The sequence below is a fragment of the Thamnophis elegans genome, chromosome Z, assembly GCF_009769535.1.
Source record: "Thamnophis elegans isolate rThaEle1 chromosome Z, rThaEle1.pri, whole genome shotgun sequence".
NCBI classification, from domain to species: Eukaryota; Metazoa; Chordata; class Lepidosauria; order Squamata; family Colubridae; genus Thamnophis; species Thamnophis elegans.
This window is the reverse complement of record NC_045558.1, coordinates 66,555,349-67,132,064: the sequence shown is the minus strand read 5'-3', so window position 1 is coordinate 67,132,064 and position 576,716 is coordinate 66,555,349. Positions and strand designations below refer to the sequence as shown.

The window sequence follows — 576,716 nt, the reverse complement described above, 5'->3', positions numbered from 1 at the left end:
AGGGTTATTTTAGAAGACATTGCATATGTGAGGCTTTGCTATTAAACTGGGAGAAGATTAAAAGACAACATTATTTTAAAATTCCAGTCTGGTTATCAACTATTGTGGAATTTTCATATCCAATAACATACAAAAAGGAACAAACAGTTAGATATGGTGAAATATTGAATGCAAAGGGTGAACTTAAATCTACGCAAGAATTGGAACAGCAAGGTATAAAGATGAATTGGTTTTCATATGTGCAAATATATTCTAGATATGATAAAGATCTTAAAATGGGAGGTTTCCATGATAAAATGACCAAGTTAGATAAAAGTTTGACAGGTACTGATGAAAAAGTGATTTAAAAACTATGCGGATATTTATTAGAGGTTAAATTAGAAGAACAAGTTAAAGAATCCATGATTGCTTGGGGGGAAAATTTTGGACATGGGATTGAATTAGAGAATTGGCAGAAATTGTGGTCTCAAAATTATAAAATGACAATGTCAACTGTATATAAAGAAAATTTGTATAAGATGTTTTACAGGTGGCATCTATCCCTGACGAGTATAGCAAAAATGTTCAAGAATAAATAGGAAAAGTGTTGGAAATGTCATCAGATACCAGGTTCATGTTACCATATGTGGTGGACTTGCATAGAAGCTAAAAGATATTGGACTAAAATCCATACTTGGTTGAAAAAAATGATACAAAAACATATTGACTTTAAACCAGAGATCTTTTTGTTGGGAATCATACCGGAAACATACATTACAGAACTGAAATACTTGATTGTACATGTGTTAACAGCAGCTAGAATTTTATTTGCTAAAAACAGGAAGAATGAGAAAACACCAACGCAGGAGGAAATTATTCATAAAATAATGCTGAAGCCTGCAGAGTGCTCTGGGGGATAGGAGAAGGCAAAAACACCTGAAGCCCTGCCCCCGCATCCCAATTTTGTGAAACAGGCCATTTTTCACCAAAATGGGGGGGGGGTTGCCTTCCCCTCCCCCCAGAAGCACTCGGCAAGCTTCAGCAGGGCTGGGGGAAGGAAAAAATGCCCCCATTTTGGTGACAAACAAGCAGAAAACAGGCAGTTTTTCCCCCAAATGGGGGCATTTTTCCTCCCACCAGCCCTGCTGAAGCCTGCAGAGTGCTTCTGGGGGGGGGGGAGGCAAAAACACCCCTGTTTTGGTGTAAAATGGCGTGTTTATCACCCATTTTTCACAAAAACGGGATGCAGGGGTGGGGCTTTGGGACGCAAAAATGGCTGTATTTGGTGTATAACATGCACCAACATTTCCATGCTCTTTTAGGGGGGTAAGGTGTGTCTTATACTCTGCAAGCGCTGTATTGTGGAGTTTTTTTCGGAGAAAAGATGTTAATCATGTATGAGTTGTTTTTTCTAAACTAAAATCTCATTATTCAGATTAAATTGCCATATTAGGACTCTGAGATAAATATATAGGTTGCAGTTTGAGCACTCAGTCTCAAAAATGTTTGCCATCACTGCCCTAGAAGAACACATGAAGCTGGTACAACAAGTCCTGGAAAAACTTAGCTGCCAAACTATACGCAAAGTTGTTGAAGTGTGAATTCCACAAAACCTCACTAGGTTACCTAGGCTACTGCATCTCCAATGAGGGGATAGAGATGGATCCAGGAAAAGTGAAAGCTGTGTTAGACTTGAAACCTCCAAGTACTCGCAGACAGATAGAAAGCTTTCTTGGATTTGACAATTTCTACAGGCAGTTCATTCCAGCTTTCACAGAGATTGCCCTCCCATTGACTGAACTATTAAAAATGGTGCCTTCCCAGACAAAGCCAAAAGCAAACCAACCCTTAAAGTGGACAATAGACTGTCAAAAAGCATTTGAGAAATTAAGATGGCTCTTTGCCCAAGAGCCCATACTGCAACATCCCAACCCAGAACAGCAATTCATAATCCAGATGGATGCCAGTGATGTACTGGTAGCAGCAGTGCTACTGCAAAAGAATAAAGAAGGACACCTCTTACCATGCACTTACGTCTCTATAAAACTCACCACTACTGAAAGGAGGTGGGCCATTTGGGAGAAAGAAGTGTATGTGCTCAGGTGGTCCCTACTCACTTGGAAACATTTCCTGGAAGGGGGGAATGTGCCGTTTGAGATCTGGACCGACCATAAAAACCTCAAAGCTTTCAAAAGCCCTCGAAGACTGTCCCCAAAGCAAGTTCACTGGGCACAATACTTCCAAAGGTTCAAATTCAAACTGAAGCACATCCCTGCAGGAAATAACTTGCTGGCGGATGCCTTGTCAAGAAAACCACAGTACAACAGTAAGAAGGAAGAAGTGGCTCACACCATCCTTTCTTCTTCCCACCAAGTCACCACCCAAAACCAGGTCACCACCCAAAACCAGGATAAGCTGATGGCCGTAATGAAATCAGTGCTGCCAGCGTGATTCAACAATAACAAGGATATCCTGCAGATGAAATATGGCTTAGCCTCGAAGGGATCCAAGCTGTATGTTCCCTCAAGTTTGAGGCTGGAAGTTCTACAATGAAGCCATGATGCAAAACTAGAAGGCCATTTTGGATTCCTAAAAACATTCCCCCTCACCAGGGGCCAATTTTAGTGGCCAAAAATGAAATCGGAAGTGAAAGATTATGTAAAGAGCTGTGCCACTTGCACGACCATGAAAATAAGGTCAGGGAAGCCCCCTAGACTATTACAACAGGTGACCAGACCTACCCAAACATGGGAAGAGATTGCAATGGACTTCATCGTCAAGCTCCCAGACAGCAGCAGGAATAAAGTAATCTGGACAGTTATTGATTGTTTTCCAAGCAGGCCCATTTCATTGTTTGCTCAGGATTACCACCTACAAAGACGTTAGCAAAAATGTTTGTCAACACATTTACTGCCTGCATGGAGTGCCCAGGAGGATCATTTCAGGCCATGGAGTTCAATTCATCGCCAAGTTCTGGAGAGAGTTCCTGAAGTCCATTGAGTCCACACAAGGACTGAGCTCAGCATTTCATCCAAGCATGAAAAGAGCAGCAGAAAGGGCCAATGCGATGGTGGAACAATACATCCGGTGTTATGTGGACTATCAACAAGACAACTGGTTGGACTTGCTACCGTTCGTCAAAGTGGTGTACAACAATACGGTCCACAGCAGCACTGGATTAATACCTTTCCAAATTACTAGTGGCATGGAATTTGTTCCCATTACTGAGCTGCCTAGGGAACCTCCTTCATGTCTCTGGCTGAATGGATGGACACTCTAAAAAAGGATGGGAAAATATGAAAAAAAGCTCTAGCAGAAGCAGCAGAAGCAGCAGAAGCATACAAGTAGCAAACTGATAAACACTGCTTGCTCCAAACCCTCTTTCATGTGAGGGACAAAGTTTTCTTATCTACCAAATACATAAGATTAAGAATGCCTAGGAAGAAAATTGGGCCATAATTTCTAGATCCATTCCCAATAGTGAAGATAATTAACCCAGTTACAGTTCAACTCAATCTACCCAGAATTCTAGGGAAAATTTACACAGTATTTTATTGTGGCTTATTGAAGCCAGTAATTGGGTCCTGCATAAGACTGTCCACCCAGCCTCTCCCTCCTCCTGTAGTGATAGAAGGAGAAACACATTATGAAGTGAAAAAAATCTTAGACTCCAGGCTGTATAGGGGCCGCTTACAATATTGAGTGCATTGGAGGGGGTACCCTTTGTCTGAAGTTTCTTGGCTGAAAAGCTGAAACCTAAAAGCTGATAAGTTAGTAAAACAATTCCATGGTAAGTTTCCCAATAAGCCAAAGGGTCCCCCTGAGTGGGGAGGAGAGGTGGTTGATTCTGCTTTGGTAACCTCTACATTATTCTTTTTTCAGGAAACATTTTTCTTCTGAGGAGAGACCGCCTGCCACACTTCTATGCTATTATGCTGTTTCTATAGTGGGGAAATAGAAGGGGGCATAGTATGGAGCAGAATGTTATGTAGCCACAATAAAATTCCTTTCTAGATTACCAAGGTCATCCTTTGTCTTGGTATCTCTGCACCTGACCGGAACTGGGTGGATGGGTGGAACTACCAGCATGGCAATGGAAGATTGGATCATGTGATGTACTTGTGGGTCTGGGGACAAGATCATGAACTTTAACTTGGGGGGGAAATGGAAGAAGCTTCAGATTCAGGTTTTCCCACAGATGTGCCAGCATGGTTCCCTTAATAAATTGGAACTTTGAGAAGCAGGTTTCCTTGGACTCTAATTTAATTTTGGATGCTATCTGGAATGCTGACAGTCAGTGAATTATATCATTAACAGGGTATGGAATGAGGCAGTACAGGAAATGCCATATTTCCTGATGCATGAAAGGAAACCATCTGTCAGATCCCTAAAAGTGATACTGCCAGTCAATTGGGAGGGGGGGGCTCAGAGTTAAATCACTGGCTGTTTCTGTAACAACTGCATTTTACAACTTTACAACTCATTTCCTGTCACCGGAAGACTGAATGTCCCAGCATCTCTGGAGGGATGTTTATGATAGCCATGTGGGATAACTTACTTTAATGTCTAACTAGAGATAGCCATGGGAACGTGTGTTTTATTGACTCTTAGGGCAGAAGAGTTAAGAAAACATTTTCACACTTGTGTATTGGTCAGAATCTGCATTCGGACAAAGGGGAGGAGTCATTATCAGCTTAATCCCACTTGCATTGCCTAAAGGGTTTCAGATGCTGCTTTGCCTTTAATGGTTTCTATCCTGACTGATTAAAGGAGCCATTACACCATCTTTAAGTCATTTAAGAACATTTGGTAGTTATGCCTGGGTGCATATCTCAAAAGCTACTAGGAGAAAAGACCATACAAAGGCCAGAAAGCTTTGGTTTGTTGGGTATGAGCCAGGAACAATGGCATATAGGTTTACACATGTTACTAAGCGAGTAGTGATCTCGAGATCTTCTAGTTTTGCAGAGTAGAACAACTGGAACAAGATATGTGCTAATCATGAGGTGTTCATACCAATACAGAGATTTGATCTGTTGGAAGATGAGACTGAGTCAGATAGAGATGTAGAAAATGGTAGAATTTTGATAAAATGTGAAAGCACAGATGACATAGATGTAGAAAAGGAGAGTCTGGAAACAGTGACACAGGAACACATAATTCCAAGAAGGTCTGAGAGGAGTAATGAAGGTGTACCTCCTGAACAGTTTATTTACCAGTGAAGACAGAGCATAAAGTGTTAGGTATGAACCTCAGAATTACCAGGGAATGTTGGTAATACACAAAGTTTGTTAATGTAAATAAAAGATGTAAATGTTAATGTAATATAATGTAAACATGTCGATATTAAATACTGTTATGTGAAAGAAGCTGTAAAGGAGAAATTGATCAGATTACCATTATTCTAGTGATTGTAATATAGCTGTATCTGTAGAAAAGTATAACTACTTTGTTAAAGTGTTTGGATTATTAGCTGTACAGCTTTAAATGGGAGGAGTTTCAGGTACTGAGAATTTAATAGCTGCCAGCTGATGTAAGGTTGTAATGCAATGAGGATGATGCTATATGATGTGTGTGTGTGTGTGTGTGTGTGTGTGTGTGTGTGTATAAACACCTGTCCTGTTTCTCATTTCTCTCCTTGAGTGGTAAGGGATTTATTTCTATGTACATGTCTGTATATATTTGTATATAAACTACTATTAACTGTATAAAGGCTCTGTGTGCTATATGCTGTGTGCTTTTTTTTGTTCCTGGGTTTATCTCATAATAATAGTCACACTGCCAAAACTCTTGACAAATTAATTTCACATTCATCAAAAGTTCTCAGAAGAATTGGGGAGAGGCGGGGCCTGATGTTGCTAAAACACGACATGCAATCTTGGGGCTCCAGTATTGCTGTCAGATCTCTGTTGCTGGATGGTTCTTTTTGGACCTAAACCATCCCGAAGAGATGGTGATAGAGAAGGGCATGTCCTGCTGATCTCAGGGACAGCAGAGCCATTTTAAGCTGCATAAGGTTGGGACAGATCCCTGAATGGAAGCTGTGCAGGAGAGAGAGTGTGTCAGAATTGGTGAGATAAACTTTACTATTTACTGTGAGAGAAGGGAATACCAAAAAGACTTAAAGTAATATTAAAATTGAAGGCAGAAGAGAGCAAGCAGCGGATTAAGCTTGTATTAAAATTAGAGTGTTATCTTTCTTTCTTTAACTCCGTTTTTTTGGATGGAATTCTTACAAATGCCTCTTACTTTTTAAATTGGACTGGTTTCTTTTTTCCTTCTTCCTCTATTTTTCCTCACTTTTTCTATCTGTGGAGGAAGAATCTCTTTCTTTTTGTAATGTTCGGGTGGATTATACATTTTAAGCATTTTTTTCTTAAACCTCGTAACAAAGAAAAGGGTAAAAGCAGAAGAAAATGAAGTAACACTGCCATCTAGAGGCTAGAGGCTTGGAAACACTAATTCCTTTGATCTTTTGACTTATATGTTACATGTTAAAATCCTTGATTTTGTTTATTGAAAGGAACAGTGGAAAGAGCATGAGTTGTTTATACAGGTGTTCTTCTGGGGTATTATCAGTAGCTGGACTGGAAAAGAGAAAACTTGGAGTTGAAAGACTATAGTGAATTCGTTTGACATTTAGCAACAAGCTTTACAACAGAATTTACAACTTGGAAAAATGGTGCAACAGGAAGAAGAAAAAGAATTAATTTTGCAGATACTTATGCCAGGAATCCAAAAAATGCTAATAAGTACAGAGAACATTGAAAAGAATCTTGGTATTATAGGGCAAAGAGTAGAAAGAATGGGAGGAAGAATCAAGAATATCCATAAAACGTTGATGAAATTTGAGGTTAGAATTGAAAAAAAATGTAGAAAAACATGAACAAAGTGATAAGAAAACTGTTGACATTGGAGAGGTTGATGAACTGGAACTCTATCTTAGACCTGAAACATAAGGTGACCAGATTTTCAGATTGGTAAAGAGGGACACCATTGACCGGGGGGGGGGGTTGATTAAAATTTTTATGTTTTGTCAAAAGGTCACCCCAGGACACTGAAACCAGCATAAATACGAATCTGTTGCCAAACAAAATTTTGATCACGTGACCATGAGGATGCTGCAACGGTCACTAAGTGTGAAAAATGGTCGCAACGGTCGCTAAGTGTGAAAAATGGTCATCAGTCACTTTTTTCAATGCCATTGTAACTTTGGTCACTAAATGTTTTCCCCCTCCCTGAGACACCTCACTTCTTCCTTCATTCCTCTTGCTTATCTACCTTCACCTTATCTGTCTTCTGCTCTTTCCCTCTCTTCCTTCCTTTCTCCTTCCATCCTCTCTTCTTTCCTCACTCACTCCCTTCCTCCTTTTCTCTTCCTTCCTCCTTCCATTCTTTCAGCTTCATTTCTTTTGCCTATCTACCTTCTCTGTCTTTCTGCTCTTTCCATTTCTCTCTTCCTCTTCGCTTCTGTTCCTTCCTCCTTCCCTCCTTTCCTATTTCTTCCTTCCTTCCTTCTGCCTATCTACCTTCTCTGTCTTTCTGCTCTTTCCATTTCTCTCTTCCTCTTTGCTTCTGTTCCTTCCTCCTTCCCTCCTTTCCTATTTCTTCCTTCTTCCTTCCTTCTGCCTATCTACCTTCACCTAATCTGTCTTTCTGCTCTTTCCCTGTCTTCCCCTTTCCTCCCTCCCTCCCTTCTTTCCTTTCTAGTTCCATCTTTTCTTCTTTCCTCTCTCCCTCCCTTTTTCTTTTTTCCTTCCTTCCTCTTTCCTCTTGCCTATCAACTTCATCCTCTTTGTCTTTCTGCTCTTTCCCTCTCTTCCCCTTTTCTTCCTACCTCCTTCCCTCTTTTCTCCCTCCCTTCTTCTTTTTCTTCTTTTCTTCTTCCATCTTCCTCCTTCTCCTCCCATTCTTTCTCCTTCCATCATCTTTTCTCCTTCCATCTTCTCCCCCCCTCCCTTCTTCTTTTCCTCCCCCCTCCCTCCTTCCTTCCTCTCCTTCCCTTTCTCGCACACAGGAAGGGGAGGGGAGGCTTTCTAGTCGCTTTCACAGCATAATTTCTTTATTTAACTTTTAAAAAACAGTGTGCAAATCAAACTTGAGATTTTCGTAACCTGCGAAGCACCAAGTTATTATCTTCTGTTGTTGTTACAAATTCGCAGCTACTCCATTCTTTCCGATAGGGAACTGCATTTCCCAAGATGCCTCAGGTCCTCAAAGCACTGAACGCGGTTTTGCAATTGACTCCAGCGAGGCCCGGTAGCCGCCGGCTGGGGTGGCTGTCAAGGCGCTGACAGTGGAGCAGACGCGTCGTTTGTTACTGCTTCCAGAAATCGAGACGGACGAGGGAAGCGGCGGTGGCGGACGTCAGCAGCGACTGTAATGACCGCTCGGGCGAGGTGCGGAGGAAGAACAGAAGGTCCCTCCCGCCTGCGACGACGGCTCCAGCCATGGACGAGCAGGCTGGCCCCGGTGTCTTCTTCAACAACAACAACAACGCGCTGCTCTTGCCGCCACCTCCGGGTGGGAAGCAACCACGCCTTGAAGACTCGCTTCCCACCACAGCACAGGGGCCGCACAGGCGTGGTTGCTTCCCATCCGGAGGTGGCGGCAAGAACAGTGCGTTGTTGTTGTTGTAGCCAGCCTGCTCATCCATGGCTGGAGCCGTCATCGCAGGCGGGAGGGACCTTCCGTTCTTCCTCTGCACCTCGCCCGAGCAGTCGTTACAGTCCCTGCCGACGTCCGCCACCGCCGCTTCTAATTAATATAATTATTTCTCCCTCTCTTTTTTCACTCTCTCTCCAGTGCACAAACGCAAATGCATAGGGCAGCCCACCTCACACACAGGTAACTCTGGGCAGCTTACAACATTATGATGCATGTCTCCCCATAGGAGAGGAGATGGGGAAGCCGGGGGCCCGGAGATCACCCGGGGGATGCCGAGGATGCCTTAACCAATCTAAAGTCGGCGTACCTCATCATAATGGGGGATGGATTTCTTGCCAGGAAATGTGAGGGTTGGACAACGGCAGAGGCTCGGGTTTGTTTTTTTCCCCGGGAATAAAAGTGAGCATAACACTTCTAAATCCCCAGCAAGAAAAGAAATGCAACTGTAGTGGTCTCTCCCCCGCTTCCTCTAAAGAACAACCGTTATCCTGCCGCAGAACCGAAGAAATCTCAGATTTTGCCCTTCTGCAACAGCCTCCCTCGGGATCCCGCTCCTCCGCTACAGATGCATCGCGTCCCAACAGCGGAACTTCACAGCCCCAAACCCAGTTTCGGGGTGACCCGTCAAGAGACTAACTGCTTCTTCTCCCCACCCCAAAGACTGTATTTCCCCGCCGCTCCCTCCCCCCGCCCTGCAAAGCTCTCTACAGCCCTTCCAAGCCTACCCAGCACCAAGTCCTCCTCTCCAGCAAATCCTACACACGCCCGACGCTCCTCAGTCCACACATCCCTTGCCGGCTCCGGGAAAGCTGCTGCTTCTCTTTCAAACTACACGGCTCCCAAGACGGGGCATCTCTCCCTCCCCTCGCAGCTCAGGGGCTCCCTTGAAGGGTTCCTGCTGCTGCTGCAGCGGCGGCTCCCCCAGCTAGCGCTCCGTTTTCAGAGATTTTCCAAAGCGTTCGCCCTCTTCCCACCCGGCCGTCTCCTTTCAAGCCCCCCCCAAGTAACCCCTTCCTCAGGCTCTCCGCCAGCGCTCTTCAACTTCATCCCCACCACTGCCTGCTCCTCCAGCCCCTAAAAGCGGTGGGGCTGGGGACCGATCCTGAGCTAACCTACGCCACGAAGGCCGCCCCTCCCCGGTACCTTTGGTGCATCCTCCCGTCGCTCCCTCCCCCCGCCCCGCAAAGCTCTCTACAGCCCTTCCGAGCCTACCCAGCACCAAGTCCTCCTCTCCAGCAAATCCTACACGCGCCCGACGCTCCTCAGTCCACACGTCCCTTGCCGGCTCCGGGAGAGCTTTTTGGAAACACGCAGCTGCTGCTTCTCTTTCAAACTACACGGCTCCCAAGATGGGGCATCTCTCCCTCCCCTCGCAGCTCAGGGGCTCCCTTGAAGGGCTCCTGCTGCTGCTGCAGCGGTGGCTCCCCCAGCTAGCGCTCCGTTTTCAGAGATTTTCCAAAGCGCTCGCCCTCTTCCCACCTGGCCGTCTCCTTTTAAGCCCCCCCAAGTAACCCCTTCCTCAGGCTCTCCGCCAGCGCTCTTCAATTTCGTCCCCACCACTGCCTGCTCCTCCAGCCCCTAAAAGTGGTGGGGCTGGAGACCGATCCTGAGCTAACCTACGCCACGAAGGCCGCCCCTTCCCGGTACCTTTGGTGCATCCTCCCGCGACGCAGCCCAACTCGGGGCCTGCTATTGTTGGGTGGTGTGGAGGTGGAGGCTGCAGAAGGAAACTCACGGCTCAGAGCTCTGCCTTAACCATCTCCCCACCACAGCGCGGCCCGTCTCGGTCCAGACCCTCCGCGGCTCCGCCCCCCACTCATCCTTTTCGCAGCCGAGGGAAGGAAAGGGGGGAGAAGGCTTCTGGTGGCTCCCAGGCAGCGATCCCACTGCCATCCGCCCGCCCCAGACTCCCTCCCTCCCTCTTGCAGCCCGCCCCATGCGAATTCCCCCCCGCATCTTCTGCCAGGTTTCTCTCTTAGGGTAGGGAGGCCGCGGGCTGGCTTCCCCCCCCCCCCCCACCCTGCCTCACCTTGCCTCCTCCACTAGCCTTTGTCCCTCCACAGTAGGGTGGCTGGGGGGAGGAGACGGCCCGCCCGCCCAACTCCGCAAAGGGGGAGAAGAAGGAGGGCCGTCTCCTCCCCCCAGCCGCCCTGTGGAGGGACAAAGGCTAGTGGAGAAGGCGGGGCGGGGGGGGAAATCCAGACTCCCTAGGGAAGGCCTTTCCCTTGCTAAAGGCTGCCGCCACCCACTCTAAGCGGCAAAGCCTCCCGATTCCCACCGGTTACTCACCAGTGAAGCAGCAAAAGCAAACAGCGAAGGCGAAATGAAATGGAGACTCGCGCGGCATGCTTAAGCGGACTCCAGCCAATCAGTGAGCTGGCTAGGATGCCGCATGCTTAAAGTTTTCCATCCCAGCCAGCTCACTGATTGGCTGGAGTCCAGGCCAATCAGTGAGCGGCTGGCTGGGCTGGCTTAGATTTTTAGTGTAGAATAGAATAGATGGGGGAAAGGAATGAGCGAGCTAGCAGCAGCTGCTGATGGGCGGTAGAGCCAGTGAGCGCCGAAATAAAGCGGGGGGTTTTGAGAAGCGGGCGGGACGCCGGAAAAACGATGAAAAATCGTGCCTGTCCCGCCAAAAGCGGGACATCTGGTCACCCTACTGAAACATGGAAGAAGAAAGGGGAGAAAAATTGGCAGAGATAAGAAGAATACTTTTGGCAGAAGCACCATTAATAACCAAAGTCATGCTGATGGAAAGAACAGATGAAGGGTTTCGAGTCTTTAAAAAATATGCAATGAACAACAACAAGTTGCTAAGAGAAGTCCACATAAGATTTACTAGGAAAACAACTAGAATACAGATTTTACAAATGGCAAGAGATATTGGATGGCACTATTTCTGTAACCTTGTAACCAACCGACACACTGTATGTAATGGAAGATGTTTTTATGTTATATGTTTTTGTCTATCTATGTTTGTTTAAAAATAAAAAACTTTAAAAGGGGATTTCCATGTGGGGTTTCTCTGAATCATTTCAAAAGTAGTCAGAATGTGTGAGTGAGCCATTTCCTCATATGCAGGGACTCACTTTAACCTGCCTTCCAGTTTCTGAACTGAAGCCTTCAGTTTTCACCAAAGTTCCGTTGAGTGCATTATTTCAACACAGGAACATTTTGGGAGATTTATTAATGCGTGAGTGAGAGATACTCTTTAGTAACTTGGTTTCTTTTCTCTAAACAATTTTTTGGAGAAGGGGATATGGAATCAGTAAACTAATAAATATAGCAGAAACTAAAACATGGAAAAGGGTAGGACACTAACTAATAATGTTTTTTGCACTTTTCTGGACAATTATAGGGAAAATGGCTACTCTCAGTTTTGTGTGAAGTAGCAATAAGGACAATTATGAGTCAGCTTCAAGGTGATAAAATAGAAACAATGACACTGAGGAAACTCTGAAAAAGAAAAGAATACTTCTTATGTTAAGCAAATATTAAAGTAGGTATAATAAAAAACAAGTTATAACATTCTTCAAAACAATCAAAAATGGAAAATGATGTGGAATATGAACAAAACTTGGGAAAAATAATATCTTCAAATAAGAGACACCCAGGCTGATTTATACTAGTAGATAACTGATTAAACCCTTGGCACCACAGCATAAATGAAAAGGAGAGATGGAATAGATGCTGTCATCAAAGATGTAGATGAAAAGCACAATGCTTCCACTGTCAATTTTATCTTTTTTGAAGTTCTTCAGATAAAAGTAGTAAGTAAATGGTTTTGCTTTCAAATATTATTAGGTTTTTTTGTGAATAAATAAATTTCTCCTTCTTTGAATAAGAATCTTTTGGGCTTGCAATTAATACTTTGCACAATGTAATAGGAGTTGAGTAATTGTTTTCCAAAATTAAGAGAGAAGAGCAATTAGGGTTTTCAATAAGAAAAAAAAATCAAAAAGTTTAAAACCATTTACTGATGTCAATTTACAACAAATTGTATTTGTATGCTTTTTCACCTGTCAGATTTGTTATGAGTCTGACCTGTAGGAATATATTCCTTCCTTATTTAGACATAAGATGTATTATTTCAGCAGGTTGAAAAAAAAGAGACACAAAACTTGACAGCCATCAAAACCTGCAAGCAAAAATATAAAACAGGATCTTGTCAGAAAAACATTCAGCAAGGGAGATTAGTTCAAATTAATAGTATGCTAAGTCTATTGATTCCTTCAAGGTATCTTTATTTGGGTCACATGTCCTAGAAAATCATGAAAAACATTACAATTATTCATAATGTAGACATTTCTGGACTAGTTAACTTTTGCAAGAACTGCCTTATAGTTATGATTTCTTTTTTTTAATAAAGATTTTTTATTTTTGTTACATAGACAACATATACACACAACAATAGAGAAACAAAAACAAAAAAGAAAGAAAAAAAAACACACACACACAAAAACCCATCATCACATACAGCATGTCGTTTGGTTACAGTGTTTTAACATTTATCATTCTTATACATTTATTATTTCATTTAATAGGTTATAATTTAGTATCATTTCTTATTTCCCCTACCTGTGGCAATCCATCCCAACTACATTTCCCCCCCCACACCCCGTATCTCTCTGTTGTATATATATATTTAATACAAACAACAATAATAATTAAAACACACACACACAAAAAGAAAAAAAACACAAAAAGAAAAAAAAACCATCATTACATATAGCATGTTGTTTGGTTACAGGTGTTTTAACATCCACATCCTCGAATAATATTTACCATCTCAGACTTTTCATCTAGTATAACTAAATACCTCACTTTCATTCTACAATATATATTCAGTTACCATTAGTATTATTTTTTCCCAGAAAATACACTTATGTTCATTATTATCCTTGTACTTCATACTTTCAAACATACTTCATTTTTCAACAAAACGTCACTACATATATATACCAGTTTTCAATTATTCCCTTATTAAAATTATTATCAGCAGCAGAATATCATTATAATACATTCTTAACATTATACATTATATCACCAGACCTCTATTAAATATACATAAAATCATTATTATCCTTATCCTTTTTAAAGCAAAACATTCTAAAATATTCAATTCATTGATATATTAATTTTTCATAGTTATGATTTCTGTTGTACCGGTACAGAGGATGGCACTGTGACAGGGGTGGGTTTTTCCCGGTTTGCACCAGTATGCCAGAACTGGTTCATGAAATTTAGTGTACTTTTTGGAACCCATTCGTCCAGTGGGACAGAATGCTCCCTCCTGCCTACCCCTCTTGCTCGCTCCCCCTGCCCACCCAGTTTCTGCTCTATCTCTCTCTCCCTGCCTCACCATGCTTGCAAAGCGTGGCACAAGGGGCAGAAGGCCCCAAACCCAGCGGGGAGCTAAGCAAAGGAGGAGGCAAAGAGCTGGGTGGAGGAAGGGGGAAACCCTAGCGAGGACTGCCAGCCTCCAACTTGACTCCACACAGAGCAAGCTGCAGAGGGTGCCATAAGGCAGGTTGATCATGGCAGCATGTTGCTGCAAGAAGCCGCACTGCTATTGCTGGAGCTGTGGTGCCTCGCTGGGTTCGGGGACTTCTGCCCCTCATGCTGCACTTTGCAGCCACCAGAGCCATGCACAGATCTCTTTGGGGTGCCGGGCAACTTGGTTCTGGGAATCCCTCCCCCCCAAGAATCAGGTTGCCCAGAAGCATCCCAAAGAGGTCAGTGCAGGGCTCAGCAGCTGCAAAGCACAGCACTAGGGGCAGAAGTCCCTGAACTAGGGTTTCCCCCTTCCTTCACCCAGCTCTCTGCCTCCTCCTTTGCTTAGGGGAATGGACCATGCTGCTGAGGACAGGCACTGGACAGGATGCCAGCAGCACTGGGAGCTGGGCACCCTAAAGCAGCACCAGTCAGCATGTCCCGCAATAAGAGCCCCAAGGGCAAGTGTGGCAGTGCTATGCCCTCCTCCTGTTTGAATACACCATGCAGGGTGCACTCCCTTGCTTTGACAGCTGCCTCATTTCCAATTCTGGGGGGGGGGGAGAAGAAATCCATCTTTTCTGTCCCACCCCAATTGGAAATGAGGGGACTGTGAAAGAAAAGGCAGCACACCCCATATGATTGTTCAAACAGCAAAAGAAGGAATAGGAGAGATTTTGAGATTTGAGATTTTATTAACATTTGTAGGCCGCCCTTTTCCCTGAGGGGACTCAGGGCGGCTCACATAAAATCAGGGAGGGGAAGTACAAACAGTAACATAGACACATATAATAAAAGTAATAAGCAACATACATTCATCATTTGGGAGGGGCGGCTATCCTTGTCCCCAGGCCTGACGGGCTAGCCAGTTCTTGAGGGCTGTGCGGAAGGCCTGGACGGTGGTGAGGGTACGAATCTCCACGGGGAGTTCGTTCCAAAGGGTCGGGGCAACTACTGAGAAGGCCCTCCTCCTTGTAGTTGCCAGCCGGCACTGGCTGGCTGATGGAATACGGAGGAGGCCCAATCTGTGTGATCTAATTGGTCGCAGGGAGGTGATTGGCAGGAGGCGGTCTCTCAAGTATCCAGATCCACTACCATGCAGGGCTTTATGAGTGACTAATAGCACCTTGAAGCGCATCCGGAGATCGACAGGTAGCCAGCGCAGCTCACGGAGGATAGGTGTTATGTGGGTGAACCGCGGTGCACCCACAATCACTCGCGCGGCCGCGTTCTGTACCAACTGAAGTCGCCGGATGCTCTTCAAGGGCAGCCCCATGTAGAGCACATTGCAGTATTCCAGCCTAGAGGTCACAAGGGCCCGAGTGACTGTTGTGAGTGCCTCCCGATTCAGGTAGGGTCGCAACTGGCGCACCAGGCGAACCTGGGCGAATGCCCCCCTAGTCACAGCCGTCAGGTGATGGTCAAACGATAGCTGTGGATCTAGGAGGACTCCCAAGTTGCGAACCCTCTCTGAGGGGTATAAAATTTGACCCCCCAGCCTGAGTGATGGAATATTGGTCGAATCTTTGGGAGGGAAACACAACAGCCACTCGGTCTTTTCTGGGTTGAGCACAAGCTTGTTAACCCTCATCCAGTCCCTAACGGCCTCAAGGCCTCGGTTCATCACGTCTGCTGCTTCATTGAGTTGGCACGGGGCGGACAGATACAACTGGGTATCGTCCGCATATTGATGGTATCTGATCCCGTGCCTGCGGATGATCTCTCCCAGCGGTTTCATGTAGATGTTGAATAGTAGGGGGGATAAGACCGAGCCCTGAGGCACCCCATATGTTAGGGGCCTAGGGGACGATCTCTGCCCCCCCACTAACACCGACTGCGACCTGTCCGAGAGGTAGGAAGAGAACCACCGCAACACGGTGCCTCCCACTCCCACCTCCCGCAGTCGTCGCAGGATACCATGGTCGATGGTATCGAAAGCCGCTGAGAGGTCAAGGAGGACCAGGATGGAGGAATGTCCTCCATCTCTGGCTCTCCAGAGATCATCGGTCAATGCGACCAAAGCGGTTTCTGTGCTGTAACCGGGTCTGAAGCCTGACTGGAAGGGGTCGAGATAGTTTGCTTCCTCCAAGGACCGTTGAAGCTGAAAGGCCACCACCTTCTCAACAACCTTCCCAAGGAAGGGAAGGTTGGAGACTGGGCGATAGTTATTAAGAACAGCTGGATCCAAAGATGGCTTCTTTAGGAGGGGTCTCACCACCGCCGCTTTCAGTGCGGCGGGGAAGTTCCCCTCCCGAAGAGAGGCGGTCACAACCGCCTGGATCCAGCCTCGTGTCACCTCACTGCTGTTAGTAACTAGCCATGAGGGAGTTCCACGTGGGGCTTTTTAAATAGCAAAACTCCACTCCTGTTAATTCTTCTGTTTGAACAAGCCACACGGGGCACATTCCCTTGCTTTGATAGCTGCCTCATTTCCAATTGGAGGGGGGAGAAAAAATCCATCTTTTCTGTCCCTCTGCATGGATTCCCCCCTAAATTGGAAGTGAGGGGGCTGTGAAAGACAAGGCAGCATCCCATGAGTGGCTGTTCAAACAGCAAAAGAAGGAACAGGAGAGGAGTTCCACACGGAGCTTCTTAAACAGCCAAACTCCCCTCCTGTTCTTCAGGCAGGCTGGATCGGGAGCACATACCAGGCTGTTGCTCCTCCTGCCACTGCCGCTGTCAGCATGACTCTTGTGAGGGGAAGAGAAAAAAATAATAAAAGGCTCCCGCCATGGAGTGACCCACAACGCTCCCCCACCTGGTAGAGCTTTTTTCTCCCCCTCAGCTCAGGTGTTCTTCACCCACCAAAGCACTGCCCCCACTCGGCTGCTTTCGCTGTCATCATGCCCCTTCTGTGTGCCCGGCCAATGGCCTAAGGCAGAGCGAGTGATGGCGGCGTGAGGCAGATAGCACTGGTGGCGGTTACTGCTCCTGGGCTCACTGTGGATAGCGGGCAGTGCCCCAACTCCCCCGCCACCACCACCACTGCTGCACCGCCTCAGCAACAGCACCTCCCACCTGCAGAACTGAGGTGGGGAAGAAGATTGAAAGACATGGAGCCACAGACTCCTTCCTTTCCCCAGCCCCACAGCTTGCCTCCTTGGGTGGGACCAGGGCACGTGCAGGGTGAGTGAAGTTTGTGACCAACTTTAAAGTGAATGGGGCTATTTGTGACTAAATGGAACAGAGAACATAGAGGAATGCAAGGGAACATGGAGGTAATTGAGTCCAACCCCTTTCCAGGGCAGGAGTTCTTCCTTCTCTTTGAGAGCTGTCAGTGGCAGACATGAGGGAAATGGTGTGTATGTGAATGAGAGAGTGAGAAAGAAAGAATGAGAAAGAGAAAGAAAGGAAGTTAGAGAGAGAGAGAGAGAAGAAAGAAGGAAGGAAGGAAGGAAGGAAAAGAAAGAAAGAAAGAAAGAAAGAAAGAAAGAAAGAAAGAAAGAGAAAATAAGTGGGGGATAGAGACACAAGAAGGAAGGAAGGAGGGAAGGGAGGGAGGGCGAGAGAGAGGGATAAAGGGAGAGAACTTATGATCACAATTGAGCCCAGAATTTTGTTTGCTAAGAGAGTTTCACCACATTTTCCAACTTGGCCATGCCCACCTGATCACATGACTGCCAAGCCACTCCCACCCAGTCATATGACCGCCACGCCACTCCCACAAAACAGGCCACACCTACAAAATAGGTTTAAAAAATTTTTGAAACCCATCACTGCACTGTAATAATACAAAAAAAAGGTGAACCAAGTATATAAAGTGAGGATCACTTTTGAGAAACTCAGGGAAATGAAGTACAGGAGATCTTGAGGGAAAATTGGAAGAAGATGAAGAGTGAATCTCACCAAATACAAATAAGAACCCATGCTGGAGATTATATCATGGTGATAAAGATAGCGAAACATGTCTTAATTGTTGTCATGTTTACCTAAAACTCCCTAATAATCCTGTTTAAAGTTACTCGCAAGGAACTGAACAAGATTCTTTGTTTGGTCACCTATTGTTAGATTCAGGTTAAAACTGTCCAGGGGATAAACTTTAAATGAGTCCATGCAGTGCTGTTGGTTTCCCTGAATGAAGGGTATTACCTTCAGCTTTGAATTATTGCCCATCCCTTTAATTCTCCCTCCTTAGGGAAGATTTTAGAGAAAGTAGTCAGATTTCAGTAAGATTTCAGTCTAGGGTTCTGTTTGGAAACATTAGTCCACTTGATGATGACCAATGGGGTTTGTGAATCTACTTTGGTGCTTCTTGATCCCTCAATGAGTTTTAATACTATAAATCATGATATCCTTTTGGACTGGCTTCAGGAGTTAGGGGTGGAAGGTTCCACTTTCCATTCTCTATAGCCAGTTTCATTTGTTGGTGACATGTGGTGACAAATCATGCCTGTGGAGTATACAGGATTCAAAGTTCTTTTTTTAAAAAAAACTTTATTTATTTTCCATTTTAAAAAATATAAACATTTCATCTCTCCTTAAGCAGTGTGACATCTGGGTACAAATATACAACATCCTCCCACAAATTATATATATTGAACAATTATACCATGTGTAACTCTTCATTTCCTTCATAACATATCTTCTAATAAAAATACAATAACAACATTATATATGATTATTCTGATCATATTCATGTTATCAGTTGCCATTTTATTCTTATCTCTATCTTAATGTGTTTGCTATTCTTCTTGTTGTCTTCTTCCTTTATCAGTTGCCATTTTATTCATCTCTATTTTAATTTTATTCTCTAACCATTGGTAAAATGCTTCCCATATCATATAATATTCTGTTTGTTCCTTCTCCTTAATTGCTAGTGTTAGTCTATTCATTTCTGCACATTCTAATATTTTCCTAATCACCTTCTCTTCAGTAGGAATCTCTTCACTTTTCCAGTATAGTGCAAATATAATTCTAGCTGCTGTTAATACATGAATATATATATTCTTTGTTATAAGTTTCAGGCAAATATAATTCTAGCTGCTGTTAATACATGAATGTATATATTCTTTGTTATAAGTTTCAGGTAAGATCTCCAACCAAAATATTTCTGGTTTAAACTCAATAGGTTGTTTTATCATCTTTTCCAACCATATCTTTATTTTTATCCAATACTTCTTTGCTTCTCCACATGTCTACCACATATGATAATAAAATCCAGGTATCTGGTGGTAACATTTAGCTGATTTGTCTTTAAACATCTTTGCCAACCTCGCCGGTGGAAAATGCCATCTATAAAACATCTTATATAAATTCTCTTTTTATGCAATTAACGTTGTTAATTTATAATTCCTCTCCCATGGTTTCTGCCATTTATTTAGTTCTATCGTATAACCAAAATTTTTCACTCATGCCATTATTGTCTCCTCTCCTAGCTTTTCACCCAGTAAATAATTATACAGTTTCTTTATTGATCTTTCTTCTTTCCTGTTAGGATTTTATCTAATTATGTTTTTTTTATAAAAACCCTGTGATTTTGCATCTTTTTCATATATAGAATGTATCTGCCCTTGTGCCTATCATGTTTTATTTATTTATTTTATTAATTTATTTTGTCAACATGTACAAGGTAACAGGTATCATTATAGACATGGACATTATCTCATGAGATTGGTACAAATAGATGGATATAAATAAGTATAATATGGCCATGAACACATAAAATGAGTACATATCAATGGGGAAATAAGATAGGGATGGTAGGCACACTGGTGCGCTTAAGCATGCCCCCTTAGGGATTTCTTAGGAAACGTGTGAGGTCCACAGTGGACAGTTAAGGTTAAAAATATGGGGGTTTGAGGAACTAACAACAGAATCAGGTAGAATGTTCCAGGCATTGACCACTCTATTGCTGAAGTTGTATTTTCTGCAACTGAGTTTGGAGAAGTTTATTTTGAGTTTGTATCTATTGTTTGCCCATGTATTATTGTGGTTGAAGTTGAAGTAGTTGTTTACAGGTAGGACTTTATAGCAGATAATTTTGTGTACTATGCTTAGGTCGGAAATTTCAAGCCTGGTGGCATAAGGTATTTTATCTTGAGCAGAGTTAAGTACTCTTCTTATGAAATACCTCTGGACCCTCTCTATTGTATTAATGTCCAATGGATGGATTCCAAGCAGGTGAGCAGTATTCAAGGATTAGTCTAGCAAAAGGTTTTGTATGCCCTAGTTAGCAATATAGTGTTACCAGAGAAAAAACTTTGTTAAATAAGATTGACAACTCTTAATGCCTTTTTGGCAATGTTGTTACAGTGCGCTCTAGGGCTTAGATTTTTTGAGATGAGTACTCCTAGGTCCTTGACAGTGTGTGAATTATTTATTAGGTCATATCCGTCCAGCTTGTATTTGGTGTTCTGGTTGCCAATGTATAGGACAGTGCATTTGTTAGCAGAGATTTGGAGTTGCAAATTATTTGACCATTCAAATACATAGTCAAGGTCATTTTGTAGGGTGGTAGTATTGTCTGTGGTGTTAAATAGTTTTACATCATTGGCAAAGAGGACAGGTGCTTATAATATGATTGCAGAGGTTATTTATGTAAAGCAAAAAGTGTGGGTCCTAATACGCTGCCTCGGGGGACACCACTGTTAACTGGGGCAGGGTTTGCTATAGCGCTTCCAATTTTGAATACTTGTTGCCTCTTTGATAGGAACGCAACTATCCACTTATGCAAAGATCCAGAAATGCTGTAAGAGCTTAGTTTTAACAGAAGTTTGTCATGTACCACTGAATCAAAGGCTTTGCAGAAGTCTATGTAGATTGCATCTATTGCTTTACCCAGGTCGAGATGTGTGGTCCAAATGTTTTTGCAGTGTAGAAGCTGCAGATTACAGGACAATTTTTTTCTGAAACCAAATTGCTTGTTAGAGAGTAGGTTGTTTGTCTCTAAGTGGAGGGTGATGAATTGGTTTATGATGGATTCCATGACTTTACAGGAGACACAGCAAAGGGAGATTGGTCAGTAATTCTCAACAAGGCTGTGGTCTCCTTTTTTGAAGATAGGAAAGACCCTTTCTCACTCATTTCCTCTTTTGTTTTCAGTTCCTCCTTTTCATTCAAAATGTCTTTGTACCTAACAATATTTCCTATATTAATAACATTTGGGTGAATCAGTGCTTCCATTGTTGAAAACAGACCAGTAGCCTCAAATAATATCATCCTTTAGTTTTCTCCCATTCCAACATTAGTGCATTTCTTATATAATGTCTCTGAAAATATCCATGTATCCTTGTCTTGTACATTTCTTAAGGCTAACATATTTCCATTTACCATTATTTTTGCTGTTTGCTTATGGCATATCGCCTTGACCATATTAACAAATCTTTTTTAGCTGAATTAACATAATTGCCAGTTCACCTTATCAAACACTTTCTGTGCATCTAAGAATGTCATTTCCTTCTCTGAATGTGATTCATAATATTCCAAAGTGTTCAAGATTCTTCTCATGTTATCTTTAATTTGTCTCTTAGATAAAAAACTATTTTGGTCTGGATGTATAAATTGATTTAAAAATCACTTTAGCCTTTCTGCCATTATTGAAGCAAGTATTTATAATCCATATTCAACAAAAATGTAGGTCTGTAGTTGTTTTATTTGTTGTAAATCTGCCTCTTCTTTCAGTATAAGGGTCAGCATTTCAAATATCATCCTGAATTAAATCAGAGTCCAAGGCAGAACTTTCCTCAAACTTCCAATTTATTAAGAGAGACATGTTGGCACGTCTGTGAGAAACCCGAATCTGAAAACCTCCTGGGGTTCCCACCCAGTTGAAAGTTCATGATCTTGTCCCCACACCCACATCCATCACATGGTCCAATCTTCCTCTACCACACTGACATTTCCACCAATCCAATTCCGGTCAGGTGCAGAGGTGCGGAGACAAAAGATGATCTTTGAGCGTGAAGACAAGCAGGAAAACTTGAAACAGATTTTTTCAGAAGCGTTTGATAGTTTGTTGGGAAGATCAGGGGGTAATTTTGACTGGAAAATTGACAAAGTTTATCACGTTAATTCTTGGCTGGCAAAGCAGAAGCAGCTCCCTCGGGACATTGTTATATATTTTACCACAAGAGAGATCAGAAATATGATACTACAAGAGTCCTATAAAACTAAGCTTCAAATTGGGGGTCAGGAATTGACTGTATTGAAAGAGATATCACCTCAAATGTTAAGATCCAGAAAAGATTATGCTTTTTTAGTTGAAGAGCTTAGAAATCGTCAGATACAGTACAGATGGGATGCTCCATTTGGCCTAGCATTCACATTTGACAAGCAAAGATACCGTCTCAACTCAGTATGGAAAGCTCGAGATTTTTACCACAATATTTTGATGGCTGGACATCCCGCACCATCTGGACCTAGAGAAAGACCACAAGAAGGACAAGATAGACAGCAAACCACACAACTACCAGATAAGATGGATCATCTCTCTCTCCTAGAAGCACAAGGAGCTATGGAACAAAGACCAAACCGTATGATTACCAGACGAATGGAGCAACAATCCAAAATGCAACAACTCCAACAATCACCTGCTATCGATCAAGAAGCTACAGTAACCAGTCCAGAAGCAGTGGGAGGAGCCAGGCCAAAGGTTAAACAGGCTATGCAGGAGGCTCTAAAAAAGCTTCAGGAAACCAAAGATGACAATTAAGCTTCTAACATGGAATGTCAACGGATTGGACTCTCCACAGAAGAGAAAGAAAATATTTCACTATCTTAAACAGTTCAAGAATGATATAATTTGTTTGCAAGAAACTCATATTAAATCAACCGATCAAAAATATTTGATTAACCCAAGACTTGGCCAATATTTTATAGCTTCTGCTATGGAAAAGAAAAACAGTATAGTTATATACTTAAGAAAAGACATGAAAGCTGAACTAATTGAAGCAGACCCCCATGGAAGATAAATTGCATTAGATCTGGTATTAGAAGGGAAAAAGACATTGATTTTGGGAATTTATGCTCCTAATCAACAACAAGATGGATTCTATAGAAATCTTCATGCTAAATTAGTAGGAATAAGTTTAGGAATAAGTTTATTTAAGTAGGAATAAGTTTATTTATAGGCCGCCCTTTTCCCTGAGGGGACTCAGGGCGGCTAACAACTTATAGGGAGGGGATACAAACAGTAACATATAACATAACACATAATTAAAAAATAAACAACATTCATTCAACATTCGGGTGGGGGCGGATCAAATCTTTACCCCCAGGCCTGGCGGGATAGCCAGCTCTTGAGGGCTGCGCGGAAGGTCTGAAGGGTGGTGAGGGTACGAATCTCCATGGGGAGATCGTTCCAGAGGGTCGGAGCTGCTACTGAAAAGGCTCTCCTCCGCGTAGTGGCCAGCCGGCACTGGCTGGCAGATGGCACTCGGAGGAGGCCTAATCTATGAGATCTAATCGGTCTCGAGGAGGTAATCGGCAGGAAGCGGTCTCTCAAGTACCCAGATCCACTACCATGAGGGGCTTTATAGGTGGTAAGAAGCACCTTGAAGCGCACACGGAGATCAACAGGTAGCTAGCGCAGCTCGCGGAGGATAGGTGTTATGTGGGTGAACCGAGGTGCACCCACAATCACTCGCGCGGCCGCATTCTGGACTAGCTGAAGTCGCCGGATGCTCTTCAAGGGCAGCCCCATGTAGAGCACGTTGCAGTATTCCAGCCTAGAGGTCACAAGGGCGTGAGTGACTGTTGTGAGGCCCTCCCGATTCAGGTAGGGTCGCAACTGGCGCACCAGGCGAACCTGGGCAAATGCCCCCCTGGTCACAGCCGACAGGTGGTGATCAAGGGTCAGCTGTGGGTCCAGGAGGACTCCCAAGTTGCGAACCCTGTCTGAGGGGTGTAAAATTTGGCCCCCCAGCCTGAGCGGTGGAACGCTAACCAAATTATTGGGAGGGAAACACAACAGCCACTCGGTCTTTTCCGGGTTGAGTACAAGCTTGTTAGCCCGCATCCAGTCCCTGACGGCCTCAAGACCCTGGCTCATCACATCCACCGCTTCATTGAGTTGGCACGGGGCGGACAGATACAGCTGCGTATCGTCCGCATATTGATGGTATCTTATCCCGTGCCTCCGAATGATCTCGCCCAGCGGTTTCATGTAGATGTTAAATAGTACGGGGGACAGGACCGACCCCTGCGGCACCCCATATGTTAGGGGCCTCGTGGTCGATCTCTGTCCCCCTACCAACACCGACTGCGACCTGTCCGAGAGGTAGGAGGAGAACCACTGCAAAACAGTGCCTCCCACCCCCACCTCCCGCAGTCGTCGCAGAAGGATGGTCGATGGTATCAAAAGCCACCGAGAGGTCAAGAAGAACCAAGATGGAGGCGTGGCCTCCATCCCTGGCTCTCCAGAGATCATCGGTCAATGCGACCAAAGCGGTTTCTGTGCTGTAACCAGGTCTGAAGCCGGACTGGAAGGGGTCCAGGTAATCGGCTTCCTCCAAGGACCGCTGAAGCTGGTAGGCCACCACCTTCTCAACAACCTTCCCAATAAAGGGGAGGTTGGAGACTGGACGGTAGTTGTTAAGTACGGCTGGATCCAAAGATGGTTTCTTCAGGAGGGGTCTCACCACCGCCGTTTTAAGTGCGGCGGGGAAGTGCCCCTCCCGAAGCGAGGCGGTAATAACCGCTTGGATCCAGCCCCGTGTCACCTCCCTGCTGTTAGCAACCAGCCAGGAGGAACACGGGTCCAGTACACAGGTGGAGGCACTCACAGCCCTCATGGCCTTGTCCACGTCCCCGGGGGTAACATCCTGAAACTCAACCCAGCGATGGTCTACCAGGTCGTCCACTCGTGCCTCGGCTGGATCTGCAAAGGTGGAGTCCAAATCCGACCGAAACCGAGCAACTTTGTCCGCCAAGAACTGGGCATAGTCTTCAGCCCTACCCTGCAAGGGGTCCCTCGTATCCCTCTTATTTAAGAGGGAACGGGTTATCCTAAACAGGGCGGCTGGACGGGACTCGGCAGACGCAACCAAGGAGGCAATATATGCTCTTTTTGTTGCCCTAAGTGCTCTGATGTATTCCTTGGTGCAAGTTGTTAAAAGTGCTCGGTTCGATTCGGATTTATCGGACCTCCACAGGTGCTCTAGGCGTCTCCTTCGGCATTTCCTCTCCCGGAGCTCCTCGGTAAACCAAGGAGGCCTTCGGGATCCACCACCTCGGAGTGGCCGTAGTGGCGCAATCTGGTCCAGGGACTCCGATGCTGCCGAGTGCCAGGCAGCAACCAGAGTCTCTACCGGATTGTGGGCGAGAGTATCAGGAATAACCCCAAGCTCTGTCTGGAACCTCAAGGGGTCCATAAGTCACCTGGGGCGGAACCACTTGGTCAGTTCCTCCTCCCTACAGTGGGGGTTTGGTCTCCGGAAGTCAAGCCTCAGTAGGCAGTGGTCTGACCACGACAGGGGTATGATCTCATTACCCCTCAGACCAAGATCACAAGTCCACTGCTCCGAGAGGAATACGAGGTTGAGCGTGTGACCCGCTGAGTGGGTTGGGCCCCGAATTACCTGGGTCAAGCCCATGGCTGTCATGGAAGCCATGAACTCCCGTGCCCCATCAGAGTGTTCACCGAGCGTAGGCAAATTGAAGTCCCCCAGGACCATAAGCCTGGGGAACTCAACTACCAGCTTGGCTACCAACTCGAGGAGCGAGGGGAGGGCTGCTGCAACGCAGTTTGGAGGCAGGTACGTTAACAGCAGGCCCACTTGACCCTTGAGGTCCAACTTCACCAGCAGGGACTCACACCTGACAAGCTCCGGAGCAGGGATCCTACGAGGAACTAAAGACTCCCGAATAACAATAGCCACACCCCCACCCCTTCTCTGAGCTCTCGGCTCAGAGGGATTATAGGTCTTGTATACTAATGGGTGACTGGAACGGTGTTATAGACACTAAGAGAGACAAGAAAGTTTCTCGCCCAAACACTCAGATGAGAGCAAAGCTACCTAAATCCTTTTTCAATATGATGGATGACTTTGAATTGAGAGATATTTGGCGAGAAAGAAATGCAGAAGAACATGATTTTACCTTCTTTTCTGATAGGCATCAATCTTTCTCTAGGATTGACTTTATATTAATTACTAATGATTTGCTTTCCAGAGTGAAGAAGACAAAGATTTCGGCTAGAGTTTTTTCAGATCATAACCCAGTTTGGATGGAGTTGGGAGGGGTGGCACAGGCAAGAAGGACTTGGAGATTGAATGAAAATTTATTTAGATGTGAAAAGTATATTGAGGATTGTAAAAAATTGTTAACAGAATACTTTGTTTTTAATATGAATAAGGGTACACCTATGGAAATTGTATGGGATGCAAGCAAAGCGTATATGAGAGGAGTCTTGATAAATATAAATAAATCACATAGAGATAAACAAGGGGTAAAACGAACAGAATTGGAAGATGAAATTAGGAGGAAAGAGCTGGAGTTAACATTAAACCCGGAGACACAAAGATTAAGGAAGTAATTACTATATTAAAGGCTCAATTTAACATGTTGATTTCTGATCAGGTAGCTACTAGTTTGTCATATGCAAAACACAATACCTTCTGCAATGCAAATAAACCTGGCAGATGGTTAGTTTATCAGATTAGGAAAAAACAGAATTCTCGAAACATATCTAAACTGACCTATAGAGGGAAGGAGGTGTTCCAACAGGACGAAATTCAAAAGGCATTCCGCGAATTTTTTACAGAGTTGTATAAGAGGGATAAAATTAACGGTCTGGATATAGAGAGATACTTAGATAAAGAGAAAATACTCTTAGTTAAAGAAGAGCACAGGCAAAAATTGAATCAACCAATAACCTCGGGGGAAATTCTACAGGTAATTAAGCAGTTAAAGGCAGGGAAGGCACCAGGCACAGATGGTTTGACAGCGGCTTACTATAAAAACCTACAGTTAGAAATGGTAGAACCTCTTAAAGAATTATTTAATAAGATTCAAATGGAAGGTAAGGTGCCCCCATCTTGGAAGACAGCTTTTATATCCCTGATACCCAAAGAAGATCAAGATATTACTCAACCAAAAAACTATAGACCTATCTCATTACTTAATGTAGATTATAAAATCTTTACCAAAATCCTAGCAAACAGGCTAATGTTGGTTATTCAACAATTGATACACAGTGATCAAACAGGTTTTATTCAAGGGAGACAAATGAAAAGTAATGTAAGACTAATTATTAATGCATTAGAATATTTGGGAAAGAACAATCAAATTCCTGCTGCGTTCATATTTTTGGATGCTGAGAAAGCCTTTGATCGAGTTAACTGGCAATTTCTGTTGAAAACATTGCAAAAAATGCAAATAGGAGAAAGTTTTTTACAATCAATCAAAGCAATATATCAACAGAAAACGGCTCAAATTATAGTCAATGGAAGTTTAACAGACTCTTTTCAAATTGGGAAAGGTACAAGACAGGGTTGTCCCCACTATTGTTTATTATAACTTTGGAAGTACTGCTGAACAAAATACGGGGCTTGGATGGTCTAAAAAGAATTAAGATTAGATAGCAAGAATACAGAGTGCGTGCTTTCGCGGATGATTTGGTTATAATATTGGATCAACCGCAGGAATCTAGTATGATTTTAATGAATACGATTAATCAATATGGTCAAGTGTCTGGCTTTAAAATAAATTTAGGGAAAACAAAAATATTAGCTATAAATATGAATACTAAACAAAAAGAAGAACTAGGAGGAATGTTAGGATGTGAAATAGTCAAAAAGGTCAAATATCTAGGAGTTAATATCTTAATCTCAAATGGGAAATTATATAAGTATAATTACGAGCCACTTTGGCATAGTATACAGACAGAGATGAAAAAATGGGATAAGTTGCAGTTATCTTTGTTGGGAAGAATAGCGGCAGTGAAAATGAATATCTTACCCAAATTTCTATTTCTTTTCCAAATGTTACCTATACTTAAAAAAGATGTGAATCTCTCAAAATGGCAGAAGGGTATTAATAAATTTGTATGGGCAGGAAAGAAGCCGAGAGTAAAGTTAAAAATAATGCAAGATGTACGTAAGAGGGGAGGTTTGAAATTACCCAATCTAAAACTATATTATGACGCAGTAGCATTATCTGTAATCAGTGATTGGATCGATTTAACTAATGATAGTTTACTTAATATTGAGGGACATGACTTGGTATATGACTGGCATGCTTACCTGTTATATAACAAAAAAGTGGACAAAAATTTTTAGGGTCATATTTTAAGGAATGCTTTATTGCAGGTTTGGAAAAAAATATCAGCACAAATTAAATGACAAGATACCCATGTGGGCAATTCCTAGACATGCAATAGAAAATATGAACATAGCACAACAGCAGGATAGAATTACTTACAGACAGCTTCTTACTCTGGAAAGGGGGGTACTACAACTAAAATCCTTAGAGGTACTAAAAGAGGAAAAAGTAATTCAAATATGGTTCCAGTATGGGCAATTACAGGCCAGGTGGAAAATAGATCAAAAAATTGGTTTTATCCAAGTTGAGGATAATCTATTTAAACAAATAAGAGATCAAAGCTTAATGCATATAAAGAGGATATACAATGTATTAGTACAGATGGATTCGGAAACAGAATTAATTAAAGATTGCATGATAAAGTGGGCTCAAAATATTGAAGAACCAATAATGTTGGATATGTGGGAAAGAATTTGGGTAAGAAATGTGAAATTCACACAAGCCCAAAACCTGAGAGAAAATTTTTACAAGATGTTCTATAGATGGAATTTAGATCCTAAAAAATAGGCTTCTATGTACTCAAATTTACAACCCAAATGTTGGAGATGTGGTTCTCTTGATGCTACATACTTCCATATATGGTGGACTTGCCAAAAGGTCAAGGCATTTTGGATAAAAATATTTTTGGATTATACAAAATATTCTTTAAAAAAGGATAAAATTTACTCCTCAGTTATTCTTGTTAGGTATAATTACTGACTGTACAGCGGTAGAGGTTAACCTGATTTTGCATTTAATAATGGCAGCAAGACTGTTGGTGCCGCAATACTGGAAGAAGGAAGATTTGCCTACAAGAATGGACACTGAAAGTCACAAATTTAGCTGAGATGGCTAAAATATCTGCATATCTTTTTTTTTTAAATATATTTTTTATTCATTTTCACATTCAATTTTACAATCACTTATATACTGGATATTTGCTATAAGAAAAGAAATAAAATAAAATAAAAAATAAAAAAGAAAACACGATTCATCATCATTCAGCATAAGACAAAACCCCACCTGACACTTCCAACCTCCATACACCCCATCTTCCCCCTCCAACTTTCCTTTCCTCCCTCTAACACTCCCCTTTCCTACTTCCCTTTCCCCTCAAACCTTCCTTCTTACACCCTCCTTACATTCCCCTCTCACTCCCTCCTTGCTCCTCCCTCTTCTTTCCTTCTATCTCTCCCCTTGGTGTATTCCTTTATTCAACTCTTATTTATTAATATTGAACTATAAAGATAGAAAATAGGAAACAAAATATGATAAAAAGAGAAAGAGAAAAAAAAAACCAAGGAAAAAAATATAAAGAAAGAAAAAAAAGAAAAGACAACCGTATACAAGTGCATTCTTCTTCTTATTGAAACTATATTACCCCCCACCCACCCACCCCCCATAGGTCCCCCTCCCTAGTCCCCCCCGACTTCCCAGGGCCCACACCTGGCATTGTCCTCTGTCAAACCCCTTCTAAAGTATCTTGTGATCCTATGAATTAAAAATAAAAGTAATATAAGAAAAAAATTGATACAAAAAAAATTACAAATTATAAAAAAGAAAAGAAAAGAAAAAAAAGAAAAAAGAAAAAAAAACTCTTTGTATTAAGCTCAGCCCCCCATCTTTATTAATGTTTAAGCAGTATAAATCATTCTATATATATTTTATTCTCGTCTCTTGCTTCTTTGTTATTTACCCGAACTTCCTGTAGACTCCCCAGTTCATCTTCCTTAACCTTATATTCAAACAAAAATTTATGCAAATTTATGCAGACATCAGTTTTCGATCTAGCTCAAAATAATCTCACCAAACTTTCCTTTCTAGTAGGATTTAAACAGCGTGGATCATTCCACCTATTCAAATAATAATTTACCCAAGAATCAGTTTACATTCTGTCTCGAGATAATCTCACCAAGCTTTCCCTTCTAATAGAGTTTAAACAATGTAGATCATTCCGCATGAATTTTACCCTCATCCCTTGCTTCTCTGATATTTACCACTACTTCCTGTAGTCACTCCAACTAATCTTTCTTAACCTTATTTTCGAATAATAATTTACACAAAAGTCAGTTTGCCTTTTAACTCAAAGTAATCTGATCAGGCTTTCGCTACCCCTCCACCTACCCCGCGTTACCCGGCTCCCTTCCTCCCAAACCAAAGTTCAGTGAAGTTACTATCTCCACTCTCTTCACTTTAAAGTCCTGAACAATTTAAGTTAAAGTTCAAACATATAAGTCCCATGAAATGTGTTCAACATCCGCTCCACGTAATTCAGTCCCAATATCACACCACCAGTATCCAATTCCGCTTTTTCAACCGGAGAGAGATATCGCAAACCCCCATTCAATCCACAACTTTGAGAAATATTTTGAAATGTCTAATAGGAAAACATCGTAGTCTAGAGACTGAATATCTTGCAAATTGTTAGGTCTAAACAGGATTACCGTATCTTAAACCAAACAAATATTTTGAAGACATAGCTAAATCCTCGATCTCCGCTCTTCTGCTTCTCCAGGAGGGGGGGAGCTACACCCTCCGTCTTGCCGCCATGTGGTCTGCTGCTTGCCTTCCCCTCCGCCTTGTCTTTCCTCTTTTCCGAGTGAGTCAGGAAGTCCCGCCTTCAAAGTCTTATAGTAGAAATCTTGAGCTTCCGAAACAGAATTGAGACGAAATCTTTGATTCTCAAATGTGACCGTGATGCCAGCTGGTGCTTCCCATTTATACTGAATCTGGTGTTTTCTAAGCTCTTCAGTTAGAAAAGTATAGTCTCTTCTTGCTTTTAACATCTGGGATGGTATTTCTTTGAAGACAATCAAATCCTGCCCATCAACTCGCAACCTATTATTGTAAAACTTTTGTATGATCGCATTTCTGGATTCTTTTGTGGAGAAATATATGATTATGTCCCTCGGGAGCTGTCGCTGTTCTGCTACCAACGAATTCTGGCGATAGATTTTCCGAATCTGCCAATCAAAATTAAATCCCGGACTTCCCACCGCATGGCTGAAGGCCTCAACAAAAGTCTGTTTCAAATTCTCTCGCTCCTTTTCACGCAATCCTCTGACTCTTATTGCAAATGCCTTCCTGTTAAAATTTATCATAACGAGCTGTTCTTGAGTATCTCTAATTTTTTGTTGCAATGTTTGCATGTTAGTAGTCAAATTAGAATTAGCCTCCTCCAAACTTTCCAATTTATTCTCCATTTCAGCGGTGTAATCTGTCAGAGCAGACACGGCTACAAACGTATTCGCCTTCATTTGAGCAATCTTAGTCTTTAAATTATCATATAACTCCAATACAAATTCTTTAATTTCCTGTTTAAAGTCATTAAGCATTTGAAAAAAAAATTCCTGTGTTAAGAAATCTCCAGTAGAGGGCGTAGGAGACAAGGGCAGTGATTTTGTAACAGATTCTTTAAGCACATTCGTAGAAAAACGCTTTGGCTTTGACCTGGGAGCCATCATGAGTAAAGAGATAAACAAATAAACAGCGCTCTCGCTCCCCTCAATTTCCAAAAAAAATTTTGTTTGTAGATTTTGGGTAGTTAATGAGGAATAGTCTCCAGGAAGGTAAAGCCGGCTAAGTACATCCCCTATCAGTCACCAACGGAGAAAAATCGCCATTTTGTAATGCGTTTAAACAAAGAAGCCTCTAGGACAAACGAGGCTGGTGTTTAAGATAGTAATAAAAGTAAAACCTCTCAGGGGTGGGACCCGCTCATATTAATCATAACTTCAAACAACTTTGCTTTGTCCTGAGGGGGGAGTCTCCTGTCTAGGGCTGCAAAAAAGGCAGCTGAGAAGAACTGGCTGGAGATAAGGGCTCAGCTAACGCTGGATCTAATCTCTGTCCACAGCCAAAAAAAGGAAGAAGGCTGTGAACTACAAATAGACCCTAGCCACTGGGCTTCTCCCTGCCCCTTTCTTGCCAAAAAGGGGTGATATCTTTGATCTTATTTAGATATACAGACCAGATCTCTGAGAGGAGCTCCGTTGAGCCCCCTTCGGCGACAGGCTCCGCCCCCGGAAATCAATATCTGCATATCTTAAAGACCATTCAAATGAGAGATATAAACGAGACTGGAGAAAATGGATCGATTATATACAAAATAAATATGGGACTAAGAAATTCCAGATAGCCTATGCTTAAGATTAGGAATGATTTAAATTGTTTAAAGTCAATTTAGCAAGGAGGAGCTAAGTTCAACGCAAAGATGTTATTAACTTCTTATTTTTATTCTTTTTTTATCAATATATCTTAGACTGTGGTTGTTAAATCTCTATACCGTGTACGGGTTCTGGGAAGTCGGGGGGGGGTAGGTTGTGGGGGCTCAGGGGGGAGGGTGGGGGAGAAAGTATGCTAGGCTTGATTTTAAAGCAATATGATTGCACATGTATATTGTCTTCTCTCACAATATGATGTTGTCTATGTAATAATATACATGTGATTATATGTTATGGAAATGGAAAATAAAATATTCATTAAAAAAAAGATGATCTTCGGCTTCTAGAAAGGAATGTTATATTTTGACAACACATTTTACAATTCTACTCCTTACTATTCCCCCTCCCAATTACCCCACTAATGAAACAGCATAGTGAAGAAAGAGAGAGAGTGTGGCAGGCCAATGATCCTAAAAGGAATATGACTGCAGGCCTGACATATGCTTCTATCCATAAATTCAGTACTTTTGCCTCTAACAAAAGTTCATTTAATACTTCCAACATTGGATTACACAAAGTTTCTTGCAGTTATTTATACAATTCTGCTGGTAAGCCATCTGGTCCAGGTGTCTTCCCATTCTTTTGCCTCTTTATTGCTTCTGTTAATTCCATAATTGATATACGTTCATTTAACATTGCTTTGATTGATTCAGGTATTTTAGGTAGCTCTGCATTTTCTAAATATTGTTTTATTTTCTATTCTGATATTGACTCCTGATCATCTAAATTCTTGTAGTAACTTTGGATCACTTTCTTCTTATCCTCGTTTTCGTAGTAAGTTTTCCCATCATTGTCCATTAACTTGTCTATCAATTTCTTTCTCTTTTTTGAGTTTCTTCCTAATTTATTCACATTTTCAAAAAAGTTTTGTTTAGCACTTTAAATTTTCCTTGCTTTATCCATCAAGTTCAGTTTACATTTAATTAAGTCCATTTGATTCTTTATATCCTTTTTTTGTGGATCTTTTTGTAGTTCTATCTCTAGTCTCATATTCTTCTTCTAACATCCTCTGATTTTGTTTCCTTTTTTGTTTAGTTTTCCTCTGTATGTTATAGCTAACCCTCTAATATGTGGGTTAGCTGTGTCCTATACATTTTGTAGTGATGTTTCTTCTTTTCTATTCTCTTTTTAAAAAAGTCTAGTTCTCTCTTCATGAATTGAATACATCCTTTTCCTTTTAATATTTCTTAATTCAATGTCCATCTCAGTAGTCTCTTTTCCCTTCCCATGTAACTTTTATTGGGTTGTGATCTACCCAGTTACTTATTTCTATACTTATTTCTTGAACATTAGCTTTCAGTTCTGCCATCATCCATATCATATCTATTCTTGACCAGGACATGTGTCTATTTGAATAAAATGAATATTGATTTTCTTTGGGATACATTTCTTGACAAATATCTTGGGTGACTAGTTCTTCTGCCATTCTGAAGAAGGTCTTAGGGAGTATTTTCCTTACTTCTTTGCTTACCTTTCTGGTTTTATAGTCCATTTCTTATCTACAATTGCATTTAAATCTCCCAAGATACCTATGTTATCATACTCCAATTCTGTTGTTTTTTTGGGGAAGTTTTCCCTAAAAATCCTCTTGATTAACATTTGATGCATATATTGCTACCAGAAGTATCCATTTGTTATACATCATTATTTCCATCATCAAAATTCTCCTTTCCTCATCCATAAAATCTGTTTAGTGTTTATTGTGTCTTTTATATATAGGGCTGTCCCCCTTGTTTGTTTGTTTATTGGATTCATATGCCGCCCTTCTCCCAAAGGACTCAGGGCGGCATGCAACATTAAAAAAAACCAGATATTACAAAAGTTAAAAAGGAAATTAGATAGAGTATCCAAAAACAAACCCAATTAATATTAACAATAACATTTAAAAATTTAGATTAAAATTAACAATTAAATCAATGATTTATTTTATTTTGTTCAGGCCAGGCTGGCTTGCTGGAAAAGCCAACTTTTTAGGCATGTCGGAGATTATGCGAAGCTCGTTCCAGAGGGAAGGCACTCCCACAGAGAAGGCTCTCCCCCTGGGGGTCGCTAACTGACACTGTCTGGCCAACGGCACCCTGAGGAGGCCAACTCTGTGTGATCACACTGGATGGTGGGAGGCTACTGGTGGCAGTATGTGGTCTAACAGGTATCCTGGGCCTAAGCCATGGAGCGCTTTAAAGGTCATAATTAGTACCTTGAATCACACCCAGAAGACAACCGGCAACCAGTGCAGGCCACCTAAAAATGGCATAACATAGGAGTACCTAGTACCCCCATGATAACCCACGCAGCTGCATTCTGGACCAGCTGAAGCCTCTGGGTGATCTTCAAGGGCAGCCCCATGTAGGGAGCGTTATAGTAGTCCAGGCGAGAAAGGACGTGGGCATGAGTGACTGTGCATAGAGCATCCAGATCCAGGAAGGGGCGCAACTGATGTACCAGGCGAACCTGGTAAAAGGCCCCCATGATCATGGCCATCAGGTGTTCTTCTAAACTAAACCTCATATCCAGGACTCCCATATTGTGAGCCCTCTCTGAGGGGGCTAAAATTTCTCCCCTATCATCAAAGATGGAACAAGATGCACAAATCAGGATGATGGAAACCACAGCCACTCAGTCTTGGAGGGATTGAGCTTGAGCCTGTTCCTCCCCATCCAGATCCGCACAGCCTCCAGGCATCAGGACATCATGTGAAGAGCATTGTTTGGGTGGTTTGGGGTAGAGGATGTTGTAATATAGTTCCTTGTGCAGGTGTGTGTCCTCCATGGCCTAGTTCATATTAGGGCCTGCAGAGTCACGCTGAATCACACAGGAGAAAACAAACTCCTAGAAAGCCATAACATCCTGATAGTGCATAACATAACATTCTGAGATGTGCCCTACCAATGACGTCCAGGATTTGACCATATATAGAAAGAACTTTCCTGAAGCAGTAGATTAGAAATTGTACTTTTACAGGCTGTTTTTAAGCACATGCTATTGCTCCTCCTGCCTTTGTCCTATCTCAATAAAAGGGGCTCTCAGACTCTCATCTGGGTCGCTCCATCTCGAGAAAGTTCGTGTCCTGTCTTTTCTCAAACATTGGCCTCATGGTCGACCCACGGGAACATCACATTTGGTAGCAGAGAATGGTTACTTCACATTTGGTGACCCCGACGTGATAGACGTGACGTGATAACCTGTGTCGCCAGCCTTTCACTCACCCCTGACTGGACAAAGTCTCGCAACCAGGGCCGGCCGTCAGCGAACGGAGAACCCTCCCAAATCGTGAGTATGGGCTCAGGCTTCTCAAAGGCTCAGACTGCACACCTGCAGGAGCTTCGGGATATAGTCAAATTCTCCATTGCAATCTCTCAAGCAGCAGTTCGCTTGCTTCCCTTTCCCCCGAAAGAACATTTCCTCTCTCTATTGGCTTACATCTAAGAATTGTCCCATTTACCCTGAGAAGGGCTCTCTTAAAGTCTCCTTATGGCTCCAATTGGGTATTTATTTCCATAAGGAACCTCGAGCCCCGCCAGAAGTTCTCACTACTTGGAGACTTCTTGTCAGATGCCTTCAAATTCATGAGGAAGATATGCAGGGGGCTGCTTTTAAGCCCTCGGCAACATCTCCCCCGCGCTACGAGGAGATCGCCCCTCCTGCTAGCCAGGCGATGGACCTCTCGGAGACCCCTTCACCTCCCCCGGCCCCTCCGGAAGAGAAGGTTTCTCCTCTCCCTTCCGCCCCTTCCCCCACCCCGCAAGTGTGCCGTAGCGCTCTCCAAGATGCTCTGCGCGATGCTTTCAATCAAGGGGACATGGAATTGGTACAGGATTGTTTCCCCGTAACCTTTCAAACCAACGCGGCTGGGGTGGTTGTGCCTAATTATATCTCAATCCCCTATAGGGCTCTTAAGGATCTTAAGCAAGCCGTTTCCACCTATGGGGTGCAATCCCCGTACTGCAAAGGTCTGTTCCGAAACCTTTTGTCAGGGGACCCCTACGTGCTGGAGGATTGGAAACTTCTCCTCGGCATGCTTCTTACCCCCTCTCAGTATGACATTTGGGCCTCAGAATACCTTAAAGAGATTAACAAGGCGATTGCCAAGGGTCTGTCCAACAATGTTACCGCCCCTCAGCTAAGGGGAGGGGATGGGTTTGATACGGGGCCTCTGCAGGCCACGGCCCCCCGGGAAGCCCTTGGAATTCTTTTCACAGATGTTTCACAGAGCAATTGATTTATAGGATCTGAATTGGAGTGGAGAAAAATGGTTTTGTGCATGTGTAAGTTTGTGTGTGTGTATGTGTTTGAGTGAGTGAGGGATCCAGTAAGGGAACTGCGCCTATTTAGGAAAATAGGTAAATTATGGGGACAGGTTGGGTAGTAGAGAGTACAGAGAAAGTGATGAAAGAGTGGGAGAGAGGAAGAAAGAAAAAGAGTGAAAGAGAACGTGAAGAGAGGGAAAGAGAAAGGGAAAAGAGAGAAAGAGATATCCCACAGCCCTTATAACACCCCTGTGTTTGTTATAGAAAAGAAATCTGGTAAATGGCGTTTTTTGCATGATTTGTGGGCTGTTAATAAAATTCTCCAACCCATGGGAGCGCTGCAGTGCGGCCTCCCCAATCCAAATTTGATTCCCCAAGAATGTGATCTCATGACACTTGTCCACTATTTCTCAGAAACCCGCCCTTTTTGCAGCCCTAATTACAAAAGCCCTTCCGCTCCAGTGGAAGCCTCCTTCAACAGCTTTTTCCTATCAAAGACGCTATAACTGTCTTTGCCGATGGGAGCAAACATCGGGGAGCATGTGCCTGGCAGGAGGATGGTACATGGCACACCCAGCTCACAGAGCCACAAAAATCTGCTCAAAGAGATGAATTGGCCGCTTCCATCTTGGCCTTTCAGTTATTTGACAAACAACCATTTAACTTAATTCTTGCTAGTCTTTATGTGACTCAGATTATAACCTCTTTGTATGAGTCTTATCTCTCTTCTTCTATTGATTTACAACTTTTGTCTCTGTTTCTCACTTTACAAGGTCTTGTCTCCTCTCGCTGTTATTTTTTCCATGTCTCCCATATCAGCCTTTCCCTGGGCCTCTCCAGGAAGGCAATGATGTTGCTGACGCTGCGGCATCAGCCCCCCCCCCCCATGTCAATGTTTGTTCTGCTATCACACCTTGGGATACTCTTACTTTCACCAGAATAAAAAAGCGCTCATAAAACCATTTGGCATTACTGCAAATAAGGCATCTGCCATTGTTCAGCAGTGCCCTACCTGTAGCCTGCAAGTGCATTGCCTCCCAATGGGGGTAAATCCCTGAGGGACAGAGTGCTGCCAAATTTGGCAAATGGATGTTACCCAATATCCTCCATTTGCCCCTTGGAAATATTTACATGTTTCCATTGATACGTATTCAGGCTACATTATGGCATCCCCACAAAGGGGTGAAGCCACCAAACATGTTATTAATCATTGTATTCGGACCTTTGCATCGCTGGGACGCCCAAAAGAATTAAAAACAGACAATGGGCCCGCTTACACAGGTGCAGCCTTTGCTGCCTTTTGTAACCAATGGGGCATTGTGCATAAATTCAGCATTCCTTATAACAGCCAGGGTCAGGCGTTGGCTGAGCGCGCCAACCAGACATTAAAACATGCCCTGGACAGATATATTGGCAATAGGGGAAAAATGCCCCCTGGCCTCCCAGCAGTGCAACACACCGGCAGCCCACCATCCTCGGCAGCGACTCGTCATTTTGCAGCTCCACCTACTGCAGACACCTCCCGTCCACCTGTCTACTATCGCTGCTTGCCTGACTTGACGTGGCGAGGACCTGCTGACCTGATTACCTGGGGAAGGAACTATGCTGCAATCCAACTAAAAGACAAAGTTCTTTGGATCCCAGGACGGCACGTAAGACCATATTTGCCAAAACCACCTATACAACCACCTACACAAACACAGAAGCAGCCTGACCATGACCAACCAACAGGAACCACAGCTTGAGGCTGTCTCTGTCTCTGACCTGGAAAACAGAGCAGAGCACCCTTCACCCTCCACTCCCCCGACCGGCTGCCCCGTCTTTCGCCGCAGATCCCCCTACTATGTGTTTGGTTGAATGCTACCTGTTGTCATTATTTGAACCAGTCTGGAGAAATTGAAACCAGTGTGGACATATTACATGATACCGTTCAAACAGTTGGACAAACATACAAGGCCTTGGACTCCTGGTGGGATTGGATGACCTCTTGGTTACCAAATTTTAGCTGGTTGGGAAATACTGCCAAGACCATTATAACCCTTGTTGCTTTGCTGATACTGTTGTGTTGCTGTATTCAATGTGTACCCTCTTTATTAACTATGTGTAAGAATGTACTCTCTAGCTTGGTTCCACAGAAGAACATTCACATTGTCAACTACATGGAGTTACATGAACAGTCAACCCCTTGCATGGGGAAGGATCCCTTCCGCATGCCCAGCGATGAAGGAGACGCTGCCTTTTAAAAAACAAAAACATTCCGTGTGTGTGTGTGCAGGGCAGTTTCTGCTGTCTGAAACACACATACACAGGGATGCAAAAACATCGCACCAGAAACATCTTTCCGGCCTAAACGGGCCAGGACTCACTATGCAGCCTCATGTAACATGAACTATGTGAGCCAGCTACTCCCACACATGCCCTTTCCCCTCCCAATGCCATGCAGCTTATAACTTTTTATTCCCCCTTTGCCCACCCTTTGCCATGATGTGATTTTCTATTGGTTTATGTGTAGAATGCTGTGATTAGCCCTGTCAGATGAAGAGGGAAAGTCTTTTTGACAAAAAGAAAATAAAAAAGTAGGAGATGTTGTAATATAGTTCCTTGTGCAGGTGTGTGTCCTCCATGGCCTAGTTCATATTAGGGCCTGCAGAGTCACGCTGAATCACACAGGAGAAAACAAACTCCTAGAAAGCCATAACATCCTGATAGTGCATAACATAACATTCTGAGATGTGCCCTACCAATGACGTCCAGTATTTGACCATATATAGAAAGAACTTTCCTGAAGCAGTAGATTAGAAATTGTACTTTTACAGGCTGTTTTTAAGCACATGCTATTGCTCCTCCTGCCTTTGTCCTATCTCAATAAAAGGGGCTCTCAGACTCTCATCTGGGTCACTCCATCTCGAGAAAGTTCGTGTCCTGTCTTTTCTCAAACATTGGCCTCATGGTCGACCCACGGGAACATCACAAGAGATGAAAAGTTGGGTATCATCAGCATATTGATGATACCATAACCCAAAACCACGGATGATCTCACCCAGCAGCTTCATATATATGTTGAACAGGAGGAGTGAGAGAACTGGCCCCTGGGGCACCCCACAAGTGATGTGCCTCGGGGTCGATCCCTGCCCTCCAGTCAACACAAACTGTGATCGATCCAACAGGAAGGAGGAGAACCACCATAAAACAGTGCCCTCCACTCCCAACCCCCCCAAGTTGTCGCAGTAAAATACCATGGTCGATGGTCTCAAGAGCCGCCGATAGGACTAATAGGACCAGGACAGAGGAGCAGCCCCTGTCCCGGGCCCACCAGAGATCATCTATCAATGCGACCAATGCCATCTCCGTGCTGTACCGGGCCTGAAACCTGACTGAAATGGATTCAGATAGACAGCTTCATCCAGGTACTGGGGAATACTCTCGACAACCTTCGCTACAAAGCGAAGGTTGGAGACCGGATGATAGTTGGCTAAAGAAGCTGGGTCCAGGGAAGGCTTCTTAAGAAGGGGCCTCACCAGTGCCTCCTTCAAGGTGGTGGGAAAGAACCCCTCTCTCAACGTAGCGTTGATAATCGCCTGGAGCCAACCTCGTATCACCTCCCGGGAAGCTGAAACTAACCAAGAGAGACATGGGTCCAGCACACAAGTGGCAGCACTGAGTCTCCCCATAATCCTGCCATGCCCTCGGGTGTCACAGGGTCAAACTCATTCCAGATAGTCTCCACAAGATTCATCCCCGTCGACTTGCCTAAATCTACCCAGTCAGAGTCCAGGCCTGTCCGGATTTGAGCGATTTTATCCTGCAGATACTGAACAAATTCTTCAGCCCTACCCTGCAAGAGGTCTTTCCCAGTTCCTTGGTTAAGTAAGGAGCAGGTCACCCTAAACAGGACAGCTGGGCAGTTATCTGTGGACATGATAAGAATGTTACTGTTTTGCCACTTTTATCGCCACTAAGTAGGATTTAATATGAATTCTTACTAGTGTTCTATCAGATTTGGACTGGCTGGCCTCCAACCACTCTCTAGGCATCTTTTCCAGCATTTCATCTCCCAGAGCTCCTCGGTAAACCAGGGAGCTACCCGGGATTGCCACTGGGTCAGAGGCTGCAAAGGCACAACACAATCCAAGGCCCCAGTGGCCGCCCTATCCCAGGTTCCACTAGGGCTTCGGTTGAGTTGTGAGCAAGGGATTCAGGAAAAGTCCCAAGCTCCATCAGAAACCTTTTAGGGTCCATCAGGAGGAGCCTGGGACAGAACCATCTAGTCGGTTCCACCTCCCTGCGGCAAGGGGTAGCAGTATGGAAGTCAAGCCTGATGAGGAAATGATCTGACCATGACAAGGGTTGGATAGAAATATCCCCTAAATCTAGATCATTCATCCACTGCCCAGAGAAAAAAATCAGGTTGAGCATGTGTCCCCTATTATGGGTGGGGTCTTGAATTAACTGAGTTAGGTCCATAGCCGTCATGGAAGCCATGATCTCCCAAGCTGACTCGGATGTCTTGCCAATGGAAGGCAGATTAAAATCCCCCAGAATCATAAGCCTGGGGAAATCAACCGCCAATCCAGCTAACACATTCAGCAGCTTCAGCAGGGCCAATGAAACATAGCAGGGAGACAGATACGTAACAAAAAGGCCCATCTGAACTCCAAGGCCCCATTTCACAAAAAGGGACTCACACCCACCTATCTGAGGCACAGTGACCTGCTGAGGTCTGAGACTTTCCCTAATAACGCCACCACCCCCTACCCCTGCCCTGGGCTCTCGGCTGGTGAAACGCCCAGAAGCCTGGTGGGCATAATTCACTAAGGCGAACACCCCCCTCATCACCCAACCAGGTCTCCGTAATACACACCAGGTCCGGTCTACCCTCTTGTATGGGGTTGTAAATGAGGGGAGCCTGGTGTTAAGCGACACCAGCCGGAGACCAGGGTCCTGTAATCCTGAGCACCTGGGGGTGTGAGAAGGGCAATGAGGGTTGGAACACGCGATCACTCTTAAACAGCGAACCCTCATCCCCCGAACATAATTTGGCCCTCAGCCCATACCATATCTGCCTCTCTCACAAACAGTAGAGATGGTGGACCCCCCCAATGGAATGGCTTAATGTCTACCCTAAAATCCCAACCCTTCCCAGCACTCCAGACCCATGCCCATTAGTTAGCTCTGGCCTGTGCCCTCTACAGACTCCCCCCCCAAGTCTGTGTGAACCATCAAAATCAACCCCCCCACCCTCCTTAAAATTTGATCTAAAAAGCCCTGTAAGAAACCCTAAGAAGTCTCTTCTTCGCATGCCACCTCTTGGGATCCCAAGATCCATCATTAAGGAAGCGTCTTGATAGGAAAGAAGGCATCCCTGGGAAAAGGGGAGTTCCCGAAAGGAACATGTTAAATGCAAAATGTTACCACCAACAGCAAATGTCACCTCTGTAATGAGAAAGATGAGAAAGTTGACCACTTGATCAGTGGATGCAGCAAAATTTCATAAACTGACTACCTACAATGCCATGACTGCGTTGCTAAGATCATTCACTGGAAATTGTACCAAAAGTTTGGATTTGAGTACAGCAAAAACCACTGGGAACATCAGGTTCAGAAGGTTTTAGATAATGAGACAGTCAAGATCTTATGGGACTTCAGAATTCAGACTGACAGGCACTTGGCCACAACACACCTGACATAACAATAGTTGAAAAGAAAAAAGTATGGTTCATTGACTGCAATACCTGGAGATGCACGAATTGAAGATAAACAGCAAGAAAAAAAATCACAAAGTACTGGGACTTGCAAATTGAAGTTGAGCTACTGTGGAAAAAGAAATTGTTTGTTGTCCCAATTGTAATTGGAGCCCTTGGAGCAATACCTAAAAGGCTACCTCGCTATTTGGAAATTTTAAATTTATCAGATTTGAACATTCTGATTCTACAAAAAAAAACCACCCTACTTGGAACAGCTTATATCCTCCCACGTTACCTTAACAATTTCTAGGTCCTTGGTTAGGACTCAAGCTGTTGAGCTACTAACCAGCCCCAAAGGATGTGAATCTCACCAAAGATTAACATAATAATAATAATAATAATAATAATAATAATAACAACAACAACAACAACAACAACAACAACTCCGTCGTTGCCGGTCCCAAGCCCGGATGAGAAAGGAGGAGGGTTGGGGTCAGGTTGGCAACCTGGCCCTATTAAAAAAAACCGCCAACCCATACAATATGGTGAAAGAAACGAATAAAAAATTTATACTGCATCGGTCGTCGTGCGGGTGAACAAGGGCCACGGTGGATGTTGGGGTCCCTGGACATCCATCGACAAGTGGGCTACCAACAAAACGACAAAAATATAGTGCAGATGAAAACCGTGCCATAATGGCCTGTTACTACAACTCAGAGCCAGAAAAAAGAGGTTATTTAAAGCGAATGTATGAATTATGGAAACAACAATATCCAGATTCAAATGTTAGTGAACAACGACTAGCAGATCAAAGGCGATTTATTATACGGAATAAAGTGTTTAGTGAAGTTGAACTTGAGGAAATTCAGGCAAATTGCAAAACCAAAAAAACAATATCACAAGCGGAAATAACTGATATTCAAGACACAACTAAAGATATTATAGTAGAACTCCCAGAAGAAGCGCTCGGGAGGAAATAACACCACCACCACTAGAACCAGTTATCACTGAACCACCTGATGAACTAACTCAAAAACAAAAGGAATTGAAGGATAAGATCATGGAGCATTTTCTGCTTAATGAGGAAAGGCAACATTTACCATCACTAAAACTGTGCCTAAGAAAATTTTGGCCCCTATCATGAAAATGGTTAATGCAGTGTTTTCAACAATTGAATTGGGATCCATCTTGGAAACGAACCAGTTAATGTACAGCGCAGCTGTAATAGTCACTAATGAACTAGGCATTAAAATCAAAGTACAACAGAAAAAGCATCAAAGCCAAAGTGGAAAATCCGATTAGAACAAAAAGTCAAAAAATTAAGGGCAGATGCTAGTAACTTAAAGAACATGCATGAGCAATGGCTTAAAAACAACAAAATCATAGATCGGCTAATCAGAAGATATATATTGGATACAAGAAACATCAATGAAGCTGTAGAGATTGTAAAACAGCAGATAACAGCAACAGCTAGAAAAATTGAAAGATATGAGGCACGAATCATCCAATATAAACAAAATCAGCAATTTCGATCAGACCAACGGCGTTTTTATCAAAGTCTTAATGTGAATGGTGACACCAAAAGTGAAAAACCAGAAAAGCAGGCCACAGTTGAATTCTGGAAAGAATGTGGGAAAATGCAAAGGACTACAACAAGGAAGCAAAGTGGATACATGACTTTGAGAAAAGCATTGGCAACAAACAAATGCAAGTATTAGAAATAACAACTGAGATGGTCAAAAATCGAGTAAAAAAGGTAAAGAATTGGACATCACCTGGAAAGGACCAATTACATGGTTTCTGGCTCAAATATCTGACCAGTTTACATGCAGTATTGGCCAGGCAACTGAATGAAATTTTATAAAAGGGCCAAATTGATGAATGGTTGACAACTGGAAAAACATACTTGATCCAGAAAAATGCAACTAAAGGAACAACACCTGAAAACTACAGACCAATAACATGCTTGCCAACAACCTTCAAATTACTCACAGGCATTATTGCAGATAACATGATGGATTATTTGGAAACAAACAACATCTTGCCAGTCAAGCAAAAAGGCAACAAAAGAAGGAGCAGAGGCACAAAAGATCAGTTCCTAATTGATAAAATGATATTAGAAAATTGTAAGAACAGAAAAACGAACTTGAATATGGTCTGGATTGATTACAAAAAGGCATTTGACTCACTGCCACATAGTTGGATCATAAAATGCTTAGAAACAACTGGCATTAGCAAAAATATTACATCCTTTACTGAAAAGGCGATGAAACAATGGAGAACTGAGTTGGCAGTAGGGAATGAGATCTACGGAATGGTTAATATCAAGCGAGGAACTTTCCAGGGTGATTCACTTTCACCTCTTCTCTTCATCATCACAATGATCCCACTATCAGTAATCTTAAAAAAAATGAAATTTGGCTACCAAACAGCCAAAGAAGCTGAAAAATTTTTGCATTTACTATATATGGATGATTTGAAACTCTATGGAAAGTCAGAAATAGAAATCCAATCATTGACAAATACAGTCCGAGTATTCAGCACCAATATTTCAATGCAGTTTGGCATGGAAAAATGTGCCACTGTAGCCATAAAAAGGGGCAAAATCACTGCATGTGAGGGAATTGAAATGACCAATGGCCAACTAATTAAATGCAAAGAAAATGAAGCCTACAAATACTTCGGCATTCTGCAGTTGGATAACATCAAGCATGGAGAAGTAAAAACTATTGTCAGGCGAGAGTACACCAACAGGAAAATTTTGAAATCTAAATTGAATGGTGGAAATACAATCAAGGCCATAAATACCTGGGCAATACCAGTTATAAGATACACAGCTGGTATAGTTAACTGGACACAAGCTGATTTGGACATTTTGGACCGAAAAACCAGGAAACTAATGACAATGCATTACAGTTTACATCCACGTGGTGATACTGATAGACTATATCTGCCCCGAAAATCAGGTGGCAGAGGATTATAACAAGTGAAGCAAACAGTTGAAGAAGAAAAACATGCACTGGCTGATTATTTAGAAGAAAGTCAAGAACATCTATTAATTGAAGTAAAGAACAAAAATCTATTGAAGTCCCAACAGACAAAACAAGAATACAGAAAAGATGTGATAAAATCAAGAATGGAGAATTGGCAGAACAAAGTGCTGCATGGCCAATTTCTGGAAAAAATAAAAGATAAAGTGGACAGTGAACAAACTTGGTTATGGTTAACAACAGGTACATTAAAGAAAGAAACAGAGTCACTAATCCTGGCTGCGCAAGAACAAGCTATCCGCACAAATGCCATTAAGGCCAAAATTGAAAAATCCTCTGATGATGCCAAATGCAGACTTTGTATTGTATTTATTTGTATTGTATTTATTTGTCTTGTATGCCGCCCACTCTCGAAGGACTCTGGGCGGCTCACAATAGGCAAGGGAAGGGGGAAGACTAGACAAAGACAACACTTTAAAAACAAAACCACAACATTCACAATTTCCGCGGGGCTGGATGTTTCACAGGCCTCCCGGCCTGCTGGAGCAGCCAGGACTTGGTGGCTTTGCGGAAAGCCGGGAGGGTCGTAAGGGTCTGGATCTCGACAGGGAGATCATTCCAGAGGGCTGAAGCTGCAACAGAGAAGGCTCTCCCCTGGGGGGTCGCCAGCCGACATTGGCTGGCAGATGGAATCTGGAGGAGACCTAACCTGTGAGATCTTATCGGTCTGAGGGAGGTAATCGGCAGGAGGCAGTCTCTCAGGTACCCAGGTCCGATGCCATGTAGGGCTTTATAGGTTACGACCAGCACCTTGAAGCGGGTTCAGAGACTAATGGGTAGCCAGTGCAGCTCGCGGAGGATAGGTGTGACGTGGGTGTACCTAGGTGTACCCACAATCGCTCACGCGGCTGCATTCTGGACTAACTGAAGTCTTCAAACACTCTTTAAGGGCAGCCCCATGTAGAGCGCATTACAGTAATCTAGTCTTGAGGTCACAATGGTGTGAGTGACTGTCTGAAGGGCCTCCCGATCCAGGTAGGGTCGCAATTGGTGCACCAAGCGAACCTGAGCAAAGGTCCCCCTGGTCACAGCTGACAGATGGTGTTCTAAAGTCAGCTGAAGATCCAGGAGAACTCCCAAATTGCGGACCCTCTCTGAGGGGCATATAATTTCACCCCCCAGCCTGAGAGATGGAATAGTTGGCCAATCTTTGGGAGGGAACATCAGAAGCCACTCGGTCTTGTCTGGATTGAGTGCCAACTTGTTTGCTCCCATCCAGACCCTAACAGCCTCCAGGCACTGGCACATCACTTCTACTGCTTCGCTGAGTTCGCATTGGGCGGACAGATACAGCTGCTTATCGTCCGCGTATTGGTGGTACTTAATCTCGTGCCGGCGCATGATCTCACCCAGCGGCTTCATGTAGATGTTAAATAGGATGGGGGACAGGACCGAACCCTGCAGCACCCCGTAGATGAGGGGCCTTGGGGTTGATCTCTGCCCTCCGACCAACACCGACTGCAACCTGTCCAAGAGGTAGGAGGAGAACCACCGAAGGATGGTGCCTCCCACTCCCACCTCTCGCAACCGTCGCAGAAGGATACCATGGTCGATGGTATGGAAGGCTGCTGAGAGGTCAAGGAGCACAAGGATAGAGGGGTGACCCCTATCCCTGGCCCGCCAGAGATCATCGATCAGCACGACCAAAGCAGTTTCCATGCTGTAGCCAGGCCTGAAGCCCGACTAAAAGGAGTCTAGATAATCGGTTTCATCCAAGGACCATCGTAGTTGAAAGGCCACCACTTTCTCAACAACCTTCCCAACAAATGGAAGGTTGGAGACTGGGCGATAGTTGCTCAAAATGGCTGGGTCCAGAGATGGTTTCTTCAGGAGGGGTCTCACCACTGCCTCCTTTAGGAGGGGCGGGAAGGTTCCCTCCCGAAGAGAGGTGTTAACAATCGTCTGGATCCAGCCGCGTGTCACCTCCCTGCTGGTCGAGACCAGCCAGGAGGGACACGGGTCCAGTATACAGGTGGAGGCACTCACCACTCCCATGGCCTTGTCCACTTCCTCAGGAGAAGCACGTTGAAACTCAATCCATAAAGCATGCTCAAGATCTTCCCCCGGTGCTTCGGCTGGTATCATGCAATTGGAGTCCAGTTTTGTCCGAATCCGAGCGACTTTATCCATTAAATACTGAGCAAATTCCTCAGCTCTTCCTTGTAAAGGGTCATCTGCATCCCTCCCTTTCAAGAGGGAGCGGGTTATTCTAAACAAGGCGGCTGGGCGCGATTCAGCAGATGCAATAAGGGCGGCAAAATGCAAACATTTCGCTGCCCGTATTGCTATGAGATAGGCTCTGATAAAGGCTCTCATCAGTGCTCGGTCTGACTCAGATTTACTGGTCCTCCAGCGGCACTCTAGGCGTCTCTTTTGGTGCTTCATCTCCCGGAGTTCCTCGGTAAACCAGGGAGCCCTCCTGGATCTGCTGCCTCGGAGAGGTCGCAAAGGCACAATCCGGTTTAGAGCCCCTGCCGCCGGTATATTCCAAGCAGCGACCAAGGACTCCACCGGATTGTGGACGATAGTGTCAGGTATTTCTCCAAGCGCCGTCTGAAATCCCATAGGGTCCATCAGGCGCCTGGGGCGGAACTACCTAATCGGTTCCCCCTCCCTACAGTGGGGGATTTTGCAAAGAAGCTGATGAAACTGTTGATCACATACTCAGCTGCTGTAAAAAAATCGCACAGACTGATTATAAATTGCGGCACAATTCAGTAGCACAAATGATCCACTGGAATTTGTGCAAAAATTATAATATTAAAACAGCAACAAACTGGTGGGAACATCAGCCTGAAAAAGTCACCGAAAATCAGATGGTCAAGATCTTGTGGGATTTCCGTATACAAACGGACAAAATACTGGCGCATAATACACCAGACATCACACTGGTTGAGAAAAATAAGGTCACAATCATAGACATCGCAATACCAGGTGATAGCAGGGTCGCCGAGAAGGAACATGAAAAATTCGCAAAATACCAGGACTTAAAAATCTAAATTCAACGACTATGGCACAAACCAGCAGTGGTAATTCCAGTGGTAATTGGCACACTGGGTGCTATTCCAAAAGCACTGGAATTACATTTGAAACAGTTAAAAATTGACAAAATCACCATCAGTCAAATGCAAAAAGCCGCACTGCTTGGATCTGCACGCATATTATGAAAATACATTATGACGTCCTAGGCCCCTGGGTGGGGCCCAACTAGTAACCAATGCCAAATCCGGCAAAACAACTGGCCGCTGTGATACAATTGTACAATAATAATAATACAAAAATACAAAAAAGGCAGCTCTATTTATCCAAATATTGTGGTAGTTAAAGCTTCTCTACATTCCAATAATATATTTGAGACTCCCAATCCAGCTTTTAAGTCCAGAATATTTTCACTCTTTTTCTAAAAGTTTTAACCTCCTGTTCCAAGATGGCAAAAGGTGGAGAAAAAGAAAAACCAAATCCTCCTCCTTTTGGAGCCCCACTTGCACCAGCTGTTTTCCCAGGGGATTTTCACCCCAATTCTAGAAAAAAAAATTGGAAATTTCTCACACAAATCAATTACACTGACAGTCTCTCTCTTCAAAGGTCCCTTCCTGTGGCTGTCCCAGCTTTGGTCCAGCCTATAATGGCTGTCTTTTCCAGTCCATTGGCTTTGAGAGCCTTCTCTGGGTCAATTAGGGCATTTGTGGACTCCCCATGATCACTAGAGTGGTCTTCCTCAACCACCTCTCCAAGGAGATTCCAGTCTTAATGGACTGTTCCAACAATGTGGATGTCGCGCTGTCCCTCAGAGCTCCCCAAGAGATGTGTCATTTTGCCACAATGCTAGCCATGCCCCCCTGGGGGAGGGTCAAAGTTCTATCTCCCCTTCTGTTATTTACATGACATTTCTGGGATGATCTATGGGTATGGTTCAATTATCATTAGTACACTAAGAAACTGTAATGGAATGTATGGATCTCCTTGAGGGATTAGAGAAAGAGATGCTACCTAGGAAACAATTGGACAACAGTGCATTGGATCTGGGTAAGGATTGTCTAATTTTTACCCAGAATTAAATTAATCTCCCCAAAATACTTCTAAAAAGAAAGTGGGACACCAGAAAGGAGGAGGGAGTCTTTCCCCCTCCAAAGGAAAGCAGCAAGTGAAAGTTTTGATCTGATTACAAAACTGCTGGAATAGAGAGAGAAGGAAATGGAAAATTAATTTTAAAATGGGAGAGAAAGACTGGACGGGTTATTTTAACAAGATAAGCACTACGTAAAATATAGAGAGATAGATAATATGCATTTTTTAAAAGTTATTTTTCTTTGCTTTTGGCTACAATGACTGAAAGTTTTTCCTCTCTTTTTTGACTTTTAAAGCTCTCAGTGGAAACTGAGAAAGAGAGTAAGGGTGACAACTACTGCCCAAAGACAATATATAAAGGAAATATTTTGGACAATGGAAGTATTGATACAGCCTAACATTGTTAACTTGGAAAAAATTGTATCCTACAAAGACATTTTAAATAAGAAAGGAGAACTTAAAACCAGATAGGAACTACAAATTTAAAGAGTGAATTTAGCATGGTGGTGACATCTGCAAGTACAATTGAGATGAGAAAGATGCGAAAACATGGGGTTTCTATAAAGAACCAACAACATTTGATAAGATATTATTAGGGACAGATGAAAAACTGATAAGAAAATTATATAATTACCTACTATGCTTTAAAATGGAAGATGAACAAGTAAAAGAGACAATAATAGTATGGGCAAAATTTTTTGGGTATACTATAGAACTATATAAATGGCAAAAACTCTGGGATAGAAATTACAAACTGACAATGGCTACTGTATATAAGGAAAATCTTCATAAAATGTTTTATAGGTAGCATTTGCCACTGGAAGACTAGCAAATATGTTTAAAAATATATCTACCAAATGTTGGAAATGTAATCAGACTCCAGGTATTTATTAGAACCGAGGTGGCACTGTGGTTAGGGTGCAGTACTGCAGGCCACTTCAGCTGACTGTTATCTAAAGTTTAGCGGTTCTAATCTCACCAGCTCAAGATTGACTCAGCCTTCCATCCTTCCGAGGTGGGTGAAATGAGGACCCAGACTGTGGGGGCCATATGCTGACTCTGTAAACCGCTTAGAGAGGGCTGAAAGCCCTATGAAGCGGTATATAAGTCTTACTGCTATTGCTATTGCTATTATTATCATATGTGGTGGACATGCATGAAAGCAAGAAAATATTGGACAAAAATACATACATGGCTGGAAAAGATGATTAAGCAGCATATAGATTTAAAGCCAGAATTATTCTTCTTAGGTATAATACCAGAAAGTTATGATAAATGGACTATATACTTAATGTTACATGTATTGACAGCAACGAGAATTGTATTTGCACAATAGTGGAAAAATGGGAACACCCCACCAGATGAAAATATAATCCGGAAAATATTGGACTGTGCAGAGATGGATAGATTGACATTGAAAATAAAAGATAAAGGAGATCCACCAGGTCGGATTGTGCGTGTCCACAATTGTTTTAACCAAGTCGGCGATCTCCTTTGGCTTTTCACTAAAGTGTAATTTCCAGTTAAGGAGATCAGAGGTATTAAAAGGGACATGTTGGAACAACTGAGATGTCTCTGTGGCTCCATCTTTGGCCACCAGCTGATCCACCCTTCTCAGGGGGGTGATTAAGGTTGGATCCTCAGTTTTTGACCTTGTACGGTTGGCAATGGATGCTTCTTTCTCCGCTACCCCTCCAATATCCCCAAGTAAGTCTTCTTCCTTCGGGGCTTCCGCCTCTTCCTTCTTAGCCTCTGGGCTAACCAATAAGTGGCTAGTCTGAATGGCCTGGTCTGCCATGGCTGATGGGGGGCCCCCAATCCCAAGGGTATCTAAATCTTGCAAAATTGACTCGACCCTAGTGTCAGCCTCCACTTTGCTACTGCTTCAGCTGCCATTGAAACGGGGAGGGGGGCATGGTATTTGGGAGGGGAATCATTGTTGTGCTGGAGGAAGTTTCTAGACAGTGAACTGACCACCTTACTGCGCATGTGGTGGAGGAGTGTTTCCCGCCAAGGCCAACGGTCCAGCATTCCATCCTGGTGATGCCTTTCGAAGTTATCTCAACCTGACATTTGGGAGAATTATGATTGGACTGTGCACGGGATGCCAAGGGGAGGGGAATGAATTATACAATATATTATTCGCTTTCATGCCTAATTAACCAGACTTAGCTTAGCTTTGCAACTGTTCATTTATAATTAGTAAAAGTACACTTGATTTCAACAAATGGAGTCCAGTGTTTTCTTTCCTGATTACTGAATGAAGAAATGCTGATACCTAGCCTGTCACCATGACCCCCCTCCGAATGACCCCTGCACACCTCCCCCCGGAGAGGAGGTTTGATGAGTTGAAGGACGGCTAGGCAACAGAGGGATATAAGGAGATGGCTGAGACAACTCTTCTGGGTAACTAGGAAGGACCGGGGCATGTTTCTTGCCTTTCCTAGGCGGTAAGGTGCGCGAGACCAAAAGTCGGCACTGGGCTAATTTACACTTCTGAATCCATACAGGGGTTTTTTGGATGAGGTTAAGCCATATATCAATATAGAGAGCCTGATCTGGTTGGCCTTCTATGGGATGGAATATCATCTGATGTACCCTGACAGCTATAGAGGGGTCAAATGTGCCTGCAGCCGCCCAGCTGACTTTAAAGTCTGGCCGGTCCATATCACAAAAACCCTCAATTTATGCCTGCTCCACTTAATACCATAGTCCTGACTGACATAAGCAACCTTAAAGTATTGTAGCATACATTCTAGAGGAGTGAGGGGCACACTTCCTCCCCCTCTCATATTCCTCCCAGGGCACCAGACAAAACAAATGAGGAAAGGGGTTGAGAAGAAGGTAAGGGGTCCTTCGTTCTCGGGGTAACACAAGGGAATCTGTTTTCACACACACTCAAGTCCGACTCATGGAGCCGGACACTCACAGTCTCCAATGGGAACTGCGGACACCAAACACTGGCCCAAGGCGCTGGACACTCAACAGTCACTGTTGGGAACTGCAGTGGATGTGCACGCCAATCACACTCAACAACCTTCCCACCTTTACCTTTAGAGAGAGGGTGATCAGGACTCTCCCCCTGTCCCTGTTTACAGGGAGGGATTATTCCTTTTTCCCAAATACTTGCCTGCAGCCTTGTTCTCCCATCTTCCAGCTAGCTGGAACTGGGCCTGGTCTCCGTCCCTCTCACAAGTGGTTCTTGAAGGTGTCAGTCGGAGCTGCAGGGGTCCTGCATCGCTAGGTGGTCACCAGAAATGATGCGGGAAAACCCGCTTCTCAAAGTCAGGACACAGGACCACGAGAGTGGAGAACACAGGTTTATTGCTAGCAATGGTTCACAGCAATAATTTGACAAAGTCTGAATTCCGGGCAACATCCAGAGTTTATCTTTTATAAGTTTTGCAATTATAGCTTCCCTGTGACATACATTTCCTTTACACGCATCGAGATACAGTACATCAAAAGAGGATACAAAAAGGAGAAATTATATTATAATGTATATTCCGTATAAGGTTAGGGCTAACATATCTTCCACCATCTGCTAGTTTCGGGAATTCCTCACGTGTCTTACCCTTGCATTACAACGTATCATGGCACATAGGTCAGTAAATGTACAAGTACATTTGGCAAGAAGTCCAATACTTTCCTAATATTGCAACAGAGATAGAAGCAAATAAGGTCAATCTACTTAAGGTTTGATACCATACTCCTGGGCCCCTTATATAATTGCCCATTAAGCTTTAAAATAGAAGATGAACAAGTTAGAGACAATAATGGTATGGGCAAATTTTTTTGGGTATACTATAGAACTAGATAAATGGCAAAAACTTTGGGAAAGAAATTACAAACTGACAATGGCTACTGTATATAAGGAAAATCTTTATAAAATGCTTTATAGGTGGCATTTGCCACTGGAAGGCTAGCAAACATGTTTAAAAATATGTCTATCAAATGTTGGAAATATAATCAGACTCCAGGTACTTATTATCATATGTGGTGGACATGTATGAAAGCAAGAAAATATTGGACAAAAATATATACATGGCTGGAAAAGATGATTAAGCAGCATATAGATTTAAAGCCAGAAATATTTTTCTTAGGTATAATACAGAAAGTTATGATAAATGGACTATATACTTAATGTTACATGTATTGAGAGCAACGAGAATTGTATTTGTACAATATTGGAAAAATAGGAACACCCCACCAGATGAAAATATAATCCGGAAAATATTGGACTGTGCAGAGAAGGATAGATTGACATTGAAAATAAAAGCTAAAAGAGATACAAAGTACTATACAGCATGGAATAGGTTTTTATCAATGGTTAGAGATAAGAGACAGAAGTTAGACGGAGAAAGATTATTGTTATGTGTAAGTAAAATATGAATGTTGTCTATAATTGTAATTGTTCTAGTACAATTAATATGATCATAAATAAGCTAATACAATTATAAATACTGCTATAATCATCATGTGCGTTATCATTATCACTATCAGTATATCTGGATTGTATTTTTTTCTAAAATGAAGTGCCTGGACAACACACTGTCTTCAAAATATTTACATATAAATGAAAACTTCTTTAAAAAAGGTGTAAGTAATAAGAGAATTCAAAAATAAAATATAATGAAGGGAATAGTAATAAATGAATGAAAACTTATTATGCTATAAACATTTGTTTCCTTGTAAAATATATTATGCTGTTATAAAAGTTTTTTTCCTTTTAAGCATTTAATTGTTAAACATTTTAACACATAAATCTCTGTAAAATATATGTATGAAATCAATTGTAACCTTTATACATTATAAATCCTTCTATATAATCCTTTTGTAAAAAAGTACACTATCTCTCATGTAGAACTTTCACTCTTTTCGTGTACATTCCTTAATGCATGGAAACTTGGAGAGGCTATGTAGACAAAATACTTAAAGAGTTAATGTGTAACAGGTACAGATAGATACAAGATGTGTTGGTAGAAAATAATTTGAGCAAACAAAGGAAAGAGATAATTTAGTATCCTTAGGTGTTTCTGATTAGTTAAAAATCCAGAGGGTGTAACCAATAGACCCAAAGGAAGAGGGAAATAGGGAGTTGGGATGAAACAGGATATAATGTAAGCTTTTGAGATCCAAGGTGTGTCTCTTGGCTCAAAACTTCATGTTGAAGGTGTAGCCTGAGATTCTCCACACTTTGCAAACTGCTATAATGATTTTCTTTTAAATAAAATTTCTTTCTTTTCACTGATCTAAGTTCTTGTTGGCTGAAGTCATTTCCAATAAAGGGAAACAATTGGGCAAAAGAAGGTAGGCCTCCAAGGACTTAACTGTCAAAAGAAGAAATTTAGGAAGAACCACCCTAATTGATTAGATGGTTAAATTGGTGATGAGTAAGTTCATACCTTCAGAGTTCAAGCTACTTTAATAATAACTACTTTATTATGTTCTGCATAATAATATAGAAAGTTCTGCAGTCTGGCAGCGGACTCTTGGAAACAATTACATAAGGGTCCAAAGAATTTAGAGTATGAGTGTCAAATTCAAAGCCAGCGGGCTGGATCTGGCACACGGGGTGCTTAAATCTGGTCCACGTGGCTGGCCTCGAAATACCAAAGGACTGGCCCACAATGCCTCTGCTAGCCAAAATGGGGCCACGGGAAGGTGCATGTGGTCTTCACATGACCCATTTTTGGATCCCAGGCCTCCATAAGCACTCTACCAACTGAAAACGGGCTGTGTAGATGCCTAGTGAGACCCCTGAGTAGCTTGTTTTTGGCGTCCCTGGCTTCCAGCAGCAATCTGCTGGCCAAAAATGGTCTGTGCTGGGCTGCACAGGGCCTCTGCTTGGTCCATTTTCAGCTGGCAGAGTGCTGCAGGAGGACTGGATTGGCACCGAATTACAATTACGTATCCTCAAGTAAGTGCCTGATCTAGGTAGAAAATAAGCAATATCCTATGTTAATACTACAGTTTAATGCCAGATTTTACATACTGTAGGTCCATTTAATCTACAATCAACAATCTATCATTGACAACCATTTGTATGTACTATCCTGGAAATTTATTAATGCTGTTAGATCTTGTATCATCATGTTATTTATGCTATTGGATTTTTATTAGTAGTTGAATAATAAAGATACTTTTCTGCCTGGAAAAACAATTTACTATTAAACAATAGGATATAAATTTACAAACAAAAAGATTAGTGGATTATGAAGAGTAAGTAATTCATATTTGTCAATAATATCTGGTAGAAGAGATAGAAAAATGGTTATAGTAAAGAATTGTGAAAGAAAGAAAGGGGGGGATGCATCAAATGCCCACCATGGCCAAATCTATCCCCCAACTACAGCACCCCCAGCCCTCTGAGATAAAACATAACCCTGATGCTTCCCTCAATGAAATTGATTTAAACGGTATCAGGTAACCCCTGATTTAGAGGTATCAGCTCTAATCTTTTTGAGGTTGTACTGTGACTCCAGGTTATGCTTAATCCTGCCTTCCTGCCAAGCTGGATACTTTCCAACATGATCAGACAATTGATTTGTATCCAGGGACATGCAGTCACTAGAGGCAAGGGAGGCGGGGCCTCACCAGTCTCCTCAGGGAAAGGAAAGAGTTTTAAATATTTTTTAAAAAAATAATTAAAGCCAGGGTAGTTGCTACCAGATTTCAAGTCACAGTGGCTTGGTGTCTGCTCTCAGTATTAACTAGGAGGAGGCCAGAGAACTCGGGGTCTCCTTTGCATAAGGAATTTTTCGCCTTTTAAAAGTTAAGAAAGAGTTAAAAAGCAAAAAATTCCATATGCAAAAGAAGCACTGATTCTCCTGCCTCCTGATCGGTGAGCAGCGAATCATGTCTTATGAGCATGCTTACGTTGAGCACGCTTACATTGGGTGGACAAGAGGAGAGTTGAGAGAGTTTCCACAGCTGGAAAAGGTGTGTGGATCGGATGGAGGGAGGCGGGATTCAAATTTACTGTAATTAAATATATAAATTTTTTATTGTGGAGTTTATGTGTGTGTGTTTGTGTTTCTTTCTTCACAGCGGTCCGGTGGGGTCGGAGGAGGTGGGGGGGCCAAGACGGCGGAGCGCAGAGGCGGCAGGGACGTTCTCACCGCTGTGTCCCAACAGGCTAGGCATCTCGCGTTTATGTCCGCCATAAACGCGAGACGCCTGGCCTGTTGGACACAGTGGTGGCGGGGGGAGGAATGGGCTGGGTGGGCAGGGAGGATGAGCAGGGAGGACGAGGAGGAGGAGGAGAAGGAGGAGAAGAGTGGTGAGTCCAGGCAGGGAGCAGGTCGGGCTGGCTGGCTGCAGGCCGGGGCAGCAGGATTGTTCGTTGGAGGAGGCGGGCCAGGAACTGGAGAAGCCGGCGGATCACTCGGAAGCAGGGGTGGGTTTCGACCGGTTCGCACCGGTCCCTGCGATCCGGTTGGTCGCCGAACCCAGAAGTAAGTAACTTCTGGGAATGGCGAAGCCCCCCCCCCCCGTGCCCGTGCACGCCCGCACACCCGCGCCCGCTCCTTACCCGGTTTTTCCTAATTCTGCGCTTTCCACGCATGCGCAGAACGCATACAGCGCCTGCGCGATCCTCCAGGAGCAGCTGGAGCATCGCGCAGACGCTAGTACGCGTGCATGCGCGAGGACGCCGCCGGCCTCGTTCCAACCGATCCGGTTGGAACGGGGCGAGAAACCCACCCCTGCTCGGAAGCCACGCCGTGCCCTTTCCATGGAGGCTCCAGTCCAAGCTATCCACCGGCTTCTCCAGTTCCTGGCCCAGCGCCTCCTTGCAGAAGCAGCTGCCATGCGGCAAAGCGGCCCAAGGCAGCAGGAACACCCCACCGGGCGAAGGAGTGGCGGTGGTGGTGGCAGTGGCTGCTTTAAGCGCTGCCTTGTCTCACAGCCAGGGCTGCTCCGGGCCGCCGGCCACTGGCACATGCTCATTTGAGCACCTCTGCGCAGCGCTGGGAGGCCGCGGAGAAGCTTCGCTCCACTTCTCGCTCAGCCTTCCCCCAGAGGCAATCCAGGACTTCCAGCAGCGGATCCTGGAGAAGCAGCGGCTGCAGGCTGGGGCAGCGGGCTGGTGGCGGCGGTGGGGCACTTTGCATCATGGGAGCCGCCAAGCGGCTTTGCTGCAGACCCAGGCGCTTGGCGGCTCCCGTGATGCAAATTCCCCCCCACCGCCACCCGCCCACTGCCCCGCTGAGCTGCTTCGCCAAAGTCTGGGGAGGAACTCCGCTGGAGCTGGCGAGTCTTTGAAGAGATACCCAGCTGAGCCTCACCAGGCATAAACCTCATCTCACATCACTGTTTGTATCTTCATGCTTGTGTGGTAGTAGTTGACCCTCGTAGATGACCCTCACTCAATCAAAGATCTAGGAGTACTCATCTCAAACAATCTAAGTCCCAGAGTTCACTGTAATAGCATTGCCAAAAAAGTATTAAGAATTGTTAACCTAATGTTGTGGAGCTTCTCCGATAACATTATACTGCAAACTAGAGCACACAAAACTTTTGCCAGACCTGTTATCGAATATAGCTCATCTGCCTGGAATCCACGTTGTATATTGGACGTTAATACAATCGAGTGAGTCCAGAAGAATTTCACGAGAAGAGTACTCCATTCCTCTGCTCACAATAGAATACCTTAGGCAGATATGCAATTGTACATCTTTACCCTTGACTTAGTAAGCAATGTTGTTAAAGTCATCAACTATATTGGGAGGCTGGATGGGGAGAAATTGTCTCAGTTATGAATTTGGACAAGGCAAGTCCTTAGATTATGAAATAATCTGTCACTCTCATTAGAAGTATATTTTCCCATTCAAAGTTTATGTACAATCTGAGGATCTTCAGAGACTCATGCATGAAAAGCAAATGGTAGCTAGGACTAAGAGGGCCTTTGCACAATGATTCATAACATGTACAGTTTATATTACTATAATGTAAGCTACACAAGGCTGCTCTTTAAAACTGCCTGGAAGCCATACCTGGCCCAGAATACATCAGCATAGACAATAATGGGAGGGCATTATGCTTACATGATTATGTTGACATGACCCAATGCTTTATGAACTGCATTAGTTATAACTCATTTCCAGGCTATTCAAGGCTTTGGTTATCATCTTGAAAACACTATAGCAGTGATGGCTAACCTTTTTGTAATTGCGTGCCGAAAGTGTGCACACAATAGCATGTGTGTGTGTCTACACCTAAAATGCAAAGCATGTGTGACACCACCACTCCCACATGCATACATGACACACATGCATGTGCGTAAGACATGTCATCACCTATGCTTCCCCATCCCCCCACACACATGTGCCTTGGCCCCTCACCCATTTTTGGCTTCCAGGTTGGTGCAGGAGGCTTTCAATGTGGGGTGTTTGGGGCCTGGAAGGCCTCCTGCACCAACCTGGAAGCCAAAATGGGGCACAGGACACCGCACAAGGCTCCAAAATCAGAGTAAAGTGTGTAGAATTTCTAGGCTACCTCATAGATGGATCTGGCATCCACCCCACAGACAGCAAGATGAAAGCCATTAAAAAAGCCCCCACCCTACAAGAGATGATAGTAATATTTAATGCTGTCTTGATGGATTCTATCGCACCGAAATCATGGCCCGAGGCTTATATAACCCTTTTGCCTAAAGCTGGAGCTGACCGCACCCAAATTAAAAACTATAGGCCCATTTCACTTTTGAATGTGGATTATAAAATCTTTGCAGCTATATTGGCAGATAGACTTAAATTTTTCCTTAACAAATTTATACACCCTGATCAGAATGGCTTCCTGCCGTCAAGGCATTTGAAAGATAATGTTAGAATTATTTTGGATGCCTTAGAATATTATGAAGCTCGGCCGGATAAACAAGTGGCCTTTATGTTTCTTGACGCACAAAAGGCTTTTGATCGGGTAAATTGGAACTTTATGTTGTCACAATTAGAAAATATGAAGTTTGGAGAAAGCTTCTTAAATGCAATTCGGGCAATTTATGTACGACAAACCGCGACAATATTGGTAAACGGAGAAGAGGCGGGTGATATTGAGATTGGTAAAGGCACAAGACAAGGATGCCCGCTATCCCCCCTACTGTTCATCCTCACATTAGAACCCCTTCTTAGAATAGTGAGAAGTGACACACAAATTAAAGGGTTACGAGCTAAAGCTCAGGAATTTCGCCGATGACCTTGTTTTTATCCTGGAGGATCCTATGGCTTCTGGGATACAACTTTTACGTAAAATAGAGGAGTACGGTAGGATAGCGGGGCTACGTATAAACAAAGAGAAGACAAAACTGTTAATTAAGAATATGACTCTGAACCAGAAAAGGGAAGTACAAAGCCTGTTAGGGATCAACATGGCCCACAAAGTACAATATTTGGGAATTTGGCTCACGGAGAGATGTTCCTCTATCAAGGTAGATAACTATATGAAATTGCTACAACAGGTATCTAAAGATATGACTAATTGGAGTAGCAAACAACTGTCTCTGATGGGCAGGATTGCGACAGTCAAGACATATGCATTACCAAATTTTTTGTTTCTGTTTCAAATGGCACCAACTAAATTGGACAAAATTTTTTTTAAATCTTTAGAGACAATAGTGACACAGTTTATATGGCAAGGCAAGAAAGCACGAATCAAAGCCCAAACATTGCAAAAACGTAGAGAACTGGGAGGCTTCGGAGTACCCAACTGGGAAGCATACTATAACGCAGCAATCATGACATGGGTGAAAGATTGGGTGATGTTGAATAGAAGGCGCCTATTGGCTATAGAGGGACATGACCTCCCCCAGGGATGGCATGCCTCCCTCTGGCAAGAAAGAGACACCCCCCATAGGTACTTCATGGGACATTATATTCGGAAGATTTTGATGGGGGTCTGGGAAAAGATGAAGAAAAAATACTATCTTAGGGTTCCGTGCTGGTTGGCACCATTAGAGGCCTTAATGCATCCGAGTGTATTTAATTGGACAAGAAACATAACATATAAAGACATCATGACAGAAGATGGCAACATGAAAACAAAGATGGAATTAGAGCAACAGGGCAGGAATTTGGAATGGTGGGAATATTTACAGGTTAGAAACAGGTTTAAAAGTGATAAGGCACGTTTTGGGATCTACCCAAACCCTCAGGGGCTAGATAAGATCCTGTTTGGTGGAGACAAGAAAATGTTATCGAAGATTTACCAATTTTTGACCTGCCAAGATGCTAATGAAGAGATGGACAAAAGCCTTCTAATAGCATGGGAGAGAAACCTTGGCTATGAAATTGAAATGGGCAAATGGTGGGATCTATGGAGTAAGACCATTAAACTTACAACATCTACAGCATTCAAAGAAAACATATACAAGATGGTTTATAGGTGGCACTTCCCCCCAATGAGGTTAGCCAAGATGTTCCCTGGGTTATCTCCATTGTGTTGGAAATGTGGAAGAAAGGATGGCACATTCTACCATATTTGGTGGTCCTGTACTGAGGCCACGAAATATTGGAAAAGGATTAAAAATGGTTAAAAGAGGTTACCGGGGCAAACATGGAATGGAGACCCGAGAACCTTCTACTAAGCATTAAACCAGAAAACATAAGCAGTTCAATATGGCATTTGAGCCTACATATAATTGTGGCCGCAAGAATAACTTATGCACAATTTTGGAAATCCACTACCATACCATCGGAAGATGCTATAATTAAAAAGATCTATGAATGTGCAGAAATGGACAGAATGATGGGTTGGCTGAGGGACAAAGGAGAAACGGAACATTATCTTAGCTGGAACCTATGGTATATGTGGGCGACAAGGAGAACAGCAGGGACTTAAAATGGGGAAAGTTAATATGGGTATTGTAATAGATCCCTGAACTTTGCAATGAGAAGATGTGGCTTAGAGACCTAACAATGAGGAAGGAAAGAAAAAGTTGGGCTGTGAATGACTGTCACCGTGGGGGGGGAGGGGAGGGGGGTTGTATGTTTAAAACAGTATTTGTATCTGTATGTTTTACGCTTAAAAAAAATGTATAACTAATGAATGCCGATACAAAAGGCTGTATATTTACTTTATATTGTTATGTATGATTTGTCTTTCTTATGTTGTTGTATTTTTCTTTCTGTTTTTTAAAGGTAATAATGTTTAATAAAAATTATATTTAAAAAAAAAAAAGCCCCCACCCTAACCAACAAAACAGAGTTGCAGGCATTCCTGGGATTGCTGAACCTCTACAGTATTTTTTTGAAACAGAAGGCAACCATTGCTGAACCACTCCACAAGCTCCTGGAGAAGACCACACCATGGGACTGGGGATGAAAAGAGGACCGAGCCTTTACCACAGTGAAAAAACCACTTTCATCTGACAGCATCCTCATTCAATACAACCAGTCCCTGCCCTTGCTGATAACCTATGATGCCTCCCCCTTTGGAGTTGGTCATTCACCATCTACCGGATGGCTCAGAAGCCCCAATTGCATACTATTCCAAGACACTCTCACCGGCGGAGAGGAATTATAGCCAGTTTGATAAGGAAGCTCTAGCCGTAGTGGCAGGCATCAAATGCTTCCATGAATAAGCCTATGGGAGAAGTTTTGAACTCATCACTGATCACAAACTCCTGCTGGGGCTCATCACTGGAGACCAATATACCCTGACCTACATGTCACCCAGGATGACCAGATGGGGCACTTTCCTGCAGGGGTACTACAAGCTGATCCACCGCCCAGGAAAGAACATCAGCTATGCAGACACATTCAGCCATTGCCCACTACTGGAACTAGTAGAAGACCCAGCTTCTACCTCCCAGCTTCTGCTGATAGACATTGACCCAACTAGCCCAATCACATCCATCGATGTTGCAGAACACACCCAGACCTTGCACAAAGTTTTGAACTGGGTGTTGAGGGAGTGGCCACAAGGAAGGTTTGGGGAAGAATTTAAAAACTTCCAGAACAAACAACCCGAACTGTTAATCATCAAAGGGTGTCTGTTATGGGGGGAGAGAGTGATAGTACCCCAAGGATTAAGGAAGCGAGCTATATTTGGTAGCCCAACAAGGAAAAAGACATTACAGGATGGGTGACCACCTGCAGGCCTTACCAGGAGACATGGCTGCCACCACCCTTTCCAGGAGTGGGAAGTGCCCAAGGGTCCTTGGTCGAGGGTACATATAGATTTTGTGGGACCATTGGGGGGGGGGCAGACTTTCCTGATTGTCATGGACACTTACTCCAAGTGGCTGGGAGTCATGACCATGCCAACCACCACAACAGACACCACCATCCAAGCACTACAATGACTATTTGCACCCATGGGTTACCTGACATCCTGGTGTCCAACAAAGGGCCCCAATTAACCACCAAGGCCATGGAATTGTTCCTTGCAGAGCAAGGTGTTTGACATACTTTAATTGCCCCATTAAAGTCAGCAAGTAACGGACAGGCTGGATGGATGGTGAGGCTGACCAAGGAGACCGTCACCAGGATGGGGCCCAGCAATTGGCAAGAGAAGATTGACAAGTTCCTATTGGCACAACACATCACACCCAGTGTGACCACTAACAAGAGCCTGACAAAACGTCTGATGGACCGGAAGCTGAGGTCTCAATTGGACCAACTACCATCCTGAAATGCCTCTGGACTCAACCCGGCCAACATTAACAACCAGGTGTTCAGCAATAACTATAACTGGCTGGGTGCCTGGGTAGTGGCTATCAAGTCATATCAAGTGGAGCTAGAGGACAGCCAGGCATGGAGAAGACACACCGACCAACTCCAGAACTGGTTGGGGGACTCTGACTTAAGGAACCAAGGTGACTGGGCCACACAAGCAGACCTAAGATGGAATCCTGAACAACCAGGGTCTCCACCCTGCAGAGCATACACAACCGCTGACAGGGAGGCCAGGGGTCAGGAACTGGCCCTACCTAATAGACACATGGCAACCAGTGCTCAAACCCAAGAGAGGGATGTAGGCACTAATCTGAAAGCGCCGGCATCCAGTGAAGGGAGCAGGAGGCGGAGGTTGAGGGAACCAGGCCAGAACGTGATTCACGGCATAAGTAGTTCCAGGAGGTTCCATTCCAGGAATCTAGAGAGACAGCAGGCCTGATCGCACTGGCTGAGGCCACAGGAACAACTGAACTGCGCAGATCCAGTAGGAACTCTAAACGCCTCACCTACTTGCGGGACTACATCATGTATGTCAGCCATGGATTGGACATTGTTCAGTCTAGGAGGGGAGGGGTGTTACATATGGACATACATAACACAGATTTGCTTGTCCCCGTGGATTGGTTTGCCAAAGCCCAGGAATTGTAAATCGCTGTCATTGGCCGGCTAGTCTGCCAGTGCTCAATAAATGGAAAGCTCTGGCAGCCTGCTGGCAGTTTGTATTGCAGCAGCTAGGGAAATAAAAGGTGCTGAAATTGTCTTGAGCCTACTGTCTCTTCTTCCTGCATCGATCTAACACCAGTACATAATCTTTTAATAGAACAAATTCTATAGATGCATTAACTTGTTTCAGAAAAAAATGTTTCGACCCACGTTATATAATGCTTTCTTTTAGCATTTGACAAAAAAGCTTTTCAAATTTAAAATAGAAAAAATATTGACATGTCACACAAATATAAATATTATAAATTAAATAAATCTATATTTATTTTTATAAGAATATGTTAAAATACAGACTGAGGGTATTTTTCTTTATTAAAACAATTACTCTTTCTAAATGAAAAAGATGTTTTTATCAGAAATCCCTTTTTTTAAATATACCATAGGTTCAATGCACAATGTGTAAACCAAGCCAATTCTGATTATTTAGAATTATTCAGTCAGCATGATTAAACAAAATATGGTTTTGTATAAGATGAATCTAGTTTATTTTTTCTATTCCACTACGATAAGGGATCTAGGAAGACTTCCATTGGTGTAAGGGTCTTCCTGAATGCCCTTAATGAATCTGAACAGGTGCAAAGATTAAGATGAACTAACTCAAGTGAACTTGCTGGGCACAGTGTTTTTCAAAGGAATCAGTTTGCACAAGACAACATAAGTAATTAAAATTTAAAAATGTAAGCAAGGAGCCTGAATGTGCAAAGTCAGACTGAAAATGCCTTCAATTTGTAGGTTTCTGTTTTTCTTACAATGCCCGCAGAAATAGAAATGTGCTATGTTTGGCGATTAAGATATAGAAGTGTTAGATCTCCCCCCCCCCCAACCATGAAAGAATAATGTTTTTACTGACTATGTTCCCACAGGAAGCAGAAACATTTTTACCAGTTTGCCTTTTCATCTGCAGTTCTAACACTGTATCTTATGGATAGTTTCATAATTCCTCTAGGCAGATTAGCAAAGAGAAGACTGCCAAATGATGGCAAAAGCCATGCAAGTTCCCTTTTCCCCAGTCCTCTATTATTGCAGGTTGAGGACTTTATTTCTAAGAAGTAGCCTCAGGATCCTAACAAATGGTTATAGACACTCAAAACAGCACACCATTCTTTGGAACTGGGAGGAGGAGCTAGTGGAACACTGATTCAGTATGTATGTTCCAAGGTATGTACTTACTCATAATAGGTTGCCAAGGGCACAAGGCAAAGGAAACATGCTACAGGATCCTGGGCAAAGCAGGCCAGCAGCAACTAGGAAGTGCTGACCATGGCCAGTGGATACCAGCTGTGGGCACCCTGGTCCCCATTGGATGAATCTCTGCAATGGCTGCGGGGGGCTGTGCCCAGACCCAGCAGCACTAAACACCCTTTCAGGGGAGGGCAAAGCCCAGCCACTGCCACTGATTTGGAAGTGCAACTTTGCTTCCAGGGCCTGAGTCTGGTGCTGGAGTCTAGTGCTAAGACTGGGATGAAGCAACCATTAGCCTCCCAATTGGCAGGAGAACCTAGGGCATGCAATAGATCTGTGCACAAACCACAGGCAGTGAGGCTTATAGGGCTTGACTCAGTCTTTGGGCATCTAGTGACTGCACAGCCTCCCCACTGGACTGGCTCATTGAGGGTTTCTGAGCGCTCAGCCTTCTGTCAAGTGATAAGTCCCCAGCAACGCAGACCCCATAGCCTCCATGGACCACAAGTGCACATGGCTATGGCCATGTGTCGACAAATGCTGCGGGCCATTCTCTTGCTTTATGCTGCCTACAAAAAATGTGCCTTTGCCTTACAACATTCTCGCTAAAATTTTCCTAAGCAAAATCAGGACAAGCTGGGATCCTTGATTGCAAGATAATTTATCTCAGGCCCATATCTGATTCCCTTCTACTTCAGAAAAATCAACTCATTGGATTACGCCTTCAACTTATTTCCTGGAATTGTCAACTTTTCTTCAACATTTATGTTTCTTAGAAATCAATCTATTTCCTGGAATAACTACTTATTATTTTAATTCCTCAACCCAGTTTCACTGAACAAAATGAAGCATTTAACTTAACAATATCAATCTGGCAATAATCCAGAAGAACATCAACATTCAAGATTGTTTGTAGACAGAAGAAACCAATCTTACTGTTTGTCGTCTTTTTGTGAAGAAAGGATTACAAAAGAACATTTACAAATATTGTGAACAGCCTCACTTACAGTATCTGACTCACAAATGAAAGAAATGGATGGCAATTATATATTTAAAAAGCCTTAAATGGTCCAGACAAACACTGAAATTCAAATGAAACAAGTGTCATCCATTCTTCCTGTGAGATGGTCTTCAGAGTCTGAGGTTTATCTACCACAAGGTGAAAACAATTTTCCCCCACAGGCTGCCCAGTGCCCCTATATCATTTCAATCTGTACAATAAAATACCAGGTAGTTGCCTTTATAAAATGTTTCATCATATTTTAAACATTGTAAAAGATACAGAATTTGGCAAGATATTGCATGTTTTAAACTGTAAGATAGCGTTGTTACATGAACAAAATGGAAAATAAATGTGAATTATGTCAATCATTCTGGTTTAAGCCAGCAATGAATCAAGGGTAAAAACAAATTTCAAAATAACAAATATAAGGAATATAATGAAGAAAGTCTGGGGAAAGTCTAAATGAAATATTAATTATATCTTGTGATATTTAAATCTTTCCTACTCAAACGCAGATATTTGATATAAAAAATTCCTTCCTGTGTTAGAATTGTTAAAAACAGAAACAATATCAGATAATCATGAATCATTTTCTCCATGGAAAAAGCCTATATCAACTAAAACCTATATGAAGTTCACGATCTAAAACAAAATGAAACTCCCACTCCCAAGCCAATATGCTCTATTTTCTTCTCTTGGTGATGAAAATTAAAGCAGTCTAAACTATTGTATTTTTTTTTTAAAAAAACTTTTTCTGATGTAGGAAGCTATCACCCAGCCCTCTCCCAGGAAAATATGAAATATCCTAGGAAATATTGAAAAGGCAGAATATTTCTCTGGATGTGAAAAGGAAGAAACATGTTTTAAAAGACAGAATAGCTGCCTGCAGCTTCCTGCCCATCCCCCTTTGTCAATGAGCCATTAAAGCCTGAGCTAGTCCACTTTACATAATAAAGAGTTCTTCCCTTCAGCTCCAGAATGATGGGATTAAGGCATGATAATATTGGCCCTTTATCCAACTTGCCACATGGTATCTGAGAACTCAACCAAACCTGGATTCAAAACACAGCCTAGAGAGTTGCCCCTGCGTGGGCCCATAGGAGTCTGACAACCAATCGAATACAAGCTCAAGATCAAAGGCCAGAGAGGGCATAAAACCAGGGACTCAGCTTCTCTTCCTCCATTTTTCCCTTCTCTTTTTCTCCACCAACATTGAAACATGTGATCACCTTTTCTGTTCAGGACTGAAGCCATGTGGTCTGGTCCACCATTAAAACCATCTTTCCAAGCAGCCTCCAAGTCTCCAGTGTCTTTTTCCCTATGGAGCCGAACCCAGAAGGACATTTCTTCCAACAATTGGTGACCCAGATGGGACTCCAAGCTAGCCTAACCAATGGATATGGCCCAGGTAAGCCTCCCATGCCGGCACAGACCCCATTGAGTCTGTGGGTGGACTTTATCTTGGCCTTAACCATTTGGATGTAGGTTTTAAAGGGGTTTTGAGTTTGAGCTCAAAGGCTGCCTGGAAAGAAGGTGAGTACCTCTAAATTTTAATTCTCTAAAATTTAATTTTAAAGCATGGGAAATGTGTGTATGCCTGCATGTATGTGACCAGTGTGTATGAAAATGGATGGAAAAGTGAATGAAATTTTTTAATTGTTGCTGCTTTTTTTGTCCTGTTAAAGCCAAAAAGCAAATGCCCATTGTGCGTAAAGAGAGAGGAATAGAGAAAGTGCGCAAACCAGCTGATGACAGGACCCCTCCTGTGTAGCTGTGCGGCTGGTCCTCCTGAGTCTCTCCCCAAGACTTGAAAACTGTTGAGAAGTCCCTGCGAGCAAGGGCGCGAAAGAAGGTTCCCGCTGTGAGGAACATGAAAAGTCCCTCCGAAGGGCGCGAAAAGTCCCTCCGAAGGGTGCGAAAAGAGTCCCTTCGAAGGGCGAGAAAAAGTCCCTTTAAAAAGGCATGAAAAGGTCCTATAAGGACATGAATTTGAAGCGGGGAATACAAAGCGGCAAGCCCAGCTAGGATGAAGTGAGCCCCATATCTGAGCGGGATCATGGGAAGCAGTAGCTCACCGTCGGGCATGGAAACCCCCCTAGGGGAGCTGTTGTGGGCCTGGGATGAAAAGCAGATGCCTGTCCTGGCCAGAATGAAAAAAAAGAAAAATGGGCTTTGCTGAAAGATGATACAGGAAAACTAATTTGGCTACATAAAGGTACTTAAAAGAAAAGGGGAAATGTTGGGGTTTCTTTCTTTCTCTTGTATGTTTGTCTCTTTCTCTGATGTCTATGCAACCATGTGGTTTGTTTGTTAAGATTTGTGCCTTCCCTAATTTAATGGATTTGTGCTAGGAATGACTAGGGTGTGCAAACCAGAGAGATCTCTCCCCCCATCTTATTTTCTCCTTGTCCTCGTGTAAATATGTGTCTATGTTTTTGTGCATCCTCGAGGTAACTGTAACTATAATATGTCTCCAATCCAAAAAGAATTTTAAAGTGTTCAAAGAAAGAAAGGAGTAAACTGGCAGAAATTCCCTTCGCTCAGTTTGTTGTGTCCAGAAAACTGAGTGAAGGGGGAGGGGACTCTTTACTTTGTGTTTATTTGGCCAACAGGCGTATTCTTCCTTCCTTCCTTCCCTGTACCTTAAAGTAACAACCCAGCAAATGTTTTAAGTTCATTTACAAGAAAAGTTTCATCCTTGCAGTTATTGTGTGTTTAAATGATTTTACCTGTTCATTTCTTTCCTGAAGCATGTGAATCCAGACCCCATTTCTCATCTGTGATATTCCCATAATGTTACCAGTTTATCTATTTAGCTATGGTTTTATTTTTCAAACTCTGCCTGCAAGCTATCTACCCCTCCCCCTACCTCTAATCCTCCAACAATGCCTTTTCTGTGGGGGAGGGCACCTTGTTCTCATCTCTTTCAGCCCTGTAAGATTGTACTCTTCGGGTGAGTATAGATATTTTTTTTCCTTTTGGGGGGGGGGAGGAGGAGAGTGTTGCCTTGTGTGTGCATGTATGAGATGAAGGAAATTCCTACTAAAGGTTTGCCTTCAACCTGAGTAAAAACCCTCTGCACATTTATCTGGCCAACCTACTCTATTGGTCCTAAAGTAGAAACCTGGCCTCCAGAAGGCAGTTTTGATTTAGATTTTGTCAACAAAATTTCTGATTTCTGGCCACCATCAGATGAATCAAGAGCCCCACCCAGATTCAAATGATGTATTAATGAAAGTTTCCATACATCTGGATTTTTAAAAATATGCCTGCGCATGCTGGGAGATCCAACCTAGAATCCTGGCCAATGCAAACAATGGGTGGACAAACATCTCTATACGTTGTCTCTATACAACTTGATCTTTTAAAATATGCCAGCGCGTGCTGGGAGATCAAGGTAGAAGAGTTTGGATCTTTAAAAAATTAGCTCTACTGCGGGTCTGGAAAAAATATCAATATAAACTAAATGATAAGATACCTATGTGGGCAATTCCTAGACATGCAATAGAGAACATAAATATAGTACAAAAACAGGATGTAACTACATACAGCTTCTCACTTTAGAAAGAGGTGTATTACAATTAAAACCCTTGAATGTACTAAAAGAGGAAAAGGTAATTCAAACATGGTTTCAGTATGGGCAATTACAGGCCAGATGGAAAAAAGATCAAAAAATTGGTTTTACGCAAAATGAGGATAATTTACTAAAACAAATTAGGGATCAAAGTCAAATGCATATAAAAAGATTATATAATGTATTAATAGAAATGGATTCGGAAACAGAATTAGTCAAAGACTGTATGATAAAGTAGGCACAAAATTTTGAAGAACCAATAATGTTGGATACATGGGAAAAGATATGGGTAAGAAATGTAAAATTCACACAAGCCCAGAATTTGAGAGAAAACTTTTATAAGATGTTTTATAGATGGCATTTAGATCCTAAAAAACTGGCCTGTATGTATCCGAATTTACAACCTAAATGCTGGAGATGTGATTGTCTCGATGCTACATATTACCATATATAGTGGACTTGCAAAAAGGTAAAAGCATTTTGGTGGATTATGCAAAATGTTCTTAAAAAAAGGATAAAGTTTACCCCTCAGTTATTCTTGTTAGATATAACTACTGATTGTACTGTAATAGAGACTAACTTGATTTTGTATTTAATAATGGCAGCAAGACTGTTGGTGGCGCAATATTGAAAGAAGGAAGATTTGCCTACTATTCAAGAATGGACATTAAAGTAACAAACCTATCAGAGATGGCTAAAATATCAACATATCTCAAGGATCACTCAAATGAGAGATATAAACTGGAGTGGAGAAGATGGATTGACTATATTTAAAATAAATACGGGACTAAGAAATTCCAGATAGTTTATGACTGAAGAAACAAGGAATGATATAATCTGTTTAGAGTTAGCCCAGCAAAGAGGAGTTAAAGCTCAAATGAAAGATGATACTAACTTTCTTTAAGTTTATTTTAGAACATCTTTGTTCTAGATTTATACCCTGCATTTGTTCTGAGAAGTCGGGGGGGGAGGTTGGGGGGGTTCCGGTGGGGAGGCCAGGGGGGGAGATAAACATTTGCAAAAGTTTTTTTTCTAAAAGTTTTCAATAAAAAAAAAATTAGCCAACATCTGCTGGCAGATCCAAATCAGAAACGAACACCCCAGGGCAGAGACAGGTATTAACAACCTAGTGCTTAAGGAGATAGAACAATGGGCATTCGAGCAAAGGTAAGAAATTTAGCAGGTAATAAAAAGGTAAAGCCTGTCTGAATGGGAAGACCTAGGTAATTGGACTTGATTAATTTGATGTAATGTCTGTTAAATTTCTTAGATGTGTATCTATACTAATAACATGTAGAATTGAATGGCATTGAATTGATTGTGATATATTTGACCAGCTGGCAAAATAAGTAAGCTCCTCATCTTGGGCTTGAAGCTGTGGGGAACGGGAGTGTAGTTAGGATTTAAACTGCTCTCTGAGTTTTCCCATGCTTGGAGAATGAGGCACATGTTCCCCAAGGAAGGAAAATTAAAGATTTAAAGGGACAGAACTTCCCCCAGGCCTGAAAGTGTTGTTCCATGGTATTTGTGCATGTATGTGTGTGTGTGTAATCATTTCCAGGCCTGGAGGGAAGTTGAAATCCTTTAATTTAAAAAAAATGGAGCTCATTGGCTTATGTACAGCTCCCTGAAATAATTGTAATAACTGCTTTGCAAGAAGAAAGAATTAAATGGGATTTTTGTATGTGAAATTAATTTACATAAGCAGTCTGATTGCAGTGCAAATGTGAGTATGTTGATGGTAAAAGTTGGTGTGAATGTACTTTGATTCCCTTTCATATAAAGAAACAGTAAATTGCAAGGTTGTTTAATGGTATGTGTGTGTATGCAAGTGTGTTATCATTTCCAAACCTGAAGGGGAGGTAGAGGGTGAGATCCTCTAATAAAAGAAAATGAAGCTTGATGGCTTGTGGAAAGAAAAAAGCTTCCTGAGATACTTATTATGATTGGTTGGCATGAGCAAGCATGAAGGTCTGATTGCAGTATGAATGTGAGTATGTGTCCCTGATGCCCCAGGGAGTAATAAGTGAAGGGATCCAGAGACCTGTGATTGCCTGCATGAATTCCCCCCTCCCCTTCTTCCTTCTAGGTAATTCTTTGGAGGAAGCAGGAAAGGCGGGAAGTGTGAATATCTGCTCATTTTTACCATGAGTGTGTGCATGAGATGCACACAATGATACCTTTGAATACCTCTGTGCATCCCCCCCTTCGTTCCCTCCTTCCTTTTGAGTCATTAAAGGCGGCTGCAGATTTTTCTGATCACTTTAACTACTTTTTTCTCTCTCTCTTCTTGTTGCAGCAGATTGTGGTTTGTAATCTACTTACGAAAAAGCAGGACTTGAGATCACGAAAGTGAGAGAAACAGGTTTATTGGATGCATCGAGTTCAGTGTGTTCACACACCAACATCTGAACTATCCGGGCTACGCCCAGGGCAATGATTTTATACCTTTAATCAAACTTCGTCAATCAGAGGGCGTTTAAAGAGGCGTATTCATACAAAACGTAAAAGCCCCTTTTCAGAACAGGGAAGTACATCTTGGAAAAATACAAAAGCAGATATTCATACAAAAGTATCAAAAACAGGAAAGCTGATTTCGTACCAACAGTTTTCTGCAACTTCTCTGTTCTATCTCTCCCCCACGTCTGGCTTCCTGTGCCCCTCCTTTACAGAGTCTTGCCACACTGTTCAGCCCTATTTGTAATACTTATGAGGAAGTTGGGGAGAAAAGTTCACTCCAGCTAAAAGTCAACTTTGGGACTCCAGGGCACTAGAATAAAAGCCAAACTAAAATGAATTTATAAGGTCCATTCTATTAAGACCACCTAACCTGGCCACTGGTGGTTGCATGCTGCATCATTCTGAGAAATTTGGAGTAAATGGGTGACCTGCTCCTGCACCTTTACCATTGTTGTGATCTTTTCATCTGCATATAAAAGTTATGCGGTTACATTTCTTTTTCTGCTCTGAATACAATTTTGATTTTTTCTTCTGGAAATTTTTGAGGTTTAAAATGTTTAATTAAACCTATAAAAAGAAATGATTTTGAGATACTTTGCTTACATTTGTAAATATTTTAACATACTTAATGAGAATTTGCTTCCATCAGAATGGAATCTGATATTTTGGAGTGTTGACTCAAAGTACCTCTTTTTTTTAATTGCAATTTTTTTGAAGCTGTTCTTCTTCCCTCCCTCTTTTACACCTAAGTGCATTTTTAAAAGCTTATGAGTCAAGGCTCTCTACCCTATAATATTTTGTTTGTTTGTTTGCAACACAAGTTGTTGCCCCTTTTGGAAATTTACTCATCTTACTGCAAAAAGTGTTTCAATCATAGAGGCAGTGGGAATGTCATGTTCCATGAAATTTACATCATCTGCCTTCTGAAATAATGTTTGGATTTCCACACTTAGACAGAATGGGGAAAATTCCACAGCATGAGACTAAAGATACGTCTGTAAAGAACTGTATACTTGGCCTCTCCTCTTTTTCTTCACCTCAGAAACAAAGGACTGCTAGCTCAAACCATAACTCTTGAATTGGCTGCTGGTGATTGTATCCTGATAAAACCTGACATGAGGAAAAAACTTAGCCAAGCCTGGGACAGACTCTACCAAGCCTGACTGACCACTCTTACCAGCAAGCCAAGCCTAATGTCACCCAGCAGATATGAAAGAAAGGACATTGAAATGGACAAGTAAAGACCAAAAGACTCTCTTCTATCCACAGAAGACAGCTGTAAAGACTAGCGGGGAGGGTGGAAATTGATTGTAAAGTTTTCTTTCTTTGCTTCCTTCACAGAAATTCATTGTAAGGTGTTCTTTCTTGTCTCATTTATATGGTAATCAGTTTAATGTATTCATTAAGAATTGTATTTGAGAATGGCTAGCACAGCAAGTTCTGAACACCTTAGATTTCTGTCTAGTGGGAGGGAAAGTTTGTCCAAAATGTCTGCATTTTCTGTATTGTAGAAGCAGCTACACACAGACACACAGAGAGAGTGGGGGGAGGGAGGGAGGGAGAGAGAGAGAGAGAGAAATGAAGATAGGGAGAGAAAAAGAGAGAGAGAGAGAGAGAGAGAGGGAAGGAGGCCCCATTCATAATTAGATTGAAACTATCTCCTTGGTTTAACTCCACGCAAGGCTTTTCCTAGGTTGATTTTTGCCCTGGCACAAAAGCCTAAGCAGTGATATCTTCTTTTAATCCCATGGGGGAGGGTCAATTCCCCTCAGACAATTCCCCCACTTGAGGAGTAGCAGAAAGGATCTTCAAAACCTGAGCCCTGACTGACTCAAAAATGATGCTGCTCCATTGCCCAGTAAAGCAGGATATGTTGCACTGATGGTCTCATGAGTAGGAGTCCCTGGGCTCATTGTGTGTAATTTAAAAAAAATACTAAATAGCCTGGATTGCACACTAGCTAAACTCAATTTGGCCTCACTAAAATAAGAGCTAGGGCAGTTTCAAGAACCATCCTTCAAAATGGGCAGCCTGTAATTTAAAGGAAAAGCATGGCTGTGAAGAATTTTAGGACTTCTGCTTGCTTGAAACCTGTCTGGAAGCTCACAGAAGTGATATCTGATATTAATTGGTATTGAAAATTGGATACTGTAAATTTCTTTCCAGAAATTGTGCCCTGGTTGCTAGACCTTTATGGTTGAAAGCTCTCTGGGAGCCATTGAAGGGATCCCTCTGCTATCTCAATGACTTTCTCTCAGAAGAATTAAGTCTCCCTGATCTGACCAATTTTAATCTTTTGTCAAGGACATGTGCATTACACTCACATGTTTTGAAAAAAAAGGAGGGATTGTAGGAAGTTATCACCCAGCCCTCTCCCAGAAAAAATTAAATATCCTAGGAAATATTGAAAAGGCAGAATATTTCTCTGGATGTGAAAAGGAAGAAACATGTTTTAAAAGACAGAATAGCTTCCTGCAGCTTCCTGCCCATCCCCCTTTGTCAATGAGCCATTAAAGCCTGAGCTAGTCCACTTTACATAATAAAGAGTTCTCCCCTTCAGCTCCAGAGTGATGGGATTAAGGCATGATAATATTGATCCTTTATCCAACTTGCCACATGGTATCTGAGAACTCAACCAAACCTGGATTCAAAACGCAGCCTAGAGAGTTGCCCCTGCGTGGGCCCATAGGAATCTGACAACCAATCAAATACAAGCTCAAGATCAAAGGCCAGAGAGGGCATAAAACCAGGGACTCAGCTTCTCTTCCTCCCTTTTTTCCCTTCTCTTTTTCTCCACCAACATTGAAACATGTGGTCACCTTTTCTGTTCAGGACTGAAGCCATGTGGTCTGGTCCACCATTAAAACCATCTTTCCAAGCAGCCTCCATGTCTTCAATGTCTTTTCCCCCACTTGGAGCCGAACCCAGAAGGACATTTCTTCCAACACATATAACTATTGAAAAATTTGGAAATGCAATACTGAAATAATTCCCAAAATCATTTACTGAAAAGTTATTGTGATCACATTAAAGCAAATTGAATACTAAACACTGAAATATCTATCATAGTATTTTGCTGTAGCAACAAAGTTTATACAGATCTATAGAAATATGATTTGCATTGCAGAATTGAGTTATAATCATTGCTTTGATTCATTTATGCAGCAAATGAACTATTTTATGTAAGGAATGAATATGTCAGTTCATTTTTAAAAATTGCACATGCTGTATTTATAATTTATAGATGAAGTCTATGGGTTTCCTGATAACAATAGCCACTCCCCCACCCCTTTTTCTGGGGTCGCGGTTGATGAAGCACATGAAAACCCTCTGGGCACATTTCAGTGAGGGGGACTCCTCCCTCCGGGCCCAGCCAGGTTTCAGTAATACATGCCAGGTCTGCCCCCTCATCTAAAATTAGGTCCTGGATGAGGGGAGCCTTGTGAACCACAGACCTGGCATTTAGCAACAACAACCTGAGACCAGGGTCCTGACTACTCACGCCATCTGGCCTTGGAGTGGAACTAAAAGGGCCGGAAGGAGGGATCCCTATGACATAGGGAACCCTCCTTCCCCAATAATGGCTCGCCCTAAAGTTCCCGCCATATCTGCCCCTCCACATTATGACCCTAATGTTCTGGCCCACTCCCGCATCTATGGTCCCTCCCCCCTCCCCCCTGGCCACCGGATTCACCGGCAGGCCCTTCGACACAAACATCTGAGGACGGGATTGAGCCCGGCCCCCCCTGACACTTCTGCAGAGCACTCAGTGCAGGAGGTACCCAGTTATACTCCCGGCCCACACACACATACACACACATACGATCAGTCAATCCCCACGAACAAGTTAAAAACAAGGGAACAACAATATCATAATAAAAGTGGGTACATTCAATCAACCACAATCATACCAAGCACTCTCCATACAATTTAAAAATTATAAAACTGCACAAAGGAGCAAAGTTTGCTCAAAATTAGTCCAAAATAGCTGAGGAAGGTTAGTGTCCAAGTCCTCCCACACGAGGGCCCGAAGTTCCATAAAAAGTTGGGAGAGAAGTATGGTGGTAACAATTGAAGAGAGAGCCACACATCCCAAACACGACCTTCTCAACCAACACCCTCTCTCTCTCTACTGGAATGAGCTTGCAAAAAGTTGGTGGGGATATAAACGGGAGGCCCCGAATGGCAATAAAGTCATAGGCCTTAATTTGCTCCCCAACGATGGTCCGGAGGGCAAGGCAAGGAAATGTCTGGGAGACAAGTAGGCCGTAGGTGGTGAATATAACAGCGAAAGTCGTGGGGCCAGCCATAGGCGATGACAGGACAAGCAAACGCCCCTTCCCTCGGAAACAAAAAGAACAAATGGGAGCCAGGGATACCCCACGGTAAAAGGGGGGAACCCCACTCCCAGCTATGCTGTAATGCTCCCAGTGGTGGCAGCCAACTGGTAGGCCACCAGGCTAGCAACCCCACCCCCGCACTCACCCTAGCACTAACCTTAATCCTAACCTTAACTAACTCCAACCTAATAATTCTACTCTAACCCTACCCTGTCCCTAGCCTGACCCTGCAGCAGCACAGACAGCGGTTGGAGGCATCAGACACTCAGGGGGTCGGGGCCCCCAAAAACAATCTCAGATAGCTGTCTCCACAGTAGCCAAAGACGGTCTCAGCCAGTTCTTCCAGGCTCCAATAAGCCCCTCCAGGCTCCGGTGGTCAGGTAGTCTCAAGCCTGCCTCTCGCCACAGATGGCCACAGCGAAACTCGTAAAAAAAGATGGTTCTTCTTGTGGAGGGGGGAGGCACTTCCCCCCCGGGGCTCAGCGTCGCCCGACTACTTGAATGGTGTTCAAACAGTACATACAGTGCTCAATAAAATACTTCAGTGTTCTCTCAGTGTTCTCAGTGTTCTCTCCCAATCAGCTCCTGGGAGCTCCTGGTGTCCTCCGCATCCTCAGAACCTGGTTAGATCTCTCAGCAGCCCCACAGCTGATCGGTGGCTCAGTGGCTTTGATGTTGGCTCCGGCATTTCCCGGTGTTTCCCGGCGAGTAAGCAAACCACCCAGCTCCTGGAAGTCACCCCACTCCAGGCAGCCGCGGCATCCTCAGTCCCAGGGGCACGATGGTCTCTAGCAACCAGCGAAAAAGCAGCTCCAACAAGGAATCTCCCAAACGCCTGGCAGCAGCGTCCCCAAGCCGCGTTAGCATCGGCAGCTTCTCCCGAGCAGCGTCGGAAGCATCAGCAGCAGCAGCCTCAGTCACAGCGTTTTCCGCATCTTCCGTGCCTAGCAGCTCCAGGGAGACAAGTCTCCCCAATACGCTGTTGGCACGGGTATTCCAGGGGGTTCTTTCTTCTTCTACCAGCGAAAACCAGGCTCCTGGACCGGAGTTCACCTTCTTCCAGGCTATTTTCAAGTGGACCAAGCCAGAGCGAAAAGCTCGGCAGCCATCTTCCTAGCACATGAGCTGCAGTTGTTATGTGAATGATGTACATCATTTATAAGATCTTTCTTCCCCAAAAAAATATTGCTTCATGGAAGAATCTCCACAATTCTATGCTATGATTTTTTTGTTCAGTCACATTTCTGTTCAATAGCAAGTAACCTTTGATGAAATTTAAAAGAACCACTTAATTTCAGCACAGTACAACTGAAAAGGAACTACCCATATTGGAATAATTGGTTACCACTCATTTATTATGATTAATGATTTACATATACATGCTTTAGAATGCATAATTTTTCAGTATGATGCATGAATGTGTGTGCGTTTGTGTGTACACAAACAAAGATGCACCTTTACACTACTCTTAAAGTTTGGGGATTATTTTGTTTTGCTGACTGACCACAAAATATATAAAGATAAACTAGCCTGACTTATTAGAGAAAAACAATGTAAATAAAGGAAAGGAAAATGTATGTGCAGTTGTGTATTGAATCAGAATTTCACTTTTTTTAAAACATGATTTTTATTCTGAAAAATAAGCTAGAAGGGTAAGATTCCAAATGCTCTTTCAAAGGTAGATATTGCTATCATACTTGCTTTGCAGCATCAAATGCATAAAAACCATCTTACAACCAATCCATATAAACATGAACATACTCTGGTATAAGACTGGCAAGAAAATCTTATTAGCTGTCATAAAGAATACATTAATAGCATAATTAAGTAAATAAATTAAAGGAATCAGTAAGTCTCATTAGTTTGTCTCAGTATATATTCACATAATCAGGGGTGGGTTGCAATTTTTTTTACTACCAGTTCTGTGGGTGTAGCTTGTTTGGTGGCTGTGGCTTGATAGTCATGTGATGGTAGGCATGGTTTCATGGTCATGTAACTGGTGGGTAATGCAACTGGTGGGTCATATGATTGGGTGGGTATAGCTAGTTGGTCATGTGACTGGGTGGGTGTGGCCAACTTGGTGTCACTCATGTCAAAGAGTGCCTTGCCTGGCCTCTCTTCACCTCAAAGGCTTCAATGATATACAATTTCTCTGTCTATTTATTTACTACTAAACATCCAAAATGTACTATTTAATCCTATGTATAAATGCCATATGTGTTCATTACATAGTATAGAGTGTATATAGGCATAATTAGGTAACTATGTTAAATAAGTAATACCTCAAAATAAATGGAAATAGACGTATAAAATTAAAGTTTTATTACAATATTTTGATGAAAATCCTTTTTTGAACTGAAATGAGCTCACCTACACAAAGCTTGATTCTTCTTCCTTATGAGGCTCCTCTTGTGAGTAGCATCTGGAATGTCTCTCTGAAGCATCCAACAGTTATCTACCATCATTGTAATGTTCCATTTTAATGTTCCATTGCAACATTCCAGAAGATAGGCTTAAGATACAGAAGGATCTTGACAAATTTGAACATTGGGCGCTATCTACTAAAATGAAATTCAATGGTGAAAAGAGTAGAAAAACGAAATGCACAGGTACAGTATAGGTAGTACCTTGCTCAACAGTAGTAACTGTGAGAGGGATCTTGGAATCCTAGTGGATAACCATTTAAATATGAGCCAGCAGTGTGCAGCAGCTGCCAAAAAATTTAACACAGTTCTATGCTACATAAACAGAGGGATAGAATCAAGATCACAGGAAGTGTTAATACCACTTTATAATGCCTTGGTAAGGCCACACTTGGAATGTTGCATTCAGTTTTGATCGCCACGATGTAAAAAAGATGTGGAGACTCTGGAAAGAGTGCAGAGAAGAGCAACAAAGATGATTAGAGGACTGGAGACTAATAGCATATGAAGCATATGACTAATAACATATGAAGAATGGTTGCAGGAACTGGGTATGTCTAGTTTAATGAAAAGAAAGACTAGGGGAGACATGATAGCAGTGTTCCAATACCTCAGAGGTTGCCACAAAGAAGAGGGAGTCAAACTATTCTCCAAGGCACCTGAGGGTAGAAAAAGAAACAATGGGTGGAAACTAATCAAGGAGAGAAGCAACTTAAAACTGAAGAGAAATTTCCTGAACAGAACAATTAATCAGTGGAACAGCTTGCCTCCAGAAGTTCTGTGTAAAGCATCCTAATGATGCCTGCTTCATAATAAGTAAATTGATATTGTAATACAAAAAGCAGTGATTTATTAACAGCTTCATTAGGCAGTCTTCATTAGGCATTTCTTATTGGCAGCCATCTTTTTTGCTTTCTTTATCTGCTTTTGAAGTTTGCCCATGTTTCTGTCCTCCCTTCAGTCTTGTCATAAATCATGTTATCCAATAGCTTCATTCATCTCAACCCAGCTACTGTAATCTGAGATCTGGCTCCGCCGACACTCTGCATGGAATGTCAACACAGAGAGTTGACCTCCGGCTCCCCTCACTTTTCAAAGGCAATATGTGCAAGCAAAAACAATTAGAGTACCAGTATGGGATTCAAGGCTATGTCCTCCCCCGGGCTTGTTTGGATTTTTTCATGGAATCTCTCTATAAGGCGATCAGCCTAGATATTTCTACTCTTTACCCAAGATGCCTCTGACAAGGGATAGCTCTTTCACTTAATTAAGTACTGGAGTTGCCTCCCGTGCCACCTCGAATCAAGGATGCATTGCACCTCATAATGGGTTTGGCCCCCTAAGCTAACAGGGCCTGGGGGCTCCTGGGGCAGTGGTTCTCAGAGTGGATCTGACCACGGGTTTTAAGAGACTACTATGGAATACAGCATGGAATTCCCTAGCAGTCGGGGCAGTTTTAATTGCACTGAGACTGGGTTGATGATCTTTACTATGGGGAATGGTCCCACAAACTTTGGTCCCAATTTCTTGCTAGGGAGTCTTAACTTCAAATATTGTGTGGAGAGGTAAACCTTCTCTCCCACCATGAATGGTCATTGCGGAGCTCGGTGTTTATCCGCCTGTTTCTTATAGGTTTGTGCTGTTTTAGCTAACACTTTTTTTGACATTCTCCCAGGCTGCTTTTAGCATTGACATCCAGTCAGTCAAGCTGACTGAGGAAGGAGGATCCCTTGGATACTCAGGCATTGGGATAAAGTCCATGCCGCTCACTACTTTGAATGGTGTTAGTCCTGTGCTGCTACGAACAGCATTATTGTACGCAACCTCAGAGAAGGTCAGAAGGTTTGCCCAATTGAACTGCTGATAGTTCACGTAGCACCTCAGGTACTGCTCTACTATAGCATTCAGTCTCTCTGCCCCCCCCCATTGGTGCTCAAGTGAAAATCAGAGCTAAGGCCCTGGGATGACCCAATGGACCACAGGAAGTCCTTCCAGAACTTAGCAATGAACTGGACCCCTCTGTCTGAGATAATTCTTCGAGGTACTCCATGCAGGTGGTAGATATGCTTCAGGAACAGTTAGCCAGCTTGTGAGCTGAGGGTAGTCCACTGCAGGGTAAGAAGTGTGTCTGTTTGGAGAACAGATCTATTACAGTCCAAATCATCCTCCACTTTTCGGCAACTCTACTATAAAGTCCATTGTGATCTCCTCCCAGGGCCTTGTTGGCTCTGCTACTGGCTGCAGCAATCCAGGTTTTTTTCCTGGTTGCCTCTTCATTGTGGTGCAGATGGTGCAACTTTTCACATAAATGTCCACATCTTTCTTTATTTTGGGCCACCAGAACTGCCTCCGGGCTAAATGTAATGTCTTTAGGAATCCAAAGTGGCTTGCTGGTTTGGCGTCATAGCTTTTCTGGAGAATTAGTGTGCGTAGGGATTCCGGGACATAGAGTTTCATCCCCTTCTATGCAAGGTCATCTCTTTTTGTCAAGATATGTTGGTTGTTTTGGAACCAAGAGTCTGCTAGCAGTTCAGTTTTGAGTCTCGTAGTTAGGTCACCTGCTGGTTGGTCATGCCAGTCATGGCGTTGTCATCTGGTGGTCACTTTGGCAGCTATTTGGATAGAGGGAATGATGGCGTCCACCACTTGCTCCCGTTCGCATTTGTACTGCGGCATGCAGGAGAGGGCATCAGCTAAAAAGTTCCTCTGCCCTGGAATGTGCTTTAGTACGAAGTCAAAGTAGTTGAAATATTAAGCCCATCAGACTTGTTTCGGTGATAGTTTCCATGAGGTCCTAAGAGCCTCCAGATTCTTATGGTCAGTCCAGACTTCAAATGGTTTCTGGCCCCCTTCCAACAGGTGTCTCCAGGTTAGCAGGGCCCATCTCACTGCGAAAGCCTCCTTTTCCCATGCAGCTCATTGTCTCTCTGTGACTGTGAGCTTACGGGAGGTGTAGGCACAGGTTTGTAGGTTTCCTTGGTTGTTTCTTTCGAGTAGCACGTTTCCACTGCCATGTTGCTGGCATCTGCTTGGATCACAAAGGGTTGCTTGGGGTCAGGATGTTCAGCACAAGTTCCTTTGCAAACATTTGTTTTAGTGTCTTGAATGCCTTTTGGTAGGTTAGGTCCCACTGTAAACATTGTCCCAGGCAAGGTTTTGTTCCTGGGCTCCCTGTCTTCAGGAGGTCTGTCAGGGGTTTGCCAATCTTCGCAAAGGAGGGGATGAATTGCCTATAGAAGTTCGTGAACCCTAGGAAGCTCTGTAGCTGTCTGCAGGTGTGAGGGGGTTGCCAGCTTAGGACAGCTTACACTTTGGCTGGGTCCATCTCTATTCCCTCATTTGACAGTCGATAGACTAAGAAGTCTAGTCGCTCATGGTGGAATTCACATTTTGATAGCTTGACATACAGGTTGGCTGCCAGAAGTTTTTCCAGTACTTGGCGGACCAGGGGTATGTGGCTGTCCATGGTCTTAGTGTAGATGAGGATGTCACTCAGGTAGATGAGGACCCTCTTGTAGAGGTGCTCATGCAACACCTCATTTATTAACTGCATTAACACTGATGGGGCTCCCTGTAGTCCAAAAGGCATCACTTTGAATTGGAAGCTCCCTAGAGGGCAATTGAATGTTGCTTTCCACTCATCTCCTTCCCTGATCCGTATTTGGTAGTATGTCTCTCTGAGGTCTAATTTGGTGAAGACTCTTCCCTTGGCCAAGTGAGATAGCATATCTTTCATGAGGGGGAGTGCGTATAGGTTGTATACGCACACGGCATTTAACCCTCAAATTCCACACACAGTCTCATAGTTCCATTTCTTCTCTTTGAAGAGGACTGGTGCTGCAACCCGTGGCTTAGCTGGCTCGACAAACCCTCATGCTAGTTTTTTGTCTATGTATTTGGGCATTTCTAGCATTTTCCAGGGTGTCATGACATGCAGCTTGAGTGTCAGCCTCTGTTTTGCTGCTTGCTTTCAGCTGCCATTGAAATTGGGGGAGGGGGCATTGTATGTGGGTGGGGAAGTGTCAGCACAGGAGTGACTGTATAAAGGGAGGTGTTCTCACCATCTACTGTGCATGTTGCAGATAAAGGATTTGCTGCCGAGGCAACTGTCCGGCATGCCAGCCTCATGATGCTTTTTTAAGATGTCTCCCACATGACACCTGTGGGGTGGGCTGATTGGACTATGGGCTGAGGTTACCAGGGGGAGGGGGTTGGGTCACATATTGATATCTATGCTTGTGCATGCTTTTGCCTCAGACCTTGCTTTGCCTAGCTACTATCTACTCATGACCAATAAAAGTACTCTTAATTCTGCAAAATGGAGATGAGTGGTTTCTTTCTTGGTTACTGAGTGAAGCAGCCCTGACATTAAGCAAGGTCACAGACACGCACTCATCCCGGAGCTGATAATTTCCGAGGGGAGTGCACCCAATTCCTACACCCCACCTTGAACATGTCCCAGCAAGGCAGTGACCAGGGGGAGAATGAGGAGAGCCTCATGAAACAATTTGCTGAGGCTTGGAAAAAGAAACATTCCAGTTGTGACCCTGGAAAAGAAGCAGACCTCCATGGAACAGAGGAGGTGGCTGTAAAGAGATTGCTCTGCTTGAGAGAAGCTGGGGACAATCAAAAGATTTATGGTTCTTCCTCAGGCAGCTGTGGAATTACATGCAACAGTTCGGAGATGTATTTTTTATTGAAGAAGCCAAGGTAAGAAAAATTGCTATGCCTTTGGGAAGTAAGGCAGCCATTGGGATAGAGGCCCCGCATGATGCTGCCCCCCCCTACCGAGGGACTATAAAAGATTTATGGCTGCTTTGAATAAATACCTTGATGATTCGCTCACGGAGCTACAAACAAAAGCTAAAATTAAATCCCTTACCCAGGGAAACAAGAACTGTGTAAACAAGGGACCCCCCCCCCCCAAATTGCAGCTCTGTTATGAACTGGCTATGGAGATGGGAAGTGATTTAGTCCATGACAATTATAGCAAAGATAGTGGGAGAAAGAAGGCTACCCCCAACCCCTCCCCCTCAAGGAGCTCCAAATGAAAGGAAAAGTGGCTCTGCAAGCAAACCCAGATTTCTCATCCCCAAACTGAACCCAAGGCCCTCTATTAGGGGGGAGAGGAGGCCAGAGAAACCCCCCAGGAGGAGGAGGGAGACCACCATGAAGGCATTGGAAGTTCATCCACAAATCCACCCTGCCCCAGGGGAAGAGGAATCACCCTCCTCATCGGAGGAAAGTGAAACCGGAGCTGATGATGATCGTCTAATGAGCTCCCGATCGGGGTCCATGACTATCCCAGTGAAACTTAAAGTGCCTTCTATTGGAGCGCAAGAAAATATGTTGGCTCTTTTAGATTTGGGTTGCACATGTTGCATTGTTAGCCCCGAAGTAGTGGAAAAATTGGACCTAAGACTAAAAACTTTGAAGGTCCCAATTGCTTTTTGCCAGTTGGACAGCTCGATAGCTGGAGGGAGTCCGGCCCATTTTGTGACTGAGCCAATAGACATGTGGATGGGAACTCACCAAGAATCAATAAGTTTTATTGTGGCCCCAAGAATGGATCGGCCTCTTATATTAGGCTTACCCTGGTTGCGTAAATGGAATCCACACATCAATTGGAGGAACGGGTGGATACGCATCCAATCTGCTGCATCCCCTGAAGGAAAGGGGGAGGCTCCCAAGCGGAGTAAAGGAGAGGGGGAGGCTCCCAAGTGGAGTAACAGTGACCCCAACCTAGCAGCCAGGAGGCAAGAAAAAATTGAGGGGGAGGAGAAAATCCCAAAGGAATATTGGGACCTGAAAGATGTTTTCAGTGAGAAGTCATCTGATAAATTATCCTCACATCATGCCACTGATTGCAGCACTGATATTCTTCCCAGAGTAAAACTTCCGAAACCTCAGATTTATTCAATGACCCCCTGTGAAATGGATGAATTAAGGAAGTTTATTGACAAAAATTTGCAGAGGGGTTTCATTGAGACTGTCAGCACTCCTCCATTGAAATAATTAGGAAAGAAAACCACGAGACTCCATTGATAGAAATCAAGTGTACTTTTACTAACTATAAATGATTAGAACCGTAGCAAAGCGAAAGACTGATTATTTAGGCCCGAAAGCGATTGATATATAGAATAACTCATTCCCCACCCCTTGGCATCCCAGTTACAGTCCAACCATAATTCTCCGAAGTGTCAGGTGTGAGATAACTTCGAAAGGCATCACCCAGATGGAATGTCGGTGCCGTTGGCCTTGGCGGGAAACCTCCTTCGCATGCGCAGCAAGAGAGGCAGCAAACTCCAGGATCCTCCTCCAGCACAATTAGTATTCCCCTCCCAAATACCATGCTCCCCTCCCCCATTTCAATGGCAGCCGAAGCAGCAGCAAAGCAGAGGCTGACATCCGGCCCTCCTCCGGAAAAAGGTGGTCAGGCCTGGAAAATGACAAAACAGAAACAAACAGACAAACAACAAAAAACAGAAAAAGAAAAATAGGGGGGGGGGAGAGAAAGACAGGAACAAGAGTCTGCTAGGGCTTGTCCGGATAAGCAGAATAGAACTGGCGAAGCAGTTGGGGGGCCCGGAGATGGGAATTGTCCACCCACTCGGCATGAGACTGAGGAAAATGCTTCCAAGCCAACAGGTACTGAAGGCGGTTCTGCTGTCTACGAGAGTCCAAGATTTCCCGAACCTCAAAATGCTGCTCACCATCAATCAATAGGGGGGCAGGTGGCGGGTCCACTGGCGGACGCAAAGATGAAAAATGAACAGGTTTAATGAGATTAATGTGAAAAACAGGATATATGCGGTTGAGGTGCTTGGGTAGCTGTAAGCGAACCGAAACAGGATTGATGATCTTGATTATGGGAAACAGGCCAACATACTTAGGCCCCAACTTTTTTGATTTCTGCGTAGTTTGAAGGAACTTCGTGGAAAGATAAACTTGGTCACCTACTTTGTACTGATAAGGTTGAGAACGTTTCTTAACAGCCTGTTTCTTATGCGCCCGGTGCGCAGCATCCAAAGTGTGAAGTGCCAAAGGCCAAATGTGCCGCAACCGCTCACTCCAGTTGGAGATAGACGAAACCTGTGGTTGCTCTAGAGCAGTGTTTTTCCAGCACTGTGCCGCGGCACACTAGTGTTTTTCAAGCACTGTGCCGCGGCACACTAGTGTGCCGTGACATAGTGTAAGGTGTGCCGTGGGAAAAACACTTTATATATAGTCAATATAGGCACAGAGTTAAAAAATTTTAACATTTTCTAATAGTGGTGTGCCTCGTGATTTTTTTCATGAAAAAAGTGTGCCTTTGCACAAAAAAGGTTGAAAAACACTGCTCTAGAGGAACTTCGGGAATAGGAACAAAGTCCTGGCCAAATACAACCCGAAAAGGGGTGAATCCAGTGCTGCTATGTACAGAATTATTATAAGCCACTTCTGCATGTGGCAACAAGTCCACCCAATCATCTTGCTGGTAATTGATGAAACAACGTAAATATTGTTCTAGAACAGAATTAGTCCTCTCGCAAGCCCCATTAGTCTGAGGGTGGTGGGTGGAGCTTAGACCCTGAGCGGAGCCAATGCCTTTAAGAAATTCTTTCCAGAAGATGGAGGTGAATTGGATGCCCCTATCAGAGATTATGCGGTCAGGCATGCCATGCAAGCGGTAAATGTGAGAAATGAAAAGTTTAGCGAGCGCCTTCGCAGAAGGGATCTTAGGGCAAGGTATGAAATGAACTTTCTTGGAAAACAAGTCAGTAACCACCCATATGACAGTGTGCCCCTGGCTCTCAGGAAGTTCGACAATGAAATCCATAGAAATCTCCTTCCATGGGGCAACAGGGCGAGTCACAGTCTGGAGTAAACCTTGCGGTTTCCCCGGCGGGCGCTTAGCAGCTGCACAAACAGGACAGCTGGCAACATAAAGTTCAATGTCCTTCTTCAAAGATGGCCACCAAAACTGTCATTTCACAAGATGCAGCATCTTCACAAAGCCAAAGTGCCCTGCCAACTTGGAATCATGTGCCCGTTGGAGAACCACGCAACGAAGAGAGGCAGGGACGTAAAGTTTCGCTCCAATCCATGGCAAATCGTCTCTCAATGTGCATTCACCTTGATGCTGCTTGAACCAATCATCCTGAGGAAGGGCCTTTTTGAGGTCGGAAAGGAAATCTTGAGACACGTCCACCTTAGTGCATGTCTGTTGCCTAGTAACAACAGGAGCAGCAAGGCTGGATGCGGGAAGTACGGGTTGAACAATACTCAGCTTAGAGCAGTTGTACTGAGGGAGTCTGGACAAAGCATCAGCCATGAAATTCTTCTCCCCCCCCCCCCCCGGGATGTACTTAAGTGTGAAATTAAAACGATTGAAATGTTGAGCCCATCGCATCTGCTTAGGGGAGAGTCGCCTGGGAGTCCTCAAAGCTTCCAAGTTCTTATGGTCAGTCCACACCTCAAACGGGTGTTTAGCGCCTTCCAGGAAATGGCACCATGTGGTCAAAGCCCAACGTACAGCAAATGCCTCTTTCTACCAAATCACCCAACGTCTCTCTGTCTCTGTGAGTTTACGAGAGGTGTAAGCACAAGGTTGTAGATTACCTTGGTCATTTGTCTGAAGCAAAACGGCTCCCACTGCCACGTCGCTTGGAAGCCTTGGAAGCCTTGGAAGGCTTGTCCATATCTGGATGCTTCAGAACCGGTTCTTCGGCAAAAAGTCTCTTCAACTTTTCAAACGCAGCTTGACACTCCATGGTCCAATTCAACAGCTTGCTAGGTTTAGGTTTCGGCCCACCTTTGGACTTCAACAAATTAGTGATGGGAAGTGCAATTTTGGCAAAAGAAGGGATGAACTGACGGTAGAAATTAGCAAAACCCAAAAACTTCTGCAATTGTCTCCGTGTGCGGGGCGCCTCCCACTCAGTGACCGCCTTGACCTTAGCGGGGTCCATTTCCACCCCTGCGGGTGAGATGCGATACCCAAGGTAGTCTATCTTCTCCTGGTGAAATTCACATTTGGATAACTTGGCATAAAGTTCCGCAGCTTGGAGTTTCTTCAGGACGGTGCGGACCAACTTGACGTGGTCGTCATATGTTTGCGTGTAAATAAGGATATCATTTAAATATACGATAACGCCTTTGTAAAGGTGGTCATGCAAAATCTCATTAATTAGCTGCATGAAAACTCAGGTGCCCCCTGCAGGCCAAAAGGCATTACTCGGAACTGGAAGCACCCCAGGGGGCAGTTGAAAGCAGTCTTCCACTCATCTCCCACCTTAATTCGGACTCTATAGTATGCCTCCCTTAAGTCCAGTTTAGTAAAAATGCGGCCTTTTCCCAGTTGGGCCAGCATGTCCTTCATCAGAGGCAAAGGGTAGAGATTATGAGAAGAGATTGAATTAAGGTTCTTAAAGTTCACACATAAGCGCAGAGAGCCATCTTTCTTCTCCCTGAATAGTACAGGGGCCACTACTTTGGGTCTGGCCGGTTCAATGAAACCCCTCTGTAAGTTTTTGTCAATAAACTTCCTCATTTCCTCCATCTCCCTGGGCGACATAGAGTAAATTTGGGGTTTTGGAAGCGGCACTCCAGGTAAAATTGCGATGGAGCAGTCAGTGCTCCTGTGGGGTGGAAGCTTATCCGAAGATTTTTCACTAAAAACCCCTTTTAAGTCCCAATATTCTTTCAGAATCTTTTCCTCCCCCTCAATTTTCTCCTGGCCCCTGGCGGCCAATGCGGGGCTGGAGCCACCAGGCTCAGGGGCGTTGGCATCCCCATCTGGGGCTGTACTGGTCTGGATGCGCAGCCACCCCTCCCTCCAATTAATGCGAGGGTTCCATTTACGAAGCCAGGGGAGTCCCAAAATAAGGGGTCTGTCCATCCCAGGTGCCACAATAAAAGAGATCAATTCCACATGGGTGCCCATTTTCATCTCTAGGGGTTCAGTGTAGAAATGGGCCGGGCCTCCCCCTGCAATGGATCCATCGATTTGGCAAAAAACAATAGGGGTTTTCAAAGTCCTTAATTTCAAGCCCATTTTTTCAACCATTGCAGGGTTAATCATACATCTCGAACAGCCCAAATCAAGGAGGGCAGAAAGCCGCTCTGTCTCCCCAGCAGGTGGCACCCTTAACTCAATTGGGATCAACATGGGGCCTTTATGTGAACTCACGCATTGAGGCGAGCCGTCGTCATCGGAGTCATCCTAGGAGCTGGTGGTCACTTCCGCTCCCTCCTCCATCTCCGGCTGGAAACACTGGGGGGTATTTTCAGCAGCAAGCGCAGCTCCCTTCTCCTTCCTCAGGGCCTTGCTTGCCTTCCCTTTCCTCTTGGTAGGGGTTTGGGCGGACGGAGGAAGTTTAATGTGGCAATTCATGGCGCTATGGCCTCCTTTTCCACAACGGAGGCACATGGAAGGCTTGTCTTTGCCGGTGGAGCTTCCCTTCCCTTCACCCCTGATGCGGAATGGGGCCCTTTGAGCTGGGGGGGGGGGGTGATCTCTCTGCTTTTTCCCCTTTCACATGTTGAATTCTAATCAAGTCTAGTTCAACATCCGCTGTATTTTCATAGCCAGCAACAATTCGCTTAGGAAGGTGTCTGTTCACGCATTGTTGGTAAATGTCCTCATTTAATCCCAATGCAAACTGGTCCTGAACCTCTTCAGCCACTGGCTTATTTCCCTGTTTTAGGGCCATAAAATTCACCTTCCCTCGTCTCTCAATCAGTGGGTCATCAACCTCCTTTGTAGTGCAGTCATAAAGCTATTAAAATTCCTCAGGACAGGGGAATTACATTGGTGTAAGCTCACCATCCAAACGGCCGCTTTTTCTTCCAAAGAAAGTGAAACTATTCGCACTTTCATCTCATCTGACTCTAAAACTTGGCCATATTTTTCCATATAGTTGCAAATCTGCATGACGAAAGGACCCAACCTCCTTGTATCACCGTTATATTTTGCTGGTAAGGGAGGGACTTTTGCACTTCTGCGTCTTCTGGGGGACCCCCCCCCCCACTCTGGCAACAGCCCTGGCTGGGGGGGGGAGACTGTTTCTGGGTTTGCTTGCTCCCATCCCCCCTCGGCCACTTCACCCTCCCTAAATTTATGCAAGGAGAATCCTTTGTGCAGATTCTTCCGTTTGCTCTCTTTCCATTTCTCTCTCCCGGGACCTCCTCTCGGTCATAGTTTCTTTCTAGTCTGCTGGAGTTTTCCTTTGTTTCCGTCTGGTGACTCCTGCATCCAAATTCTCATAATCCTCATAATCCTCTTTTTGCCCCACTCCCAAAGTCCATCGGGGCTGAACCACAGGCTTCTCTATCCTCAGGCCAGCTAGCCTTTCAGGTAAAGTTGGTTCTGCAGTTTCTCTTTCAATCTCCTCATCATCGCCTGCTTGCAATGACATTTCTCCATCCTTCTTGTGAGTACAACCCCCACGGTAGGTTGAAAACTCCTGGTGGGGTGTGAATGAGTCTTTCGCTTACTGTCAGCACTCCTCCATTGAAATAATTAGGAAAGAAAACCACGAGACTCCATTGATAGAAATCAAATGTACTTTTACTAACTATAAATGATTAGAAGTGTAGCAAAGCGAAAGACTGATTATTTAGGCCCGAAAGCAATTGATATATAGAATAACCCATTCCCCACCCCTTGGCATCCCAGTTACAGTCCAATCATAATTCTCCGAAGTGTCAGGTGTGAGATAACTTCGAAAGGCATCACCCAGATGGAATGTCGGTGCCGTTGGCCTTGGCGGGAAACCTCCTTCGCATGCGCAACAAGAGAGGCAGCAAACTCCAGGATCCTCCTCCAGCACAATTAGTATTCCCCTCCCAAATACCATTCCCCCTCCCCCGTTTCAATGGCAGCCAAAGCAGCTGCAAAGCAGAGGCTGACAGAGCTTGCTAGGCCCAGGTTGGCTGCCCCAGTTATGTTCAGAGAAAAGAAAGATGGCTCCTTCCACTTAGTGGTGAATTATAAAAATCTGAACACTATCTCTATTCAGAATCTCTACCCGTTGCCGTTAATGAAGGACATGCTGGCTCAGTTGGGTAAAGGAATTTTTTTCACGAAATTAGACCTGCGGGAGGCCTATTACAGAGTTAGAATTAAGAAGGGTGACGAGTGGAAAACTACGTTCAACTGCCCTCTTGGTTGTTTTCAATTCCGGGTACTGCCATTTGGCCTACAGGGGGCGCTAGCTGTTTCCATGCAATTAATTAATGACGTTTTGCCTGACCACCTCTATAAAGGCGTGATGGTCTATCTTGATGACATCATTATTTACATGGAAACACGTGAAGAACACGTGAAACTGATCCACTCAGTGCTAAAAAAACTCCAGGCAGCGGAACTGTATGCGAAATTGTCTAGGTGTGAATTTTATCAGGAGAAAATTGACTACCTTGGGTATTGCATGTCCCATGATGGCATCGAGATGGACTAGCAAAGGTCCAAGTTGTCACTAATTGGGCACCCCCCTGCACCTGCAAACAGTTGCAAAGTTTTTGGGGATTTGCGAATTTTTATCGTCAATTTATTCCCTTGTTCGCCAGCATCGCCCTCCCTATTACGAACCTCCTGAAATCAAAGGGGGAGGCCAAACCTAGACCAAGAAAGCCCTTAAATTGGACTATGGTGTGTCAGGCCACATTTGAAAAACTAAAACGACTGTTTGCAGCTGAACCAGTTTTGAAACACCCACACATGGATTTGCCATTTGTGGTCCAGGCGGATGCAAGTGATGTTGCAATGGGTGTGGTATTGCTACAAGCAAATGCTGATGGAATACTACAACCTTGCACTTAAACCTCTCAAAAGCTGACTGAGACAGAGAGATGATGGGCAATATGGGAAAAGTAGGCTTTTGCAGTCAAGTGGGCTTTAATGACCTGGCAACATTTCTTGGAGGGGGCTAAACACCCTTTTGAGGTGTGGACTGACTGAACTTCGAGGCGTTAAAAACTCCATGAAAATTATCCCACAAATAGATGAGATGGGCACAACACTTTAACAGGTTCGATTTCACTTTAAAGTATATCCCAGGGGGGAAGAACTTTATGGCAGATGCTCTATCTAGACTCCCTCAATACAACAGCTCAAAGCTTAGCATGGTTCACCAAGTCATCCCACCGAAGAATCTCGCTGCTCCAGTGGTCACCAGAAGCCAGAGTAGCTCTAATTTTGAGGTCACAAAGGACCTTGTCTCCAAACTCAATGAGGGCCTTGAGTCTGATGAGTGGTTTAAACAGCATTCCAATGAGTGTACCATGAAAGACGATCTACCTTGGATAGGGGCTAAATTATATGTTCCTGCTGCCATTAGAACTTTAGTTCTACAACGGGCCCATGATTCACGCATGGCAGGCCATTTTGGATTTCTGAAAACTCTGCATCTCATTAAAAGGCAATTTTGATGGCCATCATTGAAGAAGGACATTGAGTCCTATGTGGCCAGTTGGCCCACATGTGCTGCTGTGAAGCGCCCTCCAGGGAAACCCCAGGGCCTGCTCCAAAGTGTGGCCCATCCAGAGGCACAGTGGAAAGAAATATCTATGGATTTCATTGGGTCATTACAGACTTATTTTCCAAGCAGGTTCATTTTGTTCCGTGTTCCAAAATCCCATCGGCTAAATCCTTGGCAAAATTGTTTACTACACATGTATATCGCCTGCAGGGGGAACAAGACTGCATTATCTCCGATAGGGGGGTCCAATTCACCTCCTTATTTTGGAAGGAGTTTTTGAAGTTGATTGGCTCTGCCCAGGGACTAAGCTCCGCCCACCATCCACAGACTAACGGAGCTTGTGAAAGGACTAATTCTGTTTTGGAATAGTACCTCCAGTGTTTTATTAATTATCAGCAAGATAATTGGGTTGAGTTGTTACCTCATGCTGAAGTGGCCTACAACAACCCGCAGCAGTACAGGTTTTACACCATTTAAGGTAGTGTTTGGCCATGAATTTGTACCTATTCCGGAGGTATCACGGGAAAAACCGCAAGTCCTGTTCTTTCAGAATGGAGTGACCAACTCTGCAAAATCTGGCCTTTGGCATACAAGGCATTGGATGCTGCTCATCGAGCCCACAAGAAACAGGCTGACAAGAAGAGGACTAAGCAAAGAGAATACAAGGTTGGAGATCATGTGTTTTTGTCTACCAAATTTGTCCAAACCACCCAGAAGTCTAAAAAAACTCGGTCCTAAGTACGTTGGTCCGTTTCCTATTGTAAAGATTATTAACCCTGTATTGGTGCGACTGGAAGTGCCAAAATACCTTAACCGTGTTACCCAGTGTTTCATGTCAACCTTTGAAGCTGGAACACACTTCCTCTCTGCAAGTTCCTCTGCCTGCACCACCTGCCCCTCTTCTCATTGAGGGAGAGCAACATTTTGAGGTTAATGAGATTTTGGACTCTCGGAAACATAGAAATTGGGTTCAGTATCTCATATCCTGGAAACATTTCCCCCCCCTCTCATGCTGAATGGGTTGATAAGTCCTATATGAAGGCTCCTTGACTTTTGTGGAAGTTCTACTCTACCTACCCAGACAAGCCATAACCTGAATTGATGTGGACATTTTCACCTTCCCTTGTTCCTGTATTCTGTTGTTTGTGTGTTTGTTTGTTCTTTTTCTTCAGGGATGATTTCCTTTCCTGACAGAGGGCCAGATGTCAGCCTCTGTTTTGCTGCTTCCTTTTGGCTCCCATTGAAACTGGGAGGGGGGATTGTATGTGGGTGGAGAAGTGTCAGCACAGGAGTGACTGAATAAAGGGAGGTGTTCTCACCATCTACTGCGCATGTTGCAGATAAAGGATTTGCCGGACTGTGGTCAGGTTGATCAAGCATCTAGTGCAGCCTGAGTCTATTAGGCTTGAAAATCCCCCTGGCTTCCTGTCTTTGGGGCTGTGAGGTGTATTGGAAAAAGGAAAGGGTGAATTGTTCCTCTCACCATTGGGTCGTTTTCACCCTCGTCACCACTGTCATAGGATTCTGGTGACTGGTCATTGTTGCCTTGGGTTCCCCCCTTCATCTGGCTGGAGAGGGACCTCTGGAGCCTGGAAAGCCTTCAGGGATGCATGGGTAGCCCATTTGTGGCCGTGTTCCTGTCGTGCCCTGGGTAGTAGCTCTGATCTTGGCATTGGGGTTGTGGTCATGCACATGGATGCCATATGGCCTATCCCCTCACATCTGTAGCATTTCAGCAGACTTTGAGGGAGGGCTGGTCTCAGGGCCCACTGTGGTGTTGTGGTTCGCCGATGGTTGGGTGGTTTCAGGTCAGGTTGACTTCTCTCTTTTGTCTCCTGTTGCTTTCTCATGTCGTTGGCATGAAGCCCGCTGTTGACTTTTATTGCTACTCGGAACCACTCAGAGAGTTGGTTTGGAATGTCATGGTAGGCAGTTACTTGGGCAATCTGCTGGTCCAGACTTGTTCTGAAAAAATACACTAACAGATGCTCTGGTAAAGGGGGTAGACTTCCAATGACTCTCCTAAATTCGTGGATGTGCTCTTTGATGGGGCGGCCCTTTGCTTTAGTTCTCTGAGTTCATCTTCTGCATACAGGTCCTCGTCCACCTCCTCAAATCTGGTCTCTAGCAGTCATAGGAAGTCATATACGTCTTGCAGTTGGGGGGGGCTCTCCTCTTGTGGAGGGCTGCTAGCCATTCCCTTGCTTCTCCCTTTAGTCCCTCTGCGATAGTATTCACTATGGCTCTGGTGGATGAGTAAAGGTGTCCATAGCATTCCAGGTGGACCTCAGCTAAGGAATAGGGCTAACTGTAGCATTTAGGGTCCCGAGGCTGAAGATGAAAGAAAGTAATCCACCCATGGATAGCTAAATCAACCAAAGTTTATTGAACAAAGCATTCCATAGATAGCAGAATCAACAGCATGAAGCAGAATCAAGCCATGGATGGCAGAATCAAAAGCAGAATCAACAGCAAAATTATTAATCATAAAACATCATTCTTATAGTGTTTGCAGCTTCTTTAGCTCTACCTACTTTACGTGTAATATCATTATTGGCTAACAAGTCTCCAAGGCACAATAATTGATTAGTCCTTACATCATTGGTGTTCGTGAGAATATGCATGTTGTTATAGCTGAATAAATCAAGTGTCATCAAATGAGTGAATAAAATGTTGCAGGTTATACTTTGTTTCATCATCCCATGCTCTTGATGCCTGGGAACACACTGCAAGCAAAGAATAGCTGACAAGCAAATATTTTCTGCAGATTGCTGCAGTTTTTACTTACATGTGTAACCTCAGTTCTAAGGACCATTCAGATGATTCACTGTAAAAACCCTACATTTCCTCGCTTTTTGTTTTTAATGATGAAAAATAGATTTTTCAAGAGCATGCATTTGAATCACATTCAAAGTAAGTGCAGGAGACTTACGAAACATGGCAAAAAATGAAGGAACACATTGCATACAGCAACAGCAAAGTATAAGTAATGCAATTATGTTCACACCATAGAAAAACAATTGTTTTAACCAAGAAATATCAGGTAACCAATTAGTTAACCAAGCATAAGGAGAAAATTCATCATGTACATTATTTTTTATAGAAGCTTGTAAATTAGCTAATTCATCTTCAATAGTTTTACTAAGTGAATGAAAATGCACAGCACAAGCACGTTGACAAACTAAGCTGCAAAATCCACCTTGACGAGCTAGCAAATAGTCTATAGCAAAGCGTTGTTGAAGCAAATCTTAAGTTCTTCAATTTCATTTTGCAAATCTCTAATAATTGCAGCAGTAGCATTAATAGATTTCTCCAATCGACATGTGAGACTTAGAATAGAATGTCTATTTTCTTGAGCTATTATTCCTGGGTATGATCCCAAAGTAATAGTTCCAGTTATGGCTCCAACTAATGCACGTCCAAAAGTAGGCAATGAAGAAAATTGAGCATCAATAATAACTTCATCAGAACATTTTGATCCCAAGGCTGCACGTCTTTTTTGATTTGATAAACTTCCGGAAACACCCACTTGGACAGGTAAAGACAAATATCCAATGGCAGCACATTGATAGTTCTGAGGGTGAACGTTAGTTGCATATTTGTCAAAGAAAAAATCACATTGCAGGATCTTTCAATTGCCATCCAGCACAGATTGTTTCACCTGTTCCAATATTAGAAGAGTCAGTTTGAAAAATAGGAAAATTTTCAGGATACATATCAGGTATGGTGTTATAACCTTGTGATGTTTTAATAGTACCCCATAATCAATATTTCTGAGTACAATAACTATAATTCCCTACTTTATCTAAAATATGTTTAACTTTTGGTAATAAGACTATTGATTAAGCCAATTATGCCAAGCATAACAACAAAAACATAAGCCTCTAGTAAATTGGTTAATCCGAATATAATTCCATCTAACTAAATTTAATTCATGTGGAGGAGTAGAAAATAACCAAGAAGAAGAAATATGTTGAAGTTGCGAAACAATGAAAGCAGAAGAATTAATTAGATTAGGAGTAAAAGCAACTTGAACAAGAGCCATAGGAGGTTCATAATATAAAGTATGACCATGAATCAAAAACATATATTGAACATGACGAATCCAAAGATTAGGACTAAGAGAAAAAGCAGGTTGTCTCCGAGTTAGTAGAAACCGGAAAGCAAAAGCAAAAGAGAAAACAATATATAAGAAAAAAAGATTTTTTAAATTGAGGTTGATCTTCAATGTGATTCCAAGGCAAGATTGGAGGACATTGCATCCTTGGATCTTTCATTTGTTTTTCCATGATAAGGACGAACACACTGGCCTGGAATCCACACAGCTTGCTTTGTTTGCAAATCTTCAATTGCAGTGTAATCACATCCCAATTGCAGCATAACCACGACCAACTTATAACCTGGGGACATGGAACAGGATCCTGAAAATGAAATTTGACTGGAATATCTGAAAAGGAATCTAAAAAAGTTAAGTAATTCCATGCATAAAGAGCAATAGAGATCAAATTTTGAATCTTTCTCAAATTGAATGGACCAGATTCAGTTTTTACTAATTTAGTTAATGTAACTTTGAATGTACGATGAGCTCACTCAATTATAGCTTGCCCTTGAGAATTGTAAGGAATTCCATGTATCAATTGAATGTTCCATTGTTGACAAAAAGAATTAAAGTCCTTACTAGTATACGCAGGACCATTGTCAGTTTTTAATTGAATTGGTCGGCCCATTACGGAAAAAGCAGAAAGACAATGAGACATTGCATCAAAAGTGCGCTCATGTCTAGCAGCAGTGACCCATAAAAAGTGAGAATATGTATCAATGAATGCATGTAAATAAGTGTATGGTTTAAAGATAGCAATTTGTGTGACATCCATTTGCCAAATTTGATTAGCTTTTGTTCCTCTAGGATTTACTCTCAAAGGAAAAGCAAATTGTTGACAAGAAGTACATCCTTGAACAATGTCACGAGCCTGAGACATAGGAACAGAAAATTGTTTAGCCAAAGATTTAACATTTTGATGAAAATATGAATGACTAGCAATAGGATCTGAAAAAAGAGTTGTGACTTCTTTGAGAGTCTCATCAGCTTGTCCATTTCCTTCTGTCAAAGGATTTTGAAAAGGAGAATGGCTCCTAATGTGCTCAACATATAAAGGAAAGACACGTTCTTCCAAAACATGTTTTAAAGATAAAAATAAAGACAAAAGATTAACATCAAGAGAAACAGGACAATAAGCATAAGGAAGAGATTGCATTGCAAGAAAAACATATTTGGTATCAACAATCAAGTTAATAGGCTGATCAGAAAATAATCTCAAAGCCAAGATAACAACTGCCAACTCAGAACGTTGGACGGATGTCTGAACAGAAGTGAATTTAGAAAACCATTGTTGACCATCTGTCCAAACCACAACTCCACGAGTAGGTGATCAATTCATAATCAATTCTTCTAAAGCCTGTTGATAAGGAAAAATATTTCTAGGAGGAGAAGCAGACAAATTCAACCATTCATGAATATGAGTCACTTTTTCATCCAAAATAGAATAAAGACAACCACTGGTAAAGGTGAAGTAGGAAGAATTGCTAACCATACTTTCTTAGCTATAGAAACAATTCTATCAACATATCTCAATTTAAGTTTATTTAGAATGTCCTGGAGATATTTCTTTTGCAAAACAGTAAGCGAAACTAAATCTCCAGGATACTTGAAACCTTTTAATAGAGAGAAAAGACAGTAAGTAAAACCATGTTACCTCTTTTTTCTTTATCCTGTAACTGTAAAGGAAAATTAAAACAAACACATCCTGTTTAATAAGAAAGAACAGGCTAAAAGTTACTTTTGCACTTAGGAAATTCTGTACAATGGTAGTCAACCATCACTAGATGGCGGTGAATGACAATCTTTCTGAAAATGACCTGATTTTCCACACTTGAAACAATTCCCTAAAAACAATTCCCTAAAGGCTTTCTTTTCCTTTCTGAATTGCTTCCAATCTTGAGGTATCACAGAATAACCATTCTTAATTCCTTCCAAAGGACTTCTAGTAAAATTTCCAGTAATTCCATAATCAGAAATAGCCTTTTTTAACTCCCTTAAAATCTGAAATGGCAAACCTTCCCATTCAGCAATCTGTTGTCCAGGCTGTGGTCCTGGTTGATACTGTATTGGACACACACACAGCAATTCAGCTAACTCTTCTCCAGAAATAGTAACATCCGATTTACAACTTTCTACCATTTTCTGAAAAGCAGACTTTGGAAGAATATTAACAGAAGGAGGGGGAAAAGGAGAAAGAGAAAGAGGAGGGGGGAAGAGGAGGAGGAGGAGGAGGCTTTAACACAATGTCAGAAGAAGAAGGTGTTATTTCAGCCTTAGATTTAAGATCAAAAGACAAAATTTCTTGTTCAGATAATGGAGGAAAGATCACAGTAGAAGAATGTTGAGAGGGGGGGAATGATAAGAAAGAAACAGAATCCTCTTTTTGACCAAACATTTCTATAGACTAATGACACAGGCATGTAAAATCTCTATCTCTTTCCTTGGCTCAGAATGCAAAACCTTGCCTATTTTTTCCCAATCTGACAATTTCAAGGAACCTTTTTCAGGATAAAAAGGACAAGTTAAAGCAATTTCCCGGACCAGCTGAAAAAGAGCCTTTTGTGAAACAGATAACTCAGACTTCTTAAGAAGATAACCCAACTCATTAACATGCTTCCTTTGTTCCTGAGAAAGCGAAGATCCCATACTTACAGAAACCTTGATAAGTTGAGAAGTCCTTAGGCTGACAACGCGTCTATCCTTCCCTGGAGGAAATATGGGTCCCTGTTCGGGAAGCCAAAATGTAGCATTTAGGGTCCCGAGGCTGAAGATGAAAGAAAGTAATCCACCCATGGATAGCTAAATCAACCAAAGTTTATTGAACAAAGCATTCCATAGATAGCAGAATCAACAGCATGAAGCAGAATCATGCCATGGATGGCAAAATCAACAGCAGAATCAACAGCAAAATTATTAATCACGAAACATCATTCTTATAGTGTTTGCAGCTTCTTTATCTCTACCTACTTTACGTGTAATATCATTATTAGCTAACAAGTCTCCAAGGCACAATAATTGGTTAGTCCTTACATCATTGGTGTTCGTGAGAATATGCATGTTGTTGTAGCTGAATGAATCAAGTGTTATCAAATGAGTGAATAAAATGTTGCAGGTTATACTTTGTTTCATCATCCCGTGCCCCTGATGCCTGGGAACACACTGCAAGCAAAGAATAGCTGACAAGCAAATATTTTCTGCAGATTGCTGCAGTTTGTACTTACACGTGTAACCTCAGTTCTAAGGACCATCCAGATGATTCACTGTAAAAACCCTACAGCTAACTTTCCTCTGAACTGGGGTGGTTCAATCAGCACCCTCCTCCTGTCGGCCTCTGTATGCTTGTGTTTGATATGTCTGAAGATACTCCTCAGTTCTAGTTCGGAGGGAGGGGGAGATTGTCTGCCCTGGGCAGCCTGCCTGCTACGTGGAAGAGGCACTAACTTCATCTTCCTTCTAATGGGTGGAGAAGTGGGGCTGCATTCCCATAAGCTTCTCATCATCTCAAGAGGATCCACTGCTCTTCCCCTCTCTTTTGGCATGTATAATGGCCTTTCTTCATGGAGGGTGACCCAGTCAAATTCCTCCCTCCGTTGCTCTATGGAACTTCCCAGGGGCTCCATTTGGGGCTTTAGGGGCCTGGCTTGATTGCAGTCCAGCATCCCTTCCACTCTTCCCAGCTCGCTTAGGGCCTTTTCATTTTTCTCGGCATAGGGGTGGGGTGGGGGGCTCAGCTTTAGCTGTTTTTATGGGTTGATTACTTATCTCCTCTTGCTTCGTTCATCTCAGCTTTGATGTCTGATGGCTGCTCTCCAGTTCTGTTCAGATAGCTGGCCTTTTGCCATGGTCTTCTGAGTTCCATCTCAGCACCCTCAATATTTAAAAGCAAAAGATGGCTGTCTGTAAAGTACCCTAACAATGCCTGCTTCATAATAAGCAACCTGATATTGTAATACAAGAACCACTGATTTATTAACAGCTTCATTAGGCATTCTTCATTAGACATTTCTTATTTGCAGCCATCTTTTTTGCTTTCTTTATCTGCTTTTGAACTTTACCTGTGTTACTGTCCTCCCTTCAGTCTTGTCATAAATCACATTATCCATGAATATAATTATCATTATCCATGAATAGTTTCATTCATCTCAATCCAGCTACTGTACACAGGTCTGCAAAAAAAATATATTTCAAGAGCTGTTTTGGTTATTCCACATAACCTTTATGTTTTTGGTCATTTTTTGAACTGAAATGAGCTCACCTACACACACTAAACTTGATTTTTCTTCCTTATGAGGCTCCTCTTGGTGCATTTACGCTTGTGAGTAGCATCTGGAATGTCTCTCTGAAGCATCCAACAGTAGTCTGCCATCATTGTAATGTTCCATTTTCCCTGGTATCTCCTTTCCATCTCTTTAATGTCTTGGTGGAATCATTCACCTTGTTCCTCACTCACAGCTCCCAAATTTTTAGGAAAGTAGTCAAGGTGGGACTGGAGGAAATGCACTTTCAAACTCATCAGGCAACCTAAAGCTTGAAATGCTTTCAGCATTCTTCTGACAATCTTTTTGTAGTGAAGATCTTAGTTATTGCCTAAAAATTTCTGTACAACTTCTTTAAATGCAATCCACCCTTCTTTTTGAAGATCCGTCATGGTATTGACAAACTCTTGATCAACTATAAGCCTTCCAATGTCTAGTCCAACGAACACATCTTCCTTCAATTTTGCCGCCGACAGGCATGGAAACTTAGTGACCAAGTATTTGAAGCATTCTCCATCTCTTGGAAGTGATTTTACAAATTGCTTCATCAATCCCAATTTTATGTGGAGAGGTGGTAGAAGAACTTTATGGGAAGGTACCAAAGTTTCTCAGAGGACATTTTTTTCACCAACTGTTAGCACCCTCGGCTGCCAACTCTTCTTGGTCCAGTGATTTTATCGGTCTCGACTGTCCCATTGACACAGAAAACAAGGGTATTTGGTATACCCAGCTTGTTGCTCGAGCAGCATGCACAAGACCTTCAAGTCCCCACAAACTTGCCAACCATGGTCTTCATATTTAAGTTTACGAAGAACCAATTCCAAGTTCTCATAGGTTTCCTTCAAGTGTATGGAATGACCTACAGGTATGGAAGCATAAAAACCGTTGTGGAGTAAAACTGCTTTGAGACTTCTTTTTGAAGAATCTATAAAAAGATGCCATTGCTCTGAGTCATATTGGATTTTAAATTGACCCATCAGATCTTCGACATCAATGCAATAAACCAACTTGTCTTCCTGGGCAAAGTAAGGAACGAACTCTTTTTCACGATGTCGGAACCATGAAGATGGCACTCCTGGCAACAATAAATTTCTGCTTTTCAGCCTTGATCCGAGTAACTCAGCGGCATCTTTGGGAAGATTCAAATCTCTTACCAAATCATTCTCTCCTCCTGAGAAAACAATTTTGGTCTTGTATCATCTTCAAAATCAGAACTTGATTCGTCAATTGATTCAGGTATGACTTCACCTTCATTGGAGCTAGGTATTTCTTCCAAGGTAGCAGGGGGCTTGTGTACCCCTGTGCCATGCGGGATGGGATGAATTGCTGAGTGAAGATAGGGGTATGAAATTGAATGCTTCTGTTTGGAATTAAACCCTTTCACATCGCATGAACAAAAGTAACAGTCATCACTATGGTTCTTTTGCTCTCGCCATACCATAGGAATCCCATAACAGAAATATTTTTTCTTACCCTTAAACCAGTTTTGGAGGTCCTCAAAACACCATTTGCACACTTTATGAGGCGCCCAAACTTTATCTTGATCTCAAATTTTTAGACCAAAGTATGCAAAGTATACTTTTTCATAAAGTCTGCAATATTCTGCTGTTGCTTCAACACTGTATATTCACCACAGATGAAACAGAAACTGTCTGGTGAATTAATATACTTTTATGGAGCCATAACATAACGGTTGAAGAATGACGAGCTAACATGAATTGTGATGAAAAAGTGTGAACAGTGTAGAACCAAGAACCTGATGATGATTCGTGCACAAGTGTGGCATGCAGGAGAGAGCAGCTCTGTTTCTGTACATGAGATATCACAGTGCTGGCCATGCCCCTGCACTGACTGGAGATGCTGCTATCTGCCCTGTGTCTCCCTCCCAGTGGATTCTTCAGGAAAGATTAACCCCTTCTACCATTAGAAGTACAGACTTAAAACTTGCTTATCTTATGTATATATTGCTGACAGTGCTATATTTTTTTTACATAACTCAGACAAACCCTTTAAGGGTTTTTTTTGGCATTTTATATCTTAAATGCACTTGTGTGAATTAACTAATAGTAATTTGGACTTTAAATTTGGTTAAAAACCCATAATATAAAAAAGATACCAAAAATTTTAAAAAAAATGATAAATTTGAAGACAATTTTGCATGTTGTGGCAAATCATGACATCTAGGAGTTTTTTCAATATTTTATTTGTTTTCAGCACATCAAAATACATGGAGATTAGGTTAAAATAATCAAACAGCTTTTTAGTCGTAGACCTGTGTAATCTGAGATCTGGCTCCACCGACATTCTGCATGGAATGTCAACACAGGGAGTTGACATTGTGAATGTCCCAACACTGGAAGTCTTTAAGATGATGTTGGATAGCCATTTGCCTGAAATGGTGTAGGGTTTCCTGCATAGACAGGAGGTTAGACTAGAAGACTTCCAAGGTCCCTTCCAACTCTGATATTGCATTGCATCCTTCCCCTGGAGTGGAATGGAATGGAGATTTTACAGTATCCTTCCCCATGCCCACCAAGTCATGCCCACAGAACCGGTAATAAATTTTTTTGGATCCCACCATTGATCTTGAGCCTATCATCTAGGGCCTTGATGGCGAACTTATGGCACAGGTGGCACACGGAGCCATGTCGCCTGGCATCCAATTGTCTTCCTGGTTTTTGGTGTTAATGCATGCACAACAATCAGCTTCCAAAAAGCGGCCAGCTGATTGTTGCTCATGCATTAACATGTGGCCATGTGCATGCGGACAGAAACCAAAAGTTAATTGAGCTCCTTTTACATTGTGCGCAAAGCTGAACTCTCTGGATCCTCTTCTCCTGCTTGCTGCTCCATATCATCTCTCTTGACTGTAAGTTGCCCAGATTAGATAGGCTAGTGCAGGAGGGAGGGCTGGCTGCAGCCGAGCTGGAGGAGGCGATGGATGTGAAGCCTTGGGGCTCCCGGAGCTCATGGTTGCGTCTCGCCCAAAGGCCAAGGGAGTGTGTTTTTTCCCCTTGCAACTGCGAAGGCTGGGCCAGGCTGAACAAACAGCCCAAGAGACCACAAGAGGAGTGCCGTGCCTGTCTGCCAGCAGCTCCTCCAGGGCAAAGGAAAGAGGAGGGAGTAGCCAGGACAGGGAGATGACCAGAAAAGAGAGCAGGAGAGAGAAAGGCTGGGAGGAGGGAAGGCTAAAGGGCGCCTATGGGGTTTGTTTGTGAATATTAACATGGGTGCTCTAAGCTGAGAGACAGCCCAGAGGAGTGACTGTCTCTGGGCCTCTCCCATTCCTCCCCCAGCCCTGCACATCTAGGTTTACAGCCAACTCTTCTCAGCTGAGCAAGGCTCAAGTCCACCGACAGCAACTCCCTCACATCTGCAGCCACTGCAGTGGGAAAGGGAGGAGCCCAGCCATTCATACTTAATTGTTTGGCTCACCGGGTGCCCCTGCATGAAGCCGAGTAAAGGTGGGCAAGCACCTCTCACCTTTGCAACCCTGCATTTTGCCTCTGTGGGGCAAATCAGGCCTCAAGCCATGGCATGTCTGTCTCCCCTTTGAGCCTCTTGCAGCTGCCGGATGCTCAGGGAAGACAGGAGGTGTGTAAGACGAGGCAGGCAGGGAGGTGGGTGGGCATGTGACTCTGCCCGGGAAAATGTGGAAGCATGGAATCAGTTCTGCCTGAAGATGAGAAGGCTCGGAGCTCCCCTCCACCTGCTCAACTGCCAGCAGAAGTCTCCCAGGAGGTTTTGGCTGGCACGTGTACGTGGGGAGCTCCAAGCCTTTTCACCTTCAGGCAGAGCTGATTCCCCTCATGCCTCTTGCAGCCCCCGGCTGCTCAGGGAATAAAAGACTTCAGTTGGCAATCTTGTGTAAGACAAGATGGGCGGGCGCGTTACTCTGGCCAGGAAAATGTAGCAGCCATGCGTGGGGAGCTCCAAGCCTTTTCGCCCTCAGGCAGAGCTGATTCCGAGCCTTCTACATTTTCACAGGCAGAGTCATATGCCCACCAGCCTGCCTGTCTTGTCTTACACAAGTTGGTCTGGAGTGGGTGAGGCCAGCTTTGGGGAAGGGCCATTCCTTCTATTCAGCTTATACACTTGAAATGATCTCACAATTCCATGTCCGCAGCCAATACCCTCTTGGCCAAAATGTCACCTTTTTGGTCCCAGCAGGGCTTCTGGAAGAGAGTGGCCAAAGTGGCTTCTCTCTCCTCCCCCTGCCATCTAAAGGAAAAGCCCCAGGAAGACAGGCTCCGCACGCTGCTCTGGTGGCACCAGATGAAGCCTTGAGCAGCCAGCAGCTGCAAGAGGCATGAGGGAAATCAGCTTTGCCTGAAGGCAAGAAGGCTGGGAGCTCCCCTCCTCACCGGCTGGTGGAAACCTCCCAGGAGGCTTCTCCTTTGTTCCTCTAGGGGGTCATTGACTGGTGGGGGGAAGGCCCAGCTGAGGTGCTCCAAGCGGAGGGGGGGCACCACTGCCACAGGGGTGGGTGCCAGCGGGAGCTTTGGCGATTTCACCTCAGCCGCAGTGTCGGGTGGCAAATCCGGCAGTGCTGTTGGAGGAGGTGGAGGTGACAGCAGATATTCCGGTGGCAGCAGGGGCTTTGGTTCACTTCAGCCACAGTGCCGGGCACAAGCGGGTAGGACTGGCCACCTATAGAGGACCTCCCCGGGCTTGCTTTGCTGAACACGGGGCGGCTGATGCTAGTTTGAGTGGACGCGGCTGGCGCAAACTACCATCAGTCACCCAGTGCTCAACAAAACAAGTCTGGGGAGGTCCTTTGCAAGTGGTCAGTTCTAGCTGCCTGCAAAGGACTTCCCTGTGCTTGCTTTGCTGAAAACGGAGCGACTGACAGTAATGAGCAGCACAGCCGGTGCCTAGGAGGTCCTAGGAGACCGGCTGTACAATGTAAGCTCCTGCCGCTGTCCCTGCGCCCCAGCTAACCCTAGATTTTCTGAGGCCCCTCAGCTTCTGGAGCCTGTGACAGAAATCACTGTGCAGCAGTTAGAAACTGCTGCGCTGTGTTTTCTTTCCACGTGCGCAGCCGCACACCTTAGAGGGAACATTGCCGACATTTCTGGAAGTTAATTACTTCTGGGTTCACTGACCAACCGCAAATGAAGGACCAGTAGGAACCCACCCCTGCCTTTGGCCCTCCCTCCCTCCTCCCAGCCTTTCTGTCTCCTGTGGTCTCCCTTTCCTGGTCATCTCATCCCTGTCTTGGCTTCTCTTTCCTCTTTCCCTTCCCCCAAAGGAGCTGCAGACAGGCACAGCAGACAGCTATTATCATGTCTAAAAGCAAGATACTCTTCTCCATCCTTTGTATGGAGTATCATTTAATCCAGAGCCTGACTTCTGGAATTAAAAGGCTGGTAAAAATGCAAAGACAAGGAGTACAAAGAATAAAAAACCTTCATGTTGGACCAAATCTTACTTGTGGGACAGAAGTCAGCTCTCAGCCCCCTTGTGGCTCTTTGAAAAGCATCCCCTCCCCCACGCTCCAATACCTGAGGAGGCAGGGGAGGGCTGCAGGTGTCCTGGTTGATCCCAAAAGGGTCTGGGAGTGGGTGTGAATTTCCCCAGACAAACCATCCATAGCCCTCTCCATCCCCTTCTGTGAAATTGCTTTCTCCCACTCACTGGTGGTCACCAAATTCAAAAGAACCCCCAGCTGAGAATCACTGCTGTAGTTTGGTTAATTCAGGCAATTTCTCTAGTGTTAACTAATAGTGTTAGCTATTTTTAGTACAAGGATAGATTTCTATTGGATGCCTTTAAAAAAAAGTGTTCTTGTAGACTCCAAGTCTTGAATATCTGAAAGTGAGTGCAGAAAAAAAAAGCAAAATCAGATAGTGGAAGATCATTCCAAGAGGCCTGGACAGAGTCATTTGGAGTGATTGAATGAAGTGGAAAAGCATTATGTACTTTTTGCAATGAAAGTGTTGTGTGTTGTACATCAAGTGTCAGATGGCACTTTGACACCAACCACAAAAATGTTGCTGAACTTGGTGCAGCTGAAAGAAAAGAGTTTATTGAAGGAAAAGTGAGGAACTCTCATTCCCAGAATCTTAGTTATTCCAACTACCTGTCCAGAACAAATCATCTGACAGCTGCCAGTTTTCAAATTTCACTGTGCATAGCAAAACCTTTCTGATGGGATATTATCAAAATGACCATGTTATCTGGAAGTGATTTCCTTTTTCACGATTTCCCAAACATGGATAAAATTATGTAGCATATCTCTGACGTTCCACTTAGCAGAAATATTGTTAAAGATCGAATCCAGCACATAGCAACTGATGTTACTCAACAGCTCATCACTGACCTACAAAAGGCAGCCTGTTACTCCATGAGCCTGGATGAAAGCAGTGATGTAAATAATCTTGCAAGGCTAGCAGTAATGTTAATTATGCTGTTGGTGACATCATGAGAGAAGAGCTGGTGAAACTGGTGTTTTTGCCTGAAAGAACATAAGGGATAGGTACCTACAATGCTGTGATAGAGGCTTTTTTGTCACAAGACATAAGACCAGAAAAAGTGGTTTCAATTACTAGTGATAGGGTACCTTCTATGGTGGGGGGAACATCTGGTTTCATACAGTTGTTTGTTAAAGAAAAAAAGCATAAAGTCATTCCGTTCCATTGTATTATACACCAAGAAGCACTTTGTGCCAGGGAAAGGAGCAAAAAATTTGAAGATGTCCTCAAAGATGTCACAAAAAATGGTGAATTTCATCATGGTTCATGCTCTGAATTATCGACAGTTTAAAGCACTTCTTGAGGAAGTTCAGGCACAGTATAATTGTTTACTTATATGTCTGTTGGCTGAGCAGAGGATGAGTCCTGGAGAGATTTTTAGCCTGTTTGGATGAAATTAGGCTGTTTATGGATAAAAAAGGGCAGGAATATCCACAGCTCACTGATATGGCCTGGGTTACCGACCTCATATTTTTTATAGATTTTACAGTACACTTCAATGTACTGAACAAACAATTACAAGGTTTTGGGAAAACAGCAGAAAGGATGTTTTGTGAGAGAAAATTGGAAGTTTTTGTAAGAGACCTTGAAAGTGGGAGCTGAAATATTTTCCAAATCTAAAAATGCATTTTGAAAATTCTACATCATTTGCAGACAATCCAACAAACCATCAGGAAATCTATAAGGAATTTTCTAGCATTGTAGCAGCTGCAATGGTAAATTTTGGTAACATATTTCCATAAGATGGAGACAGCCCTGTGTTTTCTTACTTCTTCAGATGAAGCCAAATTTAAAGAACTTGATATTTCCTGCTTAGACTGGTTAGATTTAGGAAATCTGGAAATGGAGCTATTGGAATTTCAAGAAAGCTCCATGTGGAAAAATAAATTCTTTGACCTGTGTGAAACATTTGAGAAGATAGAAAGGGACAGCAGAGTTAGTTCTGACACAGTTACTTGTACTTCTGAAATCAAAATTCTTAAAGTGTGGAATTCTCTGCCAAATAATTTTAAATCAATTGGGATTGCTTTCCTTGCTTTGTTTGGGTCATCTTATGCTTGTGAGCAGCTGTTTTCAGTTTTGAATTATATTAAATCTGACACCAGAAAAGACTTTCAGATGACCTGAGTGCTGTAGGTGTTGCTCTCAAACGTACGAAGTATGAGTCAAGGTTAGAAAAATTATCAGTGTCCATTCAACAGCAAAAGTCACATTAATAAAAAGTATGCCAAAGGCAAAGTTTTACATTTCAATAAAAAGTTGTTGTTTCATTGAAAGCACTGTTATTGTGGAGGTTTTTTCCAGAGAAAAGACGTTAATCATGTATGAGTTGTTTTTTCTAAACTAAAATCTCATTATTCAGGTTAAATTGCCATATTGGCACTCTGAGATAAAAACGTGGGTTTTGGGTTGCGGTTTGGGCACAGCCACAAAAAGGTTTGCCATCACCGATCTAGAGTGTTGGCTATTCTTGCCAGCTTTGTATTATCCACAAATTTGTAAGTTCCCCTTCTATTCCCTCATCTAAGTCATTTATGAAGATATTGAAGAGTACTGGGCATAAGACGGAACCTTGTGGTATCCCACTGTTTACTTCTCTCCATGTAAATGTAGTACCATTAAGGATGTGGTACTCATGGAGTACAGTTTGTCAGCCAGTTACAAATCCATCTGGTGGTGATGCTATCTATCCCACTTTTTTGTAGTTGTTTTACCAACAAGTAGGTTTTAGCCTACTTTGTTGAATGCATTGCTGAAGTCTAAGTATATTATGTCCGCAGTATTTTGCTGGTCTATTCATTTAGTCACTATGTTGAAGAATGAAATAAGATTAGTTTGACATGATCTGTTTTTAACAAACCCATACTGACTTCTAGTTATTACTTTACTAATTTCTAAATGTTAGCAGATCTGTTTTTTTATTATTATTATCTTTTCCAGTATCTTCCCAGGTATTGATGTTAGGCTGATTGGTCTGTAGTTTCCTGAGTCTGTTTTTTTCCCATTTTTGAAGATGGAAACCACATTATCTCTTTTCCAGTCCTCTGGTAGTTCCCTGGTGCTCCAGGATTTTTGACAGATGTAGTACAGTGGTTCTGAGATGACATCTGCCAGCTCCTTTAGAACTCTGGAGTATAATTTGTCTGGTCCCAGTGATTCATATTTATTAAGATCAGCCAGGCATTCTCTTACCAATTTTTTGCTTATTTTAACCTTTATTTCTAGTCTGTCTTTTACTGTTTTTGGTAGGTTGGACTATAGTTTCTTTTTGCGTGAAGACTGATGCAAAGAATGCATTAAGCAGTTCTGCTTTCTCTTTGCTGCCTGTTAATTGCTTGCCGTCTTTTCTCTTTAGTGGACTGACTGTTTCCTTGATTTTTTTTGTTAAAGTTTTTTGAAAGAGAATTCAAAACAGTTATATTGGCACAGGAAAACTTTAGGAGAAAGCATATTTGAATTAAAGCCATTTTGAAAAGTTGATGAAACAAAAGAAGTAGCTCTAATCAATCTTCAGATGATACTTCCTACTAAATAATTTTTAAAACATTTTTTAAAAATTACCATATTTTTCAGAGTATAAGACTCACCAGAGTATAAGACACACCAGAGTATAAGATGCACCAAGATTTTGAAGAGGCAAATTAAAAAATGTTTTTGTACTCTGCAGACCTCCCCAAAACAGTCCATTTTTTGTGAAAATGGGCCTGGTGGTTTTTTTTTTTTTTTAAAAAAAAGGATGAATAGCCTCTAGGAGTCTTGTAGAGTGCTCCTGGGGGGTACCCCCCCCAAAAACAGGCCCATTGTTTGTCAGAAAAAGTGCACGCATAGCCTTTAGAAGGCATATAGAGCGCTCCTGGGGAAGGGGGGCAAAATTGATCAAAAAATGGCCCATTTTTTGCTCATTTCTGCCCTCCCAAGCCACCAGAAGCACTCTGAAAGCCTCCTAAAGGCTATGCCCAGCCATTTTGGTGAAGGGAGTGGAGTTTTGGGAGGCACAAAATGCTGTATTCAGCATATAAGATGCACCCAGATTTTCAGCCTCTTTTTTGAGGGGAAAAAAGTCCATCTTATACTCTACCTTTACCATAGGACCCTTTACAACTAGTGAATACAGTGTGGAAGTAATTCACTTTTACTTGAATGACATTTTGAAAGAAAAGTCATTACAATGGGTTTGCTTTCACTAAGAGAATCAGTGTTTGAATAATAATGTATCTATCAGTTTCAGTTTCAATTCAAAAAAATTGTATGCATTAGCATTCTGTTAATAAGGGACAGCTTAAAAAATGAAATTTCATATGTGAAAAAATTAAATATCTTTACGATCCATTGTTGTTACAATTGAGAAGTGAATTCCCCAGAATTCAAAATAAAACATTAGTACAATACACTACCCCCCCTCTAAATAGACTCTACAAGCCCAATTTATAAAGGCTACATATACACATTGAAATGAGGTGATAAAGCATATTATGCATCGTTCAGTTTACTTTATTAAGATACTTCAACTATTATCCAAAACATCTGCAGAGGAACATATTAGTAAGTCCTGGATCAATCTAATCTTTAGCCAAAACTTAGATTGGGACATGAATAAACTTGAAAAAAAATTGGGTTCTCCAGCAGGTTCTTTCTTGTCACTGAATGTCCGATTGAGTTACACAAAAGATACACATGGGCTACAGCCTAGAAGTAGATAAATACTAATACACACACACACACACACACACACACACACACACACACACACTCCTATGATTGATATAAATGATGCAAAAACCCAGAGAAAAGAGGGATAACCTCTTGCTGAAGTGGCATAGAATGACCACATAGTAAGGTTATGCTATGCCAACTAGATTTAACAATGGCTTTTGGACTTCAGTGCATGGTGCTTCACACAATGTGGATGGATACGATTTCATTTAGTTCATTGATGCTAATGGATATGGCAATTTTATATCTACTCTTTTTGCATGTGTGCACACATACATACACACACATATATTCTCAGTCTCACATATACACAGTATATATAGAACTGCACATATGCTTGTATTGATGTAAATTTCCATATAGATATACATTCATAGGCACAGACATTTCCTTTTCTCTTTGGAAGAGAGTTTTGTAAGATCTGCCAACAAACTCTGTAATCCTTATTGGCTATGAGCTTCAAAATGGACTCAAGATATCAAGTTCAGTGTCCTTGGAGTGACAGCGAATGTCACCGCTGTGGACAGAGAGTGGGTTTGATGCATCTTCCTTGGTGGTGGACTAAGTTGGCAGGACAATGGCATCCTGCAACACAGGGTTTATTGCAGGGACCAATCTCATTCCAATTGGCACAAGTCTTCACACAACCAGGACCGCACATGTTATAAACTGCACCATATTTACATTGGGTTCCTGGAAGACATTTCAAAGATATGAATTTCACAGCATTTACTTGATTGGATCTACAATTAGTCATCCTTAAAACAGATCCATGGGAATCACAGTCATAGATGCTATAGCTAATCATTACAATTATTAGTAGAATAATAAAATAAAAGATGACATCTTTAAAATATCCCAAAGGATTTTTTTTCATAGAATATGGCAACCTCACAACCTTGATGATAACTTACAGTGTTAAGATTTGAATATGTCTCAGTATCAACTGCCTTCTTTATTTTCCTGGTGCTGATTATGTTATACACATGCTAAATATTATTACAGCATCTTCTATTAATCTCCAACTTTCTTTTTGGAAACATTACAGAGTATTCTTCACAAAAGAATTAAAAAGTATCACTGGAACAAGGAAAGAAAGTATTGCATTCTTAAAATGCTGGGTTGAATTCTGTCTCAGAAGAGAGAAATCTCAGAAGTCTCATACAGCCTACAAAATCCATAACATTCAAGCTGTCTTTAAGGCTCTCCTATTCCTCTGCATTTCAGAGTGGGAGAAGGGATTGCACAGGGAGAAAAAATAATTAAAAATGCCTCTTTTACAGCTCTGCCAATAGGAACGGTCTGCTAAATATTAAGTCCAGATGGCAGCTTTTGGAAGCTTGAGTCTAGAATTCCAAGAACAGATGATAAACAAGAGTGGCAACGGTGAAATATATAAGCAATAGTGGGATTTTTAAATTTTTATTTTACAGTAACCTATGTTGGAATAAGGTTGAGGTGTGTAAAACAAGTATTGCTTTCTGTCTCTCAAACATGATCTCTGAAAGGAAATAATGTTTTCCTTGTTACAGATAAATTCTCAACCCAACTCACCTGCATAATAAGCTCCGCACTTGCCAAAAAGCCCACCATTCAAAAGGCATAGGATATGTTGTTGATTATATTTTTATGCAGATGTTTATTATACTTTTATGCAGTGAAAATTGGATATAAAAGATACATTGAACCAATGAACATTATTTAAAAAGCAGTTTTTGAAACTAAGGAATAAACAGCAACCAGAGGCCAAATCCTGACTCACCCAAACTGCTTTATAATCATAACATTGCCATACCACTTAATGTAGATTTCAACATTGAACAAGCTGCTGTTTCTAAATTATGCTCCCCTGAAATCATCCCCTTATCAATCCTGCCTTTCTCTAGAAAGATTTACATGTAGCTTAATGGACCAAGTGGTGAGTATGTGTGGGTGTGGGGGGTAATAATGCTTTTCCATGGCATTGAAAAAGGTTTTCCTCAATTGTTGAAAAGGTCTCTTCACACCAAATGCAACTCTTTCTCTTGACATAGAAATTGATTTGTTGAAATATTTGTGCATTTATTTTCCTATTCTTCTCTTTTATTTCCTCCAACCCACACAACCAAACAAATCTATTTCTTTTAATAGCTATGTCATTGAAATTATTGTTCTTGGATATCACTTTAGTGAAAACTGATAAGAGTTGTTAAAAGAAACTTAAGGAAGGAGGAGCTTAACAGGTGGATGCCAAAAATCTGGGACTCTAACAAGAACTTTGAATTCTGAGTGATAGCAATTTCTAAAGAAGACAAATGAGCCAGAGGAATAGCTGAGCCTGAAAAAGTCTTTTTGGGGAGTTTTTCTCACTGTCCATTTCTTCCTGCTTACTAGATTCTTCTTCCAATAACAGAGTTGGAAGGGACCTTGTAAGTAATCTGGTTCAACCCACCGCCCAAGCAGGAGACCATACACCATTTGTGATAAATGGCAGTCCAATTTCTTTTTGAAAGCCTCCAGTGATGAAGCTCCCACAATTTCTGAAGGCAAGCTGTTCCATTGGTTGATTGTTCTCACTGTCAGAACATTTCTCCTTATTTCTAGGTTGTATCTCTCCTTGTTCAGTTTCCATCCATTATTCCTTGTCTAGCCTTCAGTGCCTTGGAAAATAGCTTGTCCCTTTCTCTCTGTGGCAGCCCCTCACTTATTTATCACAAATGTTATATTTATACTTAATCTGATCTATATTTATTTATGTTCCCCTTGGGGGCTACTCAAACATTCCTATTAGTTGAATGCATGAAGTATTCACCTATATCTGAGCCACAAATGTTTCTAGTACTGTAAGTCTTAAGACTGATTTCTTTTTGCTGTAGAAGATTAATAACATAGCTATCCTTCTATTCCTTTACAAAATCAAGTTTACTTCCCATATGGTAGGCTCACAGAACTTTCTTTTCATTCATCTTTATTTCTTTTGCTCAATTCTAAGATCTTCCAAAAGAAAATATTTTAATTTTTATAAATGCATATGTTTTATTGTCCTTTGCATCTGTCTTTCCTTCTAGGCTTAGGTAATTATTCTGAACTTTGCTGTTCCAGTATTCCTGTTTAGTTCACCTTTTGATTCTTTGTTTTTTAAGACTATGGTCAATAACAAAGAGATAAATTTAGCAATTTATCCAAGACTAAAACCAGACTTTTTCTTCTCATATGCATCTGTCTTCTGTTTCCCACTTCAAATATTATAGAGTCATTTGTTTTATTGCTTCCACTCCTTTGCTTTAAATATTAGCATGAGATCAGAAGTTTAAAAGGTGAGTTTTTTCAATACCATTTTTAAATGTCTCTGTGTGTGTGTGTGTGTGCGCGCGCGCGTGTGTGAATTATTTTAGTAAGCTCAAGGGCAGAAGCAGAGCTATGAACATATAGCTGTGTTAGTTTAGCTTCTCTATGGATGCTTGGATTTGTTACAATTAACCTTGTCAAGCATAACATAACATTTGGGCAAGCATAAAATAAGTGCTTTTTGCACCCTATCCAGGGTTTTAAAAGCAATGTTGTACCTCTCAGCATAACTACAAACACTTGAACTTAAATTGTTAGCAGGATCAGTATTCTAGGCAATTATTGATTTGTTTATTTATTCCCCTTTCCTTTTTCCCATCCAATGAAGGCAGATTTTATTAGTTACATTTCTATATGAGCTAGAGGCAGAGCAGAAGATGTTATTAATTAGCCAGAATAATTCCGGTCTGCAACTTTGTGGTCTTTCCACTAACCGCTGCTCCCTTCAACAGACTTAAACAGACATGGTGTGCATACAATATGAAGTAAAGAAAGGGGAAGCAGAGCAAAAGCAGGGTTTTGCAAACTTCCTTTACCCTTCATGCTGCAATGCATGAAATGGTGAATTACTTACCAGCACAATTTTCTTCAGGTTTCCAATGGACCTTCAGACCTTCTCTCTGACAAGCTCTAGCATAAGCTAGAAATGACTCACAATAGCAGTGTTTATGAACTGGGCACTCACACATATCTGTCACACAGGATCTGCAAGAAAGAAGGGAGTGAGCGGGATCTCTCAGAGTCTAATTTTTAGAAATGTATACAAATGGTCACAGCAGGAATATGAATTCCTGCATTCATAGACATTAATGTTGCCTCTATAAATGTTTTATAAATAGAATGGTAATAGAACCCTCATAGTGGTGGTACTGATTTATTTTATGTATCGAAACTACCCAGTGAATCCATAATCTAACAGAACATGTGATCTCAGAAATAATTAAGGCTATAAATCTCTACATTCAAATTTTCTCAGTAAAAATAATACTATTTTTATTTTATTAAATTGGCCACCCCACTCAACATGATGACTCTGGGCAGCTAACAGCAGTTAAAAACCACAAACAATAGTAAAATAAAATGAAATACATAACCCACAGCCAAGGTAAAAAACCATACAATGACAATTAAAATCATCCTTTCATAGGCTCTGACCATCCAACTTCCATACCCAGGAACACAAAGAGACAGAGGTGTTGTAGAAGGACAGCAGGGCTGGGGTCATTCTAATTTCCAGGGAATAATGTTCCCAAAGGGCAAGTGCCATGACAGAAAAAGCTGGTTTCCTGGGTCCTGCCAAATCATACTCTTTGAATGACAGGATCCATACTTGTCTCCTCTGCTGGAATGAATCAAATAATCAAGGGAATAAGGGTTCTGCAAATTACAAAGTCCCATGCCTTGAAGGGCTTTACAGATGACTGCCAGCATCATGCATGACACCCAGAAGAATACTGATAACCAATGCAGAGCTGGAATTGTTGCAGAAAATGACAGTACTTAGATGCCTCGGGATTCATGGCGAAGTTTATTGGCAGCCAGGTTCAGAAAACTAGTCAAAGGTTAGTATTGCAAGTTCTGAACAACCTTCATCATTGAAGCACACATTCTTATACATTCTCAAAGGCAGCGTAACATGGAGACACTTAACTCATTTCTTATTGAGGAAAGAAGCCTTATAAGTAGATATTGTCTTACTTCTCCTTTTGTCTTGGGCCATAGGTACTGACTACATGTCTCTTTAGTTGAACTTTAGCTGAACTCTGCGGTTTTGGACATTTGACATAATAACTTTTACTGGAACATTTACTGGACTTCTGTGGTTTAGGGCTTATGACATTTTCCTATTTTTGTACATACCTTACAAGCAGGCTTTTATCTCTCCCTTCTGCCATGTCTGACTTTTATATTTTAATTCATTTTATCCTAATTTATCCCCCCTTCTAGACTCTATTAATAGTCACAATTGAGTCTAGCCTATTACAGAGTTTTTGATTAACAATACAAGCATACAGAATACACATCAGCGGGAGAGAAAAGAAACAAGTAATACACATCTTAGGGATTATCTTCCAGAGGCACTTTCTCCATTTCCAAGAGTGCAAGTTGAACATACATGCCAGTATCTGAAATTTCATCTTCATCATAGGAATGTGGGGCAATCCTATGGTCAATAAGGCTTTCCATCAGAATTAATTCCTTTTCAATGCATATTTCCCTTATGGACCTCATAACGAGTTGCTTGTGTAGGGGTATTATGCAAGGAAGAAGGGCTAAGCTTGCAATCCCACATAGCAGAAGAAACAGCATTTGTTTAATCCAACCTGATCCCGGTAACCAAGAAAACCATGCATCTGTCCCTTGCAGTCTTTGCCCAATTGAGGATGCTCTGTCCCGCAGTTCTTTGACTACCCCTCGGACCACACCTGATCTATTCATAAAGAAACAGCAGTCTTCTCCCAGGAATATACATAGCCCACCCTTTTCAGCAGTTAAGAGATCTATGGCACGTTGGTTTTGTAAAACCACTGCTGCCAAGGAGTCTATTTGATCTTGGACCTCAACCAGGATGCCAGCAATTTGGTTTAGGCTTTCTTGGAATTCCTCTGACAGCTGCCTAAACTGTGTGATGGAATGGGTTATTCCACCCACACCTGTTCCAACTGCTGTCCCTATTCCCAGGATCGCTAACAGTGGGATTAGGAGCGGCACCCTTTTCTGGACATGTCCCATTAGAGGTACAGGGAGAGTCTGTTCCCCATTTACCACTCCCATTTTAGGGAGGAGGTGTATTAGGGTGCATGTGCCAGTCTAGTTGGAAAGTAAACATAGATATGCATTTTTCCCACATAGAAAGAAAACTCCATTTTCTCCTACACATATACCTATGTTCATGGAGAAGGCATAGACTCAGAGGTTCCTTTCATTAGTCCAGACCTGTAAGATTCTTGCTAGGAACATACCAGTCAGGGGCTGTAATGGAACTTCTTGGTTAGGGTCCATTAGCTTATCCCTGAGGACTGGACCTTCAAAGAGATATTGGGAACTGGTGTTTTCAGGGGGAAAGTAAACACAAAATCCTATAGTGGATTGAATCAAAAGCTAAACAGGGAATCGGGGTGGCTGAAATGGCCTTGGGCATCTTCCAGTAGTCAAATTCCCCTCCCAACAGTTAAAGTGAGTGGGGGCGGAAGCGAGAAAGTGACCTTCTGTTGGAGGAGATTGTGAGCAGAGGGAGACATGCTGCGAGTTAATTTCACATTCATGAGTGTCTTCCTAGGGGCAAAGTGCATTTCAGATGGGCACTGTTCGTCTGTCAGTGACCCCACAGGAATTACACAGGTTCCTGGTAATGTTTGATGCACAAGGAGGGTGACCCTATAATTTCTACACCAACAACTATGGGGCCAATGGTGGGGAGACGGCTCACCCCCAGCCTTTTGAGTGCATTATACAAATCACTTTGCAGCTGGGCTTCTGCCATTTTGGTTCCCATCTACCTCCCTTATCAATAACTATCGTAGCTTTGTTTTTTCCCAAAGATCTGGCTCAACTGGTACAGCATGATAAGATGAAGGCCCAGCAGATAAACACAACCAGCATTTTTGACCCAGGGCAGGGTCAGACTGATTGATTAAGCTTTGAAGCTCCAGCACTCTTAACATATAGTTCCCTTTTCTCAATTGTTGCAGGGGCCCGTTTTCCCTATGCTCAGCTCTTTTTCTTATAAGGATTGTCAGGTAATTGACTGGGATTGGCTTACGGTTCCGTCCCCAAGCATAAATGATGCGCTGTTGGCGGGAGCAGACCTGTTCCACATCCTGTAACTTGATTCTACCCTGTTCTCTGGGATTTTTAAATCCTCGGATCTTTCTTATTTTTTTATTTTTTATTTTTATTTTCCATTTTCATAACATATAATCACATGTATACTATTACATAGCCAATATCATGTTGTGTTAATTAATAATTACATCAGTTCATCTTGCCATCAACTCCCGGAAAAAATAAATAAATAAAAAGAAAAACCAATTATTGGCTCTTCCGCTCTCCATACACCATATTTATGCCTTATCCAACACTTTCTTCTGCCTCTCTCCTCCCCCTCCCTACCTCCTTTCTTCCCTCCATCATCCTTTTCTACTCTACTTCCCCTTCCTTTCTCCTTCTCCTCTCTCCCCTTTCCACTCTTCCTTTTTCTCCTCATCTTCCCCCCCTTGCCCTCTCTCCTATCCCTCTCTTCCTATCTTTCTTCTCTCCTCTGCTTCCCACTCTTCCTCTCATTCACTTGGTGTATTTCAGCTTCTGAGCAAACTCCATTCTATGTTGATGGTATTTATACTTCCATTTCAATATACATAACATATCTTTGTTTTAAAAAAATAAGAGAAGACAGTATACATGTACAATCATATTACTTTAAAACCTAACACCCCTCCTCAAGGCTAATATACTTCCCTCCCTCCCCCCAACCCCCCCAACCTTCCCTCCCCTGACTTCCTAGAACTAATACACGGTATAAGTCTTTAACAAAAACAGTCTAAAATATATTTGAAAAGAGAGTAGAAAATTAATAACGTCTTTAAATTGAACTTAGCTCCTCCTTACTAGGCTAACTGTAAACAATTTATATCATTCCTGATCTTAATCATAAGCTATCTGGAATTTCTTAGTCCCATATTTATTTTGAGTATAATCAATCCATTTTTTCCAGTCTTGTTTATATCTCTTGTTTGAATAGTCCTTAAGATATGCAGATATTTTAGCTATCTCGGCTAGGTTTGTGACTTTCAATGTCCATTCTTGGATAGTAGGCAAATCTTCCTTCTTCCAGTATTGCGCCACTAACTATCTAGCTGCAGTTATTAAGTGCAAAATCAAATTAATCTCTACAGCTGTACAATCAGTAATTATACCTAACAAAAATAACTGGGGGGTAAACTTTATCCATTTTTTAAGAACATTTTGCATAATCCACCATATTTTTATCCAAAATGCCTTAACCTTTTTGCAAGTCCACCATATATGAAAATATGTAGCATCCACAGAGTCACATCTCCAGCATTTAGGTTGTAAATTTGGATACACAGAAGCCAACTTTTTAGGATCTAAATGCCACCTATAAAACATCTTATAAAAGTTTTCTCTCAAGTTTTGGGCCTGTATATATTTTACATTTCTTACCCAAATCCTTTCCCATGTATCCAACATTATTAGTTCTTCAATATTTTGGGCCCACTTTATCATACAGTTTTAATTAATTCTGTTTCTGAGTCCATCTCTATTAATACATTATATAATCTCTTTATATGCATTGGACTTTGATCTCTTATTTGTTTAAGTAAATTATCCTCGACTTGCATAAAACCAATTTTTTGATCTATTTTCCATCTGGCCTGTAGCTGCCCGTACTGAAACCAGTAACATAATTCTTGGTTTAGAAGACAGTCAGCTGCTACACGTAAGAATTTGCAAAAGATTGCTGGGAGGCGTTGTGTAGTATGTATGTGAGACTGCTGGCAGTAAAGTGTTGCTAACTAAGAAACTGTATAAGGCACAGCTGAAACAACGAGAATGTATGTCCACACATTTGCAGAATATGAGATAGACATTCCTCAAGTTGGAAGAAAGGGGAATGACTTTACTGAAGCACACAAGGTGTATGTGGTGCTTAGTTCTTTGGACAGTTCATGGGATATTCTTGTGACTAGTCTAGAGTCCATGCAAGAACAGGATTTAATCATAGGATATTTAACTGGTCAGTTGTTGAAGAAATAACAGAAATGGCTGGAGAGGAGACCAGGAAAAGGAGGAGAGAGCATTCAGCACAGACCAGCATCTGCAACAGTCCAGGATGCTGTCAGAGTAACTGAGAGAGTTAACTTTGTGAAGAGATGCTACACATGTCGTTCTACTGAGCATCTCCAGAGACGTCATCCTGAGAGGAGGAACAAAGGAGCAGAAAGTCAAGGGTGCAGATCTAATCAGCAAATGTGGAGACAATCTCCAGCGTCGTTTTCCCTGGCAGCGTCAACAACTGAACACACCAGGAATATGTGGTTGTTGGAGAGTGGGGCAAGCCAGCATATTGTTAATGATCCACATGTGTTTTCTGGTTTGAAATCAGCAAGGCAAGCATGGGTTAGTCTATTTGATAGGCAGAGAGCTGCTGTAAAAGGGGAAGGTAATGTGTATGTACCAGAAATAGGATGCTACATTGTACAATGTGTTATATGTACCTGCTTCAGAGCACAATTTGTTGAGTATATCCATGTTAGATAGGCAGGGTTATGAAATAGTATTTACTGGGGGACTATATATCATTAAGAAACATGGACAGGTATGTGCACAAAGGGTTAAAAAGGATGGTCTGTACATTCTGGGAATGCAATAACATAATTGTGCACTTCTACTTAAGAATACTCTTACACGTGACAATTGTATATACTTGTTACATAGAAGATTGGTGCATGCAAGTTTTAATGTAAAAGATGCCAGACCCAGCCAGGTGGCATAAGCCAAAGCCAAAGCAATGCAAAAGGTATTTAGAGTGTGCTGTTTGTAATGAGGAACAATGTAAGGTATATCCTGTGAAAAGGAAAAACGCAAGGCAAGCAAACAGTGTTATACCTAGGAGACCTGAATGGTGTGTTATACCTAGGAGACCTGAATGGTGTAATAAAGGTATAATTCCTGAGCAGTTCACTGCAAGTAGAGTTAGAGTAGATGGTATTCATAATGGACCCTGTAATCATCAAGAGTTATGGTCATGGTCATTGCCTAAGGAACAACGAGATAAATGGAGGACACTGAAGTTAAAGAGAAAGGCAAACAGGCAAAGGCAGATAAACCAAACCAAAGAAAATGGGCTAGTGAAAAGAGAAAGTAAAGGTACCCAGCCAAGAGATGGTAAACAGGATGTAATGGAGATTAATGAGACAGAATGTACAGAAGCAGTAGATTAGGAATGTAGGATTAGTACCTGCAGCAATAGTAGTAATGGTACTAGTAGCATTTGTAGCAGGGAGAATAGTAACTGAAGAAGGAGGTGAGGACATAATGAACGGTTTACTGTGAGTGAAGTCAGATAATACAGTGTTAGATATGAACCTCAAAATTACCAGGAAATGTTGGTAATACACAATGTATGAACAATTACTAAAAGGATGTTGCAGCATAGAACTCAGGATATCACTACACTAGAGCTAAGGATGTCATCACACAGCCCAATACCCAGGTTGTTACAACACAAAAGACTAATGGGCACACAGCTAATACCTCAGCCACACAGGATGTTACAAAACAGCCGACTAATCTGCATACATCAACTCCATCAACTAATTAAGATGTAACAACACAGCCAACCAACTCGCTTACAACAACAAAGCCAGCACTCCACACACACACACCAATATTTATAGAAAGATGGCAGCTCCAATCACGCTTTGCTCACACAAGCACGAAGCCAAAGGCACCAGCCTGAAGATGGCAAGTGGGACCTCGTCGAAACGTTGCCAAGATACCCTCAATCTTACATGGGAAAAGACCCGAATATGCCAAGACCTGCATACCTGTACCCATGAAAATCTACAAAAACAATTACTAAAAGATGTAAATGTTTATATAATATAATTTAAACATGTAGCCATTAAATACAGTAACATGAGAGAAGCTGTAAAGGACAAACTAATCAGATTACAGCATTGTTCTAGCAATTGTATTATAGCTGATATGTTAACAAAACCTGTATCTGTGAAAAAGCATAAAGACTATGTCAAAGTGTTTGGATTATCAGCTGTACAGCTTTAAATAGCAGGAGTGGTTGGTTAACATGACCAGCTTGGGATGCCAGTCCATTGAGGTCCTTTCTTCTCTGCCCAAGCGAAAGAGAACTCTGGCCAAAGGAGGCCAGTCATCTGCCTCAAATGACAGCAAGGATGAAGGATAAAGAGACCTGATGGTGAATAGAGCCATCCACCCTTTCGTGATGTCAGGTAATGAGGATTTAATAGTTCCCAGGTGATATAAGGTTTGTGAGCTGATGCAATGAGGTGTGTATGTATGTATGTATGTATGTATGTATGTATGTATGTATGTATACATATATACATACAAACATACATACATACATACATACATACATACATATATAGCCATTAGAAGGTGTTTCTCTCATCGTGTATCTCATTTTTTCTCTGTGTGTCCATAGCTGAGTAGTAAGGAATTTGTCTCCATGTAAATGTCTGTATATATTTGTAAATAAACCACTATTAATTGTATAAAGACTTTGTGTACTGTGTGCTCTGTTTTGCTCCTGGGTTTATTTCATAATACTAGTCACACTGCCAAAACTCTGACACACAATCCCCGTGAGAATTGTGGCACTCAAATCAGGCATTCAGGGAGATTTTGAAGCCCTCATAGACTCAGGCTGTACGTGATGTTCAATAAGCCTGCCCACAGTACTGAGTCTGGGAATCCAGGTGAAGAGCTATCCATGGACAAGTTGATGGTTCACTAATAGGAGGGGCCCCAGTAATTCACTTGACCAAACTCATGAAGCTGCAGGTGGGTCAGCACTGGGAGATGATCTGGTTCATAATCAACCCAAAAATGACAGAAGCTGTGATCCTAAGACTGTTTGGATAAGTGGGGTTAGACAACATAGTGGGAAAGGGGGAAACAGGAAATTGAGGTTGGAAACAGGCCCCTTCCCTCCCCTACGTGACCGCGTCATGCAATCCTCCCCTCAGAGGATGGGAGGTGAGGGACCAGAACACTCAAAGATTGGGTCAAATCAGCCACCAGGGAACCAGACCATCCGCAGAGATTACCAGGACCTGGCAGAGGTGTTTGGGGAAGAGGAGTGCAACCCCTCACAAGCCCACAGACTGCATGATTGAGATATTTCCAGGGGCAAAACTACCCAAGCCCAAGATGTATTCTATGATCCTCAAGGAGATGAAGGAGCTGAGGGAGTACATTGACAAGAACCTAGTCAGGGGCTTCATCCAGCTGGCTAAATCTCAAATAGTGGCCCCAGGCATGTTTAAGGAAAAGAAGGATGGGATGATGAGATGATGCATAGACTTTAGGGGAATCAATGGGGTGTGCATGGAGAACATGTACCCTCTCTCCCTCATGAAGGACATGCTGGCCCACCTAGCCAAGGAGAAGATATTTTCTAAGTTAGATTTGAGGGAAGTATGTTATCACATTAGAATCAGAGAGGGAGATGAATGGAAACTGGCATTTAACTGCCCTCTGGGAGGTTTCCAGTTCAAAATGATGCCATTTGGACTATAAGGGACCCTGGCAGTGTTCATGCAGCTGATCAATGAGGTACTGCATGAGCATTTGTATAAGGGGTCCAGGTTTACCTGGATGACATTCTCATCTTCACCAAGACGATGAAAGAGCATATCAAACTAGTCCCCTCCCCCGACAGCTGGATAAAGCTAGGCAAAAATGCAGCTTCACTGACTACAGGTTTGAAAAGGCAACATGGCTCCGCCTGCAATCAAACTACACTTGGGGAGAGAGAGCACGAGCGAGCACTTAGAAGACCACAGGAGGAATCAGGAATCCAGATAAAGGGCCATGTTGTAGCACACACTCTTTCCCTCAGCCCCTTTCTTTCAGAAAGCTATGATCGGCTCCCCTTCGGCTTCTCTGCCTTTCCTCTCACCCCAGCCTGCCAGCAGGAGGTAAATGGGTGGGCTTTATTGCATTCCAGGCATTTCCCACCTGGACAGCATGCTGCATTTGCAATGGGGGATGTGTTTGGGGAAGGGGGGGGATGACAGAGGAGCTTCTTTCAAGCCATTGGGAGAGATATCCAAACCAACTTCTGTGTGTGTGTCTGTTTGAGAGGGTGAGAGAGGGAGGAGGGAGGGAGAGAGGGAAGAAGGAAGGAAAGGGAGAAAGAAAGAAAAAGAGAAAGAAGGAAACTTCTTTCACAAAGGAGAAAAACAAATGCTGTCACTTTAAATTGGAACTGAGCATGCCCGGCTGTGGAATTCTGGGAATTGAAGTCCACAAGTCCTAATACTTATATCTTTAAATTGAAGCTTTAAATTGAAAGGTGCAGGAAATAACTAATTGGTTATATGTTATGTTTTATGTTTTTGAAGTTTGGGGGTTTGTGCAATATGGGCTTTGTGTTTCTAAAAGAATTTGGATGATTCCCTGCTTGTGAGCCAAACTTTCTCTAGTGTCATTATCTCATTATCTCTATCTGGCAGGAATATGGAAAGAGCCTCAGGCAGGTTTCTTTGTTAGCAGAAAGAAAGAAAAGCAGCACTGCAATTTAGGGCTAGAAGTCTACTCAAAGGTCATCTAGTCCAACCCCTGCTGCAGCAGGAAACCTTACATTGTATGGATTATTTTGGTCTCTTTAACAGAGAGGAAAATTGCCAGAGAGAAGGAGTTTACTAGGACAAGGTTGCCATGCAGAGGAAAGCAGAGATAGTCTTTGATTTATGACTACAATTGAGCCCAAAATTTTGATTGCTAACAAGAGCGTTGTTAAGTGAGCTTATCCAATTCATGACATCTCCTGTGAGTGACATCAAGTTGGCCACTCCCACCTGGTCACATGATTGCCAAGCCACTCCCACCATGTCACATGCTTACTGAGCCATTCCCACCCTGGTCACATGACCACTGAGCCATTTCCACAAAACAGGCCATCCCTACAGAATAGGTTCTAAAAAATTTTTGAAACCCACTACTGGTGCAGTCAGAATCTGAAAATAACATTTAACACAGCACAGTACGTAAGCAAAATCATTCAGTTGAGATTGGTATATGTAGGACTGATTGAGGTAGATTATAGGGGTGATACCAAAATATAATTTTATCATATTTTATTTATCAATATATTATTATATTATTGTATTTTATTCCAATTTCATTTTAAACTATTTTTTATTCCAATTCCATTTTAAATAGTTTTTATCAGATTTTAGTAATAATTTGTGTCTGGAACTTAGCACTTTGATATGGCTCAAGGGCTCATCAATAAAGTAAACTAACTAATTTTAGATCAGAAGATTCTTAAAATATAAAATTGATCTTAAAAGTTTTACTTTTAGATTTGATGGACAAAGAGCTTGATAGAAATTTTGGAACTTTGTTGTTATATATATATTGACAGTTGTGGTTATATATATTGACATCTTAAATGTCCAAAGATGAAAAGGCACAATAATTTCCACAATGGAAAAATGAATGATAAAGAAATGAGTCATCAGAGATGGTGAAATTGATTGTTTTAATATAAAAAAGTAGTGTATCTAGTTTTATTTCTACTTGGAAACCACTTCTGAACTTTTAGTCAAAATCTGAAAAAATGAAATTTTGATATGTTTTGATAATTAGATAAATAAAATGATCTTGTTATTATTGAAAATACTTAAAATGCTAGGAAATGTAAAGCAAAATATTGAGGTTGTATATTTTTTTAGTATTTTATTGCACTGAAAAAGTTGGAAGACACTACTTTTTTTTCTTTCTTTACACTTTTTCTTTCACTTTTGTAACTTTTATTTCTTTTTTTAATCTTACAATAAAAGTTAATAAAATGAAAAAAAAAACCTATGACCTAGGAAAAACAAGAAAATTTAATTTTACCTAAACTACTCTGAAATATTTAAGGTGGGAAATCAAGTCAACATGTTTAAAATTAACACAATAAAGAAAATAACATCACAGTCATGAAGAGTAACAAAGCAAATGGAGTGCTTTGTTATAATTAACCACATTGAAGCCCACAGTTTATAATTAAATGCTTTCTTCATTCATTCTAAAGGCATGTGAACCTTGCTTTTTCCAGACTAGTTCTCATGAGAATAATTATTTCAGTCTTCTACAAAAGCCAAATAGTTTTTATATACACAGAAAAAGATGCACAAACTCACTCAACTATAATATAAAATAATGTTGATATATTATATTAAAGAATGTGCAAAATGTGTACTTCAAGTAACAACTACAAACAAAGAAAAGATGGAAGAAGCAATAGGAAATATCTTAGGAACATCTGTGCTTAATTAATCTATTAAGTAGACTGTTCAACAAATCAAAATTCTTCTAAAATAGTTTTTCCAGAGGGATATTACTAAGGTAGCTATCAGAAATGCCAAAAAACCCCAATGAAATTTATTATCTGTATTTTTACTCCTACATTTTTATTTAAGAGTAACTGTAGCTTGTCACTATAGCCGTGTGTATTTATTTAAAAAGCAATATTGTTCTTTCATGCTATTTTCATTCATCTTCTCCACTGTAACTTGAAACTATTTCACAGTACAAAATATAATATAAAATAATTCACTTAATTTAATTAGTTTTTCCTCCTGAGACTAATTTTTAGAAGTCTATTTAAGCTTTAGAAAAATCTGTAATGTAAATTCTGAAAGTATGGCCTGTTCTAAGTTTCTCTTTGTGCTCTGTGTGGTAGTTTTTTACATTATTTGTTACATTACTTCATTGTGTAATTAATACTCCAAGACCTTCCTCAAAAGTACTGTTGCGAACCCAAAAATTATTATATAATTATCAGTATATTTTACTTCTGTAAAAACTTTGTATTTATTTTTGTTAAATTTTATTCTATTGTTTGGAAGAGCCCTGGTGTCACAGTGATTAGAATGCAGTATTGCAGGAAAATTCATCCCACAGCCTGTATTCCAATCCTGATGGGCTCAAAGTTGACTCAGTCTTCTGTGGTTGGTAAAATGAGGACCCAGATTCGGGAAAATATGCTGAGAGTGGACTGTAAAGCACTAGGAAACACTATATAAATCTAAGTGCTATTGCTATTGCTATTCAGCCAATTCTCTGACCTGTTAAGAGCCTTCTGAATTCTGATTTGGTCTTCTCGAGTAATAGCTAATCTGAATTATGTGATGTCATTAAATCTGATTATTTCAATTGTTCTCCAAGATTTGTCAACATATTATATAAAAATTTGGCCAGATGATTTACAATTTTTTGTCAGTGCTTTGGAAATTAAAACTTAAGCAACTTATTTCTGCTTTCCTTCTCCTTTCTTTATTATAATTGTTTTCAAATGCACTCTTAGTACCTCTTTTAAAAAAAATGTCTACCCAGTTGAGCTCATTTTCTTATTAACTACTTCTTCGGGATATGCTACTTATTGTTTCACTGAATATATAATAAAAAACATTTTTCTAAAGCTAAATCAGAATTAAACAATCAATACAATAGTCAACTCTCCTGAAACAATGATATGTAATACTATCTATAGAGATTCTCAGACATCCAGGTCATGGTTGTCCCAGAGATGTTTTTTCAAGAGGCAATTGGACTTTCTGTTTTTTCTTTGAAGACGTTTCACTTCTCATTCAAGAAGGTTCTTCAGCTCTGACTGAATGATCAGTGAATGAAATGGAAGGATTTATACTCCTTACAGACAGCTGGTCATTTGCATTCTTTTAGCACATCATTAAGGTCATCTGGAGGTTTATCTGTATCATCAGGGTCACCTGAGTGGTTAAAATGGGTTTGGAGCCTTTTTGAACTGTTGAAATTATTGTGTTGTAGATTCGAGATAGATATTGTATCCCTCCCCCACTTTTGAGAGAAGGCTGTTCAATGTTAACATAGATGGCTTCTTTGACCGCTCTTTCAAACCAGTGGTCTTCTGTGTCCAAAATGTGGACTTTGCTGTCTTCAAAAGTGGTCTGTGTCTTGTAAATGCAGATGAACTGCTGAATCTAGTCCTAATCTGTTTGTTCTCCTATGTTGTACCATGTGCTTATGAAGTGGCTGTTTTGTTTCCCCAATGTACAAATGTGCATATGGCTTGTTGCATTGTACTGTATATACCACGTTACTCAGTTTATGTCTAGGTGTTTTATCTTTGAGGTGGACAAACTTCTGCCTTAGTGTATTCTTGGGTTTGAAGTGTACACTTATGTTGATGATGTTCGCCCATTGTGTTAGAAGAGGACCTTGACATCTATCAGGTTGTGGGCTGTCAGCAGGTGACTGTTAAGGCCTATACAGGCATGCAATGTTCTACCACATTTTGGGCAGACATGTGTGGGCACCACTGTTGCAGCATTTGCAACTCTGGTTTTGCAGAGTGCACGCTTCTCTTGTGCTATGGTTGTTCTTCTGTCATCAGATGTTTGGCAGCCTTGGTGTATCAATGTGTGCCATGTTGATTGATATTATGCCAGGGTTTTCCAGGAGGTGGTGCAAATTTCCAGGGATTTGAAAGAAGCTTTCAACATGTCTTTGTATTGCTTCCTTTGTCCCCTGTGCTTTCTTTAGACAGCTCACTATAAAGCAGCGGTTTAGGGATGCGATGGTCTGGCATCCTTGCAACAAGGCTGCCCAGCGTGTCTGGGCTTTCATCAGCAGGGTATGAACTAATGGCAGGCCTGCTCTGTAGAGGACTTCTGTGTCTGGCACCTTGTCCTGCCACTACTGCTCAGTAGACTTTAAGCTTTGTAGCAAGGCTTCTTCTATGCTGGTCCCACACGTTGGTCAGTCATCTGCCAAATGCAGAGCTTGCCTTGGTGATTCTACAGTTAACTTCAATGTCAACTGTCACTGTATGGGAGAGGGTGCTTCCAAGGTATATAAATTAGTCTACTGCTTGCAGCTTTTGTCCCTTCACTGTGATGGTGGGCACTTGGTTTTGGGCTTTTGCAGCTGGCTGATGCTTCAAGACAATCACTTAGCAAATCAACCAGAAAGAACAACAGCCCTCGTCTCCAGAGATCTTGCAAGATTTGATATTGCAGCCCTGAGCAAACCCACCTAGCCAACAAAGGTCAGCGCACAGAAACAGGACGTGGTTATACATTTTTCTGGAATGGATGCAACAGTAATGAACACTGTGAATCTGAAGTTGGCTTTGTGGTTAAAAATCAACTTGTCCACAAACTTGCCACTCTTCCCAAGGACATAAATGACTATCTCATGATACTGCATCTCCCACTACTGAGAGGTAAACAGCCCACACTGTTCAGTGCCTACACACCCACAATGATGAATCTGGATGAAGTAAAGGGCAAGTTTTATGAAGATCTCAATGCCCTACTTTAATCCATGAAGCACACTGACAGGCTGACTCTATTTGACAATTTCAATGCAAGAGTAGGATCCAATCACTCTGCCTGAGATGCTGTCATTGAAAAAAATGGTATTGGCAAATGTAATAATGGCCTATTACTACTGAAGACATGTGCGGCTCATGATCTGATCATCACCAATACCACCACCACCACCACCTCTTCCTCCTCCTCCTTCTTGCTTTCCAAATATTTGCAGTGTGCCATGATCCTTTCCAAGGCTATACAGTGGTTGCACTGGGAGAGGCACAAATCAGATATTCCTTGACATTAGAGTCTAAACCTCATAATTTATTGAAGTGAGAACAAATTGGACCAGGAGAAAACAAAGCAGATAGGGCCCACAATAGAACAGAAATCATATTTCCTACAATTACACATATATTCATCTTATAACTCCAGTTTAGAACAGACCAAAGTATCAGTAGATAACTTAGAAATGCTTAGAGAAAAGACATCCCATCCAACAAACTGGAAAATATAACCATAGTAAACTCAAATGAAGTTTCTAAAGTTGAATGTTTCTGTTTGATGTTTCACTGTATATATTTCCTGGGATGTCCTGCAATATAAAAATAAACACCCTCCCTTGCAGAGAAAGTGTTACATTCCTAAATGGTATGCAACACACTCCCTGGAAAGACAATTGAACGAATAAAGGGGCTCAAGGACATTTTAAAAAGCTGTTCAGCTCTTAATAGAGAAAGGGGAAATGCTAATTCACTAATGCTTTTCAAATTTAGTGAGCTAGTGATGACAGTAACCAACACCTACAATATCCAAACAGCAGGTCTAATATGCTGAAAGCCTCCAAGATGAACAAGGCTAGACTATTTTTTTTTTTGAAGTAACAAAAAGTTAGTAGAAGGCTAGATTTCATATATTTCATACCTCCGGTCTCCATTCTTATCAGTAGTAGTAATGTCTATAAGTTGGTTTTTTTCCAGTTGGGAGAAAGAAACCAAGTCATTCAGGCTGATCATTAATATCACAGAAGTAGGAGCATTCTGTCAAAAGCAGAGCTGTGCAAAATTTTGATTAAAAACCAAAAGGGGTTTTTGGAACTCTTAAGCACATTTTTGCTTAAGAGCTCTCATGAAGAGCTTGTTACTGCATAATTTTCCCAAATTAAGTTTCAGACAGATGCCATTTCATATCATATCTACAAGTAGCAACTTCTAACCTTTTGGGCACCAGGGATCAGTTCGGGGGGGGGGGGGAATTCCATGACTGGTGGGGGCATAGTTTTGTGCACTACCCAGATCCCACACATATGCAGAAGAAGTTCCACTTGTTTGTGCTGCCTGGTTCCTAATGGGTCATGGACTAGTAGTCTAGATGATCTTTTGCCTTTGAAGTCAAATAATTGTGTAGCCACATCAAACAGTACACATTTTATTTCATTTTACAGTTATATGTTGGTCTCCACTAAATGGTTCTGGGCACAATAAAACATATAATCCCAACAACTCTGGACAGTTTTCAAATTATTACAAATATTTTAAAGAAGAAAAACAAAGAAAAAAGAACAATAATGGCAGAGATTAAAAAAACTCCAGAAGGGCAACTTTTGAAAGGCCGTTTGAAGGTACAAACTGTTCAAATGTCAGGTGGAACTTCATATATGTTTTTAGATTTACTTTATTGTCATTGTATATACAGAGTGTACCCATACAATGAAATTCACATAACACCCAGAGACGAGGCCCAACACACATGACAATCCCCAAACACCCCCACCTTCCAAAAATTCCCCACCCCTAAACCACCCAAGCATCCACACAACAGACCAAGTAATTCTGTCCAAGAGCTCATTGATGTTGACCCTTTAGTTCATTGTTGAGTGCAATTATAGTTCTGGGATAAAAACTATTCAGAAGATGTATGGTCTGAGTTTTAATTGTTCTGTATCTTCTGTCAGAAGGGAATAGTCCCAAAAGATTGTAAGCAGGATGGGAAGAGTCTCTGAGAATGTTGTGCAACTTCCTCAAACAGCAAGATGCGAAGATGTCATCCAGGGCTGGTAGTTGGAGCCCGATGATATTCTTTGCAGTTTTAATGATTCTCTGTGGAGGTTTTTTGTTTGCTGCAGAGCTGCTCCCATACCATGCAAAAATGTCGTATGTCAGGACACTCTCAATGGTGTGGCGATAGTAGGACAGAAGTAGATAGATTTATCTTCCTGAGCATTCTCAAGAAGTACAGCCTCTTCTATGCCTTCCTCACAAGCATGTTAGCATTCAGAGTCCATGAGAGGTCCTCCAAGATATAAATGTCCAGAAACTTAAAACTACCAACCCTCTCTACCTTCTTGCCATTTATGTACAATGGTAAATGTACATCTCTCTTCCTCCTGAAGTCAATTATAAGTTCTTTAGTTTTTTTGGTATTAAGTGTAAGATTATTTTCTTTACACCACAATGTCAGCCATTGTACTTCCTTTCTATAAGCAGACTCATTGTTCTTATTTATGACCCTCACCATTATCGTGTCATCCGGAAATTTAATAATTGCATTGGTGTTATGCAATGGGGTACAGTCATGTGTGTACAGAGAATAAAGGAAGGATCTTAGCACACAATCATGGGGGGCTCCTGTGCTTAATATCAGAGTAGAAGAATGGTGAAATCCCATCCTTACTGACTGTGGCCTATCTGTCAGAAAATCCTTTATCCACAAACAAATCCTCTGATTTATACCCAAATTGGACATTTTAAGAAACAGCCTATTGGGTAGAATGGTATTGAAGGCAGAGCTATAATCCACAAATAATAGCCTTACATATGTTCCCCATTGTTCCAAATGATTCAATACAGTATGGACAACAATAGACATAGCATCATCAGTTGATCTATTACTTCTATATGCAAATTGATACGGGTCGAAAGTAGATGGAAGACTAGCCTTAATATGGTTCAACACCAGCCTCTCAAAACATTTCATGACAACAGATGGTAAAGCTACTGGTCTATAATCATTAAGAGATACCACTATTATCTGCTTAGGGACTAGCACTATAATGGATGTCTTCAGGCAGGTAGGGATAGAGCACTGCAACAGGGATAGATTGAAAATATCCGTGAACACGCCAGATAACTCTGCAGCACTGTCCCTAACAACTCATCCCATGATTCCATCAGGCTGGATGTTAACATTCTGAAAAGCACATCTCACATCAGAGATCTGCAGTAGAAATGGTTGTCTATCAATGGTAGATGTTAGAGGTGTACTATCAGTGGTAGATGCTGGAATGATCGTTGTTCCTGTTTCCACCTCGAAACGGTTTTAAAATTGATTTAGCTGCTCAGCCAAAGAATCACTACTGCTAAACAAACTATTTTTATTGCTCTGGCCCGTGATTTGTCGCAGACTTTGCTATACCCAACAAGAGTCCGAGTTCTCAAAAAGATGTTCAATCCTCCATCTGTACATAGCTTTAGCATCCCTGATATCCTTTTTCAATTTAGCTCTTGCCTCACTACACTGTAGCGCATCACCACAATGGAAAGCAGCATTTCTAACTCTTAATAAAAGACATAGTTCTTTATTTATCCAGGACTTGTTAGGGAACATTTGTACTTGTCTAATGGTAGTGATAACATCAATGCAGCTTTTGATATAAAACAGTACTGTTGAAGTTCCCTCATTCCAGAGGGAAGATGCTGCTACAGAGAAAGTGCTCTTATAGGGTCCAGATAGATGGCCAGGAAGATACTGTGGGAGACAGGAAGTTCCTCAGGTATTCCGGTTCTATGTTATATAAGACTTTATAGGTAATAACTAGCACCTTGAATCTCACCTAGAAATAAATTGGCAACGAGTGCAGCTCACTAAGCAAAGGTATTATTGGTATGAGCATACTGAATCTTGCCATCAAAAACTGAGCCACTGCATTCTGGACCACTTAGCACTTCTTAGTGCTCTTAAAAGGAGCCCCATGTAGTTGCAGTAATTAAGTAGCGAGATGACCAGAGCATGAGTGACTATCTGAAAGACCCAGTGATCTAGGAAGGAGCAACACCCTTGAATAGGGACGTGGCACCCTATCTAAAGTCAAAGGTAGAATACTTCCAGATCTGGACAGCCTTAACAACAAACATAAGCCAAGGTCAAGGCATCCGGGACAATATCATGTCTAGAGATGAAAGGTATGCAAAGTACCTCAGCTGAAAACAACCTCTACTTGGGATCATTAAAAACTACTACTTGTAGTGTCAGATTGTTCAGGACTAAGTTAGATGGGTGGATGATGTGATTCAGTAAAATAAAGTAACTTATGTACTACAGGGGAACCTTCACAGTAAAATGCAGAGAATATGAAATGTTTCAGAAGTCAGCAAAAATAGTCTTTTTATTGTACATAAAAAAACCCTAAAGGTTTTTTTTCTCAAATAAATATAGATTAGATTTCTGGAATCAAAACAACACTGATGTAAATGGAAATATCAATTAAATAGTAAATCTATAAGAATTCTATATTGAAATAATTATACTGTTTTGTGCATCTTTTGGACTTCAGGCCTGCCATATACTCTAGAACTGCGATGGCGAACCTTTGGCACCTGTACCACAGGTGGCATGCAGAACCCTCTCTATGGGCACGCCAGCTGCCCCACAGCATGCTCCACTAACATGCACATGCAGGTGCACCTCCCGCTGGCCAGCTGGTTTTCGGGCCTATGCTGAGGGCCAGGGTGGGGGATGCATGAGCATGTGCAGGAGGGTGCTCACATTGTGCAGGTTGGATGTGGATGTGAATGTGAATGGCCTGGTCCTGCAGTGCTTCCTCGCTCAGTTGGAGGATTCCTTCAGCTTTCAAACAGTTGCAGGTTTTTTTTTGCCTCCAGTTGGTGCAGGAGGCTTTCCAGGGCCAAAATGGAAAAAAAAAACCCGCTCTTTCCATGCCCCATTTTGGGCCTGGAAAGCCCCCTGCACCAACCTCGAAGCAAAAAAAATCCCTGCAACTGTTTGAAGGCTGAAAGAAGCCTCCAACTGCGTGAGGAAGCTCTGCGGGGCCAGGCCATTTACACTCATGTCCAGCCCGCCAGAGTTAGGTGCACCAGGACAGGAATGAGACCATGTCCTGTGGAGCCTGCTGCAGCTTGGGCGAAGAGGACAATGATGAAGATAAGAAGAATGGCAAAGCTTTGCAGAAGCCAGCAGGGAGCAGGTCAAGTGGGGCTGGCTGGCTGAGGAGGGGGCAATCATGGTGCTTAAGTGGCTGCTGTCACCAGCAGCTTGCATGCCCCAACTGTGCTAGGGGAGAAATGAGAGGCCCTGCTTGAATGGGGAGGATGAGGATAAAAGTATTCAAACCCTCCCCCCTGCCTTGCTGCTCAGGTGTCACCCATACCATTGCCAGCAGTCTGGGTACCCTGGCTGAAGTATGGATTGCTCTCGCTGTCTCTGTCTCTCCCCATTTGCATGCAAGCATGCTCCATGAGACAAAGAAGCATCATTAAGTAGTTAAGTGGAAAGTAGTTGGAGGGAAGGGAGGAGCAGGAGACCAGCAGGCAACCACTTTTCACACGGAGAATGAAAGTTTCTGGGTCCCTGACTGTAAAAGAGTTTAGTTTAGTTTAGGTTAGGTTAGTTTAGGTTTATTTGTATGCTGCCCTTCTCCAGGAGGGACTCAGGGCGGCGAACAACTCAAAGGGGAAAGGGAACATAAACAACAGTACACATAATTAAAATACACGAAAATCTCACAGCCATACCAGTCGAGAGGGGAGGGGAACTCATCAACCCCAGGCCTGCTGGCACAGCCAGGTTTTGACGGCTTTCCGGAAGGCCTGGAGAGAGGTGAGGGTCCGGATCTCCGCGGGGAGTTCATTCCAAAGGGCCGGAGCTGCTACAGAGAAGGCCCTCCCCCGGGTAGTAGCCAGATGGCATTGGCTGGTGGACGGAACCCGGAAGAGGCCGACCCTGTGTGATCAGATGGGTCTTTGGGAGGTAATTGGCAGCAGGCGATCTCTCAAGTACCCAGGTCCAATACCATGAAGGGCTTTATAAGTTACGAATAGCACTTTGAAGCGTATCCGGAGACCGATTGGTAGCCAGTGCAGCTTGCGGAGGATAGGTGTAACGTGGGTGTACCGAGGTGCACCCACAATCGCTCGTGCGGCTGCATTCTGGATGAGTTGAAGTCTCCAAATACTCTTCAAAGGCTGCCCCATGTTGAGCGCGGGATGGGTGCCTGAATCTGCACAATATTATAGCACCCTTTCTCGGCATGAAAAGCATTTCCCAGCCAACTCTCCTCTACCTTCTTCAAAGGCAAAGAAACAAGAGAGGAGACAGATGTTTGCAAAGTAAGTGAGTCCTTGTTGCAGGAAGGGAGGGAGAAGCAGGAGGTATCTTAGTGGGTTGGGGAGTCTTGAGGGTCTTTTCTATCACTAGGACCCCCATGGCCTTCCCCACCTTGAGATACCATGTTGGTATGTTTGAATTGTGAGCTCTTATGAAAATATCCCCTCCTCATGTGTTGCAAACAGCTATTTCCAGTGGGGAAAACAGGACAAAGCAAGTAGGAAAAAATAGTTTCCTTTGCTATATTTCAGGCCTGAATTAGACCATGGCAGAAGAGCTCTTTTAAGGATCATTATGTAAATAGAAAAGCAACTAACTTAGCTCTGCTTTTAAATGATAAAGCTGTTGCACATAAAAAACAGAGGAGCTCTGATCAATTATCAGAGCCATCATTTTGACAGTTTTGCCGTACTGTAGTCTGTCCCCATGAAATGCAAGCATAGAATAAACTGAGCCTGGTTTGTTCTGTCTTTTAAGTGGCCACAAACTACTAGCAAAAGTGGCATTTGATCACAAGGCAAAGAATGTTTCCCCTTTTGCATTTGAGCATCCAAGAAAGGACAGGAAAGACAAAGAAAAAGAAGGAAAGAGGGGAAGAGAGCAAGAAAGTAAAAAGAAGGATCTGACTGGAAGTTCTTCAGCTGGACAGATGAGGGAGGTGTGAGCTCTGAAGAGCCTCACATGAACTCTGTCTGACAAACCAATGCCGAAATCCTTTTGGATCAGAACCTCCCTGTGGAGGAGGGTGAAGAAGGGGCAGCATCTCATCAGACCCAGAGGGAGTGCAACAGGTCCCTTGTGGGTTGGAGATTTGCTCTCTGAATCAGCGTCAGGGCAGGCAGCATGGCAACATGGGTGCAGAAGAAGCTGGCTATTGGCCAAAACCCCAAGCAGGAGCGTGTAGGAGATGGGATGAAAAGCCTGGTAAGAAGATCTAATTAACCATAAATCAGAATTTGGAAAAGGCAAAGAACCTTGAGAGTATAAATAATATTGATGGACAGATCGGGATTTTGGCAGAAAGAAAGAAGGGGAAAAATTGAGGGTTAAATCACTAGCCCACAAAGAGCCATTTGCTTTAAACAACTTGGAGACAGAAAGGAGAAAGCAGAGACATAACAAACTCATTCAAACACAAACTTTGAATTTGGATTTGAAAAGATTGTGTCTTTAAAAGAGATTAGAAGGGTGAAACGGAGATCAAAAACATACATAGGAGATTTGCTTTGTTTTAATTTCGTCTAACTAAAATATCTTAAGCAACTTCAATTAATGAGAGGTGGAATGTAACAAGGGAAAAAAATCAAGAAAAAAGCACTATTTTCTCACTTATAACCTAATCTTGTCTGTGCAGTGAATGGAATGTGAAACTCTGAGAAAGAGTTTTAACTAACCAATTATCATAAATCAGAATTTGGAAAAAGCAGGAGGCGAAGAGATAACATATAAAGACATTATGACAGAAGATGGCAACATGAAAACAAAGATGGAATTAGAGCAGCAGGGCAGGAATCTGGAATGGTGGGAATATTTACAGATTAGAAATAGGTTTAAAAGTGATAAGGTACAGTTTGGGATCTACCCAAACCCCCAGGGGCTAGATAAGATTTTGTTTGGTGGAGATAAGAAAATTTTATCGAAGATTTATCAGTTTTTGACCTGTCAAGATGCTAAAGAAGAGATGGATAAAAGCCTTCTAATAACATGGGAGAGAAACTTTGGTTATGAGATTGAAATGGGCAAATGGTGGGATCTATGGAGTAAGACTATTAAACTTACAATATCTACAGCATTTAAAGAAAACATATACAAGATGGCTTATAGATGGCACCTCCCCCCAACGTGGTTAGCCAAAATGTTTCCTGGGTTATCTCCACTGTGTTGGAAATGTGGAAGAAGGGATGGCACATTCTACCATATTTGGTGGTCTTGTACTGAGGCCACGAAATACTGGAGAAGGATTCAAAAATGGCTAAAAGAGGTTACTGGGGCAAGCATGGAATGGAAACCCGAGAATTTTTTACTAAGCACACAACCAGAAAACATGAGTAAATCTATATGGTATTTGAGCCTACATATAATTGTGGCTGCAAGAATAACCTATGCACAATTTTGGAAATCTACTACCATACCGCCAGAAGATGCCATAATTAAAAAGATCTATGAATGTGCAGAAATGGACAGAATGACGGGTTGGCTGAGGGACAAAGGAGAAACAGAACATTATCTTAGCTGGAACCTATGGTATATGTGGGCGACAAGGAGAACAGCAGGGACTTAAAACGGGGAAAGTTAAATAGCAGTTGTTAACAATGGGAACTAAAAGTGAACATGGGTATTGTAAGAGATCCCTGAACTTTGTAACGAGAAGATGTTGCTTAGAGACTAAACAATGAGGAAGGGGAAAAAAAGTTGGGCTGTGAATGACTGTCACCGCAGGGGGAGGGGGTGTTGTATGTTTAAAACTGTATTTGTATTTGTATGTTTTATCCATAAAAAATGTATAACTAATAAAGACTATTAAAAAAAAGAGAGATTAGACCAGTGAAACGGAGACCAAAAACATACATAGGAGATTTGCCTTGTTTTAATTTCGTCTAACTAACATATCTTAAGCAACTTCAATTAATGAGAGGTGGAATGTAACAAGGGAAAAAATCAAGAAAAAAGCACTATTTTCTCACATAACCTAATCTTGTCTGTGCAGTGAATGGAATGTGAAACTCTGAGAAAGAGTTTTAACTAACCAATTATCATAAATCAGAATTTGGAAAAAGCAGGAGGCGAAGAGAAACATACCAAGGAGGCTTGCCATGTTCGAGTTTGCTCCAATTAATATATTTTAAGCAACTCTAATCAATGAGAGGTGGAAGGTAACAAGGGAAAAATAATAATAAAATCAAGAACTGGTAAAATACGAAGTTTATTTTTTTGCCAGAGTGAGAACAAAGGACCAAGATGGCTCCTGCTTCTTTTCCTCTTCACATTAGCTGAATTAGCTAAATTTAAGGTGGACCAGAACTCTGAAATAAGAACTGTCTAACTAACTAATTTTGGAACCGGACATTAAGGTAACAAGGGGAAAACATATATAAAATCAAGAGCAGGGAAAATACGAAGGAGGTTTTTTTTGCCAGAGGGAGAACAAAGGATCAAGATGGCTCCTGCCTCTCTTCCTCTTCACATTAGCTGAATTAACTAAATAGCTTGAGAGCCACTTGTCTCAGTTCCACAAACTATTCTGAACAAAACATATCTCCCTCTTTCAGTAGATCAGCCAGCCAGCTAATGCTATAAAAATTATTACTAATTTAAAACACATTTTCTGGAGTATTTCCAGCAGTGGGCAAGATTAAGATTGTTTATTAATCCAGATGATTTTAAAAAGAATCCTATTAACAATATTAATACTATAGGAAAAAACGTGCATCTATGAAGAAGCTGCAAAATCGCATCCTGCCCCAGCATGAAAGGATTACAATCCACAACCTCTTTTGCATGCTGTTCAACCCTTATTTACATAAGAAAGTAACTCAAGCGGAGTAGACGCTCTTCCTCTTAGAATCACATTCCAAAATTTCAGTTTGCCCTGCAATTTTTTATGGAGGCAGCAGCTGAATTTCTACACAGCATGACAGACTGGCCGAGGATCTCCGTGCGCTCATGTCAGGTGGGACAGGAACTTCGGCTCTTGTGAAGCTGTTCAGCCACACACCTATTCGTTAAATAACAGCGGGCCATGGAGAAGGAAGGTGGCAAAAGCAGTGAGCAGGAGGGTAGACAACTCCATTGCTACGTTTAGGGATTCATGCCCCCGCAGCTGGAGGAGCAGTTTTAACCACCAGTCTCGCACGACAAAGAAGAACCCAGCCCTTCCAGCCATTGAAGGCACATGCGAGACCCAAGGTGCACCATCGCCGGTTCCTGTTGAGGCGAGATTGAGCCGCCACCTCCACACAAGTCGTGCAGGGAAGGACTCTCGCTTTCAGTCCCATTGCATTCCCTTCTGCGCCTGCGCGCTAAGCTAGGCGAGTTGGCAGTACAGTACAGCAGAACACCTCCAGCACTCCTCTGCCACCTCCCTTGTCTCTTAGTGCCCCCTGCCACCCCCCTTGCCTCTTAGTGCCCCCCTAAGTTGTCCCACCATCCCCCAGGCAGCGGTACCATCCACTTTGGGAACCACTGAGCTAAATTTAAGGTGGACCAGAACTCTGAAATAAGAACTGTATAACTAACTGTAATTTTGGAACTGGACATTATGGAAAGGTGGGAATTTAAGGAACTACGTGAAATTATAAAAAAAACATACATAAATCATTAAAATCAAGTCTAAATAAAATATTGAAGTTAGATATTGAGGAGAAGCAGGAAGTGAAGGAAGAAGTAAAGGAAGAAGAGGGGGGATAATGAAGGGGTAGAAATGGTGGAAAATAAAAAGCAGACAAAAAACTCCATTGGGTTTGACAGTGGTATAGAGAAAATTGAAAAGGGGGGATGTGTCTCTACAAAAGGAAATAAAAAGCAGACAAAAGATCTCACTCAGTTTGACAGTGGCATAGGGAAAACTGAAGAGGTAGGGGTTATGTCCCAACAAAGGGAAATACAAAAGATTTCACTGGGTTTGACTGTGCCTTGGGAAAAATTGAAGGGGTTGACATGTCAAAACAAAGAAAAGGGAGAAGACTGGAATAAAGAAGTTGGACAAAAGACTTACTAGGAAAAAAATCAAACAATTAAAAATTGTTATATGGGAAATATAAAGATGAGATATATGGTTTATTCCTATATATGATAATGGAAAGATAATTAAATAAAGATTAAAATATATGGAATATGGACAAATATGAAACTGTTATGTGGAGAATGCAAAATAAAGGTATGTGGTTCACTTTTATACTGTACATGATAATTAAACTGAGTTGCTAATTGATTGAATATGACAATGGAAGTACATTTAAGTATAGGTTAAAATATATGAAATATGGACACAGATAGAACTCTTAAGATGATGAACAAAGTGAGGTGTGTACCGCTTGTTATTCTATATAGTAGATTAATGGCATTGTAATGAGCATTGAACAGTAAGGATTGTTATTTAAGCTAAGTCAAGATATGGAAAAATGGAGGGGGAACATGAAATATATTCATAATGGAAAATTATTGAGATTATAAAGACAGTACTACAAATTTGGGGCATGTAAGGATGCATAGTTATATAAATATAATGATGAGAATAGCTGGGAATCATTTACATCTCGGCCAAAAGTAGGCTGGTGTGTGTGTGTGTCTGTTTCTGTGTCTCTCTGTGTGTATCTATATATCTATATCTATCTATATCTATCTATCTATACACTTTTTTTTCTTTCAAATGATATATGTTAAAATTAAAAATGTATATTGAAATGGAAATATAAATACCATCAACATAAAATGGAGCTTGTTCAGAGGCTGAAATATACCAAGTAAATGAGATAAAGAGTGAGAAGTAGAGGTGAGAGGTAAGGGAAGAAGAGAGGGATAGGAGAGAAGACAGGGGAGATGAGGAGGAGAGAAAGGGGAGAGCGGAGAAGGAGAGGGGAAAGGAGGAAGGGGAAGTAAAGAAGGACGATAGAGGGAAGAAAGGAGGTAGGGAGGAGGAGAGAGGGAGAAGAAAGTGATGGATAGGGTGCAAACACAGTGTATGAAGAGTAGAAGAGCCAATAATCATTTTTGAGTTGATAGTAAGATGAACTGATGTAAACATTTAACAATATAATATAATGTTGGTTACGTAATAGTATACATGTGGTTATTTGTTATGAAAATGAAAAAATAAAAAAACTTTATTAAAAAATGAAAGCAAAAAGAAAGAAAGAGGGGAATGAAGAAGAAAGAATAATGAGGGAAGGGAAAAGAAGGGAAGAAAGGAGATTATAATAGGAGAGTGAGGGTGTGAGGTAAATCCTGCTTTAGCGCTTGATCACCAGCAGCTGTGCTGCCTTTTACCATCCCCTTGTCCCCTACTCCTGACCTCTCCTGATGGTCTCCCATCCTATCACTGAAGATGCTTTGGTTATAAAGTTAGGTCTCGTAAGAAGAGGGAGTGGGCCTCCCTCTGAGCCACATACTTTGCCCTCCTGCACACACTATGGATAACCAAGGAGAGGGAGCACTGCAGCAATGGGCGATGGGCATGCCCACAATGCCCCCCAAAGTCAACCACAATGGGGCCCTCATTGAAATTGAGTTTGACACCCCTGGACTAAAAGATGACATGAGTGCTGCATGTGTTGCTCTCAAACTTACAAGTATGAGCCAAGGTTAGAAAAATTATTAGCATGCATACAACAGCAAAAGTCACATTAATCAAAAGCATGTGAAATGCAAATGTTCACCTTTCAATAAAAAGGTATTTATATCATTGAAAGCGCTGTTATTGTGGGTTTTTTAAAGAGAAAAGATGTTAATAACATATGAGTTGTTTTTCTAAACTAAAACCTCATTATTCAGGTTATATTGCCGTGTTGGCACTTCAAGATAAATAAGTGGGTTTTGGATTGCAGTTTGGGCACTCGGTCTCTAAAAGGTTTGCTATCATTGCCCTAGAATGTGCTCTACATGGGGCTGCCCTTGAAGAGTATCCGGCGACTTCAGCTAGTTCAGAATGTGGCAGCGCGAGCGATCGTGGGTGCACCTCGTTTCACCCACATAACACCTATCCTCCGCGAGCTGCACTGGCTACCTGTCAATCTCCAGGTACGCTTCAAGGTGCTACTTGTCACCTACAAAGCCCTTCATGGTAGTGGATCTGGGTACTTGAGAGACCGCCTACTGCCAATTACCTCCTCTCGACCAATCAGATCCCATAGATTAGGCCTCCTCCGAGTTCCATCAGCCGGTCAGTGTCGACTGGCAACCACGCGGAGGAGAGCCTTCTCGGTGGCAGCTCCGACCCTATGGAACGATCTCCCCATGGAGATTCGTACCCTCTCCACCCTCTAGACCTTCCGCGCCGCCCTCAAAACCTGGCTGTCCCGACAGGCCTGGGACTAAAGACTTCAACCCACCCGAATTGTATGAATGTTGTGTTTTTAACGATGTACTGTCCTATGTGTTTAATTTGTATGTCCTCCCTTCCTTTTGAACTGTAAGCCGCCCTGAGTCCCCCCAGGGAAAAGGGCGGCATATAAATAAAACTACCTACCTATCTACCTAGAACATTCTGTTTTTATTCTGGCATGTAATACAGGCATGTTAGAAATGATTTGTCTATTTCCAAAAACAGCTAATATGATCAAGACACAGTACAAATTGCTCCAGAACACATATTTAGGCACATACCAGGAAAGAAATAGGACTTTTAGTTAGCAAACCAAAACATCCCAGAACAGATTTCTCCAGCATGGACATTTTATATAACTTTCCTTTAAAAAGTAAATAAATATTAAACATAGGCTTTCAAAATATATTTTCCAAGATTTGTTATAGCTTGCATGCTAAAGATGATGTATGTTCCATTGTTATTACCAAAATATAAACAATTGTGTGTCTGTGTGTGTGTGTATACTTTTTTAAAAAATTAAATGTTTAGAGGATAAAAAATAGAATGGCAAGGAGTTCTAATTACTTCCTAAGAATAGACAATTAATTCCAGGAGGTACTAAATCAATTTCACCAACTATATATTTGAACCCAGTCAATATATTTGCAAATCATTTTGTCTTGTACAATCAATATCAAATTCAAATTCGAAATATCTTACCTATATTTGGAACCTAATATTGTTGACAGTGTTAAGATAGGGTGAATGGATGAGGCAACAAACAGTTCTTTATTAAGTGACAACTATGTACAATCCAGCAAAATCTCTGTCTGGCAGCATGAATAGCCTTGGGGAGCTTGCAGAGTGCTCCTGGGGGATGCCCCACCCCCAAAACGAGCAAAAACGGCCAATTTTTCACAAAAATGGGCCCATTTTTGTCAAAAAAATGCATGCATAGCCTTATGGAAGCTTTTGGAGTGCTGCTGGGGGGACAAAAATGGTTCATGTTTCTCATTTCTGCTCTCCCCAGCCCCCAGAAGCACTCTTAAAGCCCCCATAAGGGTATGTACAGCCATTTTGGTGAAGGTGCGGGGCTTCGGGAGGCAAAAATATGTTGTATTCAATGTATAAGATGCATCCAGATTTTCAGCCTCTTTTCTGAGGAAAAAGGGTCCATCTTATACTCTGAAAAATACTCATGCAGGAATTACCTCTGGTTGTTTAAGGTTGGATTGGGAGAGGTGGCCACAGAGTTGGTCAATGTGCCACCTCCAAGTTCTACTGTCCTCGAGCTCCAATTGATACGAGCGAGGTCTAGTAATTCCTGTAACCGTTGCAGGAATCCAGAGCGCCCCCCCCCAGCGTAGTTGTGGGCCTAAACTCGATCCCCTATGCCAAAGTGTCTAATTTTTCCAGTCAAATCTGGATGCATCACAGCAGAGTAGTTTGGATGTAGCCGGTCTAAGGGCGATTTTAGCTGATGACCCATTAGAAGCTCAGAGGGGCTTCTCCTGGTGGTAGCACTTGGTGTGATGTGCTGAATGAGGAATTGATCAACCCATGTTTGCCAATCTCCCGGCCCCATCTTAAATAGGGCTTCTTTAGTGGATCACACCATTCTCTCCGCCTGTCCATTACTGGCTGGATGGAATGGAATGACCAGGGCATGCCTGATTCCGAATTGCAGTCTCGAAGTCTCAAATTGCATGGCTGTAAATTGGGGCCCGTTGTCAGAGACTAGGATGTCAGGCAGGCCATGAGTGGAGAAAAGTCTCTGTAGTGCCTTGATGACCACTTCTGCCGTTGTAGTGGCCATGAGGATTATCTCTAACCATTTCGAGTAAGCGTCCACAACTACCATGAATACTTGGCCGTGAACTGGGCCGGCAAAGTCAATGTGCACCCTAGACCAGGCTGACTCAGGTAGCTCCCATTCTTTAGCGGGTGCCTCTAGGGGAGCTGGTGTGGATTCCTGGCATGGTGTGCAGGTAGCCACTCATTCATCTCCCTATCCATGTTAGGCCACCACACGTAACTCCTAGCCAAAGATTTCATCTGGATAATTCCCGGATGCCTATGTGCCAGGCTTCTAATACTGCAACTCACAGTTTGTTTGAAACAATGACGCAGTCCCCCCACAGTAAACAACCATTGACAACAGACAGTTCATCCCTTTTAGCAAAAATCATTTTAAGCTCTGGCCCAAAGAGCCCCTTGGGCCACCCCCTTTACACCCAGTTCAAAACCTGTTTCAGAGTTTGGTCTTTAGCGGGCGACCTGACTGGAGGAGACAGGACCAGCCTCAAGGCAGTCTACTGGTGTCTCGGGGTTGGATTGGCAAGCAGTTCTGGTAGAAGGCACTGGCTGAGGGCATCAGCATGCCCCAATGTGGTGCCAGGTCAATGAATGAGGCGGTAGCTGTAGGCCGCAAGGAAAATAGTCCAACAAGTTATTTGCAGTGACAGCAATGCCTGGGTAGGCCGGTCCCCAGCCAGCAGGCCCAGAAGTGGTTTATGGTCCATGATGATTTCAAAATCATGGCTATACAAGTACTCATGGAACTGTTTGACAACAGCTACTGCAGCCAGAGCCTCACGGTCTAGTTGCCTGTAGTTCCACTTGGCAGCTGACAGGGTTCTTGAGTAGTAGGCAATGGGCACCTCGGTTCCATTGGCCATGTGGTGGCTGAGGACATCCCCGATGCCGAACGGGGAAGCACCACAAGTCAACATAAGTGGCAGAGTCTGGTTCTACTGGACCAGGAATGGGACTTCTGACAGCAGTCTTTTCACCATGACAAATGCGGCAGCTTCAGCTCTGCCCCAGGTCCATTTCGCCTTCTTGCTGAGGAGCCGATGCAAAGGCTCAGCAACCATGGCATTCTGTTTAAGAAAGACACTTAGAAGTTAAGGAGTCTGAGGAGTGCCTGGAGCTTGGTCTGATTGAGAGATGTAGGGTGTCCTGGATTGCTTCAATTTGTTTTGTTTGTGGGGTGAATCTCAGAGCTGTCAATGAGGTATCCTAGGAATTCAAAGCTTGGCACATTAATTTGGCATTTTTCTTTTTTAAGACAGAGACCTTTTTAGGTAATTCTGGTCAAAACAGCCCTAAGTCATTTGAAAAGTTGCTCCTTATTTGCAGCCGATACCAATATGTCATCAAAATAGGGAGCAACTCATGGTATCCCCTGAAAAAGTTGTTCCATGATGCTTTGGAACAGTCCAGGGGCAATACTAATGCCAAATTGCAGCTGGGTGAATTTAAAGGCACCCTTATGAATCACAATGGTTTGGGCCTCTGCCATGGCGCCATCTCCAGGCAACTGTTGGTATGCCTGCATGACCATGTCCAATTTAGCGAACACTTTTCTGGGGCCTAGTGAATGTCGTAAATGCTGTATAATGGGTACAGGATAAGAGCTTTGTTGTAAAGCTTTATTTATTGTGCACTTGTAATCTATGCAGATGCAGACTGACCTGTCAGGCTTGACCGGAGTCACTATAGGGGTCTCCCAGTGTGCATGATCTACCGGCTCTAGGATTCCCTGGCCAATTAATTTGTCCAATTCGAGATCAATTTTGGGGCGGAGAGCAAAAGGGACTCTTCTGGATTTAAGCCTAATAAGGGCTATGTTGGGGTCCAAATTAAACAAGATTGGAGTCCCCACATACTTACCTAGATCAGTGCTGAAGACGTCCTTGAACTCCTTAAGGAGTTCTTCGGTGCTCTCATCACCAACAGCGTTGATTCTGATCACCCCCAGGCCCAGGGATTCGAACCAATCTAAGCCTAGGAGGCTCTGCAGGGCTCCGCCAACCACTGTCACAGGAAACAGTTCATCAAAGGACTTGAATTGCATTCGGAAAGTGCCTTGGCTCAGAACCAGGATTCGATTCCCCTATGCTCAGGTGTAGGTCTGGAACCCTCAGTTTGTGCTCCTCAAGTTGGGAACAGCCTTCTTAAGCATAGCCCAGGACATAATGGTCAGTGATGACCCTGTGGTTGTGGAGCATGGAGATTCCTCAAGGAAGATGGTGACCCTTAGCTTTTTAGCCCGTGGCATGCATGCTTGACCAATGGTGGTCTGAAAAGTTGCGCCAGATTCTGCCACATGCTATTTTGGCTGTGGTTGCCATGAGTCTCTTCTTGGTGGTTTCGGGCATGCAAGTTGGCCCTTCAGTTGCTTTGGTGCTGCAGGGAACTCTCTTCTGCAGACTCTGGCGATGTGCCCCTTTCATTTACAATGCTAGCAGATGGCATCCTGGAAGCAACAAGCTGATCTCTGATGGTTGCCTCCATAGCTGGCGCATGGCGGGAAACATGTTTCAAATTTCTTTGCTGATTCTTTGCAGTCAGTGTGCATACGGTAGATGTCATCCTCACTGTCTGAAGCTTCTGGCTCCATAGTTTTGTGATGCACCTCCACAGTTTTGTGTGTACTCTTTGGGCTGCTGTGCCACTGCAGCATCTCTGTCAACTTGGTCAAAGACTCGCTAGCTCTGGCTTCGTCCAGGGCAATTTGTAGAGTGAGATTCATTTTGGCAAGCAACTTCCTCTGTAAACTAATGTCCCGAACACCACAAATAATTCTGTCCAGCAAGAGTTCATCTAAATCCCTGAACTCACAGTAGGCCATAGCCTTCCGAAGTGCAGCAACATATTGATTGATTGTTTCGCATTCCTTCTGGTTGCAGAGGTTGAAATTGTGCCTCCGCACATATTTAGATGGTCTGGGAGCGTAGTGTGTCTGCGGCATCTGTTGTAGGACTGACTAAGCGACCGACTGGATCGGCATTGGTTTGGACAAGTCTTTAGCTGTCTCGAACACGTCTGGTGTGCAGTAACTCAGGAACATTGCTTTCTTCCAGCCTTTGGACAGACCCAGGAGGTTGTTGGCTTCAAGGAAGCATTCGAACCTCATCATATTTGAGTCCTAGTGTTCAGTGGTTGGGTCGTATGGAGCTGGTGGGATGTGCGTAGTCATCTTGTTTCAGCAAGCATGTTTGAATTAGCTGCTTAAAATGGCTGCTCGATGCCACACTTTGCTCCGGGCTGGATTGCTGGATTGTATTTGCTCTTTTTGGTGCCTAGTTGCCTTCCAATCCCATCCTCATCGCCAGTGTTAGATAGGATGAATGGATGAGGCAGACTCAGGCTTCAGCAACAAACAGCTCTTTATTTATTTTTTTAATAAATGTTTTTTAATTTTAGTTTAAAACAGGTACACATCTTTCTTTACATCTGTAGAAAATGTATCAATCAATTACAGATAAGTTTTGGTACATCTCCTCCACAGTCAACCAACATAACTCATATTAACTAAAGCATTATTATATATCCATTTTCATTTAACTGTAATTATTATTTAGAGATATTGATAAAAGTAATAACCTTGAACAATCCCTGCCCACACCGGTGGGAGAGGAAAAAAAAAAAGGACAAATAAAAAGTAAAAAATAAAATAAAAAATAAAAGATAAAAATAATACAAAAAAAGACAAAAACGACAAGAGACAAGGCAGGAAAACAAAACAAAACACAGGTGTCTATCATGAAAAAAAAAGAAGTATATCAACTGGTTACAACATGCTTTGGTGCTTCTCTTCCATTAACTCATATTAATTCAAATATCTTAACTCTAATATTTACCATATCAACATCATTATACCTCCAGTTTTAATTACCTATGGTTATTTAAACATCCTTCATCCTTAGCTATGCATTACATAATTAATCCATAACACATGCTGACAATTCATTTACTTATTTGTAAAATCTTCTATTATCATCAAATCCTCATATCCTATTTTAGCTGGACATCCATAATATTTAATTATATCATATATCATAACATTTTCCCAGTATTGATTAACATTTGATTGTATGTATTTTATTTAGTTTTTTAATAGTGATAATTATTGTAGTTAATACTCTTTATGTATAATCTTCCAATTGTTAGTTATCATATCAACTCCACATTATATACATTACTATCAATATCAATTATTATTCAACTATATCTGTTACAAGAAAAAGCAATTAGGTTTAACTAGTTTTCAATTGTATTCTTCAATCTATCAGCCAGTTCCAAATTATATATATTACTATCCATATCAGTCATTATTCAGCTATATCTATTACACATTAAGGTAATCAGATTTAGCTAGATTTTAAATTACGTTCTTCCATCTATCAGCCAGTGTCTCTCCAATAGCAAGATCTTCTCCAGCCAATTGCCACGCGTTGGATAAATTTACCAAATGTTTCCATAAGCAAATCCAGACAAAGATATTTTGGCACCTTTGGACTCTGAATGTCAGTGATGAAATAATAATGTTGTCCTGGGCTTGTAAAATTTTCCAAATTAACTTTAATTCTCAAGGGTGGATTTTCCATTCCTCCTGCACCTGTCTTTTTAAATGAGTCTTCTTTATAGCTCCCCCCCTCCTTTCTTCCTCTGAGATAGACCAGACACCATTTCTCACATTTTCCGTTTGTATTTCAGGAGCATTTAAACATTCAACGATCTCAGTTTTTACTTCATATTTTAAAATCAGATGATCCAATTTTCTTTCCAGCCTTTGATAAGAGTCAAAGAGTCCTCTGCATGCGGAAAAAAGAATCTGAAATGAAATCTTAGAGGTATTTTGGGACGCCATGATGTGTCGCAGTTTAAAAATTGCAAGCTCTTTTTTTTTTCCACAGACTTCTTAGTCTCTTACAGGCTGTGCAATCTTATCTGATCGTAAACAAAGCCAAGTAATAAAGTAATAAAAGTGTCGAATCGTGACGGGCTAATTAGTAGAAAATAAATTTTACGATCCACTTAGGGAGATTCAGAGGGGGGAGGATGTCGAGGAGTTTCTTGAAGCATTTAAGAAGTAAAGTAACCACCAGCCATAAATCCATTAAAAAAAGCCAATTCGCCGCTAAATTTCCCTGTTCTTTGGTTTCAGTTATCTTAAGTTTTTAACGCGAACAGTCTCTCTTGGATGATAAAATCAGCTTACCAGATGACATCACTTCTACCAGAAGGCGGGGCTTAGCAGTGAGAAGATGGAGTTTCAGGCTACTCCTGAAATTCCTCTATACCGAAGGATTTTTGGATGGGTTCTTTGAACTCTAGCTGTCCCGTAGACGACAGTGAAGGTGAGGAGAGACCCAGGACCTCAGAGACACCCGCAAGTCTCGGGGGGGGGGGTATTAACTCCTCGTGCCAATTCCTTTTTGGATTAGCTGCGTGCTAACTGAAACTGCAGGAAACAGCTCTTTATTAAGTGACAACTATGTACAATCCAGCAAAATCTCTGTCTGGCAGCAGCCCTTTTATAGGGAGCTGTCAGACCTTTCAACTAATCAGATTTGAATACTGTTCCCGCCGGAACAGAGGACCTTGGTGGAAACTACCATACTGTTTGTCAGTATGTAACAGATAGCACTTCACAAGGTTAGTTAACTATCTGTATCTTTTCATCACCAACCAACCTTACTTTCTTGCTTAATAGTACACAGAGAGAGCGCAATTAAACAGTTGATTAGCGTCAACAACTCCCAATGCACATAAATTGCATAAAAACAAGAAAAGCAAGGCAAGTATCATCTATTGCAATACAGGGCAGGACAAGTTGTAAGGGTCAGTGTAAAAATTAAACAAGGCCATTTTGTGGAAATTGTTGGATTAAACAAATATGTGGCTAAAATTTGTCTTTCCAGCTACTGCAATATGATCAGGGCATTTTGCAATTGTCTTGTTGCTACTTTAATTCTTCTTTCAAGTGCCACATTTGGTTTTATATGGCTTTATGGTTTACAAAGTTGTTACATTTTGTAAGCTAACTTACAATAAGTAAGATATAAATATAAATAAAATAAACAAATGTGCATTTTGCCAACATTGTAGGTTAACCAATGAGCATTGCCATGATGTGATTTTAGAAATTTGCTTACTGTAATCTTAACTTTCCAATTCACATTACTATATTCATATTCATGGAGCAAAAGATATGAGCCAGGAACACTCTTTAGCAATCTTTTTCAGACCCGAAATATCAGCCCAGACACAGAGACAGCAGAATTCCAGAAACTCTTGAGCCCAGCTGGATAGACCATCCCCACATTTATAGCAGAACTGTGAAAATGCCATGTGCCATATCTTCTTCTTAGGAGAGGAAGAGTCCTATATATCAGTTACTGTGGGAATGAAAACTACAAAAGGAAATGGAACACAGAAGCAGAAACCATCTGCAGACGTTTCGTGGTAGGGGTTTGCCATTGATGAGGGAAGTCAAGGCCTATGTGGCATCTGCAATCTAAATAAATAGGTGAAGAATCCAATAATACTAGCAGAGGGAATGTTTTTATTGCTTCTGCTGTTTGAGCTTCAACTTCCTGAACCAATAAAAATAATTTTAAAAATAGCTCTGGAATGTCATAAATGGAAAGAAGACACAAATGCATGCTCAAGGGAGCATCTGTAGAATAACTATTAAGTAGCTCTGAAAAGACAAAAAAAATTGTCCAGACGACCCAATTATCCAGCAATTATAATGCTGGATATCCACAATGACTTTTATGTCAAGGTAACAGAAGGGGAAAAGAGAAAGGGGGAAGAGAAAAAAAGAGGGGAGGGAAAGATGGAGAAAGAGGGGAGGGAGGGAAAGAGAAAGAGGGAGGGAGGGAAAGAGAGAGAAGAATGTGGAAAGAGCGAAAGAGAGGGGAAGAGGAGAAGGGGAGGGTGGGAAAGTGAGAGGAGAGGGGGAAGAGAAACAGAGAGGAGAAAGGGAGGAAAAGAGAGAAATGATATTACAAAAGTTTTTCTTTTTTGTTGTTGCTAAATGTAATATTTCAAAAGTAAAAAAGGGGGACATAAAAGTGCATTTATCACGTTTTTCTTAGAACAATTAGCTGGACTCTGCCTTATTTATCATTATTTTAGGTAGAAAAACTTCATTATTCAGGTTAAATTGTGTGTTGGCACTTTGCAATAAATAAGTGGGTTTTGGGTTGCAGTTTGGGCACTCGGTGCAAAAAGGTTTGCCACCACTGATCTAAGTCTTCATTTTACTGATCTTGGAAGGATGGAAGGCTGAATCAACCTTGAACTGATAAGAATCAAACTGCTGGCAGTTGACAGAATTAGCCTACAATACTGCATTCTATCTACTGTGCCAGCATGGCTCTTGTGATACCACAATATCACCAAACATACTGGGTAAGAGTACTAGTAAGAGAAGTGGGGGAAAGCCCAAGTGATATACTTACATTAGCATGCCAGGAAGAGTGGGGGAAATGGCAGTGGTGACATGTAATCCAAGTCCCAACTCTTTTCTACATGCACCAACACTCTATACATACAAAGAGGCAGAGCTTGTGACGCCTCTAAAATCTAAGAATTTCAAAAAATATTCAAGTGAAAATTTATTAGGAATGCACATTCTGAAGAGCCACAGATGCACCAGAAACTCATCACCTTCCAATATAATAAAAATATGTGTTTGGAGACCATTTTTATTTTGTAGATTCAGTGATCTGATACCACTTTTAAAAGATCAATTCTGAGTGAAAATCTTCTGGAGAAGCGACCAAGACCTGATATGGAGTCATCAATGAGAATGTATTTTATATCACTGGAAGTGAAGTGCACATTGCATCAATTATAGTCTTTCTAATTCTTTATGAAACTAATGAAACTTAGCTACTGAATTAAAATGTAATATTTTGCCTTATCACATCTCTTTTCTGTTCTTCATTTGGTCTTTCTTGTAAGTCAGTTGGTCTCTCCAGTACTCAGTAAACCTTCGTGATATATTACCTTCACTGTCCTTCAGATATTTTTACAAAGCCAAAAAGTTAAGTCTGAATTATAATATGGCAATAATATTATAATAACCATAATATTGTTGTTGTTCATCACCCAGCCAGCCAGATGTTCAGACTGGGTTTGACATTTTTGCCTACATATTGAGTCCTTTCCAAGGTCTTGGGATAGGCAGATCTGGATATTATAGATATAAATATAGATATAGAGTGTAAGCTAAGTAAAGTTGCCTTTTCCAATTGATTGATGGTGAATTTGTCAATGCCTAAGGTGTTCAAGAAGTGCTTCAGTTGTTTTGGGATTGCACCCGAGGCACCTATTATTATTGGAACCAGGTGTGGGCTTCAAAAATTTCAGCAACAGGTTCTCTGCTTGGTTCTGGATGGGCATGGCCATGGTGAGTGTGGCCTAGTCAGCCTCCTTCACCATGGCAGGGGCCCCTGGCTCCAGAGGCTTTTCTTGAGCCATTGGGAGGGTGAAAACTGCGTCCCCCAGGCTCTGGAGGCCTCTGGGAGGCCCGTTTTTCCCCTTCCCTGAGCCTCCACACGGGCCCTGCACTTACCTTGCATCCAAAATGGACCACCTGGAGATTCCTGGGAGGGGAGGGGGTGTAGTGGGCAGGCCCAGCCGGGGGTTGGATTTGGAGCTCTGAACTGGCCATAATGTTGGCTATGGGTTCTCCCGAACCCGGGAAAACCCGTGGCAGCCCACCCCTGAATAGAACTACCTTTCCTTGCTTCTACCACAGTTGTTATATTTCTATTTGCAGGTCTTTGTATTTTGTGATCTCCTCCAGTTATTTCTCTTCTCTTCTGCTGTCTCCAGGTACTGCCAAGTCCACTATTCAGACTTTTTTTTCTCTTTCTTATTGAAAAAATTTAAGTCTGGGGTGTTATGTGACAGATGCCTGTCTATTTGAATTCTAAACTCCCAGACCAATTTAGGTTCTTTATTTTCTACCACTTTCTCTATTTTATGGTTCCATGAGTTCTTGCTTGCAGGCAAATTATATTTTTTGCAGATCTTCCAATGTGGCATTGTTGCTACTTTGTCAATTATTATTATTGTTGGTTGACTCTTCCCCAAGGTGGCTGCTGTAGGGTGAGATTTTTTCTTTCACGATCTGCTGTTTGTTTCCAGAGCTGGTTCTCTGGCAGTTCTGTCCCCTGGATTTGGATGGGGGTACTTGGGAATGACCAAAGATGGTTTTGGACAGCTGTAGACCTACCCAGGAAGAGGAATCTTAAAGACTGTGACTCCTTGCAGGAGCACCTAGAAGGCAAGGGACTTTTACAATCTCTTCCTACCAGCAAAGCATTTTTGTAGGCAAGCCCGGGACTTTTAACTTCACTTCTTGAATGTTTGTTTTGTTTTTATCTCTAAATGTTAATAGGCTGGCTGAATGCTGATTTATTTCAACCCCGGTTGAAATTTATCTGCTGTTTCTGCTTTCTCTTTGATTTATTTGGTTCCTCTTATCAATTTCTGTATTTTTGTATAAAAACATGGCACATGTTTCTGAATGGTGAAAATGTTTATATTTGGACTCTATTTTACTGAAACTTCACTGCTGGGAATATGCATCTTATTAACTTGGATCAAAATAGTGAGAAAATATTTTTTGTTTCTTTATTATTCCTTGTCCTGTTTATCTACTTCACTGAGTAACAACATATTGGATTACAAAGAGAAAGGCGAGGCTGACACTTGAGGGGGGGGTTAGAAAAAAGACTGCTTAGCAACAAGTCATCTCTAGTTGAATTTGTTTCTCAAAGGTTTGATGAACTCATAAAGTCTGTGGAAAACATTTTGAAGAAACTGACTCTAAATACTTTAAACTCATGTAGCAGGATGGGCCCGATCTGGTACACAATGCTACAGGGTAGGTGAGGAGGGCTGGCCGACTGTGTGGTGCTAGGGGGCAGCTTGGGTGGCCCTAATCTGGTGCATGGCACTGCAGGGGTCCCAATCCAGATCATGAAAATGCAGAGCAGCTCAAGAGGGCCCAATCTGGCATGTGGTGACTGTGCAGCACTTGGACAGCCCAGATCACTGCAGGATGGTTTAGGCCCGTGATGGTGATCCTATGGCACATGTGCTGGAAGTGGCATGCAGAAAACAGAAGACAAGGTGGCCATGTTCCAGCATGTCCATGTGTGCATTCTCCAATTTTCAGTGCCGAAAAGGTTCACCAACACTGGCTTAGGCAGTCCTGATCCAGCCATATGGTGCTTGGGAGGTCCCAGCCATGCAAATGATTGTACTTGCCTGATGGATGACTGTGGGATAGGAAACCTGTCAGAAATTGGGGGGGCAGGAAAAGGGGATATTAAGAGGAGAGGTGCATGGCATGAAGAGGAGAAGAAAAAGAGGGAAAGGAAGTAAGGAAGACAGAGAGAAAGAAAGAAAATGGAACAGTAGCATGAGGGAAAGGAAGACAGTGGAGATCAGCAGGAAAGGAGACAAATCAAGCAGAGCAGAAGGTGAGGAGATAGTTGGGGAAGGATTTATGACACCATCCCACTGGTGTCCCTGATTTGTGGGGGCTGAAAGGGAGATGGAGAGAGAGAGAGAGAGAGAGAGAGAGAGAGAAGGGGGGGAGAGAATGAATATGAAGCTGTGATGTCTCCCTTGCACGACTCCTCTGACTCTTCCTCAGAGCGAGTTCGAGGAAGAATGAGTTCATTGGTGGCACATCAGGCAGGGTGAAGAGAACTGCTGGAGAATACTAATTAAACTCTCCATAAACCACACTGATATGTATGTATGAGTGAGTAGGGCAGCAAGGAGCTAATCCAAAGAAGGGGGTGTTTATCAAAGTGAGTGAGCAAGCTAGCAACCAGAGGGGATGCCAGACACACCAGATGGCTACAGAGTAGAGCTGATCCAAGTGAACCAATGATTAGAGGGAGATGCCATACTAACCAGAAGGAAGCAGAGAGGCAAGCTGATCCACTAGAAGATAGCAGAGGTGAACTGAGCTGGATGAGTGGTGATACCTGGGCAAGTGGCCGGGTCAGGCTGACAACCAGAGTGAGGCACAGAATGAGAGATCCTGAGACATCAGATCAGTGACTGAGAAAAGAGAGATACCAAATTGCCTATGACAGAAGTGTCAAACACACGGCCCACAGGCTGGATTCAGCTCATGATAGGCCGAGAGTTGTCCTGTAGGGCTGTCCTGGAGATGGCAAGGACCAGCCTGATGCCCTCTACTCCCCTGGCCATGCCCACCCAGTCAGCCATGATGATCAGGCCACAGCCACCCCCACAAAGGGCCCAAGGGCAAACAAAATTCTGATATGGCTCACAATGGGATCGAGTTTAACACCCCTAGTCTAGGAGAAAGAAACAGAGGAATCCAGACTCTTGCAGTTTTTTCAGGGGTAGTACTACATTCACAAAAGGCATCTGTTTTCAAAGTAGCAGATGAGTTGAAAAACAATATGGTCCCAGAAACAATATAGACTGTGGAAAATCAAAACCAAAAGGAGTGTGACTTTCCAAAAGTAAAGCGGTCAGGAAGAAACATGGATATAGAAATAATGACATAATACACATTTCTGAATCTCAGTCCTGGCAGATTTGATGGTGTTACAGATGTTGTCGCAGGATGGAATAAAGCCACTTTTTGCAATTGATTGATAGCAAATTTGTCCATGCCAATGGTGCTCCAGTTGTTTTGAGCTTGCCTATTGGTACTATCCTTGCTTGCCTTTGCCACAACCATTCTATTTCTATTTGTAGATCTTTGAATTTTGTTATCTTCTCCAATTCTTTCTTGACTATCTTGACTTTTTTTGTCTCTTATCGACAATTGTTAAGTCCAGGGTGTGGCAGGTGCCTGTCTGTTTGAATTATAAAGTCCCAAAGCAATTTAACTTCTTCATTTTCTATTACTTTCTCTAGGATACCTATGTATTTGTAGTAATCATCTTCATTCAGACTCATTCAGATTCAGAGCCGAGGTGGCACAGTGGTTAAATGCAGCACTGCAGGCTATTTCAGCTGACTGCAGTTCTGCAGTTCAGCTATTCAAATCTCACCGGCTCAGGGTTGACTCAGCCTTCCATCTGCTTAGAGAGGGCTGAAAGCCCTATGAAGTGGTATATAAGTCGAACTGCTATTGCTATTGCTATCTTAATGTTATTTTCGTGGAGCATCTTGATTCCTTCAGTTTTCACTATTTTTCCTTGTTTGATAGTGTGTGTGGCAAATTTGTCCAATCCAAACTTCACTGCATATCTTGGCTGTATATACAGACAGTGTTGGGCAGCAATTCTACTTCAGATGGAGTTTTTCCACACAGCTTCAGATCATCCATGTAAAGGAGGTGGGATAGTCTGGCAGATGTTTCTGATGTTTAATAGCCATGGCCTGAGTTATTTAGTACTGCTGATAGAGAAAACAGTACAATGACAAATAATAGTGTTGATAGTAAATCTCTCTGAAATATTCCTCTCCTCATATTAACTTCTCCCAGTCTCTCACCTTTGACCTGCAACTGTGTCTTCCATTGTGCCATTGATCTTTGCACAAAGCTTCTGATGTTTTTATTGACTCTTGTTATTTCTAGACACTTGATTATCCAGTAATGTGACATAATATATAATGCCTTTTTGTACTCAATCCATGCTACATTCAGGTTGATCTTCCTTCTCTTGTAGCTTTCCAAAATCATTTTGTCAATTAGGAGTTGATCTTTTGTTTCTCTGGTATTGAGGTAGTTTCCTTTTTGCTCAGGTGGAAAGAGATTGTTTTTAACTACATAGGTGCTGTTGGACTGCATCAGTTACCACACTAGTGAACAATTTGAAAGTTGTTGGAAAGCAGGTAATTGTCCTGTAGTTTCCTAGTGCTCCCCCTTTTGCTGTATCTTTCATTATCAAGGTAGGTTTTGCCAGATGTTAGCCACTGTTCAATTTCATCTCCTTGTAGTATGTTGTTAAACTGCTTGGCAATAGGTGGGTATAGAACAATTAGATGTTTACGGAAAGCTGTAAATGTATATTATTACAGCAATAACAACAAAAACAAAAACAATAACAATAATAATAACAATTAAACATATAATTCTATATATAAGGATGATATATATGTTTGTTTTAGAATAGTTACTCAATATTTCAATGTTCCATTTTAATGCCAATATTATTAAGTGTAAATAGTAATACCATCTTTTAAACTTTAATCTTTTCATCTAATTATTATTTATATTCTATTATATAAAAATTATATCTGCTAATATTCCCCCTATTTCTTATTTCTATCTCTAACTTCTAATCAGGCCACCATTACTAATCCTTCTGTCAATACACATTTATATTAAGACATAGTGTTATATTATTTGGTTGTTTAAAATCACAATACATCATTCAAGTACCAATCATCCTATTACTTAAACACATCTATTAATACCATCTTTCAAACTCCAATATGTCCATCTAACTATTGTTTTATATAAAGGTTTTACTGCTATTCTAGTTTTTAATCAGGCTATCCTTATATTAGAACAAAAGAAAAATAATAATAATTCCTTTCTATCCATCATCTCTTGCCCTTTTTAATACTTCAATTCTTATTCATTTTTTAGCTTGCATCTCATACTCCTCTCTTGGATCTTTGTCTCTATTATTATCTCTATTGGTACCATTGAGCCTGAATATTTCTCCCATCTCTATCCTCCTAAACTGTCAGGTCTCCAGAGTGTCCACCCTATCTCCTTTCAAAAGTATCTTCCAGGCTATCCGATTCCATTTTTAAATCGCTCAAAGTACGTTTCCTTTGGTTTATTTCATCAATCTTTATTACCTTTATCATCTTCTCCTTCTCATCTTCTTGCTTTGTTTGCTGGTTTGTCTGTTCCATTTTTTCTTCCATTCTTTCTGCTGTGTCCTCTCTTTCCTGGACGTATTGATCTTCATTCATTATCAGTTGTAGGATATTTTCTATTTCCCATTTATGCCTTGCAATAGGTTCTTTATCTCTCTGTGATTCTTTGTCATAGTATCCCTAATCCTTTGAAATATCAAAGCCATTTCTTTTGAAATCTCACTCATTTCCCCCTGGTGGAGCATCTTTTCTTACTCTTAATAGTCCAAAAACAATATATTCAAGTCCAATATTGCTCCTCAGAAAGTTCAATAATCATAATTATTTACATCTCAAGATTATTAATCAATTCCATTTAAATAGTCCAGGCAGCTTCCACAAATCAAGAGTCACTTTACTTTACTTAAGAGTCTTCCTTATTCTTACAATAGAGTTTCCAGTAATAATAAAGTAAATAATTATAGAACACTAAGTATCACCACAGTCCTCCAGATGAATGTTGTTTATTTTTCCTAGGCATGTAGGTATGTGGTATACTTTCCATCCAACAGTAGATGGTGCCCTCAGCTTAGGTTTCAGCATTGTTTCAAGTCTGATAAATTGATTAATCCAATTTTAGTTCAATTCATGGAAGCAAAGTCGGCTATTCAAGTAGATAGTTCCAGCATTTTATAATGCCTTTCCAAAACAACACCTACCTAGTTTAAAAATCCAATTTTCTATGTTTTAAAAGGTCTTTAGTTTTTCTCCCCTTACTTCCTTTCTTTCAGGTCTAGGATTTTTCTCTCTATGGTTGTTCGCCAATAGTTTTAAGAGTCTCTTTTCCTGGATTCTCTTCTTTTTTTCTTTGAAAGTTAAGATCTAAATCAGGAGTCTCAAACTTAATTTCATTGAGGGCCACATCAGGATTGTGTTTGTCCTTTGGGGGCTGGTGTGCATGTGGCCAGGATTGGCCATGGCCAACTCAATGTCACTCATGTCAGGCACCTGTGGTAGCCTGAGAGCTCTCCCAGTGATAACAGACTACCGAGCTCCATTTTTGGCCACCTGCTACAACCCTCTGCCAATAAAAACAGAGCTTGGGGGGACAGACATAAATCTGTTCTAGTAGAGGCACCACAGGTTGGTCCTTTGCTGTTTCCAGGGTGGCACTGTGGGCCAGATCTAAGCATCCTGTGGGCTGGATCCAGCCCCTGGGCCTTGAGTTTGACACCCCTGGTCTAAATAAAAAAAGAATCTTCTCACCCAGCTCATCCCTGTTCATCTACACAACTCCTGCACATTTCTTTGTTGCTTCGGCTGTCCCAGCTTCATGGCACCCATGATGTCTATCTCTTCTCCTTGTAGTGGATGAGAGGGAAGAAGCCCTGGATCAAGCAGGAGAGTTGCTGCAGGGTGGCTTTAGCTCCTTTTGAAACTCTTCAATTGGGATAACTCAGTGTGGGAATGTGGAGACCCATTCTTCATGTCTGATCTCACCACAACATCAGTGAAGTCTCAATATTTGCATCTTTGAATGTTTGTGTTAGCTTTCCTATGGAATAAGCGTCAATGGAGGTGGCCTTAGTCTGATATTGTGCTGTTCTAGATGCTCAGATATTATTTGTTTTGATTGTTTTACTCCTGTAGTTAGAGGGCTTTGTTCCTCCTGAAGTAGAGGACAGAGTGCCTGGTTTCCAAATGAACTGGGGGCAGGAAAGGGAGAAATAGAATGCTGAGAATATATGCAGAGATTGTGAAACCTTGGCAACCATCAAGATTACCACCGCAGGTACTAGACAAAGAGATGGATTCTTCCTATAACAAAATGACATATCATACTTGGACAATGTGATCACTTGGGTGGGGAGAAGAGGAAGCTATTTTTTTTAACAAGGTAAGTATTTGCATGGGAAAACCAGAGCTGGTTTTGTTTGGTCTGTACCAATATGTACTTTATTGTGTACCCAATAAAGTTTTACTTTGGGAAATTCAAAGTTCCTGAATGCGTTTCCTTCTTTTGGGTTCACTAGCCAGAAAATTGACATGTATATCTCTGCTGGATTCCTCTATTGCCAACTCCCCGTTTCCTCTACTGCAAAAAAGTAAAAAATTACTTTTGGCAAAACTTTGATTTCTTTGCTCTGTGTAAACCTTTGCAGTTCTTCCAATTCTGCTTCCCTTTTTGTGCCAATTCAAAGCCACAGTTTGTTTTGTTCAAAATGATGGTTAGTGGTGCCATCGAAAGTACAAATAATAGAGGTTTGGCATAAAATTTTGATGATCAAAGATGCAGAGGCATCCAATTCAAAAATCAACTCTGTACTTAATTACATTGAAATAGAGGGCTCTAATATCATTGATTTGTTGACAGTTCTCTATTTATACTTTCCTAAAATATGTTATTATTCAATTTAGAAACAAATAGCTACAGTATTTTATAGGATTATATTCATACATATACTGATTTATATTTTTCTTTAGCAAACTGAATTCATATATACTCTGCTAAAGATAATCATTTGTTAGTCTTCATCTCAATAAATGACTATATAAAATGAGTGGCTTCTTGGTGATGGGACTCTTTGTTTTACATTTAAAGCAGAAGCTTCTTCTTCTTTAATTTCTAGATCAAACTTTAAATTGCCAAAATGAAGCCACCTTCTTGGCTTTTTGGTAAAAAGCCAGATTCTAGACTTTATGAAAGCATTCTATACATACCTAGTTGTAGTGATTGATACCTATTCAATTCAGTGATATCCATCAAATATTTGATGTTTTTAGGATGGCAATAAAATACATAATCATAATTTCCTCCCTTTCCTTTCATTGACTCTGGGTAACAAAAGCTGTGTCTGAGTATTGACCCCATATGACACCACTCATGCACCCAATGTACTGAAGAAATTGAGGGGAGTGGACTAGATGACTATAAAGTCCCTTCCAACTCTGTTAATCTTTATTTTCTGTCCAATCCTTCAGTATAAAAAAGAATGGGGAACTCAATACAATTCCTTTTTTTCCATTTAATACTTGTCCTTTGTAATTTATCAGAGGAAGTTTTATAGCTATTTATATTATTGGAAGAATCATTATCTGTACCATAAACAGATTGCATAGAATATTTCTAACACGCAACCTTCTGCTTTCAGTTAGCATCTGAATATATAGTGCATGCCTTAAAGTCCCAGCAAACCTTTTTCATCTCTGTCAATATTTGCTCTCAAGTCAATAAATCTTCATATAAGCCAAAACCAGAAATTGTTTAATATCATATTGGCATCAATTATAAAGGATAAAGAAAAATTTCAATCTCCCAATTTCCTTTACATCTGGAAAAACTTTTCCATATTCAGTAGTAATCTGTTTGCCTTCAGACCCCATCTTGATTATGGATCTTATTCCTGTTCCATCTACAATAGCTATACAACATGGAAAGAGACTTTATCTGGGAATTAAATTGAAATAGGTTATCAGTAAGGATACATACAAAAACAACAAAAACTAAGGCATCTCCTTGTAATAATAAAGTCTGTTGGCTTCTGTAATATATAAAGCTGGAGGAAACCTTGGCAACAATCTAAGAGCAAAGGGAATGGGAAGGGAGGGAGCTACATGCCAGTGCCCAGGAAGCAATTCATGTGCAAATATTTTAGGGTGATAGTAAGAGAGAGAGAAGCATCTGTCCAATACTTATGGGAAGAATTTCACATGATGAATTAAAGATGTTCTTAGATGAGCACCTGATAGAAAAATCTTGATTGGAAAGCATGTAGGATAAAAACCTATAGTTACAAAATTTATGGCAAATCATCTTGAAATCCTTTTTGGAGCTTTGTCTATATGACACATTATAGTAAAGTATCTGTCTTAATGTATTGTAGCTGACTGACAAACCATACTTAATGAATAGTCCTTAATGGTATTACATTCATATGGAAAAAAGTAAACAGTGAGGCTCCATCTCAGTAGTCTTCAATATCTTTATAAATGACTTAGATGAGGGAATAGAAGGGGAACTCATCAAATTTGTAGATGATACTAAACTGGCAGGAATAGCCAACACCCCAGAAGACAAACTCAGGATCCAAAAAGATCTTGACAATGTTGAACTATGGCCCCTACCAACAAAATGAATTTTAATGTGGAGAAAATAAAGCTTTATATTTAGAAAGGAAAAAGGTATAAATACAGATTAGGTTAAATCTGGCTCTAAAACAGTAACTGTGAAAGGGACCTTGGAGTCTTAGTGGTTGATCACTTGAATATGAACCAGCAATATGCAGCAGCATCTAAAAAAGCTAATACAATTCTTGGTTGTAGAAACAGAGACATAGAATCAAGAACACGTGAAGTACTAGTACCACTTTATAAAACCCTGGTAAGACCACACCTGGAATACTGCAACCAATTTTGGTCACCATACTACAAACAAGAAGTTGAAATAGAGAAGAGCAACTAATATTATCAAAGGTATAAAGACTAAAACATATGAAGAACGGCTGCAGATCTTGGGTATGGTTAATCTAAAGAAAAGAATTAGGAGTGACATGAAAGCAGCATTTTAGCATTTGAGGGACTGCCACAAAGAAGAGGGGGTCAAATTATTTTCCAAAGCACCAGAGGGGAGGACAAGAAACAATGGTGGGAAACTGATCAAAGAGAGAAACAATCTGGAATTAAGGAGAAACTTCCTAACAGTAAAGAACAGCTTGCCTTCAGAAATCATGGTCGCTCCATCAATGGAGGTTTTTACTTGTCTGAGATTGTATAGGTTCTCCTGCTTGAGCAGGAGGCTGGACTAGAAGACCTCCAAGGTCCCTTCCAGCTCTATTCTATTCTATTCTGTGGTAGGATTCAAATTTTTTACTACTGGTTCTTTGGGCATAGCTTGATGGTCATGTGACTGTGAGGGTGTGGCCTGGTGGTCATGTGACTGTGAGGGCGTGGCTTGGTGGTCATGTGATTGGTTGGGCATGGCTAATTCAATATCACTCAAGTCAAGGGGTGCCTTGCTTGTCCCAGCCCTTCCTTGTCACACCTAGCCTCAACGTAAAATGTTGTTCATCTTTTTTTTAACTTTATTATCTACATACTATAGATGTACTTTCATGGACCACTGAAAGGAGGAAATGGCTCATATACTTTGCCCAAGAGTGTGATAGGCAACAGGCTTTTAAGGGGCTGCCAGAAAGAAGGCGGGGAGGCAAAGTATTTTCCAAAGCACCAGAAGGCAAAACAAGAAGCAATGAATGGAAACTGAACAAAGAGAGAAGCAACCTAAAACTAAAGAGAAACTTCCTGACAGTGAAAACAATTAACCAGTGGAACTGCTTGTTTCCATGAATTTCTGGGTGCTCAATCACTGGAAATTTTTAAGAAAAGACTGGACAGTCATTTCTCTGAAATGGTATAGTTCCCCTCTCCTCCCCAAGGTCCCTTCTAAGTGTTATTCTGTTATTCTGACACCTTTCTCAGAATCTTTACTCAGATTTTGGCATCCTCAGTTTTTCTGCCTGAACAGGGGACTAGAAGACCTCTAAAGTCCCTTTCAACTCTGTTATTCCTGAGCTAAATAGCTACGAGTTAAAGAGCTGCCTCAAGACATTCATTTTAATAAGATTTTTAGAAACCTGCAGTTGAACGTTCTTCGTGTCACCCTGAAGACCCAATTTCATTGGGAATTTAATCCCAAACTGATTGCCCTTTTAACATTTCTCTTGATACTTCTCCAAGATGCACTCCAAATAAGCCACAACTCCATATCTCACTCTCTCTCCTTCCCCTATCTCTCTCATACACACATACACACACACCTGTTCTGGCTCATAGCTCTTCATGATGGAGCCCTTCCCCAGGGAGCAAAGCATGGCTTGGATGAACTGATCCAGTGAGCTGCAGAACAGCAGCACCAGCAGAAGGAAGAAAGTAAGCAGTGGTGCTCTGGGAGGATGAGCGGGATGTCCCAGAGCTGCCCATGTGCACTGCAGCAGAGCAGCAGTCTCTACCCCAGCAGTGGCAGAAGGAAGAAAGTGAGCGACAGCGGTGCTCCAAGAGGGTGGGCAGATGTCCCAGGGCTGCCCATGCACATGGCAGTGGAGCAGCAGTCTTGGCCCCAGCGGCAATGGCAGAAGGAAGAAAGCGAGTGGCGGCGGTGCTCCAGGAAGGTCGGTGGATATTTCGGGGCTGCTGCACATGCACACTGCATGTGCAGCCCTGAAACATCCTCCCACCCTCCAGGAGCACTGCTGCCACCACTCTAGGCCCCAGCCCAGTGGCTGTATCTCCTCCCATGTCCGCCCACCTATCTGCTGGCCAGCCCAGCTCTGAAGAGCATGTCTCCCTTCATGGGGATGGATCCGTAACCCAACCTCGGAATGCAAACAGCAGCACATATACTAAAATTGGAATGATACAGAGAAGATTAGCATGGCCCCTGCTTAAGAATGGCATGCAAATTCATGAAACGTTACATATTTTTTGAGAGTAGGGGAACTTAGAAAACAATATCACTTTCTGACTATAGTGCTGACTAGACATAATGTTAATTTCAGGTGGCTGATACCTGAAGGGATTTTAGTTACCTTGCAGGAAAAAAAGATACCGATTGGACTCACTTGATAAAGCAACAAGCTTTTATGATAATTTTTTCAACACAGAAAAAGAGCAGGAAAGGTGAAATAATACATAAGGGACAAGAACTATTAATGGCAGGTGGAGGAAGGAGCCAACGTCGCGACGACACATCGCACGAACCCGACAGTCCGGGTCCGTCGATGAAACTTTTGTCTTTGGACGGTCCGGTAGGACCTAAACCGTCCCGAAGAGACAGTGACAGGGAAGCCAAAGCCTTGCTGGTCACAGGGACATCACAAAGTCCCTGTTTGACCCAAGGGTAGCGCTTCCAACTGAGGACAAAGAGCAGCCCCCAGGCTGGCATAGTCGGAGACGGCGCCTGAAGGAAGAGACGAAGCGAAAGCATTCCATCTGGTGAGTTTTTTTTCTTTTTTTACTTTTAGAAGATCCGTGTTAAGAAACTTTTTTTCTTAAAAAAAATAATAACAACTAGTCCCCAAAGTAAGAATAAAGCGGCAATTTTGACACTTATTGGACTGCTACTAGAAGATTTCCTGCTCTAGTTAGTAACGATGTTTTGTGGATTGAAGTAATTGCAACATTTCCTGTCTCCCTGCTTGTAGTCTATGGACTGATCTTTTTTTTCTATTTTTTCCTTTTTACTACCCTAATTTTTTTTTTGCTGGCTAAATTAAATTTCTTCTCCTACTTCAACAATTTTTTCTTTCTATTGGTTAAAACTATATGAAAGATATTTAAGGGAAAGCAAAAAAAAAAAAAACAATTGACTAATTACTGAATCTGCCACCTGGAAGCCAAAGTGTGAACTTTGTTTCTGTTTTGGATACAATGTATCCTTTGTTCTGCTTCACTTGGTTTCACTGACCTTGCAATGGAAGGGTTTGGAATTTGCTTATAATACTTGATAAGACTCAAAGCACGAAACCTGTTTTTTGTTAGTGCTTCTGGTAAATATTTTGGCAAGAGAAGGAAAAGACAAGCAAGAATAAAAACCCTCCTATTTTAAAAACTTTGAAAGAACTGATGTTTAAGATTCAAAATAAATACAGACACATTTCCTAAAATTTTGACAGGCTAGAGTGGCAGATTCTTTTTCCTATTTTTTTCCTTTATATTTCTTTGCATTTTGAAAAATGGATCAATATTCAGAGGAAGAAAATCTAAAAATCCAAAACATTCTGGCTGGATTTCAAAATATTGCAGAAGGCTTGAGAGATTTGACAAGAAATGGGACAGTTTATGGGGTGCTACAGTTAAAGAGGAAGTGGTTGGAGCCCCAGAGATCAAAGAAGAGAATGGAAACATAAAAAATAAAGATAAGATGTCAGATGAATCTATCATTTGGATTGAATACAAGCAAAAGTGAAAAGAAGGGATGCTAGAAAAGTGTTTTTGACAACTTGGAGCCTTTCCTTCAACTTCAAGATGCAGGAGGGCAAAAAAGAGTGAAAAAGATGGAATTAAGAAGACAAATATATCCAGAAACAAGTTCGATAATCAAAGCTAAGTCTACGTTAATAACAATTACAGAGCAATGAAACTACATGAGAGATCCTTTAAGCTACAGAGTGCAGCGAGAAATGTTAAACTCTGAAAAGATTCTAATAACTGAAATGACACAACTGCTGGCAAGAGAGAAAGGATTATTTTGCTACTGGAAAGACACTGGCTGATAATGCCAATTGATGATAAAAATTAGCTAATTTTTGATGATTAATAAGTAGGGATTTTAGTATTTTGTAGACTCTTATAGATTATCATTGAATGTTTAGTTGCTAACATATAATATATCATGATATTAACAATGAAAGGATAACCTTAATTAGGATAAATAACCAGGCCACAAATTGCAACTGAGTTTTGGTGGTATGATAAAGCCTATTAATTTGTGTTTCAGACCTTGTTATGAAGCTATAAATAATTTGGATTAGAATAAGAGGTGATGTGACGTAAATAGGAAACAATTGTTTTCTTTTCTTCTCTGCCTTTCTCTAATTACAATAATAAAAAGGGAATGTTAATGCATATCTTGGAGATTATCAACTAGACACTTTAATTTGGATTAGAAATGGCAAACAATTGTTCCTTTTTTTCTGTCTTTCAACTATAAAAACGAAAGGGAAGGTTAACATATACTTTGGTGATTATTAACTAGAAATGTCAACATTCCCTTTAGATTGTCTTAGACTTTACATGGTCATTTTGTTAACACATATTAATAGATTGTTATTTAGAGATTGTTGCTTTTTGCGTTTGTGGAGAGAAGAGGAGAGAAAAATGTAAATAACCCCTAGTTAACTATAATATTAATAAAGATATGTTAGAGAGAGGAAATGTTAGATGTCCTACTAATTGACTTTTTTTTCTTAGAATATATTATAAAGATATAAAGATATGGCAGATTGACTGGTGTTTTACTATGGTGATAATAAAATATATAAATTTTTAACATATACAATTTAAACTGAATGGAATATATGTGATTGTGGACAGAATACACAAAATGTACTTGTGACCAATGGATACGCTTTCTACAAGATGTAATGAAAGATGATGCTTTTCTTTTTGTGTTTTTTCCTGGATTAAAATTAATGAAAAAAAATTATTAAAAAAAAGAACTATTAATGGCAGAAGAAAAATATCCACAGCAAGATCAGATTGAAAAGGAGAAAAAAGAACCTTCAGAACAAGAAGGGGCAATAGTAAAAGAACCCAGAGAAGTAAGAGCAACCAGGACTATAAGACCTAGATATAAGTAAAACAATGCAAGAAAAAGTAAAGATGCTATCAGTTAATATTAATGGTCTGAACTCCCTCACAAAAAGAAAATAAAGAAAATATTTTCAAAACTACAAAAATTAAAATTGGACATAATAGCACTTTAAGAAGTACATATTACGAAAAAGACCTATAAACTGTTGGAATATTCTAAATTGAGAAATCTATTTTATTCATTAGCACAACAGAAAGAAGAGGGGTGGTATTTTCTGTTAAAGAGACAATAAATGCCAAACAGGTTTTTCAAGATGAAGAAGGGAGAATTCTGATGTTGGAGGTGACCTTAAATCAAAAACGGATTCTCCTAGTTGCTATCTATGCACCAAACTCAGGACAAGAGGAATTCTACAAAAAAAAATCATAAAAAGATATTACAAGCAGAATATGAAAGCATTTGTATTATGGGAGATTTTAATACAATAGTCAACACAAATCTGGATTATAAAAGTAGTAAAACAGATAAGAATACACGAAGGACTCTACCTAAAATCTTACTAAAATGATAGAAGAACTGTCGATACAAGATACTTGGAGATAAATGAACCAAGAGAAGAAACAGTGTACATTTTATTCTAATGTGAACCAATCTTGGTCTAGAAGAGACATGGTTTGGATGACCTCGGAATTGAGTGGAAATGTCCAAGAGATTAAAATAGAAACAAATGTATGGGCTGACCACAGTCCAATTAAAATCAGTTGGAAGGGACAAAAGAGGAAAATAAGATGGACTTTAAACCAATCTATAACAAAAGACAAATAATTCATATAGATGATGGAAAGAGAAATGTGTTCTTTTTCAAAAAGAATAGAAAAGAAGAGATCTCACTATGGAACATGTGGGATACTGCAAAAGCAGTGATCAGAGGACTAGCCACAACTTATATAGTAAAGAAAAATAAGAAAAAGAAACAGGATCAAAAGGATTGGAAGAAAAATATAAGGGACTTGAATTAGAGTTACAAAGGGAATCACACAAGATAGACTTAAGAAATCAAATGGAACTGATTAAACATACATTAAATGCTAAGTCCTCGTGCCTATGACCTTCCGATGCTTGTCAACAGGAAGCCTCCTCAATGGCTAAGGCGCGCTGCCGGCTTGGCGGGAGAATCTGAGGCACGTCATTGGTTAATAGGCTGACAGCTCGAGGTATAAAAGAGCTGTCAGCCAACAGTTTGTGTTCTTATCATTACTTGTTCTAATTATAATAAACAGTTGATTAGCAGCTCTGCCTCTGCATTTTTCCTCAGGGCTCAGGCTTGAGCACTGGCGATGAGGTAGAGGACATTTTTTTAAATAGTAAGAACCCTTTCTGACAGAGGCAGATAATCATTATGACAACAATGCCTGCATTCTCCCCATTCTCCCCTGAGAGGGAGTCCTGGGACACATTTATGGAGCGTTTTGACTGCTTTATGTTAACTCACGATTTTGCAGAGCTTTCTAATGACCGCAAATTGGGCTATTTTTTAAGTTCCTGTGAGCCGGATATGTTTTGCACTGCTTGTGCCCTGGCAGCCCCCACAGCTGTCCATTCCTTGCCATGGGAGATATTAGTTGCCAAGCTAAAGGGGCATTATGCCCCTGCTCCATCTCATTTTGCAAAGCATTACGCTTTTCGCCAATGCGCTCAAAAAGACAGAGAAATGCTCAGTCAGTACTAGGCTTGCCTCAGGAATGCAGCCATTCATTGTGAGTTCTAGAACCTGGATGAGGCTCTCCTAGAACAATTGATTTGGGGGATCAATGATTCCAGATTACAATGCAGGCTGCTATCCTGCTCCGAATTGACATTTCAGATAGCTGTAGATGAGGAGAGGGCGGCAGAACAGGCAGCTAGCTCTGCTGCTGAAATCCAAAGGTACCACACTGCTAAGAGTACCTGCTTGTGGCTACTATGGTCAACCAGCAAGCTTTTGACCTAGACGAACTGGCGGAGCTGACTGATGACATTGACCACTTGAGAGTGTCAACTGCCTCTAGGTCTCGAATGTCTGCCAAATCGCCTCAGATAAATGCCTCAGCTGTGGCAGCAATCACCTGCACTCCAGCTGCAAGTTCAAGTCTGCAACCTGCTGCCGCTGCGGGAAGATAGGCCACCTAGCCTATGTGCACCGAGCTGTGCTGCCTTCACCTGACTCGCCCAGGGGTCACCTAGTCGTTCCTGCCACTGCTGGATGCCTGAATAGGGCTCGAGATGATTGCCACTCCGTGGAGTAAGACACAGAGGAGGCTCCTTGGGTAGTCAACACCACCACTGCGGTGAGCCAAACCAAGCAGAAAATGTACCTAATGGTACTGCTGGAAGGGGCTCCATGCGCAATGGAGATTGACATGGACTCCACTCGGTCTATTATTTCCTGGAGTATCCTCAAAAGGCTGCTGCTGGCTGTCTCCAGACGCCAGCTTAGCCCATCCAAGTTGAGGGATTATCAGGGCCACTCCATCCCAATATTAGGCAAGGGGGAATTTCAGGTACAGCATGCCAATTTTAAGGCCCCCCTGCCACTTATTGTGGTAGCTGACCCATTGGCCACCTTGTTGGGGCTGGATTGGTTTGCCTCTCTGGGGCTATCTATCTCAAGAGTCCATTGTGTGCCTTCAACCTCTGACTGGGATAACCTGGCCTGGGAATTCCACTATGTTTTTAGTGACCAGTTAGCTAAATATACTGGGTCGCCCATATCTTTTAATTTAGATCCACAAGTAGCACCGGTTAGATTAAAAGCTCGCAGGGTGCATTCACTCTAAGACCCAAGGTCGATGCAGAAATTGATAAGCTGTTGGTCCAAGCTGTTGGCTGGAGCCAGTTGACTATGCCAAGTGGGAGACCCCTATTGTAATCCCTATTAAATCGGACGGATCCATTAGGATCTGCATGGATTACAAGACAACAATAAATAGGAGCCTGGCTGAAGGACTGGGTTGTGCAAAGCCAATGGCACCACCACCCTCTCATCCCACAGCAGACAGCCCCGCAGCTCAGAGAGTGATAATCGTTGCCGGAAGTAAGGTAATGCCTCAGCGGGCACTCCTTCCCTGGGCCAGCCTCTGTGGACCCAGCCAAGTACTTTAGAGATCAGGCTGCCTTTGGTGGAATGGGCCACAATGTCTGTAGCTAATAAGGGCAAGTCGAGGTCCTCTATTAGAAGGACCTCAGACTCCTGATCGGTGTTCGTATGGGCAAGGGGTAGCAGCTTAAAGCGTCCACATGTCCCATGTGTTTCCCTGGGTGGTATTCCAAGCAGTAAGAATATACTGCCAGGAAACCTGTCCAGCAGGACATTCTAGGAGATACTATAGCTGGGGTGGGGCGATCCCCCACCAAGTGCCCCAATAGGGGCTTATGGTCGGTCACTAGGCAGAATTGACGGCCATAGAGATAGTGGTGGAATCGCTTGATTCCTGCCACAGCAGCTAACGCCTCCTTGTCCAAGTGGCTGTAATTTTGTTCAGCCTTGGACAAGGAGCACAAGTAATATGTGATAGGAACTTCAAGGCCATTTGGGCAAATGTGGCTTAAAACAGCCCTCAGGCCGAATGGCGAAGCATCGCATGCCAAAACCAATGGAAGAGATTCACAGTATTGCATGAGTACAGCTGATGATGTCAGCAGAGATTTGACAGCCGTGAATGCATGCGCTTCATGGCTGCTCCATCTCCATGACGCCGAGCTGTCCAACAAGTGGTGCAAGGGCTCCGCAACGGAGGCCTTATGGGGTAAAAACATGGCATAAAAGTTCAGGAGGCCTAAAAAAGCTTGCACCTCGACCCCAGCCCAAGGAGTGCAACAGATGCTGCACTACTGGGACCAGCCAGAGCTGCTAATCAACTGTTAATTATAACTAGAACAAGTAACGATAAGAACACACACTGTTGGCTGACAGCTCTTTTATACCTCAAGCTGTCAGCCTATTAACCAATGACGTGCCTCAGATTCTCCCACCAAGCCCGCAGCGCACCTTAGCCATTGAGGAGGCTAAGCTTTAAGGTGCTGGAAAAGGGAGGAAGTTTTTTCTTTTTTTCTTACTCCGTCCTTGTGTTCTGCGATGTGGGCATTTATTCTCCAGTTCGTTTGTCCTATGTATGTTGCAGGGCAGATTTTGCATGGTATTTCATACACTCCTTGGTTTTCTAGCTGAATCTTGCCAAATTTCTGGCCAAACAACTTCAGCCCTACACAGAATCCATCATATCACATGTACAAAACTCACTCCACTTCATAGAAACAATAAAGAAACAAAACCTACAACCCAATGACCTACTCGTGAGCTTCGATGTCATATCCCTCTTCACCCAAGTGACTATTAAAGAAGCCTTGACAGCTATCCAAAACAAATACAATCCCCCTAAACACATCCTAGATCTGACCAACCACTGCCTAACCAACACATACTTCATCCACAATGGACAAAGATACAAACAGTTAGAAGGAGCACCTATGGGATCACCCCTCTCACCCGTCATCACAAACCTATACATGGAACATTTTGAAACCAATGCCTTAGATAAATTTGAACACAAACCCAAACTCTGGCTTAGATATGTAGATGACACTTTCATAATTTGGCCACATTGGAAGAAAAACTCAACAACTTCTTCACAGATCTCAACAGCCTACACCCTAAAATACAACTTACTAAGCAAATAGAAGCTAACAACCAACTTCCCTTTCTGGACGTCCTAATCCACAAAAAAACCCAATGGCTCCCTAGGACACACCATCTACTAGAAAAAAACACACACCAACCGCTACTTAAACGCACAATCCCATCACTACCCTGCACAAATCAACTCTGTAGCCAAGACCCTCATCTCCAGAACCAAACGCCTAGCCGACAAAGATCACCTGAAAACTGAATTACAAACTTTCACAAACATATTAATTTCCAACAGATTCCAAAGAAACACAATTACCAAACTAATCCAAAAGGACACCCCCCCAACAACAGATGGGTGCGTTGGATCATCTTCAGCAATTTCCTCCTCCAAGGCCTCCCCCTTGGTAGGACTCTTTGTCACCTTAAGTTGGGGATCCTCTTCCAGAGGTTGTTGACCATTTTCCTCCTCCGAGGCCTCCCCCTTGGTAGGACTCTTCATCACCTTAAGTTGGGGGTCCTCTTCTAGAGGTTGTTGGGCTAGATGACTTTTTTGTGGTGGCATCTGGGGCCTTCTCTTCTGCGCCGTGGCAGTTGTTGCGCACATTTGTGGCAATGGGGCTGGAACCAAGCACTCTGATGCTTTGTGGCCAAGTTGACAGCAAAGGTGGCATTTTGTTGGGCCCCACGAGAAAAGGGACCTAGTTACATCTTTAAACTTAGGAACCTCCTCATCACATTTTTCCACCATTCTGTAGCTAGCCCCTTGGTAATCCCTTCTTCCATTGTTGAGAATCTTTCTCTGTAGGAAGGTTGGACAAGAACCTTTTGGGGCATTGCAGGGGAGACTGGAACCGGTGGGGAGGTCAATCCCTCGGTTGGCCACTGCCATGGTGCCATCTGCTGAAGAAGGGCAGCTACCAATTGGAAACCCTTCCATCCATGACCTGGGATTAAGACCCATCCCCAGGGTGCTTGATTCACAGGTTGCAGTTCACCCATTGATGGCTGGTTAGTGGGGTTTATGTGCCAAGGCCTCCTCTACTGGCTTGGGAGACTTTCCCATGTTGATGGTCCAGGAGTTACCCACTGGAAACTTAACCATCCATACTCTGGGAAGAAAGCCTAATTTAGTGGTGGCTGGTAAGTGGAAGATGCTTGCCAAATCTCTTCTTGCTGACTGGGTTGAAAATCCCATCTTGCTAGGGATTCTGTCTTCAACTCAGTTACAGGGCATTGGCTCATTTCAAATATCCCCATTTGGAAGGAGTCAAAATCTCCACTCCAGGGTTTTTCCCAAGCCTTGGCTGGGGGGAAGGAGGGGTAGAATGGACTCACATTTAGTTGCCCGGAATGGTCCGGGATTTCCATCGGAGTTGACTGCGTGAGGGTGGCTGAAATCTCCATTCATCATATCTGCGTTGAGAATAAGGTCCTCCATTCCACTTTGCATCCCGCACAGGCTGGGCTTTTTGCCAATAGCAATAAATTTTTAAAAGCAAAACTGCTTTTACCTTTGCAGATTTGCAGAGGAACGTCTCTTTTCAGCTTCTTATCTCAAAAGGCTTTCTCCTAATTGTTCACTGATGTTTTATGCTGACCGATGTGGTTCAGCATTGGAGAAACAGCAAACCTCACCAGCGCCCCCCTGCAAGGGAGGGGTGCTGGTGATTTATTTTGAAGGGAGAGTTGGGATGATGTCAGCGTTCCAAATACCATGTAGAATCAAATCAGAATCGAAGGCAAAACTATGCTTAAAGTTCCAATTTAATAAAGCAGGCATGTTGGCACGTACCTGTGGGGATCCCAACTCTGGAAGTTACATCAGAATCCCACCCAATTAAAAGTTCATGATCTTGTCCCCACACCCACAGTTCATCACATGGTCCAATCTTCTCCTTCCATGCTGGCATCCATGCCCAGCTTCTTCCGGTCAGGTGTGAAAGTGCAGAGACAAAGGATGACCTTGACTTCTGGCAAAGAATGAAAAACAATACATTCCAAAATCCTACTCCTTCTAATCCCCCCTCCCATTGACTATACTAGAGAGCCGAGGTGGCGCAGTGGTTAAATGCAGCACTGCAGGCTACTTCAGCTGACTGCAGTTCTGCAGTTCGGCTGTTCAAATCTCACTGGCTCGGGGTTGACTCAGCCTTCCATCCTTCCGAGGTGGGTAAAATGAGGACCCGGATTGTTGTTGGGGGCAATATGCTGACTCTGTAAACTGCTTAGAGAGGGCTGAAAGCCCTATGAAGCGGTATATAAGTCTAACTGCTATTGCTATTGCTATACTTAAAGAATACAGCATAATGAAATAAGAGAAAGTGTGGCAGGCCAAAATTCTAAAAGGAATATAAATGCAGGCCTGACAGGAGGATTTTGCCCCCAGCCAGCCACCAATGTTTGGGTTGCACCCTACAAACCAAGTCCCAGTGGGGTGGGCTTTCTTCCCGGGCCACAGATGTGTACAATACCAATGGATGCCTGCCCCTCCTCAGCAGATGGCACCATTTCAGATAATTGGCCCAGGACAAACCCAGGGACTGACCCTCAACCAGCTCCAGCCCAACTGCCACTGCAGGGGCAGCCCCCAGCCGCAATGCCCCAATAGGCTCCTACCCAACCTTAGCCACAGAGAGAAGCCCCGCAAGGGGGGCTTCAGCCCCAAGTGTCCACCCAAGCACCCACTCAAATCTAGGCACCAGCCCTGCCAGCTCCACACACCCTCAATGTTTGATGGGACCACTGGTAAGCTAGTCTACTTCCTAAATCAAATCTGGGCTTATATTGATCAATTTGGGGATCAATACCCTTCTGATTGAGAGCTGATTTCAGCAATAATTGATGGGATGAATGAAGGGGAAGCAGCTGACTAGGTAGCAGAGCTCCACGACGAGGCGGCTCCTGAATTAGAAGATGCAGATTGGTTCGTTCAGCTGATGCGAATCTAATTTAGCAATAGGGCCCAACAAGTGGAAGCAGAAGAGCAGATCCAAGGATTGTGACAGGCTGGCCGTCCCGTGAAGGAATTAGTTTGGGAGTTTAGAAGGGTGGCCAGAAATTAAGGGACTGGCCAGAAAAACTCCTGGTGCACACATTCAAAGATGTCCTAGATCCCAAACTGAGAAAGGCATGCAGCATAAAGGATCCAGAACGGATCCAGAATTGGTACAATACCGCAGTCATTCTGGATCATGAACTTCACCCCCATTGAAAGCCTACTGCCGAAAAGCTGGCTAGAAGACCTTTGGGCCACCGAACACAAATGAAGCAAGCCGAAATGCCTCCCCACAAGTCTGCGGGAGCAATAAAATGTTACTGGTGCAGTCAACATGGGCACAGATCATCAGAATGGTTGGCCCCAGTCCCAATCCCACAATTGCACACCCAAGCCACTAGTGGGATAAAAAATGCCCCCTGAAAACCACCCAAAAGAAATCATCTTGCCCAACAAATGGAAGGATCTGATCCCCAGCCTGAGGAGACAGAGACTCAGCCAAATGGGGAAACACCTCCCAGTTCACAGGAGGAAAAAAGCAGTGAAGATGACCCAATAGCAAGTGCACCCATTCACTCCTTTGCCATCAAAGCCAAACTCATAGTTGCCTGGGATGGGGGTAGAAGGGGAAGTTGAGGCATACCATATTAGGGAACGGGATACCTCCACCAGTAAGATGATCCTGGACAGGGAGCAGCTCATGAGCCTTCACTGAAATGGTAAAAGAAACCATTGAAGGTCTCTGGTATGCAGGTGTGCCCAAGGGACAATGCCTATGTGGACACCATAGTACCTAGCAATTTGGATAACATAGCTAGGAACACCTGTCTCTCTCTGGTGACTTGGGAGGCCAACTCCCTGAGGGTTTGCTGTCTCTCAGGTGACAGAAAAACTGTACCTGACACAGTATCTATCAAGGCACCTAGGTGAATTAACCTTGTGGTAGGTTGCAGATGGCTCTTGGCCAGATTGATTAAAAAACCATGGGCCCTCAGGGTTGACATGGTAATGTCCAGATCTCTAAGTGCCTGGCTAGTAGATGATGATTGTGAACACAGGCTGCACCCAGTACTTAATCAGCATGTCCATCGTGGAGCAACTGGACAAACACACAAGCCCCTAGCCAATCCCATTCGGTTTGAGCAAGTGGATGGGAAGCTAATTGGAAGGGTCGCTGCCAAGCTAATTACTGATGGTGAAGTTGCAGATAGGGCATCACTATGAACTTCTCATAGCTCCAAAAGTGAATGAATCAATTATCTTGGGGCTTGCATGGTTGGACAAATGGGCACTTACTATAAACTGGGAGGATGGCATTTGAAAATTGACTCTAGGAATTGGGCCACTATCCCCTGCAAAGCCAGCAGGCCAGGGACCATTGAACCCCTTAAAGCAGATTGTCCAGAGCCTGCAGACCCTGCAGCATACACTAAACTCCCAGGCATCCAGCAAATACCAAAAGAATACTGGGATTTGGCAGGAGTTTTCAGTGAGGAAGACTACAATTATCTTCCCCTTCACCAACCCACCATTTGCGCAATAGAATTCATGCCTGGGGCAACCCTACCAAAACCAAAAATGTACTTCATGGCTCCTAAACAGATGGCAGAATTAAGGAAATATATTGATACCAATTTGAAGCGGGGTTTTATCCAACCAGCTAAGTCAGAAGTAGCAGTCCCCATGCTTTTTAAAGAGAGGAAATACAGGGGGTAAGGCTCTGTGTCGACTTCTGTGGGATCAATGCCGTATGCACACAAAAAAAATGCCTACCCTTTTCCCCCTGATCAAAGACATGTTGAACCACTTGGCTAAAGGCAGTGTTCACCAAGCTGGACTTGAGATAGGCATATTACTGCATATGTATTAGACAGGGAGATGAATGGAAGACTGTCTTTAACTGCCCCCTTGGTAGTTTCCAATTCAAAGTCATGCCATTTGGCTTACAAGAGGCCCCTGCAGTCTTCTTGAAGTTCATTAATGAAGTGTTTGCATGAGCATCTGTATAAAAAGGTGCTCGTTTACCTTGATGACATCTTTGTCTTTTCTGACACCCTAGAAGAGCATGTAAAGCTAATGTGGCAGGTCCTGCAAAAACTTCTAGCTGCCAAGCTCTACAATAAACTATCAAAGTAGAAATTCCACAAAACCTCATTGGATTACCTCGGCTATCATATATCCAGTGAGGGGATAGAGATGGACCCAGAAAAAGTGAAAGCACTGTTAGACTGGCAACCCTTACGCACCCACATACAGCTACAAAGCTTCTTGGGATTTGCTAACTTTTATAGGAAATTCATCCTGGCTGTTGCAGAAGTCGCCCTGCCCTTGACCAAACTGCTAAAAACAGGGCCATCCCAGACAAAGACAAATCAACCTATTGGGTGGACAACAGACTGTCAAAAAGTGTTGCAAAAATTAAAACGGCTCTTTGCCAAAGAGCCCATTTTGCAATTCCCTGACCCAGAACAGCAATTCATAATCCAGGCAGATGCCGGTGATGTGACTGTAGCAGCAGTGCTGTTGCAAAACAACAAAGAGGGACAACTCTTGCCATGCACTTATGTCTCCCAAAAACTCACCACCACGGAAAGAAGATGGGCCATTTGGGAGAAAGAAGCCTATGCAGTCTGGTGGGCCCTACTCACCTGGAGAGGTGAGTTTTCTAGAGGGGGGGATGTGCCATTAGAAGGCTGGATTGACCCATAAAAACCTCAAAACCCTCAAAAGCCCCCAGAGACTGTCTCCAAAGCAAGTCCATTGGGCACAATACTTCATAAGGTTTAAATTCGAAATGAAGCACATCCCTGCAGGAAAGAACTTGCTGGCAGATGCCTTATTGAGAAAACTGCAGTATGACAGTAAGAGGGAAGAAGTGATTCACCCCATCATCTCCCCGCCCCACCAAAAGGTGGCTCAAGTCACCACCAGAGGCCAGACCAACCGACAGCCTACCCTCAGCCATGGCAAGCTGACCACAGCAATGAAATTGGTGCTGCCAAACGACCCCTGGCTCAATGACAACAAAGAAATCCTGACTATGAGAGATGGCTTAGCCTGGAAAGGATCCAAATTGTATATTCCTGCGAATTTGAGGCTGGAAGTACTACAGCGAAGCCACCATGCTAAATTGGGAGGCCACTTTGGATTCCGAAAAACGCTCCATCTCGCCAGATGTCAATTTTGGTGGCCAAAAATGGAAGTGGAAGTGGAAGACTATGTGAAAACTGTGCCACTTGCACAACCATGAAAATACAGCCAGGCAAGCCCTCTGGCTTACTTCAACAGGTGGCCATCCCTAGCTGACCATGGGAAGAGATTGCAATGGATTTCATCATAGAGCTCCCAGACAGTGGCAGGAATAAAGTAATTTGACATTGACTTATTTTCCAAGCAAGCTCATTTCATCGCTTGCTCAGGATTACTGTCTGCAAAGAAGCAAACAAAGATGTTTGTTAAATACATTTAGTGCCTTTATGGAGTACCCAACAGAATCATCTAGGACCGCAGCGTTCCATTCACCACCAAGTTCTGGAGGGAGTTCCTGAGGTCCATTGGGTCCATGCAAGGACTTAGCTTGGCTTTTCATCCGAGCACGAATGGAGTAGCAGGAAAGACAATGGTGGAGCAATACATCCATTGTTATGTGGATTACCAACAGGACAACTGATTGGATTTGCTACCATTCGCCAAAGTTGCATATAATAAAGCTGTCCACAGCAGCACTGTATTAACTCCTTTTCAAGTTACCAGTGGCATGGAATTTGTTCCCATGCCTGAACTACCCAGAAAGCCATCCTTCTCCATGTCTCTAACTGAATGGATGGACTCTCTTAAAAAGGGATGGGAAAATATGAAAAAAGCTCTGGCGAAAGCAGCAGAAGAGTACAAGAAACAAGCTGATAAGCACTGTTCGCTCCAACCCCCCTTCTGTGTGGGGGATAAAGTTTTTTTGTCTACCAAATACATAAAGTTAAGACTGTCTAACAAGAAATTAAGGCTGAAATTTCTAGTTCCCTTCCCAATAGTGAAAATAATTAATTCAGTTGCGGTTCAGCTCAGTCTGTCCAAAATTCTAGGGAAAATTCACCCAATCTTTCATTGTAGCTTGCTGAAACTTGTGATTAGGTCCAACCTAAGACCATTGACCCATTGTCACAATTAATGATAAATTTCCAGATAAGCCAAAGGGGCCCCCTGGGGGTGGGGACAGGTGGTTAGTTATCCTTATGTTAACCCCCACATTCTTTTTTCAGGATATGCTTTTCTTCTGAGGAGAGGCCACCTGTCAGACCTATAGCCAGGATATGCTTTTCTTCTGAGGAGAGGCCACCTGTCAGACCTATAACCATATTTCTCTTGGATCTTTGGCCTTTCTGTTATTCTACTATGCCTTTTTCTATTGTAGGAAAATGGGTGGGGGGGTTGTGCTATGTAGCCAAAACAAAATTCCTTCTAGAAAACCAAGGTCATCCTTTGTCTCTACACCTCTGCACCTGACCGGAACTGGGTGGGTGGAATTGCCAGCATGGCAGTGGGAGATTGGACCATGTGATGGATTGGGGGTGTGGGGCAAGATCTTGAACTTTCAACTAGGTGGGGAAAACCTGGAAGCTTTCAGGTTCAAGTTTTCCCAGATGTGCCAACATGCTCTCTTAATAAATTGGAACTTTGAGCAATACTTTGCCTTAGATTTACTTTTGGATGCTATTTGGAACCCTGACATTTTCCCCATTTCTAGTTTTTACCTCTATACTAATTTTTAATAGAACAACTTCTATATTAGACTGTATTCTACATCTATCCCTCATCTCTTGTCTATTTTCATATCTCATCTCTTATTGACTTCTTGGCACATCTCCCATACACCTCCCTTGGGGTTTTATATTATGTGTGTGTGTGTCTGTGTGTGTGTGTCTGTGTGTTGCATTTGTGCTGATAAATAAATAAAGGGAGACTAGTATAGATCTATTTCAAGCTATTTAGCTGTCATCAGCTAGCCATACCCTTACTGGGAATCGAACTATGGCTAGCTGGATGACAGCTAAATAGCTTGAAATAGATCTGTACTAGTCTCCTTTTATTTATTTATCAGCACAAATGCAACACAAATGTAACAAGGCAAAATAAAACATGGCTTTCTGCCTGGATGGTTCCCAGAGTAAGCCGATAGACAGAAAAGGAAAGCAGTATGCTCCCCCCATATTTGGGCATACCAGGGGTTGTGACACAATACACACACACACACACACACACACACATAAAATTACACAACACAAAGAATCCTCCTTCTTTACATACTGTAGAAAGTGTATCAGTTGGTTACAAAAGACTTTCGTGCATCTCTTCCACAGTCATCAACCATAATTCATATTAACTCAAGTATTTTAACTCAGATATATTTATACATATTACCATCATCATACCTCCATTTTCATTTGACTATAATTGTTTAAACATTCTTCATCATAAAATATATCAAGATTTAAACATAACCACATACTGGCATTTCATTTCATGAATCCTTATGGCCTATTCTGGCTAAACATCCATAATATTTAGTAACAAAAATTTCTAATCCTCCTTTCCAAATCTGTTTACAGTTTACATCCACTTTCCTTATATTGTACCCATGCATATATATATATATATATGTTGTTATCATTATCCCTCCTTTATTTGACTGTGTCCTTTATCATTTCCCCCCTAATAAACAAAACTTAACTAAATTTAACAGTTCTTTTTATTAACCTTTATATATGACCCAAAAAAATTTCTAATCTTCCTTTCATAGGTACCATTCAATATTCATATCCAATTATTACTTATCATAGCAATACATATGTATACATTATTATCATTATCAATTATTTATTTAACTATATCTATTGTCACTAAATTTCACTAAGTTTAACTAGTTTTAGATTATACCCTTTCATCTATCAACAATCTCAGGTCTTCTGCTATTTGTGGTATCAGTCCTCTAATCATCTCCTTAATCAAATTTGTATGGACTCCTCTTTGCAACTCATTGCTTATTAAGTCCCTCATGTAATTTCTATCCCATTCTTCTGTTTTCTTAATCAGTTTATCTTTAATTGTCAGTGGTGTTTTCAATGATGTTGCTAACAAAATTTATCTTTTTAAATCCATAAATTCTTTTATTTTTTCTTCTTCGGTATCTTGCCATCTGGGGTAGAGTTCCCCTCCATTTAATTCCTCTTTCCATATTCCACTCTTTCCATTTCCAACACAAACCAATCACCATAGATATCAGCGGATTTATTTTTTTTGTAGTCATTTTTCTCTTTGGTTTTAAAGACTCTAACCTCCACTTTTTCCACTTGATAAACATCTCCAACTTCTTCATCATATTTTACTGTTAGATGCTCCTGATTTTCCAACTTCTTCTCCATCCTCTCAAATGTGTTTGATAATTTCTGAATTTCTAACAATATCTTTTGCAAACTTAAAGTTTCTTTCTTCTATTGAGATTGTGCCATTATTATTGACACCTGACAGCTGACAAACACTGCTGCTCTGGCTTGGAAGGTTTTTACAAAATTAAGCATAAATTCACAATATATTCACTTTTCTCTGGTTAAGGATATACTTCAAAGGAACATCTGTATGCTTTTCTTCTTATCACTCTCTGTTCTGACCCCCCTCCTTCTCTGTCCAGGAACGAAAGCCAAAACAGACATAAGAAAGAATGTTTTAATCAGTTCAGACTCTTGTTGGCTGCAAGCCCAAAATAAACAAATAGATAATCACTGTAGCAAAAAGTCCTATAAACAAACACAGCCCTGCAAACAGGCTTCTTCCAGCAAACCTACTTCTCCAAGTTGGTTTCTCTTAATTCGTGAATGTGAATGAGAACATTGACTCCTGCAACCAGGGCATGGCACAAACAGTCTCTTTTATACTCAGGAAAAGATCTTAATCAGCACCTCCTCCATAAGACCCCTCGCTGTCAGAGTCAGTAAAAAGTCCTCACCAGCTGGAAATACTTTCTCTTTCCGTATCCTTCCATTTTGGAGCTACCCCGACTTCATCAGCCTGGTGGCTGGACTTTTTGCCGCTGGCTTGAAGAACTTCTCTTGGATCGATCAGAGACTTTGCGACGTCCCTGAGATCAGCAAGAACAGTATTCTTCCTGTTCACATTTCCTGCATACCTTGGAGCAACAATACTATTTCTTTTAATAATATATTTATTTCCCCTGTTGTACCATTTTAATGAATTAAAAAGTTACTCAGTAATCTATTCAGAACCCGATGTCCCAATTATTCACCACACCAAGAATGCCAATATTAGAGCAGTTCACAAAATTACTCCCTTAAATAGTCCATTAGCAACCTTGAATTAGTTTCAAAACAAAACAAATCCAAGCTGTGTGATGACCCAGGGCATGGCACAGAGATAACACAAATAGCTGGCAGTTATTTAGTACTTTCCCCCAAACAAACCTCAAACAGCCTCTAGTCATAATTAGTCCAGTCCAGTGCTGTCTGCACCAAGGCGGCATGGCAATAAGTCCCAATTTTATTTAACAAAACAAGAATAAAGCAATGAGTTCAGGGAGCAAAAGATCCAAATAACACCACACAGGAATGCAAGGATTCTTGGCAAGTTCAAACATCGGCACACAACACTCCAGGAACTCAGCATTTGTTCCTGAAAAATGCCTCTTAAGCAACTCCTTAAGTCTCATTCCCCAGGTGTGCCTGGTGAAGCTGGGCAGGGCACTCTCCTCATGAGTGGCCTCCTCTGTCTGAGCTGATCCTGCTTCTTCTGCACTCTCCAAGCCCTTGCATCAGGAGGGGGTGGTTCTTGCTCCTTAGCTGAGCTCTGTTCCTCCCTGCCTGCAGATCTTCCTACTTCCAAAAAGACTTGCCTGGACTAACTCTTCCTTTCCCCATTTCTTCCAAGGCCAATGGAGCTGCCCTCTCACTCTGTCAGTTCTTGTTCCATCTCATCTTCCCTCACAGATTCAGACTCTGACAGGGGCATGACAAGCTATTTCCCACTCTTACACTGTCCAGCATATTTGTAATCCTCAAGGTTCTAAGATTTGAATGTTTTCACAGTTTGTCTCCAAACACCAAGTACAATCAATTTACAGGTGTTGTTTAGTGTATTAAAGCTAATTTATAGACCAAACAACTTTCACTCCTCCTTCCACTTTTATCAGCTCTATGATGTCTTCCCCAGCCAGTAGGCATCACTGTTACCCCTTTTCTCCACTTTTGCTGTGAAGAAAGTATCTCCAAGTCCTTCAAATCAAGGTTCCAATAAAAGTATAATCCAATATTTTGAAACAATTTAAATTGCTAAAAAAACTAGCCAATCCAGTCTATCCTTTATCTTTAAGGTTGATTATGTCTGAAATTTGTTTTCTTTTCCAAATCTGACAGTAGCTCCTGGTCTTAGTCACCTCTATTCACTTCATTTGAATCCCACTTTCCAAAGAGGGTGTTTTTTAGGGGAAATTCCACAGCAAAAGTTTAAAAGGTCTTACCCAGACTGAGCACACTGTTACAGGATCTTTCCTTTCTTCTCTTCCGTTTCAGCTGTCATGGCTTCAGTTCAACCACAATGCCCATCTTCTCTGGAATGGATTTACATTGCCCTATTGTCCTTGTCCATGTGACATGAGATTTGCTAGAGAGAAACATATGGACTGGACTGGGCTTTTTCTTAAAAGAATACTTTTCTAAGAGGCAATCTTAAGGAAAGTAGTAGATCTGATCCAAAGCTGTTGTGCTTATAAGGCCACAGTCTACTGTGGGTTTAAATCTGGGTTTCGGAGAGATTATTTGAGAAGTTTAAAGAAACATCTGCCATTTTCCCTAAATTCAAAACTTTTAAAACAATTACCAATCCCCAATGACTTTATGAATCTCAGACACATTCCTCAGACAGCGAGGAGCAATAGATCACAATTATCTGGCTCAGATAATACTGATTATCTGGCTCAGATAATACTGATGTCTGTACTGAGCTAAAACCCAAATTATTTCCACTGGATAAAAAAAAGAACAATTCAGAATGCAAAAAAGAGATGTAACTAATAAAACAAATTAATCATTCTCCCCTCCATTCCTGTCAGAAACTATGCCAAATCAAATGCTGAAGTGGTAAAATTAAGAGAAACCCAAATCTTCCTCCCAAAAGAGGGGGGGGGATCCTGCAAGGCCATTTTTTTTAAAACCAAGAGGAAATTGTTCTAATTACAAAAAGAAACAAATAATATTTCTTCATCTGGTTTCCTTATAGCAACAAAAATCATTAGCTTTGTACTCAGGGGAAGTATAAAGAAGGGTCAAAGGGAAAACATATCATTCCATATATTGGATTGAAGCAAATCAGAATCCCACAAGAGAGAAAGCAATATCTATCCAGTATTATAGTCTTGTCCACACTCACCCTCTCAAAGTCTATCTCCTAGTACTTTAGCAGGAAAAAAGACATCTGTGAATTTTCTGGCATCAATTCAATGGTTTACAGCTGCAATAACCACAAACATGAAAATTGAGGAAGGGTTTAGGAGAAGGATATTCCTCTAAGGCAAAAGATTCCTGAGGTCTGCTTTTTTCATGCGGGGGAAGGTGGGTGGATGGGGATAAACAGAACCTTAAAGTCTTTATAATCTTCACAATTATTGTATCCAATCAAACAGAAGATGCTGAAAAAATAATAAATAAGAAGCTGCAATATAATCAATTCTGTCACACTGGCACTTCTAAATTTTAAAATCATTGGTAGTAATATCAGTCAAGCAATTCACCCTAGAGGCCAACGTGTAGTGCGCCTACATCACCAAAGTCAAGTAACAAACCCTAGTAGCCAACAAGTGAACTGTGGCTACATCTTCAAAGTTTTGCAACGCACCCTAGTGGCTGACAAGTGAACTGCGGCTACATCTTTGAAGTCTTGCAACCCACCCTAGTGGCCGTTAAGTGAACTGTGGCTATGTCTTCAAAGTCTTGCAACGCACCCTAGTGGCCAAGAAGTGAACTGCGGCTACATCTTCAAAGTCTTGTAACGTACCCTAGTGGGCAAAAAGGGAATTGAACTTAAAGAGTTCATAACACATTAAAGAAATTTTCTCAGCTACTCCTAGTCATTTATAGTATTTATTTTTTTTATAGTATTTTATTAATATTTATAGGCCGCCCTTTTCCCCGCGGGGACTCAGGGCGGCTTACATAAAATAGGGAGGGGGGGTATAAACAATAAACATAAAACAATACATAAGAGTAAAATAGTACACAACATTCATTCTTCATTCGGGTGGGGACAGATTGTGATCTTATCCCCAGGCCTGACGGGATAGCCAGGTCTTGAGGGCTGTGTGGAAGGTCTGGACGGTGGTGAGGGTACTAATCTCCATGGGGAGATCGTTCCAAAGGGTCGGAGCTACTACTGAAAAGGCCCTCCTCCGTGTAGTTGCCAGTCGACACTGACTGGCGGATGGTATTCGGAGGAGGCCCAATCTATGTGATCTTATAGGTCGCAGGGAGGTAATTGGCAGGAGGCGGTCTCTCAAGTACGCAGATCCACTACCATGGAGGGCTTTATAGGTGGTGAGTAGCACCTTGAAGCGCACCCGGAGATCAACAGGTAGCCAGCGCAGCTCGCGGAGGATAGGTGTTATGTGGGCGAACCGAGGTGCGCCCACAATCACTCGCGCGGCCGCATTCTGGACTAGCTGAAGTTGCCGGATGCTCTTCAAGGGCAGCCCCATGTAGAGCACATTGCAGTATTCCAGCCTAGAGGTCACAAGGGCCCGAGTGACTGTTGTGAGAGCCTCCCGGTTCAGGTAGGGTCGCAACTGGCGTACCAGGCGAACCTGGGCAAATGCCCCCCTGGTCACAGCCGTCAGATGGTGGTCGAAAGTCAGCTGTGGATCCAGGAGGACTCCCAAGTTGCAAACCCTCTCTGAGGGGTATAAAATTTGACCCCCCAGCCTGAGCGATGGAACACTGGTCGAATTTTTGGGAGGGAAACACAACAGCCACTCGGTCTTCTCCGGGTTGAGTACAAGCTTGTTAGCCCTCATCCAGTCCCTAACGGCTTCAAGACCCCGGTTCACCACGTCCACCGCTTCATTGAGTTGGCACGGGGCGGACAGATACAACTGAGTATCGTCCGTGTATTGATGGTATCTTAACCCGTGCCTCCGAATGATCTCGCCCAGCGGTTTCATGTAGATGTTAAATAGTAGGGGGGATAAGACCGAACCCTGCGGCACCCCGTATGTTAGGGGCCTAGGGGTCGATCTCTGCCCCCCAACTAACACCGACTGCGACCTGTCCGAGAGGTAGGAGGAGAACCACTGCAAAACAGTGCCTCCCACCCCCACCTCCCGCAGTCGTCGCAGAAGGATACCATGGTCGATGGTATCGAAAGCCGCCGAGAGGTCAAGGAGAACTAGGATGGAGGCGTGGCCTCCATCTCTGGCTCTCCAGAGATCATCGGTCAATGCGACCAAAGCGGTTTCTGTGCTGTAACCAGGTCTGAAGCCCGACTGGAAGGGGTCAAGATAGCTGGCTTCCTCCAAGGACCGTTGAAGCTGGAAGGCCACCACCTTCTCAACAACCTTCCCCACAAAGGGGAGGTTGGAGACTGGACGGTAGTTGTTGAGAACAGCTGGATCCAAAGATGGCTTCTTCAGGAGGGGTCTCACCACCGCCGCTTTAAGTGCGGCGGGGAAGTGCCCCTCCCGAAGAGAGGCGGTAACAACCGCCTGGATCCAGCCTCGTGTCACCTCACTGCTGTTGGCAACCAGCCAGGAGGGACACGGGTCCAGTACACAGGTGGAGGCACTCACAGCTCTCATGGCCTTGTCCACGTCCCCAGGGGCAACATCCTGAAACTCAACCCAGGGGCGATCTACCAATTCATCCTCTTGTGCCTCGGCTGGAACTGCAGAGGTGGAGTCCAAATCCGACCAAAACCGAGCAACTTTGTCCGTTAAGAATTGGGCATAATCCTCAGCTCTACCCTGCAAGGGTTCCCCCGTATCCCTCCTATTCAGGAGGGAATGGGTTATCCTAAACAGGGCGGCTGGGCGAGACTCAGCGGACGCAACCAAGGTGGCAATATGAGATCTTTTTGCTGCCCTAAGTGCCCTGATGTACTCCTTGGTGCAAGTTGTTAAAAGTGCTCGGTTCGTTTCGGACTTATCGGACCTCCACAGGTGCTCTAGTCATAGAAGCTTTGAAGCCATGGCAGAAGGGTCAGACATGCCAAACCCACCATAGACTCAGAATTGGTCAACCAAAGCTCAGAATTGGATGTCCAACTATCAGAAAAGGCAGAAACACATCAAATAGCCAATAACCTAAGAAAGCCTATGCAGATTATACAGGCAAATCTCTTGGAGGAATATCGAAGGCATGAGAGTCTCTGGAAGGAGTTACAGAATCTCTGTGACCAACCTAAAGAACATCTAACCCCCATGTGCCTCCACTTATTGGATGAGGACATGGATTACTTCTACAGGCAATGGACAATTTATGAAGGCCACCTCAATGACATCCAGCAACAACTAAATGATGATGAAAATATTCAAAGGGAGATGCTGCACATTCAGAAGTTAAACAACGAATGTAACAAGAAGTTTCAATACAGCAAAGATGTTATCCAAACCTATCTGAAGAGGGAGACTGCACCGGACAAGAAGACCGACTTCAAAGTATCTAATTGTTCATATGCAATATTTCAGCAGTCATACGCTACCCCCTCCTACGTCTCCAAAGTAGCCTCATCTTTCTGACCATTCGATCACAAGCAGGAACCAGCGTCTTGTAGTGATCTTCCCACTACAGCCAAAGGTCATGGATATCCACAACTGCAGAAGCACAAGTCGAGATGGCCAAGGTGGATCTAGAGACTGCAAATGAAGAGCAGCTGCTGAAGGAAAATATGGTGACCATAGAAGCAGAGAAGGCAGCTACAGAAGCCAAAGCTCAGGCAGATGTAGCAGCTGCAGAAGCCAACGCTCAGGCAGAGGGAGCAGCTGCAGAAGCAGAGAGAGCAGCTGCAGAAGCCAAAGCTCAAGCTCAACTAGAATATCTTTAGCGCATGTGGGAAGCGAAAGAAAGACTAGTACGGGCCAAAGTTCTGCAGGCCGAGGCTGACAGCCTCCTTCAACTCTAGTCTTAGGAAGTTAGAAGTGGAAAACCCAGACACATGTGTCAAAGCCTACGTAAACAGCCAACATATGGTTCAACAGGAACAAGGAGGGGAATCTCAAGTGTCGGAACTCGACCCCTCCCTTAAAATTGGAGAGCTTACCCTGACAAACCAAGAAGCACGAGGTGACCAGGGTGGTCCATCAGCAAAAGTGAAGGATCTTCTGCAGGCAAGCACACAAGCAGCCATGGTTCACAGCCTCAATGTGGAGGTGAAGGAATTCTTGGCAGACCTTCAAAGCGACTCGAGCATAGACGGAAAGATGCCTGAAATAGTAGATATGCCAAGTAACAGCACATCAGCCAGTTCAGCACTCGACAGCTTCATCAACATCCAAAGTAAAGAAACACACTTCATGACATTGACGTGCACCGGGTCCCAGTGCACGGCGTGGAGGAAAGTGGATAGACTCTGCATAGAAGCATTAGATGAGAATGCACAGTTCCCACTGCTGCCATTACTAGAATTGGACAACCCACCAGATGATCTCAGTCAGATTGCAACACCAGAGGTAGCAAGCACCACACCTCACCTGAAGCACATGAGTAATCACTCTCCTGCTCTAGATCCCAAAGCCGAAACCTTGCTCTTGCCTGGAGCAGACACCTTCACCCCCTCAAGAAATGGTCAAAGGTCCAAAGGGCTCCCCATTCGTCCTCAAGGCAGAACTTGGGGCATCTTTGGAACAGTGTGTGTCGATAGGATTCAACCCAGGTGAATGTCTTCACAACTTCCACTCTCAGCAATGGGAGAACTCTCCACTCAAGACTGTATCAAGGACACTTCTCGACTTCGTCAGTCAAACCAGTTCTAGGAACAACAGTGTTCCAGACCAACAAAAAAGACAACGACTTGACCTTGTCGATAGAGAACAAAGAATTTCTGAGGCTCATGGTCAAGGACTTCCAACAAGAAGCCACCAAGAATTGGATGGCTCCAATACCCTTTCGCATACCAAGGCAACGGTTTCCAAATAACTATGAGCAACCTCTCTCTTGCATCTTCAATTTGAGACAAATCATAAACATGAAAGCTCATTTTGTGGAGTTCCTAGACCAGATGGTTCAGAACAGACACGCAGAACTTACTCCACCTCTGAAAATTAATGAGGAATGCTGGCACCTGCCATCCTTTAGAAAGTGCCAGCCACAAGAGCCAGACCAGATTCGAGCAGTTTTCAATACCAGCGTGCAATCCCAAGGCCCCTCTCTGAACAAAGTGCTTTTCAAAAGTTCTGACCTCACCATCAGTCTGCTCAACATGCTCCACCACTTCAAAAAGGAAGCCATAGCCATCCTAGAGAACATCCAGCAGATGTTCTACTTATTCCTTGTTGGAGAAGACCATCAAAGCTATCTATGTTTCATATGGTCCAGTGACGAACAGCACAACCAACAGAAGCAAGAACAGCCAATATGGTGAGAATCCCTGAGTTGTCTCCAAGGCATTCCTGTCCAGTGCAAGTACGTTCCCATCTTGCCTATCGCTACAACGAAGGTGTCAGATGCTGCTTCATTTAATAATCATTTGTTTGAAATTAAGTGTACTTTTACTAATTACAAACGAATAGTAGCGAAGCTAAGCTGAATCTGGTTAATTAGGCGGGAAAGCAAAGACTATCATGTATAGTTCAATCCCCTCCCCTTGGCATCCCAATCCATAGTCCAAATATAATTCAGCCAACTGTCAGGTGGGAAATATCTTCAAAAAAAATCACCAGGGTGGAATGCTGGACAGTTAACCTTGGCGGGAAACTCCCTTCCTCCACATGCGCAATGAGGTGGTCAGACCAGCATCTAGAACCTTCCTCCAGCACATAATGATTCCCCTCCCAAATACCATGCTCCCCCTCCCCGTTTCAATGGCAGCCAAAGTAGCAGCAAAGCAGAGGCTGACATCCGGCCCTTCTCCAGAAAAGGGTGGTCAGACCTGCAGAAACAAAAAGAACACAAACAGACAGACAACAAGACACAAAAGAGAGAAAGGGGAAGGGAGAAAAAAAACAACAAAAAAAGGAAAATTAGCAGACTGTGCAAGAATCAGGGCTTGTCAGGATAGGCAGAGTAGAACTTGCGGAGCAGACGAGGAGCTTGAACATGGGACTTGTCAACCCATTCAGCGTGAGATGGGGGGAAATGCTTCCAAGCCACCAGGTACTGGACACGGTTCCGCCGCTTACGAGAGTCCAAAATCTCACGGATTTCAAAATGCTGCTCTCCCTCTACAAAAAGTGGGGCAGATGGAGGAGGAAGAGGTATTCTCAAGGAAGAAGTAAGCTGAGGCTTCAGGAGATTAACATGAAAAACAGGGTAACCTCGGTTGAGATGCTTAGGTAACTGGAGACAGATGGAAACAGGGTTGATGATCTTGACAATTGGAAATGGGACAACATACTTGGGGCCAAACTTCTTCAACTTCTGTGTCGTTTGAAGAAATTTAGTGGATAAATAAACTTGATCACCAAATTTATATTCATGGGGTTTAGTCCGTTTTTTATCAGCCTGTTTCTTATGAGCGCGGTGCGCAGCATCTAGAGTCCGGAGTGCCAAAGGCCAGACGTCACAAAGGCGATCACTCACTTAGACAGCGAAGACACCTGCGGCTGCTCGTGAGGAATCTCAGGAATGGGCACAAAATCTTGGCCGTACACCACATGAAAAGGGGTAAAGCCAGTGCTGCTGTGCACAGAATTGTTGTAAGCCACCTCAGCATGAGGCAACAATTCCACCCAATCATCTTGTTGGTAGTTGATGAAACAATGTAAATATTGCTCCAGCACAGAATTAGTCCTCTCACAGGTCCCATTAGTTTGAGGGTGGTGGGAGGAGCTTAACCCCTGGGTGGAGCCAATCCACTTCAGGAATTCTTTCCAGAATAGGGAGGTGAACTGTCCGAAATGATGCGGTCGGGTACCCCATGTAAGCGGTATATGTGTGAGATGAACATCTTAGCGAGAGACTTAGCGGAAGGGATCTTGGAGCAAGGGATGAAATGAACTTGCTTGGAGAATAAGTCAGTAACGACCCAGATTACTGTGTTTCCTTGACTTTCCGGAAGTTCAACAATGAAATCCATTGAGATCTCCTTCCATGGGGCGACTGGGCGAGCCACCGCCTGGAGCAACCCCTGGGGCAGGAAACTCCCTTCCTCCACATGCGCAATGAGGTGGTCAGGCCAGCGTCTAGAATCTTCCTCCAGCACATAATGATTCCCCTCCCAAATACCATGCCCCCCCACCCCGTTTCAATGGCAGCCGAAGCAGCAGCAAAGCAGAGGCTGACAGAAGGCAATAACAGCCGTAGGATACATCAAGGTCTCTGGCAGGGAGAACAACATTCACATCATCTATGGCGGGGAGAACAACGTTCACATAGTCTACGGCAGGGAGAACAACATTCACATAATCTACGGCGGGGAGAACAGTGCTCACATCATCTACAACGGGGAGAACAACGTTCACATCAGTCTCATCATGGGAATGGTGAAACTGGCACCACAACTACCCGTCAACCAGTCCCAAGTACCAACACGCTTCAAACAACTCTCCAGACGGAAGCCTCTCATGTTGGGCTTAGCAGTGATCGTCTTCACCAACCTCGTGGTAGAGCGGGCAGCCATCATCAACTCTCAAGCCTTGGTTCCAGAGTTTTTGGATCCTGAAAAACCAACTGTCCTCACCCCAGCAACCTTGCTGACCCAGAAGACAAGTGACTGGCCAGCGCCAGCAGGGAAGTTTGTTCCCAAAGACATGTATTGGAACTTATGGCCTAAGGGACTTGTGTCCACTGGAACTCACGGCCTATGGGACTTGTGCACCACGCCCTACCTAGTAATGATGAACTAGTTCGCCAGATGGAAGCTCAGGTCGCAAAGCAGACTTACACCAAGAAGCTCTACACCAGACCAATCAGTGACCCAGAACTGCTGTTACAAAAGACTGAACTAGAAGATTGAACCTCAAGCTTTGCATGCTTTGTGTTTACATGATTGTTTGCACTGTTTGATGCTATGCCTTGTGTAACCCAGTTAATTAGGTAGATTTGCATGCTCAGTTAATTAGTCAGATAGTTACATGTTTGATGTTATGCCTTTGTTTATCTTAGTTAATTAGATAGTCATGCTATGCCTTTGTGTAATTCAGTTAATTAGATAGTCAAGTTTGCATTGTTTATAACATGGGTTTGTTTCTCTTTAGTTAAAAGTTAGTAAGTAGTGGAATTTATAATTCCAGGTGGGGAGTGTGCTGTCCCAACAGTATATAGCTAATGTAGGAATTAAGAGCTGTCTCCTTTAAGAATCTACCTTATTGGAAATGTAGGCAGAACTGCCTTGTGGGAAGTGTAGTTCCATAACATGTGACCACATCTGTGTTCCCTGATTGGGCAGTGGGGTACTCTGCCTGGGAAAAGTGATTTATTACTGGCCACTCGCTGGATCACCTTTTGTTCTACCAGAAGAGCAGCTTTGTGCCAGCAGCATGGGTTAGAGGAAATTAATGTCTTTTTACACCACGCGATGGGATAGAGCATGGAAAGTCAGAAGAATCTTAACAGTGAACTGTAAGTTTTGCTATTAAGGATGCCTGATAATAAACATGGTCTGAAAAAAGATTCCTACACATGGAGTTAACTGCATGCCCCGGGCCATCTGGATCGCTTGGGCAGAACAGGAATACTGCCTTCAATTTTGGGTTGCCACAATGTAAAAAGATGTGGAGACTCTAGGAACAGTGCAGAGAAGAGCAACAAAGATGATTAGGGGACTGAAGGCTAAAACATATGAAGAATGGTTGCAGGAACTGGGTATGTCTAGTTTAATGAAAAAAAAGAACTAGTGCAGACATGATAGCAGTGTTCCAATATCTCAGGGATTGCGACAAAGAAGAGGGAGTTAAACTATTCTCCAAAGCACTTGAAGGTAGAACAAGAAGCAATGGGTGGAAACTAATCAAGGAGAGAAGCAACTTAGAACTGAGGAGAAATATCCTGACAGTTAGAACAATTAATCAGTGGAATAACTTGCCTCCAGAAATTGTAAATGCTCCAACACTGGAAATTTTTAAAGAAGATGTTGGATAATCATTTGTCTGAAGTGGTGTAGGATTTCCTGCCTAGGCAGGGGATTGGACTAGAAGACCTCCAAGGTCGTTTCCAACTCTGTCATTCTATTCTATTCTATTCTATTCTACTTCAGGAAGCAATTAGCAAGAAAGCCAACAAATATACAGCTTAACAAATTTACTGTCAATGTGTGAGAAATTATGAGCTGGGATAGCCATAACAACAAGTCAGCCAATGAATACCTCTGTATTATATTGCTTCTGTAAATATTGCTTCTGTACTTCTGGATTTTGACTCTGGCTCTGGCTTCTGCTGCATAGTATTGTATATAAAGATGTTTCTTATATAAATGAATCCTGCTAAATTATTTACTTATGTGCTGGTTGGATTGTTGCAAACTCTAATAGGTTATGGGCCTAGAGCATACCAGACACAGTAAGACTGAACTGTAATTAAGCTGAAGGACTGCCTGTGTTAAAAGGCTTGCAGGATGGTTGTTGATATCCAGGAGAGCTCTCTGACTCAATTGGGACAGAAGAATTATATCATTTGGGCTGCAAAATTGGAATGCTTCCTGAAGACTAAGGAGCTCTGAGATATTGTTATTATCCACCCCAGACAGCATTAGCAGCAACAGATCAAAAGCAGCATGATAAAACTCTAGCCTACATTATCTTAAGTTTAGAAGATGAACATTCTTGAATGTAGATAATTTAAAAACTGTGAAAGAGGTTTGGCTGAAACAAGTGTACATGTGAGTGCATTAACATGCAATATTGTGCAATTATCAAGACAATTGTACAGAGCCACACTGTTACCACATGAGAATGTGGAGAAGCATTTGCTGCGAATGCAAACTTTATTTATTGAGTTGGAACAGCATCAAATGCATATTCCTGAATCTCAGAAGGTACTATTGGTGTTTAATAGTCTTGATGAAACATGGGAAATTGTTTCAGCTGTTTTTGAGTGCAAACCAGAACAGGTCTTACGAATGGATGCCCTTAAAGCAGAGGTGGGTTCCTACCAGTTCGTACCTATTCAGTAGAACCGGTTCGTCAAATCTACCGAACCGGTTAGAAGAGGTTCCACCAGTGGACCCGGAAAGCAGACCACACCTACAGAAGAGGTTCCAAAAATTTTTGAAACCCACCACTGGTCCTTGGATATGATTATTTTACACTATCATGCTCATATTTATAAAACTCAGTGCCTCTGTGAAAGGTAAGGATGACTACTGCGTTTGTGGTGCAATCAGAACATTGCGTGTGTTGAAGTTGTTTTAACGCAAACCAAAGATGCCTTTAAAAAACAATTTTCCATCATATTCTTATGCAGGCCAGTTTTCTTAGCCGAATTAGCTTGAATTTGGAACGCGACAGCCCTCCTTTTGCCGATGAGACACTGCTGAGCCGTACTGCCGCCCAGGGGGTTGGTGAGTGGTTAACACTGCTGCGCTAGAGATCTGGCGACTGGCTTCTTGCCGTCGCTGCTGCTGACCCTAGCGCGCTCCCCCCTTTCATTGCGGCCCTTTCTGACTTCAGCCATCATTGCTATGGTCTGGTTGCTGCAATCTCGGCTTGTGTTCACCGTGGCTGACTTCCGCCTCTGACTTTACTACCATTTCCGTTACCACCCGCGATTGCTTCTGGCTTGCCTTCCCCAGACGACACTGCCCCCACCGAACTGTTTCCACGTCTCAATCACGCCCACCCTCGCTTTCGTCCCTAGGACTATCACTTCCCAGCTTCTTGGTTGTCATGGCCGGCCTCCCGGCTCCCGTTGCTGTTGCCGCTGCCATCCGCAGTTACTTTAGGTGTGCCTCTTTCAGACACCTGATTGTTTTCGCCTTCTGACCGCCCCCACCCCTGCCGTCGCTCTCAGGACCACCATTTTGGAGGGAGTTGGGATACTTGAGTCTACCTCTGGCCTCACCGAGAGTCCCGCGTACTACTCTGCGCCTACAAACTTCGCAGAAAGAGAAAACAGGGGATGAAGAGGATGCGGGTAGGGAGCCTGCCCCCCACCTCCCTCCAACCGACATCAACCCTCTAGTCACTTCAAACTTTTGGACCTTGCCCTTTTTACTGGACTCCGCAGAGGAGAAGATTAAGAACATAAAGACTCCCTCTCTCACATTAGTACAATCTTCACTCTTTTCATACAAACTTTGTACGAACTTGGCACAGCTGCACACTTTTTAACTGGTATGGGGAGTGTATGTGATATATATGTGATTGAGTGAATGATCCCACATTTTATTAACCTTATTATCATTGTGTTTTGTGTTTTTTAACTGCTACGTGGGGATTGTTTGGGTGAGTGGATGTGTATGGATGATAGTACTGGGAGTACAGCCTGGTGCCTCCTCCACTGAGTGCTATTGCAGACATGATAGGGGGCCCAGGCCTACCTCCCGTCCTAGAATGATTCATTTAAATGGCCTGCTGGAGAGAGCGGAAGCTACGGGAAGGGGAATGGGGTCTACAGGTGCGGGGGTGGGCCGGAGCATTATGGTCATGACAGGGAGAGGGCACGTATGGTGGGAACTTCAGGGCTAGCCATTACCGGGGAAGGAGGGTTTGCTACGTCACAGCGATCCCTCCTTCCGGCCCTGTTGGTTCCACTCCAGGACCAGATGGCGAGAGTTGTCACGGCCCTGGTCTCAGGTTGTTGTTGCTAAATGCCAGGTCTGTGGTTCACAAAGCTCCCCTCGTCCAGGACCTAACATTAGATGAGGGGGCAGACCTGGCATGTATTACTTAAACCTGGCTGGGCCCGGAGGGAGGAGTCCCCCTCACTGAAATGTGCCCAGAAGGGTTTCAAGTGCTCCATCAGCCGTGACCTTAGGGAAGGGGTGGGGGAGTGGCTGTCATCATCCGAGGGTCATTCGTTCCTTGTAAGATCCCTGCTCCGGAGCTTGTCAGGTGTGAGTCCTTGTTGGTGAAATTGGACCTTGAGGGTCAAGTGGGCTTGTTGTCAATGTACCTTCCTCCCAACAGCGTTGCAACAGCCCTCCCCTTGCTCCTCGAGTCAGTAGCCAAGCTGGCGGTAGAATTCCCCAGGCTTATGGTGCTGGGGGATTTCAACCTGCCTTCGCTCGGTGATACTCTGATGGGGCGCAGGAGCTCATGGCTTCCATGACAGCCATGGGCTTGACCCAAGTAATCCGGGGTCCGACTCACTCAGCGGGTCACACGCTTGACCTCGTATTCCTCTTGGAGCAGTGGAGACGTGATCTAGATTTGAGGGGCATTAAGATCTTGCCCTTGTCATGGTCTGATCACTTCCTACTGAGGCTTGACTTTCGGAGACCAATCCCCCACTGTAGGGAGGAGGAACCGACTAGGTGGTTCCGCCCCAGGCGCCTGATGGACCCTATGGGATTTCAGACGGTGCTTGGAGAAATACCTGATGCTCTCGTCCACAATCCGGTGGAATCCCTAGTCACTGCTTGGAATACAGCGGCGGCGGGGCCCCTAAACCGGATTGCGCCTTTACGGCCTCTCCGAGGTAGTGGATCCAGGAGAGCTCCTTGGTTCACCAAGGAACTCTGGGAGATGAAGCACCAAAAGAGACGCCTAGAGTGCCGCTGGAGGGCCAGTAACTCTGAGTCAGACCGAGCACTGATGAGAGCCTTTATCAGGAGCTATCTCGTGGCAATATGGGCGGCGAAACGTTCGCATTTTGCCGCCCTTATTGCATCTGCTGAATCGCGCCCAGCCACCTTATTTAGAATAGCCCGCTCCCTCTTGAAAGGGAGGGATGCGGACGACCCTTTACAGGGTAGAGCTGAGGAATTTGTTCAGTTTCTAATGGATAAAGTTGCTCAGATTCGGACAGATCTGGACTCCAATTGCACGGTACAAGCCGAGGTACCAGGGGAAGGTCTTGAGCGGATTTTATGGAGCGAGTTACAACTTGTCGCTCCTGAGGAAGTGGACAAGGTCATGGGAGCGGTGAGTGCCTCCACCTGTATACTGGACCCGTGTCCCTCCTGGCTGGTCTCGACCAGCAGGGAGGTGACATGTGGCTGGATCCAGACGATAGTTAATACCTCTCTCCGGGAGGGGTCCTTCCCATACCTCCTAAAGGATGCGGTGGTGAGACCCCTCCTGAAGAAACCTTCTCTGGATTCAGCCATTTTGAGTAACTATCATCCAGTCTCCAACCTCCCCTTTGTAGGGAAGGTTGTTGAGAAAGTGGTGGCCTTTCAACTACGATGGTCCTTGGATGAAACCAATTATCTGGATTCCTTTCAGTCCGGTTTCAGGCCTGGTTACAGCACGGAAACTGCTTTGGTTGCGCTGATCGATGATCTCTGGTGAGCCAGGGATAGGGGTCACTCCTCTATCCTTGTGCTTCTTCACCTCTCAGCGGCCTTCGATACCATCAACCATGGTATCCTTCTGCGACAGTTGTGGGAGGTGGGAGTGGGAGGCACCGTTCTTCGGTGGTTCTCCTCCTACCTCTCGGACAGGTCACAGTCAGTGTTGGTCAGAGGGCAGAGATTGACCCCTAGGCCCCTCAAATACGGGGTGCAGCAGGGTTTGGTCCTGTCCCCCCTCCTATTTAACATCTACATGAAGCCGCTGGGTGAGATCATACGCCGGCATGGGATTAAATATCATCAATATGTGGACGATACACAACTGTATCTGTCCGCCCTGTGCCAACTCAGTGAAGCAGTAGAAGTGATGTGCCAGTGCCTGGAGTTTGTCAAGGTCCGGATGGGAAAGAAACAAGCTTGCGCTCAATCCCGACAAGACCGAGTGGCTATTGATGCTCCCTCCCAAAGATGGTGCAGCTATTCCATCTCTCAGCTGGGGGGTGAAATTATATGCCCCTCAGAGAGGGTTCGCAATTTGGGAGTCCTCCTGGATCCGCAGCTGACTCTAGAACATCATCTGTCGGCTGTGACCAGGGGGCCTTTGCCCAGGTTCGTCTGGTGCACCAATTGCGACCCTACCTGGACTGGGAGGCCCTTCGGATAGTCACTCATGCCCTCGTGACCTCAAAACTGGACTACTGTAACGCGCTCTACATGGGGCTACCCTTGAAGAGTGTTCGAAGACTTCAGGTAGTCCAGAATGCAGCCGCGCGCGCGATTGTGGGTGCACCTAGGTCACACCTATCCTCCGTGAGCTGCACTGGCTTCCCATTGGTCTCTGGACACGCTTCAAGGTGCTAGTCATTACTTTTAAAGCCCTACATGGTATCGGACCTGGTTACCTGAGAGACTGCCTCCTGCCAGTCACCTCCCAAAGACCTATTAGATCCCACAGACTAGGCCTCCTCTGGATTCCATCTGCCGGCCAATGTCGGCTGGTGACCCCCCGGGGGAGGGCCTTCTCTGTGGCTGCTCTGGCCCTATGGAACGATCTCCCCATTGAGATCCGGACCCTTACTACCCTTCCGGCCTTCCGCAAAGCAATTAAGACCTGGCTGTTCCGGCAGGCCTGGGGCTGTTGAATTATCCAGCCCCATCCGATGTTATGTCTGTTGCTGAATTTTTAATTTGTTGCTTTTATTTTTGTATCCCCCTTCCCTTCTTATTGTTAGCCGCCCTGAGTCTTCCGTGAGTAGGGCGGCATACAAGCTAAATAAACTGAACTGAACTGAAGAGTTGTAAGACTGATGGTTACATATATATACTGGAAAGATACAAGGTGGGGATTGTCAATTATTAGCATTTGTGGATGATCTCTGTTTCACTGCAAATGAGTAAAAGAATTTTCTAATCAATTAGAGAAAAAATTGAATTAAAAGCTTTGGATGAAATACAAAATTATCTTGGTGTAGAGATACAAAAAACTGGGAAGGGTGGTTATATTCTCAATCAAAAAAGGAAAATTGAACAGCTGTTGGAGAGATACAACATGAAGGATTGTAATTGTGCTCCACCACCTTCCTAGAAGAATGAAATATTCTAGGGAATATTAGAAAGACAGAATATTATATTTCCCTGGATAAGAAAATGACAAACATGTTTTTAAACACAAAGCAGCTTCCTGCAGCTCCCTTTCCCCCTTCAGCTCCAGGGTGATGGGATTAAGACATGGCCCTCAGGACATGATGGGATTAGCCCTCTACCCATCTCACCACATGGCACCTAAAAAGATTAAATCACCCAGCAAGGTTCAACCAAGCCTGGGACACAGACAGCCTACAAAGTTAGCTAAGATCCTTGCTCCTTGGGAGTCTGGCAGCCAATGGGATACATTTCTTGTACAAGAACAAGAAAGTTTAAGACAGGGCCCAAGAGAGTGTATAAATATATCCCTCTTTCCACTCAATGTGCTTTTTTTCTTTTGCCCATCTTTCCAAGCAGCTTCCATGTTTCCAGTATCTTTCTCCCCACTTGGAACTGAACCCAGATGGATATTTCTTTCAACACCTATGAATACACATTTTCACAACAATTTGGGTGAGGACAAAAGTGAAGTTTGTGATCAAGAGATATGTCTCAAGAGATATATACACCAGCGCAATTGAATTGGATGGGTATAAAAAGGATTCTCTGGCATTTGAAGGGAACTGTGAACTTGTGTCTTCAAATACAGGTCTTTGAAGAATTGAAATTAAAATGTTATGTTGACAGTGATTATGCCAATGATGTAAAAACTAGAAAGTCTAATTCTGGGATTGTAGTATTGTTTGGAGCAGAGGTGGATTGCTGCCAGTTTGCCGGGATCTAAACATAAAAGTAACTGAAGCTGTAATGGTGTTGAGGATAATGCTGCTTGCATTAAAATGGCAACAGGTGACAGAGTGAAGAATAGAAGGAGGCATGTGGATATTAAATATTTCAATGTAAGAGAAGCCATCAAATATTAATTAATTAGCTTGCTTCACTGTTCTTCAAAGGACAATCTGGCAGATATAATGACCAAGCCATTGGGTGGAGTGCATCATAAGAAGAATATTAAGTTATTCGGTTTTATGTCTATTCCAGTCATAAAGGAAGGAGTGTCAGTGTGGGAGCTGGGATAGCCATAACAACAGGTCAGGCAATGGGGGACTGTTTGGTGACCCAGATGGCTCAGAGCCTGGGTGTGGCTTAGCCAACTGATGTGTGTGTGTGTGTGTGAGAGAGAGGGGGGGTGCAGTCAGGGGAGGCACGGCCTCACCATTGTCATCATGAAAAGAAAAAAAATAAAAGGAAAAAGGCTGAGGTAGTTGCTGCCAGAGTCACAGTGGATGACTCTGCTTAGTGCTTAACTGTTTAAAAAAGCCTCTAAAAAAAGTGCCCTCTACAGGAGGAGGCGAGAGAACCACGTGCCTCATTTAGTCTATCTTTATGATCACTTGAGCAGAGTTAAGCAAGGGTTAAAAGCCAAAAAATTCCTTATGTAGATGAGGCACATGGTTCTCTCGCCTCCTCCTGTAGAGGGCACTTTTTTTAGAGGCTTTTTTTAACAGTTAGCAGAGTCATCCATTGGAGACTCTGGCAGCAGCTAACCCAGCAGATCTTGCCTTTTTCTTTTTACATTTTTACATTTTCATTATGGCAGACAAGAGCAGAGTTGAAATCCTTTGTGACACAGCTGGAAAAGGTATGTGGGTCAGAGGGAGGGGGGAGGAATTCAAAATTAATGTAATTTGTAAGTAATTGTATTATTGTAAGTAATTTGTGTGTGTGTGTGTGTGTGTATGTGTGTGTGTGTGTTTTACCCACCACTGCTGGCATGCAGGCTGGCACTTTACTTTTTACATGGGACATAGTGGCCGGCAGGGCTTTTGGACATAGCAGCAGGGCTTTTGGACATAGCAGCAGGCCAGGGCTTTTGGACATAGCAGCAGGGCGGCTTTTACCTCTAGCGCTGGGTGGTGGGGCGGCTTTGGTTCCATCCAGCATTGATTCTTTGAAGCAATGGCGGACACAGCGCCGGGGTAACAGGGCGGCTTTTGCCTCTTGAAAGCTCTTGAAAGCTCTGCTGCGGGCAAAAGAACGTGCTTTAATCAGTGAGGTGCGTGCTGGGAGAGAGGAGAGAATGCTCAGGCTCAGCTCTGCTCAGGCGGGTGAAAGAAAGCGCTTCAATCAGTGGGGTGCATGCTGGGAGAGAGGAGAGATTGCTCCTCTCTCCTGGCACGCACCCCACTGACTAAAGCGCTTCATTTCGCCCGCCTGAGCTGCGCTTTCTTTTGCCCACAGCAGAGCTCAGGCGGGCGAAAGGAAGCGCTTTAATCAGTGGGGTGCATGCCGGGAGAGAGGAGAGAATGCCCAGGCATTTTCTCCTCTCTCCCGGCACGCACCCCACTGATTAAAGTGCTTTCTTTCGCCCACCTGAGCAGAGCTCAGCCTGAGCATTCTCTCCTCTCTCCTGGCATGCACCCCACTGATTAAAGTGCTTCCTTTTGCCTGCCTGAGCTCTGCTGCAGGCGAAAGAAAGCACTTTAATCAGTGGGGTGCCAGGGGAGAGGACTGCCGCACCAGCCATAAACTTCACCATACGTCACTGGTGTGTGTGTTCCTGTTTCTGTATTATATTGTTTTTGTGATTCTGTACTTCTAGATTCTGAATTTTGGTTCTGGCTTCTGCTGTATGATATTGTATATAAAGAAGTGTCTTATATAAATAAATCCTGCTGAATTATTTACTTGTGTAAATATAATTTACACAAACAATTATAAAGCAATAATTGGATTGCTGCAAACTATAACACTTAAGCACTTAAGTGCTAAAGTATACACATCAGTCTCCAAGATTAATGACAAGGCCTAGCAGTTTTTCGCTATCAAGTCTAGACTCTTGCAGAGTCTTATTAAACAGATTTAGGATTAGGTTACAGAATCATGGAAACTATAAACTTTAACACCCTATTTATCAATAAATCCATTAGGATGATGATTTTTTGAGTTTTTGTTGCCTGCCTGTTGAAGGAGTGTGGAGGTGGCTATTTGCTCTGTTGATTCAGGAGGAATGTGCAGATGTTCCAGTTCTGTACTATTTGGCAAACCATCATGCTCTTTCCTAGACCCCGGGAACAGTTTTACAACAGTTCACTTTTATTTGCATTCTGCTCATCAAAAGGAAACACTTACCGATAAAACACAGTGTAGTCCACAGTTGAGTGGCAAATCTGAAAATCCCATGCTTTGAGCTTTTGGCATTCCCGATGAACACGTAGTTTTAGTCTCACAGTTCCTTGGCACAATTCAGGAAATTGCTTCCTTGGAGGACGAGTACAGAATTCATTTGATTCCACACGCCAGGACTCAGCAAAGTCATCCACATCAAACTTAAAATGACCATCACCACCAATCAGATCATCTCTCTTATGTCCATTATAGTTGCCACACAGACCACAAAGCCGACCTTTAAGATGCGGGGCAGCCATAACTTCAACAAAACTGTCTCCATCCCAAGAGATTTCTAGTCCTAATGAAAAAGGCAAAGAAAGAAGGATTTTAACAGCATATTTTGATCACGTTTCCTACTATTTGAGTCTGATTACTACTCCATTTGATCTCTCCATTTGGTGGTAGAAGTTTTTCAGATCTCTTAGCAAAGATACTTCCCCATCCTAATACTTCAACTCCTTGACTAGAAATGCCTAGTTTTATACTCCATTTCTGAGCTATGGCCCATGATACATAATGGAAATGAGATGACAGAGTGGAAAGCAGGTGCCCAAAGAAAACTGTTTCTAGCAAAGAGTTATCTAGCACTGTTCTTCTCCCCTTGGTATTCCGTTGCTTGATCTAATGAGTTACAAGTAGGACTTCACCTATAACTGAATCTTCTACCTCCTGTAAAAAAAATGATACAGTAGAATGGATTGAACTATTTTGAACTACAAATAGTAAGATATCAGCTTAGAATTTCTGAAATTAAAACATTAAAAGGGAGGTTTATTTAAAAGTATTATCAACAGGTTAAAACAAATGCAATGGAAGTTATACAATTTTTAATAGCGGAGTGATAATATTAGGGACTACTTCCAATAGATGTGCCAAAAGGATTCAGGAAATTATATGAAAATCTTGATTTATTTTAAAAAACCACCATGAACAAAAGCTTTACCAACTTAGTTAACAAATACAATACAAACACAGAGCTTGATAAAAACTGATAAAAGAAGTGGGCTGATCCCAATCCTTCTTAGCAAAAGATCAAAACATAAGCAGATACACCTTATTACTTAAGTTATCAATAACTTGACAATAGGAGATCCCAGATCAGTTATGTATAAGGTGACCAGATTTTCAGATTGGTAAAGAGGGACACCATTGACCGGGGGGGGGGGGGGGGGGGGGGGGGGGGCTTGATTAAAAATTTAATTTTTTGTCAAAAGGTCACCCCAGGACACTGAAACCAGCATAAATACGAATCTGTTGCCAAACAAAATTTTGATCACGTGACCATGAGGATGCTGTAATGGTCTCTAAGTGTGAAAAATGGTCGCAACGGTCACTAAGTGTGAAAAATGGTCGCAACGGTCGCTAAGTGTGAAAAATGGTCGCAACGGTCACTAAGTGTGAAAAATGGTCATCAGTCACTTTTTTCAATGCCATTGTAACTTTGGTCACTAAATGTTTTCCCCTCCCTGAGACACCTCACTTCTTCCTTCATTCCTCTTGCTTATCTACCTTCACCTTATCCGTCTTCTGCTCTTTCCCTCTCTTCCTTCCTTTCTCCTTCCATCGTCTCCTTTCCTCACTCACTCCCTTCCTCCTTTTCTCTTCCTTCCTCCTTCCATTCTTTCAGCTTCATTTCTTTTGCCTATCTACCTTCTCTGTCTTTCTGCTCTTTTCATTTCTCTCTTCCTCTTCGCTTCTGTTCCTTCCTCCTTCCCTCCTTCCCTCCTTTCCTATTTCTTCCTTCTTCCTTCCTTCTGCCTATCTACCTTCACCTTCTCTGACTTTCTGCTCTTTCCCTGTCTTCCCCTTTCCTCCCTTCTCTCCTTTCTAGTTCCATCTTTTCTTCTTTCCTCTCTCCCTCCCCTTTTCTTTTTTCCTTCCTTCCTTTCCTCTTGCCTATCAACTTCATCCTCTTTATCTTTCTGCTTTCCCTCTCTTCCCCTTTTCTTCCTACCTCCTTCCCTCTTTTCTCCCTCCCTTCTTTTTTCTTCTTTTCTTCTTCCATCTTCCTCCTTCTCCTCCCATTCTTTCTCCTTCCATCCATCTTTTCTCCTTCCATCTTCTCCCCCCTCCCTTCTTCTTTTCCTTCCCCCCTCCCTCCTTCCTTCCTCTCCTTCCCTTTCTCGCACACAGGAAGGGGAGGGGAGGCTTTCTAGTCACTTTCACAGCATAATTTATTTATCTAACTTTTAAAAAACAGTGTGCAAATCAAACTTGAGATTTTCGTAACCTGCGAAGCACCAAGTTATTATCTTCTGTTGTTGTTACAAATTCGCAGCTACTCCATTCTTTCCGATAGGGAACTGCATTTCCCAAGATGCCTCAGGTCCTCAAAGCGCTGAACACGGTTTTGCAGTTGACTCCAGCGAGGCCCGGTAGCCGCCGGCTGGGGTGGCTGTCAAGGCGCTGACAGTGGAGCGGACGCCTGCTTCCAGGGATCGAGACGGACGAGGGAAGCGGCGGTGGCGGACGTTGGCAGCGACTGTAACGACCACACGGGCGAGGTGCGGAGGAAGAACGGAAGGTCCCTCCCGCCCGCGACAACGGCTCCAGCCATGGACGAGCAGGCTGGCCCCGGCATCTTCTTCAACAACAACACCGCGCTGCTCTTGCCGCCACCTCCAGGTGGGAAGCAACCACGCCTTGCAGACTCGCTTCCCACCGCAGCACAGGGGCTGCACAGGCGTGGTTGCTTCCCATCCGGAGGTGGCGGCAAGAGCAGTGCGTTGTTGTTGTTGGGGCCAGCCTGCTCATCCATGGCTGGAGCCGTCGTCGCGGATGGGAGGGACCTTCTGTTCTTCCTCCGCACCTCGCCTGAGCAGTCGTTACAGTCGCTGCCGATGTCTGACGTCTGCCACCGCCGCTTCTAATTAATATAATTATTTCTCCCTCTCTTTTTCACTCTCTCTCCAGCGCACAAACGCGAATGCATAGGGCAGCCCACCTCACACACAGGTAACTCCGGGCGGCTTACAACATTATGATGCACGTCTCCCCATAGAAGAGGAGATGGGGAAGCAGGGGGCCTGGAGATCACCCGGGGGATGCCGAGGATGCCTTAACAATCGAAAGCCAGCGTACCTCGTCATAATGGGGGATGGATTTCTTGCCAGGAAACGCGAGGGTTGGACAACGGCGGAGGCTCGGGTTTGTTTTTTTTCCCGGGAATAAAAGTGAGCATAAGACTTCTAAATCCCCAGCAAGAAAAGAAATGCAACTGTAGTGGTCTCTCCCCCCCTTCCTCTAAAGAACAAACATTATGCTGCCGCAGAAGTGAAGAAATCTCAGATTTTGCCCTTCTACAACAGCCTCCCTCGGGATCCCGCTCCTCTGCTACAGATTCATCGCGTCCCAACAGCGGAACTTCACAGCCCCAAACCCAGTTTCGGGGTGACCCGTCGAGAGACTAACTGCTTCTTCTCCCCACCCCGAAGACTGTATTTCCCCGCCGCTCCCTCCCCCTGCCCCGCAAAGCTCTCTACAGTCCTTCCGAGCCTACCCAGCACCAAGTCCTCCTCTCCAGCAAATCCTACACGCGCCCGACGCTCCTCAGTCCAGACGTCCCTTGCCGGCTCCGGGAGAGCTTTTTGGAAATGTGCAGCTGCTGCTTCTCTTTCAAACTACACGGCTCCCAAGTCGGGGCATCTCTCCCTCCCCTCGCAGCTCAGGGGCTCCCTTGAAGGGCTCCTGCTGCTGCTGCAGTGGCGGCTCCCCCAGCTAGCGCTCCGTTTTCAGAGATTTTCCAAAGCGCTCGCCCTCTTCCCACCTGGCCATCTCCTTTTAAGCCCCCCCCAAGTAACCCCTTCCTCAGGCTCTCCGCCAGCACTCTTCAACTTCATCCCCACCACTGCCCGTTCCTCCAGCTCCTAAAAGCGGTGGGGCTGGGGACCGATCCTGAGCTAACCTACGCCATGAAGGCCGCCCCTCCCCGGTACCTTTGGTGCATCCTCCCACGACGCGGCTCGACTTGGGGCCTGCTATTGTTGGGTGGTGTGGAGGCGGAGGCCGCAGAAGGAAACATATGGCTTGGAGCTCTATGTCAGCTTCTGCTTTGTTGTTGCTTCAGCTGCCATGAAATGGGGAGGGAGGGCATGGTATTTGGGTGGGGTTACTCGATGTGCTGGAGGAATGTTCTGGAGTTCTCTGGATGGTCAGACTATGCATGCGTGGGTATTTCCCGCCTGGACTAACGGCACCGACATTCCATCTTCGTGATGCCTTTTGAAGTTATCTCACACCTGACACTTGAAGGACTTATGATTGGACTAAGTCTATGATGCCTGGGGGTGTGGAATGGGCTATTCTATATATCAACTGCTTTCGCGCCTAATTAATCAGACTTCGCTATGCAACCGCTCTTTAACCATTTTTAATTAGTAAAAGTACATTTGATTTTCCAAGTATGGAGTCTCATGGTCTTTCTTTCCTAATTATTAAATGGAGAGGTGCTGACATTCTGCCTTATCCATCTCCCCACCTCAGCACAGCCCATCTCGGCCCAGACCCTCTGCGGCTCCGCCCCCACTCATCCTTTTCGCAGCCGAGGGAAGGAAAGGGGGGGAAGGCTTCTGGCGGATCCCGGGCGGCGATCCCACTGCCATCCACCCGCCCCAGACTCACTCTCTCCCTCTTGCAGCCCGCTCCATGCGAATTTCCCCCCCGCATCTTCTCCCAGGTTTCTCTCTCAGGGTAGGGAGGCCGTGGGCTGGCAATAGCTGCCGCGGTCTGGCTTCCCCCGCCTCACCTCGCCTCCTCCACTAGCCTTTGTCCCTCCACAGTAGGGTGGCTGGGGGGAGGAGACGGCCCGCCCGCCCAACTCCGCAAAGGGGGAGAAGGAGAGGAGGACTGTCTCCTCCCCCCAGCCACCCTGTGGAGGGACAAAGGCTAGTGGAGGAGGTGGGGCAGGGGGAAATCCAAACTTCCTAGGGAAGGCCTTCCCTTGCTAAAGGCTGCCGCCGCCCACCCGAAGCGGCAAAGCCTCCCGATTCCCACCGGTTACTCACCAGTGAAGCAGCAAAAGCAAATGGCGAAGGCGAAATGAAATGGAAAAGCGCGGTGTGCTTAAGTGGACTCCAGCCAATCAGTGAGCTGGCTGGGATGCCGCGTGCTTAAAGTTTTCCATCCCAGCCAGCTCACTCATTGGCTGGAGTCCAGGCCAATCAGTGAGCGGCAGGCTGGGCTGGCTTAGATTTTTAGTGTAGAATAGAATAGATGGGGGAAAGGAATGAGCAAGCTAGCGGCAGCTGATGATGGGCGGGGGAGCCAGCGAGCGCCAAAATAAAGCGGGGTTTTTTGAGAAGCGGGCGGGACGTGGGAAAAATGATGAAAAATCGTGCCTGTCCCGCCAAATGCGGGACGTCTGGTCACCCTAGTTACGTATGACCAATCTATCACTCATCTTCCATATCACTACCTCCCCAATAAAAGGTTCAAAATTACTTCTATCCACATTGTTTTTAGGTGATTTTAATCTTCAGAGAAGAGCCACATTCATTAAAGGTTAGGCCATAATAGATAATCTAGGAAAAACATCAGCTAACATCACTCTTTACCTACCGGGGTTGTTGTTTTTTTAAATGTATTTATAACATCATTTATCTCAAATTGGAAAAATATTTTAATTTCCCATGCAATAAGAAGAAACTTGTTTAATAGAATTCAGTATTGCATTCTACCATTGCATATTAAATTTGATTTTTCAGAAAGAATAAACCAACATGAAGCAACTCATGTATGTTATTAATTTAACGTATTTTTGGAGTATAAGATGCATCTCCCCCACAATTGAGGGTGAAAATTTGGGTGTGTCTTATACACCAAATGTAGCCCTGCCCACTCACTGGCCCCCACCCTTTGGCCTCTACCTTCCAGCAATTTACCTCTTTGCAGCAAACGGAAAGATGGGGCTTGCAGAGGTGGAAATAGGCTAACAGCCTGAAACAGCTAATCATCAGGAGGCCCATGTTGAAACTTAAATTGAAAGTGAAACAGGCAGTTTGCTATTTGCTGAAAGGGGCAAATTGCTGGAAGGCAGAGCCAGATTATTGTTCTAGACAACTTACAAAATGAAGAAGCTTTTTAAATAAATGCTTGATCTGAAGAGGCCCATTGCTATTTTATCTTCTTTTAAATAGTAGAGAATAATGTATACTTCCAGAAAGCCATATCAATTTTAACAGCATCTGTACAAGTATAGTCTGAAATGTAACACCACAAACAGTGTATAGTGTCTATTCTGTTTGCTGTTTGCTGCAAGGAGGCAAATTGCTGGGAGGCAGAGGCAGATTTTTCTCCCTTGTTTTCCTTCCCAAAAGCTAGGTGCATCTTATACTTTGGAGCATCTTATACTCTGAAGTATATAAATGCGGTATTAAAGGACAATTCTTCTAAACCCAAAACTCAATTCAAAACCAATTAAATATAGGGTTGTGTTTTTAATTTTTTTTTTTTTGAAAAGCTAAGTGAGGATTATAACTACTTAGTATTATTCAGGGTTATAATTGCCTTGTTTACATTATTTCAATTGCATTATATGCCTTGTCTTTTTATCTATGCATATCTAGTAAATTAATTTATTCATGTGGCAGTCATTCAGAGCTGCAATAAATGTAGTGATTCAATGGAAGAGATTTTTTTTTAGAAAAGTCTTTAGCAGATAGGTATCAGTTAGTTCAGGGGTCACCAACATTTTGGCTCTCAGGGACACTAAATTCATAATTTAATAATTGATCAGCTGGTGGGCATGGCTATATGGTCATGTGACTGGGTGACCATGGCCAACTCAATGTCATTCACATTGAGGAGTGCCTTGCCAGCCTCTACTTGCCCCTCCCCTCAAAGTCACTCCTCGCCTCACCGCCTGGGCTCCTTAGGGTCCCAACAGAAAGCAGTTGTTGGAGCTAAGCATGCACCATGAGACAGAGTTGGCAAAACAACTCAGTTCAAATTGGATCTGACTGAGGAGGCTCGTAGAAGCACCTCACTGAGGACTACAAGCATAGGCTTTCCAAGCAAAGAAAAGACCTGCGGGAGTGCAAGGCCAGGTACCAGTGCCTGTAGGCTCACTGGGTTGAGATGGTCAGCCAGTTCCAGGCCATGATGCAGTCCCATTGGAACTAGGTCCTCCAGCTCTTCACCACCAGCAGCACTTCCATCCAGCCTTCGCCAAAAGCCCCGCACCAGGAGGCCGAAGCCAACCCCAAGTTGGAATTTCTGCCCCCCTTCAACCCACACAAAAATACCCCGAAGGGAGAGACTCTCTACAGCAACACAAGAAGAAGAGGAGGAGGAGGAGTCTTACATCCATTCTATCTGGTGATATGCATAATAAGAGCATTCCTTTATAACATTTTCCTGTATCCTTCTTTTTTTGGATAATAGTTAATCAATCCATTATCAGTTTCTAAAATGGCAAAATCCAATGTGATGAATTTGGAATACAGCCCAAATTTATATACCAGGAGTTTCCAATTCTTCTGCAGTTTTCTTCCAAATAAAAGGCATATACAAAAGTTTCAAGAAATATGGAGAATCCAAGTCCAAAGCTCTAACATCAACAACAATTCTAGTCAATATTTAACTAATAATTGTAGAATTGGCACAAAAAGACAATCTTCCAGGTTAGGGCAAAACTGAGGGACATCCTTGACAAGTGCAATATATTTACAAGTACAGTATATTACAAAACCATACCTTTCCAGAATTATTTGCCATTTCTGACTTCTGGTTTCAAAACTATTAACATTTACTGTTTCATATAGAAGCATATATTGGCTGCTATTCAGTAACTTGATGTGAGGTCAAAAGGAATGTTTAAAAGAGGTGAGAAGTCTGGCTCAGAATACCATGTTTCTTTGACTAATTTACTTTACAAACTTTGTCATAGCTTTGTTATATATCAAGGAGTATGCTAGTCTGCATAGGAACAAATCTATTGGAACATAAGTAGGTATCTTGTAATACGATCTTGTGAATCTATTTCCATCTCAGCTTGCAGCACTTCCCCAATAAATATTTTCCCCAAAGATACATTAACAAGAGAGGTTATATCAGAGGGATAGTCCTTAAAGCATAGAGTTTTTATTAGATTTTTCTCTTGAGGAAATGTAATATCAAGTATAAATCAGAAACATCAAATGACTGGTTGTGGCTTTTAAATGCATATTTCCTTCACATTTAAGTCCTAATTATGTTGGAAATCTGTTATGACTGTTCTAGAGATAGAGAAAGCTTTCATAAGTACATAGTTTACTAAATATGTAAAATATGTGTATGGTTTAGACCAGTGGTCAGCAACTGGTGGTCCGTGAGAAAATTTTGATGGTCTGCAGTGCACCCGGGTGGAGGGATGATCAATGGGCCAGTCCTGTGACTTACAGTTCTGGAATAAGGGACGGGCCAGGCAGCTCGTGGCAGGGCTGGAAATCCATAAAGTTGGTAGGTGCAATGTGCAACTTTGCAGGTAGTGCAATGTGTAAGAAGTAGAGCAGCCTTCTCTGGCTGAAACGAGGTAATGGTGCTGTTGTAGCAAGGGGAAGTGGCATGCAGGCAGGCTGAAGCAACAGGTGTCAGCAACTCACAACTCTTTCGTCCCCCTGCTGTGGCTCCCTGTTGGCTGAACCCACCATGGCTGGCTCTGCCCCTCTTCCTCCCCTCACAGTCACTCCTCACCTGGCCTGAGAAGTTAAGGGCAGGGGATGGAGACTCACTCCATATTCCAGAGTGGGAGCAAAGCACCCCTGTACTTGCTTCATCTCTTGCTGGGCCTTGCAGGTACTTCTTCCACCCCTTTTTGGTGCTGCGTGCACATCAGTCACTCAGGGAGACACACAACTTCCTCTCTACTCTTAGACACTGGCCTGGCCCGGCCCAGCTGGTTCTCTCCACTGCTGCTGTTGGTGCCTCCATGGCCTGCCCACTGCTCTCGTAGCTCCTTGCCTAGCACAGTTAAATTTAGCATGCAACACAATGGGGGGGGGGGACTGGATCCCCTCCTCCTCCTGGAGCCATTACAATGCAGCGCATCGGCTGCAGCAGGGTCAGGTGAGTGTCTCAGGTCAGAGAGCAGGTTGTGTGTTGTATGTATGTTTATTACACTTGTATGCCGCCCTATTCCTGAGGGACTCAGGGTGGCTAACAAACAAGGTGGGGAGGGGGAAATACAAAAACAAACAAAGACAAAAACAAAGACAAAAAATGGCTTAAAAACAACCCAACAGTCGCAACAATTCAAGTGGGGCTGGGAACTCATCAGCCCCAGGCCTGCTGGAACAGCCAGGTCTTGATAGCTTTGCGGAAAGCCTGAAGGGTGGTGAGTGTGTCTCACTGAGTGAAAGAGGTGTGTCTAGCACCAATAAAGACTCGAAGAAGAGCCCACAAGGAGAATCAGAATAAGAGAGAGAAAGATATGAGAGAGGGGGGGGAGACATACACAGATAGAAAGACAGAGAGAGAGAAAGACAGAGACAGAGACAGAAAGACAGACATATACATATACATATATACACACACACACACACATATATACATATATACATCCATCCATCCATCCATCCATCCATCCATCCATCCATCCATCCATCTATCTATCTATCTATCTATCTATCTATCTATCTATCTATCATCTACCTATGAGAGAGAGAGAGAGGGAGAGAGAGGGAGGGCGAGAGGGAGCGAGCACTGGGTTCATATTATTGGTCCACGGAATTTAAAATTTTGGACCCTGATGTCCAAAAGGTTGATGACCTCTGTTTCATATTATGAAAAGTATTATTCTATTCAGACTTTGAGAAGTCCATTATGAATTACAACTAAAAAAAGACATCTAACTGGAAATTATTGTTCTAGAATGATACCTTGGTAATATTATATTCTCAGAATTGTTTGGGTAGTCAAGGAGAACTGAAGGATTTAAAATTATGAATTTAGTGGTCCCTGAGGTCTGAAAGGTTGGTAACCCCTGGCTTAGATAGGACAACCCAGATTCACTCTATGTGATGACCTTTTTGTGGAAGAAACTGCAAGTGTACATGAAGTACTCCCTTCATGTTAGCTAAAAAGTAGCTTTTGCAGTTTTCTTATGGTGTGGATTCAATTATTTTTGTACTTTTGGAGGCTGCTTAGAACCAATTGGAAGTGGGAGACATATATATTTGAAAAATACATTTAGTTCTGTGAACAGCCCTAGACAGCAATTCTAAGCTAAAAAAAATCATGTGCTGGATATACTCTCAGAACTGAGAGACCTGGTGAATAGTCAGTATGCAGGCCTTTGACTATAATAAAGATTTGTTTGATTGGTTGACTTCTTGTGCTACTTTGAATTGACATATTTTAAATACATTTAATAAACAATAATATAGTAATGATCTCACCGTCTAAATCTTCTAAGTAATATGTAAGAAATCTACAGCTATTATATGGCTTTACTTTTACTTGAACAGTACAAATTTTCACTGGGAATTGTTTATGCGGGAAAAGATCCATTTCGTTTGCACAAAATACTAAAAGAATTCTAATATCAACAATTAAAATAAAGTCAGTAAAGTTGAAAAAGAGGTGAATTTCAATAGATAAAACAGCATGGTGCTCTGAGTTAGATATGGCTTTTTCTTCATATTTTAAATATTTTATAAATGGAGCTTTTATCTTATTAATTCTGCACATAAGATCTTTCTACAATGGTACTATAATAACATCATGAATTTGAAATGCCATAGCTGTTGCTTTTTATTATTTTATTTATTATAAGCATTAAGGCAATTCAAAGATATATGTCTGGGATGGGTTCTGGCTTCTTCTACTGCCAGGTGGCAGTAGTGCAGGGGTGGGTTTCAACCGGTTCGCGGCGGTCCCTGCGATCCGGTTGGTCGCCGAACCCGGAAGTAAGTAACTTCCGGGAACGGCGAAGCCCCCCCCGCGCCCGCGCGCGCCCGCGCCTTACCCGGTTTTGCCGAATTCTGCGCTTTCACGCATGCGCAGGACGCATACAGCGCCTGCGCGATCCTCCAGGAGCAGCTGGAGCATCGCACAGACGCTAGTACGCACGTGTGCACTGCGCGCGTGCACGAGGATGCCGCCGGCCTCGTTCCAACCGAACCGGTTGGAACGGGGCGAGAAACCCACCCCTGCAGTAGTGCCACCAATAGAACCGGTTCAGAGGTGTAGCCGGCCAAGTTACTATCTACTCAGCTGAACCAGGCCAAACTGGTAGGAACCCACCTACGATATAAGTAGTTCAGGTGACCAATTAATTCATCTTCTTATGCAACCTGCATAACCTGTATGTTAGGCTGCATTAATTTAGACAGTAATATTTCAAGTTCATGGGGAAATTATCTGAATGTAATATGCTGCAGCTACTCTTTAATAGAGAGCACTAATAGTGACCATGCTTGCCCCTTCTATTTTGTACAATTTTTTTCTAGTTTAATGAGCTGGGAGAAGTTGCAAACACAATAACAAAAAGGATTGCTTCTCTGGGTGGAAAAGGGTGCATTGTCAGTTCACTAAGCACAGGAGTCTCTTGTGTATGGGGATTCTCCAGTCATCCAGGTCATGGTTGTCCCAAAGGTGCTTTTTTCAAGAGGCAACTGGATTTTCTTGGTTTCCAGAAAGTCCACTTGCCTCTTGAAAAAGCACATTTGAGATAGGAGTCTCTTACATTGCTTCAGAGGTGCCAAGGCACATGATTGCTCACTGATAGTAAGATTTTTTTTAAAAAAAGGAGCTGGGGGGTGGATCCTTCCTCCAATGATAATAAGGCTTAGTAATTAGAAATTTATTTAAATACCTGGGGCATGTATTAATTTTATTGTGATCCTGACAAGCTTGGGAGGGCAGAGATTTGAACTTGGGTCTCCTGTATACTTTGTTAATTTGTCTTTTTAGTTCAGCAATTTGTAGGCCAAGTATGCACACTTTCTGAAGAGCTTAAATGACCGCTCTGCTAAAGGGCTTCACTTTATGAACAAGAGTTGGCTGCTGGTAGTTATCATTGCATTTTAACTATTTTAATTCCTCAAGGTGCTCTGGCACCCTGCCTGATTTGTAACACTGGGTTGCAGGTATTGCTGATGAAAAGGAAAGTATTCTGACAGAATGGTTTAGGTTTCCATGATGGCTGTGACTCATTGATCTTCAGTGTATATTCCCCCATTTCTAATCTAATGATTGGTATTTAGGGCAGGTTTTTGCAAGCAAAGAAATTATTTGTATTTTTGTACACGTAATCCTTGACTCACAACAGTTCATTTAGTGACCATTCAAAGTCACTGAATGGCAGTGAATGGCACTGAAAAAGTGACACGACCATTTTTCACATTTATGACCAATGCAGTACCCCCACAGTCACATGATAAAAATTCAGATGATTGACAACTGTCTCACATTTATGATGGTTGTAGTCTCTGAGGGTTATGTGATCTCCCTTTGCAATCTTCTGACAAGCAAAGTCAACAGGGAAGCCAGATTCACTTAACAGTCATGTTACTAACTTAACAACTATTAGTGATTCACTTAACAAATATGGTAAGAAAAGTTATGAAATGGGGGGAAAATCACTTAATAAATTTCACACTTAGCAACATACATTTTGGGCTCAATTGTGGTTGTAGGTCGAAGAGAGGTGTAACAAGGAGTGGCTGGGAGGGAAGGGGAGGGGAGGGGTGAGGCAGAGCCAGTTATGGCAAGGCACCCCTCAACGTGACTGATGTTGAGTTGATCACACCCACTCAGTCACATGACCACTCAGCCACACCTACCCAGCTAGTCATTAGAACAGAGAACCAGTGGTTAAATTATTGGAATCCTGCATTGTTTCCAGTCATTTCTCTACCAAGGTTTCCAAAAGACATTTTCTATCTAAATAAATAGCAATGGAAGAAAAAATCACAGAAGATGGATTTTTTTTATTTGTGATTATGAATTTTAAGCATGTATATCTACCAGTATATGTATCTGCATTTTTGATTTTGTCAAAAAATAGAAACATTTTTATGCTCTTCTGGGAGTTTAAAGCTAATAACTTTTTTTAAAGTCCAAAACATCCACAAAACAATAAGATTATTTATTAGGTCAGCATAAAAGGAAGATCTATTACAAACACAATAAGTGGGGAAAATGAATAACTAGTAGTTAATCTTCTTTATATGGAAAGATAGGACTGTGTGTTATTTCAATCTATATCCTGCTTTTTGGTCCATTAGGCACCTAGATAAATATTCTAACATATTTGTAAAAGGATGAATGATGATCCTTGATTCAGCACATGTAAGCAGAAGAAATTGTCAAGGAAGGATATTCCCTGAGTGGGACAAGGACCTAACAGTCAAATCAAGGTACTTCAACAGTTGGAGAACATAGAATTTCCGATACTGTTTCACTGCATGATGGAATGCATGGAAGAATCTTTAAGATATTCAATGTTTTTATGCTTTATCCAGCAAGGAAATCCTTATACTGTGTGTTTGCCTCTTCCCCCAAAGCTCATTTAACTACAGAAAGCTCATTATAACAATCTATCCTGCAAATCAAGAGAGATTTTGTTACGTATCATTTTCTTGTCTTCTATTCGTCATACTTTCATTTTTATGTTTTTAGATGTTTCAGTTCTGAGTATGAACAGAACTTTATTAACTTTGCTTCTCACATTTCTCCATTTAGTTGTAAAGGAGCCAGTTTTAATGGCAACTAGGCAACCCATGTGCCATTGGGTCATTGTTGCAGACATATTTCCTTACCAAAGAGAGAAACAAAATGATTATGGATGGGCAAAAAAGCAGTGGAAACATGATGAGCAACTTCTGACTTCCTGCCAGTTTCCCCATTGAATTTCCTTGTGACAAGATGATAGGAAGCATTAGAAATTCCTTCCTTCCTTCCTTCCTTCTTTCCTTCCTTCCTTCCTTCATTCATTCATTCATTCATCACTGTTCCTTCCTTCTTTCCACTTCCCTCTCTCCTTCCCTTCCTCCATCCCTCACTCGAATTTCTGACAGTTTCCCCATTACTTTGCTTGTGGGAAGCTTGTGAAGTCAATGAAGAAGTCAGCAGGAGGACAGAGATTGCTGCAAGTTCAAGATCATTTGCTGGGTGGGGCAACGTGGAGTACTGGGATATCCAAGAGATGCCACTTGGGTTGCACACAAGGATGGCAAGGGTTGAGAAGGGTGCATAAATGTTTGAGGGAAGTGCAAGAAGTGCTGTATGAATTAGGGAAAGTGTGGGAGAGAAGTGTGGGTTGGAAAAGGTGCCTGGGGCTGCTTGGGAGTAAGTCAGGGCAGCACACAGAGGTGCAATGTAGGCCAGGAATTATATTGGGTGAACAAAAAGGTGCCATGCAGGTCAGAGGTGTGCATTAGGGAATGTGGGTCAGAAAGGGTGCATGGGGGTTCCTTTCTCCCTGATCCTCCCAATTTGTTTCTTCATCTCTCCCTCCTCCCTCCCTTCCCACTCCCTCTCCCTTCTCAGAAGCACACTAGGGGCATGATTGATGTCACTGCGAAATGACCCATCCCATGGGAAGCTCTGTGGGTCCATTGATATCCCAGATCTCAGGGAATCCTAATTGGATCTAAACCACCCTGTAGAGGTGGTAATTGAGGGGAGCACACTCTGCTGATTTCAGGGTGTCCACAAACTCCGATTGATCCGGAGAAAGCTCCCCAAACTGACAGATGGGAAAGCAGTCATTGTGAGCTGCTACAAAGCTGGGGTAGCCCCTGGAAGAGTGAGAAGATGGAATGAAGATGGGATTCATCTGGGTGAGACACTTTTAAAGTTTTTTTTTAAAAAAAGAAATAGCCCCCTAGGGAACAACAGAAGAGACAAGGACTCAAAAAGAGGAGGTGGGAGACTTCCGGCATCCCACTGCAGCAAGGGAACAGACAAGACTCTGCTCCATTTCACTCGATTTTTCGTTCTTTTTGAGCCCCCCCACCTGGGACAAAGTTGATCTCAGAGGGATCGGCGATGGAGAGGGAATTTTCGCTTGTGCGAGTAAGGTGTGATCGGAGCTGTCGTCTTTCTATAAACCAGCAATAAATAAATAAATAAATAAATAAATAAATAAATGAATATGTATATGTATATGTATATGTATATGTATATGTATATGTATATGTATATGTATATGATGTATATGTATATGTATTGTATTGTATTGTATTATTTGTATGCCGCCCTTCTCCGGGAGGACTCAGGGCGGCGAACAATTCAAGGGGGGAAAAAAAGGGGAATATAAAAGACAAAATACAAATAATAAAAGTAGACAACAGTCGCACAACCATACATGTCGAGAGGGGAGAGAACTCATCACCCCCAGGCCTGCTGGCAAAGCCAGGTTTTGATGGCTTTTCGGAAGGCCTGGAGAGAGGTGAGGGTCCAAATCCCTGCGGGGAGTTCATTCCAAAGGGCCGGAGCTGCCACAGAGAAGGCCCTCCCCCAGGTAATAGCCAGGTGGCATTGGCTGGTTGATGGCACCCTGAGGAGGCCAACCCTGTGAGATCTAATGGGTCTGTGGGAGGTAATTGGCAGCAGGCGGTCTCTCAAGTACCCAGATCCAATACCATGAAGGGCTTTATAAGTTACGACTAGCACCTTGAAGCGTATCCGGAGACTGATCGGTAACCAGTGCAGCTCGCGGAGGATAGGTGTAATGTGGGTATACCGCGGTGCACCCACAATCGCTCGCGCGGCTGCGTTCTGGATGAGTTGAAGTCTCCGAATACTCTTCAAGGGCTGCCCCATGTAGAGCGCATTGCAATAGTCCAGTCTTGAGGTCACAAGGGCGTGAGTGACTGTTGCGAGTGCCTCCCGGTCCAGGTAGGGACGCAACTGGTGCACCAGGCGAACCTGGGCAAATGCCCCCCTGGTCACAGCCGACAAATGGTGTTCTAAAGTCAGCTGTGGATCCAGGAAGACCCCCAAGTTGCGAGCCCTGTCTGAGGGGCGTAGGTTTTCATCCCCCAGCCTGAGTGATGGAATATTGACCAAGTTTTTGGGAGGAAAACACAACAGCCACTCAGTCTTGTCTGGATTGAGTACAAGCTTGTTAACCCCCATCCAGACCCTAACAGCCTCCAGGCACTGGCACATCATGTCAACCGCTTCACTGAGTTGGCACGGGGTGGACAGATACAACTGTGTATCGTCCGCATATTGATGGTGTTTTATCCCGTGCCGTCGAATGATCTCACCCAGTGGCTTCATGTAGATATTAAATAGCAGGGGGGAAAGGACCGAACCCTGAGGAACCCCGTATTTCAGGGGCCTAGGGGTCGACCTCTCCTCCCCAACTAACACCGACTGCGACCTGTCCGAGAGGTAGGAGGAGAACCACCGAAAAACGGTGCCTCCCACCCCCACCTCTCACAACCGTCGCAGAAGGATACCATGGTCGATGGTATCGAAGACCGCTGAGAGGTCAAGGAGCACTAGGATGGAGGAATGACCTCCATCCCTGGCTCTCCAGAGATCATCGGTCAGTGCGACCAAAGCATTTTCCGTGCTGTAGCCAGGCCTGAAACCAGACTGAAAGGAGTCTAGATAATCGGCTTCATCCAAGGACCGCCGGAGTTGCGAGGCCACCACTTTCTCAACAACCTTCCCAATGAAGGGGAGGTTGGAGACTGGACAGTAGTTGTTCAAACTGGCTGGGTCCAGTGATGGCTTCTTCAGGAGGGGTCTCACCACCGCTACCTTCAATGCCGGTGGAAAGAAACCCTCCCGAAGAGAGGCATTCACCATCACCTGGATCCAGCCCCGCTTCACCTCCCTGCTGTTCGCGACCAGCCAGGAGGGGCACGGGTCCAGTACACATGTGGAGGCACTCACCGCTCCCATGGCCTTGTCCACTTCATCAGGAGCAACAGGTTGAAAATCAGTCCAGAGGTGTCGTTCAAGACCTTCCCCCGGTACCTCGGCTGGCTCTGCGCAATTGGAGTCCAGATCCATCCGAAGCCGAGCAACTTTGTCCGCGAGGAACTGGAAATATTCCTCTGCTCTACCATGTAAAGGGTTCCCCGCAACCCTCGTGTTTAAGAGGGAGCGGGTCACCCTAAACAAGGCGGAAGAGCGGGACTCAGCGGACGCAATCAGAGCGGCAATGTGGTTGTTCTTGGCTGTCCGTAATGCTGATAGATATGCTCCGATGCAGGCTTTTAAGAGTGCTCGGTCTGACTCGGATTTACTGGTCCTCCAGCGGTGCTCTAGGCGTCTCTTTTGGCGCTTCATCTCCCGGAGGTCCTCGGTAAACCAAGGAGCCCTCCTGGATCCACTGCCACGGATCGGCCGTAAAGGCGCAATTCGGTGGAGAGCCTCAGACGCTACCGAGTTCCAAGTAGTGACTAAGGTCTCCACCGAACTGCAAGCGAGAGTATCAAGCATAATGCCAAGCGCCGTCTGGAAACCCTGGGGATCCATAAGATGCCTGGGGTGGAACCACCTAATCGGTTCCTCCTCCCTACAGCGGGGGATTGGTCTCCGAAAGTCAAGCCTCAATAGGAAGTGGTCCGACCATGACAGGGGCAAGATCTCACTACCCCTCAGACCAAGATCACAACTCCACTGCTCCGAAAGAAATACGAGGTCGAGTGTGTGGCCCGCTGAGTGAGTTGGACCCTGGATTACTTGGGTCAAGCCCATGGCTGTCATGGAAGCCATGAACTCCTGTGCTCCATCAGAGCGTTCACCAAGCGAAGGCAAATTGAAGTCCCCCAGTACCATAAGTCTGGGGAACTCAACCACATATATATATATATACACACACACACACAAACACAAAAACACACACACACACTATATTGCCAAAAGTATTCGCTCACCTGCCTTTATTTGCATATGAACTTACTGTAAGTGACATCCCATTCCTAATCCATAGGGTTCAATATGACGTCCGTCCAAGCTTGGCAGCTATAACAGCTTCAACTCTTCTGGGAAGGCAGTCCACAAGGTTTAGGAGTGTGTTTATGGGAATTTTTTACCATTCTTCCAGAAGTGCATTTGTGAGGTCACAAACTGATGTTGGACGAGAAGGCCTGGCTCTCAGTCTCCAATCTAATTCATCCCAAAGGTGTTCTATCTAGGTCAGGACTCTGTGCAGGCCAGTCAAGTCCATCCACACAAGACTCTGTCATCCATGTCTTTACGTATCTTGCTTTGTGCACTGGTGCACAGTCATGTTGGAAGAGGAAGGAGCCAGCTCCAAACTGTTCCCACAAAGTTGGGAGCATGGAATTGTCCAAAATGTTTTGGTATGCTGAAGCATTCAGAGTTCCTTTCACTGGAACTAAGGTGCCAAGCCCAGCACATGAAAAACAACCCCACACCATAATCCCCCCTCCACCAAACTTTACACTTGGCACAATGCAGTCATACAGGTACCATTCCCCTGGCAACCACCAAACCCAGACTCATCCATCAGATTTCCAGATGGAGAAGCACGATTTGTCACTCCAGCGAATGTGTCTCCACTGCTCTAGAGTCCAGTGGCAGCGTGCTTTACACCACTGCATCCGATGCTTTGCATTGCACTTGGTGATGTATGGCTTGGATGCAGTTGCTAGGCCATGGGAACCCTGAGCACTGTTCTTGAGCTAATCTGAAGGCCACATGACGTTTGGAGGTCTGTAGCAATTGATTCTGCAGAAAGTTGGCGACCTCTTCACAGTAGGCACCTCAGCATCCACTGATCATGCTCCGACAGTTTACATGGCCAACCAATTTCTGGCCGACTTGCTGTCATTCCCAAATACGTCCACGTTCTTATAATACAGCTGACAGTTGACTGTGAAATATTTAGGAGTGAGGAATTTCATGACAGGATTTGTTGCACAGGTTGCATCCTATCACAGGTCCACGCTGGAATTCACTGAGCTCCTGAAAGTGACCCATTCTTTCACCAAAGTTTGTAAAAACAGTATGTATGCCTAGGTACTTGATTTTATACACCTGTGGCCATAGAAGTGATTGGAACACCTGATTCTGATTCTTTGGATGGGTGAGTAAATACTTTTGGCAATATAGTGTATATATACATACATATATACATACACACACACTATATATATATATATATATATATATATATATATATATATATATATATATATATATATATATGTTTTTTTTATTTGTGCTGATAAATAAATAAAGGGAGACTAGTATAGATCTATTTCAAGCTATTTAGCTCTCATCAGCTAGCCATACCCTTACTGGGATTTGAACCTGGGCTATATGGCATACTAGGCACTCTAGGCCAATAAGGGTATGGCTAGCTGATGAGAGCTAAACAGCTTGAAATAGATCTATACTAAACTCCCTTTATTTATTTATCAGCACAAATATAACACAAATATAACAAAGGCAACAGTAAAAATATTGGGTTTCTGTCGTGATGGACTCTTGTGACGAGCTGATTGACAGATAATGGAAGCTGTTAGCTTCCTCCCATAATTGGGGCATACCAGGGGTTGTGACACTAAATATATGCCTTCTTCCCTGGCTTCAGCTGATAAGGAGGAGGACCTTGTGGCTCAGTGGTTAACACATCTGCCTAAGATGTAACACAGCACAGGTTTGAATCCCAATAAGGGTATGGCTAGCTGATGAGAGCTAAATAGCTTGAAATAGATCAATACTAGTCTCCCTTTATTTATTTATCAGCACAAATATAACACAAATATAACAAAGGCAACAGTAAAAATATTGGGTTTCTGTCGTGATGGACTCTTGTGACGAACCGATTGACAGATAATGGAAGCTGTTAGCTTCTTCCCATAATTGGGCCATACGAGGGGTTGTGACCCTAAATATATACCTTCCTCCCTGGCTTCAGCTGATAAGAAGGAGGACCTTGCGGCTCAGTGTTTAACACATCTGCCTAAGATGTAACATAGCACAGGTTCGAATCCCAATAAGGGTATGGCTAGCTGATGAGAGCTAAATAGCTTGAAATAGATCAATAATAGTCTCCCTTTATTTATTTATCAGCACAAATATAACACAAATATAACAAAGGCAACAGTAAAAATATTGGGTTTCTGTCGTGATGGACTCTTGTGACGAGCCGATTGACAGATAATGGAAGCTGTTACCTTACTCCCATAATTGGGGCATAACAGGGGTTGTGACACTATATATATATCTTCCTCCCTTCCTTCAGCTGATAAGAAGGAGGACCTTGTGGCTCAGTGGTTAACACATCTGCCTAAGATGTAACACAGCACAGGTTTGAATCCCAATAAGGGTATGGCTAGCTGATGAGAGCTAAATAGCTTGAAATAGATCAATACTAGTCTCCCTTTATTTATTTATCAGCACAAATATAACACAAATATAACAAAGGCAACAGTAAAAATATTGGGTTTCTGTCGTGATGGACTCTTGTGACGAACCGATTGACAGATAATGGAAGCTGTTAGCTTCTTCCCATAATTGGGGCATACGAGGGGTTGTGACACTAAATATATATCTTCCTCCCTTGCTTCAGCTGATAGGTAGGAGGACCTTGTGGCTCAGTGGTTAACACATCTGCCTAAGATGTAACACAGCACAGGTTTGAATCCCAATAAGGGTATGGCTAGCTGATGAGAGCTAAATAGCTTGAAATAGATCAATACTAGTCTCCCTTTATTTATTTATCAGCACAAATATAACACAAATATAACAAAGGCAACAGTAAAAATATTGGGTTTCTGTCGTGATGGACTCTTGTGACGAACCGATTGACAGATAATGGAAGCTGTTAGCTTCTTCCCATAATTGGGGCATACGAGGGGTTGTGACCCTAAATATATACCTTCCTCCCTGGCTTCAGCTGATAAGAAGGAGGACCTTGCGGCTCAGTGTTTAACACATCTGCCTAAGATGTAACATAGCACAGGTTCGAATCCCAATAAGGGTATGGCTAGCTGATGAGAGCTAAATAGCTTGAAATAGATCAATAATAGTCTCCCTTTATTTATTTATCAGCACAAATATAACACAAATATAACAAAGGCAACAGTAAAAATATTGGGTTTCTGTCGTGATGGACTCTTGTGACGAGCCGATTGACAGATAATGGAAGCTGTTACCTTCCTCCCATAATTGGGGCATAACAGGGGTTGTGACACTATATATATATCTTCCTCCCTTCCTTCAGCTGATAAGAAGGAGGACCTTGTGGCTCAGTGGTTAACACATCTGCCTAAGATGTAACACAGCACAGGTTTGAATCCCAATAAGGGTATGGCTAGCTGATGAGAGCTAAATAGCTTGAAATAGATCAATACTAGTCTCCCTTTATTTATTTATCAGCACAAATATAACACAAATATAACAAAGGCAACAGTAAAAATATTGGGTTTCTGTCGTGATGGACTCTTGTGACGAACCGATTGACAGATAATGGAAGCTGTTAGCTTCTTCCCATAATTGGGGCATACGAGGGGTTGTGACACTAAATATATATCTTCCTCCCTTGCTTCAGCTGATAGGTAGGAGGACCTTGTAGCTCAGTGGTTAACACATCTGCCTAAGATGTAACACAGCGCAGGTTCGAATCCCAATAAGGGTATGGCTAGCTGATGCGAGCTAAATAGCTTGAAATAGATCTATACTAGTCTCCTTTATTTATTTATCAGCACATATATAACACAAATATAACAAAGGCAACAGTAAAAATATTGGGTTTCTTTCGTGATGGACTCTTGTGACGAGCTGATTGACAGATAATGGAAGCTGTTAGCTTCCTCTTATAATTGGGGCATACCAGGGGTTGTGACACTAAATATATACCTTCCTCCCTGGCTTCAGCTGATAAGGAGGAGGACCTTGTGGCTCAGTGGTTAACACATCTGCCTAAGATGTAACACAGCACAGGTTCGAATCCCAATAAGGGTATGGCTAGCTGATGAGAGCTAAATAGCTTGAAATAGATCTATACTAGTCTCCCTTTATTTATTTATCAGCACAAATATAACACAAATATAACAAAGGCAACAGTAAAAATATTGGGTTTCTGTCGTGATGGACTCTTGTGACGAGCCGATTGACAGATAATGGAAGCTGTTAGCTTCCTCCCATAATTGGGGCATAACAGGGGTTGTGACACTATATATATATCTTCCTCCCTTGCTTCAGCTGATAAGTAGGAGGACCTTGTGGCTCAGTGGTTAACACATCTGCCTAAGATGTAACATAGCACAGGTTCGAATCCCAATACGGGTATGGCTAGCTGATGAGAGCTAAATAGCTTGAAATAGATCTATACTAGTCTCCCTTTATTTATTTATCAGCACACATATAACACAAATATAACAAAGGCAACAGTAAAAATATTGGGTTTCTGTCGTGATGGACTCTTGTGACGAGCCGATTGACAGATAATGGAAGCTGTTACCTTCCTCCCATAATTGGGGCATAACAGGGGTTGTGACACTATATATATATATCTTCCTCCCTTCCTTCAGCTGATAAGAAGGAGGACCTTGTGGCTCAGTGGTTAACACATCTGCCTAAGATGTAACACAGCACAGGTTCGAATCCCAATAAGGGTATGGCTAGCTGATGAGAGCTAAATAGCTTGAAATAGATCTATACTAGTCTCCCTTTATTTATTTATCAGCAGAAATATAACACAAATATAACAAAGGCAACAGTAAAAATATTGGGTTTCTGTCGTGATGGACTCTTGTGACGAACCGATTGACAGATAATGGAAGCTGTTAGCTTCCTCCCATAATTGGGGCATACCAGGGGTTGTGACCCTAAATATATACCTTCCTCCCTGGCTTCAGCTGATAAGAAGGAGGACCTTGCGGCTCAGTGTTTAACACATCTGCCTAAGATGTAACATAGCACAGGTTCGAATCCCAATAAGGGTATGGCTAGCTGATGAGAGCTAAATAGCTTGAAATAGATCAATAATAGTCTCCCTTTATTTATTTATCAGCACAAATATAACACAAATATAACAAAGGCAACAGTAAAAATATTGGGTTTCTGTCGTGATGGACTCTTGTGACGAGCCGATTGACAGATAATGGAAGCTGTTACCTTACTCCCATAATTGGGGCATAACAGGGGTTGTGACACTATATATATATCTTCCTCCCTTCCTTCAGCTGATAAGAAGGAGGACCTTGTGGCTCAGTGGTTAACACATCTGCCTAAGATGTAACACAGCACAGGTTTGAATCCCAATAAGGGTATGGCTAGCTGATGAGAGCTAAATAGCTTGAAATAAATCAATACTAGTCTCCCTTTATTTATTTATCAGCACAAATATAACACAAATATAACAAAGGCAACAGTAAAAATATTGGGTTTCTGTCGTGATGGACTCTTGTGACGAACCGATTGACAGATAATGGAAGCTGTTAGCTTCTTCCCATAATTGGGGCATACGAGGGGTTGTGACACTAAATATATATCTTCCTCCCTTGCTTCAGCTGATAGGTAGGAGGACCTTGTAGCTCAGTGGTTAACACATCTGCCTAAGATGTAACACAGCGCAGGTTCGAATCCCAATAAGGGTATGGCTAGCTGATGCGAGCTAAATAGCTTGAAATAGATCTATACTAGTCTCCTTTATTTATTTATCAGCACATATATAACACAAATATAACAAAGGCAACAGTAAAAATATTGGGTTTCTTTCCTGATGGACTCTTGTGACGAGCTGATTGACAGATAATGGAAGCTGTTAGCTTCCTCTTATAATTGGGGCATACCAGGGGTTGTGACACTAAATATATACCTTCCTCCCTGGCTTCAGCTGATAAGGAGGAGGACCTTGTGGCTGAGTGGTTAACACATCTGCCTAAGATGTAACACAGCACAGGTTCGAATCCCAATAAGGGTATGGCTAGCTGATGAGAGCTAAATAGCTTGAAATAGATCTATACTAGTCTCCCTTTATTTATTTATCAGCACAAATATAACACAAATATAACAAAGGCAACAGTAAAAATATTGGGTTTCTGTCATGATGGATTCTTGTGACGAGCCGATTGACAGATAATGGAAGCTGTTACCTTACTCCCATAATTGGGGCATAACAGGGGTTGTGACACTATATATATATCTTCCTCCCTTGCTTCAGCTGATAAGAAGGAGGACCTTGTGGCTCAGTGGTTAACACATCTGCCTAAGATGTAACACAGCACAGGTTCGAATCCCAATAAGGGTATTGCTAGCTGATGAGAGCTAAATAGCTTGAAATAGATCTATACTAGTCTCCCTTTATTTATTTATCAGCAGAAATATAAAAAAAACAAAGGCAACAGTAAAAATATTGGGTTTCTGTCGTGATGGACTCTTGTGATGAGCCGATTGACAGATAATGGAAGCTGTTACCTTCCTCCCATAATTGGGGCATACCAGGGGTTGTGACCCTAAATATATACCTTCCTCCCTGGCTTCAGCTGATAAGGAGGAGGACCTTGCGGCTCAGTGTTTAACACATCTGCCTAAGATGTAACACAGCACAGGTTTGAATCCCAATAAGGGTATGGCTAGCTGATGAGAGCTAAATAGCTTGAAATAGATCTATACTAGTCTCCCTTTATTTATTTATCAGCACAAATATAAAAAAGGCAACAGTAAAAATATTGGGTTTCTGTCGTGATGGACTCTTGTGACGAGCCGATTGACAGATAATGGAAGCTGTTAGCTTCTTCTTATAATTGGGGCATACCAGGGGTTGTGACACTAAATATATACCTTCCTCCCTGGCTTCAGCTGATAAGGAGGAGGACCTTGTGGTTGAGTGGTTAACACATCTGCCTAAGATGTAACACAGCACAGGTTCGAATCCCAATAAGGGTATGGCTAGCTGATGAGAGCTAAATAGCTTGAAATAGATCTATACTAGTCTCCCTTTATTGATTTATTTATCAGCACAAATATAACACACACACACATACACACACACACACACACACACACATGTAATAGTTATTATATACATATCATATTATTTATAGTACTTAAGTATTTAATGATAAATATCAGGGACCTGCAGTCATGGGACATGGGGCCTCATCAGTGTCATGAGGAAAATAAAATAAAAATTAAAAGGAAAAAGGCTAAGGTAGTTGCTGCCAGAATGACTCTGCTTAGTGCTAACTGCAGGGGGAGGCGAGAGAACTACGGGCCTCCTTTGCATAAGGAATTTTTCGCGTTTTAACCCTTCCTCAGAGTTAAGCAAGGGTTAAAAGGCAAAAAATTCCTTATGCAAAGGAGGCATGTGGTCCTCTGCCTCCTGGTCTGGGAGCAGAAGGTCTTTCCTAAGTTGCCTTTTTCTTTTTACATTTTTATCATGGCGGACAAGAGGAGAGTTGAAATAATCCTCTGACACAGCTGGAAAAGGTGAGTCCGAGGGAGGGGGCAGGGGGGGAGGAATTCAAAATTCCAATCATCCATCCCCTATAACATGCAGCTATAAAGTGATATTTGATGTTTGACCGAGTGTATAAGTGTAGTAATATGGGACATCATTTTGAAATGGTCAGTTTCCTATAGAAAATTATAGTTATTCTTGAACACTTCCCAAAATTCACTGCAACATGTATGTATTATTTGGTTCACCATTTGAAACAGAAATAGTTCCCTGAAGAATATTTAAAGTGGTAAAAAGAAACTGACTTCTTCAAATGAGGAGCCCGGACGAGGCTGGAAAAAGAGCCGCAGAGGTGAAAGGCAAAGAGGGGTGGGGGTGGGGTTCCAAGAGGCCCCCTCCTCTTTTTGGACTCTGCAAGCCAGGCCCGCAGTGGCAAGAGGCTCTATTCAGCTTCTATCGCCCCCCCCCCCTCCGCTCCAGAGAAGCCGGCCGCAGGCGAGTCTCCACAGCCCCGGTTCTGTCTCCAAGCAGTCCCGGGAGGAAACGGGCCAGCCTCGCTTCCCTCACCAGGTTTTCCAAGAGCAGAGGACCCGCATTCCGTTCCCCCTTCCAAGCCCCGAGTGCCCAGCCTTTCGCCTACGCGGCTCTTGCTCTAGCCTCATCCGGGCTCCTCCTCGGCGGGCCTGCCAGAGCTCTGGGAGAAAGCAGCAGGAGCACAAAATAGGAGGGAAGAAAACAACTTCGATGATAGCCTCCCCATCAGGAAGACATTCACTGGAAAGCATGCTGGAAGGAGAGAAATCAGGCTCGACTATGAATTTACAGAATATGCAAACAACTCTAAGGTTAATTCAGGAGACGATGATGAAGACGCAGGAGGTGATGACAAAAAATCATGAATAAATCAAGAGTGATATAGGAGAAGTGAAAGGAGAGATACATAAATTAGATGATAGAATTGGCACAATGCTGAAAATGATAACATAAAATGAACAAAAAATAAAAACAGTGGAAGCTAGAACAGAACAAGTGGGAAAGAAACTGGATGTAACAGAAAGTAGAATTATGGTGGTAAATGAAGAACTGGAAGAGGCCATAATAAATTTAGAGAAGACATCAACATTTTACCTTCAATTCCAAAATATAGTGTAAAGTAGGGAGGGAGAACTTCCAAAATTAATGGCAAAATGTTTGGCTGAACCCCTACAAAAAAAATTAACAAGAGGTGGAAAATGAGATAGATGAAGTGTATAGGATCCACATGTAGACATAAAACTCCCAAGAAACATACATGTAAGGTTTACAAGGGAAAAAACAAGGATGAAGTCTACAGCAAAACAAGAGCCTCTGGTCTACAAAGGAAAAGAAATTATAACATTAAAACAGATACCAAAATGAATAAGAGAAAAAAGAAGTTACCATTTTTTATATACCCAACTGCTTAAATACAGAGTCATGTTCAGATGGCTCATTCCTGGCAGGAGAAAAAAATTGACTCCCTGGAGAAAGCTCAAGAGTTCTGTGACCACTATATAATTGGAGAGAAAGAGCAAGATAGTAGAGAAGAAGCAGAAAATAAGAGTCAGTAAGAACAGACATTGGAGGAAAAACTCTTGGAACAAGACATAAGGGAATGAAGGGAAACAGAAGGACAGGAGAGAGAGGGAGCCAGGACAAGAACACAAATGGAGACAAGAATGAGAAAAGGACCAAAGCCTACATACAAATAAGATGGAAGATGAAATAGATGCTATCTCTGAATATCAATGGCATCAATTAACTTGCAAAACAAAAACAAACATTAACAAGACTCAAAAAACAAAATATGGATATTGTTTGCCTACAGGATATTCATATTAAAGAAAAACATGGCAATATTTCAGAATGCTCTAAATGTAGGAAAACTGCACCTGGCATAAGCACAAAATAAGAAAAGGGGGATTGCTGTATACATAAAAGATTGGTTAAATCTGAGGAAAATACTCAGTGAAAAAGAAGATTTTTAATGATGGAAATTTAAAAAAGACAAAAAAGAGAAATAAAGGAAAAAACGGGAATATATGGTACTGTGGAAAAACTGTTTTAAAAACATTAAAATGATGAGTACAACCACCACAGTCACCAAAATAGGGAGGAAACAACTGTGACGATAGCATCCCCATCAAGACCACGTTCAGTGGAAAGCATGCAAGGAGGTGAGAAATCAGGCTCCATTATAAATCTACAGAATGTGCAATGAACCCTAACCTCAATTCAGGAGACAATAATAAAGATGCAGGAGGTAATGACAAAAATTCTTAAAGAACTTAAGAGTGATATGGGGAAGGTGAAAGGAGAGATATGCAAACTAGTACAATGCAGGAAAAGTTAATACAAAATGAGCAAAAAATAAAAATAGTAGAAACTAGAACGAAACAAATAGAAAAGAAACTAGATAAATCAGAAAGTAAAATGATAGTGGTAAACAAAGAAACAGAAAAGGCCATTATATATATATGAAAAATGAGAAAGTAAACAAAGTAAACAAAGAAGAATATGTATAAAATAATAGAATGGAAAATGAAAAACCCAAAATCAGAAAAAAGAAATACCGATAACAGAAAGCTGTGAAAGTGTAATTGTGATTTTAATGTTTGGAAAATGTCAAATAAAAAAATATTAAAAAAAAACAAAAACAAATGATAAGGAATTGGATTTTTTTTCAAAGAAAACAGGAAAGAACAAACAACATTACAAAACTTACGGGACACTACTAAAGCCTATGTATGGGGCTATGTATGAAGATATAAAAAAAGTTTCAGGAGACCTCTGCGGAAATTTTGTTAGAAATATAATGACGTACTAGTGCATGCTAGAATGCCAAATTGGTGGACTGAGGCATTTATAACACTAATCCTAAAAGAAGATGCAGATAACCAATTGATTAAGAATTATAGGCCAATCTCGCTGCTAAACGTTGACTAAAAAATATTTACTATGATTATCACAGAAAGACTTAAAAAATACTAAATAAAATTATTCATTCAGACCAAAACAGATTTTTACTCAAAAGACAATTAAGAAATAATACAAGAATTACAATGAACATACTAGAGTACTACGAAGCACATCCAGAGAAACAATTAGCATTAGTATTGGTAGAAGCAGAAAAAGCTTTTGATAATTTAAATTGGCAGTTTCTATTTCTAATTACACAATTAACTATTATGAAATTTGGAGAAAAATTTGATTAAAGCAATATATTCAAAACAAACAGACAAAATAATAGTAAATGGAGAACTAACAGAGAAAGTTACTATAAATAAAGGGGCTACGCAAAGATGCTCACTATCTCCTCTTTTATTTATTCTCTTGTTGGAGGTCTTATTAACATAGATTAGAGGAAAAAAAGAAAAAAAGAGTTAAATATAAAAAAGGAAGAATATAAAACACAGATGACATCATTTTTATAATAGAAGACCCCCTTGAAACAGGGAAAATATTAATTCAGGAAATAGGGGAATTTGGAAAGGTTGCAGGCCTAAAACTAAATAAAAACAAAACCAAGATAATTACCAAAAATCTTACACAAAGGCAAAATGAGGCGTTAGAGAGGTTATTGGAAATACAAATAGTACAAAAAGTAAAACATCTTGGTCTTTGGCTGATGGCTAAATGTTCTACTATAAAAGAAGATAACTAAAAATTATTATAACAAATACAAAAAGTTTTAGAAAATTTGGCTAAATTACAAATATAATTGATTGGAAGAATTGCAACCATAAAAATGAACATTTTACCAAAAATGTATTTTTATTTCAAACTGTACCAATAAAATTAAGGATTTTTTTTGTAGGATTAAATAAAATAATTTTAAAATTCCTTTTGTTTGGGGGGAAAGCTAGAATAAAACTAAAGCTCCTGCAGGACTCTAGAATCAAAGGAGGGTTTGGCCTCCGAGATTGGGAATTCTACTATCAGGCAGCAGCTATAACATGGCTAGAGAGGGGATAGTTGAATAGTGATGATAGAAGGACATGATTTACAGCTGAACTGGCACACCTTTATCTGGGAGGGAAAGAACAAAGCCCATAAATACTTTCAGAGACACCAGGGGAGAGATAATTTATTAGAGATTTGGATTAAAAGAAATTTCTATACTAAAATTCCTAGGTGGATATCAACCATGGAAGCAATGATTTACCCCAGCATAATAAATTTGAATAGGATTCTGACTTACAAAGAATTATTGGATGGGCAAGGAAAACTAAAATTGAACCAAGAGTTAAAATTGTAGGGAATTGGAGAGGCGGAGCTGACATCACGACAATACAATGTGCAATCTTGAAGTTCCAAGATTGCCATCGATATCTCGGAGATTGGACGGTCCTTTGGACCTAAACCATCCCATAGAGACGGTGATAGAGAAGGGCACATCCTGCTTATCCCAGGGACATTGCAAAGTCCCTGGTAGATCCAGGAGAAGCTCTTTTTTCTGGCGGCAAAGAAGTAGCCATTAAACTGCTGAAAGTTGCGACAGCTCCAGAATGGAAGGAAAGTAGAAGAGAAAGTGTGTCAAATTGGTGAGATTATTAAATGAGAGAACACCCTAAAAGATCAAAAGTAAAGTTAAAATTGAAGGGAGAAGAGGTTAAGCGGCGAGATTAAGCCTGAGTCAAATTTAGTGTGTTATTTTTCTTTAATCTTTTTATTGATGGAATTTTTACAAATGCTTCTTATTTTTTAAACTGAACTGGTTTTTTTCTTCTATTTCTCTCTTTTCAATACTTATTGATTAAGACTTTCTTTTTCTTTTTTCAATGCTTTATTGCATTTTCTTTTTAAGAATTTTTCTTTTTTCCTTAAGTTTGGAATATAAAGAGGGAAGTAAAAGTAGAGGAAAAGAAGTAACACTGCCACGTAGAGGCTTGGAATATTGTTTTTCTTTTTTTCCCTTTGAGCATTTGATCTACACTTCAAGGTCTCTGAGCTTGTTTATTGAAAATGATAGCGGGATGAGCACAGATTGTTTATACAGGTGCTCCTCCGGGGTACTATCAGTAGCTGGACTGGAGTGAAAAGAAAGCTTGACTTGAAAGAGATTGCAGTGAACTTGTTTGGAACTTAATAAAAAAGCCTTGGATTTTATATAGTGGCAGTGTTTACTATCTGGAGGAAAAGATTAATACATATGATGTTGCAACACGAAAAAGAAAAGGACGTGACTGTCAGCTTCTGCTTTGCTATCGCTTCAGCTGCCATGAAACGGGGAGGGAGGGCATGGTATGTGACATTGCAGATGATTATCCAAGGAATTCAATAATACAAGTAAGAAAGAGATCACTGAAAAGAGAATGGAGAATATTGAACATAGAACAGGAAAAATAGATGGAAAAATTGAGAATATTTACCAAACGTTGATGAAATATGAGGACAGATTTAAAAAAAAATGAAGAAAAAAATGAACAAAGAGATAAGAAAATTGGAGATTTTGAAGCAGATTGAGCATGGTTGGAAAAGATAAGAGTGGAATTTTGGAATGCGGGCCCGACAGATCAGAATTTTATGTAAGAATCCAGAATATAGAAGAAGAAAAGGGAGAAAATTTGGCAGAAGTAATGATAGAAATTCTGTCAGAAGCATCAGTAATAACCAAAGGGAAGTTGATGGAAGGAACAAACAAGGGGTTTCGAGTCTTTACAAGATATGCAGTGAAAAACAAGTTGCCAAGAGAAGTCCATATAAGATCTACCAAGAAAACAATTAGAACACAAATACTACAAATGGCAAGAGATATAAGATTGTACTACTATTGGATGGATACAGGATGATGTAATGAAATGCTATAATAAAAATTAATTTAAATTTAGTTAAACTTAGAATATTACGCATCAAATGAAGTAATAATAGTCATAGTCATATAAATGATTAACAATGATAATAATGTATATACTGTATATATACTAGATTGATAATATGAAATTTTATATAAATTGTAAGTGAGGACTATGGAGAGAATGCATAAAAGTTTTGTAACCAAAGATAAAACAATTTTATACAGAATACAATATAAAGATGTAATTATACTGGATGGTTTTGGGATGATGTGATTAAATGCCATAATGTAAATTTATTCTAAACTTAGAATACCTCACATAAAAGGAAGTAATAATGGTTGTAGTCAAATAAATATTTAATAATGATAATAATTGTATGCATATATATTAGTTTGATAATATGAGATTCTATATAAATTGTAAGTGAAGACTGTGGTGAAGGAACACAAAAGTTTTGTAACCAATTGACACACTGTATGTAACTGGAGGATGGTTTTTATGTTTTATGTTTGTTTGTTTGTTTAAAAAAATTCAAAACATTGTAAGGAATTGAAATAGACTGGTGGCCATACATACAAGGTGCAAAAAGGATTTAGCACAGTACAGGTTTCAAAATGAGCAATAAGAATTGGCCAAATAGTAACAGGGATGGAAGAAAAATGATCACAAAAACATATAAAATTCAAAATGGAAGAGGTAACTATGAAAGAAATAATGGTTATTTGGACTAAAAAATTGGATATAACATACAATTGGAGCAATGGGAAAAATGGGGGGGATTATAAATTGATGTTGCATAGAAGGAAAATATCTACAAAATGTTTTATAGGTGGCATTTACCCCAGCAAGATATATTTGGATTAGGGTTTGAAGAACCTGAAGATATTTTAAGAAACTGGATTTGGATTATAAATAATATTTTTATCTTTACCTGGGATTACAATTTAATTACATCACTAGTGGATTACAAATATTAAAATATTTAAATATGCAAACATGAAGAAAACAATGTCACCATCATCCTCTGCATCCTCTTCTGCGGCCTTTAGCCCAGCTGGCTCAAGAACATTGGAAGTTATGCATCAACAAGAAAATAATAATGCAGCAGAATTAAAAGCTATGTTACAAACCCTCCATGAGGATCTGAAGGAAAGAATAGGAAAAGTAGAAGAGAAAATTGAAAAAGTAGAAAATAAATTAGAGAACCTACAACAAATAATGGAGAAAAATGAACAACGCATACAAAAAGTAGAAGAGAAAGTGGAAATAACAGAAAAAAGAGTAGGAGAGCTTGATTACAGACTTACAGTGGCAGACCAAAATAAAGAAAAAAACAATAATATCTCTGGAAATGGATCAAGCAGATTATTACTTGAAATTTTACAACATGGAAGAAGAGAAGGAGGAAAACTTAGCAGAGATAATGGCAGGGGCACTGGAAGAGCCTAAGAAAAAAATTCTAGCCAATATTGATGAAATATTTAGAGTGCACACTAGATATGAGATGAGAAATAAAATTCCTAGAGAAGTTCATGTCAGATTGGTTTGGTTTAGTTTGGTTTATTGGATTTATATGCCACCCTTCTCCCAAGGACCCAGGGCGGCGTACAATATTAAAAAAACACATATTACAAAAGTTAAAAAAAATAGATAGAATATCCAAAAAACAAACCCAATTAAGATTCACAATAAGAAGTAGCTGGGAGAGAGGATGTGTTTACAGTACAATTTTGCTGAGAAGGAGCGGAGCAGAAACGCTGTGTTAGAATGGACAGGAAGGGACAGCCAGAAGAGCCTAAAGATCAGCCACAGTAAGGACAAAAACCCGACATGGACTCCAGAAGATAAAAGTTGCTGAAAAGAGTTGGAAGGTTCAAAGAAGTGACTGCTTAATAGGCGGTTTGGTAAATGGAGTTCCCTTTTCTTTCTGCTCACCAGTCCTTCTGCTGCTGTGTTGAACGTTTAAACATTTTAAGCATTTGATATTTATTTGACTAGGAGCTTGGAACAGAGATCTGCCTGGAAATAGACTTTTGCTTCATGGATATTAACAGTGATTCTAAGGACAGAGTGATACCTAATGGACTGTAAATTTGAATGATGAAGCTTGTCGTAAAAGAACATAGAGAGACTAATTATCAGAAGTGAATACTTGTATAACCAATAAAATTGAGAAACATTTATTGATAAAAGATAAGAGTGTGATATATAAATTTATAATATATATTAATCAAATTAATTAAATAGAATACTACATAGGAATGTTTAAGTATTGAAAGGTGATACCAAGGAAGGTTAATAGTTGAATTGTTGCTGAATAGTGGATTATACAATTATTTATATTATTGATATTACTGATAAAGTATAAACAAGGTTAAAGTTATAGCCAATTGTGGGCAAGGACAAATAGGGGGTTAAAAATGGCAACCTCAGTAAAATTAGGGAAAAAGACCATACCCAATGTGAGTTCAGCAACACCCCCTTCCTCAAACCAAAGGTCAATCGAGAGTGCGTGGGGGTTGGAGAAAGCTGAAAATATGGTAGAATCAGCGGGACCAGCACCAATGATGCAGAACATGCAATCGCTGCTCCAATTGATACAGGAGACTTTGGCAAAAAGCCAAGAAGAGTCAAGGAAGAATCATAAAGAATTAAAAAATGAAATGGGAGAATTGAAAGGAACTATCAAGAATGTAGATGATAAAGTCGAAAAGATACAGAATGCCTTAGCAATCAATGAACAGAAAATTCAATGTATGGAAGAAAAAATACAACACTCAGATCAGAAGATGGGAAAGATGGAAATAGGATATAAACAACTTAATAAGGAATTAGAAATATCAATAATCCGACTTGAAAACAAAAAAGCGGCATTCTACCTAAGATTTCAAAACATACTGGAAGAGAAGGAGGAAGACCTGAAAGAAAAAATGATTAATATCCTCACTGAATTTCTGCAAAAAGAAGAACAGGATGTGAGAGGGAATATGGATGAGGCTTACAGGGTGAATACTAACTATGCCAGAAGAAATAGACTCCCGAGAGAAGTGGATGTAAGGTTCGCTAAGAAAACTGCCAGAGATGAAGTGTACAAAAAAACTAGAGAAGAGACGATTATTCTACAGGGAAAAGAGCTGACCACGCTTAAACAGATCCCATGGAGAATTCGGGAACAACGTAGGCAATACCAATTCTTAACAAACGAGTTAAATAAAAACAGAATAATGTACAGATGGTTGGTACCAGAAAGGGTTCTGGTATCTTGGCAAGGAAAAAGATATAAGATAAAGAATTTAGAAGAAGCACACAAATTCTATGAAGAACACTGCAATAGGGAAAGAGAACAAGGAAGCAAAGAGGAACTAGAATGTAGAGGTCAAGAGGAAGAAACATTAGAAGACAGCAGAAGAAGCAGGAGAGAAGAACAGAGGCAAGAAAGAGAGAGAGCAGAGAAGGAAGGCGCGAGAGGGAAAAGTCAGATACAAACTAGAAGTAAAAGAAACAATCTCAACTAAAGATGGATCAAGAAATAACAATTATGTAGATAAACTTGAATGGACTGAACACACTAAAAAAAGAGCCCAGATGTTTAATATTCCTAAGAAATTGAAAGTAGACCAGATATGGGTTAATTGGTGTAGATAGATGGAGCAAAGAAATAAAAAGCAATGAAAGAATAGAACAACTCTCAAAAATAATAATTATGAGTAAAACAAGGGGGTCATGATTGGTGAAATCAAATCAGAATGATAACTGACATATAGACTGTACAATGATAGAGAAAAAAGGAAATGATATAAAAAATGGACCTGTGGAAATAACACCCTCAAGAAAACATAAACCGGATTTGAAAGAAACACCTATAACAATAGAAAAAGAAAGGAAGGGAGGAAGAATGCGGGGCTTAGCAGTGAGAAGACGGATTTTCAGGCTATTCCTGAAATTCCCCTATTCCGAAGCAATTGGACGGTTCATTTTGAACCCAAGCTGTCCCGGAGAGACAGTGAAAGGTAGGAGGAGATCCAGTGACCCCAGAGACGTTGGCAAAGTCTCTGGGGGCTTGGAATTTAACCTCCTTTGCCAGTGACTTCTGGATTAGCCGTAAGACTAACCGAAACTGCAGATAGCTCCAAAGAATGGCAAAAGTGTTTTCCAGCTGGTAAAGTGATTTTATTACTCAGAGAAAGACAGTCTGCATAAAAATTTAAGCTAATTGAAACCAAAGAACAGAAGAATCTAGCGGCGATTTCGATCTCTTTATTGGTTTATGGACGGTGGTTACCCTATTTTTTAAATGTTTTAAATGCTATTTACATGGACAAAGGAAAGATTACTCCAACATCTCCTCTGATCCTCTGTAAGTGGGCTGTAAACCAATTCACTATAATTTGGCTCCTTACAACTTGACACTTTTACTGCTTGGCTGGATTGGTCTAAAATCAGATAAGATTGTACAGTTCCCAGCTTGTTTTTACTTGCAAATACCTCAGAGTTTCCAAAAGAAAAATACTAACTGCGTACAAATATGGCGTCTATTCAAGTCTCTATTCAAATGATTTCTTCCGCACTACAAAAATTATCTGCCACATATGATAGATTTGAGAGGAAACTGGATTATCTGTTGTTTCTAGCAACAAAATATGAAGAAAAAAAAATGAGAATGTTGAACGTTTGAATGTTCTTGAAATACAAACGAAGGATGTCAGAGATGAAGATTTTCAACTTGCTGATATTCCGGGCAACCGGTTTACCTCTGAGGGAGAAAAAGATGGAATGTCTGAAGGGGGGGCAGCCACACAGAAGATTTACTTCGAAAGACAGAGCGTAGAAGGAGTGAGAAGCATTAAAGAATTTATACTTTATGAAATATCATCTGCAAAACTTTTGATACCACCACTGAGAATTAAAGACAAGCTGATAAAGAAAACAAACGGAGGACGGCAGCATTATATGAGAGGCACCATAAGCAAAAAGGTGCAAAGATTTTTTTGTATGGACTTGCTCATAAAGATGTTTGGAGAACTCGACCCACGAATGGCAACAGGATTAAGGAGATTTTGTTACTGGAGAGACAAAGGCTGATAGATGGAAGAATACAATTCAAAACTAGCTAAACCTAATTAAATTCATTTGTAATAGATATAGTTGAATAATAATTGATAATGATAGTAATGTATATAATGTTGAGTTGATATGATAAATAATAATTGGATATGAGAAGGGAAGGTTAGAAATTGGACCATATATAAAGGTTATTAATCACAATAATTATTATTATTAAAAAATAAAATAAAACTATATACAGTTAAATCTTAACTAATATGAGGAAAATGCTATGACATGCGATATAATTACATAAAGAAAGGAGAATGATAATAAACTATATACATGGAGGATGGAATTTTTGGTACTAAATACTATGGATGTTTAGCTAAAACAGGCTATGAGGATTTGATGTTAATGGAGGATTTTATAAACAAGTAAATGAAATGCTAGCATGTGGTTATGGATTAAATCTTTGGCATAGTTAAGGATGAAGGATGTTTAAACAACTATAGTCAACTAAAAGTGGAGGTATGATGATGTTAATATGGTAAACATTTGAGTTAAGATATTTGAATTAATATGAATTAATGGAAGAGATGCACAAAAACTTGTTGTAACCAGCTGATATACTTTTTTATAACATATACTTGTTGTGTTTTTTTTGTTTTTTTCTCTCTGCCTTGTTTTTTGTTTTTTTGTGTTTTGATTTTTTTTCCCCACTGTTGTGGGCATGTGTTGTTTATGTAACAAAAAAATAAAAAAAAATATTACAAAAAGAAAAAGAAAGGAAGGGAAGAAGGAAGGAAAGGAGGGGAGGAAGGAAGTAGGGAATAGAGGGACGAAGGAAAGGAAAGAAGTGGAGGGTGAAAGAGAGAGAGAAGTAGAGATAGTAGGAGAGGAAGAAGAAATGTGGAGGAGAGGTAGGGGAAGAAGAGAGAAGTAAGGAGAGGTGGGTGGAAGGGAGAGAAAGAGAAGGAGAGGAGGGAGGAAGAGAGAAAAAGAGAAAGAGGGAGGGTAGGAAGGAGAAGAAAGAGGGTAGAAGTAGGGGAGAAGTAAGGGAAGGAAGAAGGGGAAGGAGAGGAGGAAGGAAGGAAGCAGAGAAGGAAGGGAGGGAGAAAAGAAAAGAAAGAGAAAATAAGGTGAGATGTGGAGGAGAGGTAGGGGAAGAAGATAGAGGTAAGGAGAGGTGGGTGGGAGGGAGAGAAAGAGAAGGAGAGGAGGGAGGAAGAGAGAAAAAGAGAAGGAGAGAGGGTAGGAAGGAGAAGACAGAGGGTAAGAGTAGAGGAGAAGTAAGGGAGGGAAGAAGGGGAAGGAGAGGAGGAAGGAAGGAAGTAGAGAAGGAAGGGAGGGAGAAAAGAAAAGAAAGAGAAAATAAGGTGGTGTCATAGCAGGTGTGAAGGATGGTAAACAATACATTCCAAATTATATCTTATATCCTTTTAAATGGAATAATAATAATATAAGAATGGCAAAGAAAAAGAATAACTATGTGAATGTATACCTAGAATTGTATGTAAGAGAATAAATGACAGTAAAAATATAAAGCACAATATAGGTAAACAATACTTGATCATAAGTAGCTAAGTATAAATAAATAAAGAAATGTATATAAAAATGGATAATGAATAACGAGATTATGAACGCAAGATAGAAAGGTATAGAAGGGAAAACACTAATTGCAAAGAAACCGATTTGGAACTGCTGTATGATATACGATGGAACTTATTGTTCCTATGTTGTTTTTAAGTTATGTGGTTATTTTTGTTAATGTGTTGATGTGTTCTGTTGATGTGTTTATGTGTATAAAATAAAAATTAAAAAAAGATTCAAAATAACATTTAAAAAAAAATTGATTAAAATTAACAATAATCAACAATTTATTTTGTTTTGTTCAGGCCAGGCTGGCTTGCTGAAAAAGCCAACTTTTTAGGGCCCGTCGGAAGAACCGGAGGTTGGGGATTATACGAAGCTCCGGGGCAGCTCCTTCCAGAGGGAAGGCACTCCCACAGAGAAGGCTCTCCCCCTGGGGGTCACTAGCCGACACTGTCTGGCCAACGGCACCCTGAGGAGGCCAACTCTGTGGGATCGCACTGAACGGTGGGAGGCTACCGGTGGCAGTAGGTGGTCTCGCAGGTATCCTGGGCCTAAGCCATGGAGCGCTTTAAAGGTCATAATTAGTACCTTGACTCGCACCCGGAACACAACTGGCAACAAGTGCAGGCCACCTAAAAGGGGTGCAACATGGTAGCACCTAGGTGCCACCATGATAACCTGTGCAGCCGCATTCTGGACCAGTTGAAGCCTCTGGGTGCTCTTCAATGGCAGCCCCAGATTTACAAAGAAAGCAACAAAAACAGAAATCTTGCAGACAGTGAGAGATGATCCTTTGAAATATAAAGGGAAAGAAATAGAAGTGTTAAAACAAATCCTGAGAGGAGTTAGAGATTGAAGAAGATACCAATTTTTGACAAAGTGTCTAATCAAAACAGGAGTGAACTATAGGTGGCCGATACCAGAAGGAATTTTGGTGATTTGGCATGAGCAAAGGCACAGATTGGATTCAATAGAGAAAGTGGAACAATTTTATGACCGGTATTTCGGAGCATTAGAGAAAGAGAAACTAAGAGAGGAAAGAGAATTTAGACGTCAAGAAGAAATCACTGAGGAAAGAGAAATATAACAAAAGGAAGATGCAAAAGAATGGGAAGAAACAGCAATATGCAAGGGTAAAAGAAGAGAGATAAGAGCGACCCATCTATAAGTAAACATTATGGAAGAAGAAATAAAGTTAATGTCAATTAACATAAATGGACTGAATTTGGCAATAAAAAGGAAAAAATATTTAATAAATTAGAAAAATTAAAATTGGACATGCATACAATATGAATGTATACAGGAAGTAATATGTACTTCCTGTATACATCCATACAGGAAGTACATATTAAAAAGCAACACAAAAAATGCTGGAATACCCAAAAATTAGAAACTTATATGCTTCCCTTCTATAGCAAAGTAAGAGGGGCATAGCACTCTATATTAAAGATACAGTAAAGGCTGAACAAATAGTTGTGGATGAGGAAGAAAGGAATAGAGCCTAATGGTGGAGATAATAATGAACTAAAAAATATTACTCTTAGTAATATATGCAATATATGCACCAAATAACAACCAAGAAGATTTCTATGGTAAATTGCAAAAGAAAATAATAGAAATGGAGTAGGAAAACATATATATGGTAGGAGATTTAATGCAATTATAGATGCAGACTTGGATTATAAAACTAGGAAAAAAATGAGGAAAACACTCCCCAAAAGCTTTTTTTTAATGGTGGAAGAATTAGTTATGCAAGTTGCTTGGCAAGGAACTTACCCCAAGAAAAATCAATTCACATTCTACACAAATAGATACATGTCTTGATCCAGAATAGATGTGATATGGATGTCAACTGAGTTAATATCTAATATACAAGAAATAAATATTGAAATGAGTACCTGGGTGGATCACAATCCAATAAAAGTTGTATGGAAGGGACAAAAAAAGAAGATGGACAATGAACCAGACAATATTGAAAGAAAGGAATTTATGCAATTTATGGAGAGAGAGCTGGACTTTTTTTTGAGAACAGAAAAGAAGAAACTTCACTGCAAAATGTGTGGGATACACCAAAGGCATATATTAGAGGGGGATAACATATGTGCGGGGGGGGGGAGACAAGCACAAAAGAATTTAGAAGAGGAATATAAAAGATTAGAGATGGAATTACAAAAATATCCCCCCTCCAAAAGAATATAAAAAAATCAAATGGATTTAAAAAAACATAAATTGAACTTGATAAATGAAGAGTTGCAAAAAATTAAAAGCTCTAAACAATTTTTTTTGAAAATGTTAATAAACCAAGAAGATGGCTGACATATAGACTAGAAAAGAAGAAAGAAAAGAAACTGATTTATCAATTAACAGATGAGGAAGGAATCTCTTTCTATCAAAATGATGATTAAAAAGAAAATAATTCATGATTTGTATGAAAAATTATACAACAAGGAAACAATTCCAGAAGAAAAAAATAAAACAATATTTAGAAAATGTGGAGTTATCCAGTACCAGAAACAGTTAAAATAGTATTAGAAGAAAGAATAACAATGATGGAATTAACAGAAGCAATTAAAAGACAAAAGAATAACAAAACACTAGATCTGGAAGGACTACCAGCAGAACCATACAAACACTACAAGATACTATAGGTAATTAAATGTTGGAAGTATTCAATTAACTACTGTCAGAGGCAAAAATACCAAACTCCTGGATGGAAGCATATATTACACTCATACCGAAAGAAGAAGCAGACCTGCAATGGATAAAAAACTATAAGCCAACATCATTATTGAATACAGACTATAAGATTTTTGCTTCAATAATAGCAGAAATACTTGAAAGATTTTTCAGTCAATTTATACATACAGATCAGAATGGCTTTCTACCAAAGAGACAAATAAAAGACAATATGAGCAAAATTTTAAATATGCTGGCATACTATGAAGCACACTCAGAGAAGCAAATGGCATTGATCTTCCTTGATGCACAAAAGGCATTTGATAGGATTCGAACAGAAGTTCTCCAGCTGGACAGACAAGTGGTGTGTGAGCTCTGAAGAGTCTCAGGTGAACTCTGTCTGGCAAATCAATTCCGAGATCCTTTTTGGATCAGAACCCCTCAGGGGTGTGAAGAAGTGTAAGCATCAGTCCCAGAGAGAGTGCAACAGGTGAGAGATTTGTTCTCTGAATTGGAGTCAGGGCGGCAGCATGGAAACATGGCTGCACAGCCAAAGCAACTGAGCAGGAGTATGCAGGATGAGATGAAAACCTGATAAGAAGATCTAATTAACCCACAGTCATAAATCAGAACTTGGAAAAGGCAAAGAACCTTGAGAGTATAAATAATATTAATGGACAGATCTGGATTTTGTCAAAAAAATGAAAAGGGAGAAGACAGGAATAGAGACAAAAGACTTATTAGGAAAAATCAGACAATTAGAAATTGTTATATGGGGAAATATAAAACTGAGATATGTGGTTTACTCCTATGCATGGTAATAAAATTGAGTTGCTAACTGATTGAATATGATAATGGAAAGATAATTAAATAAAGGTTAAAATATATGAAACATGGACAAATATAGAACTCCTAAGATGATGAACAAAGTGAGATGTGTACCGCTTGTTATTCTATATAGGAGATTAAGGGAATTGTAATGAACATTGAATAGTAAGGCTTGTTATTTAAAGACGATTAAGGGTAATTAAGTCAAGATATGGAAAAATGGAGAGGGAACATGAAATATATTTACAATGGAAAGTTATTGAGATTATAAAGACAATCACAAATTTGAGGCCTGTAAGGATGCATAATTATATAAATATAATGATGAGAATAGCTGGGAATTGTAACCAGATCTACATCTTGACTAAAAATAGGCTGGGTTTTTTAAAAAAAAAATATAATTACTATATATGTGTACTTTTTTCTCTTATAAAAAAGGAAAAAGATATATGTTAAAATTAAATATGTATATTGAAAAGGAATTATAAATAGCATCAATATAAAATGGAGCTTGCTCAGAGGCTGAAATACACCAAGTAAATGAGATGAAGAGTGTGAAGTAGAGGACAGAGGTAAGGGAAGAAGAGAGGGATAGGAGAGAGGGCAGGGGAGGAAGAGGAAGAGAGAAAGAAGAAGCGGAAAGGGAAGAGAAGGGAAGGAGAGAGGAAGGGGAAGTAGAGAAGAGAAGGACAACAGAGGGAAGAAAGGAGGTAGGAAGGAGGAGTAGAGAGGGAGAAGAAAGTGATGGATAAGGTACAAATAGGGTGTATGGAGAGCAGAAGAACCAATAATTGTTTTGTGGAGTTGATGTAGATTATTTAATAGTACACATGTGGTTATATGTTATGAAAATGAACAAATAAAAAAACCATACATACATACATACATACATACATACATACATACATACATACATACATGCTGGTCTTGTTGTATTCGGGTCTTTTACCGTGAAAGATTGAGATTGTCTTGGCAACGTTTCAGCGAGGTCTCACTCGCCATCTTCAGGCTGGGTTTTGGGCTTAAAGTGTGATCAGAGCTGCCGTCTTTCTATAAATCTTGGTGGGTGTGAAGTGCTGGCTTTTTTTCAGTAAGTGGAGTGATTGGTTGTGTGGTTGTATCATGATTGGTAGATTGTTGCTGATTGGTGCTGGCTGTGTGTACATTGTTGTAATGGCCTGGGTGGTGGGTGGGGCTTGTTTGTTGACTAGGGCTGACAAAGGTAACACCACAGTGGTGATGAACATGTCTCACTACCAAGCCAAACTATCCAACCTACTCCAAGACCTCGCTTACAAACCTCTAAACACAGACCCCACTACCTACCCCACCAAATCCAAAATAAAAGCCTCTCCCATCAGTGAAAAGATCCAGCAAAGAATCATCCCCAGAGAGAAATCTTCCAGATGCCCCAAATTCTATGGCCTCCCCAAAATATACAAAGAAGGAACACCATTCAGACTCATAGTACCTCCATAGGTTCACCTCTACACAATATTGCCAAATTCCTCGCAGAATCCATCACCTCACACGTACAAAACTCACTCAACTTCATAGAAAGAATAAAGAAACAAAACCTACAACCCAGCAACCTACTCGTGAGTTTCGATGTCATATCCCTCTTCACCCAAGTGCCTATAAAAGAAGCCTTGACAGCTATCCAGAACAAACACAATCCCCCTAAACACATCCTGAACTTGACCAACCACTGCCTAACCAACACATACTCCATCCATAATGGACAAAGATACAAACAGATAGAAGGAGCACCCTTGGGATCACCCCTCCTACCCATCATCGCAAACTTATACATGGAACATTTTGAAACTAACGCCTTAGATAAATGTGAACACAAACCCTAACTCTGGCTTAGATATATTGATGACACTTTTGTGATTTGGCCACACGGGAAAGAAAAACTGGACAACTTCCTCACAAATCTCAACAGCCTACACCCCAAAATACAATTCACTAAGGAAATAGAAGCAAACAAACAACTTCCCTTTCTGGACATCCTAATCTACAAAAAACCCAATGGCTCCTTAGGATATACCATCTACCAGAAAAAAACACATACCAACCGTTACTTAAACGCACAATCCCATCACCATTCTGCACAGATCAAGTTTTCAGGTGATGTTTGTCGGCTAGGCATTTGGTTCTGGAGATGAGGGTCTTGGCTACAGAGTTGATCTGTGCAGGGTGGTGATGGGATTGTGCGTTTAAGTAGAGGTTGGTGTGTGTTTTTTCCAGTAGATGGTATGTCCTAGGGACGGACGGACGTACACACGCGGGCACACACAGACACACACACATATCTTTTTGTATTTGGGTTTTTTCCCATGTAAGATTGAGATTGTCCTGGCAACGTTTCGGCGAGGTCTCACTCGCCATTTTCAGGCTGGTGTCTTCGGCTTAAAGCGTGGTCGGAGCTGCCGTCTTTCTATAAATCTTGGTGGGGTATGTAGAGTGCTGGATTTATTTCAGTAAGTGGATTGATTGGATGTGTGGTTGTATCATTATTGGTAGATTGGTGCTGATTGGTGCTGGCTGTGTCTCTGTTGTTGTTTTGTGTTGTAGTTGCCTGGGTGGTGGGTATGTTGTAACCCAGGCCGTTTATGTTGATGAAACTAAAAGTTATGGGTTTTGGGGAGAGATTTACTAAAATGATTAAGGCAATATATTATAAAGTGAAGGTAAAGGTAAATGTTCCCCTCGCACATATGTGCTAGTCATTCCCAACTCAAGGGGGCAGTGCTCATCTCCGCTTCAAAGCCAAAGAGCCAATGGTGTCTGAAGACGTCTCCATGGTGATGTGGCCGGCATAACTGTTTCCTTCTCACCAAAGATGGTTCCTATTTTTTCTACTTACATTTTTACATGCTTTCAAACTACTAGGTTGGCAGAAGCTGGGACAAGTAACAGGAGCTCACTCCATTACATAGTCTAGGGATTCAAACTATCGAACTGCCAAGCTTTCTAATCGACAAGCTCAGTGTCTTAGCCGCTGAGCCACCATATCCCAATATATTATCAATAATATATTATAAACAAACTGCTAAAGTTATAGTAAATGGAGACATGATGGAAAAGGTTAGCATGATGAAGGGTACAAGGCAAGAATGTCCTCTGTCCCTGTTATTGTTTATATTGACACTGGACATACTAAACAGAAATATTAGAAAGGATAAGAAGATAAGAGGCATGGAAATAAAAAAGGAAGAATATAAATTGCAGCCATTTGCAGATGATTTGGTTTTTATCTTAGAAGATCCACAAGAAACAGGACCTAAACTGCTAAAAAGAATAGAAGAATATGGTGAAGTTGCAGGTCTGAAAATAAACAAAGAAAGAAAAGTAAAATTTTTGTGAAGAATATTACAGAAAAACAAAAAAGAGAGCTAATGAACTGATTAGATAAGCAGATAACAAAGAAAGTAAAATATCTAGGGATTCAATTAACAGCGAAATATGTAATGATTAAGGAAGATAATTATTATAAACTGATACAACAAATTAAGATAGACTTGGAAAAAATGGAAAAGCTTGCAACTATCATTAATAGGAAGAATAGCTACAATTAAAATGGCAGTTGGACTTACCTGAACTGCATGTTTCGATGAGAAGGGTGGGAGGAGTAACCATTGGGTATTAACCTAATCTGATTGCCTATTGGAGATTGAGGAAATCTTTGGAAGCCACACCTCCTGCTGGTCCGGTGGCCACCCACTTTAACCGAACGTCTGAACGACATCTGAAAGGAAGCAAAAAGAAACAGCCAATACCAATTCTTCCTAGCCGTTGCTTGAACCTGGACGTGCTCAGGCCCTGCTTCACGGCGCAGGGTGCCATAACGGGCGGGAAGTGACTCCTCCCACCCTTCTCATCGAAACAGGCAGTTCAGGTAAGTCCAACTGCCAGTTTCCGAAGAGAAGGTGTAGGAGGAGTAACCATTGGGACATACCAAAGTTAGTTGTCCTGGGAGGGAATGGACGGGCCTGAGCCCCCTTGCGAGACTAGGATGCCCTGAAGGACCCTCCTGCCGAAGGCGGCGTCCGCCGAAGCGTAGGCATCCAATCTATAGTGTCTAATGAAGGGAGACGGGGAGGCCCAGGCGGCCGCTCGACAAATCTCTTCTAGGGGAGCCTGGGAAGACCAGGTGGCTGAGGTGGCAGCACTTCTAGTGGAGTGTGCTGTGATACCCTGTGGGACCTGAAGACCCCGAGCCTGATAGGCCTGAGAGATGGCCGCTCTGATCCATCTGCTGATGGTGGCCGAGGAGACCTTAGCCCCACGGGTGGAAGGCTGGAAGGACACGAAGAGGGCCTCTGATCGTCGAAAGGGAGCCGTGCGCTTCAGGTAGATGCGTAGGGCTCTTCTAACATCTAACTTATGCCAGGATTTCTCTCTCTCCCCGGAGGGATGGGGACAGAAATCCGGAAGGATGATCTCTAACCCTCTGTGGAAGGGGGAGTTGATCTTGGGCATGAAAGAAGGGTCTAGTCTGAGGACGACCCTGTTATCTAGGAAGGTGCAGAGGTCTGCTCTGCTGGAAAGGGCGTTGATCTCTGAGACCCTTCTGGCTGAAGTGATGGCTACCAGAAAAACGACCTTAAGGGTCAGAAGCTGGAGGGAAACCTCTTTCAGAGGCTCAAACAGAGCCTCCGTTAGAGCCTGGAGGACTGTGGGAAGATCCCAGGAGGGGAATCGATGGACCGCTGAGGGTTTCAAATTCGCCGCCCCTTTGAGAAAACGCCTGAGAACCGGGTGTTGAGATAAGGGGGGAGCGTTCACCCCCCCTAGGACTGTGGAAAGAGCGGAAACCTGACGCCTAAGGGTGCTGGTGGCGAGGCCCTTCTGGTGACCCTCCTGGAGGAAGTCCAGAACCTGAGGAACTGAGGCAGTCATAGGACAGATGTCTTTACCCCGGCACCAGTCTGAGAAGGCCACCCACGAGGCATTGTAGATGCGGGTGGTGGATTGTCTCCGGGATGCCTCTACCACCCTGATGACCTCCTCGGAGAACTGAGCCTGTCTCAGTTGTTCCCGCTCAAGCACCAGACGGTCAGATGGAGCCACTCCGGGTCTGGGTGCTCTAGGGATCCCTGGTGGAGCGCCACCTCCCTGCTGGGATCCTCCAGGGAGGAGCTGTGGACAGGTCCATCAGATCTGCCAGCCAGGGGCGGCACGGCCAAAAAGGAGCTACCATTATCAGATCTGCCCTCTCTGCTACCACCCTCATCAGAACCCCAGGGATGAGGGGAAGAGGGGGAAAGGCGTAGAGAAGACCTGGTGGCCAGCTGCAGCGTAGGGCGTCCGTGTCCATGGCTCCCGGGGTCGGGAACCTCGAGACGAACTTCGGTAGCTGGGCATTGTGCGGCGTCGCAAACAGGTCCACCGTCGGATGTCCGAACCTCTCGTAGATCCTGTGGAAGATCGAGGGATGGAGCTGCCACTCTCCGTTGTCGATCGTTTCTCTGCTTAGCCAGTCTGCTTGATGGTTCTCTGTTCCGGAGATGTGCTCCGCTTTGATGGACGCCAGGTGTTTCTCCGCCCAGTGACCCAGACGCAGCGCCTCGTCACGGAGAGCCTTGGAGTGGGTGCCTCCTTGTCTATTCACGTGTGCCTTGGCCGCTACGTTGTCTGTCAGGACTAGGATGTGTTGACCTCTGACCATGTCCTTGAAGTGTCCGAGGGCCAGGTGGATGGCCCTGAGCTCCAACCAGTTGATGTTGTGCCTTAGATCTGTTGGAGTCCACCGACCTTGGGCGATCTGGTTCTCCAGGTGGGCCCCCCAGCCGAAGAGGCTTGCGTCGGTGGTGAGCGTCATCCTTGGTGGATCTCTGAAGAGGCAGCCTCTTTCAGAGCTGGGGACAGCCACCAGCGGAAGGATAGCAGCACCTGGGATGATACTCGGATCTTGAAGGTCACGTCACTTGTCCCGGCCTTCTGATGTGGTAGCAGGAACCACTGGAGCTCCCTGGCGTGCAGTCGGGCCCAAGGGATGATCCCTATGCACGAGATGAACTTTCCCAGGAGCCTGGAAAGAAGAACTACAGGGACAGAGCGTGACTTGCGAACCTTATGAATCATCTTAACGATGCTGTCCTTACGATCCTGAGAGAGGAACACCTCCCCCACTACAGAGTCGATAATGGACCCTAGGTGAAGCAGCCTGGTGGAGGGCACGAGGTGGCTTTTCTCCAGGTTAATGGAGAACCCCAGGGATCTGAGAGTGTCAATGGTAGTCTTCAGATCCCTTGCAGCTGAGGCAGAGGACCTGGCCAGGACGAGTATGTCGTCAAGGTAGCAAAATAAACGGACAGGGAGGGAACGCAGGTGACCAGCAGCTGCAGCTAGCACCTTGGTGAAAGTCCTGGGAGCTGAGGCCAACCCAAAGGGCAGGGCTCTGTATTGGAAATGGTTCCCCTCATGGGAGAACCTCAGAAAATTACGGTGTTCCGGGGCGATCCTGATATGCAGGTATGCCTCTGTAAGGTCGATCGAGGCAAGGAAGTCGCCCGGCCGGATGCCCTCCAGGATGGATCTTAGAGAAGCCATTTTAAATTTATGGTATACCACCCTGGAGTTGAGTAACTTAAGGTCCAGGATGGCTCTCCAACCCCCCGAGCTTTTGGGCACTAGGAAGAGGTTTGAATAAAATCCTGACCCTTTTTCCCCCTCTGGGACCCTCTCGATGGCCCTGATGTCGAGGAGATGTTTAATGGCCTTGGCCTTAAGGGCCCTCTTGTTTGGGTCTGAGGAGGAGGAGAAGGTGCGGAACCTACTGGGAGGAAGGGAGCGGAACTCCAGGCGAAGCCCGAGCCTTACCGTCTGGAGAACCCACTCATCTGATGTGATACGCTCCCAGGCATCCGCAAACATGGAGAGGCGACCGCTGATGGGGTGATCCGGGGGCAGATCACTTGAATCTGCGGAAGGGGCGACCGCCTCCTCCACGAAAGGGCCGCTTCCCCTGGTGTTGGCCCCTGAATCTGCTCTGAAATTGTCTATCCCCCTGCCTTTGAAATCTGGGGTTTTGGTACCTCTGGCCTTGGCTGTCTCCTTCAGGTGGTCTGTAGGAGGTCCTCCTAGGGTACGGTGCATGGCGGAAATCCAACCGCTTGTTCGTTGACGGGAGGATCTTCCGCTTGTTTTTATCCTCCACAAGGAGAGGATCTAGCGCCGTCCCGAATAACTTGTCCCCGGTGTAGTCCGCGCCGGTTAGGTGCCACTTCATTCGGGATTCCGCCTGCCAGTGACGTAGCCAGAGTAGTCGCCTAGAAGCAACTGAAGAAGACATAGCACGCGACGCATACTTTATCGCGTCCAAAGTGGCGGCCGCCGAGAACTGCGTTACCGCAAGCACCTTGGAGATGTCCTGCAGGAGTCACACTTCAGAGGCTGGGGTCCTATCCCTCAGTTGCTCCAGCCACAGGACCGTGGACCTATTAAAAAAGGAGGCAGAGGCGGCCGCTCTGATAGCCCAGGTGATGGCCTGGAACGTCTTGCGCAGAACAATGTCTGCTCTCTTATCCTCAGGTTTGAGGCAATTAGCGGCGTCTCCTGCTACGACTGTTGAGGAAGATGCCAAGGTTGCCACCGGGTTATCCACTTCAGGAACCTGCAAGGCTTGGGCAAAGGCTTGGTTAAGATTATAAAACTTTCTTTCATTCCCCCCTGGGGTTGGAAAGGACCCTTGCTTTACCCACTGAGATTTGAGCACCTCCATAAACATATCTGGGGTGGGGATTTCCTCCTTAGCTATGGGGGGCCTATGGAAGGGCCCCTTCTTCCTCTTGCTTTTGCCCGAGGACTCAGCTGCGGGTTGGGGATCCGGGGGTGGGTCCAGATCAGCTGTGGCTACTGCCTTGCGTAAAAGGGAGCTGAATAAGGAGGGGGGGAAGGCCCGCTACGGTGGAATCCTCCTCCGCTTGGGGGTCTTCATCCTCCAAAAACCCCACATCCTTTAGTTCTCCTTCCTCGAGGTCGGATGCCTCACTAGCCGTGGATGGGGAGGGAGACCTGGCTTCCCTTGCTGCCGAGGTGCTAGGGCGATCGCTCAGCCCCCTGGGGGGTTCCTGGGGGGCCCTGCTCCTGGGAGCCTGTGGCTGCTGAGTTAAGCTAGAAGCCATAACCTGGGCCAGAGCTCTGGCAAACATGTCCTGAAAGCTGCTGGTTAGATCAGGCAGCGCAGGTTGAAGCTCTGGTGGTTGGGAATATTCCCTGGGTTCAGGGGATAGAGGTGCTAGGCAAGGCCGGGCTGGGCTGGCTGCTCTGTGGCCAAAAGGATCCGCTCTTGAATCCAGTAAGGGAGCAGGGGAGAGAGGAGGAGAAAGGGAGCTGCGCCTTCTCAGAGATCCCCCTGGAGAGGCTGGGGATGGTGATCTGTGTGTAGCCCGGGCAGAGGCCCTGCGAGGGGAGCGTGATCTGGGGGGAGAAGGGCTGATGGTACTCCCTGGCCGAGGCCCTGGTTGCTCTGGCCTCCTTCCTGGGGGATGGATTCTTGGGGGCCCTGGCTTTGTCCCTCCTAGATGGTGATCTGCCTCTGGGAGCAGGGGGACTCGCCCTTCCTCTGGATCCGCACCCCCCAGGGCTCTGGGCCTAGAGTTTTTGCTCCTAGTCGCCTCTGCCATTACTCACTGTTCGTTGCTCACCCATGTGCTCCTTCTGCAGCCGGCTGTAAATAAATTCCCTTCCTAGGGATAGGATCCGCCGCTCTCTAATCGATTGCAGGCTCTGCTGCCGGCAGGCAAGGCCCTGAATTCTCCCCCCAGATCACCGGCGGGGCAGAGCAGAAAGGAAGCCTCTTCCGGCTTCCTACGGCCTCGTGAGTGCTTTCGGTGTCGGAACGCTGTTTACGCGCTCCCAAGATGGCAATGATTCAAAATGGCGACTGCTGGTGCCGTCTGGAGTCTCCTTCCTCCGCTGGAACCCTCTTCGCAATCCTGGAAGGGTTCTGGGTTCTCCAGCTTCCCTGGACTCCTCCGATCGTCGCCTGGAAGTTTTTCTGTGATCCTGGGCCTTCCACCCCCTTTGGAAAAATCGGGTGGCCCTGCAGGACTCTGAGCGCGCGCGCTGGCAAGCCGAGGCTTGAATGAGCGGCGTGGAGCACAGCAGAAGGCAGGTGAGGTCGCTTTAAGTTGAAATTCTTTGCTGAGGCTTTGTTGAGAGTAAAAAACTCCTGAATCTCGGATAGAAAGGAGAGCAGGAAAAAACACTCCGATCAGGCCGAAGATTGAGGTTAAAGTGGGTGGCCACCGGACCAGCAGGAGGTGTGGCTTCCAAAGATTTCCTCAATCTCCAATAGGCAATCAGATTAGGTTAATACCCAATGGTTACTCCTCCCACACCTTCTCTTCGGAAACTGAATGTATTACCGAGTCTACTATATTTATTTCAAACAATTTGATAAGATTGGAGAAAAAATACTTTGAAGATCTTAATGAATCAATAATAAAATATATCTGGCAGAGAAAAAGAGCAAGAATTAATTTTAAAATGTTACAGGATTCAAGAGTTAGAGTAGGCTTTGAACTAAATTGGGAATTATATTACCAGGCAGTGGCATTAACATGGATGAAAGAATGGATTGTACTGAGAAATACAAGACTATTGACATTGGAGGGACATGATTTACAACTGGGTTGGCATGCCTTCTTATTTTATGGGAAAAATAGGATACATGGTTACTTTCAAAGACACTATATAACAATGATGGCTAACCTTTTTCTAAAGGTGTGCCAAAATTGTGTGTGCCGCTATTGCGCACACACGCGTGCCCACCCATCACACTTGGTGAAAGGATTCATGAAGCATTAATTGTAGTTTCCAGCTTATAAACCAAAGTGTACACTCTATAAAAATAATGTAGGTACTCCATCTCTTTTTTACTTTGCAAACTCCTTTGTCCACACTAGGGAGGGAAGTGGAAAGAAGTTAGAAGAGATGATTCTCTGGACCTTTTTCCCATCAGATAAAGAGAACAGAAAACATATAGGTAAAGACAGGAAGCAACAGCTTCTCAGACGTATTTGTACTGGTTATGAATGACTTTAAAAGTGGCTGCAATAAATTAACTGGACCATCTGGACAGAACCTCTAGTTCAATCGTCCTCCTCATGAATAAATAAAGTCAGAATTGTTCTTTGTAGTGAGATTTCTCAGCATTTGATGGTTGACAAATGCACTTGCAAGGTTCAATTCATATAAAATTGATACCATAGACAACACTATTAAACAAACTAATGAAACCTCTATCATTATGTCTACTGATCACCAATATAATTTTCAGGATTCAGCAACTTTCAGATGCCTGTGCAGTTATTAATCTGTTCCTTAGCTATAGCTACAATTACCTATCAATTTCCTGTTAAATCATATTTTACAATGCAAAATAGAGTAAGCAGAAACACAGAAGTAAATTATTTCAGGAGAAAAAAATAATCCAGACATATTACATATTTACTATCACACATCAGGGAATACAGCAAACAGTTTTTTTACATTTAGGAGCTAGGATCCCACCCAATTTGGATTCACCAAAGAACATTCATGTGGATTTCTTTGCCTTATGAACCCATTAAAATCTGCAGCATTTCTCAACCTTTTCTTCACCACAGACCCCTTTATACACCTATTTTGGCCACAAACTGCCCCAAGACTTAATTCAATATTTAAATCTTAACATTTCTTCAAGTTTTTGCAGATCCTATGTGATGACATTGTGGTTCCCCAGTGGTCTGTGGACCAAAGGTTGGGAACAACTGTGCTAAGTCTTATGAATTTACTGATCTTATTTGGGTTGGACATGTTTTATTAAACATTTTCTATGTACTACAAGCACTTGTAGAATGATGCTTACTTATTCCAGAACTTTCCTTTCACTTTACTGATACCTTGGAAATCTAGCAATCAAAGCCTTTTTTGGAGAGCCATAAGGTTGTTATAACAATCTTGTCATAAGGACAAAACTCTTGCTTGCCAGATTAGAAAAGCAAGCAAGATTTGCCTTTAGCAACACTCTAAATTCTCTAAATTCTGTGTGTATTTTTCATGCTTGTTATCTGCATAATCGATTCAGATGCTTTCAGATTCCCAGTTTAAATGTAATACGTCCTGTTGCCAGGTGGAGAGACATCAAATAGAAATTCTATCTTTTCTTATATTGCAAAACATGTTTCATTTGACATGAAATGGAAATCTCAAGTTTGTAAAAGATTCCTTGATCTGTTTCACAAGCCCTGCCTCTAGCAATCTTTTAAAATATGGTCTGATAAACTTTTTCAGGTGGTTCAGGTGGAACTATTGATGAATAGTTTCCCCCCCAGTCCAAATAGATTTAGTTTTTTTAATATAAGAAAGAAATTAATTGAAGAAAGTATTTCTGCATTCATCCCAATTTTATTATACATTAGTATAATAAAATCTTGGAATAAAATACTTTTGAATCTTTCTTTTTTGTTTTGTTTTTTAGCTCTACTTGGCACTGGACTTTAACCAAGCAATGAGAAAAAGAATTTATCTGGTTTATCTAATACTCTGTTAATTGTAACGTTCTGTAATGTACAAAGATAGAGATATAGAGATAATAGAGACAGAGATAAAGATAATAGAAAGATATGATATAGAGATAGAGATGATTGAGATATAGAAATAGAGATGATTGAGATATAGAAATAGAGATGATAGACAGAGACGTGTTGCATATACAGAATAGTCCTTGTTTAGCAACCACATTAGAATTGGCAACTTGTTCATTAAATGAGGTGGTTGCTAAGTAAAACTGCAATTGTGCTTATGATCTTACTTCAGTTTTCAATTTCTTTGGAGACTTTTGAACATTGTAAATATGGGGATTGGTTGCAAACTTACTTTTTCATCACCACTGTAATTGTAAATGGTCACTAAACTTGCTAATTGCTAAACAAGGACTACATAAACTTAAATTTTGTAATTCTGTATCCTACTAATAATGAAAATAGAAGCAGTTGTAGATGTATATTTTAATGTGTTTTAAAATATTAAATATAAAACTACTTAAGGCTTTAGACAGTTAATTTAAAAATGATATTTGGCACCAGGTGCAGTTATTTTGGTAATAATCAGTCATCAGCTCATCCAGTCTACTTACTCAAGGATTGAGTAAGTAGATTATTCTGCTCATAGCTTATGAGAGGTTTTAATACAATACAATTAGGAAGCATTATATATGCTTTAGACCTAGGCAGTCTAGAAAAATGAATAATCCATATACTGATCTCTAGAGCTTGTGATTTACTAAGCTAAATTTAGTCAATCAGCCATGTATATAATCTGGCAAATGCTTCACAACTCTGATGTATTTATATTCCAACACAAGAATGAAAAACAAAGTGAATTCAATTATCCATGTTCAGCAGAAACAAATCTGCATTTTCAGAGCTGCTTTATCCCAAATAAATATATTTAAAAAACTATCAAATACCAGGATTCTTCTTCATCTGATTTGTTTCATCAATACCCTAAAAACAAAACATTTTTACTTTTTTTAGGTTTCACATATTGTTTTTATTGGATTACTTATTGATGTTAGTTAGCTATTCTGAATTCTGAGCTATTCTGAGCCCCTCCAAATATATTGGAATAGAATCTTAATCCATTATAGGATAATTCTAGGAGCTAGAATTCCATCTATAGGGTCCCATATTGGGAAAAATGCAGTAATTGAAAACTAGAATTCCCATCATTTTAATAAATCAAGGTGACCTTACTGCAAAAGGTAGAAACTTAATTTTTTTATACATCATCGTGGTCCTGTCATGGAGAATTTAGTACCACATATTATACTCCCACCTGCTTTGGTTGTCACTTTCAATAGATATCCTTCCAAGTCAATGTGAAAATGTGGTGTCTCATATGGTAGAGAAATGCGAGTTCTATTCCACTTCACTGTGAGATGCTGGTGGAGGCTGACAGTGCTGCTGCCCAGCATAAGGTCTACAGATTTTGTCCAGGAAAAAGAACGAGTCCTTCGGGCATCATTCTTTACCAGCACCTGGAAAGGTGAGGTGGTGGAAGAGCAGTCTTTTGTCAAAACATACTGACATGTTCCCTGAAAGTTAAATGTCCGCCCATCAAAAGTGTTGTAGTGGGGGTCTCCAAATACAGTGCAAACTCCAGGCTCTGCAGGTGAGTGAGAAACAAAAGCAGCATCAAAACCAATTTCAGAATTTGGAAATATAGGTATTAGAGTGATGTAAAGGAACTTCCAATATGAAGGCAAACTTCATAACTTATATTTTGAGGTACAGGAGACATCTAAAATAAATAATGTATGAAAGATATGTGTCTGGCAACATCAAAGCCATATTGGTACATTCACCTGAAAAGCCATATTAGCTGTTTCTCTTTTTCATACATTGATTTGATACCTTGATAAAAATAAATAAATAAATAAAAAACTTGAAAAAAAGTATACATTGGAGGCAGAGGTAGGATTCAACCGATAATAAAAAAAAAATTACTACCAGTTGTGTGGGCCTGGCTAGGTGGGCCTGGCTAGGTGGGCCAGGTTAGGTGGTCATGTGATTGGTGGGTGTGGCTAGGTGGTCGTGTGACTGGTTGATGTGGCTAGGTAGTCATGTGACTGGGAGGGCATGGCTAGGTAGTCACAATCCTAATTCCCCCTACAAGGATTTCTCCATCCGGACCTTTTGTAATTCCCCAAGTAGTCAAAGGAAATCAGATTCCATACAGCTCTGAGCCTTTACAGCGAACCAAATACAAGTGGTCCTCACTTAATGGCCAGTTATTTAGCAAGTGTTCTAATTCACGACTGACCTCCCCAGAGCTACTTGATCTGTTTTGGGAGTTTTGACAGTCATGAGCGTGCACACACACACGACGAGTTACAACATCCCACACAGTAATGTGACTGAGGTCTTTGCCAGTTTCCAACAATTCCTTCTGGTTTCTCATTAAAAATGCCCATGGGGAATATGGGCTTGTTTAACAACCGCAGTGTTTGCTTAATGACCACAAGGTTCACTTAATGACCATGGTGTTTGCTTTACCCAGGGATCTGCAACCTTAAACACTCAAAGAACCATTTTTCTATTTTCTTTTAAAAAGTATCTCTCTGTGTGTGTCTCTCTCTTTTCTCCGTCTCTCTCATCTCTTTCTCCCCCCTCTCTCTCAACTTCTCTCTCTCTTTCTCTCATCTGTTTTTCTTTCTCCCTATTTCTCTCTTTCTCATCTCCCCCTCTCTCTTTCTCTCTCTCATCTCCTCTCACTCATCTCTTTCTCTCTATGTATCTTTTGTCTCTCTTTCCCTCCCTCTGTGTCTCTTGTCTTTCTTTCTCTTCCCCCTCTCTCTTGTTTCTCTCTCTCTTTCCTTCCCCCCCTCTCTCCATACTAGGGGGGAAAGAACCTATGAACTGTTGCTGGGTGGTGGGAATCTGACATCCAGAGGCCGATGAGCCACATACTGAAGACAAGATGGGGGCAATCCTGCAGTCTCCCTCTCTTGTTGCTTGTGAGTGCTTCTGATGAGGAGGAAGACAAGCGCAGTGGGAGGAGGCTTGGTGGGTGTCAGATGGGTGGCCTGAGGGCATCTCTGGCAGCTGCTTCCTGTAGTTCAGGAGGTCCATGCTCTTCCCACTGCTGCTTGGCCTCTTCAATGTGTGGAGGCAGGAGGTGGCGGTTTCATTCACTGCCTGCAAGCTCCAGGCAGCAAGCAGCTGAGCAAGTAAGTCAGCCAGCTGCCTCTAATCTGCAGTTTACCTGTGAGCATCATTGGCCTTTCTCCCTGCCTCCCCCGACCAATGGTGCTCACGAGTAAACTGAGATTTCCACATGCTTCCCTTGTAGGGCAGGCCAGCTGAGGAAAACACATGGGAAGGGCTCTAGTGCCATGATCTCTTGCACACTTCCCTCACAGACCAGGCCAGCTAGAGGAAACACACAGGAAGGGCTCTGGTACTGCAATATCCCATATGCTTCCCTCGCAGACCAGGCCAGCTTGGGGAAACACACAGGAAGGGTTCTGGTGCTGCAATCTCCCATGGGCTTAAAATATAAAATATACAATTTAATTTAGTAGCAAATTTGTTGAGCATAGTGAGCTCAGTGTGCATAGTGAGATTTACTATCAAATATACAGAGGAATTACTGAAAAAATGTTTACTATTGTACCATTGTAAATATTTTTTTACTGAAAAATGTTTACTATTCGTCTTAAAGGCTGTAGATATGCCTTGATCTTATTAGGAATGTCTAAGGACAGTAACACCATCACTCCTAATAATAATGTATTCTTTATATTCTTTACCTTTATCCTTGTTGGAAGAAGCCAAGAGGAATATATACAATTTTTCTCACTAATTTGCACCCACAATCACCCTTCATGGTGAGTCAAGGAAGACTCACTCAATATTGGGTAATATTCAAATAACTAATTAAAGATTATTAATGATAATCTTCCCTGGCTAAATGGAAAATTAAGCTGAAGCTTCTCTATCTCAGGTCTGATGCTATTGTGTACAGCGACACAACATAGAAGCAGTTATAAGATGCTATGGATGACCCATTAAACTTCAAGTATAAGTCCTAGCTCCCTTGAGTGAGCAAATGCATTGCTTATTTTTAAGAGTAGTTACAGGACATGTTTGTAATTTGGGGGTTACTAGTTCTCTAATTATAATGAAGGCAGGGGGAGAAGGTGATGATTTTTGCTCCCCCCCCCCTCAGACTTGGAGATCACAACCACAGGGCCTGCTGGAGCCTTCTTTTTTCACTGCCTTGTTCTACAAGGTAGCCTTTATACAGAATGCCAGAGTCAACCTCATCAAGAAGTCAGGTGATAGATCAGACCTTCCTGAATCATAATATTCCCCTATTCTGCCAGGTCCATGGTGTAGATATTGATCTCTGGCCAGATCACAGTGGCCTGCTTCCTGAGACCCACACATCAAGCATTATTGACAAGTAAACTGTAGAGTAAAAGTACTACTTGTTCTATAGCTGGGCTGATAATATGGTTAATACACTGCCTCACTGTTGAGATTTTGGTCATAGATATTAGAAGTATAATATTGACTGTTGTTTAGTTTTATATTCTGGTACTTGTTCAACATTTTCAAAGTTATTCATCTGTGCTGCTTATGCCAATAATATTTTAATGCACTTAAAATAGGAGACTTAAAAAGAAAAACTAGGGAATTCACAATAGCCATAGACCAATAAAACTTTCAACAATTAAGGATCCTGCAGTGGAAACAGCATTTGATTGGAACCAGAGAAAACCCTGAGGTTTGTTTGGTCTGCTAAACAGAACCCTCATTTGTTTAGTCTTCCAAACACAATTGCCCCATAAATTAAAAAAAGGATAGATTAACTGCAAGTTAGATGCAGCCTGGATAAATATTTATTCTTATTAAATTATAAGGGGAATACAAGAGGAGACAATAAGAGGTCATTAAAGTAAATTTAAATTCATATACATATTTAATTGTGAACTGGATTTAGCCTAAAGAATTCTTCATTAATAATTGTAACATCTATTAAGAAACAAATAGCTTGTAACATCTCATCTACAGAACTGATCCAGATCACCAAAATCAAAATACAAAGGATGATCAAAAGTCATTAAAACAAAACCAATTCAATAGAACTTCTAGAAAATAATATCAGCTTAGTGTTTAAGACTTTTAAAATGTAAGTATTTTTACTATATATTTAGACTGGTTGCAGGCAATTGATCAACTATTTTGATGCTGTTGGTCAGGTGTTTCTCTTAGTGTCCTCATAACTACACAGTTCATGATAGAGCAGAAATTACAATGGTCTCATACCCACATTGTTAAACATCCAGCCAAGGGGATATGAAGGATGTGGTCAAAGAAGTTAAGATGGCAATTGCAATGGGATGGTTGAAGTTCCATCTGTTTTTGCATTACCATTTTCATTTTCTTTTCTTTTCTTTTTAGCCATATCTTGAAAATCACCTTGCATTCAGCAGACCTGCCATATCTATGCTGCTGCTTTTCATACACTTTAGACTGCAACTCCTAGAATTCCCAGTGACTTTGCCTACAGTTTAATTTAACACATTTGAAGAATAGCAATGGGATGTGGCTGCTACAGATATATTTGCCCTATAAAAATTTAGGAACAAGGAAAAATATTTATTTTATAGGATAAAATATGAAGGTCTAAAAGACTATATATCTCAAGTCCATCAAACATGCCATGGAAATCTTAGCAGCTGAATCTAGACTTATCTTGGAAAGCTATCAAGGTCACTGTTTAGCTGCAGAGGTACATAATTTGCTGCATTACTGCATTTTAAATTATTCCAGACTGGGAAGGACTTAGACAAGCAGAAAACTTGAGAGACAAAAACTCAATAGAACTCAATTGCAAATGCTAAACAGAACATTTCCACCAAAGTTAATCTCTTTCCATTCTTGTTGATTTAAATGGGAATTAATCACTTGCTGATACAGCTTAAAACATTTTCATCCTTGCTTTGCTGTCAGAATAGCTTCTAAGCATGGATTTCCTAAAGCTCTACTAAACAGACATCATTTTCCAGAATAAAACAGGTCCTCAGGCCTGAAGGCATTCTGTCTACTTGCTGAACGATAGTATTCTCTATCAGAAATGTAAGCAAATCATACAGTTGATTATCTCTGGTCTTGAAGACTAGGCTTGATGAATGGATACATTAACATACTGGAAGGAATTCTAAAAGTTTTTGGACTGCTTTTGTGGTATTTACTATCCCACATACTATAACAGAGAATAAAAAAAAATACTGCTTTCCGATGATGATCCTGTCTCAGGTGGAAAGCCCTGAAATTCAATGTTGTTTTCTGTATAAAAAACAACTGGGAAATGAAGGGTGAAACACCTGGGCAGTCCAAGTGAATATATGAATATTGCATTACTGAGTCAGTTTGTCTTTCAAAGGCAGACAATTCAGGGCAGGATTTTTCCAAGTGTCAAAAAACAGAAAGATGAGGATGAAAAGGTAGACTTATTTAAAACTAATATGTGAAGTGTTCTTTAGTTAGAACTTCAAATTCATGGCTCTTGCTTTAAAAATTAAAACTGAATGCTATAATAAAGATTTATTATATTTGCAATTATAAATCTGAGCTACCCTGTTTTTCATTAAGGATATTACTTATAAAAAACATTTATTATGTTATACAAACAGTAGCATGACTAGAAATTTCCAGCAAAATTCCTTGCAATTCCCAGTAGCAAAGTCCATGCTATTATTAATTTCATTGGAATTTGTATATATTTTTAATTTTTTTCATGGCACTGAATATTATTTCAATTATATTTTAATTGAATTTATTTCATCTTAAGATAAATATAGATTGTTTTGGGAGAACTCTCTAATGACACCAAGCTTTTAAGTTTCTCATTATAGGCTTCATGATTTTTATTAACAAGGAAATAGTTTGGACATAAGCAAAAAAGAGTATTATCGAGATTTATATTGATGTATTTATTTGCTCTTCAACATTTCTCATGAATTCAATCCTATTGCAATTATTTACTTTCTTGAACAAAATGAGGAATAACACAAAATGATTTATCCTTATTTTGCTCTCAAGAAAAGTATTGGGGGAAAGCAGTAAATAAATGAACTTACTTTCAGTGCAAATGGGGCAGCATCCTTTTCGGTTGAGGATCTTTCCCTAAGTGAAATAAGGAGAAAGAATATGGGGTGGGAAAAGAATTCAATGCAGTGCTTCTTTTTGTTGTCTTCATTATTGGTTTATTCATTTTGTTTATATAGCATGAAAAGATTCAATTTCAATCAAACAGTCTGAGTACAATTGTTTTTAGGCAATCATGATCAAGATATACTACTAATCAGTAGTATTCATCTCAATAATATTACTATAATAACAATAATATTTAACTTATTTATTTTAACAAATCTCCTATATAACATTTATCCTTTTTATATCCCCATATTTCTAACTTCTGTTTTTATGATCTAATCATTGGTAAAATAAGTCTCATATCAAGAAATATTCAGTTTCTTTTTTTCCCTTAATTGTAATCTATCCATCTTTGCATATTCTAATATTTTCTTAATTACACTCTCATTTGTCAGGATCTCGTCATTTTTCCATTGTTGTGTGGAAAGCCAATTCTGGCTGCAGTTAAAATCAAATATATATTTCTTTCATCAGATGTCCAATAAAAATATTTCTGGTTTCAAGTCTATATGCTGCTTTATCATTTTTTCCAATCAAGTACTTTTTGGAGTATAAGATGCACCAGAGTATAAGAAGTTTTAAAGAGGAAATTTTTTAAAAAAAAAGTTTTTGCACTCTGCAAACCTCCCCAAAACAGCGCATTTTGGGGGAAAATGGGCTTGGTTTTTTTTCAAAAAAGGGGCATGAATAGCCCTTAGGACGCTTGTAGAATGCTCCTGCAGGGGGGGGGATGAGCAAGAAATGGCCCATTTTTCACAAAAACAGGCCCATTTTTTGTCCAAAAAAGGGCATGAATAGCCTTTAGGAAGCTTATAGAGTGCTGCTAGGCAAAAATGGGCCGTTTTTCACTCATTTCTGCCCTCCCCAGCCCCCAGGAGCTCTCTGAAAGCCTTCTAAAAACTATCCCTGGCCATTTTGGTGAAGGGGCAGAGTTTTGGGAGGCAAAAATGCTGTATTCAGTGTATAAGATGCACCCAGATTCTCAGCCTCTTTTTTGAGGAAAAAGGGTGCGTCTTATACTCTGAAAAATACGATATGTATTTTCACCCAATATTTTTTAGCTTTTGGGCATGTCCACCACATATGGTAATAGGAATCAGGTAGCTGGTTGCACCCAACATTTAGCTGATCTATCTTTAAACATTTTTGCCAGTCTCGTTGGTGCAAAATGCCATCTCTAAAACATTTTGTATACATTTTCTTTATATGAAGTTGACATTTAACATTTCTATCCACAATTTCTACCATTTATCCAATTCTATTGTAAATTCAAAATTTTTAACTCAAACTATCATTGTCTCTTTTTACCTGCTCATTTCCCAGTTTGATATAATAAGTAGATATATATTTTCTTTATCAGTTTTGTTTTCCTTTCCAGTTAATTTCTGGTCCAATTCTGTCAATTCTTTATTAAAACCATACATTTTAGATCTTTCTCATACTGAGATTGTATCTGCCTTTGTGGCCACCATGCTATGTCCATTCCTTGACTACTAAGTTCTTTTTTAGTTTTTAGTTCCCCCTTTTCATTCAGAATATCTTTATATCTTACAATTTTTCCATGTTAATAACATTAGGATGTATCAATGCTTCCTTTGTGGAAAGCCAGACTGGTATTTTCAGATAAAGTTGTTCTTTCGTTTTAAACCATGCAGATAACAATGCATTTCTAATATAGTGTCTTTGAAAATAGCTATGTATCATTCTTTCTAGTGGATCTTCTAGTATAAAAACCAAATCATCTACAAACGCCTGTAGCTTATATTTCTCTTTTTTAAAATTTCCATTCCTTTTATTTCTTCATCTAGTCTAATATTTCTGGTCAACATTTCCAAAGTCAGTATAAATAGTAATGGGGAAAAATCAATGCCATTTGTTTTCCAGGATGTTTTTTATAACACTCCAATGTGTTTAAAATCATTCTCATGTTGTCTTTAATCTGCCTGACAAAAATCCATTCTGATCTACATGTGTAAGGCAAAACTTGCTTGTGGGTGCGAGGGGTTTGGTATTTGGTATTTGGTATTTATTACACATTTATAGGCCGCCCTTTTCCCTGAGGGGACTCAGGGCGGCTTACAATCAAAGGGGAAAGGGAGTGTAGGACAAATACAAAAAGAGATGTGAGCAAAGGTAAATTAAACAGTAAAACACAACATTCACTCAGCATTCGGGAGGGGCGAAAGTAGACTTATCCCCAGGCCTGACGGGCTAGCCAGTTCTTGAGGGCTGTGCGGAAGGCCTGGACGGTGGTGAGGGTACGAATCTCCACGGGGAGATTGTTCCATAGCGTCGGAGCCGCAACAGAGAAGGCTCTCCTCCGAGTAGTCGCCAGTCGGCACTGACTGGCGGATGGAATACGGAGGAGGCCAACTCTATGCGATCTGATGGGACGCAGGGAGGTAATTGGCAGAAGGCGGTCTCTCAAATAGCCAGATCCACGACCATGGAGCGCTTTATAGGTGGTGAGTAGGACCTTGAAGTGCACCCGGAGATCGACAGGTAGCCAGTGCAGCTCGCGGAGGATCGGTGTTATGTGGGCGAACCGTGGTGCGCCCACGATCACTCGCGTGGCCGCATTCTGGACTAGCTGAAGTCTCTGGATGCTCTTCAAGGGCAGCCCCATGTAGAGCACATTGCAGTATTCCAGCCTGGAGATCACAAGGGCTCGAGTGACTGTTGTGAGGGCCTCCTGATTCAGGTAGGGCCGCAACTGGCGCACCAGGCGAACCTGGGAAAATGCTCCCCTGGTCACAGCTGAAAGGTGGTGGTCAAAAGTCAGCTGTGGGTCCAGGAGGACTCCCAAGTTGCTGGCCCTTTCTGAGGGGTGTAAATTTTGTTCCCCCAGCCTGAGTGATGGTATGTTGGTCAAATTTTTGGGAGGAAAACACAACAGCCACTCGGTCTTGTCTGGGTTGAGTATCAGCTTGTTTGCTCTCATCCAGTCTTTAACGGCCTCAAGACCCCGGTTCATCACGTCCACCGCTTCATTGAGTTGGCACGGGGCGGACAGATACAGCTGTGTATCATCCGCATATTGGTGGTATTTTATCCCGTGCCTCTGAATGATCTCGCCCAGCGGTTTCATGTATATGTTAAATAGTAGGGGGGATAGGACCGACCCCTGCGGCACCCCATAAGTTAGGGGCCTCAGGGACGATCTCTGCCCCCCTACCAACACCAACTGCGACCTGTCCGAGAGATAGGAGGAGAACCACTGCAAAACAGTGCCGCCCACCCCTATCTCCCGCAGTCGTCGCAGAAGGATACCATGGTCGATGGTATCGAAAGCCGCTGAGAGGTCAAGGAGAACTAGGATGGAAGCATGGCCTCCATCCCTAGCTCTCCAGAGATCATCGGTCAATGCGACCAAAGCGGTTTCTGTGCTGTAACCGGGTCTGAAGCCAGACTGGAAGGGGTCAAGATAGTTAGCTTCCTCCAAGGTACGCTGAAGCTGGAGAGCCACCACCTTCTCAACAACCTTCCCCACAAAGGGGAGGTTGGAGACTGGACGATAGTTATTAAGGACAGCTGGATCCAAGGACGGTTTCTTCAGGAGGGGTCTCACCACCGCTGTCTTAAGCGCGGTGGGGAAGTACCCCTCCCAAAGAGAGGCGGTAACAACCGCCTGGATCCAGCCTCGTGTCACCTCACTGCTGTTGGCAACCAGCCAGGAGGGACACGGGTCCAGTACACAGGTGGAGGCACTCACAGCACCATCCTGATTTTTGCAGGATCCATTTCCACTCCTCGGTGGGAGATTTGGTAGCCCAAGTAATCTATTTTGTCCTGGTGAAATTCACACTTGAAAAGTTTAGCAAACAACGTAGCTGCCCTTAGCTTTTTCAAGATCACCTATACTAACTTAACATGTTCAGCCTTAGTTTCAGTGTGAATCAATATATGAACAAGATAAACCAAAACCGCCTTGTACAAGTGCTCATGCAACACTTCATTAATCAAGTGCATGAAAACAGCAGTTACACCTTGGAGTCCAAATGGCAAGATCTTGAACTGAAAACATCCCAATGGGCTTCCATTTATCCCCCTCCCAAATCTGGAGCCAGTAATAAGACTCCCTTATATCTAGCTTGGAAAAAATCCTCCCCTTTGCCAAATGGGCCAGTTCCTCATCAGAGGCAGCGGATACAGGTTTTCCTCACAAATAGCATTCAAATTTCCATAGTCCATGCATAGGCGTAATGAGCCATCTTTTTTTCCTGGAACAATGGGGGGGGGGGCAAGTTGTGCCTAGCAGATTGATAAAAAATTGAGGTTTTTGTCTATGAATTGGCGCAGTTCATCCAGCTTCCGGGGGGGGTGGGGACCATGGCATAATGTTTTGGCTTAAGTAGTTTGGCACCCAGTAGAATCTTGATGGCACAGTCTGTTGGTCTATGAGAAGGAAGTTCATCTGAAACTGTTTTGCTAAATACATCACTTAACTCTCAGTACTCCCTGGGGATGCCCAGTAGGGGTCTGCTCATCATGGCAGCAGCTACTTTCAAGGTCCCAAAAGTTACAGCAAGGTAAAGCAAGAAATAGAAACAGAAACCCCATACTGAGATTCCCCCAACCTCCTCCCTCCCACCAGAATGACAGCATCCATATAGGAATCTATGAGACCTGACAACATCTTTCAAAAATCCTGGAAAACTAGGGGAACTACCAGAGGACTGGAAAAGAGCTGATATGGTTCCTATCTTCAAAAAAGGGGAAAAAACAGACCCAGGGAACTACATACCAATCAGCCTAACATCAATACCCAGGAAGATACTGGAAAATACGATAAAAACAGATCTGCCAACATCTAGATATGAAGTAATAACTAGAAGTCAGCACAAGTCTGTTAAAAACAAATCATGCCAAACCAATCTTATTTCATTCTTCAACACAGTAACTAAATTACTAGACCAATGAAATACTGTCGACATAATATACTTAGACTTCAGCAAGGCATTTGACAAAATAAACCACAACCTACTTCTTAGTAAACTAGAAAAAAACAGGATAGATAGCATCACCATCAGATGGATTTGTAACTCACTGACAAACCATACTCAACAAGTAGTATTTAATGGTACTACATCTACATGGAGGGAAATAAGTAGTGGGGTACCACAAGATTCGTTTTAGGGCCAGTACTCTTCAATATCTTCATAAATGACTTAGATGAGGGAATAGAAGGGGAATTTATTAAATTTGCAGATAATACTAAGCTGGCAGGAATTGCCAATCCCTAGATGATAGGCTCAAGATTCAGATGGATCTTGACAAACTTGAACACTGGGCCCTATCTAGCAAAATGAAATTCAATGTAGAGAAAAGTAAAGTCTTACACTTAGGCAAGAAAAACCAAAAGTACACATATAGACTGGATGAAATCAGGCTTAACAGCAGTAACTGAGAAAGATCTTGGAGTCTTAGTGGACAATTGCATATGAGCCAACAGAGTGCAGCAATGGTCAAAACAGTTCATGAAATCCTAAGTTGCATTAACAGAGGAATGCAATCAAGATCAAGTGAGGTACTCACTCTATGAACCCTTAGTAACATCACACCTAGAATACTGCATCTAGTTTTGGTCATCACACTATAAAAAAGATGTTGAGATTGTAGAAAAAGTGCAGAGAACAGCAACAAAGATGATTAGGGGACTGGTGGCTAAAACATATGACAAACTGTTGCAAGAACTGGGCATGGCTCGTCCAATGAAGAGAAGAACCAGGGGAGACATGATAGCAGTGTTCCAATATTTGAGTGGCTGCCCCAGAGAAGAGGGGGTCAAGCTATTTTCCAAAGCACCTGTTAAGGGTTTCTTTTTTGAGCAGTGTGTTGGATTAGAAGACCTCCAAGGTCCCATCCAACTCTGTTATTCTGTTAAGCTGCCTTCATAGGCAGAAGAGCACGTCAGAACAGTACGCAAACACATTTTATCTTGGACTCCACCTTCACTCTAATCTCCTTCACAGGAGAAAATCAAATGTTGTACCTTAAGTAGGAGGAAGGAAAATAGAGGAGAAAATGTAGTATTGTATTATGCAATGCTAGCAGTGAAATATGATAGAAATACAAATGAGATAATGTCTATTTACATAGAATAAAGTCTAAATTTATCATTGTATTTTTTTATCTGAGTTTAGGACACAACAAAAATAAAAAGTTCACATGATTGTAGATTGTACATTGTAGAAGTTTATTTATATGCCGCCCTTTTCCCTGGGGGGACTCAGGGCGGTTCACAACCCAAAGGGGAGGGGGAGACAAACTTTTAACATATAAGACAATACATAATTAAAAACACAACATTCGTACCATTCGGGCGGGTTACAGTCTTAGCCCCAGGCCTGACGGGATAGCCAGATTCTGAGGGCTGTGCGGAAGGTCTGGAGGGTGGTGAGGGTACGAATCTCCACGGGGAGATGCCATAAAGCACCTTCTGATCCTTTAAACAGGATATAACTCCTTCTCCCTTAATTCAACAAACATCAACTCAGCAGGAAGTGAGTTAACTCCTTGCTCAAGCCTGTGGCATAGCTGTTGCTGCTCTCTAGTTCCTTCTGTCACCTCGACTACAGCCCCCACAGTCCAGCTGATCTCTGCCTGGTGAGTCTTCCCACCTTAGTTGCCTCCACACAGCCCAGGCTGCTTGCCTGCCTTTGCGGCAGCCTACCTGATCTCTGCATGGGCAACTCAGCGTGTTGCTGACACTTGACTTCCAGCGCCAGAGAGAATGGGGTAGGGAAGTGGCCAGGCTGCTGCTACCTTTCATTGGGATGACACAGAGCTCCTCTTGCTGCCTCTTCTCTCCCCCCCCTCACCAGGCACAGCAGGGTTCCCTGCCCCTCATTTTTGCTGTAATTTGGGAGTGTGCAGCTGAAAGAGAAGGTGCCATGTGAGAAGATCCTCACATTGGAATCTATGAACTGGCAGGTCAAGGCAGTGGGGTATGTGGTACAGGAGCTCATCATCCTGAGAGCAAATGTTGGCAGGCTGGATGTGGGTGTGAAGGGCCTGGCTCCGCAGTGCTTCCTCACTCAGTTGAAAACTTCATTCAGCTTTCTGGAGTTCGCTGGCCAGGGCAGGAATGATTCCCGTGGACCTGCCACTGCTTGAACAGGGAAGATGATGCTGAGGAGGAGAAAAACCATGAGGTTTTGCACCAGGCGGCTGACCCTGCAGTGGCAGCTTGAATGGCCTGACTAAAGTTGTGCTCACTGCGAATCACCAATGTTGGCCTTAATGAATTCTGTGAAAGGCTTTTTGATATCCTTCTGCAGCTCCTTTTCAATCTCACCTGCTTTCAGGATGATGGGCCCCCACACCACGTACTCCACCACCATGACCGGCCAATTCATTGCTTCCAATGTGAGGATCTGCTTGCAAGGCGCCTTCTGTTTCAGCTGCAGCATGGTGGCTTCAGCTGCAGTGCTGCTCCAACCAGCCAGCCCAAGCTGGGCTGGCAGCTCATCCCCACCGGCAGCTGGCCAATGCTGTGTGGGGCATTGTCAGCCACACAGCTCTTTACTGGGAAGCGAAGGGGAGTGGCATGACAGCAACTTCTCTGCTCAGCCCTGAGAAGCAATGCATGGTGCACCAGTGTCCCGAGAGAAGCAGAGATCACTGCTTGCAAGCAGACAAGCAAAGGTAGCAAGTGTATCCCACAAAGCCTGCCGCTGCTTGAATGTGTGTGTGTGTGGAGGGGGGGTGTTGAGGAGAATGGAAAGACTCAGGGAGTAGGTGAGGTGGGACTGGGGAGGGGGGATTATGCTGCTCAGAAGCCCCTGCCGCTGCCTCCCCACACACAGAGAGAGGTTGGAGAGCTGGGAGGGGAGAGGCCAGATGAGGTGCCCCTTGACATGAGTGATGGTGAGTTGGCCACACCCACCCAGTCACACACCCCAGCCATGCCCCTTCTAAGCCAGTCAGAACAGAAAACTGGTTGTTAATTATTTGAATCCTACCACTGCACAGGATTCTGCTTTTGTCTTGTAAAAGAAAGCCATATATTATTGATAACATATGTGGTAGGTGTTATTAATCAATTGAGGGATTACTTAGAAATGGGCCATTTTTCTCCATGAATATTTATAAGCAGTTCCTATCTGGCAATCTTTGAGTGCTGCTTTGCTTCTTTTTAATAATCTAGATTTCTATCCATAGTTTGTTTTTTCTATATATGAATTTAAAAAAGCAAAACTAATTAAGATTTTGGGGGAAAGTTATACAATAAAAGCAGCTACTCTTGGTTTTTCCTCATTTGGCAAGGATATATGACCAGCCACATTTATTTTTTGTTTATTTATTAAAATAGCAGATGTGTATAAAAACCTATGCTAGGCATTGAGCAGCATGCCCTGAATAAATCTGAAGCTCACTTCAAGTTCATAGGTTCAAAATGTATTTTTGCAATGTATATTGCAAAGGAGGGGGTAGCAAACAAAATATAGAATGTACAAAGCCTATTGTAGGCTCTTGGTGAATATTTTTATGCCTACTATTATTACAGGACATTTTGATAAACAGCATGGATATGAAAATTGGTCCAGAGAAAATTGAAATGATTTACTTTCTTTTGCGAATTCTAGATCCTCTTGGGAATCAAATAATTCACATGGCATGAATGCAATTCTGGGTCTCAATATCTCCTGCTGCTTTTCTAACACAAATCTGGCTTCAGTCAAGTAAGAATGAGAACACTAAGAGTGTTCTCCACTAAATCTAAGAACTGGGTGGTTCTGCACCTTACCTTTCCATTCACTATTTAAAAAGTTAACATAAGCTTATTCTCTATATTGAGTTGTTTTCTGTCTGAAGGGCTCTTTAGTCTGCATGTATCAAGGATGTTAAAAAATTCTACCAAAATTCCTACCATTTATAAACAGCTCAACTCCTTCTAAAGAATTTATTGTTACACTCACATGAGGGCAGCTGCTGACTGGAATACATTGCTTCTTGCGACATTCTGTCTTGCCTTTTACACAGGCACAGATGGTACAGTTAATAGAGGGCCATATCTCTCCATCCTGCAAAAAGAAAAGAAAAAACAATACATCTATCACCTGGGATAGCAGGAAGAAGCTATTCCAGTGATTTTTTTGTCCTGTTATACAAAGAAAAAGCAAAATTCTCCATGTTGGAATTATGTCATTGTTTAGTCTAAATCAATTATCAGGTGTCCATTCCAACTGTCTGGATTGGCAAGCTATCAGGATAATTTTTCAGTTGGGTTCTTCCACATAGAGAAGTGTAACTCCAGACTTAATGAAGACACAATAGAATTTTCTATAAATCACTGGATTAGCTATATTTCTTTCTTACAAAAGAAAACTGTTCAATTTGTGGTTATCCTGTATCTTGATTGTCTCATTTGGGATGAGATAAATAGAAAAGTCTGATTCAATGTAACCACTATGATTGGCATGTTAAGTTATTGCACATAAAAATATTTGATTGTTCCATTAAGACAGAAAATGTATTCCCAGAAGTAGCCTCATTCTGCTTTAAGCCAGAAATATTGCTAATATTGAATTACTTACGGTGCTAAAGGCAGATATCTGATCTACTAAACATCTGAAAACATTTAGAAAATACAAAGATGAAATTACCTATGTTCTAGCAGGTACAGATACATTTGACTTCTTCCCACCTCCCATTCCCCCTCTCTATGACACTATGATTCCAACGTGTTGCTAAAATAATGCACTGGCTCAGTTTCTTATGGTTTTACATATGTTAAATGAAGTCCCTAAGGCATTCCTTCATCAATTGATGGCATAGACCTAGTCCAGGGATCTGCAAAGAATCATTTGGACCCATTTCCCACAGAAAAGAAAACACCTGGAGCCAATAATTTAACAACCAGTGTGACTGGGTAGGCATGGCCAACTCAACATCAGTCATTCCTACCCAGTCACATGATACCCCGCAGCCATGCCTATCCAGCCAGTCATTAGGCAGAGAACTTGTTGTTAAATTATTTGCCACGCCGGGCCACATCTCACCCGTCCCAGCTACTTCTTGCCACACTTGGCCTCGGGTGTATTGTTCACCTACTTACCTACCTCTGTGTATGTGTGAGTGTCTCACTCTGTCTCACTTTGTGCCTCTATCATTCTCTCTGTGTCTCTCTGTCTCTCTGTCTCTGTCTCTGGGGGTGTCTCTATCTCTCTCTGTCTCCCTTTATCTCTCTGTGTGTGTCTGTCTCTTTCTCGCTCTCTATTGCTGTGTCTCTGTCTCTGTATGTGTCTCTTTCTTTCTCTTTCTCTATCTCTCTATTTCTCCCTCTCTCTGTTTCTATCTGTCTCCCTTTTTCTTTTTTCTTTTCTTCTTTCTCTGTCTCTCTCTTTCTGTCTCTCTCTTTCTCTCTAACTCTCATTCACCTCTCTCTCTCTGTTTCTCTGTGTCTGTGTGTGTTTCTCTCTGTGTGTCTGTCTCTCTCTCTCTCTCTCTCTCACTCTGTGTGTGTGTGTGTGTGTGTGTGTTGTCTCTCTCTGTCTCTCTGCTGCTGTTGTTGACAGAAGCAAGTGGGGCAGGATCGCATTGTGGCTCCGCATGGTAATGGGCTCCAGGAGAAGGAGGAGGGGACCCTGTCTCCCCCATTGTAAAGCACGCTAAATTTCACTTTGCTGCACAAGGGGCTGAGAATGCAGTGGGCAGTGGACCCCTGAACTAGCCCTTTAATGGCCATCATATAAAAGCTTTTGATTACTTATTTGATAAAAAATGTTTCCACAACTATTAGTTTTTTTATTATAAGTAATCCTCTAAATAAATTACAGTAGTTACTGTACATAAGTTAGAGTGATAAGGCCACTTCTTTAGCAACTGTTCAATCGTATGATAGCAGTTAATAAAGGGAACCTATGACTGGATTTCATGGTTGCAGCTGTTTGCAGTGCTCCTACAGTCACATGATCACACATCAAGCACTTGACAACCTGTTCTCAATTACAATGTCACAGTGTCTAGAGATCATATGAACATAATTTCTGATCTTCACTGCTGACTTCTGACAAGCAGATCAGTGAAGAAGCCAGCAGGAGGTCACAAATGGGAATCATGCAACTGCATGGGATTCACCTAATGATGGCAACAAGGACTGCTGCAAGTTGATGCAATCATGTAACATCACACTTTACAACTGATTCCATTTACATTGGTAATCCTAGGTTTGAAATGATTGTATAAACTAAGTATCATTTTAAAAGAAAACCTGGAAAGGCAACTGCAGAGTAACATGAGAATATAGATATCATGCTATCCATATTAATTACACAGAAATAACCTTGTTGGAGCTTTCAACAAGGTTGTTGTGAATTATTCATTCATGTCCTTATTATTATCTACTTCCTTAAGGCAGCTACTTTAAGAAATTGGGTTATACATGATTGGTGTAAAAATTCAATGTCTCCAAAATATTGATTTCGGAAAATATTGTTTTCTGTTCTATAGAGAAATTAACCTAAAGTTGTGTTACATTTGTTTTGAGTAGTTTAGATTTTTTTCTTTTGTTTCATGACTTCTATCTTAAGCTTTACTTCCCTTAAAACTAATAAGTGTGAGTTAGCTATTTAAAAAACAAAACTAAAAGTGTGCGGATACACATAAAATTATTTTATGTGAGATGTTTCTCTTTTTTTCCTGATGTATCTCCTCTTTTTTCTGATATTTTACACTTCAATCTATGTCTATATAACTTTAAATTTCTATCTACCCACCCCATATCCAAATTGGAAAAGAGAAAATAAAAAGACAATTGATGAATTATTTTGTCTAAGACTGTTAACTAAACAAAGAAAATCCCTTACTGCAAATGACATTTTTACACTGTGGATTTGTGCAAATGAAAAAACCAATTAATTAAAAGAGGGATTAGTTACAGTAGATAAGTTAGTAAGAGATTTCGCTTCTTATCTGATTTTAGACTCTCGCAACACAAAGATGGTCTTCACAATTATACAAGTTCAATAAATAATTAAGGATAGGGGTGGAAATAGAGAAAATATCTTGTACCTCTTAAAAGCACAGGAATCCAAAAACATTGGAAACATTTGGAGGAAATCTCCAAATTTAATCTCTTTGGAAGGACCTTGGATAGGAGAGCAGAAGCAAATTATTCCAATATGTCCCAATGATATATTGTAATAATCTGCTGTCCCAATAATATGCCAATGCATGAAGCACTGTAAGTCCTGAATACTGTCCAGAAACATCAGCTAAGCTCTTATTGGCTCACTTGAAGTTGGAGTGGGAAAAAGAGGTCTTTGGCTAGATTGATTCCTACAAAATGTACAGAAATTCTCCTTCCAACACCATTAGAAGTACAGAATGCTGAAGAAAACAATTGTGCATTTTATGTAAAACACAAAGCCTAGAATGCAGAGCATTCTATGCAGATTCATAGCATTCCATTTAAAGAGATAGTTGATTGGTCATCTGCCTGGAGAAAATGCATCAGCATACTCTACCAAAGGACTAGCTAATTTCATAATTTGTTCAGTTTTACTGCATTTTTACATTTTGTTCATTTGGCTAAAACAATAGCAAAAAATATAATAAGAGCATGATTTTGAATGTACTACAACTTGTTAAGAAATCAAATGGTCTAGTGAAGTGATCCTGACACATAATTTAAGAATGTCTACCTGGAAGATTTTATTTCCAAACTTGCACACTTTCGTTTCCTCAGGAGACACATATAAGAGGCACTCTTTGCAGCACTCTTCTCTGGCTTTGATACAACCTCTGGGAGGAGAGCATTTTTTCTTACATACCACAGTGGAATCCTGCATGGAAATAAAAAGAAATGAGACTCCAGACAAGTAACAAATTGATTCTCACCATTAGGATTCAGTTAGTTAAACCTGAATATATTTAGAGATTATAGTTTATGCTACTACAGAATGGCTTAGCCACTACATTACACAAGCACCTTCATTAGAACCACACTAGAATAGGCTCGTTTCTTTAATTTGTATCACGAATGAAGTCGTGCTGGGCTTCCTTTTCAGCATTAGCTTTTGTGTGTTCTTGGGGTCTTTTAGTGGCTTTCTGGTGTTGGTTTTAGGATTTTAGAGGCCCAGAGGCATTCTCAACCAGACTTTTCAGCCTGGAAGCTGGAGATTATCACTAATATTTGCAGTTGTTTTCTACAATGAGTCCTAGTGACATAGTCACTTGAAGAGTGCTATGCTTGAATTAGCAGGTATCTGAAATGCCACCTCTGGAATGGACTTCAGTGGCTCTCTTTCAACCAGCATGAATCTCTAGTGTGGATCTTGCTATTCATACGAAAAATCCAGAAGCACCTTTCTCATGGCAGGCTTACACATGAGGCCAAAGGTTAGTCAGGCAAAGTCAAAAGCAAAAAGTCTGAGTGGGATCCATCATGATAACAATGCACATCTTAACTTGGCCTGTTAAGACACATGTTTTAATCTGCTCCATATATAAATTTCGGTCTTCCAGTTGACAGTTTTGATTTTCTTTGTGGTAATGGTTTTTCTAGTAGCTGAAATAAAAACTACTTTATCAAAAGCTATGTTTTTGAATCTCTGCCCATGAGACTTTTAGTACCAGTATCAGCCTGGAAGGAACAAGGCAATGGATAATACATTGTATTTTTTAGGTAGATCTGCCTTATATTTGTCACTAATGATTTATATACTGTAGGTTAACTGAGTAACAAAATGGGTAATTAACTTTCAGGCCTAAGAAAAGGTAAGGGCAACCACTTTTGAAATGTTGCCACAAAACTTTAGGGACTAATCTAGGTAGTAACCAGGAGTCAACAATAACTCAAGGGAATTCACAAAATATTTCTTCTGATTGCTCAGGACTCTCAATCCACCAAATCGCCTTTGCTAACTTGAGATACTAATAGTTATTTGATTGGTTCTTTGGTTTGAACATTTTCTTCCAGAACATTTATGACAGCTGCCCAGAGTCAGACTTCAGAGTGAGATAGGTGGCATATAAATATGATAAATAAATAAATAAATTACTGGCACATAATCAGAGTGAGTTGGCAGAAGAAAGATGGAATAATTTGGCTATAACAGCAGTTTCTGTTGATAACCAAGCAAACAGCAACCCCATCTCTGCAAATGAAGAGAGTTGTCCACATTCTAACTCTTTCACAGCTGCCTTGAGTGATTGTTTGCCTGCATCCAAAGACAACAGCATGTACAGGCAAGGTATATATATATTGGTCCCAATATGTAAAGTATTTTAAAACAGGAATCAAATATTTATATAGAAATAATGCATGTTTCCAAGATTTCAGTTCTTTTTAAATATTTTTTAATTTTTTAATTTAAAACAAATACATCATCCTTCTTTACATGCTATAGAAAGGGTATCAGTTGGTTACAAAAAAAAACTTTCGTGCATCTCTTCCACAGTCAACAAACATAATTCATATTAACTTAAGTATTTTAACTCAAATATTCATACATGTTACCATCATCATATCTCCATTTTCATTTGACTATAATTGTTTAAGCGTCCATCATGAAATATAACAAGATTTAATACATAACCACATACTGGCCTTTCAATTACTATTTCTAAAATCCTCCACTAACACTAAATCCTTATGTCCTATTCTAGCTAAACATCCATAATATTTAATAACAAAGTTTTCTAATCCTCCTTTCCAAATCACTAAAGTTTAAATCCAGTTTCCTTATGTTATACCCATATCTATCTATCTATCTATCTATCTATCTATCTATCTATCTATCTATCTATCTATCTATCTATCTATCTATCTATCTATCATCTATCATCTATCTATCTATCTATATGTTGTTATTCTTATCCCTCTTTTATTTGACTATATCCTATATCATAACATTTCCTTCCAATAATCAAAACTTTAACTGTATCTAACTTACTTATTATTATTATACAATTGTATCACAGCGGCCAGTTGTTTCACCGGATTTGGCATTGGTTACTAGTCGGGCCCCACCCAGGGGCCTAGGACATCGTAACATATTTTCGTAATATGTGTGGAGATCCAAGCAGTGCGGCTTTTTGCATTTGACTGATGGTGATTTTGTCAATTTTTAACTGTTTTAAATGTAATTCCAGTGCTTTTGGAATAGCACCTAATGTGCCAATTTGTGCTACTGAATTGTGCCGCAATTTATAATCAGTCTGCGCGATTTTTTTACAGCAGCTGAGTATGTGATCAACAATTTCATCAGCTTCTTTGCAAAGTCTGCATTTGGCATCATCAGAGGATTTTTCGATTTTGGCCTTAATGGCATTTGTGTGGATAGCTTGTTCTTGCGCAGCCAGGATTAGTGACTCTGTTTCTTTCTTTAATGTACCTGTTGTTAACCATAACCAAGTTTGTTCACTGTCCACTTTATCTTTTTTTTTCTCCAGAAATTGGCCATGCAGTGCTTTGTTCTGCCAACTCTCCATTCTTGATTTTATCACATCTTTTCTGTAATGGAGAGTTGGCAGAACAAAGCACTGCATGGCCAATTTCTGGAAAAATATTATTATTATTATTATTATTATTATTATTATTATTATTATTATTATTATTATTATTATTATTATACAATTGTATCACAGCGGCCAGTTGTTTCGCCGGATTTGGCATTGGTTACTAGTCGGGCCCCACCCAGGGGCCTAGGACGTCGTAACGTATTTTCTTAATATGCGTGCAGATCCAAGCAGTGCGGCTTTTTGCATTTGACTGATGGTGATTTGTCAATTTTTAACTGTTTTAAATGTAATTCCAGTGCTTTTGGAATAGCACCCAGTGTGCCAATTACCACTGGAATTACCACTGCTGGTTTGTGCCATAGTCGTTGAATTCGATTTTTAAGTCCTGGTATCTTGCGATTTTTTCATGTTCCTTCTCGGCGACCCTGCTATCACCTGGTATTGCGATGTCTATGATTGTGACCTTATTTTTCTCAACCAGTGTGATGTCTGGTGTATTATGCGCCAGTATTTTGTCGGTTTGTATACGGAAATCCCACAAGATCTTGACCATCTGATTTTCGGTGACTTTTTCAGGCTGATGTTCCCACCAGTTTGTTGCTGTTTTAATATTATATTTTTTGCACAAATTCCAATGGATCATTTGTGCTACTGAATTGTGCCGCAATTTATAATCAGTCTGCGCGATTTTTTTACAGCAGCTGAGTATGTGATCAACAGTTTCATCAGCTTCTTTGCAAAGTCTGCATTTGGCATCATCAGAGGATTTTTCAATTTTGGCCTTAATGGCATTTGTGCGGATAGCTTGTTCTTGCGCAGCCAGGATTAGTGACTCTGTTTCTTTCTTTAATGTACCTGTTTTTAACCATAACCAAGTTTGTTCACTGTCCACTTTATCTTTTATTTTTTCCAGAAATTGACCATGCAGTGCTTTGTTCTGCCAACTCTCCATTCTTGATTTTATCACATCTTTTCTGTATTCTTGTTTTGTCTGTTGGGCCTTCAGTAGATTTTTGTTCTTTACTTCGATTAATAGATGTTCTTGACTTTCTTTTAAATAATCAGCCAGTGCATGTTTTTCTTCTTCAACTGTTTGCTTCACTTGTAATAATCCTCTGCCACCTGATTTTCGGGGCAGATATAGTCTATCAGTATCACCACGTGGATGTAAACTGTAGTGCATTGTCATTAGTTTCCTGGTTTTTCGGTCCAAAAGGTCCAAATCAGCTTGTGTCCAGTTAACTATGCCAGCTGTGTATCTTATAACTGGTATTGCCCAGGTATTTATGGCCTTGATTGTATTTCCACCATTCAATTTAGATTTCAAAATTTTCCTAACTCTGTTGGTGTACTCTCGCCTGACAATAGTTTTTACTTCTCCATGCTTGATGTTATCCAACTGCAGAATGCCTAAGTATTTGTAGGCTTCATTTTCTTTGCATTTAATTAGTTGGCCATTGGGCATTTCAATTCCCTCACATGCAGTGATTTTGCCCCTTTTTATGGATACAGTGGCGCATTTTTCCATGCCAAACTGCATTGAAATATCGGTGCTGAATACTCGGACTGTATTTGTCAATGATTGGATTTCTATTTCTGACTTTCCATAGAGTTTCAAATCATCCATATATAGTAAATGCGAAATTTTTTCAGCTTTTTTGGCTGTTTGGTAGCCTAATTTCATTTTTTTTAAGATTACTGATAGTGGGATCATTGCGATGATGAAGAGAAGAGGTGAAAGTGAATCACCCTGGAAAATTCCTCGCTTGATATTAACCATTCCGTAGTTCTCATTCCCTATTGCCAACTCAGTTCTCCATTGTTTCATTGCCTTTTCAGTAAAGGATGTAATATTTTTGCTAATGCCAGTTGTTTCTAAGCATTTTATGATCCAACTATGTGGCAGTGAGTCAAATGCCTTTTTGTAATCAATCCAGACCATATTCAAGTTCGTTTTTCTGTTCTTACAATTTTCTAATATCATTTTATCAATTAGAAGCTGATCTTTTGTGCCCCTGCTCCTTCTTTTGTTGCCTTTTTGCTCTACTGGCAAGATGTTGTTTGTTTCCAAATAATCCATCATGTTATCTGCAATAATGCCTGTGAGTAATTTGAAGGTTGTTGGTAAGCATGTTATTGGTCTATAGTTTTCAGGTGTTGTTCCTTTAGTTGCATCTTTCTGAATCAAGTATGTTTTTCCAGTTGTCAACCATTCATCAATTTGGCCCTTTTGTAAAATTTCATTCAGTTGCCTGGCCAATATTGCATGTAAACTGGTCAGATATTTGAGCCAGAAACCATGTAATTGGTCCTTTCCAGGTGATGTCCAATTCTTTACCTTTTTAACTAGATTTTTGATCATCTCAGTTGTTATTTCTAATACTTGCATTTGTTTGTTGCCAATGCTTTTCTCAAAGTCATGTATCCACTTTGCTTCCTTGTTGTAGTCCTTTGCATTTTCCCACAATTCTTTCCAGAATTCAACTGTGGCCTGCTTTTCTGGTTTTTCACTTTTGGTGTCACCATTCACATTAAGACTTTGATAAAAACGCCGTTGGTCTGATAGAAATTGCTGATTTTGTTTATATTGGATGATTCGTGCCTCATATCTTTCAATTTTTCTAGCTGTTGCTGTTATCTGCTGTTTTACAATCTCTACAGATTGTAAAACAGCTTCATTGATGTTTCTTGTATCCAATCTATATCTTCTGATTAGCCGATCTATGATTTTGTTGTTTTTAAGCCGTTGCTCATGCATGTTCTTTAAGTTACTAGCATCTGCCCTTAATTTTTTGATTTTTTGTTCTAGACGGATTTTCCACTTTGGCTTTGATGCTTTTTCTGTTGTGTGACTAGGTACTTTAATTTTAATGCCTAGTTCATTAGTGACTATTACAGCTGCGCTGTACATTAACTGGTTTGTTTCCAAGATGGATCCCGGTCAATTGTTGAAAACACTGCATTAACCATTTTCATGATAGGGGCCAAAATTTTCTTAGGCACAGTTTTATTGAAGATCTTATCCTTCAATTCTTTTTGTTTTTGAGTTAGTTCATCAGTTGGTTCAGTGATAACTGGTTCTAGTGGTGGTGATGTTATTTCCTCCCTGAGAGCTTCTTCTGGGAGTTCTACTATAGTGTCTTTAGTTGTGTCTTGAATATCAGTTATTTCCGCTTGTGATATTGTTTTTTGGGTTTTGCAATTTGCCTGAATTTCCTCATGTTCAACTTTACTAAACACTTTATTCCGTATAATAAATCGCCTTTGATCTGCTAGTCGTTGTTCACTAACATTTGAATCTGGATATTGTTGTTTCCATAATTCATACATTCGCTTTAAATATCCTCTTTTTTCTGGCTCTGAGTTGTAGTAACAGGCCATTATGGCACGGTTTTCATCTGCACTATATTTTTGTCGTTTTGTTGGCTGGTCCACTTGTAGCCCACTTGTCGACGGATGTCCAGGGACCCCAACATCCGCCGCGGCCCTTGTTAACCCGCGCGACGACCGATGCGGTATGGAATTCTTATTCGTTTTTTTCACCATATTGTATGGGTTGGCGGGGGTTTTTTTTACGGGACCAGATGCCAACCTGATCCCAACCTTCCTCCTTTCTCATCCGGGCTTGGGACCGGCAACGGCGGAGTTATTATTATTATTATTATTATTATTATTATTATTATTAACCTTTATGTATAATCCAAAGGGATTGCTAATATTCCTTACATGGGTACCATTCAATATTCATAACCTATTATACTCATCATAACACTACACATTGTATACATTAGTAACATTATCAGTTATTTATTTAAGCTATATCTATTGTCAATAAATTTTACTAAGTTTAACTAGTTTTAAATTATATTCTTCCATCTATCAACCTGTATCTTTCCAATAACAAAACAGTCTCTTATCTTCTGCCATTTGTGGTGCCAGTCCTCTAATCATCTTCTTGATCAGCTTTGAATAGACTCCTCTTAGCAATTCCTTGCTTATAGGATCTCTCATATAATCTTGATGCCCCCTTTCTGTTTTCTTATTCAGCTTATCTTTGATTGTCAGCAGTGTTATCAATGCTTTTGCTAATATAATTTCTCTCTTTAAATCCATAGATTTTTATTTTTCTTCTTCTTCTATATCTTGCCCTCTGGAATAAATTTCCTCTCCATTTAATTACTCTTTCAGTATTCCATTCTTTCCATTTTCAGAGACAAACCAATCATCATAAATATTAACAGGTTTAATCTCTTTATATTCATTTTCCACTTTGATTTTTTGAGTTTTAACCACCACATTTTGCATTTGATAGACATCCTCAATTTCTTCATTATATTTTGCTGTTATATGCTCTAAGTCTTCCAGTTTCTTCTCTATCCTTTCATATATATTTGATAATTCTGTACTTCTGAAAGTATCTTTTGCAAGCTTGAGATTTCTGTTTTCTTTTGAAATTGTGCCATTTTCCCAGCTAACAAACACAGCTGCTCTAGCTTGGAAGGTTAATAAAATTAAAATATAGATTAACAAAAATGTTTGTTTTCACTTTTCTCTGATTAAAGATATACTTCAAAGGGACATCTGTGCGCTTCCCTTCTTATCGCTCTCTGTAGCCAAGCAGTGAAACCTTGTAGAGTCAAGTCAAAACAATCAGTGGAGAAAAAAAAGTGTTCCATTTTCAATACACAAACTCCAATCCACAAACCCTCCCAGCCTCCGAGCAGCAGTGATACCATTGCAAATCTAATTTCTTTTGTATCTTTTTTGTATTTCAAGTTAGAAAAAAGAGTCCAATCTTTAAATGAGTTAGAAAAATACCCACAGTAATGAAAGAGGAAAACTTTAGTCCATAGGTTACAAAGAACAATAAAAGAAAAAATGGAAGAAGAAAACTTAATCCATCCATTTCAAAAGGCTTGCATAAATTCCATCCATGAAGATAGCATTTAAAAAGTTAGATAACCACTGTCCAAAACCATTCTAAATTTAATTCCGCCGCTTGATTCTTCTGTTCTCCAATTTAGATTAATTGTAATTTTTTTTATAGGCAATCTCTTTTTAAAACAGTAAAAGTTCCTAACCAGCTGGAAACACTTTCTCTTTCCGTATCCTTCTGTTTTGGAGCTGCCCTGACTTTGTCAGCCTTGGCTGGATTTTTTGTTGCCGGCTTGAAGAACTTCTCTTGCCTCTTTCAGGGACTTTGTGATGTCCCTGAGGTCAGCAAGATGTATTCTTCCTGTTCACCATCTCTTTGGGACAGTTTAGGTCCGATTGGACCACCCAGTGGCAAAAGTATTGGCTGCGGTCTCGGAGCATCTAGACCGCACGTCCATATCGTTGCGACATTGGCTTCTCCCTCCCTCCAAGATTTCAGTTCTTGAATTTACCTAATCCACTGTGACTTATGAGATATAACTCTCATATTACAAACGGCAGCAAGTTCCTTAGTCTCAAAGTATATCAAATTTATCATATAAAAATTCCATTACTATGGAAAAAAGAATTATTAATGTCTTACCCTGCATGTACATGTAGTACAGTTGTCATACCTAAAGGAGGCTCCATTGTCATAAACTTCACTATGAAAGAGACAGCTTCCAAACAGGAGATCAAATACTTTCCTCTGCCCTGCATATAAATAAGAGAAAGAGAATGCAGTTAAAAAGAAAGTGCATTGTAGCAAAATCTGAACCCCTTGAGGATAGCAATGGCTAAATTTTTTCTTTGCCTTCAGATGGTTGTCCATAATTTTGCATCCCAGAAACAGTAGTCTTAACTGAATGAAAAGTAAGATTTTATGTTGTTATTTTTTAAATTAGTTATTCAAGAAGTTGCACTCCCTTAAAAAACTGGACAGCACCAAATTGGGAAAGACTACTATAATTTTTATCCCCATATTAATTTAATTTTGTCACTATTTCTGACAATTGTTGACATTTCAAAATTGAAATAGCAGACATTGTATTGTTATAAGACATGGCACAGACAGCAAAAAGGGAAAAAAATGAATAGTTTCATTTTATTTGAGTTTGAGTTTCATTTTATTTATATGCCGCCCTATTCCCTATGGGACTCAGGGCGGCGCACAAATCCGAAGGAGGGGAAGGGAAAAAACACAAAAACTACAAAAGTACAGGGCATTTAAAAAACAACCAACAGCCACACGATTCGAGAGGGGAAGGGAACTCATCGACCCCAGGCCTGCCAACACAGCCAGGTTTTAAGGGCTTTTCGGAAGGCCTGGAGAGAGGTGAGGGTCCGAATCCCTGCGGGGAGTTTGTTCCAAAGGGCCGGAGCTGCCATAGAGAATGCCCTCCCCCGGGTAGTAGCCAGATGACATTGGCTGGTAGACGGAACCCTGAGGACGCCTACTCTGTGTGATCTAATGGGTCTTTGGGAGGTATTGGCAGCAGGCAGTCTCTCAAGTATCCAGGTCCAATACCATGAAGGGCTTTATAAGTGACGACTAGCACCTTGAAGCGTATCTGGAGACCAATCGGTAACCAGTGCAGCTCGCGGAGGATAGGTGTAACGTGGGTGTACCGAGGTGCACCCACAATCGCTCGCGCGGCTGCATTCTGGACGAGCTGAAGTCTCTGAATGCTCTTCAAGGGCTGCCCCATGTAGAGCGTGTTACAGTAGTCCAGTCTTGAGGTCACGAGGGCATGAGTGACTGTTGCGAGTGCCTCCTGGTTCAGGTAGGGACACAATTGGTGCACCAGGCGAACCTGGGCAAATGCCCCCCTGGTCACAGCCGACAAATGATGTTCTAAGGTCAGCTGTGGGTCTAAGAGGACTCCCAAATTGCGAACCCTGTCTGAGGGGCGTAAAATTTCACACACCCCAGCCTGAGTGATGGAGTACTAGCCAAATTTTTGGGAGGAAAACACAACAGCCACTCGGTCTTGTCTGGATTGAGCGCAAGCTTGTTAACTCTCATCCAGACCCTGACAGCCTCCAGGCACTGGCACATCACGTCAACCACTTCACTGAGTTGGTACGGGGCGGACAGATACAACTGGGTATCGTCCGCGTACTGATGGTATTTTATCCCATGCCGCTGAATGATCTCACCCAACGGCTTCATGTAGATGTTAAACAGGAGGGAGGACAGGACCGAACCCGTGGGGCCCCATATTTCAGGGGCCTAGGGGTCGACCTCTGCCCCCCGACCAACACCGACTGCGATCTGTCCGAGGGGTAGGAGGAGAACCACCGAAAAACAGTGCCTCCCACCCCCACCTCTTGTAACCGTCGCAGAAGAATACCATGGCCGATGGTATCAAAGGCCGCTGAGAGGTCAAGAAGCACTAGGATGGAGGAATGACCTCCATCCCTGGCTCTCCAGAGATCATCGGTCAATGCGACTAAAGCGGTTTCCGTGCTGAAGCCAGGCCTGAATCCAGACTGAAAGGGATCCAGATAATCGGCTTCATCCAAGGACTGTCGGAGCTGAAAGGCTACCACTTTCTCAACAACCTTTGCAACAAAGGGGAGGTTGGAGACTGGATGGTAGTTATTCAAAATGGCTGGATCCAGAGATGGCTTCTTCAGGAGGGGTCTCACCACCGCTGTCTTCAATGCCGGAGGAAAGAAGCCCTCCCAAAGGGAGGCATTCACCATTGCCTGGATCCAGCCCCGCGTCACCTGCTTGCTGTTCGCGACCAGCCAGGAGGGGCACGGGTCCAGTGCACACGTGGCGGCACTCACCGCTCCCATGGCCTTGTCCACTTCATCAGGAGTAACAGGTTGAAAGTCAGTCCAGAGATGTCGCTCAAGACCCTCCCCCGGTACTCCGGCTGGCTCTGCACAATTGGAGTCCAGGTCCATCCGAAGCCGAGCAACTTTGTCTGCAAGGAACTGGACATACTCCTCCGCTCTACCTCGTAAGGGATTATCCGCAACCCTCCCATTCAGGAGGGAGTGGGTTACCCTAAACAAGGCGACAGGGCGCGACTCAGTGGACACTATCAGAGCGGCAATATAGGTGTTTTTAGCTGTCCGTATTGCCGAAAGATATGCTCCGATGCAAGCTTTTAAGAGTGCTCGGTCTGACTTGTATTTACTGGACCTCCAGGGGCACTCTAGGTGTCTCTTTTGGTGCTTCATCTCCAGGAGGTCCTCGGTAAACCAAGGAGCCCTCCTGGATCCACTTCCGCAGATCGGCCGTAAAGGCACAATCCGGTGGAGAGCCTCAGACGCTGCTGAGTTCCAAGCAGCAATAAGGTCTCCACCAGACTGCGGGCGAGAGTATCAGGCATAACACTAAGCGCCGTCTGGAAACCCTGAGGATCCATAAGACGCCTGGGGTGGAACCACCTAATTGGTTCCTCCTCCCTACAGCGGGGGATTGGTCTCTGAAAGTCGAGCCTCAGTAGGAAGTGGTCCGACCATGACAGGGGCAAGATCTCACTGTCCCTCAAACCAAGATCACAACTCCACTGCTCTGAGAGAAATACGAGGTCAAGTGTGTGACCCGCTGAGTGAGTCAGGCCCTGGATTACTTGGGTCAAGCCCATGGCTGTCATGGAAGCCATGAACTCCTGCGCTCCATCAGAGTGTTCGCCGAGCGAAGGCAGATTGAAGTTCCCCAGTATCATAAGTCTGGGGAACTCAACTGCCAGCTCAGCTACTGACTCGAGGAGCGAGGGGAGGGCTGTCGTCACGCTGTTGGGAGGCAGGTACGTTAACAACAAGCCCACTTGACCCACAAGGTCCATCTTCATCAGCAAGGACTCACACCCAACAAGCTCCGGAGCAGGGATCCTACGAGGAACTAAGGACTTTCGGATAACAATGGCCACTCCCCCACCCCTTTCCTGAGGTCGTGGTTGATGAAGCACCTGAAAACCCTCTGGGCACATTTCAGTGAGGGGGACTCCTTCCTCCGGGCCCAGCCAGGTTTCAGTAATACATGCCAGGTCTGCCCCCTCATTTAAAATTAGGTCCTGGATGAGGGGAGCCTTGTGAACCACAGACCTGGCATTTAGCAACAACAACCTGAGACCAGGGTCCTGACTGCTCGCGCCATCTGGTCTTGGAGTGGAACTAACAGGGCCGGAAGGAGGGATCCCTCTATGTAGGGAACCCTCCTTCCCCGGTAATGGCTCGCCCTGAAGTTCCCGCCATATCTGCCCCTCCCCAATATGACCCCAATGTTCCGGCCCACTCCTGCATCTTTGGTTCCTCCACCCTCTCCCCAGGCCACCAGATTCACCAGCAGGCCCTTCGACACACACATCCAAGGGCCGGAATTAAGCCTGGGCCCCCTAACACTTCTGCCAAAGCACTCAGTGCAGGAGGTACCCAGCTATGCTCCCGGCCCACCATACACACACACACATACAATCAATCAATCCCCACAAACAAGTTAAAACAAGGGAAACAACAATATCATAGTAAAAGTGGGAACATTCAGTCAACCACAGTCATACCACACACTCTCCATACAATTAAAAATTACAAAAATTACAAATTTATAAAAATTATGAAAATCGCGCAATATAGCAATTGATTGAATATAGTCCAAAAAAGCCGAGGAGGGAGTAGTATCCAAGACCTCCCACACGAGCACCCGAGGTCCAGGGAGTAATAAAAGAGACATACAATGATAATAATAAAGAGAGAGTCCCACTTCCAGTCCTCGCTCTTATTACTGTAGAAAGTCAGTGGGGGGATGAATAGGCAGCCCAGCATGGCAGTAAAATCATAGGCCCCAATTTGCTCCCCAACGATGGTCCAGAGAGAAAGGCCAGGAAATGTCTGGGAGGCAAGTAGGCCACAGGCGGTGAATATAATAGCGAAAGTTGTGGAGCCAGCCATAGGCGACAGCAGGCCAGCAACACCCCTTCCCCTGGGAACAAAAGGACACACGGGAGCCAGGGAAACCCCACGATAAAGGGGGGAGGAAAAAGCCCCGCTCCCAGCTGTACCGTAACACTCCCAGTGGAGGCAGCCAGCCGGTAGGTCATCAGGCTAGCCCCCACTCCCACTCTCACCCTCATCTTAATCCTAATCTTAAACTAAACTAACCCCACCCTATAATTCTAATCTAACCCTACCCTGTCCCTAGCCTGACCCTGCAGCAGCACAGACAGCGGATGGAGGCGTCAAACAGCCAAGGGGGTTGGGTCCCCCCAAAACAGTCTCCGATAGCCGTCTCCACGGTAGCCAAGACAGTCTCAGCCAGCTCTTCCAGGCTCCAGCAGGTCCCCTCGGTCCCGGTGGTCAGGTAGTCCCAGCCCGCCTTTCGTCACAGATGGCACAGCAAAATTCGCAAGATGGTTCAGCGTCGCCCAGCTACTTGAGCAATGTCACTCCACAAAAACTCCACAGGCATTCAGTAATCTCTCTCTAATCTCAGTATTCAGTATAGATTTTCTTCTACAGAATAACCACTGCAATAGGGCAAGTGTGATAAATAAGGTAGCCACTAAGAGCAGTTGAGAACCTGCTTTCCAAAAATGATTTTCAGATTTCATTTTCTTCCCACCATCTTACAAAGTCATGGTAAATATCTGCTGCATAGTAAACATCTGTTGTTCCACCATAATGGGAAATAATATAGACTATTATCTGAATAAGCTTCCCAGGAAGCATAGGCTACCGTCATATTCTGAAATAGTCTGTGAGAGAGAGATATGTATCTACAAACTTTGTTTTACAGCTTGTTTTGGCAAAGCAGGTTTTCAGAATTTTACCTAATTCTCAAATGCACAGAAAAATGCAGCTATATAACTAAGAATATTTTTCAACTTCATTTACCCAATAAATACCCAGTATAATCATATGGTTTATTCAAAAAGTGTAGAAAGCAGGATAAAGTCAATTAGCAAAGAGGCCAGATCTCTGTGTTTCTTAACTTTTTTAAAAGCTAGAAATTCCTTAACCATCTTACATCTTTAATGAAAAGAAAATACTATCTTCCAGTCCCTCTGCTGATTAAAAAACAACAACAGAAGAATAAATATTAGCCAAACATTGCATGTTGCTAGTGTTTGCTCCACAATGAATTTCCTCTCAGGTAAACCCTCTAAATCTGCTCCCAGAGAAATTCAAGGCATAATTCTACATTTTTAGTCCAAGGAAGTTTATATTTTGGGCCAGCCACTCTCTCTAAGCCCAACCCATCTCCAAGGGTTGTTGTTCTGGGGACAATCAGAGGAAGGAGTATTAGATATGTTTGCTGCCTTGAATTCCTTATAAAAATAATAACAGAATATAAATAAATAAATCATAAATAAATAAAAATATCTCCTGCAACAAGACATATGAATATGGTAGCTTTCTTCCTGGTAAAGTGTCTTAATCCCATCTTTTAAAAAGGGCTAAACTGGCAGACTTTATTATATCTGTAATACTGAATTTGAACATTAATTGGACATTCTGTGGAGAAACACATTGTCACAGCCCCTTCACTTAATAACCAAGAAAGAAACCACTCAACTCCATGTTTCAGAATTAAGTGTACTTTTACTGATTATAACCGATGAGAAGCGAAGCAAAGCTGGATCTGCGTAAAAGAGCGTGAAAGCAATAGATATCAATACATGACTCATTCCCCTCCACTTGGTACCCCAGTCCACAGTCCAATCATATATAGCCACAACTGTCAGGTGGGAAACGTCTTCAAACATCATCATCAGGTTGGAATGCTGGACAGTTGGCCTTGGTGGGAAACTCCCCTCCTTCCACATGCACAAATGAATGGTGAGAACAACTCCCAAATAACAGTTCGGCGGAGACTCTTGTTGCTGCCTGGCACTCGGCAGCATCGGAGTCTCTTGACCGGATTGCGCCACTACGGCCCCTCCGGGTCGGCGGATCCCGGAGGCCTCCTTGGTTCACCGAGGAGCTCCGGGAGATGAAGCGCCGGAGGAGGCGCCTAGAGCACGTGTGGAGGTCCGATAGGTCCGAATTGAACCGAGCACTTCTGACAGCATGCACCAAGGAATACATCTGGGCACTAAGGACAACTAAAAGAACACACATTGCCACCTTGGTTGCATCCGCCGAGTCCCGCCCAGCCGCCCTGTTTAGGATAACCCGCTCCCTCCTAAATAGGAGGGAGGCAGGGGACCCCTTACAGGGTAAGGCTGAGGATTATGTCCAGTTCTTGGCGGACAAAGTTGCTCGGTTTCGGTCGGACTTGGACTCCACCCCCGCAGATCCAGCCGAGACACAGGGGAATAACTTGGCAGACCATCTCTGGGTTGAGTTTCAGGATGTTGCCTCCGGGGATGTGGACAAGGCTATGCGAGCTGTGAGCGCCTCCACCTGTATACTGGACCCGTGTCCCTCCTGGCTGGTTGCCAACAGCAGTGAGGTGACACGAGGCTGGATCCAGGCGGTCGTCACCGCCTCCCTTTGGGAGGGGCACTTCCCCGCCGCACTTAAAGCGGCAGTGGTGAGACCCCTCCTGAAGAAACCATCCTTGGATCCAGCCGTTCTTAATAACTATCGTCCAGTCTCCAACCTTCCCTTTGTTGGGAAGGTTGTTGAGAAGGTGGTGGCCTTCCAGCTTCAGCGTACCTTGGAGGAAGCTAGCTATCTTGACCCCTTCCAGTCCGGCTTCAGGCCCGGTTACAGCACAGAAACCGCTTTGGTCGCATTGACCGATGATCTCTGGAGAGCCAGAGATGGAGGCCATGCGTCCATCCTAGTTCTCCTTGACCTCTCAGCGGCTTTCGATACCATCGACCATGGTATCCTTCTGCGACGACTGCAGGAGGTGGGAGTGGGAGGCACTGTTTTGCAGTGGTTCTCCTCCTACCTCTCGGACAGGTCGCAGTCGGTGTTGGTGGGGGGACAGAGATTGTCCCCGAGGCCCCTAACTTATGGGGTGCCGCAGGGCTCGGTCTTATCCCCCCTACTATTCAACATATACATGAAACCGCTGGGTGAGATCATTTGGAGGCACGGGATAAAATACCATCAATACGCAGACGATACACAGTTGTATCTGTCCGCCCCGTGCCAACTCAATGAAGCGGTGGACGTGATGAACCGGGGTCTTGAGGCCGTTAAGGACTGGATGAGAGCTAACAAACTGGTACTCAACCCAGACAAGACCGAGTGGCTGTTGTGTTTCCCTCCCAACAATTTGGCCAACGTTCCATCACTCAGGCTGGGGGGTCAAAATTTATACCCCTCAGACAGGGTCCGCAACTTGGGAGTCCTCCTGGACCCACAGCTGACTTTCGACCACCATCTGACGGCTGTGACCAGGGGGGCATTTGCCCAGGTTCGCCTGGTACGCCAGTTGCGGCCCTACCTGAATCGGGAGGCCCTCACAACAGTCACTCGAGCCCTTGTGATCTCTAGGCTGGAATACTGCAATGTGCTCTACATGGGGCTGCCGTTGAAGAGCATCCTTCGACTTCAGCTAGTCCAGAATGCGGCCGCGCGAGTGATCGTGGGCGCACCACAGTTCGCCCACATAACACCGATCCTCCGTGAGCTGCGCTGGCTACCTGTTGATCTCCGGGTGCGCCTTAAGGTGCTACTCACCATTCATAAAGCCCTCCATGGTAGTGGATCTGACTATTTGAGGGACCACCTTCTGCCAATTACCTCCCTTCGTCCCATCAGATCGCATAGAGTAGGCCTCCTCCGAATTCCATCCGCCAGTCAGTGCCGACTGGCGACTACGCGGAGGAGAGCCTTCTCAGTTGCAGCTCCGACGCTTGGAATGATCTCCCCGTGGAGATTCGCACCGTCACCACCGTCCAGACCTTCCGCACAGCCCTCAAGATCTGACTATCCCGTCAGGCCTGGGGATAAGACCCTAACCTCGCCCCACCCGAATGTTGAATGAATGTTGTGTTTTATTGGTTTATTTTTTTTATTCACATTTTTTTCTTGTGTTTTGTCTTGCACTCCCTTCCCATTAATTGTAAGCCGCCCTGAGTCCCCTCAGGGAAAAGGGCGGCCTATAAATGTCAAATAAATGACTAAATGACTAAAAAAACAGTCCTCCTGCACAGATCATTTCCCCCACCCAAATACCATGCCCTCCCTCCCCATTTCAATGGCAGCCGAAAAGCAAGCAGCAAAACAGAGGCTGACATCCGGCCCTCCTCCAGAAAAGGGACGATCACGCCTGCAGAAATGAAAAAACACAGACAGACAAATGAACAACATAACACAGAAGAAAAAGGGAAAGGGAAAAAAAAGAAATCAATGGAGGTCAAGGCTTGTCTGGGTAGGCAGAGTAGAATTTACAAAGAAGTCGAGTGGCCCGTACATGGGACTTATCGACCCATTCAGCATGATAGGGAGGAAAATGCTTCCACACTACAAGATATTGAACACGATTTCTACGTTTTCGAGAGTCCAAAATTTCCTTAATTTCAAAATGTTGCTCAGCCTCAACCATGAGTGGGGCAGGTGGATCCGGTAAGGGAGTCCTCAACAGAGAGTGTTCCGGCTTTAGGAGGTTAACATGAAACACAGGATAGACGCGGTTAAGATATTTAGGCAGTTCAAGACGTACGGAGACAGGGTTGATGACTTTTATAATCGGGAATGGGCCAACATACTTAGGGCCCAATTTCTTAGACTTTTGAGAGGTCTATATTGTGGATAAATATGCACGATCACCAACTTTATATTCCTTTGGCTTTGCCCTCTTCTTATCTGCCTGTTTCTTGTGTGCCTGATGTGCAGCATCCAGTGCCCAGTAAGCCAAAGGCCACATCTCCCGGAGGTGATCACTCCACTCGGAAAGGGATACTAACTGCGGTTTTTCGCGAGGAATCTCGGGGATAGGCACAAAATCATGTCTGTACACCACCCTGAAGGGCGTAAATCCTGTGCTGCTGTGAACCGAGTTGTTATATGCTACCTCAGCATGAGGCAACAACTCCACCCAATTATCTTGCTGGTAATTGATGAAACAACGGAGATATTGTTCCAGTACAGAATTAGTCCTCTCACAAGCACCATTAGTTTGAGGGTGGTGGGTGGAGCTTAAGCCATGGGCGGAGCCAATTAACTTCAGAAACTCCTTCCAAAACAAGGAGGTGAATTGGACTCCTCTATCCGAGATGATGTGGTCTGGCACCCCATGTAGATGATAAATATGCATAATAAACAATTTAGCCAGGGATTTAGCAGATGGGATCTTGGAACAAGGAACAAAATGAACTTGTTTGGAGAACAAGTCAGTAACACCCAGATCACTGTATTTCCTTGACTTTCTGGCAATTCAACAATGAAGTCCATGGAGATCTCCTTCCACACTGCCTCAGGGCGGGCTACCGCCTGGAACAACCCTTGAGCCTTCCCTGGTGGACGCTTTGCAGCACAAGTGGGGCAACTAGCCACATAAGATTCAATGTCTTTTTTCAATGAGGACCACCAAAATGGCCTCTTGATGAGATGTAGGGTTTTCACAAAACCAAAGTGACCGGCCATGCGAGAGTCATGAGCATGCTGAAGGACCATGGCTCTAATGGTCGCGGGAACGTACAATTTAGCCCCAATCCAAGCTAGGCCATCCTTCATGGTGCATTCATCCGTATGTTGGCAGAACCAGTCATCATCTGCAAAACTTTGAGTTTTGTAACGAGGTCATGTGCAACTTCCAAATCGGTATTGGCCTGGCTTCTGGTGACAGGAATGGCCAGGCTTCTCATTGGCATGACAGGTTGGACAACACTCAGCTTTGAACTGTTATATTGAGGAAGTCTAGACAAAGTTCTTCCCTCCTGGGATATATTTCAAAGTGAAATTAAATCTATTGAAGTGTTGTGCCCATCGCATTTGTTTCCTGGGGGTTTTCAACACCTCCAAGTTTTTGTGATCAGTCCATACCTCAAAAGGGTGTTTAGTCCTTTCCAAAAAATGATGCCAGGTCATTAAAGCCCACCGGACAGCAAAAGCTTCTTTTTCCCAAATAGCCCATCACCTCTCTGTTTCTGTAAGCTTACGAGAGGTATAAGCACAGGGTTGTAACTTCCCTTGTGCATTCGCATGAAGCAATATCACTAGCATCCACTTGAACCACAAAAGGTGAATCCATGTCTGGGTGTTTGAGGACTGGTTCAGCTGCAAACAGACGTTTTAATTTCTCGAAGGCAGCCTGACATTCCATAGTCCAGTTCAAGGGTTTACTTGGTCTGGGAGTTGCCCCTCCCCCCTTTGATTTCAAGAGGTTTGTAATTGGTAGGGCAATCTTGACAAAAGAAGGAATGAATTGATGATAGAAATTTGCAAAACCTAAGAAGCTTTGTAACTGCTTACGTGTGCGGGGGGCTGCCCATTCGGTGACTGCTTTGACTTTTGCTGGGTCCATTTCTATCCCCTTGTGGGGGATGCGATACCCCAGGTAGTCCATCTTTTCCTGATGAAATTCGCATTTGGACAATTTAGCGTACAGTTCTGCTGCGCGAAGTTTCTTGAGCACAGTGCGAACCAGTTTCACGTGTTCTTCACATATTTCTGTGTAAATAAGGATGTCATTCAAATAGACCATCACGCCTTTGTAAATGTGGTCATATAAAACCTCATTTATCACTTGCATGAAAACAGCTGGCGCCCCCTGCAGTCCAAACGGCATAACTCGAAATTGGAAACAGCCAAGAGGGCAATTAAACGCAGTTTTCCACTCATCCCCTTCCTTAATTTTGACTCGATAGTATGTTTCTCGCAAATCTAACTTTGTGAAAAATTTTCCCCTTCCCCAATTGGGCTAGCAGGTCCTTCATCAGTGGTAAGGGTAGACATTTTGGGCACAAATTCCATTAAGGTTTTTAAAATTCACACAGAGATGGAAGGAGCCATCTTTCTTTTCTCTAAACAAGACTGGAGCAGCCACTCGGGGCGTAGCGGTTCAATGAATCCCGTTTGCAAATTTTTGTCAATGAATTTTCTTAATTCGTCCATTCCTCTAGGGGTCATTGAATAAATTTGGGGCTTAGGGAGTTTTGTGGTGGTCTCTCATGAGGAATAAGACATGCAGGCAAGATGTCTCGGGATGAAAGCGTTCAGAACAGACTCTAAAGCCCCCTTTTATTCTTATTACACTCATTAGCATACAATGTTATCACTTAGGGCCAGAATTGCCTATGGCCAGTTATTTTTAGGATTCATTCATCCTGTTTTCCACATTCCCATGCGCTTTCATTGTTTCATGTACACTATGGCACATCCTCTGGGAGCAGGTCTCTGAAATTATTCCCACATCTCCTCCTTTTTTATATTATCAACGGAGACCTCCTCTAAGTTCAGACGGACCTTGATTTCCATGGCCAGAGTGTCTGCCCTATTAGAGGGAAGGAGGATTTTGCACACTTGTAGTAGGGATGGGAGGCATTGGATACAACAACAGAGTAACACCAGCAATACAATGATGGTTATTACCACAGGGATCAATGATCTCAACCAGGAGCCATCAGGTAGCCAGGACCACAAAGCCCCCCATAAGTCAATGGTACCAGAGCCATCACTATGCAGGGGGCTGTTATGTACCAAGGAATCCATTTTTTCCACTGTGGCAGAAATATTAGGTTGATTATCATGAATGTACATGCAACAATGTGAATGAATCAAAGCACAAACACCACCTTTTGCAGCCAAAATAATATCCAAAGCAAAACGATTCTGCAATGTTACACTACGTATTTCCCCTAGTTCCTGATTAATTAATTTTAGAGCAGTAATAGTTTCATTAAACATAACAACAATCCAATTATTTAACAAATGCAAATCTCTATAATTCATTGCAACACCTAGTGGAGGGAGAACACCTCTAGAAAATTGAGTCCAGGATGATCCTCCCAACATCAGGGGGGATTCGGAGAAGGTGTCTCGTTTATTTCGAATTCTTCCACTAGGTAATTCTTTCATAGCATATATAGCCAGGGCCAACAATCCCAACGTACATATGCCTTGCCAATATCGTGGAGTCTGTCGGTAAGCACTTCTACCACATATGAGCCACATATTAGGTATGTCATAAGTTCCTTTTTTCGAGGAGTTGGCAAACTGTACCATGGCCTGCATTTGACTGCAAGCTCAGTATTTATTGACTCCATCTGGCGCTGTTGTATTGATGGCATTACAACAAGTAGCCAATCCATTCCACGGAAACAGAGTCTTACAAATAGTGTAGTTGCCAAGATATGTTGCATTCCTCCATCGGCCGTGAGCAGGTTCCTGCACACGGGTGGCTACAGCATATGTGATGTCGAGAAAATTTTGCGTTCTAGGCCAGGTAGCTTGTTTCCATCCTGTTTCATTAAAGGGAATAGCGTGTAACACCATGCCACCTTTGCTATCAGGCAGGATATGTAAGCAAATCCAACAATTAGTTAAATCAAAAAGGTGTGAAACTTTCTTCAAGTCCTGTAAATAAGAATTGGGACCCCAAGCCCCCAAGTCATGTGTACTACACTGAGGGAACATCAGCAGGCACCATGTAAGGCCGAACACAGTGAGCAGGTGTCCAGATAATTTCACCATGGTCTTCAACTGCAGCATAACCACGTCCCCAAGTAATGAGGGAGGCAGGACCTTTCCAGGACGGGTCCGGCAGACGTCGGTAGTACACTTGTGGACGTGGAGTGTCTGCGGGAGAAGCAGAAAAATGCCTGCTGGCGGCCGTAAGACCCGGGGTGCCGGTAACATTAAGAAAGTTGAGAGTGTAAAGAGTAAGATTTAAAACATTTTGTATTCCAGGTAAGCCGGGGTTATTTTCCCCTTTATTTTTGGAGTGTGCAGCAAGAGCAGTTTTCAAAGTTTGATTAGCTCATTCCACAATGGCTTGACCAGTGGAGTTATAAGGAATACCAAATTTATGGATAATGGACCAGCGATGGCAAAACGCCGCAAAGGCGGAACTAGTGTAAGCCGGACCATTATCAGTTTTCAACTCTGTTGAGTTACCCAAAATACAGAAAGTCCAAATGCAATGATTAATAACATGTTTGGTGGTCTCACCCCGTTGAGGGGTGGCCATAATAAAGCCTGAATGGGTGTCAATGGAAACATGTAAATATTTCCAAGGGGCAAATGGCAAATATTGAGTCACGTCCATTTGCCACAATTGACAACTTTGCGTCCCCCGAGGGTTGACACCTTGGGGAACTGCATGTGCTTGAAGGCTATAGGCAGGACATTGTTGAATAATACCCGATGCCTCCTGAGCTGAAAGAGAAAATTGTTTCATAAGAGCTTTTTTATTCTGATGAAAATAAGCATGACTATCCCATGGAGTAACCGGGGAAAGGACTAAAATGGAGGAGGCTGCAGAAGCAGCTCCATCCGCCCGGGGATTGCCCTCTTGAAGCATGCCCGGAAAAGGCAAGTGGCTACGAATATAGGCGGGGAAGAAGGGACAAACACGACGTTGCAAAAGGAGTTGGAGGGTAAGAAAAAGGCTCAGGAGAGAGTCATCCAAAGAGGGAGAAACATAGGAATTAGGCAAAGAAATAAGAACATGATACACATAAAGGCTATCCAAAATCAAATTAAAGGGTAAATGGGGAAAAGTCTGAAAAGCCAAAATCGTAGCGGCAAGTTCAGCATGTTGAGCAGAGGATTGAGGCGGGGTGATTTTTGTTTGCCAGGATCCATCCTGTTGCCACACACAGGAACCATATGTTTTTCCCCCATCCACAAAAAGCGTCAACGTATCTGAGAGAGGGGAGATTACCAAGGAAGTAGACAGGGAAAGGGGAACGTTGAGGAAAAGTTGAAAACGGGGATCAGAAGGTAAATGACAAGACACAAAACCTGACCAAGGAAAGTTGTAAGACATCAGATGTGGCCAAGAGGGGTTCCCACACAGTAAGAGAAATGGGGACATACAAACCAGCAAGATCAAAACCAATAAGGCATTTAGCTCGAAAGCGAGCCTTATTTATTAAAAGAGCCATTAAATGAGGCTGGGAACTGATGGACTTAATGGGGTATGAGGGAGGTGTAACCATTCTACAATGTAAACTTTTTTGTCATGGCATTGTATAAGCGCCCCAGTGGGTAACGGAGGAGTAGCAAAAATTGCCAATGAGAGTGGGTGGTCTGGTAGAGCTCAATCCACACAATGGGTGGTCATTGCCTCATTTATTAAACTAAACATTTGTTCCTGGGCCGGAGTAAGAATTACAATAGAAGAGGGGCTTAAAGGTCCCTTTAATGCCATAAATAACGGGGCTAATTGTGTGGTGGTAAGAGCCAAAAAGGGTCTTACAAAATTTATGGTGCCTAAAATTTGCTGCAAGGCAACCAAAGTCAAAGGCGAGGGTATTTTGATGGAGGGTACTACCGGAGATGAATACGAGGCCAAAACCTTATGGCCTAAGTAGGAAAAAGGTTCAGATTCAAAAGGTTCATTTGAATCTTGTCTGGGGCTACTTGAAGACCAAACGTGGCCAATAATGTAACAAGCTCCGATAGCACAAGTTGTACTGTACCCTTTGGGCCAGGGGCTGCAACCAAAATGTCATCCATATAATGGTAAACCAAAAAGGCGGCTTCCGGTTTGGCGTCACGCCGGTGCGAGCTGCTGACAGATCCTCTGCTCGGTTCGCCCAGCCTTTTGCACAATCGTGGCCGTAGGAGGCAAGGTCTTTTTGAGGTATGAGGACCAGTGGAGAGGGGAAGCATCGGAGCAGTGGAGGGAGAAAGGCGATCCCCCCCACGAAGCGAGAGGCTCCCTTAGATGGAGTGCAAAGGAGGTCGGTTGATTAATGGCCGACCAAAGGACGTGACTTCCAGCCCTTAACAAGGAAGGGAAAGACAACTGCAGGAAACATATCGGATTGTGGAAGACGGTAAACAAAAGACTTCGATTTAAGAGACTAAATTTGAATAAACTAAACAATCTGAGCTTGGATACGTAAGTGGGTGCATTGGGTTGAAGCAGCGAATAAAGACTGACAGGAAAAGATTTAAGAGAGCTGATCGGCAGATCGGACAGAGAAGGACTGCGTCTTTGAATAAGTTTGGAGGATTAACAGTGGGCGAGACAGTGAAGAGAAAGAAAGACGGTTGTATTTGCCCTCCTCGTGGAAAAAAAGGGGAAGAAGACTTTCGAGTCACGAGGGTTTGAATTATCTTTAAAACTCCGGTGAGGCGGATGTCGAGACATACTGATAGAGACAACAGAGGGGCGACATCTTGAAAGCGAAAACTGAGCGGTGGGGGAAAAAAAGTCATCTTTCTCCCTGCCTCTTTCTTTATTTCACTGACAACAAGAAGTGATTGATGGGTGAGCTTTGAAACTACTATCTTGAGCTCTGACCTCTCCTGTCTTTTGGCTCTCCACATTGAAATGTACTCTCCCTCCCTAGTGGACTCCTCTAAGATACTATAGAACTGTTCTACTGTATAGTACTGCTCTAAATTAACTATCTTTTTTTTCTTGGGTGTTCATCATAGTGGATCAATTTGATTAATGGATTAATAACTGATTATTCTCTGGTAGATCAAATTTCAACTGATTGCTTGATTAATTGTTGAACAATATATTGAGATTTGGGTAACTGATATATTATTAACACTATTGACTAGATATTTAACTCATTGATTAATTAAGTATAAGTTATTTAAAAAGATTATAGATTAATGTAATAGAATTGTATAAATATTTTAGCAGCAATTAGAAGGTACTGGAACTACAGATCAAAGGGGGATAGCTTAATTAAATTAATACTAATGGCAACAAGAATAGCAACCTTAACTAAAGGAAGCAAAAAACAAACTTTTCTATCCACTCCGGTGAGGGAAAGGTCGCCTGAGAGCAGGCTGATGGAAGATAAGACAGCCTCAACCTCACAAGGCCAGGAGGTAATTTTGAAGATGAATGAAAACATCACCAAAGGCCTGGAGGGAGTAAAAAACGAAATGAGTGAAGTCAAAAACAATATGGAGAGGATTGAAGAGCGAGTAGGGGCTATCCAAGCAGCTTTGTCAAGAAATGAACAGGAAATGAAAGAAGTTAAGAAGAGAATGGAAATAACAGAAAAAAGAATAGATAAGACAGAGGACAGACTGGAATCCATAAATAAAAATCTGGAGGAGGCTATCATCCACCTAGAATTGGAGAGATCAGTGTTTTATCTGAGACTACAAAATGTAGAAGAAGCGAGAGATGAAAATCTATGGGAACTGATTGCAGAAATCTTGGGACTAGTACTTGACAGACATAAAAACGAGATCATCGATGAATTGGACAAAGTTTACAGAATTAACACAAGCTTCGCGAGACGTTGACTCCCAAGGGAGATACATGTGAGGGTTCTAAGAAGACAATTGAGAGAGGATATCTTAAACACAATAAGAGGGGATTCATTAACATATAAAAGCAAAGAAATTCTTATTCTGAAGCAGATCCCCCGGAGAGTTAGAGAGAAAAGAAAAAAATATAACTTTCTCTCTTCACAATTAAATAGACATAGAATCCCATTTCGATGGCTCCTTCTGGAAGGAATGCTAGTAACATGGAGGGAAAAGAAATACCGGATAGATACTTTGGAGAAAGCTCAAGAATTTCAGGAACTCTTAACTGCAGACGAAGAGAGGTTTAATAAAGAAGAAACCTCAAGTAGAAGACAAGAAGACATTATAACTGAATCCCAACTGGAGGAGCGAGAGACGAGAGAGGTCAGAGAACGAGAGAGATATGGCAGAGAAGAATCAAGATCAAGGTCGCCAATTGAGACAAGATCTAAAGGTGCCCTTAAAGCAAACAACAAGTAAAGAATCTGAGGAATGGGAAATGAATATACTATCAGCAAATATAAATGGTCTTAACATAACATTAAAAAGAAAATGTGTACTGTTGGACTTATTAAAACAAAAGTTCGACGTAATCTGTCTTCAGGAAACCCACATAAAAGAGAAATACAATAATTTGTTGAAATGCCCAAAATTAGGAAAAGTATTCTGTTCGTCAGCACAAACAAGAAAAAGAGGAATTGTGATGTATATAAAAGAATGGTTAAACCCAAAATTAAAATATGTAGATAAAGAGGGTAGAATATTAATGGTGGAGATAACGAATGGTGGGGAAAAAATCTTACTAGTAGGAATTTATGCCCCAAACCAAAAACAAGAAAGATTTTATGTAAATTTACATAAGAGGATAAATGAAATAAATTGGCAAAATATATGTATTTTAGGGGACTTCAACGCAGTAGTAGACAGTAAAATTGATTATAAGGGTACACATAAGAAAAGCACCAGAAGGAAATTACCGACCGCCTATACAAATATGGTGAAGGAATTAGACCTCTATGATGTCTGGTGAACAATGAATGATAAGATACAACAGTACACGTTTTACTCTCAACCACATAATTCTTGGTCACGTATTGATATGGTTTGGTCAAACCCAGTACTACTTATGGATACAGTAAATATTGAAATATTAACAAACAAGTGGGCTGACCATCATCCAGTTCTATGGCAATGGAAAGGAAAGACAAAGATAAAATCTAGGTGGACGTTAAATCAGAATATATTACAAGAGAAACAATTTGTACAATCAATAGAAAAAGAATTGGGTTACTTTTTCCAAGAAAACTGTAAAGAGCAGACATCAAGACAAAATGTCTGGGATACGATGAAGGCAGTCGTGAGGGGAACATCAATAGCTTATATAGCAAGAAGAAACAAAATGCATAGGGAAAAACTCAGACTGAACAAAGAATTGAGAGAGATAGAACTGTTGATTCAGAAAGAACCAGACAATATCAAATACAGGGAAAAAGGAGATTTAATTCAACAGCAAATAAATCTGATATCTCAAGAAGTAGCCCGAAACATTAAGAGAATGAAGCAGAACTACTTTGAACATGCAAATAAAACTGGGAGATGGCTGGCTCACAAAATAAGAAAAGACAATGCAAAAAAACCTATTAAACAACTGAGGGACGAGGAGGGGAATTTGAAACAAGAAATAGGGGAAAAGAAAAAGATCGTACAGAATTACTACAAGAAACTATATGAACCGGATGAAATTAGTGAACAAGACATTAGAAAATACTTAATAGAACAGAAACTTCCAGCCTTGTCGGAGGAGATGAGAGAGATGCTTGATAAGGAAATTACACAAGAGGAATTGAAAAAGGCCATCCAAAAACAAAAAAACAATAAAACACCCGGTCCAGATGGGCTTCCGTCGGAAATCTATAAAAAATTCCAAAACACTTTAGAAGACAAACTATTAGAATTATTTAATGAGGTACTACAAAAAGGTAAGGTCCCAAAATCCTGGGGGGAAGCTTTCATTACCCTAATACCAAAAAAAAGAGGTGAATAACAGTAAAATTCAAAACTACAGACCTATATCCTTGCTAAACGCGGATTACAAAAATTTTATATCAATTTTGGAGGAAAGATTAAAAATAATATTAAATCAAAACATTCATTCGGATCAAAACGGTTTTCTCCCTAAAAGACACATTCGGAATAACACAAGAATAATAATTAATACTCTGGAATTTTATAAAACAAGATCTGAGAAACAATTAGCGTTAATTTTTGTCGATGCGCAGAAAGCATTCGATAATTTAGACTGGAATTTTTTAATCACACAACTAAAAATGATGAAATTCGGCGACAAATTTATTAAGATTATAGAAACCATATACTTACAGCAATTGGCAAATATTATAATTAATGGAGAATTAACAGAGAGGGTACAGATCGGAAAGGGTGTCAGACAAGGTTGTTCGCTTTCCCCATTATTATTTATTATGTCGTTAGAGATACTCCTAAACCAGATAAGATTAAATCAGGAAATTAGAGGTTTGACCATAAAAAAAGAACAATATAAAGCACAGGCCTTCGCGGACAACATGGCCTTTATTGTTGAATACCCTCTAACCTCAGGACCGAAATTAATGAAAGACATTGAGGACTTTGGGCGTGTGGCCGGACTAAAAATAAATAAGGAAAAAACAAAAATGATTATAAAAAACTTTCCCAAAAAACAGATAGAAGAACTAGAAAAAGCAATGGAAATTAAGGTAACCAAAAAGGTCAAATACTTAGGGATTTGGCTATCTGCGAAATGTTCTTCTATAAAAGAAGATAACTATAATAAATTATTACGAAACATTCAAAAAGATTTAAAAAATTGGTCGAAGTTACAAATATCGTTGATGGGAAGAATCTCAGTAATTAAGATGAATGTTTTGCCAAAAATACTTTATTTATTTCAAACGGCACCGGTTAAATTAGGAGAAAAATTTTATAATGACTTGGATAAAACGGTACGAAACTTTGTGTGGAATGGCAAAAAGCCCAGAATTAAATATAAATATCTCCAAGATAAAAGAACACAAGGTGGAATGGGTCTACCAGAATGGAAGACATACCACCAAGCAGCAACAACAATGTGGATAAAGGAGTGGATAATATTAACCAATAAAAGAATCCTAACTATAGAAGGTTACGACTTGCAATGGGGGTGGCACAATTATTTATGGTGTGAGGGAAACAAAGTCCACAACTACTTTAAAAGACATCATCTAAGAGGGGTACTGATAAATGATTGGCTTGAAATTAGAAGGAAATTCTATATCCAACTACCCAAATGGATATCCCCGACGAAAGCCGTGATATACCCAAATCTGATAAACTTCGACAAAAATGTTATTTATAAACAATTGTTAGACAACCAAAATAGTTTAAACTCCAGGGAAAACTTGGCTGAAATGGGAATAAATATTGATTGGTGGCCATACTTTCAAATACAAAATAAGTATAAATCAGATCTAGCACAATTTGACTTTCAGGACAGGGACCAGGAATTGGATAAAATTTTAATAGGACCAGACGAGAAATTAATCTCAAAAATATATAACTGTTTGCTAATTCGAAAAATGGAAGCAGAAAGAGTGAAAGAAGTTATGGTAACCTGGGCCCAGAATATTGGCCACACAATTAAGTTAGATGATTGGGAAAGGGTATGGGAGTGGAACCTGAAATTAACGATGTTGACGGCCTACAAAGAAAATGTATATAAAATGTTTTACCGCTGGCATCTCTCTCCGACAAGACTGGCAAAAATTTCCACAAAATCATCGGCCAAATGCTGGAAATGCAAAATAACACTGGGCACATACTACCATATGTGGTGGACGTGTCCGGTGGCTAAGACATATTGGAAGCGAATACTAAGGTGGCTAAATGAAATTATGTCAACTAAATTAAACCTCAATCCGGAAATGTTTCTATTAGGTTTGAGGTTTGAGGTTTATTGGGATTTATATGCCGCCCTTTTCCCTGAGGGGACTCAGGGCGGCTTACAACCACAGGGGAGGGGAAGTGCAAGGTCAAAACAAACAATTAGTGAACAAAAGAAAAATGATAAAACACAACTTTCATTCAGCAATCAAACACTCGGGCGGGTGATTGGAAACCTATTCCCAGGCCTGCTGGGAGAGCCAGATCTTGAGGGCTGCGCGGAAGGTCTGGATCGTGGTGAGGGTGCGGATCTCCATGGGGAGCTCGTTCCATAGGGTCGGGGCAGCAACAGAGAAGGCTCTCCTCCGTGTGGTCGCCAGTCGGCATTGACCAGCTGATGGAATTCGGAGGAGGCCTAGTCTGTGCGATCTAATTGGTCGGTTTAGGGAGGTAATCGGCAGAAGGCGGTCTCTCAAGTACCCAGATCCACTACCATGGAGTGCTTTAAAGGTGGTCATTAGTATCCTGAAGCGCACCCGGAGACCAACAGGCAGCCAGTGCAGCTCGCGGAGGACAGGTGTAACGTGGGCGAACCGAGGTGCGCCCACTATCACTCGCGCGGCTGCATTTTGGACTAGCTGTAGTCGCCGGATGCACTTCAGGGGCAGCCCCATGTAGAGCCCATTGCAGTATTCCAGTCTGGAGATCACAAGGGCTCGAGTGACTGTTGTGAGGGCCCCCCGATCTAGGTAGGGCCGCAACTGGCGGACCAGGCGAACCTGGGCAAATGCCCCCCTGGTCACAGCTGACAGCTGGTGGTCAAAAGTCAGCTGTGGATCCAGGAGGACTCCTAAGTTGCGGACCCTATCTGAGGGGTATAAAATTTGACCCCCCAGCCTAAGCGTTGGTGTATTAGCCAAATTATTGGGGGGGAAACACAACAGCCACTCGGTTTTATCCGGGTTGAGCACCAGTTTGTTAGCACTCATCCAGTCCTTAACGGCCTCCAGACCCTGGTTCATCACGTCCACCGCTTCATTGAGTTGGCACGGGGCGGACAGATACAATTGCGTATCGTCCGCATATTGATGGTATTTTATCCCGTGCCTCCGAATGATCTCGCCCAGCGGTTTCATGTATATGTTAAATAGTAGGGGGGATAAGACCGAACCCTGGGGTACCCCACATATTAGGGGCCTCAGGGACGATCTCTGCCCCCCGACTAACACCGACTGCGACCTGTCCGAGAGGTAGGAGGAGAACCACCGCAGAACAGTGCCTCCCACTCCCACCTCCCGCAGTCGTCGCAGAAGGATACCATGGTCGATGGTATCGAAAGCCGCTGAGAGGTCAAGGAGAACCAGGATGGACGCATAGCCTCCATCTCTGGCCCTCCAGAGATCATCGGTCAATGCGACCAAAGCGGTTTCTGTGCTGTAACCAGGTCTGAAGCCGGACTGGAAGGGGTCAAGATAGGGATAATAGATCCAAAAATAATTAAAACTAATCAATATTAACTCGTCCATATATTGACAGCGGCAAGAATCGCATATGCGCAGTGCTGGAAGAAAGAAAATGCCCCCACTAGTACAATGGTTATGAATAAAATTTTAGAAATAGCAGAAATGAATAGATTGACAATGCTGATTAACAAAAAAGAAGACACAGACTTCTACAAAGTCTGGGAGAAATTATACAAATGGTTTGATAAGAAAGACAATGAGAATTAAGATATACAAATGAGATATTTTATTAACTTAAAATAACTTAAGTAACAATCTAAATATACAATATACAAAGACTAAGTAACAAATGAGATAAGAAATGTATTAGAGGTGAGAATTCACCTACAAGTAATATTAATAGACTACAGTGTTGAAAAAACTTAGATGATCTGATAGGAAAAATCCGTTATGAATACCTGCATAGAATTAGTAACCTAGTTTTATACTAGGCAAGGTGAGATGAACTATGTATACATATGTATGAATTTTTGCCGTTTGCGCTGTAAATATATAATGAGTTTTATTTCTTTTCTTTTTTTTGTATTTTGTAAATCTTGCCTTTTTTTATAATCTTCAATAAAAATTAAAAAAAAAAGAAAGGTAGGATGAGATTTACGGAAAGATTGTAATGCAAAATCCACAAAAGCCTGACACATAGTAGGGCTATTAAGCATTCCCTGTGGAAGAACTGTCCACTGACAGCGAGGAGTGGGACGGGACATATTAAACTGGGGCAAAGAAAATGCAAAAAGTTGTTTATCCTTGCTGTGGAGGGGAATGGTAAAAAAACAACCCTTAAGATCAATTACAACAAAATCATAATTACAAGGAATTAAATTTGGATTTGGCATTCCACATTGGAGGGGGCCCATAGGTTTAATAACATTATTCACAGCTCGGAGGTCATGAATCAATCTCCACTTTCCTGATTTTTTCTTTACCACAAAAACAGGAGTATTATATGGGCTAGTGGTGAGTTCCACATGACCCAATGCCAATTGTTCTTTTACCAAATTATCTAAAGCCTGTAATTTTTCTTTTGTTAAAGGCCATTGATCAACCCAAACAGGGGTTGAAGACAAAAGAGTCAATTTCAGCAAGTGTGGCATTATTAATCCTCCAATATTAATTTAGCATCAAATTGAAAAAGTAGGTCCCTACCCCACAAGTTAGTATGAAGCGGCAAAACCACTGGTTTGAATTTCGCCGAGATGCCTTTCATAACACGTTGTGCCGTAAGCCAATCTCAACTAACTTTTGCAGGTCGGGTCCCTCCTATTCCCCTAAGTGCCGGTGAGGCCTCCAACGGCCATGAGGAAGGCCATTCGGTGGTCCTTATGACAGAAACGTCAGCACCGGAGTCTACAAGACCAGAAAATAGGGTGCCATTAATTAATAGTGGCATCATAGGCTTATTGGGTGTGATTTTTTTGTGTCAAAGCCAATAATTCAGGAGAGCCTTCAAAAAGGGACATGGAGGGATCGCCACAAGATAGTGACACTTCCGCACAGGGGATTAACACAAGTTGGGCAATGGAATCCTCCTTTTGAAACTCAATTGGGACATTTGTATAAAATTGAATTTGAACAGGGGCAGGTAGAGCCCGAATCGACCATAGTAGGGATGACCGATGTCCCCTTCTTTTGAGCTAAACAATAAGGGAGTATTATTCCCACCATGCCAGGGGGCAGGGGGCCATGAATATGGGTTTCAGCCATTGTGAGCAAATTAGGAAAATCTACTGAAACCGCATTTACAAATTGTAGATCAATTCGGGACTGGCCCCTAATGGGCATTCATTCTTCTGGCGGAGAGGAAGCAGCCTTGGGGAGGGAGTTAGCCGCACACCCCCTATTTAGTTTCCCTGGTTGGATTGGTTTGATCGGCATTGATTTGCCCAATGATAGCCCTTCTTACATTTTGGGCAAACTGTATTAGGTTTCGTCCCTATGTTTTTTGCGGGACGCGCAGCCCCCCCTCCGTGGGCTCGACACTGCTTTTTAAAATGTCCGGGCTTCCCACAATTAAAGCAGGTGCCCTGGGGTTGATTTCCCTTTTGCAGCGTGGCTGACAATGTATCCATTTGGAAGGCATTAGTTCCGACAATACAACAAGCCTTGAGATAATCAGCAAGGGTTGGTGCCAGGCAGGATGCCAAAGGTTTAAGGACAGACTGGCAGTCCGCGTTTGCATGTTCAAATGCCAATTTCATAAGAATTTCAGCAGCTGCTTCCTTGTTAGAAATTTGTCTCTCCACTGCCTTTTGTAGGCGGTTAATAAAATCGGAATAAGATTCTGTTGCAGTTTGTCTTATGGCAGAAAAGGATTGAATCGGGGTACCAGATTCATCTACACGGGACAAGGTAGCCATTACACATTCGTTGACAAACGAAAAAGCAAGGGGTGTTAAGGCCTGCGCCTGGGTGAGGAGTGTGGCAAAGGCACCCTCCCCAAATAATTGTTCCATGGTCCACTGGGCTCCCGGCCGTGTCGCCCTATTCATGGCTTCCCTTTTGTACTCGGACTCAAACACCACATATTAGGTTCCATTAAGCAACATCCGAGCAAGTCTTTCCAATCCTGCGATAGCAGTTGATAGGCACCCGCTAGAGAATTAAGAAGTCCTCTGGAGTAGTGGCTGGTAATTCCATAATCCTTTACTGCATTTTTTAATTCTTTAATCATTACCAGAGGCACGGGTTCCCATTCAAAAACAATGCCTGCTGGTGTAGTCCGGTATATGACTGGAAATAGCTCAATGTCCTGCAGATCGGAGGCATCTAGAGCTCCTTCTTTTATTGCTTTTTGATAAGCTCCTCTAATAATACCTGGCTGTTGGGCTTGGCCAGAGGGGCTGTCAGCAGTAGTCTGACAGCACGCGGGTTGGGAAAGACCCTCAGGAGCCGTGGGTTGGCAAACCCGTATGTCTGGAGCAGGAGTTGTTAACATAACAAATGTTGTTGAATAAGGAGGTGGATTCAACAACAGCTGAAGAGAGGATTCAGCATGTGTCTGAATCAATGTATAGGCAATTTTCCACAGACAAAGAACATCTGGGGGAGCCCTTGGAACTTGGTGGAGGACTGCGCCAATTTTCCTCCATGTGTCAGCTTTTAAGGAGCCATGTTCCGGATAAGATAGCCCAAACATAAGCAAGCAATTTGACAGCCTCTGATTTAGAGAGAGGCTTGGTAGTTTTTCTGTCTTGGGTGCTTAAATATTTCTTCCTGCCTAATTGCCTAAGCTCTTCAACATGAACTTTCTGAGCTGCATACATTCCACCCCCATACTTACGAATTAGAGTCAGTCGCCAGAGATGTCATCGGGTGCACCGAGCCTATTCCAGGCGGTAAGCAGAGGGTTAGCAGGAACGTATCCGTCGGCACAGGATCACGTCGGGTCACCACGTGTGGTGGTCTCTCATGAGGAATAAGACACGCAGGCAAGATGTCTCGGGATGAGAGTGTTCAGAACAGACTCTGAAGCCCCCTTTTATTCTTATTATACTCATTAGCATACAATGTTATCACTTAGGGCCAGAATTGCCTATGGCCAGTTATTTTTAGGATTCATTCATCCTGTTTTCCACATTTCCATGCGCTTTCATTGTTTCATGTACACTATGGCACATCCTCTGGGAGCAGGTCTCTGAAATTATTCCCACAGAGTTTTACTCCAGGTAGAATATCAATGCTGCAATCTGTGGGCCTGTGAGAGGGCAACTTATCAGAAGATTTCTCACTGAAAACATATTTCAGGTCCCAGTATTCTCTTGGGATTTTCTCCTCTCCTTCAATCTTCTCCTGCCCTCTGGCCGCTAGTTTGGGGCCTGTGAGAGGGCAACTTATCAGAAGATTTCTCACTGAAAACATCTTTCAGGTCCCAGTATTCTCTTGGAATTTTCTCCTCCCCTTCAATCTTCTCCTGCCCTCTGGCCACTAGTTTGGGGCCTTTCTCATTCAGTTCTGGACCCCCCTCCTCCCCTTCAGGGGGTGTAGCAGACCAAATGCGTAGCTAACCTTTCCTCCAATTTATGCATGGGTTCCACTTATGTAGCCAGGGTAATCCCAATATAAGGAGTCGGTCCATCCCTGGAGCTACAATAAAAGATCATTTCTTGGTGGGTTCCCATCCACATCTCAATAGGTTCAGTAACAAAATGAGCAGGGCTTCCTCCCACAATAGAGCCATCTAATTGGCAAAATGCAATTGGGATTTTCAAAGTTTTTAGTCTTAATCCCCATTTTTCTACTATTTCCGGGCTCATAATGCATCGTGAACAACTGGAATCCAAAAGAGCTAGAATTTTCTCTTGTGTGCCAGAAGAGGGCACTCTAAGCTCAACTGGGAAAGTCATGGGCCCTGAACGGAAACTTACCCAGCGTTCTGCTTCATCAGAGTCACTGACATCGGATGAGCTGGAGGTTTCGTTTTCTCCTTCCTCTGGGTCGAAACGCCAAGAAGGATCCTCCCCTGTTAAGTTCTTTCCTTCTGCTGGAAGGCTTCTCTAGCTTTTTCTCTTTCCGAGGGGATGGGGCGCTTTGGCTGATCTTGACTCTGCAGTTTATGGCACAATACCCCTCCTTTCCACAGAGGAAGCACACGGGAGGCTTGGGTTTGCCTGTAAATCCACCCTTCCCCCTTTCGGCATTCTTGGGAGGGGATGTTTGCAGGGGGAGGGGATTCCTCGCTCTCCCCTTCTCCTTTGTAATAAAGTCTGGCTAGGTCAATTTACACGTCAGCGGCTGCCTCATACCAGGGCTGCAATTTTTTTTTGGGGGGGGGGTGTCTCCTGTTCACACATTGCTGGTAAACCTCTTTGTTTAATCCATCAGCAAAATGGTCTAGCAAGGCTTCTTCAGACCAACCCCTCATATAAGCTGACAGCTCCTGAAATTCTTACACATACTCAGCCACTAATCTTTTTCTCTGTCTAAGGGTTGTAAATTTAATTCTTGCTCTGCGCTCAGTGAGGGGGGTCATCAAAATGCTTCCTCAAAGCTGCTATAAATCCGTTAAAGTCTCTTAAAAGAGGGGAGTCATTATTATGCAGCCCCACCATCCAGTCCGCTGCTTTCTTCTCCAAAGCCATTAATACAATTCTCACTTTAGCTTCATCAGACCCCAGATCTTGGCCATACATTTGCGTATAATTCCACACCTGAATTAGAAATAACCTGAGTTCTTTAAGGTCTCCCCTGTATTTCACACTTAAAGGAGGGACTTTAGCGATTCGGCGTCTGCGAGGGCCCCACCCCACTCTTGGAATGTCTCTAGCCACAGGGATTGGGGTCAGCGCTGGGTCATCTTGTGCAATTCCCCCTTCGCGCCCCCCCCCAGCCTCTCTCAAACTAGGCAAAGTATACCTTCTCTCTGTTTCCTCCTCAAGTCCTCTGTCCATACCACTCTTTCGAGTGGTGTTTTTCCCATGCTCCTTCGAGAAACTTCATGGCTTGGGACATCATGAGATTTTCCTCTTCAGGGCCTCGCCAGTCAGCTGCTGGGTTTCTGGGTCTCCTCACCGTAATCCCAGTTAACAGTTCTTCTGATTCCTCTTTCTGTCCCACTCCCCAAGTCCATCTGGGTCGAACAGATTGTTCCTCTACTTGTAGGTCGGCCAACATTTCAATCACCAAAGGAACTGCAGCCACTCCCATGTCTTCCTCTTGATCACTGCCATGGAGGGACATTTTTCAGCATTGGGTGCACCCTCCTCAGAAGGTGTTAGCTCCGGGATGGGTGCGAAGTGAGATCCAGCTTAATGTCACAGCCCCTTCACTTAATAACCAAGAAAGAAACCACTCAACTCCATGTTTCAGAATTAAGTGTACTTTTACTGATTATAACCGATGAGAAGCGAAGCAAAGCTGGATCTGAGTAAAAGAGTGCGAAAGCAATAGATATCAATACATGACTCATTCCCCTCCCCTTGGTACCCCAGTCCGCAGTCCAATCATATATCACCACAACTGTCAGGTGGGAAACATCTTCAAACATCATCATCAGGTTGAAATGCTGGACAGTTGGCCTTGGCGGGAAACTCCCCTCCTTCCACATGCACAAACGAATGGTGAGAACAACTCCCAAATAACAGTCCTCCTGCACAGATCATTTCCCCCACTCAAATACCATGCCCTCCCTCCCCGCTTCAATGGCAGCCAAAAAGCAAGCAGCAAAACAGAGGCTGACACATATCCATGTTTTTGTTATGGACCTAATTACCTAAGCCAAATCTAATAAAATCAATTTCTAAAGAAAGATCATGCATTTAGTTCTCTGGTTTCTCACAAGGAGAAAAAAAGGAGGCGAAAACAGAAGTGGAAAAATTTGACAGAGAAATGATACTGGAGATTCTTGGAAAGATAACTTTTAAATGCATGAAAGACTGGGGAAGAAGGTTTCAGAATTGATGGCTTCTATGAATGCAGACCAACTCGAAACAATTAGGAAGACAAACAGATCATGTGTCTTTCATAGTGTGTCAAATTTCTTCTGTTGGTGAGCAAACTGCAGTGATTCTATCCTGCAGTGATTACTGTATTTTTGGAGTAAAAGACGCACCTTCCCCCCCGCTAAAAGAGGATGAAAATTTAGGTGTGTCTTACATACAGAATGTAGCCCTGCCCACCCACCATCCCCCACCCTTTGGCATCTTCCTCCTAGCAATTTATCTTTTTGCAGCAAATGGAGAAAATGGGGCTTACGGAGCTGAAAACAGGTTATGGCAATCCCTGCAGCCTGAAACGTTGATGATCGAGAGGCCAAATTGAAAGTGAAACTTGCTATTTGCTCCACTAGGTAAATTGCTGGAAGGTAGAGGCAGATTTTTTTTCTTGTGCTAATCAGACTGTTTGCTGCAAGGAGGTAAGTCAATAACTATAAATGCCTATAGAATGTTCATATTATTAGACTTATTTTTAAAGACTGCTTTATTATTGTTCTAGACAACTTAACAAAATGAAGAAGCTTTTAAAATAAATGCTTGATCTGAAGAGGCCCAGTGCTATTGTATCTTCTTTTAAATAGCAGAGAATAATGTACACTTGCAGAAAGCCACATCAATTTTAATAGCATCTGTACAAGTATAGTCTGAAATGTAATACCACAAACAGTGTATATCTTCTGTACAGTTTGCTGTTTGTTGCAAGGAGGAAAATTTCTGAGAGGGAGAAGCAGATTCTCCCCCCCCCCTTGTTTTCCTCCCCAAAAGCTAGGTGCGTCTTATACTTCGGAGTGTCTTATACTCGGAAAAATATGGTAAGTTGAAAATAATACTGTAATACACAACCTTAAAATGATTCAGGACATCCTGCAAAATAATACATTTGATGTAAAGATTGGTGATAGAAACTAGTAATCACCTAGGGATGATACATTCTGGTCCAAAAGATAATTTAGTAGAACTTTTATGGGCTGCCAGTCAAGTCTAGCTAGAGATGAAAAATCACAATCAACATCAACACTGTCCTCTAAACTAAGGTGACCAGATTTTCAGATTGGAAAAGAGGGACACCCTTGACCGGGGGGGGGGGGGGGGGGGGGGCTTGATTAAAAAATTTTTTTTTGTCAAAAGGTCACCCCAGGACACTGAAACCAGCATAAATACGAATCTGTTGCCAAACAAAATTTTGATCACGTGACCATGAGGATGCTGCAACGGTCGCTAAGTGTGAAAAATGGTCGCAATGGTCGCTAAGTGTGAAAAATGGTCGCAACGGTTGCTAAGTGTGAAAAATGGTCGCAACGGTCGCTAAGTGTGAAAAATGGTCGCAACGGTTGCTAAGTGTGAAAAATGGTCATCAGTCACTTTTTTCAATGCCATTGTAACTTTGGTCACTAAATGTTTTCCCCCTCCTCGAGACTCCTCACTTCTTCCTTCATTCCTCTTGCTTATCTACCTTCACCTTATCTGTCTTCTGCTCTTTCCCTCTCTTCCTTCCTTCCTCCCTCCTTCCATCCTCTTCTTTCCTCACTCACTCCCTTCCTCCTTTTTTCTCTTCCTTCCTCCTTCCATTATTTATACGATATAAAATTCAATGAGGGTGAAACACACCAAATCTGGCAAAGCTGCCTTGCACCAACCTGGCCTGCCCATAGAATAGCAGCCACTTTGAGACACATAAACCTGGTCTGAACATATTGCATCACAAAGATTTGCAAAGATCACATTTGCAAAAAGGAACATTTCTTGTAGTAAATACATTTTATAAACAATTTAAAAGTAAAAATCCCCCCAAAATAATAAAAAAGGTATTCTATAAATAAAAGAAATCCTTAAAAACCATTGTTAAGTATTACACCAGCAATAATTTATACTGTCACCATTTCAAACTAACATCAGAAATACGAATCCGTTGCCAAACATCAACATTTTGATCGCGTAACCATGAGGATGCCACAACGGTCGCTAAGTGTGAAAATGGTCGCTAAGTGTGAAAAATGGTCATCAGTCACTTTTTTCAATGCCATTGTATCTTCCTGATTATTAAAAGTGCAAATTCACTCAGTGTCAATCATGACTCCTGAGTCCATTTCAAAGTATTGTGCATAGAAATTTTAAAAATGGCTTGTTTCAATTTATTTTGGATAGAATCTTTTTTTAAATAGTCTAAGACAATTTAAAAAAAGAATCAACACAGAATACCACTATTTTAAAAAATCATATGCACAATAAATAAAATATTATTTTAAAATACATTGAGCCTATACTCCTTACAGTAAATGACTCATCTGGAAACAAGCCAATAGCATTTTTTGTGCTTTCAAATTTACAGATGTTCCAAAATCAGCTTAAAGTCCAAATATTTAAAGACCACCCCCCTCAAAGCTATCTTACCAGAGCTTTAAATATCTTCTGGGGAGGCCCTGTAATCCCATTCATGACAAAGGTAGGGCTTTCTCAGGAGGAAGGTTTCAGCTGGTGCCCATCCTTTGGAAACCTCCCCCAAGAGCAGGGAGCCCTAACCTGCTGTCCATTCAGGAAGGCTGTACAAATTATTCTGTCTTCTAGAGCCATTGGGATTTAATATGGTTTTATCACTGGATTTTCTTTTTATTGTTTTTGTGGAATTGTTACAATGATTTTATAATAATATAATTTTATTTGGCATTTTTGTTGCTGTAAACTGCTGAAAGCCCCTGATAGAATACAAATTATTTAATAATAAATTTAAAAAGCTGGGTGCAAGATATGAAAACACTGCAAACTATTGTTCAAGATAATTTGAGAAAAGGGAATCATTCACCAAGAGTGCTAATAACTACTGCTAAGTTATATAGCAAATCAGATACTAAGGCCTAATGCCACAGAGGGGAGAGAAATTCATAAGTTTTCAAGATTTCCTGCACTGCTTCAAACATATACACTTAATACCAATGAATCCACAGCTATTATTTGATACAAGAAGATGGGTATGGAGAACGGAAAGAAATTTAAATTAATAAAAAAGATGCCACTGAAATCATCTGTTTTAAATTATAATCCCTCTTCCTGACAGTGGATCAATAAAAAAAGATTATGCCCAATTCAAACTGGAAAAATACATTTAGCTCAAAAAAATAAGATCGTCATGGTGATGAAAGAACATGGCAAGTATCCCTAGGAATTATTTGTCTCTCCAGGCAAATAAGGAAATACCTGTTGCTCTGGTCTTTAATGCAATTCTTGCTTAAGGAAGAGCCCTCCCCCCAAAAAATGCTTCTGCCGGGCTGCGAGAGCCACGTGGAAGTTGTCTGCACAGCTGAAAAAAGGACTGTTTGCTGGGCTGGGAAGAGGAGACAGCCCCCTGCCTTCTCCCCCTTTGGCTTTGCGGAGTTCCCAGCCAGCACGGGCGGCAAGTCTGGATGGAACCACGTGGAAGTTCTCTGCGCGACCAGCAGCCGCTTTTTACTCCCGAGTAAAATTTTTACTCGGGAGTAAATTTTACTCCCGAGTAAAATTTTTACTCGGGAGTAAGTAAAATTTATTCCCGAGTAAAATTTTTTACAAAACATGATTAATTTTACTCACCACCAGTAAGCGCAGCTGCAACCCCAACAAGGAAGACAAAATAAAATGGAGACTCCTCTGCGTCCTCAGCTAAGGAGTCCAGCCAATCAGTGAGCTGGTTGGCCAGCTCACTGATTGGCTGGAGTCCAGCCAATCAAATCAGTGAGCGGCAGGCTGGGCTGGCTTAAATTTGTAGGTAGCATAGAACAGAACGATGAGCCCGCCCAGCAGCTGATGGGCGGGAGCTGCCAGCGCCAAAAAAAGCGTGCCTTTTAAAAAAGCGGGCGGGACGCGGGAAAATGCATCAAAAAGTGGGGGTGTCCCGCCAAAAGCGTTATGTCTGGTCACCTTACTCTAAACATTAGTTCAGGATAATCAGAAGTTCATACACTGTAGATAACACAACCTTAGACATGATATACATTGCATAAAAGTTTGTATTATAATGCTAGGAACAAAACTATGTTGCCTAGTTCTGTGGTTCTCAATCTGTGGTCCGTGAATCCCTGGAGGCCACAATGCCTGCACTGGATGTCTGTAAAAGCTTGAAGAAATGTTATGATTTAAATCTTAAGTCTTGGGGGTCTCTTGTCATGCTCCAAGGCCACTGAAGGCACTTCAAGGTTGAATCAACATTCCATCCTTCCAAGGTTGGTAAAATAATGACTCAGATTGTTGGGGGCAATATGCTGACTCTTTAAATTGCTTAGAGAGGACTGTGAAGCAGTTTATAAGTCTAAATGCTATTACTATTAAGGGGGTCTGTGGTGAAGAAAAGTTTGAGACTCACTGGCCTTTATTTGCTATCCAAGACAACAAAGTGTTTGGAAGGTATTACCTAAATTCATAGCACTAAATTTTTTATGCCACAAACTGGTTTGAAACAAATATAGTCTGATAACATAGCCTGTTATATGGAGTAGAACTATTGAAAGTATTAATTTTCTACTGCAGTGAGAATATTAATATTGATTTTTGGGGAAATATTATCATGATTTTTAATATATTTTATATATGTCCATTTCAGAGTCATGCCATACCACAAAAAAGTGTAATGGCAAAAACACTTTTCCATTGGTACAAAGAATAGTACTGTAGAGTCCTTGGCACCACTGAGCTTGGTTGTTTTCTTGCAGATACTGTATTTTGTTACCTGACTAGGTAACATCTTCAGTACTAGAAGGGAATTGAGTTTTCTTTCTGTTTATATAAACAATTGGAACCAAAATTCTCCAAAATTATGGTATGTCCCTCTAACTATAAATACACAATCAAGATCTATGCTTATTTCTTAAGCTTAATAAATAACGAAAATAAATTAGGATCTATAGTGCTCTAAATTTAGTCTAAATGGTTCAGAGCAAATGGAAACATGAAAGTAAAATGTAAAGCAACAAGCACTTTAGAGATTTAGCTAAACACAGCATAGCCTTAATATAAATATAATATAACACAATATAAAAATTATGCAATATATTATTTTCAATAATTGCAGTCCATGTTTTACAGAATCAACCTGTTCACCACTCTGTTTTGACAATACAATGCAATTTATTGAATTAGCAACATATTTTCTAAAATGTTATGGATTGTGAGAGATGTTCATTGTAAATGCAATATTCCTATGAAAGTACTCACCTACACATTTTGGGCAACACTGGCCAGAAGGTGTGTGACTGAGATGTTGAGGACATGAAAGAATGGGACACACTTCCTGTATACAATGTGTCCTTCCATCCTAAAAAATACAAACCCCAAAGGATATTTAGAAAACAAATGCATGCTATGGTATAGACTGATTTAATATTTCATCAAATACACATTAACAGTTAAGAAAATAATAGAACTCAATTGCATGATGTACAGGTTTTCAGGATTACATAAAAACTGAATTCAGGTAAGACAAAATAACAAAACCTCAGATGAAATTACTAGAAATCTAACTTCATCATCACTATATCTGATGTGGGATTGCACTTTTAAAAGCATATTTTAGGATCTTTCCAAATGAATGAAATTTAATTGAATTCCACACCCACAATATAATATTCTGTGCTTTTGTAGAGTTGCATGTGTTCAATCTTTTTCCTAAAATTATAGAAGGTAGAGTGAATAGAGAAGACAGTTTTTCAGGTAACATTGAGCAATAATTATACATTATAATGTCTTCAGACTCACCATGGATGGAATTTCTTTCCATAGAAATACATCTATCCCACCCCTCATTGGATGTCTGGAGTTTTTAGATGAGCCCTTTTCTATAAATTTTCAAAATTTGGAGGTCACATTATTATTGTTTGTGCTTAATTCTACACTTTTGTTAATTAGCGCTTTCAGTTTTTTAGCGTTGTAGATAATTTAAAATTAGTTCATGGATTTAATATAGGATGCTTCATTATATCACTGTTATATAGTGAAGATTTTGGATCTGAACAGCAAAAAGGGTTATGTAAAAAAAACCCAAATGAATATGTTTAGTGTTATAAGATCAGCCATTCTCATTATTTTTTATAAAACTATATTGAGAGTAGGCTGAGAGGAAACTAAAGAGCTTAAGCCTGTAATGGTGAACCTATGGCACATGTGCCGGAAGTGGCACACAGAGCTATCTTTCTGGGCCATTGCTCTTCCAGGTTCCAGTGCATCAGCCAGCTGGTCTTCACATGTGCGGGAGCACCGGAAACTGGAATAGCAGTTGCCCAGTGCACATGTGTGCGCAGGGCAGCTGCTCTTCTGATTTCTGGTGCACACATGAGTGCCAGAAACCCGGTCTTTCAGTTTCTGGTGCACATGTGTGCATGAAGACCAGCTGGCAGATCATCTTCCTGGTGCATACACGTGTGCACCAGAAACTGAAAGACCAAGTGGCCAGCATGCATGCACGTGCCGGAAACCAGAAGAGGAGCTGCTGTTTGCACGCATGCTCCCGTTTCAGCACTTGGTGCCAAAAGAGTTCACCAATATTCACTTAAGTCATAAAAGGAAGTGGAGGGGGGAGGGGGGAGGGGGAAGAGGAGGAAGAAGAAGTGCCTAAGGTGCCTAAAGCTGACAAATGCTACTATGAATGTTCCTATGGTGGGGAAAAGAAAAAGCTAAAAACAAAATCATTCCATCTGCAATGTGCCAGGGCAGATTTGGAGAAAATTAATCATTCAAATCTACCTAGCTTTGAGGTTGTATTGAAGTTACACTGAGAAATAATAAAGATCTTGGGAATAAAAAAGAGAGATGGTTATTAATGAATTACCTTCTGGAGGAAAAAAAACAGCTTGAACTCAGACAGGGATCAAAGATGCTGATACTTGGATTTGTTACACAGTGCCAGCTAATAAAATTGATTATTTTTTGCTTAGAGCCCTAGCTACCAAGATCCTTTCTTGGAAATTAATTATACTTGTCTTCAGATTTTCCCTCTTGCTGACTCTTGGGATTGCAAATAGCTATTTCCAATGGGGAAAACAGGACAAAACAGAATGGGGGAAAATATTTTCCTTTGCTATATTTCCAGTCTGAATTAGACCATGGCAGGGTCCCTACAGGAGAGCCCTTTTAAGGATTATGTATTAATAGAAATTCTATTAATAAAAAAGCAATTAACTTACCTCTGTTCTTAAATGCTAAAGCTGTTGCACATAAAAAACAGGAGCTCTGATAACTATCACAGCCACCATTTTAACAGTTTTGCTATCCTGTAGTCCCCGACTAAATGCAAGCTGTTAAGGTATTGAGATTTAAGAGCTGACCAGCTGTAAAACTGATTCAACTGTAAAGATGATGAAATGTAAGGCTGATGCAATCAAAATGAATCAGCATTGGTATAGCCAGTTGAAGACTGTAAAGGGGTCCACAAAGTCTTTAGGAGGTGTTTATATGAAGCAGCCAGGAGAGGGCATATTTCTCTCTCTTTGTGTCCGGTATCCATTGTTACATTCTCCATGTAGAGATAAGAAGACTGATTACTTGTCAGGTATTTGCTATTATGTATATTTCTGTATATGTTGTATATAAACCACTGTTAAACATCTAAGTCTCTGTGCGCTGTCTTTTGCTCTTGTGTTGTCTCCTAACAGAAGTCATGCTGCAAAGGCTCTGACAAAAGCACAGGGTAAACTGAGCCTGGTTTGTTCTCAGTCTTTTAAGTGACCACAAACTACTAGCAAAAGTGGCATTTGATCACAAGGCAAGGAGGCATCAAGAAATGTTTATTTTTTTGCACTTAAGAATCCAAAAGGGTACAGGAAAGGCGAAAGGGAAAGAGGAAAGACAAAGAAAAACAAGAAAAGGGGAAGAGAGCAAGAAAGGAAAAAGAAGGGAAGAGGGGAAAGGAGAAGGAAGAAGGAAGAAGGAAGGAAAAAGAAGAAGAAGGAGAAGGAGGGAAGGAAGGGAAAGGAAGGAAGAAGGAAAAGGGGTAGAGATAAGAGGAATAAAGGAGTGAGGGAGAAGGAAGAGAGAAGGAAGAAGGAGAAGGGGGAAGAGGGGAAGAAGAAGGAAGAAAAGAAAGAAGGAGGGAGGGAGATTATGAGAGGGAGAGAAAGTCTAAGGGAAGTCCTGCCTTAGCACTTGGCCACCAGCAGCCCTGCTGCCCAGGGGAGGGTTCCTGCCAGCATTACTACTGGTTTCGTGCCTGAAAATTTTTGCCAAATCAGTGTCAAAGTGTGTTTGTTCAGGGTTCTCCTTTACTTAGGGAAGGCCATCTTTATTCAGCTGAAAAAACACGTAAAAAGCTTATCAAGGTAAAAACCAGGTTTTGTGTGTGTTCAAGATTCTATTATTATAACATTAGTAAATAGTAAAATTAGTAACTAGTAAAAATTATTTAACTATGTTTACTATTCATATATCTAGAAATCTCTAAATAATAATGAAAATGCCTTCTTAAACTAGCTTCAATATAATTGTTTGTTTAGCTTAATATAATGTGCCATTTGGGGGGAGGGAAATGAGCTTCATTGATTTATTCATTGTGTGCTACATTTTGGTGGTATATGATATGTTAAAAATATTAACACCTTATAAATGTTAAATAATCCTTTATAAATTTTTACATCTTAAATATTAAAGATAGTATTTAATAATGTGAATATTATTAAATAATCCTGGGAGGAAATCTATTAAAATTGTGGGGAAAGCCTGATCTACTTGGTTATCTGTTTAAAAAAAATCCTGATTTGCATACCATACAATTTAATATTTTTTTAATATTAAAATTCCATGTAATTACAACAGTAGTCCTCTTTTGGAAATAACATTTTTAATGTGGTGGCATCCAGATGCAACAACTTTTTTGTATGATATCTATCAGCTAGCAATTTAGATCAAAAGGAAGCCACTGAATTACAACCATTCTTCTCCACAAATGGCAAACATATTGAAACATGATGCAGGTTAAAATCATATTGCTATTTGTCATATATTCTAACGTCCAAGAGTTGTGCTTCCAGAGAACACAAGAGCAAACTTCAGTGTCTTACTGCAGAATGCAGTATAATGATTTCAGTGGAATTCTTCTTAGTAAAGAAACTATATTAAACCTATATCACAGAAATCTGATTTTATTCAATGAATACACTTTTATTTATTTTAACTTATTAAGCTGAATATTTTAATCCACTAATTATACTAACACATTTCCTGAGTTTTAGACTTAGAAACATACATACATACATACATACATACATACATACATACACACACACACACACACACACACACACACACACACACACACATATATACATTAGTCCCTGCTTATAATTTATGCTATAGAAGTGCCATATGCTTGTTGCATCAACCATAATTGTGGGTTCTTAACCCATGAACTAAACCAAGGTTAGCATAAACCATGAAATAAAAATCAGCTTCAGTCATATTTAGTTTCTGTTTGCTAGCTGATTAGAAACTATTTTGAGTTTGTGGTACTCCATTTTTTCTTGGTAGATTATGTTAATAAACTTTTTCCACATAAATAAAATCAGGAATTTTAGGTTTCATCCTATACTTAATGAGAAAGGGCTTAATATTGAAACTTGATAATAAAGATTCTAATTAGTTAAAGTGGAGTAACATGAGTATATGAACGTTGTTGACAGCTGAAGCTGCAAGATAGGCAATCTCTCCTTTTGAGGGAAACTCTCTTCCTATATACTGGCTCTTTGTCTCCTTTCCATCCCACCAATGAAGTCAACATGCTATGGCGCTTCACCACATCACTTGCACGCTTCTTAAAACCAAACAACTTTCCCTCTCCAACAGTATCTATAAGGGGAACATAATGGAATGTATGCCTCTCCACAAACGTAGTCATATTTACTTGCAGTTTATGTCAAAAAAACAACTACAAAAGCCTGGGAGTTATACTGTGATTTACATGTTATTCTTTCTCATCATCATAATTTGCATTGTTTTTGCCCAGCTTTTTTTCCTGAGATCCCCCCCCCCCCCCCACAACATATGAAACAATGAGAAAGATGGAAGTCTTCTGTTTTTTTTTTGGGTTTTTTTGGTTGTTTTTTTTTTTTTTTGCTGGTAAGAAGTCTCTCTCTGAATTGCCCTATAGTCAACCAGATTTTAGTCAACTCCAGACAATTATCTATTGAGAGAAATAAAATTTGGTTATTCATGTAAAAAGAGAAGGAACCTGACAGATTCCATTTTGAATAAACTTCATTTTACATTTTAGCTACAGCCAGATATTATTCAAGCATTTTGTTATTTAGCTTAGCATTTCTATTTAGCTGGAACCAGCATTTTTAAGAGGTCACTTTGAATTTTGTCACATTTAACAAACTGCTAGGGGATTTCCAGCATCCCAGCTGGGAAACTCAGTTAAGAGGAACTGGGTAGAACTTGGATGTACTAGGGGATGTTGGTGTAGATTCGTTCTCAAGAGCCTGACCCAAGAACCTGATATAGATTGATTAATTGTCTTGTTATTGTCCTATAATGGGAATTTGTATTATCTATGAACTGGAAACTTGCCACACATGGGAACAGGAACTGAAATCTTGGGAATGGGAACTGAAATGATGGGTTTTTTTGGCTTTTTGCATAACTATTGTAATGATAGCCAAACTATTGTAATGATAGCCAAGTACAATTATATAACTGTATTATGAAACACCTTTATGTAATCGAAGACACCCACAAATAATGTATTTAAACTCTGCATTTAGCCTGATTGATCATTCTCTTTGAGAATCCACTTGTGCAAGAGATATAATAAATGCCTTTTGTTGCTCATAATCTCCTTGTCAGTTTTTCTTAATATATAGAATATATATATGGTATACTTTATTTGTATGCCGCCCTTTTCCCTGAGGGGACTCAGGGCGGCTCACAGTTCAGGGGGAGGGGGAGACAAACAAGTTACAAACATGAAGACAGACATTATTAAAAAAAAGCACAACAGTCATACCATTCGGGTGGGGTTAAAGTCATTAGCCCCAGGCCTGCTGGGACAGCCAGATTTTGAGGGCAGCGTGGAAGGTCTGGAGGGTGGTGAGGGTCCGGATCTCCACGGGGAGTTCGTTCCAGAGGGTCGGAACAGCCACCGAGAAGGCTCTCCTCCGGGTAGTCGCCAGTCGACATTGGCTGGCTGATGGAATTCGGAGGAGGCCTAATCTATGCGATCTTATTGGTCTAGTGGAGGTAATTGGCAGTAGGCGGTCTCTCAAGTACCCAGATCCAATACCATGAAGGGCTTTGTAGGTGACAACCAGCACCTTGAAGCGCACCCGGAGATCAACAGGCAGCCAGTGCAGCTCGCGGAGGATAGGTGTTACGTGGGTGAAACGAGGTGCACCCACGATCGCTCGCGCGGCCGCATTCTGGACCAGCTGAAGTCGCCGAATGCTCTTCAAGGGCAGCCCCATGTAGAGCACGTTGCAGTACTCCAGCCTAGAGGTCACGAGTGACTGTTGTGAGAGCCTCCCGGTTCAGGTAGGGGCGCAACTGGTGCACCAGGCGGACCTGGGCAAATGCCCCCCTGGTCACAGCTGACAAATGGTGTTCAAAAGTCAGCTGTGGGTCCAGGAGGACTCCCAAGTTGCGTACAATTTGACCCCCCCAGCCTGAGAGATGGAACACTTGGCCAATTAGTGGGAGGGAAGCACAACAGCCATTCGGTCTTATCTGGATTGAGTACAAGCTTGTTAACCCCCATCCAGTCTCTAACAGCTTCAAGGCCCTGGCTCATCACATCCATCGCTTCATTGAGTTGGCACGGGGCGGACAGATACAGCTGTGTATCGTCCGCATATTGGTGGTATTTTATCCCGTGCCGTCGGATGATCTCTCCCAGCCGTTTCATGTAGATATTAAAAAGAAGGGGGGACAGGACCGAACCCTGCAGCACCCCATATGCTAGGGGCCTAGGGGTCGATCTCTGCCCTCCGACTAACACTGACTGCGACCTGTCCGAGAGGTAAGAGGAGAACCACCGTAAGACAGTGCCTCCCACCCCCACCTCCCGCAGTCGTCGCAGAAGGATACCATCGTTGATGGTATTGAAAGCCGCCGAGAGGTCAAGGAGTACCAGGATGGAGGCGTGGCCTCCATCCCTGGCTCTCCAGAGATCATCGGTCAATGCGACCAAAGCGGTTTCTGTGCTGTAGCCAGGCCTGAAGCCTGACTGGAATGGATCAAGATAGCTGGCTTCCTCCAAGGACCGCTGGAGCTGAAAGGCTACCACCTTCTCAACAACCTTCCCCACAAAGGGGAGGTTGGAGACTGGACGATAGTTGTTTAGTACGGCTGGATCCAAAGATGGTTTCTTCAGGAGGGGTCTCACCACCGCCGCCTTTAATGCGGGGGAAAGATCCCCTCCCGTAAGGAAGCGGCAACAACCGCCTGGATCCAGCCCCGTGTCACCTCCCTGCTGTTAACAACCAGCCAGGAGAGGCACGGGTCCAGCACGCATGTGGAGGCACCTACAGCTCTCATCGCCTTGTCCACGTCCTCAGGAGTAACAGCTTGAAAATCAATCCAGCGATGGCTTACCAGATTATCCCTTAGTGCCTCGGCTGGTTCTGCAGAATTGGAGTCCAGGTCCACCCGAAACCGAGCAACTTTGTCCGCGAGGAATTGGACGTAATCCTCAGCCCTACCCTGCAAAGGATCCCCCGTATCCCTCCTATTTAGGAGGGAATGGGTTATCCTGAACAGGGCGGCTGGACGCGACTCGGCGGACGCAATCAGTGAGGCAATCTGTGTTCTCTTTGACATCCTGATTGCCCTGATGTACTCTCTGATGCAAGCTGTTAAAAGTGCTCGGCTCGATTTGGATTTACTGGATCTCCATTTGTGCTCTAGGCGTCTCTTTCGGCGCTTCATCTCCCGGAGTTCCTCAGTAAACCAAGGAGCCCTCCTGGATCCACTGCCTCGGAGCGGCCGTAGAGGCGAAATCCGGTTTAGAGACTCCGTCGCTGCCAAATTCCAGGCAGCAACCAGAGTCTCCGCCGGACTGCGGGCGAGAGTATCAGGAATAACCCCAAGTTCCGTCTGGAACCCCAAAGGGTCCATAAGTCGCCTGGGGCGGAACCACCTGGTCGGTTCCTCCTCCCTACAGTGGGGGTTTGGTCTCCGAAAGTCAAGCCTCAGTAGGTAGTGGTCCGACCATGACAGGGGTAAGATCTCACTACCCCTCAGACCAAGATCACAATTCCACTGCTCCGAGAGAAATACGAGGTCAAGTGTGTGACCCGCTGAGTGGGTTGGTCCCCGGATTACTTGGGTCAAGCCCATGGCTGTCATGGAAGCCATGAACTCCTGCGCTCCATCAGAGTGTTCACCGAGCGAAGGCAAATTGAAATCCCCCAGAACCATAAGCCTGGGGAACTCAACTGCCAGCTTGGCTACTGACTCGAGGAGCGAGGGAAGGGCTGCTGCAATGCTGTTGGGAGGCAGGTACGTTAGCAGCAAACCCACTTGACCCTTGAGGTCCAACTTCACCAGCAGGGACTCACACCCGACAAGCTCCGGAGCAGGGATCCTACGAGGAACTAGAGACTCTCAGATAACAATGGCCACACCCCCACCCCTTCTCGGAGCTCTCGGCTCATGAAGCACCTGAAAACCCTCTGGGCACATTTCTACAAGGGGGACTCCTCCCTCCGGGCCCAGCCAGGTTTCAGTAATACATGCCAGGTCTGCCCTCTCGTCTAAAATTAAGTCCCGGACGAGAGGAGCCTTATGAACTACAGACCTGGCATTTAGCGACAGCAGCCTGAGACCAGGGTCCTGATTACTCACACCATCTGGCCTTGGAGTGGGACTCATAGGGCCGGAAGAAGGGATCTCTGTAACGTAGCGAGCCCTCCTTCCCCGGTAATGGCCAGCCCTAAAGTCCCCGCCGTATCTGCCCCTCCCTGTTAAGACCGTAATGCTCCGGCCCACTCCCGTGTCCATAGTTCCACCAACCACCCCTATGGCTCCCGCATTCCTCGACAGGCCCTCCGAATCAAACACACTCATTCGTTCACCCAAGCAGTCCCCACGTAGTAATTAAAACACAGAAAATACAGCAATAATAGGATAATAAAAGTGGGATCATTCACTTAATCACATGCATATCCCATACACTCACCATACAAGAATAATTGCGCAAGTATTAAAAGATATAAAAAGTGTGCAAGTTCGGGTAAAGTCTGTGGATGGGTTCGTATAAAGTCCAGTCCGGTGGATTCACAGAGATATAAAGAGGGGGAAAGATTTTATCTTCCCTCTTCTTGCGTAATAGATGGTAAAAGTGGTGTAAGTAGTCTTGGGATAGGAGCACCAAAGGGGCTAAGACGGAGTCTCTTAACAGCAACGGGCGGCAATGATCGTACCAACCAGAACTAGATCGTAGGTCCAGTGTCCAGTGTCCAGTAGCCATAAGTAAGGAATCATATGGTGAAGTCCCGTATAAGTAAGAGCAAACCGAGGGCCAGGGAGAAAAAGAGAGGCCGTGCTGTAGAAAAGGCCTAGGGGGTAGGTTAAGGGGTTGCGGTAGTGGCTGTAAGGCCGACTGCCAGGTCTTATACCGCCCCATATTAGACCAACTACCCCACTATAAGTCAGTCAACAATTGGTGTGTAAACCTATCTCTGAAGTTAGAGCTGTGAAGTTAGATTAGTCTGAAAAAAAATAATCATACCATACTAGGATTTGGACATACTGTATTTTTCGGAGTATAAGATGCACCAGAGTATAAGACGCACCAAGGTTTTGAAAAGACTTTTTTTTTTTAAAAGTAGGTAGGTAGATAAAGGGATAGAGAGAGAGAAATAGAGAGAGAGAGAGAGAAATACAGTAGGTAGGTAGGGAGAGAGAGTAGGTAGGTAAGTAGGTAGATGTTTCCAGGTGTATTTATCCATGTGCTGGAGAAGGAAATCTATGACAATCTGCAGCACCTAAGACTTTATTTCTGCTGGCACAGCACTTGATCAATCTAATTCTTATCAATCAATTAAAGAGCTTTCCAAAGGGAAAAAAAAGTTTCTGCACTCTGCAAACCTCCTGAAAACGGGCCTGTTTTTTTCAAAGAAAGGCATGAATAGCCTTGGGGGGAGGTTTGCAAAGTACTCCTGGGGGTCATCAAAAGCGAGCAAAAAACAGCCCGTTTTTTGCAAAAACAGGCCCATTTTTGTCAAAAGAATTGCATGCATAGCCTTATGGAGGCTCATAGAATGCTGCTGGGGGCTGGGGAGGGCAAAAAATAAAATACAAACTTCTACAAGAGAGAAACAAAGTGGGCTTTGGCCTCCCAGACTGGGAGGTTTGCTATCAGGTGGCAGTCCTGACATGGCTCAAGGACTGGATTCAACTAAAAAAATAAAAGAATTCTTATGCTAGAAGGCCATGATCTCCAACTAGGCTGGCATGGCTTCCTCTGGGAGGGAAAGAATAAATCTCATTCCTACTTCCAGAGACACATAGTAAGGGATGCCTAGTTTAATGTCTGAGGGGAAAAACCCAGGTGAAAATCCCAATCTGGTTATCAACGATGGAGGCAATGACATATCCAAATACTATAGATCTTAGCAAAATGGTAAGTTATGCAGAACTCTTAAATGAAAAGGGAGAACCAAAATCAGTACAGGACCTGAAAACACAAGGAATAAATATGGAATGGTGGCCCTATTTACAAATTAAAACAAGATTTAAGATATAAAATGGAGGAAGAGATGGTAAAAGAGACAATGATTATCTGGGGAAGAAATTTTGGCCATAATATCGAGTTAGAAAAATGGGATAAATTATGGGAAAGAAATTATAAATTTACAATGGCAGTAGCTTACAAAGAAAACCTCTATAAAATGTTTTATAGATGGCATTTGCCTCCAGTGAGATTGGCCAAAATGTACCCAAATTTATCCCCCAAATGTTGGAGATGTAGCCACAAGTCTGGAACATTCTACCATATGTGGTGGACGTGCCCCATCACAAGGAAATACTGGTGCAAAATTTGGAAATGGTTGGAAGAAATTACATCATCATCATCAGCGAAAACAGAACTGAAATCGGAAGCATTCTTATTAGGTCTATTAGACCAAAAATTGGATAAATAATCTCAATACATAATCATACACATACTCATTGCAGCCAGGATTGCTTTCGCACAAAACTGGAAAAAAATCAATACACCTGCAGATGAAACAATAATGAGAAAAGTACTCGAATGTGCAGAGATGGACAAAATGACAATAGAACTAAAGGAAAGAGAACAAACATATTTCTATAAAATATGGAATAAAATTTATAAGTGGCTAGAAAACAGAAGCCAAAACAGAAAATAAAGAATGTAAATATATGGTGATATAAATAATCATAATTATTATAAGTGTTAGCACTACTGTTATATTATAGGCCAAGGTTAAAGCAATAGGAAGGCAATGCAGAATGGAGAATTATAAAGACTAATCAGGAAAGCCGATACAGAAGGCTGTATAATTACTTTATATTGTTATGTATGTTTTGTGTTCTGTTTTTTCTTGTGGTGTTTTTCTTTCTGTTTTTAAAGAGTAAAACATTCAATAAAAATTAGTAAAAACAACAACAACAAATGCAACAGGAAGACAAGGAAAAGAATGGAATAATAAATTGTATCTATGGAATAGATTAAACAGATTATATAATAAGAGATCAAAAAATAAAATAGGATAAACAAAAAGACATTCCTGATGTGAGTATGGCACAGATAGGTGTATTGAAGGACTGGTAGTGAAATATAGATATAGAGATGGAGGAAATATTTAGATTAAATATGAACGATGCTTGGAGATATAAAATTACAAAAGAGGAGTACGGGAAGCATGACAAAAAAATCAATAAGAATTGAAATACTAAAATTGGCAATAGATGATGGACAGAAATAAAATACCTATTAATATAAGATCTGTTCTATTTAGAATTAAAATAGAGGTGGAAACTAGAAAGGGGGAAAGAATTATTGTACATATTTCTATATAACACATTAAAATTAATATGTAGATGTATAGATCAAGGCTCTGTTTTAGGCCCAGTACTCTTCAACATCTTCATCAATGATTTGGATGAGGGTATAAATGGGGAATTCATCAAATTTGCAGATGACACCAAGCTGGAAGGAATAGCCAACACTCCAGAAGATAGGCTTAAGATACAGAAGGATCTTGACAAACTTGAACATTGGGCACTATCTAATAAAATGAAATTCAATGGTGAAAGGAGTAAGGTTCTACATTTAGGCAAGAAAAAATGAAATGCAAAGGTACAGTATATGTGGTACCTTGCTCAATAGTAGTAACTGTGAGAGGGATCTTGGAGTCCTAATGGACAACCATTTAAATATGAGTCAGCAGTGTGCAGCAGCTGCCAAAAAAGCCAACACTGTTCTAGGATACATAAACACAGGGATAGAATCAAGACCACATGAAGTGTTAATACCACTTTATAATGCCTTGGTAAGGCCATACTTGGAATATTGCATTCAGTTTTGGTCACCACGATGTAGAAAAGATGTGAAGACTCTAGAAAGAGTGCAGGGAAGAGTAACAAAGATGATTAGGGGACTGGACACTAAAACATGAAGAACGGTTGCAGGAACTGGGTTTGTAGTTTAATGAAAAGAAGGACTAGGGGAGACATGATAGCAGTGTTCCAATATCTCAGGGGTTGCCACAAAGAAGAGGGAATCAAACTATTCTCCAAGGCAGAACAAGAAGCAATGGGTGGAAACTAATCAAGAAGAGAAGCAATTTAGAACTGAGGAGAAATTTCTCAACAGTTAGAACAATTAATCAGTGGAACAGCTTGCCACCAAAAGTTGTGAATGCCCCAACACTGGAAGTCTTTAGGATGTTGGATAGCCATTTGTCTGAAACAGTATAGGGTTTCCTGCCTAGACAGGGGGTTGGACTAGAAGATCTCCAAGGTCCCTTCCAACTCTGTTATTGTATTGTATTAGAGGTTGAAAGAGGTTCCTATTACATATACTTAAATAATACTATTATGATTAGTAGTATTGTGTATTAAAATATTGAATAATTAAATGATGAAGGATTATATACAGCATGGAGCAGACACTAACATGTCAACAACATTAATTTTAATATTTAGAATGATTATTAGAATTTTATGTTTAAAGTAACTAACACTATTAATATTATCACTATCATCTACCAAAACTAACGATACCCAGATGCCATACTGTTCATGTATTCAATACTTATGTACATTTAAAAATAAAAATATATAAAACTTTTTTAAAAAAAAGAACGGAGGAAAAGGAGAGAAGAGCCAGGGAAATTGAATCTTGCATAATGTCTGTAATATGTCCAAATATAAGCAGCAAACAAACCACATTTTGATGAGAACAATGTGAGAAAGGAAACGGAGATACTGATTAAAGTTTCATCATAGAACATTGAAGTTGAGGACATGAAGAAAGCAAACCAGATGTATTCTTGTAGCTTTTGTAACAAATATGTGATACAGCAAAATATTACAATTCAGTATGTATAACAAAGTAACCAGAAACATAAAAACAGGAGAATAATAACAGGAAAGATCCTTTTTATTATTTGGAGTAGCATATATGAGGAAATAATACTGAAGAGATTACTTCCTACATTCATAATTAGCTACATATTAAAGATTTTTCTAAAAATAGCCTGGAAAACAGCAGCCTTGCAAAGAAACCCACTAGCCTTAGTCTCCAGTAGTTAAACTAGACAACTAGCTACACTTACCTATATTACAGTGCAATCCCAAATGTGGAAGAATACAAATGGAAGTAAACATTTGTGTGGGTAGGTGTGCGCATGCACACATGCACTGATGCTTTGGAACTTTGGTGTTAAGAGAAGACTATCCCATGGATGGCCAAGAAACAAATAAATGGAATATCAAACAAATCCTATCTGAAATATAAGTGACCAGGCTCAAATGATCCTACTCCAGACACATGTGAAAACCTTTAAAGCTAGAGCTGTGCTCTGAAACTGGAGAATGCATTGAGAAAGTAGAATGAAAGAGGAGGAGGATCAACTGCAAATGTGACAGATAGACTGTTGCAAGAACTGAAGGACCAGACTTCCAAATAGTCCTGGACAAAAGAGTTGACCTCAATTTGAAGGCACATAATGGATCACTCAATCAATGAACCATTTCCATAGTTCCAGTTGTTTACTCTTAACATAGCCAAAAGGTTAAGGTAGAAAATTGGGTGGCTTTATTTTTTTTCCCCAGTTACACAGCAAATTGTTTCATTGTATGCTATAAAAACGTAAGAGACAAATTAATCTTTTTAAACCTGGAAGAGAAACTAAGATAAGTAGAGGCTGTCTGGCTACTTAAAGCAAATTTGGTTCAGATCTCATTTTCTAATCCACAATTGTGAGATCTGGACTCAAAATTTGTCTGCAGACTAATTAGGGAAACCAAGGAATTTGCATGCTGTCAAACATATTAGATATTCCTGGGTATTTGGTCTAATATTACAATGCCTTAAACCTATTTCTAGGAAAGACTGGATGTGTGGAATGCTGACTCTTTAGATTACAGTCGCTGAGATGGCTGATTTCAAACAGGATATGGAAAGCCTCCTGAGTTTTTTAAGTAGTTGCAGAAAAACAACTCTCCAGATATAGTCATCAAAATACCTAAACCATGTAGTTTTATAGCCATAGATTAATACACAATTTCTCATTAAAAATGGAAATTACAGCAGTTGTAGTCCAACACATCTGGTTGGGCATCGTACTAAAGAAAACTGAGCTAGAGACTTCCAGGGGGGGGGGGCGCTTGCCGGTGGGAGCTGGTCGTTAATAGCTCCAGAATCCTGGTTGCGTTAAACTGTCTGAACAGCAATCCATCAGCCGTTTGACAGCTTGTTTACCTTTTCTTCAGGCTAAGGAGATAAGGTGAGCTAATTGTGCTGCGCCAACTAACTTTCTCAGACCAACTCTGGGAGGGGAAGAAGGGCACCTGAGAGCAGAATTGTCTCTGTGCCAGGAATTCCTGCTGTTTATTAGCAGCACAAAGCAAACCACCCACCCTCAGAACAAAAAATTGATCTACTGAATTCAAGACGAGCAGAGCCTATACACGTGAACTTTTAATTGTTTGTATTAATCCTTAGCTTCATTTTTACAAGAATTCCTTCTGATATCTTACTTGCTAAAGAGATATTCAAAATGGCGCCGAGCAGCTTCATAACACTGATTGGGCTTTGAATTTCTACGGAGTTTAAAACTTCAAAAAAAAGGAGTGATTTATTACTAAATTAAACAGCAATTGCTGCACAATTGACGAGCATAGACTTATTAATTGGCTGAAGAAGATTAAAACTTGGAATGGCTTCTAAGCAAAACCCTATCCAAAAGGTTCCCCCCATTTCAAAAAGTGCGGGCAGTTCCCCCGCCCCCAGCATGAAACTACAGTCATTACTTCCTCCCCCCATAGGGGAGCTGTTAACTAAAGAAACTTTTCAGAAGGAACTGGCTGAAGCCTTTAAAAATCATGTAGTTACGATGGAAACAAAAATTAAGGAGGAGATATCCGTTGCTCATAAAGAACTGTCTGATAAACTTGAGACCCAGGTTCAGAAGATCAGGGATGATATGTTGGGGGTTCTTAATTCATTTTCAGATTATGTGTCCAGAATTGAAAGCAGATTAGAAGATCTTAATGACTCTAATATTAATTTGGTATCCAAAATAGACGTGGTTCAACAAAAAGTCGGAGATGCTGAAAAAGAAATTATTATGTTACAGTATAGACGAATGGAACTTGCACTAAGAATAAGAGGTTTGCGTGAAAATAACCAGGAAAATCTGAAACAGATTCTCTCAGAAGCTTTCGATAGTCTGATGGGAAGGCCAGGGGGGAATTTTGATTGGCAAATTAATAAGGTCTATCATGTTAACTCCTGGTTTGCTATACAGAAGCAACTTTCAAGGGACATTGTGGTTTACTTCACCACAAGAGACATGAGGAATATGATATTGCAAGAGTCATATAAAACCAAGCTTCAAATTGGGGGTCAGGAAGTGACTGTTTTGAAAGAGATACCACCTCAAATGCTAAGATCTAGGAAAGACTACGCTTTTTTAGTCGAAGAGCTTAAAAATCATCAGCTACAGTTCAGATGGGATGCACCAGTTGGACTAGCACTCATTTTTCAGGGGCAAAGATACTGTCTTAATTCAGTATGGAAGGTCCGAGATTTTTACCATAATATCTTGAAGGCCGGACACCCCGTCCACCCGGACCTAGAGAAAGAGAACAAGAAGGACGATAGACAGCAAACTACAAAATTATCAACAAGGATGGATCATCTTTCTCTCTCAGAAGCACAAGGAGCCAAGGAACAAAGACAAACCCATGTGATTACCAGACGAATGGACCAACAATTTAAAAAGCAACAATCACAACAAACACCTGTTACCAGTCAAGATGCTACAGGTACCAGCTTAGAAGCATTGGGAGGAGCCAGACCAAAGGTTAAATTCCAGGATGTTCAGATGGCTCTAAAAAAGCTTCAGGGAGCCAAAGATGACAACTAAGCTCCTAACATGGAATGTCAATGGATTAAACTCTCCACAGAAAATAAAGAAAATAAATCACTATCTTAAACAGTTCAAGAATGATATAATTTGTTTGCAAGAAACTCATATTAGATCAACTGATCAAAAATATCTGATTAATACAAGATTTGGACAACATTTTATAGCTTCTGCTTCAGAGAAGAAAAATGGTATAGTGATATACTTAAGGAAGGATATGAAAGCTGAATTAATCGAAGCAGATCCCCACAGAAGATATATCGCAATAGACTTGGTATTAGAAGGGAAAAGGACATTGCTACTGGGAATATATGCTCCCAATCAACAACAAAATTGATTTTATAGAAAGCTTCATGCCAAATTAGTACAGTGGGATTATAGGTCCTGCATACTATTGGGTGACTGGAACGGTGTTATTGACACTAAGGAAGATAAGAAGGCTTCTCGGTCAAATACTCAAATGCGAACGAAACTACCTAAATCCTTTTTCGATATGATAGATGATTTTGAACTGAGAGATATTTGGCGAGAAAGAAATACAGAAAAATACAATTTTATCTTCTTTTCTGATAGACATCAATCCTTTTCCAGAATTGATTTCATACTAACTACCAATGATTTGCTTTCTAGGGTGAAGAAGACAAAGATATGTGCCAGAGTTTTATCAGATCATAATCCAGTTTGAATGGAGTTGGGAGGGGTGACGCAAGCAAGGTCTTGGAGATTGAATGAACATTTATTTAGATATGAGTAATATACTAATGAATGTAAAAAATTGTTAACATAATACTTTGTTTTTAATATGAATAAGGGTACATCTATAGAAATTGTATGGGATGCAAGTAAAGCGTATATGAGAGGAGCTTTGATAAATCTAAATAGATTACATAGACGTAAACATGGGGGAAAGTGAACAGAACTGGAAGATGAAATTAGGAAGAAAGAGCAAGAGTTAAATTTAAAACCAGGAGATATAAAGATTAAAGAAGCAATTACCTTATTAAAAGACCAATTTAATATGCTGATCTCAGACCAGGTAGCCACTAGTCTGTTATATGCAAAACGTAACACTTTCTGCAATGCAAATAAATCTGGTAGATGGTTAGCATATCAGATTAGGAAAAAACAAAAATTTTGTAACATAGCCAAATTGCACTACAGAGGGAAAGAAGTGTATCAACAGGGTGAGATTCAAAAGGTCTTCCGTGAATTCTTTACAGCATTGTACAAGGGTGACAAAATTAAAGGTCTAGATATAGAGAGATACTTGGATAAAGAAAAAATACCCATAGTTAAAGAAAAGCAGAGGAAAAGATTGAATCAACCAATAACTTCGGGGGAAATTCTACAGGTAATTAAGCAATTAAAGGCAGGGAAGGCACCTGGTACAGATGGCTTGACAGCGGCTTACTATAAAAATCTACAATTAGAAATGGTAGAACCTCTTAATGAATTATTTAATAAGATTCAAACGGAAGGTAAGGTACCTCCATCTTGAAAGACAGCTTTTATACCCTGATACCCAAAGAAGACCAAGATATTACTCAACCAAAAAACTACAGACCTATATCACTACTTAATGTAGATTATAAAATCTTTACTAAAATACTAGCAAATAGGTTAATGTTGGTTATTCAACAATTGATTCATAATGATCAAACGAGTTTTATTCAAGGGAGACAAATGAGAAGTAAGATTAATTGTTAATGCACTAGAATATTTGGGAAAGAATAACCAAATTCCTGCTGCGTTCATATTTCTGGATGCTAAGAAAGCCTTTGATCGAGTTAACTGGCAATTCCTGTTGAAAACACTGCAAAAAATGCAAATAGGAGAACGTTTCTTACAATCAATTAAAGCAATATATCAACAGCAAACAGCTCAAATTATAGTTAATGGAAGTTTAACAGATTCTTTTCAAATTGAAAAAGGTACAAGACAGGGTTGTCCCTTGTTCCCATTATTGTTTGTTATAACTTTGGAAATATTGATGAACAAAATACGGGACTTGGAGGTCCTAAAGGGAATTAAGATTAGGCAGCAAGAATATAGAGTACATGCTTTTGCGGATGATCTGGTTATAATATTAACCCAACCGCAGGAATCTAGTAAGATCTTAATGAATATGATTAATCAATATGGTCAAGTGTCAGGATTTAAAATAAATTTAGGGAAAACAAAAACATTAGCTACAAATATGAATACTAAATAAAAGGAAGAATTAGAAGGAATGATAGGATGTGAAATAGTTAAAAAGGTCAAATATTTAGGAGTTCATATTTCAACCTCAAACGGGAAGTTATATAAGTATAATTATGAACCACTTTGGCATAGTATACAGACAGAGATGAAAAAATGGGACAAGTTACAGTTATCTTTGCTGGGAAGAATAGCAGCAGTGAAAATGAATATTTTACCTAAATTTTTATTTCTTTTCCAAATGCTACCTATACTTAAAAAATGTGAACCTGTTAGAATGGCAGAAGGGTATTAATAAATTTGTATGGGCAGGGATGAAGCCGAGAGTAAAACTAAAAATAATGCAAGATGTGCGTGAGAGGGGAGGTTTGAAATTACTCAATTTAAAACTATACTATGATGCAGTGGCTTTATCTGTAATTAGTGACTGGATTAATTTAATGAATGATAGAATACTTAATATCGAGGGGTATGATCTGGTATGTGGCTGGCATGCTTACCTGCTATATAACAAAAAAGTGGACAAGAATTTTAAAAGTCATATTTTAAGGAATGCTTTACTGCGGGTCTGGAAAAAATATCTATACAAATTAAATGATAAGATACCCATGTGGGCAATTCCTAGACATGCAATAGAAAATATGAACATAGTATAAAAACAGGATATAATTACTTACAGACAGCTTCTTATCCTAGAAAGGGGTATATTACAACTAAAATCCTTGGATGAATTAAAAGAGGAAAATATATTAGGTTTGACGAGGGGCGTTAGATTTTAAAGTAATATGATTGCACATGTATACTGTCTTCTCTTATTTTTTCTTTAAAACTAAGATATGTTAAGTATATTGATATGGAAGCATAAATACCATCAACACAGAATGGAGTTTGCTCAGAAGCTGAAATACGCCAAGTGAATGAGAGGAAGACTGGGAAGGAGAGGAGAAAGATAGAAAGAGAGGGATAGGAGAGAGGGTAAGTGGGGAAGATGAGAAGAATAAGGAGGAGTGGAATGAAGAGAGAAGAGAAGGAGAAAGGAAGGAGAAGTAGAGTAGAAAAGGATGATGGAGGGAAGAAAGAAGGTGGGAGAGAGGCAAAAGAAAGAGGTGTATGGAGAGCAGAAGAGCTAATAATGGGTTTTTATCTTTCTGGGAGTTGATGGCAAGAGGTACTGATGTAATTACTACTTAATACAATATGATATTGGCTATGTAACATGTGATTATATGTTATGAAAATGGAAAATAAAAAAAGTATTTTGAAGTAAGAAAACTGAGCTACTGGATGGAAATCCCAGGGATTTCTCCATTACCAAATAGGTAAGGATTGTAGGGTTGTTCTCACAATGCACTGTAATAATATTCTTTTAATGAACAACTACTAATTCTAATAGGCGGCAGACATGTCTATGCAACAGACTCTTTCCTCTTAAAGAAGATTGGCAATCCATACTTATCACGTATATCAACTTCAGAAATACTAATACATTTCATACCTTTAACGGCCATCAGCAGAGTTATCAAAATATACCTTGGCCATTAATTACACTTGTTCTTTGAAATGCCGACACTGGAGACCAGAAATATTATACCTAATTCAGTTTTTGAGTAAAAACTTAATAACAAACATGGGAACTTTGCACAAACCAGTGCATATCTGCAAAATCAGAATCTTCATACCCTTTTTAAAAACCAATTAGCATTCAAAATCCTAGGCCTAGTATCAGTTCTGCATTCTTTATGATAACATGTGTATGATCTATGTCTAATATCTTTTGAGATCTAAATCCCTTTTAGGATTATGAAACCAGTTACTCTAAACCACAAGCTTCTGGAGTTAGTAAACACTCGTTAATGAAATGCATGTGACCTTGAAATCTTCATTTCTTATAATATCATAGACATTTGCTTCTGCCACAATTTGTTAGGCTTTATTGTTCCATAGGGACTCTAAATTATTTTTGTAATAATAAAGATATTCACATGGATCATAACAAGGCATTAACAAAATATACCAACCTATACTGGAAAAACCAGGAACAGAAGAACTCCAAATAGAGATTGGGAAGTTTTCATTACCAATCTTTAAAGAGACTTCCACAACGAGGGCTGAGTTAAAGATCAAGCATATTGACTTATACTGTTCCTCACAAATGCTTGATTATATTTCCTTCTCTCCTTCTCTTTTCCTTGTTCCAGATTACAATAAAAGCAATCTAATACTCTTCTATATAGACCAGCATTGCGTGTTAATGTGGAAGCTAGATGGGAATCAAGAATTTTACACCCAATTAGTATCTTGTTGGCTAAATCACTACTTTGAAAAAATGTTCACAGCTAATCTCTCCTTGGTAAAGTATGCAGATTGTTCTGAAAAATCATATGCTTGAGCCTGAAGAGTTGTCAGTCAGCTTATTTTAACTATCTGTCACCAAGTTTTAGGAAGTTGAAGCACAAGGTAGCTCTGAAAGAAAGGCAGTTAGCTTATATTTAGCCAATGTCCACACACATCTACGAATCAAAATGAGAACTTTGACAGTTCCAAAAAAGCATGAGTGAGTTTTATTTTATATTATGAAGAGGACAAAGAGAACTTTTCATTCATTTCCCAAAGTTCCTCTGAAAACCAGAGCACTCTGATTTTTACCAGAGTCCAAATGGGCACAATCTAAGCACAAATCACCCTCTCTTTTGATAACTGACTAAAACATCAGTCAAACCATGCAACAGACCTTATGCACAATCTCATTTCTTTTGAAACTTAACAAGGACTATCAGGTGCTTCAGTTGGACAAATCAAATAGGATTTTCCATGCTGTTGCATCTGGCAGCCACCAATCCAAGAAATTTTTAAATAATAACAGCCATTCCCTTACCATGAAACAAAATCTAGATAGGCACACTTCCAATCATGAAATTCTCCTTCTGTGCTCAAGCATTGCATTTCAGTAATGTGTTCAAAGATGTTCCTTTCATTCATAATAAAATCAAGGATGAGGTAACTCTTATTACAAATAAATTCTGCATTAACAGAAACTTAAGGGCTCTGAGGGTGTGAAGACTTTGCACTGGACTAAAGCACAATGGAGTAGAATGTGGCATTCATGTCAATTACCAGCTCTGTTTTCCCTAATAGTTGCCCACCTCAATCTTCCACCATATTTCAACTTGTTCAAACAGCTAGAGCAGAACTGGTAATATGGGGTTGGCATGAAAAAAATCATATAATATTGCTGACTGGGCCACATTTCCGGAACCTCATCCTAAATTCTTAGGAGATGTCTTGTGAAACAGTAAATATTTCATGAGATATTGAAGCTCCCACCCAGTCACAAGAGTGTTTCGCATTCTTATACAACTATGCCAAAAAATGTAAGATTAAACAGCATTATGAGCTTTGTTTTCAATTTAAAGAAATTGATATCAATATAGTATAGAATAAAATTGTCCCAGATTATTTTCTATGAATTCTTCTCTCTTTCCTGGTTTAAATCTCCCAAACAAATGTTACATTCAATAAATAAATGTCAACAAGGCTGATCTAGATAACTTCATTATCTCTGAGACATAACACATATTAATGGGACTTAAGTCCACACTCAGTTTGATTCTATCTCAAAATAGGTAAGCTTTATCATATTTGCATTTATGTATATGTTACAATTTCCACTGATGCCTCCACTCTGTTGCTTTGTTGCTTAATTTTCCCCACCCTTTTCTTTCAATCAGAACCAAAGAACCAAAGTAAATATCTAGCATCAGAAAATACATTTACTATTGCCTTAGATTGGAAAATACTGAGTATTCTAGAGGATTCCCCTTGTTTATCTATATTCCAGAAAGTGATAATCTGATAAATTAGTGCAACCATAAATGACAATATCTACCTTTTTATTTTCTTAGGATGGAAAAAGGTGCTGTGAATTCATCCCTTAACTAAGTTTAGAAAGTTGGGGAGGGGAGAGGAGACACCCATTTTCTCAAATTAATGAACCCTCACCCATAAGAAACCAATTTATCTCTTCTTCCAGTACACAGTATTTTCAGTTATATAAATGGACAGACTTTATCAAGCAGCTTTACAGTAATTCTAGTCTGACAATGTCAGCCCATCTTTTAACAATATGCAAAGATGTAATATGAAATAGTTTCAGAACTGCAGCATAATTGTGTGATCAAATTGTAACTCTAAACCACTGGTTAACTGCTGAAAAACCTTCCACCCACAATGACAAAATAATAGCTGCTGCTATGTAAAAAGCAGGTTTGGTGTTGGAACCAAGTGCCATGTTTATTTAGATATGTGCTTCACTCCTCTTCTAAGTGGAGGCTGATGACAGATGTGTTTTTAAGGAAAAAAAATAACTCTAAAAGATGTCAGCATTTGTTCAGCCAAGCCTTACAAAATCACACCTCATTTTTCAACTCTAAAGAGCTGCATGTGTCTGCAGAAAATCTTAAAATGCTGGTGCAAATTACTTATACAGATGCCTGACAGTTTTATCATGATGCCATTGAGTTACTGCACTTGGTATTACAGTTCTACATACAAATATGGGTCAATTGCTGCAAGGCAGCTGTGGTTTTCACGTGGCCTAAAAAGTCAAGTTTGTTTTTTCCCCTCAAGGTTTCCACCTGTATTTTCATACTCATAAGACAGAATAGAAAACTCAGTCAAAACCATTTAATTAATCATCTCTTTTTCAGATCAAGTGGACTTTCTATTAAACCACAGTGTCTTCTATGAAACTCTGCTGATGAAGAGGAATGAGGTTACACAGTAAAATATATATATTCACTTTGTTTGTTTTGTTTTGTTTTGCCTTTATTTGTATGCCGCCCTTTTCCCTGGGGGGACTCAGGGCGGCTCACAATTCAAAAGAGGGAGGGGGAGAAGACAAACAATAGACAATACAGCATGTTAAAAAGAAAACACAACAATCGCACAATTCGAGTGGGGCTACAATCTTAACCCCAGGCCAGCCGGGACAGCCGGATCTTTAAAGCGGCGCGGAAGGACTGGAGGGTGGTGAGGGTCCGAATCTCCATGGGGAGTTCATTCCAAAGGGACGGAGCAGCCACCGAGAAGGCTCTCCTCCGGGTAGTTGCCAGTTTGCACTGGCTAGAAGATGGGATTCGGAGGAGGCCTAATCGATGCGATCGAATCGGTCTTGTGGAGGTAATTGGCAATAGGCGGTCTCTCAAGTTCCCAGGCCCACTACCATGAAGGGCTCTATAGGTGAAAAGTAGCACCTTGAAGCGCACCCGGAGATCAACAGGTAGCCAGTGCAGCTCGCGGAGGATAGGTGTTACGTGGGTGAACCGAGGTGCACCCACAATCGCTCGCGCGGCAGCATTCTGGACTAGCTGGAGTCGCCGAATGCTCTTCAAGGGCAGCCCCATGTAGAGCACATTGCAATATTCCAGCCTAGAGGTCACAAGGGCACGAGTGACTGTTGTGAGGGCCTCCCAGTTCAGGTAGGGACGCAACTGGTGTACCAGGCGAACCTGAGCAAATGCCCCCCTGGTCACAGCTGACAAATGATGTTCGGTCAGCTGTGGGTCCAGGAGGACTCCCAAGTTGCGAACCCTGTCTGAGGGGCGTATAATTTGACCCCCCCAGCCTAAGAGATGGAGTACTTGGCCAATTCATGGGAGGGAAACACAGCAGCCACTCGGTCTTTTCTGGATTGAGCACAAGCTTGTTGACCCCCATCCAGTCTTTAACAGCATCCAGCCCCTGGCTCATCACATCCATTGCTTCGTTGAGTTGGCACGGGGCGGACAGATACAACTTTGTTTGTGCCTTTGAATTTCTTGATTATTTTGCCTTTAATTATTACTTTTTATTCCCCCATTTCTAGACCAATGGATTAAACCTAAGCAATAACCTCAATCCCAGTAATACTATTTCAGTCAAACTGAAGATTGGGAGGGGGGAAGAGGGTTTTTCCAATTTTGGTTGATCCATTTCTTGATATATATCAAAGAACAACACTGAAAAGTGACATTTTAAGTGAATATGAGATTTCCTTTTATGATGAGACATATCACAAAATCCCAAAGATTCAAAAGACCTTCACATCCTTAAATTATTACTACCACAAAATTTGAGCAACTGTGTTCAGCCACCAAGCACTTAAGTGATCTTGAGAAATCTAATGCAATTAATAACATTTCTTGTGAGATTTTGCATTTCCCTGTGTATCTTTCATAATGGTTTTTACATGGTTCATTTTTATTTGGGCACACCTTACAGAAATTGTTCTACCTCATAACATTCCCATTAACTCAAGAAACGTCTTAAATAGTCTTATTAGTAGGTGTTTTCTTCCTTCTTCCAAGCTGTGATGAAAGCTTGTAAAGTCTGGATTTAAAAAAAACCACTCTGCAAACCCCCAATAGATCAGTACTGTCAGAGTACGCATAGTATGACTATTTTGAGACAACCCAGGAGCAAAATACAGTAAACAGAAGTCTGTCTATTGTCAAATAGTGGTTTATCTACAAAGAATATATACATACACATACTAGGCAAAGTCAGGCAATCAATAGGAGATGACCAGAAATGCCATAGTGAGACAGACTGGACATAACAGGACATAACTCTGATGAGTTCGGCGAAATCCAGGGCTAACAAATCACTGTCGAGGGTTCTTTGGACTGGAACCATCTTGTAGGGTCAGCAGTGACGTGCGGTGAGGTTTATACCTGGTGAGGCTCAGCTGGGCATCCTTTTGCGAAACAGTTCAGCAGGGCAGCGGTCGGCCTCGGTGGGGGGGGGGGTTGCATCGCGGGAGCAACCAAGCGCCCGGGTCTGCAGCAAAGGCGCTTGGTGGCTCCCGCGATGCAAAGTGCCCCGCTGCCCCCCCTGCTGTCACGACCTGCGTCCGCTGCTTCTCCAAGCTCCACCGCTGGAAGTCCCGGATTGCCTCTGGGGGAAGGCTGAGTGAGAAACAGAGCGAAGCTTCTCTGCGGCCTCCCGGCACTACGCAGAGGCTCTCACAGGAGCGTGTGCCAGCGGCCGGTGGCCCGGAGCGGCCCCGGCTGTGAGACAAGGGAGCGCTTAAAGTAGCCGCTGCCACCGCCACCGCCCCGCCAGATGAAGGAGGGGTGGTGGCGGCGGCAGCGGCTGCTTTAAGCGCTCCCTTGTCTCGCAGCCGGGGCCGCTCCAGGCCACCGGCTGCTGACACGTGCTCCTGCAAGAGCCTCTGCGCAGCGCCGGGAGGCCGCAGAGAAGCTTCACTCCACTTCTCACCCAGCCTTCCCCCAGAGGTGATCCGGGACTTCCAGCGGCGGACCCTGGAGAAGCAGGCCGGGGCAGCGGGCGGCAGCATCGGGGATGGTGGGGCACTTTGCATCGCGGGAGCCGCCAAGCGCCCAGGTCTGCAGCAAAGAGCCAGCCTCCCCCTTCTCTCCCACTCCTCTCTCCTCTGAAGCATGCCCTGCCCAACGTAAGCGTGCTCAAGAAGACATGATTGGCTGCTTGCAGATCAGGAGGCGGGAGAATTAGTGCCTCTTTTCCATCTGAACTTCTTTGCCTTTTAACTCTTTATTAACTTTTAGAAGGCGAAAAATTCTTTATGGAAAAGAGGCCCCGAGTTCTCTCACCTCCTGCTTTGGTTAACACTAAGCAGACACCAAGCCACTGTGACCTGGAATCTGGTAGCAACTATCTTGGCTTTCATTATTAAAAAAAATATATTTAAATTTCTTTCTTTTTCCTTAGGAGACTGGTGAGGCTCCGCCTCCCTTGTTTCTAGTGACTGCATGTCCCTGAGGGTCAGTGAAGAAGGAGCTGTATCTTGAGCGGCCAAGAGGAATAAAACTGGTTCCTCGCAGGCCAGAGACTAGCTCTCTGAATCGGCAGCAGGGGTGGCAAACACTGCAAAATGTTCGCCACAAAGTCAGGGCAACCGGACTAAGCATTGGGGCAGGAGTGGTGTCTGGATGAAGTGACGAGACCAGGTGAGAAGAGTTAAAAACCTACTGATACAATAGTCTGGAATTGGGAACTAGGAAAGAATTTTGTCTGTTGAAAACAGTGTTAACGAATAAAACTAGGAATTTTGTGGAAAGGGAACAGAAAAAATGGTGGTTTAAATTATCAAAGCCCAAAGAGAACTGTTTCTTTTAAATATTTTGGAAGTGGAAATGAGAAAAGGAGCAGATAACCCATTGGCATAAAAAATATGAATTTGGAAGCTGGAAAGATTTGTTTTTTTAATAGCGACTAATCTGGCAATCACAAATCTCATGGAAAGAGCTGTGGGGGGAAATACAGTAAAGTACCATGATCAAGGGGATTTGACTTGTCTCAATGTATTAGTCACAATTAAATTTGGAAGTGGATAAATAAGAAAAGGAAAATTGAAGAAAAAGTTTTTGTCTCTCCTTGGATATTATTTTTACTTTTTGGATTTGAAAAGTGTACTTTTTGGAAATACACTGGAGTGAAGATTTGAGGAGTGGAGCCATTTTCTGGAAGGAAGGAAGTGTAACTTTGTAGAAACAGAGAAATGGAGAAAGTGAAACTTAAATTCCGGTCTTTGATGTGAAGCAGAATGGCAAGAGCTCTTCTTAAGGAGGGTTTGTTTTGATCAGGCTGTTTGGTTTTGTCACTTTGCAGCTGTAGAAGAAAGGGGGGAATTTTTCTTTTTTGTTGGAGTGGAACTGATACATTTGAATTGGACTAGAATTGATGTATAAGAAGAAATTGTGGACTTTAAATTATAATGAACTGAGATATAAATTTAAAGGGGGGAAACTGTAAATTGTAAATTTGGAATTATGGAGTGTTGGGAATTTGAAGAAATATGTGAGATTATAAAAACATGCATGAATCATTTAAGTTGAAAAGAGATGATAAGATAGAAGAAATATTAAAAGGAAAGGAAAATAAAAAACAGACAAATGATTTCACAGGATTTGATTGAGGTACAGGGAAAATGGAAAAAGAGGAGCATGTCCCAACAAAGAAAGGAAAGGGGGGTAAGAAAGAAAGGAAGAAAAATGATCAAGAAGGCATAGGGAAGAAAGAAGAAAGGAAGCATACCACAGGAAAAAAGCACAATAATAAAAGAAAAAGGGGAAATAGGGAGAGGAGACAAAAGACAACACTGATGAGGGCACACAGAATGGCACAACAAAGAGTGATAAAAAAGATCTGGAAAGAAAGATACAAAAATAGTAAGACGAAAAAGAAAAAGCTTAGAGACTGGGATAAAAGGCTCACTAGAAATAAATAGAAAGGATAAGGAAAGAAAGAAAATTGATGGGAGAGAAGAAAATATATAATATTAGTTATGATATTTAAGGAATAATTGTGGTTAATGGAACAGATAGAATCTTTTTTTGTTCTTTTTCTTTTTTCTTTAAATGGAGAATATATCTGAGATGTATGTGATTTGTGTAGATAAAAGTTTAATGGATTAGTAAATTAGGTTTCAATAGTAAAGATCTTAATTGAATAATAATCAAATGCAAGTCAACAAATCAGGGATGATGGTATTAGGAAGATTTTACATGCAGAATTTATTAAAATACAAGTGAGGTGTATGTTACCTGTTTTATCTCATGTAACAATCAAATTGAATTGCAATAGGTACTCCACAGCAAGAACTTCAAGTAAAAGACAATTAAATGTAGACTGATATAATTGCTATGTGATATGATATGATATGTAGTAACAGAGGAATAAGAAATGATTATTTGGTTATAGAAAAATAATATGTATGTAATTAAATACAGTGTTAACATATGAAGACATTTACCTGAAGAACTCTTTTAGGTGGAGAACATAAGGGAGATGTAAGTTACTGCTTATCAAGTACAAATACTAAATGAGAAAATGTACTTGAGGGGAGGGAGGGGAAATTTGAAAATACACCCAATGAAGGTAAGTAACGGAATCTTTAATGAGAGACTCGTTAAAATTTGGGGTGCTTAACAATATATAATTATGTAATATTAGCATGAGGTTAGCTGGAAATTTGAAGCCAGCTCACACTTTGGCCAAAAAATAGGCTGGGCGGGGGGGAACCAAACAATGGAATTCTTATATATGTATACTCTTAAAAGGAGGATGTATGTAGAATTATTAATAGGAAAGATGCTTATTGGAATGTAATTATCAATACCAGCAATATTAAATGAAATGTGCTCAGATGCTGAAATACACCATTCAAATTAATTTTTTGGATGTAAGGGTATACTTGTGATTATATGTATGAAAATTAAAAAGAATTCAGGAAAAAAAGTCTGGCAATCAATCATCAACTACAGCACAGAAGCACACATGGAGAGAGAGGACACCCTCACAGGGCCTCTCTTATATATACAGCCTCTTAAAGTGTTAACAGTTAAATAACCCTGTGGACTCATATATCATTGTAGTAGCTGATCAGCTCTTAAAGTATTTCCCTGACACTCCACCCCTTTAAAGCTGAACAGCTGAATGTTTTAACATATTTTTATTATGTCCTTGCCTCCTGCTTCGGTTTCTACTAGTACCATTATTGTTACTGCTGCTGGAACTGCTCCTAATTTCATTTTCTAATGGCTCTATACATTTTGTCTCATTATTTTTCATTACATCATGCTCGCCATGTCTTGGCTGAATACCTTCACTTTCTCTTTTTACTAACTCAGTTTCCTCAGTTTGGTTTCTCTGTCTGCCTGACATTCTCTTTAACTTACTCCATTTATCTTGTTTTTTCTTAGGTAATGCCCATATTTCTTGGTACTTATGGGGGTCATTACGAATACTACCTACTCTAACCCAACTTGCAGTGAACCACTCAGGAGGTATACCTTTCAGGTCTTCTAGGTATAACTGTGTTTGTTTGCCTTGAGTTTTTTCTACTCACAGGATACACCCTGGATTTTGCCTCCTTATAAACAGCACAATCTAAATACACATTGCATTTATGTATCCTAAGTCCCTCAGCTAGGTCTGGCATCTTCTGCAGTACTCTAAAACTTGCATGCCCCAATCTCCTGTGCAATAAATGTACACAATTGTCATATGTGGGAGTGTTTGTAAGTGTTCATGCACAACTATTCTCTTGCCTTCCTAGTATATACAGAGCACCCTTCTTAATTTCTCATGCATGAATTCTTCCACCTTTCCTAATGGAGTATTGTCTCCTACAAACAGTATTTCATAACCTTGATTATCTAACCTGGAAATACTCACCAGATTATGATCTGGGTCAGATACATATAAGGAATTGTCTAATGTTTCTCCTATCTCAGTTACATAGACTTTATTTTCCCCTTTAATAGCAGATCATTGACAATTAGCCAAACTAACAAATGTTTTCTTAGCTGGTCTCAAGCCAGAAAACGTTTGTGGGTCATTTGCAACCTGCTGACTTACCCCACTGTCCAACACACATGTGTTCCTGGTGTTTTCAAACTCTGTTGCTCCCAGGGAAAATGATAATGAAGAACCACTCCTCATGTGTTGAGTAAGCCTATGCCCTTGTCTCACTGCTCCTGTTTCTCCTCTCAGGGCAACGTCTTTGTGCTGAGCATTATCTCCCCCCTCTCCAGCCATTCTGTTCTTCCTTCAACAATCAGCCAGTCAAATAGGTCATGGTTAAGTCCCTCTTCCATGAACTCTAAGCTAGTTACAAGAACATCCCATGAAGCATCCAATGAACTGAGTACTACATACACCTTGTGTGCCTCAGTAAACGTCATTCCTCTTTCCTCTAATTCTAGAAATGTATTTCTCATAGCCCGCAGATGTGTGGACATGCTCTCCCCAGCTTCAGTTGTGCTTTATACTGTCTCCTTGTCAGCAACACTTTACAGCCTGCAGTCTCTCTAACATACACACTGTGCAATGCCTCCCAGCACTCTTTTGCAGATTGGAGACCCCTCACATGTATCAGCTGACTGTCGCCTATAGCCAGAATAATGATGGCTAATGCCTTTTCATTTCTTCTCCGGTCCCCATCATCCAGGACTGCTGGTGGATTAGTAACTATCATCCACAACTATTCCCTTCGCAGGTACATCTCCATCTTTATACTCCAGGAAAAGTAGTTTGTCTCATTCAGCTGAGATACCACAAAACCTCCTCCCATTACGCTGATGTTGCCTGTTTTCATAGCAAGCACTAACCACTAACAAACCATGATGCACAGCCCTTCTGGCTCTGGTGCAAGCTCTTACTGGGTTTTTTTTCTCTCTGGTTTCTCTAGTCACTCTGGCTTTTTCTCTGGACTGGGCCCATAACCTATCAGAGTGTGCACAGTGTGACTATTTTGAGACAACCCAGGAGCAAAATACAGTAAACAGAGGTTTTATCTACAAGGTTTATCTACGCTGATCCACCAAGGATGCCAGACATTTGAAGATAGAAGAACAACCATAGCATAAGAGAAGCGAACACTCTGCAAAGCTACAGCTGCAAATGCTGCAACAACAGTACCCACACCGTCCGACATGTGGCAGAACATTTCATGCCCCTATAGGCCTTACCAGCGACCTGCAGACACATCATGGACAGCCCCCAATCTGTTAGATGTCAAGTACCTCTTCGAACATGATGGACGAACATCATTACCTACAAGGAATATATACATACACGTACTAGGCAGAGTGAGGCAATCCATCATCAACTACGGTACGGAAGCACACACGGAGAGAGAGGATGCCCTCACAGGGCATCTTGTGTTTGTGTGTGTGTGTGTGTATACATAATACATACACACATATATGCACACATCCTCTTAAAGTGATAACAGTTATATAACCCTGCTAACTCATTTCCTGCCTTATATCATTGTAGCAGCTGGTGACTTCTTAAAGTATTTCCCTGACAAGTATAATGAAAACTTCTTAAACTATAACTTCTAATATAAAATTTATACTGCAAGAAATTCTCATTAGGAATCTTGAGATGTTTCCAATATATTCCATGGACCTGTTGTTCTTTTTTATTTTTATTGTTTTTATATTTAAAATAGTGCAGCACAGCAAAGCCGTTAAGGCCATACAATCACAGTATATACAGATAATCTCATCCATTAGCTGTCAGCCTACTTAATACGTTATCTATCCTTCTATCCAATCACATTATTTACAACTTGTTCCAGTCTTGTCATTAGGTCTTATACCAATAATAACAACTGTTCCAAACTTCATAATGTTCCAACTCCCCTTTATTTTTTAATTCCAGGATGAGCCTATATGCTTCCGCACAGGCCAAAATTTTCCATGGACCTGTTCAAGATGCCACTCTAATTAAATGAAACTACAGCTGATTCTTTTTCTTATTTTTCCCCAACTAAATTAAATAGTATAAGTGAAAAAGAGGGTGGAAAAAAATTGTTCTCATTCATTAACCCTTATTTTCAACAAATTGTTTCCTGTATGCATTAGAATTCCAATTCATTCCTGAAAACAAATGTCTTAAACTATATGTAATATACAGTAGCAGTTGTCTATGCTACTCTATATTATGCTTCAGCCCAAAAAAGCATTTAAGAAATTGAAGTTCAACATAGTAAAGAATTATTAAATTCTTAGTATTGCTACAAGATCCGTGAATAATAAATGCTTCACTAGATAATGAGTGATGGCCTGGGATTATGCAAAAGGAAGAAGATTCACTAAAATTTCATCATATTTAGACAAAGTCCATAGAGCACAGTGCTATCCAAACAACTTCAAGCAATGGTCATTTCATGAGGAACAAATAAAGGTGAAGCTCCACTTCAAATCTCTAAGCATTTATTTCTCCATTTGTATCAAACCACCTTCTCTCATCAAAACACAGTATCTCTTATAGGCCCAAGGTTTCTAGAAGAATTAGTCTATCAGGCAAAACTGACTAATAAGACTTATGCCCTATCATTTTGATTGGCAGTGGCTTTCCAAGCTCCTTCATATCATTTTTTTTTAAATTTAAGATGCCAAGAAATAAATATGGCAAAATCTGACTCTAATCAGATCTTTATAGGTTTTTTTTATCTGACCTTTTTTAAAATTTGAGGCGAAGAACACACCTAATACTCCTTCCTCCTATTCTCCTCCCAACAACAACCCTGTGTAGTAGGTTGGACTAAGAGAGTGACTGGTCCAAAATCACCCAGTTGACTTTCATAATTAATGCCAGATTTGAGCTCATAGACTCTTGGTTTCTAAACCAGCACTTTAATTGCTAGACTACACTGGCTCTTTTTGAATGAGAATATGCAAAATATTTTTGAACTGAAACAATATTTTGCATATTCTCATTCAAAAAGAGAACTAGTATGGTCTAGCAGTTAAGGTGCTTCCAAGAGAGGTTTCTAAGTCAAAAACCAGGTTTAACAATACACAAAATTGCATGTTAACATAATACATGAATTACAAGGAAACCCTCTTTTCTATAATCAAGGAAATAAAACTAAGAATATAATGAATGTTGCAGGAGGATATTTTTGGGAAAGGAAATGGAAAAAGAAGTCCTACACTAGGTGGCTTCATTTCCAAACACAATTGACTGTATGCCTAAATGATCAAGAATACAAGTGGTTGTCATTCAACAATCACTCATTCATAATGGGGTTGAATGAGTTATAGTTATGATCAGTCCTTGTACTTAAATAGGTTACAATGTCTCTGTGGTCACATGGTCACCATCTGCAGATCTTTGCTTCCACCAAGCAAAACCAGTGGTGAGGTTGGTAGGAAGCAGCAAATGGAGGTCACATAATATCCTCACTTAATAACCTATGATTATTTGCATAATGATAGCAAACAGGAGTGCTGGAATTTCTATCATTAAGCAGCATAGTCATATGATGCTGCAGTTAATGATGGAAATTCCAATCTCAATTGAGTGAGGACTACCTGTAATATAATATATCCAAGAACTGAACAAGCTGCACAAATATATTACAGCTGTAATATGTATAATCTTGAAAATGGAAAAAAGGAGGGGGAATATATTTACATATAGAGATCATTCCATTCCTTCCACCTTCCTACCATCAAAATGCCAGTGTCCCTGTAGAAAGAACTGGGATCTGACACTAGTTCTATGTTATAGCCCCCCCCCCCAAATTTCCCATTGTACCATGTATCTCTTTGTCCATTCTCCATTTTAAATTTAGTAAGACGTTATATACCTTCATAATTAGTTTTTCATCAGAGTTCAATGGCGTCTTATCAAAATGTGTCCTTTATAAAAGCCATACTTTTTCATATCTATTTGGAATTGAGGCCACCATGATAGTATAATGCCCTGGTGTCCAAGCTCTTGCTTCGATTTTAATTTCCCTTCAGTGTCCAAAATGTCTTTGTATGTTATAATTTTTTTCAAATTTCACCAGATTTGGGTATGTGAAGGCTTCAAGCATTGACAGCCATTCTGGAATTTTCAAGTATATTTTAGGTTTTATTTTTTCCCATTCAGATATTAGTGAATTTCTTATATAGTGATTTTGAAGGTATTTATGGATTTTATTTTTCTCATAAGAAGGCATGCCATCCTAATTGTAACTCATGTCCTTCTAAATATAACAGACTTTTGTGCTTGAGGGTTATCCATTCTTTTAACGATGTTATCACATGTGTTTGGTAATATAAAAACCAGTCTGGTAATCCAAACCCTCTATTTTCTTTAGATTCTTGTAACATTTTCAATTTTATTCTGGCTTTTTTTCCTTGCCAAATAAATTTCAAAATCAATTTATTCAAATCATCAAAGCATTTCTTTTCAATTTTTATAGGTACTGTTTGGAATAGGAAAAGCAGTTTTGGTAAGATATTCATTTTTATCGTGACAATCCTTCCAAACATTGATAAATGTAGGTTTTTCCATTTTTTTACATCTATCGTATTTTTCAGAGTATAAGACGCACTGAAATATAAGACACACCAAGGTTTGAAGAGGCAAATTTAAAAAAAAGTAAGTAGGTAGATAAATAGAGGGATAGAGAGGGAGAGAAAGAGAGTAGATAGGTAGGTAGGTAGGTAGGTAGGTAGAGAAAAATAGAGAGAGAGAAATAGAGTAGATAGGGAGGGAGGGAGAGTAGTTAGGCACGTAGCAGTGGTGGGTTTCAAAAAATTTTAGAACCTATTCTGTAGATGTAGCCTGTTTTGTGGGAGTGGTTCAGTGGTCTTGTGGGCGTGGCCAACTTGGAAAATGTGGTGAAACTCACTTAACGATGCTCTTGCTTAGCAACCAAATTATGGGCTCAATTGTGGTCATAAGTTCTCTTTCTTTCTCTTTCTTTCTTTCATCTTCCCACTTTCTTTTCTTTTTCTTTTTTCTTCCTTTCTCTTTCTCTCTCTTTCTCTCTCTCTGTGTGTGTGTGTGTGTGTGTCCCTCTGTCTGTCTGTCTCTCCCTCCCCTCCCAACCAGCAGATGGCCTCCAGACCAGCGGAGCCTCGTCCTTCTTTTTAACCAGGCGATCTTTCCTAAGACATAAAAAAGAACCTTAATTGCAGGATCAACAGAAGAAACTGGAAAGAGATACTGAAGCCAGGAAGCTGAAACCTGGGACTGGAGAAAAATCTTTTCTATCTCCTTACCAGCCCATCTGGGAAGATGAGGAGCGCGAGGGGGAGGGATCCCCTTGCATTCCTTGTCTTCCTGGATGGGCCTTGCACCAGTGGAGAAGAAGTGATGGGGGCTGTCGGGCTGGAAACACAAGCCTCTTCTGGATGTCTATTGCAGTCATGAGCACTGTTCCCTCTAAGGTGCACGGCTGCATGGCCGCGCACGTGGCAAGAAAATCCCACGCAGCAGTTTCTGACTGCCGTGCAGTGATTTCTGTCAAAGCAAACGTGGGGAAGTCCTTTGCAGGCGGCTAGAACTGGCCACCCGCAAAGGACCTCCCCAGACTTGTTTCAATGAGCATGGAGCGACTGACGGTATTTTGCGCCAGCCACGGCCGCTCAAACTAGCATCAGTCGCCCCGTGTTCAGCAAAGCAAGCCCGGGGAGGTCCTTTGTGGGTGGCCAATCCCAGCCCGGCACTGTGCCTGAAATGAATCCCCAAAGCCCCCGTCGCCACCAGAATATCTGCTGCCGCCTCCTCCTCCTCCAACAGCACCACCACATTTGCTGCCCAGCGCTGCAGCTGAGGTGAAGCTGCTAAAGCTCCCGCTGGCGCCCCCACCCATGGCAGCGGCAGTGGTGCCTCCCCCTCCACACGGAGCACCTGAGCTGGTCCCTGCGTTATCTCTCCCCCTTCCTCCTCTGCCGTGCTTTTGAGGAGCCATGAAGCCGCGGGAGATAGTAGGAAGGCGGCGGAGGTGGAGGCGGTGGCAGGGGTACCCAGAGCCCAGCTGAGGTGCTCTGAGCAGAGGGGGAGGCACTGCCGCTGCTGCTATGGGCAGGGGAGCCAGCGGGAGCTTTGGCGGCTTCACCTCAGCTGCAGCGCTGGGCAGCAAATATGGTGGTGCTGTTGGAGGAGGACAAGGTGGCGGCAGCAGTTATTCTAGTGGCGGCGGGGGCTTGTCGGCATCTTCAACTGCAGCCCTGCCCCCTGTGAAAAAAACTGAAGATGGAGCAGATCCACGCAGATGACGTCAACATGACTGGAGGAGGAGTTCTTGGAGTTGAAGTCCACAAGTGTTAAAGCTGTCAGATTTGAAGACCCCTGGGTTTTTTTTTCTTAAAGGGTTATGGGTGCAAGGATCTTGTAACTTGACAGCTTTAAGACTTGCATGCTTCAGTGCCAGAGTTTCTGAGCCAACATGACTGGAGGAGGAATTCTGGGAGTTGAAGTCCACAAGTGTTAAAGCTGTCAGGTTTGAAGACCCCTGGGATTTTTTTTCCTAAAGGGTTAGGGGTGCAAGGGTCTTGTAACAACAGCTTTAAGACTTGCGTGCTTCAAATGCCAGACTTTCTGAGCCAACATTTTGGTTGCTAAGCAGGAGCGTTGTTAAGTGATACTGATATTATATAACACTTTTAATTAAGCGGGTACCTTGAATAAACATAACTTTGAGTTTCAAATAATACTGATTTTGTTGTTGTCTTAGGTGACATCTGTGAAAAAAATTCAGGTGCTCAGGCATGGAAATGTGCTGCTCAAACACTATACTTTTCTGCTCACACTGAAAAAAAATTAGAGGGAACATTGGTCACAAGGAGCAGAGGAGACTGTGGAGAAGAGCGTGAAGGTTCTCGGCACTTCGGGAAGCCATAAAAGTAACTGGGAGAGGTGTGCGGCTTAGTTTAGCCTCCCTGGACGTCGCAGCAGCAGCCCCAAGCATACTGATCTCAGCGTTTTTCACCTCGGGGCGTGCTGCAAGAGGGAGTGAGTGAAGACCTTTTCTGACCAGCGCAAAGGACTTCCCCGGACTTGCTTTGCTGATCACGGAGTGACAGGCCCACACCTCCACCATCAGCAATCCGAAAAAGGTCTTCACTCACTCCCTCTTGCAGCATGCCCGATGCAAAAAATGCCGAGATTGGCATTCTTGGGGCTGCTGCTGTGATGTCCATGGAGGCTAAACCAAGCCGTGCGCGGCTTCCCGAAGCGCCGAGAACCTTCACACTCTTCCCTGCGCTCTCCTCAGCTCCTTGCAACTGCAACAGATGTCCAGACGAGGCAGGGGATGTTCGGCTGGAAACCCAAGCCCCATTAGCACCAAAAGCTGTTGCACCAGCAAACAGCTTACTTACCCCCTCGGCAGGCAGCAATAGAGAGCCAAGGGCTCTCTATAGGGCTCTTAGAGGTGTGGTGTGGATGGGCAGGGGGAGCGAATGGACGAGCGGCAACTGGATGGGGGGGCGGGGTGAGTGAGTGAGGGGGAGTTTCACCAGTGGAACTGGTTCTAAATGGCACGCTAGATTTGTGGAACATATATATATATATAAATAAATAAATAAATTCAGTAGGTAGGTAGGGAGAGAAAGTAGGTAGATATGTAGATGTTTCCAGGTGTATTTATCCATGTGCTGGAGAAGGAAATCTATGACAATCTGCAGCACCTAAGACTTTGTTTCTGCTGGCACAGCACTTGATCAATCTAATTCTAATTCAGTTAAAGAGCTTTCCAAAAGGGACATTTAAATTTCTTTAAATTTCTTAACTATTTGATAGTCCACTTTTTCTGCCAGATTTTCTTTTTGTTTCTCTGTAAGGTTTTTAACTATAACTTTAGTTTTTTCTGTTTTCTGCTCCTCTCCAACCCCCTCTATCTCTTCTAATAGTTTCAGAATTGTCTCTAGCGATTCTTCTACAATACATTCCAAATTATCTGAAATGCTTGTAATTTATACCTTTCCTCTCTTATCTTTAATTTCTGGATTTTGTCTGATATTCTTGTTCAAGACTTCCAAAGTTAATATAAATAATAAAGGTAATAGCAGATAACAACTTGTCTTGTTCCTTTCTTTATATTCTGAGTTTGCAGTGCTTCCGCCAGTACGTTTGCAATCAGTTCTGTTAAGTTTTCCTCCTTGTCTTCAGGTAAATTCTGAAATCTAAATATATATGAGGGTTTCTCCATCTCCAGTGTTGCTACTATATCTTCCAGATTTTTATTTGCCTGTGCCAATCTTTGGTTCCTTCCCCTTTTATTTCTTCCATCATGTTTTCCATTTCTTTTGTTTTATTTTCCATTTCTGAATTCTTTGTTCATTCTTTGTAACCCTTTGTTGAAAGTTTTCTAGCTGGGAATTTATGTTGAGAATCTGTTCATTTACTTTGTCTATTTTTTCTTCCATCTTGTGTTGATTACTTCTTTTTTTTTGAGGCAATTGCTTCCCGAATCATCTATAACATTGTCATCTATAGCATTTCTTTTGAAAATACTTTATTTTAATCAGTGCATGTATTAGAACTATTATTTACTTTGGCTAGTATTTCTATCATACACTATGAATATATCAGTCAAATATTTTTCCTGCCAGATCAGTGGCTTTGTAATAGCTCCTTTCCTAACTTGAGAAAGTAAAGACTCTTGAAACGGATTATTTCAAAAGGAACCTTTAATCAGTCAGGATGGAAACTATTAGAAACAAAGTAGCATCTGAAAACCTTTAGGCCATGCAAATGGGATTAAGCTGATAATGACCCCTCCCCTTTGTCCAAATGCAGATTCTGACCAATATACAAGTGTGAAGATGCTTCCTTAACTCTTCTGCCCTGGGAGTTAATAAAGGACACGTTCTCATGGCTATCTCTAGTTAGACATCAAAGTTATGTATCCCACATGGCTATCATAAACATCCCTCCAGAGATGTTGGGGCCTTCAGTCTCCTGGTGACAGGAAACCTGTTGTAGAGTTGTAAAACTCAGTTGCTTCAGATGTAGCTAATGATTTAACTCTGAGGCTCCCCTCCTCCCAATTGAATTGCAGTATCACTTTCAGGGATCTGACAGATTTCCAAGTACATTGCATAAGAATTTGAGTAGCAAATATGTCTGAAACTATTTATATACCAAATCTCTTTGGAGTCTTCAGTGAGATTAGTAAAAGTGGATGAGCTCCATAACATAGAATTTTATGAAAAGGTTGAGTATGGGAAGGACAAAACATATCAGGCTAATCTTATCATTTTGAAGAGGAATTTAAGAATATATTCATAAGCAGAAAGTTATTGTAAAATATTATTTTAAGAAAGTTTGAAAACAACTTTGCAAAACTATGACTATACTGTTGACTATTCTGTTCAGTATCTGAAACTCCTATGGTGCTTTAAACTGGTCATATATCCATATATGTCCTTCCTGATATTTTGTTGTTGAATGTGGTTAAATTTATATCCCATCTTTCTTTCAGCACTTTAAGATAATTTATTCATCTGGCTGGCTTCATTTTTCCTCCACAAAATCCCTGAGTTAAACTAGAGAGAGGGAAAGTTGTTGACCATGTGTTATCCAGTGAACCATGGAAGTCCAAGTCCAGTACTTTAACTGTATTTTGACCAAATTAACCTAAGACTTGTCAGGCCTTTTTTTCAATTTGTGTAAGGGTGAACTACAGGCTCAGCAAGCTCACATTTCCCATTGAATTAGTAGTATATTTATGTTGGTTAAAATTTTCTTCATTTTAAATATTGTATTATTTAATGGTTTTTTGCACTTCAAATAAAGATATGTGCAGTGTTCATAGAAATTTGTTCATGTTTTTTTCAAACTATAGTCCGCCCCCCCCCCAACATTCTGGGGGACTATTATCCCTCCTTAATTCGCCATTGGAGGTTTTGTGTGTGTGTGTGTGTGTGTGTGTGTGTGTGTGTGTGTTGATTCTCACCTTCTTCCACCTGCTTCCAATGTCTCTCAATGCCCATCTTGGGATTTTTAGTTGCACTTTTAATTGGTGTAGTTCTCAATCTGGTTTATTGTATGGTTATCTGAAACATATGATCAGGAGTTATTTTGAAGAAAATCCTGTTTGTTTTATTCTTTTTTAATGGCCTATTTTAAGGAGCCTGAAGCTGCTATTGTAATGAAGTTAGGCAAGTGGCAAGAAAGTTTGTGCTCTTTCTCCCTTGGAGGGGGGGTTCTTAAGTAAATAGATTCCTTTGGTTGAGCAAGTACAGCAAAGACAAAAGCAAAATAGACTGCTAAATTAGCCATGCCCACCCAGTCACATGACCACCTAGCCATGCTCACCCAGCTGGTTTTGCCCCCCAACAGTGTGAGAAACCGTGAATTGGCCCCCTGTTCAAAAGGTTTGAGGACCCCTGGACCAACTCATAACACCCTTAGCATCTTTTTTTTAAAAAAAATATTAGAATCAATATTTGTAAATGTAAGTGGCAACACCCCCTCCCTACACAACAATACTGTAATATGAAAAGGTGGCAGGGTAAACAGTTGAGTAGGAATTCTTCAGAACAGAAAAACTGCCCTACTTTCTTCTGATTTCTTCTCAACTCACTTAAGCAAGGAAAAATGGAGAGCTCAGGATTCATATACTGTACTTGCAATTTGCTCACTTTGTTTCCAAAACGGGAAAGGTGTAAGAATTCTTTATTGTTTCTTATTGTTCATACAATGTGAAATAAGGTTGCTTTAAATGGTTTCATGGATGTTGAGATGGAAGGATTAAATGGATATATGCTGTGATGGAACAAAAATCCCACTTTCATTTTCTATTTTCTACTTTTAACAACTATAAATAAGGTAGAAACTGAATTTTAGGAGAACTGGACATTTGGGGGGGTTGTACAATATTGCAAAAAGTAGTTATCAATCTACATTGGCTGTTAGACATTCTCTAGTAACTTTGAATTTTAACATTTAATTTAGGCATGCCTCTATTCCCTTGAAAACCAAATAATTTCCCATGAAATCCATTAGGTGATGCAAGAAAATAATGAGGTTACTGATTAGGCTCTAAAGATCCTGTTGATTAATCACTACTCTAAAACAGAAATCACAATCCAAAAATAAATACAATATATCATAAACTCCAATGCATTAATTAGCTTATCTGCTCAACATGATAGTAAGATTAACACAATATTATATTCCTTTTAATTTCAGATATAGAGTTCAGGCAGTTAGCATTATTAAGATGTGCTGACTTCTGAAATTCTTTAAGGGACATCTATGTGTTATAAAAATTGAGATAGTTTAAAGAGGTATTTTTCTGTTTTTTGTAATCCAAATATTTGTCAAGTCTTGTTATTATATTGATGGTTCCAACAGTTGTACCTCTCACATCAAATGGAGATACTGGGTTTTTTTTACAGTTCAAGTTTGAAATGAAGGGTAATCACAGACAATGTTAAACCTGTTTCCCATTTCATTTCATCACTGATAAACAGAGGTTTTTCCAACATAAGAAAGTTTTGGGAAAGAATCAATAGAGTAGGATCTCAAGCAGCTTTGCTCTTACTGCAGCAACTATGTTCTATTCACAAAATGAAAGAGAATTGTAAGGTCCTGTCTCTCCTCCTTATTCAAGAAAGTAAAGACTGGACTTCTGGCTGTACTTCCGGCACCTTTCGGAAGCAGGATCCGCAGGCTCCACCATCCCATTGTGACCTCTCTCTGCTGGAGGGCTCAAATTTGAGCTATAGCCACTCTGGAGTAGTGATGAAGTAAAGGGGGACTGCCTAGCAGGTCAAGGACAGCTGCATCTCTCCTCCCTGATCGGAAAAGCCCCCTCATCCGAAGACTGCAGCAGCAGTCTTGCCAAAGGACCAATATCCCTTCTGGTACCAACCATCTGTACATTTTTCTGTTTTTATTTAACTGGTTAGTTAAAAATTGGTACCGTCTACATTGTTCCTGGATTGTCCGTGATATCTGTTTAAGAGTAATCAACTCTTTCCCCTTGTATGTTATTGTCCCTTTTCTAGTTTTTTTGTACACTTCATCTCTAGTTGTTTTTTGGCTAATCTTACATGCACTTCTTTCGGTAGTCTATGTCTTCTGGCATAATTGGTATGTACACAGTAAACCTGATCAATGTCCCCTCTCAACTCTTGTTCCTTTCTCTGTAAAGTTTCAGTGAAAATTTTGGTCATTTTTCCTTTCAGGTCTTCCTCTTTTTCTTCAATTATGTTTTGGAATCTTAGATAATATGAAGCTCTTTTGTTTTCAAGGTGGATTATTGATTCCTCTAACTCTTTATTAACTTGTGCATATTTCAATTCCATTCTTTCCTTCTGATGTTAAAAAGTTTGTGTGAATCTGTAAAGAATAATAAGGAGACAAGGGTATTGTTTAAAGATACAGAAATGAATGTAGAAGTCATTCAACAATTTAGGGAAAAAGAGGAACATGATATTCAAAAAAAAGAAGAGAAATTAGAAGAAGCAGTTGAAGCGAAAGATCAAAATGGGATACAAGAAGCTAAAAATAAAGAAGAGAAAGGATTAAAAAGTAGGAATCAATCCCCTAATTCTGCAAAAGCTTATAATAGAACAGAGAGAACAGAGAGAACAGAGAGAAAAGAGAAAAATTTCCACCCAAAAAAGAAAGTTTCAAAGAAAAAAAAACAAATTTTAACAAAAGAGGAAGGTTTGGTGATGGGTATTCAAATAATATATCAGAAAGATACAAAGGGTATCCAGAAGGCAATGTATAATAGGCACAAAAATATTAAAAAGATTCCAAGAGAGAGAGATAAAAGTCTAACCAAAAAGTCATTAAATGATGGGATTATTAAAAGGTTAAGAGATGATGATTGAGCCACAGTGGCACAGTGGTTACACTACAGTACTGCAGGCTACTTCTATTAAGCACCAACTGCCAGCAGTTTGGCACATTGAATCTTGCCAGGTTCAAGGTTAAATCAGCTTTCCATCCTTCCGAAGTGGGTAAAATGAGGACCCAGATTGTTGGGGGCAATATGCTGATTCTGTAAACTGCTTACAGAGAGCTGTAAAGCACTGTGAAGCAGTATATAAGTCTAAGTGCTATTGCTATTGCTATGGATAATAAGAAAATATATTAATAAAATGAGATTTTTTTTAAATGAATGTTTAAATGAATCAGTGAGATGATGATGAAGGATTATATACAACAGAATAGTATTCTTGAAGTTGGAAGATTAGAATTACACATACCTATTTGTGTTATTATTCTTAACATTGCTCAGAAAAGATTTAACCCGGTCAATACACTGTCCACAATATATGTAGGGCGAGAAAAGAAAACTGCAAATAAAACATGTTGTTTTAAAAAAATTTCTTTACTCAAGTATTGCTCTTCCTCTACCATAATAGGGATAGGAGGTGGGGGGTAGGTGGCCTAGTAAAAGAGGTGACCTCTCATTTGAGTAGACTGCAGGGAAACACTGGGTGAACCTGTCTTTAGGGGAAGCAGTTCCACTGTCACTGGGTTGATAACTCTGGTAATAGCGAAAGGTCCTATAAATTTTGGACCTAATTTATTTGGGGGTTGTAGTGACTGTAAGCATTTCGTGGAGAGGTAGACTCTATCTTCTATGTGAAATGATTTTGGTTTTGTTCTTTTCTTGTAATTTGTGCTTTGAATGCAGCTCTTGCTTCATTCAGGGCCAGTCTTACTACTGGCCGTGGGGCTTGTAGAGTTGTTATCCATTCTTTAAGAGAGGGGATGCAGGTTCCTCAGTGGGTAATTCAGACATTGGTGTGAAATCTTGGCCTGTTGCCACCCTAAATGGAGTGAAACCTGTGTTGGAGTGCACCGAGTTGTTTTATGCTACTTCAGCAAAAGGTAAAAGGTCAGTCCAATTGTGTTGTTGGTAATTAATAAAACAACTTAGCACCACATTAATCCTCACCCCCCCATTCGTTTGAGTGTGGTGGGAGGACCACACCCACAGACTTGGGTGGAGCCTAAGAGGCTTAGGAATACCCTCCAAAATTTTGAAGTGATTTGGACTCCCTGATCAGAAATGATCCTTTGTAGGACTTCATGAAGGCGATAAATATGAATTAGGAACATTTTAGCTCATGCCTTGGCTGTTGGGATTTTTTGGCAGGGGATAAAATGGACCTGTTTGGATAACAGTCAAGTTACTATCCAAATAATGGTATTTCCTGCACTCTCTGGGAGTTTGACAATGAAATCCATGGAGAGCTCTCTCCAGGTGCTGAAGGTTCAGCAACAGTTTGTAAAAGTCCAGGGGATTTTTCTTGTCTTCTTTTTGCTGCTGTGTGGACAGGGCAACTGGCCACATAGTTTTCTATGTCTTTCTTTAAGAATGGCCACCAGAATTGTCATTTGGTCAGGTGTAGGGTTTTTACAAATCCAAAGTGTCCAGCTAGTTTGGAGTCATGGCCTTTTCCCATGAGGTGTAGCCTTTGACTGGCAGGGACATATAGTTTTCCTCCCACCCAGGCTAGATTGTCTTTTATCAGGCAGGTATGTTTGTGTGTTTGAAACAATTCATCCTTGATGAGGGCTTGCTTAAACACCTGGTGGTGTCATTGTCTGTGGGTCCCTCCTGTTTGGCCTGTGCCCTAGTGATCACTTTGGCTACCAGTTGGGGGATTTGGAGCAAAAACTTGATTACTTCTGCTTTTGCGCTATTATATTGAGGTTTTCCCCAAAGTACATCTGCCAAAAAGTTTTTCCCCCTCAGGAAATATTTAAGAGTGAAATCAAATTGTTTGAAGTATTAAGTCCAGTTTACTTGTTTGGGGGAACGTTTCCATGGGGTCTTAAGGGCTTCCAGGTTTTTATGATCTCTCCATACTTCAAAGGTGATTTTGTTTCCCTCTAAGAAGTGTCTCCAAGTTAGTGCCCAGCATACCACGTGTGCTTCCTTCTCCCAAATGGCCCACCTTTGTTCGATTTCAATTACTTTTTTGTCAATCTCTGCCTCTTCTGCTATGAGGCACCACTTGTGTAGATGATCAGGGTCACTCTGGCCTGGATTTAGCCGATCTTTGAGCTAGTTCACCAGGATTCTTCTGGTCAATCCACACAGCAGGCAAGGTTTCAGAACTCCTTGGTGTATTCTGCAACAGACTGGCATCCTTGTTTCACCACTCTGATGTGGTCATGGGCTTTGTGGTTGGCAAGGGGCCTTTGAGATGACATTGTAGGGCTATCATGCTGTTTTCCACTCATCCCCTTCCCTTATACTGATTTGATATAATCCTCCCTCAAATCTAGTTTGGAAAATATTCTCCCCTTAGAGAGGTGGGCTGGCATGTCTTTCATAAGTGGAAGCTGGTACATAAGCTCACAGTGTTGAGATTCCTATAGTCAACTGTTCTGTCCTCCCTTCTCCACTCGTTAACAGATGACAGGCACACAAACGTAAAAGGGAAGAACTTTATCAGTTCTCGGCTCAGACTGGCTGCAAGCCCCAAAATAAACATAAATAAAGTCTCTGACGAGGAGATAACAGAATGCAAAACAAAACTCTTACAAAACAATTCACTTCTCCAAGTGTCTCCTTGAATCAGGGTTACAGAAAGCAAATCACTTCTCCAAGTGTCTCTCACAAACAAACCATGACCGATGAATGCTGAATGAACGTTGACTCCTGCAACCAGGACGTGGCACCATCTGTCCTTTTATCATCAGAAGACGCCACTAACGAGCCCCAGCTGCATTGTTAATCTTGAATCCCGAAAAGACTCACAGGAGACTTCTGCTGTGTCACAATAGTCAACGCAGAATGCAGTCTTTTTTCTCATGGAACAATATTGGGGCGGTGATTTTTGGGCAGTAGTTTCGATGACTTTCTTTTCTAGATTTTTGCCAATGAAAACTCTCAGTTCATCTAGTTCTTGGGGCAGGGGCATGCTATACATTTTTGGCTTTGGGAGTTTTGCCCCTGGTAAAATTTTAATGGCACAATCTGTGAAGTGATGGGGGGGGGAATTCATTGGAGCTTTTTTTGCTGAATACCTTGGCTAAGTCTTTGTACTCTTTTGGGATTCCCTGGTATGGTCCAACTGAGCATTGCTGTTTCTCTGTTTGCGCTTTTCTGGGTTTTCCCCATTAAGCAAAAGTTATGTGTCCTTGGAATCTTATGGTCCCTTCCAGTTTACTTTGGGGTTCCACTTTCTCAACCGTGTGAGTCCCAGCACTAGTGGACACTACATGCTGGATGCCACTATGAACATGAGCATTTTATCATGGTTTTCCATGCTATCTGTAGGGGCTCTGTGGCAAAGATGGCAGGCTCCCTCCCGCTACTGATCCATCTAGCTGGCAGAATGCAGTGGTGTTTTTTAGCTTCCTAAGATGAACCCCCCGTTTTCCCCACCAACGTCGCGCTAATTAGAGTGCATGCTGAGTCTAGTAATGCCTCTGAACATAAGATGTTCATTTTTGAAAAACCACTTTCCGCTTTGCATAACTTACAGCAATTGTTCTGACAATATTTTAGCTTTTTTAATACTGTCAGGAATTGCATAGTTCTTCAAATCTTTTAACACATTCTCCACAAAATCTCTGTAGTCATTGAGTTAATGTTGTAATTGAAAATGTCACCAAATGTGCATAGTTGTTCCTCAGCTGCTATTCATGGAACTACTACTTCCGCAATACCAAAAAAAAAATAGAAATTATAATTTATTTGTGGTGTCTTGCAATCGGCTATCTGTTTTTTAATGTTCACAGTCCATTAGTCTTTTCTGCAAATTTGTTATGATGCTTTCTAAAAGTCTTTCCAAATGAAGTCCAACAATCAATGAGTTTGTACAAATTTTACATTTTTGAAGGTTTCTGAAGTAATTAGTCGCTCAACTTTTGCATTGGCAAGAAAATACTGATGTAGCACTGGATAAGCACGCCACACAGCTATGGTTTCCCTTAAACTACAGGCACTCATCTTGATCCAAAAACTCTACCAATCTTTATGATGTCAATTTCAAGTTTAGATATTTTGTCAAGTTCAATTAGGTCCTTATTCAATTGATGAAAAATAGAGCATATCTAATCAATATATATTTTAAAATGATTTACTTGCTTTATTTCCTTTATGGAGTCATCTAAAGCAAGTTGTAGGCAATGGTCCAAGAAGTGACATATGATGGATGCTTGGAAACTCTTGCTATTCTAGTGCTCACTCCAGATTTTCTCCCAAGCATAACGCTGGCACCATCAGAGCAAGATGCTATTACATTTTTTGTAGGTAGTTCTGGGTAATCCCAGCCTTATGTAAACTTTCTAGAACTGAAGAACATATTGTCTCTGCATCTTTTTTCTTCAATTTAACAAGTGTGACAAAATTGTTGGTGGGTTCTCTAAATTCTCAGCTTTTATGAAAACTATCACAACTGGTTTGCAGGATACCACTGAGGCTTCATCAATGATCAAACATATTTTCATATTCTGTCCAATAATGCTGGTAAACATTTTGGTTTTTATTTTATTTGCAATGCACTCAACTATTTTCACAACTGTTGGTCGTGAATGCAATCCTATTCCCAGATGTACTCCATTTTCAGTTTGCAATTCTATCAATTCTTATATGTTTGAAATTGGTCTACATGCTTTTGCCAGGATGTAAACAGTTTTGAACATTTTACAAGTGATGGTGCCTAATTGTTTTTCAGACACCTTGCATATTGCTTTTCTTATGACATCCTGCTCCTCTTGTTTTACATTGTCTCTACAAATGGTGTGAGCTTTTGATGTAAAATGTTCTCTCATTTTCTTCTGCAGAGATGCCTGCTGCAATTCATTATTTTTCCCAGATGCCTGAATCTTAAAATTCTTCCATTGTGAAGTCATGTTTTGCACAGTACTTGCAACCTCATTTCTTGTTTGAAACTTCCAGTCCCTCCTACATCTCTTGAAAGTTTCTCAGCTGTTGCAAAGTCCAGCAGTCAGGAAGATTAATTTCAGACTCGGGTGACTCAATACTTGACTTGCTGCTTTCTCCAAGTTCAAGTGGTGGAAGTGGTGGTGCTTGTGATGGTTTTGGATCTTCCAAGGCCAATTCTGATGGTTGTTGTGCCAGTTTTGGTTTCTTGGTGAAGAAACTGCCCAAAGTATTTTCATCCTTCCTGTTAAAAGCTACTACTGCAAAAGAAAAAGGATTAGTGTTAAGGGAAGGGATCTCTGTTTTCACCCAACAATGTACAGTCTTTTCAGGATGTGACTGGGGGTCCAACAAGCAGGAACCTCACAGAGTCATAGAGAGCTCAAAAACAAACTATCACACTTTACACAAAAAGTCATGCAAACTACATAACTGACTCACACACAATGCAAAAGCAGCTGGACTTCACACAAAATGGCCCCTGCAACAAGCCGGAACCTCACAGAGTCACAGAGAACTCAAAAACAAACTATCACACTTTACACATAAATGTCACATACACCTTTGTGAGATTTTGCGTGTTTGTGCGGTGAGTGTGATCTAAAAATATAAATGCAGAAAAATTTCTTAAAGTTTATAAGGCTATTTCCTAAAAAAAACCAATAAAATTTCCTAAGAAACCAATTAACTATTTTTTTAAAATAACTCACTTACTTACCCAATTGAAGGCAGGCAGGCAGATTCAGTTGCTCACCGATGAGAAGGATGCAGGATGCAGCTGTGGGATTGTAGCAGGTGAAGCAAGGCAGGCATGTCTGCGACCAGTGGCTCGGGATTCAGTCCAAAGAGCGAAGGTAAGCAAGCTGGAGGCTGGGGGGAGTGTGTTAGTTAGCTAGGCCCACCTGGGATGGAGCTGACTTGGTTTTACCAACCAGGCGGGCCTAGGGATGGGGGGCACATGTTTACTTTTCAGCAGGCGTCAACAAGGCAACTGAGCAAGACGTTGAGCAGAGCGGGTGTCAGTGAAGCAAGTAGCTGGGCTGCATGGCAAAGGTAAAATATAGGGTAGGATGGGTGGGTGGGCGGGCTGAGCAGCGGGCAGCAGTGAATGGCAAGAAGCAGCGAGCAAGCTGGAAGAGATGAGTGGTGAGTGGGTGTGGGTGAGGTCAACCAGGGGTGATTTCTATCAGTTCGGGGAACTGATGCAAATCATTCCTACTGAACTGGTCCGAACTAGTCGAATTTCACCCCTGATAAAAAAGGTATGGTGAATGCTTCGATTGGGTCGCTTACCAGTGAGTTATCTTCTGCCGGCTTCAGAATGATACAACGCACATAGCCCTCACTCCCCATACATTCCCCCAAAGGTGAGAAAATCCCAGGGTTTTCCACTCTTTAAGAATGGAAATCCACACTTTAAAATAGAGGATTTTAATAATCCTTCTCACACCTGGCCCAGGCACATTGCTTGCTTTATTTTATGCTGCCAATGCACAGTAGAGCACCAATACAGTGCAATCAGGTATATGCTTCATAAGCACAAATGTATTCTTTTTCAGACAAATATTGAGGAAGGAGGTTGTCATATTTACCTACTGCATAGCCGTTCATTGTAGGATAAATAATATTTTATATAATTGCAAATCAGCCTTCTCCAGATAACTTCTCTAGATGATTAAGACAAAAACTGCTATCATTTACATCTAGTGCCACCATTGGGAGGCTGACATACTGAGAAGGCTTTAAGGTTTGATGTTTTTAAACCTAGTATTTACTCTATAAACTCAATGCTTATCTTCTAAATCTTGATGATTTGAATGCTTTTGAGTTGAAAGGATCACAAAGTTGAGATGTAGTGTTTAATGAAACTCAACATTTCTTTTTGGTAAGCTGAAAAAACTTGTTGGATCCACATCTAAGAACTGAAAATATATGAAACAAAAAGAAACTGAGCATAAAAAGCAAATTAAAAGAGGATGACTTTGAAAGCAAACCACCCAGCCAATATTTCTTGCAAGCGAGCAATGTATTAAGTATTGCCTTTAGAAAGAGCACTGAGCACTGAGAACAGAATACTTCCGCCCTGGAAGATAACAAGGAGGAATATTGCACACCAGAACCATTTGCAATGTGTTTTCTTCCCAAGCATCTCAAGCTGCTGTTTTTGATAGTCAACTGTAAATCCTGTAGAAATGCAAGCATAGCTAAGAAGAGTTCTCACAGGAATCTAGCAATTTTTGTCAGTTTTTACATATCTTCTGAATATTTGAAGCTTTTTTAAAAATCTGGATCCTTAGGATTATACTAGATTCAACCTGTTCTGTTACAAGATGTGTTTAGAGTGTTTAGACTGTTTATTATAATTTATAGGCCGCCCTTTTCCCTGAGGGGACTCAGGGCGGCTTACAAAACACGGGGAGGGGGGTACAAAGACAAAAGACATAAGACAATACATAATATTAAAAATAAAGCACAACATTCATTCATCATTCGGGAGGGGACAAACTAAGATTTTTATCTTTTTACCTTTGCCATGCAGCCCATACAAGATATGTGATGTATGCTATTTTAAATAGGTTCTACATATCTGGCTGGTTTTGATTATGGATTTAATGATGGATAATCTTTTCCTTTTTCAGCCATGTGGGATTTTTTACAAGTATATTATGAAAGCATCTACAAAGAATCTATCCTATTGAAGGACCTATTCCATTAGAAATTCTAATATTTAATCCATGGTTTCAAAACATTCTAATCATACATTTTACTCTTTTGTATGACCTATTCCAATAGCGGTAAATATTTGTGTGACTCTCTAAAAAGACATGGATTAGAAATCACTCTTATATGGGTCTGAACTGCCCACTTTTGTTTTTGTAGGACTGTTTCTGATTTTGAATCTACATTTTCATTGTCCTGCCATTTTATTGCCACAAAGCCTTCAGCTAGATATGAAAGAATGTTATTTATGTTCAAATTCCTTGTTTAAACTGAATTAGAATTTCTATACTGGAATCCCAGATGAGAAATTCTTATATGGGTCCATCAATATTAACATCTCCAATGGATTAATTTTGGTCTCTATTTCCTTGTTTTACCAAACTTCAAATCAGTTCTAATAATTGTTTCGTCAGCACAAAGAATTGTAGTGGGAACATTTTAATAATGAATAAAACGTAACAGCTATTTTCCATTCCTCAGGATGAGTTCTATGTTTTGATTATGTTTAGTGGTTTTATGTAATTGATGATGTTATTTTCCAGGTATATAATATTGACTAAAATGAATGTTGAATGTACCAAAAATGTGTTTTATTATGTAAAACCTTTTAAGAAAAGCTTGCGTTAAATAGAATTCCTAGTCTGTGGCTGCTTCATAAATATTTTTGCTAGTAGAATTTGATCATGATGAAATAACCTTGAGGAAAAAGCACTGTATATCATCACGGAATTCTACTCAGGATGTTTTCTAATTCTTGTATTCAAGAGTTCTTAGTTTTAGCAAACAATGAGTTATTAAACATCGTGTGAGATTCTGATCTGTACTTAGAAACTTGTTTTCTAAGCAACAAACAAACAAACAAACACACACACACACACACACACACCTGAATTCGATTGTGCATTGCCTATCTAGATAATTATAATTTACTATGCAAATTTTAATTGAAAATGAGGAATAATAGTACTATTACATTGCAAAATATATTTTCAAAGTCTCACAAATAATTTGATATTAGTAAAATGAATCATAGTTCAATTTTCAAAAAGACCAGCAGGTGGATCAGATGTAGTTGTAAATGAGAATATTATGACAAATACTGAAACTATGTGTAGTATCAGATATGTTTGGTGAGTACTCAAGAAACTCAACCAGGTCTTATATCAGCACAAGTTATCACAGAAGAAAATAATTTCTACTTTTTCCTCATATAATACAATACAATACAATACAATACAATACAATACAATACCATACCATACCATACCATACCATACCATACCATACCATACCATACCATACCATACCATACCATACAATAGCAGAGTTGGAAGGAACCTTGGAGGTCTTCTAGTCCAACCCCCTGCCTAGGCAGGAAATCCTATACCGTTTCAGACAAATGGCTATCCAACATCTTCTTATAGACTTCCAGTGTTAGGGCATTCACAACTTCTGGAGGCAATTTCTGTTCCACTGATTAATTGTTCTAACGGTCAGGAAATTTCTTCTCAGTTCTAAATTGCTTCTCTCCTTGATTAGTTTCCACCCATTGCTTCTTGTTCTACACTAAGGTACCTTGGAGAATAGTTTGACTCCCTCTTTTTGTGGCAACCCCTGAGATATTGGTCTCCCCTAGTTCTTATTGTGGCAACCCCTGAGATATTGGTCTCCCCTAGTTCTTATTTTTATTAAACTAGACATACCCAGTTCCTGCAACCGTTCTTCATATGTTTTAGTCTCCAGTCCCATAATCATCTTTGTTGCTCTTCTCTGCACTCTTTCTAGAGTCTCCACATCTTTTCTACATCGTGGCGACAAAAACTGAATGCAGTATTCCAAGTGTGGCCTTACCAAGGCATTATAAAGTGGTATTAACACTTAGTTTAGTTTAGTTTAGTTTAGTTTATTTGTCTTGTATGCCGCCCACTCCCGAAGGACTCTGGGCGGCTCACAATAGACAAGGGAAGGGGGATAAATAGACAAAGACAACACAAAGACAACACTTGTCTTTGCACCTCCCTGCGACCAATTAGATCTCATAGATTGGGCCTCCTCCGAATTCCATCGGCCAGCCAGTGCCGGCTGGCAACCACAAGGAGGAGGGCCTTCTCAGTAGTAGCCCCGACCCTTTGGAACGAGCTCCCCGTGGAGATTCGTACCCTCACCACCGTCCAGGCCTTCCGCACAGCCCTTAAGAACTGGCTAGCCCGTCAGGCCTGGGGACAAAGATAGCCGCCCCTCCCGAATGATGAATGAATGTTGCTTATTATTTTTTACTATATGTGTCTACGTCATTGTTTGTATTCCCCTTCCTGATTTTTATGTGAGCCGCCCTGAGTCCCCTCAGGGAAAAGGGCGGCCTACAAATGTTAATAAACATTTAAACAAACATTTAAACAAACTTTAAAAATGCAACATTCACAATTTCCGTGGGGCTGGATGTTTCACAAGCCCCCCGGCCTGCTGGAGCAGCCAGGACTTGGTGGCTTTGCGGAAGGCCGAGAGCGTAGTAAGGGTCTGGATCTCCACGGGGAGGTCATTCCAGAGGGCTGGAGCTGCAACAGAGAAGGCTCTCCCCCGGGGAGTCGCCAGCCGACATTGGCTGGCAGATGGAATCCAGAGGAGACCTAACCTGTGAGATCTAATCGGTCTAAGGGAGGTAATTGGCAGGAGGCGGTCTCTCAGGTACCCAGGTCCGATGCCATGTAGGGCTTTATAGGTAATGACCAGCACCTTGAAGCGGGTCCGGAGACTAATGGGTACCCAGTGCAGCTCGCGGAGGATAGGTGTGACGTGGGTGTATCTAGGTGCACCCACAATCGCTCGCGCGGCTGCATTCTGGACTAACTGAAGTCTTCGAACACTCTTTAAGGGCAGCCCCATATAGAGCGTGTTACAGTAATCCAGTCTTGAGGTCACAAGGGACTGTCTGAAGGGCCTCCCGATCCAGGTAGGGTCGCAATTGGTGTACCAGGCGAACCTGGGCAAAGGTCCCCCTGGTCACAGCTGACAAATGGTGTTCTAAAGTCAGCTGAGGATCCAGGAGGACTCCCAGATTGCGGACCCTCTCTGAGGGGCATATAATTTCACCCCCCAGCCTGAGAGATGGAATAGTTGGCCAATCTTTGGGAGGGAACATCAGAAGCCACTCTTCACGTGATCTTGATTTTATCCCTCTGTTTATGTAGCCTAGAACTGTGTTAGCTTTTTTGGCAGCTGCAGCACAGTGCTAGCTCATATTTAAATGGTTATCCACAAGGACTCCAAGGTCCCTCTCACAGTTACTACTATTAAGCAAGGTACCATCTATACTGTACCTGTGCATTTCATTTTTCTTGCCTAAATGTAGAACCTTACTCTTCTCACCCTTGAATTTCATTTTATTAGATAGTGCCCAATGTTCAAGTTTGTCAAGATCCTTCTGTATCTTAAGCCTATCTTCTGGAGTGTTGGCTATTCCTGCCAGCTTGGTGACATCTGCAAATTTGATGAGTTCCCCATTTGTTCCCTCATCCAAATCATTAATGAAAATGTTGAAGAGTACTGGGCGTAAAACAGAGCCTTGGGGTACTCCACTGCATACTTCTCTCCATGTAGATGCAGTTCCATTGAGGACTACGTGTTGAGTGTGGTTGGTCAGCCAGTTACGAATCCATCTGGTGGTGATGCTGTCTAACCCACATTCTTCTACTTTATCTAGTAGTAGGTTATGGTCTACCTTATCAAACACCTTACTGAAGTCCAAGTAAACTATATCAACAACATTCCTCTGGACCACTAATTTTGTCACTTTGTCAAAGAATGCAATAAGATTAGTCTGGCATGATCTGTTTTGACAAACCCACGTTAGATCAAATGCATTTTTTCAAATTTTTCCATTTAATTCATGCTTACCCTAAGAGGAACAAGTAAGGCAAAAATTTGGAATTGTATTTGAGTGTGTGATCTAGAATGATGAAACTGAAAATAAGGAGAAGACTAAATTTACATATCTGCTTCAAAATCACTACCATTGCTTTTCTTTAAAAAGGAAAATAAATATGAGGGATTTAATGAACACAGCTTGCTTTTCCAATAATGTTTCTAGCTAGTTATGCACAATATGAATTGTGTACAAGGGAATGGCTCTATGCTATTGGAACCTAACTATACACACTAACTACAAGATAAAAATGAGCATTTGATAACCTGGAAATCAAAAGGGCCATTCCTGCCGCTGACAAATCCTATTAACACAGTAGATCAATAGTTAGGAATTATATATGCATGCTATGATGTCTTGAATTGGCTGAGGGCAAATGGCATTCTTTTTTCTTTCCTCAATTTTTTCTTAAAGGCAATTTCCCCAAGTACAGAAGTAAATGTGTTCTCCTTTTGTTATCACAGTATTGTTATTAAAAAGGGATTAAGTCTAGTGTCACCATGGTAACCAGAAAGATTTTTGACCTTCCTCCAATGCACATAAAGCTTCAATAACATGGCAAAATAATATACCTCATGACAAGGTGAGCTGAATATACTAAAAATACAGGTGCATTTAATTGTTTATACTTCAGAATCAAAATGTAAAATATTGTATAGCAATAAGATGTCAAGACATCTCTGGAGAAGACAGGAACAGAGAAGTGGGACAAATGACTTACCAAGAAAAAACCAGATAATTAGAAACTACTATATGGGAAAATATAAAGCTAAGGACTTTATTCCTAAATATGATAATAAAATGGAGTTGCTATCTGGTTGAACATGATAATGGAAAGATAACTAAATAAAAGTTAAAATATATGGAATATGGATAAATATGAAACTGATATGGGGAGTTTGTAAAGCAGAAGTTTGTGATTTACCTTTTTAACATGATAATGAAATTGAGTTGCGAATTGAGTGAATATAACAATAGAAGGACAACTAAGCATGGGTCAAAATCTATGTAGCATGGACATAAATAGAATCTTTAAGATGATGAACAAAGTGAGATGTTAACCGCTTGTTACTTTATATAATACACTAAGGGAAGTGTAATGAACACTGAACAGTGAAGATTGTCATTTAGAGATAACTAAGGGTAATCTAATTCAAGATATATGAGCCGAGGTGGCGCAGTGGTTAAATGCAGCACTGCAGGCTACTGCTAGATCAGCAGTTCAGCGGTTCAAATCTCACCGGCTCAGGGTTGACTCAGCCTTCCATCCTTCCGAGGTGGGTAAAATGAGGACCCGGATTGTTGGGGGCAATATGCTGACTCTCTGTAAACCGCTTAGAGAGGGCTGAAAGCCCTATGAAGCGGTATATAAGTCTACTGCTATTGCTATTGCTATAGAAAAATAGAGAGGGAATATGAAATATACCTACAATGGGAAACTATTGTGATAAAAAGACAGAATCACAAATTGGGGACATGTAAGAATGTATAACTATATAAAGATAATGATGAGAATAGCTGGGAACATCTCAACCAAAATTAGGTTGGGGGAGGGGTTAAAAGCACAATGACTATATATGTATACTTTTCTATTATATCACTTTTTTATTTAAAAAAAGGAGAAAAATTAAATATGCATATTGAAAAAGAATTATAAATACCATCAACCTAAAAGGGAGCTTTCTCAGAAGCTGAGATACATGAAGTAAATGAGATGAAGAGTGGGAAGTCGAGGAGAAAGGTAAGGGAAGAAGAGAGGGATAGGAGAGAGGGTAAAGGGGGGAAGAGTAGGCGAGAAATGAGGAGTGGTAAGGGGAGGGAGGAGAAGGAGAGAGGAAGTACAGAAAAGAAGGACAGTGGGAAGAAAAGAGGTAGGGAGGGGGAGGAGAGAGGGAGAAGAAAGTGATGGATAAAGCACGAATATGGTGTATGGAGAGCAGAAGAGCCAATAATTGGTTTTTGGGAGTTGTTGGTAAGATGAATTGATGTAAACATTTAATAATACAATATGATTTTGGTTATGTAATAGTATACATGTGATTATATGTTATGAAAATGGAAAAATAGAAAACTTTAATCAAAAAAATATATCAAGACCTCTCTATATATAACCTAACAGAAAACCCTAGCTTGATTAGATGTCCAATTCTGATCATAGTGCCGCCTTTTCATTCCAGGCTAAGGAACAAAGTACTTTCAAATTAGCCTGTATCTTGTCCCATGCTTTTAGTTAATTTGATAAAACATATCAGACATAAAGAACTGGAATAGTGTATAGCAGTGGTGGTTTTTTTTACTATTGATTTGGGCACACTCATGCACAATGCTTCTGCACATGCGCAGAAGCATCTGGGTGAGTGGGCAGAGCCTCCATTACTACCAGTTCACCCAATCCGGGCCAAACTGGGAGCAACCCACCTCTGGTGTATAGCAAAGCAAATCTGAATTAGGTGGTATGGTAATTGATTTCAACACTTTTTTTTTGCCCTCTTCCTCACGCTCCCATCTTGAAGACATAGGTGAGGCCCATGAATATTTGTTGCCTGTGGCCTTAGCAATCATCTTCATATTTTGGCCCTTAACAATCATCTTCATATTTCATGTCTGACTTCTATAGTTTGAACTTAAGGCTTTGCCCCTTCTTTGCATCTGTTCCTCTTTAAGTTATTGTTAAATTAGAAGTGACTGTTATTGTTAAGTCCTCAAGGCTACGACGTCATGGACTATCATTGCCAGCTCCTGAGTGGTTAAGATGCGAGCAGCCACCTGGCAGGAGAATGCAGCCATTCTATTGGTTCAGCGTCTGACAGCTCTGGTATAAAAGGGCTGTCACCTGGCAAATGTTGCTGTTTGCCAGTTCGAGGTTTGCCTTACATTTTGCCTTGCTAAACTGTTAATAAAGGTTGTGTTAGCTTCAATCTGCCTTGCCTCAGTTCCTGCCTACCTCGTTCTCCATACAGAACACTGGTGATCAGGTCTGAGGTAAAGGAAAAGCAAAGTCACTAATAAGAGTTGCCTCAAGTCATAGGCGACAAGACGTCACTCCAAGGCTAACTCCTCAGTTTCTGTCCTTCTAAGGATAGCTAGTCTACTGGCATTCACGGCATTCAGCCCAGCCACTGAAACATGAGACGCCTACCTCGAGCAGTTTGAGTGTTTCCTGGAGGCAAATGACTGCACCGGTTTGTCCAGTGGCCGTAAAAGAGGATATTTCCTCAGCGCATGTGGACACGAGATGTTTGGAATGGCTAGGGCTTTAGCAGCCCCTCGATCCATCCATTCAATGCCTTGGGAGCCTCTTTTGGAGAAACTTAAAAAACATTACTCTCCAACTCCCTCACGCATAGCCAGACGTTATGCTTTTAGGCAGAGAATCCAGAGAGAAGGGGAATCTGTGAGCGACTACATGGCTTCCCTCAGAACAGCGGCCCTGCGCTGTGACTTTCCTGTACTGGACGATGCCCTGTTAGAACAGCTGATTTGTGGTATCAAAGACCTCAGACTTCAGCGATGCTTGCTGGCATGAAAAGGGCTGAGCCTTCAGGCAGCCATGGATGAAGCCACGGCATATGAAATATCAGACAAATCCATCGCAGAAATTCAGAGATTTCTGCCACTGGCCACCCATGCCACCAGAGGCCATGCTGTCCATTACGAAGAAGACAATGAAAAAGACTTCTCTGATGAGGAAAAAGAGATTAGCCACCTCAAACTAGCCACCAGAAAAAAATGGACTCAGGCTGATTTTTTACCTCAGGCGGGCTGCCTGAGTTGTGGCAGGAACCATGCAAGGTCAGTTTGCAGGTTCAAAGCCGCAATATGCCGTTGTTGTAACAGGAAAGGACATTTAGTCAAGGTCTGCAGCATGGCCATACCTATCTCTGAACCACCTCCCGAGCGTGCCTTGTCTAAACAATACAAAAAAAGACTGCCCAAACGCCACAAAGACTGCTTTGCCATCGCAGGTGACCAGGAGCACCCTGAATTGGCTATCAGCCATGCTTCCCTGACCAAGCCTACCCATAAGATCTACCTGACCGTGCACATAGAGGGAGAGCCCTGCAAGATAGAAGTGGACACTGGCTCTTCCAAATCTCTGGCTCTTGGGCTATGATCAAACAGATAGTGCCCAGCCTGACAAAAGCTCAACTCAGACAATGCCCACTTCGCCTCAGAGATTATCAAGGGCAGCCAATACCCATTGTGGGTTGTGGCACATTCACCATAGCCAGCAAGAACTTCCTGGGGCCTCTTCCCCTCATAATTGTAGATGGCCATCTGCCCAGCCTCCCCCATTCTTGGGACAGAACTTCTTGGTCCTCGTAGATGCCTAGTCAAAGTGGGTAGAGCTGGCGCTTATGCCCTCCACCACTTTGGAGGTCATAATTAGGGTGCTGGGAAGGCTATTTGCGACCCATGGGTTGCCCAATGTGGTGGTGACTCTCAATGGGCCCCAGTTCACGTCGGCACCCTTCCAGATGTTTTTAGGCCAGCATGGCATATGACATGCCCTGATGGCCCCATTCCACCTCGCTGGAAATGGCCTGGCAGAACGAACCATCCAGTCAGTTCAAGAGGCATTGGGCTGCCTGGGGCAAGGGAACTGGCACGACAAGCTGTCCCAATACCTCCTGGCACAGCATACAACCCTGTGCCCAATCATCAAGTAAAGTCCCGCAGAACGGCTTATGGGTCGTCGGCTCCAGACAAACCTGGACCGACTACACACAGTAATGCAGCAGAGAAAAGCCCCCTCCAGGTGACTCTACATGTGTCTTTAATGTGGGACACCCAGTCTATGGCCAAAACTATGGGGCCAAACCAAGGTGGCTTCCCAGGCAAATCACGCAATTAACTGGACCCAACTCTTATAGGGTGCAGATCAGCAATGGGTGAATGTGGCGCTGACACATCAACCAGCTCAGATGACGAGCCACTAGCGCAGCAGACCAGCACCCGGTACAGGCCCAATCCTGCCCCGGGGAACTAATACCAACAGAGGCTGCTCCAGTGCAACCAGAATTGCACATAACACCCCCCACTGATGTGTTCTCGTTGCCAGGCTTACCTGAGAATCCGGTCAGTCCCGCGGCGGCCAAGTTTCCAGCCGACTCCGCTGCGCAGTCTCCTGATGTTCCACAGAACTCTCCACCAGCTTCTCTTCCTTTGGCCACCGCCCCTGAACTAAGATGATCGGGCAGAGCCGATGCCAGCTGGCGTACTTGGCTGACTATGCATGTGCTAACTGGGAGGAGAGGGGTGTTAAGTCCTTGAGGCTACGATGCCATTGACTATCATTGCCGGCTCCTGATTGGTTAAGATGCGAGGAGCTAGCTGGCGGGAGAATGCAGCCATTCTATTGGTTCAGTGTCTGACAGCTCCGGTATAAAAAGGCTGTCAGCTGTCAAATGTTGCTGTTTGCCAGTTCAAGGTTTGCCTTGTGTTTTGCCTTGTTAAACTGTTAATAAAGGTTGTATTAGCTTCAACCTACCTTGCCTCAGTTCCTGCCTGCCTCATTCTCCATACAGAACAGTTACGTTTACATAACAATTAATTATTCCATGCTAAATAAAAACTGCTTCCAGATTTTTTTGTCTCCAAAAAAATACAGTAATTCAGCCACCACAATCTCTATGTGGCACATAGCTTATCAGACTGAAAAACATTATGAATTGCCGTACGAAGTAAAAATAATAAATAGAATTTGCCTGAGTGTCTATTATATTTACCATATGTATCAGCCAGTTATGGAGCTGCAGCATATGTCACATATTTCCAGGCCAATTCTGCACTTGTTTAGCCTGGGAATCCATTATATAGAGATATGACTTTCGCATGACTGTCACAGCAATGAAATTTATATGCAAAATGACCGTTGTCTTACCTGAACGGTCCTTCTATGGGTGCTGCGAAGGGAATCCAATCATGGGTTAACTAAGCCCTTTAGCCTTGAGACTGAGTATGTAAATTTCTAAACCACGCCTCCTCTGGCTGGACTGTTTCAGTTTCGCACGAAGTCCACTGAAGAATAAGTATGTCAATGTCAATCAAGCCGTAGGCAATCCTGGTACTAAGGAACGGCCAAGTCCAGTCAGAGATGAAATTAGTCACAGAGTCACAATCAAGGTGGAGTCCTGGCCAGCCGAAACAGCGGGCGGGTTTGGATTCCCTTCGCAGCACCCATAGAAGGACCATTCAGGTAAGACAATGGTCATTCTCCTGTGTGCTGCTCAGGGAATCCAATCATGGGATATGCCAAAGCAATTAATTCCCAGGGCGGGAGCTAGGCTGGTCAGGCTCCTCCACAGAAGGAAGGACCCTTTGCAACACTCTCCGCCCAAAGGACGCCTCAGCCGAGGCATAGACATCAATCTTGTAGTGTTGAATAAAGGGTGAGGGCGACGCCCAAGTGGCCGCCTACAAATTTCCTCCACAGACGCTTGTGTAGCCCAGGCCGCTGTGGTGGCCGCACTCCTGGTAGAATGAGGGATGATTCGCTTGGGAACTGGTCGTGAATGACTGTCGTACGCCAACGCAATACACGCCTTCAACCATCGGCCGATGGTATGGGAAGACATCTTTTGTCCCATTGAGAAAGCTGGAAGGAAACGAACAGTGCCTCCAACCTCCTGAACGAAGCCGTGCGCTTCACATAGCGGCGGAGAGCCCGGCGAACATCCAGATGGTGCCACTGGCGTTCCTGAGGATGGGAGGGATGTGGACAAAAGTCCGGCAGGACGAGTTCCTGTGTCCTGTGAAATAATGAGTTGATCTTGGGAAGGAAGGTCGGGTCCAAACGAAGCACCACTTGGTTCGGATGGAAGATGCAAAGATCCGCGCAGACAGAGAGCGCTGCCAGCTCCGACACTCTCCTGGCCAATGTGATGGCCACTAGAAACACAGTCTTGAGCGTCAACAACCGGAGACTGATGGAGTGGATGGGTTCGAAGGGAGCAGATGTGAGAGCTCTGAGAACCAAGGTCAAGTCCCATGTGGGGTAACGGTGAACGGTCGGCAGTCGTAAGTTGGAAGCACCCTTCAAGAATGTTCGGACCCGCGCGTGCTGAGATAAAGAATGGCCTTGACCTCCCCCAATCACCGTAGACAAGGCTGTGACCTGCCGGCAGAGTGTGTTTGGTGCCAAACCTTTGGTGAGACCAGATTGTAAGAAGTCCAAAACTTGAGGCACCGAAGCCTTGACGGGATTGACCCCGGTGCGACGGCACCACCAACAGAAGGCCTGCCAAGTGGCTTCGTAAATATGGGTAGTCGAAGGGTGACGGGCCGCTTGAATAGTGGCGATGACTTCGTCTGAATAGTGATGGGCTGCTAGAATAGCCTGCTCACGTGCCACACGGCTAACTGTAACAGTTGGGGGTTCGGGTGTATGAGAACTCCCTGGTTGAGCTGAATCCGATCGTCCGGGATCCTCCAAGGGCGCGAAACGGACAGATGGACGAGGTCTGCGTACCAGGGCCATCTGGACCACATTGGAGCTACCAGCAGCACTTCCGCCTGCTCTGTCAAAGTCTTCTGAATGACCGACGGAAGGATCGGGAGAGGAGGAAAGGCATAGAGAAGGCCAGCCGGCCATGGACTGTGCAGAGCATCTACCCTCTCCGCTCCTGGGGTCTGGTATCTGGTGTAAAAACGGGGGAGTTGTGCGTTGTGCGGGTGCGCAAATAGATCCACCTCGGGTTGGCCGAACCGGCGAGAGAGCTCCTGGAAGAGAATGGGGTGGAGTTGCCACTCCCCTTGATCCACAGTGGCCCTGCTCAGCCAATCCGCCTGTACATTGGCCATGCCCGAGATGTGCTCCGCTCGAATCGATGAGAGTCTGGACTCTGCCCAATGGAGCAACTTCTCCACCTCCAGCATCAGAGCCCTGGAATGGGTGCCCCCTTGGCAGTTGATGTGGGCCTTGGAGGCCACATTGTCGGTCAAGACCAACACATGATTGTGTGAAACAATGTCCCGAAACTACAGAAGTGCTAGACAGATGGCCCGTAGCTCTAACCAATTTATGCTGTTTGTCAACTCCTGATCCGACCAGCGTCCCTGAGCCACCCTGTCCAGGGCGTGGGCTCCCCATCCAAACAGGCTGGTGTCCGTCGTGACCTGGATGCGGTCCGGCTCCTTGAATGGACTTCCCCGGAGAAGTCTGGAGGACATCCACCAACGCAGGGACCGACGGGCTTTGCTCGGAAGTCACACTTTGATCTGGGAGAGACTGGTATGCGCTCTCTGGAAGGGTAGAAGAAACCACTGGAGCGGGCGCCCAGGGAACCTGGCCCAGGGAATCACACTGATGCAGGATATCATCTTCCCCAGCAGCTTGGACAATGTCACCAGCAGTAATCGCCTCTGGGACAGCACATGATGCGCCAGGTGTTGTATGCTCTGTCGCCTCTCCAGAGACAGGAAAACTTCGCACGTCACAGAGTTGATGGTGGTCCCCAGATGAAGTAGGGACGTGGTTGGGCACAAGTGGCTCTTGGGCAAGTTGAGGACAAAACCATGATTGCGCAGTGAGTCCATCGTGGCTTGCAGGTCTTGCAGGGCCTGCTCCCGGGAATGCGACAGCACCAATATGTCAACAATTGACGCGTATTGGAATCGAGCAGAGGGAGGCTGCTACCACGGCCAAGAGTTTGGTGAACGTGCGCGGAGCCGAGGAGAGGCCAAAGGGTAAGGCGATACTGAAAATGGCGGCCGTTGAAGTGGAACCGCAGGAACTTCCGATGCGCCAGATGAATGGGCACATGGAGGTACGCTTCTTTGATGTCTATGGAAGTCATCATGTCGCCTTGGCGGATGGAGGCCAATATGCTCTTGAGAGACTGCATTTTGAATTTTTGGTATTTGATATAATGATTGAGCCGTTTCAAATCTAGGATTGCCCTCCATCCCCCGGAGTTCTTTGGTACTAGGAACAAGATGGAATAGAACCCTAGGCCTTCCTGCCCCTTGGGTACTTGTTCTATGGCCCTGATGGTGAGAAGATGGTATATCTCGGCGTCCATGAGGCGCCGCTTCGATGGGCATCTGGGCACGGGGCACCTGATGAACCTTCTCGGGGGGATGGATAGAAATTCTAGAGTGAGTCCCAGGCTCACAACCTGAAGGGCCCAGGCGTCTGACGTGAGCTCCGCCCACTGATGAGCGAAGGCCAGGAGACGCCCCCCTATGGGTCCTACCTCCTGCGAGTCACCGGTACCTTTGAAAGGACCGGTTGCCTGCTCCCCGGAAGGACCTCCTATTCTGGGACTGCGCCTGACCCTGCTGGCGATCCCTATCTCTGGTGCCGGTGCGGTCCTGGCCACGATCCTGTGCCTGGGAAAACCCCTTGGTGTAGTTGGGGACATAGGGAGCGGGGTCGAAACCCGAGTCCACAGTCCGAAAGGGCTGCCGCCTATTGTAAGGCTGCTGCCTTCTGTTGATACGAGCACTGGTGGAGGGAAGGACCTTGCGTTTATCCCGTGTCTCAATGAGGATGGGATCCAGCACTGAACCGAACAAGGCTCCGCCCTTGAAGGGCATAGATGCTAAGCGCCACTTGGACTTGACATCAGCCTGCCAATGGCGAAGCCAGAGCAAGCGCCGGGAAGCCACATTAGAAACTACGGCCCGGGAAGCAAACTTTGCTGCGCTAAGGGTAGCATCCGCAGAAAATTCCAATGCCGCCATCAGTTTGGTGACATCCTGATGAAGGCGCATTTCCTCCGAGTCCAGTCTATTCTGCAATTGCTTAAGCCAAACTAAGGAAGTTCTATTAAAAAAGGAAGCTGCAGTAGCTGAGCGTAAGGCCCAAGCCGCAGCCTGATGAGTTTTGCGAATGACCGTCTCGGCCTTGCGATCCTCGGCCTTTAACCCTTCCGAAATCTCAGAAGGAATTAATGCCGGCGAAGCAAGAGCAGCAATAGGGGCATCCACAGTGCGAAACTGAAGGAGACCTTCCAATTCTGGAGTAGACGTGTATAGCTTCCTATCCCCTGCCCCGGGAGGATTAACAGCAGTCGGTTGATCCCACTGCTTCTGAATCAGATCAAGAAAAAGCTTGGGAGATGGAATAACATCCTGCAGAGCCACCTGCTCAGCGAAGAGACGCTCGGTGGCATCCAGACCTACAGCTGTACTCTCATTAGAAGCCGCCTCCCCCATGTGGGTGGTGGTCTTGGTCTTATACAGTAAGGATTTAAAAAGAGCATGCCTGAATAGCCCAGGGGCAGTAGGCTGATCCCTAGGGAGGCATTCGTCATCGGAAAATTCCCTACCCAGGAGTTCACCTTCCTCCACTAAGGCAGATTCCGCACTGAACACCGAGGGTAAGGGCGAAGGAGGATCTGTTTGCAGGATAGAAGAATCCCCTTGCAACGCCTGGGGAGCTAGGCCTGAGTGGGCCGCAGCGGACCTAGGAACCTGGGACCTACGCATTAACTCTACATCCACCCCTTTTGAAATAGCCTCGGAAATCATGAGGTATAAATCAGTAGGAAGGCCCAAATCCTGGCCCTCCAGAGGCCTGAGGCCTGCAGCTGTGGGCGTGAATGTGGCAGAAGGCCCAGCACGTGGGGGCGAGCGAAGAGAAGCCCCACTAGCTTCAGGAATAATTGGGGGAGATCGAGGCCCAAACACCCCCGCCTCAGGAAGAGGAGCCTGGGGAAGCTGAATATCAGGAGACCAACCCTGCTCAGTAACACGCACAGGAGAGACACTTTGAGGAATCAGAACCGGAGGTGGACAAATGAGGGCCCCTGAAGCCTTTGGGGGAACCTTGGCCTTGTCTTTGCGCTTATGCGACTTGTCCCGGGCAGCGGATGAGGCTCAAGGCCTACTACTGGAGGCCCTGGTTGCGGCCCTGTCGGGCCTAGGGCTAGCCCCCTCTTCGCCAGGGGAACGGGGCTCTGAAACTGGCTCTACAGTACCTTTAACTACTGATTGATCAGCCATGGTATGAGAGATTTGAAAGAGCTCAATCACTGATACAAAGGAATCCAATTGCGCACCACCGCCAAAACGCCACGTGAAAGCAGAGACAGAGACAAAGCGACCTCCTCCCTGAGTCAGCAGCCTCGAGTGAGGGAAAAGGGAGGGTCGGTAGAAGTGCGCAGACTCCAGCGCGCGAAATAAATCTGCCTTCTCATCCTTTGGCATTATCACGCATGCGTGAAATCGCTCCAAAAAAATGCCGACCGGCAGCAAAGGCGCGGAATTCAAACACGAACGGCAGAGAGAAACCCCAACAGCCGATCCATGCAGCCCTCCGGCAGCCACTCCGGCGAGATAACGAGGGAGGTAGGCGGAGGGAGAGGGGAGGGTAGCCCCGTCAAGCAACAACCTAGGATCTGACCGCGCCCGCAGGCGGGTGTTATCCAGCACGAGAGAAGCGGCGCTGGGAGGCTTACTGTCCCAACGCACCGAAAACAAAGGGAGGGCAGACAGCAAAGCCGCTTCCAAAGCCGGCAAGATCATCTTACGCTCCAGCTGCAGAAACAGACATCCCTTACAGGGGAAGCAGCAATGATGAGGAATCGGGCTGGCAGACAACTGCTGCCTCCACCCCACAAATGGAAAGAAATCCACAGAATGAATTAATACTATCAAATCCAATAATCCTGAGAAGTTTGTCAATTAGTCAAGGAGAGAATTGAAAGACGTCTCGTAGGCTTGGACTGAGTAAAGAAACTGAAACAGTCCAGCCAGAGGAGGCATGGTTTAGAAATTTACATACTCAGTCTCAAGGCTAAAGGGCTTAGTTAACCCATGATTGGATTCCCTGAGCAGCACACAGGAGAATATGTTTTATCTCAAAGTGGTAAATAGAGTAAATATGATAAACACGATTATTTCTATTAATCATATATAATAATAAATAATAAAAATAAAAATATAATAATAATAAAAATGAATTTCTATTTTTGCATTTACCTTTTCATGTGACCTGTCCTTAAAAAATGTCTCAAAAACTAGAGTCAGCAAGCCAGAATATTTCCTTGAACCCTCAGAAAACATTTTGCAAACAAAGTCTCTATTCATTGACACTGTTGCTTTTAATGCGTTCTACTACAAGTTATGGGAATCTTCTAGACCAAAATCAATTTTTCATAGAAGTAGCCTCATGAGATACTACACAAATTCCATGTGAATGCAATTTATAAAAAGTATTTCAGCAGCTGAACATTAATCCACTGTGTTCCGTGAACATGTCTGCAGTAATGTACAGTGGTCTTATTTCCTTGTGGTTATCGGGGGTTATTATTCATTTATTTTCAAGAGGCTTTGTTTTTCTCTTCGGTCTTTTGTCCTTTCATGGGAAACCTTTCACATTTTCTGAGTGCTCCTTTAAATAACAAATTTATAAACCCCAATGAAGCTTCAAACCAACAAAATTGAGGCTTTTCTCAGTCTATTTATAGCCCACATTTATGGCTTGAATATTTTAAATCTAAGTTCTTCCTTGTCAGTGGAAGCAGTCGATTCTTGCTTGTAATTAGAGTGGTCTTATAAACAGGGAATTCTCAGTGTAAATCCATGTTTTTAGTAAATAATCTCCAGTGTGTAAATTCTGGAAAGTGGGAAATATAAATGGGCCTTGCCCAGCAAATATTGTAAACAGCCATAAAGCAGAGTCTATTATGTCATATTAATGACCCATCTACTTCACTCCTCTGTCTCTATCAAACCTAGCTTATATGAATAGGTAAATTAGCAGTTGGTATTCATTTAGAAATTCTGTGTGAGTTAGGGAACAAAAAAGTTCAGTGACAGGTTGTTTCTAGGATAATGACATTTCATTTTCATTGTTTAATCTAGAGCATGTCTGGCTACATAAATATATGAAAGTATTGGGATCTGAGCAAGAATAGGTAATTTGTGGTGGCTCATTCTATTATGGAAGTTATATAAGAAAATCAATTCTGACATTATTATGATCTATTGCACATGATATTATTGCTGTTCCCCCAGATTTCTGTTCAATACCTTACCTGCTGATTGACTGTACCAAGTAAGATCACTCAAAAGTGCTTTTCAGTGTAATATTATATAATATTAATAAAAATAATTGTATCTACTTTGGCCACTGTTTTACTGTCCTTTTTACTATTTTGAAATGGTCTGCAAAATTATAAAAAACCCATGTAGGACATTTTAAAAATCATATTTTTGATATGGCGATCAAGTTATTTATAATCTTTAATTAAATTAATAAAATCAGTGCTGCTTTTTATGTCACTGTTTTAAAACTACCCACTATTCCATTTTGATTGTAAAAGTAATGTCAGATCCATAAAAAGAAAAGTATCATATCTTCTACTAAAGGTTCATTTCATAGAATAAGGAATTTTCTTTGCACTGAAAATAATATTACAGATGAATGAATGTTTTAAGAAGTAGAGAGATTGGTTTATTCAATCCAAAAAGATTATTTTACAATCAAGATAAATACGGGCAAAACAGAAATCTACTTAAAACTGTTTCCTCAGCTAAGATTGAGACTACTTTTCAGGCCTCTTAAAACCTACACAAATTATTAGGTACAAAAAACCATTTTCCAAATCCTCTAAAGTTTATATCACAATAACAGATTTGTGCTTTGCTTACTAAATTTGAAATAATACTAAGTGAAAAAAAAGAAACAATCGTTTGTAGATTTCTTGACTTTTTTTTCTTGATTTATTTCAGATTGTATTCCAATCTGAGGAAAGGCAAAGCTAAACAAATAGGGAAAGCAAATCAGCAACCAAACAATGATTAAACTGCTCACTCACAAGACTAATTCTGGCTTGTTTTTATTTTGCATTATGTATAAACACAACCATATTAAAGATCCATTTGATTCTCCTTTTTTTCTTCCCCCAAAGAAAACAGAAAAAAATATCTTAGTAAATTATTCTCTTATTGCCTACTAGATATTCTTCCACAAAAGTCTCCAAGAACAGAGTTGTATTTTTAAATTCATAGCTTCCCCGGATTTCTTTCTACTGCTTCAGAATAATATTCTACCTTAGCAAAAATCAGGAAGCACTATTTGAATAAATGGGCAAATTCTAATTATTTTTAAATGACAGACAACAATTTACATTCATTACTGAGATATGAAGTATGAAACCTATGGACAGGGTATGTAATAAGAAATTAGGAAACAAGTCTTATCCCACCTTTAATGAGCACCTCAAATTTATATTTACTCAAAATATATAACCCACCAAGCAAGATCAAACCAAATCTGCAACCAATCATTCTGCCTTATTTAAATCTGATATGCAGCATCTAGTCCCTCACTACTATTACACAACAATCCATAATGCCCAATGCTTTCCTAATATAAATAAAATGGGAACACAAGTGAGATTTAGGTAGAAATGTTTCTGTCAGCCTCTGCTTTGCTGCTGCTTCGGCTGCCATTGAAACGGGGAGGGGGGGCATGGTATTTGGGAAGGGAATCGTTATGTGCTGGAGGAAGATTCTAGACGCTGACCTGACCATCTCACTGTGCATGTGGAGGAAGGGAGTTTCCCGCCAAGGTTAACTGTCCAGCATTCCGTCCTGGTGATGTTTTTTGAAGATATCTCCCACCTGACAGTTGGGTGAATTATAATTGGGCTATGGACAGGGGGGCAAAGGGGAGGGGATTGAATTATACATGATATTCTTTGCTTTCGCGCCTAATTAACCAGATTCAACTGAGCTTTGCTACTGTTCATTTGTAATTAGTAAAAGTACACTTAATTTCAAACAGATGGAGTTGAGTGGTTTTTTCCTGATTATTAAATGAAGTCGCAGCTGACAGTTTCTTAGAAAAAGTTGGGACACTGACAACTTTTATCAGATAGCATACATCTCCCTATATTTGATATTTCCACTGCTGTCAATAACAGATATAAAATTCACATAGTCTTAGTTGTGTTTCATTGAGTCTCAACCTGCTTCCTTTTTTATAAAGACTGAATCAGGAAACTCAGATATGCCTGAACCTTTTTTAATCCATATTTAACTATGTGATAGCTTCATATTTGTCCTTATTTAGTTGTTTTGGTTATAACATCTCATCAATTTAGCAATGTATGCATCTCATCACTTAATACATAAATCTATTTCATTGCCTTGCTCCCTATTTTCGATAGGAGACTAAGACTACAACAGTCCTCTTCTGAAACTATTCAATAGCCCAACTCACAGCACAGTAAATATCTATATAACTCACATGCTAGCACTCATGAAGATTATAGTCTCGATAACATGCATATGCTGCAATTAAAAAGGCTCAATGATGGGTATAGAATACTTGTACTTAACACTAAGCTTTGCTATGGTTACCACTTCACATGAGAGCAGCTTGCCATCGCTGTTTATATTTTTTTTTAAATGATACCACAGAAGGAAAAAAGTAATACCTCAGATTAATATAATATAGGGGTGCAAGTTCTAACACTCCTTTTCCTTATCCAGCAAGGCAAGCACTCCCTCTTTTTCTCTCACTCCCCAAAATGTGGTTTCTAAAAAATATACACATGATTAATGTCACCAGGCCACCATTTAAGAGGATGCATAAAAACAGAAAAAGGGAAGAAAGAAAAGTCAAAGTTTATTCCCAACTTCCATTGATTCCATAAGACCAAGAGCTATTAACAAGATGCCTCAATTACAGCAGGACAGCTGGTTACAGTAAATAATCCCCATAACCCTGCCTTTCTTTCACACATAAATTTACTTCCCCTGAGAAATCTAGCCACTTAAAGCCTACTGACTGAAAGGCAATATATATGAAAGGCGGTGGTTACTACAACTTTTCATATTCACCAGGAAAAGCTTGTCACCCCAAGGACTAAACTATTCAGGAAAGTGTAAATAGTAGAGTGTTTCAAGTATGAATGGATACCTCCATCTGGAGAACTAATGGTCAATAATTTGCACTCAACAGTCAGATATATAATTAATTATTGTACAATAAAGCACAATTCTTTTACTTCAACTTCCATTGAGCAACAGTGAATAAATGAAAGAATAATAAGTAAGGAATATGGAAAGTAGAATTACTTAAATATTAATTAATTAAAAAATGGATATAGAAGCAGAATAAAAGCACAACCATTGCCTCCCCTATTAACATAACACACAATTCACCAGAATGCTTATTCACACAAAGTGATTCAAGCAATTAATAGAAGAATGAAGTTCATGGGTAAATTAATAACTACAAAAATATGTTTCATTAGATGTCAACGGCTATCATCAAAGAATTTCAAAGCTCTCTTCTTTCTCAAACATTTCCTACAAATAAATAAACAAAAAGAAAAATCTGATATAGGCTCTAAATCCCATCTGCAATATAGTATCTGGAAAGGAAGCCAGATTGGAAAATTGGAAAATTATATCTCCACCAATCTATTGAACAAGATCAGGAAATGAAGCTAATGAAAATCATGCTATAAAGCCTTGCTTTTGATTAAGCAATCTGCCTTTCATACAGCTTGGTATTGGAATATGATGCATGGATGTGATTGACAACATTCACACAATGATACCGTATCATCACATATGTTTCATCATTCCTCCCCCCCCCCCCACCGCATTCAACCCCATATGGACATCTATGTTTTTCTAGCAGAATGAACACCTGGATATTTCCAGGATCTAGTTTCTTCAACTAAAATCCTGTCCTCGGTAATTTGATTTACATTTTTTTATCAGCCCCAACCAAAATATCATCATTCTACAAGTAAGCATCTTTATTTTTGATTGATCAGACCAAGGCAAATATTGTCAAGTTTGCTATTGCTAAAGGCTTAAATAAGGATAAAAAAACATAAATAATACAGATTTGATAAAGTGAGAGAATCAGCCCCAAGAAGTCAATTCTCTCTTAAAGTAATTTGGGGTTACTTCTCTGAATACTCCTGGTGACAAGTAAGAACACAACCATTTATTGTTTGTTAGTTTGTTTATGTCCTGTCTTTATTATTTTTACAAATCATTCAAAGTGGCAAAAAACATCCAACATAACTTCCTTCATCTATTTTCCCCACAACAGCATCCCTATGAGGTGAGTTGGCCTGAGAAAGAGTGACTTTCAAAACAGCTAAAACAGACTGAATGAAATGGGCTGCCTTTGCAAAAGGCGTTTTCCTATTTTCTGCTCTGGATTGGCAGAAATTTGGGCTGACTATCAAACCCAGAATGAGAAACATGGATGTATGCATCTAGATATGATGCATGTATTTACATGTTAGTTTGTAACATATATACAACATACTATATATGCTTCTCCTCAAACAACACTCCCTTCCTGTATTGAGAAATTTAATAGCGCAGAGACAGCACTAAAAAACAAACATGAGGAGTTATACTTCATATATTCCTAAGAAATTGAAATCCTGTCCAGGGAGGAAGAAAACTGCCTACAGATTACTATGATATTCAGGGTTTAAGAGACAGATATTCCATTTTTAATTGGATGGAAACAGTTCTACTTTTCCATTTATCATCCTATTGCTCATATTAGGCATCTTAGAAATATTATTTTTCAGTAGTCATTCTTTCTCTCCTCTTCCAATGCGTTTCTTTCTTCCTTAGAAGATCCTCCTCAATTACCATAATCTTAAAACACAATGGAAATCTAATTAGTGGTAAGGAAAACACCTTTCGTCTATTGAAGTCTTCACATGTTGCATCATTTACAAGCCAGTTCCTATACCACCTCATGACCAGACAGATATTTGAAAGAACACATTTGCCCTACTTGTCTGATAAGAGATTTGCTGTTGCATACAGAACTCTCTCTTTCTATCTGACAAAACAAGTGAGTCACCAAAAGGAAAATTATTCTATGACTTTTTATAATTGCTCCAAATCGATGTTTAACCTAAATTCTGAAGCAGAAATGTGATCTTAATCTGAAGAAAAATATTTGACAGAGTGTAGAATGCAATAAAGAAAAGGAAAAGAAAGGGGAGGACACTCTTTTTCGGTTCATTTAAAACTTATAACAGTCTGCCACTTTTATGTAGGAAGGAATGGAAGGGATGCTGACAACTGGCAACTTATTAATCATTGTATCAACACAAAAATCCTGTTTGATGAAGCTACAGTCATGGTACAGAAGATAAAAAGCCAAATTTACCCCAGGCAAAAGCAAATGTACATTTACTGCTCTAGCTTGTAGTATATTAAATTTGCATTGAATGATTAATCATCAGGGGATAGATCCTTAAAGATACACAGCTTCACTATTTCATGTACAGAATTGCCAACAGACAATTGTCCTTTTCATGTAGTTGGCCTTTTCATGTAGTTTCTGTTAATTATTCATTAGGGATAACGCTCTTGATTATACTTGTTACAGCATTTGATCACATGAAAGAAATAAGATTTAAGGAGCAGGAGAACTCTTAATATTCAAAAAAGGATAAAAGATAGTAGAGTAAAACTATCTCATATTAAATGCATTCATATAGAAAAAATAAAGCTAGAGTCTATAAAAGATAAAGGTCATAAACTAGTGATATTAGCAAAACCACACAAAATTTTAAGCCATTATGACTGAATTCACATATCATACTAAATTTAAAACAAATATAGACATTTAGGCTGCTGTGAATCCCACTGAATCAATCAATCAACCAATCAAATAGTTAAAGTGAATGTTAACCATATCACTAGATATTCAGCTATTGAGTATTCTTAATTCTATCAACTTGATATTCATCTCTGAGACTGTCAGCATAATTTGTGACCATTCAAAAAAACTGAAGAATTAAAGAAAAACATTTATCAAATGATACTTATATTAAAATATTATTTCAAAATAGATTACTTGCAAATAGTTAAACATTACTTTTAAATGTTAAGACCTCACAACAAATATAAAAATATTAGAGGATTCTGGGGGGCCAGCAAGCTCATCTAATACAGCTTTCTGTGTCACAAGTGATCAATTTCAAATAGGAAAGAAAGTCAAAACTGCTCTTTATTTTCCTGCATGGATTTTTAAAAAATATCATATGGCTATTATTATTAATCTTTTATGAATTTGAAATTGTTTAAATTGATGAACATCATCATGTATGACAGTATTGAATGCATGGCTTATCTCTCTACTGCATAAATATGCATATTCTTTTATACTGATTATTGATTCTCCAGGTTTTCCATCACCATTAGCCACATCATTATTGTTATCATCCTTTTTAAAATCACATGAATTGATTCAATACTAAAGACTTACAATACAAGTACATGTGATGCATTTGTTCCCATCAGGATGAAATTTCCCACCTTCAGAGAAATGTCTACCTTCAAGTGTGCAACCTGGGGGAAAACAAATATTTTATACATTTATGTAAAATAATGTATTGCACACCTATATATGGTAGGTAGAGATGTAATATGTGTGTGTTTCACACGAGAAAATGTTATCAATTAATTAAAATAGGCAATATTGGTATAGATTGATTGATATTTAAATGTAATGCAATATCAGGTGCTCGGTGACAATCATGCAAAATATTTTTCACAAACAATGGATGAGAAGGGTACTATGTCTGCTATTTTTGAGAAGCTGAGCACTGAGGCAATGTGTAATGAGAATTTTTAAACCAAAGCAAGAAATTCATTCAGCCACAATATTTATTTTGCTCTCCAACAAAAGCAACTGGATAAAGGTTTTGGTAAATTTCCCACAGCAGAAGAGATTCCCCCCCCCCAGAATTCAATTAGTTTTTAGTATCTTTAGTTTTGTCAAAACTAAAGCAGCATCTTTAATTTTGTCAATCCATTTCAAAAGGGCTGTCAACAGTCAGAAGACAAAAAGATGAGAAAGGGTTTGTAGAGGGAATATAGGCAAATGATATGGAAGATAGGAAAGCATCATGCTGCAACAACACAAAGAGCACCAGCAAAATTAAGGTAGCAAGTGAATGACATTCAGGGAATACCAGCCAGAAAGAAAACAGAAATGAAGAGAAGGACATGGAATAGACCCAAAAATATCAACTTTTCTTCAGTATGAGTCTTTTTCATTGGTCACACACAAATAGACTAAATAATGCAGACACCATAGTATCAGAACAGAGTAAAGACAATGATTATAGGGGTGAGAAATGGAAACTGAAAAAGTCTGAAGTGCAACAGGCAGTACAAGCAAAATTATGTGGTCAAACAAATATAGCTATACATCTTAAATATTAAAAGAAAAAAAAATCAACTTTCCTGTTTTTCAGGCATACAAGCTAATCTCTTTTACTTCTTACCTGGACATATGGGGCAACATATCCCTGGTTCCTTGTAAGGATTTGTACAATGAACAATACACTGAATCTCAGACTCTGTTATCACTCCTTCCTGCAAAATAACATAAGAAGATCCAATTATTATCCACGAAAAATCAAAAGTATATCAACATCTACACCCCCCCCCCACAAACACAGATCATTCATCTATACCTTTCACATTCTTCTTATCTCAATTTTATCAACATCACACAGACAGATATTTGATAGAAGCTATGTAAGATTTAATGGATTAAAAAAATAAAACATAGAATTAAATAAAACAGAATTATTTAATAAGATTAAAACGGAAGGTAAGGTGCCTCCATCTTGGAAGACAGCTTTTATATCTCTGATATCCAAAGAAGATCAAGATATTACTCAACCAAAAAACTATAGACCTATCTCATTACTTAATGTAAATTATAAAATCTTTACTAAAATACTAGCAAACAGGTTAATGTTGGCTATTCAACAATTGATACACACTGACCAAACAGGTTTTATTCAAGGGAGACAAATGAAAAGTAATGTAAGATTAATTATCAATGCATTAGAATATTTGGGAAAGAACAATCAAATTCCTGCTGCGTTCATATTTCTGGATGCTGAGAAAGCCTTTGATCGAGTTAATTGGCAATTCCTGTTGAAGACATTGCAAAAAATGCAAATAGGAGAAAGTTTTTACAATCAATCAAAGCAATATATCAACAGCAAACGGCTCAAATCATAGTCAATGGAAGTTTAACAGACTCTTTTCAAATTGGAAAAGGTACAAGACAGGGCTGTCCCTTGTCCCCATTGTTGTTTATTATAACTTTGGAAGTATTGTTGAATAAAATACGGGGCTTGGATGGTCTAAAAGGAATTAAGATTAGGCAGCAAGAATACAGAGTGCGTGCTTTTGCGGATGAGCTGGTTATAATATTGGATCAACCGCAGGAATCTAGTATGATCCTAATGAATACGATTAATCAATATGGTCAAGTGTCTGGTTTTAAAATAAATTTAGGGAAAACAAAAATATTAGCCATAAATATGAATACTAAACAAAAGGAAGTAGGAGGAATGTTAGGATGTGAGATAGTCAAAAAGCTCAAATATCTCGGAGTTAATATCTTAATCTCAAATGGGAAATTATATAAGTATAATTATGAACCACTCTGGCATAGTATACAGATAGAGATGAAAAAATGGGATAAATTGCACTTATCTTTGTTGGGAAGATTCAGCAGTGAAAATGAATATCTTACCAAAATTTTTATTTCTTTTCCAAATGTTACTTATACTTAAAAAAGATGCAAATCTTTTAGAATGGCAGAAGGGTATCAATAAATTTGTATGGGCAGGAAAGAAGCCGAGAGTAAAGCTGAAAATAATGCAAGATGTACATGAGAGGAGAGATTTGAAACTACCCAATCTAAAACTATATTATGATGCAGTGGTATTATCCATAATCAGTGATTGGATCGATTTAACCAATGATAGGATACTGAATATTGAGGGACATGACTTGGTATATGGTTGGCATGCTTACCTGTTATTTAACAAAAAATTGGACAAAAAATTTAAAAGTCATATTTTAAGAAATGCTTTATTGCGGGTCTGGAAAAAATATCAACATAAACTAAATGACAAGATACCCATGTGGGCAATTCCTAGACATGCAACTGAAAATATGAATATAGCACAAATACAGGATAGAATTACTTACAGACAGCTTCTCATCCTGGAAAGGGGGGTACTACAACTAAAACCTTTAGAGGTATTAAAAGAGGAGAAGGCAGTTCAAACATGGTTCCAGTATGGGCAATTACAGGCCAGGTGGAAAATAGATCAAAAAATTGGTTTTATCCAAGTTGAGGATAATCTATTTAAACAAATAAGAGATCAAAGTTTAATGCATATAAAGAGGATATATAATGTATTAATACAGATGGATTCGGAAACAGAATTAGTTAAAGACTGCATGATAAAGTGGGCTCAAAATATTGAAGAACCAATAATGTTGGATACGTGGGAAAGAATTTGGGTAAGAAATGTGAAATTCACACAAGCCCAAAACTTGAGAGAAAATTTCTACAAGATATTCTATAGATGGCATTTAGATCCTAAAAAATTGGCCTCGATGTATTCGAATTTACAACCCAAATGTTGGAGATGTGGTTCTCTTGATGCTACATATTTTCATATATGGTGGACTTGCCAAAAGGTTAAGGCATTTTGGATAAAAATATGGTGGATTATACAAAATATTCTTTAAAAAAGGATAAAATTTACTCCTCAGTTATTTTTGTTAGGTGTAATTACTGATTGTACAGTGGTAGAGGTTAACCTGATTTTGCATTTAATAACGGCAGCAAGACTGTTGGTGGCGCAATACTGGAAGAAGGAAGATTTGCCTACAATCCAGGAATGGACACTGAAAGTCACAAATTTAGCTGAGATGGTGAAAATATCTGCATATCTTAAAGACCATTCAAATGAGAGATACAAACGAGACTGGAAAAAATGGATCAATTATATACAAAATAAATATGGAACTAAGAAATTCCAGATAGCCTATGCTTAGGACTAGGAATGATTTGAACTGTTTAAAGTTAATTTAGCAAGGAGGAGCTAAGTTTAATATAAAGAGGTTATTAATTTCTTACATTTTTTTTTTATTTTTTTTAATAAATGTTTTTTAATTTTAATTTAAAACAGGTACAGCATCTTTCTTTACATCTGTAGAAAATGTATCAATCAATTACAGATAAGTTTTGGTACATCTCCTCCACAGTCAACCAACATAACTCATATTAACTCAAGCATTATTATATATCCATTTTCATTTAACTGTAATTATTATTTAGAAATATTAATAAAAGTAATAATCTTGAACAATACCTGCCCACACCGGTGGAAAAAGAAAAAAAAAAAAAAAGGGCAAATAAAAAATTAAAATTAAAATAAAAAATAAAAAATAAAAATAATACAAAAAAAGACAAAAACGACAAGAGACAAGGCAGGAAAACAAAACAAAACACAGGTTATTAATTTCTTACATTTATTTTTTATCAATATATCTTAGACTGTGGTTGTTAAATATCTATACCGTGTACGGGTTCTGGGAAATGGGGGGGGTAGGTTGTGGGGACTCGGGGGGGAGGGGGGAACTATTCCAGGTTTGATTTTAAAGTATTATGATTGCACATGTATGTTGTCTTCTCTTACAACATGATATTGTCTATGTAACTATATACATGTGATTATATGTTATGGAAATGAAAATGAAATATTCTTAATAAAAAAAAAACATAGATAGCCTGTAGATCCCCATATAATTTTACCTGAATAGTCAGGAATTTTGATTTTTGTGCCCCTGTCCAAATCACATTTTATTTCTAGGCAGTTAATATCGTATTATATAGGCAGTTCTCAACTTACAACCACAATTGAGCCCAAAATTTATGGAACATTTGTTAAGTTAGTTTTGCCCCACTTTACAACCAACCTTTCTTACTACAGTTGGTAAATCATATGAAGAAGAAGAAGCAGATCATTATAAGAATCAGGACTTCTACAGCTATTCAGTATCTGGTTATGTATGTCAAATATGGTGAATCTTTTTTGGGGGTGGGGAGGATAACAGTATACCATAGTATCAACAATTAATCCAACTATCTCCCCAAAACTACATGAGCCTGCTAGATCTAGATAAGCAGCAGGAAACTAATATAGCTATTAATGAAGCAAAAAAATAAAGGTTTTTAGTCTTATCAAAAATGTATAGAGTACAGGAAATGTGAAAAGAATTGGGCACTCTGCTTTGATGCTAACAGTTCTGATAAAAACATTCCTCCTCTTCAGCTGTTTGGAAAAAGAAAAGCTTATGAAAAGAGAGATAAAGGTGTGTAGAATAGAAGACTCTTATGTCTGATGCGCTTGCAGATAGAAGTCTATTAAATGATCACTTTCTGCAGTGCTTATTCCAGAAGTCAACATGTTGATAAACATGAAAGAGATTTTTTCTGATACTAGTTCCATTCTCTAATGGATAGATATGGCTTCCTAAATGAAGGAGGACAAAGATTTTTTTTTAATGGTCCAGGTTTCTAAATGGAAGTACAAATGTCCATTTCTGCTTTGTAATAGGATCAGAAAGGCTTCAGACAATAAATGCTGAAACAGCAGAATTCCATAGCAATGTGCAAAGAACAAATGCACTTATTAGTGTCTTCTACCCTCTTCATTTCTGAGGCAGTTCTTTGATATTCTGATGTCACTGAGAAATGTTTTGCAAACAAATAGTAGTATTGGATCATATTGGCTAGGACTATAGAAAAGACATAAGGTGCAGTATCATGATTTGTGCATGTTGCCTCAGATATTGGGTTAAATTTAATCTTTTAAGACAGTCAACATTTACTTAAAACTATATGTAATTTTGCTTCCCCACCCCTTACTCAAAAGTTATTCCATACCTTGCTCTACAGTATAAACAAATTCTATGTAGGACTCTAAATATTAAATAGCAAGATGGAATATTCTGATAAAACAAAAAAGTTCAGGTCTTTTCTTTTTCACGAGAAGTTGGAAAGTCTGATTGAACTTATTTTTTTTTAGTCCCACAAGCTTCTTTTGTTGCCCTGGATACAGCAGCAGAGAAACACAATGGAGCTGAAAAGCAGGTTAGCAAAGGATGGTTTGGGGAAGCAAGGGGATGGTGATGCTTCAAGCTCTTCACCTCCACAGTAGTGGAGAAAAGCAATGGAGCTGGAAAGCAGATAATCTGATTAAAGAGACGTGGAACGGCTGAGGTAATGAAGAACAGCTTTATTTAACAGCACCAGCTAACAGGTAACTATATACAGAGTTCAGCACCTCACCCTGCTTGACAGCTATTTATACAGGAGCTGTCAAGCAGGGTGACCAATAGGAATGGTGTAAACAGCCCGCACTCAGCCAGCTACGCCTTAGCCAATTAGGCGCGGCTCAGCCAGAGCCGGCTGTCATTCATAAGTCGAGGATTTGTGCCCGGTCATAAATCGAGGACGGACCTGTCGCAAGTCGAGGACTTACATTAGGATGTAACACTCCTTCCACCCCAGTGGGTACGCATGTGCGGTAATTTGCATAGGCATACTCTCTTAGATAGATGGGGCGGTGCTGGACCCGCCCAGAACGTCGCAGTTGCAGAGGAACAGCTGGTGAGGCAGGTTGTCCCTGTAGTAACTCCTCCCCAATGGGAGTGGAACTCCGGGTGACATCATCAGGGCCCATCAACAGAGACAGAATCCTCAAACCAGGTAGGTAGCATAGTGGCGCCACATCAGCTTGAGGAAGGGCTAGGCCAGGCTGCCAGAAGGCGGTAGCCGGACAGGAGGGGCAGCCTGTCTAGGGTGGTGCACAAGCGGCCCATCAGCAGTGGGGCTTTTGTTAGACAGGGGACACAGAGTGGAATGTTGGCCGAGGAGATAAGCCGCCACTTTGTCTGGCCAATCTCCACGGTCCATGCACCCCAACGCCTCTTTGGTCGAGCGGACAGCCCATTCCGCTCGGCCATTGCAAGCAGGATGGTAGGGGGCTGTTGGGGCATGGTGGATCCCTTGCCCAGTCAGAAAATCCTGGAAGGCAGTGGTGGTGAATTGAGGCCCATTGTCAGTCATGATTGTGTCCGGCAACTCATGAGCCGCGAACAGGCGCCTCAATGGACTCCGCAGTGGTAGATGCCATGAGCAGGAGTTCCACCCAATGGGAGTAAGCGTCCATGATCACCAGGAAATTCTGACCATGGAAGGGTCCAGTGAAGTCCAAATGGACCCATGACCAGGGGCCTCTAGGAAGCGCCCAGTCCCTAACAAGAACTGCTGGAGGTGCGGGACGGGACTGTTGGCAGGGAGTGCAGTGGCCGACCCAAGTAGCTATCTCATCATCCATTTTGGGCCACCAGACATAGCTGCGAGCCAAAGCTTTCATGCAAGCTATGCCTGGGTGGCCCTGATGGAGGTGGTCTAGCACCTGGTGGCACAAGGAGGGAGGAATAATTACCCTGTCTCCCCAAAACAAGCATCTGTTGTGGAGGGAGAGCTCCAGCTGGTGGGTCTTGAAAGGGCGGAAGTAGTCGGCAACCCTGCCCAAAGGCCACCTCCTCTGTACCCAAGTGAACACTTGGGACAGTACGTCATTAGCAAGGGAGTGGGCCGCCACATCTGACGAAGACAGGGGTAGGTCCAAAGTAGCAATGGACAGGATAGAGGAAGATGGGATGGGTGCAGGGTCAGTGACAGGGAGTGGGCAATGGCTGAGGGCAGCAGCGTGCCCCATATGCTTGCCCGGACAGTACTGCAGCATATAAGAGTACTCCATCCAGTGAGACATGCGGGGAGAGTGGATGGGTGGGGTAGGATAGTCACCGGCCAGAAGCCCAAGGAGAGGCTGAACAAGGTGAAATGCCATCTGTAAAGATAGTCATGGAACTTTTTAATCCCAGACACAGCAGCCAGAGCCTTCTTGTTGATCTGGCTGTAGTTCCTCTCAGCAGAGGAGAGTGTCCGGGAATAAAAAAGCTATGGGAGCTTTGGAGTCATTTGGGAGGGCATGGCTCAGAATGGCCCCCACACCAAAAGGGGAGGCATCACATGCTAACATCAGTGGTAGCTCGTCACTATATTGAACTAAGACAGCCGTTGACGTAAGCATGGCTTTGACAACCGTGAATGCATGCGCTTCATGGCTGCCCCAGGGCCAGGCCACTGATCAGTTGAGCAACCGATGAAGCGGCTCGGCTAGTGATGCCTTGTGAGGTAAAAATGGTGCGTAGAAGTTCAAGAGGCTGAACACCTGCAGCTCCGCCTTTTGGTAGGAGTGGGGGCGTTCCTGACGGCTTCCAGTTTGGAGCGAGTGGGGTGAATGCCCTGGGTATCCACAAGGAAGCCCAGGAATTCCACCTGTGGCACAGCAAAGGAGCATTTGCTTCGCTTTAATTTTAAGCCCGTACCCCTAAAATGGTTGAGGTCCTTCCGAAGAACTTCAATGAGCCCTGAGTGACTGCAGGCAGCAATCAGACATCATCGAAGTAGGGAACCATGCCAGAGAGCCCATGGAGCAAACGCTCCATGAGGCTCTGGAAGATCCTTGGGGCAACGGAGATGCCAAATTGTAAACGGTGGCAGCGGAAAGCGCCCCGGTGGGTGATGATTGTCTGGGCAGTGATGGCCTTATCATCCACTGGGAGCTGCTGATAGGCTTGGCCTATATCAAGCTTGACAAATATGCAGCCCTGCCGCAAAGAGTGGAGCAGGTGCTGCACAACCGGAACTGGATATGCATTTGCCTGGAGGGCAAGATTAATGGTCAACTTAAAATAGGCGCAGATCCTGATAGAGCCATCGACCTTAACAGGGACCACTATGGGGGTCTCCTATTTGGAATGGTCAATTGGTTCCAGGACCCCTTGTGCCAACAATTTGTCGAGCTACTCATCAACCTTGGTCCTCAAGGCAAATGGTACTCTGTGAGCCTTAAGTCGTATAGGGAGTCTAAGTTCAGGGAGATTGGGAAACTCCTATATTCACCTAATGTCCCGACGAAGATGTCAGTGAACTTGGAGATGACATCTTCAACAGTAGGTGCCATGGCGGATATTTGATGCACCCCCAGGAGTGACAAGCCTACTGAGGGAAACCAGTCCAGGCCCAACAGGACCGGCAGGGACTTCCCAACCACTAAGATGGGGAGTTTCCTGTGGAAGTCCCCATAGTCCACCCAAAACTCATAACTGCCCAGGGTTGGAATTTGAGTCCCCTGGTAGTCCTTTAGGGTGGTATCAGCTTGCATCAGCTGGTTCCGCGAGATAGATGGGCACATCTTAGAGAGGGTACTCCAGGAGAGGAGGGAGCAGGAGGACCCCAAGTCCACCTCCATGAGGTAAGGAGCCCCTTCGATCATCAAAGAGACCGTGATCTTTTTCGCGTCAGCTGAAGCCTTGCTGACCGTTGCGGCAGGGCCCTCTGGCATCTTCTTGTTGATGGCATAACAGTTATTCCTCTGGGTCTGTTGCTGGCATTGTTGGCAGGCAGGCATTGATCAGCAGTCGGTTTGAGGCACCGGTGGCAAAACAGCAGGGCAGACATGAGCGAGGTGGCCCTTCTTATTGAAACGGCGGCAGGTAGCTGCTTTAAAGGGGCAAGTTGTGCAGGCATGATTGCCACCGCAGCCCATGCAACTGGCCGCTGGGGAACGGGCAATAGCAGGTGGTTGAAGTCTTCTCGGTTTTGCTCAGAGGCAGTTGACCTGATCCTCATCAAGGTCTAAGGGAGCCAACTCGTCATTGAGGCAGGCTCTTTTGGGGGGGGTGTAATCAGCTGCTGGCACCATTGAATCTTGACCGTAGACCTATCTGACAGTTCGGCAGCTCTGGCTTCGTCCATCACCTGCTGTAAGATAATATCGGCTCATGCTAGCAGTTGCCGCTTGAGCAATCACGAAGCCCACACACAAAATGCTCAACCAGGGAGCATGTGCAAGATTAGAGATGGCTGCCAGGCGTTTTCGCTCCGAACTAATCAGGCGAAAAACGCTGAAAAGCTTCTAAGAAAAACAACCTCGTACCTCCGGAAAAGAGTCCCTGGGGATGTCTGGAGTTCAGGGGATCCGAGGAGCTCAGACCTTTGCGGGGGTCGCCATTCCTGGGCGGCCCCAGACTGTACAATCTCCGGAGGTTTGTGTGCTGCCTGCGCTGCTCGGCGGTGGGGGAGGTGGCGCCACGCTGGCTGCAGCGGTGGCGTCTTTCGGCAGTTTCAGTGATCCCACCCTATTTGCTGAGCTTTTGGGAGGCTTCGTTTGGCTGCCAAATGGGCTGCCATCGCCCCGGAGAGAGAGCGAGCGAACTGGAATATTGCTGAGACGGGGCAAATTGGGCGGCTGGCTTTGCCTGGTGCCGCAGCGGCCCCTCCGGATGGCTCTCCTCCCTGTTTGGCCCTGCTTCCTTCCCGACACTGCCTCCTCCCTCCTCCGTTCCTGCCTGGTCGGGTGGCTCTTCAGGCACGATTTCTTCTCTACCCGCCCCCGCTGCTGTGAGGTCTCCTCCTGTGTCTTCTGCCAGGCATTTGGCTCTCCCCTATTTTGGCACTTTAACATCTGGCCTCCCTTGGCCGCGACCTCTGGATTCCTGGACTCACTGGCACAGCCCCATCTGGCTCTGACTATTACCATCATTACCATCCACCATTGCCCCTGGGGTATTATCCTGGATAGCGCCTGTGTAAGAAGGCCCTCTGCTCCCCTCAATTGCTCCGGACTTTTTGGACCTTTTCAGATCTACAGAAGAGGGGGATACGAGACACTCCCCTGTATGCCTTGTTTGGACCATAGCTGGACTCAGTTACTTCAACCATCTCGAACGCTGAGAGCCATTTGTACTACCTGAACTTGCACTTTTAACAGCTGTATAATCTATCTTTTTTCTCTCTTTTTCTTTTTTTCTCCTTCTTCTTTCTTTTGTATGGGATATGCATGGGATATGCATGTGATTGAGTGAATGATCCCACTTTTATTACCTATTATTGTTGTATTTTTTGTGTTTTTAATTACTATGTGGGGACTACCTGGGTGAATGAATGAGTGTGTTTGATTCGGAGGACCTGTCGAGGAATGCGGGGGTCATTGGGGTGGTCGGGGGGACTATGGACACGGGAGTGGGCCAGAGCATCACGTCGTAACAGGGAGGGGCAGATATGGTGGGGACTTTAGGGCTGGCCATTACCGGGGAAGGAGGGCTCGCTACGTTATAGAGAACCCCCCTTCCGGCCCTATGAGTCCCACTCCAAGGCCAGATGGCGCGAGTAATCAGGACCCTGGTCTCAGGCTGTTGTCGCTAAACCCCAGGTCTGTAGTTCATAAGGCTCCTCTCATCTGGGACTTAATTTTAGACGAGAGGGCAGACCTGGCATGTATTACTGAAACCTGGCTGGGCCTGGAGGGAGGAGTCCCCCTCGTAGAGATGTGCCCAGAGGGTTTTCAGGTGCTCCATCAGCCGAGAGCTCAGAGAAGGGGTGGGGGTGTGGCCATTGTTATCCGAGAGGCTCTAGTACCTCGTAGGATCCCTGCTCCGGAGCTTGTCGGGTGTGAGTCCCTGCTGGTGAAGTTAGACCTCAAGGGTCAAGTGGGTCTGCTGTTAACGTACCTGCCTCCCAACAGCGTTGCAGCAGCCCTCCCCTCGCTCCTCGAGTTGGTAGCTGAGCTGGCAATTGAGTTCCCCAGGCTTATGGTTCTGGGGGATTTCAACTTGCCTTCGCTCGGTGAACACTCTGATGGAGCGCAGGAGTTCATGGCTTCCATGACAGCCATGGGCTTGACCCAAGTAATTCGGGGCCCAACCCACTCGGCGGGTCACATGCTCGACCTCATATTTCTCTCGGAGCAGTGGACTTGTGATCTTGGTCTGAGGGGCAGTGAGATCGTACCCCTGTCGTGGTCAGACCACTACCTACTGAGGCTTGACTTTCGGAGACCAAACCCCCACTGTAGGGAGGAGGAACCGACCAGGTGGTTCCGCCCCAGGTGACTTATGGACCCTCTGAGGTTCCAGACAGAGCTTGGGGTAATTCCTGATACCCTCGCCCGCAGTCTGGCGGAGACTCTGGTTGCTGCTTGGAACTCGGCAGCGACGGAGTCTCTTAACCGGATTGCGCCTCTACGGCTGCTCCGAGGCAGTAGATCCAGGAGGGTCCCTTGGTTTACTGAGGAACTCCTGGAGAGGAAGCACCGGAAGAGACGCCTAGAGCACCAGTGGAGATCCAATAATGAAGCGGTGGACGTGATGAATCGGGGCCTTGAGGCTGTTAAAGACTGGATGAGAGCTAACAAACTGGTACTCAACCCGGAAAAGACCGAGTGGCTGTTGTGTTTTCCTCCCAACAATTTGGCTAATGTTCCATCAATCAGGCTGGGGGGGCAAAATTTATACCCCTCAGACAGGGTCCGCAACTTGGGAGTCCTCCTGGACCCACAGCTGAGTTTCGACCATCACTTGTCAGCTGTGACCAGGGGGGCATTTGCCCAGGTTCGCCTGGTGCGCCAGTTGCGGCCCTACCTGAACCGGGAGGCCCTCACAACAGTCACTCGAGCCCTTGTGATCTCTAGGCTGGAATACTGCAATGTGCTCTACATGGGGCTGCCCTTGAAGAGCATCCGGCGACTTCAGCTAGTCCAGAATGCGGCCGCGCGAGTGATCGTGGACGCACCGCGGTTCGCCCACATAACACCGATCCTCCGTGAGCTGCGCTGGCTACCTGTTGATCGCCGGGTGCACTTCAAGGTCCTACTTACCATCTACAAAGCGCTCCATGGTAGTGGATCTGGCTATTTGAGAGACCGCCTTCTGCCAATTACCGCCCTGCGTCCCATCAGATCGCACAGGGTAGGCCTCCTCCGAATTCCATCCGCCAGTCAGTGCCGACTGGCGACTACGCGGAGGAGAGCCTTCTCAGTTGCAGCTCCGACGCTATGGAACAATCTCCCCGTGGAGATCCGTACCCTCACCACCGTCCAGGCCTTCCGCACGGCCCTCAAGATCTGGCTATCCCGTCAGGCCTGGGGATAGGACTTTACTCTCTCCCCGCCTGAATGCTGAGTGAATGTTGTGCTTTTATGGTTAATTATTTTTTTTACTCACATTTTCTTTTATGTCTTGTCTTGCACTCCCTTCCCTCATTATTGTAAGCCGCCCTGAGTCCCCTCAGGGAAAAGGGCGGCCTATAAGTGTTCAATAAACCTAAACCTAAACCTAATAAATCCAAATCGAACCGAGCACTTTTAACATCTTGCATCAGAGTACATCCGGGCAATCAGGACGTCAAAAAGAACTTACATTGCCACTCTGATTGCTTCCGCTGAGTCGCGCCCAGCCGCCCTGTTCAGGATAACCCATTCCCTCCTAAATAGAAGGGATATGGGTGATCCTTTGCAGGGCAGGGCTGAGGACTACGTCCAGTTTCTCGCGGATAAAGTTGCTCGGTTTCGGGCGGACTTGGACTCCAACCCTGCAGAACCAGCCAAGGCACTAGGGGATAATCTGTTGGTCATCGCTGGATTGAGTTTCAGGCTATTGCCCCTGAGGATGTGGACAAGGCCATGAGGGCTGTAGGTGCCTCCACATGCGTGCTGGACCCGTGCCCCTCCTGGCTGGTTGTTAACAGCAGGGAGGTGACACGGGGCTGGATCCAGGCGGTTGTTACCGCCTCCCTTCGGGAGGGGGTCTTTCCCCCCCACTCTTAAGGCGGCGGTGGTGAGACCCCTCCTGAAGAAACCATCTTTGGATCCAGCCTTTCTAAACAACTATCGTCCAGTCTCCAACCTCCCCTTTGTGGGGAAGGTTGTTGAGAAGGTGGTGGCCTTTCAGCTCCAGCGGTCCTTGGAGGAAGCTAGTTATCTTGATCCATTCCAGTCTGGCTACAGCACAGAAACCGCTTTGGTCGCATTGACCGATGATCTCTGGAGAGCCAGGGATGGAGGCCATGCCTCCATCCTGGTACTCCTGGACCTCTCAGCGGCTTTCGATACCATCGACCATGGTATCCTTCTGCGACGACTGCGGGAGGTGGGGGTGGGAGGCACTGTTTTACAGTGGTTCTCCTCTTACCTCTCGGACAGGTCGCAGTCGGTGTTAGTCAGAGGGCAGAGATCGACCCCTAGGCCCCTAACATATGGGGTGCTGCAGGGCTCGGTCCTGTCCCCCCTACTTTTTAATATCTACATGAAACCGCTGGGCGAGATCATTCGACGGCACGGGATAAAATACCAACAGTATGCGGACGATACACAGTTGTATCTGTCCGCCCTGTGCCAACTCAATGAAGCGATGGACGTGATGAGCCAGGGCCTTGAGGCTGTTAGAGACTGGATGGGGGTTAACAAGCTTGTGCTCAATCCGGATAAGACCGAGTGGCTGCTGTGCTTCCCTCCCACTAATTGGCCAAGTGTTCCATCTCTCAGGCTGGGGGGTCAAATACTACGCCCCTCAGACAGGGTCCGCAACTTGGGAGTCCTCCTGGACCCACAGCTGACTTTTGAACACCATTTGTCAGCTGTGACCAGGGGGGCATTTGCCCAGGTTCGCCTGGTGCACCAGTTGCGTCCCTACCTGAACCGGGAGGCTTTCACAACAGTCACTCGTGCCCTTGTGACCTCTAGGCTGGAGTACTGCAATGTGCTCTACATGGGGCTGCCCTTGAAGAGTATTCGGCGACTGCAGCTAGTCCAGAATGCGGCCGCGCGAGCGATCGTGGGTGCACCTCATTTCACCCACATAACACCTATCCTCCGCGAGCTGCACTGGCTACCTGTTGATCTCCGGGTACACTTCAAGGTGCTAGTTGTCACCTACAAAGCCCTTCATGGTATTGGATCTGGGTACTTGAGAGACCGCCTACTGCCAATTCCCTCCACTCGACCAATTAGATCCCACAGATTAGGCCTCCTCCAAGTTCCATCAGCCAGTCAATGTCGACTGGCAACCACGTGGAGGAGAGCCTTCTCTGTGGCAGCTCCGACCCTATGGAACGAACTCCCCGTGGAGATTCGTACCCTCACCACCCTCCAGACCTTCCGCACAGCCCTTAAAACCTGGCTGTCCCGACAGGCCTGGGGCTAAAGACCTTAAGCCTACCCGGATAGTATGAATGTTGTGCTTTTAACGATGTATTGTCTTATATGTAACTTGGTTTGTCCTCCCCTCCACCTGAACTGTGAGCTGCCCTGAGTCCCCCCAGGGAAAAGGGCGGCATACAAATAAAGTATCTTATCTTATCTTATCTTATCCAAGTCAATAAACTCGCACTTGATGGCCGCCGTTTGGAGAGACTGTAAGAATTGGCTTACAGTCTCGGAGTCTTTTTGAACACACTGCCGGAAAGCATAGCAGCGGTCTATGTGAGAGGGCATTGGAGCATAGTGGTTTTTAAGCTTAGCAATCAAAGTGTCCCACGTCAGTTCGTGGACTGGCAGGGGTGAGGCTAGAGCCCTGGCAGTATTAAACATGTCAGGTCTACACGAACTGAGGAAAAAACTGCATTTTCAGTCATTTGGTAGCTGATGATTATTATTAGCAATTAGAAAATACTGGACTACTCGAGGAAACCAGCCCACGATTCATTTGGCAAGCCAAAAGGCGCAAATTGAGGGAGCGAAGCCATAGCGATAAGTAGCGCTGAGGTAAAAAAAATCTTTTCCTTGAAGATAAGAGGAAATAATTGTTCCCTTCTCCTTTGGCTGTTCTAGGGAGGAACCTTCAGCATCCCACCTTCGTCGTCAGTATTGAAGACTGAGCTGATTGAAGAGACATGGAACGGCTGAGGTAATGAAGAACAGCTTTACTTAACAGATTCAGTTAACAGGTAACTATATACAGAGTTCAGCACCTCCCCTGCTTGACAGCTATTTATACAGGAGCTGTCAAGCAGGGCAACCAATAGGAATGGTGTAAACAGCTCGCGCTCAGCCAATTGCACCTTAGCCAATCAGGCATGGCTCAGCCAGAGCCAGCTGTCATTCGTAAGTCGAGGACATGCAGCCGGTCATAAATCGAGGACTTGCGGCCGGTCACAAGTCAAGGACTTACATTAGGATGTAACAAAGGCAACATCCCCAAAGGGCTCCAGGCCCATCTCAAGGCAAAGCCGGAATCTACTGAAACATGACAGCAGAGTTTCAGGCTTCCAAACCTGCCGCCTTTGAAATAGCAACCAGAGACCAGGCAGTGTGAGGTGGCACTACAGGATGGAAGTGGCAGGTGGAAGAGGAGGTGGCAGCCAACAGTCAGGTTATCTGAAGGGCTGCCCCGGGGGGACCAGCGGCTGATGCAGTTCATGTGCAGTGGCAGCAGAGGCCTTTCACCATCAATCCCTTGTGGCTCTGAAACAGCGGAGGGGGACCGGGTATGGAGACTGAGCCACCAACCCATCCTCCGTCACATGGCAGTCTCTGGTTTGGGAGGGGAGTGAAAGGGAAGAGGTGGGGGAAGTCACTGAATGGGTGGGGAAATATATATCTTTCATCTATCATCTATCATTTATATTTGAATCTAAGTCACCAAGCAGGCAGTGGCCTGGCTGCAGGGACCCTGAGGTGCAGGGGTGTATGTTTCCTCAGGGAAATCTTTATTTTCCTGCTATTTTCATAGGCAAGTCTCAGAGCAAAATATATATACAGCAATACTCTGACAACAGGCCCATTCATTCATCACTAACTTCAATATTCTTTATGCAAATCCCAACTCAAGATCAGTTTCACTATATGAAATGACAGATCACTTTTTCTTTCTTTCTTATGCTTTATGAATATCAAAAATTCAATGTTTAGTCTAGTGTTTAAGACAACAATCTAAAAAGCAAGAGACTATGAGTTCAAGTCCCACCTGATGGCAAGGCTGAGCTCGAGAGGGGATAAACAGGTCATCAATCATGAGTCTCTGTGTGCTCACAAGACATATAAGTCCAGCTCATCTTAAATGCCTTTCTTATCTCCCACTAATTTCCCTTGTCCATTAATAATTCAGATTCTTGTACAGTGCTTAAGCTTGCAGTAAATCTTTACACTAATTGAACAGTCTGGTTCTCCTGATTTTCCTTAGCTGAGGGACCTTAAGTCAGTCATTCTCTTTCAGCACAGCCCATCTCACAGGATTGTTGTTGTGGGGGAAATAGGACAGAAATGTGTGTTTCAATGTGTTCACTGCCACATTATTTGTAATACTAATAAAGGCAGGATACAAACGAACAAACAAATAAATACTTGTTCTTACCTGACATTGTAGTGTAAAACAGGGTTTATTTGGACTCTGCCATAACTCTGAGCTGTTATATGAACTTCCTTCAAAACTGCAACCTAGGATAAAACAGAAATAAATAGAACAGTTTAGTAATCTACACACTTACAAAAATATTACATGAACTCAAAGTTGTTTAGTTTTAAAGCTCTGATTCCAATGGTCTTATAAAGTATCAATTATCAAAGGCATGATCTGAGCTCTTAAAATACAAATAGCTAATTCTCGTGGGTTAGAAAATATATTTGAAACTATGCCAACAGACAATCATTTATCATTAATGAAAGGCAGGGATCACTGGAAGAGAAATGATGCACTTAGGATAAGTTAACATAACAAGAATGATTGATAGCTGTCAGAAAATTAGACAGACAGACTAAAGTTCAAGGGAACTTTAAAGAAGTCAAAATGACAAATGACAAAATGACATACATACATAGAACTTCTGCCTCTTTTTTAAAGTTACACATTAAAAAGAGATGGACTTCAATAATCTCCATATTGCCCTCCCTACAGTCACCCATGGCAAAAGATTAAACTTTAATCCAGTCAAATGCTATCAGCCTTACTCTATATACCAGACAGGAAATACAATCAGATATACCAATTCTACTTTATTGCAGAATCTTGAAAGTCTGAAAGCATAATTTTCCCGCTGTCTCCCTTACAACCCAAGAAATGTTTCTTTTTGAATCTCTTCCCACACCCATTATGCAGCTACAGATTACTCTGCTTCTTACCTGGCCATGTCCTAGGCAGCATCTCATCACCTTGTTCCCTAAAGTTTTTCCTACCACCTACCATTACACTAACTAACGTACAAAAGGGTAAGTAAATAACAATAATAGAATTTACATAAAATTTCCTGCAAAGCTTTCTTGATAATGACTGTTTTCTACATATTAGACAACAAGATTTCATCTCTCTTTTATAGAATCACTAGCAGCTATTAATCAATCAAAAATTGGAGTTATTGGATTAGCCATTAGACCAAGTCTGAGTCCAGGCAGAGGATATTGTTTTCTCTGGTCTTTATTTCATCTAATTCAGAGGTGGGATGCTGCCGGTTTGCACTGGATTGGGCAAACCAGTAATGGTAGCAATGAGAGGCTCTGCCTACCCGCCTGGATGTGCATGTGCAGAAGTGTTGCACAATCGCACGTGCGAGTGCACATGAGCGAACCGGTACTAAAATAAATTGTAACACACCACTGATCTAATTGTTTTATGTTTTCAAGGGTGATAATATCTTTGTTTAAAGCATTATATGTCTGCCTCAGAATTATTTCAGCACACTTCTCTGACTTATTCTTGGTCTGAGTTGTTATTCTCATACCATTATTTGAATTTCCTATCTTCATTCTGATGCACTGATTCTTTCCTATATATTGGTATCAAAATGTCTTAAAATCAAACAAATAAGTCAATCCCAATAATAACCAGGGCAATCACAATGAAGTTGGAAGCATTTGAAAACAATGCCGATATCATGGATTGATATAAAACAAACCATGTTATACTAAGCTTAATTTATGTTTCAATGAAATCTTTTTATTGAATAGCAATTACAATTTTATTGTAATAGCAATAGCACTTAGACTTAGCGTATTTGCTGCGTACTGAAGCTAGCCAGGTCCGTTCCCGCCATTAGGACGGAGCCGGCTCCTGATTGGCTGACCGTCTGACAGCAGGCTATAAAAGGGGAACTGTCAGGCGGAGGCAGTTAATTCCATTACTGTTAGTGTTGAGTCAAGGCATCATGTTAGTTATATTGTTGCAGTTGTGAATAAAGATTGTTGCAAAGATAACTGTCTACCTGTTTGAGACACCCACACATGTTCTGAGTATTGAACAATTGACAAGGAATGTGGGGTGTCTCTGAGGCAACAGTGTAGCAACAATTAGGAAGTGTTAAGTAGCATATTTGTGGAAACTGTAGCAGAGTACTGAAGTTCTTCAGCAGACGTGAAAATATATTATATCTTAAGAAATGGCAGGCCTCACCACGTTTTTCCCATTCAACCCCACCACGGAGATGTGGGAGCATTATGTACAGAGTTTTGAATGTTTCCTTAGGGGAAATGCCCTTACTGATATGTCAAGTGACAGAAAATTCACCTACTTCCTGACAATATGCGGAATTGAGATTTTTGACACAACCTGTGCCTTCAGAGCACCTATGTCAATTCATGAGATACCTTGGGACATGCTCTTGACTAGATTAAAAAGTCATTATGCTCCTTCCCCCTCCAAAATCACCAGGTGCCACACATTCTACCATAGGAACCAGGTGGAGGGGGAATCAATTAATCACTATGTGGCCACCTTAAGGTCATCCGCCTTGCACTGCAAATTTAAAGATTTTAACAATGCTCTTCTTGATAGTCTTGGGTGTGGCATGAGGGACCTTCATCTGCAACGCTGCTTGCTAAACCAGACATCACATTCCATTCAGTGCTGGATGAGGCTCGAGTGGCTGACATGTCAATCCTGTCATTACCTGTCATACAAAACCAAGTTCCTCTTGAGTTGTTGAAGCCTATGAGCTCTGCGAGTATGGCTGTTCATCAAAGTGAACTAAGTCCTGAAGACGAGTCTGATAATAAAGTTAATCATCTTAATGAGGAGAAAAAGAAAAGTTGGCCCGATGGCTGGAAAACGTTGCTAGGGGTGTATTTGGGTTGTGGTGGAAGCCACCCCAATCAATACGCAATTTTAAAAGTGTCATTTGCAGATGCTGCGGTCGGAGGGGCCACTTAGTGAAAGTCTGCAGGGCTTCACAGCCAGCAGTTGGCCAAAACCAAAAGTAGCAGTTTAACAGTAGACAGCAACCAAAAACACCGCGATTGGAGGACAATTGCAATGATATTTATAGGAAGTTTGCCAGCTTGGGGATGTGATTCAAAGCATGAACCCTCCATAAAAAATAAGAGTAACAGTGCAGCTAGAAGGTGTGGAATGTGAAATGGAAGTGGACACAGGGTCCATCATTTCCATTATTTCCTGGAGCACCACAAAGGGAATGATGCCAAGGCTAGTGAAGAAACATCTATGAAACTGTGGCTTATCCTTATGAGACTATCAAGGGAATCAGATTTCTATTGTGGGTCAAGGAAAATTTAGAGTCAAATATAGGGGTTTTAATGGCCAGTTGCCTTTTATTGTAGTAGAAGGTTGGCTGCCAAGCCTCCTAGGGCTCAATTGGTTCAAACCCCTGGGGCTTTTTATTTTATTTTAAAGTTTTTATTTTTAGACAAACATAGTCAAACATAAAATCATCTTCAATTACATACAGTGTGTTGATTGGTTACAAGGTTTTTGTGCATCCTTTCCATAGTCATCACTTACAATTTATATGAAATCGCATATTATCAAGTCAAATATTTTTATATACCTTATTATCATTGTACCACATTTATTTAACTATCACTATTGTTCCTTCATTTTAAATGAGATATTCAACCTTGAAATGTTGTTCACCGTCGATCAAAAGCGAAGCGGGAGGTGGAGGAGCAGGTGGACGAAACGACGAAGTGCGGACAGGCTTTATGAGGTTAACATGAAAAACCGGGTAAACCCGGTTGAGGTGCTTAAGCAGCTGCAGGCAAACAGAAACAGGATTGATGATCTTGACAATGGGAAATGGGCCAACATATTTAGGCCCCAACATCTTTGACTTTTGTGTAGTCTGAAGAAACTTGGTGGAAAAATAAACTTGATCACCAACTTTGTAATCATACGGCTTAGTCCGCTTTTTATCAGCCTGTTTCTTATGGGCGTGATGCACAGCATCCAAAGTGCGCAGCGTCCAACACCACACGGAAAGGGGTGAACCCAGTGCTGCTATGCACAGAATTATTATAAGCCACCTCCACGTGCGGCAACAAATCCACCCAATCATCTTGCTGGTAGTTGATGAAACAACGTAAATATTGCTCTAGTACAGAATTAGTCCTCTCACAAGCCCCATTAGTCTGAGGGTGGTGGGCAGAGCTTAAGCCCTGGGCAGAGCCAATCCGCTTCAGAAACTCCTTCCAGAAAATGGAGGTGAACTGTACACCTCTATCTGAAATGATGCGATTGGGCACCCCATGTAAACGGTAAATGTGGGAGATGAACATCTTAGCAAGAGTCTTAGCAGAAGGAATCTTGGAGCAAGGGATGAAATGGACTTGCTTGGAGAACAAGTTGGTAACAACCCAGGTAACAGTGTGACCCTGACTCTCAGGAAGTTCGACGATGAAGTCCATAGAGATCTCCTTCCAAGGGGCGACAGGGCGAACTACAGCCTGGAGCAGTCCTTGTGGTTTCCCCGGCAGGTGTTTAGCAGCAGCACAAATGGGACAACTGGCAACATAACGTTCAATGTCCTTTTTTAAAGGAGGCCACCAAAACTGTCTTTTGATGAGATGGAGCGTTTCAACAAAACCAAAATGCCCTGCCATTTGGGAATCATGAGCTCGCTGAAGAACAATTAATCAAAGAGATGCCGGAATGTAAAACTTTGCCCCAATCCAGGGCAACCCATCCCTCATAATACATTCAGTCACATGCTGCTGGAACCAATCATCATCAGGGAGGGCTTTCTTGAGAACAGAAAGAAAGTCCTGGGACACCTCCACTTTAGAGCGTGCTTGATTCCTAGTAACAACTGGAGCAGCAAGGCTCATCATGGGAAAGACAGGCTGGACCACGCTGAGTTTAGAACAGTTGTACTGAGGAAGCCGGGATAAAACATCAACCATGAAATTCTTTCCCCCTGGAATGTATTTCAGGGTAAAATTAAAATGATTGAAATGCTGAGCCCAGCGCATCTGTTTAGGAGAAAGTCTCCTGGGAGTTCTCAAAGCTTCCAAATTTTTATGGTAAGTTCACACCTTGAACGGGTGTTTGGCACCTTCTAGAAAATGGCGCCAAGTGGTTAAAGCCCAACAAACAGCAAACGCCTCCTTCTCCCAAATGGCCCAACGTCTCTCCGTGTCAGTCAGCTTGCGAGAGGTGTATGTGCAGGATTGTAAGTTACCTTGATTGTTGGCCTGAAGCAATACGGCTCCCACTGCCACGTCGCTGGCAACAGCTTGAACCACAAAAGGTGTGTCCATGTCCGGGTGTTTGAGGACAGGTTCCTCGGCAAAAAGCCATTTTAACTTCTCAAAGGCAGCTTGACATTCCATGGTCCAATCCAACGGCTTGCTAGGCTTGGGTTTCGCCCCACTTTTGGACTTCAAAAGGTTAGTTATGGGAAGAGTTATCTTAGCAAAAGAGGGGATGAACTGGCAATAGAAATTGGCAAACCTCAAAATTTTTTGCAATTCCCTGCGTGTACAAGGGGCCTCCCACTTAGTGACTGCTTTGACTTTAGCGGGATCCATCTCAACACCTGCGTGAGAGATACAATAGCCCAGGTAGTCAACCTTCTCCTGATGGAATTCACATTTGGACAATTTGGCGTAAAGCTCCGCGGCCCGAAGTTTCTTCAGCATGGTACGAACCAGCTTTACGTGTTCCTCACGTGTTTCCATGTAAATAAGGATATCATCTAAATATACGATAACGCCTTTGTAAAGATGGTCATGTAACACCTCATTAATTAATTGCATGAAGACCGCAGGCGCCCCCTGTAGGCCAAACGGCATTACACAAAACTGGAAGCAGCCAAGGGGGCAGTTGAAAGCTGTTTTCCACTCATCTCCCTCTTTAATACGGACTCTATAGTATGCTTCCCTCAAGTCCAGTTTAGTGAAAATGTGGCCCTTCCCCAGTTGGGCCAGCATGTCCTTCATCAGTGGTATGGGTACAGGTTCTGAGGTGAAATGCAGTTCAAGTTTTTGAAATTCACACATAATCTGAGGGAGCCATCTTTCTTTTCTTTGAATAGCACAGGAGCTGCCACCTTGGGCCTAGCCAGTTCAATAAAACCCCTTTCCAAATTTTTATCAATGAATCTTCTCATTTCTTCCATTTCCCTAGGGGACATTGAATATATTTGGGGCTTGAGAAGCTTCACCCCTGGCAAAATATCAATGTTGCAATCAGTGGGTCTGGGGGGGGGAGTTTATCAGAAGATTTCTCACTAAAAACTCCCCTTAGATCCCAATATTCTTTCGGAATTTTCTCCTCCCCTTCTATCCTCTCCTGCCACCTGGCTGCCAGTGTGGGGTTAGAATCAGCAGGATCTGGAGTCTCAACCTCCCATTCAGGGGGTGTGTTAGTGCGAATACGTAACCACCCATTTCTCCAGTTAATGTGAGGGTTCCACTTACGAAGCTAGGGGAGCCCCAAAATAAGGGGCTGATCCATTCCAGGTGCCACAATAAAAGTGATTAATTCCTGATGGGTCCCCATTTTCATCTCTAAGGGCTCAGTAGAAAAATGAGCAGGACCCCCTCCTGCAATAGAACCATCAATTTGGCAAAAAACAATAGGGGTTTTCAAAGTCCTCAATTTTAAGCCAAGTTTTTCCACCATGTCAGGACTTATCATACAGCGAGAACAGCCCAAATCCAGGAGAGCTAAAAGGTTTTCAGCCGCGCCAGAATGTGGCACTCTTAGTTCAATTGGGATAAGCATGGGGCCCCTTTTGGAACTTACCCAGTGATGAGACTAGTCCTCATCTGATTCGTCAGACGAGCTGGAGCTAATGCCTCCCTCCTCCTCCAGCTGGAAATGCTGGGGAACATTCTCAGCGGCGCATGCAGCCTCTCTCTTCTTGCCCGGGGCCTTACTTGCTCTTCCCTCTCTTCGGGGAGGGGGTGGAGCGGTCTGAGCCAATTTTACGCGGCAATTCATGGCGTGATGGCCTTCCTTTCCGCAGTGGAAGCATGTGAAAGGCTTGGTTTTGCTGGTGAAAATCCCTTTTCCCTCACTTTTGGGATGGAGGGGGGCTTTTGGAGCTGCTGTGGGGGGATTACTCCGCTTCTCCCTCTTTCATGCATTGAAGCCTGGCCAAATCCAACTCCACGACTGCCGCATGTTCATACCAAGCAGTCACCCGGCGAGGAATGTGTCTGTTTACGCACTGCTGGTAAATTTTTTCATTCAATCCCTCAGCGAACTGATCCAACAAAGCATCCTCTGACCACCCCCTCATATAGGCTGACAACTGTTGAAATTCCTGGACATAATCTGCCACCGATTTATTTCCCTGCTTCAGGGCCATAAATTTCAGGCGCCCGCGTCTCTCGGTCAGCGGGTCATCAAACCTCTTCTTCATGGCTGCAATAAAGTCATTAAAATTCCTCAGGAGAGAGGAATTGCATTTGTGTAGGCTCACCATCCATTCGGCCGCTTTTTTTTCTAAGGACATTAACACCATTCCTACTTTCATTTCATCAGTCTCTAAATCAGGTCCATAGATTTCCATATAATTCCAGACCTGTATGATAAAAAGTCCTAAAGTCTTAGGATCCCCATCGTATTTTACAGTTAAGGGAGGAACTTTTGCCATTCGGCGTCGCCTGCCCCCCCCTACTCTTTGAGCAGCCCTAGCTGGAGGGGGGGAGGCTGGTTCTGGGTTTTCTTGCGCCCAACCCCCCTCGGCTTCTTCACCCTCCCTTAACCTATGCATCGAGTACCTTTGCTCAAGATCTTCAGCCAGCTCCCTTTCCACTGCTCTTTCACGGCTCTTGCATTCAGACCAAGCTTCCTCAAGGAGTCTCATGGCATGGGACAGCTTGTAATCCTCTTCCCCAGAGTCACCCCAATCTGCAGACTTTTTCTTTGGTCTCCTTCTCGTGACTCCAGCATCCAACTCCTCTGACTCCTCTTTTTGTCCCACACCCAAAGTCCATCTGGGATGAACAACTGGCTCTTCCACCCTTAGCCCAGCCAGCTTTTCAGTTAAAGATGGTCCTGCCGTCGCCCCTTCATTTTCTTCTTTGTCACTCACATGCAAAGACATTTCTTTTTTTCTTGTGAGAACACCCCCCTCGGTAGCTCCGGGTGGGGTGGAAATGACACTTAGCTTATTGTCAGCCTTTCTTCATTCAATAATCAGGGAAGAAAACCACCAGACTCCATTTTGTTGAAATCAAGTGTACTTTTACTAATTATAAATGAACAGATGCAAAGCTAAGCTAAGTCTGGTTAATTAGGCGTGAAAGCGAATAATATAATGTATAATTCATTCCCCTCCCCTTGGCATCCCCGTGCACAGTCCAATCATAATTCGCCCAAATGTCAGGTGTGAGATAACTTCAAAAGGCATCACCAGGATGGAATGCTGGACCCTTGGCCTTGGCGGGAAACACTCCTTGACATGCGTAGTAAGGTGGTCAGTTCAGCGTCTAGAAACTTCCTCCAGGACAACGATTCCCCTCCCAAATACCATGCCCCCTCCCCGTTTCAATGGCAGCCGAAGCAGTAGCAAAGCAGAGGCTGACAAATTCATTACATCATATTAAATCTATCCAATAATAATATATCTTTGTTATATTCTGTATCATTCTATTATTGTCATATTTATAACATTCTCTAACATCTTTCATTTCAATGTTTTTTTATCTAACCACTGATAAAATAAATCCCATATCTTATAAAATTGTTTATCTTCTTGTTCTCTAATTTCAAATGTCAATTTACTCATTTCAGCACATTCCATTATTTTATGAATAACTTCCTCCTGCGTTGGTATTTTCTCATTTTTCCAATTGTTAGCAAATACAATTCTAGCTACTGTTAACACATTTACAATCAAATATTTCAATTCTCTATTGTATGTTTCCAGTATGATTCCCAATAACAAGATCTCTGGTTTAAAATATATATGTTTTTCTATCATTGTTTCCAACCAGATGTGGAATTTAGTCCAATATCTTTTTGCTTCTATGCACGTCCACCACATATGGTAATATGAACCCAGTATCTGATGACATTTCCAACACTTTTCCTATTTATTCTTTAACATTCTTGCTATTCTTTTTTTTTCGTATTAAAATGTTTTATCTTCCATTTTTCATTTTCATACAGTCACATATATACTGTGCATAGCCGGGGCCATACAACATTAAACAATAATCACAGCAATTCCTCTTGTCAACAATACCCCCCAAAATAGAAACCCAATATACCTCTTCCACTCTCCATACACCTCTTTCTTCCGCCCCCCTCCAACTTTCTATCTTCCCTCCATCATTCCCCTCTACCCTACTTCCCCTCCCCCTCTACCACTCCTCTCTCCCAGTCCACTCCCTCCCTTCCTTCTCACCCTCCCTCCCATCCTCTCTCCCGCCCTCTCTACCCCTCTTTCTTCTATCCCACTCCTCCTCCCCTTGGTGTATATCTACTATATGTCAATGTACTCAACTTTCCTATTTTTACAGAGAAATTAAAGAGAAACAGTATACATGTGAAATCACATTACATTGAAATCTAACACATAGTATATATCCCCCCTCCCTCCCCCCAACACCCCCCTCCCTCCCCCCGACTTCGCAGAGCCCGTACACGGTATAGATTTTTAACAAACACAGTCTAAAATATATTGAGACAAAAGAAATAAAAAAAGAGGTTAATAACATCTCTACATCGATCTTAGCTTCTTCCTGTTACACTAACTTTGAACAGTTTAAATCATTCCTGATCTTAAGCATAGGCTATCTGGAATTTCTTAGTCCCGTATTTGTTTTGTATATAGTTAATCCATTTTTTCCAGTCACATTTATATCTCTCATTTGAATGATCTTTAAGATATGCCGATATTTTAGCCATCTTGGCTAAATTTGTAACTTTCAATGACAATTCTTGAGTTGTAGGCAAGTCTTCCTTCTTCCAGTATTGCGCCACCAACAGTCTTGCCGCCGTTATTAGGTGCAGAATCAAGTTAGTCTCTACCACTGTAAAGTTAGTACATATACCTAGTAAAAATAACCGAGGAGTAAACTTTATCCTTCTTTTAAAGATATTTTGCATAATCCACCATATTTTTATCCAAAATGCCTTAACCTTTTGGCAGGTCCACCATATATGAAAATATGTAACATCGAGAGAACCACACCAACATTTAGGCTGTACATTCGGATACATAGAAACCAGCTTTTTAGGATCTAAATGCCATCTATAGAACATCTTATAAAAATTTTCTCTCAGGTTTTGAGCTTGTGTAAATTTCACATTTCTTACCCATATTCTTTCCCATGTATCCAACATTATTGGTTCTTCAATATTTTGAGCCCACTTTATCAATCTTTAACTAATTCTGTTTCCGAATCTATATGTATTAGTACATTATATATCCTCTTCATATGCATTAAACTTTGATCTCTTATTTGTTTAAACAAATTATCCTCGACTTGGATAAAACCAATTTTTTTATCTATTTTCCACCTGGCCTGTAATTGCCCATACTGGAACCATGTTTGAACTACCTTCTCCTCTTTTAATACCTTTAAGGATTTTAGTTGTAGTACCCCCCTTTCCAAAATGAGAAGCTGTCTGTAGGTAGTTCTATCCTGTTTTTGTGCTATATTCATATTTTCAATGCATGTCTAGGAATTGCCCACATGGGTATCTTGTCATTTAATTTATATTAAATTAAATTCCAAACCCGCAGTAAAGCATTTCTTAAAATATGACTTTTAAAATTCTTATCCAATTTTTTGTTGAATAACAGGTAAGCATGCCAACCATATACCAGATCGTGTCCCTCGATATTCAGTATTCTATCATTAGTTAAATGAGTCCAATCACTAATTACAGATAGAGCCACTGCATCATAATATAGTTTTAGATTAGGTAATTTCAAGCTTCCTCTTTCGCGTACATCTTGCATTATTTTCATCTTTGCCCTCGGCTTCTTTCCTGTCCATCCAAATTTGTTGATACCCTTCTGCCATTCTAAAAGATTCGCATCTTTTTTAAGTATAGGTAACATTTGGAAGAGAAATAAAAAATTTGGTAAGATGTTCATTTTCACTGCCGCTATCCTACCCAGCAAAGATAAGTGCAATTTCTCCCATTTTTTCATCTCTATCTGTATACTATGCCAAAGTGGTTCATAATTATGCTTATATAATTTCCCGTTTGAGGTTAAAATATTAACTCCAAGGTATTTGACTTTTTTGACTACCTCACATCCTAGCATCCCTCCTAGTTCTTCCTTTTGAATAATTTATTTATTCATATAAATATGAATATAAATTCATATTTATAGCTAATATTTTTGTTTTTCCTAAATTTATTTTAAAACCAGACACTTGACCATATTGATTAATCTTATTCATTAAAACCATACTGGATTCCTGCGGTTGTTCCAATATTATGACAAAATCATCCGCAAAAGCGCGGACTCTGTATTCTTGCTGCCTAATCTTGATCCCTTTTAGACCATCCAAGCCCGTATTTTATTCAACAATACTTCCAAAGTTATAATAAACAATAGTGGGGACAAAGGACAGCCCTGTCTTGTACCTTTTCCAATTTGAAAAGCGTCTGTAAAACTTCCATTGACTATGATTTGTGCTGTTTGCTGTTGGTATATTGCTTTAATTGACTGTAAAAAGCTATCTCCTATCTGCATTTTTTGCAATATCTTCAACAGAAATTGCCAGTTAACTCGATCAAAGGCCTTCTCAGCATCCAAAAATATGAACGCAGCAGGAATTTGGTTGTTCTTTCCCAAATATTCTAATGCATTAATAATTAATCTAACATTACTTTTCATCTGTCACCCCTGTATAAAACCTGTTTGGTCGGTATGTATCAATTGTTGAAAAACCAGCATTAACCTATTTGCTAGTATTTTAGTAAAAATTTTATAATCTACATTAAGTAATGAGATAGGTCTATAATTTTTTGGTTGGGTAGTATCTTGATCTTCTTTGGGTATCAAAGATATAAACGCTGTCTTCCAAGATGGAGGCACCTTACCTTCCATTTGAATCTTATTAAATAATTCTCTAAGAGGTTCTACCATTTCTAACTGTAAATTTTTATAGTAAACCACTGTCAAACCATCTGTACCTGGTGCTTTCCCTAACTTTAGTTGCTTAATTACCTGCAAAATTTCCCCCGAGGTTATTGGTTGGTTCAATTTTTGCCTGTGCTCTTCTCTAACTGAGGGCATTTTCTCTTTATCTAAGTATTTGTCTATATCTAAACCCTTAATTTTATCCCCTTTATACAATTCTGTAAAAAATTCCCGAAATGCCTTTTGAATCTCCTCCTGTTGAAACATCTCCTTCCCTTTATAAATCAGTTTAGAAATATTTCGAGTTTTCCTTTTTTTCCTAATCTGATAAGCTAACCATCTGCCAGGTTTGTTTGCGTTACAAAAAGTATTGTGTTTTGCATATAATAAACTAGTGGCTACCTGGTCAGAGATCAACATGTCAAATTGAGATTTTAATATGGTAATTGCTTCCTTAACCTTTGTATCGCCTGGATTCATTGTTAACTCCAACTCTTTCCTCTTAATTTCCTCTTCCAATTCTGTTCGTTTTAGCCCTTGTTTATGTCTATGTGTTTTATTTATATTCATCAGCACTCCTCTCATATACGCTTTGCTTGCATCCCATACAAATTCCATAGGTGTACCCTTATTCATATTCAAAACAAAGTATTCAGATAACAATTTTTTACAATCATTAATGTACTTTTCATATCTGAATAAGTTTTCATTCAGTCTCCAAGACCTTCTTGCCTGCACTGCCCTTCACAATTCCATCCAAACTGGGTTATGATCAAAAGGACCGTAGCTGCAATCTTTGCCTTCTTCACCCTAGAAAGCAAATCATTAGTGATTAGTATAAAATCAATCCTTGAAAGGGATTGATGTCTATCAGAAAAGAAAGTGAAATCATATTCCTCTGTGTTTCTTTCTCGCCAAATATCTCTCAATTCAAAGTCGTCCATCATGTCAAAAAAAGGTTTGGGTAGCTTAGCTCGCATTTTAGTATTTGGGCGAGAGGTCTTCTTATCTCTTTTAATGTCTATCACACCGTTCCAGTCACCCAATAGTATACAAGACCTATAGTCCCACTGTATTAATTTAGCATGAAGATTTCTATAGAATCCGTCTTGCTGTTGATTAGGAGCATAAATTCCCAAAAGTAATGTCTTTTTCCCTTCTAAGATTAGATCTAACACGATATATCTTCCAAAGGGATCTGCTTCAATTAGTTCAGCTTTGATGTCTTTTCTTAAGTAAACGACTATACCATTTTTCTTTTCCATAGCAGAAGTTACAAAATGTTGACCAAGTTTTGGGTTAAACAAATATTTTTGATCAGTTGATTTGATATGAGTTTCTTGCAAACAAATTATATCATTCTTAAACTGTTTAAGATAGTGAAATATTTTCTTTCTCTTCTGTGGAGAATTCAGTCCATTGACATTCCATGTTAGAATCTTGGTTGTCATCTTTGGTTACCTGAAGCTTTTTTAGAGCCTCCTGCATGGCCTGTTTAACCTTTGGCCTAGCTCCTCCCACGGCTTCTGAGCTTGTTGCTGTAACTCCTTGATCGATGGCCGATAATTGTTGAGGTTGTTGCCTTTTAGCTTATTTTTCCATTCGTCTGGTAGTCATACGGCTAGGTCTTTGTTCCATAACACCTTGCCCTTCGGGGGAGGGGAGATGGTACATCTTGTCTGGTAGTTGTGTGGTTTGCTGTCTATCTTGTCCTTCTTGTGGTTTTGTGGTTTGCTGTCTATCTTGTCCTTGTGGTCTTTCTCCAGATCCAGATGGTGCAGAGTGTCCCGCCTTGAGAATATTGTGATAAAAATCTCGAGCTTTCCATACGGAAAGAGACGATATCTTTGCCTGTCAAATGTAAATATAATACCAAATGGTGCATCCCATCTGTACTGTATCTGACGGTTTCTGAGCTCTTCCACTAAAAAAAGCATAGTCTCTCCTGGCTCTTAGCATCTGAGGTGGTATTTCTTTCAAAACAATCAAATCCTAGCCCCCAATTTGAAGCCTAGTGTTATAGGACTCTTGTAGTATCATGTTTCTGAGCTCTCTTGTGGTGAAGTATATAACTACGTCTTGGGGAAGTTGCTTCTGTTTTGCCACCCAAGAATTAATGCGATAAGCTTTATCGATCTGCCAGTCCAAGTTGGACCCCGGTCTTCCCACCAGACAATCAAAAGCTTCTGAAAAAATCTGTTTCAAGTTCTCCTGTTTATCCTCACGCAACCCCCTGACTCTTAATGCCAGCTCCATCTGCCTGTACTGTATCATATTATTTTTTTCCCAGCGTTTTCAACTTTTTGTTGCACCACCTCAGTTTTGGATGTCAAATTGGTATTAGCTTCATTAAGATCCTCTAGGTTATCTTCAATTCCAGAAACATGTTCTGTCAGTACAGTTACAAGTCCCAGCATATCATCTTTCATTTTAGCAATCCTAGTATCAATTTTATCATATAAGTCCGCCTTAAGCTCTTTTATTTCCTCCTTTATCTCCTCTCTAAATTCTCTAAAAGTTTCTAAATTCTCCTCTCTAAATTCTCTAAAAGTTTCCAAAAAAGGTTCTTTCGTTAGCAAATCTCCAGTAGGGGGCATAGAGGGTGGAGGCTGCAACTTTGTGCCAGGTATTGGAGATGTACTTCTAGGAGGAGGTTTTAGCCCAGGATTTAATTTTGAGGCCATTATAAGTCTTATCTTCAAGCAATTAATCAAACTCTACTGGCCCGCTGTGCAGCTTATGAAAAAAAGCTGTTAAATCACCCCTTTGTTAGCTCCTTAGGACTTTTCAGAAGGTTTCAGAAGAAAAAGCATTGTAACGAAGCAGCTCAGCATATTCAGCGCCATTTTAGACTTCTCTATATCAGAAATATATATTAGCAAAGTTGATAAGAGGAAAGTCTTGTAGAATCTTGTAGAAATGAAACTAATTAATAAGAAGCTGCTGGCCGGCTGTTCCCTCCCTTTGAAGTTTTATAGCTGTTCTTTGCAAAAAGATTAGGGAGGTGAGCGTTGTTATGGAGAATACACAATCACCATTTTAGGAGCTTTTTTTTTTTAGATAACCAAATTAACGAAGGAAGCTCTTGTAAAAAAATGAAGCTAGGATTTAAATAAGCAAATGAGGTTCTCAGACACGGGCTCTGCTTGTATTAAAATCAGATAGATAGTTCAAATATTGTTCTAAGTGGGAGGATCTTACTTTGAGCTGAAAAAAAAAACAGCTGTAGATTCCGGCACGGAGATGATTCAGCCTCGGCTGGCCTCCCCTCTCTTCGCAGACAAAAAAGCTGCAAAGATTAAAAAAGGCACTTGCCAGCTGGATCTCTCTCCTCCACTTCTTGCCTGAAGGATGAGGTATCTGTCAGATGTCTAGGCAGATAACGCGACCAGGAACTCGGGAGCAGCTCTATTAAGCTGCCACCATCAGCAAGGTCCCGCCCAGGAAGTCAACATTCTTGCTATTCTTGTTGGGGATAGATGCCACCTGTAAAACATCTTATACAAATTTTCTTTATATGCTGTTGACATTGTCATTATATAATTTTGACACCACAATTTTCGCCAATTCTCTAAGTCAATCCCATGTCCAAAATTTTCTCCCCAAGCAATCATAGATTCTTTAACTTGTTTTTCTTCTAACTTAACCTCTAATAAGTATCCATACAGTTTTTTAATCACCTTTTCATCAGTACCTATCACAATTTTATCTAACTCAGTCATTTTATCACGGAAACCTTCCATTTTAAGATCTTTATCATATCTAGAATGTATTTGCACGTATGAAAACCAGTTCATCTTTATACCTTGCTGTTCCAGTTCTTGCATAGATTTAAGTTCACCCTTTGCATTCAATATTTCACTATATCTAACTGTTTGTTACTTTTTGTATGTTATTGGATATGAAAAAGCTTCAATAGTTGATAACCAGACTGTAATTTTTAAATAGTGTTGCCTTTTAATCTTCTCCCAGTTTAATTGCAAAGCCTCACATATGTAATGTCTTCTAAAATACCCCTGCGTTTTAGTTCCCTTGTACCATAAGAAAGTGTGCCATCCCAACAGCAAATCATGTCCTTCTAATCTAAAATTTCTTAATGCTATTCATTCTTTTACCCACATCAAACTTGCTGCCTGATAGTATAACTCCCAGTTAGGTAGACCAAATCCTCCTCTTGTTCTAACATCTTGTAACAATTTTAATTTTATTCTCGCTTTCTTTCTCTGCCAAATATACTTCAATACTACTTTGTTTAAATTGTCAAAATAATCTTTCCCTAATCTAATTGAAATTGTCTGGAATAAATACAAAATCCTGGGTAATATATTCATCTTGATTGTTGATATTTTCCCTATTATTGATAGTTGTGAGTTTTCCCATTTTGCCAAATCTGTTGCAATCTGTTGTTTAAGTTTATGGTAATTGTTCGCTTTAAGTGTACTACATCTTGCTGTCAAATATATCCCCAAATACCTGACCTTATTCATGACTTGAATCTTCAAAGCTTCCACCAATTATTCCGTTTGTCTTAATAACATGTTGTCAAAATCTTCATTTTGTCTTTATTTATTTTCAAATCTGCTACTTTTCCATATTCCTCTATTTTTTCTATCAATTTAGGTGCAGTTTCTAGTGGATCCTCTAAGATGAAGACCAGGTTATCTGCAAATTCCTGCAATTTATATTCCTCCTTTTTAATTTTCATTCCTTTTATGTCTTTTTCTTCTCTAATGTTTCTATTTAGGACTTCTAATGTTAAGATGAACAGTAGAGGCAATAATGGACAACCTTGTCTTGTCCCTTTCCTTATTTCAATAAAGTCTGTCAGTTCTCCATTTATCATTATCTTTGCTGTTTGTGGTCTATAATTTGTATGGCTTGGGTGAATTTCTCACCAAAGCCCATCTGTTCCAGCTGTAGCAACATAAATCGCCAGTTCACATTGTCAAAGGTTTTCTGTGCATCTAAGAACATCAAAGCCATTTGTTTTTCAGGATGTGCCTCATAATATTCCAAAGTGTCCAGAATTATCCTCAAAGCCCTGGGGCTTAAGGTCTATGGAATCAATGTAATTACCAAATTATGGAACTGAATATCCTCCAATGTGAATGTCCGTCTGTTTTTGATGGCAAGTTGGGTACTTACATTGGGAAGCCAGTGTCTTTCAATTTGGACCCAACTATAGCCCCTTTTCATTTCAAGCCATGGTGCATGCCATTCGCCCTTAAATCAAGAGTGGACGCTGAACTGGATAAGCTGATGCACAAGAGGTGTTGGAACCTGTGGATCATGCAAGATCGGAGACCCCTATAGTCACCCCCATCAAGGCTGATGGGTCCCTTTGCTTGTGTGCTTATTCTAAGTGTACAATTAACTGTGCCTTGCCACCTCATGCCTATTCCATGCCCGTAGTGCAGCACCTGCTACACTCTTTGGGTAAGGACAATATTTTTGCAAAATTGGGCTTAGCTCAGGCCTATCAGCAGTTGCCAGTAAACAATGAAGCAGCAGAGGCTGAAACCATTATCACCCACAGGGGTGCATTCTGATGTAAGCAACTTCAATTTGGGGTTAGCATAGCACCTGGCCTTTTCCAAAGTTTTATGGAGAGACTATTAAAAGGGATTCCTGGAGTCATCGCTTATTTTGATATTGTGCTCATTGCAGCGACCAGTCAATCAGCACTTATGTCCAGCCTCTGTGTGGGGCTCAGATGGTTTCAGAAAGTAGGGTTCAAGATGAAGTAGGAAAGTGTCACATTGCTGTGGCCCAGGTGGAATTTTTAGTATTCCTTGTTGATGCTAAAAGTCTGCACCCCACAGTAGCTAAAACTAAAGCCATTCTCGATGTACCCACCCCTAACAACAGGACAGAGCTACAATTATTCTTAGGTCTGCTTAATTTTTCTGCTATATTTCTTCCTCACAAAGTGTCAGCAGCTGAATCCTTGCATAAATTGCTGGACCAAAAAACACAATGGGCAAGGGGGAGGAGAGAAGAATGTGCATTCAAGGCAGTGAAAAAACTGTTGGTGTCTAATGCCGTGCTGTCACAATACAGTGAAACTTTACCCTTTTGCTATTGTGTGACACGTCCCCAAACAGCGTGGGGGGAATGCTTAGCCACATTCTACCAGATGGCCACAAGGCACCCATTACATTTTACTCAAGAATATTGGCTACTGCAGAGCGCAACTATAGCCAGTTGGATAAAGAAGCCCTGGCTATAGTTGCCAGCGTAAAGAGATTTCATGATTATATTTACGGCCAACATTTCCAAATTGTGACTGATCACCAACCTGTGCTAAGAATTCTAGTAGGAAACAAACAGACGCTGCAAGTTTTATCTCCATGGATGATGAGGAGGACTGTGTTCCTCGGCGCTTATAACTGAATTGATGTACAGACCTGGCCAACACATCAGTCACGCTGATGTAGTGAGTAGATGTCCATTTCCAGATACCCTCAAACATCCAGTCCCAGCTTCTCAAGTGCTCCTGATTGAGGATCTCCATCTTCCCATTACTGCCAATGACATTGTCAGGCATTCTGCTAGGGATCAGGTACTATCCCGGGTATTAGATTGGGTTCACCGTGGGTGGTCCAGGGAATTTGTGGCCATTAAGTTCCAACCCTATGTGACCCACTGATATGAATCATCAGTGCAAAATGGCTGCTTGCTATGGGGCCATAGGTTTGTGGTTCCCCTCCCCTTAGAGACAAAGTTTTAAAAATGTTTCATGTGGGCCATCCAGGAATTGTCCGCATGAAGGTGCTGGGCCACAGTTACCTGTGGTGGCCTAAATTGGACCAAGCTATTTCACACTAGGTGGAATCCTGCAACCAATGCCAAGAGGTATGGTCATTACCTCCTAAAGGCCCACCGAGGGAATGAGAACCCCTACAGGCCCTTGGGCTCATATCCATATAGATTTTGCAGGGCCTAATCAGGGCCAAATCTTCTTAATTGTGGCCCACACGTATGTGAAGTGGTTGGAGATCATATTAATGACATCTACCACTTCTGAGGCTGTAATCAGGGCTTTAATTTAATTTTTATGATCCGTCCAGACTTCAAAAGGGATCTTACTCCCCTCTAGGAAATGTCTCCAGGTTAAAAGAGCCCATTGAACTGCATAAGCCTCTTTCTCCCAAATGGCCCACCTTTGTTCAGATTCATTCAATTTTTTGGTTGTGTAAGTGCATGGTTGTAATTGGTCTTCCTCATTTTTTTGAAGTAATACGGTTCCTATCACCACATCACTAGGATCTGCTTGTATGACGAACGGTTTCTCTGTGTCTGGGTGCTTTAGGATCGGTTCTGCCGAAAACAGCCTTTTAAGTTTTTCAAATGCTGCTTGGCATTCCATTGTCCAGTTCAAAGGCTGCTTCAGTTTCGGATTTCCCTCCCCTTCATTTTAAAGAGCTTGGTGATGGGGAGAGCAATTTGGGCAAAAGTGGGGATAAACTGCCGGTAAAACTTTGCAAATCCCAGGAAGCTTTGCAACTATTTGCATGTTCTGGGCGGTTCCCAGTCAAGTACCGATTGCACTTTCGAAGGATCCATTTCTATGCCCTGGTGTGAAATGCAGTATCCTAAGTAATCAATTTTTTCTTGGTAAAATTTGCATTTGGAGAGTTTGCAATAAAGTTTTGCAGAGCGAAGTTTGTTCAGAACTGCCCGGACTAGTTTTACATGTTCTGCCTTGGTCTCAGAATATGATAAAATGTCATCAATATAGACTATGTTCCCGCAACATTGTTTATTAATTGCATAAATACTGCAGGGGGCCCTTATAGCCCAAATGGTAGCACTTTGAATTGATAGCATCCAAGAGGGGTGTTAAATGCCGTTTTCCATTCATCTCCCTTCATAATCTTGATATGGTAGTAAGCCTCCCTTAAATCCAGCTTTAAAAAAATTCTCACTAAATTTTCACTAAAAACATCCTTGAGGTCCCAATATTCCTTTGGAATTCTTTCCTCCCCCTCAATTCTCTCCTGCTCCCTGGCTGCCAGTGTAGGGGTAGTAGTATTAGAGGCTGGGGTTTCACCTTTCCCCTCAGGGGGTGTGGTTTTTCGAATCCGTAACCAATCCTCTCTCCAGTTAATGTGTGGGTTCCATCTACGGAGCCAGGGGAGTCCCAAGATAAGGGGTTGGTCCATCCCAGGGGCTACAATAAAAGTTATTAATTCCTAGTGGGTACCCATCTCAATGGGTTCAGTGGAAAAATGAGCAGGACTGCCTCCCGCAATAGAACCATCAATTTGGCAAAAAGCAATAGGGACTTTTAAAGTCTTTAATTTTAAGCCCAGTTTCTCCACCATCTCAGGGCTTACCATGCAACGGGAACACCCAGAGTCTAATAGAACTAAAAGTTTCTCTGTTGCGCCAGAAGAGGGCACTCTAAGCTCAATTGGGATAAGCATAGGACCAGATCAGGAACTTACCCAGTGCTGAGAATTCTCATCATCAGATTCATCAGACGAGCTGGGGCTTCCGTCTTCCTCCTCCTCTGGCTTGAAGCGTCGAGAAACATTCTCAGCAGCAAAAGCATCCTCCCTCCTCTTGCTTGGAGTCTTCTCTGGTTTCCCCTCCCTCTGGGGGGGTGTGGAGCAGGTTGAGTCAGTTTGATGCGGCAATTCATAGCATGATGCCCCTCCTTTCCACAGCGGAAACAAGCGAAAGACTTGGCTTTGCCCGCAAAACTTCCCCTGCCTTCACTCCTTTGGCGGGGGGGGGGGTTGGAGGTGCTGGGGGGGATTTCTCAACTTCTCCCTCTCTCATGCAATGCAATCTGGCTAAATCCAATTCCACATCTGCTGCGTTTTCATACCAAGTTTCTAAACAACGGGGAAGGCGTCTGTTTATGCATTGCTGGTAAACATCTTTATCCAAGCCATCAGCGAATTGATCCAGCAAGGCCTCTTCCAACCACCCCCTCATATAGGCTGACAATTCCTGAAATTCTTGCACATAATCAGGCACAGTTTTCTTTCCCTGTTTAAGGGCAGTAAATTTCAGCCTAGCGCGACGCTCGGTCAAAGGGTCGTCGAACCTTCTTCTCGTGGATTGCCATAAATTCATCAAAATTCCTCAGGAGAGGGGAATTGCATTTATGTAACCAGACTATCCAGTTGGCTGCTTTCTCCTCCAAAGCCATTAACACCATTCTCACTTTAGTTTCATCTGTCTCTAAATCAGCCCCATATATTTCCATATAATTCCAGACCTGAATAATAAACAACCCGAGGCCTCTGGGGTCTCCATCATATTTTACACTTAAGGGTGGGACCTTAGCCATCTGGCGTCACCTGCCCCCCCCCCTCGCTCTTGGAATGTCTGTAGCCGCAGGGGGGGGAGGCTGGTTCTGGGTTTTCTTGTGCACTTCCCCCTTCGGCCCCTCCAGTTTCCCTTATGCATTGAGTACCTTTTCTCCGGCTCCTCTGTTGGCTCCCTTTCCACAGCTCTCTTTCGAATTCGATGTTTACTCCATGCCTCTTCGAGGAGCCTCATGGCGTGGGAGATTTTGTAGTCTTCTTCTCCAGTGCCACTCCAGTCAGCCGCTGGTTTTTTCTTTGGTCTCCTTCTTGTGACTCCAGCTTGTAATTCCTCAGGTTCCTCTTTCTGCCCCACACCCCAAGTCCATCTGGGACGGACGGCAGGTTCTTCCACTCTCAGTTCGGCCAGTCTTTCTGTTAGAGATGGTCCCACCGCTGCCCCTACTTCTTCCTCCTGGTCGCTTTCATGCAAAGACGTTTTCTTTTCTTCTTGTGAGGGCACCCCCCTCAGAAGTTGTTCGCTCCGGGATAGGTGCGATTGAGATTCAGCTTATTGTCAGCTGCGACTTCATTTAATAATCAGGAAAGAAACCATTCAACTCCATTTGTTTGAAATCAAGTGTACTTTTACTAATTATAAATGAACAGTAGCAAGGCAAGCTGAATCTGGTTAATTAAGCATGAAAGCAAAGAATATAATGTATAATTCAATCCCCTCCCCTTGGCACTCCAGTCCATAGTCCAATTATAATGCACCCAACTGTCAGGTGGGAGATAACTTCAAAACACATCACCAGGATGAAATGCCGGACAGTTAACCTTGACGGGAAACTCCCTTCCTCCACATGCGCAGTAAGATGGTCAGGTCAGCGTCTAGAATCTTCCTCCAGCACATCATGATTCCACTCCCAAATACCATGCCCCCCTCCCCGTTACAATGGCAGCCGAAGCAGCAGCAAAGCAGAGGCTGACACTATCCCCCCAAAAATGAAAGCTAAATTAAATTTGAAAACAGAAGAGAACAAGGGGCGAAATTAAGCTACATTAGACAGTGTGTTATCCTTTTTTAATTTTCTTTTATGGATGGAACTTTTGCAAATGTTTCCTATTCTTTAAAATGAACAGATTAGTTTTTCTTCTACTACTTTTTATATACTTTTTTATATCTATAGATTAAAATCTTTTTCCTTATTTTTATAATGCTGGATTGGATAGGTTTTTTAAGAATTTTGTTTTCTTTAAGTCTGGAATATAAAGAAGATATAAAAGGAATACAAAGAAGCCTGTAATAAGAGAGGGAAAGGAAGTAACACTGCCACTTAGAGGCTGGAGGCTTGGAAGGCTTGGAAATATTGTCTTTTCTTTTTTTCTCTTTGATAATTTCACTTTGCATTTCAAGGTTTCTCAGTTTGTGATAGTGAGAAGAGCATGGGTTGTTTATACAGGTGCTCTTCGGGAGCTTTATTGGCAGCTGAAGTGGAGTGAAAACAAAGCCTTGCCTTGAAAGATTATAAATGAACTTGCTTTAAATTTAATAAAAAAGTTTTGAATGCTAGAATGGCAGTGTTTACAAGTTGGAAGAATGGCGCAACATGAAAAAGAAACCTTAACATTGCAAAAGATTATGTTTGAAATTCAAAAATTATTAGAAATAACCGAGAAAATTGAGAAGAGATTGGAGAACATAGATCATAGAACAGTAAAATTTGATGGAAAAATTGATGATGTTCATCAAATGAAGAAAGTGGAGGTCAGAGTTCTAAAAACTAAAGGAAAAAATAAACAAAGAGACAAGAAAATTGTTGATACTGACAGTGAACTGAGCGTGGTTGGAAATGGAAAGAATGGAATATGGAAAGGGGAGATAGATGGACTGGAGCTCTACCCCAGATTTCAAAGTATAGAAGAAGAAAAGAGAGAAGAATTGATGGAACTAAGGAGAGAAAATTTGTCAGAAGCACTAATGATAACCAAAGATAAGCTGATTGAAAAAGCAGATGGAAGGGTTCGAGCTTATATAAGATATGCAATAAGCAATAAGTTGCGAAGAGAAGTCCATATAAAACTTACTAAGGAAATAACCAGAAGACTAATGCCACAAATGGCAAGAGACATAAGACTGCACTATTACTGGAAAGGCACAGCTTGATGTAATGAAAGCTTATAATAAAAAATTAAGTCAAATTTAGTTAAATTTAGAGCATTATGTATAAAATGAAGTGATAATGGATACAGTTAAATAATTGATTGATAATGATAATGCATATATATGTATTGAAACCAATAAGAAATTTGATATAAATTACAAATGGTAACTATGAAAGGAGGTTTAGAAACTCTGTTATTAAATATAACCAATTTTTATTTAGAACATGTTATAAAGATGTAATGTTACTGGATGATATTGGGAAGAGCTAATGGAATGCCATTATGTGGTTTTGCTTTAAATCTGGAATATTTTATACAAAAGGACATAAAAACAATTATGAGGTATGATGATACTAATATATATAAATATATTTGATTTAAAATATATGATTTGATATGAATCAAAGTGATGACTGTGGAAGGGATGCACGGAAGTTTTTGTAACCAATCAACACACTTTGTAATGGAAGATGGTTTTGTGTTTTTTTGTGTGTGTTATCTGTTTGGGTTTATTCAAAAATAAAAAAAAAATTATATAAAAAAGATGCTATTCTGCCATCAATGATGAGGTAAAGTTTTACTGCTAATCTGCTTATTTCCTGAGTGTCACATGTTACCCTTCATTGTGATAGTAAAATGTGCACTGGTTTGGTGCAGCAAAAGCCACGTAGTGTCCTCTGTCTCTCAAGGAGGAGGAAGGTGGGCAAGAGGAAGAGGGAGAAGGAGAAGGGAGAAGGAGATTATTTGATAAAGAAACTATCGCTACACTAAAATGAATCATTTGCCAACTTGGTCATAGCATCTTCTAATAAATTAATGAAGTTCCATCTCTAAATTTGATTTTACTTTCATAATGATGGCTGCTAAACAGTAAACGTTCCTTGAAATACAGAGTAAAAACAAATGGAACAAATCAAGAAAATTAATCATTTGATTTGCACAGAGCATTCCAAAATTTTTACAATGTTCCTAGTTTAAAATGAAAGCTTTAATAGATATTACCAGAAATGGGATTCAGGTACAAACAGCAGAAATAGGAGCTGAACATGAAGATGAAAGAACAAGTTTTACCAGTCACTTTTTATTAATGACTGGAAGAACAAAGAACATTCTTATCAGATATCGATTTGAAACAGCCCAACATGTGGTATTTTATTGTATCATCTATAGGGATATCTACAGTGATTATACTGTGTCTTAGCCCTTATTCATCAGTACTCTGAAAAAAAAGATAACTCTTATATGAGTTCACTTTGTTTCAAACCTCAAATTCTTTATAACTCAGATGGTAGTAAAATACTGTGCAGCAGCAATAAAAATGAGGCACCAACTAAAGCAAGGTCTCTCATAGTTACAACTCACTTCTTTGTTGACCACCTTAATATCCTCCAATGTTTTATTATATTTTATTATCTTTACTAGTGTTTAATATTCCTTATCCTTGGTCATAATGTAGGAGGAAGAGGAGGAGAGGAAAATAGCAATAGCAATAGCAGTTAGACTTATATACCGCTTCATAGGGCTTTCAGCCCTCTCTAAGCGGTTTACAGAGTCAGCATATTGCCCCCAACAACAATCCGGGTCCTCATTTTACCCACCTCGGAAGGATGGACGGCTGAGTCAACCCTGAGCCGGTGAGATTTGAACAGCTGAACTGCAGAACTACAGTCAGCTGAAGTAGCCTGCAGTGCTGCATTTAACCACTGCGCCACTGCGCAGATACTGATGGTTTTAAGAGGAATACAGGATTTCTGCAATACAAGAGCTAAATAATATTTTTCAATTATGCTGAAATAACTTTACTAATTACTAAATCATTACCAGTAAATCATAGTGTCAATATGACTCACTGATATGGCATTGCTGGAATGCAGAAAAATGTTCCTTAGGAATGCATTCTTATAAACACTGGTTATATTTCACCTGTAGTCCTATATCAACTCTTAAACACAGAAACAAATTTAAGAGTGTACAAGTGAATGCCACAAATATGGATTTGTAACAAAATAAATGTTATTGTAAAATGATCCTACAGAGGCGGGCAAGGGCAACTGCATTAAACAGACATGGAAAATACACAAGGAAACAAATTATGTTTCCATCTAAAGCTCTTTGTTCAAAGAGCTAAATTATGGCATGGTAGTCATTTGAAATTTACTATAAAGAGGATATTCTTTTTTAAAAAGTTGTTATGGAATAACTCATTATGCAGATAGAGTCCATTAAAGATGAAAATGAATAATCTGCAGTAATTTAGGATTCTTTTATTCCAAGATAGTTCCAACTGATTTTTAATGTTACCATATATCAATTTATCAAAAATGATATTTACCTCAAATTGTCAGGCTGAAAAACGAATGAAAGAACTCTCTCAGGTGCGAATTATGGAATCTGAGAGGTAGAATCTAGCTGACCTTCACTGACCTCAAAAAGATAAGCTGAATTAGACTTGCTTAGTAACCTGGAGAGAAGACTACCAAGAAATAGAAAGATTCAGAAGTTGATAAACATCCCAAAACATGACAATGGTGAATATTTTTATTCAAGGGAGATATAATTACTCTATGGTCATAGTACATAATACATCAGAATAATGGATTTCTTTTTTCCCAAGACATATGGAAATATGAGATACATAAGCTGCAAAGAATGAAAATTGAAAAGGGCCCTGCTGTTAAAATTGATCCTCAGGATCTGTATTCTGAGAACACTAAGTCTCAGAACAAATATGTTATTACTAAAGTTGGGATATTTCAGATTTGAAGAGCTTCCTTTCCCAATAATCTGTATGAAAATAAATGTTGAACTTTCTGAAAATCCAACTGTAATTGGGAAATTCCCATGGATGTTTGGACATATGCTTATAAAGCTTTGAAAGCTTTCTAATGTAACAACTGCCATTTACATTACAAATTAAACATAAGAGGAATTCTTATGACAATTTCTAAAACTTAACAAATAAGATGAAAAAGATAATACTTTAATTCAAGCTAGATCAATTGATTTAAATTATGAGAAAAAAATGAATTTGACTGAATATTATAAAGAACATTCCAGTAGAAAAGGCTCTGACAGAACAGAATATATATAGCTCAGAGGTGAACTGTTAAATCTTTGATGCTCCTGAGCTGGATTGTTGGGGGCAATATGCTGACTCTGTAAACTGCTTAGAGAAGTGCTTTAAAGCACTGTGAAGAATATATAAGGTTAAGGTCTATTCTATTTTTGTTTGCAGACATTTCATTACCAGACTAGGTAACATCATCAGTGTCAGTGAATATGAAGTTTGCTCCCTGTTTATACAGTAGTTTGCTCTGCCAATGTTGATGGGAATATGATTTTTTCTTTGGTAGATTGATTGATTGTTAAATTTGCTGCCTATCCCACTATTCTAAGTGACCTGGGGCATCTTACAATGCCATAATTGTAGGGAATTGTTTTCTGCATGATTATTTTTCTGGTGCTGATTCCTGCTTATCTGAGTGTTGATTGCTGGAGGGAATTTGTTAGAATATATTTTGGAAATCAAAAGTAATCAGTGCTATTAGAAATCAACAGCTAGCAAACCCTCACTTAATTATACTGATACTGTTACCTAGTTGAGTAATGAAATGTCTCCAAGCAAACAAGTAGAGTTAGAACACCAAGACTTCCACAGAAAAGACTCTGTTTGTTCAGAGAAATTTAAATGGGCCCTGGATGGTGAGCCATGAAGGATATTATAGTACCACATTTTGTACATTTGCTGTGGAACTGCAATAGGGTATTACTATGTTACTAACTTCCAAGCTCTCTTTGAGCACAGAAAATGGATAACAAGGCACTTTAAGTCTGCATATGGATCTGAAAATTAAATTAAGTTGGATAGGGAAGGCAGGAAAAGATATGTTATTAAACTGTTGTCAAACACTTTGGTAAATTCTTAGATAAAATTTGAGAAATGAAGTTTTACAAATCTTGCTTAACTAACTGAATTAAATAACTAAATAGACCCTTAACACTATGTTTCTCTGATTGTAATATCTGCCCTGCACTCATATATTAAGAACAATGGAAGGTTACATTGTGATCATAAACATACCTTATCTATCTCTAATCCACCAATAACAGGCACTTATTCAGAAAACATGTTGTAGATGGAGTCAGACCCAAATTAAAATGACACATCTCCATCCAACTAAATAATGAATGGCTGCCAAATCCATTCCTATAACAATCTGTGATCCCATATGTTTTTATTAAATATACTGAATAAATGAAAGGCAAGAGAAATAGTATTTTTGTCTCAAGTCTATAACTGGAAATATCTTTAAAAATCATAATCCATTGTTTTCATTACAAAGAAGTTGATTAGGATAGTATTCATGTCAATAGACTAGGTTGAATCCAGATAGATACTGTTCTCATTGGAAGCCAAAAATTAGATGATAATGTCACACTCATTTTAATATTTAAAATTTAAAGGAATCTAAATGCATCAAGTGAGATCTAAACTTCTTCAGTCAATAACTGAAGATCTGAGGAACTTGCACTTTTCTTCAAATGGTGACTATGATTAGGAATTATTCCCTTTCTGCTCATATGTGCTTGGGCTGGTTATAGCTGCTCCATCTCAGAAAACATTTCAGTCTCCACATGCTTAAACAACTTTGTTCAGTCATTACTTCAGGCACCAGATCTGATTCATGCACTGAAAGCAGGTTACAGATCTAATTTTAATTAAAAGAACACTTGTTAGAAGATAATTAAAATTTGTTTTTAACCTTTGTTAAAGTGTTAACTCTTAGTATTAACCCTTAACAACATCCTTTTTAGGGGTACACAAATTTCTTTATACTAAAAGTTATACTTGCTCTTTGAGTAGCACACAAAGAGCTCTACTCCCAAAATCAGGCCAAAAATATGGTGACCAGAACAAACTAAACCTAGTTTCATTTACAATTAAATGAAATTATTATATGATTTTACATTATATTTTATAGAATTTATAAAATATAGATAATATACTGTATTTCTCCCTGTGTCTTTAGTAATTAACCCTCTCCTTCTATACAAAGAAATATCTGATGAATTCAGCAGTCTGAGGAAGGATTCTGTGGACCACACCCAGGGCTTCTGGGAATCAGAAAGCATCAAATTGTACACCTTTATTTGAAAGACATCCCAAATCCTGAATAAGTATGGCTTATTTAGTCATCATGGCTGTCTGCTGCAATGAATAATAAATACAAGACAGCTTGTACATAGCATCCATGACTATCGTTATTCCATCTGCATCAGGTGTTCTAAATTCTGCGGCTGCCCTTCCCAAAGTCTAGATCAGCACTTCCTGGAATATGCTTTTCAGGGAACAAATGCTTCATATTCTAGAATCTTTACATCTACACTAAAAACGAAAACAGTTTTCTAAAGTTATTGTATAAAGTAAGTGGTCAAGCAAATAAAACCTTCAACAACAGACATCATCAAAACACACTGCTTTGGAGCACATAAATAACCTCAGATAAACAATTTAAATAAATAATTTAAGAAATGAAGAAAGAAGGCCATCTGCATTTGTCTATTCAGTAAGATGCTTATCTTTTAAATTGTTTTCAGAGCCTAGCTGATAAACTGCAAGCATCAAATGCCACACATGTATTCCACTTAGTGACCAAGTAAGAAGTAACAAGGATCTCATGGGAAAAATCAAATGAGAAAATATTTTTTTTTGAAAAGTTTTATTGTTTTAATTAAACAAAAACACAAAAAAGAATCATCTTTCGTTACATCTTGTAGAAAGCGTGTCGACTGGTTACAAATACCTTCCATGCGTTTCTTCCACAATCATTACATATACTTCATTCAAATTGAATTGTACATGTTAAATTTAAAAAAATATGTATTTTACTATCACTGTACCATAATTCTCATTTGATTACAATTATTTAAACGTGCTTTTATCTAAAATCATTTGTATTTATAGAGACAACCACCTACTGGCATTCATTCGCAATTTCAATAAACCTCCAATAACATTACGCCTTTATAATATATTCTGAAAAAAAATCAGTTAATGATATCTAAGTATTCCCCCCCTTTTTTCTCCCAACTCACAATTTAAAGCTTATATCCAATTTGCTTTTACAGTACAACACACACACACATATATCATTAAACATTATCCATTAACATTTCCTTGATATTATTGTAGTTAACTAAAAATTATTTACTGTTGTGACTCAGCAGAAACCTGTGAGTTGTTTCAGGATGCAGGATAATAAGCAGCTGTGGCTCGTTAGGGTCTTCTCCTGCAGATAAAAGACTGATGGTGCCACGCCTTAGTGGCAGAAGTCAACATTGTTCATCGTTTGTTTGTTTGTGAGTTCAGTTCTGTTCCTGTTCAAGTTAGTGATTCAAAGAGGCACTTGGATAAGTGATTTGCTTTCTGTAAACCTGGTTTTGTTTTGCATTTGCTGTGTAACTTTTTGCCAGAGACTTTATCTATGTTTATTTTGGGTTCGCAGCCAGCTTGAGCTTGAGCTGGGACTGATAAAGATATTTTCTTTGAAATTCTGTCTGGCTGTCATTTGTGAACAAGCAAGGAGGGGGGTCAGAACAGTTTGACTTCTGCCCCGACAAACCTCCATTCATAAAAATATGGAGCAGCTTTACGCTGAAAATGCCAGACTGACTCAGCAAATAGCCGTATTGGCTGACCAAATTGCTCAGCTGCAGAAAGCTGCAACCCGCCCGCCCCCAGCCAAGGAGGAAGTGCCCAGTAGCCATGCCGGATAAATTTGATGGGAATCAGGCCATGTTTGCCACATTTCTGGGACAATACCAGCTGTTCCTGAGTTTGAGAGCGGAGGACTTTCCCACTGACCAGACGAAGGTGGGATTCATTATCAGTTTGCTCTCAAGCACAGCTCCCCATTGGGCTACCCCCTTGTTAACTCAGCAGAGTCCTTTGTTGGATGACTTCCAGGGTTTTTGTCAATACTTTAAACAGATGTTTGAGGATCCTATTAAGGGGGAAACATCAACTAGATGTCTGAAGTCACTGCAGCAGGGGAGTGGTTCATTGCAAGACTATGTCAGTGAATTCAGACTGCGTAGCCAGGATTCAAGGTGGAATGAACCAGCTCTGATGGACACTTTCCAAGATGGATTGTCTGATGCCTTGCAAGATAAACTGGTGAGGGTGGACAGGCCACCAACGTTCGACGCATTGGTCCACTTGTGCCTCCGGATAGACGCCCGGCTCCAGAGGCGAAGGCCTCGCCGTGCATTCCAGGAGACCACAAGCATGCCGGTTCATCAAGAGACTGCAGTGGACTGGGAGGAGCCCATGGAGTTGGGTGCTGTCAGACCTCGAGTGTCATGTACAGAGATGGACAGACGACGTGCTGAGGGATTGTGCTTCTACTGTGAGGATCTTGGACACCTGGCGGGGAGTTGCCCCAAGAAGAATAGAAGGGTTGTGTGGAGTGCGGCCGTCCCTCAGCAACAAATTATTGTGTTAGACAACTGGCACGTTTGTGTGGCTTTGATACCCCGTTCGCACAATGTAGCATGCATTCGTCGGGTGTGGAATCCCAGGGCGGATGCCCTGCCTAGGAAATCAGAGAAATCTGACCCTGCGAACTCGCTTCCACCTCGGACTGTTCTACCCGTTGCATCCTGCGCTGCAGTTTATCAGCCCGTGAGCATATAGTCTCTGATAAGGGATGCGCAGCGGGGTGACAAATGGGTGGAGCAACAAAAGGTGGAAGTAGGGCCGGCTTCCTCATGGACTTTGGAAGGGGATCTTTTGAAGTATCTGGGCTGGCTCTATGTTCCCGCAGGATACATCCGTAGACGGGTGCTCTCTCAGGTTCATGGCACTTCTGCAGCGAGACATTAGGAGTTTTTCCGGACATTGCGCCTGGCATCTCGTCAGATTTGGTGGAAATCTTGCCCGGCCGCCCTGTTTAGGATAACTCGCCCCCTCCTGAAAGGGAGGGATGCGAGCGAACCCTTACAGGGAAGAGCTGAGGAATTCGTTCAGTTTCTGTTGGACAAAGTCACTCAGATTCGGATGGACCTGGACTCCATTTGGACAGTGCCAGCAGAGATGCTGAGGGAGAGCCTTGATCAAATTTTGTGGAGTGAGTTCCAGCTTGCCACTCCTGAGGAAGTGGACAAGGCCATTGGAGCGATGAGTACTGCCACCTGTCTACTGGATCCTTGTCCCTCCTGGTTGGTTTCGACCAGCAGAGAGGTGACACGAGTCTGGATCCAGAGGATTGTAAACACCTCGCTTCAGGAGGGATCTTTCCCGCAACCTTTGAAGGAAGCGGTGTTGAGACCTCTCCTGAAGCCTGCTCTGGACCCAGCTATCCTTAACAACTACCATCCAGTCTCCAACCTCCCATTCTTGGGGAAGGTTGTTGAGAAGGTGGTGGCCTCCCAACTCCAGCGGACCTTGGACGAAGTGGATTATCTAGATCTCTTTCAGTCTGGTTTCAGGCCTGGTTACTGCACCGAAACCACTTTGGTCGCACTGACTGATGATCTCTGGTGAGCCAGGGATAGAGGGCATTCCTCTATCCTGGTGCTTCTTGACCTCTCAGTGGCCTTCGATACCATCGACCATGGTATCCTTCTGCGGCGGCTGGAAGAGGTGGGAGTGGGAGGCACCATTTTACGGTGGTTCTCCTCTTACCTCTCTGGCAAGTCGCAGTCGGTGTTGGTCAGAGGACAGAGGTCAACCCCTAGGCCCCTGGAATACGGGGTGCCACAGGGCTCGGTCATGTCCCCCCTCCTATTTAATATCTACATGAAGCCGCTGGGTGAGATCATTCGTCAGTACGGGATTAAATATCACCAGTATGCGGATGATACCCAGCTGTATCTGTCTGCCCCGTGCCAACTCAGTGAAGCGGTAGAAGTAATGTACCAGTGCCTGGAAGCTGTCAGGGTCTAGATGGGAATGAACAAGCTTGCGCTCAACCCTGACAATACTGAGTGGCTTTGGATGCTGCCTCCCAAAAATAGTCCAGAGAGGGCCCGCAACTTGGGTGTTCTCCTGGACCCGCAGCTGACATTAGAACATCATTTGTCAGCTGTGACCAGGGGAGCTTTTGCCCAGGTTCGCTTGGTGCACCAGTTGCAGCCCTACCTGAACCAGGAGGCACTCCAAATGATCACTCATGCCCTCATCACCTCAAGGCTCGACTACTGCAACGCGCTCTACATGGGGCTGCCCCTGAAGAGTGTTTGGAGACTACAATTGGTCCAGAATGCAGCCGCGTGAGCGATATTACACCTATCCTCCGTGAGCTGCACTGGCTCCCTATTGGTCTCCGAACATGCTTCAAGGTGCTGGTTATTACCTTTAAAGCCCTACATGGCCTAGGACCTGGATATCTCCGTGACTGCCTCCTGCAACATACCTCCCAGCGCCCAATAAGATCGCACAGGGCGGGCCTTCTCCGAGTACTGTCGACTATGCAGTGTCGTTTGACGGCTCCTTGGGGGAGAGCCTTCTCTGTAGCTGCACCGGCCCTCTGGAACAATCTACCCTCTGAGATCCAGACCCTCCCCAATCTCTCGGCCTTCCGTAAGTCTGTTAAGACCTGGCTGTTCCGGCAAGCCTGGGGCTGTTGATCTAGATTGACCTTCAGCCCCATTAAGATCGAGTGCATGTTGTGTCCCTCTCTTAACTCGTTTCTGTCCTGTATTTTAAACTTTTTAAAATGCTTTTAAACTGTTTTTATGTAAGCCGCCCGGAGTCCTTCAGGATTTGGAGGCATACAAATCTATTAAAATTGGAATTGGAAATTGGAAAATGACGTGCAGAAGTGCCTGGAGTCGTGTGTCCAGTGCCAATGGGCCAGGTCTGCAAGGAGGACTTCGCCAAGATTCCAGCCCTTGCCAACCCCAGTCCCCGCAGCACAGGACTTCGTTTCTAGGATCCCGGTGGGGTACCAGTGTCTGGGACTGTGTTCCGTGGAGGCCGTCACCAACCCTTCCAGGCCGCACCCTGAGCATTGGAACTGGGGGAAGGGCCCGGCAGTGGGGGATAGCGTGGTGGCCCGGCAGGAGTTGGTGGAGCTGCCGCCAGACTCCGACAGCGAGGGGGTCTTATGAGTTGGCCTTGGAGGAGGTGGAGGACCCTGGACAGGGTGTTAGGGCTCAGCCGGAGTTGTTAGAGCCTCCGCCAGACTCCGACAGTACGGGGGCTGGTGGGTCGGCCTTGGAGAGGATGGAGACCCCTGGACAGGGTATTAGGGCTCGGCCAGAGCTGTTACAGCTGCCGCCAGTCTCCAACAGCAAGGGGGCTAGTGGGTCGGCCTTGGAGAGGGTGGAGAACCCTGGATGGGGTGTCAACGCCATGCAGGGCGGGAGGAGAGATAGTGGCCACTGGATACCTGGGGAGCATTGGATCAAGGGGAATGTCCCTGCAGGTATTTGGGAATCACATAGGAGGAAACACAGGAAATGAGTGTGGGGCATCTTATGGACAATCCATTCCGGCCGCATCCGAACCGTCAGACCCAGGGGAAGGGCTCTGCGGTGGGGGATAGTGTTGTGATTCAGCAGAAACCTGTGAGTTGTTTCAGGATGCAGGATAATGAGCAGCTGTGGCTCGTTAGGGTCTTCTCCTGCAGATAAAAGACTGATGGTGCCACGCCTTAGTGGCAGAAGTCAATGTCGTTCGTCGTTCTTTTGTTTGTGAGTTCAGTTCCATTCCTGTTCGAGTTAGTAATTCAAAGAGGCACTTGGATAAGTGATTTGCTTTCTGTAAACCTGGTTTGCTGTAAGAATTTTGTTTTTGCATTTGCTGTGCAACTTTTTGCCAGAGACTTTATCTATGTTTATTTTGGGCTCGCAGCCAGCTTGAGCCAGGACTGATAAAGATATTTTCTTTGAAGTTCTGTCTGGCTGTTGTTTGTGAACAAGCAAGGAGGGGGGTCAGAACAATTTACTATTTATATCACATCTCCTCTCATCAGGCCCAAAAGAAATTATACCTTTATAGCAAGCTCTAAACAAAAGTTTATTAATAAAATTTATGGGTCTTTTCCCTAAGTCCCAAATTACAATTTATATCCAAGTTATTTTTACTAATTAAGATTATCATTTCATTATTATTATCATAGTTAATTATATGTTAACAAAATGAGCATTTAATAAGAATCTAAAACAATCTACAAAATGCTAACATTCCTACTTATTAATCACCAAAAATATCCATTAACATTTCCTTGATATTATTGTGGTTAACAAAAAAAAATATTTTCTATTTATATCACATCTCCTCTCTTCAGACCCAGACTAGTTATACCTTTATAACAAGATCTAAACAGAAATTTATTAATAAAATTTATAGGTCTTTTCACCAAGTCCCAATTTACAATTTATAGCCAGGTTACTTGTACTAATTAAGGTTATCATTTCATTATTGTTGTCGTAGTTAATTATATGTTAATGAATAAACATTCAATGATAATCTAAAACAGTCTACAAAATACTATAATCCCTACTTATTAATCACCAAAAATTAGCTAACTTTTTATCGTCAACTTTCATTATCAACCTGTATCTTTCCAGTAGCAAAACAATTTTATCTCTCTTGCCAGTTGTTGTGTCAATTCTCTTTTCAGCTCCTTTATAAAGTTTTTATAGACTTCTCTCTGCACTTTATTGCTTAAAAGATCTCTCAAATAGTTTCGTTGCCCTTGAATTGTTGTTAACATTAGCTTGTCTTTGGTTGTCAAACTTATTTCTGAATAGGTTTCTCTTCTTAACTCCATCATTATCACCCTTTTTTTTCTCCTGTGTCTTGAAATCTAGGATAAAGCTCCAAATTGTCAAGTTCACTTTTCCATCTTCTCTTCTTTCCACTTTCACCCATATTTGCTCCATTAATAAGTTCATCCATTGTCTTGTCTTTACCTTCTATATTTTCATTCTCTTCTTTAATCTTTTGCTGTGATAAACAATAGTCTATCCAACTTCTTCTCAAATCTCCCAAATCCTTCTAAAATATTTTGAATTCCAGCCAGGATGTTTCAAAATTTTAAGGTTTCCTCATTACATATTTGGATATAAATGCTAATAATAAGCGTATCAGACCAGGAGACAGAGTGGCATTATAAGTTTAGCCTTACAGAGATTCGACCAGAAGTTTCTCAGCAAGACAGATGGGGGAGGTATGGGCTCCAAAGAGCCTCATATGAACTCTTTGTCAGACAGAGTTCATATGAGGCTCTGTCTGACAAACCAATACCAAGATCATTTTGGATCAGAACCTCCCTGGGGGGGCAGTGAAGAAGGGACAGCATCTCATCAGATCCAGAGGAAGTACAACAGGTCCCTCATAGGTCAGAGATTCGCCCTCTGAATCGGCATCGGGAGACGCACCATGGCAACATGACTGCACAAGAAGCTGCTGGCTTCTGGCCAAAGCATGAGCAGGAACCTGTAGGAGACGGGTTGAAAAGCCTAGTAAAAAGATTTGATTAACCAACAGACATAAATCAGAATTTAGAAAAGGCAAAGAACCTTGAGAGTGTAAATAATATTGATGGACAGGATTTTGGCAGAAAGAAAGAAAGAAGAGGGGAAATGGAGGGCTAAACCACAAGTCCAAAAAGAACTACTGGCCTTAAACAACTTGAAGACAGAAAGGAGAAAGCAGAGAAGTGACAAACACATTCAAACATAAGCTTGGAATTTGGATTTGGATTTGAAAAGACTGTGTCTTTAAAAGAGATTAGGAGACTTCGCTCGACCTTCTTCTAACTAACATATCTTAAGCAACTCTAATTAATGAGAGGTGGAATGTAACAAAGAGAAAAATATCAAGAAAAAAGCACTACTTTTTCACTTAGAACCTAATCTTGTCTGCTGCAACAAATGGAATGTGAAACCTTGAGCAGGAAGTTTTAATTAACTAATTGTCATAAATCAGAATTTGGAAAAAGCAGGAGGCAAAAAGAAACATACCAAGGAGACTTGCTGTGTTCAAGTTCATTCTAAATAATATATTTTAAGCAACTCTAACCAACAAGAAATGGAAGGCAACAAGGGGAAAAAATAATAAAATCAAGAACTGGGAAAATAGAATTTGTTTTGCTGGAGTGAGAACAAAGGATCAAGATGTTTCCCTCTCTTCTTCCTCCCAATTTAAAGTGGACCAGAACTCTGAAATCAGAACTGTATAACTAATTTTGAAACTGGACATTATGGAAAGGTGGGAATTCAAAGAACTATGTGAAATTATAAAAATATGCATAAATCATTAAAATCAAGTCTAAATAGAATCTTGAAGTTAGATATTAAAGAAGTGAAGGAAGAAGAATGGGAGATAATGAAGTGGTAGAAACAGTGGAAAATAAAAAAACAGACAAAAAACTTCATTGGGTTTGACAGTGGTATAGGGAAAATTGAAAAGGGGGATGTGTCCCAACAAAAGGAAATAAAAAGCAGACAAAAGATTTCACTGACTTTGACAGTGGCATAAGGAAAACTGAAGAGGGAGGTTATGCCCCAACAAAGGGAACTACAAAAGATTTCATTGGTTTGACAGTGGCTTGCAGAAAATTGAAGAGGGTGGACATGTCAAAACAAAGAAAATGGAGAAGACAGGAATAGAGAAGTGAGACAAAAGACTTACTAGGAAAAAATCAGATTAGAAATAATTATATGGGAAATATAAAGCTGAGATATGTGGTTTACTCCTATATATGATAATTAAACTGAGTTGCAAACTGATTGAATATGATAACAGAAAGATAATTAAATAAAGTTTAAAATATATGGAACATGGACTAATATGAAACTGTTGTGTGAAGAATACAAAGTAGAGGTATGTGATTGAATTTTATACATGATAATTAAACTTTGTTAATTGATTGAATATGACAATGGAAGGACAATTAAGTATAGGTTAAAATTTATGAAATATGGACACATATGGAACTCTTAAGGTGATGAACAAAGTGAGGTGTGTACTGCTTGTTATTCTATATAGTAGATTAATGGAATTGTAATGAACATTGAACAGCAAGGATTGTTATTTAAAGACAATTAAGGGTAAGCTAAGTCAAGATATGGAAAAATGGAGGGGGGGCATGAAATATACTTATAATGAAAAATTATTGAGATTATAAAGACAGAACTACAAATTTGAGGTGCATAATGATGTATAACTATATAAATATAATGATGAGAATAGCTGGGAATTGTAACCAGGTCGACATCCCAGCTAAAAATAGGCTGTTTTTTTTTTAAAAAAAAACAATATAATTATTATATATGTATAATTTTTTTCTTTCAAAAAAGGAGGAGGATATATATTAAAATTAAAGATGTATATTGAAACATAAGTATAAATACCATCAACATGAAATTGAGTTAGCTCAGAGACTGAAATACACCAAGTAAATGAGATGAAGAGTGTGGAGTAGAGGAGAGAGATAAGGGAAGAAGAGAGGGATAGGAGAGAGGGTAGGGAGGGGGAAGAGGAGGAGAGAAAGAAGGAGTGGAAAGGGGAGAGAGGAAAAGGAGAGAAGAAGGGGAAGTAGAGAAGAGAAGGATGACAGAGGGAAGAAAGGAGGTTGGGAGGAGTAGCGAGGGAGAAGAAAGTGATGGATAGGGTATAAATATGGCATTTGAAGAGCAGAAGAGGATCATTTTGGGAGGTTGATGGTAAGTTGAACTGATGTCAACATTTAACAATATACTATAATGTTGGTTATGTAATAATATAAAAGTGACTATATGTTATGAAAATGAAAAAATAAAAAACTTTTTAAAAAAAGTTTAGCCTTATGGGAAAGTCAAATGAGTTTGTTGACCCCTGGCTTGCAATGTTTACTGTGAAAATATTATAGCAATTTTTAAGGTTCGTACATATTTATCAATAATATATTCCTAATAATGTTTAATTATTAAACAATTTCTTGCCTTATTATCCCACTTTTTTTCAAAAACATCTTTCAACTTTTACATAGAAAATAAAAAACTTCAACTGTTCACTGAACAATAATCAACACAGAAAAAATACACCTGGAAAAGAACCAGATTATCTTGCTGATGAAGTGACCTTATAGAGTAGACATTATAAGTATCAAATAATCTGCACATCCTCTCCATATTATCATACTAATAATGATGAGAACAAAGACAGTTTCCTATACTTTTACAGTCAATGATACCTTTGGTAAAATATCTACTGACCACCTGGTATTACAAGAAGGAGATCAGCCTAAAGGATAACACTTGTATGCCCGGCTTCACTTTACTAGAAGAATACAGTACTCCTTCCAATAGAGACTTGCTGTCCACTTAACACCACTACTATAAAAACCAAGATTTTTTGTTTTTAATCCTATTTTACAATTATCATAATAGATTCATCTTGATTTTCTGGACTACAAATATTAAATGGTAACCATTCATACATAATGTCTTTTTATTAGCCATTATTAAAGATGATATCATAAAATTAGCATTAATTAAAAAATGAGAAAACACTACACCTTTACATCTCTCACAGCATGTTCCTCTTTGCTTAATAACCAGAGCACATGTCTTCGAAAGTACAGGGCACTTCTCACGTTTGCATGTCACTTCCTTGTTCTGTCAAGTGCGAAAATAGAAAGCAATATATGTATCAATAAAAGAATCTAATGTTGCTGTCTGTTTTCTGCCAATTTGGGACACAGAGAGAAAACATGATTATTCCCTTTATGCAAATAACTGGCACTGCTTACTTTTTTTTTGTATCACACATACAACAAGCTGGAAAATCAGGAAGAGAAAGAAAGCAACGGCAATTTGAAAAAACCATCCTAAATATATACCCATGTTTCCCTTAAAATAAGACCCGAACGTATATTTTGGGGGGTTCCAAAATAAGTACTAGGGTTTATTTTCAGGGAAACACAATTTCAGGGTGATCAGCCTGTTGGCTGCTCCAGCCAACCCCAGTGCACACATGAAAGGCAGCAAATGAGCAGGGCTGATGTCTGGCAGCAGCTGCAGCTTGCCGGCCCCTTTGTCAGCACATTCTGGGACTGCACGGCTTGTGCAATTCAGGTGAATTGATTACCTTTCCAAGCAGCAAAGAGTGGCAGAAGTGTGTGGGGAGGAGGCAAGCAATCCAGATATGCTGCACAGGCAAGTTAAAATACACACACACACACACACACACACACACACACACACACACCAATAAAGAGAATGGTGGTTTTTGTAAACTCCATTTTGCTAACAGAACACAAAATTTAAAACAAATACACTGCAATTTAAGGAGACAATCCAATCAACACCAGGAACAAGAAGCACTATTGTTTCCAAAGTAAAACTTAAATACAGTGTTTTGGGATTTTAAATTGAAGAATGATCTTCAGAATATTTTGAAATTGAAGAAGGATTTTCTCCATTCACAAAATGGAAGGATGGGAGTTTGTTTCAGTTTTGGAAATATATTTTAGTATATTCATTTTGTCTACATACTAAGCTTAACTATGGTATTTAAAACAAGTCATGTCAGATTTCCTAAAAATGCCCTAATTGATTCATAAGTAATGAGTCAAGTTTTCAAAACAAAACCAGTCATTTATTAGTAGCACAATCTAGGCAAGATCTATTCGCAGCCAAGCCTATGCTTTGTTTGATTTATCTCTGAACTTTAGCCCTGTTCCTTCCCTCCCCTCAGTCTTTGTCATAAATCACATTACCCTATAACAGTGATGGCAAAACCTTTTTGTACAGCGTGCCAGAATTCAATTCAATTTCCCACCCAACTGTGCATGCGCACATGACCCCTGTGCATGCACATGCAACCACTCCCCAGGATACAGAGGCTTTCCTGAAGACTGGGGAAGGCAAAAACAGCCTCCCCTGCCCTCCTAGAGGCCCTCTGGAAGTCAGAAATGAATCGGTTCCAAACTTCCAGTTGGGGCCATTTTTTGCCCTCTCCAGCCTTTGGAGGCTTTCCTGAAGCCATTTCAGAGTTCTGGAGGGCTGGAACAGGCCGTTTTTGCTTCAGGAGACGGTGGTTGTAAGCCTTGGGGCTCCTGGGCAACTATGTGCACAGGGCACAAGGCTGGCTCCAGTTGCAAAATGACTCCTCAGGCCGACTTCCCTGATAGAGCTGGCGGTCCGTTCCTTCTCTTTGAGAGCCGCCTTGCAAAATGTCAGAAAACACCCCATTTTGCAAGGCGGTTCTCAAAGAGAATGAAGTGGGTGCGCGTGCTTTTTACAATGAATAGTAAGGGAAGTGATCGCCAGCCAGTATCCTTGTCTCCTTCCTCCAAGAGGTTGCGCGGCAGCAAATTGTGTGTGTGTGTGTGTGTGTGTGTGTGTGTGTGTAAGTAAGGCTGTCAGCACTCCTCCATTGAATAATTAGGAAAGAAAACCATGAGACTCCATTGATAGAAATCAAGTGTACTTTTACTAATTATAAATTATTAGAAGTGTAGCAAAGCGAAAGACTGATTATTTAGGCCCGAAAGCGATTGATATATAGAATAACCCATTCCCCACTCCTTGGCATCCCAGTTACAGTCCAATCATAATTCTCCCAAGTGTCAGGTGTGAGATAACTTCAAAAGGCATCACCCAGATGGAATGTCGGTGCCGTTGGCCTTGGCGGGAAACCTCCTCCGCATGCGCAGCAAGAGAGGCAGCAAACTCCAGGATCCTCCTCCAGCACAATCAGTATTCCCCTCTCAAATACCATGCCCCCCTCCCCCGTTTCAATGGCAGCCGAAGCAGCAGCAAAGCAGAGGCTGACATCCGGCCCTCCTCTGGAAAAAGGCGGTCAGGCCTGGAAAACGACAAAACAGAAACAAACAGACAAACAACAAAAAACAGAAAAAGAAAAATAGAGGGGGGGGGGAGAGAGAAAGACAGGAACAAGAGTTTGCTAGGGCTTGTCCGGATAAGCAGAATAGAACTGGCGAAGCAGGAGATGGGACTTGTCCACCCACTCGTCATGAGACTGAGGAAAATGCTTCCAAGCCACCAGGTACTGAAGGCGGTTCCGCCGTCTACGAGAGTCCAAGATTTCCCGAACCTCAAAATGCTGCTCACCATCAATCAATAGGGGGGCAGGTGGCGGGTCCACTGGCGGACGCAAAGATGAAAAACGAACAGGTTTAATGAGATTAATGTGGAAAACAGGATATACACGGTTGAGGTGCTTGGGTAGCTGTAAGCGAACCGAAACAGGATTGATGACCTTGATTATGGGAAACGGGCCAACATACTTAGGCCCCAACTTTTTTGATTTCTGCGTAGTTTGAAGGAACTTCGTGGAGAGATAAACTTGGTCACCCACTTTGTACTGATAAAGTTGAGAACGTTTCTTATCAGCCTGTTTCTTATGCGCACGGTGCGCAGCATCCAAAGTGCGAAGTGCCAAAGGCCAAATGTGCCGCAACTGCTCACTCCAGTCGGAGATGGACGAAACCTGAGGTTGCTCTAGAGGAATTTCGGGAATAGGAACAAAGTCCTTGCCAAATACAACCCGAAAAGGGGTGAATCCAGTGCTGCTATGTACAGAATTATTATAAGCCACTTCCGCGTGTGGCAACAAGTCCACCCAATCATCTTGCTGGTAATTGATGAAACAACGTAAATATTGTTCTAGAACAGAATTAGTCCTCTCGCAAGCCCCATTAGTCTGAGGGTGGTGGGTGGAGCTTAGACCCTGGGCGGAGCCAATGCGTTTAAGGAATTCTTTCCAGAAGACGGAGATGAATTGGACGCCCCTATCAGAGATTATGCGGTCAGGCACGCCATGCAAGCAGTAAACGTGAGAAATGAAGTTTAGCGAGCGCCTTCGCAGAAGGGATCTTAGGGCAAGGTATGAAATGAACTTGCTTGGAAAACAAGTCAGTAACCACCATATGACAGTGTGCCCCTGGCTCTCAGGAAGTTCGACGATGAAATCCATAGAAATCTCCTTCCATGGGGCAACAGGGCGAGCCACAGTCTGGAGTAAACCTTGCGGTTTCCCCGGCGGGCGCTTAGCGGCTGCACAAACAGGACAGCTGGCAACATAAAGTTCAATGTCCTTCTTCAAAGATGGCCACCAAAACTGTCGTTTCACAAGATGCAGCATCTTCACAAAGCCAAAGTGCCCCGCCAACTTGGAATCATGTGCCCGTTGGAGAACCACGAGACGAAGAGAGGCAGGGACGTAAAGTTTCGCTCCAATCCATGGCAAATCGTCTCTCATTGTGCATTCACCTTGATGCTGCTGGAACCAATCATCCTGAGGAAGGGCCTTTTTGAGGTCGGAAAGGAAATCTTGAGACACGTCCACTGTAGTGCGTGTCTGTTGCCTAGTAACAACAGGAGCAGCGAGGCTGGATGCGGGAACTACGGGTTGAACAATACTCAGCTTAGAGCAGTTGTACTGAGGGAGTCTGGACAAAACATCAGCCATGAAATTCTTCCCCCCCGGGATGTACTTAAGTGTGAAATTAAAACGATTGAAATGCTGAGCCCATCGCATCTGCTTAGGGGAGAGTCGCCTGGGAGTCCTCAAAGCTTCCAAGTTCTTATGGTCAGTCCACACCTCAAACGGGTGTTTAGTGCCCTCCAGGAAATGGCGCCATGTGGTCAAAACCCAAATCGCCCAATGTCTCTCTGTCTCTGTGAGTTTACGAGAGGTATAGGCACAAGGTTGTAGATTACCTTGGTCATTCGTCTGAAGCAAAACGGCTCCCACTGCCACGTCGCTGGCATCAGCTTGAACGACAAAAGGCTTGTCCATATCAGGATGCTTCAGAACCGGTTCTTCGGCAAAAAGTCTCTTCAACTTTTCAAACGTAGCTTGACACTCCATGGTCCAATTCAACGACTTGCTAGGTTTAGGTTTCGGCCCACCTTTGGACTTCAACAAATTAGTGATGGGAAGTGCAATTTTGGCAAAAGAAGGGATGAATTGATGGTAGAAATTAGCAAAACCCAAAAATTTCTGCAATTGCCTCCGTGTGCAGGGCGCCTCCCACTCAGTGACCGCCTTGACCTTAGCGGGGTCCATTTCCACCCCCGCGGGTGAGATGCGATACCCAAGGTAGTCTATCTTCTCCTGGTGAAATTCACATTTGGATAACTTGGCATAAAGTTCCGCAGCTTGGAGTTTCTTCAGGACGGTGCAGACCAACTTGACGTGGTCATCATAAGTTTGCGTGAAAATAAGGATATCATCTAAATATACGATAATGCCTTTGTAAAGGTGGTCATGCAAAATCTCATTAATTAGCTGCATGAAAACTGCAGGTGCCCCCTGCAGGCCAAAAGGCATTGCACGGAACTGGAAGCTCCCCAGGGGGCAGTTGAAAGCAGTCTTCCACTCATCTCCCACCTTAATTCGGACTCTATAGTATGCCTCCCTTAAGTCCAGTTTAGTAAAAATGCGGCCTTTTCCCAGTTGGGCCAGCATGTCCTTCATCAGAGGCAAAGGGTAGAGATTATGAGAAGAGATTGAATTAAGGTTCTTAAAGTTCACACATAAGCGCAGAGAGCCATCTTTCTTCTCCCTGAATAGTACAGGTGCCGCCACCTTGGGTCTGGCTGGTTCAATGAAACCCCTTTGTAAGTTTTTGTCAATAAACTTCCTCATTTCCTCCATATCCCTGGGCGACATAGAGTAAATTTGGGGTTTTGGAAGCGGCACTCCAGGTAAAATCTCGATGGAGCAGTCAGTGCTCCTGTGGGGTGGAAGCTTATCCGAAGATTTTTCACTAAAAACCCCTTTTAAGTCCCAATATTCTTTCGGAATCTTTTCCTCCCCCTCAATTTTCTCCTGGCCCCTGGCGGCCAATGCGGGGCTGGAGCCACCAGGCTCAGGGGTGTTGGCATCCCCGTCTGGGGCTGTGCTGGTCCGGATGTGCAGCCACCCCTCCCTCCAATTAATGTGAGAGTTCCATTTACGAAGCCAGGGGAGTCCCAAAATAAGGGGTCTGTCCATCCCAGGTGCCACAATAAAAGAGATCAATTCCACATGGGTGCCCATTTTCATCTCTAGAGGTTCAGTATAGAAATGGGCCGGGCCTCCCCCTGCAATGGATCCATCGATTTGGCAAAAAACAATAGGGGTTTTCAAAGTCCTTAATTTCAAGCCCAGTTTTTCAACCATTGCAGGGTTAATCATACATCTCGAACAGCCTGAATCAAGGAGGGCGGAAAGCCGCTCTGTCTCCCCAGCAGGTGGCACCCTTAACTCAATTGGGATCAACATGGGGCCTTTATGTGAACTCACGCATTGAGGCGAGCCATCGTCATCGGAGTCATCCAAGGAGCTGGTGGTCACGTCCGCTCCCTCCTCCATCTCTGGCTGGAAACACTGGGGGGTATTTTCAGCAGCGAGTGCAGCTCCCTTCTTCCTCAGGGCCTTGCTTGCCTTCCCTTTCCTCTTGGTAGGGGTTTGGGCGGGCAGAGGAAGTTTAACGCGGCAATTCATGGCGCTATGGCCTCCTTTTCCACAACGGAGGCACATGAAAGGCTTGTCTTTGCCGGTGGAGCTTCCCTTCCCTTCACCCCTGATGTGGAATGGGGCCCTTTGAGCTGGGGGGGGGGGGTGATCTCTCTGCTTTTTCCCCTTTCACACGTTGAATTCTAATCAAGTCTAGTTCAACATCCACTGTATTTTCATAGCCAGCAACAATTTGCTTAGGAAGGTGTCTGTTCACGCATTGTTGGTAAATGTCCTCATTTAATCCCAATGCAAACTGGTCCTGAACCTCTTCAGCCACTGGCTTATTTCCCTGTTTTAGGGCCATAAAATTCACCTTTCCTCGTCTCTCAATCAGTGGGTCATCAAACCTCCTTTTTAGTGCAGTCATAAAGCTATTAAAATTCCTCAGGACAGGGGAATTACATTGGTATAAGCTCACCATCCAAACAGCCGCTTTTTCTTCCAAAGAAAGTGAAACTATTCGCACTTTCATCTCATCTGACTCTAAAACTTGGCCATATTTTTCCACATAGTTGCAAATCTGCATGACGAAAGGACCCAACCTCTTTGTATCACCGTTATATTTTACTGGTAAGGGAGGGACATTTGCACTTCTGCGTCTTCTGGGGGACCCCCCTACTCTGGCAACAGCCCTGGCTGGGGGGGGGAGACTGTTTCTGGGTTTGCTTGCTCCCATCCCCCCTCGGCCTCTTCACCCTCCCTAAATTTATGCAAGGAGTACCTTTGTGCAAATTCTTCCGTTTGCTCTCTTTCCATTTCTCTCTCCCGGGACCTCCTCTCGGTCATAGTTTCTTTCCAGTCTGCTGGGGTTTTCCTTTGTTTACGTCTGGTGACTCCTGCATCCAAATTCTCATAATCCTCATAATCCTCTTTTTGCCCCACTCCCAAAGTCCACCGGGGCTGAACCGCAGGCTTCTCTATCCTCAGGCCAGCTAGCCTTTCAGGTAAAGTTGGTTCTGCAGTTTCTCTTTCAATCTCCTCATCATCGCCTGCTTGCAATGACATTTCTCCGTTCTTCTTGTGAGTACACCCCCCACGGTAGGTTGAAAACTCCTGGTGGGGTGTGAATGAGTCTTTCGCTTACTGTCAGCACTCCTCCATTGAATAATTAGGAAAGAAAACCACGAGACTCCATTGATAGAAATCAAGTGTACTTTTACTAATTATAAATGATTAGAAGCGTAGCAAAGCGAAAGACTGATTATTTAGGCCCGAAAGCGATTGATATATAGAATAACCCATTCCCCACCCCTTGGCATCCCAGTTACAGTCCAATCATAATTCTCCCAAGTGTCAGGTGTGAGATAACTTCGAAAGGCATCACCCAGATGGAATGTCGGTGCCGTTGGCCTTGGTGGGAAACCTCCTCCGCATGCGCAGCAAGAGGGGCAGCAAACTCCAGGATTCTCCTCCAGCACAATCAGTATTCCCCTCTCAAATACCATGCCCCCCTCCCCCATTTCAATGGCAGCCGAAGCAGCAGCAAAGCAGAGGCTGACATCAGCTGGCAAAGAAGCCTTGGTTTTCCCACTGCCGCAGCTCTCGGTGGAAGGAGGCAGGGATACTGGCTGGCGCTCGCTTCCCAAGATTTCTTTGCTAGCCTCCTTTACACACACACACACACACAGTGCTGCACGAGGGAGAGGCTAGCAAAGAAGCCTTGGATTCCCCATTGCAGCAGCTCTCAGGGGAAGGAGGCAGGGATATTGGCCGGCGCTCACCTCACCTAGCAGCAAGCGGTGTGTGTTTGTGTGTGTGCGCGTGAGCGTGCGCGCACAAGGGAGGCTAGGAAAGAAGACTTGGGAAGCGAGCACCAGCAAATATCCCTGCCTCCTTCCCCTGAGAGCTGCTGCAACGGGGAATCCAAGGCTTCTTTTCCAGCATCTCCCTCTCCTTCTCCTCCTGATTTCTCCCCAGCAGCCTTCAGGTGCACATGGGTCGCTCAGAGCTGCAATAGCGGTGGCTTTGGAGACGTTGGTCGGTGGGGAGTGGGAGACTAGGCGAGCCATGTTAAACTCCCCTCCAGCCTCGGCTCCTCTGAAGAAGCGCCACGGCCGCTTCCTTCTCTTTGAAAGCCACCTTGCAAAATGGGGTATTTTCTGACATTTTGCAAGGCAGCTCTCAAAGAGAAGGAATGGACCACCAGCGTTACTCAGCGCTACTCAGGGAATTCAGCCTGTGGAGTCTGGAGTTCCAGGGGAAGGAAACTGCACCACGGCCCGCTCCACACGTAGGGCTCCCCCATCCATCCGCGGCTTCTGCCTCTTGCTCTGCTTCCTCGGCAGCGGTAAGCAGCACCATGGACGAGGAGCAGGCAGGTGGCTGGGTGGGAAGCCAATGGGCTGCTTTGGAGCCTGAAACCCCATGGAGCTGGCATGAGAGGCATGCGGGCCCGAGTGGAAGGCAGCATCTTCCTGCAGTGGGGGCAGGGGCTCTGCCTTTGCAGAAACAGAGCGGGTGCATGTGCAGTAGCCCCGGGCCGCAGCATCGCTGCTGCCTCTCTCAGCCCCATCACAGTGTCTGCATTTTCACCAAGGGCCGCCCACTGGACGGGCTGGATGCTGATCTCAGAAGGCTAGCGGGCATGGGGATCTGCCAGTAAAACCATGTGGAAGACAGGGAAGCATGGCAGGGCCGTGGGGAAGGGGTAGCTAGCTAAGGCATGACTCACAGTCTTACCTAGCAGGGGCGCAGCGCTTCAAGCAGGCAAGCTGCAGAGTAGAGACTGGGTGGGGCAGGACAAGCAAGCGGCGACCAGGTAACTGGTTCAGGAGTGGAAAGCCCCCCCCCCCGGCCCTCCAGAAATATGAAAAACCAGCTAGCCAGCACGCCCATGCACATCGGAGCTGATGGCTGGTGTACCACTCAATATGGCTCCATGTGCCACCTGTGGTACGCATGCCATAGGTTTGCATGTCCCTATAAGATGCACTCCTCCCAAACCAGCTGCAGTAATCTGAAATCTGACTCCAGGCAACAGTATATGTGGAATGCACTCCCCCTCATTCTGTCCCCATGACAACATTGAGTTGACATTCGGCTCCCCTCAGTTTCCAAAAGTAATCTGTGCGAAGCAAAAACAATTTGAGTACAAGTATAGGATTCAAGGCTACATCCTCCCCCCAGGTTTGTTTGGATTTTTTTCATGGAATCTTTCTATAAGGCAATCAGCCTGGATATTTCTACTCGTTACCCAAGATGCCTCTGACAAGGGGTAGCCCTTCCACTTGATTAATTACTAGAGTTGTCGCCTCAAATCAAGGATTCATTGCACCTCATAATGGGTTTGGCCCCCTATGACCACAGAGCCTAGAGGCTCCTGGGGTAGTGGTCTCAGAGTGGATCTGACCATGGGTTTTAGGAGGCTACTATGGAATACCAGGTGTATTTTCCCTAGCAGTCAGGACAGTTTCAATTGCACTGTGATTTGGTTGATGATCTTTACTATGGGGAATGGTCCCACAAACTTTGGTCCCAGTTTCTTGCTAAGAAGTCCTAACCTCAAATATTTTGTGGAAAGGTAAACCTTCTCTCCCACCAATAATGGTCATTGTGGAGCTCGGTGTTTATCTGTCTGTTTCTTATAGGTTTGTGCTGCTTTAGCCAGTGCTTTTTTGACATTCTCCCAGGTTGCTTTTAGCACTGACATCCAATCAGTCAAGCTAACTAAGGAAGGGGGATCCCTTGGATACTCAGGCATTGGAACAAAATCCATGCCACTCACTACTTTGAACGGTGTTGGTCCTATGCTACTGTGAATGGCATTATTGTATGTGACCTCAGCAAAAGACAGAAGGTTTGCCCAATTGGACTGCTGATAGTTCACCTAGCACGTCAGGAACTGCTCTACCATAGCATTCAGTCTCTCTGCCCCCCATTGGTGCTCGGGTGAAAAGCTGAGCTAAGGGCCTGGGATGACCCAATGGACCATAGAAACTCCCTCCAGAACTTAGCCATGTACTGGACCCCTCTGTCTGTGATAATTCTTTGAGGTACTCCATGCAGACAGTAATGTGCTTCAGAACAGTTTGGCCAGCTTGTGAGCTGAGGGTAGTCTGCTGCAGGGTATGAAGTGTGCCTGTTTGGAGAATAAGTCTATTACAGTCCAAATCACCGTGTTTCCCCCACTTCTTGGCAACTCTACTATAAAGTCCATTACAATCTCCTCCCAAGGCCTCGTTGCCTCTGCTACTGGTTGCAGCAGTCTGGGGTTTTTTCCCAGTCGTCTCTTCATTGTAGAGCAGATGGTGCAACTTTTCATGTAACTGTCCACATCTTTCTTTATGCCAGGCCACCGGAACTGCCTCCAGGCTAAGTGTAACGTCTTTCAGAATCCAAAGTGGCCTGCCAGTTTGGCGTTGTGGCTCCTCTGGAGAATTAGGGTGCGTAGGAATTCTAGGACATAGAGTTTCATCCCCTTCCATGCGAGGTCATCTCTTTTTGTCAAGATGTGTTGGTTGTTTCGTAACCAAGGGTCTGCTAGCAGTTCGGTTTTGAGTCTCATGGTTACGTTGCTTGCTGGTTGGTCTTGCTAGTCACAGCATTGTCATCTGGTGGTCACTTGGGCAGCTATTTGGGTAGAGGGAATGATGGCGTCCACCACCTGCTCCTGATCGCATTTATACTGGGGCATGCAGGAGAGTGGAGTCAGCTAGAAAATCTCCCCCCTGGGAATATGCTTTAGTACGGTCAAAGCAGTTGAAGTACTGAGCCCGTCGGACTTGTTTGGGTGATAGTTTCTGCAGGGTCCTGAGAGCCTCCAGGAGTCAATCCAGACTTTGAACTGTTTCTGGCCCCCTTCCAACAGGTGTCTCCATCTCACCGCAAAAGCCTCCTTTTCCCATGTAGCCCATCATCTCCCTGTCCCTGTGAGCTTGCGGAAAGTGTAGGCACAGGGTTGTAAATTTCCTCGGTTGTTTCTTTGAAGTAGCACCACTTCCACTGGCATCTACTGGGATCACAAAGGGTTGCTCGGGGGTCAGGATGCTTCAGCACCAGTTCCTTTGCAAACATTTCTTTTAGTGTTTCAAATGTCTTTTGGCAAGTTAGGTCCCACTGTAGAGGTTGTCCCGGGCGAGGTTTTGTTCCTGGGATCCCTATCTTTAAGAAGTCTGTCATGGGTTTGGCAATCTTCACAAAGGAGGGGATGAATTGCCTAAAGAATTTCACAAACCCTAGGAAGTTTTGTAGCTGTCTGCAGGTGCGAGGGGGTTGTCAGCCTAGGACAGCTTGTACTTTGGCTGGGTCCATCTCTATTCCCTCATTTGACACTCGGTAGCCCAGGTAGTCTAGCCATGCATGGTGGAATTCACATTTTGATAGCTTGACATACAGGTTGGCTGCCAGAGGTTTTTCCAGTACCTGTTGGACCAGGGGTATGTGGTCGTTCATGGTCTCCATGTAGATGAGGATGTCACCCAGGTAGACAAAGACCCCCTTGTAGAGTTGCTCATGTAGCACTTCATTTATTAACTACATGAACACTGCTGGGCTCCCTGCAGTCCGAAAGGCATCATTTTGAATTGGAAGCTCCCTAGGAGGCAGTTGAACACTGTTTTCCATTCATCTCCTTCCCTGATCCATACTCGGTAGTATGCTTCTCTGAGGTCTAGTTTGGTGAAGACTTTTCCCTTGGCCAAGTGAGAAAGCATATCCTTCATGAGAGGGAGTGTGTATAGGTTGTGCACGCACACTGCATTGATTCCTTTAAAGTCCACACACAGTCTCATAGTTCCATCTCTTTTTTCTTTGAAGAAGACTGGTTGGATGTGGCTGCCAGATGTTCTGGTGGGCTCTGGGGGGGGTTCAGTGTTTGGGTGGTGTTTCTGCTTGCTGGGATGGAAGGGGTTGGGGGCCCTTTTCTATCCTATGTCTGTGGGTACCTCCTTGCCACCAGATGGTTGGCCCCCACTTGTCTAGCCAGGAGAGTCCCAGTATGACTGCATCTGTCATTTTGGGGGCTATTATGAATCCAATTACTTCCCAGTGATCCACTAGCTCTAGTCTCACTGGTTCAGTCAGGTGGGTGGCATAGGCTTCCACCATCAGGGACCTGTTGACCTGTTTGAACCAGATTGGGTGGGCCAGTCTTTTTGCTCTGATCCTCAGTTTCAAGGCTGTGGTCAGTTGATCAAGCATCTAGTGCAGCCTGAGTCTATTGGGGCTTGAAAATCCCCCTGGCTTCCTGTTTTTGGGGCTGTGAGGCACATTGGAAAAAGAAAAGGGCAGATTGGTCCTCGCACCATCAGGGTGTTTTCGCCCTTGTTGTCACTGTCATAGAATTCTGATGATTGGTTGTTGTTGCCTGGTGTCATCCCCCCTTCGTCTGGGTGGGGAGGGAACTCTGCAGCTTGGAGGGCCTTCCATGATGTGTGGCTGGTGCATTTGTGGCCCCATTCCAGTCGTACCCTGAGTGGCTCTGGCCTTGGCATTAGGCTTGGGATCATTCACGCAGATGCAAGGTGGCCCACCACCCCTTTAGCATTTCAGTGGACTTTGAGGGGGACTGGTTTCAGGACCTCCCCCCCCCATGTCCCTGAAGGCCAATGTAGATGTTCTTTTGGGCAAGCTATTGAAGCTTGGCTCTTTCATTCCACCTTGCCTTCTGATCTGTTTGCTTGCCGCGAGGCAAGCATGGCCAGGGAGAAATCAGGGGGAGGGGGAGGAGAAGGCTGAGCTTCTGCTAGGGAGAAATCTTCTCCTCCCCCCAATTTTTCCCTGGCTGCGCTTGCCTAGTGTGGTGCGAAGCAAGGCGACTCTCAAAGAGAATGAAGTGGGTGTGGCGCTTCTTTGTAACAACTGAGGCTGGAGGAAGGTGCAACATGGCACTGGCCTCTTCTGTTGTGAAGAAATGCCAGGCCCACTTCATTCTTTTTAAGAACTGCCTTGCAAAATATCAGAAAATTCCCCATTTTGCAAGGTGGCTCTCAAAGAGAATGAAGCAGGTGCAGCATTTCTTCACAACAGCCAGCCTTGGAGAAATCAGGGGGAGGGAAAAGCCTTCTTCTCCCTCTCCCAATTTCTCCTTGATGGCAAGTGGAGGGTGTGTATGTTTGTGTAAGGGGGGGGAGGATGAGAAAGATCAGAAGGGGAGGTGGAACAAAAGAGACAAGCTTCAATAGATTGCCCAAAGGAACATCTATGTTGGCTTTGAGGGACATGTGGGGGGGAGGGCACAGACCATTCGGCACTGCAGAAGCAGCAGCAAGTGGTGTGAATGTGTAAGGGGGGCTGGATGAGACAGATCAGAAGGGGAGGTGAAACAAAAGAAGCTTCAATAGCTTGTCCAAAGTAACATCTATGTTGGCTTTGAGGGACATGTGGGGCGAAGCACTGACCATTCGGCACTGTAAAAACAGCAGCGGCGGGGAGGGGGTGCACACAGGGCAAAATGGGAGGCGCCCTGCTGGGAGAGGCTGTGTGGAAGGCGAGGGGAGGCTGGCCATTCCATGGCACTGGGCTCACTTCCCTTACCACTCGCCACCGCCACCCCTGCAGGATGGAGCATTACTGCTCCCTCCCCGCTGGCTGCATCCCAGGCCCTGCCTGCCCTGCTTAGCTGGGTGATTGGCAGGGAAAGTACAAGGGGGAGAGTGGCAGTGAGAAGTAAGGGAAGTGAGCACCAGGCCATCATCCCTGCTTCCTTCCTCTGAGAAACCGAGGCTTCTTTGCCAGCCTCTCAACTGAGTGTCCGTGTGTACAGTGACATCAAGTAGGCCATGCCCACTCAATCACATGCCCCCCTACCTAGCCACACCCACAGAACAGGTAGTAAAAAAGATGAAATCCACCCCTGTATTGTATCACATCTTTCAAAAATCCTGGTGCACCAGGGAACTACCAGAGGACTGGAAAAGAGTTCCCATCTTCAAAAAAGGAAAATAAATCAGACCCAAGAAACTACAGACCAATCAGCTAACATCAATACCCAGGAAGATACTGGAAAAAATAATTAAAAACCAGATCTGTCAACATCTAGAAACAAGTAAAGTAATAACTAGCAGTCAGCATGGATTTGTTAAAAACAGATCATGCCAAACTAATCTTATTTCATTCTTCAACATAGTGATTAAATTAATAGACCAGCAAAATACTGTGGACATAATATACTTAGACTTCAGCAAGGAATTCAACCTACTTCTTGGTAAACTAGAAAAATTGGGATAAATAGCATCACCACCAGATGGATTGATAACTGGTTGACAAACCATACTCAATGAGTAGTCCTTAATGGGTCTAAGTCTACAGGGAGACCAGTGGGGTACCACAAGATTCCGCTTAGAGCCAGAACTCTTCAATATCTTCATAAATGACTTAGATGAGGAAATAGAAGGGAAATTTACCATATTTTTTGGAATATAAGACACACCCTTTTCCCCCAAAAGAGGGTGAAATCTGGCCGTCTTATACACTGAATACAGAATTTTTGGCCTCCCCAAACCACCACCCCTTCACAAAAATAGAACTGCAGAGGGTTTGGGAGGTCTGCAAAGTGCTCCTAGGGACTGGAGAGGGCAAAAATAAGTGGAAATGGGCCATTTTTTGCTCATTTTTGCTTCCCCAAGCCCCCAGGAGCACTTTGCAGGCTTCTCAAATTCTCTGCATGCCCCATTTTTTCACAAAAAAATTAGGGGTGCAGAGGGTTTGGGATGTCTGCAGGGTGCAAAACCTTTTTTTTTTTTTTTTTTTTACAGATTACCACTTAAAAATCTTGGTGTGTCTAATATCCGGTGCATCTTATATTCTGAAAAATACGGTACCAAATTTGCAGATGATACTAAGTGGCAGGAATAGAAGATAGGCTCAAGAGCCAGATGGATCTTGACAGACTTGAACGCTGGGTCCTATCTAACAAAATGAAATTCAACATAGAGCTGCTTATCAGACTAGTGTTGTTCTCAAAATGATTTACACATATGTTCTTCTAGATATACTAGAGATCTTTCATTTATTATGATGGTTTTAGATTTTATCGACATTATTTGAACCCCAAAATCTTTTTTTTTCAAAAAAAATGGGAGCAAAGTCAGAGACCTGAATATCAGAATTCCAGATGGAGTGAAGCAGGAGAAATCTCTTGGAGATCAGATGGGGAGAAGACAACCAGTAATGGCTGACCTGAACGACTGACAGCTGGATGAAGTAAGCATGAATTAAGTGGAACAATGGTGGAAAGTTCCTGGCCGCAATTTAGTTCCAACTGTTGAAACTAAAAGAGATCATTTGGAGGAGTTTCCCTGATGGAAGACACAATTATAACTGAAAGGAGGGGGAGGCAACCTCACCCGAACAGGAAAGAACAAGAGTTGGCAGGGTAAAGATAGGAGATCAAGGAGAATAATACGGATTGGCTGGAACAATAGGAATACTCCATTTTTTTTTCTATCTTCTTCATTTACCAATGTGTTTAGGCAAAGGAGATTATTGGAGTTTTGGATTTAATGTAAGATTGGAGAAGAAGTTTGGAGCAGCACCAATGGGAGAGCAGGACAGCATGAAAGTTTGGTGATTAATGGTTTCCTTTTGAAACGGTGACAGTGCTTTTTTTCAAAACATAAAATGAGATAGGGTGACATCTACTGGTCGAAGAGAGAAAACACTGATGAGATATATATGTAAGGGAAGCTGAAAAAAGGGACTATTTTGGCCTTTTGGCCTTTTGAAGTACTATTGACTACTGACTATTAACTGACTATTAATTGGGGGGGAGCAAAAAGAACATCACATAGAGAGTCTTACTTATAACTTATTATAACAGACTTTAGTTGAACTTTAGCTGAACTATATTAAGAATCTTCAACAGTGACCTAAAATTGTGATATCTAGCCTTGATATTTGTATACTTTATTTGTATTTGTATACTTTATTTGTATGCCGCCCTTTTCCCTGAGGGGACTCAGGGCGGCTCACATTTCAGGGGGAGGGGAAGACAAACAAGTTACAACAAGAAGACAGTACATTGTTAAAAAAAAGAAAAGCACAACAGTCATACCATTCGGGTGGGGTTAAAGTCATTAGCCGCAGGCCTGCTGGGACAGCCAGATTTTAAGGGCAGCGCGGAAGGTCTGGAGGGTGGTGAGGGTCCGGATCTCCACGGGGAGTTCGTTCCAGAGGGTCGGAACAGCCACCAAGAAGGCTCTCCTCCGGGTAGTCGCCAGTCGACATTGGCTGGCTGATGGAATTCGGAGGAGGCCTAATCTATGCGATCTTATTGGTCTAGTGGAGGTAATTGGCAGTAGGCGGTCTCTCAAGTACCCAGATCCAATACCATGAAGGGCTTTGTAGGTGACAACCAGCACCTTGAAGCGCACCCGGAGATCAACAGGCAGCCAGTGCAGCTCGTGGAGGATAGGTGTTACGTGGGTGAAACGAGGTGCACCCACGATCGCTCGCGCGGCCGCATTCTGGACCAGCTGAAGTCACCGAATGCTCTTCAAGGGCAGCCCCATGTAGAGCACATTGCAGTACTCCAGCCTAGAGGTCACAAGGGCACGAGTGACTGTTGTGAGAGCCTCCCGGTTCAGGTAGGGGCGCAACTGGTGCACCAGGCAAACCTGGGCAAATGCCCCCCTGGTCACAGCTGACAAATGGTGTTCAAAAGTCAGCTGTGGGTCCAGGAGGACTCCCAAGTTGCGGACCCTGTCTGAGGGGCGTACAATTTGACCCCCCAGCCTGAGAGATGGAACACTTGGCCAATTAGTGGGAGGGAAGCACAACAGCCACTCGGTCTTATCTGGATTGAGTACAAGCTTGTTAACCCCCATCCAGTCTCTAACAGCTTCAAGGCCCTGGCTCATCACGTCCATCGCTTCATTGAGTTGGCACGGGGCGGACAGATACAGCTGTGTATCGTCCGCATATTGGTGGTATTTTATCCCGTGCCGTCGGATGATCTCCCCCAGCGGTTTCATGTAGATATTAAAAAGAAGGGGGGACAGGACCGAACCCTGCGGCACCCCATACGTTAGGGGCCTAGGGGTCGATCTCTGCCCTCCGACTAACACCGACTGCGACCTGTCCGAGAGGTAAGAGGAGAACCACCGTAGGACAGTGCCTCCCACCCCCACCTCCCGCAGTCGTCGCAGAAGGATACCATCGTTGATGGTATCGAAAGCCGCCGAGAGGTCAAGGAGTACCAGGATGGAGGTGTGGCCTCCATCCCTGGCTCTCCAGAGATCATCGGTCAATGCGACCAAAGCGGTTTCTGTGCTGTAGCCAGGCCTGAAGCCTGACTGGAATGGATCAAGATAACTGGCTTCCTCCAAGGACCGCTGGAGCTGAAAGGCCACCACCTTCTCAACAACCTTCCCCACAAAGGGGAGGTTGGAGACTGGACGATAGTTGTTTAGTACGGCTGGATCCAAGGATGGTTTCTTCAGGAGGGGTCTCACCACCGCCGCCTTTAATGCAGGGGGAAAGACCCCCTCCCATAAGGAGGCGGCAACAACCGCCTGGATCCAGCCCCGTGTCACCTCCCTGCTGTTAACAACCAGCCAGGAGGGGCACGGGTCCAGCACGCATGTGGAGGCACCTACAGCTCTCATCGCCTTGTCCACGTCCTCAGGGGTAACAGCTTGAAAATCAATCCAGCGATGGTTTACCAGATTATCCCTTAGTGCCTCAGCTGGTTCTGCAGGATTGGAGTCCAGGTCCGCCCGAAACCGAGCAACTTTGTCCGTGAGGAATTGGACGTAATCCTCAGCCCTACCCTGCAAAGGATCCCCCGTATCCCTCCTATTTAGGAGGGAACGGGTTATCCTGAACAGGGCGGCTGGGCGTGACTCAGTGGACGCAATCAGAGAGGCAATATGTGATCTCTTTGACGTCCTGATTGCCCTGATGTACTCTCTGATGCAAGCTGTTAAAAGTGCTCGGTTCGATTCGGATTTACTGGATCTCCATTTGTGCTCTAGGCGTCTCTTTCGGCGCTTCATCTCCCGGAGTTCCTCAGTAAACCAAGGCGCCCTCCTGGATCCACTGCCTCGGAGCGGCCGTAGAGGCGCAATCCGGTTTAGAGACTCCGTCGCTGCCGAATTCACTTCAATATACTCTCATATAAGATAATTGTGTATGCTTTATAATTATCTATATATGATACAAAATAGAATATTAATAGCTTATAATAGCTTATAATAGCTTATAGTATCTAGAGAGGTGGAGGCTTATATTGGTGGGAAGAAAAAGTGGGAGAACTTGATAAAAGGTTATTTTTGGGAGGAGGCTGTTAAAATGATGAGTATTACCAATTTAATGAAGATTGGGACAGGGAGAAAGCAAGGTACTCAATTAACAGAAGCAGCCCCGAGCCCCTCAGGCCAATGATCCATGGAGGAAATATTTTGGAGGGAGAGGTTAAATTCATTTAAAGACTTTCAGGTCATACTACAAGGTATGCAAGAAGGGATGAAATGAAACCATAGGTAACTAAGGAAAGAGATTGGAGATTGGAGAAGTAAGGAGTGATACAAGAGAACTAAAGGAAAAGATGCAGATGATGGATGAAAAATTTGAATCCTTCCAACAACAATTTATGAAAAATGAGCAAAGATTGCAAGAAATGGAAATGAGAACGGAGAAAGAAGAAAAAAGAATAGATGAAATTAGTGAAAAATTAATTCAGGCCAATAGGGAGCTCAAAATACAGACTTTTTTTTAGAGTCTGAAAAATTGGTGCATTATCTATGCTTCCAAAATGTTAGAGTGGAGAGAGGAGACCTGCTGGAAATCATGGGAGAATTATTAATGAAAGCACTTGGAATTGAGAAGGAAGAGATGCTGACAGAATTGGATTAGACTACTATAGAGTAAAGACAAACTATGCAAGGAGACACAATTTACCAAAGGAAATACACATTAGACTGGTGAAGAAATCAATCCCAGATGAAATATTACACAGAACGAGAGATGAACCAATAGAATATAGAAGAAAACAATTAACAGTCTTGATGCAAGTACCAAGAAGGGTCAGAGAACTGCGAAGACCTTACCAATTCCTGACTTCCACATAACCAAATATAATATCCACTTTAGGTGGCTGATTCTGCAAAGCATTATAGTCATGTGGCAGGATAAAAGACACAGAATAGACACTGTGGCAAGGCAGAGGAATTCTACAGTCTATGTATCAGCAATGAAAAAGAAGTGGAAAAAAAGGAAGATTTGGAAGGAAGCGACTCGGGACTAACGGAAAAAGAAAAGATTGTGTTACAAACCAAAGAGAGGGGTGAAGGAAAGGAAGAAAAGATGGAGAACTATGAGAGAAGACACCAGGAAACAAAAGAAGTCAGAACAACAAGAAGCACAAAACCAAGGTACTGATAGAAAAATGCAAGAAGAGATAAAAATCCTATCACTTAACATCAACGGATTAAATTCACCTACCAAAAGAAAGAAAATATTTAACAGATTAAAGAAGTAAAATTTGGATATTATAGCAATACAAGAAGTCCATATAAAAGAAAAACAAAAGCTAGAATACCCTAAAGTAGGGATTGTATACGCTTCATTAGCACAAACAAAAAGAATAATAGTCTTAAATATTAAAGAGGTGATTTCGGTCAAACAAATTTACAAGGATGATGAAGGAAGGATCTTGATAGTAGAGATAGAAATAAATCAGAATAAAATCTTATTAGTAGAGATTTATGCACCAAATGGAGCACAAAAGCAATTTTATAGGAAACTACACAATGCCATCTGTGATACATCGCATGATAACATCTGCATCCTGGGAGATCATAATGCAATAATTGATTAAAAAATTATATTATAAAAGTGACAAAAAGAAAAAAAGGAAGAGAAGAATGTTACCAAAATCCTTTTTTCAAAATGGCAGAGGAATTGAAAATAAAAGATTTTTGAATAATAAAAAGAAAAAAAAGGGGGGGAACCCCCCCCCCAAGAAAGAGAAGTCAATATACTCTCTAACATTAACCTCAGCTTCTCATTATTTTTAAAATCTTAAACAATATCTTTACCTGCTTCCGCATATAAATTCTATACCTCCCATCCTGCCTTTACCCGTGTCCGCATATATATTTTATCCTCATCCATTGCTCCTCTCATATTTACTCCACCCTCGTGTAGACCCTCCAGATAATGTTTCTTAACGTTGTATTCAAATAACAATTTATACAAAAATCAGCTTACATTCTGGATCAAGGTAATCTAATTGAACTTTCACTACCCTTCCATCTACCCCACGCCACCCTACTCCATTCATCCCAAACCACAATCCAAGAAAACTACGATCTCCGCTCTCCTCGCCCCAAAGAATAGATCATGCGCAGTTTAAATTAAGATTCAAACAAGTCTTATATAAGTCCCATACAATATATGTCCAAATTCAGCACCGCTTCTTTCAGTCTCAATATCTCTTCATCGGTATACAGCTTTGTCATTTTATACCAGACAGGAGTCCTGAAATTTTATTCAAATTAAAAATTTAAGAAGTATTTTAAAGGCATAGCTGGATCTTTATTCTTTACTCTTCTGCCCTTCCGGAAGGGGAAAGCAACACCCTCCGCCTTGTAGCCACATGTCCCGCTACTTATCTTCTCCTTCTCCTTGTCTTTCTCCAAGTCCGGGTGAGTCAGGAAGTCCCGCCTTCAGAGTTTTGTTGTAAAAATCTTGGGCTTCGCAAACAGAATTGAGACGATATTTTTGGTTCTCAAATGTGACTGTGATACCAGATGGCACTTCCCATTTATATTGTATCTGAGAATCTCTGAGTTTTTCAGTTAAGAAAGTATAGTCTCTCCTTGCTCTTAATATTTGAGATGGTATTTCTTTAAAAACAATCAAGTCCTGTCCATCGATTCGCAGCCTGTTATTGTAGAACTTCTGTATTATCGCATTTCTGGATTCTCTTGTGGTGAAATATATAATTATGTCCCTTGGAAGCTGTCGTTGTTTTGCTACACACGAGTTCTGGCGATAAATTTTTTGAATCTGCCAATCAAAGTTAAATCCCGGACTTCCCACCGAACGTCTGAAAGCCTCAAAAAAGGTCTGTTTCAAGTTCTCCTGTTCCTTTTCACGCAATCCTCTGACTCTTATTGCAAACGCAGTCTTATTGTAATTTATCATAACGAGTTGTTTTTGAGCATTTTCAACTTCCTGTTGTAACGTTTGAATTTTAGATGTCAAATTAGAATTAGTTTTTTCCAAAAATTCCAATTTGTCCTCCATTTCAGAAACATAATCTGTCATAACAGTCATAACTCTGATCGTATCTTCCCTTGTTTGAGCAATCTTGGCGTCCAGTTTATCATATAAGTCCGATAAAAGTTGTTTAATTTCCTGTCTGAACTCTTTAAGGGTTTAAAAAAGAAATTCTTGCATTAAGAGATCTCCAGTAGAGGGCGTGGGAGGCAAGGGCAGCGATTTTGTAACAATTTCTTGAGATGTATTATTAAGGAAACGCTTAGACTGCTTCGATTTGGGAGCCATTATAAAAAACGCACAAACAAACAAAGTCTCTGCTCCCCTCGGTTTTAAATGGGATACTATTTATAGACTTTTAACAGTTAGTAAGGAGAAGTCTTCAGGAGAATAGAGCTGATTGAGTGTGTCATATATCAAACGCAGAAGCTATAAAATCGCCATCTTGTAACGCAGCTGGATAAGAAAGCCTTTTACAAAATTGAAGCTGGTATTTTGAATAGTAATAAGAAAAAATTTTACAACTTCAAGTTAATATTTGGTTTTGAAGCCATTTCAAAATTTATCTGCCTGCAGTTAATAAAACTCTATTGCCTGAATATGCAGCTTTAAGTAAAGAGGCTTTTATTTTGAAGTTTAAAGCTTGGCAAAACTTTCAGTGAGTAAACATTGTAACAAGACCGTTCAGCAGATTCATCACCATTTAACTTCCAGATAAGCAAAGTTAATGAAGGAGTAAGATTCTTGTAGAAATGAAACTAATTAAAAAGCTTCTGCTGGCCTATTGTGAAACCAAAACATATGATAAGCAATCTCTTTTGTTTTGAATTCTTGTGAATTCTTGTGAGGATTAACAAAAAGTGTTCATTATTACCGGAGAAACCAGCCTGCTCGGCGCCATTTTAAAAGCCTCTAAGTAAATAATTTTTCGGAGGAGAAAAAGAAAAGAAGCTAAAATGTTGATAAACAATTATTGTCCACGGAAATGGATTCAGCTCGTGATAAGACTAAATCAAACAAAACTTTGAACTGAGTGGGGGAGACCTACTTTGTCCTGCACAAGGCAGTTTGAAATTCCCAGCACGGACAGCTGTTCTGCCTTGGGCTAGCCCCCCTTTCCCTGCAAGCACAAAGCTGCAAAAATCGAAGAGCATTTGCCAGCAAAACAATTTCTTCTTTCCTTCTTGCCTGAAGGATAAGAAAACCTGATAAGACGTCAGATGGAAGATCCTCTAAACAGGTACGTAGCCAGGAATTCGGAGGCAGCTGATTTTTTTGCTGCCACCACCAGCAGGCTCCTCCCTTTTTATTATTCTTTTCTTTTTTGTTCTTTATTTATTTATATATTTTTTTATTATTATTATTTTGTAACTTCTAATCTATTTGGTTTCAATATACTCCAGACTTTGCTTGATAAAGAATGATGCCGGGAATGGGACCTGGGAAGTCGGAAGGGGGTCAGGTAGGGGGGTTCAGGGGGTGGGTGGGGGGGGAGGGTGGAAATATAGACTCAATTTTCAGAACAATGAATGCACTTGGATACTGTTGCTTTTTTTTCCTTTTTTTTTCTTTTCTTCGTTCTTTTCCTTTTATTTTTCTTTTGTTTTAGTACAAAACAAATAGACCAATGAATACTAGAAATACACCAAAGCGAGGTGTAGAGGGAAAGAAGAGGGGGGAATTAAGAGGGAGTGAGAAGGGAATGTAAGGAGGGTGAGATGGTGGGAAGGGGAGAAAGGAATGGCTGAGGGAGAGGGGAAGTAGAAGAGGGGATTGTTGGAAGGGGGAAATGAAAGTTGGAGGGGTAGAAGGAAGGGTGTATGTAGGATAGAAGTGTTATGAGTTGTTTATTGTTTCTTTTTTTTTAACTGCACAGTATTTAAGTGATTGTATAAAGGAAAATGAAAATGTAATAAAAGAATCTTTCATAAAAAAGAAAATAAAAGATGTTTGGAGAGAGAGAAACCAGGATATAAACCTGTTGTGACTCAGCAGAAGTTTGCTGTGAGTTGAGTCGGGATGCAGGAATAACAATGCAGCTGGGGCTCGTTAGTGTGGTCTTCTGAAGATAAAAGGACTGATGGTGTGACGCCCTGGTTGCAGAAGTCAACGTTCATCATTCATCCATCGTGGTTTGTTTGTGAGAAATGGTTCCACCAAAAAACCGCACTCGACTAAACCGCGCCCGACTAAACCGCGTCGCTGACATCATCAACAGGGCGACAACAGCGCGGAGACAGAAGCACGCTGTAAACCCTAATCCTAAACCTAAAACTAACCCCCCTATACCTAATCCTAAACCTAACCCTAAACCTAACCCTTAACCTAACTCTTAACCTAACCCTAAACCTAATCCTAACCCTTAACCTAACCCTAAACCTAACCCTTAACCTAACCCTAAACCTAACCCTAACCCTTAACCTAACCCTAAACCTAACCCTTACCTTAAGTTGAATCGGCTTGCTTTCAAAGCGCTATTTAAAGCGCCCTTTCTCTGCGCTGGCTGTTGTCGCCCTATTGATGACGTCAGCGACGCAGTTTAATCGGGCGCGGTTTAATCGGGCGCGGCTTTGACGGGTCATGGTGAGAAACACTTGGATAAGTGATTTGCTTTCTGTAACCCTGACTCAAGGAGACACTAGGAGAAGTGATTTGCTTTGTAAGAGAACTTTGTTTTTGCATTCTGTTATCTTCTTGCCAGAGACTTTATTTATGTTTATTTTTGGGCTCGCAGCTAGCCTGAGCCGAGGCTGATAAAGTTCTTTCCTTTTAAGTCTGTCTGTCTGACTGTCGTCTGTTAATGAGCGGAAAAGGGGGGTCAGAACATAAACCAATATACATATTACTCGAATAGACACCAATCATGGTCCAGAATTGATATGCTCTGGACCTCAATAGAATTGCAATCAGAAGTGAAGCAGTTGAAATTGGCACGAATCTCTGGGCAGATCATAATCCCATGAAAATAAATTTGATAGGGAAAAAGAGAATGACAAGATGGACACTGAAAAGATTGATTGTAAAAGATGAGGAATTTAAACTGATGATGACTAATAAATTGTATCTCTTCTTTAAAGAAAATAAAAAAGAAGACACATCTGTACAAAATCTATGGGATACAAAGGCATACATGAGGGGAGTTGCTATATCTTACATGGCAAAAGAAAATAAATTTAAAAAGCAAAGAAAGAACGCTTTGGAAAAAGAATACAATATAAAACAACAAATAGACTTAATTAGACATAAATAGTAAAGAAGGATTTGGTACTACAGATAAAACAGACAAACCAAAATACTTTTGAGAATGCTAACAGGCAGATGGCTAGCAAGGACATGCAGTCAGGGGAGGCAGGGCCTCATCACTGTCATGATGAAAAGAAAAACAAAATTAAAAAGAAAAAGGCAGAGAAAAGTTGCTGCCAGAGTCACAGTGGATGACTCTGGTTAGTGCTTAACTGCAGGGGGAGGCGAGAGAATCACGGGCCTCCTTTACTCTAGCTTTATGATTACTTGAGCAGAGTTAAGCAAGGGTTAAAAGGCAAAAAATACCTTATACAAAGGAGGCACGTGGTTCTCTCGCCTCCTCCTGCAGAGGGCACTTTGTTTAGAGGCTTTTTTTAAACAGTTAAGCAGAGTCATCTACATGGTGACTCTAGCAGCAACTATCCTAGCCTGGCTAGAGCAGCTCTTGCCTTTTTCTTTTTACATTGTTATCATGGCGGACAAGAAATCCTCTAACACAGCTGGAAAAGGTATGTGGGTCAGAGGGAGGGGGCAGGGGGGAGGAATTCAAAATTATTTGTAAGTAATTGTAATTTGTTTTATTATAAGTAATTTGTGTGTGTGTGTGTGTGTGTGTGTGTGTGTGTGTGTGTTCTACCCGCCTCTGCGCCAGCAGGCTGGCACTTTTTTATTTTTTAAAGCCATGCCGCTGTGCCTTGCCATAGAGCGAAACATGTCCTGCTTTATGGCCAGGAGGCGCGCTGGCACTTTAAAGTGTATGCTGCCACCCCGAGCCCGTTGCCAGGGCAACGGCATGCACTTTAAAGTGCCAGCGCGCCTCCTGGCCATAAAGCAGGACATGTTTCACTCTATGGCAAGGTGCGGCGGCATGCACTTTAAAGTGCCGATGTGCCTTCCGGCCATTCAGCAGGTCCCGCTGAATGGCCGGGGCGGCAGCATGCACTTTAAAGTGCCAACGCGCCTCCCGGCCATAAAGCAGGATATGTTTTGCTCTATGGTGGGGCGCAGCGGCATGTACTTTAAAGTGCCGGCATGCCTTCAGGCCCCACCATAGAGCAAAACACATCCTGCTTTATGGCCGGGAGGCGTGCTGGGATCTGCTGAATGGCCGGAAGGCACGCTGGCACTTTAAAGTGTATGCTGCCGTGCCCCACCGTACAGCGAAAGACATCCTGCTTTATGGACGGAAGGTGCGCTGGCAGCTTAAAGTGCATGCCGCCGGCCATTCAGCGGGACCTGCTGAATGGCCGGAAGTCATGCTGGCACTTTAAAGTGCCACACACCGGGCTGGGTGAGTCCCGGAAGTTGGGCGGGAGATGGCGCACGTCTTGCAGAGTCACAGCAGCGTCTCCAGCATCGGCGTCTGCCAACCACGCCTCCTACCTGCTCCCTTCTCACTGCTTCTCACCACCGCCGTGGTCTGCCACCTTGCCCCCCCGCCTCCTTCGTCCCCGCTGCTGTGTCTGACAGAGGCGTCTCACATCTATGGCAGACATAAACACAAGACGCCTGTCGGACACAGCGGTGGGGACGTTGCTTCTCGCTGCTGCCACTCTATTGCTTCACCAACTGTAATCCTCACCGCACATCACTGATGGCTAGCATATAAATTGAAATTGCAAACAGGGGAAAGATGGATTAACAAATTACAAGATGAGGAGGATGAGGATATGTTACCAAAATGAGAAGAATGGGGTGTTGGTTCTTACCTGATACGCCCCTTCTCAAGGCATGTGGAGACAGCAGTCATGCATGGGTTAACTCAGTCAATAACCAATAGAATTGAGTCTACCAAAGTGATGTCATCACTCAGAGGAGTGTCCTCCCGCTTTTGTGATGAAGGAGATAAGTAGACTGCTGTGCGTTAGTCGACTGCTTTCAATACCCCGAAACTCAAAACTAGCTCCATAACTCCATAACTCCCACTGCAACTAGGCCAGGAACCAAGGGCGGGGATGACCCCTGTCTCCACCTGCCTCAAGAAGGGGCATATCAGGTAAGAACCAATGCCCCATTCTCCAATGTTGTGGAGACAGCAGTTATGCATGAGACGTACCAAAGCTGGGCATGTCCCCGGGTGGGAATGAGACTGGGCTAGGAGCTTGAAGAAGGAAGAACTTGTTGGAGGACTCGCCATCCAAATGCCGCATCTGTCGATGTTTATCTGTCCATCTTATAATTGTATTGTATTGTATTTAATAGATTTATAGGCCACCCAATCCTGGAGGATAATGGCAGATGAAGGAATTGGGGGGTCTCCCAGGTGGCCATCTTGCAGATCTCTTCCACCGAGGCCTGCCTTGTCCATGCTGCTGAAGTAGCCGCGCTGTGTGTGGAATGCACCGTGATGTTGGATGGAGGTGGTTTGCCACATAAGCTCTAGTTATGGTTGACTGGATCCAGCGCTCCACCATAGGCCTTCAGACCCTTGTTTGTGGGATGGAAACAAAGAGTGCCTCAGTGCGTCTGAAGACAGCCGTCTTGGCAATATAGATCTTTAGAGTCCTTCTGATGTCCAACTTGTGCCATTTGCGCTCAAGACTGTGAGAGGGATTAGGGCAAAAGTTCGGTAGGGTGAGGTCCAGAGACCGATGAAAAGCTGAATTGATCTTTGGGACAAAGGTGGGATCAAGTCGAAGGATCACACGGTCTGAGTGAAAGGTACACAAGTTGGAACGGATGGAAAGGGCTGCCAATTCTGAGATGCGTCATGCAGACGTGATAGCCACCAGAAAGGTTGTCTTCAATGTGAGGTGATGCAGGGAGGCCAACCTGAGAGGCTCGAAATATGGTCCAGTGAGAGAGTCAAGAACCTTGGTGAGATCCCACAAGGAAAAGCGGCGAATGACAGAAGGGCAGAGGTTAGACGCGCCCTTAATGAAGTGGTGCACATGAGGATGCAAGGAGAGAGGCTCATTTTGATGAAGAGAGAGAACTGAAGAGAGAGCCGACACCTGGCTCTATAAGGTGTTAGGCGTAAGTCCTTTATCTAGTCCCTGTTGCAGGAACTCCAAAACCTGGGGAACCGAAGTGTCCAGGGGCAAGACCTCTCTAGAGAGACACCATGTGCTGAAAGTCTGCCACGTTGATTCGTAGATTCTATTAGTGGCCGGGCATCGAGAAGCCTGAATGGTGTGGATTACCGTCTCGGAAAGGTTTGCTGCCCTCAAGACCTCCCGCTCAGCTTCCATGCGGTTAGGCGGAGCCAAGATAGGTCAGGGTGATAGATGGATCCTTGGTGAAGAAGGGACGGTATCAGGGGGAGACGCCACTCTGAGCCCACTGAGAGGTTGACTAGGTCCGCGAACCATAGGTGGTGCGGCCAATGGGGGGCGAGTAGGATGAGCTCTTCCTCTTCCTCTATCATTTTTTGAATGACCCTCTGTATCAGGGGGAAGGGAGGGAAGGCATACAGGAGAACATGGGGCCACCTGCACCTCAAGGCATCTGTCCCTTCCACGCCTGGCGTCGTGTAGCAAGAGAAATACCTAGGCAGCTGCTTGTTGAATGCTGTTGCGAAGAAATCTAGGACAGGGGTCCCGTAACTGATCAATAGCTTTGAAGATGCTACTGTTGAGGGTTCACTCTGCAGGGTAGATTGTTGTGCGGCTCAACCAGTCTGCTCTGGTGTTGTTGGAGCCCGAGGTGTGTTCAGTGTGGAGAGGAGAAGGTTGGCTTCTGCCCAGATCCCTAGGTGAAAGGCAGACTCTATGAGGGATACTGCTTTCATCCCCCTCAGTGGTTGACATGCACCTTGGCTGTTGTGTTGTCTGTCCGAATTAGCACATGTGTGTTGCGGATTGAAGATTGGAACTGAAGGAGAGCTAAATGGATGGCCCTCAAGTCTAGTCAATTCATACTGTGGGAAAAATCGGAGTCGATTTCCCACCTCCTGAAGTACCTGCAAGGTGTCTTGCAGATCCCGCAGGGCCTGGTTGCATGACCTGGACAACAGGAGGATGTCGTCTAGGTAGCAAAAGATCTGAATGTGTTTGGCATGTAAGTGAGCTGCCACGACTGACAGGAGCTTGGTGAAGACCCTTGGGGCTGATGATAGCCTGAAGGGAAGGGCCTGATACTGAAAGTGACAGCCCGCATAGACAAATTGGAGGAACTGTCTGTTTGCTTGTGAATGGGTACATGGAGGTAAGCTTCTGTAAGGTCCACTGATGTTAGGAGATCGTGTTTGCGCACACTCTCTAGAATTGACAAGATAGAGTACATTTTGAACCTCCTGTACCTGATGAATCGATTTAAGATTTGAGATTAAGGATCACTCTCCAGCCCTCCGAAGACTTTGGCATGATAAAGAGATGAGAGAAGAACCCCCATCCTACCTGGCCTGGAGGCACAGGTTGAATGGCCCGTATGAGGAGCAGATGATGGATGGTCTGCTCCACTAGGAGTCTCTTTTGAGGGTCCCTGGAAATGGGACACGGGACAAAGTGGTTCGGAGGGCTGGAGCGCAAATCCAAGAGAAGGCTGAATCTGATTGTGGACCTGACCCACACGTCGTTGGAGATTTTGTCCCAACGATCTGTAAAGGTCGACAGACATCCCCCTATGGGGAGATCCTCCAGGCAGTCGCTTCTGCCTCTTGTATGTTTGGTTGGAATTGTCCCTGACCTGTTAGAAAAGGAGGTACCCTATCTGGGGGGATCCTTGCGTTGCAGATGGGAGCTGGAGGGACCCCCATCCTGACCCCGAAAGGGCTGTCTGCGATAAAAGGATTGACTGCAGCCTTCTTGTTTCTTAGTTGCTGGTTGCAAGACCTTCCGCTTATCCTTGGACTCTACTAATAGAGGATCCAATGGGGCCCCAAAGAGAAGGGATGAAGAATAGGGAGAGGAGGCAAGCCTCCACTTGGCCTCGGCTTCCGCCTGCCACTGCTTTAGCCAAAGCAGGCAACGGGTAGAGATGAAGGGTGCTATGGCCTTGGATGCAAAACGGGCCGCATCCAGGGAAGCATCTGCTGTGTATTCTAGGGCCGCCTTTATCTTGTTAATATCCCTGCGAGCCCTAGAATCCCTGGCCGGAAGCCTAGCCTGGAGTTGCCTCAGCCATAAGAGGGCAGAGCGACTAAAGAAAGAAGCAGAGGTACCCGCCCTAATGGCCCAAGCTGAGGCCTGGTGTCTCTTGACTCTTGAATTTGTTCTATTCTCTTGTCTTCAGGACGAAGAGCCTCCTCAGGAGCTGCTGAGGCTGCGCTGGGAGAAGAAAGGCCAATTATAGTTAAGTCGATAGAAGGTACTTCTATGGCCTTGGTGAGTTCTGGTCCCACGTTATACAGGCGCTTGATCAAGGTATTGGTGAGAGGACCTGTACGTGATGATGCCCATTGGTTCTGGACCACGTCTATGGAAGGTCTGGGAGACAGAATCATCTCCTTTTCGACCTTGGGCTGGATGAAGAGGGGGTCAGTAGTATCTGCCTTATCCACTTCTGTCCTTTGAGGTGCTTTAGGAGAAGAGATACCAGCGATTCTCTTGGCCTTAAAGTGGAGAGAGGTCATCCTCCGAATCAGAGGATGTCAGGAGGAGGAGTGGGCTGAGAAGACCTTTGGGCCTGAAATAGATGAGATTCAGTGTGGTTACTCTTGGCCTTGGCCTTCCTGGGAGGAGCCTGGGTGGTACTATCCTTAGCCTGTGGCTTGGCTATACCCCTTTGTGACTCTCTGGGGGTCTTGGGAGAGGGCTCCATGGCGGATGCTTGTGGGGCCAGTTTGCATTTGTGGGTCCCAGCAGAAGGGATCTTATTGGTGGGTAGAGGCATTTGTGGCTCAGGGTCAGGAGAAGAGGCCATGGTCTATACTCACGACTTGTTGAAAACTCTCAAAATGGCTGCCGGAGAGTTTCATGCCAAAACAGAATAATCGCTGAGGCTACAGAGCCTATGGGCCAGGCAGCATGAGGTAGCCGAAGCCGCAGAATGAATGAAGACATCAAAGGCCCTGCGGGGAGGCTGCGGAGGCTGAGAGGAGCAGCAGCAGTGGTCCAATGAGGCGGGAGCGCTCAGGAGTGGTGACGGCATGTAGTGGCAGCAATGGTGCTTCCCAGGGGTGGCAGCTGGCGGCTTTTTCCAGCTGCTGGCAGTCTTAGCAGCTATTTGGTGGTATATAATGTATGGAAAGTTAGAGTGGCAATAATTTACAATTTGGAAATATGGATCAATTTTCAGAAGAGGAAACTTTAACTTTGCAAAAGATTTGGGGATAGAATTCAAAATGTATTGGAGGTAACTGGGAGAATTGAGAAGAAGATAGAGCTTATACTAGAAAAACATGATGGAGATGGAGCCTCAAAAATTGAAGAGAAAAATGAATACAAAGATAAGAAAACTAATGATTTGATTTGCAGAGTGAAAGTGGTTGAAAGCGAAAAAATGGGAGTATGGAAAAGGGAATTTGATGGACTGGAGCTGTACCCCAAATTTCAAGACACAGAAGAAGAGGAAAGTGAAAAATGATGGTTTTAAGGAGAGAAACCTTACCAGAAGCACAATCGACAATCAAAGATAAATTAATTAAAGTAGCAAATGGAGGGTGCCGAGATTACCTGAGAGATGCAACAAGTAACAAGGTGCAGAGAGATGTCCATAAAAACTTTACTAAGGAAATAAACAGAAGATTAACTCCACAAATGGCAAAAGAAATAAGACTATATGCCTTCTGGAAGGATACAGGTTGATATATGAAAGTTGATAATAAAAAAGTAGCTAAGTTTGGTGATTAGTAAGTAGGAATTTAATAATTTTTAGATTGCTTTATTAAATAAATAGTTGATAACGGTAACAAGGTAAATATTTTTGTTGGCTGGAGGTGAGAAAGTTGGATATAAGTATTAAATGATTTTGTTAACAAATATTAATGATAACAATAATAATGAAATGATAAGAGATATAGTTAACGATATATATATATGTACTGGTTTAATATAAGGAATTTGGATATAAATTGCAAACAGTGACTTGGAAAAAAAAAGGCTTAGAAATTTTGTTAATTAATCCTTATTTTGAATATGTTATAAAGGTGTAATGTTATTGGCTATATGAAAGTTGATAACAAAAAATTAACTAAGTTTTATAATTAGTAAGTAGTAATTTAGTAACTTTTAGATTGTTATGTTAAATGAATAATCGATAATGGCAATAAGGTACACATGTGTTGATTTGATGAGAAGAAAATGGATATAAACAGTAAAGGATCTTCTGTTAACCAATATTAATTATAACAACTAATAATGGAATGATAATGATAAGGGATACAGTTAATGATATATACTATATAATGATATGTACTATCATAACAAAAGGAACCTGGACACAAATTGTAAACAGTGACTTGGGAAAAAAAGGCTTAGAAACTGTCAAATAATTTTTATTTAGAATATGTTATAAAGGCTTAAGGTTATTGGATGATTTTTGTAATAACTAATGAAATGCCACCAGGTGGTTGTGTTTTTAACTATGGATTATTTTAGGCAAAAGGACACTAAAAAAAACTTCAGTCAAATGAGAACTATGCTATGTTGATAGTAAGACTCATTAAGAATCTTTGACATCTGATATAAATATAAGTAATGACTGTGGAAGAGATGCACGAAAGCCAATTGTAACCAATTGACACACTTTCTATAAGATGTAATGTAAGATGATGATTTTTTGTGTGTTGTTTGTTTAATAAAAATAAAAATTTCTTTCAAAAAAAAAATGAGAAGAAAAAGACAGCCCAGAAGTTTTATGAGCAATTATATAAAGAAATTGATTGCCAGGCAGAAGGGGAAATAATACAGTGTCTTGAAAAAGTGGAACTGCCAAAAATCCTGGAAGAAATTAAAAATATGTTAAACAAAGAAATAAGGGTGAAGGAACTAACAGACGTGATCCAAAAACAAAAAAATAATAACACCAGGTCCCGATGTATTACCAATAGAAATATATAAAGAATTGCAAGATAGCCTAGGAGAAATTTTACTTGAAGTATATAATACAGTGTTGGAAGAAGCAAAGATATCACTATCATGGGTGGAGGCAAACATTGCTCTGATACCAAAAATTTTTTTGAACAAGATGCTAATTAAGAACTATAGACCCATATTCTTATTAAATACAGAATACAAGTTATTCACATCAATAGTAGCTGAACATTTAAAAAGATTTCTAGACAAGTTTATACACACAGCTCAAAATGATCAAAACGACAAATGAAAAATAATATAAGAATAATGTTAGACGTCTTAGAATATTTTGAGAGACATAATGGAACACAGGTGGCATTCTTATTTCTAGATGCACAAAAAGCTTTTGACAACATTAATTGGGAATTTATATTACAACAATTGAAATATATGGAATTTGGCAATAAATTTTTAAGAATGTTTCAGCTAAAGTAATAGTGAATGGAGAGGTGACCAAAATGTTTAAAATCCAGAAAAGCATTGTCAGGCCTGTAGTTATGTTCCTTTTAGGATCTTTGGCTTACCACACTTTCTAATATTTCATTATTCTGTTTCATTAGTGTAGTAGTTGGGAGGGGGGGAATAGAAAGGAGTAAAATTGTGCAATGTGTTGTTGTCATTCCTTTATAGACGCCCAAGGTCATCTTTTGTCTCCACACCTCTGCACCTGACCAGCTGGGTGGAGATGCCAGCATGGCCAAAGAAGATTGGGGCAAGTGACAATGCAATATGGGAATTCAACATTATGCAAACACAAGTAGTAGAAGAAAGTGAAACTAGAGACTTGGACTTTAAGAGAACTAATTTCAATAAACTTAGAGAGAGCTTGAGAAAAATTCCATGGATGAGAATCCTCAAGGGGAAAACAACTCAAAAAGGTTGGGAAATTTTGAAAAATAAGATTACAAAAGCCCAGTCTAGCACAATACCAATGAAGAAGAAAAATAACAGCTCCCAAAAGAAACCAGCATGGCTGCATAAAGAACTCTCTGACAAATTGAAAGACAAAAAAGAAAAGTATAAAAAGTGGAAAGTGGGGGGACATAACTAAGGCAGAATATCAGCAAATAGTCCGAGCATGTAAAGATGAAGTAAGGAAAGCTAAGGCTCACAATGAAGAAAGGCTTGCCACAAAAGTAAAAAATAACAAAAAAAGCTTCTTCCAACATGTTAAAAACAAGAAAAAAGTTAAGGAAATAATTGGTCCATTGCTGGGAGAAACTATTTAACTCATGCTTTCCATCTGTCTTTACACAAAGGGATAAAACAGTCCAACCTATCAAAAACAGCACAACAAAAAACAGATTAGAAACACAAGTTAAAATAGGGAAGAAAATGGTAAGTGAACACCTGCTTACCCTAGTTCAAATCACCTGGACTGGATGGATTACACCCCAGGGTTCTGAAGGAACTGGCAGACGGGATCGCAGAACTACTGAACTATATCTTTCAGAGATCCTGGAGCACCGCGGAACTACCAGAGGACTGGAAAAGAGCTGATGTGGTTCCCATCTTCAAAAAAGAGGAAAAAAATCCAGGAAACTACAGACCTATCAGCCTGACCTCAATACCAGGAAAGATTCTGGAAAAGATAATCAAGCAGCAAATTAGTGAACACCTAGAAGCAAACAAAGTAATAGCCAAAAGCCAACATGGGTTTGTCAAGACTATGCCAGACTAATCTTATTGCATTCTTCGATAATGTGACAAAATTAGTGGACCAGAGGAATGCCGTCAATATAGTTTACTTGGACGTCAGTAAGGCATTTGATAAGGTAAACAGACCATAACTGTCAGCTTCTGCTTTGCTGTCGCTTCAGCTGCCATGAAACAGGGAGGGAGGGCCTGGTATTTGGGAGGGGTTACTCATTGTGCTGGAGGAAGGTTCTGGAGTCACTGACTGATCGGACTACGCATGCACGGGTGTTTCCCGCCAGGACTAACGGCACCAACATTCCATCTTCGTGATGCCTTTTGAAGTTATCTCACACCTGACATTTGGAAGACTTATGATTGGACTGGGACTATGATGCCAAGGGGTGGGGAATGGGCTATTCTATATATCAATCGCTTTCGCGCCTAATTATTCAGACTTCGGTACGCTTTGCCTTTAATCATTCTTAATTAGTAAAAGTACACTTGATTTCCACACATGGAGTCTCGTGGTCTTTCTTTCCTAATTAATTAATGGAGAGGAGCTGACAGTTAGCGAAGTCTCATCAACACCCTACCAGGAGAATACAACCTTCCGTGGGGGGTGAAAACTACAAGATGACGAAACAGAGAAAATGTCTTCGCAAGCCAGCGATGGAGAAACGGAAAAAGAACCCACTGATTTATTATTACCCGAGGAGTTGGCTCAGCTGGAAATAACGAGCCCTGCGAGTCCCCCCCCCGGTTGGTCCTTGTCGGTGGGACAAAGAGAAGATAGTGCGAACTGGGATGCGGCTGTTACCAGAAGAAAACATCAGGAAAGGCCGTTTGAAGCGGGGGCCGAACGAAGACCCCAGGAAAGAGGTCAACCTGATTACTTGGAACAGAGGTACTCTGGGCAAAGATTCGGGGAGGGAGAAGAGGCCGAGAAGGGGTGGGAGCAAGAAAACCCACGGGCAGCTTCACCCCCCCCCCAGCCAGGGGTGCTGCCAGGCCAGGGGCCCCACCCCCCAGAAGATGCAGAATGGCTAAGGTCCCCCCCTTAACTGTAAAGTATGATGGAAATCCTAAGAAGCTGGGGTTTTTCATCATGCAAGTTTATAACTACATGGAAATTTATGGGCCCGATTTTGAATCAGATGCCATGAGAGTGCGCATGATTTTGCTTGCTTTGGAAGACGAGGCCGCTGACTGGTGGTTAGGATTACATCAGACCAATTCCCCCCTCCTGAGGAATTTTAATGCGTTTATGGAAGTGTTCAAGAGACGATTTGATGACCCCCTGACTGAGAAATGGGGCAAACTGAAATTTATGACCCTCACGCAGGGAGACAGGCCGGTGACCCAGTACATTCAGGAGTTTCAACACCTTTGTAATTATATGAGAGGATGGAGTGAGGAAGCCCTTTTGGATAAATTTGCTTTGGGCTTGGATGAAGATATTTATCAACAATGTGTTAATCGCCACCTTCCCAAACGCCTCACAATTTGGTTTGAAAATGCAGCTGACATTGAACTGGATTTAATTAGACTCCGATGTGCAAAGGAGGAGAGGGAGAAGCAAAGAGAGAAAGCAGCGAGATCTTCCCCCCCACACCGCAAAACCCCTTTCGAAGTGAGAAGCAAAGGGAGAGGAGGCCCCTCTGGAAAAGCCAAACTGTTTACCTGCTTTCGTTGTGGGAAGGGAGGCCATCGCGCGCCAGAATGCCACACTAAGCTACCCATAACCGCCCCAACCCCTGCCAAGCGGGAGGGGAGATCCAGCAAGGCCCCCGACAAGAAGAAAAAGGAAGCTGTGTTCGCTGTGGATTCCACCACCCCCCCCGAAATTCAGCCAGGCCCTGGAGGGAGAAGCTGACGTCTCCACCAGCTCCTCTGATGACTCCGATGATGACGCCTCGCCTCGCTGGGCGAGTTCAAACAAAGGCCCCATGCTAATCCCAATAGAGTTGAGAGTTCCGCCCGATGGGGGGTCAGAAAGCCTTCCCGCTCTCCTTGACTCAGGCTGTTCCCGCTCAATGATCAATCCTGCTATGGTGGAGAAACTGGGCCTTAAATTGAGGACTTTGAAAACCCCTATTGTTTTTTGCCAGATAGATGGGTCCATAGCAGGGGGGGCGCCCATTTCTTTACTGAACCCCTGGAGATGAAAATGGGCTCCCACACCGAACTAATCTCTTTTATTGTGGCTCCTGGGATGGACAGGCCGCTCATTTTGGGCCTCCCTTGGCTTCGAAAATGGAACCCTCGCATAAATTGGAGGGAAGGTTGGTTACGCATTCGCACGAAAACACCTCCGGAAGGGGAGGGCGTTTCTTCAGAGCTGTTAGCTGCAGTTCTGATTTGGCTGCCAGAGGGCAGGAGAGGATTGAAGGAGAGGAAAAAATTCCGAAAGTGTATTGGGACCTGAGAGGAGTTTTTAGTGAGAAATCTTCAGATAAACTTCCGCCCCACAGGCCCACTGATTGCTCAATCGACATTTTACCCAGGGTGAAGCTCCCTAAGCCCCAAATATATTCCATGTCACCTAGGGAGATGGAAGAGATGAGAAAATTCATCGATAAAAATTTGGAACGGGGGTTCATTGAGCCTGCACGCCCTAAAGTCGCTGCTCCTGTGTTGTTCCGTGAAAAGAAAGATGGCTCCCTGAGACTGTGTGTTAATTTTAAAAATCTTAATGGAATCTCGGCCCAAAATCTCTACCTGCTGCCATTGATGAAGGACATGTTGGCCCAATTGGGAAAGAGCTGCATTTTCACAAAACTGGACCTCAGGGAAGCATACTATAGGGTCCGTATAAAGGAAGGAGATGAATGGAAAACTGCATTCAACTGCCCTCTTGGTTGCTTCCAGTTCCGGGTGATGCCTTTTGGCCTGCAGGGGGTGCCTGCAGTTTTCATGCAATTAATAAATGAGATCTTGCATGACCACCTTTACAAAGGCGTTATCGTATATTTAGACGATATCCTTATCTATACTCACACATATGACAAAGACGTTGCTCTAGTGCACACAGTTTTGAAAAAACTCAGGGCCGCTGAACTTTATGCCAAATTGTCCAAGTGTGAATTTCACCAGGCTAAGATTGACTACCTAGGGTATCGCATCTCTCCCGCCGGCATTGAGATGGACCCTGGAAAGGTGAAGGCGGTCACTGAGTGGGAAGCACCCTGAACTCGCAGACAGTAGCAAAAAATTTTGGGTTTTGCTAACTTCTACCGTCAGTTCATTCCTTCTTTTGCCAAAATTGCGCTTCCTATCACAAATTTGCTGAAGTCCAAAGGTGGGCCTAAACCTAAGCCTAGCAAGCCACTGGATTGGACCATGGAATGCCAAGCTGCTTTTGAAAAACTGAAACGCCTTTTTGCTGCGGAACCGGTCCTGAAGCATCCCGACATGGACAAGCCTTTCGTCGTCCAAGCTGATGCCAGTGACATCGCCGTTGGGGCCATCTTGCTGCAAGCCAACGACCAAGGTAACTTACAACCTTGCGCTTACACCTCCCGCAAGCTCACGGACACTGAGAGACGTTGGGCCGTTTGGGAGAAGGAGGCGTTTGCAGTGCGATGGGCCCTAACCACATGGCGCCATTTTCTGGAAGGCGCTAAACACCCTTTTGAGGTGTGGACTGACCACAAGAATTTGGAGGCTTTGAGGACACCGCGCCGTCTATCCCCTAAATAGATGCGGTGGGCCCAACATTTCAACCGTTTCAATTTCACACTCAAGTACATCCCTGGGGGGAAAAATTTCATGGCGGACGATTTGTCCAAACTCCCTCAATACAACTGCTCTAAACTGAGCATTGTTCAGCCTGTTGTTCTCATTTCCAGCCTGGCGGCTCCGGTGGTCACGCGCCAGCAAGCGCGCTCGAAAGTGGAGGTGCCTCAAGATTTTCTCTCTGACCTCAAACGCGCCCTTCCCCAGGATGACTGGTTCCAGAAACATCTGGATGAGTGCATGATGAGGGACGATTTACCGTGGGTCGGAGCCAAGCTTTATGTCCCCGCCTCTCTTCGTCTTGTCGTCCTACAAATTGGCGGGTCACTTTGGTTTCATCAAGACTTTACATCTAGTAAAGAGGCAATTCTGGTGGCCCTCTTTGAAAAAAGACATTGAACTGTATGTTGCCAGTTGCCCGGTTTGTGCTGTCGCTAAAAGGCCGCCTGGAAAACCACAAGGGCTGCTCCAGTCTGTGGCACGGCCTGTTGCCCCTTGGAAGGAAATTTCAATGGACTTCATTGTTGAGCTTCCCGAGAGCCAAGGGCACACTGTCATTTGGGTCGTTACGGACTTATTCCTTCCACAAAATTCCTTCTGCTAAGGCTCTCGCTAAACTCTTCATTTCCCACGTTTACCGTTTGCATGGAGTGCCTGATCGCATTATTTCTGATAGAGGTGTCCAATTCACCTCAACTTTCTGGAAGGAATTTCTTAAGCGCATTGGCTCCGCCCAGGGTCTTAGCTCCGCCCACCATCCTGAGACTAATGGGGCCTGTGAAAGGACCAATTCTGTTTTGGAACAATATTTACGTTGTTTCATCAATTATCAGCAGGACGATTGGGTTGACTTGCTACCGCACGCTGAGGTGACCTACAACAATTCTGTTCATACCAGCACTGGTTTTACCCCTTTCCGGGTTGTTTTTGGTCAGGACTTTGTTCCTATTCCTGAGTTGCCTCGTGACCCTCCGCAAGTTTCTTCCATCGCTGACTGGAGTGAAAGTCTGAGCCATGTTTGGCCTTTAACTCTTGCTACTTTGGATGCTGCACATCGCGCTCATAAGAAACAGGCGGATAAGAAGCATGCAAAACTTTATCAGTACAGAGAGGGTGACCTGGTCTATTTGTCCACAAAGTTCCTTCATACCACACAAAAATCCAAAAAAGTTGGGACCTAAGTATGTTGGTCCTTTCCCCATCATCAAGATCATCAATCCTGTTTCCGTTTGTTTGCAGCTGCCTAAGCATCTCAACCGTGTTCATCCCGTGTTCCACGTTAACCTCATTAAGCCTGTTCGTGTTTCAACTTTACGTCCGCCTGATAATCCTCCACCTGCTCCCTTGTTAATTGATGGTGAATGACACTTTGAAGTTCGTGAAATACTGGACTCCCGCAGGCGGCGTAATCGCGTTCAATACTTAGTGGCTTGGAAACATTTTCCCCCTCTCATACGGAATGGGTTGACAAGTCCCATGTTCGTGCCCCCCGACTACTTTGGAAGTTTTATGCTGCTTATCCTGACAAACCTTAATTTTCTCCTCCCCCCCATCTCTCTTCTGTTTATGTTGTTTGTCTGTTTGTTTGTGCTTTCTCGTTTTCCAGGCCTGATCGCCTTTTTCCGGGGGACGGCCGGATGTCAGCTTCTGCTTTGCTGTCGCTTCAGCTGCCATGAAACGGGGAGGGAGGGCCTGGTATTTGGGAGGGGTTACTCATTGTGCTGGAGGAAGGTTCTGGAGTTCACCGACTGATCGGACTACGCATGTGCGGGTGTTTCCCGCCAGGACTAATGGCACCAACATTCCATCTTCGTGATGCCTTTTGAAGTTATCTCACACCTGACATTTGGAAGACTTATGATTGGACTGGGACTATGATGCCAAGGGGTGGGGAATGGGCTATTCTATATATCAATCGCTTTCGCGCCTAATTATTCAGACTTCACTACGCTTTGCCTTTAATCATTCTTAATTAGTAAAAGTACACTTGATTTCCACACATGGAGTCTCGTGGTCTTTCTTTCCTAATTAATTAATGGAGAGGAGCTGAACCTACTACTAGATAAAGTAGAAGAATGTGGGTTAGACAGCATCACCATCAGATGGATTTGTAACTGGCTGACCAACCACACTCAATGTGTAGTCCTCAATGAAACTGCATCTTCATGGAGGGAAGTATGCCGTGGAGTACCCCAAGATTATGTTTTGGGCCCAGTACTCTTCAACATCTTCATCAATGATTTGGATGGGGGAATAAATGGGGAACTCATCAAATTTGCAGATGACACCAAGCTGGCAGGAGTAGCCAACACTCCAGAAGATTGGCTAAAGATATAGAAGGATCTTGACAAACTTGAATGTTGGGCACTATCTAATAAAATGAAATTCAATGGTGAAAAGAGTACATTTAGGCAACAAAAACAAAATGCACAGGTACAGTATAGGTGGTACCTTGCTCAACAGTAGTAACTGTGAAAGGGATCTTGGAGTCCTAGTGGACAACCATTTAAATATGAGCCAGCAGTGTGCAGCAGCTGCCAAAAAAGCCAACACTGTCCTAGGATACATAAACACAGGGATAGAATCAAGACCATGTGAAGTGTTAATACCACTTTATAATGCTTTGGTAAGGCAACACTTGGAATACTGCATTCAGTTTTGATTGCCACGATGTAGAAAAGATGTGGAGACTCTAGAAAGAGTGCAGAGAAGTGCAACAAATATGATTATGGGACTGGAGACTAAAACATATGAAGAATGGTTGCAGGAACTGGGTATGTCTAGTTTAATAGAAAGAAGGACGAGGGGAGACATGATAGCAGTGTTCCAATATCTCAGGGGTTGCCACAAAGAAGAGGGAGTCAAACTATTTTCCAAGGCACCTGAGGGTAGAACAAGAAGCAATGAGTGGAAACTAATCAAGGAGAGAAGCAACTTAGAACTAAGGAGAATTTTTCTGACAGTTACAACAATTAATCAGTGGAACAGCTTGCCTCCAGAAGTTGTGAATGCCCCAACACTGGAAGTCTTTAAGAAGATATTGGATAGCCATTTGTCTGAAATGGTATAGGGTTTCCTGTCTAGGCAAGGGGTTGGACTAGAAGACCTCCAAGGTCCTTTCCAACTCTGCTATTGTATTGTATTGTAAGATCGAGGCAAGAGCTAAAAGAACAAGGGATAGATCTGGAATGGTGGTCTTACCTTCAAATCCAATCATGTTACTCGAAAGATATGAAAGAGTGGGGCATTAATGGAAAGTTGATGGCAATAGACAAGATACTTTTGGGGACAAATGATAAATTGATAAAGAAGATGTACAAATTTTTATTGGAATACAAGATGGAAGAAGAGCAGGTTAAGGAGACAATGTTTGCATGGGCGGTAAAAGATAATATACACTTGGATAGATGGCAAGAACTGTGGGAAAAGAATAGAAAAATAGCATTGTCAATACCGTATAATGAAAACCTATATAAAATGTTTTATAGGTAGCACCTTCCACCTATGAGAATTGCCAAAATGTTTAGAAATTCAGTACCAAATTGCTGGATATGTGACCATGAATCACATGTGGTGGTCGTGCCAAAAAAAGAAAAGAATATTGGCAGAAAATCCAAAAGTGGCTGATAGAGATAACTAAAGAGGAAATAGAATTCACACCAAAACTATTTCTTTTTGGAATTCTAAATGATAAATATAACAAGGGGGTAATTTATTCAATAATACATATTATTATGGCACCAACAATAGTCTTTGCCCAAAATTGGAAAAATAAGGAAACTCCACAAGAAGGAGAAATAATTAGGAAAATTCTGACCTGTGCTGAAATGGATAAATTGACATGGGAATTGAAGAATAAAGACAAATCAGAATATTATAAGATCTGGGATAAATTTTATCGATTGTGGAACAAAAATGGAAAGACCCAAAATAGGAAATGGCTAAGATTCATGGAATGGAGACTAGAATTATGTAGGAAACTATAACAGTGAAAATGTATAAGATAAACACAAAGCAACATGGTTGGAAATAGGATATTTCCATATTTGTAAATACAGAATAGATCAACTGTTTAAAAGCAGGTGGCTACAATGTATAACTTTATATCTTAGCATGTATGGCATAGATTTTGCCAGGATGGTTACACTGTGTGCAATGTTTTAATTTGTGTTTAATTAAAATATATATATAAAAAAGAATTCTAGATGGCTTAAAAGGACTTTATTACTTTATTCTAGATGGGTTAAAAGGACTTTATTACTATTTATTTACTTTATTACTATTACAACATTTCTAACCATCCTAACTTCTCATATCTCAAGGTGGTTTAAGTTCTTCCTTCATTGATTTGTATGTTATCTCTCTATCATTTAGGTGCCTGGTGTATTAGGTGTTCATTAGTCAAGAGACATCCTTAGTGAAACAACTAAATCCTGAAGTATGCACATCCCCACCAGAGATCACATTCCAATATATTTCAGGAACAATATTCTAATAACTTTCTATATATCAAAACTCTTGAGTAATGTCTTTTTCAACTTTTTAAATATATTTTAGGATGTATTTTATTTTTATATGTACATCAACATCAATATATGAACAGTATGGCACTTGGGTTCATTCATTGTGATAGAAATAACAATACTAATATCAATAATATTTCTTACATTAATTAACCTCACATACTCTTAGTATTAATACTACATTTGTATTAAAATAAACCTTCATTGTTTAATTATTCAATATTTCAATGTATTATTCCAATGCCAAATACAACATGTTAAAGCATGCATAATAATACTATCTTTCAACCTCTAATCTTTCCATTTAATTCTTTAATTTATTCTATTTAATCAGGCCATCCTTACTAATCCTAGCATAGTACATATATTGTATTAAAATCTAATTCCCTTACTCCATCCTGACAACAATCACGATATTAATTAAACATACATATTAAATTCATCTTTCAACCTCTAATCTTCTGTCTATTTATTACTTTTATAATACAGACACACACACACTCTTCTATTGTAACTTTTAATCAGGCCCCCTTTATATTAAAGAAAGGAGGAGGAAACTAAGAAATAATATTTCCTTTCTGTCCATCATCTCTTACCCGTTTTAATATTTCAATTCTTATTTGTTTTTTGGCATACCTCCCATACTCATCTCTTTGTCTCTACATTTTTACTATTTAGTCTAAGTATTCCTCCCATCTCTATCTTCTTGTGCTGCCAAGCATCCAGGATATCTGCCCAAACCCCTATCTCTTTTTCAACTGTATCTTCCCATTCCATTTTTAAATCTCTTAAGATACTTTCTCCCTCATTTGTTTCATTAATCATTATGGTCTTTATTATCTTCTCTTGTTTTGCTTGTTGATTTATCTGTTCTGTCTTTTCCTCTATTCTTTCCATTGTCTTCTCCCTCTCCTGGGCATCTTGGTCTTTATTCATTGTCCCTTGTAGAATATTTTCTATTTTCCCATCTATGTTTTGCATTGAATTGTTTAGCTCCCTAAAGTTCTTTGTCATAGAGTCCTTAATGCTTTTGAACATCAACAATATTTATTTTGAACTTCCACTCATTTCCCCCATATGGAACATCTTGTTTTATTTTAATAAGATCCACTTTTACTCAATAGTTCAACAAAAGTATGTTCAGGCCTAATGTTGCTCTTCAAAGAACACTATAGTCACAGTTCTTTTATATCCCAGGGTTATTCAATCAGATGTTCAGGTAGTCCATGAAACTCTCCAAATATCTTCTTATGTCCCCTCTAAAAGTTTAATAGCATTCAAAAATTGTTTTACTTAGGTATCTTCCTTGTTCTCATCGTTGAACTCCCATAGTCATAAAGTAGATAAGTATAGAACAGTAAATATCACCACAGTTCTCCAAATAAATGTTTATCTTTCTATTCAAAACTTTTCCCAGGGTTATAGAGTATGGTATATTTTCATTCATCAGCTTAGGTTTCAGCATTGTCTCAGTTCTAATAGCTATTAAATCCAATTTAAATGCAATTTATAAAAGCAAAGTCAATTATTAAAGTAGATAGATCCAGCATTATGAAATGCCTTTGTAATGCCTTCCTCAATTTAGCCAGCCAATTTTCTGTGCTTTGAAATTTTTAACTTTTCCTGTCTTAGTTTTTTCTTTCAGGTCTGTAGCTTTTCTCTATGTGATTATTCACCACTTTAATAAATAGTTAAGAGTATCTTTTGGATTTTTCCCCCTCTTTTCTTTTTTTTAAAAATTATTTTATTTTTTTTTGTTACATAAACAACACATACCCACAACAGTGGGGAAAAAAAAAAAAACAAAGCAAAGAAAAAAAAACAAGAGACAAAACAGAGAAGAGGGAAAAAAACCATCATCACATGTAGCATGTCATTTGGTTACAAGCGTTTTAGCATTTATCATTCTTATACATTTATTATTTCATTTAATAGGTATTCCCTTACCTTTACTAGTTTATCCTAACTATATTTCCCCCCACAGACATACTTTGTATATACACAACAATTAAAAAAGAAAAACACAGACTCACAGCAAAAAGGAAAAAAAAACAAAAACAAATATATGTTATAAAAAAGTATATCAGCTGGTTACAAGAAGTTTTTGTGCATCTCTTCCATTAATTCATATTAATTCAAATATCTTAACTCAAATGTTTACTATATTAATATCATCATACCTCCACTTTTAATTGACTACAGTTATTTAAACATCCTTCATCCTTAACTCTACCAAAGATTTAATCCATAACCACATGCTGGCATTTCATTTACTTATTTATAAAATCCTCCATTAACATCAAATCCTCATATCCTGTTTTAGCTAAACATCCATAATATTTAATATCAAGAATTTCATCCTCCATGTATATAATTTATTATCATTCTCCTTTCTTTATTTAGTTATATCCTATATCATAGCATTTTCCCCCTATTAGTTAAGATTTAACTGTATATAGATATAGTTTTTTTATTTTTTTATAATAATTATTATTATGATTAATAGCCTTTATATATAGTCCAAAGATATTTCTAACCTTCCCTTCTCCTATCCAATTATTTATCATAGCAACTCAACATTATATACATTACTATCATTATCAATTATTATTCAACCATACCTATTACAAATGAATTTAACTAGGTTTAGCTAATTTTAAATTATACTCCTCCATCTATCAGCCTGTGTCTCTCCAGTAACAAAACAGCCTTAAATCTGTTGCTATTCGTGGGTCCAGTTCTCCAAACATCTTTATGAGCAAGCCCATACGAAGAAATCTTTGCACCTTTTTGCTTATGGTGCCTCTCATATAATGCTGCCGCCCTCTTTTTATTTCCTTTATCAGCTTGTCTTTAATTCTCAGTGGTGGTATCGAATGCTTTGCAGATGGTATAAAGTATGAATTCTTTAATGCTTCTCACTCCTCCTGCGCCCTGTCTTTCAAAGTAAATCTTCTGTGTGGCTGCTCCCCCTTCAGACATTCCATCTTTTTCTCCCTCAGAGGTAAACCAGTTACCCCGAATATCAGCAAATTGAGAATCTTTATCTCTGACATCCTTAGTTTGTATTTGAAGAACATTCAAACATTCAACATTCTCATTTTTTTCCTCGTATTTTGTTGCTAGAAACACCAGATAATTCAATTTTCTCTCAATGCTATCATGTGTGGCAGATAATTTCTGTAGTGCCGAAAAAATCATTTGAATAGAGGCTTGAATAGACGCCATATTTGTATGCAGTTAGTATTTTTTCTTGAGAGCTCTGAGGTATTTGCAAATAAAAACAAGCTGGGAACTGTGCAATCTTATCAGATCTTAGACCAATACAGCCAAGCAATAAAACTATCAAGTTGTAAGCAGCCAAATTATAGTGAATTGGTTTACAGCCCGCTTGCAGAGGATCAGAGGAGATGCTGGAGTAATCTATCCTTTGTCCGTGTGAGTAGCATTTAAAACATTTAAAAAGTAGGATAACCACTGTCCATAAACCAATAAAGAGATCAAAATCGCCGCTAGATTCTTCTGTTCTTTAATTTAAATTAGCTTGAAATTTTAGGCGGACTGTCTTTCTCTGAGTAATAAAATCATCTTACCAGCTGGAAACACTTTCGCCATTCTTTGGGGCTATCTGCAGTTTCAGTTAGCCTTATGGCTAATCCGGAAGTCACTGGCAAAGGAGGTTAATTTCCAAGTCCCCAGAGATTTTGCGAACGTCTCTGGGGCCACTGGATCTCCTCCTACCTTTCACTGTCTCTCCGGGACAGCTTGGGTCCAAAAAGGGACCGTCCAAATGCTTCCGAATAGAGGAATTTCAGGAATAGCCTGAAAATCCATCTTCTCACTGCTAAGCTCCGCCTTCTTCCCCCCTTTTCTTTTTAAGGTTAGATGTTGAGTAAAAAGGAATCATCTCACCCAGTTCCATTCACTGTTCACTCCTGCACTTTCCCAGCGTTATTTTTGAAGCTGTACCAGCTTTATTTTTGGCTGCCACTTCTCCTCATCATGAAGGAGAGGGAGAAAAAACCCTGGAACAAGCAAAAGAGATTGTGATTCTCCATGACTTGTAGGGTCCCCCTTTTTTCTTCACCGGCTTTAGCTCCTTTCGGAGCATTCATGGAGAACTCGGCGTGGGAGTGCGGAGACCCACTCTTCATGTCTGTAATCACCATGTTGTCAGCCAGAAGTCAGCATTTTCAACTTTTGATAGCTTCTTCAATTTTCCATATATTTTTTTGTAACAATGTGGAAGTAGCTTCCCAGGATCTTCCTGTAGCATACTCTTTTTTAACTTTCCAGTTTAGCTTGGACCTCTGGGACTTACAATAAGTCCCCCATATAAATTTAACAAGGAATGACTCTCTTTAGGATATTTAGAAGTTCAAACAAGGTACGTTAGGTATTATCACCTATGTTGATACAATACAGTTAACTTTGTTTTGTTCAAATAACAGGAATCTACCTACAAGTTCTGTTTCATTCTCTTGACTTATCTATTAAGTGTTCTGTTTTTGTCCCTTCTGGGTTCAGCTTTAGAGACATTTTTAAATTGTTATCAAACTTATAAACATTCCTGATTTTGACAACTACTAATTTTTTGTCATGGCACCTGCAATCTTTCTTCTCATGGCACCGCAATTATTCAAATAATTTTTACTCCATTCTTCATAATAATTTCCTACCAGTGCAACTGTTCTACTTGAGTACCTACATTACATTTTCAAAGCTAAAGTCTCATTGCCTCATTTGACCATGGAGAATATTTAGAGCAGAGGTTTCAACCATGTATAAATATTTAGTCTGACTTCAATCTCTTTTTCCCTGCTATAAGTGCTAGCTTCAAAAATCCAAGTAATTTGGAATAAATAGCTATTTAACAGTTCCAAGACAACAGCATAGTGGTTAAAAGTACTTGAGAACTTTGCCTTTTTCCTATGCAGAGCAATTATACACCTATGGCATGCAGATTCCAAAGGTGCTTTTTTTTTCAGAAGGCAACTGGACTGCAGGAGAATCCAAGCATGGGTTTAACTTCTATCTGCCAGAGACTGAGTTTTGAAACCTTAGACATGCCTCTTTGGCTCAACTGCTTCCAGTTTCTCAATGAAGGCATAGAACTGAAGAAGACTTGCCATGTTGTGGATATCAGTCATAGTTGGACACTGGACCCAGGCTTTTTGAGTGGGGTTGGATTATCCTGCAGCGCACAGAGAACTACTGTTGAGGTAAGGCCAACGGACTTTCTCCTGTGCGCTGCTTGGAGAATCCAAGCATGGGATATACCCAAGCTTAGAGTCTAAAGGGCATGCGACAGATTGGTTCACTCTGCTGAATGAACCCTCTGAACAACCCATTGTCCAAAAGACGTCTCGGCTGAGGCAAATGAATCCAGTTCATAGTGCCTGATGAATAGTGATGGTGAAACCCAGGTTGCTGCTCTGCAGATTTCCTCCAGCAGTGCTGGTGTGGCCCATATGGTGGTTGTCGCAGCACTTCTGGTCAAATGAACAGTTATACGACCTGGTACTTGCCTGGTGTGGTGTTCACAAGCCATCGCAGGCTTTTAGCCAGCGACCAATCATGGAAGAGGATATCTTCTTGCCCATGGAAGCTGGCTGAAAGGAAACTAAGAGCAATTCAGTGTGCTGAAATGGCACTGTCCTTTTAGTGTATCAATGAATCACCTTACTGACATCCAGTTTGCGCAATCGGCTATCAGTAGGATGGTTGGTCCTTGATCAAAAATCTGGCAAAATGACCTCCTGGGACCTGTGAATTCACTTTCGGAATAAAGGAAGGATCTCATCTCAGAATGATCCTGTCCGGCCAGATGATACACAGGTCCTCAGGTACCAATAGTGCCACTAGTTCCAAAATCCTCCTGGCTGAGGTAACAGCCATGAGGAAGGTAACTTTGAAGATCAGAAGTCTGAGACTTGCAGCTTTCAGTGGCTTGAACGGAGGTGAAGTAAGAGCCCGTAAAATGATAGAGAGCTCCCATGTGGGGTACCGGTGTACAATCGGTGGCCTCAGATTCACTGCTCCTTTGAGAAAACTGCACACCCTTGGATGTTGAGAAAGAGAGTGCTCCTCGTTTGTCAGAATAGTGGCTAGGGAGGCCACCTGTCTCTGGAAAGTGATGGGAACAAGTCTGTTGTCAAGTCCGTGTTGTAGGAAATCTAGAATCTGAGGTATAGATGCTGAAGTCGGTTCAATTAGCCCCTTGGATGCGGCACAGGTTGTGTTTTAAATGTGGTTGGTAGATGCCCATCTGGAGGCTTGGATGGTCTGGATAACCTTCCTGGGGAAACTACCTCTTCTCAGAATGTCCCTTTCAAGTGCCAGATTGTTAACTGGAGCCACTAAGATTCCGAGTGTACTAGCACCCCCTGACTGAGGGAGATCTTGTCTTGGGGTACTCTTCAGGGGCATGACATGGATAGACTAACCAAAGCTGTGAACTAGGGGCATCTGGGCCAGTGAACAGTGACAAGGAGAACCATCGCCCCTTCTGTGATCACCTTCTTGAACACCCTTGGGATGAGGGGGAGAGATGGGAAGATGTATAGGAGACCCTGTGGCCAAGAGCTGAGAAGGGCATCAACGCTTTCTGCTTCTGCTCTCAGGAACCTGGAAAAGAATCTCGGTAGATGTGTATTCCCTGGTGTGGCAAATAGGTTTACTGTCAGGTGGCCAAACCTCTGGGAGATGTGCTGGAATAAGCCTGGATGCAGTCACCACTCTGAGTGATAACAGTGGTCCTGTTCAGCCAATCTGCCTGAACATTGCATGTGCCGGATATGTGTTCTGCCTATATGGAGAGGATGTGACTCCACCTCCTGCATCAAGGCTCTGGAATGTGTGCCCTCCTGATGGTTGACATGTGCCTTGGTAGCCACACATTGTCTGTCAGCAGGAGAACATGACAACTGGATATCCTTCCCTGGAACCAACGTAAGACCAGATGTGCTGCTCTGAGTTCCAACCAATTGATGTTGTTCTTCAGCTCCTCCTGCAACTACCATCCTTGAGTTATTTGGGATGGAGATGGGCACCCCAACTGAAAAGACTGGCATCCAAGGTTATAGTCATATGGCTGGGTTCCTTGAAGAGACAACCCTTCTTCATGGCTGAAGAGGTCCACCAGAGGAGGGATTGAAGTACTCTTGGCGGCACCTGAACCTTGGGAGTTGCAGATGCTTCTGTCGGATCATTGATGTGGCAGGAGGAACCATTGCAATGGTCAGGTGTGCAAACATACTCACGGAACAAGCACGATGCAGGAGATAATTTTTCTCAATTGTCGGGAAAGGAGGATTAGTGGTACTGTTTGTTGAGATCGAATGAGGTTGACCAGTACTCTTATGCTGACAAGATAGTCCCAGACACCATGCAGGAGAGGGTGTCTATCACTGGTCCCAAGTGAAGGAGGCTGGTGCTGGGCACCATATAGCTCTTTTCTACATTCACCAAGAATATGTGTGTTTGTAATACCTGGATCATGATGTGAAGGTCCTGGTGTGCTTGGAGAAGAGACGACGATTGGATGAGAATGCCGTCCAGGTAATATTGAATGTGCACTGGCCTTTATCTGAGATGAGCTGTGATTGCTGCCAAGAGTTTGGTGAAAATTCTGGGAGCCAATGACAGGCCAAATGGCAGGGCCCAGTACTGATAGTGGTGTCCTGCATAATAGAACCTCAGGAACCATCTGTGGGATGGGTGGATGAGAACATGAAGATAGGCCTCCTTGAGATCTATGGAAGTTAAGAAGATCTCTCTCTTGAATGCAACTCAGGATGGATTGAAGAGATTGCATTTTGAAGCATTTGTATGCCACATGTACATTGAGCCTCTTTAGGTCTAGGATCACTCTCCAGCTCCCAAGTTCTTTGGAACAAGAAAGAGGATGGAGTAGAACCTTAAACCCTCGTGACCTATTGGGACCTGTTCAACCGCTCTGATGTCCAGTAGGTGGCGAATCCTGGTCTCTATGAGTTTCCTCTTGGAGAGGCATCTGGGATGGATAATTGGATGAAATGCTGAGGAGGGGAGACAAATTTAGCAATAGCAGTAGACTTATATACCGCTTCATAGGCCTTTCAGGCCTCTCTAAGCGGTTTACAGAGAGTCAGCATATTGCCCCCAACAATCTGGGTCCTCATTTTACCCACCTCGGAAGGATGGAAGGCTGAGTCAACCCTGAGCCGGTGAGATTTGAACCGCTGACCTGCTGATCTAGCAGTAGCCTGCAGTGCTGCATTTAACCACTGCGCCACCTTGGCTCAAATTCTAGTGAGAGGCCCAACCTCACTATCTGCAGAACCCACGCATCCATAGTGGTGTTTTCCCACTGATCCATGAACAACTGCAGATGACCACCAATAGGAGGGTTGTGTGGAGAGTTACTTAGACCTATGGAAGGGTCTATTGCCAGACACTCAGAAAGGAGCAGATGCCAGACACCATTTTGACCTCATGTCGGCCTGCCAGTGGCAGAGCCATGAGAGGCAATGAGATGTCACATTAGGTGCCAATGCTAATGAGGCAAATTTGGCTGCGTTAAGAGTGGCATCTGCAGAGTATTCAGTAGCTGCTGCTAACTTGTTTATATCCTGGTGAAGTCTAGTCTCATAGCCAGGGGGAACCCTGGCTAGCAGGTGACGGAGCCAAAGGAGGAGGTCCTATTGAAGAAGGAAGCTGCTGTAGCAGCTTTGATGGCCCAAGTGGAAGCCTGGTGAGTCTTATGGAAAGAGGTCTCTGCCTTCTTATCCTCCACCTTCATGCCCTCCAGTGGTGGGTTCCGGATCCCGGTGCAACCAGAACAGTGCAACAGGGCCAGGCGTCCACCACATGAACGTGTGCAGCACATGCATGCATACTTACCGCCATGGCATTCCAGCTGCTCAGTGGAGTGTAGCGCAGGTGCCATATGCTCCATGCACATGCGCAGAAGGCCCAAAAAATCTCAAATACCGGTAAGGAGCATGGGCAGGCGGGTGGGCCTTCCAGAGCACCATACCGGAACAGTACCTGGTGCTCCCGGCAGGCATCGGTATGCCCGTACTGGGGCATACCAGTCATCACCCACCACTGATGCTCTCCATCAGATCTGAATGGATGAGGGATAAGGATGTCAGAGCGGCTACAGGAACATCTACCTTAGGCCGTTGGAGAAGTTCTTCTAGAGTTGATTTTACTGAGTAAAGTTGCCTATTGCTTCAGCTAGGAGCCGCGACAGAACCTGGTAGGTCCATTGAGGTTGCACCAAGTCCATGAACAATTGACAGGACAGAATAATGTCCTGTTCTGCCATATATTCTATGGACAATCTTTCACCTGGGTCCTGAGACCCTTTGGCTGGTTGGGTAGAACCGCCAGCCACTCCCATATTAGTCATGGCTTTGGCCTTATACAGGAGATATTTAAAGAGTGTAGGACTGAATAAGCTGGTGAAGGCCAGTCTATCTGGGATTAAACCTTTGTCCTCTGATAGTTCCTGATCAGCAACCTCCCCTTCCTCTAGAACAAAGTCATTGCTACGAAAGGATGGTCTGGGGGAATGTGGATCAAGTAGAGATGACAGGCCATTTGAACCTGACTGCCTGTAGTAGGAAATAGGCCAGACTGATTAGGGAGAAGACGGCTTCTATGTTGGAGCGATGCCTCCACACCTTGGACAATTGCCTCGGAAATGTAGTTATGTATTTCTAGTGTCAGGTTTGATGGCGAGTTTTCCACTGGGCAGAGCCCTGCAACTGTCAGGATGAAGGTTGCCGAAGGAGCAGAAACCTCTGGAGCCTCTGAGATGTCTGCATCTGGTGCTGATAAGGTGGCAAAGGGAGTAAATTTCTCTTCAAAACAAGTGGCCTGCAGTACTGGAGGCTCAGAGGTGCCATCTAGTGACCAATCCTGCCTCTCTCTAGTCTGAGGGGAAGATTCAGGTTGTGATGAGCTGGAAATGTCCGCTTCCCCCAGTGAGGCCCTCTGCGCCTTGGCAAACTGCTTTTTTAACACTCTTTGGCATCTGTTTGAGTCTCTATCACAGGCAGTTGAGGGTTTTCTGGAGGACGGGTCCTGGGATTTGGAAGCCCTTGAGGGCGCTTTAGATTATTTGTCCTCCTGGAGCTTGCCTTCCCAGAATGGTGGCCAGGGGATGATGTACTGGGCACCTTTCTCTGAATTTCCAGTTTCCAGCATGCACATGTGTGCTAGTCATCTACCTACCTACCTACCCTCTCTCTCCCCCTATCTATCTACTGTGTTTCTCTCCCTCTCTCTCTATTTCTCTCTCTCTCTATCCCTCTACCTACCAACCTACCTACTCTCTCTCCCTATCTACTGTATTTCTCTCTCTCTCTCTTTCTCTCTCTCTCTCTATCCCTTTATCTACATACATACTTTTTTAAAAAAAATTGCCTCTTCAAAACCTTGGTGCATCTTATGCTCCGATGCGTCTTCTACTCCAAAAATTATGGTATATATTCATTCCATAACCATTAAAAAAAGGTGGATGGATGTCCAGACCTACAGCCTGCAAGCTGCCATGCTGCATTAAATATGCCCAAGTCAAGATATTTCTGTGTTTGTTTTAAATTTCAGCACCACTAATGTCACAGTTTGTAGTCAACAGGTGGTCATTTTGGTGCAACCATATTCCAAATTACAGTTACAAGCCAGGCCTTTATTATGAATTGAATTCTCCCAATGTATGCTTGATGATGGCTTGAGAGCTAGATCACTACCCTTGAAAATTCCTTACAGCTATGTATTTAGACTTACTGTGTGAAAAAGCAAACTCTTTAGAACTGATTGCTGCCATTTTTATTTATTTCTTTGCAACTCTTACCATCTACATTTTGTAAATGTATTCTTAAAGTAAACCAAAGTTCACTGTAATTACTTATATATTACCGCTTCTAAGGGATGAATTAATTGAGGCCTGTCCACACTTTTCACAAAATTACTGATGCTAAATGTGATTGCTTCCAATTACATAAGCAAAAGTGTTGTATTATCGAAAGTTCAGTCACGCAACATTATGCTCCTATCCAGCCAAAATCTGTCAATGTTCCAAATTTAATTGAACATTAATATATGAGATATACCATATTTTTCAGAGTATAAGATGCACCTCCCCCCCCAAAAAAGAGGGTGAAAATCTGGGTGCATCTTAATGAATACAGCATTTTTGGCATCCTAACACCCTGCCCCCTTCACAAAAATGAATGTGCAGAGGGTTTGTGAGGTCTGCAGAGTGTAAAAGCTTTTTTTTTTAATTCACCTCTTCAAAATCTTGGTACATCTTATACTCAGGTGCGTTTTATGCTCCAAAAATATGGTAGGTAAAAAACAGATTGGAAAAGGGAATGTAAAATGATAAATATAAAGTTTGAACCAGGTTTGCTGGAATATGAGCCCGAAAATACACCAGACAGAAGAGAAAAATAGACAACCACAACAAGAGAAGAGGAAAGAAAGAGAGGAGAGTTGAAGAGAGGAAAGGAGAAGGAGAGAAGAAAGAGGAAAGGAGAGGAAGACTGGGAGGGATAGGAAGAAGAGGAGAGAGGGTATGAAAGGGAAGAGGAAGAGAGAAGTAGGGGAGAGGAAGGGGAAAAAAGAAAGGGAAAGGAGAGGAGGAAAGAAGAAAGTAGAGAAGGGAGGGAGAAAGGGAGAAAAGGAAGGAAAAGTAGAGTGGTGGTAAAATAAAATAGGTATAGTGGATGGTAAGCAAAGCAATCTTGATTATATATATATATTAATTTTATATGGAAAAATGAATGTTAAAATATAATAAGAATGAGAGAGTATACCTGTAAAGGTATATATGAGACTAATTTTTTTAAAAAAAATTAAAAAAATTACGAACAATATCCCTCTCTAATTTCTCTGTCTGCCTCATGAAAAGATCTACACAGGTTGAAAACTTGCCTGACTTTCTGCCAACACAGAGTTGGCTCAAAAAAGATATTGCATTACCTATTCTACTGTTTTAAAAGAGCTGCTGAATATTCATCCCCTAAAACAACCATGTGTAATTCCATGGAAACCTTTAGAGTTATGCTCATTTTCTGCTCCAGACTGATATGATCCCTAAACTGTTCCAGAATATTATCCATTGAAAAATGTTATGGTCTAACATGATTCATACCATGTAGGTTGTGTCATAAATTGTAAAATATGACAACAAAGGGAGAGAATTTTTCTTTGTATTTTATTGTACCCACCTCAGTTTTCTACTACTTTCTCAAATTAAATCATGATCCACCTATTATAGCCGGGCATAATAAAAGGCAGCTTTCTAGTAGTCCAAATCAAATATTAAATGATGAAAAATTATCAAATAAGGGAATTTTGTTTTGATTTTTCATAAAAACCCCACACCTATCCCAAAGCCATCTTAACTATTGGCACATATCTAGTTATATTGGTCTTTTTCATCAAATATGGCAATGGATAAAGAAGGCAGAGAAATTAGGAAAAGTCCATTTTAACGAGTAACCATGAATCTTCATTTCTCCCAAATATACATTTAACAGAACCAATAACTAAAGTCAAGAATTATCAGACTAAAAGCAAATTAGTATTGCTAAATCTCCATATATTCCCATTGTCAAGTATGCATTTAAGAAGTCAGATACATTAAAGACGCTGCTCCAATATCAGCAAGGAAGGTTGATGGGGAATAGGGTGTCTAACTCAAAAGCCATTTCTTCCTCTGTATTAAATTGGTAAGAAATACATGAACTATTTTACAAACCATAAACTTAGGAACCAGGCAAAATCCATAAGAGGATCTCCAAATTTATGATCAATAAATAATTATGATCATGGCAGTTACTCTAATTGATCATTTGTGTCTGTTTTTTGCTTCTTTGAATCTTCTTAAACAAAGGGGACAATTATAAAATAGTAGACAAGATTGTCTTAAAATGAACAACTCTTTAGGATCTATTCATTTAATTGGACCCTAGAAAGGCTGCGGGTCCTGACAATATCTCTGGCCGAGTGCTTAAAGATTGTGCTGATCAGTTGGCTGGAGTCTTTATCAGAATCTTCCATTGGTATTTTTTCCTATTCCATCTTGTTTGAAGGCTTCCACCTTTGTAACGCTGACAAAGAAGTTCAATAACCTCAACAATTACAGATCAGTGGCATTCACTCCTATCATCATGAAGTGCTTTGAGAAATTGATCTGCCGGCACATCATTTCCGGTCTTCCGAGATACATTTGATAAATACCAGTTTGCATACAGAAGAAATAAATCTATAGCCATCACTCTTCACACTGTTCTGACTCATTTGAAACAGCAAGGGGGAAGGGCTATGTGAGGATGCTTTTTGTAGATTTTATCTCTACATTTAACACATTACTTCCACATAGACTAGTGTCTAAACTTATGGATCTGGACTTTCTTATTCAATCTGCCTTTGGATTATAGATTTCATGTCTGGCTGCTCTCAGAGGGTCAGATTAGGTAACCATCTCTCTTCAGTCCTTATTATATATGAATGTGTTGTGGCCCAGCAGGATCCGTTGAGCTGCTGATGGACTCGGATAGCGAGGAACCATAGAAGATATGGAGACTGCCATGGAAGATATGGAGGACCCTGGGCAGGGTTCAGATTCGGAGCAGGGACCAGAGAGACTGGTTGGCCATCAGGAGGCGCCTGAGGCATGGAGCAGTGGAGAAGATCAGATGCTAGAGTGCATAGAGCTGAGAAACGGAAGCAGCAACTTCGTAGGCAGTCTCATAGATGATAATTACACACAGGTGGTTGTGCCTGGGCCCCTTCCAAGAGGGTTTATAAGGAAAGGCGTGGGGGGGGGGGATTTGCAGGAAACAACCAGTTGAATTTTTAGTGAAGAAATCTGTATTCTAGTCATGTCTTGTGGAATTATCTGAGTTGCTTTCTTGGAGCTTCTGGGTTGCTGCCAACCAATTATCTTGAACGTGAGTTTGCCTGGGCCTTCAGCCAAAGGATTGGTTATCACATTCATTAAATAGTGGCAAACAGCCAAATCTGTGGTCTGGTTTATTCTGGGGCAAACAGCCAAATCTGTGGTCTGGGGGGGGGGGGGGGGTTTCAGAACATGTATGTCTGTATGTATGTATATAAAGTTTTTATTTTTTCATTTTCATAACATATAGCCACATGTATACTATTACATAACCAACGTTGTATTATATTATTAAATGTTTACATCAATTCATCTTACCATCAACTTCCAAAAACAATTATTGACTCTTCTGTTCTCCATACACCATATTTGTAGCTTATCCATCACTTTCTTCTCCCTCTCTCCTCCTCCCTACCTCTTTTCTTCCCTCTGTTGTCCTTCTCTTCTCTACTTCCCCTTCCTCTCTCCTTCTCTTCTCTCCCCTTTCCACTCCTTCTTTCTCTCCTCCTCTCCCCGCCACCCTCTCTCCTATCCCTCTCTTCTTCCCTTACCTCTCTCCTCTACTTCACACTCTTCATCTCATTTACTTGGTGTATTTCAGCCTCTGAGTGAGCTCTATTTTATGTTGATGGTATTTATAATTCCTTTTCAATATACATTTTTAATTTTAACATATATCTTCCTCTTTTTTTAAAAAAAGAGAAAAAAAGAAGTATACATATATAATAATTATATTTTTAAACTTCCTTCCAGCCTATTTTGGGATGAGATGTCGACCTGGTTACAATTCGCAGCTATTCTCATCATTATATTTATATAATTATGCATTCTTACAGGCCCCAAATTTGTAAACTCAATAATTTCCCATTATAGGTATATTTCATGTTCCCTCTCCATTTTTCATATCTTGGCTTAGGTTACCCTTAATTGTCTTTCAATAACAATCCTTACTGCTCAATGTTCATTACAATTCCCTTAATCTACTATGTAGAAGAACAAGCAGTACACCTCTCACTTTGTTCATCATCTTAGGAGTGCTATATGTATCCATGTGTCAGGCGTGCCTCCATCAATAACCAAGAAAGAAAATTCTCAACTCCATTGCTTATGGAATTAAAGATACTTTTACTGGTTATGAAAAGATAGCAGTGAAAGAAAAGCAAGATCTGAGCCAAAAAGACGTGAACAAGTATATATCAAATTTTTACCCAGTTACCCCAACCCAATAACCAATCTCCACCTCCCTAAGGTGTCATGTGAGATGCATCTTCAAAAGTTCTCATTCAACTGAAAGAGGAAGTAAATGGAGAGGAAATCTATTCCAGAGGGCAGGATATAGAAGAAGAAAAAAATTAAAGGATTTATGGACTCAAAGAAAGAAAGAAGTATTGATAACACTGCTGACAATCAAAGACAAGCTGAATAAGGAAACAGAAAGAGGGCATCAAGATTATATGAGAGATCTTACAAGGAAGGAATTGCTACGAGAAGTCCATACAAAGCTGATCAAGAAGATTAGAAGATTGGTGCCACAAATAGCAGAACATATAAAATTGTTTTGTTATTGGAAAGATACAGGTTGATAGATGGAAGAATATAATTTAAAACTAGTTAAACCTAGTGAAATTTATGGATATAGCTTAACTAAATAACTGATAATGTTACTAATGTATACAATGTGTAGTGTTATGATGAGTATAATTGGCTATGAATATTGAATGGTACCCTTGTAAGAAAGATTAGCAATCCCTTTGGATTATACATAAAGGATAATAATAATAATAATAATAATAATAATAATAATGAGGAGGAGGGTTGGGTCAGGTTGGCATCTGGTCCCATAAAAAAAAACCCGCCAACCCATACAATATGGTCAAAAAAACAAATAAAAAATTTATACCGCATTGGTCATCGCGCGGGTTAACAAGGGCCGGGGCTGATGTTGGGGTCCCTGGACATCCGTCGACAAGTGGGCTACAAGGGAACCAGCCAACAAAACGACAAAAATATAGTGCAGACGAAAACCATGCCATAATGGCCTGTTACTACAACTCAGAGCCAGAAAAAAGAGGTTATTTAAAGCGAATGTATGAATTATGGAAACAACAATATCCAGATTCAAATGTTAGTGAACAACGACTAGCAGATCAAAGGCGATTTATTATACGGAATAAAGTGTTTAGTGAAGTTGAACATGAGGAAATTCAGGCAAATTGCAAAACCCAAAAAACAATATCACAAGCGGAAATAACTGATATTCAAGACACAACTAAAGACATTATAGTAGAACTCCCAGAAGAAGCTCTCGGGGAGGAAATAACATCGCCACCACTAGAACCAGTTATCACTGAACCAACTGATGAACTAACTCAAAATCAAAAAGAATTGAAGGATAAGATCATGAAGCATTTTCTGCTTAATGAGGAAAGGCAACGTTTACCATCACTAAAAACTGTGCCTAAGAAAATTTTGGCCCCTATCATGAAAATAGTTAATGCAGTGTTTTCAACAAATGAACCGGGATCCATCTTGGAAACAAACCAGTTAATGTACAGCGCAGCTGTAATAGTCACTAATGAACTAGGCATTAAAATTAAAGTACCTAGTCACACAACAGAAAAAGCATCAAAGCCAAAGTGGAAAATCCGTTTAGAACAAAAAAATCAAAAAATTAAGGGCAGATGCTAGTAACTTAAAGAACATGCATGAGCAACGGCTTAAAAACAACAAAATCATAGATCGGCTAATTAGAAGATATAGATTGGATACAAGAAACATCAATGAAGCTGTAGAGATTGTAAAACAGCACATAACAGCAACAGCTAGAAAAATTGAAAGATATGAGGCACGAATCATCCAATATAAACAAAATCAGAAATTTCGATCAGACCAACGGCGTTTTTATCAAAGTCTTAATGTGAATGGTGACACCAAAAGTGAAAAACCAGAAAAACAGGCCACAGTTGAATTCTGGAAAGAATTGTGGGAAAATGCAAAGGACTACAACAAGGAAGCAAAGTGGATACATGACTTTGAGAAAAGCATTGGCAACAAACAAATGCAAGTATTAGAAATAACAACTGAGATGGTCAAAAATCGAGTTAAAAAGGTAAAGAATTGGACATCACCTGGAAAGGACCAATTACATGGTTTTTGGCTCAAATATCTGACCAGTTTACATGCAATATTGGCCAGGCAACTGAATGAAATTTTACAAAATGGCCAAATTGATGAATGGTTGACAACTGGAAAAACGTACTTGATTCAGAAAGATGCAACTAAAGGAACAACACCTGAAAACTACAGACCAATAACATGCTTGCCAACAACCTTCACATTGCTCACAGGCATTATTGCAGATAACATGATGGATTATTTGGAAACAAACAACATCTTGCCAGTAGAGCAAAAAGGCAACAAAAGAAGGAGCAGGGGCACAAAAGATCAGCTCCTAATTAATAAAACGATATTAGAAAATTGTAAGAACAGAAAAACGAACTTGAATATGGTCTGGATTGATTATAAAAAGTCATTTGACTCACTGCCACATAGTTGGATCATAAAATGCTTAGAAACAACTGGCATTAGCAAAAATATTACATCCTTTACTGAAAAGGCGATGAAACAATGGAGAACTGAGTTGGCAGTAGGGAATGAGATCTACAGAATGGTTAATATCAAGCGAGGAATTTTCCAGGGTGATTCACTTTCACCTCTTCTCTTCATCATCGTAATGATCCCACTATCAGTAATCTTTTAAAAAATGAAATTAGGCTACCAAACAGCCAAAGACGCTGAAAAAAATTCGCATTTACTATATATGGATGATTTGAAACTCTATGGAAAGTCAGATATAGAAATCCAATCATTGACAAACACAGTCCGAGTATTCAGCACCGATATTTCAATGCAGTTTGGCATGGAAAAATGCGCCACTGTATCCATAAAAAGGGGCAAAATCACTGCATGTGAGGGAATTGAAATGCCCAATGGCCAATTAATTAAATGCAAAGAAAATGAAGCCTACAAATACTTAGGCATTCTGCAGTTGGATAACATCAAGCATGGAGAAGTAAATACTGTTGTCAGGCGAGAGTACACCAACAGAGTTAAGAAAATTTTGAAATCTAAATTGAATGGTGGAAATACAATCAAGGCCATAAATACCTGGGCAATACCAGTTATAAGATACACAGCTGGTATAGTTAACTGGACACAAGCTGATTTGGACCTTTTGGACCGAAAAACCAGGAAACTAATGACAATGCACTACAGTTTACATCCATGTGGTGATACTGATAGACTATATCTGCCCCGAAAATCAGGTGGCAGAGGATTATTACAAGTGAAGCAAACAGTTGAAGAAGAAAAACATGCACTGGCTGATTATTTAAAAGAAAGTCAAGAACATCTATTAATCGAAGTAAAGAACAAAAATCTACTGAAGGCCCAACAGACGAAACAAGAATACAGAAAAGATGTGATAAAATCAAGAATGGAGAGTTGGCAGAACAAAGCACTGCATGGCCAATTTCTGGAAAAAATAAAAGATAAAGTGGACAGTGAAGGAACTTGGTTACGGTTAACAACAGGTACATTAAAGAAAGAAACAGAGTCACTAATCCTGGCTGCGCAAGAACAAGCTATCCGCACAAATGCCATTAAGGCCAAAATCGAAAAATCCTCTGATGATGCCAAATGCAGACTTTGCAAAGAAGCTGATGAAACTGTTGATCACATACTCAGCTGCTGTAAAAAAATCGCGCAGACTGATTATAAATTGCGGCACAATTCAGTAGCACAAATGATCCATTGGAATTTGTGCAAAAATTATAATATTAAAACAGCAACAAACTGTTGAGAACATCAGCCTGAAAAAGTCACCGAAAATCAGATGGTCAAGATCTTGTGGGATTTCCATATACAAACAGACAAAATACTGGCGCATAATACACCAGACATCACACTGGTTGAGAAAAATAAGGTCACAATCATAGACATTGCAATACCAGGTGATAGCAGGGTCACCGAGAAGGAACATGAAAAAATCGCAAAATACCAAGACTTAAAAATCGAAATACAATGATTATGGCACAAACCAGCAGTGGTAATTCCAGTGGTAATTGGCACAGTGGTAATTGGCACACTATTCCAAAAGCACTGGAATTACATTTAAAACAGTTAAAAATTGACAAAATCACCATCAGTCAAATGCAAAAAGCCGCACTGCTTGGATCTGCACGGATATTACGAAAATACATTACGACATCCTAGGCCCGTGGGTGGGGCCCGACTAGTAATCAATGCCAAATCCGGCGAAACAACTGGCCGCTGTGATACAATTCTGTTATTGCGAATAATAATAATAATTTTAAAAAAGAACTAAGTTAGATACAATTAAAGTTTTGATTATTAGGGGAAAATGTTATGATGCAGGATGTAGTCAAATAAAGGAGGGATAAAAATAACAATGTATATATAGTTATGGGTAAAACATAAAGAAACTGGATGTAAACTTTAAACAGTGATTTGGAAAGGAGGATTAGAAAACTTTGTTATTAAATATTATGGATGTTTAGCTAGAATAGGACATAAGGATTTAGTGTTAGTGGAGGATTTTAGAAATAGTAATTGAAAGGCTAATATGTGGTTATGTATTAAATTTTGGTATATTTTATGATGAAAGACGCTTAAACAATTATAGTCAAATGAAAATGGAGATATGATGATGTTGACATGTATAAATATTTGAGTTAAAATACCTAAGTTAATATGAATTATGTTTGTTGACTGTGGAAGAGATGCACAAAAGTCTTTTTGTAACCAACTGATACACTTTCTATTGCATATAAAGAAGAATGTTGTATTTGTTTTAAATTAAAAATTAAAAAAATTATTTAAAAAATATAAAAAAAGAAATAGTTCAATCAAAATTCATTAAATCAATTCTCCAAATGCCACATTGTGTCTCAAATGCCTTTCTGCACCTAGAGACAGAATTGACAAAAGTCGAAGCAAGAATCTGTATAGCGTCCTTAAACTCTGGCTAAAGCTTAACTTCTTTCTGCAAGGTCTTGATTTGTTAATTCTCCAAGACAAATTCTCTTCATCATGGATCAAGGCTGTCAAGTCCAACCTTGCCAAACTAGGCTTCTCCCCAGCATTAATACTCAAGATGGACCATAATCTAGCAAGACAAACCTTGCAACAAAGGATGGAGGACATCAAGAGGCAGACGGACTTAGGGAAAGCTCCACAGTTTCTGACTCCAGATGCCATTAAATGTGTTGTTGCTCCTGCCAGTTCTTAGTCAGTTGGAGTCAGCAAACCTCCGGAAAACATTTGCACTTGCATGGTGCCATGTGCTTCCATCGGCCGTCCTGTATGACAAGTATAAAAGGATGCCATTTACAGAAAGACACTGTCCCTATGGCTCAGGAGAAGTGGAGACCATGGGCCACATGCTCCTTATATGTTCCTTTTATATGGAGATTAGGATAAAATATATTCTGCCAATAACTGCTAGGTATCCTGGCCGTTTCGACACTACCTATCTCTAGTGGCTGCTTAAAGATGAACAGTCCATAAGTACAGCACAGGTAGCCAGATTCTGCGCAGCAGCACTGGGGATTTGTTGCAAACACGTGTCTTCTCCACCATAGCAATGTTATATAACAGTGATGGCAAACCTTTTAGAAACTGAGTCCCCAAACTGCAACCCAAAACCTACTTATTTATTTCGGAGTGCCAACATGGCAATTTAACCTGAATAATGAGATTTTAGTTTAGAAAAACAACTCATACCTAATTAACGTCTTTTCTCTGAAAAAAACCCACAGTGACAGCATTTTCAATGATACAAACCTCTTTTTATTGAAAGGTAAACATTTGCATTTGGCATGCTTTTAATTAATATGACTTTTGCTGTTGTGTGCATGCTGATAATTTTGATAACCTTGGCTCATACTTTGTAAGTTTCAGAGCAACACATGCAGCACTCAGGCTGTCTGTTAGTCCAGGGGTGTCAAACTCAATTTCAAAGAGGGCCCCATTGTGGTTGGCTTTGGAGTGCATGGGGGCGTGGCCATGGGGGGCATGGCCAGCTCCCACTGCTGCTATGCTCGCTCTCCTTGTTGTCCATGGTTTATGCAGGAGAGCAAAGTATGTGGTTCAGAGGGAGGCCCACTCACTCTCCTTACAAGACCTAGTTTTGTAAGCAAAGCAACATCAGTGATAGGATGGGAGATCATCAGGAGAGGTCAGGAAGAGGAGGTCAGGAGGGAACAAAAGGCAGCAGGGCTCCTGGTGATCAAGTGCTAAGGTATGATTTACCTCACACCCTCACTCTCTCTCTTTATAATCTCCTTCCTTCCATCTTCATACTTTCTTCTTCCTTTCCCTCTTTCCTTCTTTTTGCTTTCTTGCTCTCTTCCCCTCTTCCCCTCTTTCCTTCTTTTTCTTTGTCTTTCCTGTCCCTTCTTGGATGCTCAAATGCAAAAGGGGAAACATTCCTTGCCTTGTGATCAAAAGCCACTTTTGCTAGTAGTTTGTGGCCACTTAAAAGACAGAACAAACAGAACGATTGGTGGAGACAGCAGTCACATAGGGTTCACTCTGTCCAGTAACCAATAGGGCTGAGTCTACAGATTATAAAGGCTTCCTTCTTGCTGCTCTTCCCCAGCTTTTTTACTCACCCAGTTCTGGGCTGGATGTGTAGTTGTATTTCTCTGATTATATTGTTCTTTCTTACAAATTGGCTATTTCTAAAAATTTCATACTTCAACCCCTGCCATTCTTAAGATCTTGCAGGCAGGGGGAGTGCTTCTATTAAGCAAGGAGCTTTATCCCTCGCCGCAGAGCTAGAAGTGCGGCTGGGGCAGCCATTTTAAAATGACGGAGGCTTTTTTCCTGTCAATGATCGTCGGAGGCTTGCATTAAGCAGCAGAGAGGCTCCGATGCTTCCCTTTCGAGCTGATTGCTGGAGGTTGCCCAGGTGACAAGCCCAAGGGTGGTAACCCTGCGGTTGTTGTTAGGAACACAGTGCTGGGGCTGCAAAGTTCTCAGGAAGATCACTGTTTCTCTCAGGGATTGCAGCAGGTGCGGTTTCAAGCCAGCAGAGAGTGTGTGACAGTTGATTTTGGTGCGAAGAGCAGTGAGCGCCATTTTAAAGCCAACGGTCAATAACAGGGCTCCTTTACAGCGTTTACCTTGAGGGTGGCTGTTTCGGCTTGACTTCTAATGATGGCTTCCAGCACAGGAGATGGGGCAGTAATCTCTCCCAAGCCCTCTCCATCAGAGAGCCCTACTGCTGGCTCTTCATCAGCTCAGACTTCTAGAAAAAGGGAGGCAGCTGAGGAGCTCCCTGCAAAGGCTCCTAGGACAGCAAAAAAGGGGGAAAGGAGCAGCTCAAGTCAGCATCGCACAAGACAGCTCCCAGCAAGCGCACACAGAATGGCAGAGAGAGCCCTCACCCTTTCCAGGTGATCCCTATCTCTCCTGATAGCCCTTCTCCTGTGGGTCTTTCTTCTGATTCAGAGGATTCCATTTCTGAACCTGGTTCTCCTTCTCAGATAGGGGATGGTACAGGGGTTTTTGATTCTCCTCAAAGTGAGGATGACTCCTTAGAGGATGCAGGCCCTTCTCCAGTGGCAGTTCAGGCTTCCTCTTCCCTGAGATTTTTGGGGTTTGAACCAACCCCTGCTACTACTCCTGCTATTGCCCCTCATGTAGCTGCCATCATCTCTTCTGCCATTGAAAAGGGGATAGCTGCGGGCGTCAAATGTAAGAGATCCTCTGGCCACAGTTCTAAATCTAAATTGGAGGGGGTCTAAATCCAAGAGTAAAAAGAAACACTCTTCTAGTAAGCATTCTGTTAATCCTTCAACTTCTAGGTCTCCCACAGCAGATGAGGATGAGCAGCCCCCCAAAGATTCTGACCTCTCTGAGGACTGTGGGAATAATTGCAGAGACCTGTTCCCACAGGATGTCCCATAGTGTACATGAAACAATGAAAGCACGTGGGAATGTGGAAAACAGGATAAATGACTCATAAAAGTAACTGGCCACAGGCAAGCTCTGGCCCTAAGTGATAACATTGTATGCTAATGAGTGTAATAAGAATAAAAGGGGGTTTCAGAGTCTGTTCTGAGCTCTCATCCCGAGACATCTTGCCTGCGTGTCTTATTCCTCATGAGAGACCACCACAGAGGATGAGGATCTGGCCCCTAACTAACCAGCCTTTGTGGGATTGTTCAAACCGGCTCTTTTCCAGTCCTTGCTGTTTAAGGCAAAGAAGATTGCTGATTTTAAGCCTACCTTCCTAAGCCTACCTTCCTAAGCCTGCAGCCTCTGACACTGGGGATTCTGAGGATCCTCTTTTCCTAGAACCTACCATTGAGAAGTAGGTGGTTCCTTCTCCTAGGAGTTTTATAAACGTGGTGCAAAGACAATGGGCCCCTCCTGGCACCAGTCCTCTACCTAATTCTCTTGATAAGTGCTGGTATAATGTGGGATCTGCCTTAGTTAAGGCTCTAGACCTTCCAGCCATCGACCTGCCTGTGGTAGCTCTGGCCTCTCCTAATGCAGCTGCCAGTGCTCCTGAGGATTCGCTTAAAGCTGAAGACAAGCGTTTAGAACAAACGTTTGTCAAAGGTCACCGGGCCTCTGCCTGGGCTATTAGGGCTTCCACTTCTTCCTCATTTTTTAGCAGATCTGCCCTCCTTTGGCTAAAGCAACTTCAGAGCAGGATTCCAAATAAAGACACAAGACCCACAGGGATGTAAACAAATTAAAAACAGCTCTCGAGTTTTCTGCAGATGCTGCGCTTAACGCAGCTCGCTTTGCCTCCAAAGCCATTGCTTCTATGGTCACCTCTAAGCGACTACTGTGGCTAAAAAATTGGTAAGCCTATGCCAGACACAAGTGGCATCTGGCTTCATCTCCCTTTTTTGGGGGTAATCTGTTTAGGGTCCCTTTGGAACCGTTATTAGTGGAGTCAAAGAACAAATGTAAGGTCCTCCAATCGACTTTCCGCAAGGCAGACAATAAAAATTCCTCTACTTTTTAGACGCCAGCCCTTTCAAGGGCAGGATGGGGGTTTCTCCAACTCCTATCCGTAGCGTCAGTCACTCTATATGCAGGGATCAAACCAACAGTAGAATAGGTCCAATAGGACCTTCCAATGATATCCTCCTAGGAAATCCTTTAAGGGTGGGGGGGCTTCAATCGATCCTACAGACATCAGAAGTGACTGTCGGAAGGATTTTCCAATAGGGGGCTGACTGACAGTGTTTGCGTACCAATGGGAGGACATTACAACAGATGTTTGGGTCTTGCAGACCATCATATAGGATCTGATCCTGGAGTTTCTCTCCACTCCCCTGAGTCATTTTGTCCCTTGCCCAGTGTCTCAGGAGAGTCTCAAGAGACAGTTGGTAGAATAGGCCGTTTGCCATCTTCTTCAGATCAGGGCCATCCAGGCTGTTCCCAAGGGCCAGAAATCTCAGGGGTTTTACTCCCGGCTGTTTGTGGTTCCAAAGGCCTTGTGGGGATGGAGACCAATTCTGGATCTGAAAATCTTGAACCAACATGTCTTTTATCGATGGTTCAAGATGCACTCCCCACAATCCATCCTGGAGAGCATCCACAAGGGCAACTTCCTCTCCTCGGTGGACCTCATCGACGCATATCTTCATATTCCCATCCTCCGTGAACACAGGCAGTTCCTTCGATTTAAGTACAGGGGAAATCATTACCAGTACCGGGCCCTCCCCTTCTGGCTGTCATCAGCCCCAAGGGTATTCACAAAAGTGCTAGTAGTGGTGGCTGCCCACCTCCGCCCAAGATTAGTCAGAATTCAAGTATATCTAGACAACATTCTCCTGCTGTCCCACTCCATCAGACAGGGTCACAGGGACATTTGAACTACCATTCAAGTTCTCTAAGAGCTAGGCTTCTCCATAAATCTGGCAAAGAGCTCTCTAAGTCCAGACACCCGCATCCTTCATCTGGGAGCTCTAAAAGACACTGTGCAGGGCAAAATGTTCCTCTCAACAGATTGGCGGAACAGCCTGCAGGAACTGGCCAAGACAATCCGGCAGCATCACAGAGCCCAACTTCTCCAGTTGTCTCGTCTCTTGGGGAAAATGGTGTCCTGCTTCTCCATCATACCATGGGCACGCCTCCACAGTCATTGCCTGCAGTGGTACCTGTTACCGTACCAGAAGAAGGACATCAGCTGTTCTCTGCAACAGGTTTGCACCCCCGCACGCGTGAGGAAGTCCCTGGGGTGGTGGCTTTCCCCAGCATTGACTCAACGGACTCTCTTTCGAGACCCAGTTCATCTAACTATCACCACTGACACCAGCCTGATGGGGTGGAGGGCCCACCTTGGTGAGGGATGACTCAGGGACTGTGGTCACAGGCTGATCTTGCCAACACGATCGATTGGCTAGAACTGCGGGCCTTTCATCTAGCCCTTCAGAGGTTCCAAAACACGGTGCACAACACCCATGTCTCAATCCTCACGGACATCACCACCACAAAGGCACACGTAAATCAGCAAGAGGGCACCAGGTCTGAACCGCTAATGAGGGAGACGTGGTTGTTGGGGCTTTTGGCGGAAGCCCAACTTCTCTCCCTCAGGGCGGACCACATCTCGGGCATCGACAACGTTCAGGCCGACTGGCTAAGTCACACTCAAGTCGACCAGGGTGAGTGGAGCATCTCATGTAGCCTCTTCCAGGAGATATCCCACAGATACGGGAGACCGGTACTCGACCTCTTTGCCTCAAGGGAAAACGCCCTTCTCCCATGTACTTCCACCATGTATGTGTCCCCGGGAGCAGAGGGGGTGGACACTTTGCAGTGCCCGTGGCCCCCGGGCCTTCTGTACAAGTTCCCTCCTCTGCCACTAATACAGAGGGTGGTACAGAAAATGCTAGACAAGGAGGAGGAAATTCTCCTTTTGGCACCACATTGGGCCCGCCAGCCATAGTTCGTGTACTTAATGATGTTATGTGCAAGATTAGAGATGGACCCTACGGGATTTCAGACGGCGCTTGGAGAAATACCTGACACTATTGTCCACAATCTGGTGGAGTCCTTAGTCGCTGCCTGGAATACAATGGCGGCGGGGGCTCTAAACCGGATTGCGCCTTTGCGACCTCTCCAAGGCAGCGGATCCAGGAGGGCCCTTTGGTTTACCGAGGAACTCCGGGAGATGAAGCGCCAAAAGAGATGCCTAGAGCGCCGCTAGAGGGCCAGTAAATCTGAGTCAGACCGAGCAGTGATGAGAGCCTTTATCAGAGCCTATCTCGTGGCAATACGGGCGGCGAAATGCTCGCTTATTACATCCGCTGAATCGCGCCCAGCCGCCTTGTTTAGAATAACCCGCTCCCTCTTGAAAGGGAGGGATGTGGATGACCCTTTATAAGGTAGAGCTGAGGAATTCGCTCGGATTCAGAGAGAGCTGGACTTCAATTGCATGGTACCAGTCGAGGTACCAGGGGAAGGTCTTGAGCATACTTTATGGATTCAGTTTCAACTTGCTTCTCCTGAGGAAGTGGACAAGGCCATGGGAGCGGTGAGTGCCTCCACTTGTATACTGGACCCATGCCCCTCCTGGCTGGTCTCGACCAGCTGAGAGGTGACACGTGGCTGGATCTGGACGATAGTTAACACCTCTCTCTGGGAGGGAATCTTCCTGCCCCTCCTAAAGGATGCGGTGGTGAGACCCCTCCTGAAGAAACCGTCTCTGGACCCAGCCATTTTGAGCAATTATCGTCCAGTCTCCAACCTGCCCTTTGTTGGGAACGTTGTTGAGAAAGTGGTGGCCTCTCAACTTCGACGGTCCTTGGATGAAACCGATTATCTAGATTCCTATCAGTTGGGTTTCAGGCCTGGTTACAGCATGGAAACTGCTTTGGTCGCGCTGATCGATGATCTCTGGCAAGCCAGGGATAGGGGTTACCCCTCTATCCTTGTGCTCCTTGACCTCTCAGCGGCCTTCGATACCATCAACCATGGTATCCTTCTGCGACGGTTGCGAGAGGTGGGAGTGGGAGGCACCATTCTCCGGTGGTTCTCCTCCTACCTCTCGGGCAGGTCGCAGTCGGTGTTGGTCGGAGGGCAGAGGTCGACTCCAAGGCCCCTCAACTATGGGGTACCGCAGGGCTCGGTCCTGTCCCCCCTCCTATTTAACATCTACATGAAGCCACTGGGTGAGATCATACGTCGGCATGGGTTTAAGTGCCACCAATACGCGGACGATACGCAGCTGTATCTGTCCTCCCCGTGCCAACTCAGCGAAGCAGTAGAAGTGATGTGCCAGTGCCTGGAGGCTGTTAGGGTCTGGATGGGAGCAAACAAGTTGGTACTCAATCCAGACAAGACCGAGTGGCTTCTGATGTTCCCTCCCAAAGATTGGCCAACTATTTCATCTCTCAGGCTGGGGGGTGAAATTATACGCCCCTCAGAGAGGGTCCGCAATTTGGGAGTCCTCCTGGATCCTCAGCTGACTTTAGAACACCATTTGTCGGCTGTGACCAGGGAGACCTTTGCCCAGGTTCGCCTGGTGCACCAATTGCGACCCTACCTGGATCGGGAAGCCCTTCAGACAGTTACTCACGCCCTTGTGACCTCAAGACTGGACTACTATAACGCGCTCTACATGGGGCTGCCCTTGAAGAGTGTTCGAAGACTTCAGTTAGTCCAGAATGCACTGGCTACCCATTAGTCTCCGGACCCGCTTCAAGGTGCTGGTCGTTACCTATAAAGCCCTACATGGCATCGGACTTGGGTACCTGAGAGAACGCCTCCTGCCGATTATCTCCCAGAGACCGATTAGATCTCACAGGTTAGGTCTCCTCCAGATTCCATCTGCCAGCCAATGCCGGCTGGCGACTCCCCGGGGGAGAGCCTTCTCTGTTGCAGCTCCAGCCCTCTGGAATTACCTCCCCGTGGAGATCCGGACCCTTACTACCCTCCCGGCCTTCCGCAAAGCCACCAAGTCCTGGCTGCTCCAGCAGGCCGGGGGGCTTGTGAAACATCCAGTCCCATGGAAATTGTGAATGTTGAGTCTTTTTTTATTTTATTTTATTTTATTTAAAAAAAATTTAATTTTTAATTTAAAACAAGTACAGCATCTTTCTTTACATGCTATAGAAAGTGTTTCAGTCGGTCACAAATAAACTTTCGTACATCTCCTCCACAGTCAACAAACATAACTCATGTTAACTCAAGCATTTTAACTCAAATATTCACACATCATCATATATCCATTTTCATTTGACTGTAATTATTATTTAAAAATATTGATAATAATAATAATCTTAAACAATACATGCCCACACCAGTGGGAAAAGAAAAAATCAAAAAGAAAAAAGAAAAAAAAAGCCAAGAAAAACAAAAGACAAGGCAGGGAAGAAAAAAAAAAAGAACACAGGTATATATTATTTAAAAAAAAGTATATCAGCTGGTTACAACATGTCTCTTCCATTAATTCATATTAATTCAAATATCTTAATTCAAATGTTTACCATATTGACATCATTATACCTCCACTTTTAGTTAACTACAGTTATTTAAACATCCTTCAACCTTAACTATGCCAAAGAATTAATCCATAACCACATGCTGACATTTCATTTACTTGTTTGTAAAATCCTCTATTAACATCAAATCCTCATATCCTATTTTAGCTGAACATCCATAATATTTAATACCAAAAATTCCATCTTCCATGCAGTATAATTTATTATCATTCTCCCTTCTTTATGTAGTTATATCATATATCATAACATTTTCCCCATATTAATTAACATTTAACTGTATACATTTTATTTTATTTTTTAACAGTGATAATTATTGTGATTAATAACCTTTGTATATAGTCCAAAAGTATTTCCAACCTTCCTTTCTCATATCCAATTATTATTTATCATATCAACTCCACATTATATACATTACTATCAATATCAATTATTATTCAGCTATATCTATTACAAATAAGAGTAATTAGATTTAGCTAATTTTAAATTGTATTCTTCCATCTATCAGCCTATGTCTCTCCAATAACAAAACCTTCTCAGTCCTATTGCCATTCGTTGAATAGATTTACCAAATGTTTTTATAAGCAAATCCAAACAGGGATATCTTCGCACCTTTTTGCTCAGGATGTCTCTGATGAGATAATAATGTTGTCCCAGGCTTGTTAAACTTTTCAAATTGACTTTAATTCTCAAGGGTGGAATTAAGAAATCTGCCAATGATGTTTCATAAAGTGTAGATTCTTTAATACTTCTCATTCCTCCTGCGCTCTGTCTCTTAAAATGAATTTTCTGTATAGCTGCCCCCCTTTCCAGCATTGCATTTCTTTCTTCCTCCGAGATTGACCAGACGTCATTTCTCACATTCTTCATTTGTATTTCAGGAACATTCAAACATTCAACGTTCTTTTCTTCATATTTTAATGTCAAATAATCCAATTTTTTTTCAAATCTTTGATATGAAGCAAACAACTTTTGAAATGCAGAAAAAAGTATTTGAAATGAGCCCTTGGGAATATAAATCGACGCCATGTTGTGATGCAGTTAGAGGCTCTAAGATATTTGCAAGTAAAAACACGCTGGGAGCTGTGCGATCTTATCTCTTAGACCAACACAGCCAAGCAATAAAAATGCCAGATCGTAAAAAGCCAATTTGTTAGTTTTACAACCTACTTAGAAAGAGTCAGGGGGGAATGTTGAAGAATTCCTTGAAGCGTTTAATAAATAGGGTAACCACCGGCCATAAATCCATTTAAAAAAACCAATTCGCCGCTAGATTCTTCTGTTCTTTGGTTTCAATTAACTTAAATTTTAGTGCGGACCGTCTCTCTTTGAGTAATAAAATCAGCTTACTAGTTGAATCCACTTCCACCATTCTTAGGGGCAACCTGCAGTTTCGGTTAGCATACAGCTAATCCAGAAAGGAGTTGGCAGGAGGGGTTAATTCCAAGCCCCCCAGAGACTTTGCGAATGTCTCTGAGGTCACTGGATCTCCCCTCACCTTTCACTGTCTCTTCGGGACAGCTAGGGTCCGACGACCCGTCCAAAATTCCTTCGGAATAGGGGAATTTCAGGAATAGCCTGAAACTCTGTCTTCTCACTGCTAAGCCCCGCCTTCTTCCCCGCATCTTTTTTAAAGTGTTGTCTATTTATCCCCCTTCCCTTGTCTGTTGTGAGCCGCCCGGAGTCCTCCGGGAGTGGGCGGCATACAAGACAAATAAAATGAAATGAAATGAATGAAATGAAATCTGTAACACCTCCTTGGCGCATTCCGCTACACAGACTGTCCCTCTCACAAGGCTCGATCCAGCATCCAGACGCATGTTTGTTACATCTAAATGTGTGGAGGTTGAGCGGCAAGCGCTGAGAGCAGATGGGCTGTCGGACAGTATCATTCAAACCATTCAAGCCTCATGACACCCCTCCACAACTCAAATATACAATGCAACCTGGACACCATTTACCAAGTGGTGTTCTTCTTCTGACATTCTTCCCTTGTCTGCCTCTCTGGCTAATGTGTTAGACTTTCTCCAACAGGGCCTCACCAAAGGTCTTTCGCCAAACATGTTAAGACATCAAGGTGGCGGCCCTCTCTACAGTCTTGACTCTACCAACAGGTGAGCCCATCTTGCATCTGCCACATATAAGTCAGTTTCTCTGTGGAGCAACCAATATTCATCCTCCGACTGTCCACAGATACCTAACCTGGGACTTAACCAAAGTTTTAGACTTTCTGACCAGGGCTCCGTTTGAGCCATTGCGGACCATATCACTTCAACATCTCACACTCAAGGTCTGTTTCCTGATCGCAGTGATGTCAGCAAGACAAATCTCCGAAATCGCAGCTCTGTCAATTAGAAGCAACCTTTGTATATTTCATGCAGATAGGGTCGTTCTTCATCTAGATCCGACATTTATGCCCAAAGTTAACTCAGCCTTTCATAAGGTTCAGGAACTGATTCTCCCTAATTTTTGTCCCAATCCTTCTCATGGGCTAGAAAAAAAGTGGCATTCCCTAGACGTTTGCAGGGATTTATGTACCTATATCAAACGTTCAGCTACGTTCAGGAGTTCTGAAGCCTTGCTAGTTTCTTTTCAGCCAGCTTCCCTGGGTTCTAAAGTCTCCTCTTCCACCATAGGTTGCTGGCTTAGAGCCTGTATCTCTAAAGCTTACAGAGCCAATGATCTCATTCCTCCACAGGGTATAATCGCTCATTCCACATGCGGCCACTTCAGCTGCCTGGGCTACTCAGGCATCAGTGGAGGAAATTTGTAGTGCAGCCACTTGGACTTCTCCCATTCCCTTTATCGGTCATTACCAGATAGACCGGTTTGCTTCAGCTGAAGTGGCCTTTGGAAGGAGTGTTTTACAGTAAGTCCATTCTCTGGACTCCTCTTCCACAGGGACCGGATTCCTCCCTTAATTAGGGACTAGCTTGGGTATGTCCCTACGTGATTGCTGTCTCCACCAATCATGGGCATTGGTACTTACCTGATACGCTCATTCTCACAGCAGGTGGAGACAGCAGTCACCCCCGCCCTGTTCCAGTCAAGATTCTCCTTCATTAGGATTAGGTCGGTCCTTTTTTTCCTTTTCTTGGCTTCCCTTTATTCTCCTTCTCCATATCAACTACACATCAGTCTACATCATGTCTTCATCTAAAAGCTGGGGAAGAGCATTGAGGAAGGCTTTATAATCTGTAGACTCAGCCCTATTGGTTACTGGACAGAGTGAACCCTACGTGACTGCTGTCTCCACCTGCTATGAGAATGAGCATATCAAGTAAGTATCAATGCCCAGTCTCAGCTTATTCCATGCTTGCATTTCATGGGGACAGACTACAGTACAGCAAAACTGTCAAAATGATGGCTCTGATAATTGATCAGAGATCATCTGTTTTTTATGTGCAACAGCTTTAGCAGTTAAGAATAGAGCTAAGTTAGTTGCTTTTCTATTTACATAATGATCCTTAAAAGAGCTCTTCTGTAGGGACCCTTCCATGGTCTAATTTAGACTGGAAATATAGCAAAGGAAACTATTTTTCCCCACTTTCCCCATCACGGTTATATAACAATTGTGGCAAACCTTTGCATTGCTTAGTCACTTCCCTTTTAGCATTGAACCTACAACAGGCCATATAGTTTAGGGATTGCAATTATCATATAGTCAGGCCATGTACAATAGACACTAAATTTTATTATAGATTTTAGGTGTTATTTATTATTTTATACTAGAAGTTTTAAGTGTATATATACTAAGTGATTTTTATTTGTTCTGGTCGCTGGTCTAAGACTGTAATAATAAATTGCTGTTGTTGTTAATCTCTTCTTAAAAACTTCGTGTTGGAGCATTTACAACTTTTGGAGGCGTTGTTCCACTGATTAATTGTTCTAACTGCCACTTGGCAACCAAAATCTTGGGCTTAAAATTCAAAACTTTATTGTCAATGCACAGCATGTGTACAATGAGATTGGCTGAACCTCCCTTAGTGCACCACCACCCCAACACAAATACATCTCAATAACTCGTAGTGAAAGAAAGAAAATCCCTAACCCAGTAAATCATACTAACAAACACACAGTCCTCTATATATGTGTGTTTGCATAACATTACATTATAATATATTCCATCAATATGAACATGTTGCATGTTGCACCAGCCCTACAAGTCTATCATACTACATACTTATGATGTTACGTTGCATTCAGGAGTCTGACAGACCACTTAATTATGTTGTACTTGTATTCAAGGATTTGTTTAAAAAGGTAATCAGTAATAGGTGGTTGAAAGCATAGAGAGATAGTTCAGATGCTGTGGGAAAAGGAAAATTTTATATAGGATTTAGGAACAGAGAGGAAGATACTAGATATTTAGATAACGGTAGCAAAGAATATTTGGAAGCTGAAAAATAGAATGAGTTCAAGAATCTGCTGTGTATGCTAGTTCTCCCTCCAGTCCGGTTACCGAGGGGGCACTGTAATCGCTCCTGATTGGCTACCTGTTTGACAGCCAGTATATATAAAGAGCTGTCAAACAGAGTCTCAACTGTTGTCATTAGCTGAGACATGTGCATTGTAAATTGCCGTGTTGGCAACCTGTTAGCATTAAACCTGTTAGCAATTTAGAACCTGGCTCGCCTCAGTTATTTCCACCCAGTGTTCTCCTTAACTAGAAAATTGGTGATGAAAGTAGGATTCTGAGGTAGAGCTCCAGGCAAGAGCGGGCAAGGGTTACTATTACAGAGCCAAAGTCACTCAGAGCTGAAATTCCTCTCAGAGGAGGTTAGTTGATGAGAGATTGAGTAAAAAAGTCACAGAAGACCTATCGGGCCAACTGCTGCCAATTAGTTTACCTCAAAATGGCATCGATGAATATGCTAGTGATGTTTAATGTTGCTACAGAAACCTGGAACTCATATATAGCATGCTTTGAGTGCTTCTTAGAAGCCAATGATTATACTAATTTGTCAGAAAGTAGGAAAATAGCATGTTTTCTGAATTTATGTGGCACAGAAATGTTTAATATTGTGGGGACACTAGTGGCTCCTCAGTCCATACACACTGTGCCATGGGATGTGTTGATGGCCAAGTTAAAAAGTCATTATGCTCCAACACCGTCCCGACATGCCTGTAGACATGCTTTCCACATAAGGAAACAGCACGAGGGAAAATCGGTTAATGAATATATGGCAGCACTGAGGGCGGTCACCTTGTACTGCGACTTCCGGGATCTCAACGATGTCCCTCTGGACCAGATCATCTGTGGTGTTTGAGACCTCCACCTGCAACGCCGCCTCCTGGCCAGACCTGAACTAAATTTACAGACTGCTCTAGATGAAGCCAGTGATGGAAATGTCAACTAAATCAACTGAATAAATCCAAGGAAAAACAGATCTGCAGCCACTGGTAGACCTCTTAAGGTGCATTATGAAGAAACCAGCCCTGATGAAGCAACTAAAGAAGACGATGAGGTGCACTGGTTCAAGTCCGGTCAGGTGAAATGTCAGCAGGGTAAGTCCTTATTTGTCCAGACTAACTGCCTCGGGTGTGTGGGGAAACATGCTAGAGCAGACTGCCATTTTAAGAACACAGTCTGTTTGCAATGTGGCAAATGTGGTCACTTAGCCAAAGTTTGTAAAGCCGCATTTCTGGCTGCCAATTCTCCTAATAATTTAGAGTAAGGTCCTAACCCTTATCCTAGGAAGCAGTCTAGGTTTTCTATGGATTTCCCAAGGATGGGCAGGATGCTATTGTTGACCAGATTGCTTACAAACCAAAGGGGGGAAAATTTATTACAGTACTGATACAAGGAAATCCCTGCCCCATGAAGGTAGTTATGAAGTTTCCATAGTGTCATGGAGCACAGCTAAATGGCTCATTCCAAGCCTATCTAAAAAATGTTTGAAGCCCTGTTTATTGAAGTTGAGAGATTTTCAAGGGAATTCTATTCACGTATTAGGAAGCTATCACTTTAGGGTGCAACTCAAACAGTTCCTTAAAAAATTACTGCTGATAATTACCTCGCCCCAGTTTACTTGGGCTGGAATGGTTTGAGGTCCTATGATTCAGAGTTACTGGCACTGACCAAGTTCAACATAACTCCTATTTAGAGTTATTGGCCAAGGAGTTCCCCAAGGTATTTAGCAAAGGCTTAGGGAAGTATACAGGGACATCAATATCTTTTAACTTGGACCCCCAAGTAGCTCCAGACACCTCAAACCGCATAGGGTTCTATTCACATTGAAAGCTAAGGTGGATGCGGAAATTGATAAATTGATAGCACAGGGGGTATTAGAACCAACCGATCATGCCCACTGGGAGACCCCTATAGTTACCCCAATTAAGGGGGATGGCTCTGTACGTCTCTGAGCTGATTATAAGTGTATGCTGAATGAAGCATTGCAGCAGATGAGGCTGTCAATGGGGCTAGTGCTGTCGATGAGGCTACTGCTGAAGTCCAGACCATTATCACTCACAGGGAGGCTTTTAAATGCCGCAAGCTCCAATTTAGAGTTAACATTGCTCCCAGCTTATTCCAAAATTTTATGGAATGATTACTCCAGGGCATACCAGGTGTCGTCCTTTATTTTGACGATGTCCTAGTATCCGCTATCTTACCTCCGGACCATACTTTACTGGTTCTGTAGCATTGGTCTGTAGATAAAGACAGCTAAATACCACATAGATTTCCCAGAAGTGGAATTCCTAGATATCTTAGTGGATGCCAAGGGTTTGTATCTGACACCTGAGAAAATCCGGGCAATCCAGCAACCACCACCTCCCTCTAGCAAGCCTGAGTTGCAGGCTTTCCTTGGATTTTTAATTTTTATAACATTTTTTTGCCACACAGTCAAGCCCTTGCACTGCCTATTGAACAGATCAGCTAAATGGATGTGGGGAAAGGCGAAAGCCACAGCGTTCCAAGCTGTCAAGGACTTGCTCACATCTGACAGCATGCTCCTACAGTATGATGAATTACTACCACTTGTATTGGCCTGTGATGCCTCCCCGTATGGGCTAGGGGCAGTCCTTAGCCATCAGCTACCCTCTGGGTTAGAAGCCCCTATTGCCTTCTTTTCATGGACTCTGTCTCCTTCAGAGAGAAATTATAGCCAGCTCAATAAGGAGGCTCTGGATATAGTGGCAGGCATTATACTGTTTCATGCTTATCTGTATGGCCACCATTTCCACTTAGTGACTGATCACAAGCCCCTGCTTGGATTGATTGCGGGAGATAGACAAACTCCACAAATACTATTGCCAAGGTTCACCAGATGGACTGTGTTCCTGGCTGCCTATAATTATACATTGCACCATAGGCCAGGGAAACACCTCTGCCACGTCGATGCCCTGAGTTGTTACCCTTTGCCCATCACCGTTGAAGACCTGAGCCCAGCATCTGCTATCCTGCTTATCGAGAACCTCAGTTTTCCGATTACTGCAGCTAATGTGGCCAGAGACCACATGCAGGATAACACACTGTCCAAGGTTTTAGATTGGGTGAGAAGGGGGTGGCCTAGTGGCCAACTAGGGGCTGAATTTCACCCATTTAGCCTGTGGCAATACAAACTGTCAATGCAGAAGGCGTACCTGCTCTGGGGAAGCAGAGTGGTCATTCCACTTCCACTACGGGACTCTGTGCTATACACCCTGCTTAAGGGTCACCCGAGCATAGGGCGGATGAAGGCACTAGGCCGCAGCTATGACTGGTGGCCAGGAATGGACAGTGACATTGTTCAGTGGGTCTCAGGGTGCCTGCCATGTCAGGAGTCCAGGCCTGTGGCTCCCAAAGCTCCTGTACAAACCTGGGAGCAACTGAAAGCCCTGTGGTCAAGGGTCCATACAAGGGACAAACATTTCTAATTGCCGTAGATGCATTTTCTAAATGGGTCGAGGTAGTGTTAATGGTGTCTACCACATCCCAAGCCATCATCCGAGCCCTAAGGAAGCTCTTCATGATGCATGGGTTACCAGATTTGTTGGCATCAGATAATGGGCCCCAGTTAACAGCCACCCTGTTTGCCAGGTTCCTTGCCAAGCTGGAAATCTGCCACTTGTTTGTAGCTCCCTTTAACCCTGCAGCCAACAGCCTGGCCGAGTGGGCAGTTCGCACGACGAAAGAGGCTTTAGGAGGAATGGGGGCCAAAAATTGGTAGGAGAATATCAATAAATTCTTGCTATGGCAGCATGCCACTCCATGCCCAGAAACAAATATGAGTCCAGCAGAACTATTAATGGGCCATAAAATTAGAACAACCTTAGACCGCCTCCATCCGGAGTATGCACCGGAGAGGCCTCTTGAATCTAGCAGACAACTTAGGGGTTTTGCCATAGACACCCCGGACTACACCAGGAATTATAACAGCCACCCTTTGTGAGTACGGGGTAGGGTCATAAGTATCACAGGCTCCTGTTCCTATGAAATAGAATTAGAGGACAGAATGGTGTGAAAATGCCATATAAACCAATTAAGGGCCTGCCAGGCCACTGCAAACACACAAGAATTCATGCCATAGGTTCACCATCATGGTATTAAGAGATCAAACAATAGCATAGGATAAACAGGAAGACATTGCTGATGTGAGGGTGGAACAGATAGATATATTGAAGGTCTGGCAGTGAGAGAAAGTATAGTATAGTATAGTATAGTATAGTATAGTATAGTATAGTATAGTATAGCCTAGCCTAGCCTAGCCTAGCCTAGCCTAGCCTAGCCTAGCCTAGCCTAGCCTAGCCTAGCCTAGCCTAGCCTTTATTGTCATTGTACATCATGTATACAATGAAATTGGCTTTAGCCTCACGGGTGCAATCCATGACAAAAAATACAAACAACATAAATAGTATAAAAATAATCCCTATGCAAGTAATTAGGAAAAGAAAGAAAAAGAAAAACTAGTCATACATTTCCTTGTATGTATGGAGTGATTGTGGTTGTGTTTAAGAGTCTGACAGCCCAAGGATAGAAACTATTTTAAACCTATTTGTTTGGCTGGCTAGGCTTTAATGTCTTCTGCCCAATGGTAGAAGTGTGCAGAGACACTGACCAAGGTACGAATCATCTGAGTATCTTCCTTACTCTGCTAAAGAAGCGAGACCTGGTGATGTCATCCAGTGGTGTTAGAGGGCAACCAATGGTTTCTTGTGCCAAATTGATCACTCTCTGTAGTGCCTTCCTGTCTGCAGCAGTTAAACCAGCATGCCATACTGTAATGCAGTATGTGAGGACACTTTCTATTGTGGGCTGATAGAAAGAGGTCATCAGCTATTGTTTCACCTGATTTTTTCACAGGACTGTAAGGAAATGAAGTCTCTGTTGGACCTTGCCAATCACAGGGATGTGTTGTTTTCCAGGTGAGATCTTGACTAATAAGCACTCCCAATAATTTAAAAGAGGAAACCCTCTCCACACAGCCCCCCTCGATATACAGTGAGGCAGGTTCCTCTCTGTGCTTCCAGAAATCTAGCACCATCTCCTTTGTCTTACGTATTTAGATGTAAGTTGTTCTTTGAGCACCGTGCAGATATCTTCTGGTAGAGATGGAGGAAATACTTAGGCTAAATATGAATGATGCTTGGAAATACAAAATCCCAAAGGAGGAGTATAGGAAGTATGCCAAAAATCAATAAGAATTGAAATACTAAAATGGGCAAGAGAATGGTTACAAAAATAATACTTCTTAATGTAAGATCTGTTTTATTAAGAATTATAGAGGTAGAAACTAGAAAGGGAGAAAATATTATTGTGCATATTTCTATATAATACTTTAAAATTAATATGTAGATGTAAAAATTAGAAGTTGAAAGCTGCTCCTATTATGCTACTATGGTTATTAGTACTGTGTATTAAAATATTGAATAATTAAATGATGAAGGATTATATACAGGGTGGAGCAAATACCAACATGTCAACAACTTTAATTTTAATATTTAGAATAATTATTAGAATTATGTCTGTATGATTAATGTGAATAACACTATCAATATTATCACTGTGTATCAAAACTAATGATACTCAGATGCCACAGTGTTCATGTATTCAATACTTATATATATATTTAAAAATAAAAAATATTTTTAAAAAAATGGTGTGGGACATCTCACAGCTTCATGTTATCATCAGGTGATGTATCGTGATTTTTTTTTCATTTGCTAAAATGGGGGTGGGCATGGCCAGCATGTGATACATCTGGCCTGAGGACCACGGGTTTGACACCCCTGGTATAGGGTCTCCTGCTTGGGAGGGGTTGGACTAGATGACCTACAAGGTCCCTTCCAACTCTAATAATCTGCTAAAAAAGATAAAGAAAGATAGAACACATGCTTCCTTTAGCCATCTCATAGCTAAGCCAAGTGCAGAAAAAACTCCATGCCTATCCATGATTTGCTTTCCAAAATTGCTTTTCTTTTTTTGTTCCCCAAAACATTTTTTTCCATCAAAATGAACTACAACCATAAATATGCAGAAGCATTTGCCATAGCACTTCATTAAACATCTTTCCCCATCAAGACCTGCTCAGATGAAAATTACACTCAATTAGACTCAGGTTCAAATGTTCTGTGTAGAAGGTATATTAAATACACCGAGCCACAATTTCTTTTCATTTTTACACCTCTGCTGGAATGACTCCAAAAGCCCTCCTATAAGAATTTGACAGTAAGCCCTGAATCAGGTTGAAAGGACCAGTGTCCAAATCAGCAGGGTACTGTTTATCCTAGGTAACGGTGCTTGGTATTACAGATCTGTCTACAAGGAATCTCTGCCAATGACAATTATTCCCCTTAGCATTCCACTTTGACCCAAAGGAGACATTAATACAAGCAAAGGTTTATGCCTGCACAAAGACCTTCCATTTCACTGCAAATTTTCATCCTGCCACCAAGTTGTTTAAGCAGTTCACAACACTCCCTAAAGGCCAAATAATCACTTCCTACAGTGTGACTAATGCTTAAACAAAATTTCTCTTGTGCTCAGTTGCACATCTGAGTTTAGCAGGGAACTGCCTTGGTACAGTTGAATTAAGCAAAGGTGATGTGTGCTTGAATTTTTGTGTATGCATACTCTGGGTGGGTAAGAGAAACAGATGTATGTACATAGATCCATTTCCCTGTTAAAACAGAGTTATGTTAATGGAGTTTGTGATATTAGGCTGAATTTTCTTTAAGCAGTCAGATATGTATACAGAGAAACTTTAGTTAAACAAAATCAAACATAGAATAAACCCAGGTACAATATCTACTATGGCTAGGGGACAGCTGTTCCATTGTAAACCCTTGCTACTACTTGGAATATGATTAACCCTAGATGCTATAAACTTGGCCTTATGATTATTAACTATGAATAGTGTGTTACCCCAGCTAAGTTTCCCGGTCCTACTAATAAAGCAATGAGACCAGTTTAAAGCCTGGGTTATATCAGGCAGATAAAGCCTGCATGACTCTTGAGTGTTACCTGACTTCCATTCCAATTTTTAAAAAGTTTTCATTAAAAACTATTTTAAATGTAAAATTACAAACGGCATGAAGTGCTGATCTAATTGATCCTTTCGTAGAGCTGAATGGAGAAAAACATGTCAGAATTATTCCAGCAGTTTTCAGCTTTCTTAAAAAGTTCAGATTTTCATGAAATCAAATCAACATAGTCTTAAGCAAAAGTTGAGAAAGCTCAATTAAAAGGCTACATATTCAGAGTTAAGTGTGCTTGCAGATGAAAGAATATCTGAGAAAACAATCAATCATCCAATAATTTTGCTAACATTTTCTTATCACCAGAGGTGGTATTCAGCCAGTTCTGACCTGTTTGCCAGAAAACGCAGAAATTTTGAGTAGTTTGGAGAACCAGCAAATACCACCTCTGGCTGGCCCCACCTCTATCTATTCGCTGCCTCCCGAGTGCTAGCTGTTTGGCTGGATCTTCTTTTGTTGCTCTGCACAGGAGAACGGAGCTGGAAAGCAGGTTAGTGGGATGGGGTGGGAATTGAGATTTTGCAATATCCGTCCCCCAGGAGTGTCCTTCCCCTGCCACACCTACCAAGCCATACCATGTCCACCAAGCCATGCACAGAACTGCTAGTAAAAAATTTTGAATTCCACCACTGCAAGTTATCACCATGTTATTTTAAAATACAATATCTTACAGAACATTCTTGACTCAAAATTGGAGTGTCATCCCATATAACAATATCTTAATGACAATATTATTTTTGTCTATCAGATAACTACATGGCTTTCATTCAAACAGTCAAAGCAATCAAGGCAATCAGGGGTGAGTTGCTGCCAGCATTACTGCCAGTTCGGGGCACGTGCAATTCGCTCCACATGTGTGTGCATTTGCCCATAAATAGGTCTGCGCATGCGCAGTACATTAAAAAAACATGCCGTGCCAACCGGGGAATTGGTTTAGAGGCATGGCAGGCCTGGATCAATGTCGGTTCCGGCAACGCAGGCCAGCAAACCACTACCAGTTCAGCCAAACCCATCCAAACTGGTAGGAACCCACCTCTGAAGGCAGTGTCCATAATGCTTCCTCCTCTTAGTTCTCCCACAGAAACATCCCTGTGAAAAATATTTGCTACAGGTCATCAAATATCAAGCTTTTCAAATTCAGAAATTTATAACAACTGCACTTAAGAGCATCTTTAGGGTAAACAATAATCTGCTTTTCTTTATTTTTATTAATTGCCATGGCATTCCCCTAATGTTATTTCATCAATGGTGAACTAGCTTTCTAGTTTCTCTCTTGGGGAAACTTCTGGGTTTTTTTACTTTAAAAAAAATCCACCTTTAAAGCATTTCTCCATGTTATTTTTTAAAATATTATTTTTATTGTACACTTTTCTTTGTTATACATAAAATTTCCATATCCACAATGGCAGTGTACTGATTGGGTATAATCTCTTTTAAATACAAATAACTCATACATATAGTAGCTATCACTATTATTCTCAAAATCTATTCATCATATTCTTCACATATCCTTATTAAACATTTTCCGTTATTCAATTAAACACTCTATTCAGTTTTATCTATCGTTAGTTAATAATATCAACCATTGTAAATATCATATAACCATCACATTTATAACCATTATCATCCAAATCCATTAATCAAAATGTTTACTTATCCTCATTATACAATATTCATTATTTAATTGCAGATTTACCTCATTTTTATTTTCATGTCTTCCTTGATTCTAAATTTCTAACTTCTGCTTCTTTTTTTAACCACTGATAGAATATTTCCCAAGTTTAAAAAAATGTTTTCTCCTTATCCTTTATTTTCAGTGTTAATCTATCATTTCAGTACAGTCTAGTATTTTATTTATTACGTTTTCCTCTATAGATTTATTTTAATTTTTCCAATTTTGTGCATACAAAATTCTCGCTGCAGTTACCACATGTAAAATTAAAAATATATTTCTTTTATTATATTTCTCCTGTAGGCTACCCAACAAGAACATCTCTGGTTTTAGTTCTATTTGTTGTTTCATCATTACTTCCAGTCACATTTTTATTTTTAACCAATGTTTTTTTACCATATGGCAAGTCCACCACATATGATAGTAATAACCCGGTATCTGTTTGCATTTCCAGCTTCTAGGACATATATTTTGGAACATCTTTGCCATTCTTACTGGTGGCAGATGCCACGTATAAAACATTTTGTAGAGATTTTCTTTGCAGGCTGTTGACATCGTCAATTTAGTTTATTTCCCAGAGTTTTTGCCACCTATCTAATTCTATAATGTACCCAAAATTTTTGGAATATGAATATATATATTATCATTCATCCCTAAAAATATCTGATCTAATTCTAAAGGTTTGTAAAATCTGTACATTTCTGCATCTTTCTTGTATCTTGATTGTATTTGCATAAGTGGCCACCAAGACAAATCAATTCCTTGATTTTTCAGTTTTTGTTTCAATTTTAATTTTCCTTGTTCATTTAGGATATTTTTATATCTTGTAATTTTTTCCAGCCCAAGAACATTTGGATGTATTAGTGCTTCCATTGTGGATAGCCAGACCAGTATTTTCATGTAATGTTTCTCTTTTATTCTTTCTCATGCGAAAAGCAGAGCATTTCTAGTATAATATCTTTGAAAATATTTATGTATTTTATTTTTCCCATACAACATAAAAATGCATGCCATCCCAATTGTAAATCATGTCCTTCTAAAGTTAATATTCTTTTGTTCCTCAAACTAACCCATTCTTTCACCCACTGAGGGTGATAGTACAACTCCCAATCAGGTAAACCAAATCCCTCCTTATTTTTAGTAGCATTTTTAATTTTATTCTTGCTTTTTTCCCATGCCAAATAAACTTTAAAATCAATTTATTTAAATACTCAAAAAAACTTCTTTTCTAATTTTATCAAAATTGTTTGAAACAGAAATAATAACTTTGGGAGGATAGAATGGGAAGTTTTCCAGCTGGACAAGAGGTGTGTGAGCTCTGAAGAATCTCATGTGAACTCTGTCTGACAAACCAATTCCTAGATCCTTTTTGGATCAGAACCCCCCTGGGGGTGTGAAGAAGAGGCAGCATCTCATCAGACCTAGAGGGAGTGCAACAGGTCCCCCATAGGTTGGATATTTGTTCGTTGAATCGGAATTGAGATGGCAGCATGGCAACATGGCTGCACAAGAAGCTGGCTTCCAGCCAAAGCTACTGAGCAGGAGTGTGCAGGATGAGATGAAAGCCTGGTAAGATGATCTAATTAACCCACAGCTATAAATAAGAACTTGGAAAAGGCAAAGAACCTTGATAGTATAAATAATATTAATGGACAGATATGGATTTTGGCAAAAAGAAAGAAGGGGGGAAATGGAGGGTTGAATCACTAGCCCAAAAAGAGCCATTTGTTTGAAACAATTTGGACAGAAAAGGAGAAAGTAGAGAAGCGACAAACCCACTCAAATACAAACTCTAAATTTGGTTTTGGATTTGAAAAGATTGTATTTTTAAAAGAGGCTAGGAGATTGAAATGAAAATCAAAACACACCGAGGAGATTTGCTCCATTTAAATTTCTTCTAACTAACAAATCTTAAGCAACTCCAATTAATGAGAGGTGGAATGTAATAAAGAAAAAAAAAACAAGAAAAAAGCACTATTTTCTCATTGATAACTTAATCTTGCCTGTGTGGTGAATGGAATGCAAAACTCTTAGGTTAGGGTTAGGGTTAACCAATTGCCATAAATCAGAACCTGGAAAAGCAGGAGGCAAAGAGAAACATACCGGAATTTGGCTGTATGCAAGTTTGTTCCAATTAATATATTTTGAGCAACTATAACCAACGAGAGATGGAAGGCAAGAAGGGGAAAAAATAATAAAATCAAGAACTGGGAAAATACAAAGTTTTTTTTTTCTCTGTAAAAGATCAAGATGGCTCCCACTTCTCCTTCTTTTCACATTAGCTGAATTAGCTAAATTTAAAGTGGACCAGAACTTTGAAATAAGAACTGTATAACTAACTGCAACTTCAGAACTGGACATTAAGGAAGAACAAAGGATCAAAATGGCTCCTGCCTTTCTTCCTCTCCACATCAGCTGAATTAGCTAAATTTAAGGTGGACCAGAACTTTGAAATAAGAACAGTATAACTAACTGTAACTTTGGAACTAGACATTATGGAAAGGTGGGAATTTGAAGAACTACGTGAAATTATAAAAATATGCACAAATCATTAAAATCAAGTGTAAATAGAATTTTGTACTCAGAGAAGCAGGAACTGAAGGAAGAAGAGAAGGAAGAAGGGAAGGAATAATGAAGGAGTAGAAACAGGGGGGGAAGCAGACAAAAAACTTCATAGGATTTGACAGTGGTATAGGGAAAATTGAAAAAGGGGGATGTGTCCCAACAAAAGGAAATAAAAAGCAGACAAAAGATCTTACTGAGGTTGACAGTGGCATAGGGAAAACTGAAGATGGGGGGTTATGCCCCAACAAAGGAAAATACAAAAGATTTCATTGGTTTGATAATGGCTTGGGGAAAATTGAAGAGGGTGGACATGTCAAAACAAAGAAAATGGAGAAGACAGGAATAGCGAAGTGGGACAAAAGACTTACTAGGAAAAAAATCAGACAATTAGAAATTGTTATATGGAGAAATATAAAGCTGATATATGTGGTTTACTCCTATACATGATAATAAAATCGAGTTGCTAACTGATGGAATATTATAATGGAAAAATAATTAAATAAAGGTTAAAATATATGGAATATGGACAAATATAAAACTGTTATGGGGAGAATGTAAAGCAGAGGTATATGATTCACTTTTATACAAGATAATTAAGTTGAGTTGCTAATTGATTGAATATGACAATGGAAGGAGAATTAAGTATGGGTTAAAATATATGACACATATAGAACTCCTAAGATGATGAACAAAGTGAGATGTGTACTGCTGGTTATTCTATATAGTAGATCAAGGGGATTGTAATGAACATTGAACAGTAAGGATTGTTATATAAAGACAATTAAGGGTAACTTAAGCCAAGATATGGAAAAATGGAGAGGGAACATGAAATATACTTACAATGGGAAATTATTGAGATTATAAAGACAGAATCACAAATTTGGGGCATGTAAGGATGCATAATTATATAAATATAATGATGAGAATAGCTGGGAATTGTAACCAGATCTACATTTTGGGCAAAAATAGGCTGGGGTGGTGGTTTTAAAAATACAATTACTATATATGTATACTTTTTTTCTCTTTTAAAAAAGGAGGAGGAAGATATATGTTAAAATTAAAAATGTATATTGAAATGGAAGTATAAATGCCATCAACTTAAAATGGAGCTCACTCAGAGCCTGAAATACACCAAGTAAATGAGATGAAGAGTGTGAAGTAGAGAAGAGAGGTAGGGGAAGAAGAGAGGGATAGGATAGAGGGTAGGGAGGATGAAGAGGAGGAGAGAAGAAAGAAGTGGAAAGGGGAGAGAAGAGAAGAGGGGAGGAAGGGTAAGTAAAGAAGAGAAGGATGACAGAGAAAAGAAAGGAGGGAGGGAGAAGGAGGAGGGAGGGAGAAGAAAGTGATGGATAAGGTACAAATATAATGTATGGAGAGCAGAAGAGCCAATAATTGTTTTTGGGAGTTGATGGTAAGATAAATTGATATAAACATTTAATAATACAATACGATGTTGGTTATGTAATAGTATACATGTGGTTATATGTTATGAAAATGAATAAATAAAAAACTTTATATATAAAAAAAAGAAATAATAACTTTGGCAAAAATTTCCTTTTTATTGTAGCTATTCTTCCAACCATTGACAACTGTTAAGTTTTTCCATTTTTCCAGGTCTATCTTTATTTGTTGTATTAATTTAAAATAATTATCTTTTTAATGGTTGCACATCTTGCCGTTAACCAAATTCCTAAATATTTTACTTTTTTAGTTGTCTGAATGCCCAGCCTTCTCCGTGTTATTGTATTCATTTCCTTATAGTGCAATTGTCAACATCAAAAAAAATGCACAGCAGTCATTGGCAAGGCCCTAAGGCACCCAGGACAGTCTCCAAAACACACACACAGACACACAAACACAAACACACACCTTGCTATCTAATTAAATGCCCAGCTTGCTGGTTTCTGAGTCATTCAGGTTTTCAAGAACACCCAATATTCTTGCTATTCTTCCTCTCTCCACTTGAAACTTGCCAAGAGTGTTCAACCACCCCTCCAAATGTGTCAAGTTTCAGCCAAGCAAATTAACCTTCCATTTGCTCTAAAGAAACTGTACTGTTTTGTCAGTCATCTATTACCATTACAGTCATTTATGTGTGCCTTCTCTTTCAGCAGTTTAAGACAACTCTTTATGTGAGTTACATTTTTGGTGGCTATTTTGGAAATTTTCAACATACAGCTTGAAAAATTGTATAAAAAGCTGTACAACAAGCTTGACCACAGACCAAGGTGTTTTTAAATTAAACTAACACAAATGCATTGCAAAGATACATTGATTTGATATCATCCTAGATAAGACTTCATCCAAAGAAAATTAAATGAGATTAAACCTATGTTTAATCTCATAGAGTTCTGTGATGCAAAATATTTTCCACAGAAATAAAGCATAAAGATTATGCTTGGGGGGAGGGGAGACCCTGTAGCTTAAATCTAGTGTGGAAATAAAGCAGACTTTTTAAAGAAAGAGAATCCAGCTGGTAAGCATAACAAAATTCTAATAAACAGATGCTTGTACATGTCAACTATATCAAAATATACAATACCAACTTCATAAAAATAAAATTGTTGCTGCTCCTAAGAATACGGTATCTTATGTCTATCCCTAACAATACTTATAGGATGACAACTGTGTCTTCAAGCAGAGTAACGAAGAGTACTAAAATGGCTGAAATAGCCAAGAATTGCTAATTCCGATACTTAACAGTCACGCAAATATTCTCTTCAACTACAGAACTGCCAGTGTTTTATCAATTAAACAAGATTGAGGTTTCATTTGGCATATTTTGTAGCAATATTAAATTAATATTATGTTTCACCTGAATGATGGCATTTATTCATCTCAATATTGTAATGGCTATAGCCGTTTTGACTGCGATCTCTCTCTCTCCCTCCCTCCCTCCCTCCCCTCCCCCTCTCCCTCTCTCTCCCTCCTCTCTCCTATAAATCAAAGGTCTATTTAGACATCTTTACACTGGAGAATTTATCTATGACAATATTACCTTGTTGAACTTTTTCATGGCCGGAGCTTGTACTCAAAGTTCCGAACAAAGCAGCCCTTGAAGCTGCTCATTTTCAAAAGGGGTTACAAAGCCCACTGGGCTTCCCAGATTATTTTGCAACGTCATATCCCATGAAGAAATTCAGTTCTATGTAACACAAAAACAGAGTCACATTAAAGGGAATGTAAGTAAGTAAGCAAAATCCCCTGCTGATCTGTCTGGCTGAAATAATGTCTTTTATTGCTTATATTCTTGAACAAAATGGTCTTCTAGAGTTCTATGACCCCACTGTATTACTAATCAACAGTGTTTTCATGATGCTGTATTCGTAAGGATATCATAGACACCACAGGGAATACTTTATTCCCTTTTCTTTCATGCTTCTTGAAGTTTTACAATGGAAGGGAGTAGGACATTTAAAAACATGGTCTTCTTGTTGTCGAGGATTATTCTTCTTGTACATCTTGTGCATTCTAACCTTAAAATCTTGAAATGTTCCATGACAAAAATGGTACAAAGCCCCAGAAAAACATATTAGGGTGTTATTTGTTACCTCTGTATAAATGTTGAAAATCTGTCTAAAGAGGTTGGAAAAGCAAAAGCAAAATAAAAATAGTTGCTTAAAGAAAGTAGCCGCAATCTGTTTTCTATTACAACATTATCTAAACAAGAGGCCCATGGCCACTGTTGCTTGAAAGTACTTGTAACCAGAAGAAGAGCTGAGCTTGATTTTATTTTCTTTTGTGATCTTGCCTGTGGTATATAGTAGTAAGCAATAGGAAAAAGAGAAAATAACTCTGGGAGACCTGTTTTAAACAAAGTTGTGAATGCAGTGTGTACTTTTGGAGTTTCCTGAAAACCCCAAAATGTACACAGGTCTGCCAGAATTGACTTTACAGTATATTCCAACTTTTCGGACTGACTGAGTTTCCTAAACTCATTGAGTGAAAATGTTTTGTAAAGCTATTAAAACTATGTAAACTATGGTAAAATCTTATTGTCTGTACAACCTAAGAGACAGAAGAGGGGGGATTATAGGAAAAGGAAGAAGAATATTTTGATGAAAAGATGGTTAAGCAATGGAGCATGGCAAATTATTTTTTTCATAAATATTTAAATCACTTTCACTTCTAGAATGAGTTGGAAAGTTACTCTCCTTCTCCACACAATTTCAAATACTAACAAATCTATGTATTAATTCTCAGCCTTCCACAGCTTTATGAAAAACAGCTCATCAATAATCTCATTGCTGTATTGCAAGCTTAAACCTACTGCACTCAACTCACATGACATCCTTCATGGACTAATTTTTAGAAGCTGTTATTCTTCAACAACACTGGTTTAAAATCCAGTATCTTCATCAAGTAGCAATGGGATAAATGTTCTTTCCAATTCAGAAGTACAATCTCTATGCAGAACATAATAACTTTTTCCTATAAACACAGTTTTATGTACGAACTTAAATGCTGTCAGCAGCACTTTGTATGTATTACATTATCTTCAGATCAAACTTTCATTAATTTTCATAATTATAAAACTGTGACTGCAACTTATTTATTACATGAATGAAATTATTGAAATAATCAGTAAATAATCGACTACACCCCCGAACCAATTGCCCAGTGATCGCTCACTTGACTGTTCGATGCTCATTCACCCTGCCTGCTCAATGCTCACTCACCCCACCCACCTACTTGATGCTCGCTCGTCCCATCTGCCCACCCAGCTGCCCCTAGGTTTGTTGTCTGTCCCACTGAACTGAGGCCAGCAAAATTCTGGAAAGCAAGGAGAACTAGCCAGAGTGTGGGACCGTCTTTCAGGAAAAAGGAAAGTCATGTGAAAGAGAATCAAGATGTGTGAAGGGTTTCACATTTGGGCAATTGATCAAAACCCTTGAGCAAAGCTCCACTCTTCTAGGAGGGACCCTCCTCATACTCTGAGAAGGAAAGTCCTCCCAGACCCCTTTGTGGTCTGAAACTGGGGCACATGGGTAAAGGCTGAAAGACTGCCTTACCAAGGGATGAAGGACTCCAAAGAATAGTCACTCTATATATGTAGGAGAGTCAAGAAAGGAATCTCACTGTGTGTAACAGGAACAAGGGTCACAGTCTCACCTAAAAATATGGGAAATTCTTGTTTCAAGGTCTTGCCAATGTCTCCTCTAGGGAGACTGCTAAAAGTCTGGGATCAAAAAAAGAATTTGATCTATCCAGGCAGGAATGAAGAAGTGTGTGAGTGTATTATGTGAAGAGTGGTCTTTACTCAAAGATGAGGCAGGGAAAACAATCTGGCCAGAACTCGCTACTAGAAATCTTAAAAACACTAAGACCTAGGCTAAAACCTCTCAGTTATCATATTGTTATTGCTGGGCTGAGCTTTCAGACCCAGAAAAATCCCAGTCAATAAATGATCAGGAACCTGAGGTTAGTATAAATAGCACACACCCTACTAACCAAGTCTAAGTCTAGTAAGGGTGGGAATGCGGTTATTTCTTCTTATCTTGCAGCTCTACAACAGAGATTCTGTTGTCACTGATGTCACTGTCACTGACTATCTGCTACTGCAACATAATCATGGCTGTGAAGAATTCAAAGGATTATGTTACTTTAATCTCTCTGATGAATCTCAATTCATAGAAAGTGGCATCAAACAAATAAAAAACTAACAGAAGGGATTGGATATGAAAATTTTCCTTTCAATCTGTCTGGCCCCCTGTCCTGGTTATCTTATCTACATTGGTTAAAAATAACTTTTTTGTGGGAATTGTTGTGCTCACAAGTTTGGGGATCCTTTTCTGTTGTTTCTATCAGTGCCTCCTACTTTGCATAAACAACCTAAAAATCTGCCTTCCCGCATCTTAAAACCTCCACAGAAACACTCACCAGGTCTCCTTGATGATGTGTCAAATTGACAAGAAATATAAAATTGATCCCCAATCTTGGGTCAATAAAAGGGATGTGGGCCACACCCTTTTTTTTTGGCCTAAAGTGGGAAATTGTAAGAAAAGACACAACTTCCCCAAAGAAACCCCACCCAAATTTTGAATACCGCCTTTCGAAGACAAACTAATTAAAATCAAATAACAAAATATGCAAAACAAACCTCTAAATTACAAAATGCTGAGGAAGAAAGCGGGGCTTAGCAGTGAGAAGTTGGATTTTCAGGCTATTCCTGAAATTCCCCTATTCCGAAGCACTTGGACGGTCCTTTTTTGGACCCAAGCTGTCCCGGAGAGACAGTGAAAGGTAGGAGGAGATCTAGTGGCCCCAGAGACGTTCGCAAAGTCTCTGGGGGCTTGGAATTTAACCTCCTTTGCCAGTGACTTCTGGATTAACCACAAGGCTAACTGAAACTGCAGATAGCTCCAAAGAATGCCGAAAGTGTTTTCAGCTGGTAAGGTGATTTTATTACTCAGAGAAAGACAGTCCGCCTAAAAATTCAAGCTAATTTAAATTAAAGAACAGAAAAATCTAGCAGCGATTTCGATCTCTTTATTGGTTTATGGACGGTGGTTACCCTATTTTTTAAATGTTTTAAATGCTATTTACATGGACAAAGGATAGATTACTCCAACATCTCCTCTGATCCTCTGCAAGTGGGCTGTAAACCAATTCACTATAATTTGGCTCCTTACAACTTGACACTTTTATTGCTTGGCTGGATTGGGCTAAGATCAGATAAGATTCTAGTTACTAGCTTGTTTTTACTTGCAAATACCTCAGAATACTAACTGCATACAAATATGGTGTCTATTCAAGCCTATATTCAAATGATTTCTTCAGCACTACAAAAATTATCTGCCACACATGATAGAATTGAGAGGAAACTGGATTATCTGCTGTTTCTAGCAACAAAATATGAGGGGAAAATGAGAATGTTGAATGTTTGAATGTTCTTCAAATACAAACTATGGATGTCAGAGATAAAGATTTTCAATTTGCTGATATTCAGGGCAACTGGTTTACCTCTGAGGGAGAAAAAGATGGAATGTCTGAAGGGAGCAGCCACACAGAAGATTTACTTTGAAAGACAGGGCGCAGGAGGAGTGAGAAGCATTAAAGAATGTATACTTTATGAAATACCATCTGCAAAACTTTTGATACCACCACTGAGAATTAAAGACAAGCTGATAAAGGAAATAAATGGAGGACGGCAGCATTATATGAGAGGCACCATAAGCAAAAAGGTGCAAAGATTTTTTTGTATGGACTTGCTCATAAAGATGTTTGGAGAATTCGACCCATGAATGGCAACAGGATTAAGGAGGTTCTGTTTCTGGAGAGACACAGGCTGATAGATGGAAGAGTACAATTTAAAACAAGCTAAACCTAGTTAAATTCATTTGTAATAGATATAGTTGAATAATAATTGATAATGATAGTAATGTATATTATGTTGAGTTGCTATGATAAATAATAATTGGATATGAGAAGGGAAGGTTAGAAATATTCTTGGACTATATATATATTAATCACAATAATTATTATTATAAAAAATAAAATAAAACTATATACAGTTAAATCTTAACTAATATGGGGAAAATGCTATGACATACGATATAATTAAATAAAGAAAGGAGAATGATAATAAATTATATACATGAAGGATGGAATTTTTGGTATTAAATATTATGGATTTTTCTGCGCATGTGCGAGGTGGGATGGCCGCTGGCTTCCTTCGCTCCGTCCAGTGGAACAGAAAAAACCCCGAAATAAAGCGGAGGTTTGGGTCGGAGCCTTGAAAAAAGGGGTCTCCGCAACCGGGTGAGATCCAGGGGACTTAAATAAACGACTTTTTGGAAGGTCAACGCTCCCAGATGTCCTCTGGCCCACGCGGCAGCCCGGAGTGTTCTTCGGAGCGCTCAACGAGGCTGGTGGGAAATGGCGGCGCTGCGCTGAAGGCTTCGCTTCGCCGTTTCAAGCTTTCAGCATTTCAATTACCTAAGAACAGCTTCGGATCGACATTCTATGGCGCTTATGGTCCTAGCTTTAGCCTATTTCCCTCCGATTGGGAGGAGCCCTGGTGCCTATCTGTTTTCTGGAGGACTACTGTTATTGAAGGAGGAGGGTGACTCGAACGGCGCTGGACGAGACAAGGCAGCTGGCCTATTCTTCGGCTGCCATAGTCTCTTTAGGCGCCCCCCCTCCTTCTCTGCTCCGGCGGATCACTTCACTGGACGCTCCTGGCATTTTTCGTCATCTGTGCCCCTGTCTCTTTAAGAATCTTTTTGGACTGTGGGCTGGCTTTATAGAGGGGTGGTTGGTTTGATATGGGGCGGTATAAGATCTGGCAGTTGGCCTTGCGGCCGTTGCCACGGCCCTTTAGTCCACCCCCTAGGCCTTTTCTACGGTGCAGCCTCTCCTCTTCCTCCCTGGCCCTCAGTTTGCTTTTACTCATACAGGACTTTATTTTCCGCTCCCTGCTCACGGTTGCTGGACATTGGACTTGTGATCTGGTCCCGGTTGGTACGACCATTGCCGCCCGTCGATGTCAAGGGATTCCATCTCAGCCCCCATGGAACTTTTTGGACCCCTCCATCCCAATACCATCTCTACCATCTATCACGCAAGGAAGAGAGAAGACGAAATCCTCTTCCCCCTTTATATCTCTGTGAACCCCACCGGACTGGACTTTTTGTGATCCCACCTACAAACTTTATTCGAACTTGCACATTCTTTAACAGCTGCGCAATTTTTCTTTTGTATGCGGTGTGAATGGTATGCCTGGCTGATGATTGTACCCACGTTTTAACTTCATTATTGTTGTATTTTTTGTTTTAATTGACTTACGTGGGGAATGTATGGATGAGTGGCTGTGTATGTGTGAGAGGATTGAGAGTGCACTTTGGTGCCATCTCCACTGAGTGCTTTTGCAGAAGTGGTAGGGGGCCCAGGCCTACCTCCCGTCCCGGAATGAGTGACAAGAATCGCCTGCTGGATGGTGTGGAGGCTGTGGGAGGGGATATGGGGTCTACGGGTGCAGGGGTGGGCCGGAGGATTACGGTCACTATGGGGAGAGGCAGGTACGATGGGAACTTTAGGGCTAGCCATTACCGGGGAAGGAGGATTCGCTACGTCACAGAGATCCCTCCTTCCGGCCCTGTTAGTTCCATTCCAGGGCCAGATGGCGAGAACTGTCAGGGCCCTGGTCTCAGGCTGTTGTTGCTAAATGCCAGGTCTGTGGTTCACAAAGCTCCCCTTGTCCGGGACCTAATTTTAGACAAGGGGGTAGACCTGGCATGTATTACTGAAACCTGGCTGGGCCCAGAGGGAGGAGTCCCCCTCACTGAAATGTACCCAGGATTTCAGGTGCTTCATCAGCCGTGACCCCAGAAAAAGGGGTGGGGGAGTGGCTGTCATTGTCCAAAGGTCTTTAGTCCCTCGTAGGATCCCTGCTCTGGAGCTTGTCGGGTGTGAGTCCGTTGATGAAGTTGGACCTTGGTGGTGAAGTGGGTTTGTTGCTAACATACCTACCTCCCAACAGCATTGCAACAGCCTTCCCCTCGCTCCTCGAGTCAATAGCCGAGTTGGCGGTAGAGTTCCCCAGGCTTATGGTTCTGGGGGATTTCAACCTGCCTACACTTGGTGAACGCTCTGACGGGGTGCAGGACTTCATGGCTTCTATGGCAGCCATGGACTTGACCCAAGTAATTCGGGGTTCAACTCATTCAGCGGGTCACACGCTTGACTTCGTATTCCTTTCAGAGCAGTGGAGATGTGATCTAGAGTTGAAGGGCATTAAAACCTTGCCCTTGTCATGGTCTGATCACTTCCAACTGAGGCTTGACTTTCGGAAACTAATTCCCCACTGTAGGGAAGGGGAACCGATTAGGTGGTTCCGCCACAGGCGCCTGATGGACCCTATGGGATTTCAGATGGCGCTTGGAGCAATATCTGACACTATCGTCCACAACCCGGTGGAGTCCTTAGTTGCTGCCTGGAATACAGCGGCGGCGGGGGCTCTAAACCGGATTGCGCCTTTGCGACCACTCCGAGGCAGCGGATCCAGGAGGGCCCCTTGGTTTACCGAGGAACTCCGGGAGATGAAGCACCAAAAGAGATGCCTAGAGTGCCACTGGAGGGCCAGTAAATCTGAGTCAGACCGAGCACTGATGAGAGCCTTTATCAGAGCCTATCTCGTGGCAATACGGGCGGCGAAATGCTCACCTTTTGCCGCCCTTATTGCATCTGCTGAATCGCACCCAGCCGCCTTGTTTAGAATAACCCGCTCCCTCTTGAAAGGGAGGGATGCGGATGAGCCTTTACAAGGTAGAGCTGAGGAATTTGTTCAGTATTTAACGGATAAAGTCGCTCGGATTCGGACAGAGCTGGACTCCAACTGCACGGTACCAGCCAAGGTACCGGAGGAAGGTCTTGAGCATACTTTATGGATTCAGTTTCAACTTGCTTCTCCTGAGGAAGTGGACAAGGCCATGGGAGCGGTGAGTGCCTCCACTTGTATACTGGACCCGTGCCCCTCATGGCTGGTCTCGACCAGCAGGGAGGTGACACGTGGCTGGATCCGGACGATTGTTAATTCCCTCTCTGGGAGGGAATTTTCCCGCTCCTCCTAAAGGATGCGGTAGTGAGACCCATCCTGAAGAAACCGTCTCTGGACCCAGCCATTTTGAGCAACTATCGTCCAATCTCCAACCTTCCCTTTGTTGGGAAGGTTGTTGAGAAAGTGGTGGCCTCTCAACTCCGACGGTCCTTGGATGAAACCGATTATCTAGATTCCTATCAGTCGGGTTTCAGGCCTGGTTACAGCACGGAAACTGCTTTGGTCACGCTGATCGATGATCTCTGGCGAGCCAGGGATAGGGGACACCCCTCTATCCTTGTGCTCCTTGACATCTCAGTGGCCTTCGATACCATCGACCATGGTATCCTTCAGCGACGGTTTCAAGTGGTGGGAGTGAGAGGCACCGTTCTTCGGTGGTTCTCCTCCTACCTCTCGGACAGGTCGCAGTCGGTGTTGGTTGGAGGGCAGAGGTCGACCCCAAGGCCCCTCAATTATGGGGTGCCGCAGGGCTCGGTCCTGTCCCCCTTCCTATTTAACATCTACATGAAGCCACTGGGTGAGATCATGCACCGGCACGGGATTAAGTACCACCAATACACGGACGATACGCAGCTGTATCTGTCCGCCCCGTGCCAACTCAGCGAAGCAGTAGAAGTGATGTGCCAGTGCCTGGAGTTTATTAGGGTCTGGATGGGAGCAAACAAGTTGGCACTCAATCCAGACAAGACCGAGTGACTTCTTTTTTCTTGTAAATGTGTTTTTATTTTCCATTTTCATTTTCGTACAGTCACATATATACTGTGCACAACCGGGGCCATATAACATTAAACAATAAACACAGCCATTCCTCTTGTCAATAATACCCCCAAAAATAGAAACCCAATGTACCTCTTCGACCCTCCATACACCCTTTCTTTCGCCCCCTGCAACTTTCCATCTTCCCTCCATCATTCCCCTCTACCCTACTTCCCCTCCCCCTCTACCACTCCTCTCTCCCGATACACTCCCTCCCTTCCTTTTCACCCTCCCTCCAATCCTCTCTGCCACCCTCTCTACCCCTCTTTCTTCTATCCCTCTACTCCTCCCTTCGGTGTATTTCTACTATCTATTAATATATTCAGCTTGTCCTATTTTTACACTGGAATTAAAGAGCAACAGTATAAAAGTGCAATCGCATTACTTTGAAATCTGACACATACTATATATCCCCCATCCCCCATCCCCCCTAAGACCCCACCTCCCTTCACCCCCCCGACTTCCCAGAGCCGGTACACGGTATAGATTTTTAACAAACACAGTCTAAAATATATTAAGACAAAGGAAATAAAAAAGAAGAAGTCAATAACATCTCTGCGTTGAACTCAGCTTCTTCCTGTTGCACTAACTTTGAGCAGTTTAGATTATTCCTAATCTTAAACATAGGCTATCTGGAATTTCTTAGTCCCGTATTTGTTTTGTGTATAGTCAATCCATTTTTTCCAGTCTCGTTTATATCTCTCATTTGAATGGTCTTTAAGATATGCCGATATTTTAGCCATCTCAGCTAGGTTTGTAACTTTCAATGTCCATTCTTGAGTTGTAGGCAAGTCTTCCTTCTTCCAGTATTGCACCACCAACAGTCTTGCTGCCGTTATTAGGTGCAGAACCAAGTTAGTCTCTACCGCTGTAAAGTCAGTACATATACCTAGTAAAAATAACTGAGGAGTAAACTTTATCCTTCTTTTAAAGATATTTTGCATGATCCACCACATTTTTATCCAAAATGCCTTAACCTTTTGACAAGTCCACCATATATGAAAATATGTAGCATCGAGAGAACCACATCTCCAACATTTAGGCTGTACATTCGGATACATAGAAGCCAGCTTTTTAGGATCTAAATGCCATCTATAAAAGATCTTATAAAAATTTTCTCTCAGGTTTTGTGCTTGTGTAAATTTCACATTTCTTACCCATATTCTTTCCCACATGTCCAACATTACTGGTTCTTCAATATTCTGAGCCCACTTTATCATACAATCTTTAACCAATTCCATTTCCGAATCCATCTGTATTAGTACTTTATATATCCTCTTTAAATGCATTAAACTTTGATCTCTTATTTGTTTAAACAAATTATCCTCGACTTGGATAAAACCAGTTTTTTGGTCTATTTTCCACCTGGCCTGTAATTGGCCATACTGGAACCATGTTTGAACTACCTTCTCCTCTTTCAATACCTCTAAAGATTTTAGTTGTAGAACCCCCCTTTCCAAAGTGAGAAGTTGTCTCTAGGTGGTTCTATCCTGTTTTTGTGCTATATTCATATTTTCAATTGCATGTCTAGGAATTGCCCACATGGGTAACTTATCATTTAATTTATATTGATATTTTTTCCAGACCCGCAGTAAAGCATTTCTTAAGATATGACTTTTAAAATTCTTATCCAACTTTTTGTTGAATAACAAGTAAGCATGCCAACCATATACCAGATCGTGTCCCTCGATATTCAGTATTCTATCGTTGGTTAAATTGGTCCAATCACTAATTGCGGATAGCGCCACTGCATCATAATATAATTTTAGGTTAGGTAATTTCAAGCCTCCTCTCTCGCGTACATCTTGCATTATTTTCATCTTTACCCTCGGCTTCTTTCCGGCCCATACAAATTTGTTAATACCCTTCTGCCATTCTAAAAGATTCGCATCTTTTTTAAGTATAGGTAACATTTGAAAAAGAAATAAAAATTTTGGTAAAATGTTCATTTTCACTGCCGCTATCCTACTCAGCAAAGATAAATGCAATTTCTCCCATTTTTTCATCTCTATCTGTATACTCCGCCAAAGTGGTTCATAATTGTGCTTAGATAATTTCCCGTTTGAGGCTAAAATATTGACCCCAAGATATTTGACTTTTTTAACTACCTCACATCCTAGCATCCCTCCTAGTTCTTTCTTTTGTTTAGTATTCATATTTATAGCTAATATTTTGTTTTTTCCTAAATTTATTTTAAAACCAGACACTTGACCATATTGATTAATCGTATTCATTAAAACCATACTAGATTCCTGCGGTTGTTCCAATATTATGACCAATTCATCCGCAAAAGCGCGGACTCTGTATTCTTGCTGCCTAATCTTGATCCCTTTTAGACCATCCAAGCCCCGTATTTTATTCAACAATACTTCCAAAGTTATAATGAACAATAGTGGGGACAAAGGACAGCCCTGTCTTGTACCTTTTCTGATTTGGAAAGGGTCTGTTAAACTTCCGTTGATTATGATTTGAGCTGTTTGCTGTTGGTATATTGCTTTAATTGACCGTAAAAAGCTATCTCCTATCTGCATTTTTTGCAATATCTTCAACAGAAATTGCCAATTAACTCGATCGAAGGCCTTCTCAGCATCCAGAAATATGAACACAGCAGGGATTTGGTTGTTCTTTCCCAAATATTCTAATGCATTAATGATTAGTCTAACTCTTCATCTGTCTCCCCTGTATAAAACCTGTTTGGTCGGTATGTATCAATTGTTGAATGACCACCATTAACCTATTTGCTAGTATTTTAGTAAAAAAATACTAAAATTTTAGTAAAAATTTTATAATCTACATTAAGTAATGAGATAGGTCTATAATTTTTTGGTTGGGTAGCATCTTGATCTTCTTTGGGTATCAAAGATATAAACGCTGTCTACCAAGATGGGGGCACTTTACCTTAGGTTTGAATTTTATTAAATAGTTCTCTAAGAGGTTCTACCATTTCTAACTGTAGGTTTTTATAGTAAACCACTGTCAAGCCATCTGTGCCTGGCGCTTTCCCTAACTTTAGTTGTTTGATTACCTGCAAGATTTCCCCTGAGGTTATTGGTTGGTTCAACTTTTGCCTGTACTCTTCTCTAACTAGGGGTATTTTCTCTTTATCTAAGTATTTGTCTATATCTAAACCCTTAATTTTGTCCCCTTTATACAATTCTGTAAAAAAATCCCGAAATGCCTTTTGAATCTCCTCCTGTTGAAACACCTCCTTCCCTCTATAAATCAATTTGGTTACATTTCGAATTTTCCTTTTTTTCCTAATCTGATAAGCTAACCATCTGCCCGGTTTATTTGCGTTACAAAAAGTGTTGTGTTTTGCATATAATAAACTAGTGGCTACCTGGTCAGAGATCAACATATCAAATTGGGATTTTAATATGATAATTGCTTCCTTAACCTTTGTATCGCCTGGATTCAATGTTAACTCCAACTCTTTCCTTTTAATTTCCTCTTCCAATTCTTTTCGTTTTTGCCCTTGTTTATGTCTATGTATTTTGTTTATATTCATAAGCACTCCTCTCATATACGCTTTGCTTGCATCCCATACAAATTCCATGTGTGTACCCTTATTCATATTCAGAACAAAGCATTCAGATAACAATTTTTTACAATCATTAATGTACTTTTCATATCTGAATAAGTTTTCATTCAGCCTCCAAGACCTTCTTGCCTGCACTACCCTTCCCAATTCCATCCAAACTGGGTTATGATCTGAGAGGACCCTCGCCGCAATCTTTGTCTTCTTCACCCTAGAAAGTAAATCATTAGTGATTAGTATAAAATCAATCCTTGAAAAGGATTGATGTCTATCAGAAAAGGTGAAATCATATTCCTCTGCATTTCTTTCTCGCCAAATATCTCTCAATTCAAAGTCGTCCATCATGTAAAAAAAAGGTTTGGGTAACTTAGCTCGGATTTTATTATTTGGGCGAGAGGTCTTCTTATCTCTTTTAGTGTCAATCATGCCGTTCCAGTCACCCAATAGTATACAAGACTTATAGTCCCACTGTACTAATTTAGCATGAAGATTTCTATAGAATCCGTCTTGCTGTTGATTAGGAGCATAAATTCCCAAAAGTAATGTCTTTTTCCCTTCTAAGATTAAGTCTAGCGCGATATATCTTCCAAAGGGATCTGCTTCAATTAGTTCAGCCTTAATGTCTTTTCTTAAGTATACAACTATACCATTTTTCTTTTCCGTAGCAGAGGTCACAAAATGTTGACCAAGTTTGGGGTTAAACAAATATTTTTGATCAGTTGATTTGATATGAGTTTCTTGCAGACAAATTATATCATTATTGAACTGTTTAAGATAGTGAAATATTTTCTTTTTCTTCTGTGGAGAGTTCAGTCCATTGACATTCCATGTCAAAATCTTAGTTGTCATTTTTGGTTGCCTGAAGCTTTTTTAGAGCCTCCTGCATGGCCTGTTTAACCTTTGGCCTAGCTCCTCCCATGGCTTCTGAGCTTGTTGCTGTAAATCCTTGATCAATGGCCGGTGATTGTTGAGGTTGTTGCATTGTAGCTTGTTTTCCCATTCATCTGGTAGTCATACGGCTAGGTCTTTGTTCCATGACACCTTGCCCTTCCGGGAGGGGGAAATGGTGCGTCTTGTCTGGTAGTTGTGTGGTTTGCTGTCTATCTACTCCTTCTCGTGGTCTTTCTCCAGATCCAGATGATGCAGGGTGTCCCACCTTCAGAATATTGTGATAGAAATCTCGAGCTTTCCATACAGAGTTGAGACGATATCTTTGCTTGTCAAATGTAATTATAATACCAAATGGCACATCCCATCTATACTGTATCTGACGGTTTCTGAGTTCTTCCACTAGAAAGGCATAGTCTCTCCTGGCTCTTAGCATTTGAGGTGGTATTTCTTTCAAGAAAATCAAATCCTGGCCGCCAATTTGAAGCCTGGTGTTATAGGACTCTTGTAGTATCATGTTTCTGAGCTCTCTTGTAGCGAAGTATACGACTACATCTCGGGGGAGTTGCTTCTGCTTTGCCGCCCAAGAGTTAACACGATAAATGTTATCAATCTGCCAGTCAAAGTTGGACTCCGGTCTTCCCGCCAGACGGTCAAAAGCCTCTGAAAAAATCTGTTTCAAGTTCTCCTGTTTATCCTCACGCAACCCCCTGACTCTTAATACGAGCTCCATCTGCCTGTACTGTATCATAATAATTTGTTTTTCAGCGTTTTCAACTTTTTGTTGCACCACCTCAGTTTTGGATGTCAAATTGGTATTAGCTTCATTAAGAACCTCTAGGTTATCTTCAATTCCAGAAACATGTTCTGTCAATACAGTTACAAGTCCCAGCATATCATCATTTATTTTGGCAATCCTAGTATCAAGTTTATCATATAAATCCATCTTAAACTCTTTTAAATCGTCCCTTATCTCCTCTTTGAATTGTCTGAAGGTTTCCAAAAAAAGTTCTTTCATTAACACATCTCCAGTAGGGGGTAACTTTGTGCCAGATATTGGGGATGTGCTTCTAGGAGCAGGAGGAGGTTCCCCCCCCCCCCGGATTTAATGTTGATGCCATTATTAGTCTTATCTTCAAGCAATTAATCAAACTCTACTAGCTCGCTATGCAGCTTACGAAAAAAAAAGGGTATTAAGTCACCCCTTTATTAGCTCTTTAGAATTTTTCAAAGGATTTCAAAAAAGACATTGTAACAAAGCACCTCGGCATATTCAGCGCCATTTTGACTTCTCTATATCAGAAATATATATTAACAAAGTTGATAAGAAGAAAGTCTTGTAAACTCTTCAGAGAAGTGAAACTAATTAGTAAGAAACTGCTGGCCGGCTGTTCCTCCCTTTGAGCTTTTTTATCACTGTTCTTTGCAGAAGAATTAGGAATGTGGCATTGTTACGGAGAATGCACCATCGCCATTTTAGGAGCTTATTTTTTAAGGAAAAAAAAACCAAGTACACGAAGGAAGCTCCTGTAAAAAATGAAGCTAGGATTTTTTTTAAAAAAGCAGATAAGGTTCTCAGATACGGACTCTGCTTGTATTAAATTCAGATAAATAGTTCAAATATTGTCCTAAGTGGAGGTATCTTACTTTGAGCTGTGATAAAAACAGCTAGGGATTTCCGGCACGGAGATAATGATTCAGCCTCGGCTGGCCCCCCTTCTCTTCACAGCCAAAAAAGCTGCAAACTTCAAAGGAAAAGCTCTTACCAGCTGCATCTCTCTCCCGCTCTTCTTTGCCTGAAGAGTGAGGTATCTGCCAGATGTCTAGGCAGATAACGTGACCAGAAACCTGGGGGCAGCACTGTTAAGCTGCCACCATCAGCACGGTCCCGCCCAGGAAGTCGACCGAGTGGCTTCTGATGTTCCCTCCCAAAGATTGGCCAACTATTCCATCTCTCAGGCTGTGGGGTGGAATTATACGCCCCTCAGAGAGGGTCCACAATTTGGGAGTCCTCCTGGATCCTCAGCTGACTTTAGAACACCATTTGTCGGCTGTGACCAGGGGGACCTTTGCCCAGGTTCGCCTGGTGCACCAATTGCGACCCTACCTGGATCGGGAGGCCCTTCAGACAGTCACTCATGCCCTTGTGACCTCAAAACTGGATTACTGTAACGCGCTCTACATGGGGCTGCCCTTGAAGAGTGTTCGAAGACTTCAGTTAGTCCAGAATGCAGCCGCGCGAGCGATTCTGGGTGCACCTAGGTACACCCACGTCACACCTATCCTCCGCGAGCTGCACTGGCTACCCATTAGTCTCCGGACCCGCTTCAAGGTGCTGGTCATAACCGATAAAGCCCTACATGGCATCGGACCTGGGTACTTGAGAAACCGCCTCCTGCCGATTACCTCCCTCAGACCGATTAGATCTCACAGGTTAGGTCTCCTCCAGATTCCATCTGCCAGCCAATGTCGGCTGGCGACTCCCCGGGGGAGAGCCTTCTCTGTTGCAGCTCCAGCCCTTTGGAATGACCTCCCCGTGGAAATCCGGACCCTTACTACCCTCCCGGCCTTCCGCAAAGCCACCAAGTCCTGGCTGCTCCAGCAGGCCGAGGGGCTTGTGAAACATCCAGCCCCACGGAAATTGTGAATGTTGTGTTTTTAAAGTGTTGTCTTTGTCTATTTATCCCCCTTCCCTTGTCTATTGTGAGCCGCCCGGAGTCCTTCGGGAGTGGGCGGCATACAAGACAAATAAATACAAATACAAATACAATATGTTTAGCCAAAACAGGATATGAGGATTTGATGTTAATGGAGGATTTTATAAACAAGTAAATGAAATGTGGTTATGGATTAAATCTTTGGTATATTTAAGGATGAAGGATGTTTAAACAACTGTAGTCAACTAAAAGTGGACGTATGATGATGTTAATATGGTAAACATTTGAGTTAAGATATTTGAATTAATATGAATTAATGGAAGAGATGCACAAAAACTTGTTGTAACCAGCTGATATACTTTTTTATAACATATACATGTTGTGTTTTTTCTTTTTTTTCTTTTTTCTCTGTTTTGTTTTTTGTTCTTTTTTGTTTTGATTTTTCTTTTCCCCACTGTTGTGGGTATGTGTTGTTTATGTAACAAAAAAATAAAAAAAAATTATTAAAAAAATAAATAAATTACAAAATGCTGTAGGAAAAAACTGTATAAAAATCCAGATACTGACCAAACCAATTGATCAGCTGTCCCAGAATCAAACACTATTGTTGCTTCTGCCTCCATTAAATTTTCTTTTCGAGCTGCTGGCTTCACTCTTCTTTCTTCTGTTGTATACCATTTCTCTCAGCTGAGGACCGAGCTGATTTCTTCCCAACAGTTCTATCATACTATGTTTTCCCGAAAATAAGACAGGGTCTTATTTTCTTTTGACCCCCCCCCCAAATAAGTGCTTTATTTTTGGGGAGGTCTTACTATTTTTGAGGTACAGGAGGCAGCAAGCATAGTCACCTCATGGCTCTGCTGTGTTGCAATATTTTCCTACTGATCAAACCAGTAGGAACCCACCTCTGAAGTGAACCCAAAAAAAGGATAGTGTCAGAAACCTCACAAAACAGTGCCGAAAGATTCAAGCCAGACCTTCCCCTTTAAGAAAGCCTAAAGCAAAAAATCCCAGCCCAAGTTGATTGAAAGTCTGGGCTACTGCCAAAGGCTAGTACTAGGAATAACAAAAAACTGCACTATGAGGCAGATTTTGAAAGTACTCAAACCAATTAAAAATAGAATAGAATAGAATTCAATAGAATTCAATAGAATAGAATAGAATACTTTATTGGCCAAGTGTGATTTGACACACAAGGAATTTGTCTTTTATGCATATGCTCTCAGTGTACATAAAGAAAAATAAAATACATTCATCAAGAATCATAAGATACAACACTTAGGGATAGTCATAGGTTACTAATAAATAATCAAATCATACTAGGAAACAAATAAAACAATAAAATTGTAAAGATACAAGCAATGATTATAGTCATAAGTGGGATGACATGGGTACTAGGAAGAATGAGAAAAATAATAGTAATACAGTCTTAGTAAATAATTTGACAGTGTTATGGGAATTAGTTGTCTAGAAAGTGATGGCATTCGGGGGGAAATTGTCCTTGTGTCTAGTTGTTTTGGTGTGCAGTGACTTATAGTGTCATTTTGAAAGGAGAAGTTGAAACAATTTATGCCCAGGATGTGAGGGATCTGTAGATATTTTCACAGCCCTCTTTTTGACTTGTGCAGTATACAGGTCCTCAATGGAAGACAGGTTAGTAGCAATTGTTTTTTCTGCAGTTCTGATTATCTGTTAAAGTCTGTGTTTGTCTTTTTTTCAGGGACATGCAGTCAGGGGAGGCAGGGCCTCACCACTGTCATCATGAAAAGAAAAAAAATTAAAAGGAAAAAGGCTGAGGTAGTTGCTGCCAGAGTCACAGTGGATGACTCTGCTTAGTGCTAAACTGTTTTAAAAAGCCTCTAAAAAAGTGCCCTCTGCAGGAGGAGGTGAGAGAACCACGTGCCTCATTTAGTTTATCTTTATGATCACTTGAGCAGAGTTAAGCAAGGGTTAAAAGCCAAAAAATTCCTTATGTAGAGGAGGGCACGTGGTTCTCTCGCCTCCTCCTGTAGAGAGCACTTTTTAGAGGCTTTTTTTAAACAGTTAAGCAGAGTCATCCATTGGGGACTCTGGCAGCAGCTAACCCAGCCTTACTTCAGCAGCTCTTGCCTTTTTCTTTTTACCTTTTTTACATTTTCATCATGGCAGACAAGAGAAGAGTTGAAATCCTCTGTGAAACAGCTGGAAAAGGTATGTGGGTCGGAGGGAGGGGGGAGGAATTCAAAATTATTGTAATTTGTAAGTATTTTTTGTGTGCGTTTGTTTCTTTACTTCACTCAAACAAACTCTCTTGAGAGAGAGTTTGTTTGAGAAGAAAGAAAAGGGGGAGAAGCAGGGAGGGCAGCTCGTTTGAGAAGAGAGGGGCAGCCCGCCAGCAGAGGCGGGTCTTTTACCCACCTCTGCTGGCGGGCTGGCACTTTCTTTCTTTTTCCAGGCCCCTCGCACCCGTGTCCAGCCCGCCAGAGCTCACCATGTGGGGGAGGAATGGGCTGGGTGAGCTGGCTGGCTGGGGCTATTGGTGGTATCTTGTTTACTTTAAACCACTTGCGGATGAAAACTGATGCGTGTGTGCGCGGATATCATATGAGTGTTAAGGGTTACGAGGCATCCCAGTTTAAAAACAGGTGCACTGATTATCCACTTGGTAACACTTCACAATTAGTTCAGCGGGGAAAGGAATCGCTATTAAACAAAAGGCTGCCGGGGGGGGGATGTCAGAAGGAGCCTGTGAGGAACTCGGGATTTGAGTCGTTTGACTGGCTTCCTCAATGGTGCAAAAAGAGCCTTTTGTCTTTGACTTTCTTTGGGGAACCACTGAAACTCCTCTTTGAAAGGACGATCTGCAAGTGGGAGGGGGAGATTTCCTGCACTTTGGCAGAGCATCTCCTCGCAGGGCTTCTTCCAATGTCCCAAGTGTAGGAATTTTCATGCCTATAAGAGGTGGCTTCTCACCTACATATTCACACTGAAGGCTCGAAATGGGGCATTTTTGCAAACGGCTTGAAAATGTGGAGGAGGATATTCCTGCCTCTCACCCTGTTCTGAAGGTCAGCACAGACTGAAAACAGGATAAGAGACAAAATGCCCCCTCCCCATTTTCAAGCAGTTTGCAAAAATGCCCCATTCCGATCCTTCACATTATCCAGGATTGCAGAATTGAAGGCATGGAATGGGGCGTTTTTGCAAACTGCTTGAAAATGGGGAGGGGGCATTTTGTCTCTTATCCTGTTTTCAGTCTATGCTGACCTTCAGAACAGGGGGAGAGGCAGGAATATCCCCCTCCACATTTTCAAGCCATTCGCAAAAATGCCCCATTTCGAGCCTTCAACATATTCCAGGATTGCAGCATTTGAAGGATCGGAATGGGCCATTTTTGTGAAAGGCTTGAAAATGTGGAGGGGAGATTTTATTTTACATTGTGACGTCACCAAGGCCAGCCCTTTTCAATCTCCCTCCCGGTGCCCGCTTTCAAGAAAGAGGCTTTTGGCCGCTCCGGCGCTTTGTCCGACTCCAACATAGAAGCAGTTATAGAGGTGCATATGACAGACTAAATAATTCCTCTGTAGAACTGAATCAGCAGCTCTTTTGGCAGTTTGAACTTTCTGAGTTGGCGCAGAAAGAACATTCTTTGTGCTTTTTTGATGACGTTTTTGATGTTAGGTGTCCATTTTAAATCTTGAGATATGTAGAACCTAGAAACTTGAAGGTCTCTATTGATGATACTGAGTTGCCTATGTCAGGCCTGCATTTATATTCCTTTTAGAATTTTGGCCTGCCACACTTTCTCTTATTTCATTATGCTGTTTCTTTAAGTATAGTCAATAGGAGGGGGGATTAGAAGGAGTAGAATTTTGCAATGTATTGTTTTCATTCTTTGCTAGAAGTCAAGGTCATCCTTTGTCTCTGCACTTTCACACCTGACCGGAAGAAGCTGGGCATGGATGCCAGCGTGGAAGGAGAAGATTGGACCATGTGATGGACTGTGGGTGTGGGGACACGATCATGAACTTTTATCTGCATGGGAATATTATTGAATGCTGAGCTGAAGTCTACAAAGAGGACCCTTGCATAGATCTTTGGAGATTCAAGATGTTGTAGGATGTAGTGCAGAGTCATATTAACAGCATCATCTGTTGAACTATTTGCTTGGTAGGCAAATTGCAAGGGGTCTAACAAAGGATCAGTGATGGTTTTCAGATGGACCAGCACTAGTCTTTCAAAGGTCTTCATAACTACAGGTGTTAGAGCAACCAGTCTGAAGTCATTCAGTTCCTTGATGGAGGGTTTCTTTGACACTGGGATGATAGTAGAACATTTGAAGCAAGAAGGAATATAGCACATCTCTAGTGATTTATTAAAGATATGGGTGAAAATGGAAGCCAGTTGGTCTGAGACATGATGATGTGTACCAGAATTATGTTCCTTGAAGGTTCACCGACAAAAGGGCGAACGACAAAACCGTGCCCGACCGCGGTGATAAAACCGCATGTTCTAAAGCGCTCCGACCAATGAGCGCTGAATTGCGCCGACAACAGCACGGAGACAGAAGCGCGCTGTAAAACTAAAACTAAACCTAACCCTAATCCCTAACGCTAAACGTAGCCCTAAAAGTAACACTAAACCTAACCCTTAACCTAACCCTAAACCTAACCCTTAACCTAACCCTAAACCTAACCCTAAACCTAACCCTTAACCTAACCCCAAACCTAACCCTAAACCTAACCCTTACCTAACCCTAAACCTAACCCTTAAATCGGCTTTCTGTCTCCACACTATTGTAAAGCGCCCTTCGGTCTCCGTGCTGTTGTCTCCGCACTGTTGTCGCCGCATTGATGACATCGCGGTTTTAGCGACGCGGTTTAGTCGGGCATGGTTTTGACGTTCGCCCTTTTGTCGGGTCACGTTCCTTGAGACCTTCAGCATTGGTACAGTATGTGCTGGCTGATGATGTGGAAACTGACCTGGCTAGAAATCAACACCATGGGGGCAATACTTGGGAGCAAAAACCGACCCCCTGCATCGAGAGAGACCCCTAGAGCAATGAAAGGGGGGCCAGCAACCAAGCCCAGATCATTGGCAGGCTTCAGATATGGGAAGGAGGGGCACCGGGCTGCCAACTGCTACTCTAAGCCTAGCCATAAACCGACCTTGGCTGGAGGGAAAAAAGCCAACAAGCAGCCAGTGAAACATCATGAAACAGCCTTGAAAGGTGTGGAAATCATTGATTTTCTTCCTCCAGGCCCAGAGGAGATGGGAACCCCAGCCACTTAAGGGGAAAGTGAAACTGACTCTGATAATGACCCCCTGGTAAGTCCTCATGTGGGTCCCATGACCATCTCAGAAGAACTAAGGGTACCCTCAACTGGCACGCAGGGGAAGATGCTAGCCCTTTTAGACTCTGGTTGCATCAGGTGTGTTATTAGCCCAAAGGTGGTGGAGAAAATGGGACTGAGACTGAGAACAATGAAAGTACCTATTGCCTTTTGAAAGTTGGATGGGTCAGTTGCTATGGAGTAGTGGCCCATTTTGTATCCGAACTGGTAGAAATGTGGATGGGGAACCACCAAGAGTTTCATCATCACCCCAGGGATGGAATGGCCGCTCATACTGCGATTACCTTGGCTATGGAAGTGGAACTCACAGGTGAATTGGAGGAAGGGACTGCTATGCATCTGCTCTGCTCAACTGGAAAAGGGGATAGGGAAAACTTCCTGCATAGCCAAAGAATTGGCAGCATTCATGCGTGAAACAATGGAGGGGGAGGAGAAAATTCCAAAGGAATATTGAGAGCTCATAGAGGCATTTAGCGAAAGGACTTCTGATGAGCTCCCACCCCACCACCCTACTGATTGCAGCAAAGAAATCCTCCCCGGGGTGAAACTCCCCAAGTCACAGATTTACTCGATAACTCCATGCGAATTGGAGGAGTTACGTAATTTCATTGATAAAAACCTAAAGAGAGTGCTCATCTAGCCAGGTAGGCCATAGGTAGCCGTACCAGTGTTATTTCGAGAGAAGAAAGATGGTTCTCTTCACTTATGTGTTAATTATAAAAATCTTAGCACCATTTGCATGGAAACTCTAGAGGAACATGTGAAACTCGTGCACTTAGTCCTGAAAAAACTCTGAACTGCTGAACTTTATGTCAAATTGTTTAAGTGTGAATTCTACCAGGAAAAAATTGACTATTTGGGGTACCACATTTCTCATGAGGGTATTAAAATGGACCTAGAGAAAGTCAGGGCTGTTACAGAATGGGCATCACCTCGCACCCGCAAACAGCTACAAAGTTTTTTTAGGATTTGCCCATTTTTACCTCCAGTTCATCCCTTCGTTTGCTAGTATTGCTTTGCCAATTACGAATCTCTTAAAATTAAATGGAGAAGCAAAGCCAAGACTTAGTCAGCCCCTGAAGTGGACAATGGAATGCCAAGCAGCATTTGAGAAATTGAAATGACTTTTTGCAGCTGAACAGGTTTTAAAACACCTCAACATGGATGCACCATTTGTGATCCAAGCGGACACACGTGACGTGATGGTAGGAGCATTGCTGCTTCAAACAAATGCTGATGGGGAACCTACAATCTTGCACCTACACCTCCCAAAAATTGACTGAGGCAGAAAGGAGATGGGCAATTTGGGAGAAATAAGCTTTTGCAGTCCAGAGGGCCCTATTAACCTGGCAGCATTTCCTCGAAGGTGCCAAGCACCTGTTTGAGGTTGGACTGATCATAAAAACCTTGAGGCGTTAAAAACCCCACGGAAATTGTTACCCAAACAAGTTTGTTGGGCACATTTTAATCAGTTCAGTTTTACACTGAAATATCACCCAGGAGGAAAGAATTTTATGGCAGATGCCTTATCCAAGCTACCCCAGTATAACAGTGCCAGATCGGAGGTGATTCATCCAGTCATTCCATCCAAGCAGCTAGCAGCCCCAGTAGTCACCAGGAGCCAAGGGAAAGTGGACCTAGACATGCCCAATGAACTAACAAAATGACTGATGGAGGCACTAGCATATGATGAATGGTTCAAGTCCCACTCAAATGATTGTGCCATGCAGGATGTCCTTGCATGGGTGGGAGCCAAGTTGTATGTGCCTTCAAGTCTAAGGAGCATTGTCCTCCAACAGGCCCATGATTCAAAACCGGCTGAACATTTTGGATTTGTGAAGACCTTACATTTGGTTAAAAGACAGTTTTGGTGGCCTTCTCTGAAAAAAGACATAGAATCCTACATTGCTAGTTTGCCTGTTTGTGCTGCGGCAAAGAGACCACCAGGAAAACCTCAAGGACTACTCCAAAACGTGCCCCTTAGAAGGACTTTATTGTCAAGCTACCAGAAAATAATGGAAATGCTGTCATTTGTGTGATCACTGATTTGTTCTCCAAGCAAGTGCATTTCATGCCCTGCTCCAAGATTTCATTTCATATCCAGTAAAAGTACCTTTTCTCTAAATCAATGGAGTTGGGTTTCCTTTCTTGGATGTTGAAGGAGGCATACCTGACAGGAAGTTTGCTATAACCGGTGATATTTTTAACAGTTTTCCACATGATTGCTGGTTCATTTGTTGAAAACTGATTCCTTAGCTTTTCAGTGTAGCTTCCTTTTGTTGCTCTGACCTCCCTTGTTAATATGTTTCTGGCCTTATTCTACATTACTCAATCACCTTTTCTGTAGGTTTTCTCTTTGGTACAATGTAGCTGCTTAAGTTTAGCTGTGAACCAAGGTTTATTGTTACTGTATATTTGCAGGTTTCTGGTAGGCACACATAGGTCTTCACAAAAACTGATATATGATGTTACAGTATCTGTGAATTCATCCAAGTCTGCAGAGGTATCTTCGAAAACATTCCAATCAGTGCAGTCAAGACAAGCTTGTAGTTCCTCAGTCCAAGTCTTCACTGATTTAATTGTTGGTTTCATGGTTTTAAGTCTTTGTTTGTAAGCAGGTACAATGTGAACCATGCAATGATTAGTGTTCCACAGTTGCTCATGGTAAAGCCTGATAAGCATCTTTTAATGTTGTGCAACAATGGTGTAAAGTATTCTTGCCTCTAATGAGACAATTGACATGCTGAAAATATTTTGGTAGCTCTTTCCTTGGCTTTGTTAAAATCTCCTAAAATAATGGGAAGTGAATCTGTATATTTAACTTCAGCCCACATAATCTGGTTCGTAATGCATTGTTTATACAAGTTTGTGGGAAAACATATACAGTAATTAGGAGAAATGAGGAGAACTCTTGTGGAGAATAGAATGGTTTGCAATTAATATCTCTTAAGTCCACATCACAGAATTTCTTAGTATAGTTATATCTTGGGACCAGCAGTTGTTAATATATAAACATAAGCCTTCTCCCTTCTTTTTACCAGATGTTTCTGCAATTCTGTCTGCACTTTGTAGCTGAAAACCAGGGATATGCAGGCTGCCATCATCAATTGACTCGTTTAGCCAGATTTCAGTGCAGAGAGCTGCTGAGTTGTAAAAATCAGAATTGTATCTATTTAAAAGAATATTTCATCCATCTTATTAGCGAGTGAACATAAATTATTCAGAAAGAGTGAAGGTGTGGATGGGGGGTTATCTCACTTTTCCTTAGTCTTATCAAAATTCCCACTTGCTTACCCCTTCTTCACCTCTGGCATCTCCTCGAATTTGTTTTTGTTTATCCACTGTTCTGAGGAAGTTGCTTTTTTCTGTGTTAGAAATACTTCTGCATTTGTAAAAATGGGAGGGTGAAGTCACAGAAAACTGTCAATCAAAGAAACATTGCTTGATGCTTAGCAGTTGGTCTCTTGAATATGAAATCCGTAGTGAATCACAGAGAATGATAAAAAACAGAAAAACTATCAGAGAGCAGGCTGCTGTCGGCGGGGCCATCTTGGCATAACTTGGCATAACATAAATATAGATATGTTCAGTGACGTGCGGTGAGGTTTATACCTGGTGAGGCTCAGCTGGGCATCCTTTTGTGAAACAGCTCAGCAGGGCAGCAGTCGGCCTCGGCGGGGGGGGGGGGAATTTGCATCGCGGGAGCAGCCAAGCGCCCGGGTCTTCAGCAAAGGCGCTTGGCGGCTCCCGCGATGCAAAGTGCCCCGCAGCCTCCGATGCTGCCACCCGCCCGCTGCCCCGGCCTGCTTCTCCAGGCTCCACCGCTGGAAGTCCCGGATCGTCTCTGGGGGAAGGCTGGGTGAGAAGCGGAGCGAAGCTTCTCCACGGCCTCCCGGCACTGCGCAGAGGCTCTCGCAGGAGCGCGTGCCAGCGGCCGGCGGTCTCACAGCCGGGGCCGCTCCGGGCCGCCGGCCGCTGGCACACACTCCTGCGAGAGCCTCTGTGTAGCGCCGAGAAGCCACGGAGAAGCTTCGCTCCGCTTCTCACCCAGCCTTCCCCCAGAGGCGATCCGGGACTTCCAGCGGCGGAGCCTGGAGAAGCAGGCCGGGGCGGCGGGGCACTTTGCATCACGGGAGCCGCCAAGCGCCCAGGTCTGCAGCAAAGAGCCAGCCTCCTCCTTCTCGCCCACTCCTCTCTCCTCTGAAGCACGCCCCGCCCAACGTAAGCGTGCTCAAGAAGACATGATTCGCTGCTTGCAGATCAGGAGGCGAGAGAATTAGTGCCTCTTTTCCATCTGAACTTCTTTGCCTTTTAACTCTTTCTTAACTTTTAGAAGGCAAAAAATTCCTTATGGAAAAGAGGCCCCGAGTTCTCTCGCCTCCTGCTTTGGTTAACACTAAGCAGACACCAAGCCACTGTGACCTGGAATCTGGTAGCAACTATCTTGGCTTTAATTATTTAAAAATATATATTTAAATTTCTTTCTTTTTCCTGAGGAGACTGGTGAGGCTTTGCCTCCCTTGCCTCTAGTGACTGCACGTCCCTGGATATGTTATGCCAATATGTCATAAATAACATGAATAATATAACATAAATAATGGTAGCGCCATCTTGGCATAACATAAATAACACCTGGAACTCCTTTTTCCTGGCAGAATTAACCCCCAGGATAGGAAAGGCAAAGCCCCTGGAACAGAATTAACCCAATTACAGCTGGAAGACAGAACTCAGCGCAATCACCTTAACTAAAGGCACACAAAAAATCTCATCAAACCACACAAACTTCAAAAGGAAAATGGGTATAAAAATCCATAAACTTATCATGCCACTCTGCTTGCAAGGCAGGAATGCTTGAGCGGTATCACTACTTTTCTTGCCTTCCTGAATTAAAGGATCCATTTTCTGGCAGCTGGCTTCTGTGTCCATTTCTTCTCAGCATCAGTGTGTCAGGCCTGCAGCGGTCCCTTTAAGAATTTTTGGCCTGCCACACTCTCATTAAAGGGGGGGGAATAGCAAGGGATAGAATGTGTTATTTTAAAAATAAAAAATTCCTTTCTAGAAGCTCAAGGTCATTTTTTGTCTCTATACCTTTGCACCTGACCGGAAGCAGTTGGTCGTGGGGGCTGATGTGGAAGAAGATTGAACGATGTGATGGATTGTGGGTGTGGGGACAAGATCATGAACTTTTAACTGAGTGGAATTCTGATGTCATTTCCAGAATTGGGATTAACACAGATGTGCTAAGATGTCTGCTTTATTAAATTGGAACTTTAAGAATCATTTTGCCTTGGACTCTGATTTAATTCTACATGATACTTGGAACGCTGACACAGTGACTGCTTCCCAGCTGGGAAATGAACTCAGGAAATTTTTTCCAACAGTTCCATTTTAAGTCATGTCACTAGGAAAAAGGCAAGCCATTGCCTAACTGCCTCCAATGCATTGGAGAATTTGTTTGGCTTAATTTTTTTTCTTGCAGGCTCCACTCTGATCTAGTCCATTTGTGAACTCAATCATTTCGTTAATTTTTGCTCCCCCATGCCACGATCTATTTGGGCATCACCTATTCTAATTTTGGCAAGCTACCTTTCTGGTAAACAGATAGAAGGACCTAAGCACTGGTCCTTATTCTGCCAGATTGGAAAGAATAAAAAGTATCACACAACTCTTTGCACAATGGAATTCAATCATTTGGTTTTTTAAAAATCCATTTGTAATAGTCATAAATAGTAATAGATAGCTCTTCTTCCTATGTTTCTCATCACAATTTGTTAACAATTATAAAAAGGTTGTTTGATAAATATTTCTCAACCAAGCTAACCAATCTAGTCATTACATTACTTTATACATGTAACTATTAGCTGCTCAATCTCAATTTCCAGTGATTTCTTTCATATGTACAGTACACAAGCAAGTTCTGCTGTTTCTGTTACAACAATTCCAGAGACACTGCTTTATCAGTGCATTCTTCAGTTCTTGATTTTTGTCATGTTTATTTTAAGATTGAGGATTCAGTTTGGAGAAGCACAACTTTATTGAACCAACCCTCTTGCACACAAAATACTGTTCAATAATTATGCCTCAAGTAACTATAATACATTAAAGGAAGGTATAAGCAGCATCTAATTGAAACAAAATATTTGTTGGAATTTTATTTTATTTTTAGCTAAAGATCACTAATATTACTATAGTCAAGTGATAGTTCTAAGCCCAAACTTCCCTAATAATAGAAGAAATAATCTCTAACATGACTGTGGTTACATAATTTAAATCGTGATACGGAAATGGAGTTCCTTCATTCTTGTTATCAGCACTAACTTCTTGCTTTATTACCGTATGCCCAATTTTCATCATTATTGCTGAGTTAGTAATTTATGTGTCAATCTATATGACAACATAAAATATCTTACATCTTTTAAGAGATTGGATAACCATTTGTCTGAAATGGTATAGGTTTCCTGCTTGAACAGGGGGCTGGACTAGAAGATCTCCAAGATCCCTTACAACTCTGTTATTTTGTTATTCGGGTTCTCTCCTGGGTTTTGTTTCAGGCATCCTGTATATTATATGGCCTTGAACATATAACATGTGAATCAGGGGTGGGTTTCAATTTTTTTTACTACTGGTTCTATGAGCGTGGCTTGTTTGGTGGGTGTGGCTTGTTGGCCATGTGATGATGGGCATGGCTTATTGGCCCTGTGACTGTGCAGGCGTGGCTTCATGGTCATGTGACTGGGTGGGCGTAGCTGGTTGGTCATGTGACTGGGGGTGGCCAACTTGACATCACTCAATCAAGGAGTGCCTTGCCTGGCCTCACCTCACCTCAAAGGGCTCAACGAGATACAATTTCTCTGTCTATTTATTTACTACTTCTGAACATCCAAAATATACTATTTAATCCTATGTATATATGCCATATGTGTACATACATTACATAGTATAAAGTGTGTATAGGCTCACCCATAGATACATTATCTACAGTACTATATATACTGTATGTGTATGTACACACACAAACAATTTATGACCAGTTACAACATCCCACACAGTCATGTGACTGAGGTTTTCTATGTTTTTTGCCAGTTTCCAAAAATTCCTTCTGGTTTCCGGTTAAAAATGCCCATTGGGGAAAATGGACTTGTTTAACAACCAAAGTGTTCGCTTAATGACCATAAGGTTCACTTAAACAGGTCTCTCTCCCTCTCTCTCTCTTTCTCGCTCTCATTCTCCTTTTCTCCATCTCTCTCTCTCTCTGTTCTCTTTTTTTCCCCCCTCTCTCTTTCTCCATCTCTCTCATTTCTCTCTCCCCCCTCTCTCATTCTTTCTTTCTCCATCTCTCTGTGTTCTTTCTCCCCCCCCTCTCTTTCATGTGTGTGTATGTGCATGTGTCTGCACAAGCCTGATAGAGGACAGAGCCATCCACTTCCCTGGCACAGGAAGGGGTTTGACATCACGGCCCTGAGCACCAACTGCCCTTCCTTCCCCCCCTCTTGTTGCAGTCACACTCTCTTTTATCCCCCTTCCCCACGAGCTTGCCATTCCTCTTGCGGCACCTGGAGAGATTCAGACTTTCCGCTCTCCTCTTTCCTGAGGCGCGAGCTTTAACTGGAGGGAAGCAAAAGCATCCAAATGGCAGCTTTTGGCTTGCCCTGACAGATCACCTTTTTTCCCCTCACTTCATTTTTTAACTTTAGAGGCAGTTTACAAGCAAAGCCCACACAAGCCCCCTCCCCTCAGCTTTGTTTTTCTGCCATCCTTTTCACTCAAGAGGCGTGATGGTGCAGCAGGATTAGCCTGCTGGCCTGTGACATCAAGCATTTGGGGGAGTCTATCACTCCTCGCTCTGTTACCAGAGTTTCTGCGCTCTGCTCAGGGAATAAGAAAGCCACCCTGCCACTTCATGCACTTTAGAAGTCATTTAGGACTGTAGCTCAGTTTGCTTCCCCTCACTTGGCAACTGCAGGAGCCAAAACAGATAAAAGGCTTCCCTTCCCCCTTCCAGCAAAGGCATACTTATGCACATGAAAAAACGTGCATGCACACACAAAAGGACACAGTCAGTTTCAGCGACTAGAGGAGAAATGATCATTATGCCAGGGCTGTGCCTTCACGCCACATTTGTGCATAAGGCAGTCTTAGCTTCCTGCTGCTTTGGGCTGGAGCTGAAGTCCTCTGCACCTGGCTGAGGAGCTGTTGGGGGACACGGCAAGGCAGTGGCTGGGGCCTTAGTGCAGGAGAGAAGCCGCGTTCTTTTGCATCCTGCTAAGTGAGCAAATGGCCACCCCGTTTGCGTCTTTGCTGCCCTTTGGTGCTCGCTTAAGAGGGGTCTCCTGTGCATGCGCACCCTCCCACCCTGCCACAGCCAGCCAGGGAGTCATGAGAAGGAGATAGATACACACATAGAGAGAGAGCCATAGCGAGATAGAGGGAGATCATCCGACAGTGAGGCCTTTCTCCAAGTCTGACACCCAGGATGGGCATAGGAGGTTTGATGGGGCCAGCTCCTTTTTCCCGCTGCCCAGAACCTTTTAAAGCCATGACTAGGCACGGCTTTAAAGGTGAGTGCGAGGCAATTAACAAATTCTCACATTCTTGGGAACTTTTTCTTTACTGTGCAAGAGTTGCAAAGAGAGCAGGCATGTGGCCAAGTGGGAAGGCAATGGACTGCTTCAAAGCCCAAAGCCCCACAGAGCCGGCACAGGAGTCAAATGGGCCAGGATTTTCTGTAGCATTTTCCTCCCCTCTTTGGATCTCCCTGCAGCAGGATTCTACCTTTGCAGAATCGGGTGGTTAAGGTTAGGATTACGGTTAAGGCAGCAGTCCCAGGATGTCCCCTTGCCTTCCCAGAGCACCACCACTGCAGCCCTCTCAGCCCCAGTACAGCATCTGTGTTTCTACCAAGGGTCACCAGGCCTGGCTGGACGCCAGCCTAGGAAGGCAAGCAAGCAAGCATGGCAGACCACCGGGAAGGCCGTGTGGAAGGCAGGGAAGGATGGCAGGACTGCCGCTCTGGAGAAGGGAGTAAACAGCCTCCATGCTTCCCTACCTTCCACACAACCTTCCGCTTGCCTGCCTTTGCAAGCTGGCCACAGGGACGCTGGGAAGGCCGCTTGGAAGGCATGGAAGCATGGCAGGGCTGCAGGCCACACAGAAGGGGGAAGGGGCAACTATGTAAGTCAAGACTCGCAGGCTTACCTGGCAGACAGATCAGGGGTGCAGGCAGCACTTCAGGCAGGCAAGCTGCAGAGCAGACTGGGTTGGATAGGGCACATGTGCAGTATTAAAAATGCTTCTGCGCAGAAGCAAAGAACAAGATGGCGGCTCTTACAGTGCCAACAATAGAACCGATATGGTCACGTGTCCGGACCATACTGGTAGGAATCCACCTCTGATGTGAATATAATGCATAGTCATATTTTTACTCTGCATTGTTTCTGATGGATTCTGATCCAAAATTTCAGTATGAAGCAGTAAACACTATTAGTAACTACTGGAGATATCTAGCAGAATAAATTGTATACTTTTTATAGTAAGAAAGACATTTAAACAGGGGTGGGTTGCTGCTGGTTTTACTACCGGTCTGCAACCCACGTGCAATGCTCGCAATGCTCGCTGCACATGCGCTGTTCATTGTAAACTGTTCTTCATGCATTCAGTGAACTGCACACACACACTCACTAAAAACCAAAATGGCCCAGTGGCGGAAAAGGAACTGGTTCCAGAGCGTGGCAGGCCTAGGTCACTGTTAGTCCTGTGACCAAGGCCTGAATTCCACTACCGGTTCAACCGAACCGGGAGCAACCCACCTCTGCACTTAAAGTAAGAATAATTTCAATTCTGGAAAAAGTGAGATGATGTACATTTTATCAAATAAAATGGGTTTGAGTTTGAAAGTATACTTCATGAATTTCTTTCAATATGTACTATTTTATCTGGACCCCATTATACCCTGTAATACTAAAATTGGATCCTGATGTGCTAAGATTGTTGTTTTGATTGATGACATATGACAGGTTTGTGCAAAAAAAGTGGGTTTATTAAGTATGTTCAGAGTATTCAAAGAATTTAAGAATATTTGGGATCAAGAGATAATTAATGTTACATTGTGGATTTGGGGGACTTGGAGTAGTCTAATGTTAATTTTGAAAAATTAACAGTGTTTTTGTCATACATGTATTACAAGTATACAGCTAGGGAAAGCATATGTTTTTATAACGCTGTAATATGAGTCTCACATTAGTTTTATAATTGCAATACCAAATTCTGCATCGTAGATTCAAATATAGATACATATAGAAATTTAAATTACAGAATGATCTTTTCATTCTGAATTAAACTCATGCCAACATAGTGCCAATTTCTCATTTCCTAAATGCTGCCCATAGTGATTTTATGGTCCCAAGATCAGATTATAGATTTTGCTTCATACTTGTTTTGTTAACATCTAGGTTGGGATGATAAAAAATTGGGAATGACAAGACAGTGATGGTTGATTAAGGTAGATTAAGTTGCTGGGGTAAAAATTGAGATAGATGTCACCTTTCAAGGTGTTTTGGCTTGGCTAAGTAGTTATATCACCATTATGTATTACAACAAAAAAGTCTGTAGCAAACAAACAAATCAACAAACAGGTCAGAAATAAATCAATGCATCTACATGTGTTAAACTCTGTTTACTGCATAAACTGTTTTAATGGGAGAATTAAAAGTTCACAGTAAAGATTTATCCTGTCCAGTCATGCCCAACTTTAGGACTCAGTGCTCATCCCTATTTCTTATCTGAGGAGCCAGCATTGTGGGAAGACACTTTTGTAATCATATGGCCAGCATAAGTATATGCCGAGGCACACAGAACAGTTACCTTCCCACCAAAGTAGTGCCTATCTATTTATCTATTTGTAGGTGCCTGCTTTAGTCCCTGCATTGCTAGGTGGGCAGGAGCCAGGGCAATTAACAGGAGCTCACCTCATTGCACAGTGCTCGGGGCTTGAAACTGCACTGTCAGCTTTCCAGCTGACAAGGTCAGCATATTGAAATGCTGAGCCATCCTGCCCCCAATGTGAGAATTAGAAAATGATAAATTAACTTTATTTTCTTAATATTGATTGTTATAACTTTTCTTCAATTTATGGCTATAGGTCCAAGATATGGCAAGGGTGTATTATAGCACAGCCACTTCCCTCTTTTTGAAAGCTAACAAAATCCTAATTCTCATAGAAATAATACATCTGTTCTTGTTTTGGGAGGAATTGAAATGACTGAATGCCCTGTCACTGAACAATAATCACTTTTGAGTCATATAATCCAGATATTGAAATCTTTCCATGACATTTATGGAAGATTGATACCAACTCACTGAGCACCCACATGGTGTGACAAATCCAACATAGGCTAACTTGTTCTAATGAAAAGTAGGCCTAAGGATGAGGAATCTAAGAAAAGAAAGGCAGAGATTCTTCTAACCTTGAAATACAATGTGTCCCTTGGATTTCTCTCCCCTCCCTTGGCTTGGTGTACAGATAGTCCTCGACTTACAGCAATTCATTTAGTGACTGTTCAAAGTTAGAATAGAACTGAAACAAGTGACATGATCATTTTTCACACTTACGACCATTGCAGCGTCCCCATGGTCATGTGATCAATATCCAGACACCTGGCAACTGACTCATATTTATAACAGCTGCAGTATCCTGGGGTCATGTGATCTCCTTTTGTGACCTTCTTATAAACTAAGTCAATGGGAAAACCAGATTTATTTAACAATTGTATTATTAACTCAACAATTGCAGTGATTCATTTAACAACTATGGTAAAAAAGGTTGTAAAATGGGGCAAATTCACTTAATAAATGTTTTGCTTAGCAATAGAAATGTTGGGCTCAATTATGGTTGTAAATTAAAGACTACCTGTATTTATTTAACCATCAAACCCAGCTATGGTTCAGATACATTGCTCACTTTTTCTATAACACTCTGTCGCTTCAAGACCTATGCCAATCTTTCTGGATGGAACCTAGATTGAAAGTTGATGAAAACATACTTTTAGAGCATTCCAATTGATTGGACCAGATCAGCAAACAGTTCAGAGGTGGGTCGGATTGGGCAAACCAATAGTGGTGCTGGCAGGAGACTCCGCCCACGTGTCCGGACACTTCTGCGCATGCGCAGAAGCCTTGTGCACACGAGCGAAAAGGTAGTAAAATAAATTGAAACCTACCACTGAAAAAGTTGTCCATGCTAACTGTGAAACAATAAAAAATAGTATGTGCACAGATACCCTCATCTTGTGCAAATGAGTTCAAACATTCTTTATCTCCCATTGCATTGAATAGGATGTTTAATTTTCCCCATCTGGTTTTATTTTAAAAAGCAAAATCCAGAAATAGCTTATGGTAAGGTTATTCTTGGATCCTAGTGCAATCTGGTAAAATGCTCCAGCTTTATGTAGTCAGTGACACATCAAATTAAATTACATGGTTTCTCCCACCATCACCCAAGCTATAATCCTCATGGCCATAATCATACTCCAGCACTAAAAACTCAAAAATATATAATAGTAATAATAATAATCCAGCCTAGGTTGATTTTTGTGGAGGATTCTCAAGTGTTTTTAATCCTATAATTATGGACAAGATCTCATTTCACTCGGGTTGGGTGTTTTTTTTTTTACATTATGGTAAGTTTGTACTTTTAAAAATAACACCAAAACATAGCATATTTTACATGAAATGTTGCAATATGCAATGTGATCTGTTTCCAGGCTTAACCAAACTCAGCTAAATGTGGTAGTTTATTGTGCTTAGACCAGTGTTTACATTAAAATACTTCTTTTCCTATATGCCTTTCTTGTTATACCAGAGCCTCCATACAAAATAAATCCCTAATCTACTTTTCTTATTATGTTCGGCAATATTATGTAATATCAGACATTTCATTTCATTCCTAGTGTCCCAAATCTAAGGCCTGCTCACTTGCAGAAGGCTGGATAGCAAAAAATATATATCTTATTTTGATTGTTAATTTTAATTTATTTTATTTTATTTGTTATAACCATCACTCCATCAGACCCTGAATAACTGATGTCTGACAGCGAAATGTAGAAACTGATTCTGATGGATAGTTAGATTTTCCATGAACATACATGTCTCTAGAATTAACTGGGTAATGCTCTATTTATTCATGTCAGTTTTGTTCAAGTCTGATTTCCTAAACTGATATACAAACTCTGATCCAAACTCAGGCTTTTTATGAAAAGAAGCTCAAGGTTATGTAGTTTTTTTATTTAAAGTTCAGTAAGCCCAATAAATATTAAATTCTGAATTTCAATTATTAGTTAAGTTACCTGAAATATGAGATAAAGTTTTGAATTCTGTGTGGGTGTATAGAAGAAATATTAATTGTGTATATGTAAGAAACATGGAGGATCCGGCATGGTAATGGTTAAGATACTACTGTACAGTGTACAACATATGCAAAAGAATCATGTGGTATGGCAAGCTGTGTTGATTATTCTCCTGCCATGACCTTTTGTTGGGAGATTAGGCAATGATATCATGGGGAAGCCTCATAGAATCAGCTCTATTCATGGGGTTTTATTATGATGCCACTGTGTGGAACTTAAAGATTAAAGGAAGCAGTAGCCATACTGCCAGGTAAGGGTATCCCAAAAATCTAGCCAACATTAAAATCAGTTTGATCAGTTTAAGATGCAGGATCATTATGGTAGTCAGTTAGGCATGTGTTGTGATTAGTATATAGAAAATGATTCTGTAAACTGAAGAGGGTTAGGGTTAGGACTGAGAAAGTAGAGCCAAACTAATCTGGGCAGAGCTGACTGAAATGGATTACATTAGCATCCTGGCCAAACCAGTTTTTGTCTGAGATTAATTGAAGACCAGAGAAAGAAGAAAATGAAAGGATAGGATTTGAAAAGTTACACCTCTTTTTTTTTTAATGATAATGACGACTGCTAACTTATCACAATTTTGGCATGGTTTTGTATTTTGGAAATAATTTATTTATTCTCAAATTTGCTATACTATGACATACTATGTGGAATAGGGAAAGTTTTCCAAATCTCATGGCAGAATTCATGGACAAAGCTATTTCTAACTAAAAATAAATTACTATGAAGAAAAACACTTCTAGAAAAAATTGCTATCTTTACTAGTATTTAGAGTTTTGAAGATTTAGAACATGTTTCACTGTAAATTAATGCCCTCCATGCGTTACGTTTCTGTTAATCTTTTTTAGGTTGGAAATTATGAAAACCAAAGAGCAATATACTGAAGACACCTGATTAGGAAAGACTAAGTATCCTATATAATAAATAAATGAAGATACTTTACAGATGATCCAAAATAGATTGAAACATCAGAATATATCTGAGTAGAAAGTTTGTGTCAATATTTATCTACACAAGCAGAGACCACAATTTTAATAGGAAATCATACCTCTTTGTGTCTGGCTTGCATAAAATCCACTTACATAGTGAAAACTATAAGCGTAATACATGTGATCATTCTAAAGATAGAAGTTGCAAATCACCTCTGTAAATATAACATATGGGCTGAGGAGTCCTATGTTCCACCTTGACAAGCACAACAAAATTTTTAAAATGTCATGAGTGTTTAAGATAGATATTTCTGTCCTCTGATTTATTCACATAGTAATGATTAAAAAGCAAATATAGATTGCTATGCAACATCAAAGAAGAAAGTATTGTAGAAAGCAAACAAGAAATAGGAGGAGGAACTGAGAATTATCACTGTGGCACTCTGAATATTTATTTCTAAGTAATTCCACTAAGATCAAATGTTTTGAATTCAATTCTCTCTTACTAAGTTGAAATTGACAGAGTTCAGTTAACTTGCTCACAGATTTCAGTATGGAAATACAATGTATATAATTTCTGATCCAACCTTCTCTATCAGAATAAGTGTGCTAAAAGGATAATAGATTAAATTTTTATTCCCTGCTTTGCATTTTTGTGAGGCAATTAAAAAAAAATCATCCTGTACCAATAATATCTCATTCAAACAAAAAAATATAAGCAGGTTTTATGCACTTGTGCTTATATAGTAATTTGAAGTGTTTAGTTAAATTTTCTACTAAAGTATAAATCACCTAAAGAATTTTATAAAGCTGATGCTGTCTGGTTAATAGTAGTATTCATATATATCTTAGTAAAACAGCTGGATTTTCCCACAATAGTCTAAACTTCACCTAACCTCATTTCAGCAAAGTCTAGTATGGACTGTGACAATTCATGTATCTTCAGAAATTACTGTTTTAAGCAATTTTGGGTGAAAAATATGGCCCACAACAATATTGCCTTTTAAGTTTATTTATTTCAGAATCATTTTGACAGATGGTCAATCTATAATGAATAATGAGTTTCAAGCTATAATGAGTGTTATACTTTCAGAAGAAGCTTGTGTAGATATGAATATTCTATTAAACACAATCAGAGAAATAATAAATATCTTAGAAGGTGGGAAAATGATGTTTAAAGTATTTTCATACATAAAGCAAGGCATTCTTCAGTTTCTTCACAACCAGAAATAAAGGGAGATATTTCACTTTTTTTGTTTTTGTGCATCTATTTTTAATTAACTCTTGACAACCCAGATGATACACAATTAAGAGAATGATTAGTTATAATATCTTTGATAGTATTTTAAGGTTTGATTTCATGGAATAAAAGGTGCAGCTAGGCTGTTTAATTTTACTTTACGTAGTGACTTCTTTGGAAATCGTCTTCTTATAAGGCTTTTTCCTAGTTTGACGGTGAACTAACTTTATACTGTTGGTTTTGTAAGCATGGTTGGATATGCAAACTTTACAGTTAAATATGCAAAAAGATTGTCATGGGAGTCTCTATTAGATCCCAAACCAGAGGCTAGAAGAAGGGAAAGTGCAGAGGTCCGGTTTAAAGAAGCATTGTGTAAGTGCACCTCATAAGTACTTGAACTCTTGCTTTGGGACTCCAGTCAGTAAAATTCTTTGTGCTTGTTTCACAACCTTATGGGTGTAAGGATGCAACATACTTTTCAGGGATCCTACCCAGATCCAGAAAATAGATCTTAATATGCATTTAGTTTGCAAGTAAACTCAATAGAAGCAATCCAGTGCTAAACATACATAAATGTTCACAATGCTTAATAGTATTTTTTTTGGTGAAAGTCAGTTAGTCGATTAATTTACTGGAAGAAAGATTCTTTTAAAAAAACATTAAAATGGGAAAAAACTCACATAATAATAGAGAAGCAACACCACCTTGATTGAGAAAAATAGAAATAGTATCTGATTTCTGCAGTAAACATAATATAAATGTTATGAGAAATAACTTTAAAATCATATTTCCTTATTTTGTACAAATCAAAGCTGGAAAACTAAATAAGATACTAAACAGGATTTTATATGAACAATTTAAGTTAATTGTTAATACAGTATGTAAAGTACATAGACACTATACATACATATTAAACATATTAGACATCTATAACTATAAACAAAACCTCTATTAATATATTCTAGTTTTCTCACCTACATCATTTTCTTCCATTATTGAATGATAAATTACAGAGCTATTATCTTAATAACAAAACTTTAAAAGTTGCAGTAATCTGAAATACTTGTCTCTCTTTCTGACCTAATAGATGCAGGACCATCATTTGATTGCCATACATAAATAAATATTAAAAAAATCCAAAGTCTATCAAATCACTTTTCAAAATCTATAAATGCAACTTTCCACTGTGGTTCCTATATAATCATTGATTAAACATTATTTTAAAATACGTTTTCTGACTGTCATGAATATTTTTTTTTTATGATTCCCAGAGTCTGATCTACACAGACTGTATTTTTGTTATGAAACTAGGGTTGTCCACAAAAGATAGAATTATTTTCTTTACTACTGAATACAAACTGGACTCATAGTTAAATAATAAGGAATCTGAACCTCTCAAACAAGAGCCAGAGTCATCATCAGAGTGTAAATGTTTTACAGAAATATTATGTGTACAGCATTGTCTCTTTGTGACAGTATGACTAGCCAAGAAAGTAGGATCAAACCATCCATGATTATTTTGAAAGCAAATTGGGGCATCCAACTCACCAGGACTATTTTGCCTTCGGGAGCTCTTTTTTTAGAATTTGGCTTGAAATATGTACAGTTTCAGATATCAGAGTTTTCATTCTCTTGATTAGCAGAAAGATTCATTATAAATTAAAAATATATAAACGCTGTAGCAGGCATGTGATGCAGTTGTGTAGAAGAAATAGCATTAAACACAAATATATTCCGTAAACAAAACATTTAGGCACCTTTACAATATCATGAGCAAAGTCAGCTGAAAGATGTATGTCTATACTAAAGTTAAGGATATGATTCTAAGATTATGGAGCTGGAAAGTTTTTCAGCCAGTGCAGAAGGTGAGATAACCTCTGGCTGTCCAAAGAAAAATGATAAGCCATATACGATTACAGCAGTTATTTTTGTTTGATCTTATCATAAAAATCCACACTTACCAAGCAAATGCACATTATGCAAGGATTGTCTGTAATAGATGGGATCTGTATAATTTCTCCCTCTTTCTCACATTTTGCAACAGAACCTATATGGAAAATTTTAAAAATCAATATTACTTCCTCGCTTTGCCTGTCCAGCAGCCATCTGCACTTTGCCAAAAAACCATCAGTGCACAAGACTGCAACAAATGCTGCAGTCATATAATTATGGAAATAGGCCCTACTGAAATGAGCAGGAATTACTTCTCATTCATTATATTATTCCTTTACTTATATCAACAGTATATGTTGGTTAAGCTACTACAGCACTTTTAATGTTATTTCAAGATGAACAACGTACCTGTCCTAAAAATTTAAAGACACCAACAGCACAATAGAGATAACTATTTTTCCATAACCAACAAGCACTTTTAAATTAAATGATGATAAATATGTGTCTAATGAGATATGTTTTTATTCCCACAAAGGCTTTGCTAGCTCTGCATTTTAAAACTCAAAAATTCTAAATATAATTTAGGAAAACTGTAGACCAGATATTTCTATGGACATAAATAGATGAACATCTTATCTAATTTGGATCAGAACATGATATGCTAGTCTTTCTTTGCCAATATATTAAACTAATCAAATTAATTTGATTAGCAAGTTATATATAAATGCACATTCCCAAATTTTAAAAAATGCCAACTGCTATTTTGGTAAATGCAGCGCTCTACTTTTCACAATGTCTAGAACTGGAATGTTTTTGCACCAAGTATCAGGCAAATGTATGCTTCAGGGCAGCGTGTGTGCACACACAAGCAGGCATGTGTGCATCTTAAATCTGTCACCTGCTTGAACAAAATGTTATTTAACATAGTGTGCAGTTTTTCTGACATGCAATGTGTAATCTTTAAATTCATAAACTCTGCTGGTGCAAGTTTTCAGGATGCTAGGAAAGCAACACATTCCTCCCAATGCAATTTTAGCCAAGTAGGCTGATGATCAACACTCTAGATTCCAAGCACATGTGGCAGAGTCACCAAGTGACTCCATGATGCTTGGCACCAAAAGCACATTTGACATTTAAAAGAGGATTACCTCCAAATCGGGTTAGCTGATTACAATCATACTTGTTTAATAACAGGGTTTCAAAAAATCAAGAGACAACCTTAGTAAACAGTTTGTCTTTTTTAGAACATTAATTTATTCATATCAGAAAACCGCTACTAATCATAAACCGGTCTATTGCTACACATGCTCGTCTCCATGAGTGCATACAACCTCGTTGCCCCTCGGACTGAAAATCAGTGCCTCGCATAATTTCTTTGCGCGCAACATTTGCAGGCTTGGGTGGAAAGCGCGTGCGGCTTCCCGCTTTCCCCCGGTATCCCTGATGTTTTCCTTACCTGTCAGGAAGGAAGACGCCAGCGTCACGGGGAGTCCAAGATGGTGCAGCCACAGCCAGCCGACAAAAACTAGCCCTGGAGAGCTGAGCAAGGGAGCCGCCGCCCAGGAGCTGCACAAGAGCCAGAGCATCGTCCTCAGAGCTCGGGTTCTTGAGTGACCTAGAGCTCGGGAGAGCGTGAGGCGATTGCAGGATCACGGCGGTGGCGATCCGGCCAGGAAGTTGTTGCTGGGGATGCAGAGAAGCGGGGAAACAGAGCGGGATTAAGCGCTGGTGGGAGGGTTTCTCGCGGCGCTGCTCCTGCCGCCGTTTTCGGGCCGAGCTTTGAACCTCTCTCCTGCTCACCGACCCCTCCTGGATGGGATATGGGTGGGCGGGGAGGGTGGGGGAGACGCCAGGCTGGGCGGGGCCGACCGTCTGCTTTCCTGCCTGCCTGCCTGCCTTTGCCTGCCGCATGAGGGACCCCTGCCTAGTGTGATGACAGGAGCTTCCTGCTGCTACCGCCGCTGACTGTTCTGCTCCGACTGTAGCCAGCGCCGCAGCCTTCTGGCCAGACATTGGTGAGCCGCGAACCATCAGTTCCTTTGAGGGAGAGAGTAGGAGAACGGGGAAAGGCGCCGGCACTTGGAGCTGTTAGCAATTGTTGTGTTGTCTGGAGGAAAAGCCAAAACTCGCAGCTTCAGCTTCGCCCGGCTGCCCTAGCCACGTCTTTTGACTTTTTATTTTCTTTTTGGATCTGAGATCCGTCCAAATCTTAATAAATTCGGGCGGAGAAATATTGAAAGAAAAATATCGGGGACCTGCAGTAAGGATTTTTTTTTTGCCTGCGAAAAAACTGTGTCGTTCTCATTACTGTATCATTTTCAAATCGTACCGCGACCAAGTTGCGCTCTCTACCAACAGAAGGGGTGGTGGTGCGGGAAATCAGCA

The 576,716-nt window shown here is 42.0% G+C and overlaps 2 protein-coding genes and 1 non-coding gene across 3 annotated transcripts; 2 read left to right on the top strand and 1 right to left on the bottom strand.

The window, feature by feature from the left end:
- Positions 1-65,305: 65,305 nt before the first annotated feature.
- On the top strand, positions 65,306-65,836 carry LOC116520651 (FANCD2 opposite strand protein-like). The gene has a single exon (XM_032234931.1). It carries the CDS (start codon positions 65,306-65,308, stop codon positions 65,834-65,836), a length of 531 nt encoding a protein of 176 aa, XP_032090822.1.
- Positions 65,837-111,543: 45,707 nt separating this feature from the next.
- BMPER (BMP binding endothelial regulator) lies at positions 111,544-575,917 on the bottom strand. Its single transcript, XM_032234511.1, has 15 exons — positions 575,788-575,917; positions 574,400-574,485; positions 446,778-446,877; positions 407,908-407,990; positions 392,106-392,196; positions 391,082-391,164; positions 317,493-317,592; positions 283,740-283,849; positions 275,401-275,541; positions 271,675-271,779; positions 262,678-262,723; positions 256,863-257,192; positions 202,707-203,043; positions 114,934-115,064; positions 111,544-111,725 (listed from the first exon to the last, which is right to left on the bottom strand). The coding sequence occupies exons 1-15, from the start codon at positions 575,915-575,917 to the stop codon at positions 111,544-111,546; spliced, it is 2,055 nt and encodes a 684-aa protein (XP_032090402.1).
- Positions 164,804-164,907, top strand: LOC116523107. The gene has a single exon (XR_004257038.1). It is a non-coding gene; the product is annotated as a U6 spliceosomal RNA (small nuclear RNA).
- Positions 575,918-576,716: the final 799 nt, after the last annotated feature.

Excerpts from the sequence above, each read along its gene's own strand:
- LOC116520651 (XM_032234931.1), top strand. The coding sequence starts at position 65,306 with ATGGCCAGTGGATACCAGCTGTGGGCACCCTGGTCCCCATTGGATGAA.
- BMPER (XM_032234511.1), bottom strand. The coding sequence starts at position 575,917 with ATGCTCTGGCTCTTGTGCAGCTCCTGGGCGGCGGCTCCCTTGCTCAGC. Across the intron at positions 317,593-391,081 it reads GCATCACATGTACTTGTATT|GATGGAAGGACACATTGTAT; the intron begins GTAAGTCTTTAG and ends TGTATTTTTTAG. Across the intron at positions 257,193-262,677 it reads CTGCCCCATTTGCACTGAAA|AGCCTGGAGTTTGCACTGTA; the intron begins GTAAGTTCATTT and ends ACTCACCTGCAG.